The sequence below is a fragment of the Sinohyriopsis cumingii genome, chromosome 15 (genome assembly GCF_028554795.1).
Source record: "Sinohyriopsis cumingii isolate HCF-2022 chromosome 15, ASM2855479v2, whole genome shotgun sequence".
NCBI classification, from domain to species: Eukaryota; Metazoa; Mollusca; class Bivalvia; order Unionida; family Unionidae; genus Sinohyriopsis; species Sinohyriopsis cumingii.
This window is the reverse complement of record NC_142975.1, coordinates 134349379-134926094: the sequence shown is the minus strand read 5'-3', so window position 1 is coordinate 134926094 and position 576716 is coordinate 134349379. Positions and strand designations below refer to the sequence as shown.

The 576716-nt window shown below is 36.8% G+C and overlaps 9 protein-coding genes and 4 long non-coding RNA genes across 31 annotated transcripts in view; 4 read left to right on the top strand and 9 right to left on the bottom strand.

The window, feature by feature from the left end:
* The window catches only part of LOC149782830 (uncharacterized), a 16290-nt gene extending 15602 nt beyond the window's left edge, over window positions 1-688 (bottom strand). Inside the window, exon 1 of the mRNA XM_089934935.1 lies at window positions 545-688. The gene's annotated coding sequence lies outside the window, so the exon portion shown is untranslated. The remainder of the gene's footprint in view (window positions 1-544) is intronic.
* A 38023-nt stretch (window positions 689-38711) lies between these two features.
* On the bottom strand, window positions 38712-86718 carry LOC149782828 (uncharacterized). 2 transcript variants are annotated; one of them, XM_089934353.1, is made up of 5 exons: window positions 86121-86718; window positions 50519-51156; window positions 44935-44962; window positions 44388-44501; window positions 38712-42896 (listed from the first exon to the last, which is right to left on the bottom strand). In XM_089934353.1, the coding sequence occupies exons 2-5, from the start codon at window positions 51122-51124 to the stop codon at window positions 42514-42516; spliced, it is 1131 nt and encodes a 376-aa protein (XP_089790479.1). In that variant the 5' UTR covers window positions 51125-51156; window positions 86121-86718; the 3' UTR covers window positions 38712-42513. The 2 variants fall into 2 exon arrangements, with proteins under 2 accessions (XP_089790479.1, XP_089790478.1); XM_089934352.1 differs by lacking the exon at window positions 86121-86718 and adding an exon at window positions 53865-54029.
* LOC149782829 (uncharacterized) lies at window positions 73858-83841 on the top strand. Its single transcript, XR_016414469.1, has 2 exons — window positions 73858-74087; window positions 78476-83841. It is a non-coding gene; the product is annotated as an uncharacterized LOC149782829 (long non-coding RNA).
* A 7892-nt stretch (window positions 86719-94610) lies between the features above and the next one.
* Window positions 94611-107652, bottom strand: LOC149782827 (uncharacterized). 2 transcript variants are annotated; one of them, XM_089934351.1, is made up of 5 exons: window positions 107498-107652; window positions 102750-103427; window positions 100839-100866; window positions 100247-100360; window positions 94611-99619 (listed from the first exon to the last, which is right to left on the bottom strand). In XM_089934351.1, the coding sequence occupies exons 2-5, from the start codon at window positions 103422-103424 to the stop codon at window positions 99237-99239; spliced, it is 1200 nt and encodes a 399-aa protein (XP_089790477.1). In that variant the 5' UTR covers window positions 103425-103427; window positions 107498-107652; the 3' UTR covers window positions 94611-99236. The 2 variants fall into 2 exon arrangements, with proteins under 2 accessions (XP_089790477.1, XP_089790476.1); XM_089934350.1 differs by lacking the exon at window positions 107498-107652 and adding an exon at window positions 104438-104542.
* Window positions 107653-149137: 41485 nt separating this feature from the next.
* Window positions 149138-164712, bottom strand: LOC149782826 (uncharacterized). The gene is made up of 3 exons (XM_089934349.1): window positions 164575-164712; window positions 155150-155258; window positions 149138-153428 (listed from the first exon to the last, which is right to left on the bottom strand). The coding sequence occupies exons 2-3, from the start codon at window positions 155238-155240 to the stop codon at window positions 153247-153249; spliced, it is 273 nt and encodes a 90-aa protein (XP_089790475.1). The 5' UTR covers window positions 155241-155258; window positions 164575-164712; the 3' UTR covers window positions 149138-153246.
* LOC149782819 (uncharacterized) lies at window positions 161649-442885 on the top strand. 6 transcript variants are annotated; one of them, XR_016414464.1, is made up of 3 exons: window positions 405992-406607; window positions 437498-437582; window positions 442576-442885. It is a non-coding gene; the product is annotated as an uncharacterized LOC149782819 (long non-coding RNA). The 6 variants fall into 6 exon arrangements; XR_016414463.1 differs by having other exon boundaries at window positions 405993-406607; window positions 437498-437562; XR_016414466.1 differs by lacking the exon at window positions 405992-406607 and adding an exon at window positions 406614-407305.
* Window positions 166468-169861, top strand: LOC149782825 (uncharacterized). The gene is made up of 3 exons (XM_089934348.1): window positions 166468-166596; window positions 166934-167062; window positions 168183-169861. The coding sequence occupies exons 1-3, from the start codon at window positions 166528-166530 to the stop codon at window positions 168303-168305; spliced, it is 321 nt and encodes a 106-aa protein (XP_089790474.1). The 5' UTR covers window positions 166468-166527; the 3' UTR covers window positions 168306-169861.
* LOC149782824 (uncharacterized) lies at window positions 166717-170733 on the bottom strand. The gene is made up of 3 exons (XR_016414462.1): window positions 169872-170733; window positions 168969-169027; window positions 166717-168144 (listed from the first exon to the last, which is right to left on the bottom strand). It is a non-coding gene; the product is annotated as an uncharacterized LOC149782824 (long non-coding RNA).
* On the top strand, window positions 185663-212290 carry LOC149782823 (uncharacterized). 3 transcript variants are annotated; one of them, XM_089934934.1, is made up of 2 exons: window positions 185663-185955; window positions 210181-212290. In XM_089934934.1, the coding sequence occupies exon 2, from the start codon at window positions 210184-210186 to the stop codon at window positions 210649-210651; it is 468 nt and encodes a 155-aa protein (XP_089791060.1). In that variant the 5' UTR covers window positions 185663-185955; window positions 210181-210183; the 3' UTR covers window positions 210652-212290. The 3 variants fall into 3 exon arrangements, with proteins under 3 accessions (XP_089791060.1, XP_089791057.1, XP_089791058.1); XM_089934931.1 differs by lacking the exon at window positions 185663-185955 and adding an exon at window positions 208885-209014; XM_089934932.1 differs by lacking the exon at window positions 185663-185955 and adding an exon at window positions 209212-209435.
* On the bottom strand, window positions 268002-274083 carry LOC149782822 (uncharacterized). Of its 4 annotated transcripts, XR_016414628.1 has the most exons (3): window positions 273715-274083; window positions 272936-273080; window positions 268002-268296 (listed from the first exon to the last, which is right to left on the bottom strand). XR_016414628.1 is itself a non-coding variant. In XM_089934929.1 (2 exons), the coding sequence occupies exons 1-2, from the start codon at window positions 269848-269850 to the stop codon at window positions 268269-268271; spliced, it is 402 nt and encodes a 133-aa protein (XP_089791055.1). In that variant the 5' UTR covers window positions 269851-269913; the 3' UTR covers window positions 268002-268268. The 4 variants fall into 4 exon arrangements, 2 of the variants coding, with proteins under 2 accessions (XP_089791055.1, XP_089791056.1); XR_016414629.1 differs by lacking the exons at window positions 272936-273080; window positions 273715-274083 and adding an exon at window positions 271351-271550; XM_089934929.1 differs by lacking the exons at window positions 272936-273080; window positions 273715-274083 and adding an exon at window positions 269477-269913.
* On the bottom strand, window positions 326699-330149 carry LOC149782821 (uncharacterized). Its single transcript, XR_016414627.1, has 3 exons — window positions 329536-330149; window positions 328763-328907; window positions 326699-327069 (listed from the first exon to the last, which is right to left on the bottom strand). It is a non-coding gene; the product is annotated as an uncharacterized LOC149782821 (long non-coding RNA).
* LOC149782820 (uncharacterized) lies at window positions 347530-409617 on the bottom strand. 5 transcript variants are annotated; one of them, XM_089934344.1, is made up of 6 exons: window positions 409224-409617; window positions 399368-399484; window positions 384531-384623; window positions 383167-383259; window positions 381672-381764; window positions 376253-378668 (listed from the first exon to the last, which is right to left on the bottom strand). In XM_089934344.1, the coding sequence occupies exons 2-6, from the start codon at window positions 399465-399467 to the stop codon at window positions 378487-378489; spliced, it is 561 nt and encodes a 186-aa protein (XP_089790470.1). In that variant the 5' UTR covers window positions 399468-399484; window positions 409224-409617; the 3' UTR covers window positions 376253-378486. The 5 variants fall into 5 exon arrangements, with proteins under 5 accessions (XP_089790471.1, XP_089790470.1, XP_089790468.1 ...); XM_089934345.1 differs by lacking the exons at window positions 376253-378668; window positions 399368-399484 and adding an exon at window positions 347530-347893; XM_089934342.1 differs by lacking the exon at window positions 399368-399484.
* A 6923-nt stretch (window positions 442886-449808) lies between the features above and the next one.
* On the bottom strand, window positions 449809-460952 carry LOC149782818 (uncharacterized). 3 transcript variants are annotated; one of them, XM_089934340.1, is made up of 5 exons: window positions 460801-460952; window positions 455562-456215; window positions 453972-453999; window positions 452463-452576; window positions 449809-451536 (listed from the first exon to the last, which is right to left on the bottom strand). In XM_089934340.1, exons 2-5 carry the CDS (start codon window positions 456180-456182, stop codon window positions 451154-451156), a joined length of 1146 nt encoding a protein of 381 aa, XP_089790466.1. In that variant the 5' UTR covers window positions 456183-456215; window positions 460801-460952; the 3' UTR covers window positions 449809-451153. The 3 variants fall into 3 exon arrangements, with proteins under 3 accessions (XP_089790466.1, XP_089790467.1, XP_089790465.1); XM_089934341.1 differs by lacking the exon at window positions 460801-460952 and adding an exon at window positions 460401-460548; XM_089934339.1 differs by lacking the exon at window positions 460801-460952 and adding an exon at window positions 458296-458393.
* Window positions 460953-576716: the final 115764 nt, after the last annotated feature.

Here is a 576716-nt window from a genome sequence, read left to right as displayed (position 1 = left end):
GAAGAAAAAGGCATCATAGTCTTGGCACATCATTCCGTACTGGACGAGCCAAAGAACATACGCAATATTATCCTACATCGCAGTGTATATCAACACCTCTTATAACAATCATATATCCTATTGTAATCGATGTGGATTTTTTGGGACATGATATATGGGTCTAAAATGCCCTGTAACTACTATGTATCTGATTTGAACATGAGTGTGATTTCACACATATTTGACAAGTCCATATTTTTCACATGACCTATTCAGAAAATTTACACCTGAGCCTATGACAACATATGTACATGTGTCCGATAATCATAATGTTCGCGGTGAGAAATGTATCATGCCTGGTTATTTTTAACCAAAGACTGCCCTGTTCCACCTACAATCTCACGTGTGGTTAATGGAAGGACCTTCTTGTGATCTTGAACCTAGACTCAGTCATATATATAAAAATCCCTAAACAAGGCTAATATGTTGCATCTAACTTGTATGATCTAAAACACATATCTCACTGTTTGACCTACTTTCACAAACGTAAACAAAAGCTACTCACGTCTAATGAATATGTAATCCGGGTAAGTTGCTCATAAATACAGAACACATCTTGTTCTGCCTTTGGTCATTTGACAAATGCAAAATACAGGCACTTGTACTTGGAGAAAAAAAATCCGCAAAAATTGATTTTGGAACATAATACTCTACCTCTACCGGGAAGTTGAATATGAACGATTTTCTGATTAACTATTACACATGGGTTAGAGAGGGATTTTCCCTTACGTTAGACTCAAGTAGGTACGCAAAAGTCGTAACACCAACATTTTAAATTCTGTAGCCACTCTGCACAATATTATTTTTGGACAAATCCTGTTCTTTTTAAAATATAAATACCTGCAACATCTCAGTACAATTTTCATAATTCAGTCCTGGAGAACTTACATTTTTTTAAAACTGTTTATTTTTTAAAATCTCGATAACGAAACAATAACATTTTAGACAAGTACTTTTTTCTTCATAAAACGAAATACAATCGAGTCCCTAGATCACATGCTAATTTCTTGTTGCACATGCCAATTCCATCGATGCTTTCAGAGCAGGTATTGGGAGGGGGATATCTAGTTACAAACCAGGGATCTGATTTTAGCTGCACTTAAACCTCCCACCACATGTTCCGAGTTTACACAATGTGCGAGTATGTTCCAGAGGAACCCAGAATGTTATTGGAAGAAGAAGAAGAAGATCCGAAGGATGACGCTTATGTTCTAACGAAAACGTGTGAGAGTATGAAATCTCTAATGAAACTGATAAAGATAACATGAAGCCAGTGGAGAGCATCATTTGACAAGCTTCAAGCACATTCATATCGACAGTTTGCTTTTCTATGACGTTCAGGGCCCTGGGAATCAAAACTGGGACAGATGTGAGTCCAAGATTTGATCCTTTATCCACGACGCACTAGTTTTGGCTCATGCAGTGAGTATCAACATAGATTGTAATAGATGGCCGTCCAGTCATAATAAACCTGATTCAACGTATACTTGTCAAATTCACTAGCTATATAGACAACTAAATGATGTAGGTAGAATAATTAAGATGGAAAGGCGCTCTTTAGAAAATATTCATGAATTGACTACAAGTAAAGTGGTCATGTCCAGCTTGAAACTCTTCTCCTTTCTCTGTCATCCGGGTAGCTGTGTATGTATTCTTCTTGAGATCTGTAGCTACATTATTAGAGCCGTTTCGTGTGACAAATATTTTCACGATTATAATTCTGGTCGCAATTGTAACATCTCGGTGAGCTTACGATTACGAGGTAAATGTAATATTCGTTGTTCGTTCCAACAATGGCGTTTCATTCATAGTTTGTAAGGAACAGGAGTTACTTTTCATCCCTCCATAAGAATCTAAGGATGCAAGTGTGATGTCTTTTCAGAAACGTATGCCCTTTTATTTTCTTCTTTTTCGTTTCATCAGTCCTCCCAAAAATGTTGCATAATCGATCCTCGCAAAGGAGCAGCGATTTTAACAACGGTCCGATCAGCATCTCGCTGAGCGAGATTTGTTTCTTTTGACTGACTGATAGTTTGTTTCTTGCTCATTTAGAGAAAAACATGATGTCGTCCTAATCATTGTTCTTTCTCTGAGATAAAAGTACACTTTCCTCCAAAAACGTTTAGCAACATTCACACACTCTCTAGATGATTTATTCACGTGTTTTCTGAATAATTTGAATTTGTTTGCGCATCGGATCACTGAATTTGCTAAGTACTAACAAGACATTCAAATATTTAGCGCAACGAGGAGGGGTCCCTTGTCGTCTTTTTGGAAGATGGCCTATTTGAATGTTGAAGATGATGGTGTGAACTTAAAGACATCTTGCTTTCAGTAGGTAACAACTGAAGTGAGTCATATCCTGCACATCTTTTATTCTTAAAGTCGTCTTCACTGATTGTCGAAGTGTAGTATCAGCTTGATTTAAGGTACTGTTGGTGCTCTCAATGGACTAAATCTTGACATTCTTGTTTAGACAAATCCAGCAAATCATGCCTTTTCTCTTTTGTACTTTTTCCTATGATAAACTACACTTTTGGCTCAGCTGCAACATGTACAGCAATAGAAGTCGGTGAAATAGAAGTTCTTTTAGAAATGAGTTTCCGTTTATTCATCAAATTGGTAAACACTGGTATTATATCATGTTAACTAGGCATCATCATTAACGAATGGGAACTTGAACGAAAGAAGTTTTTGAGTTCGAATGATTACGCCAATACGCGATCTCAAATGAAATTTATAATATTATATTTCGTAAGCCTGGATTTCAATGTCAAAATAAAGACTATTACATCAGATTCATATTTACCGGATTATTCTTCCTTATAGATGGATGGATGGACGGAAGGACGGAAGTTTGTACGTCCGTATATATGTATGTATGATATGACTTCGTAGTATTTTAACTATTTCAGTTTTGTTGCCACATAACTTCCGTCTATAACTGTATAAGGGTGCTAAATATTTTCCGCCATTAGTGCATAAGAACTAAAAATAACTTTAAGAACGTATGGAAAATCAGATGTTGAAAATAATATACATAAATTTGAAAGGTGCTCAGGCAAAACATGATAAACTCCCGCTTCATAACCATTTGTTAATAAAAACCCTTCCGTGACGAATACAATATGAGATGACATGGCTTATTTGTATGTATTTTCCTCATAACAGTTTCAGTATGAACAAAACAAAATCAAATTCAACTTCCTAGTTGAAAATTATAACGTGTAACTGAAATAAAAAGAACATAGCATTAATGGAATCATGCTGTAGTTCGATGATATGATAAAATAACAAATAGAATGTAAAGAAGTGCAAAATCGACCTGTTAAACACAAATATGTAACAGACACACTCATACAGAACTTGTGCTCACGCAACTAGTACTAAACTGTTTTACTAGTGAAGTGTGAATGCACTTATGTGAGATTTTTAAAGTTAAATTCTCGACCAGATGGTTTGGGATTTTCACAGCTGATTGAAAAATTCACCTCAACGATGCACATTATGAATAATTAAATAAATCTTTGGCCGTTAGTACCACTATACTGCAATACGTATCCAAGGACATTTGTTAACGTACTTGTTTGATTCTATACAATGTACGGATGGATATGAAATAAAGGAGACTAAATATTTTCATAACTGGACCAATAGACAAATTTAAAGATACATTTTCGTGTCCATGCGATCATGTGAATGCATGGATGTGAGTGCATCAATGTTCAAGACACCATAAGTCCGTGGATTTCTTGAAACTGATAAGACATCAAATTGTAAATAGTCTGATAACTTATAAGACCTGAATACATCAAGAGTTACAGTCAAATAAGTACTGTTTTACTATAGAACCAGTAATGTTATTCAAAACAAGAAAATGGCACCGGTTGCATGTATGTATTATTATACATTGTTGTCACGTGTAAGAATAAACTTTCTCTTGTCGAACCGGTGATCACAAGGATTTAGGCCAATTACATCAATGTTTATCTTGGAGCAGCAGAGAGGCTGAACAGACCACCTTTTATAAGGTCCATTTCGGAACACTAAGGCTTCCTATGAAAACGAAAAAAAAAAAAAAAAAAAAAAATACGCCGATACATGAAACCGAAGCCTCTAACTTTCCGAGAGTGAGTCTCTCCACCGGGTTAGTTGTTTTTGTTACTTTTTGTCGCGTTAGTGTTTTTTAAAAAGGTACGCGCACGAGTTTACCCACCGTGACACATATCCGTGGCTGCACCCCCTCTGCTGCTGTCTCTCATCCAAAAATGTTATCAAGGCCTATACGATAACGTGATCGGGGGTCATGTAAGTTTATTGTTATAAATCCATGCGGGGTTAACTGAGCCTGACTAAATAAATTTCTAAACTTAATTATGTCCTATCACCGCTACACCAAGTCTGGGGAATATTTTGTAACGTGTGTGTATGAATTCCGTTAAATATAGCATAAATTATTACAGTTGTCTCTGATCACTTTAGGTATTTTTGTATACCGCTGAGTAACATAAATCACATCTGTGTTTTTATGCCTGCCTCGAGAAAATATCCGAGCTGGATTTGACTGTTTATCCAGCATCATCATATACAACTAAATTATTAATAAACCCATCGAGGTCATCTACTGATGGTGCTTCACCGATATCAGTAATAAATTCAATAACATCATCACCCTTCTCGTCCAACAATTTTGCATTTTCATTAAAATCCTTAAGTACTTCGTAACATCTCTGATCATCAACTGACGAAGCTACTAAATAAAATTTATCCCATTTGATCCACCTCATTATTAAATTAAGAAACAGTTGTGTTTTGCCAGACCCCGGATGGGCCAGTTATAATCATTCGGACATAATTTTGTAGCGCTGGATGACGCTTGACCGGCTTTTGCTTTCGTGTCGCTGAAAAACCAATTACATCCAAGATATAGAAATATAATAAATAATATGGATTTATATTGTGTTAAATGCAGGGTGCGTAGCCCCACGGGTGGATTAACAACCATCACAACAAAAAATAACAAATCAGCACTTACGGGTAAGTGTGAACGATGTGGTACAAAAACATTTTAAGTTTATTTCCGCTGACAAACAAAAAGGCAATACTATAAAAAAGGGAGGTGATATTGCCGTGCAGTTAGCAAAGGTACCAAGAACACCATGGGCTATGTACCCAGGCGAAAAACACCTTCCAGGATATAATTAATGTGGTCCTGGTACCAGACTTGATATCCGACTTGATAACCAAGATCAGCCAAGGCCTGGTGAGTATCCAGTAAACGCTATTGATAAAGCATGTCACGCTCATGATGTAGCTTATAAAAGTAAAAACCTAAAAGATAGACATAATGCAGATGTGAAATTAATTCATGCGTTAAATTCCATAAAAAATAAATCTTTCAAAGAATCATTAGCTATTTGGTTGGTGACATCTGCGATGAATGGTAAACTAGCGTTAGGAAATTGAAAATTTCCCGAGCTGGTAATTAATCAACCGATTATTATTATAATGGAGTCGATTTATTATAGCCCAAGATGAACCTGGAGGGGTAGAGCAGCGATTAGTAAACTCGCAGAAGCAGCAAATGTTACACGTATTGCTGCTGAAAAATGGTTAGCACGACAGGCAATATGGCAAATTTAGCTACCGCCACCTAAAAACATCCAGCATGCACATTTTCATGTTAGCGTGCCAAATGAAGTTCATCTGGCCGATATTTTATTTTTACCTCATGATACACGTAGACGTCAGTTAACATACAAATACGCACTAACTGTCGTTGATGTTGCAAGTAGATACAAGGAAGCAGAGCTGCTATCAACAAAGACAGCAACTGAAGTAGCTTCTGCGTTTGAACGAATTTATCAACGTGTGGTCTACGATGGCCACAGCTGCTACAAGTTGATCCTGGCAAAGAATTTCAGGGCGCAGTATCATCGTTAATGAAGCAACGTAGCGTCAAAATCAGACGAGGACATACTGCAATTTATCATGATCAGGCAATTGTTGCGCGATTCAATCGAACACTTGCTGAGCGGTTATTTGGATATCAGTATGCGAAGGAAATAATTAAAGACAAAAGATCTCGCGAATGCGTTGCAGGATTACCAAGTGTGATAGCTGCATTAAATAATGAAATTACTCGAACAACCAATATGAAACCTATTAGCGCGATCACAAAAAAAACTTTATATCCGTACAACGACGTGATTTTTCAAAACAACCAGTATTGGGTAATGTTGCTGTGAGATATTTATATGAACCCGGTGATAAGTACATGATCGTACTCCTCGTTGTTTCATTTCTCTTCGAGTCTGTGGCGCAAAATCATCGATGTTGGGGTTATCATTTAGCTGATAAATTCAATAAATAACCCCGGTCATAGGATACGCTCGATGTTAATATGGTCTATCAATACCATTCAACATTCCTGGTTTGAAATTTTTATTTAGCACAGCGGTTTTTCCATTAGCAAGGACAGGGTCACGTTTGTCATTGATAATCCACTCAGCGGAATCTGTTTCTGATAATGCAACAATTTTTTTTCTTCTGAAAACATTTCTGATCGCTGAGATAATAGATAATGGTTTTCGCCCGCTCATCGTTCATTGTAGCATCAATGACTTCGTTAACACCTTTGGTGTTGCAGATAATTTTGAATGTTGACAATAGGTGAGATGCCCCATCGTCGCGAAATTCTTTTTTAGCATCCTGAATAATATTAATCGGATCATTCGTCAGATCAGCCAGAGCTAGCCTCCCCAAGTCAGGAGTTATTCTGTCAAGATCGAATCTGGATTCAGGAAACGGTGTTTTCCAAGGCTTGATTGTAGAAAATCTCCCAAACTCTTCCATATTATATTTAAAGCAAATATTGAAATTAAAAATATTATATATACAATGACTCAAACAACAAAACAGTGCAGGTGGCTGATGATAGGGTCTGCAACTCCTTGTAACAAATCTTGTGTGAATGAATTCTGCGGACAACATTCGCAAAGCGTGCGTGGAGGAAGTCTTGGTCTAAAACCCTGTTTACGGTGTAGTCTTGGAGTTATAGGGAAAACGCAGTTGTGTGTGCAATGTGGTGGTAAAAAAATATAGAGAACTAAAACGATATTATGAGAAGAAAGAAGACTTGACGTTGCCAAGGTCTTTGATAAGATATAAGAAACCCTGAAGATTATATAGCTAGATTTGTAAAGACAAATTATTATTTAGACAAATATTATATATAAATGGTGCAAAAAGAATTTGTCAGACATCCTATCATCAAGAATTATGAAGCATCTCGTGATGGTGTAGTCAGAAACTGTCAGCGGAAAAAACCATTTGGTGTTGCTGATAATGCTGATTATCTTAGATACACCATCGAATAAAAGGTATTACAATCATAGGTTTGTATACAGACTTTTTACGGGGAGATCAAATAACGGTCTAGTGATCGATCATATTGACTCGGATAAAAAAAATAACTCTTTGAATAACTTACAAGCTATCACACAGAGCGAGAATTCTGCACGTGGGAATTCTGGAAGATGTAGAACAATTGCAAGGAAGGCAGTTAAGGCTGTAAATATTGAGACAGGTAAAGAAATAATATTTCAGTCAATGAACATGAGTGGCAAGTATTTCAGTATTAACTCACGCGGGGTACAACGTGTTGCAGACAAGATAACCAATATGAACAATGGATTTCATTTTGTTATGTTCCAATTATGTTAGATACAGACAACATCCTTGATAAAAACAACGGAGACAACTCTGCCGCGGATATGTAACGCGTTTGATAGAGTTATTGTCATCCTTGTCTCACGGAGATTTCAGAATACAAAATTGATCGCGAAAGTAAATACCGACGGTATGTCGAGAGCGGCTTAATCATCCTGTGTTACACAAGTAAGTACAAACAATAGTATCTACTTGAAGCGTTGAAAGTTGTCTCCGTTGTTTAATAACATTCTCCCCTTGATTTTATCAAGGATTTTATCAAGGACTGTCAGTTATGATAGGTGTAATTGTTCATTCAGGATGGTTTTTTTTTAAGAAACAATAATCTCGTTTTACTGAATCCGTCCGGTTTCCTGGTTCATCTGCATTTTTTCTGCGATTATATTTAAGAAAACATAAAAATACAAACAGCAAAAAGCCACGCCCATCGCGTAAGCTATTTTCGATGTTCCAAGTATTGCTTACCTTATATACTATATGACCCGTTCTATCATTGGAGGCCCGCCCTATATGCCCGATCTTCAAAAGACAAACACACACCCTCCCACCATGTCACCACGTGGTGGGTCCTCTTTTGCACTCCCCCGGGGTTGATTTCGGGGTAGGGTGTGCAAAAATATATTGAACGTAGAGAATGGCTGCCGTGTATGTTGTGCTGTCCTTAGATAAGATTTACGTATTGTGCCGTCCTTAATTAATTGTATATACTATATGAACTGTACCGTCCTTAATTAAAATTGTATATACTACATGTACTTTGCCGTCCTTAGAATTAAGGTTTACTGTAAATATATCTTCCTGAGCCTGCTAGAACGTCATATGGCAATCTATGATTTCACATGGAGATTGTGCCGTCCTTAATTAAAATTGTATATACTACATGTACTGTGCCGTACTTACTGTAAATACGCCTTACTGAGCCTGCTAGACTGTTGTTTGACAATCTAGGGTCTCACATGGGAGTTGTGCTGTCCATAGAATTAAGATGTATGTATGTGCCGTCTTCTACTAAACACGCCCTCCTGAGCCTGATATACTGTTGTCTGATAATATAGGGATTGACATGGGTGTTATATTTCGTGCGCACCCTGAGCCTGCTAGACTGTCACATGATAATCTAGGGCCTCACATGGTCTTGTGTCGTCCTTAGTGTAAAACACCCTTATGGACTTGCTATGTCAACCTAGGAGTTCACATGAGCAAGTAAAAAATTCTTCTAAGCGTATATTTAGTATATAATGAACTAAGAAATTATCAATGATATTATTTCTGTTATTAATACATTTACACATGACGGCATAAATAAATCTGATTAACTAAATCCTGAAGAAATTATTTCCGATTTTGAAACATTACAAGAACGTAAACTTGAAGGGGGATACACACTACCATCAGAATACAAGTTTTTGAAGCAAATTCAGGGGGATGTTTCAATCGTTGGCTACAGTAAAAGAAACTGAAGTAGGGGAATTCCTCTCTCTCTCTCTCTCTCTCTCTCTCTCTCGCAATAGAAAAAATTAGATTAGAGCTGTCTCGTGAATACGAAGCAAGAAAGACAAGTAACACTTGCATAAGACAATTAAGAAGGATTATGTCAAAAACTCAGTTAAAATGAAAGTTAGAGTCATTTCGTGAAAATGAAAGTGAAAGTATGTCTGATTTTAGTCTTTCTCTCTCTGATTTTAGTCGATTTGTCAGTAATAAAATAAGATCCACGTTGTCTTTTGATGAAATCAAGGAGGGGGATTATTATGCATTTTGACAGAGTCAAGGATAAAATCAAGGACTCTACTATTAAAAATCCTTAGGATTTCACATATAAATTCAGACATAGCCTTTTATTTCGTAAATAAGCAAGTGGCCGGTCTGGTCAGTTAGTTTGAAATTTATTCTTTATAATAGCAGATTATAACATCATAGATAGAACGGATTGATCGGTTCTTGCACAATCAGATATCCGGGTGGTACTTGCAGTATAAAAGTATACAAGATATATCCTTGCTGTGTTTGATTTGATATTTCAGTATTTGTGTGATTGTTGCCAACAATTACGTCACATACAATATTGACCGCGATCGTTGAGGTTATATTTACAATTCCCGGTGAAATATGATGGCCTTCACAGTGTTGTCCATTATTGTGCCGGAGAATGTTATCCTGCTCTGGTGTTATCTTTCTCCATTAAGCGAATATTTTAGGAAAATATTCATCAATGATATCGTTGACGGATTTTTTTTATAACTCGGATGGGGTTATATATCCAGGATATTTAAATGTCGGGAGATCTGCTTCTGTTATTTTATGGTTATCGAGAAAAGATCTTCTAATTTCACTTAATGGTTTAATAACTAGATTCATAATTCTGTTGTGATAATATTCAATATCATCAGTGATCTGATTTAGAATTTATATTTGTGTGATGATTTCATCTTTCGTAGACGTCACGTTGAAAAAGTACTCGCTGAAACGCTGACTTAATTTTTCTTGTTGTTTATGGTCACGGTTCATGTGGTCGAAAGCTGGCTCAACGTGTTCCTCGTAAAGGTAACCTCCCAATTCTTCTATACCGTTGTGTAAAACCCAAAAGTGTTTACCATCACTTCCAATCCTAAACGCGCCCCGTCTATCCCATCTTCGAGTTTTTACGTTACACGTCGGATATGAATATATATAACTCGGAGTAATTCCATGGTACGAGCGTTTATCCGAAGTAACATCACCCCGTTTGGTTCGGGTGATACGGCGGGGAGTGGCGGAGTAACTTCAGGCCATCCTAACACGGATCTGATCGACGACTGATATATATCAACGACGTAATCGGGAAAATTTATCTCTATCGCGGCTGATAGTGTTGGTTCATGTACTGTTATGGCTATCATGTATTCTTTCCTCGTAACAGATTTAATTCTACGTTGGAATTCATCATTGATCTGTTCCATCTGATAACTGCCGGTTGATATTCCAACAACTACCGAATCAGGTGTTCCATCTGGCTTATTTTTATTTGCAAACACCAGAGAATTATTTGACTGCAGTCCGCCGAATGATTTTGACCGGATATTTGGCCAAATGGAGTATACTCGCAAATGCGCCAGTGCTAATTCTTTTACTGCAATCGCGGTTGGAAAATTAATACTGAATTCAGGGTTGGTTGAACTTACTGATATCATCGTGGTTTCAGCGGACTTGTATTTGCGATTATCTGCTGTAGTAGTTCTGTCATTATTTAATCCCGTATGATTTAAATCATGGTTTTCTAAATCAATTACTTCATGGTATGTCTTAACCATTATATCAAATTCAGAATCTGATATTGTCGTATCGTCAAGGCTTGATGATATAAACGACGACAATTTAGAGTACGTGTACGCTGCCGTGTGTAATTTTACAGAGTAATCGTGCAATTTTGTGCTCGTGCACGTGGATATCTTTTTCGCGATAATATTAAAAACCCCAGCAATTGTTGCTGATAATGACACACATATTGTCACAGCTACTGCTGCTGTCACTGGTGTTAGCACTGATAATACCACGCCGGTGGACGCAACGAGTGTAGATACCGAGTATACAACAAAATCAATGAGAACTACACGTCTTCGATATGTTTTTACTTTCTTTGTATACTTGTCAACGATGGTTTTTAGCGCTGTTTGCCATTCACGTACTTGGTCATATCTAAATATTTGAACGTCCATTATATTTTACTTAGTAACCAATTGAGGCGTTTCAGCAGCAAATTCCAGATATCACCAGTAAGATGCTGCGGTTAATTTCTTATCAGCTGATTCCAGTATAAATGTTTCTTCGTCTCCGCTTTTTAACACAATAGACACAACCCCGGAAAACTTACTGGTTGAATGCCGCCATGATATGTAGTGTATATACTAAATTTTGCAGCGCTGAACACAGACAACCTGTACACACCAGTGACTTCCGCGGTATGTTTGATAGTATTATTTTGCTGTGACTATGTTGAGAATCATAATGACACTGTGTATGCTACGTTGATGATCTGTTTGTGGGGAATTTTAATCAGATTAATTTTGTTAATGATATCAGAATTTCCACTTACGACATCTTCTAGTGTTTTTCATCGTTTCAATATTCGTCTTGACATCAGAGAGTTTCACGTCCGCGGTCAACAGGGTGCCAAACAAATCATCTGCGATTTCATTAAGTTTTCTAAAGTTTCTACGGAGATTTGTACCCACGTGGACATCATACTCGGCCCGCAACGTGGATAATTTACCATCTACGGTATTGTAGATAATGTCTACATAATTTTTTGTTGCGGAATCTTCGTCGTATGTTGGATCTCTTAGCACGACTATTTTATTTCCGTTCATGCTGAGTTCACCTGTCATTGTGTCGCCGGTATTCTTCAAACGATTACCAACGCTTCTTGCAATTTCATCTCTGATGGTTATAAACGATATATTTGAGTCTCTGAATCTACCACCGTCAGTAAACACACGGATGTTATCCATGGTAGCACCGAGAACTCTACGAATTATATCATTCCATTTGATATTGCTCGTTTTCAAAACGCCGCATTTATCCTTATAAAAAACGACTTCATCTCGGTCAACTCCAGAGAGGTTCGTGATATCTGCGAGTTCGTCTTTAGTCGCGTAATTTGACAAATCTATTTTTTTTAGTTTCAGTAGTATCACCGCGGTATCTTCCATAAATATCTATCATTATTCACAAACGACGCACTTGTATAATTGTGCACAACTTTGTGAGGTGGTAACGATTGTGTCTTTGAAATAGGTTCAAGTACAGCAATTCCTTCACGGCCGCATATTGGTGGATCGGTTAGTGTTTGTGTTGGTAGCGTTGAATACCAAACCTGGGTTTTGTACAGCCTGACATAGCTGGTGAATTCTTGCGGTGGAACTAGCCCATACGAGTTAAAATAAATAATTACACGGGGATCAATCGCGTATGCTACCCAATGAGTTCCTGCAACGGTACTATTATCGAGATTAATAACACCCTTCTCGATGTTGTTTGGTCGCTGAGGTAACTGATCTCGCATTAAAAGACCTCGTAAGTTTTTATTTTTATTTTTGTTTAGCAGCATCAAGTAAATCAAAATCTGACAGCGGCGAAATCAACTAATTGTTCCTGGAAGTCTTAGACCCTTTTCCCAAGGATGAGTTCCTGGAAGCGTTAAGCCCTTTCCCTTTGCTTTTTCTAATGCCATTGCAGCAGTGGTATCAACAGCGCCTAATGCAGCTGCTTTTGCAACGGCTGGAGCTTCAGCGGCTATCAATGATGATATTGTCGCGAGTAACGGAAAGATACCTCTGGTCTTAGCGGCGTCGCTGATGGCTCCGATGGAAAGTTTAAGTCGTATTCCAGTTTTGGATTGTTTGGCTTTATTAAGATGTTTAAGCTGACGTTCCGTCAACGACAGTTTATTTTCACCGTCTGTGATTTGATTGTTTATTGTTATTGTGGTTCCGGGATTTTTATTGATGCAGATTGTAGTTTTTGCATCTGACCAGGAGTCAGACTGACACTAACATGATGGTATGATGACATTTATGATAATACTCGTGTTTTTAAATCGTTGCATATTTTCCACTGGTGCATCAACGACTGTCATTCTACCACCAACACCTTCGTGTAACATTGCTTTGTCACTGAGTATGATCGCGACTGCTCTAGCACCAGCATGAATAACCGGTGGACCAGCTGTTCCTGTTGACACTCGAGCTATGCGGGCTCGAAAGTGTATATCAACGACAGAATAAATCCCAGTGTTCCAACGAGAAATAATGGATTGGATACAGTGTTGTAAAATCGCGCTGAGATATCAGTAAACCAGTATCGATGTTTTGTATGCGTCCCATGTATGATACTAATCTATGATATGCACGTGCAACATGATTATGCTTAAAATCCAGCAGTATTTCTTCAGATGTCCGTTTGTCCTCAAAGCAACTCCAGAAACTCCAAATGGGTAAAATACCATTGGATTTCCTTCTTGTCTTCTTACTCTGTGGTTTGCCTGAAGTGCAACAAATATATGTCGTGGTGCTGACACTCCCTGTTGTGATGCTATTTGCCACGTGAACAAACCAGCGGCGTTAACGGGAGAACTATATGTGGACATTGTAAGCCATGAAAGCATCAATTTACCACCTGTGTTCATAAAAGAATGTAATCGCTGTTCTTCAGTAAGCGATGGAGTCACTACTGGCATCCACAGTGACAGTTTTGTTAGTGTTACTTTACCATCATCAACTTCAGCAGGATGCCATATTGCTTCATTGTCAGTGGGTACTAACAAGTACTACTGTGTGTTTAGCGCCGAATATAACCTTTCTAACATCTTTGCAAAATCCAAAAATGACACAGTGGAATTGCGCTCTTCATTGTCGTTTAACATTCCTCGGCGTGCAGCAAGCCTCATGTTGTCATCTTCATTCATTGATGCAACTTCGGTTCTAGCTGCATTCATTCTTACGTTTCTGTTTTCTGGGTGATCAGATGTGTCTTTTGCAAACATCATTGTTGGACCAGGCGATCTTGTGTAGTCATCGGAGTATCTTGCAAGACCATGTATTGTCGTGGCAACATCGACATTTTCAAGACATGATTCAATATCCTTTCCATCAACAGAGTATGTAGCTCTGTTAAATAACGCCATTATGCCATTATTAACAAAACCAACTCGATCACCAATTCCGTATGCTGCCTCATCTGCTTTTGTACGTCTTCCTTTAACTTCGATAAATCCTTCAGAAGGTAGGAAATATCTGCTTGTGTCCTGAACTTGTAATTCAATTCTTCCACGTGCGTCTGGTCTGTGCGCATCATAAGAATAGTACTGGTAATCACGCACAGACTCATCTTTTGGGAACTGGAGCATCTATGTCAAATACTGTGTCAGTAGTAAATGGGGGCACCCTAGCGACAATGGGAATTAGCATTACAAGACCCCTTGGGCAACTCTAGCGACAATGGAAAATTAACATGGAGAAAAATCGTGGGACAATCTGGCGACAAGGGAAATTAACATGGAGAAAAATCGTGGGTCACTCTAGCGACATGGGGAATTTAACATGGAACTATAGTGTGGGTCTGTCTAGCGACAAGGGGAAATTAACATGGGAATAGAGTTTGGGTTTGTCTAGGGACAAGGGGAATTGAATATGGGATTTTTTTTAAAATTTAAATTTAAATTTAAATTTAAAAAAAGGGGTAGGCAATGGAAAGGCTATCTCTTTTCGAGAAATATGGCTGGCCCTGAAAAGGGCCTTTGGGTTTATGTTAATATTAATATTAACATAGATGGCATCTGTCACATCTTCTTCTTCTTCTTCTTAAACTCCTTCTAACTGCCGGTCCATACACAAGTACCCTCTTGAGACATCCTTGTCTTTCTATGTAAACTCTCCTCATCCATTGACTAGTATCTGTCCTATCAACAACAGTCCACTTGGACCTGACATACATGAGCATGTCCGTCCTAAACATCATGGAAGACACAAGGGTGGATGACTCAACTGTGGTCCACATCTTGAAGCGACGAGAATAGGTGGATCAATGCAGTGAACTGCGCTTATTTATAGGTACAGGAAGGATTGAAACGGATTGAATTCATTCACCAATCCGAACACGCGTTACAAAATTCAGTCAGCTCGCATCCAATCCGAAGAGAGCAGTCTGTGACGTCACGTGGTCTATATAGATTCGTTAGCGCTTGTGTGCAGTCAATCTATGCGACAGTGATTCAACATGACGGAAACTCAGAAAACGATCCATTGGGGTGCACCAGCAGGGGAGACTGCCCAAGGGAACCCGGACTTACTTTCAGAAGAGGTACATTGGGATTTTGTAGATTTTCTTACCTCGCAAGAATTTGTTCCGGAACCTTCGTTACCTTCTTCATTACCGCAAGTGGAGAATTTTACACAGAGACAGAAAGAAGAATTGGAGAAATTTATGCAACGACAAAAGGAAGCGGAACAAGCTTTTCTCCTACAGCAACAGCAACAGCAACAAGAAGAGGTAAGAAAAAAACAACAGCAACAACAGCAAGAAGAAGTAGCAGCAAAGAAACAAGAGGGTGAAAATCAAACGGCTACGGTACTGTTGGACATTTTAGCGGAGTTAAGAAGTCTGAAACAAATGTATCAGACTTCTTTATCACGACCGAAGAGAATACGACCTTCCCGAGCTAAACACGCCAACCCTGTGACTAAGCCTATCGTACCACCCTTAGTGATTTCAACCCAATCATCAGAAGTAGGCCTTGGCCGTGGCAAAGGCTTAAGGCAGTTAAAGTTGATTGGTTAAACTCACCCCTACACCAAAATAAAAAGGCCCTTTTCAGGGCCACCCACATTTCTCGAAAAGAAATACAAGTTCAATTTGCCAATAACTCAAAAATAAACCCCACCCATTTTACCCTTATAGTACGTGTCTGTGTATGAGTGCGTGAGTGTAGCTTCTTATTTTAAAATCAAAACTCAAAGACACTTACCTTATATCATTCATGTATTCTTTTATCCATTTTTTACAATCCCATTCACAGCACAACACTTTAATTAAAAGTTCATTGACTTCTTCTTTCTCCTTGTTTAGTCTCTCTGTTTTTTTAATTTCTTCACCGTTTTTTCCTCATTTTCTTCCCTTCTTCTTTTCTTCTCCTGTTTCTTTGCTTCTTTTAAATAGAATTGTCTTCTTTCTTCCTCTGAAGAATCCCTCTCTTCTTTCGAAGAATCCCTCTCTTCTTCCGAAGAATCCCTCTCTTCTTCTGAAGAATCCTTCTTTTCTTCTGACTCCTCTTGTTTCTTTTTTGGGCAGTCTGGAGACCAATGTCCTTTTTCTTTACAATAATAACAGGTATCTTGACTTTTGTCTTTTTTAGCCCCTGTTTTTTTTTTCTTTTTTGACGGTCTGGACACTCTGAAGACCAATGCCCTTTCTTCTGACAGATATAGCAAGTATCCTGACTCTTATCTCGAAAGGAAGGAGAGTAGTCTGTCGGCTGGTCTGAAGAGAATTTTCTAATGACCCCTCGCAAAGCTCTGACGAAACGTTCGATTTGGCTAGTCTCTTCCATCGTTCTCCTCGGTTTGAGAGTGAAATGAATAGTGAAAGGACAAGACACACTCTTTTTATATACGCTGGTTTGCCATGACTATAAATTAGTCTATGGTGTTTGAACTTTTGCACTCAAGATGAAACGATCCTATTCATTCGAGAAGAAAGAAGAAGAAGAAAGTAAGAGGCAGAAACGTGATCTATCGCCTCGTACCAGAGCTGAAATCTTGGCACAAATTCATGCCAGTGATTTTGAAGAGGACATGAGTGAACAAGAATCCGAACCCTCTAAACCAAGTTCACCACCCTTAGTCAACCCTGAAAAGTACAATTCCATTCGAGAGACGGAAAAGCGCTCATCTAGAAAATTTAGAACCACGGCTTACACCTACACGGTGAAGTTTAAAGATTTAAAGGCCGACGTACCCTTGGAGAAAGCAGAAGGGTTTATCACCGAGATGTGGGATTCTTTGCTCACCTCACTCAAGCGACAATGTCAACCCAAAGAAGACGATCGCTTGACACTATCCATAGATCACGACGGTTTGAAATCCCCTGTTTGGATCGAGTTTAGCAGACCCGTAGAACTAACCCCTTCCAAAATCATGGACAAGATTCAACACGTACAACAATCTAATGACCAGTTTGACATCACCGATGGTAAAGCCACACTGAAAATGGTCCACGTCTCTCTTCCTCAAGGGACAGGACGCAAAAAGATGTTATTGGTGGACAACCTTCGCAACACCAAAACAAGTCTCGTCCGAATTCACAACCCTCAAGACCAGATGTGTTTAGCCCGTGCCATCGTGGTGGGACGAACCTATGCCAACAAGAACGACACGGTAGAATGGAAAAGAACCTGGAAAACTATTCAACGATCCGATCCAGCCAAACAACGAAATGAAGCAGAACTCCTGTTACAACAAGCCGGACTGTCCAAAGACACACCCTGTGGCATTCCTGAGATGCAAAAATTGCAAGATGCCCTAGCTCCACGCTACACCTTGAAAGTGCACCCTCAAGAAATGCGTGGAACTCTGTTGTTTCGAGGCCAAGATTTTAAGGACGGAAAATACATTCATGTCTATTATCACGATGAACATTTCGATACCATTACCAGTATCACTGGATTCCTGGGATACAGTTATTATTGTGAGAAATGTGATTATGGCTATAACAATCGAGAGCAACACAAGTCTTGTGGATCGAAATGCCCAGGATGTTTGGCCTCTCCACCCTGTCTGAGCGAAGAACCAGTGCCTTGTTCAACTTGTCTGCGCACGTTTGTCAGCCCTACCTGTTACCAGCAACATTTGAAAACACAAGGTTCACAGAAGAAATGTGCTTGTCAGCTCCTGAGATTGTGCCCTACGTGTGGACAAGGCATACGTACCAATAGTACCAAGGCACACGTATGTCGAGGAAAGAAAAAATGTCACATTTGTCACCACATCGTGGACTTGGAACACGAATGTTACGTGCAAAAATACCAACCCCCACCAGAGAAAGAGGACGGTCACAAGAAGAAAGGCAATTTCATCTTTTTCGATTTCGAATGCATGCAAGAGACCGGCATTCACATTCCTAATTTCTGCGTGGCTCATCGAGCGTGCGAGAAGTGCATTCAAGAACCTATCTTCAGTCATTGCCCTCACTGCAGCAAGATTCCTGGAGGACGTGAAAAAATCTTTCGAGGACCAAACACGTTAGCCGATTTTGCCCAATGGGTCTTAGACCCCATCGACAAGACATGGAGCAAAGAGGACATCGAACGTTACGGAGATTGTCATCGTCATGCCACGGTGATGGCTCACAATTTCTCCGGATACGATGGACAGTTTCTTCTCAGATACTATACGGAACAAGGCACCGAACGTCCTAAAGTCACTTTGAACGGAGCCAAAATCATTTTCATGCAAGTGGGACAAGTACAGTTTAAAGATTCGATGAGTTACTTGGCCATGCCTTTGAGTCGAATGCCTAAAACGTTTGGAATGACAGAAATGGCTAAAGGGTACTTTCCACACTTTTTCAATACGGAAGCCAATCAACATGCCGTTCTACCCCATTTGCCTGAGGCTCACTATTACGACCCCGACAACATGCGTACCGAACAACGAGAAGCTTTCTACGCTTGGTACCAGGCTCATGCCTCTGACCCCTTCGACTTTCAGGAAGAAATGTTAAAGTATTGTCGTTCCGACGTGGACATTTTACGGCGTTGCTGTGGAAAATTTCGAGAACTGTTCATGGAACACGGAGGGGTCGATCCTTTGAAAGAAGCTTGCACCATTGCCAAAGCGTGTTCCTTAGTGTACCGCCAACGATTCATGCCTGAAAACACCGTGGCTGTCATCAGTCCTCAAACGACCCACTATGTCAAGCGTCAATACTCGGTCAAAGCCCTACGTTGGTTACATTACTTGTGCGACAAGGAAGACAAATGGATTCAGCATGCCCGCAACGGAGGAGGCGAAAAGACCATCGGAACGTATTCGGTAGATGGCTGGGACTTAGAAAACCCCAAGATCGTGTACGAGTTTAACGGTTGCTTATTTCACGGATGTCCCATCTGTTACCCTGACCGTGACACTAAAAATCAGTTTTTGCAACGAACCATGGAAGACTTGTACCAGGACACTTGTCAGCGACGCCTAAAGTTAGAACAGCAAGGATACCAAGTGGTGGAAATGTGGGAACACGAGTACGATCACCGTTTGAAAACCGATCCCGAGTTTAAACACCTCGTGGAAAGTTACCAGTTCATGGACCCGCTGAACCCGAGGGATAGTTTGTACGGAGGAAGGACCAATGCCACCTGTTTGCTGTACCAAGCCGACGAAGAGAAAGGAGAAGAAATCAAATACTTGGACGTGTGTTCGCTGTATCCCTACGTGTGCAAATATTGTCGCTTTCCTGTAGGGCACCCGCAATTGTTCACGGAACACATCGACCTGAAAAACATTCGACAATACGAAGGCTTGATCAAGTGTAAAGTTTTGCCTCCCACGAACCTATACCATCCCGTCTTACCTCACCATTGTCAAGGCAAACTGATGTTTCCCTTGTGCCGAAACGTGCAACCAGGACCAACCTTGCCATCACAGCCAGGAAGAACGTGCCTTGACGGGAACCTGGGTCAGCGTGGAATTGTTCAAAGCTCTGGACATGGGATACCAACTGTTAGAAGTGTACGAAATTTGCCACTTTCCCAAGACACAACAGTACCACAAGGGTGACCCTTCTCAGAAAGGCATTTTCGCCGACTACGTGGATGCCTTTTTGAAACTGAAACAAGAAGCCAGCGGCTATCCTTCCTGGTGTCACACTCCCGAAGACCAAATACAATTCAAAGAGAAATACTACGCACAAGAAGGCATCTCTTTAGACCACATCGAAAAAAAAGAAGGCAGCCGATCGTTTGTGGGGTAAAATGGCACAACGACCGTGTTTACCCAAGACGGAATATTTGACAGAACCTTCCCGCTACTTCCAGATGATTCACGACAAAACCAAATACATGAAACACGTGGACGTCGTTCGAGAGGATTTGATCTTGGTCAATTACGAAGAAGATCTGGACTTTGTACAAGACGACCCTTTTGGAAATGTCATCATTGCGGCTTACGTGACAGCTCATGCTCGATTAAAATTGTACGAAGCTTTAGAACTGTTAGAAGAACGCGTCCTGTACTTTGACACGGACAGTTGCATTTACATCCATCACCCGATTCGACAGCACCCTGACATCGAAGGAGACCGTTTAGGAGCCTGGACAGACGAGCATCCCGACGACAAGATTCTAAGTTTCGTCAGTGGTGGTCCCAAAAATTACGGCTACGAATACCGGGACAAACAAGGAGAAGTGCACACGACGTGCAAAGTGAAAGGACTGACTCTGAATCATCGTACCAGTCGAGTGGTCAACTTTGGGGTATTGAAAGAAGCCTTGCAATCGGGAGAGGATGGAAACTTTAAAGTGACCACTTGTCAACCGAACAAGATTGTACGTTTACCCACTCACCACATCGTCAGTCGGCCCCTGGAAAAAATCTATCAAATCGTGTACCAGAAGCGAGTGAGACTTCCCAATCACTTTACGTTGCCGTACGGTCACATCGATATTGGTCAGCATATAAAAAGGGACAACATCCAAGACCAATAGTTCATTGTTCATTGAAGTAACTTACCATGTCGTTGACGAAGAAGAAACCAGATTGGTTAGGAGTCAAATGTTGGACATCACCGAGACCAGGGTTTTGAGGCTTGGACACAAGAGGTGGCCCAGTATGCACGAGAGTTATTCAAGGAAAAAAGTTACTTTTCAACCTGTGTTAGTGACGGTTCCAGAAGAACCCGTCACCCAGGACAGGACTGTCGTGGACAGGCCTGAAAGACCCTTTCGGGAGGACACTTGTGTGACCTTACCCCCTACTATAGAACTGGTTAGAACTTTACCCAAAACATGTGGTTGTTGTACAGACACTTGTTTTTTATTCCACGTTCATGTGCCTTTTATTCTTGTACTTAAGCCTTTGGCTTTTATGTATTTTTGTCTTTCGTATTCATGTTTGAAAAAAACATTCAATAAACGTGTTCTGAAAAAGTATATAAACTCTTGTCTTGTTTGTTTTTTCGTGTCACAACTGACATTCCTCACACCATGGCTACCTCTACTGTCTGTGCTCCCTCTTCCTCTACTGTCAAAGTCATCCACGAACACTTAGATCGTGCCAGTTGGGAGGCTTTGTATCTTCGCCATCCCTTTAACATGCTCATTGCTGGACCTAGCGGTTCTGGCAAAACTGAATTCGTCAAACGTTTGATCGAACATAAACATCATTTGATCGATCGGCCCCCTCAACGGATCGTGTGGTGTTACAAAGAGTGGCAATCGGCGTACAGCCTCTTGCGAGAAAGTCAAGGCGATTCCATCGTGTTTGTGGAAGGCATTCCTAAAGAAGACGACGGCATCGTCTCTGACTCCCGTCAAACCCATTTGGTCATTTTCGACGACATGTTAGGAGAAGACGAAGAAGAAATTAAACTGTGGTTCACGCGCAAAGGGCATCACCGTAATGCCAGTGTCGTTTACATCACCCAAAATTTGTTTCAACAAAGTAAAGCCCATCGCACCATCAGTCTCAATGCGCATTACGTGGTCTTGTTTAAAAGCCCTCGAGATAAATCGCAAGTGCAAGTCTTAGCCAAACAGTTAGGAACGCCTTGGCTGACTCAGGCGTACGACGATGCCACTCAAACGCCACACGCCTATTTACTCGTCGATTTGAAACCTACGACTCCCGAGGATTTGCGATTTCGTACCCACTTGTTTCACCACTGGTGCCAAGACGGAGGGCCTGTCCTGTACACGTCTCCGTCCTCGACTTCATTTCACTCCCAATAAAAAAATCTATAAAAACCTCAGACCCTTTTTCGTCTGTCTCACACAGTGCGAACATGACGTCCCTTCAGTCGCATCTTCCCGTCAAATTGATTCGTGCCTTGTATGGCATCAGTCGAGAAAAAAAATCCACAAACACGAGCTCGTATCTTAGAAGCTAGTCTCAAAAAAGTCTTACGATGGTTCACGGTGACGGCACGTCAATTACTCCAAGGAATCATTCAGATTCCTCATCAAACCAAACGCTTTTTTGATCGAAACAAAGTCGCTTTGGTCCAACTGGCCGATCCCCGCATCGACACTCAAACCAAAAAACAAATCATTTTGAAACCTGGAGGGAGCAGTACTCTAGGAGGGGTCATCATTCGCTCACTCTTAAGATGGGATCCTAATGCCTCCAAAGTTATACCCAAGACAAAAGTCCAACGAAGCCCCAAGAAGAAAAAGACCAGGTCCCCAAGGAGAACTTCTCCAGTGGCAGGAGCCTCCTCTGACCAGACACCACCACCACCCCGGAAAAAGAAAAGAAGCCCCCAGAAAAAGAAAAGTCCACAGAAAACTAGTCGCAAGAGAGGCACTTCGGCCAGGACGCAACCTTACACTCGCAAACCACGACCTGCCACGGCGGTGACTGCGTCTCCGGCAGCTTCACGTTTGTCCACTTCTCCGTTAATAACACCCAGAACTGAAGAGTACTTGGAGACGTTGATCACACCAAGAACTTCTCCGTTGATGACCCCCAAAAGAACTTCCCCAGTGGCAGGACCTTCCAATTTAGTGGCAGTGGCTGCTGCTCACAAAGTACCTTCTCCCAAAATCAAAGTTCAAGAAAGATCGGGCATGTTACAAAGTTTACTGGATTTGTCCAAGCAAGAACTGGCTCGATTTAGTCCGTTACGTACCCCTGCACGACGTGTCATGCCTGTCCTCAAACTAATACGACGTAAAGACAATCAGTGGCGACGCGTTCCAGTATAAAAAAGGCCTGTGACCAAGTCGGGTATCAGTGTTTTTTGGTGCTCCTGAAGACTCAAAGATGTCACCCTCCAGAAAACCCCAAGGAAAGAAAAGGAAAGGACTGCCACCACGTTTAGCCAAACATGGGGACATGTTATCTGTCCTGTCCAAAGCTTCTCCACCTCTACGAAAAAAACTCATTCAAACAGCCTCCAAAGAGGTCATCGATACCGTGTGCGAATGTTGTTTGAACGTTTTGAAAGGCACGATCCCTTTGTCCAAACACCAGAAACAATGCTTAGGCAAACATCGTCACGTTCTTCGCCAAATGGTTCAAAAGAAAATTCCCATTCGTCAAAAAAAGAAGATGTTAGTGCAACGTGGAGGTATTTTACCTCTCTTGTTAGGCCCCATACTGAAAGGAGTCTTGGGAACCATGTTGGGAGGACTGGTGGGAGCAAGATAAAAAGGCCTCGGAAGTTCCAAGATCTCAGAATCGACCCCTGACAACCCCATGGAAGGACGAAAACTAGCTTTAGTGCCTTACAAACGATGGATGGAATACCATCGGTGGCAAGAACAACACACCCCGCATTTACCTCCCAATCCCCATTTGAGCGAGATGTCCCAGTTACAACACGAATTGCAGTCCTTGATGGATCGCCAAGATTCGTTCGAAACAGAAAAATCGCAAAAGTACGGTCAACTCTTGCAACGACTGCAACTCTTTCACCAGAAAGCTTTAGACGAAACAGCTCTACCCACTCTGAAAGATTTTAAGACCTTGATGAAAAGTCCAGCACCATCACCAGTACCAGTACCAGTACCAGTACCACCAGTACCCGTGACCAAGCCAGAAAAAGGAGAAGAAGAGGAAGGGTTTCAAACTCCACCAGAAAAAGTACGCAAGTTAACAACACCACCTACCTACAGAATTGGATGGATTAAAAAGATGATGGCCACCCCTTCTTCCTTACAAGAGAAAAAGAAAGTGAAGACAGAAGTGAAACAAGAACCGATATCCCCCGCTCAGACATCCTTCTCCTCTTCGACACCTATTGCTGGCCGCACACGCAAAGCATTGCAATCCAAGAAAATACCCAAGAGAAAAAGAGTAGCATCCTCCAAGAGTGGGTGTCTTATTAACACACCAACCAACACAAAGAAATGGAAAAAGTCTTAGCCAGCATTTACTACGATCCCTCCCATCCTGCAGGTTACGCAGGAGTTCAAAAATTGTATCGTGCTGCCAAAACGCGACTGAAAAGTCTCCGTTTACCTCAAGTGCAACGATGGTTACAAGAACAAGCTACCTACACTTTACACAAACCCATTCGACGCAAGTTTGCCAGAAGTCGCACCCGAGTGGAAGGCATCGATCATCAATGGCAAGCCGATTTAGCCGATGTCTCTCATTTGGCCAGCTACAATCGTGGCTACAAATATTTGTTTTGTGTCATCGACGTCTTTTCCAAATTTGCCTGGGTCGTGCCCTTGACTTCCAAATCGAGCAGCGAGTTAGTGCGAGCCCTGCAACGGGTGTTGAAACAAAGCGGTCGTCACCCTCTTCGATGGCAAACGGACAAAGGCACCGAATTTCTGAACCAAGCTTTCCAAAAAGAATTAAAGAAACGTGACATTCATTTTTTTACCACCGAGAATCCCGAAACCAAAGCCAGCATCGTGGAACGTTTTCAACGCACTTTGAAAGAACGCATGTGGAAATATTTTACGCATCACCACACTCTGAAGTACATCGACATCTTACCGCACCTGGTGCAAGCGTACAACCAATCTTACCATCGAAGCATCGGACGTGCCCCGCAAGACGTGACTCCCGACAACGAAGTGTTGGTGTTTGAGCGTCTGTTTGGTACGTCCCGGATGAGGGCTGTCCCCGAGAAAAGTGGAATGTTGGCCGTAGGAGATTGGGTGCGTATTGGCAAAACCAAACGCACTTTCGACAAAGGTTACTTACCTAACTGGACGACCGAATTGTTTCGCGTCACTGGACGAGTGCATGGCCGTCATCCTGCCGTCTATAAATTGGAAGACATGAACGGAGAAGTGCTCAAAGGAACGTTTTATTTGCCCGAGTTACAACGTGTCACCAAAAAAGAAGACGACGTGTACGACATCGAAAGCATTCTCGAACGCAGAACCCGTAAAGTGGGCAAACGACGTGTCAAAGAAGTCAAAGTACGTTGGAAAGGATATCCACCCAGTTTTGATTCTTGGATCGACGCTTCGCAAGTCATCGACTATAAAAAGAAGTGACCATCATGCCCTTTCACACAGCAGACGCAGCTACGTCGACCACTCCTCCTTCACCTAGTTCTTCTGTGCAAGATTTACAAAAACAACCCTTGTGGGTGTGGTGTGGAGAACGTGTGCCTAAAACACAAATCGTCTTTTTCTGACAAATCTTCGTGGTGTATTGTGTCATCGGGGCAGCCATTGCCAATTTGAGTTTGCAACAAGGAGACAAACAATTGTGGACCATTTTATTGAGCAGTTGCATCGGTTACCTGCTTCCTAATCCCTCCCTGAAATGCTCCTCGAACGGGAACCCCGGGAACCTTGTGTCCAGTGTCAGTGCCAGTCACCACTTCAACCACAATCAGAACCCCATTTTAGACGGAGACACGCCTCTGACGTCCAGTAATATCCCCTCGGACAGCCACAGAACTCTGGAATTATGAGTCACCAAAACCAATTTTACTTAACTTTACCCAGTGACAGTTCCATGGAGGTGTTTCCCAAGAACACGTTGTGCTGTTACACGGCCAAATTACCTCAAGCCATCCAGTTAGATCACGAAGCCCATTGGGAAGTGGCTTTAGTAGAAATGATTCACCCGACCCAAGTCCTCAATGTCCTTCCCAATCAAAATTTTTTTGATGTGGAAGTTCATGACGAGCAAATGCAACAGTGGATGGATAGCAATGTCAAATATGACAAGAAAACCCGTACACAAAAGTACACCACCTATCACTTGTTCATTCCCCCAGGCTATTATTTTAGTGGTCAACATTTGGTCAGCACCATAGCCTCCAGGTTTAATGTCGTGTTTCTGAAAGCTTTGGAGCATGTCAACAAAATTGTCACCATGGAGTACCACAAAGCAGCTCGTCGCTTCTTGATGAAATTTGAACGAAGTAAAATCGTGTCCATTTTATTATGTCCTGAATTGTTTGACATGTTGGGCGGAGACATGGACATGAGAAAGGCCATGCTAAAGAAAAACGAATTACCCATCGTTTACGACAACGAGTCTTTTAGCAAGTTATTTCGTGCCCCGGTAGAACTGAACCAAGGACTGAATTTGATGTTCGTGTATTCCGATGTGGTGGAGTACAACGTGGTGGGACACACCTCCGTACCGTTACTGCGTGTCATTCCTTTCAAAGTAGATTCTGCCACGAACGCTGACGAGGAAGGTGGAAAGACTTACCACGTCCACCGCGAATTTGTACATCCTCACTATTTGCCTGTCAGCAAGTCGTATTTGGACACGGTCAACATTGCTATAAAAGGAGATCTGGGAAAAAATATTCCATTCACCAAAGGAAAAGTCACGGTGAAACTCCATTTTCGTAAACGGTTCTCTCACGACTCGTAAGTAAGTCATGTATCCAGTGTACCGAAGGGTTGCTCGACAGCGAGGACACGGTTTAGGAGATATGTTAAAATCGGCCTTTCGTTCGGTGGCCCCGGTGTTGAAACCGATGGTGACACGCGGATTGCACACCTTGAAAGATGCGGCACTAACGCAAGGCAAAGAATTTCTCCAAAATGTCATCATCGACAAACAAAACCCTAAAGAAGCCTTCATGAGGGCAGGCAAAAATGTCTTGCTGCAAACGGGCAAAGACATTTTAGGCCAACGAGAAACACCTATAAATGCCCTGCACGCTACCGAGTCAGGCATTCAGCAAGGACAAGGCAGAAAGAGACGACGAAGAAAACACCCTTTCACCAGACTTCAAGCGAGAAAGGCCAAGAAAAGAAGAACCGTTCGAGACTTAGACGTTTTCGATTATTGAGAAAAGAGACAAAAAAAAAATGATGCACCGAGAATCTTGCGCTTGTTCCAAGACGGAACTGGATCTGTTTGCCATGCCCCCCCCCCCACGATGATGACGATGCAAGAATCCCAGTGGGTGGAATTTCACCCCGTCTCCTCACTGACCGATTCCGCTCCCATCGAGTTTGAAATCAAAGGACAGCCCGAAGATTACATCGATCTGAATAGCAGTTACTTGTACCTGAAAGTCAAAATTCTAGATAAGACTGGAGGTGCTATAGACGATGAAGCAGTAGCTCCCGTCAACAATTTCATGCATTCCTTGTTCAGTGGAGTGGACTTGTACTTGAATAACAAACTGGTCAGCAGCAGCATGGATACTTACCCTTATCGTGCCTACCTGGAAAATCTCTTGACGTACGGAATAGATGCCAAGAAAAACTCATCTCAATGCCTGTGTGGTATGGGAAGCTGACGAACCTACCAAGTTTGAAATATTGGAAACTGATGAAAAGAAAGACAACAATGATGGATTTGTAGAACGAAGAAAGAGAATCACGGGAGCCGACACAAGTTTAGAACTGATGGATCGTTTGCATTTGGACATGTGGTTGCAAGAAAAGTATTTGCTGAACGGGGTGGATGTCCGCCTGAGACTGAATCGTAGCAGTGCCGCTTTCCATTTGATGGCTGATAGTGACGGTTACAAAACCAAAATCCTAGAAGCCAGACTCTACGTACGCCGTGTGGAAGTGTTACCTAAAGTGGGAAACGACATCAGTCAGACGTTGAGCAGAACGACCGCCAAGTATCCCATACGACGCGTGGAAGTGAAAACCTTCACCATTCCCAAGGGACAGCGATCCATGATCGAAGATCATCTGTTCCAAGGACAGTTACCCAAACGTTTGATCGTTGGTATCGTCGAGAATACAGCCTTCAACGGAGCTGCCGAAAAAAAATCCTTTCTACTTTCAACACTTTGGCGTGTCCAAAATCGAAGTCAGTCGCGATGGCAAGACCTTGTGTACCCGACCTTTCGAACCTGACTTTAAAAAGAAGAATTGCTTGAGATCGTACTTGTCCTTGTACGAAGCCACCGGACAGTTAGGAACCAATACCAGTCACGGTATTACGTACGAGGAGTATGCAGGAGGCTACGCTTTGTGGGCTTTCGATTTCACTCCAGACCAAGGCAACGACGAGGGACATTTCCACCCTATAAAATCCGACCAGATTCGTGTGGAAATTCAGTTTAAAGACCGAGACCCTGATGAAACAGTGAACGTCATCCTGTATGCAGAATTCGATAATACGATAGAAATCAACAGTTTGAGAGAAGTCATCCTAGATTACTAGAAACCATGGAAGACTGTTATCCCTCTTTACCTAGTGGAGAAACTTTTAGTGTTGGATTATTGTTAAAAAATGTTAGAGTTGTTGTTGTTTAGTGTTAAGTGAGTTTTGAATAAAAAAAATGTTGTGTTTTGAAAAAATTGTTTGATGTTATACTGTTGGATTATTGTTAAAAATGTTAGAGTTGTTGTTTAGTGTTAAGTGATTTTTGAATAAAAAATGTTGTGTTTTGAAAAAATTGTTTGATGTTATACTGTTGGATTATTGTTAAAAATGTTAGAGTTGTTGTTTAGTGTTAAGTGATTTTTGAATAAAAAATGTTGTGTTTTGAAAAAAATGCCTTTGTCTTTTGTTTAGCTATAAGAATGTTGGATTGATGCTCTTTCATTTCTTACTATCCCTCTCATGACACTCACTAAACGTTGCGACTCAAAACCCGTGTGGGGGATGTTTTCCTTCACGTCCGCGCTTTGACTTTAAGAACCGGGGTTGTTTCCAGTCTAACCATCCATTGTCGACTCATCCTCCTACGAAGATGTGCTCCAAACTAGCTAAGCTCAACGAAGCCTACGTGAATTTGCATAGGGTCAGACACAGTCTGATACCGAAGCCAGAAGAAATAGAGAATGTGAGAATGTTAAAAATCACTGAAGACCTGATAGAAGAGCTCTTCAGAGAAGAAATGAACAGGGAAAAAGAAGAATGGACAGAGAAGTACAGACTTCAGAGACAGCAGCAACAGCAGCAACAACAACAACAGCAGCAGCAACCTGAAGCTGACAGAGGCTTTGTCGATTGTCGTATCGACACGAAAGAGTTCTTCTTCTCTTTTCGAAGAAGCAGACCTATCGCCAGAAAGTCTATCCTCAGAGGACATCGCATTCTTAGAAACTAAAAAAGAATGCTATAGCAAACAAAAAAAACAACCCTTTTCAGGGCTACCCAAATACTCTAGAAAAGAAATAACGATCGATTTGCCAATGTGTGTAGGTAGAGTAGTGTGAAAATAAACACTAACTCTTTTTAAAAATGTGAGGGTATGTGTTTGTGAGTTTGTGTGTTTGTAAGTGATCAAGTACGTTGGTGTGGATAGTAGATTAAAATGATGTCTTTATTTGGTGTTTGAGGTGTAGATTTAGGGGTTAGATTGGATTGCTTTGAGTATGTGGATAGTCAATTGAAGTGATTTATAAAAAATTTTAAAATAGTGATGGGTAGAATAAAAAAGTGAGTGAGTGTTTCTTTTAGGTCCGCGCGTTGTTGTTATTTTTTTTTTGGTCATGATCTAGGTAAGATCAATTTTATGTTTTTAGGGGGATGTTTTCCTTCACGTACGCGCTTTCACTATAAATTGAAACTCGTTCGGCAGTCCAACTACCCTTGTTGATTGATCAACACCAAAAATGAACACGAGACTGGAGAAACTGTTGGAACTTCATGTGCATCTGGAATATGCCAGGCGCATATTAAATGAGCTGGCCGCGGCAGCCATTGTGGAGGAGGGAAGGATAAGAGAGGAGGAGGAAAGAAGAAACAAAGAAGAGGAGGAGAGAAGATATAAAGAAGAAGAGGAAAGAAGATACAAAGAGGAGGAGAGAAGATACAAAGAAGAGGAGGAGGAGGAAAAGGAGAGAAGAAGAAGAAATTTCAGAATCCCAGAGAGCGAAAATTGGGATTCTGAAGCGACATATCCTGCCTCTGCTCTCTCCCCCCAAAAGGTAAAAAGTAACTGGGGGATAAGATGTGTATGCGGCGCCAGGCCTGGAAGGTGCCACCATTAACCAGGTGTCCATGAAGTTCCAAACAAAAAAACAGCCCTTTTCAGGGCTACCCAATACTCTAGAAAAGAAATAACCATCAATTTGCCAATGTGCAGGTAGAGTAGTGTGAATATAAACACTAACTCTTTTTTAAGATAGTGTGAGGGTATGTGTTTGTGTGTTGGTGCTTGTAAGAGCTAAGGTATGTGAATAGTAGATTATGGGTTTCTTTATTGTTTCTTAGCGTAGGTGAAGAGTATAGTTAGGGTTTTGTAAGCGCTCACGTACGATTGTGTGGATAGTAGATTATGGATTTTGTTTATTGTTTCTTAGCGTATGTGGAGAGTATAGTTTGGGTTTTGTAAGCGCTCACGTACGATTGTGTGGGTAGTAGATCATGGATTTTGTTAATCGTTTCTTAGCGTATGTGGAGAGTATAGTTAGGGTTTTATTATATGAAATGAAAAAGTAGGGGGATGTTTTCCTTCACGTCCGCGCTTTTCGTATAAGAACCCACAGTATTCGTCGTTCAAACCATTCTGCAAAGAATAAAAAAAAGAAGATGGCTTCTAACCAAATGGACAAAATGGAAAAATTGCAAAACGTCCTCGACAATTTAGGAATGATAGAGCAAATGTTGGTTAACCTAAACGAGGATCACTATTCTTATAGTCCCCATCGAGTGAAGATGGAGATAAACAATTTACGAAAAATGAAGGTAATCATCAGTGATCTGTTGAAAGAAATAAAGGAGGAGAAGGAGGATGAAGAGGAAAGGATAAGGATGAGAGCATGGAATGAAAAAATTGAAAAAGAAGAAGAAAATGAAAAGAAGAAGAAAGAAGAGGAGGAAGAGAAGAAGAAAGAAGAGCAGGAGAAAAAAAAGAAAGAAAAGAAGAGAAAGAGTGTTGGAGATAAAATAAGAACTTGGTGGAGAAAAAGAAGAAACTAGAAGCAGAAGAAGAAGAAGAAAACCCAAAGGTCCTTTTCAGGGCCAGCCATATTTCTCGAAAAGAGATAGCCTTTCCATTGCCTACCCCTTTTTTAAAAAAAGTTTTTAAAAAAAAAAATCCCATGTTCAATTTCCCTTGACGCTATAAAGTCCCACCCTGTTTAAATTCCTTTGACGCTAAACCGTCCCACGATTTTTCTCCATGTTAATTTCCCTTGACGCTAATCTGACCCACGATTTTTCTTCATGTTAAATTTCCCTTGACGCTAATCTGACCCAGGGGTCTCTGTAATGCTAATTCCCATTGACGCTAATCTCACCCCATTTACTACTTCTGCGTCATTCTGTATCCTGAGGGACCAATAATCTTCGCCTGGATTATATCTGGCGACAGAGATAATTAGTATTGGGTCTGCACTGGCTTGTTATGGTCAAAAAAGTAATTGATGATTATTGTCCTCCCGACGTGTTAAATAGTCGCCACGTCCTTCAAAATGCTGACATATAGTTTGCCGTGTAGGCACAAGACTGAGACGATAGATAGTCACGACAGAGCACACATAATTAAACACTGGCCAGAGTTAATCTTGAGGATATATACAGGAGAAAAGCATATGCCACAATGAGTGGCATTCTACATTACGCCGAAGGCAGCACGCAAAGTATGTATGTATGTATGTATGTATGTATGTATGTATGTATGTGTGTGTGTGTGTGTGTGTGCGTGCGTGCGTGCGTATGTATGTATGTATGTATGTATGTATGTATGTGTATGTATGCATGTATGTAACACTTTTTGAACAATTTCATAAAAGGTTACAACAGAAAAAAAACATAAAGCACATATATGTATCCGGTTACAACAAACATTTTCACAACATTTTACTAGAAGTATCACTTAAGATTTATATCGATTGTATGGGTTTGTCCTTCTGGGAATTCTGAGAAATCTGTATACACATGAAAAAATCTTGCACGGTGGCGTTTATTTTTAGAAGTAAGGCTTGATATCGAGTGCTTTGTCATTATTTATACCTAGAAAAGCTTGTGCAAATCCTGTACCGGTCGACTCCTTGTACATCGAGGTGATAGTTCTTTTATGCGTATACAGGCAAAATAAACCAATGGAAGACACATGCAAAAGCACGTAACTTTCTTCTAAACTATGGCGTTACTAGTGGGTGCGGCGGTGCGGACCGCTCCGGGTGACACCATCAGAGGGAGTGACACCAAAATGAATGTCTCTAAAATTATTAAATTTTTGTGCAGGAAGGGGGTCCATGGTGGTGACACCATGAGTTACTGCACTGGGTGACACCAACCCTAGTGACACCACTGCTTCTAAAAAGTACATAAAACCTGTATGCAGGACACATAAATCACAAACTTCTACATCCTGCATAATAATAACACGTCGATCCGTTTAAGTATGGATCAGTGCGGTACTGTTGATAAAATTAAATATAATTAATACTTTGTAAACAAAACACCGTCAGGAAATATTTTCAAGTAGAGTCAACTGAGATGTCATCTACCTTCCCGCGAGAACGGTGGTTTTAAAACGAAATTTTGCGTAACTGTGTACAAAAATCCTATATTCTACAATCGCAACTTCAAACAATATTTTAGTATGTTATTATATAATCAAGACTACACCTGAAAGTCAGCCAATACATCCATAGTTTATTATTGTTGACCCAATAATCCTGCTAACCCACCATGGGTTCTTTATATTGGTATAAAGCTTTCATTGCCATCGACTTATGTTCCTAGAAACTTCAAATTAAACGTGATTCCTCTCCATCAGTTGGTGTAGATGGAGTTCATGCTATATCAGATAATTAATATACCAAAACTTCAGCTGGTATAGATGGAGTTCATGCTATAACAGATAATTAATACACCAAAACTTCAGTTGGTATAGATGGAGTTCAGGCTATATCAGATAATTAATATGCCAAAACTTCAGTTGGTGTAGATGGAGTTCAGGCTATATCAGATAATTAATATGCCAAAACTTCAGTTGGTGTAGATGGAGTTCAGGCTATATCAGATAATTAATATGCCAAAACTTCAGTTGGTGTAGATGGAGTTCATGCTATATAAGATAATTAATATACCAAAACTTCAGTTGGTGTAGATGGAGTTCAGGCTATATCAGATAATTAATATACCAAAACTTCAGTTGGTGTAGATGGAGTTCAGGCTACATCAGATAATTAATATACCAAAACTTCAGTTGGTGTAGATGGAGTTCAGGCTATATCAGATAATTATTATTCCAAAACTTCAGTTGGTGTAGATGGAGTTCAGGCTATATCAGATAATTAATATACCAAAACTTCAGTTGGTGTAGATGGAGTTCAGTTGGTGTAGATGGAGTTCAGGCTATATCAGATAATTAATATTCCAAAACTTCAGTTGGTGTAGATGGAGTTCAGGCTATATCAGATAATTAATATGCCAAAACTTCAGTTGGTGTAGATGGAGTTCAGGCTATATCAGATAATTAATATTCCAAAACTTCAGTTGGTGTAGATGGAGTTCAGGCTATATCAGATAATTAATATACCAAAACTTCAGTTGGTGTAGATGGAGTTCAGGCTATATCAGATAATTAATATTCCAAAACTTCAGTTGGTGTAGATGGAGTTCAGTTGGTGTAGATGGAGTTCAGGCTATATCAGATAATTAATATTCCAAAACTTCAGTTGGTGTAGATGGAGTTCAGGCTATATCAGATAATTAATATGCCAAAACTTCAGTTGGTGTAGATGGAGTTCAGGCTATATCAGATAATTAATATGCCAAAACTTCAGTTGGTGTAGATGGAGTTCAGGCTATATCAGATAATTAATATACCAAAACTTCAGTTGGTGTAGATGGAGTTCAGGCTATATCAGATAAGTAATATACCAAAACTTCATATCAGTTAAGTAATATACCATAACTTCATCACTAGGATTACGCTTTTGCCATCCGCTGGAGAATACTTACATCACAACAGTTTCATCCGAAAGGTATGCCCATTGAAATTTTCACCAAGACTTGATATACATATACTTACACTATCTTTTGATCATGAAATTATCTACGTGTGTACTAAATTTAAGTTAATATACTTGCAATTTTTGTAATGGCATAAAAACATTAGCTAATACCTCCTGAAGTTTATATAGCAATGGCTATACTAACGTATACTATAATGAAGAAGGAACACACTAAGAACGTAGACTCCCCGAAAGCTCTGATGGCAGAGCACCGCGTTTAAGTCAGGTATATTCCTGATTTGAACTCAGGCAATGCCGTGAATTTCTCTCTCCTTCGGTGAGCAACGTAACAAATGTCGACCATCATGAACCGAGGACTGAGTTCGATCTTTTGTTAATGTTTACCAAGTTGTCTATTAAGTTCAACTCGTCGTGGTTCTTTCTTCTTTTGCTAACAATTACTTTCTCTGCTCATTTGTCAACTTTACATTCTTTTCTCAAAATATTTCATTACAAGAGCAGCTGTGGGTCGCGGAGACATCTCACTGATATATATTGTTACGAGTCTATACTCTTAAAATAAGTAATAGAAAAGAGTGAAGACAACAAGCTTTGTAAAATATAACAAATAATTTATTTCCCTAGAATAAAAAGTGATAAGATGAGGAAAAAAGAACTTACAGTTTTACGAATTAAATCCAAATATAATCCAAGAATAAAAAAAAAAACACAAGTCCTATCAATGAAAAATTCTAAGTAAATCCTCTTTCTCCAACTGCATTTGTTTCTCTTCTGTCTGTTACTGCATTTGTTTCTCCTCTTTCTCCAGCAGTATACATACTATATATGTATAATACAGTATTAAAATTATTCATGGTATCATTCGTATACAACTGTGTCATATGTAATGGAGAATAATGAAAGAAAAGAAAGTGCTGTTATAAACATTCCCATTCATTGTGTCATTTGGCTAATTCCTTCTCACAAATATCTTTTTAGAGAGTTTCGAAAGAAAGGTAGACGTTGATGCTTTCATTCATTGCGCATGATTTATGTATATACTTTATCGATCTACTTGCATTTTGTCTCCTGTTGGATCCCCTCTGTTGGTTATAAACTGTTGTAACTTGCATGGATTACTCATGGGTAGCAAAACCTTTTTTAAAATTAATAATGAAAATGTCAGCGTTTAGATCCTCACCAAAGTTTCGAGTGAAACGTAGCTTTCAGATTAACATGGGTGACTGATGAAACGAATGGGATACAAATTTGGATGAAAAGAGGGAAGTTAGTCAAAAGTTTTGAAAAATATTTGGTGTATGCATATCTTCTGTACTGTATCAGAACATAATAAAATATATATACAATTTTTGTGATTCTGCGTGATGATGGTGGAGACGAAGATATGATGGATTTAAACATTGTCAATGCGGATGGCAGATGGTGTATGGAAAGGATATTGACAAAATACGCTGTAATCTACTCAAGAAATAGTCAATAGTCAGGATTAAAAAAAACCCATAATTTTCCCGACTTGCAGATATTAATTCGGATGAAAGAAAGGATCTAATTTTGTCAGAACGTTACCATGATTGTTTTGCGACTGAACAAACGTATTTACTTGTCTGTATACCGGTACTAGCATATACATGGAGAATAAATGTAGTCATCAATGACTCTAAAGGATCGTTCCTATGGCCTAGTGGTTAGAGCGTCCGGCTCGGATGCGGGAGGTCGCGGGTCCTAACCCTGGTCGAGTCATATCAAATACATAAAAATGGTACTAACAGCTGCCTCGCTAGGTGCTCAGCATTAAGAGTTTAGTGTTGGGGCTGGTCGCCTGGTTTCAGAATAATGTAACTGGGTCTGACATCATGCTAAATGTCTGCAGCATGATGCCCCAGTGCTAGACATCACTATACACTGCCACTCTGCAGACATCGTAGCGATATGACTGAAAAATTGTTAAAGCTACGTTCAAAATCCAAAATCACACACACACACACACACACACAGACACAATTACTGTAAAATAAATCTTATGAGTTACGATCAGGAATTGTTTCTTTGTTTTTTTTAAAATGCACTATTCCTATGGTACTTACAAATGAGAAAACTTTATCAATTGGTTCATGGATTGGTTGTTCCGGGTCAATCGAAATCGCATTAGTGTTACAATGGTCTGGAAAATCGACCGACTAAGTAAAAAAAGAACAAAAGCTATGCATATCGCACCAATGCGATTGACATTACAAAACGTTTCCACTTCACGAGTGGAATATTTCCACATATCTACTAAAGAAACGTAGATTTATTATATATTTTTAGAGGCAAAAGCATCCATTTGCATGGGTTTTAACTATTATGCGATTAATAGTAGCATTTCAACATCGATACAAAAAAGTTCCTAAATTTTAGAATATTTCTGGAACAGCGACGGTTTGCAAATTTAGCTTGCTTCAAATTGTGTGTTTTGTCAAAATGAGTTTATTTGTAACAAAATCAAAATAGATTTATTTTTGTTAACACATTTGATTTTGTTGGGATTGGCGTAATGTAGAAGCATCACAGAGCGTTTGTATTAGACAAACTTCATAAAGTAACATCTTTATCAGAATATTTTAATGATTGTGAGTTTGCTTGTAGTGATTTTCGTTCTTCAGTTTGTTTATTTCTACATTCAAACATAAATGTTTGTGTGGCCTTGGCAAACTAGCAGTCTAACCAGGTAGCAGACGCTGCATCAAATTTTCAATTGACATTTAATGTCAGATTGCAGTCAGTTTAATTATCAACACCTGATTTATCCATCGTTTCAAACATGATTGTGATGCAAGTTAAATTTGACACTTAAAACTTGTATTACCATATTTAATCACGATTTTATTTTTGTCCTCTTAAAGAAGTGTCCAATTTATCATAGAGTATTCAAACGTGATTGTAATGCAAGTTAAATTTGACACTTAAAACTTGTATTACCATATTTAATCACGATTTTATTTTTGTCCTCTTAAAGAAGTGTCCCATTTATCAGAGTATTCAAACGTGATTGTAATGCAAGTTAAATTTGATACTTAAAATTTGCATTGCCATATTTAAGTTTTGCAATCCTTTTCATTGTTATCTCATAACCTGGTGATCATGAGGAAAAGGTAAATTTTGATTAAAGGATATGTAGTCAAAATATTAAATAAACCCTAGCTCTTATGTATACGTCAAAAGAAATATTGCAGAATATAGACAAAAAGGGTTTGTGACATAAAATGGCATACCAGTTCCATTAGTTTTCTCAAGTTCCATCATGCCTGATTTACAACTACATTAGTTCAGTCAACCTTGCATATGCCTATACGGGCTCTGAAACATTTATGAATATTTCTGAATAGAGTTGTAATGATAAAGTATGAACTTACGATGGCATTTCATTCCCCCATAATAGTATATCTCTTCGAGGTGCCAATATTGCAGACATCGTCGTAATTTCTGGGTAAGTATTAGGGAAAGAAAATCATGTTTTAGAACATAGATTCCCTTTTGCATCATTGACCTAAGAGTTAAAGATTCATAAACAGATAACATCCAAAAGTTTTCGATCTATCTTTAAATCAAATCAAACCTGTCATTTCAAAGGAAGTATCTAAATATCATTGATTGTTCGTCCTCGTTAATCAGTTGTATACCATATAAATCGATCACGCAAACGCATGAATAAGTGTTGGATGACACAAGTATCTTTCGATTTTAAGAGGTCCTAGGATGTGACTTGTTTATACATCATCTTTGAGAGGTTTTAATGGCTAACTTTTGTATACAGTACTTACGTTAAATAGGGAATCTCGTTTATATACCAACATTAGGATTATATCTGGCATCACGCATTTCTTATTTTCCGAAGGCTTTACGACAATGACTGTATGAGAGAATACACGTCTATTTACTACAGTCACCTCGACGTTGGTGGGAACAAGCAACACAATAAAACCTCAAACTGTTGATGTGTAAGCACATATAGACACTTGATCATAAAGATAAAATATACACTAATTTTATATTTTTTTCACTCTCAATGTGGTTTTCTATCTGCTTGTTTGACTCCTCACGCATACATATGCGAGCGCACAAGATGAAACTACGCACTTATTTAAATATATTCCTTTCTCTCTTTCTTTATTTCTTGGTAGAAAACAAATGCTCAGGTAAATCCATTATGGACCATGACTCATGTCTTTTGAAAACACAACCCTTGGCAATGCCTTTTCTTCCAGTGCCCACGCCCAACCTCTAACCCTTTCCTTTCCGGAAAGAATAAAATGAAAGCATCACAGTGCAAAGATAACAAACCAAACGATGTTCACTTCTGTAGTTCCAAATTCGATTTAGTACGTAAAATAAATTTCTAGCTAAAAGAAGGAAACAACAAATACGTTAATTAAATTCTTTCTTATGTAATATTCTTTATTACACTATTTGTATGAATAGTGCATAAAAGTAAAAACCATCTCTGTTTTATACTATAAGTCTTGTGTTTTGACATTAGTACAAATGTCAAATAAAATCAAAATAAAAAATACATTGCATGTTTACAAAGCATGTATTCGTTGAATCAGCAATCAAGCACCATTAACGGAGAAAGGGACCCATGGTTATAGTTTAATGATGCAATATTATCATACAAGATCAACTGAGGAGAAAAACTATTTTATGAGCTGCCAGTTTTAATTTAAATAAAACGCACAAATGTTGCAAAATATTTCAGATCAACACTATGTATAGTTGTAAATACGTATTACACGCATTTCAATTACATATTCTATTAATAATGAATATCTAATATTAGTGGCTAAAATTGAATAAATTAAATTTTAAAGACGTAAATTATTATATAACATAAACGGATGCATGATAAGAATTATCTTTATCAAGTTACTAATGTAATGTTTGGTTAGTCGATCATATTCAAACGATTGCTTGTACTCTGCAAGTTAATAATGTAATGTTTGGTTAGTCGATTATATTCAAACGATTGCTTGTATTTTACAAGTTACTAATGTAATGTTTGGTTAGTCGATCATATTCAAATGATTACTTGTATTATACAAGTTACTAATGTAATGTTTGGTTAGTCGATCATATTCAAACGATTGCTTGTATTCTACACAGGATCAATTGTGTATGTTCGGTACTGATTAAAATCCATTCAGTATATATTAGTAACTTTACTAACTTTCAAAAGTGTCATGTGGTCCTTTGACCTTAATGATTAATTGTTTTAATATGATGATAATCTTTATCAAAAATGGGTGATATATAAAAGAAACAAAAGGCGTAAAATTCTACAAAAGAAAACAAAAGCAAATAAAAGTATGGGGAATAAATGTTCACAAACAAAAATAAGCAAACTGAATAATAGACATAGTTCGTCTGGTGCAACGTAAACAAATACGACAACATATTCCAGTTATGTAACATATATAAACATACATCAAAAACATTCAATACAGTGAAATCGACTGCAAACACAATATATGCGTTCCATTTGTATGACTTTATTGCACCATTAATTATTGAGTTGAGAAACATTTAAATTATTATGCATCATACTGCATTTTGAACATCATCAAAGCCCCGTCATTTATTAAAATTTTACAAATCAAATATTTATAGAGTAGTAAATGTAAATTGGTTTTTGTTACTTAAAATAATTTTACTTTTGTGGAAGAAAGTAAGCACGTTTTATGATCCGTTCAAATAGCAAACATGTTGCCTCTGATTAAAGTAATACCATACATGGCTTGGCAAGCTTAAATAATAGGGATTAAATAGAGGTTTGCAAAGATAAATAGTAACACATTCTTCGGAGGTGCTTAAACTACCAGGACAAATACCTTCTATGGACGCAATCGTTTACTCGGACAAAAACATTTTCTTTTTTAATTGATCATGAAACTACCTCTTATTTATTATGCATGTATGTGACAGAGATTTCAAAAATACGTCAATCATTTGGGCAAAATAATTCGTAAAACTGACATTACGTAAGTGAAATGTATGAATTATAATTAAACATAATTAATGTAACAACTAGTCATATTGGCAGATCTTAACAAATGAAAATGGGTTTTTATACTTTCATCTATGCGGACCTTGATGCACGAGATGAATCAAATATGGAATAGAATACCAGCGTTCTACTTTAAAGGTCACCGGCCATACTACAACATTTTACTGTTTATATCAGATTTGCATTACATGATTAAAAATAGTTATATTCGCACACAACAAATAAAAAAAATTATCTTAATATTATATAATGATAAATGACGTCATACAATGCTTTAAAGAGGGATCTTACTTTGTTTTGCCATTTTCTACGCCACCTACTACATACACGCATTATTCATTCATGTGGCGTATTCTTGCTACACAACACATTCTGAAACAGACATTTGGTTAAAACAGATAACGATATGATGTACTCTAACAACGTTAGTGACTGAAAAGAGAGATGAGCTCCAACAGTATACAACACAATATCGTTCTTTGTTATTTCAAAATAATATAAAATGCTTTGGTCATTTTCTGGCCTTATAAACTGTTGACAAGATTTTAAGTGACACAGTAAAATGATTGTTAGAAAACATCTGCCAGCATAAACTTCATCGCTACACTTTCTTGTATTGGAAGAGTGTTTTATGTCTTTTAATTTGACGCCTTTGCACGAATAAAAATGATTTTCACTGAAAAGTATTCCAATTTATCCATATAAGAGCCGGTAGCTAATGCACTGTCATATCCATCAAATTTATTACGATAGAATGTGTGCCGAATAAGGGTACTTAAATTTTTTCATTCTCTTTCAATATTCATGCCCAAATAATAGTACATTGCAAAACATTAGAACTGCGTGAAAATTCAAACAACATCGAAATGGCATAATACAGTAACCGCGTATTTATCTTTGATCATGAATGACGCTGCAATCTTGATTTCAATTCCTCGTCATGTTTGGCCAAATGAATCGACCAACATAAAATAAAAGTACACAGAGATTCACAATGAGCAAAAAGTTGTATTATCATGCTTTTCGTCTTAAAACTTGTCCACAGTAGAAAACAAGGCAACCGGAATGAAACAAGAACGTTTGGGATACATCTATCCCTTGCTTTGTTCTGGTGCCAGCTCTAAAAATTATCTTTTAAATCAAATTTATGGCAAAACTATTTAAATGAAAAGTCATATCTTGATGAGGACACAACAGACTTTGACTTTGTATGTGTGCTTGAAAGTATTATAAAGACTATTGTTCAAACTGTTGTTTATTTTGTTCTTTGTTTTGTTCTTTGTTGTGTTCATTGTTTTGCTTCTATAAAAGGTTCATAATTATTATACATCTTCCCGCGTCGATCGTTTGTTACAAAAATATATGGTGCTTATGTCCATGTGTTATAATGTGTTAAATTAGAGAGATGAGATGATGATGGATGAGTACTAAATGCGTGATATCAAATGATTTAGCAATGTTTGCTTAATTTAATGACAAAAAATGCAAATTAGCAAATACGTGTCAGCATGCACGCAAGAAAAGGGATAGAAATATGTAAAAATTGTTGATAAGTAGGCTCTCTTTTCAAACAACAAGACAGTCCATTCTAACATTTTCTCTGATAGTTTTGCATATTCAAGACACAAATGTTGCAAACAAGGCATTGAGAACAAGCGTTAGTCACAACAATATTGAACAAAACATGAAAATCTTACGATAACTCAAAAACTGTTGTACTAAATATGTTCAAATGCTGCTTCTATTCTCCATTTATATTAATTAAAAAGTATTACCCTCTCCAGCATTGATTCGAAATAAACCCTTAAAAAATGTTTCTTTTTAGCAATCTTTTGCGATATTAAATAATGGAACAAAGTATATAATAATGATAATAATAATAATAATAATAATAAGTAAATAATAATAATAATAATAGTAATAGTAATAATGATAATGATAATAACCATAGTAGCAGTAGTAGTAGAAGTAAGAGGTTCAATCCAAGAAAAGAGAATGAATTGGAAATGAAACCTCATGTTAAAAAAGAAAAATATCCACGACATTCGTCTACACGCCACAACGCAAAACTATGACAAACTCATTTATGAACGTACATGTAGGTAGGTAGGTGGGCAGGAGGTTAGATAGGTAGGTAGATGAGTGCATATTTCTAGAGCAATTATGAAACCTATATTACATAAACACCGAAGAAATTGGAAAGCGATGATGTATATACGCTTGAGAGAGAATCATTTGTCAAACTGACTGATATTTCATCATGGCGTTTCAGTTCGAGGACTCCGCTCAAGAAGCTAGTGTAGGATCCATCAGGTCCACATTCACTACTCTTGCTCAACAGTAACTGCTGAACTCCAGCTTTTGGACGCTCTTTGTGTTGTCTGTTGATCAAATGCAGGCGTGGCTTTAAACTATGTTGACATGTGAAGGTCACTGCTGAGTAGATAAAGTAATATCCAGCACGTGGAACCATTAGTCTTGATTCTTGGGTCAATGTTATACCGCTAAGGAAGGCCGAGCCAAAACCAACATCTGTCTGCCAGGTAAGCTTTTCTAATAATAATAATAATAATAATAACAATAATATAAAAAATAAAATAATAATAATAATAATAATAATAATAATAATAATAAGAAGAAGAAGAAGAAGAAGAAGAAGAAAGGCAGAAAAAGGAGGGCAACTCAGAAAATACTAGAAATGCAAAAACGTTAAAGTATACATAAATCGTAAAGACTATTATCATGCTCAATCAAAAGTCGAAAAAATAACAGTATCTGTTACTACGGTATCAACATTTGATTAATACTAAATGTTGCCGGTATGTTTGTTTTGCCCGCGTATAGGTAGAACAAAGATTCGAAGACTTTTGCAGTCTTAAAAAATAAAATGAAATTTTTATCTCCTCCCCCCACATTGTATGATGTGTATAACTGTGCTTTCATGTGCAAGAAACCTAGAGCGAATGTGTGTGTGTGTGTGTGTGTGTGTGTGTGTGAATGATACAGTATACCTAAGTAAGAAAGTGTGTGCGTAATGATATGAAATGGAAATGTCTTTAACTCTAAGGGTGCTCATATCATTGAAAGTATAGACGTGTGGCAGTCCACCAATACGATTTTAGCAACTTAATTTGCACATAAATGATTTAAAAAACATTCAGTTAAATGTGTTTATGTGAGAAGTGTTTGATAGAAATTCGGCAAAATATCGCTCCTACCTATACGCTATGACCCTTGTGTGCGTTTACCCAATCCTACGTCAGTAAATCTGATTGATTATATAGTCTTTATATACCTCTTCGTTTGTTTGTACCCCTCTACCGATTTAAGAAACGAAAAGCACAAATGAGATAAAAGATGCACGGAACTTACTCAGTTCATTTATTGATTTATAATTTCAAGCTGATTATGCCCGGATGTGGGGGTGGGCATTACACGGTTATCGTCTGCGCGTTTCACTAAAAGCGGAAAGTTTCAGTGTAAAAGACGACAATGCTCGCCAGTCATTTCCAGTTCCTGGACAAGTCCATTTTCAACGATGAGCTGCATGGAAGACTACACGTGTATGTACATAGAAGGAAAATACTAAGTCGTCTGCTTCCGATATTTACAATTTCGAATCAAGCAAAGGAAAAGAATAACTACAAATTTGCCTTTCACGTGGATTTTACAAGCGGTGTAATTTCTGTGTTCATGTGTGCAAAGAGATATTACTCAAAACTCTGAACATTATGGTAATTTATGGAATCATCCAGCAGTTACCGAATAGGATGAACTACGTCACAAGGTTATCCGAGGAAAAGAGACTCGTTCATGGTGTACGCAATATGGCGCCGTGTTTCTATGGGAAGTCTGTTAAGCATGAACGGCGCAGAGGATGCCATGTTAGGGCCATTTTGGTCACAGTCAGGTTAGAAATTATAAATCAATGAATGAATTGACTAAGTTCTGTACACTTTTTATCACAATAAAGATTTCCGTTATTGAAATCGATTTGGGGTTACAAACAAATGGGGAGGTATATTCAGACTATACTATTCTCACCTGGCAATGACGTCACATTTGCATACAGGTGAGCTGCTATGTCCCTGGAACGCCAGGTTTCCAGGGTTTCATACACGTCTGCATAGTTCTCTGAAGTGAGGCGCTTAGATGCGGCTGTAATTTTCAAATAATAATAATAATAATAATAATAATAATCGTCATCATCATCATTATCATCTTACATATGTTTAAAATGTTTCGTCGTGAAATGCACGCACTTTACTTGAAGCTAAGGACTTTGCTTGTTGCAGTAATTCATTATTTGCTTTTTCTCTTGAATATTATATAAACCTGTACATATATTTTACAGAGAATTTGCTTATGTGCCAATAGAAAAAGTTACTATTTTTCAGACCTTCTGCTTAATTTGCTTCCGTGTCATAAATTGTAAATTGATTATTTACAAAATAAAATTATACAACCTGTATTTAAGTTGTTTTTTTATTATCATATTCAGTCACAAATATGTTCTTCTATTTTCATATTTCATGCTTCATAATTAATATTTTGCGTAAGTATTAAAAGTGCACCTGGAAGCGTACATTACCTTCTTTTGTGTATCCGTCTGATAACACCTGTAAAAGAAGCAATATATTTGTGTATCATGGATAGATGTCATCACACAACTGGAATAAAATGAAAAATCAAGTTACTTGCAATACTGGACTGTATTATTGTGGGTATATCATGAAATTCTGCATTCATAGGACGATGTCAGTAGAATATTTTCTCCAAATTGTATATATTTGATAAAAAAATATCAAGCCAAAATGGTTAATATTACAGGATTATAGGAAAAATTCCGAAAAACATATGCTTTATGTGTTTAATAAATTAGAAAAGATACATACATACATACGCACGCACGCACGCACGCACGCACGCACACACACATACATACATACATACATACATACATACATACATACATACATATGCTGATAAAAAACACAGCCAGTCCAAGACCATTTATACTGACATAAGCAGAGAGAAATAGATTCTTTTGCAATTCATAAAATATGCATATGACATCAAATACGCACAATACACCTTCCAAACAGACACCTATATTAGATTACTGAGACAAAACTAAAACTTGCACATATGTACTTGTACTAGATATCAATCTTAATACAGGATTTTTTCTCAATAACTGATTGCTCAGAAATCTTACATACCACAGGTTAAGGATATTCCTATGAAAGCTACATTATCTTACCGTGTGTGTGTGTGTGTGTGTGTGTGTGTGTGTGAGAGAGAGAGAGAGAGAGAGAGAGAGAGAGAGATATTTGGATTTTTAACATAGGGTTCAAAAATATTGAGTCATATCGCTACGATGTCTGCAGTGTGGCAGTTTACAGTGATGTCTACCAATGGGGCATTATGCCGTAGACACGTAGCATGATGTCTCACCTAGCCACATTATCTTGACACGAGGTCGACCAGTCCTAACTCTAATCTGAGCTGAGCGCCTAGCGAGCGAGACAGATGTTAATACCATATGTAAAATTCTTTGATATGACCCAGACTGGGTTCGAACCCACGAGCTCTCGCATCTGAGGCGGACGCTATAACCGCTTAGGGTACGGGAGCGGTCACCTAATCTTATATATTATATAGTATAATAAATTACAAATAGATGCATGAATAAATAACGTCGCCATTTACTACATACATCATTAAATCTTACGGGTGAAAATTCAATCTTAGCCTCTATTGTATAAAAAGCGGGTGCAAATTTAATTACCATCACCATTTTATAAAAAGCGGGTTAAATTTCATCACACACCCCACCCCACCCCGTATAAAAAGCAGCAGATTTTCTGAATATTTGAGGGATTTAATAAAGAAAAAATGTAGGACTTGAACATATGATGTGCCCTTCTTGCGCATGTGGTTGCTTTGTAGACGTGCTGTTTAGAAATTAACCTGTTAGAATACCACTGCTCATGTTTTTATGAAGCTGAAAGGTATAGTTGGAATAAAGAAACATTTCATTATCCCAGCCAACCAATTCGTACTCTACGAAGATTCGAAACCAGGTCCGTAGGTAAACGGCACCCATCGCCTTGCCTGCACACACGAGCCCATATTCCCTCACGACTAATCACACATCACCAAAAAATGATGCCACTTAACCGGTGTTGTATGCACTCGTGTGTAGCAGACACACTCTCATGACGACCTAGTAATTAATTCTCATTGATCTACACAGTCATTCTGGATTCCTATGAATGAAATCAAGGTATATAGAATTAATTATAGAGAATTGTAAATATACAAATAAATATATAAGGCGATGGGTGCCGTTTACCCGCGGACCGGAGTTTCGAAACTGCGTAGAGTACGAATTAAAAATTATCTAACCTGTAAGATAGCATTATTTGTATTAATATTAATTATACCTACTATTATCATGCATTCTTTTATAGAATCCAGGGATAGCACTTTCCGTTCTGTCTGGTGTGTGTGTGTGTATATATATATATATATATATATATATATATATATATATATATATATATATATATAACAATTACTTCATTAGACAGAACTTTATCGATGACTTACACAATCAGGTAAAACCGTAATGAAAATTCCCGCAAAACCATTCATAATGTACACTTATTGTGTAAACACTTATACCATAATATATTTTCAGAAATACAGAAATTTTTGGACTTGTTTTAGTAAATCCTATAAATAATTAGCCATAATTCTTGTTTGGACAGCTCTATCGACTTGAACATATTTAAGCAAATCTGTTATAGTAGCGATGACTATTAAGTATTTATCAACGCACAATACTGACCAGTTGAGTGGTACGATGGCGACTTTGCGATATCGTCTTAGCTCTCACATAGATCTTTTTCGTATCATAGATGATAAAAACGTTTTTTTACGTTTTTTATTTTTTTTGCGTTTTTTATATTCGGTACTTCCAATTTTTTTTATCATCGGCCATACAGGCGGTCCTCTGTCATACTCTAGATAACTAATATCGATCAATAATGAATCTATAATGCTAGCCTACGATACTTTACGTAAACATGCTACAACATAGAGCTGATATCTGGTAGTGTAGGGCAGGCGTGTATACATTTGTATCACTGAAACTTTAAAACTGGTATGTAGCGTGTAAATAAGTAAAATATTTATTTTTGTGTTGCCTAAAACTATTGGAACGTTTTTTTCTTCGTTTTTTATTCATTGAGAAAAAATGCGTTTTTTACGTTTTTTATTTTAATTTTAACGTTTTTAACATCTATGTTTCGTATGTGTTGAACATTGTGTTCATACAAAGTGAGGTTGTTTGAGATCGGTGAGACCAATCTTCACATAATTTTCTTCTTGAATTTGTAGCGTTCAAGATACCCATGCCACCTACGCAATTCTCTCACTGCCCCCGGGGACTTTCCTCTTTCGATTTTCATTTATGTTATTTTATTTCTCTGGGTATAGTTGTAGTAGTATTAGGAGGAGGAGGAGGAGGGGAGTATGCCTTGTGGAATAAAATCACATTTTCCTCAGAGAAACTTTATTTATTGTTCACTTATTGAAACTTGACCTAGATGGGATTAAACGCTCACCGATGGTGAACTTCTAGTCCACCCACCCCACCCCACCCCAAGCACACACGGAGACACAAATACCCTTTCACAGCTAAGCTGACTGGAGAATTAGGTGTTAAAAGTCAGGTGTTGTAACCTTGATTACCTTTACCTTGCAAGGTAATGCGAAAATTAAATTTCATTCTAAACACTGGTTAACAAAGTGTTACGTTTACTGAAAATAACGTGATTGATCCAGGTGGAAACTACCGTCTGTGAAACTATGGGTTAGTTTGCAAACAACAGTGCGTCAGTATGTGAATTTGATCTTTGTCCAAAAATAAGTACAACGCAACATTCAGGAAGATTACAATGGAGAATATATACAATTGAGCTCATTCTGAACACACAATAATTTGAAATAATCGGATACGACTCTAATATTATATCAATAGGGCTAATTTTGACACACTGTATAATAATAGATATATAACAATGCTTTAAGAATGAACATGACTTCATACAGTGTACTGCTAATTTCAGACTATACTACGAATTTTGCATAATTGGTGTGCAGTATAAAACTAAGGCAGTTTTCTCGTCACTTGCAGATCAAGAAATCTAAACTCGAACGTCAGTTAAAATATATCATAGTTAAAGTTTCGGCACATCATTACAATTCATCTTCCCGATAGAATAACCTCAGTTCAGAGAACAATGAAAGTTCTAAGATTCTCATTTTATTTTAATTTTGAGTCCGCGAATTCGAAAGGGCGGGTGAGTTTAAATTTAAGTTTCATCTTTTCCTTACAAATATTTTGTTGCTAGAAGAATGCTTTTAATGTGTGAAGAGTGAGGACTCTTTTGTATGGTCTATGAAACCTTTAATCCTGGGATCTGATCAACTATATTGCGATGTTTTCTTTCACCCACGCTGTGTTAAGCAATTGAGTACCTCGGGAACATCCTTAATATAAATTCAAAATTAGCTGATTCATTTATTTAATTCTAGTAGATGAATAACGGCATCAAAAATGATTCATCGGATAAGAAAACTAAGTTAATCTCAATTATATCTCGCAACACTGTATATACGTTGCATACAACTAAGATCGTTTAAAGGACGTTACACTTCTAACTTTGATTTGTAACTTGCTAGTTGTTGGTAGATTTTTTTCTTCTTCAGAGTTTGAATCAATATAAGTTGTCTGCAGTGTTAAGAAAATATAATTTTAATATACTTTTAATTAAAATGATAATATTTTTCCGTCTTTTCTTTCATCACATTACATTAAGACTGCCGTAGAACATGTATCTTATGACATTACATAAATCCTGCCAGGGATCATGTCACCTTTATCACATTACATACATCCTGCCGTAGAACATGTCTCCTTCGTCACACTACAGAAGATTAACTTTTCGACTGAAAACATGTTAACTTTACCCTTTCAAAAATAGATGTGACTATATTATGCTTGATGTCAGTCGTGATAATTTTTTTCACCGGGTACAATGGTTTGTAATAATGGGATTATCTTCATCAGATTAAGAACGTCATAAAATATGAATTAAGGATCATCGTCAATGTTGGAGATTTATCGAAACAAAGGATATATATATAATGAGAGAGAGAGAGAGAGAGAGAGAGAGAGAGAGAGAGAGAGAGCGAGATGACAAACTCCTCCACGAGATATGTGTGTGGTGAGTAGGGTGGCAAAGATAATATTCCCCATACCATGTGATTCAGTATGTATCAAAATTGATTTCATTTCTACTGTTGATAGGTTTTAAAAGAAAACAGTAAAGGACATACAGACTGATGGAAGGAAGGAAGGAAAGGACATCGACTCAGGCGGTTGGCTCACAATATCCCCATTTAGCTAGTATTTTTATGCGAGCTAAATCATGTATAGGTTCCCGGATTGAAATTGCGATAAATCACTGCAGCCCGAGCATCTAACTTAAACATATATAACTTTGGTTTTACAAGGTCATTAAGATTGGTAGTCTAGCTGAGGTGCGTGACTTGACATATAATTGTAATTAAATTCATGATGCAAGAATCGCACATTTGCTTTTAAGAATGGAAGCAAAACAAATAAACACAAGAACCTCGTATTTATACATTGTATGCATGTTTTACATCTATTATGAAAATATTGACTGCTAATTCTGTTAATTCATTACATAAGAGAGACTCTGTGTGTGTGTGTGTGTGTGTGTGTGTGTGATTTGGATTTTTTAATGTAGCTTTAACAGTTTTTCAGTCATATCGCTACAACGTCTGCATTGTGACAGTTTATAATGATGTCTAGCACTGGGGCATCATGCCGCAGACATGTAGCTTGATGTCCACCCGTCACATTATCCTGACACCGGGCCGACCAGTCCTAACACTAATCTCTTAATGCTGAGGGATAAGCAAAGCAGCTGTTAGTACCATTTTTGTAAGTCTTTGATATGACTCGGCCGGGGATCGAACCCACGACCTCAACATAAGAGAGACAGAGACACAGACAGACAGACAGACATACAGACAGAGACCAACATAAAGAGAGGTGATAGAGAGAAACGTACGAGCAGCAAAAACTTCTGGAATCTGGCATTTCTCACACAGCAAAATCTATATCCACAAGTTGAAATGAAATTAAACAAGGTGTCTTCGGCTTTCAACGTCGATCCTAAATAGTCACATGGTATGCACACAGCGTCTTTTAAAGCTTCGCTTGGTAACTGTTGGAGGGGACACTTGTCCACTTCATGCAACGTACTTTTTCCAATTTGTATTCCCAGACACGCAGCTGTTGTTATTAGTCCAATGTTCAATGCAAATGAGAATAGTAAAGAAATATAAAAGCATTTTAATTTTCTAAATCTCTTGAGATATTTGTATTTCTCTCCTGTTTTAACAAATTTTGAAATCGTGTCGCTTTTTGCGTTGCTATCTTCATAGAGGCTTGTTTTCTCGTGCTGCTCGGTATTCAACTGACAGTGACACTGATAATGTCTTCCCACACGGGAACCCAGAGAATTATCGATACAACTACCCATGTTGCGATCTTCTACCTGACAGCAACAACTACGTCCTGTGTGGTGAGTTTCTGGTTCCTCCTCACCACTTAATGGTATACCTAATTGACTGAGTCTTTTGTTGTCCTGTGACATGGAAGTTGTCCCAGTCATCTTAATTCCCTATGTAAAACCATGGTCAGCATCTGCAATACCATACGAATTTGTTATGAAGAATTTGTGCAGGTTTTGGATGTACATTTATATTTATCGTATTTAATCAAGTGTTGAAAATATTAACATAACCTGTAAGGGATTAGAATCGACATGAATAGATTGTACGAACCTAAGATCTTACTTCATTCCTTTTTCTTATCGTTTCTTATATATATATATATATATATATATATATATATATATATATATATATATATATATATATATATATATATATATATATATATATATATATATATATATATAATTTAAGATTATGTTATACATCTCTACAATATTTAACATTAAACTATATAACTCTGAAACATTTAATATAATGCAATACATTTCTAGAACATTTAACTTAATGCTGTACATTTCTAGAACATTTAACTTAATGCTATACATTTCTAGAACATTTAACTTAATGCTATACATTTCTAGAACATTTAATATAATGCTATACATTTCTAGAACATTTATCGTAATGCTATACATTTCTAGAACATTTAACTTAATGCTATACATTTCTAAAACATTTAAGATAATGCTATACATTTCTAAAACATGTAAGATAAAGTTGTACATCACTAAAAGATTTAACATGATAATATACATCTATACAATATTTAACATTTAACTATATGTCTCCAGAACATTTAACTATATGTCTCCAGAACATTTAACTTTATGTCTCCACAACATTTAACTTTATGCTCTCTATCTCTAAAACATTTAACATGATGCTAAGCATCTCTAGAAGTATCTCATTTGGAGACACAAATGCATATCTCAGTCGTAACTAGTCCTCTCAGGTTTTCTTTGGATTAGGCATTTAAACTTCGAATAGAATTTTAAAAACTCTTTATGCTGCTTATTTCATGCAAACCGTAATGGCCAATAATACGTTAGGCTATACAAATATATGGCTATTTAAAAACGTCCAAACGTATAGATGTTTTGTTTTCTTTGGCTCCTGGACAACTTCTTCGAAACAGTGGTATTGCTTACTTTGTACGACTGCAAAACATATATACAACGACAGGTTAAATAGCTTACATTTAATTTAATTTGTTGCTTTACTTATATTGCAAACGAAAATTTAACTTTAAGCCAGACGTGATAACGAAATCTGTCTTATATTTTCCCCAACAATTTATTGAAACGACTGTATGATCCCAGTTTCAATGAAACACATCTTCTTGGATTTTGTCGTACATATCGCTTGTCAACACCATCTCTCGTCCTTTATTTCAGGGTGGTGGGTAATATATATATATATATATATATATATATATATATATATATATATATATATATATATATATATATACAACTTTTTATTTTAATTTTCAACATTGTCTTTTGTCTTCAAGATTGCTGGCTTGAAAACAAATATGGCAATAAAACTCAACGTCTCAATACAGACTATCAAAACATTTTGGAACGTTGATCTAACGAAAACAAAAACTCACAAGTCTATTCAAAATTATAATATTTCTAAGTAGGTTTTGTTTGCTTCTATTGAAGTGATCATCATTACTGAGTTCCTCTCTTATGGTCATACACGTATCATTATAGAAAGAGCCTAAAATGAAAGTAATGAAAACCAGAGTGAGAAATATGCCTATGCCAGTATGCATATGCATGAGACGAAAGACGATATCTTGAGGGATCTTATATTTATAGTTCTGTGTTACTTTCAGTTTGTTTTCCTGGAAACATATATGTACTTTGTAAGGAATGACTCAAGGACTTGACCCAAATACTAGTTGCTGATAGCGCTCACGATTATAGCAAGCAATTACATAATAAATAGATACGTAGGTAGATATGTAAGATGGTATGTGTAGTCTTCCTTTGCTTTCTCTCCCCTAAATTTCTTGCTAACCTCGATTAAAGTGCAAGACGGCCAAACGTCCAAGACGATTTTTCCCAATTGTTTAGTTATTAATGCTCCAGGTGGTCGGCCAGCCTCGCCATCCGCCAACCATACAATAATCAATATACCAGTGATACAACTCATAAGTTAGCTGAATAATTTTCTCACCAAGCATCAGCCGTGATCTTTTGATCACTTACTCTGACATTAATATCGTAGAAGAAAAGAAAAGGACATAACAGAAGTGACGTATGGTTTGCAATCCACGATGTAATATCAACTACCAAGATATCTGCGACTATATTCATCGTTTTATTTTATATTCCACAGGACCTCACGTGTTTTATACATTCGATCTTGTAAACAACATTGTCTACTTCTAGAAATTCCATTAAATTTTGGGGTGAATCACATCGTTTGAGACATGTAGTTATTTCAGCTATTTTCTCTTTGTCTGCCACTATTATCATTAATCAAACGAATTTCAACTTTTGGATAGTTAAGTTTAGTTTAATTCCTTTTTCCGTAACATGTTTGTTGTTTTGTTTTTCCTAACCACGCTTGAGAAAACATTCTAGACTTTAGCCTAAACTTTAGGTTGTGTATAGCTGAGATACGATTTCTTATAGGGTTCGTGAGGATTACATAACGATTTCATCAAAATAAAGATATGTTCATTAGATATCACAGCCAAGTTGATATAAAACTCTGAATTCAAGCTCAAATCTCGCACACTCAAGATACATGGTGTCGATGTCAATAAAAAATATCATAGCAGATTATTAAGCAGTATAAAGAAAGAAAAGTAATAATTACCAACGAAGAACATTAAGGAGCGTGCTGTCAACGTATCCAATGCACAGAATGACAGTATTCATACCACACGAATTGCATCCTAGTAACTTTTCGCGCTATGCCTGATAATTAATAATATAACTATCGGCCGGTATGTTTTATAGCTATAGCGTTCTTTAAAACCGAAAGTAGCTTATATTTCTACTTAATGTGACTACACTACCTGAAAATCATATAACCTAATATCCAGTGATCTTATACAAATTTATCTTGCATTTGTATATAATTACATTTGAAGTTTTACATTCGCTAAAATTACTTCACCATGATACATGAAGGTAAGGTCATTGTTGAATGACTAACTCTCTGAAGTAGATATCATTGTCTAAAGAATTGGGAAATTATCATTTATCTTGAAGTTACTTACGAGACTGACGTGACTAATTGTACTGCACATAGCAAAGTGTGCATAGTTTCTCAATGCTAATTAGCTGGAACAGCTAATTGTATTACACAAAGCTAATTGCACATAGCTGCTCATAGCTAATTAGTAGGCATGGTTAATTGTATTGCACATAGCTAATTTAGTACTAATGTCTAATAGTACTGCTCATAAGATGTCTGAATATGATATCGTCATCGATATGTATAAAAAAGACTTGGTTGGTACCAGTGAAAGTATCACACAACCATGATGCACACGTGAGTAGGCTAATCTTAACGTTCATACTGCGCTGTCTCTACACTTTTATGCAACGAATAGAAATAACAAAATTCAGATGAATTTCTTTCTGGAGCTTTGACTCCTTAATAAATAAACTACTGCAAATTGTGACGTCATAATATTATCTTTCAATCCATAATTAATAGTCTTGTTATTTTATATAGTTACAGACGTAAAGCCCCATTGCCGCCGTTTTACATAAATTTCACCAAATTTGGAAGGCAGGAAATGATTTGTTTAAAAAAAACTATCTGATTTAACCATTCTTTGATATGAGCACGATGTTACGTTAAACGACGTTCGAATATTCAGTTCTAGAATTAAGACGTGCCACTCCTTAATTCAGTCAACGAAGTCGCTCGTAATTCCGTACTTTTTCGGGAGTGCTGCAAAAGAAGCGATGTGATACATTCGACAAATTCCGTGTGTGAGTAATATAATAGCGACAACATTCATACCTGGAGGACACAGCTCTTTTAAGTGGATCTGAGAAGAAAAAGCATGAAATAGTTAAAGAAATAAGGCTTGGGGGAATATTGGTGATCATATGAGGTGCTCGAATATTTTGAAGGCCTAACTTAAGCTGGAGATTGCGGATTTTCACATTATTTTGTAAGCAAATGAAACGGACTTGTAAAAAAAAATAATGTGCGTCCGTTATGCCTTAAAGAAAAAATACGCGTAAATGTTTGGCCAAGTACTGCATCAAATCAAATGCAAAATGAGATTTGCGTATCACATAAGGATCACCTAGCGCATCAGTCATAGCATGGTGTTTCCTTCTTAGAGTTACAACGGTGACGTCATCAAATCTTGTGTTCCAGCTTTCGACTGCAATTGGTTGACTCGCGGACTTCGGCGATCAATATCGTATTAATACGTACACATGTGAAAAATGTCAGGGTTTCTCAGTTCGAGGGAGAAATTACATCAGTCATATTGTGACGAAACGTCGATATTATCCGATATTAATGAAACCCAACGATATTTAGGACCAATATCTTTCAAAATTCAGTGTTATTCAGATTATTTGGCATTTACTACTTTTTGCACGTAACGGTGTCATTGTGACTTTAATTAGTTCAGGAAACGAGTGGCCGAGTGGTCTAAAGCGCTCACCGTTACGGATCACTGCCATCTCACCTCTGTCTGCGTGGGTTCGAGTCTCGGATTCGGCCAATGTGGATATGTGAGAAAGCTTGCCAGTAGCTTCTCGAGGGTCGGTGGTTCTTTCCGGGGATTTCCCGGTTTCTTCCTCCACCATTAATACTGGCCGCCATGTATAGCCTATCGCGTGCTGAAAAATGGCGTTAAACCCTACAACAACAACAACAAGTTCAGGAAACTGCAAGTAAACAATACATAAATGTGTTTCATATTTTAATTTCATTAACCATGTCCGAAGATAACATTGTTTTCTGATATCACCTAAAAGTAAGTTCACAGCAGGTAACTTTTCAGTCGTTTACAAAGTTTACATCGATTTATACCGATTTTATTGCCTGTAGTATGTTTGGAGGAGAATTGAATGTACATCACGGCTTTAAAGTACTTTAACTAGTTGTACGTAGTATGTACCTTTATCTTTTGGTCAAGAAATCTTTATCGCAGACTCTGACTTCATTGTGCAAACTGACCTGTCTTTTAATTTGACGTGCCAATTGTTATATTTAAGCTGTAATGAATCGTGTACTGCAACCATGTTGCAAATACTATAGAACGGACCCTTAGTTACGGAAGGTAAGCTGTTATACATTGTGGACGATAATACTTTACATAAAGCTAACTTTTAGGGAATAACTATGAGTAAATTATACCGAAAAAGTGGATTTTAGTTTACTGATATTAGTTTGAAAAATGCATTGTAGTTTAGCGCCTCTCCCTGATGCTTTAGGAGAACGTGCCAAATAGAACGCGGTCCTATGACATAATTATACATTATGCAGAAGTATTTTATCTTTGATAATTAACACCACAGTTTAAAAGAAGATAGCGAAACAAAGAAAATTGACCCTAAAGCCAGACAAGAAGTAAGGTATCATGACTCTTTCCTGGAACGAAAATTGTGACGAATAAGGGGCAGGGGCCAGTTTTTATGTACAAGTTTAACACCGCAATCAGCGACCTAGTATAAAAATTCATTAAAAAATCAAATACACAAGTGAGGTCAAAATGGTCCATGTTTTTGGATATCTATATTAAAACAAAGCAAAAGACTATTATCCACTTGACCAGCAAAAGAAGTTTATGCACCCCAATCCCAAATTTATACCTGTAATTTTCATGTCCGAAGGTCATTTGTGACACCATGTGATGCTCACAGTGCAAACACAAGCCCTGTTCCTAGATGACAGTTCTGCACAATGGTGTATACTAAACCGGCTGATGCTGTTGAAAATAGTTGTCATCCAAGCCATTTTTGAGATATTCTACTTGCCCCAAACCCATGTGCTTACTGCTATGGGAGGCTAGTTCTTCTTCCTAGCCTACTATTAGTATTTCACTATCAACCTACTGCAGAGTAACTATAGAAAGGTGTACATGCCTGACATCAATTTCAAGATCAACACAAGATCGAAACACCTAGTTCACAAATATTCCATATCTTTAATTAGTAAACAATAATAGCTGAAAACGTCACACCATAGCCTTAAGTTAAAAAATTTGCCATGGGTCAATATACGAAGCTGTACCCTGCCACCTAATAATGAAAAACGTCTCTTGGACCCTGATCTGCTAAATACGTGTTGTGGACCCGGATCTGCTAACGCTGGGAATATTCGTCATCTCTGTTCTTTGAAGTCTGCATCTCCCTAGGATGGCGTGATATAATAGGTTTCGTCCAATGTAGTCAGCTATCGGTCTTGTCTAATGTACTGTCCGCTATCGATCTTGTCCAGTGTAATTTCAGCTATTACGGGTCCTGTCAGCTATTACTAGTCTTGTCCAATATATTGTCAGCTATCGGTCTCGTGTTATGTACTGTCAGCTATTGCTGGTCTTCTCCATGGTACTGTCATCTATCGGTCTTGTACAATGTGCTGTCAGCTATTACTGATTTTGTCCAAGGTATTGTCAGCTATTACTGGTTTTCTACAATGAAATGTGAGCTATTGTTGGTCTCGTGCAATGACCTGTCAGCTATAACTGATCTTTTCAACAAACTGTCAGCTATAGGTCTCGTCCAGTGTACTGTCAGTTATTATCGGCCTTGTCCAAAATCAAAATACTGTCTACTATTACTTTATTGTCCAGTGTACTGTCAGCTATCGGTCTTTTCCAATATACTGTCAGCTATCGGTCTCCTTCCATGTACTGTCTGTTAATATCGCTGTTGTCCAATGTACTGTCAGTAATTACTGGTCTTGTCCATATATTCTGTCAGCTATTACCGGTCTCGTCCCATGCTTTGTCAGCTATTGGTCTTGTCCAATATAATGTCATGCATCGTGATGATGACAGCACAAACATTTTAAAATGGCAATCTTTGCCCCTTACAGCAATGGATTAAATTTGAAATCAAAATGTACACTCGATTTATGGTCACAGTTTGTTTTGTTTTTTCTCCAGCTGGGCCTTGACATTAGAATTATTACTCATATAACTTTATTTATTCTGTCTGGAATGACTCGCATTACATTGGAAGGTAAGATGACATCATTGAGGCATTTTCTGAAAAGAGCTGGATGAATTCCACCAATATTGCGCAACACCTCCGTAGACTCGTAAAAGCAAAAGTAGGTAAGGTGCATAAATAAACTAAATATTTAAGAATAATTGCAGGTTTCAGTTTATTCATGTGAACTTTTAAAATAATGTAAACATTTGATAAATATAAAGCTGTAATTTAAGGTGTTTCCTGTTTCATAAATTATATTACCCATCTTGAACATGGAAATTCTGACTACGCGAAAAGCCGTTTCGAAGTTCATAGAAGATAACAGATAACTAAATCACCCACCCACAATGTGCATGGACAGTAAACACATACGAATGAGCAGAGTTAGATTTTCTTGCCCTGCTCATAAACATGCGGTGGATCGTTTCCAGCTACCACATAACTTTCAATATCTAGTTCCCTATAACGGATACAGGTTGTGTCTTAAAAGGCTTTACTTTCATTTCGATACTGTTTAATACTTGTACAAAGACGTATAAATCGACAACGCTATTTGATCCACGCTTATAAATAAAAACAAGATGGAGTCAATCAACGTATGAGTTCCACGGGCACATATAAACAGGATCGTCCATTTTTAGATATTAACTTTCCAGAAAAGTTGACCCAGGCTGACAACTCAAGATTATTAGTGTATGTATCTTTCAACATGCAATCAATACCTTGTTTGCTTGGGCAGAATCCACTGTACAATAGTTTGCCTTACCGGCTTTTTGTTTTGCTCAGGAAGCCATCCGTAAAGAGGACAGGTTCCCGAAAAACTCTGTGTAAGACACTTTGATCTACGAAAAGTTCAGTATATGTGATAAACACGTACACTGTATGGTTTTAAAAATTACATCGACACTTTGTGACTGACATTAAAGTTAAACACTGTTGCCAGGTTTTTTCAAAGCCTGGTTTATAACGTAGCGTTAAACGGGGGGGGGGGGGGGGGGGCATGAGCAAAATAACAGATACATAACAGATGTGTTTGGTATACAGATACATAACGGATGTGTTGGGTATGCAGATACATAACGGATGTGTTGGGTTTGCCCACTTGTCCGTATACAGACTATATGTGGTCATGAGCTAAACGCAAAAACCAGTAAAAAAAATAAATCGGAGGTCACGAAGAGCATCTTTGTTGAAACGGTGTGCTATTACCAGAGATGCACATCATCATCATCACCACCAACAACATTCTCATCATCATCATCATCATCATCATCTTCATCATCATCATCATCATCAGGAGCCGTTTCGTTATTGAACCATTAACAGAGTCAGATCAATGAGCATCAAATGGAAAATGTAACTCAAGGCAGGGGTAAAGCATGGGCTATAATGACATACTCCTGCAATGATGGAGATTCACCCCCTTGCCCCAATACCCCACCCACAAGTTGAAAACTTCTAAATAGGACTGTATTATAAAGCATTCAAGGTAGCCTTTATGGTCATGTTCCAAAAGCACACGCCGAACACAAAATAAGAACGGGTGTGGTACTAATAGAGATGTATACAACCAACTTGAACAGGTAAAGAACAAACGTTGACCTAAAATATTGTATTCTAAAATAGGAGTCACTGTGACCTACTTTGTGATGATGTAGTACTCACCAAGATGATTCCGTCAAACAAGCTTGAAGATTCCATGTATAACATTATGTATAGAGAAGACCAGAAAAAATAAATAATAATGTACAAACATTATATATATATATATATATATATATATATATATATATATATATATATATATATATATATATATATATATATATATGTACGTACGTACGTACGTACGTATGTATGTATGTATGTATGTATGTATGAATGTATGTATGAATGTTCTTACGTGTTTATGCTCGAATAAACAGTAACAAAAGAAAGAGTGAAAACAAGAAGCTTTGAACAATTTAACAAATAATTTATTTCCCTGGAGGAAAAAAAAATAAAACTATAAAAGTGAAGAAATAAAGAACTTACAGCTTTAAGATTCAAATCCAAAAATAATCCAAGAATAATCCACGAATAAAATTTTAGAAGTCCTAATAATGAAATGTTCTAATGAATTCAAGTTCGAGTCCCGACGGTGAATCCAAGATGGAATGTGATGACGTATGCTGGATCCTATACAGTGTTGTTGTCTACAGTTCCTTGTAGAAACACAAGAAATAATACTCCGGTGTTGAAAAGCCGAATAAAATTTCTAAGAAATGTCTTTGTTCAAGAATTCTGTATGGGCACTAAAATATTTCCAGAGAAACGAATTAATCTTTTAGAGTGCAAATAATCTGAAAAAAAAAATTAACATATAACTCGAAAAACTAGCTACAACAGAAGAACGACATGACATCATGTGTTTTAAGTCCAGACTGACGACATATCTCTATAAACAAAGATTATACCGTAACTTGAAGCGCAAAACAGATTCCCGGATGAGGGTCAACTTTATAGAATCCTCCAGAAGCATTCACGCCTAAAAGCACGTAGTCCCACTATGACCTTGACAAAAACCAATAATTTTACCTTAAGAATAAGATTTTAAAAAAGTTGTTTACTTCTCTCAGTGATTTTCTGAATTAAGGTCTGGAACTAGGTCAACATATGATACAATGTTCGGTGTTTACGATCAAACTCTAAGATCAAACTAATTTCAGGAAAATATAAAATTCCTAGTAAACACAACTACATTATTTTGACATATAATGAAATTAAAAATAAAAAGATTTTAAAACTTACAAACAATTCAATTAAATCAAATATGCATAGTGTGTGTGTGTGTGTGTGTGTGTGTGTGTGTGTGTGTGTAACCCCTTTAACCCAAATTCAGAGGTTAGGTACTACGAACGCCACTCCGAAATATGCCATAGGAACCAGGAAGAAAGAAGGATTGCAATGCAGTGTGTGTGGGGAGGGGTGTTGTTAAGACTATGTGGTTTTGAACGATTTAATAGAAAGAGCGAAAACCAACAAGTTTTGTAAACTTCAACAAAGAATTTATTTCAATAGAATACAAATTGAAAGTTTAAAAAGAACTTACAGTATTGTGAATTAAATCTCAGCTAGTCCTAAAAGTTTTATCACATATCCAAATATAAAACGTTTTGAATGAATTCTAGTGATATTCCGAATACAAGCCAATTTTGAATGTGCTGATATACCAGTATGCAGCAGAGAGGGGGAACAGATCTTTTGTTAGAACGTCATTTAAAAAAAAAATAAAGCTTCCTATGAAAATGAAAAAAATAAGTTCAATAATGTCAAACCGAAGCCTCTAATTTACCGAGAGTTTCTCTAATTGGGTTAGTTTATTTTGTTTCTTTATTTTTGTCGTTAGTGTTTTTCAAAATTTGTGTTTGCTTTTTTGTTTATCCACTGGACGTTTCATTGAGGTCGTACCCTCTCTGCTGCTATAAATTGTGATTAATTAAATCATTACTTACATCAATAATGACACCGGCTATGGAGTCTTATACAGATAGATTTGCTCGAGAGCGATTAGAATCAATTAAAAAATTTCTTCCTGTTCGTGATTCTGTTAGACAAAAATTACATGAACGTCAAGAATCCCAGGTAGAATTCGCAGAAGGTACAAAACAATTATTTAAGCCTCTTACAAAAGTTACTAAAAAAGTTGCAGAAGCTACATAAAGTCATCGTCCAACTTTAGAACAAACTGCTGTGGATACTAGAAAAATTGCAGAAAGGACTAAGAAAAAAAAAGATTTTAAGAGATCTTCCAAGGGAAATAGCTGCTGCTCAACCTCCTCCTGCAGGTGAAGAAATACTTGAAGGTATTAATGAAGTTTGTACTGATTTAGGTGAAATAAAAAAGCTCTAGCACCAAAACCCAAAGTAATAAAAGAAAATATTCAATTCATTAAAATATTTAGAGAAGGTGTTATTGAAAAACTTAAAGAAGTAAAAGAGAAAAATTTGCCTAGTGAGACATTGAACGTTATTTTTCAAATAGATAAAATTTTAAAATCTGATTATATTAAGGTAAGTGATGATAATTTTGATAAATGGGTATATCGTATATATTACAACGAAAATCAAGCCAGAGATAATGAAATAAAATATAGAAGTTTTGTTAAAGAAATTAAAAAAACTTTATAATGAGGTACAGAAACAATTAAAATCACAACCTCCCCACCAAGAACCTTCCTATAAACTTCCTCCACCACAGCAACAAATAGAACGACAACAAAAACAACCACAACCTCTCAAAAACAAAAACAGTCAGAAATAATTGATAGTAGGGATACATTTACGCCTAGCGGTTTTGGCATTATCAATTATTAGAGACGCAAAGAAGCAATAAATATTGCCGCATATGGATACTATCAAAAAGAAAAATATGTAAGACTTAGATATATTCATTCTTGGAAGAGTGAAGATGATTGGGTTAAAGATGTATATTCTATATTTAGTAATAAACCTGCCAAAGATGACGACGAGCATTTTCTTAAATTTAAACATGATGTAGAACTAGAAAAGAAACAAGAAGAAGAACTGTTTAATATTTTAATTCCTCCTAGTTAAACTGGAACTGGCTTTATTGCTTGTCCTAACAATGTTCTTTCTGACGTAGATTAAAAATTCTGATTGGAGGAAAACGTGCTGGAAGTAAGTCTCCAGAAATCATTAATGAAATCTCCGATATTTGTCAAAGATTATTGGTGGTATCATGGATATTAATGTTTATCGATCTCTCATCGATGAAATTGCTGATGATTATTACAGTGAGTAAATAAATGAATAACAAATAAGATGATCATACATAATGCTCAACGTGGACCGATCATAGTTAGGGTGATAAATTCACGATTACCAACATATAAAGCAACTTACGGAGATGGACTCGGAGATGTTGTTCATGGTTTATTTAGAAGAATAGCTCCAAAAGCAATACCTATTGCAAAACAACTAGGAATAAAATATATCGATTTTGTTCGTGAAACAATTCCTAGCGCAGTTGGTAATGTTGCAAGTAAAGCATTCTCGGCAATCAAGGACAGACTGGTACGATTAATTCGGCGAAAACCTCAGCCAGTAAAATTACCCAGCACTGAAGTTATGCCTGCAAATGTCGGTAAAATAATAAATCAAGCTGCAAATCAAAAACTATTAGGGTTGGCTGGTGATGCAGAAAAAATATAACTGCTAGTATGATAGCAGGAAGTGGTCCTCGTTTTAGACGATAATAAATATAATAAAATGTTTAAACGTATATCCGATCCAGCATTTGATATGAACGCACCGATTCTCAAGGATGAATCGATACGTGATTATCAATTTTATTCTTATGACGCACGAGAACCAAATCGGCGTTGGCGAATCCAACTGCAAGTTCAGGATGCAAGCAGATATTTCTTACCCGCTGAAGCATTTATTGAGGTAGAAGGTGAAATTATAAAAAAGATGATACAGAATACGGGGCTAATGTTAGAATTGGTTTTGTGAATAACAGTATTATAGCGTTGTTTGACAGTGAGACATACATGATTGATGGAAGAAATATTGAAACGATTCAAAAAGACGTTGATGTTGCTACAACAATAATATGTTTAGCAAGATATTCTAATGATTATACAAGATCAGCTAGTCCATCAATGATGTTTGCCAAAAACACTTCTGACTTTCCTGACAACAGTTAATATAATATATGACGATCAAGAAACAATGCCGACAACGCTGACGCTGATGTGTGGCCGGTGGTTCATGGTGCTAATCCAGAATTCAATTTAGGATTTGCATCAAGTCGATCAATGCTGAAAGATGTTCGTAGAAGATTTTCAAGTACAATTCCACTGTCACATATTTTTGGGATTTTGTAGAAATGTTAGAATGTTTATTTTCAGAGCTAAACATACAGTTGTACTTGTTAGAAAAGGCGACTATAATGATGCAATCTGGCGACCTGCGGGTGATGCTGGTAAAGTAATATTAACAAAACTTTCACTGTGGAAGCCAGTAATGACTCAAACAGTTGCTGAAGAACAAATATTGCTTTTTTAAGGAACAAGGCGGAAAATTATTATTAGCATGGTTAACAGTAACTACAGATAGTGTTCAAGGTAATTTCAACGGTTTATTTACATGGCATAAAGCATCAGATCAAGGTATGTCTGCACCAAGACATATTTTCATTGCTTTTTAAGATTTTGTGCGAGTAAATTCACAAACACACAGTATAATGATATTTGATAAACTTGGTGTCTCTAAAGTTTCTTTAAGAATAAACGGACATCTAGAACCATTAGAAGATATATTATTAAATTTTGAAAATAATCATGCAGCACGTGCATATCATCGTTTGATGACATTTATGGGACGTGATCAAAATATTGATACTGGTTTGCAAGTATCACAATTAGATCGTACAAATCTTTATCCGATCTATTACTTCTCACTGGAACGAATCAAATTATAAATCAAAACGAGCTTCAATTGAAATTATTGATCATAATGCGCATGCGTGGACTAATGAAGTAACACTATTTCCAAGAAATCTCGAAATGTTAAATTTTATAACGATGATATGTGATTTTATTAACGAAATAAGTAAAAACGATCCTGTATCCGTGTGGCTGTTTCAAAGTTCCGATGATGGAAATTATGATAGATTTGTACGACCAAATGGCGTTATTTATCGCACAGAATCTCTAAACGAAGAAATGAAAAATCTTGCGCTAAAATATACCGATGATACTGAATAATTACTGAGTTCCGTCAGTTGCGGCTCATTTTGCTAGAGAGAAAAATTCGTGGAAACCAACTCGGTTTGATTTCTTCGATGATATAATTTCGAATTGTGTCGAATATGGACACAGTGGATTGTGGAATAGTATATACGATGATAAAGATTTTATCTCGGTTGATATGGTTGCATGTTATCCAGGAAGTTTTCATGGAATGGGCGAATGTTCTGTATAATTTAAAAGATTGGACAGCCAACACATGAGATGACCAGAGTATTGATAAACAGACCATTACCAGATTTTGACCTGACTGTATTTGCTTGTATCGAGTCATTTAAGTTTGCCGAAAATCTTCATCCGATTTTTACGTCTGGTTTGGCAAACATTTTTCAGAAAATATGTGGGCACCAATAGTATTATTACGATATATGCTCGATGTAAAAATACTGATATCGTTGATTGTCACTGAAGCAATTATATAATATCGTCCTCAGAAACAAGTTTGGTTACCACAACAAAAGAAATATTCTGATAATGAAAATCCTGATATGACTGATTTTGAGAATAAAACTGCAAAAGATCTTGGCAGTAAAATAATCTGTAAATTTACTCAAGGAGGATCATATGATCATAAACGACAGTGTACAAGATTAATTATAGATGATGCTGAACTAGATTTTATAATTACCGATTCAGCGAAGAGAAAACATATTTATAAGTGGAAGTAATGTTAACTTATCAGACGGAACTAAATTAGGTACAATTGTGAGCTATATTGATCGTGAGTCACCGCAGTATACTCATTTAAGATCTTCAATGCTCGCGTACGTTTCGGTAAATTTATTATCGATGATAAACATATTTTCTGATACCGGAGTTAGAGTCGTACAGGTTCATTTTATATCAATAAAAAACATGTATGATTGTTAGAACAATTACATATAGGCGCCTCTGCATCATGGGGCGAATGGAGAATAAAACAAGAAAAGATACTTAGGAATTCTGAATCTGCTGACTCAAAAATATTTATTACAAAAATAATAAAATATCAAAATTATCATCAGCACCATCGATATATGATCCTGTAGCTAGACATAAAACAGTTTATCTCAATGGACCAGGCATTTTGGTAAAACAACTCGTGTGATTGATAAATTTTGATATGATCGTTTTAACCCCTACACACAGACTCGTCAGAGAGAAGAAAGAAAGAAATATTAAATCATGTACTTATCACAAATTCTTTCGATGGAAAGGAGATAAATGGACTCCTGATCGAATGGGCGAGAAATATATTCCAAGGATTATTGTTTGAGATGAAATATGTAGAGTGTCGTTAGAAACATTAAAAATATTTCTTGATTGGTTATTGACAAAAAATACTGCTGTAATAATGTGTGGCGATCAGGTCAACCACCGCCTTTTGTTGGAGAGTCTCCGCACGAATGGCAGTTGAATCTAATTTGTACATTGCGGGTCTACCCGTGGATCTTACCACGCTGGAAAGTATATGTGTCGTCACACTCCAAATAGGATCAGTCGCTCTTTTTTTTTAACCACCTTCAAGTTCACAAGGTTCATATAAATATCTGACAGTCACATTACCATTGTTTTGAAAAGTCATGTCGTTGTATTGGTATTTTTCTTTTGTAATTGCATTGATGGTTTTCATAGAAATCGTACTAGTAATTTCATTATTTAATGCAGCTATCACACTGGGTAATCTTGTAACGCATTCGCGAGATCTGATATCTTTTTGAATTATTTGTTCGATTAAATTGTTCAACAATTGCCTGATCACGATGAATTGCGGTATGTCCTCGTCTGATTTCGACGTTATATTTTTTCATTAATGATGATACTGCACCAATAAATTCTTTGCCAGGATCAACCTGCGGTAATTGTGGCCATCGCAAGGGTCCTCGTTGATAAACTCGTATTTATATCTACTTGTACCGTCAACGACAGTTTACGCGTATTTGTATGTTGATTGACGTTTACCATTTTTGATAGTATCGTAAACAAAATATCTGCTTGATGAACTTCTTTAGGAGCGCTGACATCAAAATACTTAATTTGTTTAGGTGGTGGTAGTAAATTTGCCATATGCCTGTCGTGATAACATTTTGCAGCAATAGAACGTGTAACATTTGCTGCATCAGCAAGTTTACTAATCGCTGCTTTACCTTTCCAATATCCTCTTGGGCTATAAAAAAATCGATTCCATTATTTTTTATTGAATAATTACCAGCTCCGAATAATAATTTACCTTTCATCGCAGATTTTATTATCAAATTAGCTATTTTTTCCTTAAAAGATTTATATTTTATATAATTGAATGCATGAATTAATTTCACATCTGCAATATGCCTTTGTTGTAAATCATTATTTTTATTTTTATAAGCTACATCATAAACATGACACGCTTTATCAATTTCATTTATCGGATATTCACCAGGTTTTGGTTGATCTTGTTTATCAAGTTGGATATCAAGTCGATTTCCAGGACCACAATAATTATATCCAGGAAGATGTTTTTTCTCCTGGGAATTTAGCCCAATGAGTTCCTAGTAATTTTCCTAATGAAGCAGCTATATCACCACCAATTTTCCTTGACTTGTCAAGGGAAATAAATTTATATTTTTTGTACCACATTTTATACATTTACCTGTAAGTGCACGCATTTTATTTTTTGTTACTATTGTTGTTAATCCACTTCTGAGGGTGGATGCTCTACATCGAGCACAATATAAATTCATATTATTTATCATATTTGTATAACATGGATGTCATTGATTTCTCACCGACACGAAAACAAAAACCAGTCAAACATCATCCAGCGCTACCAAATTCTATCAGAGCAATTATAATAGGTGCATCTGGGTCTGTTAAGACACAATTATTACTTAATTTGATAATGAGTTGGCTCAAGTGGGACAAGTTGTATTTAGTATCTCCGTCAGTTGCTGATCAGCGATGCTGCGAAGTACATGAAGATTTTAATGAAAATGCAAAATTGTTGGATGAAGACGGCAATATTAATGATGTTATCACCGATATTGATGAAGCCCCATTTGTAGATGACCTTGATGGATTTAATAATAATTTAGTGGTTTACGAAGACGTGATGATGGACAAGCAATCAAATCCAGCAAGAATATTTTCTAGAGGCAGGCATAAAAACACTGATATGATTTATGTCACTCATCGGTATACACAAATACCTAAAGTAATCAGAGATAACTGCAATATTTTGGTTGTGTTCAATGGAGTCGATACACATATTCTGCGACATATTCATCAGACTTGATGTTCAGGGGATATGGACATGATTAAGTCCAACAGGGATTTATAATAATAAATTTACATGATCCTCAATCGCGATATTGTATAGGTCTTGATAAAATCTTTGGATAAAAAAACAGCAGCAGAGAGGGTGCGACCTCAATGAAACGTCCGGTGGGAAAACAAAAACACACACAAATTTTGAAAAACACTAACGACAAAAACAAGTAGCAAAATAAACTAACCCAATTAGAGAAACTCTCGGTAAGTTAGAGGCTTCGGTTTTGGCGTTATTGACCCTATATTATATTTTTTTAGGGAGCTTTATTTTTTTAAAGATGACGTTCTAGCATAAGGTCTGTTCATCCTGTCTGCTTCTCAGTAGCCTCAAATGTTCTAATGTGCCAACAGTATTGATGTATCACAATGATATTATCCACCATGTCACTGAATGGATTCTCAATAATTCCAAAGTAGTGTTTTAATTTTAACTCAGCGATTACTTTGTAATTATAATGAATAATTTAAATCAACAAATCCTCTCATATTAAAGCTGAAACGCAACTAACACTGACTCCTCTGAAGACTTATGTTAATACAGCAATGAGTAATTTTGAAATAAACAACATTAATATACAAAACTAAACCAAAATACAGAACCAGGACGAGGGTCAACTTCCCATCAAATTCATAAACAAATTGTTTCTAGAACATTCTGGGTTGTCAACAAGATCAGGAAAGTCCAAGTGAAAAACTAATGTTCTAAACTCAGATACAAGTAAACATGATTAGCTCAAGCAATAATGTTCTTTAAACGTAATCTAAATTCAAAGAGAAATATTACCTACGTAATATGTTCTTTACAAAATAACAAGATTTTTGTCAGGTAGGCCCTTAACTAGATTAATGACCAGGTGAGTCACGCTATATATATATATATATATATATATATATATATATATATATATATATATATATATATATATATATATATATATATATATATATATATATATATATATATATAATCATGGGAAAACAAGAGCCAAATTAAATATACATAACAGTGTGTGTGTATGGTGTTAGAATACCAATCATTAAAATATTGTCATTAATCCCAATGACTCAGAAAACAAGAACTATATTATAAAATAATAAATGTGATACTGGTATCCATAAAAAATCTCCAAAGCTGCCTACTGTGCATTTCTTTATATTAAATGCAGATTACATTCATTTTTAGCCAGTTTGTTTGGGGGGGGGGGTATTGTTGACACTGGCATGTTAAATAAAGTGGATTGCTAATTAAAGATGATACAGGTGAAGTTTGTTTACATGTGGTACGCAACGGTTCGTATAACGTTCAGTGCTCTATAACATGGACTCCTCCCTGAATCAGTACGATCATGGCGGAATACATGTACACATACCACCCTTTTTCAGCATCTACCGAATGAATAAAGTTAAGCTGTATGTCAATAAGAAGTACGTTTACATCATTCGTGCACGAAAGCGAATTCGTTATTTTATCTACATTTAGAGACGCTGATGTGCAATTTCAGTAAGAAACAGAGGCAGGTATTCGCGTAGCTGGACGGTACGAACTATATTAGTGCTATTTCTGCTTTCAAAACCAACTGCAGCCAGTAGTATCTACAAGCTCCGTGTAACAAGTGTTACGACTATAAGCTTTTTAAAGCTTTAAACAACTCCTCCTGTACGTAGGAAGACAACGAGAGGTCAATTTGTGTGTAAAAACATTCGTTTAAAAAGATAATGCGGAGAAAAGTAACCAAAGAAAGATTTACGCTTTCTAAAGGAGCGTGGCATTCTAGAGAGTTTTAAAAGTTTCTGTTGTTGTCTGCAGAATGTACGATCATCTAGGTGGAAAATCCATCTTCTTTGGAAAAAAGCAAGTGTTAGAGTGTATCCTACTGTATGTTATCTTTTTTCTTCCCTATATTGAATATGCGAATTGATCTTTGTCCAAAAATAAACTAATATCCAGTATTGCAGAAGAATACAATAGAAGTTATATACAATTAAGCCTATTTTAGTATGTATTAATTGGTCACCTGTTGCTTTCTTTTCTTGCGAATTGAACATTATACTTATAGAAGCATTAATAGTAAAGTGCATATTTACAAAGACATAAAAAGGTGCTAATAATAGAAAATGACTTCATAGAGTCTGACTACTGGACTAGACTGTGCTTAGAAAAGTCAAAATGTTGGGAATAAAACAAGGCGGTATTCTCGGAACATTGTCCAGCAAGAAACCCAAGCTCGAACCTCAAATTAGACACATTGTATTTAGAGTTTCGGCATGTCATTGAAATTCTTGCAAGTCGGAGAACCCCAGTTAGGAAAATCCTGAAGAGTCTAAGATTCTAACTTTATGTTCATTTGAGTAACCTTATTTTAAACGCTTGGAACTTTGATTTTAAACTTGATATTCTATCTAAAATAATTGACAAGACTCGGTACGGTAAAAAATATGAAATGCACACACAATGTGGAACAGATGAGGAAAGTTTTCCGCATCAAATTTTTTAATGTCTGAAGTGTGAACACCCATTTCATTTGGTCATGGTAGTTTAGGGTTCATCTCTGAAACAAAGTGTCATGGGATCTAATCCAGTCTATGCAAAGTTTTCTTTTCCCCACGGGTGTGTGCTGGTATCCGAAATATTTCATAAAGTCAGTTTTCTTTGAGATTTGCCATTTCTTTATTACAACTATGCCCTGGAAACACTTAGAATTCAGGTTTCCGGAACTTCACCCGCTGGGCCCCCTTTGGAGGTTGCTTCTCGCCAACCTGTTTACGCCTCTCTGTCTCTGCTGTCCCCCTTCCCCCAACTTCCATATGTGGGTAATTAGTAATTACCTGATACAGTTTAATGTTACATATCTAATGGCGAAACGCGGGTTAGGACGATTCGGGAATATACAGCTGTTTTAAATAACGTAACTAACGTGTCACAACTCTAGTTTAAAATGAAAGAAATAGTTGGGTGTATAGAAAATGTACCTTCTTTTAACAGTCTGGTGTAAACTCAATCTGATTAAAATCGAACACTATTTACAAGCACATCTGTCAGATACCGTTAAAGGTTCGTGTTCCGGAGACCTTCGTAATTTTCGAGCCACATATTTAATAACCAATCAGATAAAGCATTTCAGCTGTAGGTGGCCAAGGTATCTTAGGAAGCGTCATGTATTTGAAAGCTGTCATTTGATTGGTGAATCACAAAGTCAAAAAAATAACCTCAAATTGATGTCGGACATCTCAGAGTTGTACTATCAGTAATATACAAGAATAATATTCAATAATAATCATATCTTAGAAATAGTATAACAAGTAGGTTTACTTTTTTCTTTCCATGCGGAATTTTCAACACAGCAAGAAGAAGATATATGGATGTGATTAAACATTCAATACATTTGGAAACGTAAGATAACGAGTATTCTGAAAGCTACATTGATAGGTTGCGCTCCTTTCTATCTGTTCGAAATTATGTGAACATTTAAAATCTTCAATATACAACAAATGCGTTCGCTTAAAAGACTATATAACTTCAAATCTGACATATGATATATGATTTGCTTTCAATGCATGTGTCCCCCTTTCTGCCCCACCCCCACCCTTTATTTGAATAAATAACTTCTGGCTTTCAAAGTCATTGTTTAAAGCTCTTCGATGACCTGAAATTTGAAGGAAAAAATTCCTACCCCCCCCCACCAGTCCGTCCGCCTTTCATTCCCGAAAATCAAATGACCCGTCCATGACAACTCAAGACTATATTATTACACGTTTATATTTCAATTTATTTGCTTGGATATGTGACAAAGCTTGCCAAGTAGCTTCCGGTTGGTTGGTGGTTGTTCCCGGGGTTATTTCGGGTTCTTCCTCCACCATGTACACTGGCCGCCATGTACGCATATAATGTGCTAAAAGTGGTGTCAAACCCACAACAGCAACAACAAGAACGCATTCCTGAGAATTAGGTTTCTGGGACGGGATGTCAGACTAATTGGTATCAACATGCAAGGTCTCGAAACTGTTGGGTAGTTGTAAATACCCAATGTCTCAGATGACATAGTGAGCATCAGCCATAGTACTTGTCAACTGTATCATATTGCATAAAGTCTGCCAACAAGAACGTTTTGCAATTTGTTCGAGAATTTGGACATGTATTTTGAGTACCGTTTTCATGCAGGTATCAAAAGCATTACGATACAGGATTTCAGTAAATAAAATGTGATAACCACATATAAAAATAGCGCGACATCATATTTCTTTTTGGAAAACACTTAACCTAGATAAATGGATTGATATTACTGTACTTAGATTGTTATGATTTTACTAAATCCCATTTCTATCTCCTCTTGCCTACCTTAATATAATCAAGATACAACTTTTCCTTATAATTCAACGCTATCTGCCATGTTATCACGATGAATGTGAGGAGGAAAATAACAAAGGAGAATGAAACATGAAAAAAGTAATTATATCCGTTATATTACCTGAAAGAAAATAATTCTGAGGGTTAAAAAAGATAATTCCAGCTTCTATACAATCCCGCGAAAAATGTAATATATATATATATATATATATATATATATATATATATATATATATATATATATATATATATATATATAACATGCAGGACGATCACAATTCTTATACCGATGTGAACCACTACAGCAGGATCAAAGATCTAATACCGATGCGAACCACTACAGGCCAGTCTATGGAGGGGGATTACCGCCATAATTCTATGCATGTATTTTCTAATCTTCCTTGATGCATTATTGTAAATGGCTGCTTGCGAGTGCTCCTTTCATAATTCTATCAATGTATATTGTATTCTTCGTTGATGCAGATTGTACGTGGCAGTTCGCAAGTGCTATTTTACTTCTGCATTATTGTCAATGGCTGCTTGCAACTGCTACATTCATACTTCTAGTCATTAATTTTCTATTCTTCATTGATGCAAGCTGTAAATTGCTGCTTGAAAGTGCCTAGATCTGCTTTCCTTCTGCGTCATTGTATCTTGCATTTTGCCAACTACTGAACTGATTCTGTAGTTTGTCGTATGGCAAATGCTATGTCAGTTGTTACAAGTTTTAACATTCTATTTATAAATTTGCTATGTCACAAGTTACACAAATTGCACCTTCCAAAATCATGCCTATAATGTAGCATCAAGCACGTTGCAAATTAGAATCAAGAAAGTTAGAATAAAATAATGCCTCATTATGACGACAGATGGCGCTGCGACACGTCGATTTCTTACAATACGACTACTCCCCTGACCCTAGCAACAAGAGATTATACCACTTTAGGGCATGTTTCGGGGTCTTATTTAAAATATCGTTCGAATTAAATTACAGCAGCTGATGTCTCAGAGTATTAACATTTGGAAGAGAGGTAGTAGTAGCATGCAAGTAGTACAAAATAAATTAAATGTATCAAATTGTATAAAATTAGATGTATTTACAAAACGTTATATTTCCGCTAACCCTTCCCATCTCATTTTATTTGAACATTTTGTCTGTTTAATTTACCGCTGTCGCACGGTGGCAGAATAGGGCAGCCGCTTACTGGCAAGATTTAAGGCCCTGATTTGTTTATATATTCTCATTCACAATGTTATCAGTTTAGAGCATATTTATTATTTTAGAGTGCAGTGCAAATTCTGTTTTTTTTTTGTAGCAGTAAAGACCTCACAAGGTTTGAGCAAATTGCAGATAATAGCACCTAGAGGCCATACTTTCATTTCTTTATTCACGAGAGAGAGAGAGAGAGAAAGCACTTTACAGAGATGAGGATTCTGTTTATTCTCTCATCCCTATGTAAGTAAATTTTACTGTTAATCTGCAGCTTACAGTGGCAGTTTAATTATATATATATATATATATATATATATATATATATATATATATATATATATATATATATATATATATATATATATATATATATATATATATTTATATATATTTATATATATATATATATAAAGAAGTAAGGTAAATAGTCAAATTATACAGAATTCTTATATATGTATGGCATGGATGATTATGCAATAGCCAGCAAGTATTGTCACTAGTTGTCTGTGACAAGTATGTCATATCTCCAATTTCATTTTAAATCTCCAATTCCAATACAAGACCAAGAGGCAAATGACTTGAAACAAGGACATCACATACAAAGCATATATGCTACAAATATATGAACTTATTTCATTATATAAAAAAAAGAAATTCTAAGAGTATGAAATATATTTTCTATATGTAAATATAAAGAACACTTCCATACAATTATGAAATACTTTATTTTGACAGATATCAAACTGGGAACTACATTTTTTTATTATTAAAACTGTATTCATCCATATATGAAGCGATATGTATAGTACAGATAAGATGACTGATTGTATGGTACCTCACTGATAAAACATCAGACTCCTTTGGTAACAATTCTAAAAATATAATATATTGAATATGAATAACATTGCAACCGCTACCAGTAACCATTTCAATTTGTTTGTATTACTACTGCTATAGTACAGTACTAAAAGTGCTTGATACATTTGGATATGAAATTAATGTAGTAGTTAAAAAGATTAATTCAAATTTTTACATGTATCTTCTACAGATGTGATTGTTTTCTGTTAGAAGAATAAGACACCCCCCACATAATTTTCTAAAAAACTTGTAAAGTTTTTAAGGCTAGTCACAGCTCAGGCTGTTGTAGTATCCACCAATGCCACCACCCCACATAAACATCTTCATTTGTCTGTGATTTTATCATTATTTTATCCTGTTTAAAATAGAAATTATTATTGTTATGACACAAAAATATCAGCACAATACAACTATGTTATAAAGCAAAATAATTAAATAAAAACAATATACAGTCCTATGTTTAACTTTTCATAGGAAATATAAGAGACAAAAGTTTAATTTAAACTGGCATTCATAAAAACAATATTGTTAGATGAATTAGTCTGAAACAAAAATGATCATACAGGTAGGCAATTATAATGAACAAATACCTGGATTGTCTTGTTACATTGTTCTTATAGATTTAAATTCCAGTCCCTTTTGTTTTTCACTTTCACATGAATAAAACATGAATGAAGACAAGCTTTTCACACAATCTGGCTTTTGGATTAGACATACACTCATCATTGCAAATTCTGAGGAATTAAAACTGTAAATTCTGGATTGGCCAAGACACATTACCTTTTGTGTACCACATACATTTGTAAATTATAACTCAAGAACAGTAAGGTTATATTCCCTAGTGTCTGTTTCAAGAATTAATCCAAAAAAGAACTTTCCATTACTAGATCTGTATTCAATATATACACTGTAGAAAAATGCTCACTTTTTGATGAATTTATTTTGTGGGCAATAAAAACAAGTTGTTTGCACTTGCTATGAGCAAAAAAGCATGAAAAGGATTATATTTTATTTGCTAATTTGTTATTTCTGATACTTTGACCGCCAAAAAAATATTATATTTATGAACCTGAGATGAAATGTTAAATTTGGCCTCTTATCCCTAATGTATGTGCCTTAGAACAATGGATAAGATAAGATAAATTCCATAATTTAAATGTCTTAATTACTCAGCACACACACACAGAGAGAGAGAGAGAGAGAGAGAGAGAGAGAGAGAGAAATTCATAAGTAAGTTAGTTTCTTCATAGAATAATATAAACTACTCACCAATTTCTGACTTCATTTGTAAGATATCTGAGCAGAACGTAACAGCTACTTTATAAGCTTGCAAGTCATTTTAATGTGAGTTATAGGCCCCCAAGTACTATTTCTCAGGGAAGACACAAGAGTGGGTTTTAGAAATTAAACCAGTTTGTTACTTTGTGAAAAATGGGGTCATTATGAGAAAATGGAGACATCTGATGTACCTGCTGGTGATGAGTGGTCAGTGAGCAATCAAATAGTTGTTCCTAAGTCATATAGACAGGAAATGCATAGTCTAGCCCACAAAACTCCTTAAGCTGTTCATTTTGGTGTCAATAGGACTTATCACAAGATCCTGAATCATTTTTATTTGCCGAAAATTAAAAGTGATGTTTATAAGTACCATAGATCTTGTCACACTTGTCAAATGGTAGGAAATCCCAATCAGAAGAGATATAAGGCACATCTGCAACCTATTCCTGCATTTGACCATTTGACAAGCCATTTAACAGAAAAATGGTAGACTGTCAGTTCTTTACCTAATACCAAGTCAAGCAACTAATACGTGTAGACCATAATGTGTGCGTCCTCAAGATTTCCATAGTCTATTCCTTTGAGGAATATTAAAGCAAAAACTGTTCTAAAAGGTTAGGCAATGTTTTAACACTTGTTTGTCACACCAAATCTGTCCCGCAAATTTTATGTTTGATTATTTCCAACAACTTATGCATGAATTAGACATCCAACAGTTTAATTTTCTATCTGTCACCCTGAAAGTAATGGGGCTAGCTCAAGACTGTCTGAAAACACTCTCACCTACCCACGATACATGTATACCATTATATTGAATCAAACCTTAAAAAGGACAGTGATCAGTAAAATCCTGCATTGTATAATTATCGAGTAAGATCAGGAGTTATTTTCCCCATGTTGGTATTTATCACCAAATGAAAGACCCCATGACTACCCTAAAAAGACAAAAGACTGTCCCAAAACACCCTCAACTACCCAGGATACATGTAGGCAATTAAATAGAATAAAACCAAATAAAAAGACAGTGATCTGTAAAATTCTACCCTGTATGATTATCGAGTAAGATCAGTAGAGTTTATTCTTTTGTTGATACTTGCTGAAGACTGTCCCAAAACACACTCATCAACCCAGGATACATGTATACAATTACAATGACTTAATGAAATATGCAGTTTAGGCGCATTCTCTCTCTCTCTCTCTCTCTCTCTCTCTCTCTCTCTCTTTCTTTGATCATAGATAATTCACTAAACTACTTTCATATTGCAAAGAGCAGCACAATTAACAAGTCTGAGTCATGCGTCACTACATTCATATTTCAAAAATTCTTTAAAGCTTTATTTAAAATCTTTAATGTGACAAAGGGCAGCTAAATAATTAGAACCCAAGGGCGTTATATGTTACGTATATCTAATTTAATTCATATTTATTTTAATTTAATTGTTTGTAAGTTTTAAATATTGTATTCTATTATATGCTATTATAATGTAAATTTATTCACTAGAGATGATATTTTTCCAGAAAATTGGTTGACCAGAATCATTCTTTTCATAAACTCCAGGTGTTGGCCCGGATGCTGACCTTGATTCAAAACTAGCAAACAAAGTTCGACTTTATTTTAAAATGATTGGTTGTTTCCAAGGTCATGATGCAAACAACTTTTTTGTTTTTTATTTTAGAGAAAATTATTGGTCTAATCAAGGCCATATTCTGTGTACGTGATATAAACATGATCACGTGATCCCCCTTCTGATTTCGCAGCTTGGGGGAATTTCGAAACTGCGTCTTATATTACAATATAACCTTTGTTTTAGAGAGAGACATAGATCTCAGTTTGGGGCTTTTTACACTGATGTCAAGTTAGTTTGTTGTAGCCAGATCTTGAGCTCTAATTTTCTTCAGATCAGTTGGATTTCAAAAGGATTAATTCTTTATTCTCTGGAAATATTTTGAGGAGTACTCACACAGAATTTTGGAAAGACATTGCTTACAAATTTAATTTGGATTTCCAACACCGGAGTGCCATTATTTGTATTTCTACAAGGGACTGTAGATAAACACAGTACTGACTACAGCATACGTCATCGTCACCTATCTTGGATTTTCCATCAGGATTCGAACTTGAAATTATTAGAACATTTGTTACTAGGACTTTTGCAAAAGAATTCTTTTATTATTCTTAGGATCATGTTTAGATTTTATTCTTGAAACCGTAAGTTCTTCTCCTTTTTTTATTTTTAAAGAATATTTTCCAGGAAAATAAATTACTTGTTAAATTTTAAAAACTTGTTGTTGTCACTCTGTCTGTGTTACTGTTTATTTGAGCCTAAACACGTAACATAGAAATTGGGAGCTCGTCCGGGATTTTTGTATTTTTGGCTAAAATATTTCAGAAAACATTGGGTTTTTTATTTTTAATTTCCCGTGTTTTTGAAATCTTTAGTGATATCGACAAGCCTTTTATAAAATGGCATCAAATGTGGAAATCTTTCTTTCAGATCCTACCCAGGAACAATTAGATCTTTTCAACAAGGATGATTTGATGCAACTTGCCAGAAAATACTATCTTTCTGAAGTAAAGGCTTCCTTAACGAAATAGGAAATAAGAAATATTTTGGTTCAGTATTTGATAGAAATGAATGTTTTGGATAAAAGTGCTTTGGTTTCAGCCAGTACGTCTGTATCAGACTCTGACACAAAAATGAAGGAATTATAATTAAAATACAAGATGGAATTGGATTTGAGGAAGCTGGGGCTTCAGAAAGATAAAGAAGAAAAACAAATGCTAATGCAGTTGCAATTGGAAAAAGAAAAAGAACAAATGAAATTGGAGAAAGAGAAAGAACAAATGCAATTACATGCAGAAGAAAAAGAAAAAGAAAGACAAATGCAATAAAAACAAATGCAGTTAGATAAGGAAGAAAAAGAAAGACAAATGCAAGAAAAACAAATGCAGTTAGATAAGGAAGAAAGATAGAGAAAGACAAATGCAGTTACAAAAAGAACAAATACAAATGCAAAGAGAGAAGAAAGAAAGGGAATATAAATGTAGAATGAAAGAAATGGAACTGGCAAGTGAAAAGCATTTATACTTCAAATCCAAATTTAAGTTTTGATCTTGCAAAGAACATTAGATCAGTGCCTACTTTCAGAGAAAAAGTAGACAAATATTTTCCTTATTTTGAAAAAGTGGATGAAAATTTGAAGTGGCCAAGGTAGCACTGGACTCAGTTGTTACAATGTGTACTCGCTGGTAAAGCTAGTGATATTTACCGTTCACTGTCAGTTCAACAAAGTGGTGGCTATGATACGGTCAAAGAATGCATCTTAAGGGGTTAGGAGTTAGTCCCTGAAGCTTATCGGCAAAAATTCAGAAACTATAGAAAAGAAGCTGTACGGACTCATGTCGAATTTGCTAGAGAAAAAGAGCAGTTATATGATAGATGGTGCTTAGCCAAGAAAGCTGAACAAGATTATGAAAGTCTTAAACAAATTATATTACTTGAATAGTTCAAAAACTGTACATAGTGACATTAAGTCTTATCTTGATGCGCATCAGATTGAAACCTTGGAAAATGCTTCTCGTGCTGTTGATGAGTATTCTTTAACTCATCAAATTTCTTTTGTAAATAAGACTTCTACTCAACAGTTATTTGGCAGAAAAGCATTTCAGCCTAATACAAGCCCTTCTAAAACATAAACTGGCACAACTTCTAATAATCAAACTTCGGATAAGCTTGATTCAAGATCCTTGTCTCTTCCTACGTGTACCTATTGCAAGAAAAAATGACACGTTATTTATAATTGCTACAAATTTAAAAATAGTCTTCAGGATCAAGACAGACCTATTACAAATGCTCTTATTTCTAAGAGGTCAAGGTCACGGTCATGTATTGAAAGCAATACATTTGTTGGGTCTAACAACCCCATTCTGATTTGATTATGGAGAACTATGGACCATTCATATCAAAGGGTTATATATCACTCTTGGGGGATTCGGCCAATCCTATCCCTATTAAAATTTTAAGGGACACAGGAGCTTCTCAGAGTCTTTTATTGTCGGGTACTTTGCCTTTTTCTGAGAAGTCTTCTTCTAATGAGAGTGTTCTTATTCAGGGAGTAGAGTGCGGCTTTGTTACTGTTCCTCTCCATTGTGTAAATGTGTCATCAGACTTAGTTTCAGGACCCGTGACAGTCGGAATGGTCTCTGTTTTACCCGTTGAGGGCATTCATTTATTACCATACAACAACCTAGCTGGAGACAAGGTTGTGGCTAATCCATTTGTAACTGACAAGCCTTGCTTGGATCAGAAAGTCGATCCAATTGAAAAAGAATTCCCTGATGTATTTACAGCTTGTACAGTTACCAGAGCTATGGCAAAGACAGCTCTTGAGAATGATGTTGATAAGGAAAGTATTCCTTTAGCTCACACATGTACTGGTAAGGCTTTTGATGAGGTCACTTTCACTCCTTGTTTGGATCAATCAGAAGGTAATGATCACAGTGATCCTCTTTTAACGACTCATTCTCTTTATTCTAATCAGGGTGATAAACGACAATCCATTGTCGTCGAACATGGAAAAGATCCTGAGATCTCCTGTTTGTTTCTGAAGGCCATTGTGAAACTGAAGCTACTAAAGTTCCTGTCTGTTATTTCATTACAAATGGAATTTTTATGAGAAAATGGAGACTTCCCGAGATACCTGCTGGTGATGAGTGGTCAATGAACTATCAAATTGTAGTTCCAAAACCTTACAGACAGGAAATACTTAGTATGGCCCATAAAACTCCTCTGGCGGGTCATTTAGGGATCAATAAAACTTATCACAAGATCTTAACTCACTTCTATTGGCCATAACTCAAAAGTGATGTTAGTAAATACTGTAGATCTTGTTATACCTGTCATATGGTAGGAAAACCAAATCAGAAAATTCCCAAGGCTCATCTACAACATATTCCAGCCTTTGATGAACCATTCAGTATAATTATGGTAGATTGTGTTGGTCCCTTACCTAAGACCAAGTCAGGTAACCAATACATGTTGACCATTATGTGTGCGTCAACAAGGTTTCCAGAGGCAATTCCCTTGAGGAATATAAAATCTGAAATAATAGTAAAAGCTTTGATAAAGTCTTTTACACAATTTGGCCCTTCTATCTCTATCCAATTGGGTCATGGGGCAGATTTTAGGTCTGAAACTTTCCAGCCTATTGTGCATGAATCTGGCATTCGGCAATTCAAGTCAGAAGTACATTTATGGTTTGAAATAACTAAAATGAAGAGAACTTTTGAGTTTTGTAATAGTGGAGTTCTGTCTCTCTTGCTCATTCTTCAATTTTTTCTTCAGATTGGATGTTACGGCTTTTACAAGGTTAAGAAGAAATGTAATGAGTTAAGTTATGAAATTAGTGCTCCTGGGATCTAAATAAATTATAGAAGTACCATTATATTGAAAGAGCTAGCCAGGTTAAATATTCAATTAATTTAGTTATACTTGTCCCACTCAGTGAAGATTTAAGTGAAGGAATATCATCAGATTCTACTGACATTGGAGTGACAAATCTTCGGAATTCATAAATTATGAAAGACCTAGACCACAAACTTTCACATTTGCAAAAGCAATAAAGAAATGAACTCAAACAGTTATTATTTGAATATGAGCACTTATTTCCATATGTTCCTACAAGGACAAACAAAATTTTCCATGACGTTGAAATTGTAAATTCTAAACCTCTCAAACAACACCCGCACAGGATGAACCCTCTCAAACAGGAATACTTGAAAAAGGAAATTGCAGGAGAATGATTTTATAGAACCCAGTAAAAGTGACGAGTTCACCATGCATACTTGTTCCAAAACCAGATAAAACTTTCCGTATTTGTACTGATTATATGAAGGTAAATAGTGTGACAAAAACAGATTATTTCCCATTATCAAGAATCGATGACTGTATTGATAAGATTGGGAATGCCAAGTATGTCACCAAATTTGACCTTCTGAAGGGATTTTGGCAGATTCCACTAACGGAAAGAGCAAAGGAAATTTCGGCATTGGTGACTCCAGATGGACTTTACCAATATAAAGTAATGCTGCTTGGGATGAAAGGTCGGCAAGTACATTTCAACGCCTCGTGAATATGATTGACTCTGGTCTAGACAATTGTGATGCTTATATTGATGATGTCATCATCTACAACGACACTTGAAAAGAACATTTAGCAATAATTCGGAAATTCTTTGCCAGACTCACATATGCATGTTTGACAATTAATTTATCTAAAAGTGAATTCTGCCCTGCTAGTGCAACTTTTCTAGAACATATTGTGGGACATGGACAAGTTAAACCTATAGATGCTAAGGTCAAGGCTATCTCTAAATTTCCCGTGTCTGTTAATAAAAAGCAACTGATGCGATTTTTTGGTATGTCCGGATACTATTGAAAATTTTGTTCCAATTTTTCTAACATTGCTGAACCCCTGACAAGTTTATTGAGTAAGAAAAACAAGTTCCTTTGGACTGAAAAATATCAAGAGTCTTTTGACAAGATGAAAGCCATACTTAAAAGTGCGCCAGTTCTTAAAGCTTCAAATTTCAGCCAATCTTTTAAACTGTCTGTTGATGGAAGTTATTTTGGGGTTGGAGCAGTTTTGATTCAAGAAGATGAAAGTGGTATTGATCATCCAGTGTGCTATTTTTCCAAGAAATTAAATAAGCACCAAAGGAATTATTCAACAATCGAGAAGGAATGTTTGGCTTTGATATTGGCATTACAACATTTTGAGGTTTACCTTTGTTCAGCTCCTTCCTCGATCGTTGTATTTAGTGACCACAACCCCTTACTTTCATCGGCAAGATGAAAAATAAAAATCAAAGACTACTAAGGCGGAGTTTGTTGTTACAGGAATATAATCTTGACATCAGGCACATCAAGGGAAAATATAATTTAATAGGAGATGCACTTTTCCGTGTATAGAAATGTATTATTTCATATACACTGTTTGTAATTCATAAAAGTAGTATTTATGTTTTTCTTAAAACTCGTGTATTAATCTATGGTAAAAAGAAAGCTTTATCATCTTTCTTTTTTATGGGGGAAGGTGTTATGTATATCTGATTTAATTCATATTTATTTTAATTTAATTGTTTGTCGGTTTAAATTTTGTATTATATTATATGCTATTATGATGTAAATTTATTCACTAGAGATGATATTTTTCCAGAAAATTGGTTGACCTGAATCATTATTTTCATAAACACCAGGTGTTGGCCTGGATACTGACCTTGATTCAAAACTAGCAAACAAAGTTCGACTTTATTTTAAAATGATTGGTTGTTTCCAAGGTCATGATGGGCCTACATGGTTTAAGATGTAAACAACTTTTTTATTTTTTTTATTTTAGAGAAAATTATTGGTCTAATCAAGGCCATATTCTGTGTACGTGATATAACGATCACGTGATCCCCCTTCTGATATCACAACTTGGGGGAATTCCGAAACTGCGTCTTATATTACAATATAACCTTTGTTTTCGAGAGAGACAGAGATCTCAGTTTGGGGCTTTTTACACTGGTGTCAAGTTAGTTTGTTGTAGCCAGATCTTGAGCTATAATTTTCTTCAGATCATTTAGATTTCAAAAGGATTAATTCTTTATTCTCTGGAAATACTTTGAGGAGTGCTCACACAGAATTTTGGAAAGACATTGCTTACAAATTTAATTTGGATTTTGAACACCGGAGTGCCATTATTTGTATTTCAAGCCTAAACACGTAACACATATTTATATTTTTAAAATTCTTGAACCAAGTTTTTAATTTAATTGGTTTGATAATGTTAAGAATTACAATAAATAAAAGTAAAATCTACTGTAACGTCTTTTGTCTCTGAGTATTTCCACTTTTAGAGACAAAAATTTTAAAGGATGCAAACCAGTTTTAAATCTGTGGGTCTTTTTTGGTTGTTTTTTTATAAATACGTTCAAAGCTTGCGAATCTGTACATTAACAATGCAGATTAAGTATTGGAAAGCAACTGAACACTAAATCTAATCTTTCTAATCGCAAGTAAACATTTTTATCATGATACGATCATGATTTTCCACAGTTTGATTATTTCGGTTTTTGCGGCAAAATATGTTCCAAAATGAAGATCGTGATAAGAATAAGAACACCTTTAAGGAATGCTTACTTTTTTAATGTCATTTTACCTATAATCCTTTTTTATGTGCTACTGATGTTACTCTGAAATATTTTATTTTCACGGGAGCTTATGTACAAGAGTATCGCATGAAAAGGGGGGCCCCGAGTGGCCGAATGGTCTAAAGCGCTCTCCGTTACGGATCACTGCCATCTGACCTCTGCCTGCGTGGGTTCGAGTCTCAGATTCGGCTAATGTGGGTATGTGAGAAAGTTTGCCAGTAGCTTCTCGTGGGTTGGTGGTTCCTTTGGGGTTTTCCCGGGTTCTTCCTCCACCATTAATACTGGCCGTCATGTATAGCCTATCGTGTGCTGAAAAATGGCGTTAAACCCTACAACAACAACAAATCACATGAAAAGATGGATATATGTGAGGTGCGTCAAAATGGGTGACGTACAATACAATCTTTACAACCAGGGTTCGTCTGATGAAAGCTCGTTAATAAGAGTACGAGGGAATATATCATTGTCATTTCTGATCCTTACCATAACAACTAATGTTTCCAAAGTAATGAAATATATCACTAAGAAGTAGATTTCTTAAAGGGTGAAGGCAAATACTTAAGTGCGTCAAAACTGGGGCTGAAAAAGATGGACCACCCTGCTGTATTGTATGCATTTTTGTTTTCGTAAGGTGCTATAAATCACTTAGATCTTCGAGAAAGCATACGGTTTTAGATACGATTAAAACTTTGTTACTAACGTACACCTTAAAAAGAGGGACTGAAAGAGTTATCGACACAAAATGAATGTCGTAAAACTCCGTGGGGAGCATTCATTATTTCTGGTAAAGGAAAAACTTGAGAAATTTAGAGCGCCGTCTGTTGTTATAACGCCATGCTAATCTCTAGTATGCCATTATGACAACACGAGTTGGACAACAAAGACGATACTGATAAAACTTAGTATTTACGTTGTTGCAAGGCCAAATCTGTATGAAAACAGCAGTTGGAATGATGTAATTGTAAAGTTTATAAACAGAATATACAAAACTTGTAATAACTGACATAGTGCTTGTTATACGACAAAATACAGAATCAATTCAGTAGTTGGCAAATCGCAAGATACAAGACGCAGAAGGAAAGTAGATCGAAAAACTTGCAAGCAACCATTTACAGTTTGGATCAATGCAAAATAGAAAATTCATAACTAGAATTTTGAATGTAGCACTTGCAAGCAGTCATTTACAATAATGCAGAAGGAAAGTAGCAATTGCAAACTGCCACGTCCAATTTGCTTCAATGAAAATACAATATACATTGATAGAACTATGAAAGTAGCACTTGCAAGCAGCCATTTACAATAATGCATCAAGAAAGATTAGGAAATACACGCATATAATTATGGCGGTAATCCCCCTCCATACCAGTCAGTTCTAATACCGATGTGCACAACTACAGGCCGATCACGATTCTTATACCGAGGTGAACCACAACATAGTGATGCAAATTCTAATACCGTTGTGAACCATTACAGGCCGATCACATTTCTTATACCGATGTGAACAACAAAATACTGCTGAAACTCTAATACCATTGTGAACCACTACAGGAGGATCAAAATTCTAATACCGATGCGAACCACTCCATGTCGATTAAAATCATATAACAAGATTTGAAGTTTGTATTTTAAACGACGTGGGGGATTTGCACGACATTACGAACACAAACGTACAGCATAAAATAGCAAGACCATGTTATCCCGCCTTTCCTCTAAATAAGCCCTGGGATATTTATATCTGTCTACCTTTAAACCATTTTCAGATTTTTCTTTTGCAAATAAATATCACAATTATTATGGTTCCGTGTTGTTGGACTATAAGCTGCAGTGTTTGTAACAAAAACATGAATGTTTAAGAAATGCAAACAATAACTAGTCCATCCTCTACCTTTATTTTGATATGTGTCAAGAGAGAGAGAGAGAGAGAGAGAGAGAGAGAAATAAACGTACCAGAAGGAAAAACGTCTGTAGAGCAGCATTTTCAACACTTCAAAACTCATATCCACAAGAGAAAATGACATCGAACAGAGTATATTCTGCCTTCACACGTGACCCCAGATAGTCGCAAGGAATGCACAAGGAATCCTGTGCAAGGCATTTCGGTAATTGATGTCAACGACACTTTGTGTCGTCTGCCTCCATACTTGCTCCAAGTTTTGTGGCTAGAAGTGTCACCATTACTACGAGCATAATGTTACCCACAACTGAAATTGAGAGGAATAGATGAATATAATTCGGTTTACCCACTCTTTTATAATATCCACATTTATTTCCCGTTTCACTTTCATATGGAATGATCTTTGTGTTTCGAACGCTTAGCTCTGTATCCAGTCCTGTTGTCAGGGTGGAATTTTCGTTCGTCATATCGATTTCTGATAGAAATAAATTCTCATCTTTGCTTCCGATTCCTGAATCTACAGAATTGTCGCTAGAGCTGCACCTTTTGCTTTCTTCCACGGAGTGATGGCATTTTTGTACAGGTTCAAAATTACCATTGTCATCTACACATCCTTATACATAATGGCGACCAGGTTCCGTGTGTCCCTGCAACAAATCATCAGTCCTTCGTGTCATTTTTATCACCTGAGATTGAATGTGAGCCAGATCCTGTGGCGATATAAATCATTACTTTCACAAATGTTATCGAGATTTTAAGAGCACGTATACATACCTGCTAAGTCGAGCAAAGAGCATTATATTTGTAATAATAAAAATAATGGAAATTAAATTATTCTACTTACGCAGAGAATTATGAGTTGCATCTGTTTGTAAGTAATGTTTCTTAATTTCAGGCAAACCTCTTAATTTTCTATACGGAAGATATATAATGTACCATGATCAAGTTATTGAAAATATCATATGCACGAGTCAGCAGCTTTCCATCTAAAGTACGAGGTTTGCTCTGGATCATGCAAATTTCCAGACCTTAACATACTCAAGTTGATTTGCTCACTGGAATCCTATTGTGCGACCCTGCCGTCAACGTAACTAGCTGTTTGATCAAATAAATCTAGTTTATCACTTTTTTCTTCGATCCATATTAGTCAAGAATATTCATTGTACAAGCTGATTTTCAAAACGTCAGCAGATAACAAGCCTGCTGAGAGCAGACATTAAGGAAATTAAAAATAATGGTTAATTGGTTAATACGTTGTACTTATGCGAACTGTTTTAAATTTTAATAATCTTTTGAAACGTTTTGCTAAGACCTAATGGTTATGGAACTTCGATGTGAATTCAGGTAAATTAAACTATATATTTTGGTAACTTAAGGTACAGTTCCGTTATAGATAAGATTGAATTGTGTCTTCTTGGATGACCACCAATATCTCCATTTCCATGACTTGTTTATAACGTTATGTTTGTTAAAATCTATGTGTAGTTCATAATATTTTTTAAAGAGGCAGCTTATGTGTACAATACCACATTTAATTCAGGAAGCTCCTCGCGAAAGAATAAATTAATTATGCTTGGTAAACGGGCACCTTGAAGGAGATTAATTAGTGTTTTCTTTTGATTCAGTACTTAGTATAATGTAGATTTTTGGGAAATGATAAAGTCGATGATATTAGTGTTTTGCGATACGTGGATTCCATGCAGCAATTTAACATAATCATTTGAGTGGAACACATGGTAACCTTGACGTGGTTAATATGCAAGTACTTGCATTTGATTCCATTTAAGTATATGTCAATTAGGACCGATTAAAAAAAAACACTTCCCGCTTTATCACGTGACCTTTAAAAAAATCGAAACTGACATAAAAGAAACCAAAAGTGTATTTCACATCAAAAAGGTACATTTCTGCCCGGGTACATGCGTTAACTAAAAGTATAAACCGTTATATCTTTATCACCTAACTTAACTGATTACAGTTATTAGAATTCACCGATAATTGGTTGCTGTCCGTGAATTCGGGATGTTCAATGCACTAGATTCATACAGACTAATCGATACGAGCTTTTCGATGAAAAGACAAGATTCTACATGCCAGGTTTCCAGTCTGTGAGTTACTCGTGAGTGCATGAATGTAAATGCACCTGTGTAATGGAAGATGATCTTCGACTCTCAGATAAAGGCACTTTAGGTGCATCTATACACATTGAATTAAGATTAGCGTACTTCATGAAGATGGGGAAAAAGAAAAAAAAAAAAACATTGTCATGACCGCAACCACCTCATCCCCATAGATAAGACTTCCACGGTGGCTTCACGGGACGAGGACAGAGGTGTTATATAATGTAACCAACAATAATGTTTGACTCAAAGTATTGAGATACTTTTGACAGATTTATTTTCTTCGTTTAGGTACGATATCGCCAGTTTCAAAGAATAACTGTGTCAGGTTTTTTATATTTGAAAAGTCTAGCTATAGTTTCTGTTATTATGTAAGAATATGATTTGGTGTTCATAGTGCCATGGTGTCTTTTTCACTGTTTTAGATATGCAGAAATATTTACTTTTACACATCGGGAGTCATGCATGAGTTATTTTCAAACAGACTTATTTATAAGCCGTGTGAACCACTATACATTATCGTCTACCAGTGATAATAGTTTCTTATGTCAATGCTCCATATAGAAACACAAGTAAATATGATGCTACCTTAATCTGCTGCATATTTAGTGTTTAGTCTTTGACATGCGATTGTAGCATTGGGTTGCCCTAAATGTTGGCTTGTGTCGCTTACACGTGGTTTTGGCTGGATTCTTGTCCCTATGGATGATATATTTAATAGCTATATGATTCCGATGTATTAACACTTTTCTTGTATATGTGCTGTTGCATGTTTTGCATAGTCTTGTTATTTAAAATCTATATGCATGTAAATGGTAACTTAAGGATGTATTGGCCAGCCATAATTTGTGGCTGTGTTGCTCTCTTTCTCTCTCTCTCTCTCTCTCTCTCTCTGTGTGTGTGTGTGTGTGTGTGATATTTGGATTTTTAACGTAACTTTAACAATTGTTTCAGTGCCCCCGCCCCCTTTAGTGTGGTCCTTTGTTTACTGTCTGCATGCGATAATTACGAACGTCCTATGGGTATAATAACTAAAGTTTCCTGCCAAACTTCAAAAGTTCGGATGCAATGAAGACATTCATTAATTAAAATCAGCAAGTAAGGATAATAAAACAGTAATTGGGCCAAGTTTTTGGAACTATTTTGCTATTGTTACCATATATACGTGACCTCCGAGTAGGTCGGCTTAGGGATAACATCCAAAATTGGAAAGTAAATCGCCCGATAGCAGAGAAGCTTACCTAGCGGCGATGATGCAGACTGGTTTCGTGCATACAGAAATAGAGATGTAGTGTCTCTATAATCAAACTACAGGAAGTGAAACATGAGTTTTTTTTCCTCAGAATTATTTATTTTCTGTTGTCAAAAAATCCTACTCGCTTCCTCTGGAATGTATCAAACGCCCAGACTGCATATAATTCGATAACATTATCAAAAATTTGATGTATATATAATGGCGAATGCGGAACTACGCTAGATTTCACACATACACAGTACGGGTATAACGATACCAATTGCGCGGGTCCCTTGGTGGACATATTTCATGTGTATGTATGTATGTATGTATGTACAGGGCCGGCGCTACCATACAGGCAAACTAGGCAGCCGCCTAGGGCGCTGATTTCAGGGGGCGCATTTTTAATTTTTTTTTTATTGGTTATAAATTTGGAAATTTATATTTTCGGGGGGGGGGGGGGCGCCAGAATCTAACCCTGTCTAGGGCGCCAGATAGTCTGGCCGGGTCTGGCGCCGGCCCTGTGTATGTATGTATGTATGTGTTATTTCTTCATTAATGTGCCAGTCTATATATTATTTTGCCCACCCCCATCCCCTTCCGCAGATGCCCATGAACGCAAGCTGAGTTAGGATGTTTTAGACGTATGTAACCGATGCAACCATGAGAGTCTTATGACTGACCTATTTTGCAAAATGTAAATACCAGTTACTCACCGTTAGCTGAGTTACTTTAGATTTAGTCCCAATTTGATGCACGTATAATATTTTGAACACATTTATCTGCATCTGATCATTTACACGAATGAAAAGGGTTGATATCTTGAAACTAATATAAAGTATTGTCCATTTACTACGAAGTTAACGTATTGACATTTCGGAGAATATTGCTAGTCCACAAACCTAATTACAAATTGGGTCATTCCATCTGGCTGGAGTTGAAAGAACACAAGCTGAAAAGGATGTTGATTATCAAATTATAAAACAAAGCATTTATTTCGTGATTTCAGATACTTCCAAACGATAATTGTCAGCCGTGCCATTTGTAATCTATCCTTATAAAGTATAATGACAATTGAATGCATTTTTTTTATTATAAATTTTTTTTTTTTTTTGCGTTACTGATTATATACTACCTTGAATAAGGTAGCGAATTGGTACACAGCTCAGATGTGTATATGGGCCAGAATGGGGCCCCGAGTGGCCGAGTGGTCTAAAGTGCTCTCCGTTACGGATCACTGCGGGTATATGAGAAAGCTTGCCAGTAGCTTCTCGTGGGTCGGTGATTCTTTCCGGAGTTTTCCCGGCCGTCATGTATAGCCTATCGTGTGCTGAAAAATGGCGTTAAACCCTACAACAACAACAATGGGCCAGAACAGACCGCAATTCGAAAGTTCCGTGTCTATAGTAAAAGACTAATGTACACGCTTTAATCAAAGACACAGTTAGCGGATCGTAAGTTGTCTACCCCTGACATCCATGAGCATAGCTTTCTTGTGCTTGTGATAACCCAACATACACATAGCAAGTTCATTTACTTTAAGGTACTGATTCTTGGGGGGGGGGGCGTTTTCTTTTGAGCTGAGATTGTTTATTTTCTATTATCTCAAGATAATTATTTTCGAATAATATATTAGATATAATACAGTGTTATTTAACTATAAATCAAAGCAAGATATTTTTGTCCATCTTTGGCTGACAGATTTAAAAATAAAGTGTCATTCCCTTCCCCAGAACATTAAATTGTTGGTCCCTAATATAATTGCGATTTACCGCGTTACATATCACGTATGTTCATAAATAGCGCGGTAAAAAAATATGTTATGATACCCAGCTCTAACAATTATTGCAAATTTTGGAACCTCTTTTTATCGATGTAGTCCAGCCGTTAATCGCATTGGCACATATTGGATTAAAAATATATGTAAGTCCACCCTTTTTGCCTTAAAAAATATATAAGAAAAAGAAAATCTCCGTTTTCTCTTTTAGATATGAGGAAATATTTCACTAAGTTTAAATATTTTATGTTGTCACTCGTGGCTTTGACACTCGTGACAATACAATGCGTTCCACTTCACTCGTGAAATATGTCCTTATATCTACTAAAAAAAGTAGATATCATCTTTGTATCAGATATGCATGCCAAATATGACCGTGATCTCAATCATTTTGGCCATTAAAAAAAGAAGTTGGTGTGAACTCACTCTCTCTCTCTCTCTCTCTCTCTCTCTCTCTCTCTCACACACACACACACACACACACACTCACACAGACTGGGAGAATAAAATCGTTATGTAACGAAATGTATCGTGAGCTGTATTAATTGCAAAAACTAAAGTTTGTATTATCAAAATAAGTAGGATATACTTTATTGATTGAAAAGAAAGTTTGTTCTTCTTGTGTATGAAAAATCGATACCAAATATGATATTACGTTTGCTCTTTCTCTGTCTCTCTCTATCTCTTGGATGAGGATGGCCGTTCGAATTTTCAATAGACAGGGCTGCAGCTTTAAGATTCAACTATCCTTCTATCGACCGCTACACTTCTGTTCGTAGCTAATGTTGACTTGTATTTCCATTCTACTTCGGACTAAAGGGGCAGTGATTATTTCCTGTTAAGAGACTATGAAACTGATAATCATACTGCACATATATTTGACCCACAACCCCTCCCTGATACTGTTCTACAGAATGTCATGGATATCATAAAGTATACAATTATTCTCTCTCTCTTTTATTTCTCTCACAAAAATATGCCGATCTTTAAAGTGACAATGAAACCCGGAATCTCAAATCATTGATCAATATAAATGTTGTTTGACATTTTTGTGTTTAGCAACCTAACAATACTTTAACAGTTATATCGTGTAGAGATACGTAAATATAAATTCTAAAAATGTAAAAATGCAAGACTACACACACAAAAAAACCAAAATAAATTCAGGTAGATAATGTTACGACTCTATGGTCTTCAACTAATTAACAGAAAAAAGCGAAAGCCAACAAGGTTTGTAAAATTCAAGAACAGAATATACCGTAAAAATTTTAAATTAGCTTAACATATTGCGAATTAAATCCCAAATAGTCCCAAAAGTTCAGAGTAATGCAAATGAGTTCGGGTGGTGTTCCGATGTAAGTCCAATCTATTTTGCTGATGTACCAACAGACTTGAATAATGTTGATGTGCTATCAGTCTTGATGTACGATAATGATATAATCCAAAACGTCTTTAAATGAATTCACAGTACTTCTGAAATAGTTACGTAGTCCAACGGTTTATGAGCACCTTGCAATTCCAATGAATAATTGGAAAAATCGGGGGAAAAATCCTCTCAAATTATAATTTGAGCAGAACTAAATTACCGTTTAAAATAGGAATGATAACTATTATTCACTACCTTATGTAAAAAGCTATGAACAATTTCAGAACCAGGTCAAACGTTCATTTCCAGACCATTTCAACTTCTCAACAAGGTCAGGTCCTTTAACAGCCAACCAATCAGAAATCATGTGAGCCAGAATGTCCTATGTGGAAACTAATGACATAACTAAAATCTTATCAAATTTGTCAACACGAGTGCTTCTACACCTTCCAAGGTTAAAAGACCACATAAACTTGTTTGCTCAAACGAAATTACCTCATCCAAAAGTACAAAACCCATAATGGACAAAATTACTATTTAATATGTTGTCTACAAAAAGACCCTTGCAATCTAAAATCGTAGAAATTAACACACAGTATGGGTATACATAATAGTACTTGGCACTGCCCATCTTAACATAAACTGTACTTAATATCAGTTCCAAATGTGCTGGAACTCTCAGTGCTCATATCAAAATAAAAAACCTTGTGCGATTTGAATCCCATGTTGATCCATGTTTATTTCAAAGTGGAATCTGATGACGTAAGATGACTATAATTTTAATAAGAGCTTATTTATATTTTTTTCACATTTTAAAAATAGCCTATAAAGTTGGAATAATTTTTCAGGATTTTCAAGTTGTAATCCTGGACGAGGCTGTCCTTGCCTTGGCCATGCTGTGCAGACGCAGATTCTAGTTCTTGTAATAGGATATTTAGAAATATTGGTAAATTAGTTTACAATACTGTAAGTGTCTTTGGAACTTCACTTTGTATTCTAGGCAGATAAATTATTTGCTGAATTCTAAATAAATAGCTGGTTTGGTTTCTTTTCTATTACATAGTTTAAGACCATAGAGTAGTAACATAAATTGGGGGCTCAGACCGAGATCTGAATTTCTTTTAAACATTTCAAAAATATTAAAATTGTCCTGAAAATTTTAATTGACTTTATTTAGGAATTTTCATTGTCCCTGGTATAGATTTTCATTTCACACATGTAAGAAATCTTTAGTGCAACCAACAAGCATCTAATGCCGAGTACTTTGTTTGAAATCCTACCCAGAAGGGGTTAGAGTCTAAGAATAATAACGAATTGCTCCACCTTGCCAGAAATTATGCTATTTCAGAAGTAAAAGCAATTTTAACAAAGTAACAAATAAAAAATAGTTTGGTTCAGTAATTGGTGGGAAAGAAAGTTTTGAATCAGAATGCATTGGGTTTTATTAGTAAGTCTATGTCTGGTTTTGATAGGAAATTGAACGAATCATAGAAAAAGAAGATGGAATTTGAATGAATGTGGCTGCAGCTTCAGAAAGAAATGTCGGAAATGCAAAGCAGAGGCAAGAGCGGAGAGAGAGAGAGAGAGAGGGAGATAAGAAATACAAATGCAAAGAGAAGAAAGTAGAGAGAGACAGAGAGTGATATTCAGAGAGATGAAAAGGAGAGACAGATGCATAGAGAAAATAAACATTAGAGGAAATTGCGGATGCAGAGAGGAGAGCTGATAATGTAGAGAAAGAGACAGAGAAGAGACACGAGAAGAGAAGAGAAGGGAAGAAAGAAATGCAATATCGATTAAACGATTAGAACTGGCTGGTGGAAATAACTTCCCTGCATGGGATGAGATGGGATGGGAAGGGAAGGGAAGGGAAGGGATGGGATGGGATGGGATGGGAAGGGAAGGGAAGGGAAGGGGGAAGGGAAGGGAAAGGAAATGCAACACAGATAGTTTTCTCGCATTTGAACACTAGTTCAGATTTTGATTTTACCAAATATATTAGGTTAGTATCCCTATTTAGGAAAAACAAAATGATAAATACTGATCTCACTTTGAGAAAATAGCTGACAACCTGACTTTATTATCACAAAGTGTACTTACTGATAAAGCTCGTGAAGTCTACACTTCACTGTTGGTATAACAATGTGCTGATTATGATGTGGTTAAGGAATATATATTGAACGGTTATGAATTGGTACCTGAGGCATATCGAAAAAGGTTTAGGAATTGAAGAAACAATGAACAAACATATATCGAATTTGCAAGGGAAAATTAACCACTATTCGATAGGTGGTGCTCAGCAATGAAAATTGATGAAGATTACAATAACCTCATACGGCTCATATAAACTGAAGCGTTCAAGAATCGCATAAACTTTGGAAAATGATGCTTGCACAGCTGATGATTATTATTTGACTAACAAAGTTTCATTTATCAATGCGTCTTCCAGTTTTTGGTTACAAAAATCATCTGTCTGATACTAGCACTTCCAAATCTCAATCTGGCAAAAAGTTTAGAAATGAAACGTCTGATAAGGCGGATCAGAAATCCTTATCTTGTCATACGTGCAATTATAGAAAAAAAGAAAGGGCACGCCATTTCTGATTGCTACAGGATAAAAATAAGCAGCAGAATAATGACAGAGCTATTCCAAATGCTTTTAATTTCATCGAAGTCAAGGTCGGGGTTTCTTATTTAAAATAATACATTTATTGGGTCAAGCAAAGCCCAGTCTGATTCTATCTGGATAATTATGAACCATTCATGTCGAAAAGTTCTATATCATTTATTGCTTATTGACGATTATGCCAAGCATATCTCTATTAAAATATTAAAGGACACAGAAATTTCTCAAATTCTTTGGTTATCAGGTACTTTTCGTTTGTCTGAGAAGTTCTCTCTAGTAAAAGTGTTCATATTGGAGGAGTAGGGGGCAACATCATGAATCATTTTAATGGCCAAAAAATCAAAGGTGACGTTTCTAAATACTTTAGATCTTGTCACACTTGTCAGATGGTATGAAATACAAATCAGAAGATATCTAAGGCTTATTTGCAACCTATTCCTTCATTTGATGAACCATTTAGCACAATAATGGTAGACTGTGTCGGTCCCTTACATAAGACCAAGTCCTGCAACCAATTCATGTTGACCATTATCTGAGAGTTTAACGATTTCCAGTTGAAATTGCTTTGAGAAATATACAATTTAAAACTATAGTAAAAGCTTTGATAAAGTTTCTTTACACGTGTTGGCCTTCCCAAATCTGACCAGTCTGTTCAAGGGTATAATTTTTTGCCTGAAATTATGCAACAAGTTATGCATCCACCACTTGAAATATTTTGCTTATCACACTGAAGGTCATGGGGCTTTAGACATGTTTCATCAAACGTTAAAGAATATGATTCGGTCATATAATTTTGATACTGGAAAGACTGATGTTAGGTAATCAGTTCATGAATCATTGGGTTTAAGTATTTTTTGAACTAGTTTTTGGACATCCTGTCCGTAGATCATTGAATCTATGAAAAGAGAAGATTCAAATATTAATCTTCTATGCGTCTGATTTTTTAAATATAAGTTCTGAAAGGTTTTGAAGTAGCAAAAACTAATCTTTATTCTACTGTCAAAAATGAAATTAAGTTATGACAGAAATACACAGGTACTGAGTTTTCCGCCTGGTAATAGAGTTCTGGCTCTCTTGCCCGTACCACAAAATCCTCCTCAGGCTAAATGTTATGATTCTTATATAATTGAAAAGAAAGAAGAAGACTTAACATATATCATGAACACTCCTGCAAGGCGGAAACAGCTACAACTGTGTCATATAAATATGCTAAAGGAGTATCTTAGCAGAGAAATCCCCGTTAATTATTCATTCAGTTTAGTTGTATTTGTACCTGACAGTAAGGATGTAAAAGACTGAATGCAACTGATGTTATTGTTTTGGGGTTTAACGCCATTTTCAGCACATGATAGGCTATACATGGCAGCCACTATAACTGGTCGAGGAAGAACCCGGGAAAACCCCAAAAAGAGCCATCGACCTAAAAGAAGCAACTGGCATGCTCTCTCACGTACCCAACAAGCTAATATGTGAATACGAGTGCTTGCTTTTTAATGTTTCAGCACTAACATCACGGATAAAATCTATCCTGACGTTGAAATTGCTGTCTTTTCTACTTAGATATTTATAGTGTCTTCACCTGATTTGAATAAACTGACCTAATTTTTCCTCTGTTGATAAACAGAAGTGACGTTCACGGATGACTCACCTTCTATGTTTGCAGTATGGTGTAGCCGCATTGCAAATGCATATAAAGCCATGTTTGCCCTTGATATATTTATAGTTATTTCACCTGATGACTATATTCTGCTGTGTTCATAAAGAGATGTGACGTTCACTGATTGGTCACCTCCTTTGATTGCGCTATTGTGTAGACAGGTCTAGAAAAAATGAATCTTCTATTCGATCCCATATCAATTCCGAAGAATATATTTTAAATTATGTTTGTTGGTTTTAAGGCCACTCTCAAAACTGTAATGTCTGTATCATCTAAAGGAAAATGGGAGCTATGTGCCTTTCCCAAGGACACACCAAGTCAGTCGACCCAGGCTGACATGGATCGATAGCGAACCCCAGAGCTTCGGAATACACGTCTAACTTTCTACGAACTATCCTGAAAGTGTGAGTTTTGCTCTTTCATGATAACGATGATCATGCTTTTCCAGGAATCTATTTTCATTTATAAATACCAGAAGTAATGGGAATTCCACTGACGTACTTTTCATGCGGAGTGACAAATTTTAGTTCCACTGGTCATATACCAGAAGAGTTTATGGGATTGTCTTTTGTGCGTCGCCTTCCGTCGGTCGGTTAGGACAAACCAGTTATCGCTGCTCCTTCTAAGTTGCTTGGAGGATTGCCTTGAATTCTTACACACACATTCATCTCATGGTCTAGTTAGTCCTAGATGAAAATGTTGCTGCTCGGAGATCAATATGGCCGCTGCAGATGTAATTTTAAAAATATTGTTATCGCTAATGTACCCGAAAATATGATCATATCAAAATGGGGCTTTCACTAAAGACTTTGTATGATGTATGATAGATTCTAAATGAAAATGGAGCAGATCTGGAGTCCAATACAGACATCATGCTGCTGTCTATAAAATCTTATTATCGCCACTGCTTCTGAATGGACTGTCATATCAGCATGGGCGTGTCACTGTCTAGCTTTGTGTTATAAATGAAAATGGTGCCGATATTATGTCTGCTATAGCTGACACAATGGCCAGCATGAAAATCTTGTTATCACTACGTTTTAATGAAGGATCGTGTCAGCATGGTTTTTCAATGAAAGTTCTAGTAATGTTTTGTTGATCCTTAATTAAAATTGTGCTGATCTGACATCCAGTATATTGCGATCACGAAAATCTTGTTTCGCTACTCTTCTTAAATGGAATTTTATTTTGATACGGGGCTTTCATCAGAAAAGTTCTGATGGTATCTAGTTGGTCCTTGACGAAAATGACCAAGCCTCAACATGGCTACCATGATGGCTATTTTAAAATTATTGTTATATCTACTTCTCCCAAATGGATGGCTATGTTTACATAGTGTTTTCATCAATAGATTTCTTACGTTAACTAGTTCAATCCCTTCGACTGACTATCGTTAAAATTAAAACTACCATTCTTTTGTACGAATAAATATTTCTTGCAACAGATTTAACTAATGTACAGTGTTTAACATCAGTTTTAACTAAAGCACAGTGTTTAACATCAGTTTTAACTAAAGTACAGTGTTTAACATCAGATTTAACTAAAGTACAGTGCTTAACATCAGTTCATTAAAATCTCGCAGAGCTTCTAAGTATTTAAACATATTTAAGTTCGGAAATGATCTAATTTTACTGGAGGGAAGTGAGTTGTCACGGTTGTTTTAGATTTCAAATGCATATGTCCCATACCACTTCTTTCCCACATTCCACTTATGTTGGTACCTACTTATTTATTACCTGATTTCTAGACTTCGGTCAATTAGACCGGAAAAAGTACGGTTGAATCTTATCGCACTGATTTACCCGTCTTTTCATTTCTATGTAAATGTTTGAAAGACAGCCAGTGTAGTATCATCCAGGTAAATTCGGACATGTGCATATTACATTAGAAAAGCCATTGAAATATGTAACTAAGGTCACGAAGAGCATCTTTGTTGTAAAAGTGAGGTACTAACTACCATTAGCCGCAACAGGAGCTTCGGAGTTGGGAACGTTTCAGCAAGTATTATTACTAGTACTATATTACAAATAAGCATCATGCCTTGCTTGCAGGAAGACCATTGTTCATAATGATAAGGGGCCATTCTGTGCATGGGAAGTATAAAGCCACTATTATATATGTTTCAAGAGTCATTGATTTACATCCATTCCTCTTTTCGCAAACACATACATGTTCTCTCATTGCTGTAAATAAAATGTTCTCACATGTTCAGTGCCTAAATTGCATATCAATGAAAGAATGGCTTCAACTTTTCATTACAGTTTCTGGCCGAAGACCTAAATCAAACGAGGGAGAGAAAGAGAGAAAATCACAAAAATCAAACATGCACATGAGGGCAATGTATGCCCCCCACCCTTAAGTTAAGTTGAATAAAAACGAGTACATTATGTTACAATAAATAAACACCAAAGTAATTAGAATGTGGCGCTCTATACACATTCGAAAGTGAAATGTCTGTCAGATTAACTGACAATTCATCGTTGCTCGTCAGTTTTAGCACACTCGCAAGGAAGCTGGTGTAGAACCCATCAGGTCCGCACTCACTGGTCTTACTCGACAAAAGCGTCTGCACACCCGCATTTGGACGACCTCTGTGTTGTCGATTTATCATATGGGAAAGAGGCCTTGATCCCAGTTGGCATTTAAACGTAACTGCAGAATAGATAAAATAAAATCCAGCTTCTGGCACCTTAAGTCTGGACTCGGGTGTCACGGTTAATCCCAACATGAATGCGGACCCATACCCATCTTCAGTCTGCCATGTCAGTTTTTCTGAAGAAAAAGAAAGAAATAATAATAATAATAATAATAATAATAATAATAATAATAATAATTTATATGCAAGGAGAAGAAGACTTTATAAAGAATAGAAACGTCAAACACAACATAATATATACATAAACAACAATCTTATAATAGTTTAACAACCGTAGGAGCGATTTCATGTTCGGTTAGAATCAGGTAGACATTACAGCATTATAGCTGTAATAATCCTCGATAACATTACGTAGTTTTAAATGTGTCGAATGATACTTTGAACTGTGAAGGTTATATGGCAGGTGCGATGATAAACAATTATCATATACGAAAGCGATATGAGTATACTGAACATGCCCAAAGAGTAATATGAACCTTAGAAACATAGACGCGATGACATGTATTATCTTGTCTCTGACTCCAAGTATTTCCATTAACATTTACTGTACACATGTATGGCGTTTAGTCTTACAATATGATTTTAGCAAATAATAGACGAAACATTTAGTGAAACATACTCATTTATATATATAAATGCGAGATTTTGGGTAACAATTTTGAAAAACCTCGCTCTTGTTTACAACCTATGGCGAGGTTTCTCAATTACACATCAGTGAATCAGACCGATTCTAGTAATCTCACCTGGCAATGACGTAACATTTGCATACAGGTGAGCTGCTATTTCCCTGGAACGCCAGATTTCCAGGCTTTTATAAACGTCTTCGTGGTTTTGTGAAGTAAGGCGCTCAGTGGTAACTGTAATTTGCAAATAATAATAATAATAATAATAATAATAATAATAAAAATAATAATAATAATAATAATAATAATAATAATAATAATAATTCATATATTTCACATGTTTTTTCATGTGCAGATTCACTTGCAAGAAATCAACGAACTTTACCAAAGGACTGTGTTTGTTTCAGAAATTATATATTCATATAATATATTTTAACCTGTTAATATCAAATAAATCGACTTGATATGTTCAACAAAGAATATTTGGTGTTGTAATATAAAAAGTAACCATTCTACAGACAGTATGCTTAATTGTTTCACTACTGATTATATTGTAAGGCAATCTATTTACAGACAAATAGTACACTATCAATACACTTTTTTCCATTATGTATATTTAGCAACATTTTTGGTCTTCTCTTTTCATGTATCATGTTATATGTATTAAGGTTTTTATGCAAGTGTGAAAAAATCACCAGAAAAAGTAAATTACCATCTCTTGTGTATCCTTCTTGTATCACCTATAAATGAAGCAATGTGAATGCGAATCACTGATAAATTTCATTACACATCTTGGCATAAAATGGAAAAGTCACCAGTGATTAGTAATGTGCAAATTATACATAAAAGAATACGATTATTGCCGGTCTACATTAAAAATGTTGCTGACATATGACGTCAGCTGAACATTTTCTCCAGAGTTCACAAGTTCGAATAAATTTTACAGTTAATTGTTAATACTACAGGATTATCGTGGAATATCCGAAAATGTGTCAGTTATACAAGTCTACTAAAAAAAGAATCTCATTGACAATAATTTATGAAATTTTAAGCAGCCTATTTGACGTTTTTAGAGCAATGGTGACTTGAACGTCTATGCCTTGAAATACTTAGAATGTGATAGAGATGACATGTAATAAAACGGACTATATATATATAGAGAGAGAGACAGAGAGAGAAGAAGACGAAAAAGAAGAAGAAGAAAACCGATAATATAGACCTAAATATGTAAATATAGATATATTTTCTAAATGGGAAAACGTAGTTCCAAACGTGATATCGCTCCGTGGCGATACAAGTGGTGTTGCCACTCTGTTTTCTCCCACCGGTATATTTAAATATTTCACGATGAAATATTTAATAACAAAAAGGATTATCGACGCACGCTTCCTAAAGATTCTAAGATCCTAACTTGATTTTAATTTGAGCGACATAATTTTACAAATCAAACCGATTGTAATGTCTTTTTCCCCATGCTGTTTGAAGCATTGGATTATTACTCCTTTGTTCTTGTAGACTTGCGTGGCCACGGTGAAAAACTTTTTTCTTTTTATATTTTGGTGTTCAGAAATTGGAACTATAATTTACTTTCAGTCATAATGACATTTTGTCCCTTAATTAGCAGATACATATTGCTTAAATTATTATTTGCGTTTTCCTGTTTCATACACTGGCCTGCGTAATCAGGTTACATTAATCACAGCTTGTGGGACAGGATGTAAGCATACTATGCTTGAGCGTTCAAGGTCACGAAACAGCTTGGTATTGATAGATAGCCAGTGGCTTAAAGGAGAGTACATTTGACGTCGTCGCATCTTCGCTAGCCAAGATTCCGATAGCCCTATATACACCTTGACGTAAGGAACAGACATTTCTGTGTTTCGGATCTGTGAATTTCATTGGATGCGGCGGCAATCCACCACATCCAATCAAAATTAAGTTGTTCAAATTTGAACACTGTTCCCACGTGATCGAGTCAAGGGGAGCACACAACTTGAATGGACTGATAAATAAACAATTTTCCACTGCCGGTCCGTGTTTGCACAAATATCTTTCACTCAAATACACCTGTAATGGCTTCCCTCTGGTACATAGTCATACTTTCGATTTTAAACTTACAAAGTGTCCTTTTTAGGTCAACTGCCTCCACCGTTTCCGGCCGATGTACGATGCACAAAGCAATTGGTTAGTTGGCATAACATACTAAGGGAGGCAGCACACGAAATCCATCAAATGTGGCTTGGACAAAGCACCAATATAGCTGTTCGATCCGCCAAGGTGTAGATAGGATTATCGGTTGGGAAAAATCATACCCCGCATTGTTCCAAAGGCTCGTGAATATTTATATCTTTCTATCTTATAACTGAGATTTTTCCACTGCAAAAAGAATATCATAATTATTATATTCCATGTGTGTGATTATGAGCTACAATGTTTGTTACAAACATATGAATCTAGGAAAAGAAACGGCCAAACAATTACTAGTCTCTTCCCTACCTTTTGTTTTATTTTTGTGTTAAGACATTTTTTTCTTGTGACTTGTCTTAAGATAGAGACAGACGTACATAGACAGAGAGACAGAGAGATAGAAATACAGAGACAGAGGGGGAAGGGGCTAACGTACCAGAAGGAAATATTTCTGGAGAGCAGCGTTTCTAACACAGCAAAACTTATTTCCACAAGACGAAATTGTATTAAAAAAGGTTTCTTCTGCCGTCACGTGTGATCCCAGATAGTCGCAAGGTATGCACAACCAGTCCTGTACGCCATCTTTTAGTACTTGTTGTAAAGGACACTTTTTTTCGTCTGACCCCATAATTACTCCAAGTCTTGTAGCAAGAACTATCACCACTACTACGAGCACAATGTTACCCGCAATTGAAATTGACAGGAATATACGACTAAAATTCGGTTTCTTACATATTTTATCCCATCTACACTTAATTCCTGTTTCAGTATCATACCGAATCGTTGTTTTTCGAATTCTGCGCTCTGCGCTCAGTCCTCTTGTCAAGGTGGAATTTTCGTTCGTCATTTGTCTTTCTGACAGACACTGATTCTCATCCTTGCTTCCGATGCCAGAATCTGCAGAACTATCACTAGAATCATACCTTTTACTTTCGTCCACGGAATAATGCCATTTTTTTACAGGCTTATAATTAACCTGTTCCTTTTTAATAAAGAACAGATCGTCATCTTCGTATTCTCGTATGTTAGGGTGACCAGGTTCCGTGTGTCCCTGTGACAAATCGTCAATTCTTCGTGTCATTTTTATTACTTCAGACTGACTGTGATCCATCTCCTGTTGCAATATAATGAATATTCTTTTTTTAAAAAAATGTACCGAGATTTCTAATGCACCTAAGAATAATTGCTGAGTAAATGCCTTTAGGTACGTAAAATGTTAATAAGGGTAACTTATTCTTCTGACGTATACTGTAATGAGATGCAAATTTAGTATATATGCTTGTAAGTCATATGTCTTATTATCTAGTTTTTTATACGAAAAGTGAATAATATACCCTGATCAAGCTATTGAAAGTATCTTATACATGGGTTAGCAGCTGTCTATCTGAGGTAAGGTGTTTGTACTGGGTCATAAAGACTTCTAAACCTGAACATATACGAGTATTTGTATAAACGTCCAAGCCTTAACATATACGAGTATTTGTATAAACGTCCAAGCCTTAACATATACCAGTATCTGTATAAACGTCCAAGCCTTAACATATACAAGCGTGTTATTTAGAAAACTAGTACGCGTAATGTTTATTCCAAAGGCAAAAACAAACTGAAATTTAATTTTCAACTAATCCACATCATTCTGTTTGAAAGCACGTCAACGTACAACTATCGCAAACGTAACTCGCTATTTCACCAAACAAATCCAGTTTGTCATTTTGTTCAATCCATCTTAGTAAAGAATAATCGTTGCACAAACTGATTTTAAAAATGTCATCAGAAACAATTTAAAGAAAACTAAACATTCTGGTTAAATGATGATTTAGTTCGTTGTGCTTTATGCAAACTATTTTAAATTGTAATGTCCTTTTGAAACATTTTGCTAAGACTGAAAGGCTACTGAATCTCAACGTGAATTCAGGTAAATTAATCTATATATTTTGATAACTTGCGATATCGTAGCGTTATTCCTTTGCGATATAGACGGAGATAATTTCTAACTTCATCTTCCCAAATTACTACTGATGTCTTCATTTCCATGACTTGTTCATTACTCGTGATAAATTTAAAGTATGTGTAACTCTTGATAATTCTTTGTAAAACAAAAGAGGCAACTGAAGCGTCCAATACCATTTTAGTCCACGAATCTCCTCGGCGAAAGAAGAAACAGACACTTTGACAGCGTGACTTGCGTTTTATTCTGATTTTCATATCATGCATAATTCTTGGAAATCCTGAAGTCGCTGGTATTTTTATCCTCCAATACAAGCATTACAGATGGCAATTCAACATGTGGAGACACACTACACGGACAGCAACAGATGGTACGGGCTCTTCATTAACCAGTACAATAGTTAGGACATCTAGGCTACATTTCCTATACCATAACTTATAGACGCTGATGTGTACAATTATTTACTTGATTTTGTAATCTTTAATATGCAAATAGTAACAAAACTGGAAAGAGTATTATTATTATTATTTGATTTGACTGTAGTTATATGATAGTCATGAGCACAAAAGAAACACTTCCCGCTTTAACATGTCACCTTTTCTCAGCGAAACTCTGCCAATAAAGGGATTCAAATGTATTTCATATAAATGTGGGCACAATTCTATCAGGCCGATAATGCAAGAGCAAGTATAAAAGGTCGTATCTTTATCATATAGGTTTATTGATTACAGTTCTCCGAAATCGCCGATGAGTAGTTTCAACGGAAATCCTTGAATTTAGAATGTTCAATGCACTGGCTTGCACTAATTGATCGGTAAGAGCTTTCTGATGAAAAGACGTGATTATACATGTATTCTTTAAGTCTGTGAGTGCGTGCCTGCAAGCACCTGAGTAATGCAGTATGATCATCAACCTATAGTTAAACATACTTTATACTTATATATAGTTTCTTTTGAACAGGGTTGTCATATTCCATTCAGAAAAACAAATATTATATTTATGGTCCACCCACACCCCCTCCAGACAAGATAAATATGTCGTTGTGGGTTGATGGGACGAAGACTCACTTGGAGAGATAATAATGGTAGGAACGCTACTGACCGATATTCATTTCCTAGTGTAGACACGATGTAACCAGTGTCAATCAATACATATAGCAGACTGCTGATCTTTCAAAAGCCTAACTCTAATTTCCGCTTTTAATTTCACATAATAACACCGAGGATAATACGTTTCTTTTCCATTTTAACATGTTCGCTGTTTTTAATCTGCAGGAATAAAATGCCCTTTTACACATCATGAATTAGTCATGAGTATATTTTCAAATAGTATGTTATGAACTGTGGGAGCGATTCCTACCATAGTTGTGATATTATGACTGCTTGTTCGCCGTAAATTACCATTCGCTTTAGACACCACTAATACAGAGTAAACTAAGGTTTTCCTACATAGAAAGTAGCGCCTCCAAGACCAAATGAAAGAAAGTAAAACTTGCTCGCGCATGCATGGATAAACATGATTTTAATCTAAAAGGGATTGAACACAAAATCTATAATTGAAAAACTGATATCATATTATTAAAACAATGTCTCGTAAACGACATTTGTGAATTTCTTGTGTAATCTTTGTATGTATGTATGTATGCATGTATGTATTGCATGCGTGTGTGTGTGTGCGTGTGTATGTATGTGTGCGTGCGTGCGTATGTATGTATGTATGCGTGTGTGCGTGCGTGCGTGTGTATGTATCTATGCGTGCGTGCGTATGTATGTATGTATGTACTTGTGTACGAATGTATGTACTTGTGTCTGTATGTATGGATGGATGGATGGATGGATGTATGTATGTACTTGTATGTATGTATGTATGCATGGATGGATGGATAGCACGATGTAACCAGTGTCAATCAATACCTATAGCAGACTGCTGATCTTTCAAAAGCGTAACTCTAATGTCCACTTTTAATTCCACGTAATAACACCGAGGATAATACGAGTTCGTTTCCATTTTATCATGTTCACTATTTGTAATCTGCAGAAATATAATGCCCTTTTACACATCAGGAGTTAGTCATGAGTATATTTGCAAATAGTATTTTATGAACTTTGGGAACGATTCCTACCATAGCTGTGATATTATGATTGCTTGTTCGCCGTAAATTGCCATTCGCTTTAGACACTACTAATATCGAGTAAAGTAACTAAGGTTTTCCTACATAGGAAGTAGCGCCTCCAAGACCACATAAAAAAACTAAAACTTGTTCGCGCATGCATGGACAAGCATGATTTTAATCTAAAAGGGATTGAACACAAAATCTAAATTGAAAAACTGATATTATATCATTGGAGCAATGTCTCATAAACGACATTTGTGAATCCCCTGTGTAATGTATGTATGTATGTATGTATGTATGTATGTACGTATGCATGCAGATAGGTAGGTAGGTGGGTGGGTGAGTAGGCTGGCAGGTAAGTATGTATGTTTGCATGGCTTTCGTAGTTTGTTTGTTGTTTTTTTGTTTTTTTTCGGGTGGGTGGGGGCACCAAAGGCTTCATATGTATGTATGTATGTATGTATGTATGTATGTATGTATGTATGTATGTATGTATTATGCATGCATGCAGGCAGGCATATTTTCATTCACATATCCCGTGTTATCTCAACGAACAAGAGAAAACTAGTGGTAAGCGCTGTATCATTTATGAAAGCTGATAAGAATCATAATCGATTGAACTTCGAACCGATTCTCAAACACTGCAATACACCAAATTAAAAAAGAAGTATTTTCGTGTCCTCATTCAATTTAAATAGGGGACCCTAGTGGCCGAGTAGTCTAAAGCGCTCACCGTTACGGATCACTGCCATCTCACCTCTGTTTGCGTGAGTTCGACTCTCAGGTTCGGCCAATGTGGGTATGTGAGAAAGCTTGCCAGTAGCTTCTCTTGGGTCGGTGGTTCTTTTGGAGGTTTTCCCGGGTTCTTCCTCCACCATTTATACTGGCCTCCATTTATAGCCTATTTTGTGCTGAAACATGGCGATAAACCCTACAACAACAACGACAACAACAATTTAAATTGTTTCTTTAACCCAGGGGTTAATTACAAATTCTTTCGTTCTTCCAAACTTAAGCAGAGGTACCTAAAGTAGTAGCTTTTGGAAAACGCACTTGACCCATGCAACGACGAGTCTGTTTGGACTGACCTACTTTTCTATATGTAAACAAAAAAGTTACTCACCGCTAGCTAAGTTGCATAGTCCGTGTTTGTTCGACACAAATCATGCCACACACTTTTCTCTACTTCTTTTCATTACACGAATGCAAACGACGAGCTAACGTTTTATTGAAAATACTCGGTATTTCAGTTTACTATTTACTGGGAATTACTGACAGCTTCAGAGAACGAGCTCGTCCTACTGACCTGGTTAAAATAGGGGAATTCCTTTTGGCTAGAGAACTTGTGCTGGCAAAAAATTAGTTTGATTAATAAATATTTTAATATTACAGCATTTTAATTATTGATTTCAAATAATTCCAGTTTCCAAACTTACATTTTGAAAATCGTGCTTTGTGTCGATTCAGTTACCTTGAATTCTATAATAGAACTTCTCTGGAAAAGAGCGATCATTATTACCATGTTTTCTCAGGTATATAGTGATCATCTCTGTCCTGAAGTCCGTCCCTCACGCTATCTCATATCCTTCTGAGACGCATCTCATAAAATTGGTGAAATAGTACCCTCATGATGTCAAGTGATGGGACAAATTTTGTGCTTCTCGCTATGACCTTCTTTCCACCCACCCCAAATCCCCGGTACCATCTGGATAGGTCAAACGGTCAAAAGGGTACGATTTCTGCCATAATGTCGTTCAATTAAATATTTTATACAGATGGAAGTGACAACCAGCGACAGGTTCTTTCATACATGCTGCGGCATCGCTAGGGTTGGTGTCACCCAGTGCGGTAAACTCATGGTGTCACCCCTCCAGACTTCCACCATGGATTTCTTCTTTTTAAAATAAGTCCACAGTATAATATAAAAATAAGCACCAGACGCTCTGCAGCCTGCATGGTGGCACCCTGTGCCTGCTAGTCATGTATTTAACTATGATCGGTTATCCGCTTATGAAATCCGACTAGACCGAGCAGTGTGTGCTCTGTAAAATTTGCAATTTTTCATTTTGGTGTCACCCCTCTGCGATGGTGTCACCCGGTGCGATCCGCACCCCCCGCACCCCCCTAGCGACGCCACTGCATACATGAAAGACAAATTCAGATATGTGGTCGTTATTGGCCCTTGGGACTATCCTTACATCGCCTTACTCCTGGGTCACAACCTGAAACGGTTGATGGACCCAACCTATAGCCATATATAAATCAATTGGCCATGGAAGGAAAAGTTAAGACGTGCAACAAGTACTGAGCCGTGGGTCTGTCCGTAGCAACCATCACCACTCCAGGTACGTAATCAGAGGGTTATATCTTGGCCAGTATCAAGATATACAGATACGCTTATTAAGATATTTAAGAGACATTGACCCCTGGGTCTATCAATAAGGAAATGGGACCTCTCTCATCGTCCCCTCTCCTGTCAGAAGTTAGAACTATTAAGAAACCTAATAGTATGAACATATTAACAGTGAGTATGACAAAGCGTAAATTTGCAACAAAATTCCCTTCCCCCTCCCCCCTCCCCCACTACCAACTGATGAATGAAAAATGTTTTGGGATCTTAGTACTGGACATTCTTTAATTGCAGCTTTCTGCCGGTAATTAGCCGTTTTGGTTAAGCATTACTGTCGCGTTGTGTGAGAAAATTTGCAAACAATTCCTTCCTCATGTTTATACATGTCTCCTGTTAGAATCCTTAATTCAATGTACTTTGGTTAATGTCAATACGTGTTATATAATATTACGACTTTAGACTGATTCTGGAAACAAAACTAACTGTCCGTGACTTAGCCATTGCATCACAGTCAAATCTCGGTTAATTCAAAGAGAACCTTGCCGCATTGGCTTTGCAATCAGCCATTGATGTGAACTGTCGGCTTAGGCTTGGAGACCGGAAAACCCGACATTATAATATATCAGTGCTACTACCCAAGGCAGTTTTCAAAGAGACTACCGGTATCCAATCAGAACTAAGACATTCAAATCTTGGGCGGGTTTCTCACGCAGCCAGACATTATTCTTTAATTCATTTTGGAAGAATCAGTACGGGAGAACATAAATACATAAAATATTGGACAAATAAAGGTTTTGGGAGCTTTTTTTACTTACAATACTAAATTCCGACTTCTATTATTAATTTAAAACGAAATAATTGCCTTGTATCGCTCATATGACCTTCAATATTAGATATTAGTTTCTTACCTACTATCGACTCATAGTTCAGTTCTAGACCGGGCTAATGGAACAGAGAATATGTATTTGGGAGAAACGCTGGAATTGCAAATTATACTGCATACAAGTTTGACCCCTCGCTCTAACGCCGAACCACATTTGTAATTATTCCCTCTCTTTGGTACTTCTCAAACATGGTACCGCACTAATACGGAATCGCCTTTAATCTGTTAGTTGGTCATGGATTGTTTGTGTTTATCAGCATAGCAACCTTTGGATGGTTGTTGTGCAGAAGTATGTATGTATGTATGTATGTATGTATGTATGTATGTATGTATGTATGTATGTATGTATGCAATTATGTCTTTTACATTATTTTTGGGTGTGTCAGTCATCATAGAAACAAAATGATCAGTTTGTTGCATAAAGTGTTGTTTCTGGTTGTTGTTGTTGAGTTTAACTCCATTTTCAGCACAACATAGGCGGCCAGTATAAATGGCGGAGGAAAAACTCGGGAAAACCCTGGAAAGGACCATCGACCCACGAGAAGCTACTGGCAAGCTTTCTCATATACCCACATTAGCCGCATCCGAGAACCCACGCAGAGGTGAGATGGCAGTGATTCGTAACGGTGAGCGCATTATACCACTCGTCCACTCGGGGCAACTGTTGTTTATTGACCATTTTAGATAGAAGATTGTAGTAGGATTAGGTATAGAATTTTTAAGCGAAACATGAGTGCTATGTTAAACTAATGCTTGCACTGGATGTGAGTGTTAAACGTGCTTGACGGTAAATGGGTCTAAAAGCACGTGAATGCATGTGTTACAAATGTTATGTTTATGTATGTAAACCAGATAGGTATAGCAAATAGTAAATTAATGCTTATTCCTTGCTTATATTTGTTTTTGCATTTTGCTCTTAAATAATCTGATTGTAAATGAAGGCATCGGGGGAGATTAATGTAGTCTCCTCCTCCTCGTCCTCCTCCGTCTTCTTCTTCTTCTTCTTCTTCTTCATATTATTATTATTATTATTATTATTATTATTATTAAAATGTAACCCGAGATAGGTTTAGCATAATGAAGTCTATATTGACCTATATTTCGACTGCTTTTTCCTCGCATTTCTCAATTCTACGATAGGAACATGAACTAGAATTCGAACTTTAATAAAACTGAAGCAATTAGACATATGATCTCGTGTTTGCTGTATGCGGAAATACATATTATGAGTTGCAATTTACGTTTAGAAAATGGTTTATTTTCTATTCACAAAAGGTTTATAATTTCATTCCGCTCTTGCTGCCCTTCAAAAAATGTCATGAAAATTAGTTTCCATAAAAGTAAAAGAAACTTTAACAAACTGTTATTACATGTTCAGCATGGGAATTAAAATGGAACAGATTTAAATTTTAGAGCAATCTTCGTACTGGCCATCTGTCCCTTTCTTTCTCACTGAACAATGTTGGAGTAATTAAAAGATTAAGCCAACGGAAATCAAAGTCAATTTGCAGAGACGATTCAGTTGTTTTGAAGACATTATCATAGAAGTTCTGTGTCGCAAGAGGAAGAATAAGACATGTTTAATGATGAGTTATTCATGCTCTATGTCATGACTGGATGCATAAAAAGCAGCAGAGAAGGTCATTTTAGAAGGTCCATTTTGAAAAACTAAGGCTTTTACGAAAATGAAAAAAAATTACGCCGGTAAGGTGAAACTGAATCGTCTAACTTTCAGAGTGTCCCTCCGAGTGTCTCCAAGAGTCTCTCTTATGGGTTAGGTTTTTTTTGCTACTTTTTTTTGTTGCGTGTTTTTTTTCCAGTATACACGGCGTTTACTGCGTTGACGCTTATCTGTGGTTGCACCCTTCCGCTGCTATCAATTAAATACAATTTTATCAGATAATGGCACCAATGTTGGAATCTCATACAGCTAGATTAGCTCGAGAACGATTAGAAGCAATGAAGAAATATCTTCCAGTCCGTGAGTCTGTCAGAGAAAAATTACAAGCTCGTCAAGAATCCCAAGCTGAATTCGCAGAAAGTGCAGAACAGTTATTTAAGCCTGTTACAGCGGTTACTGAAAGAGTCTCAAAAGCTACTGAGGAGGGACTTCTTCCAGCTTTAAAACAAACCGATGAGCACACTGATAAAACGGCAAAAAGAACTAAACAAAAAAAAAAAGATTTTACGAAAACTTCCAGCTGATAGAGCTGCAGCTCAACCTCAACCTTTTCAACTTGAAGAAACACTTCAAGGTGCTGCTGGTGGAGAACCAAAAAAGAAAAGAGAATTAATTTTACGGAGAAATTTACTGAAGGCGGTACACAAACAATAAAAAAAAAATATGCTAATAAAAACCAATAGGGATTTAGCCGAACTTGGTTCATTTGCTGTTTCAAGTTATTCTGCGAGTGATAAATTTTTAAAACCTGAATATGTTAAAGGTATAAGTCGTGAAATGTGGATCGATTGGGTATTTAAAAGAAACCAGAGTATGAATCAGATAGATAAACAAGATTATGTTTATAGCAAATTTTTAGAGAGAGTGATGCTTCAAGATGAATTTCAACAGCAAATAAAAGAACAACAATAACAAAAAAAAAAAAACAAGAACAGAAACGAGAACAAACACAAAAAGAAAAAGAACAGAAACAAAAAGAAAAAAGCAAAGACAAAAAGAACAAAAGCAATAACAAGAGCCTTCCTATCAACTTCCTCCACTTCTGCAACAAAAAGAAGAAACGAACGATGAATTATTTAGACTATATGGAGAACCTCCAGAAGAATTTCACGATGCATCTGACACCAGTGCAACTGGAAGTGGGTTTACTACCCTGACTGCGTCTACAGTGAATGTTCTTATTGCTGGTCCTAGTAATAGTCTTGATGACGTGCAACGACTAGAAGTTCTCATAGGAAGAAAACGTGCTGGTAATAATTCTCCGGAAATAATCAATGAAGCAGCTGATATTTGTCGGCCATTATGTCAAGGTGGTATCATGGATATTAATGTTTATCGATCTCTCGTTGATGAACTCGTTGATGATTACAGTGATTAGATTAATAATTAACAAATAAGATGATCATACACGATTCTCAACGCAGACCCGTAATGGTCAGAGTAGTAAACTCACGATTATCCGTTTGGAGACGGACTCGGTGACGTCATTCAATGATTATTTACGAGGATGGCTCCAAAAGCAGCACCAATCGCAAAACAATTATCAATGAAAGCCATTGACGTTATTCGTGAAAAAACTCCTGGTGCAATCAGTGACGTTGCTGGTAAAGCGTTCATGTCAATCAAAGACAGAATAGCACGATTAATACGGCGGAAACAAGTAAAATTACCCCAGACAGTTTTTTCCATCCACTTAAACCATGCCTACAAATGTTAGTAAAATAATAAAGCAAGCCGCCAATAAAAAAAAAACTACCAGCGTTGATGGATCAAGAAGATGGTGAAGCAGCAAAAAAATATTGCTTCAACCTTGATAGCAGGAGGTTGAGTTTCCCGAAGTGGTATTCGTGCCAGACGATCATGATTTAGATCAACGCGGTTATAATAAAATGTTCAAACGCACGTCCAACACCGCATTTGACAAGGACGCGCCGGTTCTCAAGGATGAATTGGTACGTCATTATCAATTTTATTTTTATGACGCGCGAGACCCAGATCGGCAAGGAAAAATATTGATTTGCAGGTCTATGATATGAGTAAATACTTTCTACTCGCTGAAGCTTTCACTGATGTAGAAAGTGAAATGATAAAAACAGACAATACCGTGTATGCAGATGATATTAGAATTGGTTTTGTCAGTAACGGCATAATAGCGTTGTTTGGCAGCGCTACATACTCAATTGATGGAACAATCATCGAGGTAATTCAAAATGACGTCGACGTTGCCACAACTATAATAGGATTGGCAAGATACTTTGATGACTTTACAAGATCAGCCGGTCCATCAATGATGTTCACCAAGGACACTTCCGACCATCCTAGCGATGTACAGTATATTGTAAGGCCATCAACAAACAACGCCGATAACGCCGACGCTAATGTGTGGCTTGTGGTTCATGGTGCTAATCCAGAATTCAACCTAGGATTTTTAACGGGCCGAGCAATGTTGGTAGGAAACCGTAGAGTTTTTTCATGCGCGATTCCACTGTCACACAACTTTGGATTTTGCAGAGATGTCAGAAAAGTTATCTTTGGAGCTAAACACACAATTTATATTGTTAGAAAAGCCACTGACGATCACGGACAATTTACATGGCATATAGCATCATAGAAATGCGTTTCTGCACCGCGATACATATTTGTTGCGTTTCAGAATCATAATCGATTAGGCTCACAAAATCGTAGCCATATGATATTTGACAAACTCGGTGTTACCGAAGTTTCCTTACAAATAAACTGACTACAAGAACCGACGGAAAACATACTACTTAAGTATGAATAAAATCATATAGCACGTGTGTATCATCGATTAATGACGTTTATGGGACGCAATCAAAACGTAGACACTGGTTTACAAATATCACAACTAGATTTTAAAAATCTATATCCGATATATTACTTTTCGCTGGAGCATCTTGATTTATCCAGACAATATGTTGTTGATATTTATTTTCGAGCCAGCGTAAATACAGTTGGTGGTGTTAATTACAGAGCAATGGCGGCCATACTCAGCGACACAGCAGTGCTGCTTGAAGGTGCTGGTGGCCGAATGAGAATCGTTGACGCACCAGTAGAAAACATGTCATCGCGCAGTGATTTAAAAATACGAGTATTGTCATAAATGTCATCATATCATCATATTAGTGTCAGTCTGACTCCTGGTCAGATTAAAAAAGTACAATCCGCATCAATAAAAAAAATCCGGAGCCACAGTAACGCTAAAAAATAATCAGATTACAGGTGGTCAAAATAAATTATCGTTAACAGAACGTCAGCTTAAACATATTAATAAAGCCAAACAATCCAAAACTGGAATGAGACTTGAACTTTCCGCCGTAGTCATCAAAGATACTGCTAAAACTGGCGGTGTATTTCCATTTCTCGCCGTGATACCAGCATTAATAGTTACTGCAGCACCAGCCGTTGAAAAAGCAGCTGCATTAGGTTCTGTTGGAACAGCTGCTGTAATGGCATCAATACAAGCGACAGGAAAAGGTCTAAGACTTCCGGGAACTCATCTTCGAAACGGAAGAGGTCTGAGACTTCCAGGAACACTTTGTTATCACCTATGTCAAATTTTGATTTACTTGATGCTCCTAACGACTAAGCATCAAAAACTTTAGAAGTGTTTTTATGCGCGATCAGTTACCACAACGAACATACAACACCGAGACAGGTATTATTAATCTCGATAATAGTGCCGGTGTAGGAACTCATTGAGTAGCATACGCGAATGATCCCCGTGGAATTGTTTATTTCGATTCGTATGGGTTGGCTCCACCGCAGGAATTTATCAACTATGTTACGCCGTACAAAATCCCGGTTTGGTATTCAACATTACAAACACAAAAACTAACCGATCCACCAATATGCGGCCGTAAAGCAATTGCTGTACTTGATGCTGTATCAAAATCAGCGTTGCCACGTCACAAAGTCGTGCAAAATTATACAAGTGGACGTTAAAACGAATAATGGTAGATATTGACGGAAGATCCCGCGGTGATACTACTAAGAGTATTAAAAAATTCGGCGGAATAAATTTGTCAAATTACGTGACAAAGGATTAATTCGCTGATATTATGAACCTGTCTGGAGTTGACCGAGATGAAGTTGTTGTTTTTCAGGATAAATACTGTGTTTTAAAAACGAGTAATGCCAAGTGGAATGACATAGTCCGTAGAGGTCTTGGTGCTACCACGGATACTATTCCAGTGTTTACCAGCGACGGTAAGATCAGAGACTTTAATATATCAATCGCGGTTATCAGAAATGAACTTGCAAGAAGTGTTGCTAATCGTTTGAAGAATACCGGCGACACAATGACAGGTGAACTCAGCATGAACGGAAATAAAATAGTCATGTTAAGAGATCCAACATCCGCCGAAGATGCCGCAACAAAAAAATAGGTGGACAACGTAGATGGTAAATTATCCACGTTGTGGGTCGAGTATGACGTAAGTGCGTTTACAAATCTCCGTAGAAACTTTCGAAAACTTAATGAAATTGCAGATGATTTCTTTGGAAGTCCGTTGACTGTTGACGTAAAACTCTCTGATATTAAGACAAACACTGATACAATTAAGAAAACACAAGAAGATGTCGTAAGTGTAATTCCTGATATCGTTAAAAAAAATTTCTCTGATTAAAATTCCCCACAAACAGATCACCAACGTAGTATACATGATATCATCAGGATTCTCAATATGGTCACAGCAAAATAATACTATTAACATACCGAGGAAGTCACTGGTGTGTGCAGAGTATATGTGTTCAGCGCTGCAAAATTTAGTATATATACTACGTATCCCTGGCAGCACTCAACCGATAAGTGTTCCGGGGTTGTGTCTATTGTGTTAAATAGCGGGAACGAAGAAACGTTAATACTGGAAGTAGATGATGAGAAATTAACCTCAGCATCTTACTGGTAGTGTCTGGAATTTGTTGCTGAAACGCCTCAGTTGGTCACTGTGTAAAATATAATATTGGCCTCGACAGAGTTAGGCGTTCAAAAATTTCGATATGATCAAGTACGGGAATGGCAAACAGCGCTAAAAGCCATCGTTGACAAGTATACAACGAAGGTAAAAAAAAATATCGAAGACGTGCGGTTCTCATTGTTGTTATATACTCGGTATCTGCTATCACTGCCAGTACTGACATAGTATTATCAGCGTTAACACCATTAACGGTAGCAGTAGTTGTGACAACGTATGTTTCATCATCGGCAACAATTGCTGAGGTTTTTAATATTATCGCGAAAAAGATATCCACGTGCACGAGCACAAAATTTCTGAATTTGACACGATGCTTAAGACATACAATGAAGTAATTGATTTAGAAAATGGAAATTTGAATAATGACAGAACTACTTCAGCGGATAGTCGCGAATACAAGTCCGCTGAAAACCACGATGATATCAGTAAGCTCTACCAACCCTGAATTCAATATTAATTTTCCAACCGCCATTTCAGTAAAGGAAATATCTCTTCCGCAGTTGTGAGTATACTACAGTTGGCCCAATATCCGGTCCAGATCATTCGGTGTGCTACAATCAAATAATTCGCTGGTATTTGCAAATTAAAATAAACCCGGTGCCGATGGCACTGGGGAAACACCTGACTGGCAGTTGTTGTTGGAATACCCACGGGGAATTATCAGACTGAACAGATCAGTGATGAGTTTTAGCGTAGATTAAAATCGGTAACGGGACGGGAATCCAAGATAGCTATAACGGTTCAAGAGCCAAAGATATCAGCCGCGATGGAAATAAATTCACCGGATTAAGCTGTTGAAATAGATCAATCATCAATTAGATCCGTGCTTTGATGGCCTGAAGTTGCTCCACCAGCGCCACCGGTATCACCTGAACCTACACGGGCTGATTTTACAACATATGAACTCAAGTTGACAGATTTTAGATTTTACAGAAGTATCTCAGAATTTATTGGTATAATTGATTCTCAGCGTTTTAATTCGGAGGTTTCATTTGCTGCTCAACATTTAAAGACTGCCATCAGGTACGACGGTACTGTTGATCCTGAGAGAACAATTCTGGATTGGAAATGGGGTGGCTGGGGTTCGTATGAAAAAGAAAATATTATGTACATCCTAGATGAATTTAAACTCGAGCACAAAAAATATCAAGAAAAATTACGTCATAATTTCCCAGAGTATATTTTGGCATAACATCAGATCGTAAAAATATCATCAGACGCATACAAATATTAAACCAAATTATGTCCTTTTTTGATTATGTAAGTCAAACTAGTGTGCAGGCGGTAATTAAATCAAACAACAAGGAGAACAAATATTTCTTAATCATTATTCGATAACAGAAGCTGATCTACCGACATTCAATTTTCCTGGATATAACCCAGCCGAATTAAAAAAATCCGTCAACGATATCATCGATGAGTTTTTTCCTAAAATACTTGCTGAGTGGAAAAAGATAACACCTCGACAAGATAACATTCTCGGATACAACAATAATCAACACAGCGAAGGCCGTCATATATCGCCGAGAATTGTAAATATAACCTCAACGATCAAGGTCAATCTTGTTTGTGATGCAAATGATGGAAGTTATCAGACAAATACTGAGAAATCAAATCAGGCGCAGCAGGGATATATCTTGTAAACGTTTACACCGCAGGTACCACCCTGATATCTGATTGTGCAAGAGCATATTAACCCGGCTTACTTACGATGTCATAATCCGCTATTATCAAGAATAAATTTCAAACTAACTGACCAGACCGGCCAATTAATTGATTTACGAAAGGAAACGCTAAGTCTAAATTTATATATGAGGTCTTAATGATTTTTAATCGTAGACTGACTCAGGGGATAATTTTTTACTGACAAATCCACTAAAATCAGTATTTGAAAAAATGAACCTGACACACTTTCACTTTCATTTTCACGAATAACCCTAACTTTCATTTTCTGATATAATCTTTCTTAATTGTCTTATGCGAGTGTTGATTGTCTTTTTTGCTTCGTATTCACGAGACAGTTCTAATATATTTTTTCTACTGCGCGAGAAAGAGAGACAAATTTCCCTACTTCAGTTTCTTTTACTGTAGCCAACGATTAGAACATGGCTCCCTGAATTCGCTTTATAAATTTGTATTCTGATGGTAGTGTATATCCCCCTTGGAATTTATGTTCTTGTAATCTTTAAAAATCGGAAATAATTTTTCATGATTTAGTTCATCAGATATAATTATGCCGTCATGTTTTCATTTTTTAACTGCAGAAATGATATCATTGATATTTTCGTAATTCATTATATACTAAATATATATTTAAAAGAAAAATATTTAAACACTCATGTGAACACCTCGATTACCATATGACATTCTAGCGAGTCCAGGAGGATATATTTACAGCATATACAATCTTAATTTTACAGTATAATCAATCTTGATTTTAAGGACATCACAATACCCATGTGAACTCCTAGTTTGCTATATGACATTCTAGCAAGTCCAGGAGGATATATTTACAGTATATACAATTTTAAGGACGGCACAGTGCCCATGTGAAATCCTAGATTGCCATATGACATTCTAACAAGTCTAGGAGGATATATTTACAGTATATACCATCTTAATTTTAATTACGGCACATTACATAGTATTTACAGTATATACAACTCACAACATACACGGGAGCCATTCTCTACGTTCAACAGATTTTAGCACACAACTTCCCCCATAATCAAACCCCGAGAGAGTGCAAAAGGATCACCCACCACGTGGTGGCATGGTGAGAGGGTGTTTGTCTGTTGAAGATCGAGCATTATAGGGAGGACCCCCAAAGATTAAACGGGTCATATTCTGTATAAGGCAACTAATGCTTGGAAATCCAACAATAGTTCACGCGATGGGTGTGGCTTATTTGCTGCTTGTATTTTTATATTGTCTTAATTATAATCGCAGAAAAAATGTCGATGAAACAAGAAATTCAACGGATTCAGTAAAACGAGAATATTGTTTCTTAATTTTTTTTTTATCTTCAATAAACGATTGCACCTACTTTCGCTGACAGTCCTTGAATCTGTCCTTGATTTTATCAAGGGGGAAATAATATAATAAAATCCTGGACAAGGGGGACAATTGTCAGCATTGAAATCATAAAAACTGAAAGTAAATACTTTCGTTTGTTTTCCTTGAAATATAACGCCGTTCCTGTAACACATGCTAGATTGTTATTTTACAACCTGCGATAGGCCGAAATTGAAAGCGGAAGTAAATACCTACGGTCTTAAGAGAGCAGCCGATCGAACTAACATTACAGTAATAGGTCTTGCACCGAATCCTTCGTTTTTTCCAACTGTTAGATTATGTGACTTTTAGGAATACATGACAAGACCTACACTCCGGAGATACACTCCGGGGGAGAGAGTTAACCACAAAAAAATATTTATTTACAAACCAATACTATTTTGAAATCTATCTCCTTGAGAGTCAATGACAACGATAACTCTATTAACCGCGTTATATATCCGCTGCAGAGTTATCTCTCTTCATTGTCTCTGTCTAACACGATTGGAACATAGTAAAATAAAATCCATTGTTCCTACTTCTGCGAAAACGCCGATTTGGTTATATTATCTGCAAAATATTGCACCGCGCGCGGATTAATACTGAAATATTATTTCTTCACCAGTCTTAGTATTTACAGATATAACTATCCTAGGAATTTTTTTTATAATACTTTCCATTATTACCACGTGCAGAATTCTCGCTCTGTGTGATAGCTTGCAGGTTATCCAAAGAGTTATTGAGTTTTTGCCGTCAATATGATCGATCAAAAGACGGTCTTAGATCACCCCTTGAAAATCTCGTATACAAACCTATGAGTGTAATAACTTTTCTCCCCAACAATAAATCTAAGGTAACCAGTATTATTAACAACACCAACTGTTTTTTTCAGTCGACAGTTTCTGATCACACCATCACGAGATGCTTCATAATTCTTGATGATAGGATGTCTGACGAATTCTGTTTGCCCCATTTTATATATAATAATATTTGTCTAAATTATAATTTTACAAAATCTTTCTGTTTAATTTTCAGGGTTTCTTATAACCTTATCATGTAGATTTTTATCAAGGGCAGAGTCTTTGACACCGTCTAGGTTAATGTTTTTATCATAATACCGCTTCAGTTCTCTATATTTTTTACCATCACAGCGCACACTGCGTTTTTCCTCTAACTCCATCACCACACTGTAAGCACGGTTTTGGACCAAGACTTCCACGACGCACGCTTTGCAAATGTTTTCCGCAGAATTCATTTACACAAGATTTGTTACAAGGAGTTGCAGACCCTATCATCAACCACCGGCATTGGTTCCTTATTTGAGTCATTGTATATATAATATCTTAATTTAAATTCTTGTCTAAAATATAATATGGAAGAGTTTGAGAGATTATCTACAATCCAGCCTTGGAAAACTTCGCTTCCTGAATCCAGATTCGATCTTGACAGAAGAACTCCTGACTTGCGGAGGCGAGCTGTGGCTCATCCGACGAATAATCTGATTAATAATATTGGAGATGAGATGCTAAAAAAGAATTTCGCGACGATGGTGCATCTCACGTATGGTCGACATTCAAAATTATACTCACGTATGGTCGACATTCAAAATTATACGCGATGATAAAGTCATTGATGCTACAATGAACGATGAGCGGGCGAAAACGATTATTAATTATCTTGATGATCAAAGATATTTTTCAGAATAAAGTTTATTTTGCTAGCCGAAACAGACAATCCCAGCCATTCCGCTGGGTGGATTATCCGTGACAAACGTGACCCTGTCATTGCTAATGGAAAAACCGCTGTATTAAGTAAAAATTCCAAGCCATGAATGTTGAATGGTATTGACAAACCATATTACGAACGAGCGTATCCTATAACAGCGGTAATTTATGGAATTTATTCGCTAAATGATAAACCCAACGTCGATGATCTTGCGCCAATATTGTCACGACTAAATTGTGTAGCCGAACGAGTAATCGAACATTTTACAAAGAACATACGTAGAAATGGGTTAACGGATCAGCGACGTGAAAAAAATAAACGAATGGGCTGAATTAGTTAAGGATACCAGAGCTACAATAAATGATGTCGCTAAGTTACAAAAAACACTAAAATTCCCAATAAAAGTAGCAACGATAACAGGAGAGATTTTACACGATTTGAAACATTATAAAAAGGGAGGAGCTCCGATAAATATCGTTGATCATAATGCGCACGCGTGGACTAGCGCAGTAACAATATTTCCAAAAGATCGAACCGTAAGATTTTAAACCCCCCCCCCACAGAAAGACTCTGGGGGAAACATGTTTGATTTTATTCACGAAATAAGTAAAAACGATCCTGTATCAGTATGGTTATTTCAGAGCTCCGATAATGAAAACTATGATCAATTTGTACGACCTAACGGCGAAATATATCGTAAAGAATCTCTCCACGAAGAAATAAAAACTCTTGCGCAGACATTTTCATCGCAGAATACTGAACAATTACTAAATAATTGTTTCACCGTTCCGTCAGTTGCTGCTCACTTTGCAAGAGAAAAAATTCGTGGCAGCCAACACGATTTGAATTTCTTGAAGACGTGCAGCTAAGGTGCTGTGAATACGGACACGGTGGATTGTGGAATGCTAAGTATGACCACAACGACGTTATCTCGGTTGATATGGTCGCGGGTTTTTCGGGGAGTTTTCTTGGTATGGAAGAGTGCTTCGGGTATTTTAAAAGATTTGGACACCCCACACACGAAATGACTAGATTATCGATAAATGGACCCCTATCCAATTTTGATCTAACTGAATTCGCCCGTATTAAGTCATTCGAGTTTGCTAAAAGTCTTCATCCGATATGTTATATTTTGTTTGGTAGGCACTTTTCAGAAAAACGCTGGGCACCATTAGTTTTATTATGATATATGCTCGATGCAAAAATACTGATATCGTTGATTGTAAGTGATGCAGTTATATCATACCGTCCTCAGAAAGAAGTTTGGTTGCCACCACAGAAGAATTATTATGATGATGAAATAAAACCGCAAAAGATCTTGGGACAAGAATAATCGGTAAATTTACTCAAGGCGGAGCATATGCTCATAAACGATATTATACACGATTAATTATAGACGATGTTTAACTCGATTTTATAATTGCTGATGCAACGAAGAGAAATATATTTGCAAGTCGAGAAAACGCTTATTTGTCTAACGGTACACGATTAGGTACAATTTTTGGTTATATTGATGACGAGTCGCTTCAGTTTACTCATTTAAGATCCTCAATGCTCGCGTATGTTTCGATAAATACAGTATCGATGGTAAACAGATTTTCTGACACCGCGGTCAGAGTTGCTACGGATTCATTCTATATTGAAAGAAAATACTTAGAACTACTGGCTCAGTTTACAAGTACTACTTACGATGTATCATGGGGAGAATGGAGAATAAAACAAGAAAAATTGCATAATTATTCTGAATCCGCCGATGTTGAAATCAAAGATATTTATTTTAAAAAAATAATCAAATATCAAAATTATCGCCTCGACAAATGTCGAGGGCGGCATCTGTATATGATCCCGTGACTGGACACAAGACTGTTTATCTAAACGGACCAGATTGTTCTGGTAAAACAACTCGAGTTATTGAATTATTTAGACAGAGTTCATATGATATGGTTGCTTTAACACCTACACACAGACTTGTGAGAGAAATGAAACAACCAAGAGTAAAATCATGTACTTATCATAGCTTCTTCCGATGGAAGGGAGCCACATGGACTCCTGACCGAATGGATGAGAAATATGTTCCAAGGATCATCATTTTGGATGAAGTATGCACAGTATCTAAAGATACATTAAAAAATGTTTCACGATTGGCTGTTATTGAAAAATACAACTGTGATAATGTGCGGCGATCATGGTCAACCACCGCCGTTTGATGGGTTATCTCCACACGAATGAATAAAGAATTTTGTAGATTATTATGAAGAAGTAACTGATGATCATAGATCTCTTGATCCAGAACTAAGGGAGTTTAAGAAATTAATCAGATCACAACCGAATAAAATTCAGTGTGAAATAATGCGTGAAATAATTTCAGAAACTTCTATGAACGATTTTCTGCAAGTGTGGAGACCAAATGATTTGATAGTGGCAAGTAGAAAGATAGTTCTTGATACACTTAAACAGCGGTTTTTCAGTTGCATAAAGAAAAAATTTCAGATCTACGTGTACCATGGTGTTATAGGCCAGCTGATACATGACGAAAAAATATCGACGTTGATATACCAGGCTAGACTGAGAAACAGAATCTCGTATTAAATGACGTTGTCGTAGTTGATGGCAGTGTTGTTAAGGATGCGCTGAGCTCGAACAAGGCTCCATGGACACTGTGATATGCAATGACATTTCATTCATCTCAGGGGTTAATTATTTGTTACATAGTTGTTTGGATTGTCGATGATCGTGGCGAATGGTAAAATTTAGCTTATCTCGCAGTGTCTCGAGTCAGAAAAATATCTCAGCTGCGGAGAATTATCATAGACGTTACAGAAACCATTGATGATGTTATTGACAGCGATATAATAAGGACAAAATTAGACTTTGATCTCGATGTTGAATTTGTCATGGCGCTGAGACAGCAGCAAAATAATCATTGTGCGAGCTGTAACATTTTAATGACCCAAGACAATTTACCGTAGATAGAAAAGATAGTAGTCTTGGTCATACGCACGAAAATGTGATGCTGGCCTGTCTTGAGTGTAATCGACGTAGGGTTGCTAGTTAAGTGATCGCGGTGGTAATTGTGTGTCTTAAGGAATTTCTTGTAATTGTTCACGTGTAAATCCACGTGGAGGAGCAGTTGAAAGTCTGTAGATTGTAGGTCTACCCGTGGATCTTACCACGCTAGAAATTTTATTCGTTGTAATATTCCAAATTTGATCAGTCGCGCTTTCATTTACCGCCTTCAAGTTCATCGGGCTCATATAAATATCTTCGAGTAATTTCATTATTTATTGCAGCTATGACACTTGGTAATCTTGCAACCCGTTCGCGAGATCTCGTATCTTTAATTATTTCCTTTGCATATTGATATCCAAATAACCGCTCAAGAAGTGTTAGATTAAATCGTTCAACAATTCCCTGATCACGATGAATTGCAGTATGTCCTCGTCGTATTTTGACGTTATGTTGCTTCACCAGCGATGATACTGCATCCTGAAATTCTTTGCCAGGATCAACCTGTAATAGTTGTGGCCATCGTAAGGGTCCTCGTTGATAAATTCGCTCAAAAGCAGTTACAACTTCAGCAGCTGTTTTAATTGATAATGGCTCTGCTTCTTTATACCTACTTGCAACGTCAACGACAGTTAATGCGTATTTGTATGTCAGTTGACGTCTACAAATTTTGATAGTATCGTGTGGCAAAAATAAAATATCCTCCTGATGAACTTCATTTGTCACGCTGATAACAAAATGTACATGTTGAATATTTTTTAGGTGGTGGTAGGTAAATTTGCCATATTGCCTGTCGTGCTAACCATTTTTCAGCAGCAACACGTGTAACATTTGCTGCTTCAGCGAGCTTACTAATCGCTGCTCTACCTTTCCAATATCCCTTGGACTACAATAAATCGATTCCATTAATATAATAATCGGTTGATTAATTACCGGCTCCTAATGCTAGTTTACCTTTCACTGCAGATCTTACCAACCAATTAGCTAATGATTCTTTGAAATATTTACTTTTTATGGAATTTAACGCATGAATTAATTTCACATCTGCAATATGTCGCTGCTGAAGATCTTTACTTTTATAAGCTACATCATGAGCGTGACACGCTCTATCAATAGCGTTCACTGGATACTCACCAGGCCTTGGCTGATCTTGGTTATCGAGTCTTATATCAAGTCTAGTGCCAGGACCACAATAATTATATCCTGGAAGATGTTTTTCTCCTGTGTACTTAGACCATGGAGTTCCTGGTAAATTTGTTAACTGCGCGGCAATATCATCTCCTTTTTTTAAAAGCAATACTGTTTGAATCGGGAATAAATTTAAATTTGTTTGTACCACATCGTTCACACTTCCCCGTAAGTGCTTGTCGTTTGGTTTTTGTTTTTCATAGTTGTTACTGCATCTGTACGAGTATGTGTTCTACATTTCGCACAATATAAATCCATATTTTATTTATCTTTTGTATAACATGGATGTAGTTGATTTTTCTGCATCAAAGGCGCGGTAACCGGTTAAACATCATCCAGCGTTTCCAAATTCTATCCAAATGATTATAATTGGGCCGTCCGGGTCTGGTAAAACACAACTGTTACTTAATTTAATAATGAGCTGGATCAAATGGGATAAACTGTATTTAGTTGCACCATCTGTAGATGATCAGCGGTGTTATGAAGTACTTACGGATTTTAATGAAAATGCAAAGTTGTTAAACAAAGACGTTATTGAATTTATTACTGATAAGCACCATCCGTAGATGACCTTGATAGGTTTATTAATAATTTAGTTGTATACGACGATGTAATACTAGACAAACAGTCAAATCCAGCTAGGATATTCTCTCGCGGAAGACATAAAATCACAGATGTGATCTATGTTACTCAACGATACACGCAAATACCAAAAGTGATCAGGGATAACTGTAATATTCTTTCTGTGTTTAACGGAGTTGATACACATACGCTGAGAAATATTCATCAGACTTGGTGTCACGGAGACATGGATATAATTAAATTTTAGAAATTTTTTAGTCAGGCTCAGTTAACCCCGCATGGATGTATAACAATAACCTTACATGACCCCCGATCACGATATCGTATAGGCCTTGATAACACTTTTGGATGAGGGACAGCAGCAGAGGGGGTGCGACCACAGATAAGAATCAACGCAGTAAACTTGAAAAAACACTCACGCGAAGAAAAAAAGTAACAAAAAAAAAACTAACCCGTAAGAGAGACACTCGGAGAGACTCTCGGAAAGTTAGAAGCTCGGTTTCACGTTATCGGTGTAATTTTTTTCATTTTCGTAAAAGCCTTAGTTTTCCAAAATGGACCTTCTAAAATGAGGTGGGTTCACCTTCTCTGCTGCTTGAGCCATCCAAGCATTCGATATTTTTTTAAATCTATTATTTTTGTTTTTTATTTAGTTTTTTTCATGGTTATTTGTACAAATTAGTGAATGTATACCTCCTTGAAGGACTGTTCACTTTACCAGTGATTGTATATTTAAATAGACTTTCTGTAACCACAAGCAACAACAACTTCTTACCGCACACCGAAAATAATATATTTCATCTATTTTCCCCCACATGACAGGCTAAACTCTTTCATAAGGTCAAATTTTTAAAGGAGAATGTGTGGATGTATGCAAGCATATAACGTATTATGTTTTTGATGGTCATATTAATTTAAATTGTACCACATTCTTTTGATTACATAATTGCAATATATATATATATATATATATATATATATATATATATATATATATATATATATATATATATATATATATATATATATATATATATATATATATATATATATATATATTACTTGATATGTCCAAGCTTGACGTACCTTTGTAAACATTTTAATAAGAATTTTCCATGGGTTCTAAAGGTTATAAAACCAAAACGATAACAAACAGGACATTCGACCTTGGTTTCGAGTTTATATTTAAGGCCTGAATAAGTTGACTAGTGTCAATTAAAACTTTCAAAAATAATATACACTCATGTACTATTCATATATTTATTTAAGCATGGTAACATACTGAGTACACTTTCATGCTTCTGTTTTACATGCAATACATGCCTTAAAGCAATATTTTAAATAAAACAGTATGCTGAGATAATATATTAAATATACTATGGTAAACATCGGGGCTAGAAATACATAAAAAGTTCTTCCTTGCCCAGAATTAACATAATTGATCACAATTTCAGTAATAAGAATTTAACTTAATGCAATAAAAAAAAATTCAAAAATCTTCAATTCTCTCAATAAGTTTTCATGTATGCCTTGAATATGTGACGCTTTAGTTACAAAACGTGTATATACACACCATTTATAAAAATAAAAAAAATCTGTCTAACCTGACAAATATGTGTGCTACATTATAGAAACTTTCCTTGTGTAAAAATATGCGATACATTTTAAAGCTAAATATGAATGTCAAACTAACCAAGTCTACAGACGAAATCAAAGTACTACGTGTATGATGAAGACTGTCGCAGTTATCGCACAACATAGCATATGCAACCACTGCAGTAGATGCATCTATTTCAAAGACGGATTCGCAAAGATTAATATCTAATATAATCACAGTATTTTAATGACTCTTAAAATTCCTTTGATATTGTGATTTCAGTTTCATAGCCTTCAATAACAATCACATATTGCGATATTTATTAATGTCTGACAATATTTATGACTCACGCGATCTTCAGTTCACACAAATTCCCAGAAACTGTTGATGACTGGACTCATACACCTCCTTCATCTGATCGTATTTATTCTTTCTTTCTATCTAATTTCATGGATTCAGGTAGATGCGATATCTATTTCTAACTGGAGTCTAACAAAAGGGGAAGAAGATCAAATGTTCTGAGCAGCTCCAACAGGCAAAATGTCCACCTAGAAGAAAACATCTGATGCGGTTTTGTCGATATATCCTACAGGCAGGGGCGGATTAAGGCTCACTGGTGCCCTAAGCACTGACAAATATTGGTGCGCCCCCCCCCCCCCTTTTCCACTTACACCTGGGAAGATAACCCTAGGGTGCACCATGATCAAGAAACAGAACATTATGATCAATTTGCACTAGTTTTATCAATTTTTTTTTTACAAATCTTCATTCGTTTTTTTTTTCTTTTCATCCTTTTCTCAACTTTGTAGTGCCCCCTTTGGCCCTTGTGCCCTAAGCATGTGCTTAGTCTGCTTAATGGTTAATGCGCCCCTGCCTACAGGACAAGGGATCCGCAACTGCTGGTTTTCTGCTGTAAACAAAATAATATATCACTCTACCATTGTATTGGATGTTACTTCTTGCCGCTCAAATCTAATCAAGCTGAATGAAATATATTGTTTACGGAAGGTAGTTTGGGAATCGATTTATAATAAAACAATGTTTTGTTTTTTTATGTGCACAGTTACGTTACTTTTCAACACTTCGTCCGTTCACGTGATAGGTTAATCATATGCATGAAAGTGACTAACGCTGAGACACATCAGAGGTTGTTCCCAAGGAACAGGCAGTTCCAATTTAGAACATCGTGAGTGGAACCTTTCAGTTATGCGTGAGTAGATCTCGAATGCACACGTACCATTTAGTTTGTAAATTTAAACTGACATCTGCCATTTTAGTTACTAAGATTTAAAATACTGGAAAGGTGATTCGACCTGGTTGTCACTTTTTTTTGTTGTTTTTTTTTTGTTATCTTTGCAACATTTGGCTTCAACTGTTCTCATAAAATGAAACAATTTTTAGTAGATAATGCATGCGTGTTGGGTATTATATATGGATGTATCTTACTTTCTAAACATATTCAATTATATATATATGTGTGTGTGTGTGTGACGTAACAGTGACGCTTTAATGTCGGAAAATGAGAACCATTTGCTGCTGTTCAAAGAGCATACTGAACAATCCGTGAGTTTTTATGACATTCTCAGACTGATATCAATGTCAATAGTGTAGTGTAAGCCTTAATTTAATTAGCTTTGAAATATCACTTGACAGTAAAAATAATCAGATGATCCACACTGGATTAGAAATGATATACACCAACAGCTGGTTTATGTTATACATTCACTAGAGTTTATGTTCCATGGGAAAAAATACTTTCAGGGCAGCCTTTACTCCCCTTCCTAACTGCAATGATGTATTGCATTTAATAAATAGTATAGAACGCATTCAGCAGTTATTATTCAATAACAAATAACATTACAGTAGTAGACTATAATGGAGTTTTCACGCTAAACCCATATTTTGTATTGGACGATTACCCCTCCCCCCGACCCCATGTTAATTTAAAGAAATACGAAAATAACTTTGTTGAGGCAACAAAATCTATTTCAGTATTGATTATCTGTCAAGGACGTACCAGTAAATCACCGTAGTCGTCATACAAAAACAGGAAAACGCCCCATTATATTCTACTGCTGCGGTATTTACTTTAAATCTCTGCAATTTATATGTATATTTTTACACAAAATAGAGCTGCTAGTAGCTTGTGCCTTGCACTCTACTATACCTAACTTCACACAAAATTCTAATCCACTATTAATAACTCGCCGGGATTTTCCAACTGTCGCATGTCTGCCAGCTATTAATGCGCTATTAATATAACTCGCTGGGATTTTACCACCAAAAAAATCGGTTTACACACACACTCCAAGGAGATTAGTTTTTGCTTCGTACAGTTATATATCTAAATTTCATCTTTATATCTGTAAGAGCCCAGTGAACGAAGTGGTAAGGTGTACGGACAAACTTTAGATAGACTAATGGAAACAACTTCATGTGTTCGATTGGAGGGGGATTACCGCCATAATTATGTGCGTGTATTTTCTAATCTTCATTAATGCATTATTATAAATGGCTGCTTGCAAGTGCTTTTTTCATAATTATATCCACGTATATTTTATTCTTCATTAATGCAAAATGTACGTGGCAGTTTGCAAGTGCTACATTCAGCCTGCATTATAGTCAATGGCTGCTTGCAGGTGCTACATTCATAATTCTAGTCATGAATTTTCTATTCTTCATTAGTGCAAGCTGTAAAGGACTGCTTGCAAGTGCTTAGATCTACTTTCCTTCCGTCATTGTATCTTGCAGTTTGCCAACTACTGAACTGATTCTGTAGTTTGTCGTATGGCAAACGCTGTGCGAGTTATTACAAGTGTTGTATATGCTATTTATAAACTTGCCATATTACAATTACATCCTTCCAACTACTCTTTTCATACAGACTTGGCCTTTCAAAAATGTAAATAATAAGTTTTATGAGTATCGTCTTTGTTGTCCAACTCGTGTCGCTATCTGTTGTCTTAATGGCATACTAAAGATTAGCATGGCTTTTATGACAATAGATGGCGCTCTAAATTTCTAAAGTTTTTTCTTTACCAGAAATAATTAATGCTCCCCACGGATCTTTACGGCATTCATTTTGTGTCCATAAACATTGCAACTCTTTCAGTCCCCCTTTTTAAGGTGTATGTTATCAACGAAGGTTTAATCGCTCTCTATAACCATGTGCTTTCTCGAAGATCTAAGTGATTTATAGCACTTTACGAAAACAAAAACGCATACACAGCAGCAGGGTGGTCCATCTTCTTCAACCCCAGTTTTGACGCACTTAAGTATTTACTTTCACCGTTTAAGAAATATACTTGTTAGTGATATCTCATTTCTTTGGAAACATTATTTATTTTAGCAAAGTAAGGATCATAAATGACAATGATATATTCCCTCGTAGTCTTCTTAACGTGCTTTCATGAGACTACCCCTGGTTGTAAGGATCGTATTGTACGTCACCCATTTTGACGCACCTTACAGACGTCTATCTTTTCCTGTGATACTATTGTACATAAGCTAGGGCGAAAATAATATATTTTAGAGCAACATCAATAGCACATTTAAAATAAAGTTTATTGGTAACATGACTTTAAAAAAATCAAGCAGTCCTAAAGGATTTCTTATTCTTATCACAATCTTCATTTTCGAATATATTTTGCCGCAAAAACAGAAATAATCAAACTGTGGAAAATCATGATCGTATCATGATAAAAATGTTTACTTGCGATTAGAAGTATTAGATTTAGTGTTAAATTATTTTCCAATAATTAATTTGCATTGTTAATGTACAGAACCCGAACCTTTAAATGTATTTATAAACAAATACAAGACAAACAAACAGCTTTAAAATTGGTTTGCATCCTTTAAGACTTTTGTCTATAAAAGTTAAAATAATCAGAGACAAAAGACATAATGTTACAGGAGATTTTACTTTTATTTATTGTAATTCTTATCATTATCAAACCAATTAAAAATAATAAATTGGTTCAAGAATTGTAAAAATATAAATATAGCTCCATTAGGTTATAATTATTCAGCTGCTTTTTTCCACATTAAAGATTTAAACTTGAAAATCTATCTAACGCAGCTTTATAATTGTCTAATCCAATCACCTTACCTATCACGTTTCTTTTAATTCCCTTATGTCGTTTCTTAACTTTATTATCAGCTAATTTTAGACAGTACATTTTACGACGTAATCCGATAAACTCTACGACAGGAACCAAAATTGTCTCATCCTTATATTTTCCTATTACATTTTTATTATCATCACAGTGAAATCCGCTGTGGTTTTGGATAATCTTAAAGATCAAACATTACTCGGTTATCGTAAAATTCTTGATAAATATCATAAGATTTTATCTTGTGCATAAGCGAGTCAGTATGTGTAAATAACAGCTCTGCATCAGGCCACTTAACCATAACAAAATAGTAATGAAATTAGTTCATTAGCCATTTTGATATCTCAAGTACTGACATACCGACATAAACTGGCTTATTTAACTTAAGATTTGTCTTTCGTCGTTGAATGGCTACTAACTTTTCATTAAATATTTTCATACTGACAAAATCTCAGATGCTACAAGTTTATTACGACGTTCCACGTTATTAACTATCTCAATATTGACTAGCTTTCTGATATTTTCTATGGTCTAGCCAAAAACGCTGTTATTTATAAGATTGAAAATGTGTTTTTCCGAATTCTGTTTTGACAGCTGCTCGTCGTAATGTGTTTAGGTCTAAATAACTCTTTATCCACGTAATGTGTTTAGGTCTAAATAACTCTTTATCCACGTTATGTGTTTAGGTCTAAATAACTCTTTATCCACGTAATGTGTTTAGGTCTAAATAACTCTTTATCCACGTAATGTGTTTAGGTCTAAATAACTCTTTATCCACGTAATGTGTTTAGGTCTAAATAACTCTTTATCCACGTAATGTGTTTAGGTCTAAATAACTCTTTATCCACGTAATGTGTTTAGGTCTAAATAACTCTTTATCCACGTAATGTGTTTAGGTCTAAATAACTCTTTATCCACGTAATGTGTTTAGGTCTAAATAACTCTTTATCCACGGCGATTGAATAAACTTTAGCACACGATGAACTTTTCTTAGTACCAGACCATGATTACCTGCTTGCTTAACGTATCTCCATTTGTCAAGCAGATTGGGAACTAATTTTTTAACAACAGATTTACTACTAGTGCTTGCATTAGACGAATAATTTCTCTGCTTATCGGATAATAAACTGTAGTCGATCAGCATTGACTCAGGACAGAATGGGTAGTCGTTATGCGCATCGCGCATCTCAACAGGATAGTCAATATTAACATTTGTGAAACAACTTATATCATCCGGTATTGTTTTATCAGTTTCATCAACACCAAAAAAAAGTGTTTTACTAATCCACCAAAATCGGCCATACGGCATAGACTCCGATAGACCGTAGCCTAATACATTATTCGAATCAAGATAGGCTATAAAACTTGATGGTTCTGTACTATCATAGTGGGGTAGATATTTATTATTAGACCTGACATATTTGTTTTGTTATGACACTTATTCCACCTCGGATTCCATGTTATATAAAGTTGAACATGTCAGGGTCTGTTTGCAGCTCCAGTTTTATTTTACTGTGTTTCAGTAATGCGTCCCAACTTAAACCTGGTGCCGAATATTACCACGCTGGGTCTAGTCCGTAGTTATCAGCACATACAACTTTGAAATTTTCAAACATATCTGCGAGCAACAGAACGTCTGTGATAATGTGTAGATCATGATAATCTCCTAAGATTTTGCAACCGAACGAATCCCATATCGATAGAGAATAGGCATAATAATCGTCCGATTCATCGGACAAATTTAACCTAGAATAGAACTTATCTTTGTCAGATAGACACGTTTCATCAAATCTGCTTCAATCGTCTAGATATTCGTAGGGAAAGATACCTTTTTGTGTCAATATACTGGCAGCGGTCTCACCGAAACGCTCAATTAAATTATTAAATTTACTACACTCTCGCACAAGCTCGTCTCGTGACGCTGCCATAAACTGTAGATTATCAATAAATCTCAACTTGCCTAGTGTCACTGACATATATTTTTCAATATTGTTTGGGATGCAGTGTATTTTATTGTTGTTATTAAGTTTTAGGTGATTTATTATATCTTTGGTACCGAACGCTTCAACTATAATATGAGAATCATATCCTCTGAAATTATTAAATACAACGAGAACGAAATCCGGTGCGGTATATTTAAAGTTGCATTTGTCATGCGCCGGACCACGATATTTTCCAGTAATCTGGCAGTGATCTTTTACTTATATCTTGAGGCAAAAGCGTCTGCTCACAAATATAGTTTATTTCTGCTTTGGAAAATTCAGCTTCTTGCTTTAGTGTTAGTGGTTTCATTGCTACTGTCTTAAAAAGTAATATTATTATGAGATCGATATAGTCGATACGGTTCCTTAGTAACCAGACAGCTGATTAATTTCCAAAGTAAATTCTAACTGGTTTTGATAAAAAGTTGTCAACAGCGGAAACAATCTTATACTCTATTACACACCGATATGGTGATGTAATTTTCTTATCGAGGATTTATCAGGGTTATTCTCTACTCCTTGCACTGGAAGTAAAAATGGACTAGAAATCTGCATATACTATAAAAGACACTTTCATCTTGTGCCTTTTGTTTGTAAATTGCAATATGCTTTGTCTTCAACAGTTATAGAGCTTTTCTGAGTATTAGAGCAATATTCGAGGTGTTTATCAAGTATATGTTGGGAAATACATCCGTGCAGGCATCTGACACATAAATAGTCTTTCTCTTATGCTTGTTATACGGACCTCCGACTAGCCCATTCAAGTTTTTTTTTTTTATATCCGCGCGTAGTGATCTTCATAAAATAGTAAATTTACTGTCTGCTGACAAGCTAGACCGCTGACATATCTGAGGTACATCTTTTGTTTGTCATCTACACCAAATACATTAATACCTCCGGATAACAGGATATGGTTATGTTTGTCGAAATTTTTAATTTGATTCTTAGCAACGGGAAAGCCAATCCCGCTAAAGTTTCGATTGTTAAAATAGCCATTATTATTTGATACTCAGTAAGGAGGAGATTCCAGACGGAATGAGAGTTTGTCATTTCAACGCCTGTGTTACTGACAATAACATCGCCAACTTGTCATTACAAGACGCTTATCAGCCACATCCAATCTATGATCTATACGAGGCAAATGACAAAGGTATTGTTAGAAATGTAAAAACAGAAAAAGTTGTTTGAAATATGAATAATGTTGGTTACCCTAACGTGAATATTCGAGGAACTAATACTAATCAAGTTCATTACAAATCACACAAATTTATCTGCGAAGTATTTCATGGTTTGAGTCCTAGTGGATTTTTGACTGACCATATTAACAATATTCAAACTGATAAGACTTCAGAACATGGACCTTGTTACACAGCAAGAGAATACTATGCGAGGTAAAGCATTTGATGGAAGTAACTTTAAAGCTGCTAAATCTGTTATAGCAACTAACCCTATTACAGGTGAAGAAATATCCTTTTTATCAATGTATGCAGCTTCAAAATATTTAACATTGACTCAGAATCAATCGTGAAAACGAACAGGACATAAACTTGTTTTTCAATACAACTCACCTGCTATTTAAAATATTAGCGACGTCTTTGTTCGCCAGGCAGAAATCGAGATATTTGTTTAAGGTTTCCTTGTTGCATTCGACAAATATCATTCCGTATTTCAACATGTAATCAAGTTCTATGCTGCTGAGAAAGATCACATTATTTTCTCTCTTTCTACTTCAAAGAGAGCTGCAACGTTATTGTCACCACGAAACATATTTCGCACAGCCTTTTCCAGATGAAAGGGATTTATAATATTTGCCGAATAACGAATCTGTCCATATTTAATAATTAATACAAAATTAGAGTGCTTTACATATCAATATTCAGAATATCTTTTAGATTTTCCTTTGTCGCACAGCAGTGGGCCCATTTTGAAACAGTTTCTCTATCATATCTAACAAATATTTTTTTAATATATTTCTCAAGTTCTGATACCTCATAATATGTGAGTAGTACATCAAACGCTGAGACATGATCGTATTCGACGAGAAAATTCACATACTCTTTTCTGCTTTTTGATTAGAATTTAACAGCTTGACAGCGATAAATTAAAAATTCATATTTATTATTTTTAGGTCTGACTATTCTTATGTCGTCCGGTATTTCATTGCAGTAATTTAGATTAATGTCTTGTGTATAAGATGTCTAAAATAAATTTCTTGTTCGCGAAAACACCGTCAGATCTTTAAATTGATGTTGATCGTGATACAGCGGATCAGCCGGAGCATCAGGATTCGACAAATTCCCAATACTATTAATAGACAGCATGTAAAACATCCCCAATTTGACCTAGAAACATTTATTTCCTGTCCACGAGGATAAATTTGCAGATGAGCCAAGCATAGTACATCAAGACGAGCAAGTTTATGTAGCAGCGAAATTGCTCTTCAGCCGAGTTTGCGAAAACTTTTCGTCGAGGAAATTTTGTTTTAGGTTTGTTAAGTTTATGTGCGAGAGCGCTCTGTACTCCGTCGTCATAAAGTACAATTTTACCGAGTCGGGGCTTTCCAAATCGAGCTTGAGGTGCATGAGCCAGAATACTTTGTTTTCCACAGAGTCCCAGTTTATATTACGCCTCAATAAAACCTTGCACTAGCTTACGATCAATTCTCTCCCTTATTCCCTTCGGTCTCATATTACTTAGCTCATCTAGCATATTTCGGTCGCAACCCGATTTATCGTTTTCATTGTCACGGTAACACATATGTCGCAATGCAATCTCATCGACTTGATTATTGGGCTCCTCCGCGCGGACGGGATTGTCATTTTGATCATCAAGTTGTTTGTCGAGTGGATTCCATGGTCCTGTATATCTATAGCGTGGCAAGGTCCATCCAACTTGTGATGCCGATAAATTTAAGATAAAAGGTTTTTCCAGTCGTATTTTTGATACACCAATGATTTAGCGTTACTTTTGCTGGCAGTGAATCGCTCTGCGATCTTGCACCCGGGATTCCGAAGTCTATCTTAAGCGAAACAGACTGTCGTTTCATAATAGCCTGCGCTAGTATTTTTTACTTGTCCCGGCGATAAATTCACTTCGTGTGTAATGTATCTGTATTTATTTTGCTTTTGCTGGATAAAATTTGTATTACAATAAATCCGCCGATTGTTAGGCTGATCAATACATTCCGTCCGCTTTTCTCATAAAATATTTCAAGTGCAGATGACCTGGTAGTCAGTCTAGACAGAAAATCAGTATATTCCACCGCTTGATTGATTGATAAAGTTATATCCGAGGCACTCCACACTTGGCATTTAGACTTGGATGGTTATCCTGCCCTTGTTAGAATCTATCGTTGAGAATCTGTCAGATACAATTAGTGAGTAAGAATAATAATTAATAGGTCCTTCAGCCTGTCCAAGTGTCCACGTGACTTCAATGTATGACGTCAATCCAATAGCTCGTTTGCTATGCTTGCAGACATCAAAGTAAAATATATAGCGTTCTAAATCCCTCGACTGAAATTTGAGATTCAATGTCAGCATCTTGATTTGTTTGCATAGCGTCCATAAGGTACATATAAGTACGAGATACGTTTCTGTCAGCTAGCGATCGCTCGTTCTGGATACTGTCTAGAATTTATTTTGACAAATATTCGTCTGACATTTGGACTATCAAATACAGAAAAGTTCTGTAGAGGACTTCTGCGTCTATTTTGTCGTTGAAACACAATAATAGTTCTTGGTAACTGCTCACTCGGTGCAATTGTTATTCTCCATGTGTTATTGATTTAATTTGGAACTGCGGTTTGATAAACTTTATTTTGCATAAAATGTATCTTTTCTGTAAATGATGTTAGCATCTTCTCAAGCTCTATTGATTTATCGATAGACGGAACTACGCGTGGCATCCACAACGCCAATCGTAAAATTACAAACTGAGCATCATCAACCCAGCTCGCATCAGACAATCGTTTTGATCAGCTCAGTCAAGTATAAGTGTACGTTTGTTACCACGAAATACCTTATTATAGTTTCTGCTAAATCCGAATATTGTGCTAAATGGAAGCACCATAGTTATTTGATGTGAATTATCTAGCGTAACCTACGTTGTATATTAGATTTTTAACAGTAGTATTATTAGTAATACTATTTGCTGCTGCTAACATTGCGGTTCCATCAGCAGCAGCAGCTGCTAAAGTAATTTCAAGAAAATTACAAGCTTATATAAGTGATGTCCTTATCGCATCTGCATTTGCGGCTGCATCTGGTGCAACAATTCCAAAATTTACAGCGCTTGCGATAAGAAAAATTCTTATTGTATTTACTCTCTCACCAGCATCAGCTCCATCCCAAAGTGCATTAAAATAAACAAACTCGCTTGAAACTGAATCCCACTATTAGCATCTTTTAACAACAGCATATTTGTTTCAACAGATCTCGAGTTGTCGTCGCTGAACAAAACCATGTTCAGAATAGTACTTGCAATTGGCAAGAGCAGCACAAGTGACAGGTCTCTCAACGAAAAATTGTATCGAGACCTATGCCATATCGCGACCGAGGATCATGTGAATTTAATGTGAGGATTTGCTTGCGCTTTCGAGAAGAAGTTTTTAAACATAATAATATCCATGTCCCCTGAACACCAAGTCTGGTGTATGTTTCTCTTTCGAATATCAACACCATTAAAGACAGCCAGACGATTGCAGTTATCTCTGATCACTTTAAGTATTTGCGCATATCACTGAGTAATATATATGTAATACTGTATTGTTGTTTGTGTGTCTTCCTCGCGAAAATGTCCGAACTGGATTTGATTGTTTGTCAATAATCACATCACCGCATACAATAAGATTTTTCTTTTCACCGTCAAGTTCATCAACTGACAGAGCATCATTAATGTCAGCATTAAAGTCAATAATATCATCAACATCAATCTTCCTCAAATTATCGTTAAACATTGTAGAATCATTGGTCATCCACTGATGGTGCCATTAAATATAACTTATCCCACTTAAGCCATCTCATTATCATGTTGAGTAGCAATTGAGTCTTACCAGATTCGGATGGACCTATGATATGGCTCGAATAGAATAATGATAGCGCCGGATGATCCTTAACGGGGCTCGTTTCTTCTTGTCGCTGAGAGCTTAACTGCATCCACATGAAAAGTATATGAATTTACATTGTGTTCTGTGCAAGGGCTTCACTGATACCGCTGGATTAGCCACAACAATAACAAAGAATCGTAGACAGGCACTCACAGGTAAATGTATGAAATATGGTTAAAATAAACAAATTTATATCTCATGAAACAGGCGGAGATATTGCTGCTTCACTCGGCAAATTATCAGGCGCTCCATGGGCTATGTATTATGGCGAAACGCATCTTCCTGGATAAAATTATTGTAGTCCGGGAACTCGACTTGATATCCGACTTGACGAGAAAGGTCAACCAGGATCTGGAGAGTATCCAATAAATGCGATTAATCAGGCGTGCCACGTTCGTGATGTTTCGTATAAAAATATAGATACTGGGAAATATGATAAATCTCCAAAAGCAGTTATATCTGTAAATACAGTTACATGGAAAGAAATAGTAATCCAATCGATGCATGTAGCGGCTAAATATTTATGTATTTTTCCAGCTTCGATACAATATGTCGCAGATACAATAACCAGATCACCATTTTCAAAGAAATACAAACAAAGAATAATATTTAAGTATCTCATTCCTGAATTTTACGCTGAAGTAGAACAGAAACACGCTTCTGAAATTCAGTGAAAGGAAATAAGTGTCACATAAAGCTTCCTCCACTTGTAGAGAGATTAAACAGTAACCTCGCTTGTATTTTATAACCACTTTCACTTATGAATTAAATTCTATTGTTGTTGTTTTGTGTTTTTTTTTTAATAAAAAAACAAAACGTTATTTTTTTTCCTGACTTTGTCAGGTTCCTTGCCCATCCACCCCCACCCCGACTTTGTCAGGGACAATTGCAGGGAAAAGAGAAAAACAGACAAGGATAAAAATAAGCCACACCCCTTTGGTGAGTTTTCTATGGATTTGCAGATATTCGTGACTTAATAATAATCTCTAAAACATGATAGTATGAGAGACTCGTCGTTTAATGCTCTGTATTTTCGATCTCATCTTGTGGCAATTAGCGTTCCACAATTCCGTGACTGACAAATTTGTCGACGGTTTGCGATAAATCGCATTTAATAATGGGGAGGGGGGACCTCCCCCAAAACTCGTATTCACTAGAAAAATATAATGATAACTGAAATTTCATGTACACCTTCCCACCATGTCAGCTATTTTGCACTCCTCGGTGTTAATTATGGGAAAAGTGTGCAATTTTTTTAAAGTTATCAGATAAATTTGTTGAACGCAGAGCAACGGAAAATTTTCTTGCATGCCATGAGGTGGAAAGACAGTAGCCCCCACCTCATGGTAAATCAGACCTCATGAAGCAGTGGCACTGTTCTGACATTGATTTGCTAATGAGAAATTTAGCACGATAAGGGAGAGTCCCCAACATAGTAAAACGCCAGGGGATACCCACAACGAAAGAAAATAAACATCATGAAGCAGTGGAATTGTTCTGACAATGTTTGGTTGATGATAACTTTAGCACTGTAAGTGCGTGTTTCCTGACATAGTCAAGGTGGGTGTAAAACACCTGAGATTGCTTTCCCGCAAAAATTAGAGATGCAGGAATATATTTGTAGTGCACTGTGCCGTCCATACATTCCGGAATGTTAGAGTTAAGATTATGTTTTGGGCCGTCCAATACAAGTTAAGATAGAATTAGGTGTGTGTATTATACCGTCCGTTCGAATTAAGTATGTGCAAATAATACTGTAAAATAAGTATGTGTATGTTTTGCCATCCATACATTCAGATTTAAATTAAGAAATGTAGATATTTTTTTTAAATTTTAAATAAGTATTTATTATATAATGAATTTCGAAAATATTAATGTGATTTTTTTCTGCGAGTGAAAAATTACTTGACGATGTTATACACCTTTCTGATCAACTTGATCCTGAAAAAAAAAATCACGAATGATTTTGAAATGTTACAAGAACGAAAATCTAAAGGTAGGTACATACAAGCAGCCGTATACACGTTTAACAACTTACAAAAACAGGCAATGACACAATCATAACTTGTATATGCGATGACGATAACGTCCGTCAATTCGTTTCCCTCGCAAACGCAATTGAGAAAATTAGTTCAGAGTTGTCACGCAAATACTAAACAAGATTGTGGGTGCGCGTGTAAGACAGCTGAAAAAATATGTATGATTGTAAACACCTGTCTTTAGACAAAGGGGATTGTGAAAGTGAAAGTTGTGATACCGAATACCTTGTGTGAAACAAGGGTGAATAATTAATTTATTTATTTTTGACATCATTGACGTATCAAGGGTAATAAGTAAAACAAATATTTATTTTTGGCTCCGCGGAAAATCCGCTACTGGAAGGGATACAGGCGTGATCCTGCATTGAGAATGTACTATCTCAATTGGCGAATTATTATCTGCTAAAATATTCAGTTCGCGGGATTTATTCGGCCGGGGCATTTAATACTTTTTGAGCTTATCAGGTTTAATACTGGAATATGCATACTTCAAAATGAGATTTTTAAAAATCATATTTAACTTCATTAATGTGATATTGATTTACTTCTTGTAATTCTTCCTGAGTTAGGAATATTTTATCATCATCACTCATATCATCGATAGTAATTTAATAGTGGAATTTTCTGTGTCTGGAAGAATAAGATGTAATCTCATTGCATTGTCAGGAATTTCTTTATTTATTATGTGTGCGTACATGATACTAAGTCATTGTATATACTTGCGGTCAAAAGCTAACTATGACATTTATTATGTTTTAATTAATATTTGGCAGAGGTCAGTCCAATCTAGGAATTTATAATAATAATAATAATAATAATAATAATATGTTTTGGTTAAATTATTCTGCCGGGGTCTATGACCTTGACTAATTGTCTCCGACAAGGGAATCTCACGATCTCGACGTTGACGATCTCATGAAAGCAAATACAAACTTATCCCGATCAGTAAGTCTAAATTGTATCCGTGACAGTAGCGGATTATGGCATCGAAGATAAATTGGATTAACAGGTACTGACACAATTAAGTGTCCAGGTGGAACTTCAGGAGTGAATGTCTATAAAATGTATCCTTGCTGCTCCTGCCTTGATTTTTCAAGATATATTTGGTAGCTGCCATCGATCGCATCAAACACCAGATTGACTGCGATCGTTAATGTCATGTTGACAACACCTGAAGAGACGTTCTTGCCACCACCGACTGGATCATTGTCATGTTTGAGAATACCTGGAGAAGATGATATCGCAATCCATGAAATGACGATTTGGGGGTAGTATTCATTGGTGATGTCATTGACGTTTTTCTTCAGCTCTTCGATGTTTAATCCGGAAAGTTTAAACGTTAGCAGATTTGACGACGGAGTTGTTGCGGTCGAATTATTGTCGAGGAACAATTGTTTATGTTGGTGTTTAGTGTCATCATGAGACGCAATAACTTCACCGCTGGCTTCAATCGTAAGTAGTCTCGAAGCCCTCTGCAGATTGATTCACCTACTCTATTTGCTTGATTTCTTTCCTGTTGGCGTCTTTAGCAACGTTGTCACCGGGATACTCATTTAAAAAACTGATGAATAACTGGCGTAGTTCATCGCTTATTTGTTTCTGCTTGTAATTAATTACATTGAATAATGCGTCGGTTTCAATTTTGACATGTGGCCTCCTGGTGGTGGGGTAGTTCCAAAACATTTCACGGGAGAGATATTTGCTGTCCGCATTGATTTAAAAAATAGCAACAAAGAATTCACCACGGGGTTAACTTCTATTGATTTCCACAGGAGAAAATGACTGCGATAATCTAGATATCTTTCTTCTTCCCAGTAGGCGCAATTATCTGTAATAAAATCCCGCGATAGATTTGATAATGTGCTAGAAATTCACTGTTGATCTGTTCGATTTGAAAACTGCCTGTGAGTATACTCACATGATTCCAGTATTGTGTTCCCCTTGCAGGGTTGCTGAGAGGCTTATTTTTATATGCAGATACCAGTGAATTATTTGCTTACAACCCACCGAATGACTTTGTTCTGATCTCAGTTCTGATTGTGGCGTTGTTGTTGTTAACGTACTTTTTTGTTGCCGCCTAATTGTCTAAATTGGGTCTCTCACATTGATGATTGTATTTATGTTGATGCTGCGGTCGCCAGTCATCGTATCAATGCCTTTACTGATACGTCCAGTAACACCTCCATTGAGTGTTAGAAGTGATTCCTCTGAGTTTTTCATTTTACCGTTTCTAGCAAACACCACTAAGTTATCTTCGGTCGCACCTGGAACTCGCAGAATAATATATATGTCAACGGGAAATTGCTCGTCTTTAACCGTCCTTGCTGATTTTGGAAAACAACAAGATTATTTTGGTCCACATCAGCGAGACGCGAAAGATTAGCGAACTCATCCTTGACTTTGTCACGGGTTGCATGTTTAGATGTTTAGATAAGTCACATTGGAGCTTGCCCTGAGTGAGTCTCAATGCATATCTTCCATTATAAATCATTAATCTGTTGAAAACAACGTGTGATATATTCGTGCACATCTTTATGCGGCGGCAGACCACCGGTGGTCCATGATGACCTTGACACAGCGTTGTGTATAGCATGTACTTCATGACTGCATATTGGTGGATCTGTTAATGTATGTGTTGGCAATGTTGAATACCAGATCGGCGGAATGCTATGCATTCTACTGCTATATCGTAAATATTCTATCGGCGCGGTCAAAATAAACAACTCCACGTGGATCAACCGATTAGTGAGTGTCCCTACCAGAACTTCCACCAAGATTAATGATACTGGTTTGAACACGGTTTGGTTATTTTGGTAATTGATCATGCTTAAAACCACATTTGAAGCTTTTGATGTTTAATTTCTTAACAACATCAAGTAAATACAAATTAAACATGGGAAGCATGTTTAGAGAAGTGCCCCAGGCAGTTGTAGACCTGAGCCGCTAGTGGTTTGACCGTACCACGTTGGAATTCCTGGCTGTCTTAGACCCCGCCATTATTTTGTCAGATTTTAGTCCGTCGCCTGTCGCTTCCTTTAACACTATTTCAGCGGCAGTTACAACAGCACTAAGTGCAGCTGCTTTTGCAACAGCTGAGGCTGCATTGGCTATCAACGATGGTATAGTTGCAAGAAGATGAAATATACCACCCGTCTTGGATGTGTATTTAATGGCACCCGCAGAACAATCTAGTCTAACACAGGTTTTTGATCGCTTGGTGTCGTTGAAGTGCTTGAGTTGACGTTCTGTCTGTGCTAATTTATTTTGACCCTTCAGATCGCTTGTGATATGTGCTAATTTCAGCGATATATTTATTCCAGAACTCTTTTTATGCTGATTGTAGCTTTTTAATTTAACCAGAAGTCAGAGTAACATTAATGTGATTATCTGACATTACATTATATGAGCGATTTGATTACTGATCGTGCAAAGGATCACGAGTGTTCTAGTTACATATTTTCCACTGGGGCATCAATGACTCTCATTCGTCCTCCAACACCTTCAAGCAACATTTATTTTCATTTTTTTGGAGAGTGTAATTAGCAATCGCTCCTATTGTCACACAAGCTCAAAAGTGTATATCAACAACAGATTGCCTAAATAAATCCAGGTGTTCCAACGAAAAGTAATAAATCAGATACAGCGCTGTAAAATCCAGCTGTAATGTTTGTAGACCAGAATCCACATTTTGATCACGTGGACACTGAAATAAGTGCAGCATCAGCGAGTGCAATTACTACAACAGATGCTAATTATATTATAAATCCGGTGATACGGTTAGTGGCGCGATCGATATGGTCCCCAATAAGATAACTTCTACGCATGTGCCTGTTTCTACATCCGATCTTGCCAATAAACAGTACGTGAATAGTGTTACTAAATCGATTACAGTTGCTTGTATTACAAAACGAGCTAAAATAGCGTTGGTCACATTCCACATCTCGCCGATGCTACAAATAATTGTTGGGGTTTTGTTGCAACAGCGTCAAGTTATTATCAGGAAAATAAGCCAGAATACTCGTTTGCGTTTAACATCCCTTTATCTGACGGGTTAGAGTGGGTCACAGACAGCGAAATATCAAACCAGTGGCCGTTGCGATTTGGAAATTTCAACCACGAGGTCGAATCAATACTGATGTCGGCGAAATTTATAATTGTCTATATGTTGGGTCGGCATGACGTCACAAGCATAGCGACCTACTTTCCGCCATATTGCGGACGTGAAAACAATTGCTTAGTAACAGTACAGTAGCGTTAGTTATGTTCGATATGCAAATCATTTTAGTTTACCTGTATTTTGTTTATTATTTCTGTTTTCTGTTCAGAAGTGATGCATAGTCTTCTGTAAAAGCAGGATATAAAACCACGAATGTGTCTGTTGAATATTGTTAAAAACGTAATATATTTTAGGTTGATAAGGGTGATAGTGGTGTGTACGTGCACAGGAGTCTGACTTTTTATCAAGAAAGTACGGCGAAATCTCTGACAACATGAAATCATCTTGTCGGTAACATAAATGAACACAAGAAGTGCAAGCGTGACCAACACAACCCTCCGCTCGATTCGATTTTTCTCACGCGTCTTTTATCGCTTCAGAAACGCAAGAAAACTGAACAACTACACATATACATTCAAAAGACAGTGACGTACGCATAACTCTTGGACGATCATGTCATGAATCCAATCCACAGAATTAACCTTTATTTTGACCATTACGGTCACAAACTCTTTCTGTTAGAATCCATTGTGTTTGAATGATTTTCTAGAGGTTGCCACCTGGTAAAATTATCTGTTGTTTGTACTGATATTTTTTTCATTACAGAAAATAATAGTGGAGAAGAAAATATGATACTTATATGAGAGATGTATTATTTATGATAATGATGATGATGAAAAAGATTGAGAGAAGAAGGGGAAAAAAAACAATAGGAAAGGAGAATATATTACCGATAAGATAAGCTGATTTCATGTCAGAGATTTACCGTACTTTCTTGATAAAACGTCAGACTCCTGTGGTACGTGTCACGTACATGTGTAAACGACAATATACGCCAATTAGTGTCAAGGCAGTTTGAGGGCTGTTTGTTATATAGTTTGTATATTGTACACTTTTCATTTATAAAATGAATATAAATGCAAGGTTCATAAGATCAGCTGGCCATTTTTGCAATGTCTTACGTTTACAAAGAGACGCTGGATAGCGATGCTAATGCACGATATTTACATAAACTTAAAAGTTGTGGAAATTAATGATTTTACATTTTCAGCAAATATTTGGGTAATTTACCCAACAAAATGGCCTGAAGTGACTTGGCCTGATATTTGCAACTATCTTACAGATACACCTGGTGAGTTTGTTTTCTAACAAAATATTTTGTTGAAGTAAATTGAACACCTTTTTCTCAAACCTATTTTTCTTTAATTAAACTATATCAAAATCTGAAATTTTCAGTCGATATTACTTGTGATCCTAATTATTTTTGAAAGTTCTCATTAATTTATATTTTTCCATAATTATTATTCTTTATTTGTCCTATTAAATATTAGGCATATTTTAAAATGTTGTACAAATGTCACCCACACGTTCCTAAAGCCCCTATAACAATGGCGGTCGTTTTCACCTCGGCGGTCGTAACTATGCACTGAAAATGCCCGGATGTGAAAAAGTGCCCGGATTCCCGACCCAACCTATTAGAAGGATCTAACGACAAAAGGTTATGGATTAGGCTGTATGATGGAATGGGTAATACTTTTACTACTACTTCTAAGCAATTTACACTTGATCTTAAAGAAACCACAGGCAAGTAAGTATTCGTATTTCAGTCTTTGTTTTCGGAGACGAGAGTCCTTACGCTGGTTAGTAAATGTTCCAGATATATACACTCGATGATTTAATGTGATTGTAATCTATAATGTCTATTGATCCTCCATCGGTCAGAGTCGCAGAAGTGTTTTACAGCGCTAAACTACACCATAAAATGGATATCGAAATAGCTAATGTTGATTAGCTAGACACAGAAAGTGTGGAGGAAGCAAGAGCAATAAATACGATTGCTCGAATGAAAAAATTAACTTTCCGTTCCTCCGGTTTAACTGAGAAGAGCGATAACGTTGTAAGCGTTTCAGGAATGAGAGGACCTCAACTGAAATACGCTGTCAGAGACTTTTATGTAATTAGCAAATACTGTACTGTACGTGACTGCAAGGAGCGGCGGTTAAAGGTTGAAAAATGTTTGATAAATACTCTGCTTGGGCTAAATAAAGAAAATGTTTTGACTATTGATATATCTAACCTTATAAAAACAAAACTTCATGGTGGTCTGAAACCAGAGCAAAAGCGACTGAAACAATCACGACTAGCTTGAGAAAAAAGCTGAAACAAGGAAACACAAGTTTTTAAAACAATCTTAACCTCAAGGAAACATTTTCTAAACGTCTATTATATTAGCTTCTGTCGCTGAATGCAAGTAAATATGTGTATCACATTTTTTCTGGACTCGCACACATGAAGTAGTTTCCACTAGTCGATCAAACGTTTGTCCGTACGCCTTACCACTTCGTCCACTGAGCTCTTACAGATATACAGATGAAATTTAGATATATAACTGTACGAAGCAGAAACTAACCTCCTTGGAGTGTGTGTGTAAATCGAATTATTTTTTTTTTTGGTGTAAAATCTCAGCGAGTTTTATTAACAGCGCATTAACAGCGTTCCGATATGTCACACGTGGAAAATCGCAGCGAGTTTTTAATAGTGGATTGGAATTTTGTGTCAAGTTTTGTCTAGTAGAGTGCAAGGCACAAAATGCTAGCAATTCAATTTTGTGTAAACAAAATCATACATATACATATAAATAGCTAGCGTTTCAACCAAATACCGCCGTAGTAAAATATAATGGGGCGTTTTCCTGTTTTTGTATTACGACTATGATGATTTAATGATAGGTCCTTGACAGATAATCCTCAACAAAGTTATTTTCGTATTTCTTTAAACTAACATGGGGTCGGGTGGAGGGGTAATCGTCCAATACAAAATATGGGTTTAGCGTGAAAACTCCATTATAGTCTACTACTATGCCTACTTATAAGCATCTGGCAGATTGAATTCTGTATTATGCAACCTTGCAAGGTCGAGATGGTTTAATCGTTTTAATGATGATCACGATTGAAGGGAAGATGGCCCACGATCTGGAAGACCATTGCATGCAATTGATGAGCAAGAAGTGGCTGCTGTGAAAGGGAATTGATGAAGAAATTCAATACACAGTGGAGGTTATTATTATTATCACGGGGAACCTGTTCTAATAGACAAGAAATATTGAAAGTTCTAAAAGGTTTGTGGACTGCTGATCCCCACATTTTAATGACGGCTGATTAAAACTGTATCGGGTTGAAATCGCCAAACTGCTACACGCCGTTACATATGAAAATAGTGACCCGAGACGTTTGAATGAGATTGTCATAGATGCTAAAACATGGACATGTTGTTTTTTTCTTCAGAAACCGACTGAAGAGAAAATTATAAAGATTGGATAGGTGAAATCAACCAGACACCACAGATCGCTCAAAGTAGTCGGGCTGCTAAGCGAGTTTTATACATATTATTAATGGAAAGCCCGTTCGTTCAGAGTTACCAATGCTTGACTTTGCTAGCGTCACAGGATGTTTCTGTTCCTTCATGGCATTGAAAACTTGACGGGTAAAGAATGTATAGCATCCAAAACCTATTTGTAGATAACCAAACTTTGGTATTTCTTTTCTGCTTGTGTTCATGTTGCATGGCATGCCCTATTTTCAGCTTGTTCTATATTGCTATCACACGCAAAACAAAGTTATGCTCATTCATGTATGTCAGGGGTGCACAACATACCGTCCGCGACCATTATCTTAAATTAATGCATGTATTTATGCATTTATTATAGACATGGAATTTTGGCAATGCGGTCCATTCTGGCCCATGTAAACGTCTGAGCTGAGTACCATTACACGTTTTTCACGGTAGTATATAATCACTAACGAGCGAAATGTATTCGATTGTCATTATACTTTATAAAGGTAGATTATAAAAGGCAAGGTTGACGACTATTGATTGGCATCATATGAGACCAATGAGTAAAAGTCATTGTTTTGTAATTTGGTAATCAAAATCGTTATGTTCTATCAACTCCAGCCAAATAGAATTTCCCAATTTGTAACCAGGTCAGTGGAACTAGCAATAATCTCCAAAATATCCATGCATTAACTTCGTAGTGAATGGATGATGCTTTAAGTTAGTCTCCAAATACCCGTCAACCTATCTTTTGCAGTGGTGTAAACGATAAGATGCAGATAAATAGGTTTTAAAGATTTACGTAGAAAAGAAGTGGGACTAAATATAAGGTAACCCAGCTAAGGGTTTGTAACTTGCATTTACATTTTGAAAAGGCAGTCATAAGACACGCTTAGTAAATAATAATAATAATAATAATAATAATAACTTTATTTAACGAAGATAACAAATTTGTTCATGGAAGACTCATGTACCACGTGGTCCTCAATGTTTGTAACCGGTTATGTTAAAAACAAATTTAAAAAATATGAAGAAACTAATGTCACCAACACACACTCAGGTATCCTCGCACAGGTACTCACATAGATTTAAAATCAATTAATATGTGTGACTCTACTGGTCAACAGATACATAAACAATAAATACTACACACAACATGCTATACACAGGTATACACATTTTAGCATAACCGAAGTCGTATATCCATGCAAATATTATATCTGGACACAATGATAAGGTTCCCTATTGGGCGGCTTTAATATATCATTCCAGCTGGTCAAGTAAGAATTCCTTTAATGATGTTTTAATTGAAGCAAGGGATTTGAATTAGTGTCCTCAAGGTTAAGGAATTCCAAATGATAGGTACTGATACAGTAAATGAGCTTTTGCATTGTATGGTTTTTGACAATGGAATTCGGAGATTGTTGTTAGTTGTTGATCGGAGAATACGCTCAGTATTTGATGATCTAAGTTCAATTAGGTTAGATATATAATCTGGAGAAAGCTTGTTGAAAGACTTGTATGTCATAATTCCTCTAAAATAAAGAACACGTGTTTGTATGCCAAGCCATTGTAGACGTGAAAACAACACATTTGATTTAGTCATAATAACAAACTTCAAATAGTATTTGAGACTTTCACAAATCATATGACATCAGTCGATAGGAAACACAACACGTTCACGTATACTGACACCTTAAAACAGAAACATGTATGTTTCGAATGTACAATTTGAAGTACAACAGGAAAACAAAATATCTCCGTCGACAGACTATCAGCCGTCTCCCATCGGGCTTGGGTAAAGTGCGAATGTGAAAATGCGAAATGCGAATTGGTAAAATGCGTAAAAGAGAATGCAAAATACTGGATAAAGTGTGGTAATCATGTGCAAAATCATGTAAAAAGTTATTTCGTTTCGTTACCCTACAACAATCAAGGTTTGCGAAAATTTGACAGTGGGGTAAATAGTCAAATACAGTACTTGATTTAGATTTTATTTCCACAATGTCTTTCATGTTCTAACGTGTACCCGGTTACCCGTTAAACGTCGCAACGGGTACCCGGGTGAAGTTTTCCGCGGTTTTTCACAGCCCTACTTCCACGGACAAAATCTCTTTCTGGAAATAAAATATAAATCAACTACTGTATTTGACTCGTTATCAACGCCATTATGATCATCTTATCTTTAATCTCTGTGGATCACATGTATCACTAGAAACAAGTTAATAGTATTTCTAGCCGGCAGCGAATGTCATTTAAGTCTTCATTACATGACAGTTATCAATACTGTGACAAGGCACTTCAGTTAACTTGATTCGATGTTAAATAACCTTCTTGTGTTTCTGTGTCATTAAACACCAAACCAAACCAAATCAAATACCAGTGTGGAAGAGTGGTGTTGGTCAGGCTTGACTCTGTGACAAAGTGCTCCAGATATATTTCTCCATAGCACATTCTGTACCATGTCTGGTAAGGATACAAAAAGGTAGACACTAATATTTCACTTTAAAATACTATTTCGTCTAGTTGACGCCGGCCGGACAAACGGATAGACGGACAAAGCGAATATAAGTTTTCGCCTCTTGCGACATTAATCAGATTCAACATGAAAATGACAAAATGAAACAATTCCAATAACAGCACAAAACTTATTCAAGAGACTTTGTACCACTATGTCAACACAATCTCTTCCATGGAAGAAAAATATAAATATGGAATATGACAATGTACCATTCAATTATGCTAATTATGCAAACTTTACAACAGAACAGTCAGGGTGTGGTACATGTACAGTAGATACGTTTCAGTATGGATAAAAACAGGTACTTGGTTCAAGACCTCCCATGGAATAGGTATTCTGACATTACATGAAGTCAAATTTGGTATAAAGGACAAGGACACGTGTAACCTTTAACCTCTATTTGCATTTGCAGCTCATCATCATTAACTGATCACAGTATCATAAGTGTTGAAAATCTGGATCGGAGAATATTTAACCAGTTGTCTTTACTACATCTTTTTGCCAAATATAACCTGTGACTCTCTGCATTATTATTTTCTCGTGCGATAACTAGTAAATACACAAGATATACCGTGTATGCCACACATTTGATCAAATGTAACACCCGAAACGAAAATAATGACATATATTACATTCAATGAAAAAAAAAATAAGTTTCAGACATAGACAATATGTTATGATCTAGGAGGCACGTACGGTCTAGTCTTATAATGTACCATAAAAGAACTCCTGAAATCTGAACTATTTATGGAAAACTTCTTCTACATTGAGAAAATACCATACAGTGATTGATATACATATTCACATGCATTCTGATATTATTTATTTACATACCGACAAGCACTGCGTTAGTAATCTGAGACAATTTTCCTAATATTTTCAATATCCAACTGTCTCCTTTTTGTAATTTCTACCTTGATTAAATCTATCACGTGTGGCTTCTTTGTGATAGCAGATTGGATGGTCTGTAAACTGGAGACAGGCTTTTCCTGTGTCGTTCTTAGAACTCACATTTCAATAATTTTACCAAAGTGGAAACATAATAATCATTACCAATTTGACCTTATTTACAAGTCATTAAAACTTATAAAAGACTTGATTAAAAAAAATGGAATAAAATAGTCTCTTGATATTCAAAATCTACATCAAGGATATACTGTATGAAATGAGTGTCATAATCAGACCAGTATTTACATGTACTCAATTTATTTACCTCTCTTGTTCTTCAAACGTTCTCATTACGCTACACAGAAACCGCTGAACGTCCTTTGCAGAAGACATAATTGAAACCTGCTTTCAGTTGCCCTTGGAATACAAATTATAGGGAATCATCACAAGTACAGGAAACCTAGACGGAAGGTATTGAATAATACAGAGGTACTTGAGTTTTCTATGAGTTTTCTTTACTGCTTCATTTCATTCTAAATTAATGGAGCTACCTGAACAAGATCGGTCATATTTTTCTTCCTCTGCAGTCAAACAAACTTCATTGTGGTGTGCGTCTGCTTTTTACGATTTGATGAGAATATGCTAAACGTTCTGATGTATATGTTTGTGAAACATTTATCTAAAATACAATAATATCTAAATGTCCAATATATCTGCCATGTTTTATAAATCAATTTAAACGTAAATCGTATGTACCAGACATGAATTTCTATCTTAATTCGAAATATCGCCATGTTATTTTGTAATAACGCAATGATATATTGTTATAATGCAATGTTATCTCGTTATAACGGAATGTTATCTCGTTCTAATGCAATGACATAAAAATAAAAAACTGTATTCTTTCACTTGACACTAATGGGCTTCCGTAGGAAATATTAAAGCACCAAAACAGATGCCTTTTGATATATCCCATGCACAAGTACAATCCAAGAAATAAATCAGTCGTTGCATTCATGCTTTTGAAAAAGTTTAGGACTAATGGACAAGGAAATTTAAATCCTGTTCCCCGTTCAACATTATATTCCTTAATTTTTCTCGAAATAAACCAAATTCAATGCATATTAGTCCATATTTTAAGTTTCTATTCGCACCCTAACAGATATTTCAGAATGCTTGTACACTCTCTACATGCAACAGTATTTGGTAAGTTTCGTACCCAAGTTGCACCTGTTAAGAAATATGGAAGCACTCCAAACGTTTCAATCAACACACACTAAGCACATTCGACCAGGTTAGTTGGAGGAGACGGAAGACCTCGGCATGTCCATAGCACGGCAAGTATTGGCGAAACATCATTCCACCTATTAAACAAATGGCACGTACCTGCCACGAGAATAAGGAACGGACCAACATAGGAATTTAGATTTAGTGTCTTCAGGAACTGATTACTCTTCACATGTAATTTGGTGATTGTTAGTACACTTTAAAATGTGCCTTCGAATTTCTGTATGCCACGAATGTTTCTCGTACAAATGCTTCGGATTCATGCAATTGTTTACAAACGTGAAAAAGACTGATCCACAAAATATAACACTCTCAATGCCGTTCATTTTAATATGGAGGATGTAGGTAGATGCTATATCTGTTTCTAATCGGAGTGCCACAAAGGTAACAGTTGAGAAAAAGCTCTGAGCAGTTCCAACAGGTTACATGTCCACACTGAAGAACACATCTGATGCGGTTTCGTTGACATATCCTACAGGACAAGAGAATCCGCAACTGCTGATTTTCTGCTGTAAAATAAACAATATATGTATTCAATATTTTTGTTGTTAATTACTGTTGTCGATACCACAGTAAACTAGATAACTTAAGTTATATTTAGCATGGATTTCTAAGTCGTATAAGTCTTTCCAGCATTGACTGCAATCTTGATAGAAGAGATTCATCAGCCCCACTAACAAGAAAGTAAGAAAATGGGATATCTTCGTAGAGAGTGGTCCGTTTCATTGTGTTTATTGTACGAGGAGTCAAGAATGACAATTCAGTCTACAAATATAATATAGGGCTTAGCTTACCCACCCAAGAAAAACTGATGACTGTTCAAACGCATTTGCTCCCGATGAAAGAGATCCCAATAAGCATTGATCCTTTGACAACTACCTGGAATACTTCTTTTTATCATTCATGATTTGCTATCAATATAATATTTTACCGTTCTTCAAAGTCCGACCTGAATAACTTCTTCCGTAAATATCTACCTCCTAACCAGCACGCGCCAGAAGAATCATATGTATTGTAGGTCGTCACAATAACAGAATTAAATAAAAATAAAAATTCCTGACGTCTCTCAAGACCAGACCCTCAGCAAACCGAAATCCCATTGAAAATGAATGAGATTTCTGGTCACGAATATATACGTCTTTAATAAGAACACACTCTAAACTCAGTAAACAGCAAACTCTTTATTCTGAAGACCAAAAGAAGCAATTTCGTGTTCTGTTATTTTATTTTTAATAGATTTATTTTCTTGTAACTATTTTGTTTTAAACTGACCTCATACAAATCAGCGGATGTAGACATACAATAGACTTTGAACAGTCTACCGCCATGAAGAGCAAAACCAAAACACGACAGAGAAACACATACATAGGTATTAAAATCGTAATGAACATGTACAATCGTAGCCCTCAAAAACACAAAACTCTCAAAACAGGCGATTTAAATACCTCCTGATGAATTTCGGTCTTGACAGATTTCACAGTATTATTATAAACTGAAAATACATATAATTTTCTCAGCGTACTTAGGTTTCTGCAGGTAAAAGCAATAGCAAATATTTTTTCTGAACAAGTGCTTAGTGCCTTCGTTCTCTCGTCCAAATGACTGAGCTAGCTCAGAAAAAGCCCAACAAACGCTTGAAAAAAGGGGAATACAGTGAACTAACCAAAATTTGGAAACACCTCGTCTTCTGAATCTTTGTAAAATGAAAATAAGCTACAATGACTTAGTTCTACCCCCATTACTTCGTACATACATATTTCATTGACACTGAAGTACCAATTTCGAGTTTGTACATTTTGCTAAGATTAAGGGAGGGGAACTTACTCATGAATGTCTCGTGCCTATGCCATGGTCGACAGCATTTGTTCAAGACGACAACATCATTTCAGAATGCAAATTAATTCAGTATAGCTGGGAGATATCTTCTGAAAATTATCAAACATGGTAATTCTATTTATCGAAGAAACTTATTTTTTACCGCATATTTATCAGTTACAGTGATAACCATCAGGTCGAGATTAAATTACTACAAAAGATCTGGCATTATATTTGATTTTTGCGGGAGATTAAAAGCATTTTGTATTAACTAACAGTTATCCAGTATGGAAGCTTCATTAATACAGAAAAACAAGTATATGTGGGTGCGGACAGATTTACTCTCAATACTTTTCATGACCGTCAATCATAGATCGTTCATGGCATGTTTTGCCTTTGCACGCAGCAGTTTTACCTTGAAATTTTTGTCGGGTTATCCATCGCTTGAGTTCCTGGTCAGAAAATGGTTTGGTTGAGCCTAGTCGAATACTGTCGATTTCCTCCATCTTTGCAATCAGAAATATCTATAAAACACAATAATGCTGCAATCGTAGAAATATAAATAATTTCACAATTAGAGGATTCCTGAAAAATAAATAGAAACTTTAAAAGAAACCGATCATACAGTGCGTTCAAATGTGCATCACAATATAAGTACTTTATTCGATATTACCATTGAAAAAATATATATGACATCAGCGAATCAAAATCCCAATGAGTAATAAAGAAGATATTTCAAATAATTCTTCTGGAATCCTATCAAGACAAAAGGTGCATAAACCGAAATCCTCTTGAAAATGAATAATAGCTCTGGTCCCGAATTTCTTTTTTAAATGATAAGCTGAAATCCTTTAATCTGAAAACGGATCAAAATTCTTTAATTACAGTAAAATTATACTCAGTAAACCAAATCATCTTTAGTCTGAAAACCGGCAGTTTCTGTCTTTTTTTTTGGGGGGGGGGGGTCTGTCTGCTCAGATTGCAATATTACATTCTAAATTGGACTCCATAAACACTGACTGAAACGTGGGAAGAACACATAACCATTGAATAGTCTTTTAACAAACTGCTGCAAATAATAATTACCAAAAATAACAATTTTAAAATGTCACTGTCAATATATATATATATATATATATATATATATATATATATATATATATATATATATATATATATATATATATATATATATATATATATATATATATATATATATATATATATATATATATATATATGTGTGTGTGTGTGTGTGTGTGTGTGTGTGTGTGTGTGTGTGTGTGTGTGTGTGTCTGTGTGTGTGTGTGTCTGTGTGTGGATGGTTGGATGAATGTATGTATAGATGAGGGCACACTTGATCTCATTCTGACCTGAAAAGTGAAATGCTCAGGTAACTAAACAAAAACATCCAAACTGAAAATGTAATATCATCCTGTGGGATTTAGATCTTGAGAGATTTCACTGTAATATTATTTGCTGGGAATAAATATAATTTCTCAACGTACTTAGGTTCTCTGCAAGCAAAAGCAATGTCATTCTTGATCCAAAAACTCAGCCAGCTCACACATAAAAGCCGGACACAATTTCTGATCTGTACTACCATTTCCTTTCCCAAAAAAGAGAATATATGAAAATAAATGTTGCGAAACTTCCTGTGATGCTATCTACTGACTTATTATCCTTAATTTTTGCATTCTATATTTCCTGATTTTAGAATGTTATCACGCATGGACGAACATCTAGAACCATCCATCTATCCATCCATCTATATATACATACATCTTCCCATGGGTTGGTGGCTCTTACAGGTGTTTTCCCGGGTTCTTCCGCCACTAGTTATACAACCCGCCATGTATAGTCTATCATAATCCCGTAACAACAAACAACAATTTTATTATTGACGCTGAAACATCTCTTCTGTGTCTGTACGTTCTGCTGTCTATTGATTTTACTAAACTATTTTAGGGGAGCTAACTCGTGAAGGCCTGACGCGTATGCCAAGTAGAACGGCCGATAACATATGGGAATAATGTATGTTTCAGAATGTATATTAGTCGCATAAAAGTGGAAACTCTCTTCCTAAAGCTCTCAGAAATCCTTATTTTCATTATATCTAGAAAACTATACTAATCATTTTGGGCGAGTAACCCTCCAGCTGAGATTGATTCACTAAAAATAAGATATGGGTATCATTTCTTAAACCCTGTTCTGGAAATTTCCAGCATTTGCCCGTATTACCTGTTATACTATATGCAAGTTTTCAAAATAAAGAAGAAACAAAATACTACTATATATGTATGCTGACATATTCTGCTGCCAGAAAGATTCATCTTCCTCAGTCACTTATCGTCCATAAAGAATTAGCATGTAAGACTGGTGTTTTAACTGCTCCTCGCATACAACAGTTTCACTTTGAAACAGTTCAGTGTTGCCCATGTTAGTTCCAGATCAGTGTCACGTTTGCTCAGCGCCAGTTCGTAAGTCGTGTGTAAACTAAGGTATATTATTACAAGCCATGTTTTGATGTCTCAACATTGCCCCAGGCTAGAGTTAATCTCTTACTCAAGGTTACCGTGACCAGAGAGAATATCAGACATCTTGAATCGGCACAGGCGTTAGGTAGCGCAACTTAGGTGTTACAGCTTTGTCCTAAGATCAGAGGAACTGCGATGGACTGGGGTGTGTTCTAAATCCGTCCACACGTGGACAGACAGCGAGAAGGACATTGTCCGCTAATTTGATTGGGATCGGGTCAAAGCGACACTCAGTCGGAATTGTGAAAACAATTTCGATCCGAATTATAAATTCTAACTAGCAGGGGAAAATTTAGTCTCGTCTAGGAAGCTTGCTGAGCAATATAGGGTTACTCCGAGGAAGCCACTCGTAATTTAGTGGTAAAACTTAGAGTGGACATTCTAAGGAAAGACAAACCTTCGTAAAGGTCAGTGGGTTATTTGCTCGATTTTTGCAGAATATTACGGCATTGTAATTGTAATTATGTGTATTAGGTATACTTAATTACTAGGATCATTTAGTACGTACCTTTGTAGTGTTTAATTTACATGCGTATTTGAGAAATGAGCTTGAGTATTATGTAGAGAATTATGTGGATTGTTAGGTTGTGGTCAGAATTAATTTTGTAATTCGCTAATAGGTTTCTTCGTGGTAAACTAGTGCATTTATTCATGTGATATGTTAGATTTTACACATGCTTGAATTGTAAATTTGGAAAATGGTTGAAGTGTGTAAGATTAGTTAATGTGGATATATGGATATATCAGAGTATGGATATTTGAATATTTGTGTACTTTTTATGAGTTGTAATGTAGAGAAATGCGTCTGATTGTTGTGATATTGTTTAGTATAATGGAATTAGGAATATGTACTGATGTGACGCAGTTTATTGATGTATGTACGAGAAGTAATTGATACCGTGTTTTTATTACGACGTTGTTTTACCGTACAAGAACGTATGAGTATTTCGATGTGAATGAATGCGTGACCGAAGAAATTTAATAGCCGTTATCTAATGATAGGCTGGGTGTAGTGTGAGATGAGAGGGCTAAGGTAAATATTGTACTGTCCTTGTGTTTTCAGAGGAAGCTTTGTTGTGGGACAGAACTTCTGGTTTAGTTGAGTCCCGAGTCTCTAAGAGGGGAGAGGAAAGTGAGACTAGCAGATCAGTCGGAGTCGACAAGTCTAGTCGGTGGAGAGAGTCGAGGAGGAGGAGGGAAAGGAGTCGAGGAGGAGAAAGCGGATAAGGAGGAGGAGTATAGAGAAGTCGAGGAGAAGAAGAAATTCGGAGAAAATCGGGAGGAAGAGTAGAAGAAATTAGAGGAATAGGAGAGAAGAATACACAGATGAGTAGAATACAAGGACAGGTGGGAAGCTATCTCACACTATTAATGAAATGATGCAATAGAGTCAAGCGGAAGGAGAGTAGTTGGGAAATTTGAAGCGCTTGACTATTGAATCATTATTAAATTGTTATTCGTTGAATTTCACTTTTTTGTATATTCAGTCATTTTACCATCGGCATTGCTGACTGGGGGCTCGGAGCTGAGCTTTACATCTTTCACTAATTTAACTTCCAACCAAAATCGAACCTGAGTGGGATTTCTATAATAATTTAAATAAAATATTGGGAGCACCACACCCCAACCATAATAACACACCTACCACAGTGGCGGCATAACAGCCCGTCACGTCAAAATCAGAAAATGGAATGGTTGAATCTAAGTGGATATCGAACTATGTTTTCAACATAATTTGGTATGTAACATTTTTTTTCACACAATGTTTTTTTACAAGCATATTTAATAGGAAAACTATCTGCTGTTATTCCCGTTTCATTATACTAATAATTTATATTATGGTTGCTTTATTTTATTTCGTTGTCATCTCACTCTGTGTTAAATTATTGTAATTGTTTGTACATTTTTTTCTTCAACTAATGTCATTGTCACATACAACAGTTTTACATTATAATTGCTACGGGATAGTCTATATCATTATTTCCTATTCCGAATATGGACTATTTGAGCCTAAGCAAATGTCACGAATTTACCCAGTAACAGCAATCTGATATGTTTGCATAATCAAACGCAGAAATATACAAATTTCAAAATATTATACTATCTCTTTTAAATAAGTCACAATCACTAGTTAAATGTTCGAAAAATTTTTTACAGTACTCCAATGCAACCGAATTATATTCCTATCTACCAATGTTTGTAAGTATTTAAAAAATTATCTATCTCGCCATGACACTCATTACACTTCTTATTTTTATTTTACTTCTTATTTTATTTTATTTTGCATATATTTTACGGAATTGTAATATCTTTACCTTTTGTTTTCTCTTCCTGAACTTCCTGTTTACATTTCTTTGGAAGGGTTTATATTGCTACGTGTGTGTGCAGCCTTTTTATGCATTTTTGAACTCTACCTATAGGTGTCACCGTTTATCCGCAATTGTACTGAGGTGCCGCAAAAGGCAATTAAATACATATGTGCATCGTTGGAGAAGTAGACAGTAAAAGAAACGCAAAGCTAAGAACATGCAGTGTATACGATTTTGTCACATAATAGGAGTCTTGTATTCGATAGTGTCTGTGTCAAATAGCAGTCTAAGAAACCAAGAAAGGCATCAGATTCAGTCAGGCCCAGCACTGGACTAATCTAACCATTTCGATCGGCAAGTGTGGAAAGATATGTGTTGTTTTTTGTTGTTGTTGTTGTTGTTGTTGTTTTTTTGTTGTTTTTTTTTCTCAATACAATACTTCTTTTCCTGTCTTCAGTTTTGTAAAATTTAGCAATTCTCTGTTAACGTCATATTAGGTTTTGCTTTTCATTACGTCATTCTGTCCTCTTTTGATTAAACAATTGTTAGCGGTCCCTACCCACAACGGAATAAATGGGTAAACCCAAAGATTATCAAATTCTAGTCCATCATCGCGTTTTCCGCATTCCCACCACAGCATTGAAGTTTATTTGCCTTTTTCTAAATATGGTGGAGAGGTATTTATTTATTCTATGTATTCAAGATACTGTCTGGAGTTTTAATATACAATGTGATTTTATACCTTTTCAATTTTTTTTTTGCTTTGAGTAGATGAAAAAGTGGTAAAGTTAATTTACATATTTCTCTTTAATTATCTTAAATTTGAAGAGGTAATGGTTACTATTTCTATCCTTTACAAGTAAAGACAATAAACGTCAAGCACACTCCGTAATTTAAAAATACAGTCTATATCCTTGTTTCGTATTGAAAATAAATTATTCACGTTATTAAGGCTTACCATACAGTCTTCTCTAAAATCTTCAAAGCTACAGTTGAAACATATTTCAAACTTAATCTTTGTTTGCTGGACCTTTCAAATCGCGGTTTGCGGGAACAAAGAAATCCTCCAAACAGTATCAAAAGTAAAATTAGGTACGACTAAATAAAATATCAATTATAAAATATGTCAGAAATGATAAAGTTTACGAACATATAAATCACTTTTTAGATATAACCATTTCTGAAAGATTGAATGCGAACGATATATATATCAGATTACAGATTCTACAACCCCAGCCAGCACGCCAACACAACAACAAAACAAAATTGTAAGAAAGAATTATAAACGTCTACGATACTGAGATTATGATTTTAGATCATATCTACTAGACGGAAACATGTGAAATAGGTGTCTGGAAGATCGTGTAAAAATAACGTGATTAACAATGGATGGACTGTACTCATTTGTTTCCAGAAGTGAATAAACTAGTTTCTTTAATTTGCTACACTTTATTTCTAAAATGAATCTGTCAAGTTGACACTGTTACCCAAACTCTTCATAAAAGAAAAAGTTTCAAATTTAGCTGAAAATAAATGCATTATATATATATATATATATATATATATATATATATATATATATATATATATATATATATATCTGTGTGTGTGTGTGTGTGTGTGTGTGTTTTGATTGTCAGCATGCCTTTTCCTGGATACGTAGATGCAATTAACCACCTCTAAGATTTATGGAAGGAGAAAGATCAAGGGATGCTATCTGAAGCTTACTCAAAGCATGTGTCTTAGTTTATATATGCATGGAAATGGCAGTATGGAACAAGTCACGTGCCCATGTACAGCGAGGTGAGCTGATAAGAACATGTTCGGCCAGAAAGAAAATCAAACAAGAAATATAGTAGTTGTAGGAATGTATGTAAATTTGATGAGTTTGGCGATTCAACTCTAGCATAATGCAACACACATGTTGCTAAATTGCGACTTTATCTACTTCCATCGCTTTAGTTTGTCATGTGACAAAAGTAGTTCCAAATATAGTTCTTTGATAACGTCGAATTACATCAAAAGTTTCTTTCTAAACTTAACGGAAAAGGCCGAGACTAATCCGATCACGAATTCAACTTGTGTCACTGTTATCTGTTCTGTTGGTTATATTCGTTTACTTTCATTTCCAAATAATATATTGGTGGAAATTGTATTTACCTGTGGAATTTTCAATAAATATGTATTTTCAAAATGGATTCTTTATCAGATTCTGGATTATTGTGAAAATCAAATGTCAGGATTTGTTGAAATACGTCGATTACATATGTAACCTTCAGCCAAGCAGGTAAGTGTTCTAGTCCTTTAATGCGACTTGACAAGTATTATCATGAATGTTTACATAATGGATATTTTTTCTTCCGTCTTCGAAGGTAATATGGGGGGCCCCGAGTGGCCGAGTGGTCTAAAGCGCTGTCCGTCACGGATCACTGCCATCTCACCTCTGTCTGCGTGGGTTCGAGTCCAAGGCTCGGCAAATGTGGATATGTGAGAAAGCTTGCCGGTAGCTTCTCGTGGGTCGGTGGTTCTTTCCGGGGTTTTCCCGGTTCTTCCTCCACCATTAATACTGGCCGCCATGTATAGCCTATCTTGTGCTGAAAAATGGCGTTAAACCCTATAACAACAACAACAACAACAAGTAATATGGTACTTCATGAACATAGAAGTATACACAAAACTGATTAGATAATTTTGATACCGTTACGAGAGGATAGATTGCAGAATTACTTAACTCTGTAAGTGTAATGGTTGAACACCTATATGCGTGAATACAGTTAAAGGAGTACCTACTTTGCATGTGACAGAGAAAGAAAGAAAACCCCAATGAACCGGTTGCAATATTCATTTATGCCGCAATGTAGTTAGACACATATCGGACAACTCTAAAATGAGCCAAACACTAACAAAGCCAACTCAAGCTCAATCAAAACAAAGACATTTGATCCATATGGCTTCATGGCTTGAGGATATCACCAAATATAAAAAATTGAGGTAAATTTTTGTCGACAATAAACAATTTATCCGACTTGTAGCAACTGGTCAGAGTTGTCCCATAACAAAGTATATGGAACCGAGATGAATCGAAGTTGAACCCGAGCTGCCCCATACCTTGGCCGCGTTGTCATTAGCCGAGTTATCTTTGGTCCGAGTCGTCTGGTTTCCCCGACATTCCAACGTAACTCTCCATGTATCTAACACGGGGCGGGAAAGATCAGGGTGAAAATCTCTGACAAAGTGTTTTGGCTGGTATGTAAGCCTTTGTTCTCCCACAATCAATTTAGACAGTTTGATTTTAAGATGTGAATTACATTCAGTTTGATATGATTGAAACTGAGACCTGTTTAAAGTTAGATCTGCAATAACAACTATATATTACGGCAATAATACTTGTCCTCTTAAAAGTTTCTAATCATCGACGGAAACCTTCAAACTGTCGGGGGCAGTCGGAACTGCCAGAATGTATTCGAAAGATAAAGATAAATATTGCTAATAGCGGTCGACATGAAGAAGTTAAGGTTCAGCAGTATTAAATCTGCTGCAATGTGTCATATATCTTTGATTAAATCTCATTATTATTTTTTAAACCTTCTTACATCTGTATGCCGACTGAATGATTTATTTGTATGTCAATGAGATGACATAACGGCTGACGCCAATTTTTCTAAATGACATACCAATTTAAGTGAAATAGTTTGTACAGTACCGTCAATATCAATTAATGGAATGATCAAAGTTACACGGTTACCTTACTAGTAATTCTAATTATACTCTAGAACAGGTGGTCAGTCTGAACACTCTGAATTTTCTACCAAATTCCATCTCCGTATACTTCCATAACAGCATAAAAAGGGAGAAATCTCCCGATAATGACAACGAACAAAGTCTGATACGAAATTACCCCAGGCAAAATAGAACCATGTCAAACACTTTATCATATGGTTATGGAATTATTTCCACAAAGTCAATACAAAGAAATTCTATACAACTTGAAAAAAAACGAAACTTGAAAATGATTCGGCCATGAATAAGTTATCATAGACAGCTCAGTCAAGTCGCCTTTAAGGAACACTACATAAGATGATCTGCCATGTACAACACGTCGTCATTTGGCAAACAACGTACATGTATATTCGCAATGGCAGCTACTATAGCATTTCCGATGTGATTTTCCCCATTGTTGGAGGAAAGGTTGAGCATGTTATATTTCCTGGAGGAGGCAGGATTACACATACACTCAATGTGGACAAGTGTTGTCTCTTAAATTTATCATAACCAGCTAAGTTTACCGACGATCCTAGATTCAAATAATGCGAAAACATTATTTGACAACGTGTGACATTTACTGAGTTTTATGAATATTTCGCTTGATTCGTCCCCGCCCTTCACAGTTCTATTATTTTATTTTACGGTACGTTATCTAGGTCCATAACGAAGGTCCTAATATTACCCGAGTTATTAGCGTTAGTTGGCTCTATATGTTTGTGTGTGTGTTGTGACCTATACAGATATGACTTACAGAGAACACTGCCCATTCAAAACGTTAAGAGCCCACTTGCGTTAATTTTCCTTTGATAAAGAATTAAAGAATCACAATAGCAGCTCACATTCCCATATATACAAACAAGATACACAGTAATATTGATCAGTTCTAAACAGGTGCGCTCGCAGAATTATTTGTTGTGGGATGGGGGCGGGGGGCAAACATGATGTGGTCAGCTATAAAGGTTTACGGATGTAGGTAAAACCATGTTCAGAGGTGAAATCGATGGAGAGGGAGTCCCCCACCCCTTGTCCTTATATGCGTGCGCCCATGGTTTTGAAGGGTCAAATATATGCCTAACTTCAAACGTCTCCATTCATACCGGCTGTGAATCTTACTGATATTTGGTGAGCAAGTTCATATGTGCATTCATTGATTGTCGGATAGATTTACCAACACCTTATGCAAAAAGAAATTATGAATGACTGATTGAAATATCAGAAAGACTACTTACATATTTGCAATGAGATATTGATGGTCAGTTGCAAAAGTTTCCAGAAAGTGGCACTATACCACACAGAGGAACGAAAAGCGACGATTGTACCTGTAATGCACATACAAATGATCTAATTCACTAGTTTTTCTATCATTCCTCTGTATCTGAAATTCACAAGTCCATCGCACGATATTTGTATCATAGTCTTTACCGGTAACTTCATCTTGTACGACTAACATCATACATGTGTTAAATCTGCATTCGCCGTATCATTATATAACAGTGCAGACTATGAACATGAGAAATCGTTGGAACCAATCGTGTAATTTCTTCCAAAAAAGTGTGCACACACGTTGATTGGTCGGCTATATTATCGATTCGTGACGTTCACGCGCATAGATCCGAAATGACTAGTTAAGCTTCGCCCCCTTAGAGACTGTTACTACGAACCCCAAGCTTTCTATTAAAATGGCTGAATCATCACAGAATACAGGCACCATGTCAGATTCTCTCTCGCGTATTCCCGATAATATTTCACTCAAATACCTTCCTAATCAAAAGAAACTTTCCAGTAAAGTGTTGCAGAAGGGTTTGAACTACTTTACGCAAGGATATATACACGAGATCAAAGTTTTGGAGTTTGAAAATAGGATTCGCGTAGAATCTACGAAGAAGAACCAGCCTCCGCACCGTCTGCACATCGAAATTACTGAGGAAAAGTGTGAAGATGCATACTGTTCATGTAAAGCGGGGTAAGATTTAATGTTTTGTATTATTTTTATGAACTATTTGTAATGTCTGAACTTTTAATACCCTGAAGTAATTCCAACTGTTATAGTACAAGTCATAGAGGTCATGTAGGTGTTCGGTACCGACTATTTAAGTAAAGTGTGTTATTGTTTACAGTTTGATTGCACATACTTTAAAATGGCAAGTAGTCATTTTATTTGGATCCTCATTCAACCAGATTCCTATAGAATGTCATTATATACACACTGTTCGAGAAGTACATACGGCAAAAACAAATGTTAAATTATGTAAATGGATATATTTGGATATGGTCAACCTAAATGTGTTAGCGTGCTGTACAATGAAAGCTGCAGCTGTTGAAAATAAAAATCGTAGTATCATGTTAGCTGTTGATTTCACCAAAGGTCCTTTTCTCTTGACCCAGTTTATGACCTGGCCACCTTTGTAAATGTCCACAGTGATTAATAATTTTAGTCAGGGGTTATCAATATGACGTCACGTAATTTGGGCGGATGTTTTGTACCTCGGCCCCTGTGATAATAACTCAGCCCCCTCATTAGTTGTCACAAAGCTTTGACACTTCCAACCAATAAAAATTGTCAAAATTAAAATTGGTTTGAAATTCCGTTACATTAGAAAAACAACACGACACTGCATTCTAAATTCTTTATCTTGTAGATAGTGCTTGTGTTGGTTTTGTGACATCACATTTTTTAAATACATCAACTTGCATCATCATACTTGTTTGATTCCACTCGGTGTACAACGTCATGTATGGATGGACTCTGGAAACTTTTCGATGACATTTATGGTGCAATGCCTTCATTGAATAGACTTTGCATAAACTATATTACAAATCATTTTTAGAAAAATTAATATTTATTTTTGAAACTTTGACACATATTGCTTGGAAACCTAATAAATAATATATAAACACTTCCTCTGGCATTTCACTGAGTGGTGTAGGCAGTATGTTTCAGATATATGCACTAATAGCATTTATTTTTCTAATTAATGTGTATAATATCTGAAAAATATATATGTATTGTTGCAGGGTCAGTGGGCATTGCTCCCATGTAGTAGGGCTAATTTAAGTCCCTACAGGGTTTCAAACTACATAACTTCACCACTGTTCCTGACCAGTTGAGCAGCACAAGCATACCTCAGCAGTGGCATGTGCCAAGGAGATCAAAAATAAAACCAGTGCCACTTAACCATGTCATGGTTTCTAGACCGACAGAGAGTAGGAAAAGAAAGCCAGTGGTTTGCCAGACAGATATAAACAAAAAAGTATGAATTTAAAATACAAATAATTTACCAACAGAAATACTTGTTTAAAATCTGGTTGTTGATGGAACATAGAGTTAAATATTTATTACTTCCAGATTAAAATAAACACAACAAAAAATATAGCTTTAATACTATTTTTATTCATTATGCTGATACAACATACTTGAATTGATGCATAATAGAAACTTGTTCATGTAAATCTACAATATAATGTCATCAAATTGAACAAGTAATAAGGTGTGCATTGAAAATATGTGCAAAAATTATATGACATGAAGTAAACACAGAAACAACATTGTTTAACACGATTATTTCAATACATTTCTTTCACATTTAGGAAGAAAAGGACATGTCTCATCTCTCTAGTCTGAAGGGAACACCCCTAGAGTTCAGAATTGCATCGAACATTCCTAAAGTATCAACACCTCTACGAGATGTGCACATCGGGTCAATATTATCGTATCAGGTACTATCCAATCATAGTATATTCAGTGTTCATCCTTAACAAAAACATCTTGAAAAAGTGTTAGAAGACAACACACTGTCCATATTTTGTTGGCCTTTTGAAACAAAAATGTAGGAATACAATGTGATAAAAGTTTGTACATTTTAACTTTATGTATGAGACATTCTATACGTACCTTATGTTTGGCAATTTTGTTAGTCAAAAGTATCTCAGAAGCTGTCATTTGCCTGCCGATGCAAATGGTGGAATGTTTATTTTCAAACCAAGTTTATTTATTTCTTTTGCAATGTTAAAACTTTTGCCATTATGGCATCTCCTTCTTTAATATAACCAAATGATTTTAGTGTTTTAAGCATATCATAAAAACCAGATAGTTCTGTGATAGATTTATCTGAAATTGATCCTGTAAATAATTCTGAAACAAACATTACACAACCATTAGGATCACAACCTATCAAACCCTATAGAGTTGTTGCAGATTTATAATCACCATATAACTGGCTCTGTAGGCAAAGTGCACTTGAAATTTGAGTTTCAATTTCAGTTCCATCTATAATAATAATGGTAGTGGGAAAATCTTTCCTATATTCAGATGGCATGTTTTTTATTATAGTATCTCTATGTGGCCAAATTGAAAGCTGGCCAAGTTTTAAATACATAAGATCGAGCCATGTGTTAAACACAACACTAGCTGACTGTGCTGAGAGTCCAAATCTTTTCAACCAAAACCATTCCTAAGCCTACATATTGTTAAAAACAGTCCATCTTTGTATCCCTTCATCCTGGTCCTTATTTGACTGGACACTCTATAGGGGTTAGAAAGGCCAATAAAGCTAAAAATCTTATGTATGTGATTCCTGTATAGTATTTAAACACATTTTTCAATGTGTTTTCTGTGTACTTCACAACTGCTACACTCAATGTTTGTTTCTTAGCAATTATTTTCTTCAGATGTTGAATTTCTTTATCTTTTGATGACACTTTAAGTTGAAGCTCTTGTATCTTTCTTGAACTATTTGACAATTTGAGCCTTAGATCCTGATTCTCAGCTGCAACTGCTAACATATCCATTGTTGATATCCCTGAAAAAATAAGAAAGTATTTCTTTTCTTCATTTCAGACAAAGTACCTGAAAGAAACTACACAAATAACTCGGGACTGTGGTAATACATCTGTGACAAGGGCTTCTCCAGTCTGTTTACCAAATGAGTTAAACCGCTCCATGAGAACACAAAGTGCATAAATCCACGTGACACTGAGGTACAGACAAGAAATCAGGCCTTATCGGATCACTGGTTTAATGAGAGAGAAGACAAGACTTACAGCATCTAATTTTGGAAAAGTAATATCAAGGAAATCTAAACCCAGTGAAAAGTTTATTAACAGTTTATTTTCAAAAAATGATGTGAAAGCCAAAGCTCTTGGATATGGTAAAAGACACTAGAAAACTGCTAAAGAAAAGTATCTTGAATTGTATCCTTCTAGGCATTTCCATGAGTGTGGCTTTGTGGTTAATAATGACTTTTCATTTTTGGGTGCCTCGCCTGATGGGAAACTATGTGACAATAAGAGTATGTGGAATTGTGGAAATTAAATGCCCCTTCTGTGCTAGAAACATGACTATTGAAAAGGCATGCAATGATATACCAGATTTATATTTACAGAAGGATGAGCATGTATCATTAAAGAAAACACACAGTTACTATGCACAGATTCAAGGCCAACTCATGGTTACAGGTTGTGAATCTTGTGAATTCATTGTGTACACACAGGAGGATATGTATGTGGAAAGAATTAAACCAGACATTCCATTTATGACTTCAATGTTACAAAAGTTAGCTGAATTTTACAGAGATTATGCAATTCCACATCTGCAATCCTCAGAATAAGTGACTAAAATACTTACATGGGTGTTCAGTCTGTGTAGACACCCCTGACTGACAATTTATATATGGACTGTTCAGTCTGTAAGAAATAAATACTATGCACAATGATGCTGGTCAACAAGTAGTTTTCATATACTGATTGTGAAGTATAAGCAATATAAATGAAACACTTTTCAAGGAGTATCAGTTCATTAACTTGCTAGCTTTGCATATTTACTTTAAGATTAATGTTGGAATTTATTTCCTCCAACAAAGTGCTGAAAAATATGTATATTTACAAAACAATGCATTATATGACAATCAAAAAGCAAATTAAATCTGACATTTCATATTAATATCAGCAAAGAAACATTTTATATCTATATTTTAATTTAGATGTATGGACAATGTAGTCTGAAATAAAGAAGTTTTATTCTTATTCATTACCTACTCATAACACAAATATATGCTCCATTATACATGCACTGACAATAACCCAAGTTATTAACCTGTTGTTAACTCCTTCAATACAAGATAAAAATATCGAGAGGGCTGGTTTGGGATAAATGTATACTTATAATTAAAGCACTAGCATAACAGGGTTACATGGATGCCCGAGTGGTCAAAGACTATCCCCTTTACTGGTCACTGCCATTTCATCTACGTCCACATTGGTTCCGATTTTGGGCTCGGCCAACGTGGTATGTAAAACAGCTTTTTAGTAGCTTCCTGTGAGTCTCCGGTTCTTCCCGGGGTTTTCTTCCACGTGAACCTGCCCGCCATGAATAGCATATGACGTACTGAAAAAATGTAGTTAACCCATGATAACAACAATTACATAAACCAGCTTTACGAAATGTGTATTTGATATTTTTTCTATTTAACATTACTTTCTAAAATACTACATATACGTATTTACCATAGTGAAATCTAAACTGTATTACCTTTGAGCAAACGGCCTTGTGTTGGTTTACTCTGGTGATATTAAGCTGTTCGTGCGGTCGACCACACGCTTTGTTCCATCGTTTCACCTTTTCCAAATCACGTTTCGGAGTCGGAAAACGTATTAAACGGCCTCTTTCCAACCTTTCCGGATATCTCTCATCTGCATTGCATTTTCCCCATGCACATCGAAGCACCATTTTGTCAATATATCCCAAAAATCACGAAAGTCTGTAATGCAGCTGTATTCTCACCACACGTTTGTTTGTGGGTAAAACATGGCGGATGTTACCGTAGAACCGGACGCTCTTATCCGATTGGTCAATATCGGAGAATTTGATTGACAGGTCGGATCTATGCAGTGATCTAATGTGTACCGTAGATGCATACAGACTAGTTTAACCTCAGTATCCTGAGACTGACTGATAAAAGGCCACTTGTAATAACGAAAGTAAATGACCTTAAGTCGTTACATTTTAAAACGAATCGTAGCGGAGTGAACAGAATCGAACAGGATTAGTGGGAAAACCCATCTAAGTAGAGTCGTTCTCAAAGCATCTTCGCTAGCCAAGATTCCGATACGTAGATAGTTAACATAACGGAACCTTGGCTACCGACGATTTTCTCCAGGAACGACGGTGGTCTGTGATGAGTATATGACGGCGGAAAGGCACCGGCATGTTCCGATAGCGTGTGTGGCAGGATTACAAATAATCTCAATATGGGCCAGCGTTATTAGTGATTAAATTTATCAAAACCAATGACTCTTTTTGATTCTACAAGTGAAAATTTGTTCACTTTGGCATTATTTCTCTCGATTCATTACTACCATTCACGTTCCCATATATGTTGTGTCTACATCGGTAGCACTGGAACATCTAGTTCCACAATGAAAATCCTAATATCTCATGAATATATGTTGCGACCTATATAGTTTTAGCATATAGAGCATTGGTTTCCATTCCCCAGGTCGCGACCCAAATCAGGGTCGCAAAGACGTTTTGGAGGGTCGCTAGGAATTTGTTTGAGGGTGGCAAAACTTCCAAATGTGGTAACGGGTCGTGAAGCTCAGAACAAATATATTTTAGCATCGCTGCCAATAATGCTGGGAACCATTGATATAGAGTTTACTGCTCATTTGAAGTTGACACTTGTGGTCATTTTCCTCTCACAGAATTCAGTAATAGTAGGCTAATAGAAGTAAGAAAACATTGTGTAAAAACAATCTTTAAAACGACGACATACACCTTGGATACGGCAAGTATGTACGGACATCTTGATAGTATCACTTCAGTCAGTACAATGTAAATAACTATCAATTTAACACTGGACTCCCTATTGCAGTTTGAATATGTAGTAAAAGGAATCGATTATTTTTAAGAGATAGAAAACGTCTCATTTTAAATTAGTTCTTAGTTTATAAAACTGGGTAAATATTACCAGCAGCTTGCAAAATTAAATGTCCAATACATGAAGTGCATATTGATGAAATTACTGCTTGAAACAATCTAAAAGGCCACTTACTTTCCTGAACGGTCCATTTAAAGTTTGTGTTATGTTGTAAAGTTAAAGAAAAACTATGGTCTATTACGTTGAGCGTCGAAGCGGATGTTTTTAAAGTCTGGTAACTCATATTCCATTGATAAATCTACGACAATTGTTGGCAATTCGCTTGCACTACTGCAGGCAATATACAGTTCAACCTTTTTTTAACTGTACACAGTGCACAGATGTAGTGTGTAACTAATTACTAAATTTATACAATAGTCATACGTTATATCATTGCTTGCGTGTGTGCGTGCGTGTGTGTGTGTTTTACATAAGAACATACATTTAACTTGGCATTTCAAATTTACATTAAAATCTTTAGCTTTTAATGTCAATATTTGTATCAACAAGCTCTCTAATGTCAGCATACCTAGTGACAGCTATAGTATAACTTGAATCATCCGACTTTAGATAGACATCTGATGTAGCAACTAATATACCTAGAAAATTCATCTACTTTACTTAATTGACAATTTGATTTTCAAACGGAGGGGTGCTGCAATGTTCTTACTTGCCGGAAAATTTTATTTTATTTCTCTTTAAAGTACAAAGTAATCTAATGGATTTAGTGGGCTGATATTCTTTTTGCTATAAATCAGACCAGGAATATTTTCCTGAACGACCCCCCCCCCCAAATAAAAAAATAAAAAAGTTAAAAACAATTTAGAGGTCGTTTCATAATGTAATTGTGTTATACCTTGTTACGTAAGTAACGCTGTATGTTAAAAAAAATACCACAGTACAGTACACCGCAGTACAAATCATTTCATCCTACCTAACTGCATGACCCAGTAATAGGTTGGAATAAACAATCGTAGATGTACACGACAATGTGCCTAAACTCTATACACCTAAACAGTCAAAACATTTTCCACAGTGACTGATTCTGTCTCACATTTGATATGCAGTGTTTTTTTTTTTTTGTTGTTTTTTTTTTGTTTTTTTTTTTTCGTGTGCGAAAACTTATAATTGAAATGCAGTGTGTTAACTATTAAAAATCTCCGTTTTGAGAAGCTTCTGAAATACAATTTCTTGACGGGACCAAAAGGCAAAATATAGCAGCTTAGGGTGAATTTTATTGCAAAAATATGGGGACATTTATGTATATCAACTGATTAAATACTATTAGAAAACAATCCTGGGATAATATCAAGTGCGCAGAGGTTATCATTATGAAATACGAGCTCTCTGAAATCTTCGTACGTAGAGTAACGAATCGCGCAAAATGTCAACAACGGTAAAACCTTCTTCTGATCTCGTTATTTTCTCCTTATTCTTTTCTTTTCTAATTTTAATTTTGAGATGAAACATTGAAGTGTGTGTATTACTACTTTTATTGTTATATTTAAATAGGTTTTGTGGAACGAGAATGATTCAAATCGACATGCTTTGTAGAACATTGCAAAAACCCACAGGTACTAAAAATTTTACATAGTATTCACACTCCCTCACGTTCCCACCACTCAATTTTATAAAAGAAAAGTATCTAGGATATTTAAAGATGCTCAAAATTTCATTAGTCAATTTATAAATTCTACCCAGGTTGTCACCAGTGGACCCCTAACACTCATCTTTCCTGGCGCTTCAAACAAAGCGGAAAAGAATTCTTGTTCTGTTTCTCCAACTTTCAAGTTATTACTTTAAATACACAGGGTTTTAAATAAATGTTATTAAAATCTGCGACTGGAGGATGGAATCCAGGTCCAAAACTCTGGTCCAGATCATAAAAAGTACACACACACACACACACACAAACGTACAGTCACTTGAAGTTTGACCAGCGTTTTATTATTGCGCATACGTGTTGGGTAGTATGCTGACTGAGTAAATAGACACTTAGACTTTGCATTGGTGCCCATTCAAGGAAAGTAGGGGCCCTTTTCGAATTTTGGACCCCACCTCATACCCAACACTTGAACTGATCCAGCCCAGAAAACTTCCATCAAATCAAAACCTTGCATGTATTGATTTCAGATTATCAATTAACACTGTGTTTCTATCAGCTTGATAAGTAATCATGAATGCATTTGTTGTGAAATTATGAAATACTTTTACTTATTAAAATTCATTAGAGAGACAACTGGATCAAAGTAGCAATTACAATGTGTAATAGAGAAGATACACGACGAATGATAACCTCAAACGTAGAAACTTTGTTATTACCCAGACTGAAATCAGCTCACTTTCAAGGTCAAGTACAGAGCGACTTTTAAGAGGGAGAGGTCATGGAGCAAGAACCAGAGGGCGAAAGAGGAGGAAGACATGTTGTGTAGCCTAAAAACAAAGCTGACCAAGCTCTACACATAGTTCAAACAAGGCTGACAAGAATCAGGGTAATTGTTTATTTATATCTTGCAAGACAAGTATCTATACATAATGAAAAATGTTTGATACTTTGCAAAGACTCTGATATCTGCAAGTCAGTTGTTTTGCACAACTTAGAAAATGCATACTCAGGGATTAAGCCAGACTTGAATTTTAGGGGGAAGTGACTTCTCCTTTTGGACAGAACAGGGAGAAGTGAGAGCTCAACAGGGAGAAGTGGACGCGAAGCAAGAAACACACACACACACACACACACACACACACACACACACACATATATATATATATATATATATATATATATATATATATATATATATATATATATATATATATAAACACACACACACACACACACACACACACACACATATATATATATATATATATATATATATATATATATATATATATATATATATATATATATATATATATATATACATGTGTGTGTGTGTGTGTGTGTGTGTGTATGTATATGTTCTCTTATTTGAATTATGCCTTCTAATTCCCAGTATTCATAATTTGTATTTAACATTGCATTTAACAATACTTTATTTTCAAGTAGAAAATTTTCTTGAGTTAGTTCGGCCATATGACTCTAAAAGAGAATAACAGACACAACATTATAACAAATTTTAACTGAGTAACCAGATTACATTATTGTAATTGCAAGTTACTAAAAGTGCTTAATCAAATACCTTCAATAAATGTTTTGATATATTTTTATATACTTTCTAAAAGTTCACAATAATGGCACTTTCAAAGATTTCTAAACGCGTTTGAAACAACCCCTGTACCATGTACATGAGGGCCAATGCACACGTGTCTTCAGATAACACTGTTCGTCCTCATTTCCTTGTTACGGATAAAACATTACCGTAACTATTCACCGCCCCGGTGGCCCAGTGGTTAGAGCGTCCGCCTCGGATGCGTGAGATCATGGGTTTGATCCCCGGCCGAGTCATACCAGAGACTTAAAAATGGTACTAACAGCTGCCTCGCTTGGCGTTCAGCATTAAGAGGTTAGTGTTAGGACTGGTCGACCTGGTGTCAGGATAATGTGACTGGGTGGGACATCATGCTACATGTCTGCGGCATGATGCCCCAGTGCTAGACATCACTATAAACTGCCACACTGCAGACATCGTAGCGATATGACTGAAAAATTGTTAAAGCTATGTTAAAAATAAAAATCACATCACATCACCGTAACTTTTCATACATAACACACTAAAATGCATCAAATTACAGATTTTGCTCATGTATAGTCGGTATACGAACTAAACCTTTATTTCCATCCGAATCAACAGACTTGAGTGCATCTATTTTTAGAAGTAGGTGTTTTCGTAATGTAATCAATCACTTTATATAGCTTCATTACAACAGTTCATTATAGCATTGCAAATTTAGGATTGATTAAATATTCTTCTTCGGAATTTTTCCCCCCGTATTTTCACGAATACGAGTCAGGTCAGAAAACAACTTTGACCTTACATTTACAACGTTTCTCGCGAATTCCACAAGATAGCATTGTCCATAGTCCTACAATGTAAGATATATCACATGTTATTTTTGTTTTAGTGCTGTCTTACTACCCAAAATAACGGGCATGTCTTGCGTGTTCCGATGTCGGTTGACATCGAAAGAGTAGTCAGATTATCAGGAATGTCTCACACACTTGGCAGCCCATATCAATACTCTTGCACAAATTAATATGTAATTAATATACTTACTGTGCTGTTTCTATCCTGGTGGAATCAAAATCTGACACTACCAAATGGACGCCTTTTCATGTTCCGTTGACATACATTTGAGGTATGCCGAAGAGTGTTCAAGTTGGTTCATATGAGGAACGTGTTTCCAATAAGCATACTATATTTTTATTCGTTTCGTTAAAGAATAATATTTCAATTAACCCGATTTCGGCACTCTCGGCTCTCATCACTTTCCAGCCAACTAAAATGTAGGCGAAAGAAACTTGAACACGGGTTCTTTTCTTTTGCGAGAATTTGAATTTATTAGAGAAAATACATCAGAGTAAGTAAAGTCTGACTAAAACGTTATGACTTTACTTTGTAGAAAAGCGTCGTTAGTTTAGTTGCCTATTGTATGAGATATTTCTGAAAATTTGACTTTCGTTACGATGATAGTCGAGTTTGTAAGACCCTGGCACCCAAAGCATAAATATCAGCGTCGAGGTCTTACATGTTGGACTTCATTGTCCCATACGTTTCTGATCTAAATGATTGCATTTTAAATTTAAATCTTATATAACATAATAACTAGGTTTTGTTTTCTGTGAATTGTATAATTTTCTGAATGTATATGCCAGATGATTTACAAAAAGCAGACAACCTAAACTGGTACTTCACAGAAATAATGATGTCCACCGTTATTACACCGTTACTTGTACACTTATTTTTGGGGAATGCCTCGAATAGTACCATCAAATATTCAATTAATATATATATATATATATATATATATATATATATATATATATATATATATATATATATATATATATATATATATAATTAAAGATACAATAATTAAAACAGAAGAAAACCAAAAACAACAGACCATTGGAGGAGGCCCTTCTGCCCTACTTGTAGTTATGTTGTGCTGTATTCTTTTTATTTATTTTATGTTTTACCATCTTCTGTACATATATATATATATATAAAATGTAATTTTTATTTTTGTTATCTTCTTTTCTTCATTTTTCAATTATAGTATCTTTAATCATATATATTAATTGAATATTTGATGTTATTATATGCTCATTCTTTCTCCCCGTTAAACTTTACATTGTCGGAATCGTTCAGTATTCTCCGATACTGAACGCGCGCGACAATACACATATAGCATTCACGTGAATAAAGGAACTACTTTCTATTGTAAACAAGCAATGACGCAGACACCAGCACTTTTGATTTGTAAACAAATCATATACACTCGCGTAAGAGGCTCTTTACGTTGTGGTTATTTAATTTTGTTTCTGAATGAACTAAAACATGCTTCTTAGACTGCAAAAAAAAAAATGTTTTGGCACATTCCACGTTGATACAATGTTACGGATTTAAGGTAGCTACATTATATAACAGACGGACGATCATGTCCTTACAAATAACTTAAAATTGACAAGGAATATACTGTTTTCTTTATCTGGTGATATGAATGGCAAAATAAAATATACTTACAGTTTTACAACCTGAATTTCCTCAAAATGTTTTTTCTTAATTCTGCAAATCCGAATTACATGAGCCATGTCATAGGTTTTCAATCTGGATTACACATTTCGAAAGTGTGCAGTAATTTCTATGATAAGTGCAATTGCATCCTCCTTACTGCACTCAAAATTAAATACACATTAAATTCCATAGCGTCTTTTTGAAAATTGCAATTGAAAGACTTCATATTTTCCCACGTTATGATTTCAAACATTCAATGACAGAAACAGAAACACATTTGCAGACGTAAATACGCTTCTCCCGCACCACTTCAATCCAATGTATTTCATGTATAATTTGCACAGATGAATCCAGTCCAAAATCACAAAATTTCGTCCAATCGAAACAAAATACCAAAATATATATTCACTCCAGATCAAATGGAAAGTCGTTGCAATGCGCATTCATTCACAATATGACTGCAAATTTCAATTTAACCAGACACGCAATTTTCTTTCGAAAGTTATGTCGACCGCGCGACTAAGTTCAAATTTATCTGGGCGGAGCTATGTGCGCATTAATAATGATGTCATTTTGTAATGTCAAATCTGCGCTTGTGTATTTAGTTTGGAATACGGCTTTCATTCATTTGCGTTGTTTCTTGTAGTGTATTGTGTTTATATAATTAAACGTTAGGTAGAATAAAAAAAATGAGCATATAATAAAAAGGTTACTGCATTTGTATGGGAAAATATGAACTCGTTTTGTCGGAAGGATATGCTGCACTCACAAGTTCGTGCAGTATTCATTCCGAAAACTCGTTCATATTTACCCATACAAATGCAGTAACCTATAAGTACTATTCGAGGCATTCGTCATCTTCTCGGATGAAATTTATATTCATGTCAGACGTGTAGGTCACTCGAGTTACCCTGCGTCAAATGCGCATGATCGTACCGGTTGCGGCTATGAGATAGGTTCGGCCAGCTAAAAATAGTAACTGAAAATGATCTATTGCTATGAAATAGAAATGCAGTTATTTTTTTTTTCTTTTCAAACAGACAATATTGACATTTATAAAGTGTTTCGTATATACCTAAGCTTGTCATCTTGAAAGAGTATTTCCGGATAATGATTTTCGGGATACAATATCAGTTGCGAATTAAAATTTCAAAGCATGTGTTTTATGCCAGAACTTTTATGTACGAATACTTTTCGTGTCAACAGGTGTTTGTGCCAAAGACAGTTGACAAACCAATTTAATTAGTATGGTCAGATATTGTATTTGTGGTGGAGATGATGAATGTAGGATGATAATGAATTAAAGCGATAACCATTCAAAGAAGTTTCATCTTCAGTGTGTTCAAACGAAATGCATGCCTAACGGAACATGACTTTGTATCGAATGTCAAAACGAAGTATTCCTGAAATGCTTTTAGAAATATTAAATTATATATTAACAATTAGCTTTTTAACTTGAACGATAACCAAATGATTGATTTCAGCCCACGAAAATTGAAAATCATTACATGTTTCTACTTGTTTGTGTATCCATTTGTGTATGCGTTTGTTTATTGATCGATGTATTTGTTTATGAAAGAATAACAAAGATGGTTGAAATTTAAATGTTTTACTTGAAGAAAACAAGTAGAAAAGTCAGCATTCGGTCTCGTGCGATTGACAGGCACAACATAATGAGATGTATTATTATATTCTTACGCACAAGATGAGATTTGCCTTCGTAATTACGCAGGAAGAACAATGTTATTAGGTGCCGGTTTGTGGGGCTAGGGACTCAAAATGGCTGATATGTAAGGACACACGTTTTGTGACGCCACGTGAAAACAACGGTAGGGTTGTTTTCACAGACGTCACAATTGAGTACGCAAATACCCACAATGCAACGCGCGCTCACCTTGCGCCACCATCTTGAGTCCCTAACAAACTTTTATCAACAGTAGTCATTATGTATATTCAAGATAATAATCTGATTTAACTGTCGATAAGGACATTTACTTCATCGAAGCGATACATAGATTATACCTGAAGTTAAGTGCCTTATAGCACGAAAAAAAAAAAAAAGCTGGAAGTTCCCTTGCTTATATCGAAAGACAGAATAGTGCAATTGAACCGAGATCGTGCATATTGCTATGAAATAGAAATGCAGTTATTTTTGTTTACAAACAGATAATATTGACATTTTTTAAGTGTTTCGTATCATATCCCTAAGCTTGTCATCTTAAAAGAGTATTTCCGGACAATGATTTCATAGTATGTGTTTTATGCCAGAACGTTTATGCACAAATACTTTTAAAGTCAGCAGGTGTTTGTGCCAGACACAATTGATAAACCAATTTAATTAGTATGGTCAGATATTGTATTTGTGGTGGAGATGATGGATGTAGGATGATACTGAATGAAAGCGATAACATTCAAAGTAGTTTCATCTTGTGTGTTCAAACAAAACACGTGCCTAACGGATGTGAGGTGTGATTTTGATTTTTAACGTAGCTTTAACAATTTTTCAGTCATATCGCTACGATGTCTGCAGTGTGGTAGTTTATAGTGATGTCTAGCACTGGGGCATCATGCCGCAGACATGTAGCATGATGTCCCACCCAGTCACATTATCCTGACACCAGGCCGACCAGTCCTAACACTAACCTCTTAATGCTGAGCGCCAAACGAGGCAGCTGTTTGTACAATTTTTGTAAGTCTTTGGTATGACTCGGCCGGGGATCGAACCCACGACCTCCCGCATTTGAGGCGGACGCTCTAACCACTAGGCCACCGGAGCGGTGCGTGCCTAAGGGAACATGACTTTGTGTCGAATGTCAAAAATGGATTTTTCATGAAATGCTTTTAGAAATATGAAATTATATATTAACAATTAGCTTTTTAACTTGAACGATAACCAAATGATTGATTTGAGCCCACGAAAGTCGAAAATCGTTACATGTTTCTACTTGTTTGTGTATCGATTTGTGTATTAGTTTGTTTATTGATCGATCTATTTGTTTATGAAAGAATAACAAAGATGGTTGAAAATTATGTTTTACTTAAAGAAAAACAAATATAAAAATCATGCATTCTGTCTCGTGCGGTTGACAGGCACAACATAATGTGATGTATTATTATACTCTTGCGCACAAAATGAGACGCGCCTTTGTAATTATACGGGAAGAGCACTGTTATTAGGTGCCCGTCTGTGGGTATAGGGACGCAAAATGGCGGATATGGACGTACACACGTTTTTTGACGTCACCTGAAAACAACGGATTAGGTAATTGGTGACCCGAGTGGGGCAGGGAGGGCAGTAGCCCCTGTGCGCCACGTAAAGGGGAACGTAGTCGGGAGCTTATACACAGCTGAAATTTTCATAGTATAAACACTTTCACCTTAATGTAATGGGGGCAATTCTTTACGAAACTTGGAGGCCGGGGAAAGGGGCGGGGGCGCTGACATAAAAACTGTTCTCTGTTGCAAAGTATTTCGCCAATAACGAATTTTTTCCACGGGCGCCTTGAAACCTCGCCCCACTGCTGGTGATATATCCTGTGTTTGATCAATAGAAGATCATGATAAACCCTATAGTAAATATTTTTTAAAAATCTTTTAAACAATCCGTTTCTAAATATAAAATTAAAAGTTTGTATAACACAAGTCAGTCTGTCTTAATGTTACGTTTATTTGGAAGGGTTTATTGTTTGAAAATGTTCGAAATTTCTCCTTTCCTTTTTCGCAATAAGCTTTCAATCGGCACTAAATATCTAGGATGGCGTTGCCGAGACATTAAACCCTATACTTACCTACCTACCTACCTACCTATTTAGGCTCGTAATCCAAGGGTTGCGTGCTGGATACCAGCCCATGGACAGCTTTGGTCGGCTACCTCAGCGTTTCCATGGAAAAGGCTCTTATTCCCATTTCCCCGGGATATTATATCCAAAAATGTGTTAAAAGTGCCGTTAAAAACCAATAGTTTATAATCAAATTATGTCATTATTTTCATACCATGTCGTAGTTCATGAAATGTCCTATTCTGTGAAATCATTGCTTCTTCTAGTCTGAGTGGTTTATGTATTCTACGAATGCTAGAGAACTAGACGCGAGATTGACTAACAAGTTTACATTTTATTAATCGTTAATCGGATTGCGAAAGGAAACACACCGATTATGAAAATGATTATTTGCATTGTTAGGCAGGTAGCTTAAAGACAACATTATCAAATAACTATGAAATACAATCGTACATGTAACTGGCACAATCTGTGTTTATTTCGAGACATGTTCGATTGTTCACAACAAGTTCTGGAGATAATGACACCGGCCTTGCAATTACAGGGATCTCCAATGTTACACCAGGCAATTGGCATGCTAGATTGACAGGTGATGCTTCTATGAAGTTTGAGCAGTCAAGAGAAGCGTACGTGCGAAGCAACATCCTGCAATCGATGGCATACTCATTGCAAAGGTGGAGGTTTCATGGTCACTTACTACGACAAGAACATATTTATCGCTGGCACAAATTCATCTTTAAAATATTTCTGTCATTTCTTCAATTTGATAAACATCACGGAAAGAGACCGATCATTGCATTTTTTATCGGGGTGGGTGGGCTGTGGCTTGTATGATGGTATAAAGTATGCCTTGGTAACGATCAGAATGCAAAGGCTCCGTGGGCACCCACCCCACATGCTTGCCTAATTGTTTCTTCCCACCCACCGCTCTGATATGCCAGTCACATTTTTATTCAAAACAGAGCTTATTTAAATGCCTACTCCACTCAAACTGCGTTCCGTTGTCTCTTGTATAGCAGAATAAATTTAAGAAATCTGCATGGTAAAATAGGCTCATCAAAATATATAATATAATCTTTCACATATATATAGAGAGACAGATAGACAGTGTGCGTGTGAGTGTGTGTGTGTATGTGTTCATTCTTTGCATATTATATCGACACTATCTTCTATTTGAAAATACTATTTACCAGATACTTATATTATCATCGCTGCTAGAAAGTCTGAAAATGACTACTTACATATATCAAACATCCATGTACCGCCTTTTCTAAGAAAATATTTGTCTATTGCAATTTGTTTTGAGAAAGTGACACAATTATTAGTCTTCAGTCTTCCCGTCTCTGAAGTAAACAGCCCATTCTATAGCATGCTCTCATTTCAATCCGACAATAGTGAACGGTCTTGTGCTTATAACTGTTCCGTGAGTGTACTATAGTCAAATTACCATTAAAATACCTGTGCATGGCATTTATGTTTGAACTCAGTGACTGTGATAAGAGTAAACAGGTGGAGTAAAACTGCTATCAAGGTCACAGTAGTTTACTTATATCATGGTGTATTTTATCTTGAGGAATCTTTCGACACTACAAATTTGACCTCGTGTCTCGGAAATGTAATTTGATTTTATAACAACTTGTTACATAATCTGTTACAAATATCAGTTGACTGAGCAAAGCAGTTTTACTGGGACCCAGGTGCGTGGTGTCATGACTGTATGTTATTAAGCAGAATCATTATCATTACCAATGTAGAAACAATTTTTATTCTTTGAAATAATATTACCTTAATAATTCAATAAATATGTACACACACACACACACACACACACACATATATAGATAGCACATAGTCTGTATATATCTAGAATTTTAGCATACACAAACATGTTTGTAAGATTTTTATATAGCAATTTAGTAGCTGGTTACAGCAACTATCTTGCACGCGATAGCCAATATGCTTTAAAAACCATCTAGGTGCGTGCAACGCAACTATATATTAATTGTAGTGGATCGTGGTAGATTGTGGTTGACTGTAGTGGATTGTGGTAGACTGAGCTTGACTGTAGTGGATTGTGGTAGACTGTGGTTGATTATTGAGGATCGTGGTATATTCTGGTTGATTTTAGTGGATTGTAACAGATTGTGTTTTATATACTGGTCGATTGTGGTAATTTTACGCTTAATCGTAGAAGACTGTTGTCGATTGATATATTCTATAAGTAAATTGTTGTAGATTATAGTGGATTGTGATAGATTGCAGTCTGTTGTGGTTGAGTGGGGTAGATTGTAATGTATTGTGCTGGATTGTCTTAGATTGTGGTAAATTGTGTTGCCGTGTAATTTATAATTTCGCTTCTTTCTGATAGTGCAACTGATTTTAAACATAAGTCACTGGTATAAATCAGATCTAATTTATCAATCAGTCATTCAGCTAATTTCAAACAGTTTATTCCATTCATTCTAATTACTAATTAAATATAGGTACAATTTCAAGAATTTCTGGGAACTTTGTACATAAATTTTAATCCATATGATTTTCACTTCAACACTTAAGTATACTGAGGTATAAAATAATCTAGATTGTTACTTCCAGTCACGTGCAACGCAGTTTAATCGTAATATTTTAAAAAAGTAATCCAATAGTTACTGGAACATTGACATAACTCAACAGACATATAGTACTCATCACCATGGTAACATTACTATCCTAAGACTATGATCATCGTCATTCTATAATATAGTTACTTGGCTCTGGTAAATACATTGTTGCTCAGAAAACTGTGCACGAGCAAAGTAGGACAAAATGGGTTTATTTTGATATTGGTTTGTCAGATACCCAAACAATTCAGTCTGAAGAACACACTGAACGCACAAAATAGGTCTTTTCATGACATATGACGGTGCATGAAAATAATAAATATATAAATATTTTTTGCTGCTTTAACATCAATTTGGATACAATCGTGGATACATATTTCAAAAGGAAATGGGAACTAAGTTCCTTTCAATAAGACACCAAGGTGGTCTACTTGGACTGGCCTGGGCGGTTATCAAACCTGCTACCCTTTGATTACGAACCGAATATTGCGGCAAACGTTTAGAAAGATAAACCCCTGCAAATAAACTTTGTATTAAACTATAGTCACGTGGTTCGTCATCCTCATCCAACCCTGTTAGCTAGTCGGGATACATTTTTAATGTTTTACAAAATTCCAAAAATTAGATCTCTATATACTTTTATGGAGACATGCAGCATAAAAAGAAGAAAACACCCGAAAATTTTGTAGATAATGTAGTTACGTATTACGCTGGCAACATATAACAATGTAAAAAGTAGTATGATACGTAAATGGAATTATTAGCACTCGGTCAGTGGAAAGAAGTTATTTACAGATTGAAATAGGAACTTTGGAACTTGTCGGCCACGAATAAGTTATTCAAGTCAACTGGCCCGTAATGACTGCTATGATAATCTTTGTCACATAGAAGCAAAACGGACATTATTTGAAGAGAAACCTTAAGTGACGGCGTGAGTGTTTATGGACCGAAAAAGCAAACCAAAACATGTTGCTAATTTTAGGCATTATGTTGATTCGTTACTACTTTGTACAGTTCCCATACCTTTTGCAGTGTACATTGGCAGTACTGGGACGTCATCCAGACCCTTCATGAAAGTCCTAATATCACCTGAATATATGCTGCAACCTGTACAACTTTAGCGTACAGAATATACTGACCATTTCAAGTGATTAGATCCTACATGTGTTAACTCTCCTCTTACAAGAATATAAAGAAAATCATAATAGAAGCGTACAATACATTATATTAGTGCAATCTTAAAGTGACGCACCTTGGATTCTGCAAGTGTTGAAGGACGCCAAAAATGACATCTTGATAGAATTATTAGGGCAAATTTTTTTAGTACAAGTATAAAGATTGAAAATTCCTCTAAATTGTATTAAGAGTAAGTTTTGATTAAACTGTATTAGAAGTAAATTGATAAATCATATTGGAAGCAATTTTCTACTAAACAATATTGAGATTGAATCCATTTATTCGTGTTACAATTATATACTACTATTCAACGATGATTACGCTATTATGATCAAGTAAGAACCGTCTTAAACAAAACATTACTTGTATCTCAGACTCAGCACAAAAAGAGTACATTCATTAGGTTACGTAAATAGTGAACTAGACAGATTCCACAGATTCCTATAGAGGGCAAATGTGCTGATCTTGCAGAAGTACCTACGTAATAATGTACATAGACCTAGATAATAATCTGTAAGAGACTATGAAGCCTCACTTTGAGATGCTGGCCAACGCAAGAGCTAGGAGCACGCCATATTTGGCGTTGTCTTAAGAAACGGGTATAAAAAGCCCCAGCCACGGGCTGGTATCAGTTTTGCTGGCCAGAAGCTCAAACAGGCTTTGTCTTTACAGCTCGATCCCGAGTATCTTCAATTCCCCAAGAATGTAGCCACGTCTTCATCATCGAGTGACACTTACATCAAATGACTTGAACTTCCTTTCTTCTCTCTCTCTCTCTCTCTCAGAATTGAGAAACGGATTGACTTAGAGTTTACGAAATAAATCTTCACGTAAAAGCCGATGAAGAAATTTCTTACGTAAAAGTTGGTGGAGAATAAGATGAAGTGAAAAAAAAACATGGATAAAGTGTTACTCAGCATCATGATGATTCACGAGAGAGACTCGCACCAAAACCTTTACGACTAGCAGACCTCATGTCGCTTACGTATGCAGCCGCCTCGCATAGAACAGCTACAGCACTATCCACATGTCCGATCCATGGTTCATTCTACTTTGCTCGTGTTTGAATGTCCAGCAACTAACCGCAACTTCCCAGTAACAGGTGTACTCCATTACCAACACCCTGTCAGTTCCAGTGATTCACACTCCATTCGACTATGGTTCCCTTGATACTACGCAGACGACGGTTGAAAACTAAAGCCAGTACATTAAGCAGACGACTACCGAAGAAAGCCCCACATAACACAAGTTCAGCAGTAGCAGCCCTCAGTGACCTCCGCCAGTTCTGAAGAATCCTAACAGAACTCTTACTTGGAAAACTAATTGGACATAACATATACTGTCAGTGCCTAGAACATTCTGAGTTTAGCCGTTTAATTCAGTTAAAGTGACTCATAATACTATAGACAGTTTTTCTTGGAGTGCATTTTATCTTTGGAAACATCAGATTCTCACATACAGGTATGTCTGTTATCACATTAGATATTTTTAAAGGTGACCAATCTCAGAATCCTGTTAAATGGTTAAATCATTTTATACGATCGGCTAAGTTTTATGAACTATCAGAAGATAAAGTTCTAAATGTTTTTCCTTTTCATCTTCAACAGCATGCTAAAATATGGTATGAATTACTACCTGATACCGTTATAAATAACTGGTCTAATCTAGTAGCTGCATTTACATCCAGGTTTCACACTAACGATATCATTTTAGATTTATCAATTTTACAAATTCGCCAAGAGTCTTCTGAAACAGTTATAGACTATCTAAGTTGTCTTTTACAAATTGCAAATTGCAAATAATCAAACTATCCCAGATCAAATATTGTTAGCAGTCGCAGTTCAAGGTTTAAAACCAGCCATTAGACAAATTGTACTGAATAAAAACCCCAAAAATATGGATGATTTATGTAAAGCCGCAAATTTAGCAGAGAAATCTATTGCCACCACTGATAACTATGATTGGCCTACACTTAATGGAATTTTAGAGGAACTTAAACAACTTAAAGATGAAATTAAAGCAGTCAACTCAGAACAGAACATAGAAAACAATTCATTCTCTCAATCTTTTGTACATGTCAATAAGGAACCATTTCGGTCTCAACATCATAACTTGTCTTACCAGCCAGCCAAAATTCCAAAATTTTCCTGCAGCTCAGTACACTATTCTCGCGATAACTAATATATCAATTACCTCATGGTGCGCGCTACCAGCCACAACCACATAGTCGTACCCAAAAATACTGTCTTGGATGTGGTAAACTCTGTACTTCACGTCGCGTATGTCGTGCTCGAAATAAACAATGTTACTCTTGTCATAAAACAGGTCATTTTTCACGAGTATGCTTCTCATCACAACAACAATATGAATTCGCGCCAAATAAAGGGACACAATCTTGCCACAAGCGAATCCGACAGCCCCAAGTTAGTTTGGTAGTGCCAATTCATAAAAATCTCATTCTTACCTACGTCAGAGACAAGATAACTAATGCACTTGCTGATTCAGGTGCAAATATATCAGCAATTAATGAAAAATTTCTTTACCGCGTAGGTTTGAATTCAAGTCACTACAAACCATCAAATATTTCCGACATTGTAGGAGCAGGTGGTGCACGTCGTAGTGTTTCAGGTATGGTTCAACTCAATTTAAAAATAGGAGGCATACGCTTCTCTCACTCATTCTATGTTATACCTAATTTAAATCATTCGATTATTTTAGGTATTGACTTTTTGACTAAACACAAAGCAGTCGTGAATCTAGATACACAAACGCTCTCCTTGTTAGACGATACGGTAACCATAAATTTGATTCATAACCAGGCTGGTTTGGCACGCGCCACAAAACACACAATGATCCAACCTAACTCAGTTAGTACAATTGCAATAAGTATCAGTAGAATTCCCAAGGGAACATCTGTTTTACTAGAACCGACTCATAGTATACCAAATTCTACAATTATTCCAGCTAGAACACTTTTAACAGTTTCTAAAAAGAACTTTTTACAAATTATTAACCCAACTCCAATGACAATGCAAGTACGTGCCAAAACAGTATTAGCATGTGTGGACGTACTAGAGACACAAACAATATTTACCATTAATGAGGACACACTTGATAGGAATGACACACCTAATATCATGAATACATAATCTAGCAAACCATGCGAACCAATTAATTTTGATTTACACTCTTCAAATTTGACAGAAAACCACAAACAGGAACTTCACTCATTTTTTAATCAACATAGGGATGTTTTCGCAGTAAGCTTAGATGAGTTAGGCAATACTAATGTATTCACGCACCGAATAGAAACAAGTGACTCTATGCCAGTTCGTTGTCAACCTTATCGTGCGGCACCACACATCAATAAGTAGAGGAATTATTAGAACATCAATTAATTGAACCCAGTTCATCTAGTTATGCATCCCCAGTTGTATTGGTCAAAAAGAAAAATGGTGACTATCGTTTTGCTATTGATTATAGGAAACTTAATCAGGTGACACAACCGATGACCTTTCCTCTCCTTCGATTAGAAGACGTCATCGATGCAGTTGGACAAACTCAACCATGTCTTTTCAGTACTTTAGATTTAAATTCAGCATTTTGGCAAATTTCTATGGACCCATTATCAAAACATAAGAGTGCTTTTATAACATCACGTGGTCTTTACGAATGGAATGTAATGCCGTATGGACTCAGAAATGCCCCCGCCACCTATTGTGTTCTTTTAAGTCATGTTCTTATAGGGATACCGTGGTCAACATGTCTTGCATACATAGATGACATCATTATTTTTTCCAATTCATTTGAAGAACACCTCACACATCTAGACCTTATATTTGGACGTTTGCGGCAATCAAACTTGACACTTAATCCGTCAAAATGTGTATTTGTAGCATCTGAAGTTGTTTATCTTGGCCATAAATTCTCAACAAAAGGTATCAAGGTAGATGAATCTAAAATAAATACAGTTACACAATTTCCTGTTCCTAAAACACAGAAAGATGTTAGGAGTTTTCTAGGTTTGTGCAACTACTACAGAAAATTTGTTCACGGTTATTCTACCATAGCAGCAGCATTAAATAAATTGTTGACAAAAGACAGTTCATTCCATTGGACAGATAAGTGTCAAAAGGCATTTGAAACTCTTAAGACAGTTTTGACTTCAGCGCCTATCTTGGCTTATCCTGACTTTAACAAACCATTTAGGCTCGCATGTGATGCTAGCGGCACCGCTCAAGGGTATATTTTGTCTCAGATAGGGACAGATGACAAAGAACATGTTATAGCTTACGGTGGTAGAGCTTTATCAGACGCTGAAAAACGATGGTCAGTTACAGAACACGAATGTTTAGCTGTTTTGGAAAGTATCAGAACATATGTTTACCTATCACATCAGAAATTCACTGTCATTACAGATCACAAAGCATTAGTGTGGCTTAAGACAGTTAAACACACATCAGGTAGACTAATTCGTTGCTCACTTCGCTTGCAAGAATACGACTTTGACATCGTATATACTCCAGGACATAAGAACACAAATGCTGACGCACTCTCACGTCGACACTACGAACAAATTGATAACACTCACACAGAAGCGGAGAAATCTCCAGATTACATAGATACACAGACTACTCAATCAGAGCCAGCTGTTCACAGTATTCAAAAAGAATTAACAGAAATTACATTTTACTACACCAACGAAGATATTCCAACTCTATCCGCAGTACACACAAATGACACCACACTCAGTGATTCTCCTTCAGAACTACCAGATATTGCCCAATTTCAGCGCGAGTGCCCTGATTTCAAGGACATGTATGTTTACTTAGAGCAAGGAATATTACCAGAAAATACTCGTCGCGCAAAAGCTATTCCGTATGAAGCAAGTCAGTATGAACTCATAAATGGTGTCTTATATCATTTTTTCCAGCCTCGAGCAAAACACAAAACTTCATCAGATCAACTCATAAAACAAGTTGCTTTACCAACAAATTTGAGACAAGATATTCTTCTGTCTTATCACGATTCAAAAGCAGGAGGTTGTCATTTAGGTGTCCAAAGAACATATCAAGCTATCAAACAAAAATACTATTGGCCTAAAATGTATCAAAATGTGTATGACTACATTACATCATGCTCTCAGTGTCAACTCATTAAACGGGACACAAATGCTCGAAAGGCCCCCATTGCACCCTTTACCCCCAGAAGACGTATTTTCTCGGTGGCACATGGATATATTGTGCATGCCAAAAAGTAAGGAAGGCTACCAGTATATCTTATTGGTGACAGATAGTTTGTCACATTGGTGTGAAGCCTTTCCCTTACGTACACAGACAGCAACGGACATCGCCAGTGTTTTGTATAATGAAATATTCACACGTTATGGCGTACCGCGAACACTTGGACATAGGACACAATTAATTTTACTATATGTTATCTACATTGGTTTCTCAGTACTGACCTTTCCACTGTGTGACAATCAATACAAATCATATGCTAATCTAAACTACCTTCAAAGATGACTTCACAGTGAAGTTCTCGTCAAAGGTTGACCTGCTCTTTTTTTAGATGCTGAACTGTCAACACATCACCATGTACACAGAACACACATTTCACTTCCGGAGCATCACCAAGGCCTTATTACTCACTGTGCACTGTCGCCGAAATACACACATACAACAACACCCTGAGCTCATATTATGAAGAATAAACAGTTACCTTTAAATCCCTACCAAAAATGCATAAATAAAACTCTTCTATCACCACCAAAATGAGAGAGGAAAAAATGTTCTAAAAATAGACTAGAACTACATTCGTGGGTACTGAACTGGAAGTATTAATTGTGAACCGATTCCTGACAGGGTTAGACAATTTCACCTCCATGGATAAAACTTCCATCCATGATCAAATCAATGTCTCTTAAATGCTGCTGCAAAGTTTTAAGGACTTTCATCCATGAATAGGACAGATACAGGCTTTTAGCTGACACCACTGTAACACAGACACAACTCAATTCCAAATGGCCGAATTTCAAAAATGCACAAAACTTAAAGTTTAATTGTGATTTTGCTAATCAAGATAAACACTTCAAATAAACTGTAATTAGTTTTTAGTTCTAACACCAATCTGGAAATTACTAGAAATTAAACTAGACTGTTTAACTTTCTTAGAAAATTCAATTTTAAAAAATCATACATATTTTGATATGAAAATTTAAATTTAACTTAAATTTTAATGAAATTTTAAAACCTGAAGTTGACAAATTTTGTTCTATGGCAAAGTCTCTCCAATCCTTTGTCATAAACATCAATGGTTTTCCTTATCAGGTGTGAAGCAATTAAACCAAAGCTTGTCAATGAAAGGTAACACCTGAAATCTGGTAGCATCTAAATACGCAAGCTAGGTCTAACCAAGTACATGACATCATTTCCACCCATGAAGGGGAGGAGTCTTCAGATGTCAGGCTTCCAGTAGTATTGAAGAGTTGGTGAAGTTCTCTGAAACCAAGCTAGCATGCCTTCTCCTAATTATATAAGTGAGAGAGAGAGGATGATTCTTGTATTTTACATGCAGTTATCGTAACTGAAACCATGAAAGGGTACAAGAAGAGGAAGACAACTTTTTTTAAACCTGGATATATTCCACATAACAAAGGAGTCACATATCTGACTGATAATACTCTACCAAGTTCCAGTGCTGCATCTGTTCCAGTGACAAGAAGAATGGATGCAGACAAGTTCTCTCTCACAGCAGTGACAAAGCCGACAAATGGGGGTCTCAAGTCAGTTCAGGCACCAGACTGTAATGGCACACCTGGGACTGCAAACATTCTACAACCATCATCCAAAGCAAAACTGGACCTGAAAGAGACAAATTTGAATGAGCATGATGGGACACGTATGATCTGTATGAAAAAAAATGTTGAAATGTGGAATGATATCATTCATCGCCATGGCAATCAAGTCAACATATGTGGTAGACCAGAGTTCCAAATTGCTAATGAAATAAAATGGGGACTTGCTTGGAAGCATACTATGATGTGTAAAAACTGCAGCTTTAAGTCACCAGAGTATAAGTTGTATGATGAGATAAAAACAAATAAACCTGGGCCAAATCCTGCTGCTGTAAATATGATGTTTCAAGCTGGATTACAAGATACACCAATGGGCAACACCAGGGCTAGATACTTGCTTGCAGCCACTGACATTCCGCCACCTAGCAGAACATCTATGCAAAGGGCCTCCAACCTTGTAGGCAAAGCAACTGTGGAGCTGAATGAAATGGACATGACAGAGAAGCTGAAACTAGTCAGACAAGTTAATGTTATGCGTGGTGTTCAGCATCCTGAGCAAATAAATGTTGCTTTTGATGCGAGATACAATGCCATTAGCTTTGGACATGAAAAGAAACCTGGTCAAAGTTCATCACAAGCTGTTGGAATTGCCTGCGAAACTGTTACAGAGAAGCAATACATTGTGGGAACTACAATAGAAAACAAGCTGTGTTGGACTGGAGCATGGCTGAAGGGAGAAGGTTTTGATGTGAAATGTCCAGGAGGCCATGTTGACTGCACAGCAAATCTGTCACCAGTTGCACCACATTCAGAGTATGAAATGGCAAGAGAAATGGGACAAAAATTTGTTCTGCAAGAGATTCTCATCAGACATGCAACAACAGATGGAGATGCACAGGCTGCTGCTGGCTTCCAAAATGCTTATACCATTCTGCATCCAATGTGGAAAGTAGAAAGACTGTCGGATCCCATCCATTTGGGTCGTTTACAGTTCAAACGGTGTAATTCTGCAATATTTAGTGAAAACATGTTTCCAGGAATAAGAACAAGAGAAGGAAAAAGGCTCAAACAGAAAATTTTCAGCCAAGACATTAAAGCACGTTGCGGTTTAATCTTCAAACAAATGATGGAGGACAATAGTGGTGATGTTAAAAAAATTAAATGTCAACTTCCCCAAGTATTGGATGCCACTCTGCGCTGTTATTCAGGGGACTGCTCCAAATGCCGGCATTATTCAAAGGTCTGTGGGGGAGGAAGTACTAACAGCTGGTGGATGCGATCAGCATACCTGGGCCCTCATCAAATGACTCATCTCAACATGACAGAAAATGATAAGAACATCCTGCTAGAAGTTCTGAAAATGAAACTCTCCTGTGATGTTGTAGAAAGATTGCGACTGAACACAAACACACAGAAATGTGAGGCAGTGAACAGATCAATCAGTGTTTCATTACCTAAGAATGTGAACTATTCCAGAAACTTTGAGGCAAGAGTGCATTCAACAATACACAGACTCAATAACAGCCTGGGATCATCACTGAAAAAAAAAGTGACACACTTGGGAGGTAAACTTTCAACAAGGACTCTGAGATCACTGGAGACAATGGATAAAGACTGCACTTACCATCAGTTGTATCAAAAGCATCCCAAAACCAGGAAACGTATTCTAGCAAGACGAGGAAATATGATACAGGCCCATCTGAGGTACAGGACACAGCAAGGCAATAGGAAGTCTGACTACTGCAAAGGACTGCTAGATACCAAGGGCGATCACTCCTATGCAAAGGTTTAGCAGGAGCCAATGGACACTGCAGACAGAAAAAGTTATCTTAATTCCATGTGCAAAATGAAAGCGCTCAAATACACCATGAATAACACATTGTACAGAAGGGAAAACTGTAGTGGGGAAATCCGTAGGTAACACAACGCATGTTATGTGCAGTTGTGTTACTTACTACCACCTGATGAGACCTATGGAGAGGTCGAAACAGTTTTCTCTCAATATGAAGACACAAATAAAGAAATTAAAAAGCAAAATAAATAAAGATTAAAAAAATCAAAATTAAAATAACATGACATGACAAGACATGACTTACTAGACTAGCTGAATGAATGAATGAATGAATGAATGAACGAATGAATAAATAAAAGGAACGAAAGAAGGAAGGAAGGAAGGAAGGAATGTATTTAAGAAAGCACTGTCATACCAGCATGGTCTACTAAAATAAAGACCACACTCTTTCCTTTCTCCTTGTTACTCAACACGTACATACATCCATCCATCCATCCATCCTTCCTTCCTTCCTTCCATGCCAGACATACATTGATATGGATGTGGGTGGGTGTAAAGGATATATCATGATACCTGAATTTATTCCATATTACAATTTCAACTTTAACATGCAGTCAGGATAGTCACCATGGCCAATGCAATGACCATAACCTTTGCAATACTGTCTATTATTATTAATGGAATGACGCTCTAGAACCAGATGATCCACATTCACACACAGACTATTATGGCATAAATGGGATGCATCTAGCTCCTTTGGTATAGTCAGACTTCTCAGCTTCACCATCAGTGCCAGTCTGTGAACATGTTTTTTCTTCGACGTGTTTGTTGTGGGATCCTTATATGACAATAGGCCATATAATCCATTGGCTGTTACATTTCCTGTCCATATTTTACAAACACTATTATGTGCTATTACAGAATTCAATGAAATTTTTGCTGACAGGCTTTCAAAAAAATCCTCCATTGCAACTTCAATATGGTGTAGGAATACATTGCTGCTAATAATAATGAGTGTCATCTCCAACAGATACCATTTCTGTGAATTTATAGGGAATTTTTTTTTTTTAATTTTTAAATTTTTTAAAATTAATTTTAAAAAAAAATTAATTAATTTTTTAAAATTTTAATTATATTTTCGGATTGCTACAGTCAATATACACAAGGTGTGAAAATCTCATGTGTCTATCATTAATAATAAAAATATTATAGCAATTTAAAGTTGAATCAATGCTTCCCTGACAGGACATAGGACACAATTAATTTTACTATATGTTATCTACATTGGTTTCTCAGTACTGACCTTTCCACTGTGTGACAATCAATACAAATCATATGCTAATCTAAACTACCTTCAAAGATGACTTCACAGTGAAGTTCTCGTCAAAGGTTGACCTGCTCTTTTTTTAGATGCTGAACTGTCAACACATCACCATGTACACAGAACACACATTTCACTTCCGGAGCATCACCAAGGCCTTATTACTCACTGTGCACTGTCGCCGAAATACACACATACAACAACACCCTGAGCTCATATTATGAAGAATAAACAGTTACCTTTAAATCCCTACCAAAAATGCATAAATAAAACTCTTCTATCACCACCAAAATGAGAGAGGAAAAAATGTTCTAAAAATAGACTAGAACTACATTCGTGGGTACTGAACTGGAAGTATTAATTGTGAACCGATTCCACTTGTCAGTGATCGTGGACGACACTTTATGTCCCAAATTGTATTAGCACTCTGTGAACTATTTCAAGTAACACGTCACCATACCAGTTCATATCACCCTCAAACTAACGGTGTATGCGAAAGTTTGAACATCACCATTAGTCAATCGCTTCGGGCGTACTGTAGTAAACAACAAGATGATTGGCCGTCGCTATTGCCCAGCATAATGATGGCATTCCGAATGAGTCCAGCTGTCAACTCAACTGGTTATTCGCCTTATTACATAGTATTTGGTAAGGAAATGACTTTACCTTTAGATGTGTCTCTTACACCTCGAGAGACTGTCCAGAAACAAACACAACGATACATAGATCAGTTAATTCAAAGATTAAAAAATAGTTCAAGAATTAGCTAAAGCAAACACCCGCGAAACGCAAGACACAACGAAAAAGAGGTTTGACAAGAAAGCAAAGGAACCGCCCTTTCGCGTTGGAGATTATGTATACCTACAAATCGCACACATACCAGTAGGATTATCAAAAAAGCTTTACCCACGATGTAAGGGTCCGTATTACATCACTCAATTAGTTCCGAATAACATGTACAGATTGCGCAGTTGTTCCGACAATAAAGAAATGAAATCACTCGTACACGCCAACAGACTTGGGATTATCGACCGCCGACACCGTATGCAGCTAACACAGTCCCTCAGTCGACTCAGCCACGACATGATGAAACGAGCAATGGTGACGCACCAACTGACAACAGTTCGGAATGGTACTCAGTTGATAAACTTTTAAAATCCAAATGGATTTCTGGAAAGAAACATTACCTGGTTAAGTGGACCGATGGATCCACGCCATCATGGCAACCAACGGAGAATGTTTCGCAGGCATTAAAAGAAGCATTTCACAGAACACGCACACAATCGAAAACACGTCGCAAACGACTAGGTAGAATATTTCGTCATTGAATTTAATACGAAATTCTGAAGGAAATTCCTTCGTATATGGGAGAGATAATTATAGTCACATCCTCCTCCATTCCATTCTTTCCTCATACCTTCTATTTTTTTTCTTCTTTCTGGCGCCAAATCTCTTAAACCTCTTTCTTACTCTTTAAGGTATGCATGGAATATGGATTCGGTTCGTGGGATAGTGTTTCTTTTTTAACTCTGAATTCAGGGTTCGCAATATCAGAACAAAAACAATTTGAACTATGAGTTATCTTTAGCCTCTCTCACTATGGCATGGTTTAGTCTATAAGTGGATTCACACTTTTACATCAGACTCTCACGGAATTGTTCAGTTGAATTTATCGAATATTGTCTTTCACAGCTAAATGCAATACGTCTTACAATGAATGTACAGCTTAATACAACAATCTTGTTATTGAATGAATTAATTCAGAAAGGTGCTTTTCTACATTAAAATGTGTCATAGAGAGAAGTTTTGCCCTTCATTAATAAAATAGGTAAATACCTATTTGGAATGTTAACAATGAGAAACGTTGCAAATTAGCAAGTCACATAAATATGCTGACGCAATAGAATAATAATAAATTATCGGTGTTATTGTTCGATATGGAGGTGATGTCTCCTCCTATACCCAACAGGTCAATAATCGATTTTAAAATTTAAAAAAAATTTAAAAAAATAAACACAATGTGTACAGCTATTGGTCGAAAGTCGAAAACGTTACTATTTTTAGAGCAAGCGATGCTCGTCACTGTCGAAAACATGCGTGAAAAGTATTAGAGAATGGAAGAAATGATTGCTGCTCAAATTGTTGAGTCTCAGCAAATTAGTCACACGGCAGCAGGCAAGTTATCTGCTATACCGATTCCACCGCATGTTTTTACGGAATCTATTAATCAAATTGAAACGATCGTAATCTACCGATTTTATATGCTATTCATAACGCCAAAGGATCCGCATTACTGTTTAGGTCATTTTTAGCAACACGTAAAGATCGTGACCTATATAATTCGCTACAGATCCCAATTTCGTCCCGACCTTTAAGACGAATTATTAATTCCAGTTTTAATGAATGCATCATGAACACACGTTACACAGTTACTTGGTTTACCTGGCATATTACCGCATCGTATCACACATGCTAGATGTCTTCTCAAATTATGTTCTGCGATACAAAACCAAAGTAAAAAAGAAAAGAAATATAAACATACAGAAAGTAAAATAAAGTGAACAAGAAATGTATGCTGATATTAGTGTTATAATTATTTCATAAGCCCAGTTCTTGAAATAGATTTCTTAGAATTATATTGAAATATTTTAAAACCATATTGGTCATCTTTTCCTTCAGATTCTTTTATTTAATGTCGTACCATGATCTTTTTATTGTATTAGTTTTTGAATATTATCCGATATTGTCAAGTGATCTACTCGTTGCATTTGGAATTTTATTAAATATTTTGCAAAAATACTCGTCATTGTATTTTTGTATCTTACTTAGTATTTTGCAGTGTTTCTTCTCATTGTACCTTTGATATTTTACTCAATACTTGCATAGTTTTTCTCACTGTATATTTTGTATATTGCTCAGTATTTGCAGTGTTTTTCCCATGTATTTGTGAACTTACAATATGTTTCACAATGTTTTATTATTGTATGTTTTGATCTGTCACCTTTTATATTCTGTTTATGAATGTATATTTTTCTTTCTCTCGAGTCTCGAGGACTCGGCTCAAATGAACCGGAGGGTATTATTAGGACAGAATTTTCTAGTACAAGTAACAAGATTGAAAATTCCTCTAAACTGTATTAAGAGTAAGTTTTGATTAAACTGTATTAGAAGTAAATTGATAAATCATATTGGAAGCAATTTTCTACTAAACAATATTGAGATTGAATCCATTTATTCGTGTTACAATTATATACTACTATTCAACAATGATTACACTTTTATGATCAAGTAAGAACCGTCTTAAACAAAACATTACTTGTATCTCAGACTCAGCACAAAAAGAGTACATTCATTAGGTTACGTAAATAGTGAACTAGACAGATTCCAAAGATTCCTATAGAGGGCAAATGTGCTGATCTTGCAGAAGTACCTACGTAATAATGTACATAGACCTAGATAATAATCTGTAAGAGACTACGAAGCCTCACTTTGAGATGCTGGCCAACGCAAGAGCTAGGAGCACGCCATATTTCCACTTGCAAAAGATATATATACATACTATATATATATATATATATATATATATATATATATATATATATATATATATATATATATATATATATATATATATATATATATATATATATATATATATATATATATAATATTATTAGAATAAAATAAATGGAGCTGTCAAGTGAAAAACATATTCATACTTCAAAAACAAATTTAAGTTTTGATCTTGCAAAGAATATTAGATTAGCGCCCCTTTTCAGAGGAAAAGAAGTAGACAAATATTTTACTTATTTTAAAAAAGTTGCTGAATATTTGAAATGGCCAAGGGAGCATTGGACTCAATTATTACAATGTGTACTAACTTGTAAAGCTAGTGATATTTACCGTTCACTGTCAGTTCAACAAAGTGGTGACTATGATACGGTTAAAGAATGCGTCTTAAGGGGTTATAAGTTAGTGCCTGAAACTTATCGGCAAAAATTCAGACACTATAGAAAAGAAGCTGGACAAACAAATGTCGAATTTGCTTGAAAAAAGCGCAGTTATTTTTGATAGATGGTGCTTAGCCAAGAAAGTTGAACAAGATTATGAAAGTCTCAAACAACTTATATTATTTGAAGAGTTCAAAAACTGTGTCCATAGTGACATTAAGTCTTATCTTAACGAACATCAGATTGAAACCTTGGAAAACGCTGCTTGTGTTGCTGATGAGTATTCTTTAACTCATTAAGTCTTTTTTTGTAAATAAGACTTATACTCAACAGTCTTTTGGCAGAAAAGTATTTCAGCCTAATACAAGCATTCTAAACCTCAATCTGGCACAACTTCTAAATATCCAACTTCTGATAAGCTTGATTCAAGATCCTTGTATCTTCCTACATGTACCTATTGCAAGAAAAAGGACACGTTATTTCTGATTGCTACAAATTAAAAAATAAGCATCAAAATCAAGACAGACCTATTCTAAATGCTTTTATTTCTAAAAGGTCAAGGTCACTGTCATGTATTGAAAGCAATACACGTATTGGGTCTAACAAACCCCAGTCTGATTTTATTGTGGAGATTTAAGAACCATTCGTATCGAAGGTTCTATATCACTTTTGTGTGATTCGGTCAATCCTATCCCTATTAAAATCTTAAGGGACACAGGAGCTTCTCTGAGTCTTTAATTTTTTCTGAAAAGTCTTCTTCTAATGAGAGTGTTCTTATTCAGGGAGTAGAGTGCGGCTTTGTTAATGTTCCTCTCCATTGTATAAAGTTGTCATCAGACTTAGTCTCAGGTCCCGTGACATTCGGAAGAGTCTCTGTTTTACCCGTTGAGGGCATTCATTTATTACTATACTATGACCTAGCTGGAGACAAAGTTGTAGTAATCCACTTGTAACTGACAAGCCTTGCTTGATCAGAAAGTCGATCCAGTTGAAAAAGAATTCCCTGATTTATTTCTAGCTTGTGCAGTTACTAGAGCTATGTTTGCACCAATCAGAAAGTATTGATCACAGTGATCCTCTTTTAACGACTCATTCTCTTTATTCTAGTCAGGGTGTTAAACGACAATCACTCGTTGAACAGGAAAAATATCCTGAGATATCCTGTTTGTTTCAAAGAGTAATTAGTGAAACTGAAGCTATTGAAGTTCCTGTCTGTTATTTCATTAAAAAAGGAATTCTTATGAGAAAGTGGAGACCTCCCGAGGTACCTGCTGATGACGAATGGTCAGTTAACTATCACAATGTAGTTTCGAAACCTTACAGAGAGGAAATACTTAGTCTGGCCCATGAAACTCCATAGGCTGGTCATTTAGGGATCAATAAAACGTATCACAAGATCATAACTCACATATATTGTCCAAAAATCAAAAGTGATGTTGGTAAATACTGTATATCTTGTCATACCTGTCAAATGGTAAGAAAACCAAATCAGAAAATTCCCAAGGCTCATCTACAACCTATTCATGCCTTTGACGAACCATTCAGTAAAATTATGGTAGATTGTGTTGGTCCCTTACCTAAGACCAAGTCAGGTAACCAATACTTGTGTAAAATTATGTATGAGTCAACAAGGTTTCCAGAGGCAATTCCTTTGAGGAATATTAAAACTTTGATACATTTCTTTTGCTCAATTAGGCCTTCCCAAATCTATCCAATCGGATCATGGGTCAAATTTTAGATCTGGAACTTTCCAGTCTAATATGCTTGAATCTGGCATTCAGAAATGCAAGTCAAAAGTGATATTACTGTTTGACAGAGCTATAACGGTGAGAACTTTTGAGTTTGATAATAATGGAGTTCTGTCTCTCTTGCACATTCTTCAAAATTTTCTTCGTACTAGATATTATGGCCCTTACAAATTTAAGAAGAAAATGAATGAATTAATTATAATATCAGTGTTCCTGGGATCTAAATAAATTATAGGAGTACCAGTATATTGAAAGCGATAGCCATGTAAAACATACAATTCATTTAGTTGTACCTGTCCCACTTTTTGAAGATTTAAGTGAAGGTATATCATCGGATTCTACTGATATTGTCGTGACAAATCTTTAGAATTCAGAAATTGTGAAAGATCTGGACCAGAAACTTTCATATTTGCAAGAGTAAGAAAGACATGAACTTAAACAGTTATTATTTGAATATGAGCACTTATTTCCAGATGTTCCTACAATAAGGAATACAATGTTTCCTGACGTTGAAATTCTAAATTTCAAACCTATGAAACAACACCCATACAGGATGAACCCTCTCAAACGGGAATACTTGAAAAAAGAAATTCAATATTTGCTGGAGAATGATTTTATAGAGCCCAGTAAAATTAATTGGAGTTCACCATGTACACTTGTTCCAAAACCAGATAAAACTTTCCGTATGTGTACTTATTATAGGAAGGCGAATAGTGTGACAATTTTTACAGAATTTTTCCAGGGAAATACATTATTTATTATATTTTTAAAAGCTTGATGTTTTCACTCTTTCTTGTATTAGTGTTTATTCGAGCCTAAATACGTAACATAAAAAAATTAAAGAAAGATTCAAATCATCCAGTGTCTCCGGGTGAATGAGTGATCTAAAGCGCTTGATCAATCATGCATCTCACCATCGTCCGCGTGAGTTCAAATCTCTGCACGACCAACGTTGGTATGCCAGATAGTTTGAGAGTAGCTTCCTGTGGGTCAGAAATCCTTCCGAGTTCTTAATCCATCAAATATACTGGCTATCATGTATAACATATCGTGTGCTGATTAAACCCCACAAAACCAATCAAAATGTCCAGGGACTGGGTTTTATTGCAGTGCTGTCGTAGACCTTTTCGGAAACTGGTTTGTCTCTCTTGAGAGGGATGCTTTTTCTCGCAAACAGTCATTTCCGTGAACTATGCACTCTACAGTGGCACTCATCATAAATTAATCTTTGACATTGATAACGCATATAAAGACAATTCTTCAAAAGGTACGATGAGGTGTGGTTATATAATAGAAATCATGAAATTAGTACCATAATGATTTATATTAAAACTGATTGGAATTGAAATAAGATGTTAAACGTTTCCAGAATAAAGTGTAAATGTTGCAATTATGGAAGTCAAACCATATATTACCTGCTGAAACTTGTCAATGGCATTAAATTCCATATGAAAAAATGTAACAAATGTTAAAATAACAGTTTGGGTAACGAATTTCGTTACCTATGAGTGTAAATTTCTCAAGGAGGCCAGATACATTTTGATTAAGAAACATTATTACACACGGCAGAATATTTTGAAATATAAACATTTATTGAAAATAAGAACAACATATTAGTGAAATAAATGTAAGCATATTAGTTGCCAAAATGGGGAACAAATTAGAAACGGAATAGAGGACTGGATAGCTACCTATGCTAATTTCACACTCCAACCGTTTATAACTCTTTTACGAATTAAGTTAAACATAATAAACACGTTTTCATTTAAATCATTGATTACTTTTCTTTAGATACTTGCTTGTCTTGTAATATCTAGATAATCCATTTTCTCTCCCACTACCTGTTTCTTAGCATTTTCTCACTTCTCCCTCTTGTTTATATTACACTATGAAAGCTTTATATATAATAGAACTTTGATTGTACTTCACTTACATGACTTGTATGTATAGCTTGAGTATGACTTTTTTTAAATATTAAGTCTTGTTCTGTTCTGTTCATTAGTTCCACATCACAATTGTTTATACAAACAAAATACTTTAATCTGATTAGTGCTAAGCGACAAGTAAACTGGAGAAATATAACACACCTCTGCAAAATCCACCCAAAATCCTAGTTAACTCGTAGTGCTTTTTAAGTTTTCATTCTTTTCGGTAACGTTTGATTGTAAGCAGCTAACAGCTAGCTAACTGAGCCGCGTATACATGATTTTGTCATTATCATAACGTCTTCACGTGCATTACTTTGATATTTACGAGAAAACTAATTATCAAAACAACACGTGCTGATCGACAATTATTTAGAAGGGTCTCCATATCAAAGGACATTTCAGCGGATAAGATTTTTTTTTTTTAATTTTTTTATTTTTATTTATTTATTTATTTATTATTTTTCCTATTTTTTTCTATTTATTTATTTATTTTCTATATCTCTAATAAGTGTGCATTATACATAATAGAAATATTGATAAAACTGTTTATCTCTATTTAGTAATACATGATATATATATATATATATATATATATATATATATATATATATATATATATATATATATATATCCGAAAGACAAGAAATGTTAGTGTTATTTGTAAAGCTATTTTCCCTTTTCATCATCTAACTGCTTGAACAGTAACCAATCCTTATATCATGGTAAGTCATCACCGACAAAACGAACGTTATTCACTACTTTTGTTTTTAAATTGTATGATATCCATGGGTATGCATCAAATTTCCAAAAATGGATGGGATACTGTCGTGGAATGATCCTCTCAATCGCGGACATTCAAAACCTAATTAAGACCAGAATAAACAAAGAAGGATAAAAACTATTCCTTATTCTCCATCGACCCAAATGTAATGAATTTACAGATCAGATCAGAACGGAACAAAAAATGTATTAATAAAAGTAAATCTCAGGACACATAGTTGGCATATAAGAATAACACAACTGCTGCAGTACTATAAGGCGACGTCACTAACACATGGAGATATTACGGCATAATTCAACATTTACAATCAGAGCAAGAACAAACATTCCGACGTAATGTGAGATTATTTGGGTAAATAAATGTAACATTGTTATGGTAGAATACTGCCTAGTATGTATGCACTCCTCCACCATTGCTTAATGACGGTCTTGCACACCGCAGACCATGATCAAAATTCAAAATTTTCGTACCATATGAATACAGCCATTTAATTCATATCTATTACCACACGGTCCGGAAACAGTACAACAGGGAGGCTCGTGTAGTGGAATTGGGTTTGTTGTTATTGTAAAGTGATTTATTGCGCTTTTTGATCTCCTACTATGTAACAGGCATAATGGATCAATATTATTTGAGCGTAAGTGCCATTTAATAACTCTCTCTCTCTCTCTCTCTCTCTCTCTCCTATGCACACCACGCTTTTTCGATCGACATAGTATAGGTATTAAACTATAGTGCACATGTATGTCAGTCAACCAATATGCAGTTGGGACAACGCAAGAGATCGATAGGAAAAAAAAAACCAAGGTCGTCTGTATAGGAATGGCAATGCTACTATGAAGAGAGAGTATCATACTGTTTAAAAACGGATTATTTAATACCTCACTTTTTCAAAATGTACATTTTATAATAATCATTTTATATATGTCAATGGACACTCTAACCACTCAGTCACCTCAGCTTTCCACTGAATATAAAATTGTGTCTCTTAGGCTTTGAGTAGCCCATACTTTTCCTTCTCACCATCGCTCTCTCACACACATAATGACCTAGAAATCTTAAGAAAAATATTTAAAATAAACGCCAGTCTTTGTCAATTTTATTTACCTGAGATACCTACGATTCCTTTATTCTGATATTAGCCTGTGTTACAACATACACATGTTTAGAAATAACTGTTTAAATATCGTTCGTGAGTTATACCTCGCCACGACATTAATACATTAAGCCAGCTTCGATTAGTCATATAGCAAAGAGTATGATAAAGATCCAGCAGATAAAGCGACCAGTGCTATGTTTAACTTATTTGAAACGTACGAACGTACGTGCGTATGTATGTATATATTATATATACTGTAACGTGTATGGTACGAAGTTTTGTTTTGAAAATCTTACATTTACATCAAACTTCAACACTCCTTTTCTGTCATAAATGGAATAAAAATTACTTACCAATAAAATACTGCAGGGCATATTCTAAAGAAAGTTGTCAATATTTCTGTGAGCCTACTGTTAAATATATTGTTGTCCACCCATGATAGATGTTAGAGGTTACCAGACATGTGTTCTGCACTGAGAACAAAATGAATAATATTTGCGGAGAGAAATCAGCGCCGTTTTATACCTGTGGCAAGCTTAATGTATTCTTTTGTTGATAAAACCTGACCAATCAGAGCCGTCCTCGTGATCGGGGTATATGTTTTTATCCGTTGAATAATGTGGGCGTGCTTAACCAGTCACCATTGTGACCCAAGATGATTTTTCATTCTATTTTAAAGAGCTAATCAAAGTTTTTCTTCCAAGCACAAAAGAATCGGGCACTTTCTTTGATGTGTAAGAGATTGTTACATGATTTGGTCTGAATACCTATGTACTTTTTTGGAGACCAAAACAGACAGGCGGGGATGTAGTGAGGAAGCAGCCGAATCATACATGTTTCTTGTACATAGACAGTGATGGTAAGGTAGCAGCACAATCATACATATCTCTTATACATCCATCATACCCGGGGGGAGGGGGGTAATATGGATGCAGCACAATCATCTATGTTTCTTATAGATACATGATGGGCGGGGTGGTGGTGTAAGTATGGATAGAGCATAATCATCCATGTTTCTTATACATCCGTGATAGATGGGAAGGGTGGTGTAAAATGGAAGCAGCACAATCAAAGATGGTTCCTATTCATTGATCATTGACGGGGGTGGGGTTGTAAGGAAGCAGCACAATTCATCAATGTTTCGTATACGTCGATCATAGATGAGGGAGGTATTAAGGAAGCAGCACAATCAGACATATTTCTTATACATCCATTATAGACAAGGGTAGCAAGGACGCTGCACAATCATCTGTTTCTTATGCATGCTTCAAAGACAGGTGTTATTAAGGCAGGAGCACAAGCATCCATGCATACATCACAGACGGTCGTTGCATGAAAGAAGCAGCATCACGCATGTCTCTTTAACACCCACTGTAGACGGTGGTGGTGATATTAATGAAGCAGGTTAGTCAGACACGTTTCTTGTACCGCATTCATGGACAGGAGGGTGGGTAGTAATAAAGCAGCACAATATTCCCTGTTTCTTATACATCCATCAGAGATGGTGGCGGGGGGGGGGGCGGTAGTAAAGAAGCAGCACAATTCTCAAACATCCATAATAGACGGGGGTAGTAAGGAAGCTGTACAAACATCCATGTTTCTCAAACGTCCATAATAGACGGGGGTAGTAGGGAAGCTATACAAACATCCATGTTTCTCAAACGTCCATCATAAATGGAGTAGCAAGGAAGCAGCACACTTATCCATGTTTCTTATACATCTATCATAGGCTGGCGGGAAGTAAGGAAGTGACACAATCATACATGTTTCTTATACATACATCAAAGCCGGGGAACATAGTCAATGACAGTTTGAATAAAATTATCTGCTGAACACTTTAGGTATATTGCGCATCTGATCGCTCCATCACTACAGCCATGCATCATAAAATGCCAACAGTGAGCTTGTGGTTCGAATTCATGAAGAGATGAAACCTGAATGTCAATTACAAACTGGACAATTTTACTGGCTAGTGTGTGCTCTGTACAGTGCAATAGTGCAAGAAAATGAGGAAAGTATTACATATCTTTCTAATTAAAAAAACAGCCAAGTTAAGACTTGCTTCCATGCTAAAAGGCCACAGGAACGCAGCATATGTAGAGCTCTGGGTTATTGAGTTCGAACAATGTTTCGAATGCAACTTTATTATTCCTACCAATAGTCGGACAATACAATATCTGAAGATTGATCAACATATTTTAACTACCAAGCATTTGATATAAGATAAAAACGTATGATTATTTTCTGTTTATTGTTCTACTTGTTTGAACAAACTTATCTAGGAAAGTTAGATATCTAACAACTTTCAATAATATAGCCATTTTATGTTTAGTACAGCCCATGCACCAAGACCATGTGACATGAACATTTTGATCTTTATGGCATATAAGCAAGAACATCATGAAACAATATATGAAAATGACACTATGAATTAAAATATATGAAAATATCTGCAACTGATTAAAATTGACCATTGGTTGGTTATGGTAAACCAATCATTGATATCTACATTTCAACCGATCGTCAATGCATTTTGATATTTTCGTTTCCGTTCCAAGTTCAATAAAAGCATGCTTGTTTAGCAACTGCATTGTCCTGTGTTAAATGCTAAATACGTGGTAAGCAAGGTACTGGCAAATAGTTAAATTCTCCAAGGCCTCTTGCTTAATGCCAGTCAGTTAGAATATCATGCCTTCATCTGAGCTAGTATGTGTTTGTAACACTGAAGTAACGTATTATACACTCAGAATAATATAGGCTTTAGTACTCCTTGAAAATAAAAAGTTAAAGTAATTTAGGGTGTTCTACCTTAAACATGTGACGTATTTGGCATGAAAGATAATTCTTAATTAAAGTATTCAACCCTTTTATAATACTTCTACTCGACCATTTACAATGTAGAATACGCTGAATTGGATATTGTCTGACAACTGCACACTCATCTTTGAATATTTTACAAGCATCACAAGGTGTTTTGCAAACAATGTCATGGTCTTAAAGTCAAGGTCAAGGTCACAGCCTTGTTGTGTGTTTTCCTTTACTTTGTCTTATATTCGTTAACTTCGGAGCCGTTTGATATTAAAACACTTGATTTACTTGTACATCATCACTAGAGTGTGTAGCTTTCCTCAGGTTTTGTCATAATGTCAAGGTTAAATATCTACCTTTAAGCACACATGCTTTTTGTGTCATTAGCCTGTTTGACATGGAACAATAAAATTATGACAAATACTGTAATATGTTAAAGTACGCACACAGGAACATATCAAAACTGGTTAGGTACTGTGATATTGTAATTTCTCCGACATATTGCTCTCTTCTGTCTCACTACTGGTCCAACAGGGTCAATACTTTGTTATCTCTCTCTAACACGCCATCTTTGAATATGAATAACAATGTCAAGAGGTAAAATATTAAAATGTGAGATATATTTCCCAACGTCATTATTGTAATTGTTCTTTGTTGAATAAAACTACGTATTGTTATACTGCCAATATGTGCGGGTTTATATGCATGCGTGATTGAAGTCTGTGTTGTGTCGCACAACTCATTTTACACTGAGATACACACTTGGAATCATGGGATATAATTTGGTGGTTTCCAAATCTGTACAAATGTATCTGAGAATTTTCAATCAACTTCTAAAGGATATACGTATGCAGTGGGCATGTTTTACATAAAAGTTTAAAACTTTCCTTTGAATGAATTATACATATCTAAGAATTGGTGTGCGACCGCTACCTATGGGTGAATATACTTCAGATAGGTTTCAGAATGAAAACGGTAGATCGTGCCTGGAAAGAAATTAAAGTGGTTGTGGCTTGATAGAAAAATAAACAATATATGCATTTCTGTTTTACAAATATAATATAGTTTAAACAGTTACCCAATACCAGGAATTGTATTTAAACATGCTAGCAACATTTAATATACCCAAGTCAACAAAATTGATAGGAGTTCTACTATCAGACTTTTCTTTCTGGAGCATTAACTTCAAAACCATTAAAGACACTCCTCTGAAACTTAGTCAACTTATTTGTTGCTGGTGTGCCTTCAACCCATATTTCTAAAGTTGCAATATTTTAAATTTATTTGCTTTTTGAAAACGTTTTTATCTATGTATTTGCATATTTATAAATTATCCACACTTTGTATCTTGGGCAAAGCTCCAAAACCATTTAAGATATCTCTATATATAAATGTATAGACATATTAGTCTACACCCTTGCTAGTCAAGATTCTGATATGTTAACCGACGCACACCTTGGCGGATCGATAAGATATTTCAGTGCTTTGTACTAGCGACATCTATTGGATTTACCGAGTTTCTTCCGTTAGTATGTAATGCCAACTAATATCATGTAACCATGGTGAATTCTGCATCAGCCGAAAATAATGATGGCAATTGACGTCTAAGTGATACGTTGTAAATTTACATTTAAAATCTGACTACGTAACAGAGAGATGCCATCACATTTGATGGAATGGATGTACTTGTGCAATCACTGACCGGCAGTGTAAATTATCTTATTTGTTTGTCCATTTCATTTGTGTGTTTCCCTTTTCCCGATCATGTAGGAACAGTGTTCAAATTTGAACAATATGATTTTGATCGGATGCAGTATTCACAGACCCAAAACAATCAATGATCTATCCACCAAGGTGTATTTTGGTTAACATATTTAGAGATCATAAATTTTACATTTTTCTTCTTTTTCCTTTCGATCCTTTTAATTGTTCTTGTTTTATTGCACAATTATTTCTCATAATTCTGAGGATCATTTTCTTGCTCGCACTTTGTAAAGAAGAAGGTTAGTAGAATTTTCTTTATGTACATAGCCATCGTTTAAATTTTGGAAAGACAATGACAAAAGCAATCATTATGGGCCATTCACTTTGTAAATGGTTAGATCGGTATTTGAGGTCTTAGACTAAGTCCGTCTTTTAATGTAACGGAAGTTTGTAATGTAAACATGAAGGGTATCGGGGGGCGCACAATCGATAAGTTGTTGCGCCTTGACATGAATGAAGTCCGCTTAAGAAACCCCGATATTGTAATTCTTCTGATTGGGGACAACGATGTAAACACAGAGACATCGCCAGAGGTAATTGCACATAAGATGGTCGCATTGGCTACGCTTTTACATAAGAAATATAAGGTTAAACAGATCGTTATGTGTCAGCTTATGCCTAGATTCCCGGCAACGTTACACCAAGTTGGGGTCGCGGGAATACTAAACCATAACAATGAAGCAGCCGATAAAAACTATAAGGAGATGTACTGTCATTTAGCAAAGGAGGTCAATGATATTGTGCGATCTGAAGTGTCTGCTTATCCTTATTTAACATTTTGGGACCATAATAGCAAATTTGCCTTCGATAGGCCTCATGTGAGGGAGAAGTTTCGCTCAGATGGCATTCATTTGTCCCCTAAAGGACAGTGGCACCTTTATAAGTCACTTCGGGGAGCTCTTCTCAATGCATGTTATAAAATAACGCACAATCATTCAACGATAACTAGGCTAGGTTAGCTCTTGTACTAATTTTGCTTTCAATTTTATTTGTATCTGCCCACAAAGGGAGATATCAGGCCAGGTCCCGTACCTGTTCCTTTGTTTTTCGTAAACAACCTTAGTGTCTGCCATTGTGGAGGCACTGGGTCAGGTCCCGTACCTGATCCTTTTGGGACTTGTTCCTGGCAAGCCACTCTGTTCTACACAATAGGGGTTCCCCATAATATATTTGGTGCCCCCCCCCCCCCCGGTTAAATGATTATATACCAAATCCTTGTTCTTAAGTATTAATTATTTCACAAGGGGTCCTTTTTGAGTGGCTTCCTGGAACATGTTTCAATATCTTTTGTTATCTGCTCACTTTGGGAGATAACAGGCCAGGTCCCGTACCTGTCCTCTTTTTCTTTTGCACTTTTGCATCAGCCGGTTGGCCTGATAACAGGTCTGGTTGCATACCAGACCGCCACCTTCTGTACATAAGCCATTTTGCTAAGGACAAAGGGTTTATATATATATATATATATATATATATATATATATATATATATATATATATATATATATATATATGTGTCTATCAATGAAGAAATTATATCAGGTAACCTTACTTGCATTGGTTTGCCAATGATAATATGTTTGTGCATTTTTCATTAAATAATAACATGCCTTGTGCATAGGACCATACGTGGTAGTCCATTTTACTTCTTTCTTACTATTTACTATTATGTTTAATACATTAATTTTTCTAACCTAACCAGATCATGCCACCCAAGCGCAAAGCATCAGCAGGGGTTGAACAGGCTGTAAAGAGGGTTCAGTCATCTGGTTCACGGATTAGAGCAGTTGATCGCCAAAAACAGCAGCATGGAGCGGGAGCAACACATGCAGATACAGTAGACCAAGCTACCATTGACCGGATAGCACAGCAGGTAGTACAGCAGATTACACCTGTGATCACTGCTCAAGTGGACAGAAAGCTGGACCACATCTTGGAGATACTGCATGGGACCACTAGTCCACAACAACCTGCCATGTTGTCGCAGGAAACAGAGCAAGGGCCATCTGCCTCCTCAAGAGCCCAAACAGAAAGAAATGTTGAAACATCCGTTGGGGGAAGCATTGCACAGGCTACCTCAGCCTTAACTGGAGTCTGTCATACAGGAGTAGTGAAGGGGGTTAGATTAGCGACAATGGGAATTAGCATTAAAAACACCCTTGGGTCAGATTAGCGACAAGGGAAATTTAACATGGAGAAAAATCGTGGGTCAGATTAGCGACAAGGGAAATTAACATGGAGAAAAAAAAATCGTGGGTCTGTCTAGCGACAAAAAAGGAAATTAAACAGGGTGGGTCTTTATAGCGTCAAGGGAAATTCAACATAGGATTTTTTTTTAAAAAAAAAAAATAAAATAAAATAAAAAAATAAAATAAAATAAAAAAAGGGTAGGCAATGGAAAGGCTATCTCTTTTCGAGAAATATGGCTGGCCCTGAAAAGGGCCTTTGGGTTTATGTTAATGTATTCATTAACATAAAGGGCACCGCATTGGTCTTCTTCTTGTCCTTAGGCTGCGTCTCACTGTTGGTCCGTAAATCAGCACTCTTTTCAGGCATCCTTGTCTTTCGACGTAGATCCTACGTATCCACAGGCTGGTGTTTGTCCTGTGGACAACGGTCCATTTGGATCGGACATACATGAGCATGTCCGTCCGGAACATCATGGAAGACACAAGCGTAGAAGATTGCACATCGGTCCACATCTTGAAGCGACGGGAACAGGTGAATCAATGCACTGAACTGCGCTTATTTATAGGTACAGGTAGGATTGAAACGGATTGAGTTCATTCACCAATCCGAACACGCGTTACAAAATTCAGTCAGCCCGCATCCAATCCGAAGAGAGCAGTCTGTGACGTCTCTTGGTCTATATAGATTCGCTAGCGCTTGTGTGCAGTCAATCTATGCGACAGTGATTCAACATGACGGAAACTCAGAAAACGATCCATTGGGCTGCACCAACAGGGGAGACTGCCCAAGGGAACCCGGACTTACTTTCAGAAGAGGTGAATTGGGATTTTGTGGATTTTCTCTCCTCGCAAGAATTTGTTCCGAAACCTTCCTTACCTTCTTCATTACCGCAAGTGGAGAATTTTAGACAGAGACAGAAAGAAGAATTGGAGAAATTTATACAACGACAAAAGGAAGCGGAACAGGCTTTTCTCCTACAGCAACAGCAAGAAGAAGAGGTAAGAAAAAAACAACAGCAGCAACAGCAAGAAGAAGTGGCAGCAAAGAAACAAGAGGGTGAAAATCAAACGGTCACGGTACTGTTGGACATTTTAGCGGAGTTAAGAAGTCTGAAACAAATGTATCAGACTTCTTTATTACGACCGAAGAGAATACGACATTCCCGAGCTAAACACGTCAACCCTGTGACTAAGCCTACCGTACCACCCTTAGTGATTTCAACCCAATCATTATCATCATCATCATCAACATTACGCAGTCCAGAAGTAGGCCTTGGCCGTGGCAAAGGCTTAAGGCAGTTAAAGTTGATTGCTTAAACTCACCCCTTCACCATGCAGAAAAAGGCCCTTTTCAGGGCCACCCACATTTCTCGAAAAGAAATACAATTTCAATTTGCCAATAACTCAAAAAAAACCCACCCATTTTACCCTTATAGTACGTGTCTGTGTATGAGTGCGTGAGTGTACGTTCTTATTTTAAAATCAAAACTCAAAGACACTTACCTTATATCATTAATTTATTCTTTTATCCATTTTTTACAATCCAATTCACAATTCACAACACAACACTTTAATAAAAAGTTCATTGACTTCTTCTTTCTCCTTGTTTAGTCTCTCTGTTTTTTAAATTTCTTCACCGTCTTTTCTTCATTTTCTTCCCTTCTTCTTTTCTTCTTCTCCTGTTTCTTTGCCTCTTGTAAATAGAATTGTCTTCTTTCTTCCTCTTCTTCCTCTGAAGAATCCCTCTCTTCTTCCGAAGAATCCCTCTCTTCTTCTGAAGAATCCCTCTTTTCTTCTGACTCCTCTTGTTTCTTTTTTGGGCAATCTGGAGACCAATGTCCTTTTTCTTTACAATAATAACAGGTATCTTGACTTTTGTCTTTTTTAGTCCCTGTTTTTTGTTCTTTTTTGACGGTCTGGACACTCTGAAGACCAATGCCCTTTCTTCTGACAGATATAGCAAGTATCTTGACTTTTATCTCTAAAGGAAGGAGAGTAGTCCGTAGGCTGGTCTGAAGAGAATTTTCTAATGACCCCTCGCAAAGCTCTGACGAAACGTTCCATCTGGTTAGTCTCTTCCATCGTTGTGCTCGGCTTGAGAGTGAAATGAATAGTGAAAGGACAAGACACACACCCTTTTATATACGCTGGTCTGCTATGACTATAAAGTAGCTCATGGTGTTTAAACTTGAGTCATTTGACTTTTTGCTTTCAAGATGAAACGATCTAATTCATTCGAGAAGAAATAAGAAGAAGAAGAAAGTAAGAGGCAGAAACGTGATCTATCGCCTCGTACCAGGGCTGAAATCTTGGCACAAATTCATGCCAGTGATTTTGAAGAGGACATGAGTGAACCAGAATCAGAACCCTCTAAACCAAGTTCACCACCCTTAGTCAACCCTGAAAAGTACTATTCCATTCGAGAGACGGAAAAGCGCTCCTCTAGAAAATTTAGAACTACGGCTTACAAATACACAGTGAAGTTTAAAGATTTCAAGGCTGAAGTGCAGTTAGAGAAAGCAGAAGTGTTCATCACTGAGGTGTGGGATTCTTTGCTCACTGCACTCAAGCAACAATGTCAACTCAAAGAAGACGATCGCTTGAGACTTTCCATACAACACGACGGTTTGAAATCCCCTGTTTGGATCGAGTTTAGCACCCCTGCAGAATTAACCGCTTCCAAAGTCATGGACAAGATTCAACACGTACAACAATCCAACGACCAGTTTGACATCACCGATGGTAAAGCCACACTGGACATGACCCACGTCTCTCCTCCTCAAGGGACTGGATACAAAAAGATGTTATTGGTGAACGACCTTCGCAGCACCAAAAAGAGTCTCGTCCAAATTAACAACCCTCAGGACCAGATGTGTTTAGCCCGTGCCATCGTGGTGGGACGAACCTATGCCAACAAGAATGACACGGTAGAATGGAAAAGAACCTGGAAAACTATTCAACGATGCGATCGAGCCAAACAACGAAACGAAGCAGAACTCCTGTTGCAACAAGCTGGCCTGTCCAAAGACACACCCTGTGGCATTCCTGAGATGCAAAAATTGCAAGATGTCCTAGCTCCACGATACACCTTGAAAGTGCACCCTCAAGAAATGCGCGGGCCTCTGTTGTTTCGAGGCCAAGATTTTAAGGACGGAAAATACATTCACCTTTATCATCACGATGAACATTTCGATACCATTACCAGTATCACCGGATTCCTGGGATATGTTTATTATTGTGAGAAATGTGACCATGGTTATAACAATCGAGAGCAACACAAGCATTGTGGATTGAAATGCTCAGGATGTTTGGCCTCTTCACCCTGTCTGAGCGAAGAACTGGTGCCTTGTTCAACTTGTCTGCGCACGTTTGTCAGCCCTACCTGTTACCAACAACATCTGAAGACGCAAGGTTCACAGAAGAAATGCGCTTGTCAACTGTTGAGATTGTGCCCCGCGTGTGAACAAGTCATACGTACCAATAATACCAAGGCACACGTATGTTCAGGAAAGAAAAAATGTCACATTTGTCACCACATCGTGGACTTGGAACACCAATGTTACGTGCAAAAATACCAACCCCCACCAGAGAAAGAGGACGGTCACAAGAAGAAAGGCAATTTCATCTTTTTCGATTTCGAATGCATGCAAGAGACTGGCATTCACATTCCTAATTTCTGCGTGGCTCATCGAGCGTGCGAGAAGTGCATTCAAGAACCTATCTTCAGTCATTGCCCTCACTGCAGCAAGATTCCTGGAGGGCGTGAAAAAATCTTTCGAGGACCGAACACGTTAGCCGATTTTGCCCAATGGGTCTTAGACCCCGTCGACAAGACGTGGAGCCAAGAGGACATCGAACGTTACGGAGATTGTCATCGTCATGCCACGGTGATGGCTCACAATTTCTCCGGATACGATGGACAGTTTCTTTTGAGGTACTATACGGAACAAGGCACCGAGCGTCCTAAAGTGACTTTGAACGGAGCCAAAATCATTTTCATGCAAGTGGGACAAGTGCAGTTTAAAGATTCGATGAGCTATTTGGCCATGCCTTTGAGTCGAATGCCTAAAACGTTTGGAATGACAGAAATGGCTAAAGGGTACTTTCCACACTTTTTCAATACGGAAGCCAATCAACACGCCGTTCTACCCCATTTACCTGAGGCTCACTATTACGACCCCGACAACATGCGTACCGAACAACGAGAAGCTTTCTACGCTTGGTACCAGATTCACGCCTCGGACCCTTTCGACTTTCAGGAAGAAATGCTAAAGTATTGTCGTTCCGACGTGGACATTTTACGGCGTTGCTGTGGAAAATTTCGAGAACTGTTCATGGAACACGGAGGGGTCGATCCTTTGAAAGAAGCTTGCACCATTGCAAAAGCGTGTTCCTTAGTGTATCGACAACGATTCATGCCTGAAAACACCGTGGCTGTCATCAGTCCTCAAACGACCAACTATATCAAACGTCAATACTCGGTCAAAGCCCTACGCTGGTTACATTACTTGTGCGACAAGGAAGACAAGTGGATTCAGCATGCCCGCAACGGAGGGGGCGAAAAGACCATCGGAACGTATTCGGTCGATGGCTGGGACTTAGAAAACCCCAATATCGTGTACGAGTTTAACGGTTGCTTATTTCACGGATGTCCCGTCTGTTACCCTGACCGTGGCACTAAAAATCAGTTTTTGCAACGAACCATGGAAGACTTGTACCAGGACACTTGTCAGCGACGCCTAAAGTTAGAACAGCAAGGATACCAAGTGGTGGAAATGTGGGAACACGAGTACGATCACCGTATGAAAACCGATCCCGAGTTTAAACGCCTCGTGGAAAGTTACCAGTTCATGGACCCGCTGAACCCGAGGGATAGTTTGTACGGAGGAAGGACCAATGCCACCTGTTTGCTGTACCAAGCCGACGAAGAGAAAGGAGAAGAAATCAAATACTTGGACGTGTGTTCGCTGTATCCCTACGTGTGCAAATATTGTCGCTTTCCTGTAGGGCACCCGCAATTGCTGACGGAACACATCGACCTGAAAAACATTCGACAATACGAAGGCTTGATCAAGTGCTAAGTTTTGCCTCCCACGAACCTATACCATCCCGTCTTACCTCACCATTGTCAAGGCAAACTGATGTTTCCCTTGTGCCGTACTTGTGCCGAAACGTGCAACCAAGATCAGCCTTGTCAGCACACCCAGGAAGAACGGGCCTTGACGGAAACCTGGGTCAGCGTAGAATTGTTCAAAGCTCTGGACATGGGATACCAACTGTTAGAAGTGTACGCAATTTGCCACTTTCCCAAGACACAACAATACCACAAGGGTGATCCCAGTCAGAAAGGCATTTTCGCTGACTACGTGGATGCCTTTTTGAAACTGAAGCAAGAAGCCAGCGGCTATCCTTCCTGGTGTCACACTCCCGAAGACCAAATACAATTCAAAGAGAAATACTATGCACAAGAAGGCATCACTTTATACCACATCGAGAAAAACGAAGGCAGGCGATCGTTTGCCAAAGTGATGTTAAATTGCTTGTGGGGTAAAATGGCACAACGACCGTGTTTACCCAAGACGGAATATTTGACAGAACCTTCCCGCTACTTCCAGATGATTCACGACAAAACCAAATACATGAAACACGTGGACGTCGTTCGAGAGAATTTGATCTTGGTCAATTACGAAGAAGATCTGGACTTTGTACAAGACGACCCTTTTGGAAATGTCATCATTGCGGCTTACGTGACAGCCCATGCTCGCTTAAAATTGTACGAAGCTTTAGAACTGTTAGAAGAACGCGTCCTGTACTTTGACACGGACAGTTGCATTTACATCCATCACCCGATTCAACATCACCCTGACATCGAAGGAGACCGTTTAGGAGCCTGGACAGACGAGCATCCCGACGACAAGATTCTAAGTTTCGTCAGTGGCGGTCCCAAAAATTACGGCTACGAATACCGGGACAAACAAGGAGAAGTGCACACGACGTGCAAAGTGAAAGGACTGACTCTGAATTATCGTACCAGTCGAGTGGTCAACTTTGGGGTATTGAAAGAAGCCTTGCAATCGGGAGAGGATGGAAACTTTAAAGTGACCACCTATCGACCGAACAAAATTGTACGTTTACCCACTCACCACATCGTCAGTCGACCCTTGGAAAAAATCTATCAAATCGTGTACCAGAAGCGAGTGCGACTTCCCAATCATTTCACCTTACCGTACGGTCACTATGGTATTGGTCTGTATATAAAAAGGAACCCTAGGCAAGATCGATAGTTCATTGGGACTACCAAGACCGAGCGAACAAGATGAATACTTTCAGAGAAACACAGAACAAGTTGTTTAGAAAGGCACAATTCAAGTGTGAGGCTTCGGAAGTGGAATGCGATTGTGAGCCTTGCGATGGGTACGATGCTGTACCTTGTGACCTGAGCGATGCCGTAAAGCATCATGGGAACTTTAGTGTCCCTACCCCTATCATGGAAAGTGATGCTGTGCGTGTCAAACCTGTGGGATGCGAAAGTGATGCCGCTCGTCCTCTTGGACATTTTACTGGGTTTCGTTTTAAAGGGGAATGTTCACCTTCACGTCTACCCCCTTACGGATGTCATCCAGCCCTGAGCAAACTCCTACCCATGTCACTCAACCCTCATCGAAACGAACCTGTGAAAGACGAATATTCGTTTCCTGTGCGTTTGTCGGAATACTGCGACTTTGAAAATCGTCTTCAATCGTTCAAAGGAAAATGGCCTAAGTATCTGGGAGGACCGACCCCCGAAGAATTAGCCAGAGCCGGATTTTTCTACTTGGGCGAAGGAGATAAAGTCAAGTGCTTCAGTTGCGGTGTGTCACTTCACCACTGGGAACCGCAAGATTCAGCCTACGTAGAACATGCTCGATGGTCACCGAATTGTCATTACTTACCCTTAGTGGGACCGAGACATTGAAGTAACTTACCATGTCGTTGACGAAGAAGAAACCATATTGGTTAGGAGTCAAATGTTGGACATCACCGAGACCAGTATTTAAACTTCATTTCAAAAACGATATTGAATCATTACCTAAAGAACTACAAGAGAAGATTTACAAGGAAGTTTGGCAGGGGTTTGCCAGAGTGAAATCTCAATGGGTCACTGTAGAACTTTTGTGTCAACAAATTCATAAGAGGAAAGTGAAAAAAGTCAACCAGTGTGTTAGATTTCTTTGGGTCAAGGGTGCATTCCTCCTATTGTATCGCTTTAGACCGTTTACATCAAAAGAGTTCAGTGACATTCTTGGACGTTACCCTAAATGGCAGTGGTCAGAAATTACTCACTATGTGGATTACTTTTGTGAATTGTACGGACTGACCTATTCATGAATACTTTACAAGAGAACATTCGTGCTTTGCCTGTGGAGTTGAGAGAAAGGATTTACCGAGAGCTGGTCAAAATACAAGTGAAACGTAAAGAACAATTGCATCCGTTACGTCACCGGTGTTTGAACCACTGGTACCTGAATGCTATACAAGGACTGATTCAGTTGAAACTGTTCCATTGGACAGACATTGATCAACGACCTCCTGGTTATAAAAAGGAATGGTTTGGTATTGACGATTCTATCTACTACATTGTAAACGTACTGCATCGAATTCCAGAGGAAGAGTTAACGAATTACCAACATCTTTCACGCAATGTCAACTTGGTGAAAGAGGAAACTTCTGAACGAATTGTAATGTGTAGATTAGTGGTGAAACGATTTAGATTCGACAATGAATTAAAACCATGTTTGTGCAAACAGTACATTTCTTGTGTCAGACCAAAGAGGATTTAGTATGACCTATTCATGGATACTTTGCTAGAGAACATTCGTGCCTTGCCTGTGGATTTGAGAGAATGCATTTACCGAGAGCTGGTCAAAATACAAGTCAAACGTAAAGAACAACTGCATCCGATACGTCACCAGATCTTTAACCACTGGTACCTGAATGGTATAAGAGAACTGATTCGTCAGAAATTCTTTCAATGGTCAGACATTGTTCAAAACTTTGAGGTCGCTAATGATCGACATGTTCATGATTATGGTTACTTCGAGATTCACCTAGTGCAACGCATTGAGGAAGACAAGTTAAAGGATTACAAACATATTTTACGTGGAATCTACTTAGAGGAAGAGGAAACACCTAAACGCACTCTGACGTTTCGGTTACAGTATGCAAGATTTAGATTCCCTACTGGAGAACGAAGATCTCTGGCTAGAAAGTACGTGTATTGCATCCGAAAAAAAGAGAATATAAAAACAGGCTGCCATGCCACGGTTTATGTCACATGTCATCCAACAGATTCCGTGGAAGGTACTCAATGACCATATTCAAACCGTGGATCATTACCATCAATTATTACAAGAACTGTATCCATTCAATTTGGGACGACAAGTGGTGTGTGTCTTAGTGACTTGTTTTCTGGGATTTCGTTTACCAGCCGATTCTTTGTGGACTCTTTACGATCAGTACTTACCACCTCAATGGCCTTAAATGGTCACGAAAAACTCCTTTTGCTCAAAGCCTTGCGATTTCATCTGGATACTTCTCGACCTCAACAGGAAAAAAAGATTCGTCAACTTTTAGCTACCCAAGACGTGTATGACGATGTGTGTGTAGCTTGTGACTTACATCCCCATTGGACAGATGTCCGTGCCTGGAAAGAATGGGGTTTTGAGGCTTGGACCCAAGAAGTGGCCCAGTATGCACGAGAGTTGTTCAAGCAAAAAAGTTACTTTTCAACCCGTGTTAGTGACGGTGCCAGAAGAACCCGTCACCCAGGACAGGACTGTCGTGGACAGGCCTGAAAGACCCTTTCGGGAGGACACTTGTGTGACCTTACCCCCTACTACAGAACTGGTTAGAACATTACCCAAAACATGTGGTTGTTGTACAGACACCTGTGTTTATTCCACGTTCATGGTTATCATGTGCCTTTTATCCTTGTACTTAAGCCTTTGGATTTTATGTATTTTTGTCTTTCGTATTCATGTTTAAAAAAAAAAAAAACATTCAATAAACGTGTTCTGAAAAAGTATATAAACTCTTGTCTTGTTTGTTTTTTCGTGTCACAAGTGACATTTCTCACACCATGGCTACCTCTGCTGTCTCTGCTCCCTCTTCCTCTACTATCAAAGTCATCGACGAACACTTAGATCGTGCCAGTTGGGAGGCTTTGTATCTTCGCCATCCCTTTAACATGCTCATTGCTGGACCTAGCGGTTCAGGCAAAACCGAATTCGTCAAACGTTTGATCGAACATAAACATCATTTCATCGATCGACCACCTCAACGGATCGTGTGGTGTTACAAAGAGTGGCAATCGGCGTACAGCCTCTTGCGAGAAAGTCAAGGCGATTCCATCGTGTTTGTGGAAGGCATTCCTAAAGAAGACGACGGCATCGTCTCTGACTCCCGTCAAACCCATTTGGTCATTTTCGACGACATGTTAGGAGAAGACGAAGAAGAAATTAAATTGTGGTTCACGCGCAAAGGGCATCACCGTAATGCCAGTGTCGTTTACATCACCCAAAATTTGTTTCAACAAAGTAAAGCCCATCGCACCATCAGTCTCAATGCGCATTACGTGGTCTTGTTTAAAAGCCCTCGAGATCAATCGCAAGTGCAAGTCTTAGCCAAACAGTTAGGAACGCCTTGGCTGACTCAGGCGTACGACGATGCCACTCAAACGCCACACGCCTATTTACTCGTCGATTTGAAACCTACGACCCCCGAGGATTTGCGATTTCGTACCCACTTGTTTCACCACTGGTGCCAAGACGGAGGGCCTGTCCTGTACACGTCTCCGTCCTCGACTTCATTTCACTCCCCATAAAAAAATCTATAAAAACCTCAGACCCTTTTTCGTCTGTCTCACACAGTGTGAACATGACGTCCCTTCAGTCGCATCTTCCCGTCAAATTGATTCGTGCCTTGTATGGCATCAGTCGAGAAAAAAATCCACAAACACGAGCTCGTGTCTTAGAAGCTAGTCTCAAAGAAGTCTTACGATGGTTCACGGTGACGGCACGTCAAATACTGCAAGGAATCATTCAGATTCCTCATGAAACCAAACGCTTTTTCGATCGAAACAAAGTCGCTTTGGTCCAACTGGCCGATCCCCGCATCGACACTCAAACCAAAAAACAAATCATTTTGAAACCTGGAGGGAGCGGTACTCTAGGAGGGGTCATCATTCGCTCACTCTTAAGATGGGATCCTAATGCCCCCAAAGTTATCCCCAAGACAAAAGTCCAACGAAGCCCCAAGAAGAAAAAGAAAAAGACCAGGTCCCCAAAGAGAAGAACTTCTCCAGTGGCGGGACCCTCCTCTGACCAGACACCACCCCGGAAAAAGAAAAGAAGCCCCAAGAAAAAGAAAAGTCCACAGAAGAAAACTAGTCGCAAGAGAGGCACTTCGGCCAGGACGCAACCTTACACTCGCAAACCACGACCTGCCACGGCGGTGACTACGTCTCCGGCATCCTCACGTTTGTCCACTTCTCCGTTGATGACACCAGGAACTGAAGAGTACTTGGAGACGTTGATCATACCAAGAACATCTCCGTTGATGACCCCCAAAAGAACTTCCCCAGTGGCAGGACTCTCCAATTTAGTGGCAGTGGCTGCTGCTCACAAAGTACCTTCTCCCAAAATCAAAGTCCATGAAAGATCGGGCATGTTACAAAGTTTACTGGATTTGTCCAAGCAAGAACTGGCTCGATTTAGTCCGTTGCGTACCCCTGCACGACGTGTCATGCCTGTCCTCAAACTAATACGATGTAAAGACAATCAGTGGCGACGCGTTCCAGTATAAAAAAGACCTGTGACCAAGTAGGATATCAGTGTTTTTTGGTGCTCCTGAAGACTCAAAGATGTCACCCTCCAGAAAACCCCAAGGAAAGAAAAGGAAGGGACCACCACCACGTTTAGCCAAACATGGGGACATGTTATCTGTCCTGTCCAAAGCTTCTCCACCCCTACGAAAAAAACTCATTCAAACGGCCTCCAAAGAGGTCATCGATACCGTGTGCGAATGTTGTTTGAACGTTTTGAAAGGCACGATTCCTTTGTCCAAACACCAGAAACAATGCTTAAGCAAGCATCGTCACGTTCTTCGCCAAATGGTTCGAAAGAAAATTCCCATTCGTCAAAAAAATATGTTAGTGCAACGTGGAGGCATTTTGCCTCTCTTGTTAGGCCCCATACTGAAAGGAGTCTTGGGAACCATGTTGGGAGGACTGGTGGGAGCAAGATAAAAAGGCCCTCGGAAGTCCCAAGATCTCAGAATTCACCCCTGACAACCCCATGGAAGGACGAAAACTAGCTTTAGTGCCTTACAAACGATGGATGGAATACCATCGGTGGCAAGAACAACGCACCCCGCATTTACCTCCCAATCCCAATTTGAGCGAAATGTCCCAGTTACAACACGAATTGCAATCCTTGATGGATCGCCAAGATTTGTCCGAAACAGAAAAATCGCAAAAGTACGGTCAACTCTTGCAACGACTGCAACTCTTTCACCAGAAAGCTTTAGACGAAACAGCTCTACCCACTCTGAAAGATTTTAAGACCTTGATGAAAAGTCCAGCACCATCATCATCATTACCACCACCACCACTACTACCATCCCCTGGGGTCACCAGAGATGCTACCCCACGAAGGCCTGAGGAAGAAGAGATGCGAGAAGTGTTTCAAACACCGTCAGCAGCTCCCATTTCGAGTAAGATTGCAGCATCCTTGTTGACCCCGTCCCCCACACCCCAACGAGAAGAAATGAAAGCTTGGGTTAAAAAGATGATGTCCACTCCTCCTTCGACAGAAGTGAAAAAGAAAGAAGGGAAACCAGAAGTGAAAAAAGAAAAGAAAACCAAAGCCATTCCATTGCCACCTCCACCACCACCACTACCTTCGACTTCTACTCCCGTAGCCCATCGGACACGTAAATCCGTTTCTAAACCACCCTTTCGACCCACCCAAAGTAGCATCACCGAAGAGTGGGTAACTTATTAACACAGCAAAAAATGGAAAAAGTCTTAGCCAGCATTTACTACGATCCCTCCCATCCTGCAGGTTACGCAGGAGTTCAAAAATTGTATCGTGCTGCCAAAACGCAACTGAAAAGTCTCCGTTTACCTCAAGTGCAACGATGGTTACAAGAACAAGCTACCTACACTTTGCACAAACCCATTCGACGCAAGTTTGCCAGAAGTCGTACCCGAGTGGAAGGCATCGATCATCAATGGCAAGCCGATTTAGCCGATGTCTCTCATTTGGCCAGCTACAATCGTGGCTACAAATATTTGTTTTGTGTCATCGACGTCTTTTCCAAATTTGCCTGGGTCGTGCCCTTGACTTCCAAATCGAGCAGCGAGTTAGTGCGAGCCCTGCAACGAGTGTTGAAACAAAGCGGTCGTCACCCTCTTCGATGGCAAACGGACAAAGGCACCGAATTTCTGAACCAAGCTTTCCAAAAAGAATTAAAGAAACGTGACATTCATGTTTTTTACCACCGAGAATCCCGAAACCAAAGCCAGCATCGTGGAACGTTTTCAACGCACTTTGAAAGAACGCATGTGGAAATATTTTACGCATCACCACACTCTGAAGTACATCGACATCTTACCGCACCTGGCGCAAGCGTACAACCAATCTTACCATCGAAGCATCGGACGTGCCCCGCAAGACGTGACTCCCGACAACGAAGTGCTGGTGTTTGAGCGCCTGTTCGGTACGTCCCCGACGAGGGCTGTCCCCAAGAAAAGTGGAGAGTTAACCGTAGGAGATTGGGTGCGCATTGGCAAAACCAAACGCACTTTCGACAAAGGTTACTTACCTAACTGGACGACCGAATTGTTTCGCGTCACTGGACGAGTGCATGGCCGTCATCCTGCCGTCTATAAATTGGAAGACATGAACGGAGAAGTGCTCAAAGGAACGTTTTATTTGCCCGAGCTACAACGTGTCACCAAAAAAGAAGACGACGTGTACGACATCGAAAGCATTCTTGAACGCAGAACCCGTAAAGTGGGAAAACGACGTGTCAAAGAAGTCAAGGTACGTTGGAAAGGATATCCACCCAGTTTCGATTCTTGGATCGACGCTTCGCAAGTCATCGACTATAAAAAGAAGTGACCATCATGCCCTTTCACACATCAGACGCAGCTACGTCGACCACTCCTTCTTCACCCAGTTCTTCTGTGCAAGATTTACAAAAACAACCCTTGTGGGTGTGGTGTGGAGAACGTGTGCCTAAAACGCAAATCGTCTTTTTCTGCCAAATCTTCGTGGTGTATTGTGTCATCGGGGCAGCCATTGCCAATTTGAGTTTGCAACAAGGAGACAAACAATTGTGGACCATTTTATTGAGCAGTTGCATCGGTTACCTGCTTCCCAATCCCTCCCTGAAATTCTCCTCGAACGGAAACCTTGTGTCCAGTGCCAATGTCAGTCACCACTCCAACAACCACAACCAGAACCCCATTTTGGGCGGAGACACGCCTCTGACGTCCAGTAATATCCCCTCGGACAGCCACAGAACTCTGGAATTATGAGTCACCAAAACCAATTTTACTTGACCTTACCCAGTGACAGTTCCATGGAGGTGTTCCCCAAGAACACGTTGTGCTGTTACACGGCTAAATTACCTCAAGCCATCCCGTTAGATCACGAAGCCCATTGGGAAGTGGCTTTAGTGGAAATGATTCACCCTACACAAATCCAAAACATCACCGAAAAGCAAAACTATTTTGAGGTTGAAATCCTGAACGAACAATTGCAACAAGCCATGAATGACATCGGGTTTTCAGGGGACACAAAACCAGTCAGTAATTCACCCTTCAAAATCTACACCTTCAAAATTCCACCAGGGTTTTATTTTAGTGGCCAACATTTGGTGGACACTATTGCGGACAGGTTAGAGTCCGCCTTTGGCAAAGCCCTGAACAGAGTCAAAAAAAGTGTCACCCTGGAGTACCATAAAGTGGCTCGTCGCTTACTGATGAAATTTCAGGATATCCAAACGTTGTCCTTCAAGTTCAATGGTCGTTTGTTTGAAATTTTGGGTGGACATGCAGGAATGATCGCAAACAATTGGAGCCCAAAGATAAACAGTAATATGGATTTTTACAGAGCTTTTGGAAACCCGGTAGAACTGAACCAAGGACTGAATTTGATGTTTGTGTACTCCGATGTGGTGGAATACAACGTGGTGGGACACACCTCCGTAGCATTACTGCGTGTCATTCCTTTCAAAGTGGATAGTACCACGACCAGTGACCAGGAAGGTGGAAACACCTATCACGTTCACCGGGAATTTGTCCATCCTCATTATTTGCCTGTCAGCAAGTCGTATTTGGACACGGTCAACATTGCTATAAAAGGAGATTTGGGACAAAATATTCCATTCACCAAAGGAAAAGTCACGGTGAAACTCCATTTTCGAAAACGGTTTTCTCACGACTCGTAAGTAAGTCATGTATCCAGTGTACCGAGGGGTTGCTCGACAGCGAGGACACGGTTTAGGAGATATGCTGAAATCGGCCTTTCGTTCGGTGGCCCCGGTGTTGAAACCGATGGTGACACGCGGATTGCACGCCTTGAAAGATGCGGCACTGACGCAAGGCAAAGAATTTCTCCAAAATGTCATCATCGACAAACAAAACCCTAAAGAAGCCTTCATGAGGGCAGGTAAAAATGTCTTGCTGCAAACGGGCAAAGACATTTTGGGCCGACGAGACAAACCTATAAATGCCCTGCACGCTACCGAGTCAGGCATTCAGCAAGGACAAGGCAGAAAGAGACGACGCAGAAAACACCCTTTCACCAGACTTCAAGCGAGAAAGGCTAAGAAAAGAAGAACCGTTCGAGACTTAGACGTTTTCGATTATTGAGAAAGAACAAAAAAATGATGCACCGAGAGTCTTGTGCTTGTTCCAAGACGGAACTGGATCTGTTTACCATGCCCCCCACCATGATGACCATGCAAGAATCCCAGAGGGTGGAATTTCACCCGGTCTCCTCATTGACCGATTCAGCTCCCATAGAGTTTGAAATCAAGGGACAGCCCGAAGATTACATCGATCTGAATAGCAGTTACTTGTACTTGAAAGTCAAAGTAACCGAAGCGGACAATGACCCTCTCATTAATACGTCCAGAGTAGCTGCCGTCAACAATTTCATGCATTCCTTGTTCAGTGGAGTGGACTTGTATTTGAATAACAAACTGGTCAGCAGCAGCATGGATACTTACCCTTACCGAGTGTACCTGGAAAATCTCTTGACGTACGGAAAAGAAGCCAAGAATACTCATCTGGATGCTTGCGTGGTATGGAAGCCTGACGCATTAGGTGCAAAGTTCGACAGCACTACAATTGATGGGGATACTCAAAATTTATCGGGATTTATAGAACGAAGAAAGAAAATTGCACTAAGTCGTAGTTTAGAACTGATGGATCGTTTACATTTGGACATGTGGTTGCAAGAAAAGTATTTGCTGAACGGAGTGGATGTCCGCCTGAGACTGAATCGCAGCAGTGCCGCTTTCCATCTGTTGTCTAATGCTAACGATTACAAAACTGTCATCCAAGAAGCCAGACTCTACGTGCGACGTGTGGAAGTGTTACCTAAAGTAGGTAACGACATCAGTCAGACGTTGAGCAGAACGACCGCCAAGTATCCGATCCGACGAGTGGAAGTGAAAACCTTCACCATTCCTAGGGGACAGCGATCTATGATCGAAGATCATCTGTTCCAAGGACAGCTACCCAAAAGTTTGATCCTTGGTATGGTCTTGAATGAAGCCTTCAACGGAGCTGTCGATGAAAATCCTTTCAACTTTCAACACTTTGGCGTGTCCAAGATCGAAGTCAGTCGCGATGGCAAAACCTTGTGTACCCGACCTTTCGAACCCGACTTTGGTGAGGAGAAGAATTATTTGAGATCGTACTTGTCCCTGTACGAAGCCACGGGACAGTTAGGAACCAACACCAGTCACGGCAGTACGTACGAAGATTACGCAGGAGGCTACGCTTTGTGGGCTTTCGATTTCACTCCAGACCAAGGCAGCGACGAGGGACATTTCCACCGTATAAAATCTGGCCAGATTCGTGTGGAAATTCAGTTCAAAAACCGAACCCCTGATGAAACGGTGAACGTCATCCTGTATGCAGAATTCGATAATACCATAGAAATCAACAGTTTGAGAGAAGTCATTCTAGATTACTAGAAGTCATGGAAGACTGTTATCCCTCTTTACAAAGTGGAGAAACTTTGGACATGGAATGTGAGGAGACCCTGGAAAAAGAAGAAGTGATCATGATGAAATCGAGATGGCCAGAACAAGAAGCCCATTTAGTCTCCTGTTTTGCCAAACACTTGGTGGAAAAAATGACGGAATTGATCAAGAAAAATTGTTATGGATGTCAAAACGATCATCCCAGTCAAATTCAACACGATAAATGCCTGATGTTGAGTCAAGAAGAAAAATTGGACGAGTATCTGGACGAAGCTTGGAGTCTCATCTCGAACAAAGACGTGTTGCATCAGTGGTATAAAGACTTGCGTGAACATTCTTGTCCACCATTAACCACTCAAGAGATCCATCGTATCGAAGCTCTCCTGAATCAGAGTGAGGAAACAGAACGAATAACCGTTTATTCGTCAGACATTTTCAAGCAAAAAGTCAGGATCGAATTGACGACTTATTATTACCTGTGAAGAAAAAAACCACACAAATGGATACCTGGGAACTTTATTACCTTTTGAACCACAGTTCGTATACGGCTTCTTGGAATCCTGTCGTCTGTGCTAAAGATGAACTCCCTCATCGCAAACCTAAAGACCATCAAGCTTACGTGATCAACACGGATGACAGTCATCTCCCAGGAACCCACTGGGTAGCCGTCTACTTTCCTCAAGAAGGATGTGTGGAATATTTCGATTCGTACGGATTGCCCCCTTTGGAAGACGATATCATCGACTTTATGAGAAGAAATGCTCAAACCACCCGATTCAATAATGTGAAATTACAAGGCACAGATTCCTTGGTGTGTGGACAGTACTGTGTGTATTTTCTGCATCATCGCAGCCTGGGCTATTCCTTAGAACATTTAGTGACTCATTTCGATCCTCGTTCTTCTGCTAGAAACGATGTGAAAGTAGATCGATGGTTTTGTGACCATTATGCTTATCTTTTGTCTCAAGCTAGGAAACGTAGTGTCAATCAATGGCCTAATGATTTCCAACAGTGGAAATCACAATTTCATTCACAACGTTGTCAGCCCTGTTTAAAGTAGATGGTCAATTGAGAAAAAAATGTTTGTGATTAGAAAAAAAATTGTTTGATGTTATCATGTTGGATTATTGTTAAAAATGTTAGAGTTGTTGTTTAGTGTTAAGTGATTTTTGAATAAAAAAATGTTGTGTTTTGAAAAAAAAATGCCTTTGTGGTTTGTTTAGCTATAAGAATGATGGATTGATGCTCTTTCATTTCTTACTATCCCTCTCATGACACTCACTGAACGTTGCGGCTCGAAAACCGTGTGGGGGATGTTTTCCTTCACGTCCGCGCTTTGACTTTAAGAACCGGGGTTGTTTCTAGTCTAACCATCCATTGTCGACTCATCCTCCTAAGAAGATGTGCTCCAAACTAGCTAAGCTCAACGAAGCCTACGTGAATTTGCATAGGGTCAGACACAGTCTGATACCGAAGCCAGAAGAAATAGAGAATGTGAGAATGTTAAAAATCACTGAAGACCTGATAGAAGAGCTCTTCAGAGAAGAAATGAACAGGGAAAAAGAAGAATGGACAGAGAAGTACAGACTTCAGAGACAGCAGCAACAGCAGCAACAACAACAACAACAACAACAGCAGCAGCAGCAACCTGAAGCTGACAGAGGCTTTGTCGATTGCCGTATCGACACCAAAGAGTTCTTCTTTTCTTTCCGAAGAAGCAGACCTATCGCCAGAAAGTCTATCCTCAGAGGACATCGCATTCTTAGAAACTAAAAAAGAATGCCATAGCAAACAAAAAAAACCAGCCCTTTTCAGGGCTACCCAATACTCAAGAAAAGAAATAACGATCGATTTGCCAATGTGTGTAGGTAGAGTAGTGTGAATATAAACACTAACTCTTTTTTTAAAAAAGTGATGGTATGTGTTTGTGTGTTTGTAAGTGCTCAAGTACGTTGGTGTGGATAGTAGATTAAAATCATGTTTTTTTTGGTGTTAGAGGTGTATATTTGGAGTTAGATTGGATTGCTTTGCGTATGTAAATAGTCTGTTGAAGTGATTTATAAAAAAATTTAAAATAGTGATGGGTAGCATAAAAAATGAGTGAGTGTTTCTTTTAGGTCCGAGCGTTGTTGTTGTTTTTTGGTCATTAGTTAGTTAGTTAGTTGGATTATAGTGGTTTTCGTTCTTTTGAACATGTACCACTTTTTTATTCACGCACTGCGTGATTTTTAATTACTCCTGGGGGAAGGAAAAGGAGCCTCATCCCCCAGGCTTTTATGTACTCAAAAAGTACTTTTTAATTTAGCCACTCAGGTGTAGGACTAACTAGTCCTTAACAACTTGACTGAAAGGCTAATAGACATGAGTGGGAATAGTCACACCACACACTCGTGTTTCTTAGTTGGATTGAAATGCCCCAGGTGTCAAACCAAGCAGTATGTGACTCCCGCCACGATTGGCGGGTCATGATCTAGGTAAGATCGATTTTATGTTTCTAGGGGGATGTTTTCCTTCACGTCCGCGCTTTCAGTATAAATTGAAACTCGCTCGGCAGTCTAGCTACCCTTGTTGATTGATCAACACAGCCAGAAGAATGAATAGCAGAATAGTGAAACTGTTAGAACTCCAGATGCACCTGGAATATGCCAGGCGCATAGTAAATGAATTATCAGCGGAGGCTATTGTAGAAGAAGCAAGAATAAAGAAGGAAGAGGAGGAGAGAAGAGAGAGGGAAGAAGAGGAAAAAAAATTGGAGAGAGGATGTCATACAATATTCCCGAGACAGAGGATTGGGGTGCTGAAGCGGATCATCCCGCCTCTGCACTCTCAAGACAAAAAGTAAAAAGAGACTGGAGTCAAAGATGTGTGTGTGGCGCCAGGCCTGGAAGGTGCAACCATTAGATAGGTGCATCTGGAGTTCAAAAAATAAAAACCAACAGCCCTTTTCAGGGCTACCCAATACTCTAGTAAAGAAATAACTATCCATTTGCCAATGTGTGTAGGTAGAGTAGTGTAAATATAAACACTAACTCTTTATTAATAGTGAGAGTGTATGTGTTAGTGTTTGTAAATGCTGAAGTAAGTTTGTGTGAATAGTAGATTATGGGTTTCTTTATTGTTTCTTAGCGTATGTGGAGAGTATAGTTTGGGTTACATTATATGAAATGAAAAAAGTGGGGATGTTTTCCTTCACGTTCGCGCGTTGCTTGGTCATGATCTAAGTAAGATCAATTTTATGTTTTTAGGGGATGTTTTCCATCACGTCCGCGCTTTCAGTATAAAACTAACAGTGTTGGCCATTGGAGCCCATTCTACGGAATAAGCAAACAAGAAGATGCCAGCAGCTTCAGCTTTATACAACGATCTTATGGGAAGTTGGTATTGGATGGTGGATGGATTGAGTGTAGTAGAAAGGGTTGAACAGGAATGGAGGTATGCAGTGACAAAAGACTTCGTCTCAAGACAAGTAACCAGCCTCCACTTATCCGTAAATATTGTAAAAGAAATGATAGAGGATGAGGAGAAGAGAATCAGAGGTTTAATTAACCCACCGTATGTGAAAGTGGGTAAGTTAAAAGAAGCAATAGATCATGTGACGAGTGCAAGGTGCTTTCTAGAAGACATTGTAGAATGGACAGATTGGTGTTTCGCGAAGTGGGGGTTAGAAAAACTTAAGAAAGCGGAAGAACTAATGAGGAATGTGCTGACCGAAGAGGTCAAGAAGATCAAAGAAAAGTGGTCAAAGGAAAGAAAAGAAGAAGAAAATAGAAAAAAAAGGATGAATTCGAAAAACTGAACACAAACTGGATGAAAATCCAAGAGAAGTTCCGGGCCATGGGCCACCCAGACTGGCTGCCGGAAACAGAAAAGAAAAAGAAGAAAGGAATGATGGACAAAATAAGAGGATGGTGGAAAAAGTTAAGAAGTTAAAAGAAGAAGAAGAAGAAAAAAAACCCAAAGGCCCTTTTCAGGGCCAGCCATATTTCTCGAAAAGAGATAGCCTTTCCATTGCCTACCCTTTTTTTATTTTATTTTATTTTTTTATTTTATTTTATTTTTTTTAAAAAAAAAAATCCCATGTTCAATTTCCCTTGACGCTATAAAGACCCACCCTGTTTAATTTCCTTTTTTGTCGCTAGACAGACCCACGATTTTTTTTTTCTCCATGTTAATTTCCCTTGTTGCTAATCTGACCCACGATTTTTCTCCATGTTAAATTTCCCTTGTCGCTAATCTGACCTAAGGGTGTTTTTAATGCTAATTCCCATTGTCGCTAATCTAACTCCCTTCACTACTTACAGGTATAGGTACCCTGAGTGATTTATTAGCACCTATTAACATATTAGATACACACAGTCAGTCCAACTTTGTAAGCACATCAATTGATATAACTGCCTCTATAACTGATAAAATTAAGCAGCAGATTTGGGCTGGGACATACATAGATTTTCAAAATCTCCTTTCGACATCCATGGACAATACATATAGATTTGTCATGTTTACCCCGACCCAGAGTAGCCCAGTTTGAAACATGTATAATCAAGGTAGTTCTGACGGGTCATTGTTTGATGTCGAACATTGCCGAAGGCTAGCACTAATCCGTTACGTAAGATTGTTGTGGCTAGAATAGAAGAACCGGACATCGGAGTTGCGAAGTCACAGACAGCCAATTATCACCTAGGTGTCGAAATGTTTCCAAGATCAAAAGAAATTGCCTGAAGAAGTGGGAGTGTCCTAACTTCTTTCCCCTGCAAACAGACAGACAGGTTGAACGGGCCGCTAAGACGATTGGACAGGGGCACAGCGCCACCCAATCAGAATCGAGATAGGGGGGAGACCTTGATTTGGGTAGAATGATATCCCTGCGTTTTCCGGCAAAAGTTAGTTCGCTGAGAGAAATTACCCAGAGAAGAGATTAGCGTAACTCTGAATAGCCATTCGTTATTGGCGGGAAAATCTTAGAGCGGGAAGGTCTAAGTACAGAAAGCTTCAAAGGTCAGTAGATATTTGTTCGGTCTTTGTGGAATGCGACTGCATTTTAATTGTAGGTCGTATGTATACTTTATTAGTACTAGAATCGTAGTACGAAGAATTACTTTGTTTTGTTAATATGTTTGCATATTTTGAAGAAATGAGTTGATATTTGTAAAGAATTATATAGCTTGCTAGCTGTCGTAAGAGTTAATATTGTAATTTACTATGTAGGGTATTTTATAGTGGGCTAACACATATGTTCATATGATTATAGATTTTGCCATTGTTGAATATTTGTAATGTACAGACATGCGTCTGATTTTGTCAGATTGTAGTACGATGAGATTAAATATATATGTGTATATACTGACGTGACGCAATGTATTGATGTCTGTATAACAATTCGCTGATACTGTGTTATTACGCCATTGTTTACCCAGCAAGAAGTGTGTGGGAATTTCGATGTGTATGCATGCGTGGCCGAAACAGTGACAGCTATCTGATGGTTAATTGTCGTTATAGTGTGAGGTGAGGTTCGATAAAACATTTGTTAACGCCTTGTGGTTTTTCACAGGAAGCTTTGAGGGACAGACCAGTTATAGTTTGGTCCCGTAGTCTCGGATAGAGAGACGGAGGAAAGGAGAAGAAAGGAGAAGAAGGTGAAGTTGAAGTCTGGGATCGGAATTGGAGGAGCAGATAATAAAAGGAGGAGAAAGGAGAAGCTGAAGTCTGGAGCGAAGCTGGAGGAGATAGTAGAGAGGAAACAGAGACAAAGGGGGAGTTAGAGGAACGGAAAGAAGGAAGAATCAGCGGGAAGAAATAGATGAGTAGATGCAAGGACAGGGGGAAAATCGAACTCACACTGTAAATCACGGGATGAATTAGGCTGTCACTTGGTCGAGGGAAAGACGAGTGATTGGAAGTTATCGTTTTTAAATTATCACATTTATTAAATTGTTATTGATTGAATTTCATCTTCGTGTTCTTTATAATTTAACCGTCGGCGTTGCTGACTGGGGGCTCACAGCTGTAAATCTACATCATCACTAATTTAACTTTCTAACCTAACGAGCCAGGGTGGAACTTTCAATTTAATTTAATTAAATTATATTGGGAGAACCCCACCCCAATACGACAGAACGCCACAAGATTACAGTGCAATATCACTTCAAACACATCTGAATTTAACCTAGTCCCCATGGCCAGGAAGTCCCCACTCTCGATCAATCAGTGGTTGACAGCATGGAACAGATTTGCTACAGTAATATGCATGAAATCCCCTAGGTTGAGCACAGTGTTATCTCACCACATGGAAATCATCATGAAGTTGTCTGAGCGCAGGGCTCATTGGAGATACTATGATGAGCAGTTTCGTCGCATGATAGAGAGGGGAGAGGCAAAGTGGGGTTCCACCCACCTTGAACTTTACATGCGATCTGTTCTGGACAGCATTGGTGACAGGACTGCCACCAGCACTGCCACATTACCGTCTGCAGTCTCAAAATCAAATCCCCCAAAAGGGGCCTGCTTTAACTACCATAAGGGGCTGCAGTGTTTGGCAGGGCTAGCTTGTAAATACCAGCATAATTGTTTCAATTGCTTGGAAGCCCATCCCTTCAGCAAATGCAAACTGCCCATTCAACACCCATTCAAATTGTTGCCAAAATATGCCCCAAAACAAGCTAGAACTGACAGCATGCAGCCCTTTCGTGGTAGCTACAAACCTACTCAGTCCCAAAGACCTACATCAAACTCCCTTCAACACAGCCAGCAAGGAAAAGGGGAACTGCGAAAACAGTAAGCTTCCTACTCCTGTTAAAGCTGAAAGGTTACAACATTGGTTGAAAGGGTACAACACTGCCATGATACAAATTTTGATACATGGGTTTACATTTGGATTTAAAGTGGGGCACGAGGGTTCTCTGTCCCCATTTCAATCACATAATCTGAAATCAGCCGTACAAAATCCACAGATCGTGCAAGACAAAATAGACAAAGAGCTTGAGGCTGGCAGGTTTGCAGGGCCTTTCAAGAGCCACCCTTTCTCGCTATTTCAGATATCACCACTTGGCTTGGTTCCAAAGAAAACACCTGGTACTTTTCGCATGATTCACCATTTATCACATCCTCCAGGGTTTTCTATAAATGATGGTATATCCCCAGAAAAAAGTGTTGTTCAATATCAAACTGTGGAACATGCTATTGCAATCATTAAAAAACTTGGTAGAGGTTGTGTTATGGCAAAAACTGACATAGCTAGTGCCTTCAGAATTGTTCCACTCTGCCCGACTCAGTATCATATGTTTGGCTTCTCTTGGAATGACCTATATTATTATGACAAGTGCCTTCCCATGGGCTGTAGCTCCAGTTGTAAAATCTTTGAATATTTAAGCACTGCATTACAGTGAGTGGCGGGACACAAATTGGGCATTGGTCACATGGTACATGTTTTAGATGACTTTCTTCTGTTGGAATCAAACTATAACACCTGTAAGGAGAAATTAGACCAATTCTTAATTCTTTGTGCAGATATTGGGGTTCCCATGTCTGAGGAAAAAACATTTCTTCCCAGTACAACATTGAATTTTTTATGGCTATGAACTGGATACAATCAAGATGGAGGTAAGACTTCCCATAGATAAACTCCAGAACTGCTACAGTCTGATAACACTCTGCCTACAAAAAACAAAAATGACGCTCCTTAATCTCCAATCCATAATTGGTACACTCAATTTCGCATGTGCAGTTGTCCTGCCAGGCAGAGCTTTCTTAAGAAGGTTGATTGATCGGACAGTGGGTGTGTCAAAACCACATCACTTCATACGCATTACGAGGGACGTTCGGGCTGATCTGCAGCTGTGGTACATATTCCTAAGAGAATTCAATGGTAAATCTTTATTCCTCCCTCATCGCTGGCTGCACTCTGATGCCATTCATTTGCACACTGATGCATCAAGCACAGTTGGCTATGGCGGTGTACTAGGCAGCAAATGGTTCTATGGCACATGGAATAAAGAATGGCAAGCGCTAGATATCACAGTCCTTGAGCTATATCCAATTGTTCTAGCCATCAAAATTTGGGTTCCTCAACTTGCAAACAATTGCATTTACTTTCACACTGACAACAAGACATTGGTTGATATTGTAAATAAGCAAACCTCAAAGAACCCTTCCATTATGTACCTTGTTAGAGACCTGGTCCTTGCATGCCTCAGATACAACATACTATTTCAAACCTGTCACATCCCGGGAAAGAAAAATGTTCTGGCTGATGCTCTTTCTCGATTGCAGGTGCACAGATTCCGGACCTTGGCTCCACATGCAGACCCAGAACCAGTGTCAATACCGGCACTTCCCAACTTGATTCACTAACAAACACACTTGATATGCTACTGGATAGTACATTGACACGAATGTCAAAAGCAGCCTACCGACGCAGCTGGAACTTATATCGAGCTTTCACTGCAGAATATACATTGGAAACCTCAATCCCAGTCTCTCAGGCTAATTTGGCACTTTTCATCTCTTATCTGGTGAACAAGCACTATGGCTCAGCAACAATATCCTCATATGTATCTGCCATTGGGTTTGTACACAAAATCAATAATTATGCAGACCCTACAAACTCTTTTCTAATACAGAAACTGCTGCAAGCATGCCACAGAAATAAAGTTTCTTGTGATGTGAGATTGCCAATTGATAAGTGTATGTTAGAAAAACTTATCCACGCTACAACTTGCACTATAACTTCTTGCTACAAACAGCTCCTATTTCGAGCTATGTTTTCCTTGGCATTCCATGCCTTCCTGAGAATTGGGGAGATCACAGTGCAGTCCCTTAGCCTCCATAACCCTAATCTGTTGCACATTGATCAGTTGGCTCTTGATCACCATTCCATCACTCTGATATTTAACACCTTCAAACACAGTCAGGGTCAGAAGTTCACTTTAAAAATTTAAAAAAAACAATAATACTGCAGTGTGTCCGGTCTCAAATCTCCAGCGATACATCCAAAAGCGAGGTATGGGTCCAGGCCCAATATTCATGTATCTTTCAAACACACCTATAACTCGGGCAGAATTCAATGCACAGCTAAAACTCGCTCTGCAGTTCTGCAGATTTGATCCAAAATGCTTCAAGAGTCATAGCTTTAGAATCGGAGCAGCAACAACTGCTGCTGCGCAGGGCTTGTCCGATAGTCAGGTTCGTGAATTAGGGCGATGGAAATCGGATGCTTTCAAACGATATATTAGATGTTCTGAACGTCACTCCAACCTCTAATTTCTTTTGGGGTTTCAGTTAAGTTTGCACACAAAGAGGTATCAGGTGTTCTCAGTTACATTTTGTTTAAAATCCACCTTCAAGTAAATTTTCCATCATAATCATAACCTGGGTAAATATCAGGTTCACCACTAATTCCTACATTATATATAGATATGTTATATCACATTATTTTCATGTCACATAAATACTCGCGCAAACATTTCTTTCCATTTCAGGTCTAGTGAGTTCACAGACCTGAACACACTGTATAATCACATCAGAATAGCAAGTGGGTTCACTGCTGATAAATATGACAGGAAAAGTACACACGATGAAACCTCAGCTGGCACTTCTATCATTCTCATGTGGGAGTCACAAATGTCAGGGAGCAGGCTGAGAAAGGCACGGTTGATGCGGGCCACTGTCCATTTTGGGGCTGCACAGGCCCCATGCAAAGTGGGTGACTTGCATGGTTCCTGTGTTATGGCGGTCTCAGCTCCCAAATGGATTGTTTTTTGGTTTGATGGTTACAAATTTACATTCAGGTCTGAATTTAAACTATGTAGTTTATCACATACTATGTTAAAGTAATTTTGTAAATAACCTTATGCATGTTAGATCATATGAATATATTATTATTTTCAATACAATTGTCACTTATGTGGCCTGCATCAACAAATCGTTTTCAGTGTTATTCATTATGTTCAAATTCTTACTTTCCTCCTTAATTTTGTTATCCTCTCACACACTTCATCACAAATACACATATGCAGATAGATATGTGTCTGTATACATATATACACGTATGGAGATAGATGTGTGTCTGTATACATATATACACGTATGGTTGTTGTTGTTGTTCTAGGGTTTAACGCCATTTTTCAGCACAAGATAGGCTATACATGGCGGCCAGTATAACTGGTGGAGGAAGAACCCTGGAAAACCCAGAGAAGAACCACCGACCCACGAGAAGCTACTAGCAGGCTTTCCCACGTACCCACGCTAGCCGAGCCTTGGACTCGAACTCACGCAGACAGAGGTGAATATACACGTATGGAGATACATGTATGTCTGTATACATATATACATGTATGGTGATAGATTATGTTTGCATACATATATACACATATCGAGATAGATGTGTGTCTGTATACATATCTAAACGTATAGAGATAGATACGTGTCTGTATACATATATACATAGATGTGCGTCTGTATACATATATACCCATATGAGTAGTGAAAGGGGATACCCTAGCGTCAATGGGAAAAAGCATTAAAAAAACCCTTGGGACAATCTGGCGTCAATGGAAAATTAACATGGAGAAAAATCGTGGGACAATCTAGCGTCAAGGGGAATGGAACATGGGATTTTTTTTTTTTTAATTTTTTTTTAAATTTAACAATTTAAATTTAAATTTTAAAAAAAGGGGTAGGCAATTCAAAGGCTATCTCTTTTCGAGAAATATGGCTGGCCCTGAAAAGGGCCTTTGGGTTTTCTTCTTCTTCTAATTTCTTCTTTTTCTCCACCAAGTTCTTATTTTATCTCCTACACTCTTCTTCCCTTTCTTTTTTTCTTCTCCTCCTCTTCTTTCTTCTTCTCTTCCTCCTCTTCTTTCTTCCTCTTTTCATTTTCTTCTTCTTTTTCAATTTTTTCGTTCCATTTGCGTATTCTTATTCTTTCCTCTTCATCCTCCTTCTCCTCCTTTATCTCTTTCATAACGCAACTAATCTTGTCCTTTGCTTTTCTTAAGTTATTAATTTCCATCTTTACACGATGGGGACTATAGGAATAATGGTCCTCAACCAGTCTTATTAGCATCTGTTCCATTATTCCTAAGTTGTCTAAAACGTCTTGCAAGGTTTGTATTTTGTCCATTTGGTTTGACGCCATCTTCTTTTTATTCTTTGCAGAATGGTTTGAACGACGAACACTGTGGGTTCTTATAGTGAAAGCGCGTACGTGAAGGAAAACATCCCCCTAAAACATAAAATGGATCTTACCTAGATCATGACCCAACAACGCGCGGACGTGAAGGAAAACATCCCCTACTTTCTCATTTCATATAATATAACCCTAACTATACTCTCTACATACACTAAGAATCAATAAATAAACCCTTAATCTACTACCCATACCAACTTACTTAACCACTTACTAACACAAACACACAAACACATACACTTCCACTATTAATAAAGAGTTAGTGTTTATTTTCACACTACTCTACCTAAACACATTGGCAAATTGATCGTTATTTCTTTTCTAGAGTATTGGGTAGCCCTGAAAAGGGCTGTTTTTTTTGAACTCCTGATGCACCTATCTAATGGTTGCACCTTCCTGGCCTGGCGCCACACACGCATCTTCTTCCCCAGTCTTCTTTCACCTTTCTTCTGGGGAGCGCAGAGGGAGGATGATTCGCTTCAACACCCCAATCCTCTGTCTCGGGAATATTGAACGACATCCTCTCTTCTCTTTTCTTTTCCTCTTCTTCCCTCTCTCTTCTCTCCTCCTCTTCTTTTTTCATTCTTGCTTCTTCTATGATAGCCTCCGCTGATAGTTCGTTTACTATGCGCCTGGCATATTCCAGGTGCATCTGGAGTTCTAACAGTTTCACTATTCTGCTATTCATTCTTTTGGCTGTGTTGATCAATCAACAAGGGTAGCTAGACTGCCCAGCGAGTTTCAATTTATAGTGAAAGCGCGGACGTGATGGAAAACATCCCCCAATAACATAAAATTGATCTTACCTAGATCATGACCCAAAACAACGCGCGGACCTAAAAGAAACACTCACTCACTTTTTATGCTACCCATCACTATTATAATTTTTTTTATAAATCACTTCAATTGACTATCCACATACGCAAAGCAATCCAATTTAACCCCAAATATACACCTCCAACACCAAAACAAACATCATTTTAATCTACTACCCATACCAACTTACTTAACCACTTACTAACACAAACACACAAACACATACACTTCCACTATTAATAAAGAGTTAGTGTTTATTTTCACACTACTCTACCTACACACATTGGCAAATTGATCGTTATTTCTTTTCTAGAGTATTGGGTAGCCCTGAAAAGGGCTGTTTTTTTGTTTGCTATGGCATTCTTTTTTAGTTTCTAAGAATGCGATGTCCTCTGAGGATAGACTTTCTGGCGATAGGTCTGCTTCTTCGAAAAGAGAAGAAGAACTCTTTGGTGTCGATACGGCAATCGACAAAGCCTCTGTCAGCTTCAGGTTGCTGCTGCTGTTGTTGTTGTTGCTGTTGTTGCTGCTGTTGCTGCTGTCTCTGAAGTCTGTACTTCTCTGTCCATTCTTCTTTCTCCCTGTTCATTTCTTCTCTGAAGAGCTCTTCTATCAGGTCTTCAGTGATTTTTAACATTCTCACATTCTCTATTTCTTCTGGCTTCGGTATCAGACTGTGTCTGACCCTATGCAAATTCACGTAGGCTTCGTTGAGCTTAGCTAGTTTGGAGCACATCTTCGTAGGAGGATGAGTCGACAATGGATGGTTAGACTGGGAACAAACCGGTTCTTAAAGTCAAAGCGCGGACGTGAAGGAAAACATCCCCCACACGGTTTTTTCGAGCCGCAACGTTCATGAGAGGGATAGTAAGAAATGAAAGAGCATCAATCCAACATTCTTATAGCTAAACAAAAGACAAAGTCATTTTTTCAAAATACAACATTTTTTATTCAAAAATCACTTAACACTAAACAACAACAACTCTAACATTTTTTAACAATAATCCAACACTATAACATCAAACATTTTTTTTCAAATCACAAACATTTTTTTCTCAATGCACAATCTACTTTGAACAGGGCTGACAACGTTGTGAATGAAATTGTGATTTCCACTGTTGGAAATCATTAAGCCATTGATGGACACTACGTTTCCTAGCTTGAGACAAAAGATAAGCATAATGGTCACAAAACCATCGATCTACTTTCACATCGTTTCTAGCAGAAGAACGAGGATCGAAATGAGTCACTAAATGTTCTAAGGAATAGCCCAGGCTGCGATGATGCAGAAAATACACACAGTACTGTCCACACACCAAGGAATCTGTGCCTTGTAATTTCACATTATTGAATCGGGTGGTTTGAGCATTTCTTCTCATAAAGTCGATGATATCGTCTTCCAAAGGGGGCAATCCGTACGAATCGAAATATTCCACACATCCTTCTTGAGGAAAGTAGACGGCTACCCAGTGGGTTCCTGGGAGATGACTGTCATCCGTGTTGATCACGTAAGCTTGATGGTCTTTAGGTTTGCGATGAGGGAGTTCATCTTTAGCACAGGATTCCAAGAAGCCGTATACGAACTGTGGTTCAAAAGGTAATAAAGTTCCCAGGTATCCATTGATTTGTTTTCTTCTTCTTCACAGGTAATAATAAGTCGTCAATTCGATCCTGACTTTTTGCTTGAAAATGTCTGACGAATAAACGGTTATTCGTTCTGTTTCCTCACTCTGATTCAGGAGAGCTTCGATACGATGGATCTCTTGAGTGGTTAATGGTGGACAAGAATGTTCACGCAAGTCTTTATACCACTGATGCAACACGTCTTTGTTTGAGATGAGACTCCAAGCTTCGTCCAGATACTCGTCCAATTTTTCTTCTTGACTCAACATCAGGCATTTATCGTGTTGAATTTGACTGGGATGATCGTTTTGACATCCATAGCAATTTTTCTTGATCAATTCCGTCATTTTGTCGACCAAGTGTTTGGCAAAACAGGAGACTAAATGGGCTTCTTGTTCTGGCCATCTCGACTTCATCATGACAACTTCTTCGTCTTTGTCTTGGGATTCTCCTTCCACGGTCTCCTCACATTCCATGTCCAAAGTTTCTCCACTTTGTAAAGAGGGATAACAGTCTTCCATGGCTTCTAGTAATCTAGAATGACTTCTCTCAAACTGTTGATTTCTATGGTATTATCGAATTCTGCATACAGGATGACGTTCACCGTGTTTGGTAGATCACTCGCAAACTGAAGTTCCACACGAATCTGGCCGGATTTTATAGGATGGAAATGTCCCTCGTCGCTGCCCTGGTCAGGGGTGAAATCAAAAGCCCACAAAGCATAGCCTCCGTCATAATCGTCGTACTTAATGCCGTGACTGGTGTTGGTTCCTAACTGTCCGGTGGCTTCGTACAGGGACAAGTACGATCTCAAGTAATTCGACTTAGTCCTATCGGCGATATTAAAGACAGGTTCGAAAGGTCGGGTACACAAGGTCTTGCCGTCGCGACTGACTTCGATCTTGGACACACTAGAGTGTCGAAACTCAAAAGGATTTTCGTTATAGGCACCATTGAAAGCTGAATTCTTGACGATACCAACAATCAAACGTTTGGGTAACTGTCCTTGGAAAAGATGATCTTCGATCTTGGATCGGAGTCCAGAGGCAATGGTGAACGTTTTCACTTCCACGCGTCGTATGGGATACTTGGCGGTTGTTCTGCTCAATGTCTGACTGATGTCGTTACCTACTTTAGGTAACACTTCCACACGACGCACGTAGAGTCTGGCTTCTTCGATGATGGTTTTGTAAGTGGAACCATCAGCAGCCATCAAATGGAAAGCGGCACTGCTACGATTCAGTCTCAGGCGGACATCCACCCCGTTCAGCAAATACTTTTCTTGTAACCACCCGTTTGCAGCAAGACATTTTTGCCTGCCCTCATGAAGGCTTCTTTAGGGTTTTGTTTGTCGATGATGACATTTTGGAGAAATTCTTTGCCTTGCGTCAGTGCCGCATCTTTCAAGGCGTGCAATCCGCGTGTCACCATCGGTTTCAACACCGGAGCCACCGAACGAAAGGCCGATTTTAACATGTCTCCTAAACCGTGTCCTCGCTGTCGAGCAACCCCTCGGTACACTGGATACATGACTTGCTTACGAGTCGTGAGAGAACCGTTTTCGAAAATGGAGTTTCACCGTGACTTTTCCTTTGGTGAATGGAATATTTTGTCCCAAATCTCCTTTTATAGTAATGTTGACCGTGTCCAAATACGACTTGCTGACCGGCAAATAGTGAGGATGGACAAATTCGCGGTGGACGTGGTAAGTGTTTCCACCTTCCTCGTCAGCGTTCGTGGCAGAATCTACTTTGAAAGGAATGACACGCAGTAATGGTACGGAGGTGTGTCCCACCACGTTGTATTCCACCGCATCGGAGTACACAAACATCAAATTCAGTCCTTGGTTCAGTTCTACCGGGGTACGAAAATACTTGACAAAAGTATCGTTGTCGTAAATGATTGGTAATTCGTTTTTTTCTTCTTTTAATTTCTTCCTCATCTCCATGTCACCGCCCAACATGTCAAACAAGTCATCATGAAAATTGAAACCCATGATTTTTTCCCCCCTCAGGAAATTTCATCAGGAAGCGACGAGCTACTTTGTGGTATTCCAGGGTGACAGCTTTGGCCTTGAAAGTCTTAAAAGCATCTCCAAACATGCCATTAAACTTGGTGGCTATGGTGCTGACCAAATGTTGACCACTAAAATAATAGCTTGAGGGAATGAACAACTCATAGTTGGTCCACTTTGGATTGACTTTGTTTTGTTTTTTATGGGGATATTTGCTATTGTCATTCATCCACTTTTGCAATGTATCGTCATAAACTTCCACCTCAAATTTATTTTGATGGGCAACGACATTGAAGACTTGGGTCGGGTGAATCATTTCTACTAAAGCCACTTCCCAATGGGCTTCGTGATCTAAGGGGATGGCTTGAGGTAATTTGGCCGTGTAACAGCACAACGTGTTGTTGGGAAACACCTCCATGGAACTGTCACTGGGTAAGGTTAAGTAAAATTGGTTTTGGTGACTCATAATTCCAGAGTTCTGTGGCTGTCCGAGGGGTTAGTGGATGTCAGAGGCGTGTCTCCGCCCAAAATGGGGTTCTGGTTGTGGTTGTTGTTGTTGGAGTGGTGACTGGCACTGGCGCTGGACACAACGTTCCCGTTCGAGGAGAATTTCAGGGAGGGATTGGGAAGCAGGTAACCGATGCAACTGCTCAATAAAATGGTCCACAATTGTTTGTCTCCTTGTTGCAAACTCAAATTGGCGATGGCTGCCCCGACGACACAATACACCACGAAGATTTGGCAGAAAAAGACGATTTGCGTTTTAGGCACATGTTCTCGACACCACACCCACAAGGGTTGTTTTTGTAAATCTTGCACAGAAGAACTAGGTGAAGAAGGACTTGTCGACATAATTGCGTCTGCTGTGTGAAAGGGCATGATGGTCACTTCTTCTTTTTATAGTCGATGACTTGCGAAGCGTCGATCCAAGAATCGAAACTGGGTGGATATCCTTTCCAACGTACTTTGACTTCTTTGACACGTCGTTTGCCCACTTTACGGGTTCTGCGCTCGAGAATGCTTTCGATGTCGTACACGTCGTCTTCTTTTTTGGTGACACGTTGTAACTCGGGCAAATAAAACGATCCTTTGAGCACTTCTCCGTTCATGTCTTCCAATTTATAGACGGCAGGATGACGGCCATGCACTCGTCCAGTGACGCGAAACAATTCGGTCGTCCAGTTAGGTAAGTAACCTTTGTCGAAAGTGCGTTTGGTTTTGCCAATGCGCACCCAATCTCCTACGGTCAACTCTCCACTTTTCTTGGGGACAGCCCTCGTCGGGGACGTACCGAACAGGCGCTCAAACACCAGCACTTCGTTGTCGGGAGTCACGTCTTGCGGGGCACGTCCGATGCTTCGATGGTAAGATTGGTTGTACGCTTGCGCCAGGTGCGGTAAGATGTCGATGTACTTCAGAGTGTGGTGATGCGTAAAATATTTCCACATGCATTCTTTCAAAGTGCGTTGAAAACGTTCCACGATGCTGGCTTTGGTTTCGGGATTCTCGGTGGTAAAAAAATGAATGTCACGTTTCTTTAATTCTTTTTGGAAAGCTTGGTTCAGAAATTCGGTGCCTTTGTCCGTTTGCCATCGAAGAGGGTGACGAAAGCTTTGTTTCAACACCCGTTGCAGGGCTCGCACTAACTCGCTGCTCGATTTGGAAGTCAAGGGCACGACCCAGGCAAATTTGGAAAAGACGTCGATGACACAAAACAAATATTTGTAACCACGATTGTAGCTGGCCAAATGAGAGACATCGGCTAAATCGGCTTGCCATTGATGATCGATGCCTTCCACTCGGGTGCGACTTCTGGCAAACTTGCGTCGAATGGGTTTGTGTAAAGTGTAGGTAGATTGTTCTTGTAACCATCGTTGCACTTGAGGTAAACGGAGACTTTTCAGTCGCGTTTTGGCAGCACGATACAATTTTTGAACTCCTGCGTAACCTGCAGGATGCGAGGGATCGTAGTAAATGCTGGCTAAGACTTTTTCCATTTTTTGTGTTGGTGTGTTAATAAGTCACCCACTCTTCGGTGATGCTACTTTGGGTGGGTCGAAAGGGTGGTTTGGAAACGGATTTACGTGTCCGGTGGGCTACGGGAGTAGAAGTCGAAGGTAGTGGTGGTGGTGGTGGTGGAGGTGGCAATGGAATGGCTTTGGTTTTCTTTTCTTTTTTCGGTTCTGGTTTCCCTTCTTTCTTTTTCACTTCTGTCGAAGGAGGCGTGGACATCATCTTTTTAACCCAAGCTTTCATTTCTTCTCGTTGGGGTGTGGGGGACGGGGTCAATAAGGATGCTGCAATCTTACTCGAAATGGGAGCTGCTGACGGTGTTTGAAACACTTCGCGCGTCTCTTCTTCCTCAGGTCTTTGTGGGGTAGCATCTCTGGTGACGGTTGGGGATGAAGTAGTGGTGGTGGTGGTAATGATGATGATGGTGCTGGACTTTTCATCAAGGTCTTAAAATCTTTCAGAGTGGGTAAAGCTGTTTCGTCTAAAGCTTTCTGGTGAAAGAGTTGCAGTCTTTGCAAGAGTTGACCGTACTTTTGCGATTTTTCTGTTTCGGACAAATCTTGGCGATCCATCAAGGATTGCAATTCGTGTTGTAACTGGGACATCTCGCTCAAATTGGGATTGGGAGGTAAATGCGGGGTGCGTTGTTCTTGCCACCGATGGTATTCCATCCATCGTTTGTAAGGCACCAAAGCTAGTTTTCGTCCTTCCATGGGGTTGTCAGGGGTGAATTCTGAGATCTTGGGACTTCCGAGGGCCTTTTTATCTTGCTCCCACCAGTCCTCCCAACATGGTTCCCAAGACTCCTTTCAGTATGGGGCCTAACAAGAGAGGTAAAATGCCTCCACGTTGGACCAACATCTTCTTTTTTTGACGAATGGGAATTTTCTTTTGAACCATTTTCCGAAGAACGTGACGATGTTTGCCTAAGCATTGTTTCTGGTGTTTGGACAAAGGGATCGTGCCTTTCAAAACGTTCAAACAGCATTCGCACACGGTATCGATGACCTCTTTGGAGGCTGTTTGAATGAGTTTTTTTCGTAGGGGTGGAGAAGCTTTGGACAGGACAGATAACATGTCCCCATGTTCGGCTAAACGTGGTGGTAGTCCTTTTCTTTTCTTTCCTTGGGGTTTTCTGGAGGGTGACATCTTTGCTTGTGGGTTCCGGGACATTCACCAAACAGACACTAACGTCGATGACTTAACGCACACCCTTTTATGTTTTTTTTGGGACTATCGCTTTGTCATAAAGGTGACAATGTTTTTCCCAAAATTGCCAAGGAATCCTCCCCTTTGTTGACGCCTCTTTTTCTTGGAACGACTGTGTCTTTTCTTAGGGTAACGTCGATGCTTGGCTAAGCGCTTTGTCGGATGACGCGTCTGCCTTTGTCTCTTTCTTTTGTGGCTTCTTGGAGGTGACATCTTTTACAAGTTCACTGATACCCCTACTTGGTCACAGGCCTTTTTTATACTGGAACGCGTCGCCACTGATTGTCTTTACGTCGTATCAGTTTGAGGACAGGCATGACACGTCGTGCAGGGGTACGTAACGGACTAAATCGAGCCAGTTCTTGCTTGGACAAACCCAGTAAACTTTGTAACATGCCCGATCTTTCATGGACTTTGATTTTGGGAGAAGGTACTTTGTGAGCAGCAGCCACTGCCGCTAAATTGGAAGGTCCTGCCACTGGGGAAGTTCTTTTGGGGGTCATCAACGGAGAAGTTCTTGGTGTGATCAACGTCTCCAAGTACTCTTCAGTTCCTGGTGACATCAACGGAGAAGTGGACAAACGTGAGGCTGCCGGAGACGCAGTCACCGCTGTGGCAGGTCGTGGTTTGCGAGTGTAAGGTTGCGTCCTGGCCGAGGTGCCTCTCTTGCGACTAGTTTTCTTCTTCTGTGGACTTTTCTTTTTCTGAGGACTTTTTCTCTGTTTCTTTTTCTGGGGGCTTCTTTTCTTTTTCCGGGGTGGTGTCTGGTAAGAGGAGGGTCCTGCCACTGGAGAAGTTATTCTTCTTGGGGACCTGGTCTTTTTCTTTTTCTTCTTGGGGCTTCGTTGGACTTTTGTCTTGGGGATAACTTTGGGGGCATTAGGATCCCATCTTAAGAGTGAGCGAATGATGACCCCTCCTAGAGTACCGCTCCCTCCAGGTTTCAAAATGATTTGTTTTTTGGTTTGAGTGTCGATGCGGGGATCGGCCAGTTGGACCAAAGCAACTTTGTTTCGATCGAAAAAGCGTTGGGTTTGATGAGGAATCTGAATGATTCCTTGGAGTAATTGACGTGCCGTCACCGTGAACCATCGTAAGACTTCTTTGAGACTAGCTTCTAAGACACGAGCTCGTGTTTGTGGATCTTTTTCTCGACTGATGCCATACAAGGCACGAATCAATTTGACGGGAAGATGCGACTGAAGGGACGTCATGTTCGCACTGAGAGTGAGACAGACGAAAAAGGGTCTGAGGTTTTTATAGATTTTTTTTATGGGGAGTGAAATGAAGTCGAGGACGGAGACGTGTACAGGACAGGCCCTCCGTCTTGGCACCAGTGGTGAAACAAGTGGGTACGAAATCGCAAATCCTCGGGGGTCGTAGGTTTCAAATCGACGAGTAAATAGGCGTGTGGCGTTTGAGTGGCATCGTCGTACGCCTGAGTCAGCCAAGGCGTTCCTAACTGTTTGGCTAAGACTTGCACTTGCGATTTATCTCGAGGGCTTTTAAACAAGACCACGTAATGCGCATTGAGACTGATGGTGCGATGGGCTTTACTTTGTTGAAACAAATTTTGGGTGATGTAAACGACACTGGCATTACGGTGATGCCCTTTGCGCGTGAACCACAATTTAATTTCTTCTTCGTCTTCTCCTAACATGTCGTCGAAAATGACCAAATGGGTTTGACGGGAGTCAGAGACGATGCCGTCGTCTTCTTTAGGAATGCCTTCCACAAACACGATGGAATCGCCTTGACTTTCTCGCAAGAGGCTGTACGCCGATTGCCACTCTTTGTAACACCACACGATCCGTTGAGGGGGTCGATCGATGAAATGATGTTTATGTTCGATCAAACGTTTGACGAATTCGGTTTTGCCTGAACCGCTAGGTCCAGCAATGAGCATGTTAAAGGGATGGCGAAGATACAAAGCCTCCCAACTGGCACGATCTAAGTGTTCGTCGATGACTTTGACAGTAGAGGAAGAGGGAGCAGAGACAGCAGAGGTAGCCATGGTGTGAGAAATGTCACTTGTGACACGAAAAACAAACAAGACAAGAGTTTATATACTTTTTCAGAACACGTTTATTGAATTTTTTTTTTTCAAACATGAATACGAAAGACAAAAATACATAAAAGCCAAAGGCTTAAGTACAAGGATAAAAGGCACATGATAACGATGAACGTGGAATAAACACAAGTGTCTGTACAACAACCACATGTTTTGGGTAATGTTCTAACCAGTTATATAGTAGGGGGTAAGGTCACACAAGTGTCCTCCCGAAAGGGTCTTTCAGGTCTGTCCACGACAGTCCTGTCCTGGGTGACGGGTTCTTCTGGCACCGTCACTAACACGGGTTGAAAAGTAACTTTTTTCCTTGAACAACTCTCGTGCATACTGGGCCACTTCTTGGGTCCAAGCCTCAAAACCCCATTCTTTCCAGGCACGGACATCTGTCCAATGGGGATGTAAGTCACAAGCTACACACACATCGTCATACACGTCTTGGGTAGCTAAAAGTTGACGAATCTTTTTTTCCTGTTGAGGTTGAGAAGTATCCACATGAAAACGCAAGGCTTTGAGCAAAAGGAGTTTTTCGTGACCATTTAAGGCCATGGAGGTGGTAAGTACTGATCGTAAAGAGTCCACAAAGAATCGGCTGGTAAACGAAATCCCAAAAAACAAGTCACTAAGACACACACCACTTGTCGTCCCAAATTGAATGGATACAGTTCTTGTAATAATTGATGGTAATGATCCACGGTTTGAATATGGTCATTGAGTTCCTTCCACGGAATCTGTTGAATGACATGTGACATAAACCGTGGCATGGCAGCCTGTTTTTATATTCTCTTTTTCTCGGATGCAATACACGTACTTTCTAGCCAGAGATCTTCGTTCTCCAGTAGGGAATCTAAATCTTGCATACTGTAACCGAAACGTCAGAGTTCGTTTAGAAGTTTCCTCTTCCGCTAAGTAGATTCCACGTAACAAATGTTGGTAATCCTTTAACTTGTCTTCCTCAATGCGTTGCACTAGGTGAATCTCGAAGTAACCATAATTATGAACATGTCGATCATTAGCGACCTCAAAGTTTTGAACAATGTCTGACCATTGAAAGAATTTCTGACGAATCAGTTCTCTTATACCATTCAGGTACCAGTGGTTAAAGATCTGGTGACGTAACGGATGCAATTGTTCTTTACGTTTGACTTGTATTTTGACCAGCTCTCGGTAAATGCATTCTCTCAATTCCACAGGCAAAGCACGAATGTTCTCTTGTAAAGTATTCATGAATAGGTCAGTCCGTACAATTCACAAAAGTAATCCACATAGTGAATAATTTCTGACCAGTGCCATTCAGGGTAACGTCCAAGAATGTCACTGAACTCTTTTGATGTAAACGGTCTAAAGCGATACAATAGGAGGAATGCACCCTTGACCCAAAGAAATCTAACACACTGGTTGACTTTTTTCACTTTCCTCTTATGAATTTCTCAACACAAAAGTTCTACAGTGACCCATTGAGATTTCACTCTGGCAAACCCCTGCCAAACTTCCTTGTAAATCTTCTCTTGTAGTTCTTTAGGTAATGATTCAATATCGTTTTTGAAATGAAGTTTAAATACTGGTCTCGGTGATGTCCAACATTTGACTCCTAGCCAATCTGGTTTCTTCTTCGTCAACGACATGGTAAGTTACTTCAGTGTCTCGGTCCCACTAAGGGTAAGTAATGACAATTCGGTGACCATCGAGCATGTTCTACGTAGGCCGAATCTTGCGGTTCCCAGTGGTGAAGTGACACACCGCAACTGAAGCACTTGACTTTATCTCCTTCGCCCAAGTAGAAAAATCCGGCTCTGGCTAATTCTTCGGGGGTCGGTCCTCCCAGATACTTTGGCCATTTTCCTTTGAACGATTGAAGACGATTTTCAAAGTCGCAGTATTCCGACAAACGCACAGGAAAGGAATATTCGTCTTTCACAGGTTCGTTTCGATGAGGGTTGAATGACATGGGTAGGAGTTTGCTCAGGGCTGGATGACATCCGTAGGGAGGTAAACGTGAAGGTCGACATTCCCCTTTAAAACGAAACCCAGTAAAATGTCCAAGAGGACGAGCAGCATCGCTTTCGCATCCCACAGGTTTGACACGCACAGCATCACTTTCCATGATAGGGGTAGGGGCACTAAAGTTCCCATGATGCTTTACGGCATCGCTCAGGCCACAAGGTACAGCATCGTATCCATCGCAAGGCTCACAATCGCACTCGTCTGCAAACTCCGTTACGCAATTACAATGGTAACCACATGGACAATCGCAGTTTCCTTCCGGACATTTTCCGTCGCAATGCATTGTTTTTAACCATCCAATATTATTCACACTAGAGGAAGATACAACTTTTTTACAATCCCCAAACTGGAACGATGTCTCTTTGAAAGTATTCATCTTGTTCGCTCGGTCTTGGTAGTCCCAATGAACTATCGATCTTGCCTAGGGTTCCTTTTTTATATACAGACCAATACCGACGTGACCGTACGGTAAGGTGAAATGATTGGGAAGTCTCACTCGCTTTTGGTATACAATTTGATAGACTTTTTCCAAGGGTCGACTGACAATGTGGTGAGTGGGTAAACGTACAATCTTGTTCGGTTGATAGGTGGTCACTTTAAAGTTTCCATCCTCTCCCGATTGCAAGGCTTCTTTCATTACCCCAAAATTGACCACTCGACTGGTACGATAATTCAGAGTCAGTCCTTTCACTTTGCACGTCGTGTGCACTTCTCCTTGTGGGTCCCGGTATTCGTAGCCGTAATTTTTGGGACCGCCACTGACGAAACTTAGAATCTTGTCGTCGGGATGCTCGTCTGTCCAGGCTCCTAAACGGTCTCCTTCGATGTTAGGGTGATGTTGAATCGGGTGATGGATGTAAATGCAACTGTCCGTGTCAAAGTACAGGACGCGTTCCCCTAACAGTTCTAAAGCTTCGTACAATTTTAAGCGAGCATGGGCTGTCACGTAAGCCGCAATGATGACATTTCCAAAAGGGTCGTCTTGTACAAAGTCCAGATCTTCTTCGTAATTGACCAAGATTAAATTCTCTCGAACGACGTCCACGTGTTTCATGTATTTGGTTTTGTCGTGAATCATCTGGAAGTAGCGGGAAGGTTCTGTCAAATATTCCGTCTTGGGTAAACACGGTCGTTGTGCCATTTTACCCCACAAGCAATTTAACATCACTTTGGCAAACGATCGCCTGCCTTCGTTTTTCTCGATGTGGTCTAAAGTGATACCTTCTTGTTCGTAGTATTTCTCTTTGAATTGTATTTGGTCTTCGGGAGTGTGACACCAGGAAGGATAGCCGCTGGCTTCTTGCTTCAGTTTCAAAAAGGCATCCACGTAGTCTGCGAAAATGCCTTTCTGACTGGGATCACCCTTGTGGTATTGTTGTGTCTTGGGAAAGTGACAAATTTCGTACACTTCTAACAGTTGGTATCCCATGTCGAAAGCTTTGAACAATTCTACGCTGACCCAGGTTCCCGTCAAGGCCCGTTCTTCCTGGGTGTGCTGACAAGGCTGATCTTGGTTACACGTTTCGGCACAAGTACGGCACAAGGGAAACATCAGTTTGCCTTGACAATGGTGAGGTAAGACGGGATGGTATAGGTTCGTGGGAGGCAAAACTTTGCACTTGATCAAGCCTTCGTATTGTCGAATGTTTTTCAGGTCGATGTGTTCCGTCAACAATTGCGGGTGCCCTACAGGAAAGCGACAATATTTGCACACGTAGGGATACAGCGAACACACGTCCAAGTATTTGATTTCTTCTCCTTTCTCTTCGTCGGCTTGGTACAGCAAACAGGTGGCATTGGTCCTTCCTCCGTACAAACTATCCCTCGGGTTCAGCGGGTCCATGAACTGGTAACTTTCCACGAGGCGTTTAAACTCGGGATCGGTTTTCATACGGTGATCGTACTCGTGTTCCCACATTTCCACCACTTGGTATCCTTCCTGTTCTAACTTTAGGCGTCGCTGACAAGTGTCCTGGTACAAGTCTTCCATGGTTCGTTGCAAAAACTGATTTTTAGTGCCACGGTCAGGGTAACAAACGGGACATCCGTGAAATAAGCAGCCGTTAAACTCGTACACGATCTTGGGGTTTTCTAAGTCCCAGCCATCGACCGAATACGTTCCGATGGTCTTTTCACCCCCTCCGTTGCGGGAATGCTGAATCCATTTGTCTTCCTTGTCGCACAAGTAATGTAACCAACGTAGGGCTTTGACCGAGTATTGACGCTTGACAAAGTGGGTCGTTTGAGGGCTGATGACAGCCACGGTGTTTTCAGGCATGAATCGTTGTCGATACACTAGGGAACACGCTTTGGCAATGGTGCAAGCTTCTTTCAAAGGATCGACCCCTCCGTGTTCCATGAACAGTTCTCGAAATTTTCCACAGCAACGCCGTAAAATGTCCACGTCGGAACGACAATACTTTAGCATTTCTTCCTGAAAGTCGAAAGGGTCCGAGGCGTGAATCTGGTACCAAGCGTAGAAAGCTTCTCGTTGTTCGGTACGCATGTTGTCGGGGTCGTAATAGTGAGCCTCAGGCAAATGGGGTAGAACGGCGTGTTGATTGGCTTCCGTATTGAAAAAGTGTGGAAAGTACCCTTTAGCCATTTCTGTCATTCCAAACGTTTTAGGCATTCGACTCAAAGGCATGGCCAAGTAACTCATCGAATCTTTAAACTGCACTTGTCCCACTTGCATGAAAATGATTTTGGCTCCGTTCAAAGTCACTTTAGGACGCTCGGTGCCTTGTTCCGTATAGTATCTGAGAAGAAACTGTCCATCGTATCCGGAAAAATTGTGAGCCATCACCGTGGCATGACGATGACAATCTCCGTAACGTTCGATGTCCTCTTGGCTCCACGTCTTGTCGATGGGGTCTAAGACCCATCTGTCAAAATCGACTAACGTGTTTGGTCCCCGAAAGATTTTTTCACGTCCTCCAGGAATCTTGCTGCAGTGAGGGCAATGACTGAAGATAGGTTCTTGAATGCACTTCTCGCACGCTCGATGAGCCACGCAGAAATTAGGAATGTGAATGCCAGTCTCTTGCATGCATTCGAAATCGAAAAAGATGAAATTGCCTTTCTTCTTGTGACCGTCCTCTTTCTCTGGTGGGGGTTGGTATTTTTGCACGTAACATTGGTGTTCCAAGTCCACGATGTGGTGACAAATGTGACATTTTTTCTTTCCTGAACATACGTGTGCCTTGGTATTATTGGTACGTATGACTTGTTCACACGCGGGGCACAATCTCAACAGTTGACAAGCGCATTTCTTCTGTGAATCTTGCGTCTTCAGATGTTGTTGGTAACAGGTAGGGCTGACAAACGTGCGCAGACAAGTTGAACAAGGCACTGGTTCTTCGCTCAGACAGGGTGAAGAGGCCAAACATCCTGGGCATTTCGATCCACAGTGCTTGTGTTGCTCTCGATTGTTATAACCATAATCACATTTCTCACAATAATAACCGTATCCTAGGAATCCAGTGATACTGGTAATGGTATCGCAATGGCCATCGTGATGATAAGCATGAATGTATTTTCCGTCCTTAAAGTCTTGGCCTCGAAACAACAGAGGTCCGCGCACTTCTTGAGGGTGCACTTTCAAGGTGTATCGTGGAGCTAGGGCATCTTGCAATTTTTGCATCTCAGGAATGCCACAGGGTGTGTCTTTGGACAGGCCAGCTTGTTGTAACAGGAGTTCTGCTTCCTTTCGTTGTTTGGCTCGGTCGGATTTGTTGAATAGTTTTCCAGGTTCTTTTCCATTCTACCGTGTCGTTCTTGTTGGCATAGGTTCGTCCCACCACGATGGCACGGGCTAAACACATCTGGTCATGAGGGTTGTTAATCCGGACGAGACTTGTTTTGGTGTTGCGAAGGTCGTCCACCAATAACATCTTTTTGCGTCCTGTCCCTTGAGGAGGAGAGACGTGGGTCGTGTCCAGTGTGGCTTTACCATCGGTGATGTCAAACTGGTCATTAGATTGTTGTACGTGTTGAATCTTGTCCATGACTTTGGAAGCGGTCAATTCTGCAGGGGTGCTAAACTCGATCCAAACAGGGGATTTCAAACCGTCGTGTTGTATGGAAAGTCTCAAGCGATCGTCTTCTTTGGGTTGACATTGTTGCTTGAGTGAAGTGAGCAAAGAATCCCACACCTCAGTGATGAACACTTCTGCTTTCTCTAACGGCACTTCAGCCTTGAAATCTTTAAACTTCACTGTGTATTTGTAAGCCGTGGTTCTAAATTTTCTAGAGGAGCGCTTTTCCGTCTCTCGAATGGAATAGTACTTTTCAGGGTTGACTAAGGGTGGTGAACTTGGTTTAGAGGGTTCGTATTCTGGTTCACTCATGTCCTCTTCAAAATCACTGGCATGAATTTGTGCCAAGATTTCAGCCCTGGTACGAGGCGATAGATCACGTTTCTGCCTCTTACTTTCTTCTTTCTTCTCGAATGAATTAGATCGTTTCATCTTGAAAGCAAAAAGTCAAATGACTCAAGTTCAAACACCATGAGCTACTTCATAGTCATAGCAGACCAGCGTATATAAAAGGGTGTGTGTCTTGTCCTTTCACTATTCATTTCACTCTCAAGCCGAGCACAACGATGGAAGAGACTAACCAGATGGAACGTTTCGTCAGAGCTTTGCGAGGGGTCATTAGAAAATTCTCTTCAGACCAGCCTACGGACTACTCTCCTTCCTTTCGAGATAAAAGTCAAGATACTTGCTATATCTGTCAGAAGAAAGGGCATTGGTCTTCAGAGTGTCCAAACCGTCAAAAAAGAACAAAAACAGGGACTAAAAAAGACAAAAGTCAAGATACCTGTTATTATTGTAAAGAAAAAGGACATTGGTCTCCAGATTGCCCAAAAAAGAAACAAGAGGAGTCAGAAGAAAAGAGGGATTCTTCAGAAGAAGAGAGGAATTCTTCGGAAGAAGAGAGGGATTCTTCAGAGGAAGAAGAGGAAGAAAAAAGACAATTCTATTTACAAGAGGCAAAGAAACAGGAGAAGAAGAAGAAAAGAAGAAGGGAAGAAAATGAGGAAAAGACGGTGAAGAAATTCAAAAAACAGAGAGACTAAAGAAGGAGAAAGAAGAAGTCAATGAACTTTTTATTAAAGTGTTGTGTTGTGAATTGTGAATTGGATTGTAAAAAAATGGATAAAAGAATAAATGAATGATATAAGGTAAGAGTCTTTTAGTTTTGATTTTAAAATAAGAACGTACACTCACGCACTCATACACAGACAGGTAGTAAAAGGGTAAAATGGGTGGGGTTTTTTTTGAGTTATTGGCAAATTGAAATTGTATTTCTTTTCGAGAAATGTGGGTGGCCCTGAAAAGGGCCTTTTTTCTCTTTATGGTGTAGGGGTGAGTTTAAGCAATCAACTTTAACTGCCTTATGCCTTTGCCACGGCCAAGGCCTACTTCTGGACTGCGTAATGTTGATGATGATGATAATGATTGGGTTGAAATCACTAAGGGTGGTACGGTAGGCTTAGTCACAGGGTTGACGTGTTTAGCTCGGGAAGGTCGTATTCTCTTCGGTCGTGATAAAGAAGTCTGATACATTTGTTTCAGACTTCTTAACTCCGCTAAAATGTCCAACAGTACCGTGACCGTTTGATTTTCACCCTCTTGTTTCTTTGCTGCTACTTCTTCTTGCTGTTGTTGCTGTTGTTTTTTTCTTACCTCTTCTTCTTGTTGCTGTTGCTGTAGGAGAAAAGCCTGTTCCGCTTCCTTTTGTCGTTGTATAAATTTCTCCAATTCTTCTTTCTGTCTCTGTCTAAAATTCTCCACTTGCGGTAATGAAGAAGGTAACGAAGGTTCTGGAACAAATTCTTGCGAGGAGAGAAAATCCACAAAATCCCAATTCACCTCTTCTGAAAGTAAGTCCGGGTTCCCTTGGGCAGTCTCCCCTGTTGGTGCACCCCAATGGATCGTTTTCTGAGTTTCCGTCATGTTGAATCACTGTCGCATAGATTGACTGCACACAAGCGCTGGCAAATCTATATAGACTACGTGACGTCACAGACTGCTCTCTTCGGATTGGATGCGGGCTGACTGAATTTCGTAACGCGTGTTCGGATTGGTGAATGAACTCAATCCGTTTCAATCCTACCTGTACCTATAAATAAGCGCAGTTCAGTGCATTGATTCACCTGTTCTCGTCGCTTCAAGATGTGGACTACAGTTGAGTCATCCACCCTTGTGTCTTCCATGATGTTTCGGACAGACTTGCTCATGTATGTCCGATCCAAGTGGACCGTTGTCCACAGGACAAACACCAGCCTGTGGATACGTAGGATTTACGTGGAGAGGCAAGGATGCCTGAAAAGAGTGCTGGTTTACGGGCCAACAGTGAGACGCAGCCTAAGGACAAGAAGAAGACCAATGCGGTGTCCTTTATGTTAATGAATACATTAACATAAACCCAAAGGCCCTTTTCAGGGCCAGCCATATTTCTCGAAAAGAGATAGCCTTTGAATTGCCTACCCCTTTTTTTAAAATTTAAATTAAAATTTTTAAATTTAAAAAAATTTAAAAAAAAAAAAAAATCCCATGTTCCATTCCTCTTGACGCTAGATTGTCCCACGATTTATTCCCATGTGAAATTCCCCTTGACGCTAGATTGTCCCACGATTTTTCTCCATGTTAATTTTCCATTGACGCCAGATTGTCCCAAGGGTTTTTTTAATGCTTTTTCCCATTGACGCTAGGGTATCCCCTTTCACTACTCATATGGCAATAGATGTGTGTCTGTAAACATATGTACACGTATGGAGATAGATGTGTGTCTGTATATATATGTAGACGTTTGGAGATAGATGTGTGTCTCTATACACATGTACATGTATGGAGATACATGTGTGTCTGTATACATATATTCATGTATGGAGATAGATATGTGTCTCTATACATGTAAGGAGATAGATGTGTGTCTGTATACATATATACATGTATGGAGATAGATATGTGTCTCTATACATGTATGGAGATAGAAGTGTGTCTGTATATATATATACATGTATGTAGATAGATGTCTGTCTGTATACATGTATTTAGATAGATACATGTATGGAGATAGATGTGTGTATGGACACATATATACATGTAAGGAGATAGATGTGTGTATGTATACATATATACATGTATGGAGATAGATGTGTGTCTGTATACATATATACATGTATGGAGATAGATGTGTGCCTGTATACATGTATGGAGATTGATGTGTCTGTATACATATATACATGTTTGGAGATAGATGTGTGTATGTATACATGAATGGAGATAGATGTGTGTCTGTATAGATATATACATGTATGGAGAAAAATGTGTCTCTGTATACATATATACATGTATGGTGATATATGTGTGTCTGTATACATAAATATACATGTATGGATATAGATGTGTGTTTGTATACAGGTATGGAGATAGATGTGTGTCTGCATACAAATATAAATGGATCGAGACAGATGTTGGTCTATATACAAATACACATGTATGGAGATACATCTCTGTCTGTATACATATATCCACGTATGGAGAGAGATGTGTATCTGTATCCAAATCTACACATATCGAGACAGATGTGTGTCTGTATACATATATACATGTATGGAGAAAGATTTGTGTCTGTATACATATATACATAGATGTGTGTCTGTACACATATATACATGTAGAGATAGATGTTTGTCTGTATACATATCTACATATATGGAGAAGATGTGGGTCTCTGTCTAAATATATGTGTATGGAGATAGATGTGTGTCTGTATACATATATACATGTATTGACATAGATGTGTGTCACTATAAATATATACACGTATGGAGACAGATGTGTATCTGTATACATACATACACGTGTGCAGATAGAAGTGTGTCTGTATACATATACGCACGTATGGAGATAGATGTGTGTCTGTATACATATATAAATGTATGGAGATAGATGTGTGTCTGTATACATATATACACGTATGGAAATCGATATATGTCTGTATACATATATACACGTATCGAGATAGATGTGTAGCTGTAAACATATATACATGTATGGGGATAAATATGTGTCTGAATACATATATACATGGATGTGTGTCTGTATAAATATATCCATGTATGGAGATAGATGTGTGTCTCTATACATATATACATGTATGAAGATAGATGTGTGTCTGTATACATATGTACACATACGGAGATAGATGTGACTGTCTATATATATGTACACATATGGAGATAGAGGTGTGTCTGTATACATATGTACACGTATTAAGATAGAAGTGTGTTTGTACACATATGTACACATATGGAGAAAGATGTGTGTCTGTATACATATGTACACATATAGAGATAGATGTTTGTCTCTATACGTGCATACACGTATGGAGATAGATGTGTGTCTGTATATATATGTACACGTATCGAGATAGATATGTGTCTGTACACATACAACCATGTATGGAGATAGATTTGTATCCATATACATATATACATACATGTGTGTCTGTATACAAATATACATGTATCGAGATAGATGTGTATCTCTCTCTATATATATACATGTATGGAAATAGATCTGTGTCTCTATACATATATACATGTATGGAGATAGAAGTGTGCCTGTATACATATATACATAGATGTGTGTCTGTATACATATTTACATGTATCAACATGGATGTGTGTCTGTCTACATATCTGCACGGATGGAGACAGATGTGTGTCTGTATACAAATGTACACGTATGGAGATAGATGTGTGTCTGTATACATTTGTGCATGTATGGAGATAGATGTGTGCCTGTATACATATGTACATGTATGGACGTAGATGTGTGTCTGTATACATATGTACACGTATGGAGTTAGATGTGTGTCTCTATACATATGTACACGTATGGAAGAAGATGTGTGTATGTATACATATGTACACATATGGAGATAGATGTTTGTCTGTATACATCTGTACACATATGGATTTAGACGTGTGTCTGTATACATATGTACATGTCTGGAGATAGATGTGTGTCTTTATACATATGTACACGTACGGAGATAGATGTGTTTCTCTATACATATATACACCTATGGAGATACATGTGTGCATTTGTACATATATACATGTATTGAGATAGATGTGTCTCTGTATACATGTATGGAGATAGATGTGTGTCTGTATACATCTATACATGTATGGAGATAGATGTGTGTCTATATACACATATGGAGATAGAAGTGTGTCTTTATACATATATATACATGTATGGAGAGAGATGTTTGTCTGCATACATATATACACGTTTGGAGATAGATCTGTGTATGTATACATCTATACACGTATGGAGATAGATCTGTGTCTGTATACATATGTACATGTATAGAGATAGATCTGTGTCTGTATAAATATATGCACATATCGAGATAGATCTGTGTCTGTATACAAATATACTCATATCGAGATAGATCTATATGTGCATACATATATCCATAGATGTCTGCCTGTATACATATAAACATGTATTGAGACAGATGTGTGTCTGTATACATATATACACGTATGGAGATACATGTGTGTCCGTATACATATATACACGTATGGTGATAAATGTGTGTATATATACATATAGACACATATGGAGATCGATGTGTGTCTGTCTAGATATATACACGTATGGAGATAGATGTGTGCATGCATACATATATACATCAATGGAGATAGATATGTGTTTGTATACATATATACACGTATGGAGAAATATGTGTGTCTGTATATATATCTACACATATGGAGATAGATGTGTCTCTGTATACATATATACACGTACGGAAATAGATGTGTGTATCTATACAGATATACACGTATGGAGATAGATGTGTCTGTATACATATATACATGTATGGAGACAGATGTATGTCTCTATACATATATACATGTATGGAGATGGATGTGTTTCTGTATACATGTATGGAGATAGATCTGTTTCTATATACATGTATGGAGATAGATGTGTGTCTGTATACATAAAGACATGCATGGAGATAGATGTGTGTCTGCATACATATATACACGTATGGAGATGAATGTTTGTCTGTATACATATATACATGCATGGAGATGGATATGTGTCTGTAAACATATATACATGTATGGACATGGATGTGTGTCTCTATACATATATACATCTATGGAGAAAGATGTTTGTCTGTATACATATATACATGTATGGAGATAGATGTGTTTCAGTATACATATATACATGTATGGAGATAGATGTTTGTCTGTATACATATATACATGTATGGAGTAAGATGTGTGTATGTATACATATATACATGTATGGGAATAGATATGGGTCTGTATACATGTATGGAGATAGATGTGTGTATGTATACATATATACATGTATGAAGAGAGATGTTTGTCTGTATACATGTATTTAGATAGATGTGTGTCTGTATTAATATATACATGAATGGTGATTGATGTGTGTCATACATATATACATGTATGGAGAAAGATGTGTGCCTGTATACATGTGTGGAGATAGATGTGTCTCTGTTACATATATACATGTCTGGAGATAGATGTGTGTCTGCATCCATCATTGGAGATAGATGTGTGTCTGTATAATATATATACATGTATGGAGATAGATGTGAGTAAGTATACATATATACATCTATGGAGATAGATGTGTCTCTGTATACATATATGCATGTATGGAGATAGATGTGTCTCTGTATACATGTATGCATATAGATGTGTCTCTTTATAAATACATACATGTATGGAGATACATCTGAGTCTGTATACAACTAAGGAGATAGATGTGTGTCTGTACACATATATACATATATGGAGATAGCTGTGTGTTTGTATACAAGTATGTAGATAGATGTGTGTCTGTATACATATATACATGTATGAACATAGATGTTGGTCCGTGTACATGTATGAAGATAGATGTGTCTCTGTATACATATATACATGTATCGAGATAGATGTGTGTCTGTATACATATCTACATGGATGGAGATACATGTGTGTCTGGATACCAATATATATGCATGGAGATAGATGTGTGTCTGTATACATGAATGGAGATAGATGTGAGTCTGTATACATATATGGAGATAACTGTGTGTCTGTTTGCATATATACATGTATGGAGATATATGTATGTCTGTATACATGTATGGAGATAGATGTGTGTCTGTTTACATATATGGAGATAGACGTGGGTCTGTATACATATATATATGTATGGAGATAGATGTGTGACAGACTGTATACGTATATACATGTATGGAGATAGATGAGAGTCTGGAGAGATATATACATGTATGGAGATAGATGTGTGTCTGTATACAAATATACATGTATGGAGATAGATTTGTGTCTGTATATATATATATATATGTATCGCCATGGATGTGTGTCTGTATACATGTATGGAAATAGATAATGCATCTGTACACATATAAACATGTATGGAGATATATGTGTCTCTCTATACATATATACATGGATGGAGATAGATGTGTGTCTCTATACATGCATGGAGATAGATGTGTGTCTGTATACATATATACATGTATGGACATAGATGTGTGTCTGTCTACATGTATAGAGATGGATGTGTCTATGTATACATATATACATGTATGGAGATAGATGTGTGTCTGTATACATGTATATATGTCTCCATATATGTATACAGACACACATCTATCTCCATACATGTATATATGTATACAGACACACATCTATCTCCATACATGTATACAGACACACATCTATCTCCACACATGTATATATGTATACATAGACACATCTATCTCCATACATGTGTACAGAGAAACATCTATCTCCATGTATGTATATATGTATACAGAGACACATCTATCTCCATACATGTATACAGACACACATCTATCTCCATACATATATATATGTATACAGACACACATTTATCTCCATACATGTATACAGACAAACATCCATTTCCATGTATGTATATATGTATACAGAGACACACCTATCAGAATACATGTATACAGACACACATCTATGTCCATACATGTATATATGTATACACATACACATCTATCACCATACATGTATACAGACACACATCTATCTCCATCGATGTATATATGTATACAGAGACAAATCTTTCTCCTTACATGTATACAGAGACAAATGTATCTAAATACATGTATATATGTATACAGACACACATCTATCTCCATACATGTAGATCTATATACAGACACACATCTATCTCGATACATGTATACATATTTACATGTATGGAGATAGATGTGTGTCTGTATACATATATCCATATATTGTGATAGATGTGTGTCTGTATACATATGTATATGAATCAAGATGGATGTGTGATTGTATACATATAAACATGTATGGAGATAGATGTGTGTCTGTATAATTATATACATGTACGGATATAGATGTGTGTCTGTACACATATATACATGTATGTAGATAGATTTGTGTTTGTATACATATATGGAGATAGATGTATGTCTGTATACATATATAAATGTATTGAGGTAGATGTGTGTCTGGATACATATATGTAGAAAGATGTGTCTGTATACATATATACATGTATAGAGATAGATATGTGTCTGTATACATGTATGGAGACAGATGTTTGTCTGTATACATATATACATGTATTTAGATAGTTGTTTGTGTCTATACATGTATGGACATAAATGTGTGTCTATATGTCTGTATACATATATACATGTATGGAGATAGGTGTGTGTCTGGATACATATATACATGTATGCAGATAGATGTGTGTCTGTATACATGTATTTAGATAGATGTGTGTCTGCATACATATAAAAATGTATGGACATTGATGTGTGTCTGTATACATGTATGGAGACAGATGTCTGTCTGTATACATATATACATGTGTGCAGATAGAGGTGTGTCTTTATACATGTATGGAGATAGATGTGTGTCTGCAAAGATATAAAAATGTATGGAAATACATGTGTGTCTCTATACATGTATCGAGATAGTTGTGTGTCTGTATACATATATATATGTATGGAGATAGATGTGTGTCTCTATACATTTATTTAGATAGATCTCTGTATACATGTATCAAGAGAGATGTGTGTCTGTATACATATATACATGTATGGAGATAGATATGTGTCTGTATACATGTATGGAGATAAATGTGTATCGCTATAGATATATACATGTATGGAGATAGATGTGTGTCTGTATACATGTATAGAGATAGATGTCTGTCTGTATACATATATACAAGTACAGAGATAGATGTGTATCTATATACATATATGGAGATAGATGTCTGTCTGTATACATATATACATGTAGGGAAATAGATGTGTGTCTGTATACACATATACATGTATGGAGATAGATGTGTGTCTGTATACATGTATGGAGATAGATGTGTGCCTGTATACATATATACATATATGGAAATAGATGTGTGTCTCTATACATGAATGGAGGTAGATGTGTCTCTGTATACATATATGCATGGATGGAGATAGATGTGTGTCTGTATACATCTATGGAGATAGATGTGTGGCTGTATACATACATACATACATGTATGGACATAGATGTGGATCTTTATACATGTCTGGAGACAGATGTGTCTCTGTTTACATATATACATACATGGAGATAGATGTGTGTCTGTATACATGTATGGAGATAGATGTGTCTCTGTACACAAATATACATGTATTAGATAGATGTGTGTCTGTATACATGTATGGAGATAGATGTGTGTCACTATAAATATATACATGTATGGAGATAGATGTGTGTCTATATACATGTATGGAGATAGATGTGTGTCTGTATACATGTATGGAGATAGATGTGTCTGTGTATACATATGTATGGAGATAGATGAGAGTCTGTATACATATATACAAGTATGGAGATAGATGTGTGTCTGTATTCATACATACATGTATTGTGATAGATGTGTGTCTGTATACATATATACATGTATGGAGATACATGTGTGTCTGTATAGATATATACATGTATGGAGATGGATGTGTTTCTGTAAACATGTGCGGAGATAGATGTGTGTCTGTATGGATATATACATGTATGGAGATAGAGGTGTGTCTGTATACATGTATGGAGATAGATGTGTGTCTTTATACATCCATATATATATGGAGATAGATGTGTGTCTCTGTACATGTATTGAGATAGATGTGTGTATGTATACATACAGACATGTTTGGATATAGATGTGTGTCTGTATACATGTATGGAGATAGATTTGTGTTTGTATACATTTATACATGTATGGAGATAGATAGGTGTCTGTATACCTGTATGGAGATAGATGTGTGTCTGTATAGATATATACATGTACAGGGATTGATGTGTTTCTGTATACATGTATGGAGATAGATGTGTGTCATTATAGATATTGCATGTATGGAGATAGATGTGTGTTTGTATACATGTATGGAGATAGATGTGCATCTGCAGATTGATAAACATTTATGGAGATAGATGTGTGTCTGTATACATGTATGGAGATAGGTGTGTGTCTGTACACATATATTTAGATATATGTGTGTCTGCATACATATATACATGTATAGAGATAGATGTGTGTCTCTATACATATATAGAGATAGATGTGTGTCTGTATAGATATATACATGTATGGAGATAGATGTGTGTCTGTATACATGTATGGAGATAGATGTTTGTCTCTATAGATATATATATGTTTGCAGATAGTTGTGTGTCTGTATACATGTATGGAGATAGATGTTTTCTGGATACATATATACATGTATGGAGATAGTTGTTTGTGTGTATACATGTATGGAGATATATGTTTGTCTGTATGTTTGTATACATATATACATGTATGGAGATAGATGTGTGTCTCTATACATGTATGGAGATAGATGTGTGTCTGGATACATATATACATGTATGGAGATAGATGTGTGTCTGTTTACATATATGGAGATAGATGTGTGTCTGTATACATATAAACATCTATCTAGAGAGATGTGTCTCTATAGATGTATGGAGATAGAGGTGTGTCTGTATCCGTATGTAAATGTATGGAGATAGATGTGTCTGTATACATCTGTGGAGATAAATGTGTGTCTATACATATATACATGTACTGAGATAGTTGTGTGTCTCTATACCTACATACATCTATGGAGATAGATATGTGTCTATATACATTTAATGGAGATAGATGTGTGTCTGTATACATATATGGAGATAGAGGTGTATCTGTACACATATAAAGATGTATGGAGATAGATTTGTGTCTGTATACATATATACATGTATGGAGATAGATATGTGTCTGTATACATATATACATGCATTGATATAGCTGGGTGTCTGTATACATATATACAAGCATGGATATAGCTGGGTTTTTGTATGCATATATACATGCATGGAGTTAGCTTGGTGTCTGTATACCTATATAGATGTGGAGAAAGCAGGATGTCTGTATACATATATACAAGCATGGAGATAGATATGTGTCTTTATGCATATATACATGTATGGAGATAGATTTGTGTCTGTATACATGTATGGAGATAGATGTGTCTCTATACATATATGGAGATGGATGTGTGTCTCTATACATATATACATGTATGAAGACAGATGTGTGTCTGTATACATATATACATGTACGCAGATAGATGTGTGTCTGTATACATGTATCGAGGTAGATGTGTGTCTGTATACATATATGCATGTATTGAGATATATGTGTGTTTGTTTACATATATACATGTGTGGAGATACAGATGTGTCGGTGTACATAAATACATGTATGGAGATAGATGTGTGTCTGTATACATGTATGGAGATAGGTGTATGTCTGTATACATATATCAATATATGGAGATAGATGTGTGTCTGTATACATGTATGCAGATAGATATTTGTCTGTATACATATATACATGTATGGAGATAGATGTATGTCTGTATACATATATGGAGAGAGATGTGTGTCTGTATACATATATACATGTATGGAGATAGATGTGTGTCTGTAAACATATATACATGTATGGAGATAGATGTGTATCTGTATACATATATAAATGTATGGAGATAGAAGTCTGTCTGTATACATATATACATGTATGGAGATACAGATGTGTCTGTATACATATATACATGTATGGAGATAGATGTGTGTCTGTATACATGTATGGAGATAGATGTTTGTCTACATACATGTATGGAGATAGATGTGTATCTGTATACATGTATGGAGATAGATGTGTGTCTGTATATATGTTTGGAGATAGATGTGTGTCTGCATACATGTATACAGATAGATGTTTGTCTGTATCCATGTATGGAGATAGATGTGTGTCTGTATAGATGTATAGAGATAGATGTATGTCTGTATAGATATATACATGTATGGAGATTGATGTCTGTCTCTATACATGTATGGAGATAAATGTATGTCTGTATACATATATACATATATGGAGATAGATGTGTGTCTCTCTTCATGAATGGAGATAGATGTGTTTCTGTATTCATAAATGGAGATAGATGTGCATCTGTATACATATAAAAATGTATGGAGATAGATGTGTATCTGTATACATGTATGGAGATAGCTGTGTGTCTGTATACATGTATGGAGATAGATGTGTGTCTGTATATATATATACATGTATAGAGATAGATGTGCATCTGTATAGATGTATGGAGATAGATGTGTGTCTGTATAGATATATACATGTATGGAGAAAGATGTGTGACTCTATACATGTATGGAGATAGATGTTTGTCTGTACAGATATATACATGTATGGAGATAGGTGTGTGTCTGTATACATGTATGGAGATAGATGTGTGTCTGTATAGATATATACATGTATGGAGATAGATGTGTGCCTCTATACATGTACGAAGATAGATGATTGCCTGTATACATATATACATGTATGGAGATAGATGTGTGTCTATATACATGTATGGAGATAGATGTGTGTATATAAACCTGTATGGAGATAGATGTGTGTCTGTATACATGTATGGAGATTGAGGTCTATCTATATACATATAGAGATGTATGGAGATAAATGTGTCTGTATACATGTATGGAGATAGATGTGTGTCTGTATACATGTATGTAGATAAAACTGTGTCTGTATACATATATACATCTCTGGAGATAGATGTGTGTCTGTATACATGTATGGAGATAGAGGTGTGTCTGTATGGATGTATAAATGTATGAAGATAGATGTGTGTCTGTATACATGTATGGAGATAGACGTGTGCCTGTATACATACATACATGTATGGAGATAGAAGTGTCTCTATACATGTATGGAGATGATTATGTGTCTGTATACATATATAGATGTATTTAGATAGATGTTTGTCTGTATACATGCATACATAAATGGAGATAGGTGTGTGTCTCTATACATGTATGGGGATAAATGTGTGTTTGTATACGTATATACATGTATGGAGATAGATGTCTGTCTGTATACATAGATACATGTACGAAGATAGATGTGTGTCTCTACCTACACCAAAACTGCCTACCCTTCTGCACATGAGATTCTCACGTGAGATCTAACTCAGGTTAGTCTCATGTGCAATTTAACATGCAAATTAGGTAGACCTCATGTGAGCAAATAGATTCTAATAAGAAAATCGCATGTGCAGGAATTGTTAACAAGAGCAATATCTTGCTCACATGAGCAAGATCTGCTCACATGAGCCACACCTTGCTCACTCGAGCCACACCTTGCTCACACGAGCCACACCTTGCTCACATGAGCCACACCTCGCTCACGTGAGCAAGATCTGCTCATGTGAGCCACACATCGCTCATGTGAGCAAGATTTTGCTCACGTGAGCAGCATCTTGCTCACATGAGCAAAAACAACAAAAAACAACTTTAGTATTTAGTTTTTATTGAAAACAAGAATTAAACAAAGATCAATATTCAAATCTAGTAATCATAAGCATATAATTTGAGTTCGATTAGTGATCTTTTAATAAGGTAAGACAACTAGAGTATGTATGTATGTATGTATGTATGTATGTATGTATGTACCTGTTATATTAATACATCACATTTATTCTAAACACTTTAAGGTCATATGGAAAGATACTGCTGGAAATTTGCTTCACATGAAGACCATTCTTCACTGTTCCAGAAAATTCGAAACAAACAAAACGTGTAATTGACATTCCTGCTTCTGAATTCATTATTTGCCAGTCTGCAACAAATTTTCACTTGGAGATTGTTCTCTTTGAATCAATGCACTTCCTATTGAACACTGAATTTAAGTTAGCAGGCTCAGTTTTGAACTGCTGAAAAATGAAACCTGAAATGGAAATGAAAAAGTTGGTAGAAGTTTTTTTTCTTCTGATCACAGCATTTGAGACATTATGTAAGGTTGATTTTTAAAGATTCATTTTACAAGGTAAATGCAAAATACATAATTGTAGTTTGGATTAGATGGCACTTTATCACACTGTGAAAATAGGAGCCAACTGTTTTCCCAAGGACACACTTACGCAGCCAACCCAGTCTGAAAATTCATCCTTTGGACTATGAGTCAAATTGCTCTACCAATAGAATTACCATAGTTCAGTAGCAAACATATAAACTGCACTGTTGATGAGATACCTGCAAGTCATGTTGCATATTCCAAAGTTGACTACTTCTAGATAAAGATGCCAATGTGTACCCGGGTATTCTCCCATAGATAATAACCTGGGTAATAAAACAAACAATTGGGTACCCGTTAAAAAAAAAGTGCTCACAGGGGCTCATATGGTTGCTTACAATTTACTTGTCATACGTGGTCTGTATAATAATACAATCCTTTCTCAAGTGACCTATTTAAGAATCACCGCTGATATTTCAAGCCTGACCATCCTAACTTCATGCCTGTCCATGGTTCATGTGCCATTTTTCTCATGACTTAAAACACTCTTGTTTTCAGATCCTGGTGACATTATCTGGGTCAAATAAAATTAAGCACAATATGAATGTCTGGTTTAACATGGCTACTGTAACATGCACTTCTTATACCACCATGTTAGGACAAAAAATGAATGAAATGGACAACTATACAGACTGAAATATAAAGATAAAAAATGTTTGCTACTTAATAACAGTTTTGAAAAAATCAAATAAAAATTAATGCATTTGTAACTTCTGCATGAATTTTACATCAAACAGTTCCAAGAAAACAGACAGGTTCTTGAATGTGAAACCATTTGCCCTATATTCATTCTATTATGATACTACATACATAGCAGTCCAGCTTAAATAGAAAATAAATGGCACCACAGGGATGGTCCTGGCTTTTATAAAGCTGTCGCCAAAAAAATCGCCAACCTCAATATTTTGTCGCCAATTTTCAAAAAGTGTCGCCAGAACAAGTAGTGTATATTTTTCCAAGTGTTAATTTAGTCTATTAATGTAACAGGCAATGAAAATTACAAAAGATGAGTTAGTTAATACTTTAATTACAACAAGCATTAACAAAGTGTTACATGAAGATCCGTCGCGATTTTAGGGCTGCCCACTTGTTGAATGCAGTTTCAAAGTCTAATTTTTCACATCTGTACATGCTGATTCTCATTAAATTCTCGAGAGATGAGATGCAGAGTTTATTTCTAATGTCAGTTTTTATGAGGTTCATCTTACTGATTCCACGTTCACAGTCTACAGTGCTGACAGGTGACACCAGTAGTCTCTCAGCAGTTGCAGATGCGAAAGGGTACGTTACCCTGGATCTCACTGCCAACTGAATCAAATCCTTAACACCTCTATACACCATACCATTCCTGAGAACTTGAATCCTAGGATAAGCCACAAAGCCAGCCAACTCCTGACTAACCAATGCATTATCAACTTTAGTTGACATTTTAATAATAATAAAACCCTATGATTGTACATTGCAATGTAAGATAAGTGACATATAATGCGACCGTCGATTGCATGCATTCCGTAATTAAACCCCCCCCCCCAGCCCCCCCCCCCTTATGGCTAGCTTCACAAAGCTTGTAGTGAATTGCTTTTTAAATCCCAAGAATGATCACTGAATGTTGTATACATTTTCTCGACAAGCAAAATAGGATCTCCATTCCCACGAATGAAACTTACATGAGTCAACACCTGGCAATATTGGACCGTATATATAAGCATAAATTCACACCCAGTTTAGGGATTCTTTCACTCTTGTATTTTGAGAAATAAATATTATTTTTGTATTTATACACAGTAGGCGGTGCTTCAGAGGTTATCAGTTTTCTATGAAGGTTCAGCAAAACTACTGTATTGGTATATGTAAAAAAAACAGAAGGATTAGCCATTCAATTAATTGTATCTGTTCTATTCGCATCTTCAGAAGTCAGTCAGTTGTAGGTATAGTTCGGTAACATGATGGACTGTATCACAGCATACAGTACTCGGCCCAGATGTCAGCATAAGCAGATTATAATGTAACAATGCACTGTAAAGAGGGGGTTGTCAATACGAACAAAGGAACGTTTGTGTAACAGATGGATTCCAATGCATTGCTTAGTCAAGTTTGTGGCTTCCTTTCGTTCTCCCTTTTAATTGATCCAGTCCAAGTCTATGATTGTATGTACAAATTAAATAACCAAAAAGTCTGTCGCCAAATAAATCACCAGATGGGATATTTTTGTCGCCAATAAGGAAAAAAAATCGCAATTTGCGACATTGGCGAAGCCCAGGATGATCCCTGCACCAAATATCATTTTTAAAAAAAGAAGAAAAAACAACAACAAAAATAACCCGGGATGTATCAATGCAACTGATGGATGTTATGTAACTGAAAAATGTTAGAGAAAAGAGATTTTGTTAAACTTAAAAACATGTTGCACTGGACCGTCGTTATGGGATGAACCATGGCAGGTTGAGGATAATACAACAATCAACATCTGTGGACTTTATGACGATTCGCGAAAGTTACTGTAGACATGTACACTAGTCGAAATGACTGTTATGCACAAATAATTTATCAATTTCTTTTGTGTCTATTCTCATCCATACTACTAATCCACACGAGTTCAGCTGATTTGTGACAAAAATTATAACTGCATATACATTTTTCATACAGTTTTCTGTAATAATGGCATGTAATTTATACTCGTTGTGCTCAGATTATGATTTTTGCCACTTATATTAGTAATAATTATGCTTACAGCTCTTTTTGGGGTTGGAACATGTGAACCTACAACAAAGCAGTTCAGCTTCACATTTAATACAATTTCCTTTTGATTGTATACTCTGGTAACCAATCATTAGGAATGATGGGTACACATTTGAAATTTCCAAAATACTGACATCTCTACCGTATTTTCGCGTATATAAGACGCGTCTTATATTAAATTTTACTTACCCCACACCCTAAGTGCGTCTTATATTCGTGGGCGTCTTATCTAATTATTTTTTTACACAAATCTATTCATCTTCATCTTCATCGTTATCAGTTTCGGCTTTAAATCCATTGAAACTTTCATCGAATTCACTCTCGTCGCCGAATACCTCCATAGCCGCTGATAATCGATCCTCATTGGCGTCAGTGGTATTGGATGCAGCCGATTCGTCGTCCGTAGAACTGATATCGGCGGCCGGTTCTGGAATTATCCGACACTTTCTGAAGCCATTGACGATTGTTGTTGTTTTCACTTTCTCCAATGCCCGGAGAATCCAATTACACACCTCTACGTACGTTGCACGACGTTGTCGACCAGCTGGCGTGAAGGTGTGCAGCTCTGTTGCCATGCTCCTTGGCAAACTTGATGACGTCTGATTTAAAATCGGTCGTATATGATTTTCGCTTTGTCATCGTGAAAATTTTATAAATTTTATAAATGCTTAAGAGGTTGATCACTTATTTATTTATAATAAGAGACTGATCCCACGTATACCCTATATACCGGAATATACCGGTATATACTAACCCAAGCCGGGGCCCCGAGTGGCCGAGTGGTCTAAAGCGCTCACCGTTCCGGATCACTGCCATCTCACCTCTGTCTGCGTATGTTCGAGTCCAAGGCTCGGCTAGCGTGGGTACGTGGGAAAGCCTGCCAGTAGCTTCTCGTGGGTCGGTGGTTCTTTCCTGGGTTTTCCAGGGTTCTTCCTCCACCAGTTATACTGGCCGCCATATATGGCCTATCTTGTGCTGAAAAATGGCGTTAAACCCTACAACAACAACAACTAACCCAAGCCGCTGAAGCCTAGGCCTAGCGCCTACAGGAAGATAAGATCAAACGATAACCGTTGCGGCCCTGCCTCAAACAATTCTTTGAACTCCAGCCAAAACGGTCAATAAAGCCTTGTTTACATCAGGTGAGTGATCGAAACCTTAGAGATATTTGCGTTTATGACAAAGGAAAGTACCGGTAGCCACTTTGATGCACGTGGTTTGAAAACGGATTTTTACCGGTACATATTTGAACAAAACAACACACACAATTATTCAAAGGATTTGATTAAACTTTATTGGAACAATAATGTAATAGTATTTAAGAAAATAATATTAGATAAGATCAATACCGTAAGTAACTTATAAGTTATTTTAAAAAATCAACGCTATGTCATCTGGAGTCAATATAGGGTTTGCTCAGTTCGGCAGATCGCGAAGCCGAGTGCGTCTTATATTCGTGGGCGTCTTATTTAAAATATTTTTTACACAAATCGCCAAACCCCGCGTCTTATATATGGGTGCGTCTTATAATTGGATGCGTCTAATATACGCGAAAATACGGTACTTCTGGAACAGTGCTCTGGAAGATTTCTCCAAAACTTTTAGGATACATTTTTTCAAAATATGTACATTTGCAATATATAAAGAAATTCAAAATCTGCTTTCCAATTTTTATATTTAAAAAAAAAATGTATTGGGGGTCAAATTTTAGAGCCTGAAATACATATGTTATCATGTGTATTACATCAAAAGATTTGAAGCGTCTTATACATACCCTCTACTGGAGTTGAAATTTCCTCTAGCATGGCAATGCAGTTTTGTCTGACTTCTTCCTGTTGCTGTCAATGTTTTGCACTTCTTTCAAATGATTGCTAACTTTGTTGTGTTCATTAAATTTTGTGACCTTCATGAAATTTAATCTGTAAAAAGATAAAAATTAGTATAATTGATATTTTTTTTTAATCAATGCAGAACAGAAAGAATGCACTGAAATGAGAAAACGATTTGGTTGGCAAAAGAGTCCTAGTCTATAAGTGTATATAAGCATTAAGAAAAGCTGTAATCCTTATCCAATTAAATCTATTTTAAATTTACCAATCAAAATATTTGACAGACAGGGCAAATGTCTTTTAGGAATAAAATCGTGAATTAAGCTACTGCATTTGGTTCTCAATCGTGTATGCTTATCTTGATCCACCCAATCAGCAATAAAATAATACGAAGAATATTTATGTTTGTACATATTGTTTCAATCGGTAACGCAAGTGCTCCTCACTGAGGCGCCCGCATTATTATTGGGGGTGGGGGTAAGATCCAGACATGGTTGCACAGTTGAATTGTGGAAGGCTTAAATATTCGATGATAGTGTGGTGTAGATATCATTTTTAGAAACAGGAGGTTGATCTTTAAGTAAAATCTGAAACAAACCCTTGGCTCAATTTTAAACGACCATGCGAATTTATGCTTATGCTTATAATGTCGATGATTCAGGCTATCCACTTTGATCGTTCTATATGCGAAAATTGTAAAAAGAAATGAGAAAAAGTAACTTACCTCTTTCTCGGCAAAGAACCGGTCTTTCATAATCCTTGAATCTTCCCTAACAGCACGTCGACGTCTTCTGTTTCGTACTGGACATTAACATCTTTAGATGTTGGTGTTGGTTTCTATATTTTAATAATGTCCACACTCTTGCTGTCAGAATATTGTTTTAAGAGCAAACATGTTGCAGGAGAATATTAAAACTTTCTTCATAAACAGCGTGGCCCTGTCTAAGAGAACATGGCCCGCGCGTAAATTTCTGTCTGTTTGGTTTAAAAGTGTTCTTCTACATGTACACTGTAGGTCAACATCCAGCATCTGTTGAGTTTATCTGAGGCGCCATAAAGGGTAAATTATTAGTAAACACGTTGTTGTACGCATAGGGGCTTGTATCATTGATTACAATATAAAAGTCAGTCATACATTTAGTATAAAAATAATACTTTTATTATTTTATACTACTGTATGACTGACATTTAAACTGTAAGCAAGGATGTGAGCACTTCTGGTTTTACACTCCTTTGTACACATGTACTCGGGTATTTCTTAATGTTATATTTTATGTATCAAATAAATGCTATTTTATTATCTGATGTTTCATAAAAACTGAGCTATACGTGAATTGATATCATTAGTAAGTTATTTAATATAGACCAAGTTAATTTTGATGTTTTTACAGTAGCTTGTGCCGAGCCATGCCCCATAGGACACTCTAATGGTTCTAACAAGCCGATTCTTCCACCGTGTACTCTGATAACCTGGGTCACAGAAAAGTTAACGGAAACGTCAGTGATTTGTTTTGTGATTATTTCAATAGGAACTTTCTTTTATAAACTTTGAAATGACACGATCAGAACATTTAAAAGGCTGCAAATAAGCAAAATTTTCCATTGCCAAGAATATACACGTGTAAAACAGTGCGAAACAGCTACACAACCAAACACGACTGGATTAGGCAGTTTCTTACGGATTTATTAAATTTTATGTACAGTACATGATTTTTTTTTACTGATAATGTACATATGCATAGGAAACGGGGTTGGGGTGAAACCTCCATAATAATTTGTCTAATACGTAACCTGTTCAACTGTTCAGCTGGCTTTTGAATTTTGGCGGACACTAGACAAATGTTTAATTTTACCCCGCGTATTTCTTTGATGCCAGACATTCAACGTCGGTGGACAATATTTTATTAAACACGTTAATATTCTTAATCCTTTATGGTTTCTGCATGGATTAAACATAGGCCGTTTTATAGAATATGGGGAGGGGTGTGTCAAGCGTACGTACGCGGGGGGGGGGGGGTGCGCGTAAAAAGTATGCATGCGTGGGGGGGGGGGTCAAGCTTTGCCAGATTTTTGCGTACGTACTAAATGGATGACCCCTAAGCCGAATTACACAATTCAGTAAGTATAAGATTGTATTAACTTTTTGTGCAAATGTTAGGCATGGAAGAAAACGACATAGTTTATGTAATTCTCCAATTTTTCTGGAAAATGACTTGAGAGTTTATTAGGCCAAAAGGACTGTGCATCAGTGTTTATTTTTTTCACAGATATGTGGCTATGTATTTGTTTTACAATTTTATAGTGGGGTTTTAGAAGTTTGTGAATAAAGGAGTTGCATCATATGTTTATGGAACATAGGATTCATTTTAGGGCAAAAGTTTTATTTCCTTTTTATATTTGTAAACTGTGTATTTTGGGGAGAGAAACATTTCACCTTTTTACGGATTACTTTATTAAACATTAACCACGATCAGTATGCAAGTTATTAACTCTATTCTTTGACAGCTGTTAAAGTTTAATGGGTAGTCTGGTTATACGAGACCTTAATTCTGAATTGTTTCGTTTTATGAACAGTGAAATGAACCTTAATATGTTCAAATACAAGGAACCTGTTGGGTCAAAATAAGATTAAAACTCACTGTGAGAAAATAAGTTGAAGATGTTTTAAAATTTAAAAAATACAACAAAGCAACATGAACAAGTGCAAAATAGAAATGATGTCTATTTGACAATAATGGGGATGCTTGACATTCAACATTTACACAAAATATTTAAGTCCAAATTGCTCATGTGATAACTCACATGAGAAAATCCAACTTTGAATAAATTTGAAATAAGTGTTTAATCAGAATCAAAGTCCAAGTTTCTCACATGATAACTCACGTGAGAAATTAGAACTCGGCCTTATTTTCAAACATGGTTGTATGTAATGGAAAAGAATGTTTTCTAAGTTCTACTTTCTCATGTGAAAATTTAGATTCTCACGTGAGCAAAATCTGCTCACGTGAGAATCAGGTTAGTTTTTCCTTGGCTCACAAGATCTAACAAACTGCACACATGAGCCTGCAAAATCTACCCAATTTGCATACATTTCTAACAAGGTTCTCATGTGCAGCTTATGAGCAGCTCATGTGAACTGGTGAGATTTTTCTGTACGGGAATCAATGTATGGAGATAGATGTGGGTCTGTATATATATATATACATGTATGGAGATACATGTGTGTCTCTGTACATATATAAATGTATGGAGATGGATGTGTGACTCTATACATATATACATGCATGGAGATAGAAGTATGTATGTATACTTATATACTTGTATGGAGATGGATGTGTGTATGTATTACATATATACATGTTTGGATATAGATGTGTGTCTGTATACATGTATGGAGATATATGTTTGTCTGTATGCATATATACATGTATGGAGATAGATATGTGTCTCTATACAGGTATGTATATGGATGTGTGTCTGTATACATGTGTGCAGAAAGATGTGCATCTGTATACATATAAACATGTATGGAGATAGATGTGTGTCTGTATACATGTATGGAGATAGATGTGTGTCTGTATACATGTAAAGAGATAGATGTGTGTCTCCATACATATATACATGCATAGAGATAGATGTGTGTCTGTATACATGTATTGAGATAGATGTGTGTCTGTATAGATATATACATGTATGGAGGTAGATGTGTGTCTGTATACATGTAAAGAGATAGACGTGTGTCTGCATATATGTATTCATGCATAGAGATACATGTGTGTTTGTATACATGTATGGAGATAGATGTGTGTCTGTATAGACATATACATGTATGGAGATAGATGTTTGTCTGTATACATGTATGGAGAGAGACATGTGTCTGGCTACATATATACATGTATAGAGATAGATCTGTGTTTGGATACATGTATGGAGATAGATGTGTGTCTGCATACATATATACATGTATGGAGATATATGTGTTTCTGCATCCATGTATGGAGATAAATGTGTGTCTGTATGCATATATACATGTATGGAGATAGATGTGTCTCTGTATACATGTATGGAGATAGACGTGTGTCTGTATACATTTATACATGTATCCAGATAGTTTCATGTCTCCATCATCTGTATCTACATATATATATATATATATAGTCATATATTCATGTACAGAGATAATTGTGTGTCTCTATACATGTATGGAGATAGATGTGTGTATGTATACATATATACATGTATGGAGATAGATGTGTGTGTGTATCCATCTATGGAGCAAGATGTGTCTCTCTATGCATATATACATGTATGGACATAGATGTGTGTCTGTATACATATATACATGTATGGAGATAGATGTGTGTCTGTATACATCAACACATGTAAGAAGATGTGTGTTTGTATTCATATATACATGTATGGAGATAGATGTTTGACTCTATACATATATACATGTATAGAGATAGATGTGTGTCTGTCTACATATATACATGTATGGACATAGATGTGTGTCTGTATACATGTATATAGATAAATGTGTGTCTGTATAGATACATGTATATGCATTATAGAGATAGATGTGTGTCTGTTTACATATATGGAGATAGATGTGTTTCTGTACACATATATAGATGTATGCAGATAGATTTGTCTGTATACATATATACATGAATGGAGATAGATGTGTGTCTGTATACATATATATACGTATGGAGATAGATGTTTGTCTGTATAAATGTATGGAGATAGATGTGTGTCTGTATACATATATAAATGTATGGAGATAGATGTTTCTCTGTATACATGTACGGAGATAGATGTGTGTCTGTATACATATATACATGTATGGAGATAGATGTGTGTCTGTATACATGCATACATGTATCGAGATAGATGTGTGTCTCTATACATGTATGGAGATAGATGGGTGTCTGTATACATATATACATGTATGGAGATAGATGGGTGTCTGTATACATATATACATGTATGGAGATATATGTGTGTCTGTATACATATATACATGTATGGAGATAGATGTGTGCTTGCATACATATATACATGTATGGAGATAGATGTGTGTCTGTATACATGTATGGAGATAGATGTGTCTCTGTATACATATATACATGTATGGAGATAGATCTCTGTCTGTATACATGTATGGAGATAGATGTGTGTCCATAGACATATATATATGTATGGAGATAAATGTGTGTCTGTATACATGTATGGAGACAGATCTGTGTCTGCGTACATATATTCATGTACAGAGATAGATGTGTGTCTGTATACATGTATGGAGATAGATGTGTCTCTCTATACATATATACATGTATTGGGATAGATGTGTATGTGTATACAGATATGGAGAGAGATGTGTGTATGTATACATATATACATGTATGGACATAGATGTGTGTCTGTATACATATATTCATGTATACATGTATGGAGATAGATGTGTGTATCTATACATATATACATGTATGAAGATGTGTGTTTGTATACATATATCCATGTATGGAGATAGATGTATGTCTGTATACATATATACATGTATGGAGATAAATGTGTGTCTGTATACATATATGCATGTATAGAGATAGATGTCTGTCTGTATACATGTATGAGATAGATGTGTCTCTTTATAGATATATACATGTATGGACATAGATGTGTGTCTGGATACATGTATGGAGATAAATGTGTGTCTGTATACATATATACATGTATGGAGATAGATGTGTGTCTGTATACATGTGTGGAGATATATGTGTGCCTTATACATGTATGGAGATAGATGTGTGTCTGTATACATGTATGGAGATAGATGTGTGTCTGTATATATATATACATATATGGAGAGAGATGTGTGTCTGTATACATGTATGGAGATAGATGTGCATCTGCATACATATATACATGTATGCAGAGACATGTGTGTCTGTATACATGTATGGAGACATGTTTTTCTGTATACATATATACATGCATAGAGATAAATGTGTGTCTGTATACATGTTTGGAGATGGATGTGTCTCTGTATAGGTATCTACATGTATGGACACAGATCTGTGTCTGTATACATGTATGGAGATAAATGTCTGTCTGTATACATATATATATATGGAGACAGATGTGTGTCTGTATACATGTGTGGAGATAGATGTGTGTCTCTATACATATATACATGTATGGAGATAGATTTGTGTCTGGATACGTGTATGCCAATAGATGTTTGTCTGTGTAGATATATACATGTATGGAGATAGATGTGTGTCTGTATACATATATACTTGTATGGAGATCGATGTGTGTCTGCATACATGTGTGGAGATAGATCTGTCTCTCTAACATATAAACATCGATATAGATAGATGTGTGTCTGTATACATGTATTGAGATAGAGGTGTATCTGTATACATATATAAATGTATGGAGATAGATGTGTGTATGTATACATGTATGGAGATAGATGTGTGTCTGTATACATACATCCATTTATGGAGATAGATGAGTGTCTCTATACATGTTTGAAGAATTTAGATGTGTGTCTGTATACATATATTCATGTTTGGAGATAGATGTGTGTCTGTATAGATACAGACATGTATGAAGATAGATGTGTGTCTCTATACATATATGGAGATAGATGTGTGTCTGTATACATATACACATCTATGGAGATAGATATGTGTTTGTATACATTTATATATGGATGGAGATAGATGTGTGTCTGTATACATGAATGGAGATACATGTGTTTCAGTATACATATATACATGTATGACGATATATGTGTTTCTGTATAGATTTATTCATGTATGGAGATAGATGTCTGTCTTTATACATATATACATGTATGTAGATAGATGTGTGTCTGTATACATATATACATGTATGGAGATAGATGTTTCTCTATATGCATATACACATGTATGGAGATAGATGTGTGTCTGAATACATCTATGGAATTAGATGTGTGTCTGTATACAAAAATACATGTATGGAGATATGTGTGTGTCTGTCTCCATGTATGAAGATAGATGTGTGTCTGTAGCCATACATATACATGTATGAGATTGATGTGTGTCTGTTTACATGTATGGAGATAGATGTGTGTCTGTATATATATATATATATATATATATATATATATATATATATATATATATATATATATATACATGTATGGAGATAGATGTGTGTCTGTATACATGTATGGAGATAGATGTGTGTCTGTATACATATACACATATATAGAGATAGATGTGTGCCTGTATGAATGTATGGAGATAGATGTGTGTATCTATACATATATGTATGTATCTAGATAGATGTGTGTCTGTATACATGTATGGAGATATATATGTGTCTGTATGTATGTATGGAGATAGATGTTTTTTTGTATAGATGTATGGAGATCAATGTCTGTTTCTACACATGTATAGAGATAGCTTTGTGACTGTATACATTTGTGGAGATGGATGTGTCTCTGTATAGATATATACATCTATGGAGATAGATGATAGTCTGTATACATATATACATGTATTAGAATAGATTTGTGTTTGTATACATATCTACATGTATGGAGATAGATGTGTCTGTACACATGTATGGAGATAGATATGACTATGTATACATATATACATCTATGGAGAGAGATGTGTGTCTGAATACATATATATATATGTATGGAGAGAGATGTGTGTCTGTATACATTGATACATGTACGAAGATAGATGAGTGTCTGTAAAAATCTGTACATGTATTGAGGTAGATGTGTGTCTGTATACATATATACTTGTATGGAGAGAGATGTGTGTCTGTATACATCTATACATGTATGGCTATAGATGTGTGTCTCTATACATATATACAAGTATGGACATACATGTGTGTCTGCATACATGTATCTGGATAGATATGTGTCTGTATCATACATATATACATGAATGCAGATAGATGAGTGTTTGTATACATGTGCGGAGATAGATCTGTGTCTGTATACATATATACACATGTGGAGATAGATCAGTGCCTGTATACATACATACACGTATCGAGATAGATCTGTGTCTTTATACATATATATACGTATCGAGATAGATCTGTGTCTCTTTACATATATACATAGATGTGTGTAAGTATACAAATATACATCTATAGACATAGATGTGTGCCTGTATAGATATATACAAGTATGGAGGTAGATGTGTGGATACATATATACACGTATCGAGATGGATGTGTGTCTGTTTACATATATACACGTATGGAGATAGATATGTGTCTGTATACATATATACAAGTATGGAGATACATGTGTGTCTGTATACATGTATCTAGATAGATATGTGTCTGTATCATACATATATACATCTATGGAGATAGATGAGTGTTTGTATACATGTGCGGAGATAGATGTGTGTCTGTTTACATATATATACGTATGGAGATAGATCTGTGTCTGTATACATATATACATGTATTGAGATAGATCAGTGTCTGTATACATATATACATCTATCGAGATAGATCTGTGTCTGTATACATATATACACGTATCGAGATATATCTGTGTCTCCATACATATATACATAGATGTGTGTCTGTGTGCAAAGATACATCTATCGACATAAATGTGTGCCTGTACAGATATATACAAGAATGGAGATTGATGTGTGTATATATATATACAAATATGGAGATAGATGTGTGTCTGTTTACATTTATACACGTATGGTGATAAATGTGTGTCTGTATACATATATACATGTATGGAGATAGATGTGTGCCTTTATACATATGTACACGTATGGAGATCAAAGTGTGTCTGTATACATATGTACATGTATGGAGATAGATGTGTGTCTGTATACATATATACATGTATGGAGAGAGATGTGTGTCTGTATACATAGATACATGTATGAAGATAGATGAGTGTCTGTATACATATGTACATGTATGGAGGTAGATGTTTGTCTGCATACATATGTACATGTATGGAGGTAGATGTTTGTCTGTATACATATATACATGTATTTAGATAGATCTGTATCTGAATACATATATACATGAATGGAGATACATGAGTGTTTGTATACATGTAGGGAGATATATGTGTGTCTGTATACATATCTACACGTATGGAGATAGATCTGTGTCTGTATACATATATACACATATCGAGATAGATCTGTGTGTGTATACATATATACATATATCTTGATAGATCTGTGTCTGTTTACATATATACACGTACCGAGATCGATCTGTGTCTGTATACATATATACATAGATGTGTGTCTGTATACAAATATACATGTATCGAGATAAATGTATGTCTGTATACATGTATACACGTATGGAGATAGATGTATGGATACATATATGCACATATGGAGATAGAGGTGTGTCTGTTTACATATATATACGTATGGAGATAGATGTGTATCTGTATATATATATACCTGCATTGAGACAGATGTGTGTCTGTATAGATATATGCAACTATGGAGATAGATGTTCATATGTATACATATATACATGTATGTATATCAATGTCTGTCTGTATGCATGTATGGAGATAGATGTGTGTCTGTATACATATATACATGTATGCAGATATATTTGTGTCTGTATACATGTATGGAGACAAATGTGTCTCTGTATACATATATACATGTATGGAAATAGATGTGTGTCTGTATGCATATATACATGAATGGAGATGGATGTGTGTCTGTACATATATACATGTATGGAGATACATGTGTGTCTGCATACATATATATAAGTATGGAGATAGATATGTGTCTGTCTACATGTACAAATGTATGGAGATAGATGTGTGTCTGTATACATATATACATGTATGGAGAGAGATGTGTGTCTGTATACATAGATACATGTATGAAGATAGATGAGTGTCTGTATACATATGTACATGTATGGAGGTAGATGTTTGTCTGTATACATATGTACATGTATGGAGGTAGATGTTTGTCTGTATACATATATACATGTATTTAGATAGATCTGTATCTAAATACATATATACATGAATGGAGATACATGAGTGTTTGTATACATGTAGGGAGATATATGTGTGTCTGTATACATATCTACATGTATGGAGATAGATCTGTGTCTGTATACATATATACACATATCGAGATAGATCTGTGTGTGTATACATATATACATATATCTTGATAGATCTGTGTCTGTTTACATATATACACGTACCGAGATCGATCTGTGTCTGTATACATATATACATAGATGTGTGTTTGTATACAAATATACATGTATCGAGATAAATGTATGTCTGTATACATGTATACACGTATGGAGATAGATGTATGGATACATATATGCACATATAGAGATAGAGGTGTGTCTGTTTACATATATATACGTATGGAGATAGATGTGTATCTGTATATATATATACCTGCATTGAGACAGATGTGTGTCTGTATAGATATATGCAGCTATGGAGATAGATGTTCGTATGTATACATATATACATGTATGTATATCGATGTCTGTCTGTATGCATGTATGGAGATAGATGTGTGTCTGTATACATATATACATATATGCAGACATATTTGTGTCTGTATACATGTATGGAGACAAATCTGTCTCTGTATACATATATACATGTATGGAGATAGATGTGTGTCTGTATACATATATACATAAATGGAGATGGATGTGTGTCTGTACATATATACATGTATGGAGATACATGTGTGTCTGCATACATGTATATAAGTATGGAGATAGATATGTGTCTGTCTACATGTACAAATGTATGGAGATAGATGTGTGTCTGTATACATATATAGATGTATGGAGATGGACGTGTGTATGTATACATATCTACATGTTTGGAGACAGATGTGTGTCTGTATACATATATACATGTATGGAGATATATTTGTGTCTATATACATATATACATGTATTGGGATAGATGTGTGTCCATATACATATATACATGTATCGAGATAGACGTGTGTCTGTGTACATATATGGTTGTATGGAGATAGATGTGTGTCTGTATAAATATATACACTTATGGAAATAGAAATGTGTCTGTATACATATATACACACATGGAGAAAGGTATGTCTGTATACATATATACACATCTGGAGAGAGATATGTATCTGTATAAATATATTCATATATGGAGATAGATATGTGTCTCTATACATATATACACGAGTTGAGAAAGATCTGTGTCTGTATACATATATAAACATATTGTGATAGACCTGTGTCTGTATACATATAAACATAGATGTGTGTCTGTATACAAAAATATATGTATCGAGATAGATGTGTGTCTGTATACATAGATACATGGATGGAGATAGATCTGTGTCTGTATAGATATATACATGTATGGAGATAGATGTTTGTATTGATATATACATGTATGGAGACAATTGTGTGTCTCTATAAATATATACATGTATGGAGATAGATGTGTGTCTGTATACATATATACACATGGAGAAAGATATGTCTGTATCCATATATACATGTATGGAGAGAGGTATGTATCTGTATAAATATATACATGTATGGAGATAGATATGTGTCTGTATACATATATACACGTATCGAGAAAGATCTGTGTCTGTATACATATGTAAACATAATGAGATAGATCTGTGTCTGTATATATATATACATAGATGTGTGTCTGTATACAAATATACATGTATTGAGATAGATGTGTCACAGTCTTTACACATATATAGATGTATGCAGATATGTATTTGTCTGTATACATTTATACAACTGGGAGATAGATTGGTGTCTATATACAGGTAGGGAGATAGATGTGTGTCTGTATATATATATATACCTCTATGGAGTTAGATGTGTGTCTGTATACATGTATGGAGATAGATGTGGGTCTGTATACATATATATACATGTCTGGAGATACATCTGTGTCTGTATACATGGATGGAGATAGTTGTGTGTCTGTATACATGTATGGAGATAGATGTGTCTCTGTATAGATGTATACGTGTATGGAGATAGATGTTTCTCTGTATACATATATACATGTTTGGAGATAGATGTGTGTCTTTATACATATGTACATGTATCGAGATAAATGTATGTCTGTATACATATATAAATGTATGGAGATAGATATGTGTCTGGATACATATATATATGTATGGAGATGGATGTGTGTCTGTATACATATATACATGTATCGAGATAGATGTGTGTCTGTATAGATATATACATGTATGCAGATAGATGTGTGTTAGTATACATATATACATGTATGGTGATAGATGTGTGTCTGAATACATATATACATGTATAGAGATAGATGTGTGTCTGAATACATATATACATGAATGGAGATATGTGTGTGTCTGTATACATACATACATCTATGGAGATAGATGTGTGTCTCTATTGATGTATGGACATAGATGTGTGTCTCTATACATGTATACAGATACATATGTGTCTGTATAAATTTGTGGAGATAGATGTGTCTCTGGGTACATATATATATGTATGGAGATAGATGAGAGTCTGTATACATATATACATGTATGGAAATAGATGTGTGTCTGTATACATATATACATGTATGGAGATAGATGTGTGTCTGTATACATATATACATGTATGGAGATAGATGTGTTTATCTACACATATATGGAGATAGATGTGTCTTTGTATACATATATACATGTGTGGAGATAGATGTGTGTCTGTATACATGTATAGAGACAGATATGTGTCTGTATACATATATACATGAATGGAGATAGATGTGTGTCTGTATACATGTATGCAGATAGATGTGTCTCTGTATACAAATATACATGTATGGAGATAGATGTATGTCTCTATACATCTATGGAGATAGATGTGTGTCTGTATACATATATACATGTATGGCGATAGATGTGTGTCTGTATACATGTATGGAGATCGATGTGTGTCTGTATACATATATACATGTATGCAGATAGACGTGTGCCTTTATACATCAATGGAGATAGAGTTATGTCAGTATACATATATAAATGTATGAAGATAGATGTGTGTCTCTATACGTGTATGGAGATAGACGTGTGTCTGTATACATACATACATGCATGGAGATAGATGTGTGTCTCTATACATGTATGGAGATAGATGTCTGTCTGTATACATAAATACATGTATGGAGATAGATGTGTCTGTATACATGTATATATGTCTCCATATATATATACAGACACACATCTATCTCCATATATGTATATATGTATACAGACACACATCTATCTGCATACATGTGTACAGACACAGATCTATCTCCACACATGTATATATGTATACATAGACACATCTATCTCCATACATGTATACAGACACACATCTATCTCCATACATATATATATGTATACAGACACACATCTATCTCCATACATGTATACACACAAACATCCATCTCCATGTATGTATATATGTATACAGAGACACACCTATCACAATACATGTATACAGACACACATCTATGTCCATACATCTATATATGTATACACATACACATCTGTCACCATACATGTATACAGACACACATCTATCTCCATCGATGTATATATGTATACAGAGACAAATATTTCTCCTTACATGTACACAGAGACACATGTATCTCCATACATGTATATATGTATACAGACACACATCTATCTCCATACATGTAGATCTATATAGAGACACACATCTATCTCTATACATGTATACATATTTACATGTATGGAGATAGATGTGTTTCTGTATACATATATCCATGTATGGTGATAGATGTGTGTCTGTACACATATGTACATGAATCAAGATGGATGTGTGATTGTATACATATAAACATCTATGGAGATAGATGTGTGTCTGTATAAATGTATACATGTATGGATATAGATGTGTTTCTGTACACATATATACATGTATGGAGATAGATGTGTGTCTGTATACATGTATGGAGATAGATGTATGTCTGTATACATATATAAATGTATGGAGGTAGATGTGTGTCTGTATACATATATGTAGAAAGATGTGTCTGGATACATATATAAATGTATAGAGATATATATGTGTCTGTATACATGTATGAAGACAGATGTCTGTCTGTATACATATATACATGTATTTAGATAGTTGTTTGTCCCTATACATGTATGGACATAAATGTGTGTCTATGTGTCTGTATACATATATACATGTATGGAGATAGATGTGTGTCTGGATACATATATACATGTATGCAGATACATGTGTGTCTGTATACATGTATTTAGATAGATGTGTGTCTGCATACATATAAAAATGTATGGACATTGATGTGTGTCTGTATACATGTATGGAGACAGATGTCTGTCTGTATACCTATATACATGTATGCAGATAGATGTGTCTCTGTATACATGTATGGAGATAGATGTGTGTCTGCATACATATAAAAATGTATGGAGATATATGTTTGTCTCTATACATGTATGGAGATAGTTGTGTGTCTGTATACATATATATATGTCTGGAGATAGATGTGTGTCTCTATACATTTATTTAGATAGATCTCTGTATACATGTATCAAGAGAGATGTGTGTCTCTATACATATATACATGTATGGAGATAGATATGTGTCTGTATACATGTATGGAGATAAATGTGTATCGCTATACATATATACATGCATGGAGATAGATGTGTGTGTGTATACATGTATGGAGATAGATGTGTGTCTGTATACATATATACAAGTACAGAGATAGATGTGTGTCTATATACATATATGGAGATAGATGTCTGTCTGTATACATATATACATGTATGGAAATAGATGTGTGTCTGTATACACATATACATGTATGGACATAGATGTGTGTGTATACATGTATGGAGATAGATGTGTGCCTGTATACATATATACATATATGGAAATAGATGTGTGTCTCTATACATGAATGGAGGTAGATGTGTCTCTGTATACATATATGCATGGATGGAGATAGATGTGTGGCTGTATACATCTATGGAGATAGATGTGTGGCTGTATACATACATACATGTATGGACATAGATGTGGATCTTTATACATGTCTGGAGATAGATGTTTCTCTGTATACATATATACATACATGGAGATAGATGTGTGTCTGTATACATGTATGGAGATAGATGTGTCTCTGTACACATATATACATGTATTATATAGATGTGTGTCTCTATACATGTATGGAGATAGATGTGTGTCACTATAAATATATACATGTATGGAGATAGATGTGTGTCTATATACATGTATGGAGATAGATGTGTGTCTATATACATGTATGGAGATAGATGTGTTTCTGTATACAAGTATGGAGATAGATGTGTCTGTGTATATATATGTATGGAGATATATGAGAGTCTGTATACATATATACAAGTATGGAGATAGATGTGTGTCTGTATACATACATACATGTATTGTGATAGATGTGTGTCTGTATACATATATACATGTATGCAGATACATGTGTGTCTGTATAGATATATACATGTATGGAGATGGATGTGTTTCTGTAAACATGTACGGAGATAGATGTGTGTCTGTATGGATATATACATGTATGGAGATAGAGGTGTATCTGTATACATGTATGGAGATAGATGTGTGTCTGTATACATCCATACATATATGGAGATACATGTGTGTCTCTATACATGCATGGAGATAGACGTGTATATGTATACATACATACATGTTTGGATATAGATGTGTGTCTGTATACATGTATGGAGATAGATTTGTGTTTGTATACATTTATACATGTATGGAGATAGATAGGTGTCTGTATACCTGTATGGAGATAGATGTGTGTCTGTATAGATATATACATGTACAGGGATTGATGTGTTTCTGTATACATGTATGGAGATAGATGTGTGTCATTATAGATATTGCATGTATGGAGATAGATGTGTGTCTGTATACATGTATGGACGTAGGTGTGTGTCTGTACACATATATTTAGATATATGTGTGTCTGCATACATATATGCATGTGTAGAGATAGATGTGTGTCTCTATACATATATTAAGATAGATGTGTGTCTGTATAGATATATACATGTACAGGGATTGATGTGTTTCTGTATACATGTATGGAGATAGATGTGTGTCATTATAGATATTGCATGTATGGACATAGATGTGTGTCTGCATACATATATACATGAATAGAGATAGATGTGTGTCTCTATACATATATTAAGATAGATGTGTGTCTGTATAGATATATACATGTATGGAGATAGATGTGTGTCTGTATACATGTATGGAGATAGATGTTTGTCTCTATAGATATATACATGTTTGCAGATAGTTGTGTGTCTGTATACATGTATGGAGATAGATGTTTTCTGGATACATATAGACATTTATGGAGATAGTTGTTTGTGTGTATACATGTATGGAGATATATGTTTGTCTGTATGTCTGTATACATATATACATGTATGGAGATAGATGTGTGTCTCTATACATGTATGGAGATAGATGTGTGTCTGTATACATATATACATGTATGGAGATAGATGTGTGTCTGTTTACATATATGGAGATAGATGTGTGTCTGTATACATATAAACATGTATCTAGAGAGATGTGTCTCTATACATGTATGGAGATAGAGGTGTGTCTGTATCCATATGTAAATGTATGGAGATACATGTGTCTGTATACATCTGTGGAGATAAATGTGTGTCTATACATATATACATGTACTGAAATAGTTTTGTGTCTCTATACATACATACATCTATGGAGATATATATGTGTCTATATACATTTAATGGAGATAGATGTGTGTCTGTATACATATATGGAGATAGATGTGTCTCTGTATACATATATACATGTATGGAGATAGTTGTGTGTCTGTATACATGTATGGAGATAGATGTGTGTCTGTATACATATATACATCTATCAAGATAGATGTCTGTCTGAATACATGTATGGAGATAGATGTGTGTCTGAAAAGAGATATACATGTATAGAGAGAGATCTGTGTTTGTCTGCATGTATATAGATAGATGTGTGTCTGTATACATATATGCACATATGGAGATAGATGTGTTTGTATATACATATATACACATATGGAGATAGAGGTGTGTCTCTATACATGTATACACATATGGAGACAGATATGTGTCTGTATACACATATACATGTATGGAGATATATGTGTGTCTGTATACATATATACATGTATAGGGAGAGAGATGTGTGTCTCTATACATGTATGGAGATCGATGTGTGTCTGTACACATATATTCATGTATGGAGGTGGATGTGTGTCTGTATACATGTATGAAGATAGATGTGTGTCTGTATACATATATACATGTATTGAGATTGATGTGTGTCTGTATAAATGTGTGTAGATAGATATGTGTCTGTATACATATATATAGGTATGGAGATAGATGTGTTTCTGTATACATATATACATGTATGGAGATGAAAATGTGTCTGGATACAAATATACACATATAGAGATAGATCTGTGTCTGTATACATAGAAATGTATGGTGATTTATCTGTGTCTGTATACATGAATGGAGATAGATGTCTGTCTGTATACATATATACATGTATGGAGATAGATGTGTGTCTGTATACATTTATGTATATTGATGTGTGTCTGTATACATATATACATGTATGGAGATAGACGTGTGTCTGTATAGATATATACATATGTGGAGATATATGTGTGTCTTTATACATATATACATGTATGGAGATAGATATATGTCTGTATACATGCATGGAGAGAGATGTGTCTGTTTATACATATATACATGCATGGAGATAGACGTGTGTCTGTATACATGTATGGAGAGAGATGTGTGTCTGTATACATATAAAAAAGTATGGAGATAAATGTGTGTCTGTATACATGTATGGAGATACAGATGTGTCTGTATACATATATACATGTATGAAGATAGATGTGTGTCTGTATACATATATGGAGATAGATGTGTGTCTATATACATACATACATGTATTGAGATAGATCTGTGTCTATACACATGTATGGAGATAGATGTGTGTCTGTATACATATGTACATGTAAGGAGATAGATCTGCATCTGTATTCATACATACATGTATGGAGATAGATGTGTGTATGTATACATATATACTTGTATGGAGACAGATGAGTGTCTGTATACATGTAGGGAGACAGATGTGTGTCTGTACACATGTAGTGAGATAGGTATGTGTCTGTATACATATGTACATGTATCGATAAAGATCTGTGCCTGTATAAAATATATAAACATATTCAGATAGATCTGTGTCTGTATATATATATACATAGAAGTGTGTCTGTATACAAACATACATGTATCGAGATAAATGTGTGTCTGTATACATATATACCTGTATGGAGATACCTCTGTGTCTCTATAGATATATACACGTACAGAGATAAATGTGTGTCTGTATACATATATACAAGTATGGAGATAGCTATGTGTCTCTATACATGTATATATGTCTGGAGATAGATGTGTGTTTGTATAGATGTATGGACATAGATGTGTGTCTGTATACATATATGTATGTATATAGATAGATGTGTGTCTGTATACATGTATGGAGATAGATGTGTGTCTGTATACATATATACATGTATCGAGACATATGTGTGTCTGTATACATGTATGGAGACAGATGTATCTCTGTATACATATATACATATATGGAGATAGATGTGTGTCTGTATACATCTATACATGTATGGAGACATGTGTGTCTGTATACAGCTATGGAGACAGATGTGTCTCTGTATACATATATACATGTATGGAGATAGATGTGTCTCTGTATACATATATTCATGTATGGAGATAGTTGTGTGTCTGTATACATTTATGGACATAGATGTGTCTCTGTATACATATATACATGTACCAAGATAGATGTCTGTCTGAATACATGTATGGAGATAGATGTGTGTCTGGATTGAGATATACATGTATTTAGAGAGATGTGTGTCTGTTTACATGTATGGAGATAGATGTGTGTCTGTATACATATATGCATGTATGGAGATAGATGTGTTTGTGTATACATATATACACATATGGAGATCGAGCTGTGTCTATATACATATATACACGTATGGAGGTAGATGTTTGTCTGTATACATGTATACACATATAGAGATAGATGTGTGTCTGTATTCGCAAAGACATGTATGCAGATAGATGTCTGTCTGTATACATATATACATGTAGCGAGATAGATGTGTGTCTCTATACATGCATGGAGATGAATGTGTGTCTGTATACATATATTAATGTATGGAGATATATGTGTGTATGTATACATTGTATGCTGATAGATGTGTGTCTCTATACATATATACATGTATGGAGATAGACGTGTGTCTCTATACATGTATGGAGATAGATGTGTGTCTGTATTCATATATATAAGTATGGAGAAAGATGTGTGTCTGTATACATAACTAAATGTATGGAGACTAATGTGTGTCTGTATACAAATATACATGTATGGAGATAGACATGTGTCTGTATACATATATACATGTACTGAGATAGATGTTTGTCTCTATAGATATATACACATATGGAGATAGATGTGTGTCTGTATACAAATATTCATGTATGTAGATAGATGTATGTATGTATACAAATATACATGTACGGAGATAGATGTGTGTCTGTTTACATATATGCATGTATAGAGATAGATGTGTGTCAGTATACATGTATGGAGATAGATGTGTATTTGTATAGATATATACATATATGGAGATAGTTGTGTGTCTGTATACATGTATGGAGATAAATGTGTGTCTTTTTACATATATACATGTATCGAGATAGATGTGTGTCTGTATACATGTATGGAGATAGATGTTTGTCTGTATACATATATACATGTATGGAGATAGAGATCTGTCTGTATACATGTATGGAGATAGATGTGTGTCTGGTTACATAGAAAAATGTATGGAGATAAATGTGTGTCTCTATACATCTATGGACATACAGGTGTGTCTGTATACATATATAAATGTATGAAGATAGATGTGTGTCTGTATACATGTATGGATATAGATGTGTGTCTATGTACATACATACATGTATCGAGATAGATGTGTGTCTCTACACATGTATGGAGATAGATGTTTCTCTATATACATATGTACATGTATGGAGATAGATGTGTGTCTGTACACATAGATACATGTATGGAGATAGATGTGTGTCTCTATACATTTATGGAGGCAGATGTGTGTCTGTATACATATATACATGTATGGAGATAGATGTGTGTCTGTATACATATATATATGTATGAAGAGAGATGTGTGTCTGTATACATAGATACATCGATGAAGATCGATGGGTTTCTGAATACATATGTACATGTATGGAGGTAGATGTGTGTCTGTATACATATATACTTGTTTGGAGATAGATGTGTGTCTGTATACATGTATGGAGATAGATGTGTGTCTGTATACATATGTACATGTATGGAGATAGATGTGTGCCTGTATACATACATACATGTATGGGGATAGATGTGTGTCTATACATTTATGGTGATAGATGTGTGTCTGTATACATATATACATGTATGGAGATAGATGTGTGTCTGTATACTTATATACATGTATTGAGATTATAAGGTGTGTGTCTGTATACAAATATACATGTATGGAGATAGATGTGTGTCAGTATAGTTATATACATGCATGGAGATACTGATGTAAATCTGTATTCATACATACATGTATGGAGATAGATGTGTTTCTATATACAAATGTACATGTATGGAGATAGATGTGTGTCAGTATACATATATACATGTATGGAGATAGATGTGTGTCTGTATGCATATATACATGTATATAGATATGTATGTGTCTGTATACATATATACAACGTGGAGATAGATGGGTGTTTGTATACATGTAGGGAGATAGATGTGTGTCTGTATACATATATATACCTCTGTGGAATAAGATGTGTGTCGATATACATGTATGGAGATAGATGTGGGTATGTATACATATATATACATGTCTGGAGATAGATGTGTGTCTGTATACATGTATCAAGATAGATGTGTATGTGTATACATGTATAAAGATAGATGTGTCTCTGTATACATATATACACGTATGGAGATAGATGTGTGTCTGTATATATATATACACGTATGGAGATAGATGTGTGTTTTTATTCATATGTACATGTATGGAGAGCAATGTGTCTCTGTATACATATATACATGTATGGAGATAGATGTGTGTCTGTATACATATATACATGTATGGAGAGGGATGTGTCTGACCGTATACATAGATATATGTATGAAGATAGATGAGCGTCTGTATACATATGTACATGTATGGAGGTAGATGTTTGTCTGTATACATATATACATGTATCGAGATAGATGTGTATCTGAATACATATATACATGTATGGAGATACATGTGTGTCTGTATACATGCAAGGAGATAGATATGTGTCTGTATTCATATGTATACATCTATAGAGATAGATGAGTGTTTGTATACATGAATGGAGATAGATGTGTTTCCGTATACATATCTGCATGTATGGAGATAGATCTGTGTCTGTATACATATATACACGTATCGAGATAGATCTGTGTCTGTATACATATATACACGTATCTTGAAACATCTGTGTGTGTTTACATATATACACGTATCGAGACAGCTCTGTGTCTGTATACATATATACCTAGATGTGTGTCTGTATACAAATATCCATGTATCGAGACAAATGTGTGTCTGTATACTTATATACACGTATGGAGATAGATGTATGGATACATATATACACATATGGAGATAGAGGTGTGTCTGTTTACATATATACACGTACGGAGATGTGTGTCTATATATATATATACATGTAAGGAGACAGATGTGTGTCTGTACAGATATATGCATGCATGGAAATAGATGTTCGTATGTATACATATATACATGTATGGAGAGTGATGTCTGTCTGTATACATGTATGGAGATAGATGTGTGTCTCTATAGACATATACATGTATGGAGATAGATGTGTGTCTGTACATATATACATGTATTGAGATACGTGTGTGTCTGTATACATATATAGATGTATGGAGATGGATGTGTGTCTGTATACATATCTACATGTATGGAGACAGATGTGTGTCTCTATACATATATAAATGTATGGAGATAGATTTGCATCTGGATAAATATATACACGTATGGAAATAGAAATGTGTCTGTATACACATATACACACATGGAGAAAGATATCTCTGTATATATAGATACACGTATGGACAAAGATATGTATCTGTATAAATATATTCATGTATGGAGATATATATGTGTCTCGATACATATATACAAGTGTCGATAAAGATCTCTGTCTGTATACATGTATAAACATATTGAGATAGATCTGTGTCTGTATACATATATACTTAGATGTGTGTCTGTATACAAATATACATGTATAGCAATAGATGTGTGTCTGCATACCTAGATACATGTATGGAGATAGCCCTGTGTCTGTTTAGATATATACATGTATGGAGATAGATGTGTGTCTGTATACATATATACATGTATGGAGATAGATGTGTGTCTGTATACATATATACATGTATGGAGATAGATATGTGTCTGTATACATATATACACATATGGAGAGAGATCTGTGTCTGTATACATATATAAACATATTGAGATAGATCTGTGTCTGTATACATATATACATAGAAGTGTATCTGTATACAAACATACATGTATCGAGATAGATGTGTGTCTGTATAGATATATACATGTATGGACATAGATGTGTGTCGGTATAAATGTATGGAGATAGATGTCTGTCTGTATGTATGTATGGAGATAGATGATTTTTTGCATACTTGTATGGAGATACATGTGTGTCTGTATACATTTTTGGAGATTCATGTGTCTCTGTATACATATATACATGTATGGAGATAGATGTGTGTCTGTATACATATATACATGTATGGAGATAGATGTGTGTCTGTATACATTTGTGAAGATGGATGTGTCTCTGTATACATAGATACATGTATGGAGATAGATGAGAGTCTGTATACAAATGTACATGTATGGTAATAGATTTGTGTATGTATACATATCTACATGTATGGAGATAGATGTGTGTCTGTACACACGTAAGGAGATAGATGTGTGTATGTATACATATATACATGTATGTAGATAGATGTGTGTCTGTATACATATATACATGTATGGAGAGAGATGTGTGTCTGTATAGATACATACATGTACGAAGATAGACGAGTGTCTGTATACATATGTACATGTATGGAGATAGATGTGTGTCTGTATACATATATACATGTATGGAGATAGATGTGTGTCTGTATACTTATATAGAAGTATGGAGATACACATGTGACTGTATACGTGTATCTAGATAGATATGTGTCTGTATCATACATATATACATGTATGGAGATAGCTCAGTGTTTGTATACATGTTTTGAGATAGATGTGTGTTTGTATACATATATACACATATGGAGAAAGATCTGTGTCTGTATACATACATATATATATTGAGATAGATCTGTGTCTGTATATTTATATACACGTATTAAGATAGATCTGTGTTTGTATACATATATACATAGATGTTTGTCTGTATACAAATATATATCTATCGACATAAATGTGTGCCTGAATATACAAGTATGGAGATAGATGTATGTATACATATCTACACGTATGGAGATAGATGTGTGTCTGTTTACATATATACACGTATGGAGATAGATATGTGTCTGTATACATATATACATTCATGTGTGTCTCTCTATATACATACACGTATGGAGATAGATGTGTGTCTGTATACATATATACATGTATTTAGATAGATGTGTGTTTTTCTACATATGTACACGTATGGAGATCAATGTGTGTCTGTATACATATGTACACATATGGAGATAGATGTGTGTCTGTATACATATACATGTTTGGAGAGAGATGTGTATCTGTATACAGATATACATGTATTGACATATATTTGTGTCTGTATACATAATATACATGTATGGAGATAGATGTGTGTCCATATACATATATACATGTATCGAGATAGATGTGTGTCTGTATACATATATAGTTGTATGGAGATAAATGTGTGTCTGTATAAATATATACACAAATGGAAATAGAAATGTTTCTGTATACATATATACACACATGGATAAAGTTATGTCTCTATACATATATACACGTATGGAGAAAGATATGTATCTGTATAAATATATACGTGTATGGAGATAGATACGTGTCTGTATACATATATGCACGTGTCGAGAAAGATCTGTGTCTGTATACATATATACATATATGTGTGTCTGTATACAAATATACATGTATCAAGATAGATGTGTGTCTGTATACATATATACACACATGGAGAAAGATTTGTCTGTATACATATATACACTTATGGAGAGAGATATGTATCTGTATAAATATATACATGTATGGAGATAGATATGTGTCTGTTTACATATATAAACGTGTTGAGAAAGATCAGTGTCTGTTTACATATATAAACATATTGAGATCGATCTGTGTCTGCATACATATATACATAGATGTGTGTCTGTATACAAATATACTTGTATCGAGATAGATGTGTGTCTGTCTACATATATACATGTATGGAGATAGTTCTCTGTCTGTATACATATATACATGTATGGAGATAGATGTGTGTCTGTATACATATATTCATGTATGGAGATAGATGTGTGTCTGTTTACATATATACATGTATGGAGATAGCTGTGTGTCTCTATACATTTATACATATATGGAGATAGATGTGTGTTTGTAGAGATCTATGTAGATAGATGTTTGTCTGTATACATATATATATGTATGGAGATAGATGTGTGTCTGTATACATGTATGGAGATAGATGTGTGTCTTTATAAATGTATGGAGATAGATGTGTGTCTTTATACATATATACATGTATGGAGATAAATGTGTGTCTTTCTACATGTATGGAGATAGAGGTGTGTCTGTATACATATATAAATGTATGAAGATCGATGTGTGTCTGTATACATGTATGGAGATAGATGTGTGTCTATAAACATACATACATGTATGGAGATAGATGTGTGTCTGTATACATATATACATGTATGGAGATAGATGAGTCTCTATACATTTATGGAGATAGATGTGTGTCTGTATACATATATACATGTATGGAGATAGATGTGTGTCTGTATACATATATACATGGATGCAGAGAGATGTGTGTCTATATACATAGATACATGGACGACAATAAGATGAGTGTCTGTATACATATATACATGTATTAAGATAGATGTGTGTCTCTATACATATATACTTGTATGGAGATCGATGTGTGTCTGTATAAACAGATACATGTATGGAGATAGATGTGTGCCTGTATACATATATACATGTATTAAGATGCATGTGTCTCTGTATACATGTATGGAGATAGATATGTGTCTGTATACACATATATACATGTATGGAGATAGATGAGTATTTCTCTACATGTGTGTCTCTATACATATATACACGTATCGAGATAGATATGTGTCTGTATACATATATATTCGTATCGAGATAGATTTGTGTCTGTATACATATATATACGTATCGAGATTGATCTATGTCTGTATGGATATATACATAGATGTGTGTCTGTATACAAATATACGTCTTTCAACATAAATATGAGTCTGTATAGATATATACAAGAATGGAGATAGATGTGTGTATACATATATACATGTATGGAGACAGATGTGTGTCTGTTTACATATATACACATATGGCGATAGATATGAGTCAATATACATATATACATAGATTTGTGTCTGTATCCATATATACATGTATAGAGATAGATGTGTGTCTGTATACATATATACACGTATGGAGATAGATGTGTGTCTCTATACATATGTAGACCTATGGAGATCAATGTGTGTCTGTATACACATGTACAAGTATGGAGATAGATGTTGTGTCTGTATACAGATATACATGTATGGACATTATAAGGGGTGTGTTTGTATACAAATCTACATGTATTGAGATAGATGTGTGTCTGTATACATATATATATGCATGGAGATCGATGTGCATCTGTATTCATACATACATGTATGGAGATAGATGTGTGTCTCTATACATCTATACATGTATTTAGATAGATGTGTCTGTATGCATATATACATGTATGGAGATATGTATGTGTCTGTATACATACATACAACCAGGAGTAAGATGTGTGTTTATATATATGTAGGGAGATAGATGTGTGTCTGTATACATATATATACATCTATGGAGTTAGATGTGTGTCTGCATACATGTATGGAGATAGATGTGGGTCTGTATATATATATACATGTATGGAGATAGCTGTGTGTCTGTATGCATGTATGGAGATAGATGTGTTTCTGTATACATATATACATGTATGGAGATAGATGTGTCTCTCTATACATATATACATGTATGGAGAATGATGTGTGTCTGTATGCATATATACATATATACATAGATAAATGTATCGAGATTGATGTGTGCCTGTATACAAATATACATTTATGGACTTAGATGTGTGTCTGTATACATGCATACATGTATGGAGATAGATGTGTGTCTGTATACATATATATATGTATGAAGATAGATGTGTGTCTGTATACATATATACATGTGTGGAGATATGTGTGTGTCTGTATACATACATACATTTATGGAGATAGATGTGTGTCTGTATACATGAATTAAGATAGATGTGTGACTGTATACATATACGTATGTATGGAGATAGATATGTGTCTTTATACATGTATGGAGATGGATGTGTGTCTGTATACATGTATGGAGATAGATGTTTTTTTGTATAGATGTGTGGAGATAGATGTGTGTCTGTATACATGTATTTAGATAGATGTGTGTTTGTATACATACATACATGTATGGAGATAGATGTTTGTCTCTATACATTTATGGAGACAGATTTGTGTCTGTATACATATATACATGTATGGAGATAGATGTGTGTCTGTATACATATATACATGTATGGAGATAGATGTGTCTCTGTATACATATATACATGTTTGGAGATAGATGTGTGTCTGTATACATGTACTGAGAAAGATTTGTCTCTGTATACGTATTTACATGTATGGAGATACCTGTGTGTCTGTATACATATATACATTATATAGATAGATCTGTGTCTGTATACATGTATGGAGATACATGTGTCCTTGTATACATATATACATGTATGGACATGGATCTGTGTCTCTATACGTGTATATAGATAGATTTGTCACTATATACATATATGCATCTATGGAGATATATGTGTTTCTGTATACATGTATGGAAATAGATGTGTGTCTTTATACATATATGTATATGTATGGAGACAGATGTGTGTCTATATACATGTATGGAGATAGATGTGTCTCTGTATACATATATACATGTATGGACATAGATGTTCGTCTGTATACATGTATGGAGATAGATGTGTCTCTGTATACATATATACATTCATGGAGATAGATATGTGTCTCTCATGGAGATAGATGTGTTGCTGTATACATATATACATATATGGAGATAGATGTGTTTCAGTATACATTTATGGAGATAGATGTATATCTGCATACATATATAAATGTATGGAGATAGATGTGTGTCTGTATACATCTATGGATATAGATGTGTGTCTGTATACATATATACATGTATGGAGATAGATGTGTGTCTGCATACATGTATGGAGATAGATGTGTGTCTGTATACATTTATACATGTCTGGAGATTGATGTGTGTCTGTATACATGAATTAAGATAGATGTGTGCTGTATACATATATACATGTATGGAGATGGATATGTGTCTATGTACATATATGGAGATAGATGTGTGTCTGTATACTTATATACATCTATGGAGATCGATGTGTATCTGTATACATGTATATGTATTTAGATTTAAATGTGTCTGTATACATATATACTTGTATGGAGAAAGATGTGTGTCGTTATACATATATACATGTGCGGAGAGAGATGTGTGTCTGTATGCATGCATGGAGAGAGATGTGTGTCTGTATACATATATAACTGTTTGGATATAGATGTGTGTCTCTATACATGTATGTAGGTAGATGTGTGTCTGTATACATGTTTGGAGATAGATGTGTGTCTGTATTGATACATACATGTATGGAGATAGATGTGTGTGTGTATACATGTATGGAGATAGATGTGTGTTTGTATATATATATATATACATGTATGTAGATAGATGTGTGTCTTTATACATATATACATGTATGGAGATAGATGTGTGTCTGTATACATATATGGACAGATATGTGTGTCTGTATACATATATACATGCATGGAGACAGATATGTGTCTGTATACATATATGCATGTAAGGAGATAGATGTGTGTCTGTATACATATATATATATATATGGAGATAGATGTGTGTCTGTAATCATGTGTGGAGAGAGATGTGTGTCTGTATACATACATATATGTATGGAGATAGATGTGTATTTGTATAAATATATACAAGTATGGAGATAGATGTGTGTCTATATACATACATGTATCGAGATAGATGTGTGTCTCTACACATGTATGGAGATAGATGTTTCTCTATATACATATGTACATGTATGGAGATAGATGTGTGTCTGTATATATGTATGGAGATAGATGTGTGTCTGTATACATGTATGGAGATAGATGTGTGTCTGTATACATATATACCTGTATGGAGATAGATGTGTGTCTGTATACATATATACATGTATGCAGATAGATTTGTGTCTGTACAAATGTATGGAGATAGATCAATGTCTGTATACATCTATACATGTATAGAGATAGATGTGTGTCTGTATACATATATGGAAATAGATGTGTGTCTGTATACATATATCCATGTATAGAGATAGATGTGTGTCTGTATATATGTATGGAGATAGATGTGTCTCTATATATCTATACATGAATGGAGATAGATGTGTGTCTGTATGCATGTATGGAGATAAATGTGTGTCTGTCTACATATATACATGTATGGAGATAGATGTGTCTCTGTATATATGTATTTAGATAGATGTGTGTCTGTATACATATATACATGTATGGAGATAGTTGTATGTCTGTATACATGTATGGAGCTAGATGTGTGTCTGTATACATATATACATGTATGGAGATAGATGTGTGTCTGTATATATGTATACAGATAGAGGTGTGTCTGTATACATATATAAATTTATGAAGATAGATGTGTGTCTGTAAACATGTATGGAGATTGATGTGTGTCTGTATACATACATACATACATATGTCTCTCTATACCTATATGGAGATCGATGTGTGTCTGTATAGATATATGCTTGTATTTAGAAAGAAGTGTGTCTGTATGCATATATACATGTATGGAGAGAGATGTTTGTCTGTATAGAAATGTACATGTATGGAGATACATGTGTGTCTGTATACATATATATAGATGTGTGTCTGTATACATATATACTTCTACAGAGGTAAATGTATGGTTGTATACATATATACATGAATGGAGATACATTTGTGTCTGTATACATACATGTATGGAGATACATGTGTGTTCTTATACATGTATGGATATAGATATGTAAATTTTTATACATGTATGGAGATTCATGAGTGTTTGTATACATGTTCGGAGATAGATGTGTTTCTGAATACATAATATACACGTATCGAGATAGATCTTTCTCTTTATACATATATACACGTATCGTGAGAGATCTGTGTCTGTATACATATATACATGTATCTCGATAGATCTGTGTCTGTATACGTGTATGGAGATAGATGTGTGTCTGTATACATGGCTGGTGATAGATGTGTGTCTGTATACATATATATATCTTTAGAGACAGATATGTGTCTGTGTACATCTATGGAGATATATGTGTCTCTGTATACATATATACATGTATGAAGATACATGTGTGTTTGTATATATATATACATGTATGGAGATATATGTGTGTCTGTATACATATATACATGTATGGAGATAGATGTGTGTCTGTATACATACATAGATGTATGCAGATAGATCTGTGTCTGTGTACATGTATGGAGATAGATGTGTGTCTGTATACATATATACATGTATGGAGATAGATGTGTGTCTGTATACATATATGGAGATCGATGTGTGTCTGTATACATATAGACATGTATGGAGATAGATGTGTGTCTGTATAGATATATACGTGTATGGAGAAAGATGTGTGTCTGTAAACATATATACATGTATGGAGATAGGTGTGTGGCTGTGAACATGTGTGGAGATAGATGTGTGTCTGTACACAGGTATGGAGATAGATGTGTCTCTTTATACATGTATACTTGTATGGAGATAGATTTGTGTCTGTTTACATGTATATTGATAGATGTGTGCCTGTATACAGATATAAAGGTATAGAGACAGATTTGCGTCTGTATACCTATATACACATATGGAGTTAGATGTGTGTCTGTATACATATATACACGTCTGGAGATAGATGTGTGTCTGTATACATATATACACGTCTGGAGATAGATGTTTGTCTGTATACATATATACACGTATGGAGATAGATGTGTGTCTGTATACATACATAGATGTATGCAGATAGATCTGTGTCTGTGTACATGTATGGAGATAGATGTGTATCTGTATACATATATACATGTATGAAGATATTTGTGTGTCTGTATACATGTATGGAGATAGATGTATGTCTGTATTCATATATAAATGTACGGAGATTGATGTGTGTCTGTATAGATGTATGGAGATAGATGTTTGTCTTTATTGTCATATACATGTATGGAGATTGATGTGTGTCTGTATACATGAATGGAGATAGATGTGTGTCTGAATACATATGTACATGTATGGAGATTGATGTGTCTCTGTAAACATATATACATGTGTCAAGATAGATATGTGTCTGTATACATGTATGGAGAAAGATGTGTGTCTGTATACATATATACATGTATGGAGATACGTGTGTGTCTGTATAGATATATATAGATGTATATAGATAAATGTGTGTCTGTATACATATATACACGTATGGAGATAGATGTGTGTCAGCTGTACACATATATACACATATGGAGATAGATGTGTATCTGCATACATAAGTACACATATGGAGATAGATACGTGTCTGTATACATATATTGATAAATGATGGAGATAGATGTGTTTCTGTGTACATGTATGGAGATAGCTGTGTGTCTGTATACATATATACATCTATGGAGATGGATATCTGTCTCTATCCATGTATGGAGATATATGTGTGTCTGTATACATATATACATGTATGGAGATCGATGTATGTCTGTATACATATATGGAGATAGATGTGTGTCTGTATACATATACATAAGTATTGAGATAGGTCACTGTTTCTGTATACATATATACATGTATGGAGATGGATGTGTGTCTGTATACAAATGTACATGTATTGAGATAGACCTGTGTCTGTATTCATATATACATGTATAGAGATAGAGGTGTGTCTGTATACATATATAAATGTATATAGATAGATGTGTGTCTGTATACATATATACACGTATGGAGATAGATGTGTTTCTTTATCCATATATGCATGTATGGAGATAGATTTGTGTCTCTCTACATATATATATGTATGGAGATTCGATGTGTCTGGATATATATATACACGTAACGAGAAAGATCTGTGTCTGTATACATCTATACACATATCGAGATAGATCTGTGTATGTAATACATATATACATAGATGTGTTTCTTTATAGAAATATACATGTATCGAGACAGATGTATGGAGATAGATGTGTGTCTGTATACATATACACATAATTGATGAAGATGGATGTGTCTCTGTATACATATATACTTGTAAGGAGATAGATGTGTCTCTCTATACAAACATACATGTATGGAGATAGATAAGTGTCTGTGTCCATACATATACATGTATGGAGATAGATGTGTGTCTGTATACATATATACATCTATAGAGATAGATGTGTGTCTGTATACATATATACATGTATGGAGATAGATGTGTGTATGTACACATGTATTGAGATAGATGTATGTCTGTATACATATATACATGTATGGATATAGATGTGTGTCTGTATACATTGATGGAGATACATGTGTGTCTGTATACATTAGTGGAGATAGATGCGTCTCTGTATACATATACACATGTATGGATATAGATGTGTGTCTGTATACATTGATGGAGATACATGTGTCTCTGTATATATATGTACATGTATGGTGATAGATGTGTGTCTGTATACATATATACAGGTATGGAGATACATGTGTGTCTGTATAAATGTATGGAGACAGATGGGTGTCTGCATACATATATGCATGTATGGAGATACATGTGTGTCTGTATACATGTAGGAGATAGATGTGTGTCTGTATACATGTATGAAGATAGATGTGTGTCTGCATACATGTATGGAGATAGATGTGTGTGTGCATACATATATATATATCAATTAAGATGGATGTGTGTCTGTATACATGTGTGGAGATATATCTGTCTCTGTATACATATATACATGTATGGAGATAGATCTGTGTCTGTACACATGTATGGAGATAGATCTGTGTCTGTATACATGTATGGAGATAGATGTGTGTGTGTATACATATATATATCAATTAAAATAGATGTGTGTCTGTATACATGTGTGGAGATATATCTGTCTCTGCACACATATATACATGTATGGAGATAAATGTGTGTATGTATACAGGTATACATCTATGGAGATAGATGTGTGTCTGTACACTTGTATGGAGATAGATGTGTCTATGTATACATATATACATGTGTGTAGATAGATGTTTGTCTGTATACATGTATGGAGATAGATGTGTGTCTGTATACATATATTCATCTATAGAGATAGATGTGTGTCTGTATACATATATACATGTATGGAGATAGATGTGTGTATGTATACATGTATTGAGATAGATGTATGTCTGTATACATATACACATGTATGGATATAGATGTGTGTCTGTATACATTGATGGAGATACATGTGTGTCTGTATACATATGTACATGTATGGAGATAGATGTGTGTCTGTATACATATATACATGTATGGAGATACATGTGTGTCTGTATAAATGTATGGAGATAGATGTGTCTTTGTATACATATGTACATGTATGGAGATAGATGTGTGTCTGTATACTTGTATGGAGATAGATGTGTCTCTGTATACATATGTACATGTATGGAGATAGATCTGTGCCTGTATACATGTATGGATATAGATGTGTCTCTGTATACATATGTACAGGTATGGAGATAGATGTGTACCTGTATACATGTATGGAGATAGATGTGTGTATACATGGATGGAGATACATGTGTGTCTGCATACATATATACATGTATGGAGATAGATGTGTCTCTGTATACATGTATGGAGATAGATGTGTGTGTGTATACACATATACATGTATGGAGATAGTTGAGTGTCTGCATACATGGACGGAGATAGATGTGTGTCTGTAAAAATACACGCATGACTATGGAGATAGATGTGAACCTGTTTGCATGTATGGAGATAGATGTGTCTCTGTATGCATATATACATGTATGGAGATAGATGTGTGTCTGTATACATGTATGGAGATAGATGTGTGTCTTTATACATATAGACATGTATGGAGATAGATGTGTGTCTCTATGCATATATACTTGTGTCGAGATAGATATGTGTTTGTATATATGTTTGGAGATATATGTGTGTCTGTATACATATATACATGTATGGAGATAGATGTGTGTCTATACATCTGTGGAGATAGATGTGTGTCTGTATACATCTATGGAGATAGATGTGTGTCTGTATACATGTATGGAGATAGATGTGTCTTTGTATACATATGTACATCTATGGAGATAGATGTGTGTCTGTATACATCTATGGAGCTATATGTGTGTCTGTATACATCTATGGAGATAGGTGTGTGTCTGTATACATGTATGGAGATAGATGTGTGTCTGCATACATATATACATGTATGGAGATAGATGTGTGTCTGTATACATGTATGGAGATATATGTGTGTCTGTATACACATATACATGTATGGAGAGAGATGATTGTCTGCATACATGTATGGAGATAGATGTGTGTTTGTAAACATACATGGATGTATAGAGATAGATATGTGCCTGAATACTTGTATGGAGATAGATGTGTGTCTGTATACATGTATGGAGATAGAAGTGTCTCTGAATACATATATACATATATGGGGATAGATGTGAGTCTGTATACATGTTTGGAGATTGATGTGTGTCTGTGTACATGTATGGAGATAGATGTGTGTCTCTATACATACATACATACATGTATGCAGATAGATGTGTATCTCTATACATGTATGGAGATAGATGTGTTTTTGCATACATATATACATGTATGGGGATAGTTGGTTGTCTGTATACATATATACATGTACGGAGATAGATGTTTGTCTGTATACATGTATGGAGATAGATGTGTGTCTTTATACATATAGACATGTATGGAGATAGATGTGTGTCTCTATGCATATGTACTTGAATGGAGATAGATATGTGTTTGTGTACATGTATGGAGATATATGTGTGTCTGTATACATATATACTTGTATGGAGATAGATGTGTGTGTGTATACATGTATGAAGATAGATGTGTGTTTGTTTACATATTTACATGTATGGAGATAGATGTGTGTCTGTATACATCTATGGAGATAGATGCGTGTCTGTATACATCTATTGAGATAGATGTGTGTCTGTATACATGTATGGAGATAGATGTGTCTGTGTATACATATGAACATGTATGGAGATAGATGTGTGTCTCTATACATCTATGGAGCTAGATGGATGTCTGTATACATCTGTGGAGATAGGTGTGTGTCTGTATACATGTATGGAGTTAGATGTGTGTCTGCATACCTATATACATATATGGAGATAGATGTGTGTCTGTATACATGTATGGAGATATATGTGTGTCTGTATACACATATACATGTATGGAGATAGATGAGTGTATACATGTATGGAGATAGATGTGTGTTTGTAAACATACATGCATGTATAGAGACAGATATGTGCCTGAATACATGTATGGAGATAGATGTGTGTCTGTATACATGTATGGAGATAGAAGTGTCTCTGAATACATATATTCATATATGGGGATAGATGTGAGTCTGTATACATGTTTGGAGATTGATGTGTGTCTGTATACATGTGTGGAGATAGATGTGTGTCTGTATACATACATACATACATGTATGCAGATAGATGTGTATCTCTATACATGTATGGAGATAGATGTGTTTTTGCATACACATATAAATGTATGGGGATAGATGGGTGTCTGTATACATATATACATGTACGGAGATAGATTTTTGTCTGTATACATGTATGGAGATAGATGTGTGTCTGTATTCATATATACAAGTATGGAGATAGATGTGTGTCTTTATATATGAATGCAGATAGATGTGTCTCTGTATAGATATATACATGTATGGACATAGACGTGTGTCTGCATATATGTATGGAGATAAATGTGTGTCTGTATATATATATATATATATATACATGTATGGAGATAGATGTGTGTCTGTATACATGTGTGGAGATAGATGTGTGTCTCTGGACATATATACATGTATGGAGATTGATGTGTGTCTGTATATATGTATGGAGATAGATATGTGTCTGTATACATGTATGGAGATAGATGTGTGTCTGTATACATATATACAAAATGGAGATAGATGTGTGTCTGTATACATGTAAGGAGATAGATGTGTCTCTGTTTACATATATACATGTATGGAGATAGATGAGTGTCTATATACATGTATGGAGATAGATGTGTGTCTGTATACATATATTCATGTATGGAGATAAATGTGTGTCTGTATACATGTATGGAGATAGATGTGTGTCTGTATACATGTATTTAGATAGATGTGTGTCTGTATACATATATTTATGTATGGGGATAGATTTGTGTCTGTATACATGTATGAAGATAGATGTTTGTTTCTATACATATATACATGTATGGTGATAGAAGAGTGTTTGGATACATATATACATGTATGCAGATGGATGTTTCTCTATACATATCTACATGTATGGAGATGGATGTGTGTCTGTATACATGTACGGAGATAGTTGTGTGTCTGTTTACATATATACAAGTATGGAGATAGATGTGTGTCTGTATATATGAATGCAGATAGATGTGTCTCTGTATAGATATATACATGTATGGACATAGACGTGTGTCTGCATATATGTATGGAGATAAATGTGTGTCTGTATATATATATATATACATGTATGGAGATAGATGTGTGTCTGTATACATGTGTGGAGATAGATGTGTGTCTCTGTACATATATACATGTATGGAGATTGATGTGTGTCTGTATATATGTATGGAGATAGATATGTGTCTGTATACATGTATGGAGATAGATGTGTGTCTGTATACATATATACATGTATGGAGATACATGTGTGTCTGTATACATGTATGGAGATGGATGTGTGTCTGTATACAGATATACCTGTATGGAGATAGATGTGTGTCTGTATACATGTATGGAGATAGATATGTGTCTGTATACATGTATGGAGGTAGATGTGTGTCTGTATACATATATACATGTATGGAGAGAGTTGTGTGTCTGTATATATATATATATACATATATGGAGAGAGATGTATGTCTGTATACATATATGCACATATGGAGATCGATGGGTGTCTGTAGACATATATACACGTATGCAGATAGATGTGTGTCTGTGTACATATATATATGTATGGAGATAGATGTGTGGCTGTATGCATGTACAAATGTATGCAGATAGATGTTTGGCTGTATAGATATATACATGTATGGAGATAGATGTGTGTCTATACATGTATGGAGATAGATGTGTGTCTGTATACATATAAACATGTAAGGAGATAGATTTGTCTCTGTATACATATATACATGTATGGACATAGATGTGTGTCTGTATAGATGTATGGAGATAATTGTGTCTCTGTATACATATATACATGTATGGAGATAGATGTGTTTCTCTATACATGTATGGAGAGATATGTGTGTCTGCATACATATATATATGTATGGAGATGGATGTGTGTCTGTATATATGTATGGAGATAGATGTGTGTCTGTATACATTTATTCATGTATGGAGATAGATGTGTGTCTGTATACATATATGGAGATAGATATGTGTCTTTATACATATATACATCTATGGAGATAGATGTGTGTCTGTATACATATATACATGCATGAAGATAGATGTGTGTCTGTATACATGTATGGAGATAGAGGTGTGTCTGGATGCATATAGACATGTATGGAGATAGATTTGTGTTTGGATACATATATACATGTATGTAGATAGAGGTGTGTCTGTATACATATAAACATATATGGAGATAGATGTGTGTCTGTATATATCTATACATGTATGGAGATAGATGTGTGTCTTTATACATGTATGGAGAGAGATGTGTCTCTGTATACATATATACATGTAGGTAGATAGATGTGTGTCTGTAAACGTATATACATGTATGAAGATATTTGTGTGTCTGTATATGTATATACATGTATGGAGGTAGATGTGTGTGTGCATACATATATACATGTATGGAGATAGATATGTGTCCGTATACATATATACATGTATGGTGACACATGTGTGTGTGTATACATATATACATGTATGGAGATAGACGTGTGTCTGTATACATATATACATGCATGCAGATAGATCTGTGTATGTATATGTATATGCACATATGGAGATCGATGTGTGTCTCTATACATATATACAGGTATGCAGATAGATGTGTGTCTGTATACATATATACACATATGTTGATAGATGTGTGACTGTTTACATATGTACACATATGGAGATAGATATGTGTCTGTATACATATATACACATATCAACATAGATGACTGTCTGTGTACATATATACACGTATGGAGAGAGGTATGTGTCTGTAAACATATATACATAGATGTATGTCTGTATACATCTATACATATATCGAGATAGATGTGTGTCTGTATACATATACACATGTATGTAGATACATGTGTGTCTGTATACATATATACATGTATGGAGATATATGTGTCTCTGTATACATCTGTACACGTATGGGGATAGATGTGTGTCTGCATGCATATATACACATATCGAGATAGATGTGTGTCTGTATACATATATACATGTATGGAGATAGATGTGTGTCTGTATACATATATACTTTGATGGAGATAGATGTGTCTCTGTATACATATAAACTTGTATCAAGAAAGATGTGTGTCTGTATACATATATACATCTATGGAGATACATGTGGTTCTGTATACATATAAACTTGTATGGAGATAGATGTGTGTCTGTATACATATATACATGTTTGGAGATATGTATGTTTCTGTATACATATATACAACTGGGAGATAAATGTTTGTCTGTATACATATACTCTTGTATGGAGAGTATTAGGTGTGTGTCTGTATACATATATACATGTATGGAAATTGATATGTGTCTGTATACATATATACATGTATGGAGATAGATGTTTGTCTGTATACATATATGGAAATAGATGTGTGTCTGTATACATCTATATATGTATGGAGACAGATGTGTGTCTATATACATGTATGGAGATAGATGTGTCTCTGTATACATATATACATGTATGGACATGTTTGTCTGTATTCATGTATGGAGATGTGTCTGTATACATGTATACATTCATGGAGATAGATATGTGTCTCTATACATGTATGGAGATAGATGTGTTGCTGTATACATATATACATATATGGAGATAGATGTGTTTCAGTATACATGTATGGAGATAGATGTATGTCTGTATACATATATAAATGTATGGAGATAGATGTGTGTCTGTATACATGTATGGATATAGATGTGTGTCTGTATACATATATACATTTATGGAGATAGATGTGTGTCTGCATACATGTATGGAGATAGATGTGTGTCTCTATACATTTATACATGTCTGGAGATTGATGTGTGTCTGTATACATGAATTAAGATAGATGTGTGACTGTATACATATATACATGTATGGAGATAGATGTGTGTCTGTATCATGTATGGAGATACATGTGTGTCTCTATATATGTACAGAGATAGATGTTTTTTTGTATATATGTATGGAGATAGATGTGTGTCTGTATACATGTATGGAGATAGATGTGTGCCTGTCTACATTTGTGAAGATAGATGTGTCTCTGTATACATATATACATGTATGGAGATAGATGAGTGTTTGGATACATTTATACATGTATGCAGAAAGATGTGAGTCTGTATACATATTTACATGTAAGGACATCCATGTTTGTCTGTATACATGTATGGTGAGAGATATGTGTCTGTATACACATATATACATGTATGGAGATTGATGTTTGTCTGTATACATGAATGGAGATAGATTTGTGTCAGTATACATATATACATGTATCTAGATAGATGTGTGCCTTTATTCATATACACATGTATGGAGATCGATGTGTGTCTGTATACATGTATGGAGATAGATGTGTATCTGTATGCATATATACATGTATAGATTTAGATGTGTGTCTGTATACATGTATGCAGATAGATGTGTCTCTGTATAGATATATACATGTATGGACATAGATGTGTGTCTGTATATACGAATGGAGATAAATGTGTGTCTCTATACATATATACATGAATGGAGATAGATGTGTGTCTGTATAGATATATACATATATTGTATGCAGATAGATGTGTGTCTGTATACATGTATGGAGATAGATGTGTGTCTGTATAAATATATACATGTATCTAGATAGAGGTGTGTCTGTCTACATGTATGGAGATAGATGTGTGTCTGTATACATGTATGGAAATAGATGTGTGTCTGTATACATTTCAACATGTATGGAGATAGATGTGTCTCTGTATACATGTATGGAGAGACATTTGTGTCTGTATACATATATACACGTATGGAGAGAGAAGTGTGTCTACATATATATATACATGTATGGAGATAGATGTATGTCTCTATACATACATGCACATACAGAGGTCGATGTGTGTCTGTATACATATATACACGTATGCAGATAGACGTGTGTCTCTATACATATATATATGTATGGAGATAGATGTGTGTCTGTATACATATATAAATGTATGCAGACAGATGTGTGTCTGTGTACATATATACATGTATGGAGATAGATGTGTGTCTGTATGCATATATACATGTATGGAGATAGATGTGTGTCTGTACACATGGATGGAGATAGATGTGTGTATGTATATCTATCTACATGTGTGGAGAGAGATGTGTGTCGGTATACATGTATGCAGATAGATGTTTTTCTGTATACACATATACATGTATGGTGATAGATGTCTCTGTTTACATATATACATGTATTGAGATAGATGTGTGTCTGAATACATGTATGGAGATAGATGTGTGTTTGTAGACATATATATATGTATGGAGATAGATGTGTGTCTATATACATGTATGGAGATAGATGTGTGTCTGTATACATATATACAAAATGGAGATAGATGTGTGTCTGTATACATGTAAGGAGATAGATGTGTCTCTGTTTACATATATACATGTATGGAGATAGATGAGTGTCTGTATACGTGTATGGAGATAGATGTGTGTCTGTATACATATATTCATGTATGGAGATAAATGTGTGTCTGTATACATGTATGGAGATAGATGTGTGTCTGTATACATGTATGGGGATAGATGTGTGTCTGTATACATATATTCATGTATGGGGATAGATTTGTGTCTGTATACATGTATGAAGATAGATGTGTGTTTCTATACATATATACATGTATGGTGATAGATGAGTGTTTGGATACATATATACATGTATGCAGTTGGATGTTTCTCTATACATATCTACATGTATGGAGATGGATGTGTGTCTGTATACATCTACGGAGATAGTTGTGTGTCTGTTTACATATATACAAGTATGGAGATAGATGTGTGTCTGTATATATGAATGCAGATAGATGTGTCTCTGTATAGATATATACATGTACGGACATAGACGTGTGTCTGCATATATGTATGGAGATAAATGTGTGTCTGTATATATATATATATACATGTATGGAGATAGATGTGTGTCTGTATACATGTGTGGAGATAGATGTGTGTCTCTGTACATATATACATGTATGGTGATTGATGTGTGTCTGTATATATGTATGGAGATAGATATGTGTCTGTATACATGTATGGAGATAGATGTGTGTCTGTATACATATATACATGTATGGAGATACATGTGTGTCTGTATACATGTATGGAGATGGATGTGTGTCTGTATACAGATATACCTGTATGGAGATAGATGTGTGTCTGTATACATGTATGGAGATAGATATGTGTCTGTATACATGTATGGAGGTAGATGTGTGTCTGTATACATATATACATGTATGGAGAGAGTTGTGTGTCTGTATATATATATACATGTATGGAGAGAGATGTATGTCTGTATACATATATGCACATATGGAGATCGATGGGTGTCTGTAGACATATATACACGTATGCAGATAGATGTGTGTCTGTGTACATATATATATGTATGGAGATAGATGTGTGGCTGTATGCATGTACAAATGTATGCAGATAGATGTTTGGCTGTATAGATATATACATGTATGGAGATAGATGTGTGTCTGTATACATGTTTTGAGACAGATGTCTGTATACTTATATACATGTATGGAGATAGATGTGTGTCTCTATAGGTATATACATGTATGGAGATAGAAGAGTATCTGTAGAAATATATACATGTATGGAGATAGATGTGTGTCTGTATACATGTATGGAGATAGTTGTGTGTCTGTTTACATATATACAAGTATGGAGATAGATGTGTGTCTGTATATATGAATGCAGATAGATGTGTCTCTGTATAGATATATGCATGTATGGACATAGACGTGTGTCTGCATATATGTATGGAGATAAATGTGTGTCTGTATATATATATATATATACATGCATGGAGATAGATGTGTGTCTGTATATATGTATGGAGATAGATGTTTGTCTTTATACATGTATGGAGATAGATGTGTGTCTATATACATATAAACATGTAAGGAGATAGATTTGTCTCTGTATACATATATACATGTATGGACATAGATGTGTGTCTGTATACATGTATGGAGATAATTGTGTCTCTGTATACATATATACATGTATGGAGATAGATGTGTTTCTCTATACATGTATGGAGAGATATGTGTGTCTACATAGATATATATATGTAAGGAGATGGATGTGTGTCTGTATATATGTATGGAGATAGATGTGTGTCTGTATACATTTATTCATGTATGGAGATAGATGTGTGTCTGTATACATATATGGAGATAGATATGTGTCTTTATACATATATACATCTATGGAGATAGATGTGTGTCTGTATACATATTTACATGCATGAAGATAGATGTGTGTCTGTATACATGTATGGAGATAGAGGTGTGTCTGGATGCATATAGACATGTATGGAGATAGATTTGTGTTTGGATACATATATACATGTATGTAGATAGAGGTGTGTCTGTATACATATAAACATATATGGAGATAGATGTGTGTCTGTATATATCTATACATGTATGGAGATAGATGTGTGTCTTTATACATGTTTGGAGAGAGATGTGTCTCTGTATACATATATACATGTAGGTAGATAGATGTGTGTCTGTAAACGTATATACATGTATGAAGATATTTGTGTGTCTGTATATGTATATACATGTATGGAGGTAGATGTGTGTGTGTATACATATATACATGTATGGAGATAGATATGTGTCCGTATACATATATACATGTATGGTGACACATGTGTGTGTGTATACATATATACATGTATGCAGATAGATCTGTGTATGTATATGTATATGCACATATGGAGATCGATGTGTGTCTCTATACATATATACAGGTATGCAGATAGATGTGTGTCTGTATACATATATACACATATGTTGATAGATGTGTGACTGTTTACATATGTACACATATGGAGATAGATATGTGTCTGTATACATATATACACATATCAACATAGATGACTGTCTGTGTACATATATACACGTATGGAGAGAGGTATGTGTCTGTACACATATATACATAGATGTATGTCTGTATACATCTATACATATATCGAGATAGATGTGTGTCTGTATACATATACACATGTATGTAGATACATGTGTGTCTGTATACATATATACATGTATGGAGATATATGTGTCTCTGTATACATCTGTACACGTATGGGGATAGATGTGTGTCTGCATGCATATATACACATATCGAGATAGATGTGTGTCTGTATACATATATACACATATTGAGATAGATATGTCTGTATCCATATATACATGTATGTGTGTCTTTATACATATATACATGTATGGAGATAGATCTGTGTCTGTATACATATCAACACATATGGAGATCGATGTGAGTCTGTATACATATGTATTCGTATGGAGGTAGATATGTGTCTCTATGAATATATACACGTATATGGATAGATGTGTGTCTGTATACATATATGCATGTATGGAGATAGATGTGTGTCTTTCTACATATATACAGGTATGAAGATACATGTGTCTGTATATATATATACACGTGACGAGAAATATCTGTGCCTGTATACATATATACTCATATATAGATAGATCTGTGTATGTATACATATATACATAGAAGAGTTTCTGTATACAAATATAGATGTATCAAGACAGATGTGTGTCTGTATACATATATACATGTATGGAGATAGATGTGTGTCTGTATGCATATATACTTTGATGGAGATAGATGTTTCTCTGTATACATATAAACTTGTATCAAGAAAGATGTGTGTCTGTATACATATATACATCTATGTAGATACATGTGGTTCTGTATACATATAAACTTGTATGGAGATAAATGTGTGTCTGTATACATATATACATGTTTGGAGATATGTATGTTTCTGTATACATATATACAACTGGGAGATAAATGTTTGTCTGTATACATATACTCTTGTATGGAGAGTATTAGGTGTGTGTCTGTATACATATATACATGTATGGAAATTGATATGTGTCTGTATACATATATACATGTATGGAGATAGATGTTTGTCTGTATACATATATGGAAACAGATGTGTGTCTGTATACATCTATATATGTATGGAGACAGATGTGTGTCTATATACATGTATGGAGATAGATGTGTCTCTGTATACATATATACATGTATGGACATAGATGTTTGTCTGTATTCATGTATGGAGATGTGTCTGTATACATATATACATTCATGGAGATAGATATGTGTCTCTATACATCTATGGAGATAGATGTGTTGCTGTATACATATATACATATATGGAGATAGATGTGTTTCAGTATACATGTATGGAGATAGGTGTATGTCTGTATACATATATAAATGTATGGAGATAGATGTGTGCCTGTATACATGTATGGATATAGATGTGTGTCTGTATACATATATACATGTATGGAGATAGATGTGTGTCTGCATACATGTATGGAGATAGATGTGTGTCTCTATACATTTATACATGTCTGGAGATTGATGTGTGTCTGTATACATGAATTAAGATAGATGTGTGACTGTATACATATATACATGTATGCAGATAGATGTGTGTCTGTATGATGTATGTAGATACATGTGTGTCTGTATATATGTACAGAGATAGATGTTTTTTTGTATAGATGTATGGAGATAGATGTGTGTCTGTATACATGTATGGAGATAGATGTGTGCCTGTATACATTTGTGAAGATAGATGTGTCTCTGTATACATATATACATGTATGGAGATAGATGTGTGTCTGTATACATGTATGAACATAGATGTGTCTCTGTTTACCTATATACATGTATGGAGATAGATGTGTGTCTGTATACATATATACATGTATGGAGATAGATGTGTGTCTGTACACATGTATGGAGATAGATGTGTCCATGCATACATATATACATGTGTGGAGATAGATGTGTTTCTGTATACATGTATGGAGATAGATGTGTGTCTGTACACATGTATGGAGATAGGTGTGTCTCTGTATACATATATACATGTATGGAGATAGATGTGTGTCTGTATACATGTATGGACATAGATGTGTCCCTGTTTACATATATACATGTATGGAGATAGATTACTGTTTCTCTACACATGTATGGAGATAGAAGTGTCTCTGTTTACATATATACATGTATGTAGAAAGATGTGTGTTAGTGCACATGTATGGAGATAGATGTGTCTATGTATACATATATACATGTGTGGAGTTAGATGTGTGTCTGTATACATGTATGGAGATAGGTGTGTGTCTGTATACATGTATTGAGATACATGTGTGTCCCTATACATATATACATGAATTTAGATAGATATGTGTCTGCATGTATGTATGGAGATAGATGTGTCGCTGTATACATATATACATGTATGGAGATAGATGTGCGTCTGTATACATGTATGGAGATAAATGTGTCTCTGTTTACATATATACATGTGTGGAGATAGATGTGTGTCTATATACATGTATGGAGAGAGATGTTTGTCTGTATACATGTATTTAGATAGATGTATGTCCCTATACATATATACATGAATTTAGATAGATGTGTGTCTGTATGCAAGTATGGAGATAGATGTGTGACTGTATACATATATACATGTATGGAGATAAATGTGTGTCTGTATACATGTATGGAGATTGATGTGTGTCTGTATACATGTATGGAGATAGATGTATGTCTGTATACATATATTCATGTATGGGGATAGATTTCTGTCTGTATACATGTATGAAGATAGATGTGTGTCCCTATACATATATACATGTATGGAGATAGATGAGTGTTTGGATACATTTATACATGTATGCAGAAAGATGTGTGTCTGTATACATATTTACATGTATGGACATACATGTTTGTCTGTATACATGTATGGTGAGAGATATGTGTCTGTATACACATATATACATGTATGGAGATTGATGTTTGTCTGTATACATGAATGGAGATAGATTTGTGTCAGTATACATATATACATGTATCTAGATAGATGTGTGCCTGTATTCATATACACATGTATGGAGATCGATGTGTGTCTGTATACATGTATGGAGATAGATGTGTATCTGGATGCATATATACATGTATAGATTTAGATGTGTGTCTGTATACATGTATGCAGATAGATGTGTCTCTGTATAGATATATACATGTATGGACATAGATGTGTTTCTGTATATACGAATGGAGATAAATGTGTGTCTGTATACATATATACATGAATGGAGATAGATGTGTGTCTATATACATATATACATATATTGTATGCAGACAGATGTGTGTCTGTATACATGTATGGAGATAGATGTGTGTCTGTATAAATATATACATGTATCTAGATAGATGTGTGTCTGTATACATGTATGGAAATAGATGTGTGTCTGTGTACATATCAACATGTATGGAGATAGATGTGTCTCTGTATACATGTATGGAGAGAGATTTGTGTCTGTATACATATATACACGTATGGAGATAGAAGTGTGTCTGCATATATATATACATGTATGGAGATAGATGTATGTCTCTATACATACATGCACATACAGAGGTCGATGTGTGTCTGTATACATATATACACGTATGCAGATAGACGTGTGTCTCTATACATATATATATGTATGGAGATAGATGTGTGTCTGTATACATATATAAATGTATGCAGACAGATGTGTGTCTGTGTACATATATACATGTATGGAGATAGATGTGTGTCTGTATGCATATATACATGTATGGAGATAGATGTGTGTCTGTACACATGGATGGAGATAGATGTGTGTATGTATATCTATCTACATGTGTGGAGAGAGATGTGTGTCGGTATACATGTATGCAGATAGATGTTTTTCTGTATACACATATACATGTATGGTGATAGATGTCTCTGTTTACATATATACCTGTATTGAGATAGATGTGTGTCTGAATACATGTATGGAGATAGATGTGTGTTTGTAGACATATATATATGTATGGAGATAGATGTGTGTCTATATACATGTATGGAGATAGATGTGTGTCTGTATACATATATACAAAATGGAGATAGATGTGTGTCTGTATACATGTAAGGAGATAGATGTGTCTCTGTTTACATATATACATGTATGGAGATAGATGAGTGACTGTATACGTCTATGGAGATAGATGTGTGTCTGTATACATATATTCATGTATGGAGATAAATGTGTGTCTGTATACATGTATGGAGATAGATGTGTGTCTGTATACATGTATGGAGATAGATGTGTGTCTGTATACATATATTCATGTATGGGGATAGATTTGTGTCTGTATACATGTATGAAGATAGATGTGTGTTTCTATACATATATACATGTATGGTGATAGATGAGTGTTTGGATACATATATACATGTATGCAGATGGATGTTTCTCTATACATATCTACATGTATGGAGATGGATGTGTGTCTGTATACATGTACTGAGATAGTTGTGTGTCTGTTTACATATATACAAGTATGGAGATAGATGTGTGTCTGTATATATGAATGCAGATAGATGTGTCTCTGTATAGATATATACATGTATGGACATAGATGTGTGTCTGCATATATGTATGGAGATAAATGTGTGTCTGTATATATATATATATATACATGTATGGAGATTGATGTGTGTCTTTATATATGTATGGAGATAGATATGTGTCTGTATACATGTATGGAGATAGATGTGTGTCTGTATACATATATACATGTATGGAGATACATGTTTGTCTGTATACATGTATGGAGATGGATGTGTGTCTGTATACAGATATACCTGTATGGAGATAGATGTGTGTCTGTATACATGTATGGAGATAGATATGTGTCTGTATACATGTATGGAGGTAGATGTGTGTCTGTATACATATATACATGTATGGAGAGAGTTGTGTGTCTGTATATATGTATATACATGTATGGAGAGAGATGTATGTCTGTATACATATATGCACATATGGAGATCGATGGGTGTCTGTAGACATATATACACGTATGCAGATAGATGTGTGTCTGTGTACATATATATATGTATGGAGATAGATGTGTGGCTGTATGCATGTACAAATGTATGCAGATAGATGTTTGGCTGTATAGATATATACATGTATGGAGATACATGTGTGTCTGTATACATGTATGGAGATGGATGTGTCTCTGTATACAGATATACCTGTATGGAGATAGATGTGTGTCTGTATACATGTATGGAGATAGATATGTGTCTGTATACATATATGGAGGTAGATGTGTGTCTGTATACATATATACATGTATGGAGAGAGTTGTGTGTCTGTATATATATATACATGTATGGAGAGAGATGTATGTCTGTATACATATATGCACATATGGAGATCGATGGGTGTCTGTAGACATATATACACGTATGCAGATAGATGTGTGTCTGTGTACATATATATATGTATGGAGATAGATGTGTGGCTGTATACATGTTTTGAGACAGATGTCTGTATACTTATATACATGTATGGAGATAGATGTGTGTCTTTATAGGTATATACATGTATGGAGATAGAAGAGTATCTGTAGAAATATATACATGTATGGAGATAGATGTGTGTCTGTATACATGTACGGAGATAGTTGTGTGTCTGTTTACATATATACAAGTATGGAGATAGATGTGTGTCTGTATATATGAATGCAGATAGATGTGTCTCTGTATAGATATATGCATGTATGGACATAGACGTGTGTCTGCATATATGTATGGAGATAAATGTGTGTCTGTATATATATATATACATGTATGGAGATAGATGTGTCTCTGTATATATGTATGAAGATAGATGTTTGTCTTTATACATGTATGGAGATAGATGTGTGTCTGTATACATGTATGGAGATAGATGTGTGTCTGTATAGATATATATATGTATGAGATAGATGATGTTTCTGTATTCATGTATGGAGATAGATGTGTGTCTGTATACAGTTGTACATGTATGGAGATAGATGTGTGTCTCTATACAATTGTATGGAGATAGGTGTGTGCCTGTATACATATAAAAATGGACGGAGATCGATGTGTGTATGTATAGATATATACATGTATCGGGATAGATATGTGTCTGAATACATGTATGGAGATAGATGTGTGTCTGTATACATGTATGGAGATAGATGTGTGTCTGTATACATTTGTATATGTATGGAGATAGATGTGTGTCTCTATGCATATATAGAGATAGATGAGTGTCTGTATACATGTATACATGTATTTAGATAGATGTGTGTTTGTATAAATATATACATGTATGGAGATACATGTGTGTCTGTATACATATATACATGTATGGAGATAGAAGTGTCTCTGTATACATATATACATGTATGGAGATAGATGTGTGTCTGTATACATGTATGGAGAAAGACATGTGTCTGTATACATATATACATTATGGAGATAGATGTGTGTTTGTATAAATATATACATGCATTGAGACACATATGTGTTTGTACATATATATATCTATGGAGATACATGTGTGTCTGTATACATATATACATGTATAGAGATAGATGTTTGTCTGTATACATATATATATGGATGGAGATGGATGTGTGTCTGTAGACATATCTACATGTATGGAAATAGATGTGTGTCTGTATAAATATATATATGTATGGAGATAAATGTGTGTCTGTGTACATATATACACGTATGGAGATAGATATGTGTCTGTATACATATACATATATACATAGATGTGTGCCTGTATACATATATACATCTATTGAGTTAGATGTGTGTCTGTATACAAATATAGTTGTATGTAGAGAGATGTGTGTCTGTATAAATATATACACCTATGGTGATAGATATGTGTCTGTATGAATATATACATGTATGGAGATAGATATGTGTCTGTATACATATATACACATTTCGAGAAAGGTCTTTGTCTGTATACATACATAAACATATCGAGATAGATATGTGTCTGTATACATATGTACATAGATGTGTGTCTGTATACAAACATACATGTATCGAGATAGATGTGTGTCTGTATACATGTATACATGAATGGAGATAGATCTGTGTCTGTATACATATATACATGTATGGAGATAGATGTGTGTTGGTATAAATATATACATGTATGGTGATAGATGTGTGTATGTATATATATCTATATATATATGGAGATAGATGTGTGTCTATATACATATGAACATGTAAGGAGATGGATGTATGTCTGTATACATATATACATATGGATGATAGATGTGTCTGTATACATATATACATGTATGGAGATAGATGTGTGTCTGTATACATATATACATGTATGAAAATAGATGTGTGTCTGTATACATATGTACATGTATGGAGATGTATGTGTGTTTGAATACATATATACTTGTATGGAGATTCATGTTTTTCTCTAGACATTTATGAAGATAGATGTGTGTCTGTATACATATAGATATACATGTATGGAGATAGATGTGTGTCTGTTTACATGTATGGAGATTGATGTGCGTCTGTATACATATATAATGTATGGAGATAGATATGTGTCTGTATACATATATAACACATATGGAAATACATGTGTGTCTGTATACATATGTACACGCATGGATATAGATCTTTGTCTGTATACATATGTACACAAATGTACATAGATGTGTTTCTTTATACATATATAAATGTATGGAGATAGATGTGTGTCTGTATACATATATACATGTACGAAGATAGATGTGTGTCTGTATACATATAAGGAGATAGATGTGTGTCTGCATACAGGTATGGAGATAGATGTGTCTCTGTATACATATATACATGTGTAGAGATAGATGTGTGTCTGTAGACATATATGTATGTATGGAGATGGATGTGTGTCTGTATACATATAGGGAGACAGATGTGTGTCTGTATCCATTTATTCATGTATGGAGATATATGTGTGTCTATATACATGTATGAAAATACATGTGTGTCTGTACACATATATACATGTATGGAGATAGATGTATGTTTGCATACATATATTCATGTATGAAGTTAGATGTGTGTCTGTATACATATATACATGTATGGAGATAGATGTGTGTCTGTATAGATATATACATGTATGGAGATAGATGTGTGTCTGTATACATATAAACATGTATGGAGATGTGTGTCTGTATACATGTATGGAGATAGATGTGTGTCTGTATAGATATATACATGTATGGAGATTGATGTTTGTCTGTATACATGAATGGAGATAGATGTGTGTCTGTATACATATATACATGTATGGAGATAGATGTGTGTTTGTATACATGTATGGAGATAGATGTGTGTTTGTATGCCTATATACATATATGGAGAAAGATGTGTGTCAGTCTACATGAATGGAGATACATGTGTGTCTGTATACATATAAACATCTATCAAGATAGATGTGTGTCTGTATACATGTATGGAGACAGATGTGTGTCTGTATACATACATACATGTATGGAGATAGATGTGTGACTCTATACATGTATGGAGCTACATGTGTGTCTGTATACACATAATCTTGTATGGAGGTAGTAGTGTGTCTGTATACATATATACTTGTATGGAGATAGATGTGTGTCTGTATACATATATACATATATGGAGACAGATGTGTGTCTGTATACATATATGCAAGTATTGAGATAGATGTGTTTCTGTATACATCTATGGAGATAGATGTCCGTCTTTATACATATATGCATGTATGAAGATAGATGTGTGTCTGTATACATGTATGGAGATAGATGTGTGTCTGCATACAAATATACATGTATATAGACAGATTTGTGTCTGTATACATGTATGCAGATTGATGTGTGTCTGTATTCATATATACATGTATGGAGATAGATGTGTTTCTGTGTTGATGTATTGAGATAGATGTGTGCCTGTATACATATATACATGTATGGATATAGAGGTGTGTCTGTAGACAAGTATGGAGATACATGTGTGTCTGTATACATATATACATGTATGGAGATAGATGTGTGTCTGTATACATGTATGGAGATAGATGTGTGTCTGTATACATATATACATGTATGGAGATAGATGTGTGTCTGTATAAATATTGGGAGATAGATGTGTGTCTGTATACATATATACATGTATGGAGATAGATGTGTGTCTGTATACATATATACATGTGTGGAGAAAGATGTGTGTCTGTATACATATATACAGGCGTGGAGATAGCTGCATGTCTGTATACATATTAACAGGCGTTTAGATAGCTGGGTGTCTGTGTACATATCTACAGGCGTGGAGATAGCTGTGTGTTTGTATAGATATATACAGGCGTGGAGATATCTGTGTGTCTGTATACATATATACATGGATGGAGATAGCAGTGTGTCTCTATACATATATACAGGTGTGGGGATAGCTGTCTGTCTGTATACATATATACAGGCATAGAGATAGATATGTGTCTCTATACATACATGCATGTATGGAGATAGATATGTGTCTGTATACATGTATGGATATAAATGTGTGTCTGTATACATGTATGGAGAGAGATTTGTGTCTGTATACATGTATGGAGATAGATGTGTGTCTGTATAAATATATACATGTATGGAGATAGATGTGTGTCTGCCCACACCAAAACTGCCTACCCTTCTGCACATGAGATTCTCACGTGAGATCTAACTCGGGTTAGTCTCATTTGCAATTTAACATGCAAATTAGGTTAGAACTCACGTGAGCAAATAGATTCTAATAAGAAAATCACATGTGCAGGAGTTGTTAACAAGAACAATATCTTGCTCACATGAGCCACACCTTGCTCACATGAGCCACACCTCGCTCATGTGAGCAACATCTTGCTCATGTGAGCCACACCTTGCTCACGTGAGCAACATCTTGCTCACGTGAGCAACATTTTGCTCACATGAGCAAAAACAACAAAAACAACTATAGTATTTAGTTTTTATTGAATACAAGAATTAAACAGAGTAAGATCAATATTCAAATCTCGTAATCATAAGCATATAATTTGAGTTCGATTAGTGATCTTTTAATAAGGTAAGACAACTAGAGTATGTATGTATGTATGTATGTACCTGTTATATTAATACATCACATTTATTCTAAAAACTTTAAGGTCATAATGCAAGATACTGCTGGAAATTTGCTTCACATGAAGACAATTCTTCACTGTTCCAGAAAATTCAAAGCAAACAAAACATGTTATTGACATTCCTGCTTCTGAATTTCATTATTTGCCAGTCTGCAACAATATTTTCACTTGGAGATTGTTCTCTTTGAATCAATGCACTTCCTGTTGACCACTGAAGTTAAGATAGCAGGCTCAGTTTTGAACTGTTGAAAAAAGAAACCTGAAATGGAAATAAAAAAGTTGGTAGAAGTTTGTTTTTTTCTGATCACAGCATTTGAGACATTCTGTAAGGTGGATTTTTGAAGATTTGTTTTACAAGGTAAAGGCAAAATACATAATTGTAGTTTGGATTAGATGGCACTTTATCACACTGTGAAAATAGAAGCCAACTGTTTTCCCAAGGACACACTTACGCAGCCAACCGAGTCTGAAAATTCATCCTTTGGACTATGAGTCAAATTGCTCTACTAATAGAGCTATCATAGTTCAGTAGCAAACATATAAACTGCACTGTTGATGAGATACCTGCAAGTCACACTGCATATTCCAAATTTGACTACTACTGGATAAAGATGCCAATGTGTACCCGGGTATTCTCCCATTGATAATAACCTGGGTAATAAAACGAACAATTGGGTACCCGTTAAAAAAAAAGTGTTCACAGGGGCTCATATGGTTACTTACAATTTACTTACAATCCTTTCTCAAGTGACCTATTTAAGAATCAACCCTGATATTTCAAGCCTGACCATCCTAAAATTCATGCCTGTCCATGGTTCATGTGCCAATTTTCTCATGACTTAAAACACTCTTGTTTTCAGAACCTGGTGACATTATCTGGGTCAAATAAAATTAAGCACAATATGAATGTCTGGTTTAACATGGCTACTGTAACATGCACTTCTTATACCATGTTAGGACAAAAAATGAATGAAATGGACAACTATACAGACTGAAATATAAAGATCAAAAAAAGTTTGCTACTTAATAACAGTTTTGAAAAAACAGGTTCTTGAATGTGAAACCATTTGCCCTAGATTCATTCTATTATGATACTACACACATAGCAGTCCAGCTTAAATAGAAAATAAATGGCACCAGATATCATTTTTTTTAAAAGAAGAAAAAACAACAAAAATAACCCGGGATGTATCAATGCAACTGCTGGATGTTAAGTAACTGAAAAATGTTGGAGAAAAGATAGTTTGTTAAACTGAAAAACATGTTGCACTGGAACGTCGTATAGGGATGAACCATGGCAGGTTGAGGATAATACAACAATCAACATTTATGGACTTTATGACAATTCGCGAAAGTTACTGTAGACATGTACACTAGTCAAAATGACTGTTATGCACAAATAATTTATCAATTTCTTTTGTGTCTGTTCTCATCTATACTAGTAATCCACACGAGTTCAGCTGATTTGTGACAAAAATTGTAACTCCATATACATTTTTCATACAGTTTTCTGTAACAATGGCATGTAATTTATACTCTTGTTGTGCTCAGATTATGATTTTTGCCACTTATTAGTAATAATTATGCTTACAGCTCATTTTGGGGTTGGAACATGTGAACCTACAACAAAGCAGTTCAGCTTCACATTTAATACAATTTCCTTTTGATTGTATACTCTGGTAAGCAATTGTAGGAATGATGGGTACAAATTAGAAATTTGCAAAAATATTGACATCTCTACCTCTGGAACAGTCCTCTGAAAGATTTCTCCAAAACTTTTGGGATACTTTTTTCCAAAATATGTACATTTGCAATATATAAAGAAATTCAAAATCTGGTTTCCAACTTTTATATTTAAAAAAACAAATGTATTGGGGGTCAAATTTTAGAGCCTGAAATGCATATGTTATCATGTGTATTACATCAAAAGATTTGAAGCGTCTTATACATACCCTTTACTGGAGTTGAAATTTCCTCTAGCATGGCAATGCAGCTTTGTCTGACTTCTTCCTGTTGCTGTCAATGTTTTGCACTTCTTTCAAATGATTGCTAACTTTGTTGTGTTGATTAAATTTTGTGACCTTCATGAAGTTTAATCTGTAAAAAGATAAAAATTAGTATAATTGATCATTTTATTTATCTATGCATAATAGAAAGAATGCACTGAAATGAGAAAACGATTTGGTTGGCAAGAGTCCTAGTGTATATAAGCATTAAGAAAGGCTATAATCCTTATCCAATTAAATCTCTATTTTAAATTTACCAATCAAAATATTTGACAGACAGGGCAAATGTCTTTTAGGAATAAAATCATGAATTAAGCTACTGCATTTGGTTCTCAATCGTGTATGCTTATCTTGATCCACCCAATCAGCAATAAAATAATACGAAGAACATTTATGTTTGTACAAATTGTCAATCGGTAACGCAAGTGCTCCTCACTGAGCGCCCGCATTATTATTGGGGGTGGGGGTAAGAGCCAGACATGGTTGCACAGTTTAATTGCGGAAGGCTTAAATATTCGATGATAGCGTGGTGTAGATATCATTTTTAGAAACAGGAGGTTGAATTATTATCTTTAAGTAAAATCTGAAACAAACTCTTGGCTCAATTTTAAACGACCTTGCGAATTTATGCTTATGCTTATAATGTCGATGATTCAGGCTATCCACTTTGATCATTCTATATGCGAAATTGTAAAAAGAAATCAGTAAAAGTAACTTACCTCTTTCTCGGCAATGAACAAGTCTTTCATAATCCTTGAATCTTGCCTAACAGCACGTCGACGTCTTCTGTTTCGTACTGGACATTAACAACCGTACCGACGTGGATATCTTAAAATGTTGGTGTTGGTTTCTATATTTTAATAATGTCCACACTCTTGCTGTCAGAATGTTTTAAGAGTAAACATGTTGCAGGAGAATATTAAATAACTTTCTCCATAAACAGCGTGGCCCTTGCTAAGAGAACATGGCCCGCGCGTAAATTTCTGTCTGTTCGGTTTAAAAGTGCTATTCTACATGTAAAATGAAGACAATGGTGTAATGCTTGTGAATTTCTATAATATACGATATTTCCATTGATGCGGGGCGAAATGTCCTGGGCCGAAACGTCCATGGGGCGAAACGTCCATATACCATGTGGGGCGAAATGTCCATTGAAATGGGGCGAAATGTCCATTGAAGTGGGGCGAAATGTCCTGGGCCGAAACGTCCATGGGGCGAAACGTCCATAATCCGTACACTGTAGGTCAACATCAAGCATCTGTTGAGTTCATCTGAGGCGCCATAAAAGGTAAATTATTAGTAAACATGTTGTTGTACGCATAGGTGCTTGTATCATTGATTACAATATAAAAATCAGTCATACATGTAGTATAAAAATAATACTTTTATTATTTTATACTACTGTATGACTGACCTTTAAATTGTAAGCAATGATGCGAACCCTTCTGGTTTTACACTCCTTTGTACACATGTACTCGGGTATTTTTTAATGTTATTTTTATATATTAAATAAATGCTATTTTATTATCTGATGTATCATAAAAACTGAGCTATAAGATAATTCATATCATTAATAAGTTAATTAATATAGACCTAGTTAATTTTGATGTTTTTACACTAGCTTGTGCCGAGCCATGCCCCACAGGACACTCTAATGGTTCTAACAAGCCGATTCTTCCACCGTGTACTCTGATAACCTGTGTCACAGAAAAGTTAACGGAAACGTCAGTGATTTGTTTTGTGATTATTTCAATAGGAAACTTCTTTTATAAACTTTGAAATAACATGATTACAACATTTAAAAGGCTGCAAATAAGCAAAAGTTTCTATTGCCAAGAATATACACTTGTAAAACAGTGCGAAACAGCTACACAACCAAACACGACTGGATTAGGCAGTTAGTTTCTTAGGGATTTATTAAATTTTATGTACAGTACATGTTGTTTTTTTTTTAATGATAATGTACACATGCATAGGAAACGGGGTTGGGGTGAAACCTCGATAATAATTTGTCTAATACGTAACCCGTTCGACTGTTCAGTCGGCGTTTGAATTTTAGCGGACACTAGACAAAATGTTTTATGTTACCCCGCGTATTTCTTTGATGCCAGACATTCAACGTCGGTGGACAATGTTGTATTAAACACGTTAATATTATTAATCCTTTAAGGTTTCTGCGTGGATTAAACATAGACCGTTTTATAGAATATGGGGAAGTGGGGCGTCAAGCGTACGTACGCAGGAAGGGGGGGGGGCGTAAAAAAAGTATGCATGCGTACGTACGCGGTAAGGGGGGGGGCGTAAAAAAGTATGCATGCGTACGGGGGGGGGGGGTCAAGCTTTGCCAGACTTTTGCGTACGTACTAAATGGATGACCCCTAAGCCGAATTACACAATTCAGTAAGTATAAGATTGTATTGACTTTTGTGCGAACGTTAGGCATGGAAGAAAACGACGTAGTTTATGTAATTCTCCAATTTTTATGGAAAATAACTTGAGAGTTTATTAGGCCAAAAGGACTGTGCATCAGTGTTTATTTTTTTCCAGATATGAGGTTATGTATTTATTTTACAATTTGATTGTGGGGTGTTAGAAGTTTGTGAATAAAGGAGTTGCATCATATGTTTATGGTACATAGGATTCATTTTAGGGCAAAAGTTTTATTTCCTTTTTATATTTGTAAACTGTGAATTTTGGGGAGAGAAACATTTCACCTTTTTATGGATTATTAAACATCAACCACGATCAGTATGCAAGTTATTAACTCTATTCTTTGACAGCTGTTAAAGTTTAATGGGTAGTCTGGTTATACAAGACCTTAATTCTGAATTGTTTCGTTTTATAAACAGTGAAATGAACCTTAATATGTTCAAATACAAGGAGCCTGTTGGGTCAAAATAAGATTAAAACTCACTGTGAGAAAATAAGTTGAAAATGTTTTAAACTTTAAAAATTACAACAAAGTAACAGCAAGTGCAAAATAGAAATGATGTCTATTTGACAATAATGGAGATGCTTGACATTCAACATACACAAAATATTTAAGTCCAAATTGCACATGTGATAACTCACATGAGAAAATCCAACTTTGAATAAATTTGAAAAAAGTGTTTAACCAGAATCAAAGTCCAAGTTTCTCACGTGATAACTCACGTGAGAAATTAGAACTCTGTCTTATTTTCAAACATGGTTGTATGTAATGGAAAAGAATGTTTTCTAAGTTCTACTTTCTCATGTGAAAATTTAGATTCTCACGTGAGCAAAATCTGCTCACGTGAGAATCAGGTTAGTTTTTCCTTGGCTCACAAGATCTAACAAACTGCAAACATGAGCCTGCAAAATCTACCCAATTTGCATACATTTCTAACAAGGTTCTCATGTGCAGCTTATGAGCAGCTCATGTGAACTGGTGAGATTTTTCTGTACGGGCGTATACATGTATCGTGATAGATGTGTGTCTGTATAGATATATATACATGTATGGAGTTAGATGTGTGTCTGTATACATATATACATGTATGGAGATAGATGTGTGTCTGTATACATATATGGAGATAGATGTTTGTCTGTATACATATATACATGTATGGAGATAGATATGTGTCTGTTTACATGTATGGAGATAGATGTGTGTCTGTATACATATATACATGTATGGAGATAGCTGTGTGTCTCTCTACATGTATGGAGATAAATGTGTGTCTGTATACATAACTACATGTATGGAGATAGATGTGTGTCTCTGTACACATGTGTGGAGATAGATGCGTGTCTGTATACATATATACATGTATGGAGATAGATGTGTGTCTATATATGTATGGAGATAGATGTGTTTCTGTATACATATATACATGTATGGAGATAGATGTGTGTCTATATACATATATGGAGATAGATGTGTGTCTGTATAAATATATACATGTATGGAGATACATGTGTGTCTGTTTACATATATACATGCATGGATATAGCTGGGTGTCTGTAGACATATATACATGCATGGAGATAGCTTGGTGTCTGTATTCATATATACATGCATGGAGATTGCTGGGTGTGTGTATACATATATACATGCGTGGAGATAGCTGGGTGTCTGTATACATATATACATGCGTGGAGATAGCTGGGTGTCTGTATATATATATATATATATATATATATATATATATATATATATATATATATATATATATATACATGTATGGAGATATATGTGTGTCTGTATAAATATATGCATGTATGGAGATAGATGTGTGTCTGTATACATGTATGAATATAAATGTGTGTCTGTATACATATATACATGTATGGAGATAGATGTGTGTCTGTATACATGTATGGTGATAGATGTGTGTCTGTATATATATATATATACATGTATGGAGATAGATGTGTGTCTGTATACATATATACATGTATGGAGATAGCTTGGTGTCTGTATTCATATATACATGCATGGAGATTGCTGGGTGTGTGTATACATATATACATGCGTGGAGATAGCTCGGTGTCTGTATATATATGTACATGTATGGAGATATATGTGTGTCTGTATACATATATGCATGTATGGAGATAGATGTGTGTCTGTATACATGTATGGATATAAATGTGTGTCTGTATACATATATACATGTATGGAGATAGATGTGTGTCTGTATACATATATGAAGATAGATGTGTGCCTGTATACATATATACATGTATGGAGATAGATGTCTGTCTGTATACATGTATGGTGATAGATGTGCGTCTGTATAGATATATATACATGTATGGAGATAGATGTGTGTCTGTATACATATATACATGTATGGAGATAGATGTGTGTCTGTATACATATATGGAGATAGATGTGTGTCTGTATACATATATACATGTATGGAGATAGATGTGTGTCTGTATACATATATACATGTGTGGAGAAAGATGTGTGTCTGGATACATATATACATGCGTTGAGATAGCTGGGTGTCTGGATACATATATACATGCGTGGAGATGGCTTTGTGTCTGTATATATAGATACATGCGTGGAGATATCTGGGTGTCTGTATACATATATACAGGCGTGGAGATGGCTGGATGTCTGTATACATATATACATGCGTGGAGATAGCTGCGTGTCTGTATACATATATACAGGCGTTGAGATAGCTCCGTGTCTGTATACATATAGACAGGCGTTGAGATAGCTGCGTGTTTGTATACATATATACAGGCGTGTAGATAGCTGCGTGTCTGTATACATTTATACAGCCGTGGCGATAGCCGCGTGTCTGTGTACATATATACAGGCGTGGAGATAGGTGCGTGTCTGTATACATATATACAGGCGTGGAGATATACATATATACATTCGTGGAGATAGCTGTGTGTCTGTATACATATATACAGGCATGGAGATAGCTGTGTGTCTGTATACATATATACATGTATGGAGATAGATATATGTCTGCATGCATATATACATGTATCTAGATAGATACATGTCTGCATAGATATATACATGTATCTATTTATATAGATAGGTATACATATATATATATAAATATATATATATATATATATATATATATATATATATATATATATATATATATATATATATATTGTGAGATGCCCGAAAATAATTCAGCCTACACAGAAAAAGAGGACTATCACTGAATTGTTCCGTTTTGCGTACGTTTCTGTACTAGGCAGTATGTTCCATGCAGCAATTGCAAATGTACTAGCATTAACCATTGTAGGAGCCTTTGGTGTGCTGGATCTCAATTTTAGATTTGTATGTATGCATAGATAGAGATTTTAATATTTTCTTGTCAACACGGTTACTGATAGTTTTCATTCTATGTGCTCAAATGAGCCTCTTTTGGATATTTCATTTTGCCGTAGTACTGTATCAACCTTATGTGAAATAGGACGTACAAGTGCATGTCGATCTCTCACCCCTGAAGGAGCACTTGTACCTTGAATGTTTAAGTTTTAAACATATTCTCGACAAAATGCATTCAGATTGCAAACATGTTGATCTAAGAGGCATTATCGTATTCGTTCATTTGTCTTTTCCCCTGAATGCCCAATAAAGTGAAATGAATTTTGCTAATGATATTACATAATGTCATAGAAATTGGCGCAGAAGCTAAATGACACAAGAAGTTTGCCTCTAAAACATAGGAACAAGAAAAATAACGAACAGACGAACAAGTAGATAAAAAATAAATCTGTAGTAAAAATGTGTACAAATTTTCATATCGTGATCAATTTTTTGTCAAATGATCATAAATAAATATAATTTCTCTTGTGATACCCTTACCTGTCTATATTTCTGTTCCTCGTCCTTACACACCTAGAGGTCTATGAGGAACAAGACCTCAGAGGAGTGGATTCTTAATCACTAGCAGGAACCATACAGTAGGTACAATGATTTTCCTAGGAAAAAATGTCAAATATTTGATTATTTGGAATAGTTTTCGATGCACCTTAAATTCGTTAGAAGCATAAACGAGTGAAGCACAATTGGAGGCGGTCTCTGTCACGTTTGCCTGCCCGCGATTACGTAAGTCAGGAACAAAGGAATGGGTTAGCACCATGAGTATGTCGACCCTGCACTGTCGTGGCGATTGGCGTTTGTACAAGATCCGCTCCGTTAGGTGTTAAAACTCACATGTAGACGTTGGAAGCTTTGTGCTAGAGCAAAGGACCCTTGTTGCTGTTGTAAATCTCCCCGCGTCGACAGATGGCCTGAGGCTCGTCTGTTAAGTTAGACCGACTGGAGTAGAATTGATATCCAATCAGAACTGAGAAAGGGTGGGGCCATCAATTCGAACCAGAATTTAACAGTCATTTGGGCTGGGAACGAATTAGTCATTGTGAAGCATCGGGCTGACAAGCTGTAGCAATAACTCCGGGAGCCACTCGTGATTTGGCGGGAAAGGAAACCTTGGTACATTCAAGGACAGAAAGCTTCGTAAAGGTCAGTGAGTTATTTGCTCGATTGTTGCAGAATGTTTTTGTAATTGTAATTATGTGCAGTATATATATTTACTTACCAGAATCGTTAGTACGTAGAATTACCTTTGTATTGTTTAATTTACTGCGTACTTGAGAAATGAGCTATGATCAGGGCCGGCGCTACCATATAGGCAAACTAGGCAGCCGCCTAGGGCGCTGATTTCAGGGGGCGCATTTTTTAAAAAAAGTATTGTTTATAAATTCTGAAATTGATATTTTCCGGGGGGGGGGGGGACGCCAGATAGTCTGGCCGGATCTGGCGCCGGCCCTGGCTATGATTATGTAGATTGCTAGCTCGTAGTCAGAATTAATATTGTAATTCGCTATCTGGTTACTTCGTGGTAAACTAGTGTATTTATTTATGTGATATTCTAGATTTTGTAATTGTTGAATTAAATTGTAACATTGGAAATGGTTGCAGTGTGTAAATTTAAAAATAATATGGATATTTGAACATTTGTGTACACTTGTGGGAGTGTAATGTACAGAAATGAGTCTGATTGTTGTGATATTGTTGAGAATAATGATATATTATATATATATATATATATATATATATATATATATATATATATATATATATATATATATATATATATATATATATATTGATGTGACGCAATTTAGTGATTTCTGTATGATAAGTAGGCTTTATCTGATGATTAATTGATTGTTGATGTAGTGTGAGTCGAGATGGCCAACACAAATGCTAACGTCCTTGTATTTTTCGTAGGAAGCTTTTGGGGACAGAACTACCGGGTAGTCAAGTCCCGAGTCTCAAAGAGACAGGATAGAGCAAGGCAGTAGGCAGAAAACAAGCCTAGTTGCTAGAGAGAGAGAGAGAGAGAGAGAGAGAGAGAGAGAGAGAGAGAAGGAGGAGGAGAAAAAGAAACAAGAAGGGGAAGCGTACAGGAAGAACGTAGTACGGAGAACGCCAGAAGGAGGAAAGGAATTGGCGGAGTAAACACAGATGAGTAGAAACCAAGTACAGGGGAAAGCCATCTCACACCATAATCACGTGATGAAATAGGTTGTTACATGGAAGAAGATTGGTTGAGAAATTAATATCGTTTAATTTGTATTAAATTGTTATTCTTTGAATTTCACCTTTGTGTTCTTAATAATTTAATTGTCAGTATTGCTGACTGGGGGCTCGGAGCTTTACCTCTCTCTATCAATAATTTCACTTCCTACAAAACGAGCCAGGATGGGAATTCCACAGTAATTCAAAAAAGTATTGGGAGCATTCCACCCCAACGCTTAATAGTGGGTCACATAGAACTTCACAGTCTCCTAATTAATATCTTAAAGGAACAATGTCATGAATGGCAATAAGTCATTGTCATTGATGCAGTACATGCAAAGCAACTGTATAATGACAGGATACTAAATTTCTAGATAACCAGTTGTCATCAGTATCCTCTTTATTCAATGTTTTCTTAATGCAGGAATTTTGTGAAAAATATGGGTATTTCCAAATTGTGGTCATATCACACACCTTTATATTTCGGGCTCAAAATGGTAAAGATCAAGGTCACGGGGTTTAAAACAACGAAAGTTATTTCCACACAATAATTTGACTTATATAACAGATTTATTGACAAAAGTCTGTAAACAATATAAGCAAGACACGTACTACATTTGGGATCGAAATATCAAATGTCAAGGTCACAGTGACTCTAAGAAATAAAAGAAATAAAATTATTTTCGTTAGGCATTCTGATTTTATTCCAACCTTTATAAGTCAAAACTAGTGGATGATTTGACCTTGAAATAAGAAACACGCCTAATCCAATTTGAATAAAACTGTTAAAAAATGTCAAGTTCAGGGGCCTAGACAAGAAACCCGGCCCAAAAAAATGACTCTTAATTCCTATGCCACAAACAGTAACCCAACTGAGCGGACGGTTTGCGTTTAAGACGCGACTGCGCCTATAGATTTTAGGGTCACCATGTCAAAGGTGAAAGTCACGGACACTGAATGAAAAAACCGTTTCAGCAAAATAGTTTTCAGATAAAAATTTAAAACCATACACCACAGTAGCGAAAATGCAAAACTTTCCGCTAACGCCATGACCCTCATACATTTAGCACATGATGAAACAGTTTTGTCAAAACGTGCGTACTACACCTTTTAGGGCCTGAATATACCACCAACGAAAAGGAGTTTTACATACGATTTGTATAATATATTACATTTATTGCCCTTCTTATTGTGAAATGAAGATCGGTTCGCCCAAGGCAATTCATGTTCTGCACGGGCGAAGTCTTAGTAGAACATAAATTGTCACGAGTGAACAAATCTAAATATTTCTCCCATAACAAAGGAGACATAACCGAATCGGAGAACAAGATAGAAACACGATCGCGTGAGCGAGATACGGTGTTTTGTTCCCTGACACGTGACATTTTGTGCACCAGCTATTGACAATATCAGTTGTATGAGCTATAATAATAGTATTTAGCACACGGTGGGTGTATAAGGTACTGTTTATGGTATATTCGTTAAAACTTTCTGAATGAATTTCAAGGTATTGAGCAGTGGCGTAGCTAGGATATCTGTACCTCTTAGCGGGCCCCTATGCAACGCTAACCGATGGGCCCCTACCTAGTCTATAGTGTAAAAAGATAATATGTGGACTCCTATACTTTGCTATATGGTAGTTACACACCTGTTATTGAATTAATATTGAAAGTACCTACATACAGTTATACCGCTTTATCTGGATTATTACACAGCGTGATTTTAGCATGTTTACAGCATGGCATTTCTCATTCACTCTACCATCGTAACATGTATTTGTAATGATAAAGTGTGCAAATTCATACAATTATGAAAGGCAACATTTTTTATTCGTAAAAATTACCCTTAAATGTCTCACTGTTCATTCACAAAAATGTAGGCGCGCTTCGGCAGACTTGATTTGAACGGTCATTAATTGTAGCACATGTTGCGTATTACAGTTACGATGTGTTGTCCGCGAATGCCTTAGAAGACATATTTTTAACTGATTGAACATTTTTATTACACGGCTTGTCCACTTATGTCTTAAGTGTATGATGTCTTGTATATTTAACATTTTATTTGTAATCATTCGTGTGGAAGCCTGCAGGATTAATTTTTATTGACTGTCTCATGTTTTAGGATCCTCGTGTTTAAAGGCACAATAGTGCAGCTGAGGGTGAATTTGCTTGCAAAAATGTTGGGACATTTATGTATATCAACTGATTAAATACTATTTAAAAGGCAATTCTGGGGTAATATCAAGTACGTAGAGGTTCTCGTTATGAAATACGAGCTCTCTGAAATCTTCGTACGTAGAGTAACGAATCTATCCTCTCCATATAGAAATCCCGCTCGGCAGCGATCGGCAGATCCAGAACGAATAACAAACATGATTCCGGTGACCGAAATTTGCATAATTATATGCCATATCGTAAACATGGAAGATGATGACGTAAAACACAACCACGCTACGATCCGTGCAAAATGTCAACAACGGTGATCAAGATCTTCTACTGATCTCGTTATTTTCTCTTTATCCTTTTCCTTTCTAATTTTAATTTTTAGAGAAAACATTGAAGTGTATGTAAAACTACTTTTTTTTAGTTATATTCGAAAGCTTTTGTGGTGCGAGAATAATTTAAATCGACGTGCTTTGTACAATATGGATTGTTTTCACAGACGTCACAATTGTGTACGCAAATACCCACAATGCAACGCGCGCGTTGTTGTTGTTGTTGTTGTTGTAGGGTTTAACGCCATTTTTCAGCACAAGATATGCTATACATGGCGGCCAGTATTAATGGTGGAGGAAGAACCCGGAAAACCTCCGGAAAGAACCACCAACCCACGAGAAGCTACCGGCAAGCTTTCTCACATAACCACATTAGCCGAATCCGAGACTCGAACCGACGCAGACAGAGGTGAGATGGCAGTGATCCGTAACGGTGAGCGCTTTAGACCACTCGGCCACTCGGGGCCCCCAACGAGCGCGTACCTTTCGCCGCCATATTGAGTCCCTAAAAAACTTTTATCAGCACCAGTCATCACGTATATTCAAGATAATAATCTGATTTAATTGTCGATTAGGATATTTACTTAATCGAAACAATCCGTAGATTATACTTGAAATTATGTGCCCCTATAGCACGAAACTAAAAATAAAACTAAGCTACATGGCTTATATCAAAAGACGGAAGGGTGAAGTTAAACCGTAATCGTGCATATTGCTATCAAATAGAAATGCAGTTATTTTTTTTATACAAACAGACAATATTTTATTTTTTATATTAAAAAAAAGTATTTTGTGTGACGTCCCTAAGCGTGTCACCTTGAAAGAGTTATTCCGGACAATGATCTTCGGGATACAATAACAGTTATGGAAATACAATTTCATAGCATGTGTATTATGCCAGAACTTTTATGTACAAATATTTTTCGCAAAAACGTGCATGTGCCCGCTGACAAACCAGTTTTAATAGGTACGGTCAAATATTGTATTTGTGGTGGAGATGTTGGACGTAGGATGATATTGAATGTAAGCGATAACCGTTCAAAGAAGTTTCGTCTAAAACGAAACATTTGCCATACGGATAATGACCTTTTCCCATATGTCAAAACCGATTATTCTTGAAATACTTTTAGAAATATGAAAATATATATTAACAATTGGCTTTATAACTTGAACTATAATCAGATGATTCAGTTCAGCCCATGTAAATTGAAAATCATTACATGTTTCTACTTGTTTGTGTATCCGCTTGCTTATGCGTCTGTTTATTGATGAATCTATTTGTTTATGAAAGAATAACAAAGATGGTTGAAATTTCAATGTTTTACTTGAAGACAAAAAGTGAAAAGTCACGCATTTGGTCTCGTGCAGTTGACATGCACAACAGAGTGTGATGTTATATTATATCCTTGCGCATAAAATGAGACATGCCTTCATAATTATGTGGAATGAACAATGTTGGTAGGTGCCGGCTTGCGTGGCTAGAGAATCAAAATGGCGGATATGGATGTAAACACGTTTTATGACGTTACGTGAAAACAACGGATTGCAAAAACCCACAGGTAATCTATTTCTTGCCTAGTAGAATTTGCACTCCCTCACGTCCCCACTACTCGATTTTATAAACAAAAAGCATCAAGGATATTTAAAAATGTTCAAAACTGAGTAATTTCATTAATCAATTTATAAATTCTAACCAGATTGTCACCAATTGACCCTTACACTCATCTTTTTGGGGTTTCAACCAAAACGGAAAAGAATTCGTGTTCAGCTTCTCCAAGTTAATACTTTACATACACAATGTTTTAGATAGTTTTTTTTTTTTAAATCTGCGACTGGAATATGGAATCCAGGTCCAAAACTAATGGCAAGATCATAAAAAGTACACACACACACACACACAAACGTACAGTCACTTGTCGCTTGAAATTTGACCACCGTTTTATTTTTGCGCATGTTTAGTTGGTATTATTCACACTGAGTAAATAGACACTTAAACTTTGCTTTGGTGCCCATTAATCGAAAGTAGTGGTCCTTTTTAAATTTTGGACCCACACCTACTCAACACACTTGACATGATCCAGCCCAGGAAACTTCCATCATATCACAACCTCTCATGTATTAATTTCGGATTCTCAATTAGCACTATATTCCTATAAGTATGTCAAATTATTAAATACTTTTACATATTCAAATTCATTAGAGAGATTTAAATCAGCTCACTTTCAAGCTCAATTCCAGAGCGACCTATAAGAGGGAGAGGAAGGACGATGCATGGAGCAAGAACCAGAGGGAGCAGAGGAAGAAGACATGCTGTGGAGCCTGAAAACAGAGCTGGCCAAGCTCTACACATAGTTTAAACAAGGCAGACAAGAATGGGGGTAATTTTTTTATTTATATCTTGCAAAACAAGTGCTGATACATACTGAAAAATGTTTGGTACTAAGTAACTTGGCAAAGTCAGTAGTATTTTGCACAACTTAAAAAGTGCATACTTGTATTATAGGATTATTTATTTTACCAAACAATGTATGTTTAAACTGCTTTGCTTTTTTTGTTGCTACTCACCACCCCACCCAATATCATTTGATAAAGGAAGACCCTGCACAGATACTATAGAAAATACAAAGGCCACCTCATTTATATGGCCACCTTATATAATACCAAAATGATAAATCTCATAGAGTACCCTATTGCATGATGACATGCATATAACTGATATAACTAAATACAAAAGGTTTTAACATGGGTCACTTAAATGTACAAGGTATAGTGGAAAAAATAGAACAGATTAAGATAGTGTTGTCTCACAGGGAAAATAATTTGCATGTTTTAGGACTCACTGAAACCAAATTAAATCTAACCACAATTACAATCTATTTCACTGTCAAGGCTACAATAAACCATTACGCAGGGACAGAGATACAGCGGGGGAGGGGGCTTGTATACATTAGGGAAGATGTAAATGCAGACAGGCGACCAGACTTGGAGTCATGTGAAATTGAGAGCATTTGGGTGGAACTTTCTCAGAGTAATGCAAAATCATTCCTAGTTGGTTTCATTTATAGGCCACCTTCCTCCAAAGCATTTTGGAATGATAATTTTTTGAAACAATTAGATACTGTTCTTGCGCAGGATAAAGAAACATAAATACTTGGCAATGTAAATAAGAACCTACTTAATACTCAAATAAGGAGTAACTGGATGGAATTTATAGAATCATTAGGCCTAGTCCAGCAGGTAAATGAGCCCACAAGGGTAACATAAATATCAAGCACTCTTATTGATCACATTTATGCCAACCAACCAGACAATGTGGCTTGTGTTAATGTACCAAATGTTGGTCTTAGTGACCACTATCCTATTTTTTTTTGACAAGAAAGGTTAAATGCAAGAGAAATAAGAAAAATACGCACAAAACTATCACTTACAGATATTTCCAAAATTGAAGTAAAGAACAATTTCAGGATGACCTATATAAAGCTCCATGGAATATTATCCAACATTTGGATGACATACATGAAGCTCTGAGAGTGTGGACTGACTTATTTATGGATGTAGTCTCTAAGTATGCACCACTCAAAGTACATCGAGTAAAGTATGAAATCCAACCTAATTGATTTACTACTGAAATCCTAGATACTGTGAAGTGACGAGACCAATTAAAGGCTATGAGAAACCATGCACAATATAAAGTATGGAGAAATAACACAACAGGCATGATTAAAAAGGCTTTAAAAAATTTTTTGTCAATCATCGCTTGAAAACACAAAGAGCAACACAAACTCCATTTGGAAAGTCTTCAATAAACTCATTGAGGTAACTCACAAAGATCAGACAAATAAAATTCACTTACTTCTGGTAAATGACACCAAAGTCACCGATGATACTGACATTGCAAATGTTTTCAATGATTTTTTCGCTAAATTACCACTAAGTTAAAAGAACCAGTAGTAGAAAACAACTTTAATGAACTGAAAAAATATATAAGGAGGTATGTTTCTTTATCCCACAAGTATAACAAAAACTTTGTTAAAAATGTCTCTGTAAACCTGATACCAAGAATGCTACAGGACTTGATCAGATTGATCCAAGACTCATTAAAACTTCTGCCTCAGCTATTTCAGATAGCATAACATTCATAACCAATTTAAATATTGTAACCTCATCTGTCCCGAAAATATGGAAAACTGCAAAATGTAATGCCTATGCGCAAATCTGGTTCAAGAATGATACTGATAACTACCAGCCGATTTCAGTACTACCAAACTTGTCAAAATTGAATGAAAAACGTGTCCTTGATTCGTTCATGTCATATTTAACGAAACACTTGCTGTTACACCCTAATCAATCAAGCTTTAGACAGAAACATTCACGTGAGACTGACTTAATCTCTCTAACTGATAAATGGCTTCAGGTACTTTATCAAAGTTGAATAATAGGATTTCTATTTGTAGATTTCAGGAACGCTTTTGACATGGTGGATCATGAAATCCTTTTGAAGAAACTGACAATTTACCAGTGTGATGAAAGCACAATTAGATGATTTACTTCATACTTAAGTGAGAGAACACAACATGTTTATATAAATATTGTTCTGTCTGAACCTGGAACAATTAGATACAGAGTACCACAAAGTTCAATTCTAGGTCCATTACTATTGATATTATTTGTTAATGGCCTACCACTTGTTACTAAGGGACTCAGTATCATCTACAGAACTCTGTGCAGATGACACAACATTGTCAGACATCCAAAACACAAAGCACAAGCTAGAAATTTCTTTACAAGATGCCCTAAACAAACTGGACAACTCGTGCACATGCTATAGCATGGTGGTAAATACTGGTAAAACTAAAATATTACTTATCTCAACATGGCAAAAAAGAACAAATCTTGGTAGTGATGAACTATGTCTGACAAGGAAGGATACAAATTTGCAAATGGCCTGTCATGATATACTACTTGGTGTTTTGGTAGATAATAACCTATCATGGACTGAACATATCAAATATATCAGTAAAAAAGTCAATTCAAGTTTATGGCCTCTCGGTGGGATAAGACATTTTCTCCATGAAAGGCACAGAAAACTATTTTATAACAGTTGCATAACCCTATTTAGACTACTGTAACACAGTGTGGAGTAATTCAAATGATAAAAACATAGCAAAGCTAGCACATCTTCAAACAATAGTATTCAGGCTAATATCAATTCAGAAAGAAAGCAAGGAAAATTTAGCTGGTAAGTTAAAATTATTACCTATTAAAGACTGAATCCGGTTGAGAAAAACCAAATTAATGTACAGGATATCCAATAATAGTGTTCCTGTATATTTACAATCACTGTTCCAGTATAGGCTACCTGGTAATATTCCCCACCTGCGATCCATGTCTACCAAACAATATAAAATTCCCAAACCAAATAAGGAGTTATTCAAAATATGTTTCCAATACTCTGGAAATTTGCTCTTGAATAGTATTCCAGTTGACATTAGAAATGCCAACTCTGTTTACTTCTTCCAGACCCAATATATACAGTGGCTTCAAAGATGCAGTTAAAATAGATAAATTCCTTTGTATGAGGGCCTAAAGGTAGATTAGCTAAAATCATGTCATATATAGGTATTAGTGATATACCCTAGTGGCATACAAATATTCAATACTGTTAAGATCGACTTGCTCTTTTTCCATTTTAAGTAATAAATTTATTATTTTTGTTTTTTGGGGCCTTGAGTGGTCCAAATCGCTCAACGTTACGTATCACTGCCATCTCACATCTGTCTGTGTGGGTTCAAGTTTCGGGTTCGGCCTATGTGGGTATGTGAGAATGCTTGCCAGTAGCTTCTCGTGGGTTGGTGGTTTTTTCCGGGGTTTTCCCAGGTTCTTCCTCCACCATTAATACTGGCCGCCAAGTATAGCCTATATTGTGCGGAAACATGGCGGTAAAGCCAACAACAACAACATCAACCATTTTTATTTTTTAAAAATTCAAAATGGTACAAAATGTATATGTAATCTTACTTTGGAGTTCAGCAATTAGACCCGACTAGATTGCAGTTTTTTTTATATATAATTAGACCTGTACAAAGTTCATATATCCATTTAAGTCTTGTAAAATAAATACTACACTTTTATTCTTCTCTTTTAAATATAATGCATGCCTTAATGTGTATTTCTAAAGCCCCAAAATATGTTAAGATAATACTATATATGCACTATCATGATAAACAAAAGGACTTAATAAACCTAAAACGTATTATTTGTCCAGAATTTAGACTGAAATGAAGGCTTGCAAGAAACAGATTTTTTTCTTTATATCTGATCCAACAAATTTGGGTAAGAATTTAAATTACCTAGTCTGCTTGGCATTCACTTTTTCCACGTCTGAACTGGTTATAACTGCAAATGATTTCTGTAATAAAATTTTTACTTGATTCAATGAAAATTTTGAAACTTCTTTCTTTCAGTAACTTTTATGTATTCTTTGATCGTGTTATTGCAACAGCTAAAATGTGTTATGTACAAAATATATATCACAAAAGGTATGAATAACTTGACAGGTATGTTGGCCACATTACAGAAAACGGCTTTCTGTATACAGGATATATGTAGCAGCTCCCTATGAATGTGTAACTTGCATTTTGTACTAATAAAATCAAAATACTGCATCCATGTACACACAGAATTAAAACTTTGGTATTTACTCTTACAACACATCATTTGCAATGACTTCCATTTCCAAGGTGGACTTGCAAAGATTAATAATTGATATAAATAATGATTGTTGTAAATGCTGAAATTTCCATGGTATGATGATTTTAGCTTTCAAGCTTTTTGTACCACATATATATAGGGATTCCTTATGCTTAATCTTTTAAATAAATTCCAGGAGATCATAAGTGTGGAACCAGACAGGCTGAGGGAACTGTTCATACAGATGTTGAATTTCCACCCCAACCTTGTCTTTAATGTATTGGAGCCAGGTTCAAGGTAGTGTTGTGGTTATCACCCAACCCCCAACTCAGGATCACGAGAATGGTGTGTGGAAAATGTAGGGAGATGCCCACAAACCTGGAATAGGTGTTGTGAGACACAACTCTGCATAACACTTTTGCCAGTAATAAATATATCAAGTTTTGTTTAGAATGTGTACTGTCTCTTGATGCATTAATCTTAACATGCTTAAGAGTTTATTTAATGTAAAAAGTTTCAAGACTTTAAGCGAGACTGCTTACCAAATGAGACATATGCTTAGAGTATTTTTTTTTTGCAATCACTGTGAATGAATTTTAAAATTATAAGCTGTCCAAAACAGACATGCAAACATATGCAAATGATAAGGATTTTTTTTATACAATTGATACTCATCGAGTAGATTCTTTCCATAACTTGGTTTCAATGTGGGTACCTCACTGTGCTAAACAAATCTAAGCTGATGATGATACAAGGATCAAATTCTTATGTAACTATTATCTTCGTCTGCAATCAGCCATTCCTAGAAATGCTCCCCAAAAACTTTGAGCTATCCATTTTAACATAAACTACACTTAATATCAGTTTTAATTGTGATGAAACTCACAGTACTCATGTCAAATAAAAACCGTGTGCAGTTTTGATCCTTGTGTATTTTACAGTGGAATTTGCTGATCGAAAATGAACACCAGTTGAATAAGAGCATGTTCTTATTATTTTTTAAAATATATTGTTTTACATTTTAGAATTAGCATATTACAAACTGGAATAATTTTTCAGAATTTTCAAGTTCTAATCCTTGATGAGGCTGTACTTGCCTTGGCCAGGATGTTCTCAATGATAAGGTTGACTTGATGAATGCCAACAGACATGCTGCATATAGGCATTTCATACTACGGCAACATGGAAGGTTCGGGTCTGGACAGAGACATATAAATCCCTCTTGCTGTTTCTGGCAGATACATAACAAATATCAGGACGGACAATACACTGGCTTCATCCCCTCCAGGCTTGCATGAATTTAAACACTTTCTTGCATGCAAGACTTTGTATATAAATGAATACAATTGACTTCATTCTTTGTTGTCTTGTAACTGCACATAATATTGCATTAAACGATAATGCTTTCATTCAGATTTTTTTAACACCAGTCTATTTCTACGTATAAACAATGTGGGCAAGAAGGTCATTAATAATCACAATAAAATGTTTTCAGCAATTGCAGATACATTATTTTATTTTCAACTACTGATATTTACAGGATATTATATAAAGTGTAACCTGCCTTAGCAGACACATCCATATATCAGACACTGTTTCATATTTGACATAATTAAAATCGAGAGATCTTCTCTTTCACCAAAGGGGTTGATGGTGGTTGTTGACATGCCAAGATTCTACAAATTCTCCTGGGATCATCTCCTTTAGTTCTCTTCTCCTCCGCATACCCTGCTTTCCCTCAAGTCGATAGATGAAGGCTTTCTGTCTAAGCTCCCTGATATGGGGATATGTTTTATTTTCCTTTCAAGGGTAGACAGACCATCTGCTGCTTTTTTTGTTGTAACATTGATACCTGTTTAAAGAAAATTCTATTTTCTTAACTTGATTGACAAGCATCCCCATGCTAACTCATATTAAATTTTCACCCAATATTAGAGCCTCATGACCAGTTCGCAAGGAGTTGTTGAGGGTTTGTTTTTATTCCCACTTGTTCTATCTACAAAGTACTATGTGAGACAGGATGCATTTTTGCCTATTCCTTCAGAAGGCAACATGTTGTCATGAACATTCATTAGCTAGTAATCATAATGATGACAGCATCTTCCCCAAACGGCCTGAGGAAATTCCATGAACCTCATATAACCATAATAAAGTGTGTCAGTTCCCTGGGAAAGTGCTATACATATCATTGGATCTGATTATTAGACTTGCATTGCTCAGATCAAAATAAATATCCACTACAATGATAACAATACTAATTACAAGATCTGTATGCATAAAAATATTAAGACTTCTTACCACAAATATTAAAAGAATGTGTGCCGATTGTTGGAAAATGACATGTATCTAGACTTGTATCTAATACTAAGTTTTCATGACGTACAATCAATATATAAAATTATTTCTAATTTCCTGTAGTGAAAAAAAATACACTATCTCCTCTTGTTTGTTTCTAATTACACCTCTGCCACTATGGATATTGTGATCCAAAGCAGTTAACTCATTCCTAATCCTGTACAAAGGAGGGATGCATGAAAATCTGTTGGCACAGTACATCATGATCTACTGATGAAAAACTTCAAGTTCATCAGTGTTTCTGCAATTATCAAAAACATGTATCATGTAGCATGTGTCATTTGTAATCTGCTAACGGATTAATACAATTATTAAATAGTCATTACTGTTGCTAAATATTGCATACATAAAATCTTTACCGAAGTGTTTATTGATAAAATGTTATGGAAGTGTGTATACCTGATGTGCATGTATTATACCTGAACTTGAACTTATCGGAGACTTGAGAAGGAGAGTCACTGTACATGTATCATGTTCACACATCTTATGAATGCTAACTTATTCAGATCTTCAAATGGTAAATATATACAGTAATGTATTCAAAAGTTGAGAATAACAGCATTTAAAGTGTTCTTCACATTTTTCTTTTAAGTACCATGCAATTGCTGCAATCCTGAAATGGCATACCTGAAATTTAAGTAATACTCCACTCTGTTTAGGAACCTTTGGTCCAGGAGCACCTGTGCCAAAATGTTCAGCACTTTGGCATCCTTCTTTGGATCAAGCCAGGGATTCGTTTGGTCTTCATTCTCCAACAAAGGTTAATGTAGACATTTATTAATGCCTTGGCCATGTGAGAGGATCTACTCATGTGTATTGGTGATGTGATGCAGGACAGTCCTCCAGATACTCTGAAGAATGCTACAATCTGTACCTATAGCACCTAAAGCTGGTCTCTTTTTTCACGGTGACCCCATACTGATAAGACAACTTGATTTATATCATCAAGTGAAAGCTACATTGTAATAGTTAATGTAGCAGGATTGCAGTTTTGCTTGGATCAATGTTTCTTCAATATTCCACATTACACTGTTCATACAATAGTATATAGTAGCAAACGTTTACATTTATCTGTTTCAAATACAAGGACTAAAAACTCGCCAAAAATTGTTCATGGCTGCTAGCGGTCTTGCACGAAAACCAAAACTGGTTCATGATGTCTTGGGACCATTCTAATAAAACTTATTTTCCTTTTGTTTGGCAACCTTGAAAGAAGGTAGATAAAATAAACTTAAACGCACATGAAGAGTAATCATAAAAACAGAAACAGCTTTCCAATTCCAAAAGTTTTATAACAGTAGAGAGTGAAAACCAACAAGGTTTGTAAAAATCAACACATTATTTAATTTCCAATAATAAGAAAATGAAAATTTAAAAAGAACTTACAGTATTGCGAATTAAATCCCAAATAAGTTATATCACCAGTCCTAATGAATAAAGTTCTAATTAAATTCCAGTGGTGTCCAAAAAAAGCTTCAACCCTGTTATCTAAGTATTTTGTTTTTAAATTAAATATGTCGTATGTGCATTCATCATGAGCTACGTGGATAGATGGGAAGAGGGTGTTAGCAAGAACTGCATGTGGGACATAGCTATAAATGGGAAACTGCATAAAGAAAGCATATGAGGTATGTAGACACAATTTTAATACACAATCACTGGTCCTCTAAGTATTGAGTGGGTGGGGAGGGATGGAAAGCTGTGATTATTGGGTTAGACAGCACAGTATACTGGAACTTGTTTGCCTAACCAAAACAATGACAGTTCAAATTATGTCTCTTCTCCATGCATCAGGTGGCACGGTTGAAGTACACCACCCCACTTATGGATATATATATATATATGGATATATATAGATATGGATATAGATATGTATATAGATATGGATAGATATAGATATGGATATACATATGGATATAGATATGGATACATATTGATATGGATATAGATATTGATACAGATATGGATAGACATAGTTTTGGATAGATACAGATATGTAAATAGAAATGGATAGATATAGATATGGATATATATATATATATATATATATATATATATATATATATATATATATATATATATATATATATATATATATATGGTTAGAAATATATATGGTTATAGATATGGATATAATATACATATATGGATAGATGTAGATACGGATATATATATATATATATATATATATATATATATATATATATATATATATATATATATATATATCACAGACCGAGGATTGAATCTAGGCAGAGTAAAAATGAAATATATATATATATATATATATATATATATATATATATATATATATATATATGGATAGATATAGATATGGACAGATATGGATATATATATATATATATATAGATATGGATAGATATATATAGATATGATTATATAATAATATGGATAGATATGGATATAAATATCGATATAGATATATATATATGGATATAGATGTGGATATATATATATATATATATATATATATATATATATATATATATATATATATATATATATATATATATATATATATATGGATATAGATGTGGATAGACATAGATGTGGATAGAAATATATTTGAATATAGATATGGATAGATATAGATATGGATATATATAGATATTGATAGATGTAGATACTCATATAGATATGGATAAAGATATGGAGAGATATAGATATGGATAGATAGAGATATGGAGATAGATATGGATATAGACATGGATATATATATATGGATGAATATAGATATTGATATAGATATGCATGTAGATATGGATAGATATATATATGGATAGATATAGATATGGTTATATATATATATATATATATATATATATGGATATAGGTATGCAATGATATATATATGGATAGATATAGATATGTATATAGATATGGATATAGATATTGATAGATATAGATATGGATAGATATAGATATATATATGGATAGATATTGATGTGGATAGAAATAGATATGGATATATATAAATATGGATATAGATATGGATAGATTTTGATATGGGTAGATATAGATATGGCTATAGATATGGATATATATAGAATACTAGCATATTGTTGAACTTGAATAAGACAAAGATGCTTATATCTTGCAATGGAAGGCCATTAAGAAATTTTAAAAAAGCATGTGTGTCTCTGTATCTGTTTAACGGGTCGCAAATACGTAATTTCATTTTACAAAAATACGAATCTTGTGTTTTAACCAAAGCTATCTTGGATAAAAGCTAAACAACATTAATAACATACAGTAGCTAATCTGCTATGTCTATTTTCATTAACAACAGAAATGTGCGAAGATTAGTTGTGAAGATACCATTAAAATATGGTATGCTCTGGTTAAATTTATATTATGTTTAGGTTCTGAACATGGGGCTAGACTTATTCAGAAAGAACTGAACGTGTTCAATGCCGCTTCTTTAAATAACATCAAATGTTTCGCATAATGTGAATAATTATTCTGACCTTGAAGAATTGGCAGACTTCAATTATGTGTTACACATTATTCAAATCTATTAAAGATTGGTGTAAATTATTAATCGCGGATAGGAGCAGATATTTAGGAGACTTCTACGAGGTAATTAAAACGTTAGATTATAACGGACGAGTTACGTTGAAACTACATGTCAGAAATGTGTTATTTAGCAACGGTTTGGCCTTTGTATAGATCTCGCAAGATATTTTGGATATGTATTTGTTTCAGCATTTTCTCAAAGCGTGAAGGACTGCAAGAGTCAAATTAGCATGATAATATCACAAACTCTTCAAACTGTTGGTGCTGTAAAAATTATAAAACACTATTGAATGTTGAGAAGCATACTTCCACAGGATTACAAATTTGTACAAAATTATTAAGAATTTAGAGAAAAGTATTCCAAAATTTGGAATACTAATGCATCTCAAAAAATGTAAGCCTTCATCTCTGCACAAAATCCTTCTGTTATTCACAAAGATGCATTCTTTATTTACCATTTGCAGTGTATTCAAGAACAATACATGACATCATTAATATTAAAATAGTATGTATACGTGCACTTCGAACAATATACATTGCCTTCCTATATATTATTTTTTATGGACAGGTAGCCTAGATTTCAAATTAAAGAATCTTGAATCTTGAATCTGTATACTCTAATGACTACGATGACGACGAAGATGATGATGGTATGGGTTATTTTTTTGTATAATGCATTATTGGTCTTCGCAGTTTAATGCATGTCCAGATCAAGACGCTGAATTTTATTTCCTTGATAAATAAATATATCTCATTCACAGTACTAATATTTGGGGTTTATGTAACGAAAATATAACAACATGCATAACTTATTGTCATTCAGTGTAAAAGGTTGACCCTGATATTTATGATCGAACGTGACAACGTTTTTATTGCTTGAAAAACGGTTCTGTGTAGTGTATTGTAAGGTAAGTCGATCTCTGACTACAGACCACAATTTCAACAACATCGAACATACTTGTCAACCCTTACTGACATTATGTAGCTTAGCTACGACGACTTTGAAGTTATTCCATACCTTGCAATGGAGCAAATATAACTATTGTCAAAAAAGAAATGAAGACTCGAGTTAAAATCTGCCACCTAAATTATAGGTTTTTTTCTCAGGAAGTTTGGCTAATGATAAAGCTATTAAGATTATATACGGTAAATTATATTGGTATGTTTACGCAAACTGTATTTTGCCCACCCTGACAGATAACACGAGATTCACGCGGTACTTCGTTTTCCAAATAAAGCTTGCTATACCATATTTTGATACATTATTCAACCAAAACCCTATTTGCTACGATACGTTTACGTTTCCAATAATGATGCAATCAGCTTATATGGCACAAAGAAAACGAAGCTGAAAACGGAAGAAGTTATTAAATTAACTAATATGACGGACGATTCAAAAGAGTTTGGTCAGATCGTTAAGAAGCAACCCAGTTTTGAGAATTATATCGAGGTGATGTCCAAACGTAACGAATATGTGATAGGAATCAATGCTTAAGAAACAAAAAAGATTAATAGCATTAAGTTTACTCAGAAGAAAGTTTCGCTTGACAACAACTGATATTATGAATCAGCACAGTATGAAACAAAATTTATACGGTGTACAGATATGTATAATGATGATGATACTTGCAAATGTCATGTAGGTAATGTTGATGATACTTACAACTGTCATGATGATGATAGTTATAATACTTACGACTGTCGTGATAATGACGATACCTACAACTGTCAGATGATGATGATGATGATGATGATGATACCTACGTTTACGTTTCCAAATAATGCACCAATCCGCTTATATGGCACACGAGAAAACGAAGAAGTTATTAAAATGAACTAATATGACCGATGATTCAAAAGAATATATCGACTGAAGACGGTTAACGTTATTTTATTCATATATCTACAATGCAATTCTGTAATTTTGGTACTAAATAAGAGGACTATTTAATTTCGTTCAGTATATATATATATATATATATATATATATATATATATATATATATATATATATATATATATATAATTTCTTAAAACTTTTTGACAATATGCGGTAAAAGCGCCGCCTATGAATCACACCTGGCTGCTCCATTGATAAATACAGTGTATAGGATTGTTTTAGTACCCCGCAGACTAAAGGACATATACTAATGCTAGTACTATGCACAGCTTAGTGATCATGGCTCGCATCGCTGCTTACAACTTACATATAAACCATATATGTATTAGATATAATAACCCAAGGGAGGGCACTTATCCCATTCCTCCTGTGACTGATACCGCTAACTACACTTCACTCAGCATACAGTGCTTGCGACAGCAAAAGATCACTTTTTGTATAAATGGTTTTAATTCCGTGCGTCAAAATCCGAGGGTACGTGTCTATTGAGTACCTTGCAGTATCCATTCAAATCAGTCAACTGAAGAAAAATTGCACATGTATCCTCTTAGTTATATTAATTGGCTGCAAAACTACTGACATCGGTGACACAGACTGCAACTTAATGTATTATTAAGTGAGAACTTCCTCAAGCAGTTATTACATATTTAATATTTAGTATTTTGTCAGATAACTTTTCACTGGTACAAACATACACATGTGTAATAAACTTGTCAGGTGAAGTGTAAAACTGAGTATATGTACTCATACGTCAAGCTCATTATATTCTTAATAATAATTCAACTGTAAATGTGCAGAAAGAAGCATCATTTGACTCTAAATAATTAATTTCTTGCTAATACACTCATGCTAACTTAAGAAACACTGTATTTATCAACCACTCATATTTTACTTGACATGTCTAAATTGTCTGATATTTACTGAAAATAAAATACATAAATCAGACCTTGGGAGTTTCAGTAGGCACAAACAACCAAGTTTGTAACGAGGACTCGAGTACATGGCGGATGTGTACACACTAGCTAAGTGATTAATCTCGATTCATATCACGTGGTAATTATGAATGGCGCTTGATATATAATAATCTTTCATTCTTTCGTTACAAAACGCACGTCCACGGGACACGTGATGTCAATGTTTCTCTCATGTGTACTGATTGACCCTGAATACATTCTACAAACGGCTCTGTACATAGTTTGAAATTATGTGCGAGTTATTAGTGAATTGTAAATTGTTTTGCATTTTGCATCTTTGTCTTGCTTGTTAAGAAAGCATGACAATATAATTTAATTAAAGCACATTAACATATATTGTTTGCAGTTCGGAAGTGAATCAAGAATTATATTTAAATTAGTTTGTAGATCGATATCATATTGATCATAACTGCTTTGGAAAGCAGCGTAGCATATTAAAATAGTTTCAGTTGTATATAGCTTACAGGTCAGTTATGAATGAATTTACTTTGCACCAGACTTTTTATATTTTTATCATTTAACAGCAGATTCATTCAATGCCAGCATACTGCAGTAGCCAGCAATCTACATCCCCGTCGCTTAGTCTGCACTTAAAAGATCCATTTATAAGCACTGAGCATAATATACTTTACTGCAACTTAATTCATTCGGTGCATATTTATATAAAGAATATACCATTAAAATCTGCACTCATCATTGATATGTGACTGGACAAATGTGACCTTGACACAAACATTCAACATATCATTTAACAGTTTTTCATGTATTGTGCTGTGTACTAAGTACTTTGTTCCTGTTCTTACGTCATTACTGGAAATACCCCCAAAAGATGGGTGAATGATCTACTCTCACAGAGAATTGACCAAGAAATCTACGTTTTTCAAACTCCTCGTCGGTCATAACATGGTCATTTGTCACAAAACAACTTTAAAAACCATTACTCCTTAGTGATGTCTAAATCAGTCGCTGATCTAGCATATAGATCTAAAGCAAATGTCACAGAACCATGCGGTGCAAATGTGGCCAGTCCTCTAGTAGTATGATTATAACTGTCAAATATCTCAAACTGCATCAACATTTTAAAGGATGGCTGCTGTGCAAATATATCAGCACAGTCTATGATACATCTTGTCTTCTCATATCCCCGATCTTTCAATATTCCTGACATTTTCTCATTAATCAAATGTCTTGGATCACAGGTTAATACCTGATCTAAAACATGCGCAATGTGACTAATAAATTTACCGAAAAGTTCACTTGCATAGTAAATAGAAATTGCAAATCTGAGAGCTAGGTCCTGTTCCCAATACCTCTGGAGAAGACGGCCCATTACCACAACTAGATGATCACAATTTCATGACCTGCCAAATTTAGAAAGGCTGAACTTTGTTGGCAAAACGGATAATACAAGGAACATATCACGTTTTGCTGCTTCGGATCTAAGTTCTATTTTAGCTTCAAAAGCATACTTTCCTGAACATTTGGGAGTTTCTCAGTGTGGATTCAGCACTCTGCGGATGAAAGAGAAAATGATTTATTGTTTTGCAAAATACGTCAGTTATGACAGGTTCACATTAACAATGATACCCAAAACCAATTAAAGCATCATTTATACTCTACATGGAGCCAGCAGCGAACAACACATCAGAAATCGAGCCTGCGACGGAAATTATCTCCGCTCCAGCACTGAATGCACTAAGGGGTCTTGGCCACATAGTTGCCTCAGGATGGAGCCTTAGAGCGCATGAGAAACGTACGACCCTGCTCCTAATAATGGATAACAACGACAGAGAAGAAAAAGAAGAAGAAGAAAGAGACTACAACAACAAAAGATACAGAAGACGTAGAGGAGGAAAAAGGCGGCAACAGAGGCAACGTACCCCGCAGACTTAGATTAGCAGCCCACCCACTACAACTCATCAAAACAACCTCCAGCAGTCGACAGAACAAAAAACAGACACCAGTTCTATCAATCCAACTGCCCAGGATAAGTAGATCAATGACTCGATCGCACAAATAATGAAAACACTGGAGACATATGCGTCTTAAGGTAGCCCGAACCCCAGTGACATCACCAAGACAGGAATCCCCACCACAAGACACACTGGTAGCCGATTTGGAAATGTCTTCCTCTAGCGAAGAAGAAACTGACGAAGAAGTAGAGGAAGAAATAGAGGCAGAAGAGGAAACTGACAGAGCTATAACGGTGCAAAGAAATGGGCCCGAAACCAGCGCTACAAGATGTAAAAAAGGCAGGGCACTTTGTCAGTGCCGTAAAGTACCTAGCATGGAGATCACTCGACATCAACAGACCCCGACCGGCAGAATGGTTTTATGGTATAAAAATCCTCACTCAGTACTATGGATTCGCCTATACACAGTATCCAACCTACCAGCTCGCAATGATACATGGCTACCACTTCCCAGACATCATCAAAAACGAAGAGAGAAGTGGGGAGAAAAGTAAAAGTGTAGTAGACCGCAGGGAAACCTTCAACTAGCCTGACAAAATATCCCATTTAGGGCTTTTCATTGCCTCTTTACAAAGTGATTTCATTTTGGCTTGGAATCACGATTCGATAAAACCACGAAACTAATTTGATCCTTTTTACCACCGCTACTAAATGAACAACTTACGATGCCTAACAATGACTACAAAAATATTCTCTTAAGTCGCTAAGACATAATAATTACTAAAATATCAGTTAAGGACAATACAATGTACACTACGTACTAGATTTCTTTAGAACGGTTAAGAAGATGGAAAATTTCGAAACTCAAACAATTTGACGCAGTTACAGAGGTGGCTTACATATTATTGGATTTATTTATTGTCCACTAGTACAACTGGACTTGATTTGAAATAAACACAAGGTGTTTCAGGGTTACAAGAGTCCTGTGCTCGGCTGTACAACAAAATCGGACTTAAACTAGAAGTACTGGTACCTTTGTTAACTCAAATCTGATTGGTAATTGACTCCTATGCAAGTAGTAAAGGGGGATACATTAGCGACAATGGGAATTAGCATTACAGACCCCCCTGGGACAGATTAGCGACAAGGGAAATTTAACATGGAGAAAAATCGTGGGTCAGATTAGCGACAAGGGAAATTAACATGGGAATAAATCGTGGGTCACTCTAGCGACAAGGGGAATTTAACATGGAACTATAGTGTGGGTCTGTCTAGCGACAAGGGGAAATTAACATGGGAATAGGGGACTGTATAGCGTCAAAGGAATTTAAACAGGGTGGGTCTGTCTAGCGACAAGGGGAAATTAACATGGGGAATAGAGTTTGGGCTTTTGGGATTTTTTTTTTAAATTTAAATTTAAATTTAAATTTAAAAAAAGGGGTAGGCAATGGAAAGGCTATCTCTTTTCGAGAAATATGGCTGGCCCTGAAAAGGGCCTTTGGGTTTTCTTCTTCTTCTTCTGCTTCTAATTTCTTCTTTTTCTCCACCAAGTTCTTATTTTATCTCCAACACTCTTTCTCTTCTTCTCTTTCTTTTTCTCCTGCTCTTCTTTCTTCTTCTCTTCCTCGTCTTCTTTCTTCCTCTTCTCATTTTCTTCTTCTTTTTCAATCTTTTCGTTCCATTTGCTTATTCTTATTCTTTCCTCTTCATCCTCCTTCTCCTCCTTTATCTCTTTCATGACACCACTAATCTTGTCCTTTACCTTTTTTAAGTTATTAATTTCCATCTTTACACGATGGGGACTATAGGAATAATGGTCTTCAACCAGTCTTATCAACATCTGCTCCATCATTCCTAAGTTGTCTAAAACGTCTTGTAATGTTTGTATTTTGTCCATTTGGTTAGAAGCCATCTTCTTTTTTTATTCTTTGCAGAATGGTTTGAACGACGAATACTTTGGGTTCTTATACTTAAAGCGCGTACGTGAAGGAAAACATCCCCCTAAAACGTAAAATTGATCTTACCTAGATCATGACCAAACAACGCGCGGACGTGAAGGAAAACATCCCCTACTTTTTCATTTCATATAATAAAACCCAAACTATACTCTCCACATACGCTAAGAAACAATAAACAAATCCATAATCTACTATCCACACAATCGTACGTGAGCGGGTACAAACACAAACACACAAACACAAACACACAAACACATACGCTAAGAAACAATAAACAAAATCCATAATCTACTATCCTCACAATCGTACGTGAGCGCTTACAAAACCCAAACTATACTCTCCACATACGCTAAGAAACAATAAAGAAACCCATAATCTACTATTCACACAAACATACCTTAGCTCTTACAAGCACCAACACACAAACACATACCCTCACACTATCTTAGAAAAGAGTTAGTGTTTATATTCACACTACTCTACCTACACATTGGCAAATCGATCGTTATTTCTTTTCTAGAGTATTGGGTAGCCCTGAAAAGGGCTGTTTTTTTTTTGAACTTCATGGACACCTGGTTAATGGTGGCACCTTCCAGGCCTGGCGCCACATACACATCTTATCCCCCAGTTACTTTTTACTTTTTTGGGGGAGAGAGCAGAGGCAGGATATGTCGCTTCAGAATCCCAATTTTCGCTCTCTGGGATTCTGAAATTTATTCTTCTTCTCTTCTTTTCCTTCTCCTCCTCCTCCTCTTCTTTTTTTCTTCTCTCCTCCTCTTTGTATCTTCTTTCCTCTTCTTCTTCTTTATATCTTCTCTCCTCCTCTTCTTTTTTTTCTTCTTTCCTCCTCCTCTCTTATCCTTCCCTCCTCCACAATGGCTTCCGCGGCCAGTTCATTCAACAGGCGCCTGGCATATTCCAGATGCACATGAAGTTTCAACAGTTTAGACAGTCTCGTGTTCATTTTTGGTGTTGATCAATCAACAAGGGTAGCTAGACTGCCCAGCGAGTTTCAATTTATAGTGAAAGCGCGGACGTGAAGGAAAACATCCCCTAAAAAACATAAAATTGATGTTACCTACATCATGACCAAAAACAACAACGCGCGGACCTAAAAGAAACACTCACTTTTTTATGCTACCCATCACTATTTTAAAATTTTTTATAAATCACTTCATTAGACTATCCACATACGCAAAGCAATCCAATCTAACTCCAAATATACACCTCAAACACCAAAAAAAAAACAAAAAAAAAAAACATGATTTTAATCTACTATTCATACCAACTTACTTAAGCACTTACTAACACACAAACACATACCCTCACATTTTTTAAAAAAGAGTTAGTGTTTATTTTCACACTATTCTACCTACACACATTGGCAAATCGATCGTTATTTCTTTTCTAGAGTATTGGGGTAGCCCTGAAAAGGGCTGTTTTTTTTTTTTGTTTGCTATGGCATTCTTTTTTTAGTTTCTAAGAATGCGATGTCCTCTGAGGATAGACTTTCTGGCGATAGGTCTGCTTCTTCGGAAAGAAAAGAAGAACTCTTTGGTGTCGATACGGCAATCGACAAAGCCTCTGTCAGGTTCAGGTTGCTGCTGCTGCTGCTCTTGTTGTTGTTGTTGTTGCTGCTGTCTCTGAAGTCTGTACTTCTCTGTCCATTCTTCTTTTTCCCTGTTCATTTCTTCTCTGGAGAGCTCTTCTATCAGGTCTTCAGTGATTTTTAACATTCTCACATTCTCTATTTCTTCTGGCTTCGGTATCAGACTGTGTCTGACCCTATGCAAATTTACGTAGGCTTCGTTGAGTTTAGCTAGTTTGGAGCACATCTTCTTAGGAGGATGAGTCGACAATGGATGGTTAGACTGGAAACAACCCGGTTCTTAAAGTCAAAGCGCGGACGTGAAGGAAAACATCCCCATACGGTTTTTGAGTCGTAACGTTTAGTGAGTGTCATGAGAGGGATAGTAAGAAATGAAAGAGCATCAATCCAACATTCTTATAGCTAAACAAAAGACAAAGGCATTTTTTCAAAACACAACATTTTTTATTAAAAAATCACTTAACACTAAACAACAACTCTAACATTTTTAACAATAATCCAACAATATAACATCAAACAATTTTTTTCAAAACACAACATTTTTTTATTCAAAAATCACTTAACACTAAACAACAAGAACTCTAACATTTTTTAACAATAATCCAACACTAAACGTTTCTCCACTAGGTAAAGAGGGATAACAGTCTTCCATGGTTTCTAGTAATCTAGGATGACTTCTCTCAAACTGTTGATTTCTATGGTATTATCGAATTCTGCATACAGGATGACGTTCACCGTTTCATCAGGGTCTCGGTCTTTAAACTGAATTTCCACACGAATCTGGCCGGATTTTATAGGGTGGAAATGTCCCTCGTCGCTGCCTTGGTCTGGAGTGAAATCGAAAGCCCACAAAGCGTAGCCTCCTGCATAATCCTCGTACGTAATACCGTGACTGGTATTGGTTCCTAACTGTCCGGTGGCTTCGTACAAGGACAAGTACGATCTCAAGTAATTCTTCTTGGTAAAGTCAGGTTCGAAAGGTCGGGTACACAAGGTCTTGCCATCGCGACTGACTTCGATTTTGGACACGCCAAAGTGTTGAAAGTAGAAAGGATTTTTTTCGGCAGCTCCGTTGAAGGCTGTATTCTCGACGATACCAACGATCAAACGTTTGGGTAACTGTCCTTGGAACAGATGATCTTCGATCATGGATCGCTGTCCCTTGGGAATGGTGAAGGTTTTCACTTCCACGCGTCGTATGGGATACTTGGCAGTCGTTCTGCTCAACGTCTGACTGATGTCGTTTCCCACTTTAGGTAACACTTCCACACGGCGTACGTAGAGTCTGGCTTCTAGGATTTTGGTTTTGTAACCGTCACTATCAGCCATCAAATGGAAAGCGGCACTGCTACGATTCAGTCTCAGGCGGACATCCACCCCGTTCAGCAAATACTTTTCTTGCAACCACATGTCCAAATGCAAACGATCCATCAGTTCTAAACTTGTGTCGGCTCCCGTGATTCTCTTTCTTCGTTCTACAAATCCATCATTGTTGTCTTTCTTTTCATCAGTTTCCAATATTTCAAACTTGGTAGGTTCGTCAGCTTCCCATACCACACAGGCATTGAGATGAGTGTTCTTGGCATCTATTCCGTACGTCAAGAGATTTTCCAGGTAGGCACGATAAGGGTAAGTATCCATGCTGCTACTGACCAGTTTGTTATTCAAGTACAAGTCCACTCCACTGAACAAGGAATGCATGAAATTGTTGACGGGAGCTACTGCTTCATCGTCTATAGCACCTCCAGTCTTATCTAGAATTTTGACTTTCAGGTACAAGTAACTGCTATTCAGATCGATGTAATCTTCGGGCTGTCCTTTGATTTCAAACTCGATGGGAGCGGAATCGGTCAGTGAGGAGACGGGGTGAAATTCCACCCACTGGGATTCTTGCATCGTCATCATCGTGGGGGGCATGGCAAACAGATCCAGTTCCGTCTTGGAACAAGCGCAAGATTCTCGGTGCATCATTTGTTTTTGTCTCTTTTCTCAATAATCGAAAACGTCTAAGTCTCGAACGGTTCTTCTTTTCTTGGCCTTTCTCGCTTGAAGTCTGGTGAAAGGGTGTTTTCTTCGTCGTCTCTTTCTGCCTTGTCCTTGCTGAATGCCTGACTCGGTAGCGTGCAGGGCATTTATAGGTGTTTCTCGTTGGCCTAAAATGTCTTTTCCCGTTTGCAGCAAGACATTTTTGCCTGCCCTCATGAAGGCTTCTTTAGGGTTTTGTTTGTCGATGATGACATTTTGGAGAAATTCTTTGCCTTGCGTCAGTGCCGCATCTTTCAAGGCGTGCAATCCGCGTGTCACCATCGGTTTCAACACCGGGGCCACCGAACGAAAGGCCGATTTTAACATGTCTCCTAAGCCGTGTCCTCGCTGTCGAGCAACCCCTCGGTACACTGGATACATGACTTAAGAGTCGTGAGAGAACCGTTTTCGAAAATGGAGTTTCACCGTGACTTTTCCTTTGGTGAATGGAATATTTTGTCCCAGATCTCCTTTTATAGCAATGTTGACCGTGTCCAAATACGACTTACTGACAGGCAAATAGTGAGGATGGACAAATTCGCGGTGGACGTGGTAAGTGTTTCCACCTTCCTCGTCAGTGTTCGTGGCAGAATCCACTTTGAAAGGAATGACACGCAGTAACGGTACGGAGGTGTGTCCCACCACGTTGTACTCCACCACATCGGAATACACGAACATCAAATTCAGTCCTTGGTTCAGTTCTACCGGGGCACGAAATAACTTGCTAAAAGACTCGTTGTCGTAAACGATGGGTAATTCGTTTTTCTTGATCATGGTCTTTCTCATGTCCATGTCTCCGCCCAACATGTCATACAATTCAGGACAAAATAAAATGGACAGGATTTTACTCCGTTCAAATTTCATCAAGAAGCGACGAGCTGCTTTGTGGTACTCCATGGTGACATTTTTGTTGACATGCTCCAAAGCTTTCAGAAACACGACATTAAACCTGGAGGTTATGGTGCTGACCAAATGTTGACCACTAAAATAATAGCCTGGGGGAATGAACAAGTGATAGGTGGTGTACTTTTGTGTACGGGTTTTCTTGTCATATTTGACATTGCTATCCATCCACTGTTGCATTTGCTCGTCATGAACTTCCACATCAAAAAAATTTTGATTGGGAAGGACATTGAGGACTTGGGTCGGGTGAATCATTTCTACTAAAGCCACTTCCCAATGGGCTTCGTGATCTAACTGGATGGCTTGAGGTAATTTGGCCGTGTAACAGCACAACGTGTTCTTGGGAAACACCTCCATGGAACTGTCACTGGGTAAGGTTAAGTAAAATTGGTTTTGGTGACTCATAATTCCAGAGTTCTGTGGCTGTCCGAGGGGTTAGTGGACGTCAGAGGCGTGTCTCCGCCCAAAATGGGGTTCTGGTTGTGATTGAAGTGGTGACTGGCACTGGCACTGGACACAAGGTTCCCGGGGTTCCCGTTCGAGGTGAATTTCAGGAAGGGATTAGGAAGCAGGTAACCGATGCAACTGCTCAATAAAATGGTCCACAATTGTTTGTCTCCTTGTTGCAAACTCAAATTGGCAATGGCTGCCCCGATGACACAATACACCACGAAGATTTGGCAGAAAAAGACGATTTGCGTTTTAGGCACACGTTCTCCACACCACACCCACAAGGGTTGTTTTTGTAAATCTTGCACAGAAGAACTAGGTGAAGGAGGAGTGGTCGACGTAGCTGCGTCTGCTGTGTGAAAGGGCATGATGGTCACTTCTTTTTATAGTCGATGACTTGCGAAGCGTCGATCCAAGAATCGAAACTGGGTGGATATCCTTTCCAACGTACTTTGACTTCTTTGACACGTCGTTTGCCCACTTTACGGGTTCTGCGTTCGAGAATGCTTTCGATGTCGTACACGTCGTCTTCTTTTTTGGTGACACGTTGTAACTCGGGCAAATAGAACGTTCCTTTGAGCACTTCTCCGTTCATGTCTTCCAATTTATAGACGGCAGGATGACGGCCATGCACTCGTCCAGTGACGCGAAACAATTCGGTCGTCCAGTTAGGTAAGTAACCTTTGTCGAAAGTGCGTTTGGTTTTGCCAATGCGCACCCAATCTCCTACGGCCAACTCTCCACTTTTCTTGGGGACAGCCCTCGTCGGGGACGTACCAAACAGGCGCTCAAACACCAGCACTTCGTTGTCGGGAGTCACGTCTTGCGGGGCACGTCCGATGCTTCGATGGTAAGATTGGTTGTACGCTTGCACCAGGTGCGGTAAGATGTCGATGTACTTCAGAGTGTGGTGATGCGTAAAATATTTCCACATGCGTTCTTTCAAAGTGCGTTGAAAACGTTCCACGATGCTGGCTTTGGTTTCGGGATTCTCGGTGGTAAAAAAATGAATGTCACGTTTCTTTAATTCTTTTTGGAAAGCTTGGTTCAGAAATTCGGTGCCTTTGTCCGTTTGCCATCGAAGAGGGTGACGACCGCTTTGTTTCAACACCCGTTGCAGGGCTCGCACTAACTCGCTGCTCGATTTGGAAGTCAAGGGCACGACCCAGGCAAATTTGGAGAAGACGTCGATGACACAAAACAAATATTTGTAGCCACGATTGTAGCTGGCCAAATGAGAGACATCGGCTAAATCGGCTTGCCATTGATGATCGATGCCTTCCACTCGGGTGCGACTTCTGGCAAACTTGCGTCGAATGGGTTTGTGTAAAGTGTAGGTAGCTTGTTCTTGTAACCATCGTTGCACTTGAGGTAAACGGAGACTTTTCAGTCGCGTTTTGGCAGCACGATACAATTTTTGAACTCCTGCGTAACCTGCAGGATGGGAGGGATCGTAGTAAATGCTGGCTAAGACTTTTTCCATTTTTTTTGTGTTGGTTGGTGTGTTAATAAGACACCCACTCTTGGAGGATGCTACTCTTTTTCTCTTGGGGTATTTTCTTGGATTGTAATGCTTTGCGTGTGCGGCCAGCAATAGGTGTCGAAGAGGAGAAGGATGTCTGAGCGGGGGATATCGGTTCTTGTTTCACTTCTGTCTTCACTTCTGTCTTCACTTTCTTTTTCTCTTGTGAGGAAGAAGGGGTGGCCATCATCTTTTTAATCCATCCAATTCTGGAGGTAGGTGGTGTTGTTAACTTGCGTACTTTTTCTGGTGGAGTTTGAAATCCTTCTTCTTCTTCTTCTTTTCCTTTTTCTGTCTTGGTCACGGGTACTGGTGGTACTGGTACTGGTACTGGTGATGGTGCTGGACTTTTCATCAAGGTCTTAAAATCTTTCAGAGTGGGTAGAGCTGTTTCGTCTAAAGCTTTCTGGTGAAAGAGTTGCAGTCGTTGCAAGAGTTGACCGTACTTTTGCGATTTTTCTGTTTCGGACAAATCTTGGCGATCCATCAAGGACTGCAATTCGTGTTGTAACTGGGACATCTCGCTCAAATGGGGATTGGGAGGTAAATGCGGGGTGTGTTGTTCTTGCCACCGATGGTATTCCATCCATCGTTTGTAAGGTACTAAAGCTAGTTTTCGTCCTTCCATGGGGTTGTCAGGGGTCGATTCTGAGATCTTGGAACTTCCGAGGCCTTTTTATCTTGCTCCCACCAGTCCTCCCAACATGGTTCCCAAGACTCCTTTCAGTATGGGGCCTAACAAGAGGGGTAAAATACCTCCACGTTGCACTAACATCTTCTTTTTTTGACGAATGGGAATTTTCTTTCGAACCATTTGGCGAAGAACGTGACGATGCTTGCTTAAGCATTGTTTCTGGTGTTTGGACAAAGGGATCGTGCCTTTCAAAACGTTCAAACAACATTCGCACACGGTATCGATGACCTCTTTGGAGGCTGTTTGAATGAGTTTTTTTCGTAGGGGTGGAGAAGCTTTGGACAGGACAGATAACATGTCCCCATGTTTGGCTAAACGTGGTGGCAATCCTTTCCTTTTCTTTCCTTGGGGTTTTCTGAAGGGTGACATCTTTGAGTCTTCAGGAGCACCAAAAAACACTGATATCCGACTTGGTCACAGGTCTTTTTTATACTGGAACGCGTCGCCACTGATTGTCTTGACGTCGTATTAGTTTGAGGACAGGCATGACACGTCGTGCAGGGGTACGCAACGGACTAAATCGAGCCAGTTCTTGTTTGGACAAATCCAGTAAACTTTGTAACATGCCCGATCTTTCATGGACTTTGATTTTGGGAGAAGGTACTTTGTGAGCAGCAGCCACTGCCGCTAAATTGGAGGGTCCTGCCACTGGGGAAGTTCTTTTGGGGGTCATCAACGGAGAAGTTCTTGGTGTGATCAACGTCTCCAAGTACTCTTCAGTTCCTGGTGTCATTAACGGAGAAGTGGACAAACGTGAGGATGCCGGAGACGCAGTCACCGCTGTGGCAGGTCGTGGTTTGCGAGTGTAAGGTTGCGTCCTGGCCGAGGTGCCTCTCTTGCGACTAGTTTTCTTCTGTGGACTTTTCTTTTTCTGGGGACTTTTTCTCTGTTTCTTTTTCTGGGGGCTTCTTTTCTTTTTCCGGGGTGGTGGTGTCTGGTCAGAGGAGGGTCCTGCCACTGGAGAAGTTATTCTTCTTGGGGACCTGGTCTTTTTCTTTTTCTTCTTGGGGCTTCCTTGGACTTTTGTCTTGGGGATAACTTTGGGGGCATTAGGATCCCATCTTAAAAGTGAGCGAATGATGACCCCTCCTAGAGTACCGCTCCCTCCAGGTTTCAAAATGATTTGTTTTTTGGTTTGAGTGTCGATGCGGGGATCGGCCAGTTGGACCAAAGCGACTTTGTTTCGATCGAAAAAGCGTTGGGTTTGATGAGGAATCTGAATGATTCCTTGGAGTAATTGACGTGCCGTCACCGTGAACCATCGTAAGACTTCTTTGAGACTAGCTTCTAAGACACGAGCTCGTGTTTGTGGATCTTTTTCTCGACTGATGCCATACAAGGCACGAATCAATTTGACGGGAAGATGCGACTGAAGGGACGTCATGTTCACACTGTGTGAGACAGACGAAAAAGGGTCTGAGGTTTTTATAGATTTTTTTCATGGGGAGTGAAATGAAGTCGAGGACGGAGACGTGTACAGGACAGGCCCTCCGTCTTGGCACCAGTGGTGAAACAAGTGGGTACGAAATCGCAAATCCTCGGGAGTCGTAGGTTTCAAATCGACGAGTAAATAGGCGTGTGGTGTTTGAGTGGCATCGTCGTACGCCTGAGTAAGCCAAGGCGTTCCTAACTGTTTGGCTAAGACTTGCACTTGCGATTTATCTCGAGGGCTTTTAAACAAGACCACGTAATGCGCATTGAGACTGATGGTGCGATGGGCTTTACTTTGTTGAAACAAATTTTGGGTGATGTAAACGACACTGGCATTACGGTGATGCCCTTTGCGCGTGAACCACAGTTTAATTTCTTCTTCGTCTTCTCCTAACATGTCGTCGAAAATGACCAAATGGGTTAGACGGGAGTCAGAGACGATGCCGTCGTCTTCTTTAGGAATGCCTTCCACAAACACGATGGAATCGCCTTGACTTTCTCGCAAGAGGCTGTACGCCGATTGCCACTCTTTGTAACACCACACGATTCGTTGAGGGGGTCGATCGATCAAATGATGTTTATGTTCGATCAAACGTTTGACGAATTCGGTTTTGCCTGAACCGCTAGGTCCAGCAATGAGCATGTTAAAGGGATGGCGAAGATACAAAGCCTCCCAACTGGCACGATCTAAGTGTTCGTCGATGACTTTGACAGTAGAGGAAGAGGGAGCAGAGACAGCAGAGGTAGCCATGGTGTGAGAAATGTCACTTGTGACACGAAAAAACAAACAAGACAAGAGTTTATATACTTTTTCAGAATACGTTTATTGAATTTTTTTTTTCAAACATGAATACGAAAGACAAAAATGCATAAAAGCCAAAGGCTTAAGTACAAGAATAAAAGGCACATGATAACCATGAACGTGGAATAAACACAAGTGTCTGTACAACATGTTTTGGGTAAAGTTCTAACCAGTTCTACAGTAGGGGTAAGGTCACACAAGTGTCCTCCCGAAAGGGTCTTTCAGGCCTGTCCACGACAGTCCTGTCCTGGGTGACGGGTTCTTCTGGCACCGTCACTAACACAGGTTGAAAAGTAACTTTTTTCCTTGAATAACTCTCGTGCATACTGAGCCACCTCTTGTGTCCAAGCCTCAAAACCCTGGTCTCGGTGATGTCCAACATTTGACTCCTAACCAATCTGGTTTCTTCTTCGTCAACGACATGGTAAGTTACTTCAATGAACAATGAACTATCGATCTTGCCTAGGGTTCCTTTTGATATACAGACCAATACCGACGTGACCGTACGGTAAGGTGAAGTGATTGGGAAGTCGCACTCGCTTCTGGTATACAATTTGATAGACTTTTTCCAAGGGTCGACTGACGATGTGGTGAGTGGGTAAACGTACAATCTTGTTCGGTTGATAGGTGGTCACTTTAAAGTTTCCATCCTCTCCCGATTGCAAGGCTTCTTTCAATACCCCAAAGTTGACCACTCGACTGGTACGATGATTCAGAGTCAGTCCTTTCACTTTGCACGTCGTGTGCACTTCTCCTTGTTTGTCCCGGTATTCGTAGCCGTAATTTTTGGGACCGCCACTGACGAAACTTAGAATCTTGTCGTCGGGATGCTCGTCTGTCCAGGCTCCTAAACGGTCTCCTTCGATGTCAGGGTGCTGTTGAATCGGGTGATGGATGTAAATGCAACTGTCCGTGTCAAAGTACAGGACGCGTTCTTCTAACAGTTCTAAAGCTTCGTACAATTTTAAGCGAGCATGAGCTGTCACGTAAGCCGCAATGATGACATTTCCAAAAGGGTCGTCTTGTACAAAGTCCAGATCTTCTTCGTAATTGACCAAGATCAAATCCTCTCGAACGACGTCCACGTGTTTCATGTATTTGGTTTTGTCGTGAATCATCTGGAAGTAGCGGGAAGGTTCTGTCAAATATTCCGTCTTGGGTAAACACGGTCGTTGTGCCATTTTACCCCACAAGCAATTTAACATCACTTTGGCAAACGATCGCCTGCCTTCGTTTTTTTCGATGTGGTCTAAAGAGATGCCTTCTTGTGCATAGTATTTCTCTTTGAATTGTATTTGGTCTTCGGGAGTGTGACACCAGGAAGGATAGCCGCTGGCTTCTTGCTTCAGTTTCAAAAAGGCATCCACGTAGTCGGCGAAAATGCCTTTCTGAGTAGGGTCACCCTTGTGGTACTGTTGTGTCTTGGGAAAGTGGCAAATTTCGTACACTTCTAACAGTTGGTATCCCATGTCCAGAGCTTTGAATAATTCCACGCTGACCCAGGTTCCCGTCAAGGCACGTTCTTCCTGGCTGTGATGGCAAGGTTGGTCCTGGTTGCACGTTTCGGCACAAGTACGGCACAAGGGAAACATCAGTTTGCCTTGACAATGGTGAGGTAAGACGGGATGGTATAGGTTCGTGGGAGGCAAAACTTTGCACTTGATCAAGCCTTCGTATTGTCGAATGTTTTTCAGGTCGATGTGTTCCGTCAACAATTGCGGGTGCCCTACAGGAAAGCGACAATATTTGCACACGTAGGGATACAGCGAACACACGTCCAAGTATTTGATTTCTTCTCCTTTCTCTTCGTTGGCTTGGTACAGCAAACAGGTGGCATTGGTCCTTCCTCCGTACAAACTATCCCTCGGGTTCAGCGGGTCCATGAACTGGTAACTTTCCACGAGGCGTTTAACCTCGGGATCGGTTTTCAAACGGTGATCGTACTCGTGTTCCCACATTTCCACCACTTGGTATCCTTGCTGTTCTAACTTTAGGCGTCGCTGACAAGTGTCCTGGTACAAGTCTTCCATGGTTCGTTGCAAAAACTGATTTTTAGTGTCACGGTCAGGGTAGCAGACGGGACATCCGTGAAATAAGCAACCGTTAAACTCGTACACGATCTTGGGGTTTTCTAAGTCCCAGCCATCGACCGAATACGTTCCGATGGTCTTTTCGCCTCCTCCGTTGCGGGCATGCTGAATCCATTTGTCTTCCTTGTCGCACAAGTAATGTAACCAACGTAGGGCTTTGACCGAGTATTGACGCTTGACATAGTGGGTCGTTTGAGGACTGATGACAGCCACGGTGTTTTCAGGCATGAATCGTTGGCGGTACACTAAGGAACACGCTTTGGCAATGGTGCAAGCTTCTTTCAAAGGATCGACCCCTCCGTGTTCCATGAACAGTTCTCGAAATTTTCCACAGCAACGCCGTAAAATGTCCACGTCGGAACGACAATACTTTAGCATTTCTTCCTGAAAGTCGAAAGGGTCCGAGGCGTGAGCCTGGTACCAAGCGTAGAAAGCTTCTCGTTGTTCGGTACGCATGTTGTCGGGGTTGTAATAGTGAGCCTCAGGCAAATGGGGTAGAACGGCGTGTTGATTGGCTTCCGTATTGAAAAAGTGTGGAAAGTACCCTTTAGCCATTTCTGTCATTCCAAACGTTTTAGGCATTCGGCTCAAAGGCATGGCCAAGTAACTCATCGAATCTTTAAACTGTACTTGTCCCACTTGCATGAAAATGATTTTGGTTCCGTTCAAAGTCACTTTAGGACGTTCGGTGCCTTGTTCCGTATAGTATCTGAGAAGAAACTGTCCATCGTATCCGGAGAAATTGTGAGCCATCACCGTGGCATGACGATGACAATCTCCGTAACGTTCGATGTCCTCTTGGCTCCACGTCTTGTCGATGGGGTCTAAGACCCATTGGGCAAAATCGGCTAACGTGTTTGGTCCCCGAAAGATTTTTTCACGTCCTCCAGGAATCTTGCTGCAGTGAGGGCAATGACTGAAGATAGGTTCTTGAATACACTTCTCGCACGCTCGATGAGCCACGCAGAAATTAGGAATGTGAATGCCAGTTTCTTGCATGCATTCGAAATCGAAAAAGATGAAATTGCCTTTCTTCTTGTGACCGTCCTCTTTCTCTGGTGGGGGTTGGTATTTTTGCACGTAGCATTGGTGTTCCAAGTCCACGATGTGGTGACAAATGTGACATTTTTTCTTTCCTGAACATACGTGTGCCTTGGTATTATTGGTACGTATGACTTGTTCACACGTAGAGCACAATCTCAGGAGTTGACAAGCACATTTCTTCTGTGAACCTTGCGTTTTCAGATGTTGTTGGTAACAGGTAGGGCTGACAAATGTGCGCAGACAAGTTGAACAAGGCACTGGTTCTTCGCTCAGACAGGGTGAAGAGGCCAAACATCCTGAACATTTCAATCCACAATGCTTGTGTTGCTCTCGATTGTTATAACCATGGTCACATTTCTCACAGTAATAACCGTATCCCAGGAATCCAGTGATACTGGTAATGGTATCGAAATGGTCATCGTGATGATAGACATGAATGTATTTTCCGTCCTTAAAGTCTTGGCCTCGAAACAACAGAGACCCGCGCATTTCTTGAGGGTGCACTTTCAAGGTGTATCGTGGAGCTAGGGCATCTTGCAATTTTTGCATCTCAGGAATGCCACAGGGTGTGTCTTTGGACAGTCCGGCTTGTTGCAACAGGAGTTCTGCTTCATTTCGTTGTTTGGCTCGATTGCATCGTTGAATAGTTTTCCAGGTTCTTTTCCATTCTACCGTGTCGTTCTTGTTGGCATAGGTTCGTCCCACCACGATGGCACGGGCTAAACACATCTGGTCTTGAGGGTTGTTAATTCGGACGAGACTCTTTTTGGTGTTGCGAAGGTCGTCCACCAATAACATCTTTTTGCATCCAGTTCCTTGAGGAGGAGAGACGTGGGCCATTTTCAGTGTGGCTTTACCATCGGTGATGTCAAACTGGTCATTAGATTGTTGTACGTGTTGAATCTTGTCCATGACTTTGGAAGGGGTCAGTTCTGCGGGTCTGCTAAACTCGATCCAAACAGGGGATTTCAAACCGTCGTGATCTATCGATAGTGTCAAGCGATCGTCTTCTTTGGCTTGACATTGTCGCTTGAGTGCGGTGAGCAAAGAATCCCACATCTCGGTGATAAACCCTTCTGCTTTCTCCAAGGGTACGTCGGACTTGAAATCTTTAAACTTCACCGTGTAGGTGTAAGCCGTGGTTCTAAATTTTCTAGAGGAGCGCTTTTCCGTCTCTCGAATGGAATAGTACTTTTCAGGGTTGACTAAGGGTGGTGAACTTGGTTTAGAGGGTTCGGATTCTGGTTCACTCATGTCCTCTTCAAAATCACTGGCATGAATTTGTGCCAAGATTTCAGCCCTGGTACGAGGAGATAGATCACGTTTCTGCCTCTTACTTTCTTCTTCTTCTTCTTTCTTCTCGAATGAATGGGATCGTTTCATCTTGAGTGCAAAACGTCAAATGACTCAAGTTTAAACACCATAGACTAATTTATAGTCTTGGCAAACCAGCGTATATAAAAAGGGTGTGTGTCTTGTCCTTTCACTATTCATTTCACTCTCAAGCCGAGCACAACGATGGAAGAGACTACCCAGATGGAACGTTTCGTCAGAGCTTTGCGAGGGGTCATTAGAAAATTCTCTTCAGACCAGCCGACGGACTACTCTCCTTCCTTTCGAGATAAAAGGCAAGATACTTGCTATATCTGTCAGAAGAAAGGGCATTGGTCTTCAGAGTGTCCAGACCGTCAAAAAAGAAAAAAAACAGGGGCTAAATAAGACAAAAGTCAAGATACCTGTTATTATTGTCAAGAAAAAGGACATTGGTCTCCAGATTGCCCAAAAAAGAAACAAGAGGAGTCAGAAGAAAAGAAGGATTCTTCAGAAGAAGAGAGGGATTCTTCGAAAGAAGAGAGGGATTCTTCAGAGGAAGAAGAGGAAGAAAGAAGACAATTCTATTTAAAAGAAGCAAAGAAACAGAAGAAGAAAAGAAGAAGGGAAGAAAATGAGGAAAAAAACGGTGAAGAAATTCAAAAAACAGAGAGACTAAACAAGGAGAAAGAAGAAGTCAATGAACTTTTAATTAAAGTGTTCTGTGGTGAATTGTGAATTGGATTGTAAAAAAATGGATAAAAGAATACATGAATGATATAAGGTAAGTGTCTTTGAGTTTTGATTTTAAAATAAGAAGCTACACTCACGCACTCATACACAGACACGTACTATAAGGTAAAATGGGTGGGGTTTATTTTTGAGTGATTGGCAAATTGAAATTGTATTTCTTTTCGAGAAATGTGGGTGGCCCTGAAAAGGGCCTTTTTATTTTGGTGTAGGGGTGATTTTAACCAATCAACTTTAACTGCCTTAAGCCTTTGCCACGGCCAAGGTCTACTTCTGATGATTGGGTTGAAATCACTAAGGGTGGTACGATAGGCTTAGTCACAGGGTTGGCGTGTTTAGCTCGGGAAGGTCGTATTCTCTTCGGTCGTGATAAAGAAGTCTGATACATTTGTTTCAGACTTCTTAACTCCGCTAAAATGTCCAACAGTACCGTAGCCGTTTGATTTTCACCCTCTTGTTTCTTTGCTGCTACTTCTTCTTGCTGTTGTTGCTGTTGTTTTTTTCTTACCTCTTCTTGTTGCTGTTGCTGTTGCTGTAGGAGAAAAGCTTGTTCCGCTTCCTTTTGTCGTTGCATAAATTTCTCCAATTCTTCTTTCTGCCTCTGTCTAAAATTCTCCACTTGCGGTAATGAAGATGGTAACGAAGGTTCCGGAACAAATTCTTGCGAGGTAAGAAAATCCACAAAATCCCAATGTACCTCTTCTGAAAGTAAGTCCGGGTTCCCTTGGGCAGTCTCCCCTGCTGGTGCACCCCAATGGATCGTTTTCTGAGTTTCCGTCATGTTGAATCACTGTCGCATAGATTGACTGCACACAAGCGCTAGCAAATCTATATAGACTACGTGACGTCACAGACTGCTCTCTTCGGATTGGATGCGGGCTGACTGAATTTTGTAACGCGTGTTTGGATTGGTGAATGAACTCAATCCGTTTCAATCCTACCTGTACCTATAAATAAGCGCACTTCAGTGCAATCACTCACTCAGCTATTCTCGTAGCCGCAAGATGTGGACTGACGTTGAATCTTCCACCTTCGTGTCTTCAATGATGTTCAGGACGGACATGCTCATGTATGTCCGATCCAAGTGGACCGTTGTCCACAGGACCACCAGCAGTTTGTGGATACGAAGAGTCTACATAGAGAGACAAGGTTGCCTCAAGAGGACTCTGATGTATGGCCCTGCTGTAAGACGCAGCTTGAGGACAAGAAGATGCCACAGATGCCCTTTATGTTAAGGGCATATTAACATAAATCCAAAGGCCCTTTTCAGGGCCCCCATATTTCTCGAAAAGAGATAGCCTTTCCATTGCCTACCCCTTTTTTTAAATTTAAATTTAAATTTAAATTTAAAAAAAAAATCCCAAAAGCCCAAACTCTATTCCCCATGTTAATTTCCCCTTGTCGCTAGACAGACCCACCCTGTTTAAATTCATTTGACGCTATACAGTCCCCTATTCCCGTGTTAATTTCCCCTTGTCGCTAGACAGACCCACCCTGTTTAAATTCCTTTGACGCTATACAGTCCCCTATTCCCATGTTAATTTCCCCTTGTCGCTAGACAGACCCACACTATAGTTCCATGTTAAATTCCCCTTGTCGCTAGAGTGACCCACGATTTATTCCCATGTTAATTTCCCTTGTCGCTAATCTGACCCACGATTTTTCTCCATGTTAAATTTCCCTTGTCGCTAATCTGTCCCAGGGGGGTCTGTAATGCTAATTCCCATTGTCGCTAATGTATCCCCCTTTACTACTTATGCATTTCAATCCTTTGGTAAATTTTACAACTTCACTAGGTAAAACGGACTGAAAATCGAAAAACACGACTCGCATCTTTAGAATCAGGTTTGTAAACCCTAATTTGATTGGCAGTTGAATCCCTGGTCGATTTTCTAACTTGCTGAAACAAAATCGGATTGAAAATTCAAAATCTCGGCTCGTACCTTTTCGCGGGAGAACCAGGTTTGTAAACTCGAATCTGATTGGCAGTTAGATCCCTAGCTGGTTTTCTAACTTGCTGGAAACTAAATGGATTGAAAAATGAAAAAACTCGGCTCGCACTTTACGCGGAAGAACCAGATTTGTAAACTCGATTCTGATTGGTAGTTGAATCGTTTGGCTGATTTTCTAACTTGGTGATACATGCAGTGTTAACTTTGGTAATACTAACTGAAACTACAAAACGCTCTTATTAATTGGCGGATTTAAATTGTTGTTTGAGTTTGTGCACCTTTTTCTGGATACCTTTCCGACCTTGCCACTTCCAGACATTAATTAAAAAGTGTGACATTAACACAATAACACGGGTTTGCGGGTTCACACCCACGAACCTGACTAATTAGGAATCTCGACATTCGAGACTTAACCAGTCGCAAAAGCACTTAGTTGCATAGGCGACTTTAATCTTTTAATCATCATCAGCATGGCATTATTTGTACATTTCATGTACTCATCATTCTAAGCACATACTGCCACGCTTGTAAACATTTTTTGTTCAAATATTTCCCATTACCCAGCTGCACTGCTTTTAGCCTTCTACCGTTCTATCAATTAACTTCCAAAAGAATACAAATGGGAAAAGAGAATAGCTGAGTCAATTCAATGTGTGCGTTGACCATGGCTCAGCAACTGAAAATTATCTGCTAATATTTAGCGAAAACATTTCTGCCACATCATTGTCATAGTTATAATATTATAGGTTAAAGCTGGAATACAATGCCTAGTATTATTATTATCATCATTATTATTATTATTATTTAAATAATATATGTCTGATCTAATTATAGAAAATTGTAGCTCATGTTTATTGGTGAGAAGCAATATTTTATTCTTATATGATAGAAACTGTGAAAAAATATCAGTCCATCTGGCTCTTTCTTCTACTTCATTTGCAAATTTCTCAGTCTTGTTGGACGAAAAGGGTTACTTTAATGTCTCATTGCGCTCCAGCTCTCTGTAAATGTCTTGAACACAAGGGGACATGGATTTCAGCTTATCTTTTGCCGCTCGGACACTCACTTTCACCTTTAAGTTTGTGAATATATTTTTTTTAAAAAAAACTATCAACAACTACCCACTCAAGTGCCTAGTTACAACTACGATCACCGACAATTGCAACAACCTAATACTTTACAAATCTTTCTCTACTGTAGATTTTATATCATCAACGAAAGATTAATAAACACTATATAAACAATACCATCATCATCATCAAGATATCAACAACAATGTGTTATCATCATCACAGAATCAGCATTTAACAACGAAACAATCATGATCATTATATAACATCAGCATCACAATCGTCATCGTCATCATCATCATTGCAAAAAATATCAACATTTACCAACCAACAAACATGATTAATATATGAGCTTGTTACCATCAGCAACATTCTTATTATCACAACCCCCTTCGTAAAACCAATGCTGCTAAAGCGACAAAAAACAACGATGTAAGTGTCAGGGGGGAGTTAAACAAAATTTCTTTTACTAAATGGATTGAGAAAGTACTCTTGCTGTGATTTGTGAGGAAAAAATAATTAACTCTATCCGTCTTATATAATTTGGAAGCAAATAAAAAAGAAAAAAACTAATCAGTCGGAACCCTGATCATCAATAATTATCAAAATTAAATGTAAACACGTGTTCCTCTACGAATTTTACCAGTACATGGAAATTTAATAGAAATGTTATAAACACATATTTTTGTTCAACTTACCAGCTTGGCTGGTGATCAAAATGGACTGTTTTCAGACATGATAGTTTCTTGTGTAACTTATCTGGCCATTGGATTTTATTTGCCGGGTTTGGGCAGGAGTTTGTATGGATTCGTTTTGGTTCCTAAGATGGAAGTAAACACCGGATTCCATTGTCAGTTTTTTCTTGGAATAACCGTTTGCAAATGTTTTATCCCCATTCTCAAATTATATGCTTCAAATGACAACATCGAGCAAATCATCCATTTTGTCTCTTCATCAGATATATACTTTATATTAAAGAACTTCATACAATCCTATCATCTGCACGTTTGTCTCTACATGCTCCTATTGCACAAGATTGACACACCATTGTGGCTATTGTTGATTCCATAATGGATAAATGTAGATATTCATAACGCTTACTCTGGTAATACCACCTTGCTTTCATGAACAGACCCTAATTTAAAGATATGACATCATAACCATCTTTTCCTAAAGCGGTCCTATATCACCGATCAACAATTGTCATATTACAATTTTTGGCACTGAATTATTATCCCGTCAGATTTCCATGCAAGGAAAAGATGCTGTAATGGCATGATCATGTAATAGTTTGAATCGAGATCTACCAAAACACTAGAACATTGGGAAAAAATGTATTCATGTATTCATCATTTCAACTCGATATAGTTCACAAATAATGGCTAAGAATATTGATCACTGTTCTCTATCAGTTAAATGAAACCGAATAACATGTACATTTATTAATTAATAAAAATTTCCCTCGTTGTATTGTCAATCGTTTGTTCAAATACAAGTAAGTCCAGTAAACAAGTGGTTATTTTTATTTGTCCGTTAATAGAATCGTTGAATCATAAATACAGTTTTGCTCCAACATATACGATACAGATTATGAATCCAAGAAAAAGTTCAGTCGCACTCATGCAAAATCATAATGGTAATGAACAAGAAGGCTCAAATACTCTGTCCCTGATAAAAATTATATTCCTTAACTTTCCTCAGATTTAAGCCACTGTATGTCATACTAATTTCTATTTTTGTTAGATATGAAGTCTTGACTTTTTCTCTCTCGTAGCATTTCAAAAAGCATCTTACAATGCTGTTTCATCACCTACATCCAACAATAGAATACAGACTCGATGAGTTTCGTACCCCAATTCCACCGGCTGAGAAAAATGGAAGCCACCATACATTGCATGGGAAGTATTGGCAAATTATCATTCCACCTATTTCAAAAAACAGTATGTACTTTCTACATGAATGATGAACGGACCACGATATGAATGCAGATTAAGTTTCTGATGTAACTGATGGCTCATAGAATGCAAATGGTCGGTTTTAAGTGGTAACTTAGTAGACTGGAATATTTGCTTAAAATGAAGTATGCCATTCGTATTTCTTGTGACAGTGTTTAAGATTTAAGACATTTTAATGCACGCGTCTCTTTCGAATTCCTTTAGAGTGGATGATATAGGGAGATCCGATATCTGCCTCTAATAGTAATCCCGCAAAGTGGACAGTAATTAAGCGGCATTGAGCAGTTCAGGCATGCTAAAGGTCCACGCTGAAGAGCACAGCTGATGCGGTTTTGTTGACATATTCTACATGACAAGAGGATCCATAACCGCTGATTCTGGGCTGCAAGATATATAATATTCACCATGGTATTATTACTTACGGTTTTATTCCGACAATAGTCTTTCAACAACCTACATGTCATAATAATGTAATTTTGGTTACTGGAATTTGACATTTTCCAGAAATTAGTTTGCCCTTACGGTTTTTTCGTAAGCACCTAAAAGTAGAAATTTGTATCTAAAAGCTAAAATCAGTAAACAAATTTTTTTTAATGTGTGATATATAGAGTGAGGGATTTATAGTTAAATCGAGGTTTTACTGGTTTACGTGACTTTACGCATGTAAACAGTCTCTATTTCAAAATTTTGGTTATACAGGAATTGCTTAGTAGTCATATTTAATAGTGATTTATCTAGAAATAGTTTTAGTTGGGCTTTTAAAAACTTCGACGTTAGGGTGGTGTTTCTTTTTTCGTTTGTGACCAATTTGAGTTAAACTTTGATTTTTTGTTCTTCAAATTATTTGGATTCTAAGAGATTAATTCTTTTCCCGGAGAATATTTTAAGTGCTCATACAGAATTCTTGGACAAAGACATTTATTGCGATTTTATTCGGAATTCAATCATCGGACAATTATTTTCCGTGGTACAACAAAGAGCTGTAGACACAGAAGTACTACACTGGCTATAGCTTACGTCATCGACTTCCATTTTGGATTTTTCGTCGGGATTCGAAGTCAAATTCATTAGAACATTTTATAACCAGGACGTCTAATTTTTTATTCTTTGATTATTCTTCGATTGTTTTTGGATTTGATTCTTAAAACCGTAAGCTCTTTTTTACTTTTACCTTTTTTTTCTAGGGAAATGAATTATTTGTTAAATTTTACAAAGCTTGTTGTCTTCACTTTTTCTTTGTTACTGTTTATGAAAGCCTAGACACATAACACAGAAAATTAAGATGCTCGTCCGTGGATCTGTGAAGTTTGGCTAAAATATTTCAGAAAACTTTGTTATTTTAAAATTGAATTCTCCTAGTTTTTAAATTCTTTAAATCCCAAGTTTTAGTTTACAATTTTCAAATCTTTAGTGAAAACAGCAAGCTTTTTTTTTTTCAATATCATCAAAGGTAGAGAAATTTTTATTTTACCCAGAAGTGGTTGGATATTTTGAAATTGGAAGTACAGCTTAAAACGTTGGAAGTAGAGATAAGACAGGTTAGTTTCAGAGAGAAAAGATACAAATGGAAAGAGAGAGGAAAGTAAGACAAATGCAGTTTCAGAAAGAGATGGAAATAAGACGTACGCAGTTGCAAAAAGAGAGCGAAGAGCGAGAAAGACAATGGCAAATGCAAAGAGAGAAGGATGAAAGAGAATTTCAAATTCGCGTAAAATAATTACAGCTGGAAAAAGTAAAACACTCGCCTACTTTTGATGTATCATGAAATGTCAAGTTAGTACATCCTTTTCTTGAAAAAGAAGTAGATCAATATTTTCTTCGTTTTGAAAGAATTGCTGAAAGGTTGAAGTGGTCATGAGAGCACTGGACTCAATTACTACAATGTGTACTCACTGGTAAAGCTTCTGGTATTTATAATTCACTGTCACTAGAGCGGAGTACAGACTATGATGTAATTAAGAACTATATCTTGATAGGTTATGAGTTAGTCCCCGAGAATTATCGGCAAAATACAGAAACTAAAAAAACGAAGCTGGAAAAACTCATGTTGAATTTGCTAGAGAAAAAGAGCAGTTATTTAATACATGGTGCTTACCCAAGAAAGTTGAACAAGGTTATGAAAGTCTCAAACAACTTGTATTACTTGAACAGTTCAAGCACTGTGTCCATAGTGACATTAAGACCTATATTGACGAGCATCAGATCGAAACATTGGAAAATGCTGCATGTGCTGCTGATGAGTATTCTCTAACTCGTAAAGTTCCTTTTGTAAAAAAGACTTCTACTCAACAGTCTTTTGGCAGAAAAGTATTTCAGCATAATACAAGCCCTTCTAAATCTCAATCTGACACAAGTTTTAAAAATCAAGTTTCAGATAATCTTGAACAAAGATCCTTGTCTCTTCTACGTGTACCTATTGCAAGAAGAAAGGATACGTTATTTCTGATTGCTACAAATTGAAAAATAGGCATCAGAATCAAGACAGACCTATTCCAAATGCTCTTATTTCTAAGAGATAAAGGTCACGGTCATGTATTGAAAGCAATACATTTGTTCGGTCTAATAAACCCCAGTCTGAGTTTGTTGTGGAGAATTATGAACCATTGATATCGAAGGGTTCTATATCACTCTTGGATGATTTGGCCAATCCCATCCCTATTACAATTATAAGGACACATGAGCTTCTCAAGGTCTTTTATTGTCAGAAACTTTGACTTTTTCTGAGAATTCTTTTTCAATTAAAAGTGTTCTTATTCGGGGAGTAGAGTGCAGCTATGTTAATGTTCCTCTCCATTATGACAATTTGTCAACAGACTTAGTCTCAGGACCCGTGACAGTCGGAAATGTGTGTGCTTTACCCGTTGAGGGCATTCTTTTATTACTAGTCAACGATCTAGCTGGAGACAAGGTTGTGGTTAAACCACTGGCAACTGACAAGCCTTGTTTGGAATATAAATTAGATTCTATTGAAAAAGATTTCCCTGATTTATACCCAGCTTGTGCAGATACTAGAGCTATGGCAGAGAAAGCTCTTGAGAATGATGATGATAAGGAAAGCATTCCTTTAGCTGACACATGTAATGCTAAGGCTTTTGATGAGGTCACATTCATTACTTGTTTGAATAAATCAAAGGTATCAATCACAGTGATCCTCTTTTAACTACTCATTTTCTTTATTCTAAACAGGGTGAAAAACTTGTCGTCGAACAGGATAAAGATCCCGAGATCTCCTGTTTGTTTCAAAAGGCCATTAGTGAAACTTAAACCACTGAAGTTCCTGTCTGTTATTTTACTGCAAATGGAACTCTTATGAGAAAATGGAGTCCTCCAGAGGTACTTTATTGACATTCAGAGCAATTGTCATGGTTACAGACAAAAGTTTTACCTTGTACTTCTGGCAGCATGATCCATACCATTAGTTTATCATCACAAAAGGGAATGGTTGAGCCTAAGCGAATATCACGAATTTCCTCCATATCTGCAATGGAAAATATTTGTGAATATTCTATTCAAGTTTCATCAGAAAAACGTACCAGTTTCCTCAGTTAATATATGCGCTTTTAAAATAGTCAAAAAGTAAAATGTGAAGTGTACATACACATATATCTCAACTTTAACAGTTATTTTTCTAATATGAGCACTTATTTCCAGATGTTTCTACAAGAACAAACAATATTTTCCATGACGTTGAAATTGTAAATTTCAAGCCTGTGATACAATACCCATACAAGATGAACCCTCTCAAACAGAAATACTTGAAAAGACAAATTCAATATTTGCTGGAGAATGATTTCATAGAGCCCAGTAAAAGTGGCCGAAATTCACCATGTATACTTGTTCCAAAACCAGATACAACTTTCCGTATGTGCATTGATTAGAGGAAGGTGAACATTGTGACAAATATATATTCATTTCCATTATCAAGAATCAATGACTGTATTGATAAGATCGGAAATGCCAAGTTTGTCACCAAATTTGACCTTCTGAAAGGATTTGGGCAAATTCCACTAACGGAAAGAGCAAATGATATTTCGGCATTCGTGACTCCAGATGGACTTTATCAATATAAAGTAATGTGGTTTGTAATGAAAGGGTCGCCAAGTACTTTTCAACGACTAATGAATATAATTACATCTGGTCTCGGTAATTGTGATGCTTACTTCTATGATGTCATCATCTACGAAACCTGGAAAGAATATTTAGGGACTATTTGGAAGTTTTTTGACAGGCTCATTGACGCAAGTTTGACAATTAATTTATCCAAAAGTGAGTTCTACCGTGCTAGTGTAATATTTCTAGGGCATATCGTGGGACATGGACAAGTTAAGCCTATAGAAGATATGGTGAAGGCTATCTCTGACTTCCCTATGCCTGTTAGTAAAATTCAACTAATTCGATTTTTAGGTATGGCTGGATACTCTCGGAAAATTTTATTCCAATTTTTCCATAATTGCTGAACGGTTGACAACTTTATTGAGCAAGAGAGGCAAGTTTCTTTTGATTGAAAAATATCAGGAGGCTTTTGAGAAGTTGAAAGCCATACTTATAAACGCGCCAGTTCTTACAGCTCCAAATGTCAGCCGATGCATGTGATGTTGGGGTTGGAGCAATATATATTCAAGAAGTCGAAAATGGTATTAATCGTCCTGTCTGCCTTTATCAAAGTCTATTTCCTCTGTCACTCATGTGGCAATGCCTCTGTCACTCGCTATATATAAAATCTCTTAACAACTTACGTACATACGAACAAACAAAACTATGACAACATTATTCCTTGTCCTCGCTGTTGTCTAAATATGAACTCCACATGAATGTAAATCCTTTTGGAAAAGCTTTCTGACATTCAGCGCAATTGTCATGGTTACAGAGAAAAGTTTTACCTTGTAATTCTGGCAGCATGATCCATACCATTAGTTCATCATCGCAAAAGGGAATGGTTGAGCCTAAGTGAACATCATGAATTTCCTCCATATCTGCAATGGGAACTATTTGTGAATATTCTATTCAAGTTTCATCAGTATTTTCAATGACGTTGAAATTGTTAATTCCAAACCTGTGATACATTACCCATACAGGATGAATCCTCTTAAACAGGAATACTTGAAGAGAGAAATTCAATATTTCCTGGAGAATGATTTCATAGAGCCCAGTAAAAGTGGCCGGAATTCACCATGTATACTTGTTCCGAAACCAGATACAACTTTCCGTATGTGCATTGTTTATAGGAAGGTGAACATTGTGACAAAATATATTAATTTCCATTACCAAGAATCAATGACTGTATTGATAAGATCGGAAATGCCAAGTTTGTCACCAAATTTGACCTTCTGAAAGGATTTGGGCAAATTCCACTAACGTAAAGAGTAAATAATATTTCGGCATTCGTGACTCCAGATGAACTTTATCAATATAAAGTAATGCGATTTGTAATGAAAGGGTCGCCAAGTACTTTTCAACGTCTAATGAATATAATTACATCTGGTCTCGGTAATTGTGATGCTTACTTCTATGATGTCATCATCTACGAAACCTGGAAAGAATATTTAGGGACAATTTGGAAATTTTTTGACAGGCTCATTGACGCAAGTTTGACAATTAATTTATCCAAAAGTGAGTTCTACCGTGCTAGTGTAATATTTCTAGGACATATCGTGGGACATGGACAAGTTAAGCCTATAGATGCTTGGTGAAGGCTATCTCTGACTTCCCTATGCCTGTTAGTAAAATGCAACTAATTCGATTTTTAGGTATGACTGGATATTCTCGGAAAATTTTGGTCCAATTTTTCCATAATTGCTGAACGGTTGACAAATTTCTTTAGCAAGAAAAACAAGTTTCTTTTGACTGAAAAATATCAGGAGGCTTTTGATAAGTTGATAGCCAAACTTAAAAGGGCGCCAGTTCTTACAACTTAAAATTTCAGCCAATCATTTAAACTGACTTTTGAAGCAAGTGATGTTTGGGTTGGAGCAATATATATTCAAGAAGTCGAAAATGGTGTTAATCGTCCAGTCTGCCTTTATCAAAGTCCATATCCTCTGTCACTCATGTGACAATGCCTCTGTCACTCGTGTGTATATAAAATCTCTTGACAACTTACGTACATAGGAACAAACAATACTATGACAACATTATTCCTTGTCCTCGCTGTTGTCTAAATATGAACTCCACATGAATGTAAATCCTTTTGGAAAAGCTTTCTGGCATTCAGCGCAATTGTCATGGTTACAGAGAAAAGTTTTACCTTGTAATTCTGGCAGCATGATCCATACCATTAGTTCATCATCACAAAAGGGAATGGTTGAGCCTAAGTGAACATCATGAATTTCCTCCATATCTGCAATGGGAAATATTGTGAATATTCATTTCAAGTTTCATCATAAATATGTACCAGTTTCGTCAGTTAATACATGCGCTTTAAATAAGTCAAAAGTAAAATGTCAAGTGCACATATGCAGTGATCCGTAACGGAGAGTGCTTTAGACCACTCGGCCACTCGGGGCCCCTTGGAAGTAGCTGTAGAAATACACATAATTTTGAATTGTTTGTGACTCCCCTCAGTCAGAGTGCACAATATATTACGACAAAAAGGCCATAAAATGTTCCGATTGTAATTGTATCCTTCTGCCACCATATATTGCCATAAGAATAAAAGTAATTCCAAATATACTTATTCATGGCGGCGAATTGTGTTAGAGGTTTCTATTTTGATATGATGGAAAAGGTAGAGGTTCTTCCGACTGTGGTTATGCCATGTGTTTTGTGTGCTTTGAATCACAATCATTAATATCCATTTCCAAAGTTGATACTGGTTGAAATGGTATATACTTGTGAAACTGTAAACGAATATTTGTTTTCAAATGGAATTTATATCAGATTCAGAAGAAATAAGAAACTGAAATACCAGGTTTAATAATAATTCCTAATATATATATATATATATATATATATATATATATATATATATATATATATATATATATATATATATATATATATATATATATATATATATATAATCTGACCTACATTAGAGGCCTTAGTCTTTTCCACAATCAATTTAGGCAGGTAGATTTTAATATGTAATTTAAGCCCATCTTGATTTGATTCAAATAATATTGACACCCAATTACCCCGTGATATGCATTCACTCCTATACCTTAAGACTAAGTTATTTCCCTGTTTGTCAATTTTTGCAATATTTATTTTCTGGATGTTTCCCAGCAGTTCCCGTTGGTGACTAGTAATAGCCGATGTTCATATGTTTAAGGAATCGTTTAGGGCGCGACTGAGACTAAAGAAAAGGACCATTATTTTATGCACGGTGTCTTTCCGATCACTGAACGAGCGTGTTCTTTTTAATTGGATGACAAGATTACACAATGATTCATTGTGGACCGTGTTATTATTGCTTAAATTTATCTAAAACAATTAACTTTTACAATTCTAAAATGCATTCAAATATTGCATAGATATTCGTGTTCGACAACATTTGAAAATGCGATAAGATGTTTTAATTATTTACCTTGATTCATCACAGCCCTTCACGATTTCAATACCTTTTGCAGTCTACTGCGGCAGCGCTGGGACGAACTCCAGGTCCATTACGACATCCCTAAATATCACCTGAATATTAATTAGCCTCTAACACAAAGTTTAAAAAATCGCAATAGAAGCATTAAAAACATGAGGAGAGTCCTTAAATGATGGCGAGTATTTAGGGACCAACAAACATCTTTAATATTATCAAGAATATGTAGCACGATATATGCTATCCCAGTTTCATTTCATTCAATATAATTTAAATAATTATCAGCTTCAAAATGTCTTCTATAGTGAAATTATGATCCTGACAAAATATTAAGATTTTACTCGACAACTGAATCGGTCATATTTTACAAAAAAAGAATTTTATTTACTTAGTTTGCAAAACAGGGTATTAATTATCAACATTTTACAAATATTACATATCCTATAAATAACGTTTATGTTGATGAAAGCATTACTGCTTGAAACAATTAAAAGTCTACTTGCATACCTCAACGGTCCACGAAATGCATAAATTTCGTGTGATTCTGTGAAGCTGTCGTGACAACGGTGTTCATGTTATACAGCCTGCAAGTCAATAACGACTGAAATACACGTCTCAAGCAGGTACTTATTATATACTCTGGTATCCTGGAACGGATCCAGGAACTAATCTTTATTCCAGTCTGCAGTACCTCCTGGTGATTATTTTGTTACTATTCGCATGTCACTCGCTTCGGCTAGTGCACAAAAATAATCGGTTAAAATCAAGGTATATTCCACATCAGTCATTCGCACTGTTCCTTGTTGCATGATCGGAATACGTGTGTTTGTTTCCTTTAATATGTGAGGTTGAGTTGTCTTATTTCCGTTAAGTTTGCGCTAGTTTGTGTGCGAGCATGTATGTTTCTATATTTAAATATAATTTTTGATTATATGATTTTTATTGAAGCTGCCTGAAACGTCAATGGAAATATGACCATTTTGGCCCAAACTTTTAAACAGAAATCATACCTGAGAGTTCTAAAACTTTCATAAAATGAGTTTGCACTAAGTCCAAGACTCAGAATTTGACAATAATTAGGTCTTCTCAGCACAACGTTAACCCAACGAAATAGAAAGGATTGTACCAAAGTAAACTCCTCTCCACTTTGATCAAAGGACAAGGTAGGAAAAGGACAGATTTCAGCCTCCAATCAGATCCAGATGAAACTCTTGTAGATAAAAGAGATTCCTCTCTTATCTCGAAATATGTAGTTTATTTTGCACCCAGGACTGCTTCTAATAAAAGAAAGCACCATCAAATTACCCAAAGTCTTCCATTGTGGCACCGACGTTCCTGGATTATTGACAAGATGGCTAATAACCTCCTCTCAAGCTGATTGCCAAGAAAGATGCGTCTTAAATTGTGCATGTGCACTCAGTATATATGATAGTCAACGGAGTCATCAATAAAACCTACCTTGTGTTTCGCAACATTTTTTAAATGATGTGCTTATTTCCATTAGGCACGGATTATTAATTCTGAGAGCATTTTCTTTTATATTTTAAACAGTACGCTAATGTTGATGCTCATTACTGACTTCTTTTCACAATCTTGCCATAATTGCACGAAAAATTGCAGACATTTTGTACATTAATAATAGCTAGAAGTTACTGTAGTGTATAATCAAGAATTAACATTCTTCAGAGCATCAGCGACCAAACTGCTTTGTGCATAGATCGGAGGTTGGTGGATAAGGCAACATACTTTATTTTCTGACAATTAACAATATTCCTTGTATTGCTGAATGATTATGAAATCTACTAATTTTATAAGAATATGAGAGAATAATTTTATAAGAGTATGAGAGAGAGAGAGAGAGAGAGAGAGAGTAAAGAGAATGGAAAGTGCTATCACTGGATTCTACAAGACCATGATAATACATGTATTAACATAGTTTTTGAAAGAATAGGATACGATACTTATATATTCTGTACATATTACCGAAATCACCCTTCAGTTGACCGTAACACAACAGCCACGAGAAGTAACGGCAAAAGTCTAAAACGTACACCCATGTGTACGGAAATAAATGTCTGCACTGAATTGCACATCTTAAAGAATAGGCGAGACTATTAACTGGTCACTCAATATCAGTACAGGTTTGGGGCTGATTCATTGGACTATATCTGTTGTAACTTAAAAACTGTAACTAAAGTAGGATGATTAAGCTTATACTATAGTAGCACATTGCAAAATATATTATGTTGCCATTAGAGATCTAGATAAAAATAGGAAGTGTTGACACTGGAGCCTACAATGTACCAGCTACACTGTTGATACGATCAGCAGGGAACTTTGAGTAGGATGTCAACACTCGGGCAAAATATTTATCAGAGATGGCCAGTAAAATCCAGTTAATGTACAACATACTTATTCACAAAAAGAGAGAATATTTATGGGACATAGGGAATTACGTAAAGTTAGAAACAGAAGACAATTTGCCCTGCTGAAAAAAACATAAGATGATTCACAGTCTTGCAAACAAATACACGTTTTTAATGCACTAGCATAGTAAATAAATTAAAATTCCATCTATTTTATTTCAAAAAATTTAAACAGATGGATTTGGACAGGAATATCTTTGACAAAATCCCATTTGGCCACCACGTTGACATACATAATACGTGTCAAACATACGATTAAAAGATCATAAATCTATAATATATTTGTAATATTCAAGCTTTTATGTGACACATTCAACTATTTTGAAAACAAATCAAAATATTTTGTCATGTAAAATGAAAACATGCAGTCATTATCATTAAGTTCGTCACACGATTGATCTGTACTTTATTTTCACTACTTACTACCGACGTACCGGTAGAGCGAAAACGTACCCTGGTATGTACCACCGGCAAAATATACCACCGTAACAGACGGACAGAGGCAAGCAGAATATCCCAATGTTTGTTCTTTATTTTGATGTGTGTTTATGTGGGGGAGACAGCTTATGATAATGTTAGTGCCTTACCCCCAGAACTTCAATTATATTATTTATTGTAAATTAATAGATACCAAATGTAATCTCTTTTAAAACTAACGCTAATTCTTTCCACATCTCAAATTGATGAACAATTTAGATGTCTTCACATGCATAATTGCTTCGTCAAATTCTGCAAACAACAACAACACCTCATTTATGTAACTCGAGGCTTAGAAATTGTACCCAATCTGGCGAAGCGTCCCTAGATGCTAATATAAAGGGTACATTCCTACCCATGCATTATCACATTTAGGAATGATACACACTAGATAATGTGCAAAGAAAGCTACAACGGACCAGGAAGTATAACATAAATTGAAAGAAAAGATCAATCTCATTTTCGAATCACGTGAATCAAACAAAATTTTAACCATACCATTGTTATTCGTTGAGCCATGCAAGATTTGCTCTAAAGTCAATTCAAATCAGAGAATAAATAATATCGCACCTACCGGCAAATACAAACATTCTTCTAGTGATCAACGACTTAATATTTTCTATCTCTATCTGTACCTGTCGTTCTTCTATTTCAGAAATCTGTCTCAAATATCAAGCCGCTATATATATATATATATATATATATATATATATATATATATATATATATATATATATATATATATCAAGGTAGAAGACGGGCAGGTATCGTATTTAATGAATGTAAATCTTTGGTATGACTCGGCAGGGGATCGAATCCACGACCTCCCGCGGACGCTCTAACCACATGGTCACCGAAGCGGTTCGCGGCCATGCAGGCAGTCCTTTTGAAAATAAGCATTTTAATTAAGGAACTGTTCTTGCTAATGAGGCCCTCGTATTTAAGAATTTGATCTGTTTAGGCCCTCTGTCAAACGTAAGATTAGACACTCAGCATTAAACTTTAATTATTATCTTGCACTCATTGCCATTATTTTGTCAGTACAGGGTTGACAGGTAAAGAATGTATGGCATCCAAAACCTATTTGGCCTGAGCCAAACTGGTATTTCTTTTCTATTTGTTTTTATGCTGCATGATGGCATGCAATATTTCCATCGTGATCTATATCGCTATCACAAGCGCAAGAAAGATATACTCACGCATGTCAGAGGTGCACAACATACGGTCCGCGGCCGTTGTCCTAGATTAATGCATATCTATTTATGCTTTATTATAGATACGGAGCTTCCGAATTGCGGTCCGTTCTGGCTCATATAAGTGTCTGAGATGTGCACCAATTTACTACCTTATTCAAGGTAGTATATAATCAGTTACGCAAGAATGTATTCAATTGTCATTATACTTTATAAAAATAGATTATAAAAAGCAATATTGACAACTATCGATTGGAAGTAATATGTCTTGCTTTGTAATGTGGTAATCAAAATAATCGTTATCAGCTCAGGTTCTACCAACTTCTGCAAAATGGAATTTCCTATTTATTAATCATGTCAGTAGGACAACAATATTCTCCGAAATGTCAAAACGTTAACGTACTAGTAAATGGACAATAAATTAAATTAGTTTAAAGATAACCGTCAGCCTACCCTTTTCATTCGTGAACATGATCAGACGCAGAGAAGCATGTTCTAAATATTTACGTACAAAACAACTGGGACTAAATCTAAAGTAACTCAGTTAATATTCAAAAACTTGTATTTACATTTTGATAAGTAAGTCAGTCATAAGAAACACTTGGCTGATAATAATAATAATAATAATAATAAAACAATTTCATTTAACGAGGATAACACATCTCGTCTCGAAAGACTCATCTGCCACGTGGTCCTCAATTTTTATAGCCTAATATGTTGTTGTTTTTTTTTAAATTAAAAAATAAGAAGAAAACAAAAGTCAACTTGACACACTCAGGTATCCTTGCACACGTTCTCATACAGATTTAAAATGAATTAGTATGTGTGTTTATACTTGTCAACAGATACATAAACACTATAAAATACATAGGTACGTGCATTTCAGTACAACCTAAGCTGTATATACATAGATCAAATAAAATATGCACATCATTTTTGTGGACACAATGATAAGGTTCTCTATTGGGTATCTTTTATATGTCATTCCAGCTGGTAAAGAAAAAACTTTTTTCAATGATGTTTTAAACGAAGCAAAAGAATTTGAGTTACATATCGTTATGGTTAATAAATTCCAAAAGGTACATGCTGATACAGTAAATGTTTTTGTACTGGTTGGTTTTCGACCACGGAGTCTGGAGATCGTTGTTTTAATTGTTGATGGGAGATTTCGCTCAGTTTTTATGATCTTAGTTCATTTAGGTTAGATATATAATTTGGAAAAAAGATCTTTTAAGGACTTACATGTCATAATTCCTTTAAAATAAATAATACGTATTTGTATGGGTCGCCATTATAAACATGACAACAAAACATTTGAGGGAATCATAATAAAAGTTTCAGAATTATTCGGGCAGCCCTTTTCTGGAGCTTGTCACTTCTGGATAAATTATAATTGGATGTGTTTCCCCATATGGTACACCGTAACCTATTAGTGGTATTATGCATCCCGAAAATTAAAGTTCAAGCGACTGGAGAGGTAGAAATTTTGACTGTAATTGTAAGAGAGTTAGTCTTTTGACTACCATTGCACATACGTGATCGATATGTGTATTCCATCTGAGATGTTGATCGATGTAGATACCAAAAAGATGTTTATTTTGACAGACACTTCTAAGCCAATTGCAGTCACGGACAAATCCATGTCAGTCACTAGGCGCTGCCTTGTTCCGATTGTCATACGTTTCGTCGTATATACATTAATATGCATTCTGTTTTGTTGACACCAAACTGATATATTGTTGAGGTCAATTTGAAGTTTATTTTCAATGGAGTCAATAGATTTACCAGATGAATACAACTAGATACAAGGATACGTCATTGATAAACACTACAAGAAGAAAAGGCCCTTATATGGATACTTGAGGATCACCACTTAAAATATGACTTGATTCCGAAGTATATTTACCCGTGCAAACAGCCTGGGGTCTTTTATTGAAATAAGTCGTGAACCAAGCTACTAAGTGTAAAGAAAACTTGAAGTCTAAATGTTTTATAATGAGCACCGAATGGACAACCCAATCGAATTCTTTTTTTAAAAAACCAATGAAGATTGCACTAGTAAGTTCGCCTTCTTCCACTAGTAAGTCTCTCCATGCAGGCCAGGGTCGCATCACAATAACTTCATCATATAAACTATAGGATGTTGAATAGTATAACAGGTCTCTGGAATTTTATTAATACAGTAAAAGATATACGTGTTAGAAAGTAATAGATATAGAGCAACCAACCTTAAATCTTATACCTTTTTCATGAGTATGTATGGCAAGGGTCATTTATAAACAACGTATTAAATAGCTAATTTTGTTCATGAATGTGGATTCGAACTTCATTATGTCATTTCGTTTGCAAGCATGTTTATTTGGATATTATATTCTTTACCTTGTTCATCACTGGGTGGCTGCTAAAACTGCAATAAAGGACCTGACCTTGTTTACAAGATAGAATGTTCTGGAAATTATCTTTTGAACCTTATTCTGATTCTTTTATTATGTCGTCGTTTTCTATATTGGGGTTGTTTATGTTATAATTAATCATTCCTATCTTAAACACTTGTAGTAGTTTCAGTCTTTCATAGGTGTTCAATTAATATTCGAGAGGATTTCTTTCTTTCAATTAGGAATTAAAAAGTGATCATTGACTTTAGGATAAAATCACTGTTTTGGGGATTATTATGAATACATGACATTCTCGACTATATCACTGTGATATTTAAAAGCTAATGGCACATCAGCAATTTCAAGATTGGACTTCATTCGGGACACCACTGGAATTCATTTGGAATACCCTATACTTTTGGTCTTGTGGCAGCACTTTGGCAATGCGATCCGTTCTGGCCTATGTAAACGTCCGAGCTGAGTACCATTACACGTTTTTCACGGTAGTATATAATCACTAACGAGAGAAATGTATTCGATTGTCATATATACTTTATAAAGGTAGATTATAAAAGGCAAGGTTGACGACTATCGATTGGCATCATATGAGACCTCTGAGTAAAATTCATTGCTTTGTAATTTTGTAATCAAAATCGTTATGTTCTATCAACTCCAGCCAAATAGAATTTCCCAATTTGTAACCAGGTCAGTGGAACTAGCAATAATCTCCAAAATGTCCATGCATTAACTTCGTAGTCAATGGATGATGCTTTAAATTAGTCTCCAAATACCCGTCAACCTATCTTTTGCAGTGGTGTAAACGATAAGATACAGATAAATAGGTTTTAAAGATTTACATAGAAAAGAAGTGGGACTAAATATAAAGTAACCCAGCTAAGGGTTTGTAACTTGTAGTTACATTTTGAAAAGTCAGTCATAAGAGACGCTTAGTAAATAATAATAATAATAATAATAATAATAACTTTATTTAACGAAGATAACAAATTTGTTCATGGAAGACTCATCTACCATGTGGTCCTCAATGTTTGTAACCGGTTATGTTAAAAACAAATTAAAAAAATATGAAGAAACTAATGTCACCAACACACACTCAGGTATCATCGCACATGTACTCACATAGATTTTAAAATGAATTAATACTTGTGACCATACTGGTCAACAGATACATAAACAATAAATACTACACACAACATGCTATACACAGGTATACACATTTTAGCATAACCGAAGTCGTATATCCATGCAAATATTATATCTGGACACAATGATAAGGTTCCCTATTGGGCGGCTTTAATAGATCATTCCAGCTGGTCAAGTAAGAATTCCTTTAATGATGTTTTAATTGAAGCAAGGAATTTGAATTAAGTATCATCAGAGTTAAGGAATTCCAAACGATAGGTGCTGATACAGTAAATGAGCTATTGTACTGTATGGTTTTTGACAATGGAATTCGGAGATTGTTGTTAGTTGTTGATCAGAGAATACGCTCAGTATTTGATGATCTAAGTTCAATTAGGTTAGATATATAATCTGGAGAAAGCTTGTTGAAAGACTTGTATGTCATAATTCCTCTAAAATAAAGAACACGTGTTTGTATGCCAAGCCATTGTAGACGTGAAAACAACACATTTGATTTAGTCATAATAACAAACTTCAAATAGTATTTGAGACTTTCACAAATCATATGACATCAGTCGATAGGAAACACAACACGTTCACGTATACTGACACCTTAAAACAGAAACATGTATGTTTCGAATGTACAATTTGAAGTACAACAGGAAAACAAAATATCTCCGTCGACAGACTATCAGCCGTCTCCCATCGGGCGTGGGTAAAGTGCGAATGTGAAGATGCGAAATGTGAATTGGTAAAATGCGTAAAAGAGAATGCGAAACACTGGATAAAGTGTGGTAAACAATGTGCAAAATCATGCAAATAGTTCTTTCGTTTCGTTACCCTACAACAATCAAGGTTTGTGAAAATTTGACAGTGGGGTAACTAGTCAAATACAGTACTTGATTTAGATTTTATTTCCACAATGTCTTTCATGTTCTAACGTGTACCCGGTTACCCGTTAAACGTCGCAACGGGTACCCGGGTGAAGTTTTCCGTGGTTTTTCACAGCCCTACTTCCACGGACAAAATCTCTTTCTGGAAATAAAATCTAAATCAACTACTGTATTTGACTCGTTGTCAACGCCATTATGATCATCTTATCTTTAATCTCTGTGGATCACATGTATCACTAGAAACAAGTTAATAATATTTCTAGCCGGCAGTGAATGTCGTTTAAGTCTTCATTACATGACAGTTATCAATACTGTGACAAGGCACTTCAGTTAACTTGATTCGATGTTAAATAACCTTCTTGTGTTTCTGTGCCATTAAACACCAAACCAAACTAAATCAAATACCAGTGTGGAAGAGTGGTGTTGGTCAGGCTTGACTCTGTGACAAAGTGCTCCAGATATATTTATCCATAGCACGTTCTGTACCATGTCTGGTAAGGATACAAAAAGGTAGACACTAATATTTCACTTTAAAATACTATTTCGTCTAGTTGACGCCGGCCGGACAAACGGATAGACGGACAAAGCGAATATAAGTTTTCGCCTCTTGCGACATTAATAACATTCAACATGAAAATGACAAAATGAAACAATTCCAATAACAACACAAAACTTATTCAAGAGACTTTGTACCACTATGTCAACACAATCTCTTCCATGGAAGAAAAATATAAATATGGAATATGATAATATACCATTCAATTATGCTAATTATGCAAACTTTACAACAGAACAGTCAGGGTGTGGTACATGTACAGTAGATACGTTTCAGTATGGATTAAAACAGTTACTTGTTTCAAGACCTCCCATGGAATAGGTATTCTGACATTACATGAAGTCAAATTTGGTATAAAGGACAAGGACACGTGTAACCTTTAACCTCTATTTGCATTTGCAGCTCATCATCATTAACTGATCACAGTATCATAAGTGTTGAAAATCTGGATCGGAGAATATTTAACCAGTTGTCATTACTACATCTTTTTGCCAAATATAACCTGTGACTCTCTGCATTATTATTTTCTCGTGCGATAACTAGTAAATACACAAGATATACCGTGTATGCCACACATTTGATCAAATGTAACACCCGAAACGAAAATAATAACATATATTACATTCAATGAAAAAAAAATAAGTTTCAGACATAGACAATATGTTATGATCTAGGAGGCATGTACGGTCTAGTCTTATAATGTACCATAAAAGAACTCCTGAAATCTGAACTATTTATGGAAAACTTCTTCTACATTGAGAAAATACCATACAGTGATTGCTATACATATTCACATGCATTCTGATATTATTTATTTAAAAACCGACAAGCACTGCCTTAGTAATTTGAGACAATTTTCCTAATATTTTCAATATCCAACTGTCTCCTTTTTGTAATTTCTACCTTGATTAAATCTATCACGTGTGGCTTCTTTGTGATAGCAGATTGGATGGTCTGTAAACTGGAGACAGGCTTTTCCTGTGTCGTTCTTAGAACTCACACTTCAATAATTTTACCAAAGTGGAAACATAATCATCATTACCAATTTGACCTTTTTTACAAGTCATTAAACTTATAAAAGACTTGATTAAAAAAATGGAATAAAACAGTCTCTTGATATTCGAAATCTACATCAAGGATATACTGTATGAAATGAGTGTCATAATCAGACCAGTATTTACATGTACTCAATTTATTTACCTTTCTTGTTCTTCAAACGTTCTCATTACGCTACACAGAAACCGCTGAACGTCCTTTGCAGAAGACATAATTGAAACCTGCTTTCAGTTGCCCTTGGAATAAAAATTATAGGGAATCATCACAAGTACAGGAAACCTAGACGGAAGGTATTGAACAATACAAAGGTACTTGAGTTTTCTATGAGTTTTCTTTACTGCTTCATTTCATTCTAAATTAATGGGGCTACCTGAACAAGATCGGTCATATTTTTCTTCCTCTGCAGTCAAACATTCTTCAGTTTTCATTGTGGTGTGCGTCTGCTTTTTATGATTTGATGAGTATATGCTAAACGTTCTGATGTATATGTTTGTGAAACATTTATGTAAAATACAATAATATCTAAATGTCCAATATATCTGCCATGTTTTATAAATCAATTTAAACGTAAATCGTATGTACCAGACATGAATTTCTATCTTAATTCGAAATATTGCCATGTTATTTTGTAATAACGCAATGATATATTGTTATAATGCAATGTTATCTCGTTATAACGGAATGTTATCTCGTTCTCATGCAATGACGTAAAAAAAAAACCAAACTGTATTCTTTCACTTGACACTAATGGGCGTCCGTAGGAAATATTAAAGCACCAAAACAGATGCCTTTTGATATATCCCATGCACAAGTACAATCCAAGAAATAACTCAGTCGTTGCATTCATGCTTTTGAAAAAGTTTAGGACTAATGGACAAGGAAATTTAAATCCTGTTCCCCGTTCAACATTATATTCCTTAATTTTTCTCGAAATAAACCAAATTCAATGCATATTAGTCCATATTTTAAGTTTCTATTCGCACCCTAACAGATATTTCAGAATGCTTGTACACTCTCTACATGCAACAGTATTTGGTAAGTTTCGTACCCAAGTTGCACCTGTTAAGAAATATGGAAGCACTCCAAACGTTTCAATCAACACACACTAAGCACATTCGACCAGGTTAGTTGGAGGAGACGGAAGACCTCGGCATGTCCATAGCACGGCAAGTACTGGCAAAACATCATTCCACCTATTAAACAAATGGCACGTACCTGTTACGAGAATAACGAACGGACCAACATAGGAATTTAGATTTAGTGTCTTCAGGAACTGATTACCCTTCACATGTAATTTGGTGATTATTAGTACACTTTAAAACGTGCCTTCGAATTTCTGTATGCCACGAATGTTTCTCGTACAAATGCTTCGGATTCATGCAATTGTTTACAAACGTGAAAAAGACTGATCCACAAAATATAACACTCTCTATGCCGTTCATTTTAATATGGAGGATGTAGGTAGATGCGATATCTGTTTCTAATCGGAGTGCCACAAAAGGAACAGTTGAGAAAAAGCTCTGAGCAGTTCCAACAGGTTACATGTCCACACTGAAGAACACATCTGATGCGGTTTTGTTGACATATCCTACAGGACAAGAGAATCCGCAACTGCTGGTTTTCTGTTGTAAAATAAATAATATATGTATTCAATATTTTTGTTGTTAATTACAGTTGTCGCTACCACAGTAAACTAGATAAGTTATCTTTAGCATGGATTTCCAAGTCGTATAAGTCTTTCCAGCGTTGACTGCAATCTTGATAGAAGAGATTCATCAGTCCCACTAACAAGAAAGTAAGAAAATGGGCTGTCTTCGTGGAGAGTGACCCGTTTCATTGTGTTTATTGTACGAGGAGTCAGGAATGACAATTCAGTATACAAATATAATATAGGGCTTAGCTTACCCACCCAAGCAAAACTACGATGACTGTTCATACGCATTTGCTCCGATGAAGGAGATCCCAATAAGCATTGATCCTTTGACAACTACCTGGAATACTTCTTTTCATAATTCATGATTTGCTATCAATATAATATTTTACCGTTCTTCAAAGTCCGACCTGAATAACTTCTTCCTTAAATATCTACCTCCTAACCAGCACGCGCCAGAAGGATCATATTTTTTGTAGGTCGTCACTGTAACAGAATTAAATAAAAATCAAAATTCCTGACGCCTCTCGAGACCAGACCCTCAGCAATCCGAAATCCCTTTGAAAATGAATGAGATTTCTGGTCACGAATATATACGTCTTTAATTAGAATACACTCTAAACTCAGTAAGCAGCAAACCCTTTATTCTGAAGACCAAAAGAAGTAATTTCGTGTACTGGTATTTTATTTTTAATAGATTTTTTTTTCTTGTAACTATTTTGTTTTAAACTGACCTCATACAAATCAGCAGATGTAGACATAAAATAGACTTTGAACAGTCCACCGCCATGAAGAGCAAAACCAAAACACGACAGGGAAACACATACATAGGTATTAAAATCGTGATGAACATGTACAATCGTAGCCCTCAAAAACACAAAACTCTCAAAACAGGCGATTTAAATACCTCCTGATTAATTTCGGTCTTGAGAGATTTCACAGTATTATTATAAACTGGAAATACATATAATTTTCTCAGCGTACCTAGGTTTCTGCAGGTAAAAGCAATAGCAAATATTTTTTCTGAACAAGTGATTACTACCTTCGTTCTCTCGTCCAAATGGCTGAGTTAGTTCAGAAAGAAAAAACAACAAACGCTTGAAAAAAAGGGGAATAGAGTGAACAAACCAAAATGTGGAACCTGCCTGTGATAACATTTTATTCTGCATTTTCCAGTTTAAAATTTTCTCAGACGCAGAAAACATTTGGAAATTAATTAGAAACGCCTCGTCTTCTGAATCTTTGTAAAATGAAAATAAGCTACAATGACTTAGCTCTACCACCATTACTTCGTACATGCATACATATTTCATTGACACTGAAGCACCACTTTTGAGTTTTTACATTTTGCAAAGTTTAAGGGAGGGGAACTAACTCATGAATGTCTCGTGCTTATGCCATGGTCGACAGCATTTATTCAAGACGACAACATCATTTCAGAATGCAAATTAGTTCAGTAAAGGCGGGAGATATCTTCCGCAAATTATCAAACATGGTAATTCTATTTATCGAAGAAACTTAAATTTTTTACCGTATATTTATCAGTTAGAGTAATAACCATCAGGTCGAGATTAAATTACTACAAAAGATCTGGCATTATATTTGATTTTTGCAGGAGATTAAAAACATTTTGTATTAACTATTAGTTATCCAGTATGGAAGCTTCATTAATGCAGAAAAACAAGTATATGTGCGTACGGTTAGATTTACTCTCAATTCTTTTCATCACCGTCAATCATAGATCGTCCATTGCATGTTATGCCTTTGCACGTAACAGTGTTACCTTGAAATTGTTGTCGGGTGATCAATCGCTTGAGTTCCTGGTCAGAAAATGGTTTGGTTGAGCCTAGTCGAATATTGACAGTTTCCTTCATCTTTGCCATCAGAAATATCTATAAAACTAAAATAATGCTGCAAATGTAGAAATATAATATTTTCACAATTAGAGCATTCCTGAAAAATAAATAGGAACTTTAAAAGAAACCTAGCATATAGTGCATTCAAGAAAGCTTCAAAATGTAAGTACTTTATTCGATATTACCATTGAAAAAATATATATGACACCAGGGAATCAAAAACCCAATGAGTAATAAAGAAGATATTTGAAATAATTCTTCTGGAATCCTATCAAAACAAAAGCTGCAGTAAACCGAAATCCTCTTGAAAATGAATTACAGCTATGGTCCCGAATTTCTTTTTTAAATTATAAGCTGAAATCCTTTAATCTGAAAACGGATCGAAATTCTTTAATTACAATAAAACAATACTCATTAAACCAAAACACCTCTACTCTGAAAATCGACATTTTCTGTCTTTATTTTTTTTTGGGGCGGGGGGGGGGGCTGTCTGCTCATATTGCAATATTACATTCTAAATTGGACTCCATAAACACTGAAACTTGGGCAGAACACATAACCATTCAATAGTCTTTCAAAAAAACTGCTGCAAACAACAAATGATAGAACCACAAACATATTCATTGAAATAAGAATTACCACAAATAGCAATTTTAAAATGTCACTGGCGATATATATATATATATATATATATATATATATATATATATATATATATATATATATATATATATATATATACGATGTTAATGTTTATATACACTGTGTCCGGACAACGTTATTGACGAATAAACAATTCCATGTCAACGTTACGAAATATGTCTGGCAATAAACGTTATCACACCCTAATCCTTCTTCCCCACGGTTGTCTAAACATGAATTTCATTTGAAACTATTTCCTTTTTAAAAGGTATCTATGTATCTGGTGGGACAGTTTCATGAAATATAATTTAAAAATCCATCATTGATGATACGAGAGCGATGGTTTATAACAACAAAGCGTTTTAAGTATAAATCCTATATTTAAGTCCACATATATGTGTGTGTGTGTGTGTGTGTGTGTGTGTGTGTGTGTTGGATGGTTGGATGAATGTATGTATAAATGAGGGCACACTTGATCTCATTCTTACCTGAAAAGTGAAATGCTCAGGTAACTAAACAAAAACATTCAAACTGAAAATGTAATATCATCCTGTGGGATTTAGATCTTGAGAGATTTCACTGTAATATTATTTGTTGGGAATTAATATGATTTTCTCAACGTACTTAAGTTCTCTGCAAGCAAAAGCAATGTCATTATTGATCCGAAAAACTCAGCTCACACAGTTTCTGATCTATACTACCATTTTCATTCCCAAAAAGAGAATATATGAAAATAAATGTTGCGAAACCGCCTGTGATGCTATCTACTGACTTATCCTCAATTTTTGCATTCTATATTTCCCGATTTTAGAATGTTATCACGCATTGACGAACATCTAGAACCATCCATCTATCCATCCATCTATACATACATACATACATACATACATACATACATACATACATACATACATCTTCCCATGGGTTGGTGGTTCTTACAGGTGTTTTCCCGGGTTCTTCCGCCACTAGTTATACAACCCGTCATGTATAGCCTATCATAATCCCGTAATAACAACAACAACAGCAACAACAAAAACAACAATTTTATTATTGACGCTGAAACACACCTTCTGTGTCTGTACATTCTGCTGTCTGTTGATTTGACTAAACTCATTGAGGGGAGCTAACTCGTTAAGGCCTGACGCGTATGCCAGGTAGAACGGCCGATAACATGAGAATAATGGATATTTCAGAATGTATATTAGTCGCATAAAAGTGGAATCTCTCTTCTGAAAGCTCTCGGAAATCCTTATTTTCATTATATCTAGAAAACTATACCAATCAGTTTGGGCGAGTAACCCTCCAGCTGAGACTTATTCACTAAAAAAAGATATGGGTTTCATTTATTAAACGCTGTTCTGGAAATTTCCAGCCTTTGCCCGTATGACCGGTTATACTATGTGTAAGTTTTCAAAATAAAGAAGAAAAAAGAACTACGATACATGTATGCTGACATATATTACTGCCAAAAAGTGTCATCGTCCTCAGTCACTTATCGTCCATAAACAATTAGCATGTAAGACGAGTGTTTTAACTACTCCTTACATACAACAGTTTTACTTTGAAACAGTTCAGTGTTGCCCATGTTAGTTCCAGATCAGTGTCACGTTTGCTCAGCGCCAGTTCGTAAGTCGTGTATAAACTAAGGTATATTATTACAAGCCATGTTTTGATGTCTCAACATTGCCGCAGGCTAGAGTTAATCTCATACTCATGGTTACCATGACCACAGAGAAAATCAGGCATCCTGAATCGGCACATGCGTTAGGTTGCGCAACTTACGTGTTACAGCTTTGTCCTAAGATCAGAGGAACTGCGATAGACCGAGGCGTGTTCTAAATCCGTCCACACGTGGACAGACAGCGAGAAGGACATTGTCCGCTAAATTTGATTGCGATCGGGTCAAAGCGACACTCAGTCGGAATTGTGAAACCAATTTCGGTACGAATTATAACTTCTAACTAGCAGGCGAAAATTTAGTCTCGCATAGGAAGCTTGCTGAGCAATATAGGGTTACTACGAGGAAGCCACTCGTAATTTAGTGGTAAAATTTAGAGTGGAGATTCTAAGGTAAGACAAACCTTCGTAAAGGTCAGTGGGTTATTTGCTCGATTTTTGCAGAATATTACGGCATTGGAATTGTAATTATGTGTATTAGGTATACTTAATTACTAGGATCGTTTAGTACGTAGAATTACCTTTGTAGTGTTTAATTTACATGCGTGTTTGAGAAATGAGCTTGAGTATTATGTAGAGAATTATGTGGATTGTTAGCTTGTGGTCAGAGATAATTTTGTAATTCGCTAATAGGTTTCTTCGTGGTAAACTAGTGCACTTATTCATGTGATATGTTAGATTTTACACATGCTTGAATTGTAAATTTGGAAAATGGTTGAAGTGTGTAAGATTAGTTATTGTGGATGAATGGATATATCAGAGCATGGATATTTTAGTATTTGTGTACTTTGTATGAGTTGTAATGTAAAGAAATGCGTCTGATTGTTGTGATATTGTTTAGTATAATGGAATTAGGAAAATGTACTGATGTGACGCAATTTATTGATGTATGTACGAGAAGTAATTGATACCGTGCTTTTATTACGACTTTTTTATCGTACAAGAACGTACGAGTATTTCGATGTGAATGAATGTGTGACCGAAGAAAAGTAATAGCCGTTATCTGATGATAGGATGGGTGTAGTGTGACATGAGAGGGCTAAAATAGATATTTTACTGTCCTCGTGTTTTCACAAGAAACTTTGTTGTTGGGCAGAACTTCCGGTTTAGTTGAGTCCCGAGTCTCTAAGAGGGGAGACAGAAGTGAGACTAGCAGAGCAGTCGAGGAGGAGAAAGTGGATAAGGAGGAGGAGTATAGAGAAGTCGAGGAGAAGAAGAAATTAGGAGAAAGTCGGGAGGAAGAGGAGAAGAAATTGGAGGAATAGGAGAGAAGAATACACAGATGAGTAGAATACAAGGACAGGTGGGATGCTATCTCACACTACTAATCAAATGATGCAATAGGGTCGAGCGGAAGGAGAGTACTTGGGAAATGTGAAGCGCTTGACTATTGAATCATTAAATTGTTATTCGTTGAATGTCACTTTTATGTATATTCAATCATTTTAACATCGCCATTGCTGACTGGGGGCTCGGAGCTTTACATCTTTCACTAATTTAACTTCCATACAAAATCGAGCCTGAGTAGGACTTCTGTAATAATTTAAATAAAATATTGGGAGCACCACACCCCAACCATTATAACACACCTACCACGATGGCGACATAGCAACCCGTCACGTCACAATCAGAAAATGGAACGGTTGAATCTAGGTGGATATCTATGTTTTCAACATAATTTGGTATGTAAAATATTTTTCACACAATGCTTTTTTTTACAAGCATATTTCATAGGAGAACTATCTGCTGTTATTCCCGTTTCATGGTACTACAAATTTATGTTATGGTTGTTTTATTTTATTTCGTTGTCATCTCACTCTGTGTTAAATTATTGTAATTGTTTGTACATTTTTTTTCCAACTAATGTCATTGTCACGTACAACAGTTTTACATTATAATTGCCACGGGATAGTCTATAGCATTAGTTCCTATTCCGAATATGGAATATTTGAGCCTAAGCAAATGTCACGAATTTACCCAGTAACAGCAATCTGAAATATTTGCATATTCCAACGCAGAAATATACAAATTTCACAGTATTATACTATCTCTTTTAAAAAAGTCACAATCACTAGTTAAAGGTTCGAAAAAAATTTTACAGTACTCCAATGTAACCGAATTATATTCCTATCTACCAATGTTTGTAAGTATTTAAAAAATTATCTATCTCGCCATGACACTCATTACACTTCTTATTTTTATTTTACTTCTTATTTTATTTTATTTTGCATATATTTTACGAAATTGTAATATCTTTACCTTTTGTTTTTTCTTCATGAATTTCCTGTTTACATTTCTTTGGAAGGGTTTATATTGCTATGTGTGTGTGCAGCCTTTTCATGCATTTTCGAACTCTACCTATAGGTGTCACCGTTTATCCGCAATTGTACTGAGGTGCCGCAAAAGGCAATTAAATACATATGTGCATCGTTAGAGAAGTCGACAGGAAAAGAAACGCAAAGCTAAGAACATGCAGTGTATACGATTCTGTTGCATAATAGGAGTCTTGTATTCGATAGTGTCTGTGTCATATAGTAATCTAAGAAACCAAGAAAGGCGTCAGATTCAGTCAGATCCAGTACTGAGCTAATCTAACCCTTTCGATCGGCAAGTGTGGAAAGATATGTGTTGGTTTTTGTTGTTGTTGTTTTGTTTGTTTATTGTTTTTTTTTTGTTTTTCTTCTTTTTTTTTTTCTTTTTTTTCTCCTCAATACAATACTTCTTTTCCTGTCTTCAATTTTGTAAAATTTAGCAATTCTCTGTTAACGTCATATTAGGTTTTGCTTTTCATTACGTCATTCTGTCCTCTTTTGATTAAACAATTATTAGCGGTCCCTACCCACAACGGAATAAATGGGTAAACCCAAAGATTATCAAATTCTAGTCCAGCATCGCGTTTTCTGCATTCCCACCACATCATTGAAGTTTATTTGCCTTTTTCTAAATATGGTGTAGAGGTATTTATTTATTCTATGTATTCATGATAATGTCTCTAGTTTTAATATACAATGTGATTTTTATACCTTTTCAATTTTTTGCTTTGAGTAGATGAAAAAATGATAAAGTTAATTTACATATTTCTCTCTAATTATCTTAAATTTGAAGAAGTAATGGTTACTATTTCTATCCTTTACAAGTAAAGAAAATGCAAGTTAAGCACACTCCGTAATTTAAAATACAGTCTATATCCTTGTTTCCTACAGATAAAATTATTCGATTTATTAAAGCGTACCATACAGTCTTCTCTAAAATCTTCAAAGCTACAGTCGAAACAAATTTCAAACTTAATACTTGTTTCCTGGGCATTTCAAATCGCGGTTTGCGGGAACAAAGAAATCCTCCAAACAGTATCAAAAGTAAAATTGCGTACGACTAAATAAAAAAGATTTGTCAATTATAAAATATGTCAGAAATCAGAAAGTTTACGAACATGTCAATCACTTTTTAGACATAACCGTTTCTGAAAGATTGAATACGAACGATGTGTATCAGATGACAAATTCTAAAATCCCAGCCATCACCTCAACAAACAAAATTGTAAGAAAGAATTATAAACGTTGTTGTTGTTGCTGTTGTTGTTGTTGTAGGGTTTAACGGCATTTTTCAGCACAAGATAGGCTATACATGGCGGCTTGTATTAATGGTGGAGGAAGAACCCGGAAAAAACCCGGAAAGAACCACCGACCCACGAGAAGCTACTGGCAAGCTTTCTCACATAACCACATTAGTCGAATCCGAGACTAGAACCGATGCAGACAGAGGTGAGATGGCAGTGATCCGTAACGGTGAGCGCTTTAGACCACTCGGCCACTCGGGGCCCCCCAATTTTATAAACGTCTACGATACAGAGATTATGATTTTAGATCATATCTACTAGACGGAAACATGTAAAATAGGTGTCTGGAAGATCGTGTAAAAATAACGTGGTTAACAATGGATGGGCTGTACTCAACTGTTCCGAGAAGTGAATAAATTAGTTTCTTTACTTTGCCACACTTTATTTCGAAAATGAATCTGTCAAGTTGACACTGTTACTCAAACTCTTCGTAAAAGAAAAATAGTTTGAAATTTAGCTGAAAATAAATGCATTATATATATATATATATATATATATATATATATATATATATATATATATATATATATATATATATATATATGTGTGTGTGTGTGTGTGTGTGTGTGTGTGTGTGTGTGTGTGTGTTGTGATTGTCAGCATGCCTTTTCCTGGATACGCAGATGCAATTAACCACCTCTAAGATTTATAGAAGGAGAAAGATCAAGGGATGCTATCTGAAGCTTACTCAAAGCATGTGTCTTAGTTTATATATGCATGGAAATGGCAATATGGAACAAGTCACGTGCCCAAGTACAGCTAGGTGAACTGATAAGAACATGTTCGGCCAGAAAGAAAATCAAACAAGAAATATCATCGGAAGTAGTTGTAGAATGTATGTAATTTTGATGTGTTTGGCGATTCACCTCTAGCATAATGCAACACACATGTTGCTAAATTGCGACTTTATCTACTTCCATCGCTTTAGTTTGTCATGTGACAAAAGTAGTTCCAAATATAGTTCTTGATAACGTCGAATTACATCGGAAGTTTCTTTCTTAACTTAACGGAAAAGGCCGAGACTAATCCGATCACGATTTCGACCTGTGTCACTGTTATCTGTTCTGTTGGTTATATTCGTTTACTTTCATTTCCAAATAATATATTGGTGGAAATTGTATTTACCTGTGGAATTTTCAACAAATATGTATTTTCAAAATGGATTCTTTATCAGATTCTGGAGTATTGTGAAAATCAAATGTCGATTACATATGTAACCTTCAGCCAAGCAGGTAAGTGTTCTAGTCCTTTAATGCGACTTGACAAGTATTATCATGAATGTTTACATAATGGATATTTTTCATCCGTCTTCGAAGGTAACATGGTACTTCATGAACATAGAAGTATACCCAAAACTGACTAGATTATTTTGATACTGTTGTGAGAGGATAGATTGCAGAATTACTTAACTTTGTAAGTGTAATGGTTGAACACCTATATGCATGAATACAGTTAAAGGAGTATCTACTTTGCATGTGACAGAGAAAGAAAAAAAAACCAATGAACCGGTTGCAATATTCATTTACGCCGCAATGTAGTTAGACACATATCGGACAACTCTAAAATGAGCCAAACACTAACAAAGCCAACTCAAGCTCAATCAAAACAAAGACATTTGATCCATATGGCTTCATGGCTTGAGGATATCACCAAATATAAAAAATTGAGGTAAATGTTTGTCGACAATAAACAATTTATTCGACTTGTCGTAGCAACTGGTCAGAGTTGTCCCATAACAAAGTATATGGAACCGAGATGAATCGAAGTTGAACCTGAGTTGCCCCATACCTTGGCCGAGTTGTCATCAGCCGAGTTATCTTTGGTCCGAGTCGTCTGGTTTCCTCGACATTCCAACGTAACACTCCATGTATCTAACACGGGGCTGGAAAGATCAGAAAAAAATCTCACAAAACAAAAAGTGTTTTGGCTGGTATGTATGCCTTTGTTCTTTCACAATCAATTTAGACAGTTTGATTTTAAGATGTAAATTCAATTTAGTTTGATTTAATTGAAAACTATATCTGTTTACAGCTAGATCTGCAATAACTCCTATATATTATGGCAACAATACTTGTCCTTTTACAAGTTTCTAATCATCGACGGAAACCTTCAGACTGTCGGGGGCAGTCGGAACTGCCAGGATGTATTCGAAAGATAAATATTGCTAATAGCGGTCGACATGAAGAAGTTAAGGTTCAGCAGTGTTGAATCTGCTGCAATGTGTCACATATCTTTGATTAAATCTCATTATTTATTTTTTAAACCTTCTTACATCTGTATGCCGACTGAATGATTTATTTGTATGTCAATGAGATGACATAATGGCTGACGCCAATTTTTCTAAATGACCTACTAATTTAAGTAAAATAGTTTGTGCAGTACTGTCAATATCATTTAATGGGATGATCAAAGTTACACGGTTACCCTCCTAGTAATTCTAATTATACTCTAGAACAGATGGTCAGTCTGAATACTCCGTGAATTTTCTACAAAATTCCATCTCCATATACTTCCATGGAGAGATAACAGCATAAAAAGGGAGAAATCTCCCGATAATAACAACGAACAAAGTCTGATACGAAAGTACCCGAGGCAAAATAGAACCATGTCAAACACTTTATCATACGGTTATGGAATTATTTCCACAATGTCAATAAAAAGAAATTCTAGACAACTTGAAAAAAAGAAACTTGAAAATGATTCGGCCATGAATAAGTTATCATAGACAGCTCAGTCGAGTCGCCTTTAAGGAACACTACATAAGATGATCTGTGATGTACAATACGTCGTCATTTGGCAAACAACGTATATGTATATTCGCAATGGCAGCTACTATAGCATTTCCGATGTGCTTTTCCCCATTGTTGGAGGAAAGGTTGAGCATGTTCGGATTTCCTGGAGGAGGCAGGATTACACATAGACTCAATGTGGACAAGTGTTGTCATCTCTTAAATTTATCATAGGCAGTTAAGTTTACCGACGATCCTAGATTCAAATAATGCGAAAACATTCTTACTTGGCAACGTGTGACATTTACTCAGTTTATGAATATTTAGCTTGATTCGTCCCCGCCCTTCACAGTTCTAATATTTTATTTTACGGTACGTTATCTAGGGCCATAACGAAGGTCCTAATATTACCCGAATTATTAGCGTTAGTTGGCTCTTACCGCTTTAAATAAGCAGCATACTGTGTATGTTAAAACTAATTATATATATATATATATATATATATATATATATATATATATATATATATATATATATATATATATATATATATATATATATGTATGTATGTATGTATGTATGTTTGTGTGTGTGTGTGTGTTGTGACCTATACAGATTTAACTTACAAAGAACACTGCCCATTTAAAACGTTAATAGCCCACTTGCGTTAATTTTCCTTTGATAAAGAATTAAAGAATCACAATAGCAGCTCACATTCCAATATATGCAAGCAAGATACAGAGTAATATTGATCAGTTCTAAAGAGGTGCGCCCGCAGAATTATTTTTTGTGGGATGGGGGGGGGGCAAACATGAAGTGGTCAGCTATAAAGGTTTACGGATGTAGGCAAAACCATGTTTAAGGGTGAAATCGATGGAGAGGGAGTCCCCCACCCGTTGTCCCTATATGCGTGCGCCCATGGTTTTAAAGGGTTAAACATATGCCTAACTTCAAACGTCTCCATTCATACCGGCTGTGAATCTTACTGATATTTGGTGATATACATAGCCTAGAGCAAGTTCATATGTGCAGTCATCGATTGTCGGATAGTTTTACAAACACCTTTTATATAAAGAAATTATGAATGAAACTGGTTGAAATATCTGAAAGACTACTTACATATTTGTAATGAGATATTGATGGTCAGTTGCAAAAGTTTCCAGAAAGTGGCACTATACCACACAGAGGAACGAAAAGCGACGATAGTACCTGTAATGCACATACAAATGATCTAATTCACTAGTTTTTCTATCATTCCTCTGTATCTGAAATTCACCAGTCAGTTGCACGTTATTTGTATTATAGTCTTTACTGGTAGCTTCAACTTGTACGACTAACATCATGCAGTGTTAAAAGTGCATTCGCTGATTCATTATATACAGTGGTGTGCACGTTGATTGGTCGAATGGCTCGTAGCTGAGATTGACTGACAAAAAGCCACTTGTAATGACGAAAGTAAATGACCTAAATTAGTCATTACATTTTAAAACGAATTGTAGCGGAGTGAATAGAATCGAACAGAATTAGTGGGAAAGTCATCTAAGTAGAGTCGTCCTCAAAGCATCTTCGCTAGCCAAGATTCCGATACGTAGATAGGTAACATAACGGAACCTTGGCTAGCGACGACTTTCTCCAGGAACGACGGTGGTCTGTGATGAGTATATGACGGCAGAAAGGCACCGGCATGTTCCGATAGCGTGTATGTCAGGATTACAAATAGTCTTAATGTGGGCCAGCTTTATTAATGATTAATTTTATCAAAACCAATGACTCTTTTTGATTCTACAAGTGAAAATTTGTTCACTTTGGCATTATTTATCTTGATTCATTACTACTATTCACGGTTCCCATATATGTTGTGTCTTCATCGGTAGCACTGGAACATCTAGTTCCACAATGAAAGTCCTAATATCTCCTGAATATATGTTGCGACCTATAATAGCTTTAGCATATAGAGCAGTGGTTTCCATTCACCAGGTCGTGACCCAAATCAGGGTCGCAAAAACGTTTTGGAGGGTCGCTAGGAATTTGTTTGAGGGTGGCAAAACTTCCAAATGTGGTAATGGTTCGTGAAGCTCAGAACAAATACATTTTAGCATCGCTGCCAATAATGCTGGGAACCATTGGTATAGAGTATACTACTCATTTAAAGTTGACACTTGTGGTCATTTTCCTCTCACAGAATTCAGTAATAGTAGGCTAATAGAAGTAAGAAAACATTGTGTGAGAACAATCTTTAAAACGACGACATACACCTTGGATACGGCAAGTATGTGCGGACATCTTGATAGTATCACTTCAGTCAGTACAATGTAAATAACTATCAATTTAATACTGGGTTCCCTATTGCAATTTTAATATACAGTAAAATGAATCGATTTTTTTTAAGAGATAGAAAACGTTTCATTTTAAATTAGTTCTTAGTTTATAAAACAGGGTAAATATTAACAGCAGCTTACAAAGATTAAATGTACAATACGTAAATTGCATATTGATGAAAATATTACTGCTTGAAACAATCTAAAACGCCACTTACTTTCCTGAACGGTCCATTTAAAGTTTGTGTTATGTTGTAAAGTTAAAGAAAAACTATGGTCTATTACGTTGAGCATCGAAGCAAATGTTTTTTAAAGTCTGGTAACTCATATTCCATTGATAAATCTACGACAATTGTTGGCAATTCGTTTGCACTACTGCAGGCAATATACTGTTCAACCTATTTTTAACTGTACACAGTTCTAGTGTGAAACTAATTACTAAATTTATTTAATAGTCATACGTTATAGCATTGTGTGTGTGCGTGTGTGTGTGCGTGCGTGTGTGTGTTTTACATTAGAACATGCATTTAACTTGGCATTGCAAATTTACATTAAAAACTTTAGGTTTTAATCTAAATATTTTTATCAACAAGCTCTCTAATGTCAGCATACCTAGTGACAGCTATAGTATAACTTGAATCATCCGACTTTAGATAGACGACATCTGATGCAACAACTAATACACCTAGAACATTCATGTACTTTAACTTATTGACAATTTAATTTTTAAGTGGAGGGGTGCTGCAATGTTCTTACTTGCCGGAATATTTTATTTTATTTCTCTTTAAAATAAAAAGTAATCTAATGGATTTAGTGGGCTGATATTCTTTTGCCATAAATCAGACCAGGAATATTTTCCTGAACGCCCCCCTCCCAAAATAAAAAATAAAAAAACTTTAGAGGTTGTTCCAAAATGTAATTGTGTTATACCTTGTTACGTAAGTAACGCTGAATGTTAAAAAAATACCACAGTACAGTACACCGCAGTACAGACTTTTTCATCCTAACTAACTGCATGACCCAATAATAGGTTGGAATACACAATCGTAAATGTACACGACAATATGCCTAAACTCTATACACCAATACAGCTAAAACATTTTCCAGTGACTGATTCTGACTCACATTTGGTATGCAGTTTTTTTTTTTTTTTTTTTTTTTTTTTTTTTTTGTGTGTGTGTGCGGAAATTGAAATGCAGTGTGTTAGCTATTAAAAATCTCCGTTTTCAGAAGCATCCGAAATACAATTTCTTGACAGGACCAAAAGGCACAATATAGCAGCTTAGGGTGAATTTTCTTGCAAAAATATGGGGACATTTATGTATATCAACTGATTAAATACTATTAGAAAACAATCCTGGAATAATATCAAGTGCGCAGTGGTTCTCATTATGAAATACGAGCTCTCTGAAATCTTCGTACGTAGAGTAACAAGTCTATCGTCTCCATATTGAAATCCCGCTCGGCAGTGATCAGCAGATCCCGAACGAATAACACACATAATTTCCGGTGACTGAAATTTGCATAATTATATGCCATATTGTGAACACTGACATTGATGACGTAAAACACAACCACGCAACGAGACCGCGCAAAATGTCAACAACGGTAAAACCTTCTTCTGATCTCGTTATTTTCTCCTTATTCTTTTCTTTTCTAATTTTAATTTTGAGAGGAAACATTGAAGTGTATGTAGAACTACTTTTATTGTTATATTTAGATAGGTTTTGTGGAACGAGAATGATTTAAATCGACATGCTTTGTAGAATATTGCAAAAATCCACAGGTACTCAATTTTTTTAACATAGTATTCGCACTCCCTCACGTTCCACCACTCAATTTTATAAAAGAAAAGCGTCTAGGATATTTAAAGATGCTCAAAATTTCATTAGTCAATTTATAAATTCTACCCAGATTGTCACCAGTGGACTCCTGACACTCATCTTTCCTGGCGTTTCAAACGAAGCGGAAAAGAATTCTTGTTCTGTTTCTCCAACTTTCAAGTTATTACTTTAAATACACAGGGTTTTAAATAAGTGTTATTAAAATCTGCGACTGGAGTATGGATTCCATGTCCAAAACTCTGGTCCAGATCATAAAAAGTACACACTCACAAACGCACAGTCACTTGAAGTTTGACCAGCGTTTTATTATTGCGCATATGTATTGGTTAGTATGCTGACTGAGTAAATAGACACTTAGACTTTGCTTTGGTGCCCATTCGAGGAAAGTAGGGGCCCTTTTCGAATTTTGGACCCCACCTCATACCCAACACTTGACCTGATCCAGCCCAGAAAACTTCCATCAAATCAAAACCTTGCATGTATTAATTTCTGATTATCAATTAGCACTGTATTCCTATAAGCTTGATAAGTAATCATGAATACATTTGTTGTGAAATTATGAAATACTTTTACTTATTAAAATTCATTAGAATGACAACTGGACCACAGTAGCAATTACAATGTGTAATAGAGAAGATACACAACGAATGATAAACTTAAACGTAGAAACTTTGTTATTACCCAGACTCAAAGCAGCTCACTTTCAAGCTCAAGTCCAGAGCGACTTTTAAGAGGGAGAGGTCATGAAGCAAGAACCAAATGGGGAAAAAGGAGGTAGACATGGCACTTTCAAAGATTTCTAAACGCGTTTGAAACAACCCATATACATAACGGCCAATGCACACTTGTCTTCAGATAACACTGTTCGTCCTCATTTCCTTGTTACGGATAAAACATTACCGTAACTATTCACACATAACACACTAAAATGCATCAAATTACAGATTTTGCTCATGTATAGTCGGTATATGAACTAAACCTTTATTTCCAACCGAATCAACAGACTTGAGTGCATCTATTTTTAGAAGTAGGTGTTCTCGTAATGTAATCACTCACTTTATATAGCTTCATTACAACAGTTCATTATAGGATTGCAAATTTATGGTTTATTTATTTGTCTACGTACTTGTATTAATATTTAGGATTGATTAAATATTATCTTCTTCGGAGTTTTTTTTCCCCATATTTTCACGAATACGAGTCAGGTCAGAAAACAACTTCGACCTTACATTTACAACGTTTCTCGCGAATTCCACAAGATAGCATTGTCCATAGTCCTACAATGTAAGAGATATTACATGTTATTTTGGTTTTAGTACTGTGTCTTACTACCCAAATTAACGGGCATGTCTTGCGTGTTCCGATGTCGGTTAACATCAAAAGAGTAGTCAGAGTTTCAGGAATATCTCACACACTTGGCAGCCCATATCAACACTCTTGCACAAATTAATATGTAATTAATATACTTACTGTGCTGTTTCTATCCTGGTGGAATCAATATCTGACACTACCAAATGGACGCATTTTCATGTTCCGTTGACATACATTTGAGATATGCCGAAGAGTGGTCAAGTTGGTTCATATCGGGAATATGTTTCCAATAAGCATACTATATTTTTATTCATTTCGTTAAAGAATAATATTTCAATTAACCCGATTTCGGCATTCTCGGCTTTCATCACTTTCCAGCCAACTAAAATGTAGGCGAACGAAACTTGAAAACGGGTTCTTTTCTTTTGTGAGAATTTTAATTTATTAGAGAAAATACATCAGAGTAAGTAAAGTATGACTAAAATATTATGACTTTACTTTGTAGAAAAGCGTCGTTATTTTAGTTACCAGTTGTGTGAGATATTTCTGAAAATTTGACTTTCGTTACGATGTTAGTCGAGTTAGACTGTAAGACCCTGACACCCAAAACATAAATATCAGCGTCGAGGTCTTACATGTTGGACTTCATTGTTCCATACGTTTCTGATCTATATGATTGCATTTTAAATCTAAATCTTAAATAACATAATAACTAGGCTTTGCTTTCTGTGAATTGTATAATTTTTGAATGTATATGCCAGATGATTTACAAAAAACAATCTAAACTGGCACTTCACAAAAATAATGATGTCCACCATTAATTACTACACCGTTACTGGTACACTTATTTTTTGGGGAATGCCTCGAATAGTTCCATCAAATATTCAATATATATATATATATATATATATATATATATATATATATATATATATATATATATATATATATATATATAAAAGATACAATAACTAAAACAGAGAAAAAAAACAAAAACAACAGACCATTTGGGGAGGCCCTCCTGCCCTACTTGTAGTTGTGTTGTGCTGTATTCTTTTTATTTATTTTACGTTTTACTATCTTCTGTACATGTATACTTATATATATATATATATATATATATATATATATATATATATATATATATATATTAATTGAATATTTGATGGTACTATTTGAGGCATTCGTCATCTTCTCGGATGAAATTTCTATTCATGTAAGACGTGTAGGTCACTCGAGTTACCCTGCGTCAAATGCGCATGACCGTACCGGTTGCGGCTATGAGATAGGTTCGGCCAGCTAAAAATAGCAACTGAAAATGATCTACTGCTATGAAATAGAAATGCAGTAAAAACAAAATTTCTTCAAAGAGACAATATTGACATTTTTAAAGTGTTTCGTATATCCCTAAGCTTGTCATCTTGAAAGAGCATTTCCGGACAATGATTTTCGGGATACAATATCAGTTGCGAATTAAAATTTCAAAGCATGTTTTTTTTATGCCAGAACTTTTATGTACGAATACTTTTCGTGTCAACAGGTGTTTGTGCCAAAGACAGTTGACAAACCAATTTAATTAGTATGGTCAGATATTGTATTTGTGGTGGAGATGATGGACGTAGGATGATACTGAATGAAAGCGATAACCATTCAAACAAGTTTCATCTTCAGTGTGTTCAAACGAAACGCATTCCTAACGGAACATGACTTTGTGTCGAATGTCAAAACGATGTATTCCTGAAATGCTTTTAGAAATATTAAATTACATATAAACAATTAGCTTTTTAACTTGAACGATAACCAAATGATTGATTTCAGCCCACGAAAATTGAAAATCATTACATGTTTCTACTTATTATTATTATATTCTTTATTCTTACGCACAAGATGAGACGTGCCTTTGTAATTATGCGGGAAGTCTTTATTCTTACGCACAAGATGAGACGTGCCTTTGTAATTATGAGGGAAGAACAATGTTATTAAGTGCCGGTTGGGGGTGGGGGCTAGGGACTCAAAATGGTGGATATGTAAGTACACACGTTTTGTGACGTCACGTGAAAACAACGGATACATTCCTCTTTGTTTGTACCTCCCTACCGAGTTCAATAACGAAAACGTTTAATGTGACAAAAAGTGCACAGAACTAAGTCAACTGAATCATTGATTTATAATTTACAACCTGACTGTGACCAGAATGGCATTAATACTGGCATCCCCTGCACCTTTCATGCTTAAAGAACTTTCCATACTAACACTGCACCATATTGCGTACACTGTGGTCTACTTTATTTCCACCAGACAACATAATGATGTAGTTCATCCTATTCGGTAATTGCCGGATAATTCCGTAAATTACCATTATGTTGAGAGTTTGGAATTATATCCCTTTGCACACATAAACATAGAAATTAAACCGCTTGTTAAATCCACGTGAAAGGCAAATTTGTTGTCGTCATTCTTTGCTTGATTCGACACTGTTCATATCGGAAGCAGACGACATATGAATGCACATCTGTAATCGCGCACACACCCCTTTGCTGGAAATGGATTTATCCAGGAGCTGGAAATGATCTCGGGCATGTCCGTTTATTATATTGAAAACTTTCCTTAAGGGGGCAGGGTCCAGTTTTTATGTACAAATTTAATGACGTAATCAGCGACATAGTATAAAAAATCATAAAATTCATATACACAAGTGAGGTCAAAAAGGTCCATATTTTTAAATACCTATATTAAAACAAAGCATAAGAATATTATTCACTTGACAAGAGAAGTCAATGGCAGTTTATAGCAGAAGAAGTTTATGCACCCCAACCCCTATTTTATACATGCATTTTTCACATCCAAAGGCCATTTTTGACAACTTGTGGTGCTCACAGTGCAAACGCAAGCCCTTTCCCTGGATCAAAATTTTGGAAAACATTGTCTACTAAATAGTTTGATGCAATTCAGAATAGTTGTCATCCAAGCCGTTTTTTTGTGATATTCTACTTGCATTGAACCAACGTGTCTACTGCTATCGGAGGCTAGCTCTTCTTCCTAGCCGACTACACTGGTCAACAGTGAAATCATTACTGACTTGAAAAGGCCCTAATCTGTAGTATTTTGGTGTGCCGAACACGAATATAACCGTGAAAAATTTGTATTGGCTCTCGTTTTGAAGATATTCATATACCTCATTTTCTATGTTTCACTGTGTAAATTTCTCCAGTAGGACTGCAGCAACATCCGGAATAATGATGTAACATTGCATAATACCATCATGCTCACATCATCCACAGTTGATTGCATCATTTTCTGATGCAATGCAATACTAATGCCATGCGGCTGCTGAAGTAAGTTGACGTCAGCAGTGTACTATACATGTGTAGGCCTATTATACTAATGCCAGGCGGCTGCTGAAGCTGACATAAGCAGTGTACTATATAAAGCCCAATCAGATAGGTTCAGCATTTAAAATATTTTAGACGTTGTGCGAGACAGTTCAAGCTACTGTTACATAAAACTTATTATTTTATCCATTTATGTACAATAAAGAACAGTAATGCCTCGAAAGTGTGTTAATACCGCGGACAATTTTTGCTATATTTGTGGGGAAGTGACATTTGCCAACCAGAAGAAAAGTATCAGTTCTCAAGTGAAGAAGGCATATCATCTTTACTTCGGATGCAAGGTTGGTGACCAATACAAGCCTTGGGCTCCGCATATATGCTGTGCTACATGTACAACACAGCTTTCACAGTGGTTGAATTGCAAAAGGTTATCAATGCCGTTTGCAGTCCCAATGGTGTGGAGAGAGCCAAGCAACCACCTAAATGACTGTTACTTCTGCTTGGTTCCTCCTCTTTCCGGCGGAATAACGAAGCGAAAGAAGTCGAGAATAGTCTACCCAAACATTCCGTCTGCATTGAGACCAGTTCCACATGGTGAGGGACTTCCTATTCCAGAACCTCTAGCAGAATATTCTCTTGATTCATCTGACGAAGACAAAGGTGAGTCGACCTGTTCTTCTCCTGGTCCATCAGCATGCAGTGATCCAGATTTTCACTGTGGTGCATCATCAACCCCACACAGAATAACACAGAAAGAACTAAATGACCTGATTCGTGATTTGGACTTATCAAAGAACAAGGCAGAATTGCTAGGATCAAGACTCCAACAATGGAATCTTCTAGAAGAAGATGTCACAATTACTGCATATCGAAAGCGCCACCAGCAATTGGAGCCTTTCTTCAGAAAGGAAAGTAATCTGATATTCTGTTCCGATATTGAGGGCCTCATGAATGCTTTAAAAATCACTCATGACCCACAAGAATGGAGACTATTTGTGGACTCTTCGAAACTGAGTCTCAAGGCTGTGCTTTTGCACAATGGAAACATTCTTCCATCTATTCCAGTAGCGTATGCTGTCCACATGAAAGAGACATACGATAACTTAAGGCAGCTACTGAATTCCATTGAGTATAACAAGTACAGCTGACACCTCTGTGGTGATTTGAAGGTAGTTGCCCTTTTAATGGGACTGCAGCAAGGATATACAAAATACATGTGTTTCTTATGCGAGTGGGATAGCCGAGCAAGGGAAATGCACTACATGAGGAAGGAATGGACTCACAGGCAGAATGTAGCCATTGGAGAGAAGAATATCCAACACCCAGCTCTGGTTGAGGCTCAGAAAATCTTGCTACCACCCCTTCACATCAAACTAGGTTTGATGAAGAACTTCGTGAAAGCCATTGACCGGACTTTGCCAGCATTCCGATACCTGCATGAAAAATTCCCTCGACTCAGCGAAGCAAAGATTAAAGAGGGAGTTTTTGTGGGTCCTCAGATTCGAGAGCTTTTCAAAGATGACCGGTTCAACAACTTGCTGGAAGGTGACGCGAAACAAGCATGGAATGCTTTTCGCCTAGTTTCTACAAACTTCCTCGGAAATGTTAGGGCAGAAAACTATAAGGAACTAGTAGAAGACATGTTGATGAAGTATAAGAAACTTGGCTGCAATATGTCTCTAAAGATTCACTTCCTTCATTCCCATTTGGATTTCTTTCCTAACAACTGTGGTATTGTTAGTGATGAACACGGCGAACGTTTTCATCAAGATATCGCAACAATGGAACAAAGATACCAGGGAAAATGGTCCACTACAATGCTGGCTGACTACTGCTGGACACTCCTCAGAGATGCTCCCGAACAGCTGTACAAGAGACAGGCGAAGAAATCTAAGATGTAGTCAATGACTTGATTTTTTATAGGTAGGCTATTACAGTTGACCTTTTACTATTGGAATGCATTTCGTTATGTAAACATTAATTTCTTGCAGATTACAAAAAAACTAGAGCCAATTTTGCAATTTGACTGTCATATTCATGTTCAGCACATAAAAACTGATAAGAATTGACTAATTTTATTTCAGTAACATGACTTTTGTTAAAATTTGTTGTCCAGTGTTGGTATTTCACTATAAACATATCGAGGATCAACTATGGAAGGTGTACATACCTGACATCAATTTCAAGAACAACACAAGCCCGAAACACCGAGTTCACAAATATATCCATACCTATAAATAGTAAACAATAATAGCTAAAAAAAGTCACACCAAAGCCTTAAGTTAAGAAATTTGCCAGGGGCCAATTTACGAAACTGGGCCCTGCCACCTAAGCGTGAAACGCGCAGATGATCACGGAGTTAGGGACACTCTGCTAACAGTCAGGTTAGAAATTATAAATCAATGAATGAATTGACCAAGTTCTTTGCACGTTTTAACACATTAAATGTTTCCATTATTGAAATCGGTGGGGGGTGACAAATAAACGGGGATGTATATGCTATATAGACGTTGAATACAGACACAATGATCTGTGACAAACCGCTCCGGTGGCCTAGTGGTTAGAGCGTCCGCCTCGGATGCGGGAGGTCATGGGTTCGATCCCCGGCCGAGTCATACCAGAGACTTAAAAAATGGTACTAACAGCTGCCTCGCTTGGCGTTCAGCATTAAGAGGTTAGTGTTAGGACTGGTTGGCCTGGTGTCAGGATAATGTGGCTGGGTGGGACATCATGCTACATGTCTGCGGCGTGATGCCCCAGTGCTAGACATCACTATAAACTGCCACATTGCAGACATCGTAGCGATATGACTGAAAAATTGTTAAAGCTACGTTAAAAATCAAAATCACATCACATCACATCTGTGACAAAATTAATGAATAACACGTTTTAGGTCTCACTGAAACCAAATTAAATGCTAACCACAATGACAATCTATTTCACTGTCAAGGCTACAATAAACCAGTATGCAGGGACAGATATACAGCGGGGGGAGGGGGTCTTGTCTTGTGTACATTAGGGAAGATGTAAATGCAGAAAGGTGACCTGACTTGGAGTTAAATGAAATTGAGAGTATTTGGGTGGAAATTTCTCAAAATAATGCAAAATCATTCATAGTTAGTTTCATTTACAGGCCACCTTCTTCCAAAGCAATTTGGAATGATAAATTTTTTAAACAAATAGAAAATGTTCTTGCACAGGAGAAAGAAACATATACACTCAGCAATGTGAATAAGGACCAACTCAGTACTCAGATAAGGAGTAACTGGATGGAATTTATTGAATCATGTAACTGGATGGAATTTATTGAATCATGTAACTGGATGGAATTTATTGAATCATGTAACTGGATGGAATTTATTGAATCATGTAACTGGATGGAATTTATTGAATCATGTAACTGGATGGAATTTATTGAATCATGTAAATGGATGGAATTTATTGAATCATTAGGCCTAGCTGGTAAATGAGCCCACAAGGGTAACATAAATATCAAACACTCTTTGATCACATTTATACCAACCTACCAGATAATGTGGCTTATGTTAATTTACTAAATGTTGGTAATTTAGATTACTGTAATACAGTGTGTTGTAATTCAAATGATAAAAACATAGCAAAGCTAGCACAGCTTCAAACAATAGCATTCAGGCTAATATCAATCCAGAAAGAAAGCAAGAAAAATTTGGCTGATAAGTTAAAAATATTATCTATTAAAGACCAAATCCAGTTGAGAAAAGCCAAATTAATGTACAGGTATTCCAATAATGGTGCTGATGAATATTTACAATCACTATTCCAGTATAGGCTACCTGGTAATACTTCCCACCTGTGATCCATATCTACTAAACAGTATAAAATTCCCAAACCAAATAATGATCTATTCTAAAAAAGTTTCCAGTACTCTGGAACTTTGCTCTGGAATAGTATTCCAGTTGACATTAGAAATGCCAACTCTAATTTCTTCTTCCCAACCCAATATGTACAGTCGCTTCAGAGATGCCGCTAAAATAGATAAATTCCTTTGTATGAGGGTATCAAGGTAGATTAGTTCTTCAGCTAATTGAGTTACCCTCTTTAAATAAAATTATTATTATTATTATTATCATTATTATTATTAATATCAATTTTGTATTCGTCAGTCACTGTACTTAATAATATTTGGCTATTGGTCTAAAAGTTCAAGCAACCATATAGATTGATGTAAATAAATGCTTGTGATACAATTTAAATTCCTGTGGCAGTCAAAATATTAACTAGCTAAAATCATTTCAGATTTAGGTAGATGTGATCTACACTATTGGCAAATATTTAATAATGTTACGGTCGACTTGCTGTTTTCCAATTCAAGTAATAAATTTTTTATTTTTATTTTTAAAAAAGTACAAAATGGTAACAAAAAGTCTATGCGATCTTCCTTTGGAGTTAAGCGATTAGACCTGACTAGATTGCACTTTTTAAAACTAAATTAACCTGTACAAAATTCATATATCCATTTAAGTCTTCTAAAATAAATACTACACTTTTTCTGTTTTGAATATAATGCATGCCTTAATATGTATTTCTAAAGCCCGAAAATATGTTAAGATAATACAATATATACACTATCATGATAAACATAAGGACTTAATAATCCTAAAATGTTTTATTTGTCTAGAATTTAGACTGACATGAAGGCTTGCAAGAAACAGATTTTTGTTCGTATTTGGTCTATCATTTTGGGTAAGAATTTAATTGCCCAGTCTGCTTGGCATTCATTTTTTCCACCTCTGAACTGGTGATTGCTGCAAATGATTTCTGTAATAAATATTTTACTCGATGCAATGGCAATTTTGAAACTGCATTAAATCTTTCAACAACATTTATGTAATCCTTTAGCAAGATTTTGCCAAAGCTTACAATTTTTATGTACAAAATATATATCACAAAATGTAAGAATAACTTGATGCGTATCTGGGATACAATACAGAAAACGTCATTCTGTATACAGGATATGTGTAGCAGCTGCCTATGAATGTGTAACTTGCACTTTGTACCAATAAAATAAAAATACTGCATCCATTTACACACAGAATTAAAACTTTGGTAGTTACTCTTACAATACAACATTTGCAATGACTTTTATTTTCCAAGGAGGACTTGCAAAGATAGATAATTGATGTAAATATATGATTGTTGAAATGTTGAAATTTCCATGATATCACGATTTTAGACAAGAACTTTATCACATACAGGGATTCGAAATGCTTAATCTTTTAAAAAAAATTCCAGGACATCATAAGTGTGGAGCCAGGCTGGCTTAGGAAACTTTTCATACAGATAGTGTAGTTCCACCCCAACCATGTCTTTAATGTATAGGAGCCATGTTCAAGGCAGTGTGGTGGTTACCACCCAACCCCCAACACAGGATTACTCGAATGGTGTGTGGAAAATGTAGGGAGATGCCCACAAACCTGGAATAGGTGTAGTGAGAGACAGCTCTGCATATCACTTTTGCTGGTAATGAAAATATCAAGTTTTGTTTAGAATACATATGCCAATGATAAGGACTTTTTTAAACAATTGATACTCATTTTAAACAATTGATACTCATCGAGTAGATTCTTTTCATTAAATGGTTTCAATGTGGGTACCTCACTATGCTAAACAAATCTAAGCTGATGAGGATACAATGATAAAGTTCTTGTGTAAATATTATCTTCATCTGCAATCAGCCCTTCCTATTTGATCACAATGCAGGAGTCTCTGACTTGTAGAAATGCTCCACCAAAACTTTGAGCTGTCCATCTTAACATCAATAACACTTAATATCAGTTCTAGTTGTAATGGAACTCTCAGTGCTCATGTCAAAAAAGACCGTGTGTAGTTTTGATCCGTGTGTATTTTACAGTGGAATTTGCTGATGGAAGTGCATGTTCCTATTATTTTGTAAAAGATATTTTTTTACATGTTAGAAATTGCATATAACAAATTATAGTAATATTTTTTTAACACCAGTCTATTTCTGCCTATAAACAATGTGAGCAAGATCATAAATAATCAATATAAAAAGTTTCAGCAATTGCAGAAACAGCAAAAGACATCGTTTTCAACTACTGATATTTACAAGATATTATATAAAGCGTAACCTGCCTTAGCAGACACCTCCATATATCACACAATCTTTCATATTAAACATAACTAAAACTGATAGATCTTCTCCTTCACCAAAACTAAGGTTGACGGTGGTTCTTGAAGTACCAGGTTTCTACAAATTCTGCTGGGATCATCTTCCTTTAGTTCTCTTTTCCTCATACCCTGCATGCCCTCAGTCGACAGATGAGGGCTTTCTGTATAAGCTCCCTGATGTGGGGATGTTTTTTATTCCTTGCAAGAGTAAACGGACCATCAACCGCTTTTTTTGTTGTAACATCGAAGATACCTATTTTAGCATCCCCATGCTAGCCCATTTTAACTTTTCACCCATTGTTAGAGCGTCATGACCAGTTCCCAAGAAGGAGTTGTGGAGGGGTGTTTTTTGTTTTTATTTGTTCTATCTACAAAGTGCTATGTGAGACAGGATGCATTTTTACCCATTCCTTCTGAAGGCAACATATTTTCATGAACAGGTACTAGCTAGTAATCATCATCATGGCAACATCTTCCCCATACCCTCTGAGGAAATTCCATGAACCCATATATCCTTAATAAAGTGTGTCAGTCCCCTGGGAAAGTGCTATAGATACCATTAGATCTAATTATTAGACTTGCATTGCTCAAATCCAAATACATATCCACTAGAATGATAACAATACTAATTATAAGATCTGTTTGCATGAAAATATTAAGATTCCTTACCAACAATATAAACAAATATGTGCTAATTGTTGCAAAATGACTTGTATCTAATACTAAGTTTTCATGACTTGTACATGTGAATAATATTCCATTGCCTTGATGTCCAAGCAGGGATCATAATGTACAATCAATATATAAATTTATATGTATTTATAATTTCCTGTAGTGAAACAAACTTACACTACCTCCCCTTCTTTGTTTCTCATTACACCTCTGCCACTATGGATATTGTGATCCAAAGCAGCTAGCTCATTCCTAATCCTGTACACAGGAGGGATGTATAAAAATTTCTTGGCACAGTACATCAGGACCTGCTGATGAAACACTTAATGCTCAGCAGTGCTTCTGCAATTATCAATAACATGTATCTTGTGACATGTGTCATTTGTAATCTGCTAACAGATTAATACAATTATAAAATAATCATTACTGTTGGTAAATTTTGCATACATAAAATCTTTACTGAAGTGTTTATTGATAGAGTGTCATAGAATTGCTTATACCTGATGTGCATGTATTATACCTGAACTCACCAAAAGACTTGAGAAGGAGAGCCACTGTACAGGTATCATGTGCACACAACTTATGAATGCTAACTTCTTAAGATTCTTCAAATGGTAAATATATACAGTAAATTATTCTTAAGTTGAGAATAAAAACATTTAAAGTCGTCTTAACATTTTTCTTTTAAATGCCATGCAATTGTTGCAAACCTGACATTAAAGTAATACTCCACTCTGTTTAGGAACCTTTTGTCCAAGAGCACATGTGTCAAGGTTTTCAGCACTTTGGCGTCCTTCTGGGATCAAGCCAAGGTTTTGTCCGCTCTTCATTTTCCAACAAAAGTTCATGTAGGCATTTATTAATGCCTTGGCCATGTGAGAGGATCCTCTCATGTGTACTGGTGATGTAGGACACTCCTCCAGATACTCTGAATGGATGCCACAATCAATACTTATGGCATCTAAAGCTGGTATCTTTTGTCATGGTGACCCCATATTGATAAGACAACTTGATTTTTATCATCAAGGGAAAGCTACATTGTAGATTTGGCTAATAGTTAATAGCAGGATTGCATGTTTGCTTGGATCAATGTTCCTTCGATATTCCACATTACTCTGACATTTTAAATAAATTAATTTTAATAGACTACATACCTACAAGATTTGGTGATGTATATATATACGGATAAACTATATATTAAAAGAAATCAGAAGATAAGGACTATGCCTGTAACTTTGATTTTATACAAAAATATCATACAGTAGCAAAGGTTTACATATGTATGTTTCAAATACAAGGACAGAAATCTCACCACAAATTGTTCATATCTGCTAACGATCTTGCACGAAAACCAAAACTGGTTCATGACTTTGGACTAAAGCCATATTTTCCTTTTGTTTGGCAACCTTGAAAAGAAGGAAGATAAAGTAAAAAGTGCATGAAGAACAATCATCAAAACAGAAACAGCTTTCCACTTCCAAAAGTTTTATCACGGGAAAGAGTGAAAACCAACAAGTTTTGTAATATTCAACAAATCATTTAATTCCCTAGAATAAAAATAAAAGTTTAAAAAGAACTTACATTATTGTGAATTAAATCCCAAATAAGTTTTATCACCAGTCCTAAGTAATAAAGTTCTAATTAAATTCCAGTGGTGTCCAAAAAAGCTTCAACTCTGTTATCTCAGTATTTTGTTTTTAAATTAAATATGTCCTATGTGCATTCGTCATGAGCTAAGTGGATAGATGGGAAGAGGGTGTTAGCAAAATATGCACGTGAGACATATCTATAAATGGGAAACTGCATAAAAAAGCATATGGGGTATGCAGACACAATTTTAAAATATACAATCACTGGTCCTCTAAATATTGAGTGGGGGGAAAAACAGCTGTGATTATTGGGTTAGCCAGCACAGTATACTAGAACTTTTTTGCCTAAGCAAAACAAGGACAGTTCAAATTATGCCTTTTTCCATGCATCAGGTGGCACAGTTGAGGTACCCCACCCCACTTCTGTGAAAGTGAATTTCAAGGTGCATGTACTTTCTTTTCTAACTCAAACCAAGAAAAGTATGAAGGTGGCTGGCACAGTTTTAATAATGTCCTTTATCAGCAACGCATTTGTTACATCCTTGTTTTCATTAGAATAACAATATAAGACACACACACACACACACACACACAAAAAAAAAAAATCTGCAACAAATTTGTAATTGTTACCTTCCTCATTCAGTAGCAAGTACTTCAGATACTGAATGGGGGGCCCCGAGTGGCCGAGTGGTCTAAAGCGCTCACCGTTCCGGATCACTGCCATCTTACCTCTGTCTGCGTATGTTTGAGTCCAAGGCTCGGCTAGCGTGGGTACGTGGGAAAGCCTGCCAGTAGCTTCTCGTGGGTCGGTGGTTCTTTCCTGGGTTTTCCAGGGTTCTTCCTCCACCAGTTATACTGGCCGCCATATATGGCCTATCTTGTGCTGAAAAATGGCGTTAAACCCTAGAACAACAACAACAACAACAACAACAAGATACTGAATGTGTCTTCCAAAAAAAAAAAAAAAAAAAAAAAAAAAAAAAAATCTGCAACAAATTTGTCATTGTTACCTTCCTGATTCAGTAGCAAATACTTCAGATACTGAATGTGTCTTCATTCTCTCAGTATGTTGCAAAAGCACTTGGCCAGGTGCTGATGTGATGCATGAAGAAGTACTGGCCATCAGTTAATTATGCTTGGGTTCATCTTTTGATACATTCTTTGTAACTTCCTAACTAAAAATATGTATTAAATATTCATTTGTATTATAATTTATATTTTAAATATGTTTCTTTGTGCTTGTGTTAAACACTTAGAACTGAAATACTTCCTTTTAGCAAGAATACATAATAAGAGATCGAAAATAAATTTCACATCAATAAAACTAACTTGATTGCAGTTCAAAACTTTAATTGATAACAATCTGCCAGCCATATATTCTTTTAGCACTACAACATCCTTTCCTATCATGACTAGAAATCTTTTCTAATTGTAGTCAATACAATGCTCAACAATACATGTACAAGTAGTTGAAAGACGTACAATAAAATCTTAGCATCCAGCCTATTGTAACCATGATATCAAATTTGTTCTACATTCAGATACAGAAAACCATAAGAAGAGTTCAACATTAAACACTTATTATTTGTTCTACACGTTTACATGATAAGGTTATCAAGCTTTTATGCAAGTATTGTGCTTGTCACATTAACTCAAGGTGTGTGTGTGTGTGTGTGTGAAGGAGAGAGAGGGTATACATATTGATAACGCTTTTATATGTATCTAAGTTCCCTAACGGAATTTAAAGAATCTGTCTCACGAAGTTCAGGCACTTGATTCCGGGGTAAGCTAATGTGTACACATTAGTTTACCCCGGAATCAAGTGCCTGTGTCAGGTAGGCAATGATCATGTATGACCTTTAAAGCACGCTGTTAAAAAACAATCCACCCCAACATATATAATACACACAGTGCAATCAACGAGTGAAATATCAGTCAGACGATCATATTTTTTTTTTTTGGAATCTTCCAAAACAAAGCGAGTCCTTGTGCAAAGATAGTAACAATAAAACAGTGTGCTTTCAAACATAGGAACAAGATATTGACAATTGGAGAACACTTTATACGTAGACACCACAGGTGCTCAGCGCGAGCTTGATTTTGAGAAAAACAAATAATCTGAAGGGAACAAACAATCATACAGAGTGAAAACAATATTTCAGATTACCCCCATGACAAGTTCAGACAGAGGACCATGTCTATCATATTATATAACGGGGCATAGGGGTAATCTGAAGTATTTTTGTCACTGTGATTTTTTTTTCCTTCAGATTATTTGTATTTTTCTTCCTCAACATCAAGCTCGCGATGGGCACTCTCTTATATAGTTTGGTAGACAAGGCCCTGTGTTAGAACGGATCATGGGAGTAACCTGAAGTATTTTTGTCACTCTATGATTTATTTTTCCTTCAGATTATTGGTTGTTTTTTTTTTAACATCAAGCTCGCGTCGAGCACCTGTGGTAGACTCTGGCCTACCTGTCCAACAACTTCGCATTGCAATGGCATGGTGGTAAATGCTGGTAAAACTAAAATATTACTTATCTCAACATGGCAAAAATGAACAAATCTTGGTAGTGATGAAGTATGTCTGACATGGAAGGATAAAAATTTGCAAATGGTCTGTCATAATGGACTACTTGGAGTTTTTGTAAATAATAACCTATCATGGACTGAACATATCAAACATATCAGTAAGAAAAGTTAATTCAAGTTTATGGCTTCTCAGTAGGTAAGACATTTTCTCCCTGAAAAGTTGCAGAAAACAATTTTATAAGTTACATACAACCCTATTTAGATTACTGTAACACAGTGTGGAGGAATTCAAATGATAAAAACATAGCAAAGCTAGCACATCTTCAAACAATAGCATTCAGGCTAATATCAATCCAGAAAGAAAGCAAGGAAAATTTAGCTGGTAAGTTAAAAATATTACCTATTAAAGACCGAATCCGGTTGAGAAAAGCCAAATTAATGTACAGGATACCCAATAATAGTGCTCTTGAATATTTACAATCACTATTCCAGTATAGGCTGCCTGGTAATACTTCCCACCTGCAATTCATTTCTACCAAACAGTATAAAATTCCCAACCCAAATAAGGAATTATTCCAAAAAAGTGTCCAGTACTCTGGAACTTTGCTCTGGAATAGTATTCATTCCAGCTGACATTAGAAATTCCAACTATGTTTCCTTCTTCTAAACCCAATATATCCGGTGGCTTCAGAGATGCAGCTAAAATAAATAAATTCCTTTGTATGAGGACCTCAAGTAGATTAGTTCTTCAGCTAATTGTGTTATCCTCTTTAAACATTATTATTATTATTATTATCAATTTTGTCTTCGTCAGTCACTGTACATCTACCTACAGACCCGCGCTTCAAACAAAAACAAATATTTTCACAGCCGTACACACATCTAGCTACAGACCCGCGCTTGAAACAAAAAAGAAAATATTTTTCACAGCCATACACACATGTTTCGTCGAGGTGAGTGCCAAAAACTGATGCGTACGATCAGATACAAAAATATTTATCTTGATATTAATAATCTTCCTTAAGTTTTCTAACGGGTGATTGACGAACATCATCACATAACACAACCGTTACGTTCAACATTGAGTCTTTACCATGTCATGACTATTTAACATACCGTATTTACTCGTTTCTAAATCGAACTGAACTGCAAACAATATAGACCATGAGCGCCGTCGCATAATGCGCCTGTTTCATATTTTTTCTAAATAAACTATGTCTATCTTGTTTGTTCTACTGATTAGTTATAACAAACGGCATAGACCTATAACCACCGGATCATTATGTTACAGCAGATCCGGGTCTGAGCAGTTTGCCTGTTTACTCGAGATATAAGGGAGTATAGACGGCTACTTTTAGCTGTGAACCCTTTCTTTCCTATTTGTCATGTCTAACAGATTAAATTCAATAAGACAATAATTAAATCGTGCTGGAAAAGAATTTAACTTGACATATTATTAAGCATGAATGGACAACTATGTTTAAAGTATATTGCCTTTTTGAATGACCTGTTAGTTTAGATTTGTACCGCGCCAACAGGGAAGTACATTAATAAATTTTCTGTTATTTTTCAAGATAAATTATATATGCGAACTCCACATACATTCGTGCATTGGACTGAGTTAGATAGATAATATACACATGTATCATATGTGAACTACCTGCTGTTATATATATACTTGATGTTTGTCCAGATTATGAGTGGTAAACAAAATGGTTACTAAAGGTATGGTAAAAGCGTACTTTTGCTTCAGAGTTAGTGAAAGTTTCCATTAGTTCATCGGAACATCTTTTTTTCCCCATCCAGAATCAGGATTACAAAGCTAGTATGGCGCACTACATTTGTTGTGATCTCTCAAGCTCTTTTAGACAAAATATCTTTAACGACACAATTTTAAACAAAGCTTTTTTTCAGTATTTGAAATGACCCGAATATTGCTAACACATCGTTGCGTTTTTACAAATCAAACTTTTGTATATTCATTCACCTGCATCTGTTCTGCTAAAATGTTATGAACGCATACCACAACAATGTCAGTGCCCCTGCTATGAATAAACACCGAATAAATAAGCATGCGGCAGTTTGATTGAAATTATGCAACAATTGCAACTTAATATTCGTCGAAAACAAAACGGTGGTAGGTGGGGCTATATCATATTGATTTCGAAGATATGTATTTAGAGATGTAGATTGTTATCGTTACCATTAGTGTATTCTAAAATCTTGTGAATATAAGTCACTTTCTGAATATGTCTAGTATTGTACCTACTATGAATACTTAATTAGTAATTATAACCACTTTGAAGTGATATTTGCAGATTTCCATGACAATAATTGGATCATTCGGAATATCTTCACCATGTTATGAAGACGGAATGCAGCAAGTAGGGAGGGTTTAGTTTAGACATGTCTTATGATCATAAATAAAACAACAATGGAGGCAAGCAAATTGTTCTGATGTGCAATATAAATGAATACGCGAGCTGGGGGTGGGGGGAGAGAAAAAGGGTCAAATTAGTGATAGTTATAGAAAAACAGCTGTATAATAAAAACAACTACATTATTGGAAATAAATTAGAGTTTACATCATATGGTGACAAAGAAGAATCGTAAAGGAGTAAACTATCTGTTGTTGGAAGCATTAATCGGTTCGGAGATTAAAGTAATTTTTAAACTATCACTTTTAATTAGTTTTGCACGTGTTAAAGATTTCAATGTTCATTTTTAATTACATTTGCATTCAAGGAGCAAGCGAAGAGCATTTGCATATCCTTTACTGCAAGACACAAAGTGGGCAGTTACTTATAGGATATTCAAAAAAAATTATTATTAAGTTCACTCAAATTTTTTCTTAATTTGGTATCTTTTATTTTAAAACACGGCAACATAGCTTTTCTAAGTATCATATGAATAATAAGACAACAAAATTACTTCAGATCCAGAGTTCTTAATGTTTGTTCTATACTAGAAATCAATCCAAGTTAACAATTTTGTTTTTACCTTGTTCGATACATATGTGATGGTCTGTGCTAGCTGCGAATGAACAAATAGGAATGTCTATAGAATGACATGCATCGCTGATTCGACGGCACATAATGAAACTACTTAGTATTGTCCCTTTAGCAAGGAAAGTAAATCATTAACTAGCACTAAAATAAGTGGTAAAGGTGAATGCACACATTCAAATTTTCATGACCATACGTCAAGCAATGAATACGAAACTGAGCAACGTGAAATGCAAAGTTGAAACAACAATTCGGCTATTTCACGCAGCACGCAAAGTGCATGCCATTTCTACGTACGTGTAACTTCTGTGGTGATTTCAAATGTCATACCGCTCATAGTTTCATGACTGAATGTACCAAAGTCTTTGGGATTACTTGAGCATGAAAACTGGGCCACTACGACCTTCCCTTAACTGTAACTAATAGTACCCGCCAAGCAGGGCCGGCGCTACCATATAGGCAAACTAGGCAGCCGCCTAGGGCGCTGATTTCAGGGGGCGCATTTTTTAATTTTTTGTATTGTTTATAAATTTTGAAATTGATATTTTCCGGGGGGGGGGGGGCGCCAGAATCTAACCTTGCCTAGGGCGCCAGATAGTCCGGCAGGGTCTGGCGCCGGCCCTGCCGCCAAGGTGAACGCACTGTAAAATTGTACGACTGTACTGTAATAACCGCATTTAGGGAGTGAGGTATGCATGCGTGTATACGGTAAACACTATTCATACAAGCCGTCCAATTCGGTATTGATTTTTTTTTTTATAATTATAAATCTGTGCATTAGCAGTGAATTGCTCAAATGAGTTGACATTACTATTTTCTAGGATCCTGTGTTTTGTTTACTTGTCGATTAATAGTTAGCTGGTATAGTCAACGTGTTTTTGTGATAGCGAAAATAGGGAGTATCATGCCGGCGGCTGGCATCCTTGATAATTCGATTAATGGCTATTTCTAGTTAACAGCTTAAGACTGTACACTACATGCTCAATGTGTTTATAATCCCTGATGTTTCATTTGTATACGTCATCGCATTTAAGTTTGTTTTTCCTCTTCTTTATTTCTTTGGTACATATAATTGTTGACTACCCTTTTATGCGGTCTAACTCGGTAATATTGTAAGAGTGCATAACACGGTTTCCGAACCATTGCTATGAGCGACAGACTAACACGGTATGTGCCGCGAAATACAAAACTGATTTTTTTCTTTTTCTATTTTTACTTATGGCAATTCAGTCGCAATGTAGCAATGTGTAAAATATCCAGCTGGTAATATCCATAAATAATCACTGTGAAAATTAACTAAATATACACATGCAATACTAGCGCATGCTGGTTTGAACATTCCAATAAGGATTGTGGGTTATGTGGGCGTTGTGGGTTTTGTGGGTATTGTGGGTTTTGTGGGCATTGTGGGTTTTGTGGGTGTTGTGGGTTTTGTGGATATTGTGGGTTTTGTGGGTACTGTGGGTTTTGTGGGTTTTGTCAGGAGTATATAAGGCTTTGTGGGCTGCTTGAGAGAGGTCAGTCAGCTAGCAGCCATCAAACTAGGTACATCACAGTTATTGTGAGTTTTATTTTTATTTTTATTTTTTTTATTTTTTTTTGTTTTGTTTTGTTTATTAGAGAATTATGTAACTTTAGGCAATATTTTGGACAGTAAATATTTTTATAAAGTTTATTTAAGTACAAATCAATTTTTATTTAAGTTATGTTTTAATTATTTTTAATTCCTTTCTCTCTTCCAAATTATACACATTCTAGTCATTTCTAAGTTTCGCTACATTACAAATATATAATTCCCTTTTCTTAAATTATAGGTCCAACAAAGTTCTTAGGGAAATAAAATGTCTAAGTCATTGTGAGTGTTTTCCTCACAGACTTGACATTCTAAATTCAATTCAACAATGCTTGATTATTCTAGCAATCTATAAAACACAAGTTATTTGTCTATTTTATAATTTATTAGTTGTCTAAGTCATTGTGAGTGTTTTCCTCACAGACTTGACAGCCAATTTACTTCCATTTATACCAATTCACTTCAAATAAGTATTACGCTATAGTTGAGGTGTAAAGTCAAGTAAGTGTTTTCCTTGCAGATTTTTACATTTCACAATTACAATCAAGTCATAGTTTCTCTTCTGTAGTAACCTTTATTGCAAATAAATCCACATATGGCAACTCTAATATAATGTTCACTCATCAGAAGAAATAATATAATGAACTAATAGCATAGTGCTAATGTGTATCCTGACCTTGCATGAAATTATCATATACCATAGTGTACCTCCAAACAATGATAGTATTTTGGCTTAGGAGAAAAACAACAGGACTGTCATGGTCATGAACTGACTTTATTCACTGTTTCTTAATAAATGAATCATCTTGTGTTATGGTTGAAAAGAAATCAAGAGATCGAGTTTACTCCATTCTCCCCCTCCTTTAGTCAGCTGATAAGAAGCATACTCATCATTGGTGCGATACTCCAAGATAGTATTATCAGGACCTAGCTCGGCCGTTACAGTACATACAACAGTACCATAGAAAGAGAGTTAATACATATACTTAATGTAATGTTTGGAGCTTGACAACTAGCTACCTGTGGCTTTCTTTTTCCCTTAATGGGTAGCATGATCCGAGATGAAAACAGCCATAAAGTTTCAGGATTGTAAAAACGCAAATATGCTAAATGCAGGAACTTAACATGTTCACTGAAAGTCTAAATGTAGGTCACCCTGACCACATTTTGCTTGTAATGGGTATCCTAAGCACCCACTAAACGTAGCAACACAATAAGTTTCGTGACTGTATATGCAACAATATCAGAGTAACTAAGCAGCAAGCAAAATTATAACGCTAGTTCATTTGCAGACAATCCTGTCTGAAAACGAAAGTGAGACTTATGTCTTGTTTATACTTCGCAGAAAAAAAACAATATTGATCTGCGTGAATAATGTTATTATTCGAACATGAACTAGTTGTTTTCTTTCCGAAAATTACTGCTGTAAATTCTTTTCTGTGTGCGTGTGTGTGATTTAGATTTTTAACGTAGCTTTAACAATTTTTCAGTCATATCGCTACGATGTCTGCAGTGTGACAGTTTATAGTGATGTCGAGCACTGGGGCATCATGCCGCAGACATGTAGCATGGTGTCTCACCCAGTCACATTATCCTGACACCAGGCCGACCAGTCCTAACACTAACCTCTTAATGGTGAGCGCCAAGCGAGGTAGCTGTTAGTACCATTTTTGTAAGTCTTTGGTATGACTCGGCCGGGGATCCAACCCACGACCTCCCGCATCCGAGGCGGACGCTCTAACCACTAGGCCACCGGAGCGGTTTCTTTTCTTTTGTAATTATGTCATGCTTGAGCAAAATAGAAGCTTTATAAACCTTAATTAGCTATTTAATAAGAAGTTTAATACGACATAGTATTTATCCAGTTAATTCGGGTAATGGTATGCTGCTAGACCCACATTTGCAAAATCAGAGTATATGTCCGAAGATGTCAAAGATACAAATTCCAGAGGTTATCTTTGTTTCAAGCAAAGCTTTGTTTTCTTTACAATATTTCAACGCAATGCCTGCAGTGATTTTGGAAGCAGAACTCTGCCACTGTGACCTACGTTTCACGTTCAAGGGTAAACAAGGCAAATGTGATAATAATATTTAACGTGACTTTATAATACCAACTATGTTAAAAATAAGTTTGGTTTAAATTTAGTAGAGTGTACAAGGTTTTATGGACAAATTGTCATCCTATGTTAAACAGGATAAAACGCTTACTGAGAACAAAGGGATTTTAACATTGGTATTTTCATCACAGGATGAATCTGCCTGTTTATAATAGTGTTACAATCTGTTTTCGCAGGAAAGGTGGGTTTTTCTTCCCTACATCAGAAATGCCGTATGTCACGGAATTGTATAAATTTTTTTATTTATTAAATACAGGTACTCGGGTTTTGTTTTCGTGTACAACGATACCCGAGGGTGATTTATGTATATTGTTTGTATTTCGAAATAGTGAGTTCGGTTAATCATATGCCGCACGTGCGAAGTGCTTTCGATGGGAAGAACCGAATGCCTTCAGTGCACAGACAATATTTGTGTATAAATACCTCACCGTAGGTAAAGCTCTTTACATTACGGATAGTCTTGTCAGTCAGCGGTCTACTATAAGGACTTGCATATCCTCAGCTGTAGAGGTATGTAAGTTTATTAATTTCTTGTGTATAAGATAAAACTATTGTAGTACCACGTTTATTTTTGTATGTTTGCTATGTAGCTCTGGTTTACGCAGTATAATGCACGTATTTCTATTCTTGTTTGCGACTTAGCAAGGGATTTATATTAGTAATATAAAGCTACATTTTTTAGAAATGTTTAGCACGGTAGGATTCTCATCAAGCAGGGTTAGGTTTACTTCTGAACCTGTTTTGTAATTATTGTGCCCGAAATGTAATCCGTATAACTTACAGTGTATAACGTCATTACGTTTTTTATGCCCGTGGCATGTATAGTACACGGTTTAGGATATATTTTCAGCTGTAGGAGTGTGTAGAGCTGTGTAGAACTGTCTAGAGTGACCCGAGCGTTCAAAGTTATTGGAGTGATCGGGATCGACGTGGTGCAAGCTGTAATTCCATCCACAGGAATTAACCGTAGCAGCTGTGAAGCTGAACTGTAGTAGCCGTGGAGCTGAAATAGTGTGCTGATGACAGTGTATCTCCTTACATATCAGTTAGCCGTTGGCTAATTTTGGGGTTCATAAAACCCATTATATCTTTCGGGACTGTAAAGATAAGTTGTATATCTGTCCCTTTTTATCACCCTAATTTCACTACCGGAGTGAATTAATTTTACTACACGAGTAAAATTCTACTAGCTGAGTAAACTATATCCATCTTTTCATTGTCCAATCGTTGTGAACCACAATCGTTGTGAACAATTCACCCCTCGTCTTTGTATTTTGTAAAGTAATTTATTTGTATTTTTCATTATTAAGTATTGTAGTAAATTTAGAGTATGTGCACGTGGTTGTAGTGCCCCGTTTTAAGCAATTCTTAGATTTGTGTGATTACTTGTTTGATTATTGGAATTTGGCGCCATGGAAATATTCCTGGCCCGAACTAATGAGCTAATTAATAGGAGCAAACGTCACGGAGTGAAGTGTTAGTGTGTTTCCATGATGTCCTGGTTCACTAGTAGTGAATTCCGACCAGAACCGAATGACTGTCCCTCTCGTAAAATAGTACATATTAAAATCTAGTGGTATACATTGGTAGCGTGCCTGCAAGGACAGCACTTACGGTATTAAACCGGTAAATTACACAAGGGCATAAATAAAAAGGGACTTGGCAGGGACCGTTTATGTCGCCATGCGGGCGAATATGGTGCAGTTATATCGGCGAAATGTGCCTGGAAAGCATACATTGACTGGCCTAAGGTGGCGGAGTTAAAATAGTTCCCATTGTTAGGGAGTACTCGTATATGTTCTAAGGCGTGAACGGTTGGTGGTACGGAAACATAATGAAGCCAAAACACGCAGATGTACGGTTGATAGATTGTTGGCAGTTTGGTTTATCTGTGGTCTTGCATTAATTAGAGGAAAATTTAGGTATAGAATGGACACGTCGGGCTTTCTGATTTACAACTGAGGTTGTATGGAAGTCTTTGGAAAGTCGGGGAAACTTATGACTTCTAGCGAGATTCGCGCCAGGGTTTGACAACCGCTCGGTCAAGTAAATACCCGTGTGCGTGTAACAGTATGTTCGTTCTTATGTTAATTAAATCCAATATTTGGATTATATATACACGCACATATTCATAATCAATTGCTCATTCAAATCATTCATTATTAAACATTGTATTTATATTATCGCCAAAAGTGTTCTGTCGTGTATCCGGAAATCCCGCCCGGTTATCTTACACCGTATTTAGTTTCGCTTGATAACAATATTGACATAAAAGTACATGGAAGTGGTAAATGGAGAGGGGCGGTTTAAACATTTTAGCTATCATAACTATTACAATTCTTAATAGCATCCTTGTGTGCGTGTTGTCTGCACGCGTGTTTGTTTTCATAAGGCTGGCATGTGCTTCATTGATCAATTTCTGAACACCAGTGTTACATCGCAGTATTGACTAATGAACAGATATTCTGTCCATCTGTATTGCTTATAACTAGCCTAGGAAAGGCGTCTGTCGAAATATTACAATGTTAGAATTCTCTACCATGGACTTAAAATTTAAATTTTATGCAAGTCTCGGAGTAAACATTTTTCAAGTACGTATTTTTTCGCTGACTCAAAGCAAATGAATCAAAGTCATGCCATTATTGTTACGAATTTTTATAATCAAAAGGGATTTGCATAAATCGGACTGACTTTTCTCCTTAAGTCAGTTAATTGCTACAAAGGGGGTACATGAAGACAAAGCAATGAAAAATAATATTACAAGATACACAAGTTAACATTTCTTACAGAGACACAAACCCAGACTAAACTATATATATTATATTATCAGTTAAATGTATGCCATGAAGAAACGGACAACGGTACTACAATGTTTGTTGTACAAGTCTTTTGAAAAACGACCATACTACAGTCATTAACTTCTATTTCAGGTCACGATTGGGTTAGGCAAAGTGCGCGCGTCAGTGATAGAGCCTTACTCAACAATTTACTGACGGTACAAATTTATTATTATTGGTGAGTATGTGTATTAGAAGCATTATAAAATGAGCTAATATCTGCCATTTGTGCGTGTATTAGTGAAACAGTGAGAGAAAGAAAAACAGAAGATTACAAACTGTGTCTGCATGTTGCATAAGCAGTCGGACTCTTTGACTTGTGTAGGTGTGTGTGAAACTCTTTGAGAGACTAATTATAAAACGTGAGAGCGAATATCTTACTCGTACTTTAATAAAACAAATTCAGATACGTACATTTTTTTTACTCGTTTTGTTTGTTTGGTTATTTGTTTTGTAATGTTTTTTTTTTTTTTTTTTTTGGGGGGGGTATATTTTCTTTGTGAAATTTAGAGGACAAATCATATTAAGTCACATCCAAAGCAAGTGTACAGTATTGATTAGAAGGTTGAGTGTACAGTTGATTAACGATTGTCTATGGGTATGTATGTATGTATGTATGTATGTATGTATGTATGTATGTATGACATGGAGGGGGGAGGAATTATCTATTGTCTGTGGAGATGTATGTATGTATGATACGGGCGGGGGAGAGGAATTATCTGTTGTCTGTGGAGATGTATGTATGTATGATATGGGCGGGGGGGGGGAGAGAGGAATTATCTGTTGTCTGTGGAGATGTATGTATGTATGTATGATATGGGCGGGGGGGGGGGGTGAGAGGAATTATCTGTTTGTGGAGATGTATGTATGTATGTATGATATGGGCGGGGGGAGAGGGGAATTACCTGTTGTCTGTGGAGATGTATGTATGTACGATATGGGCGGGGGGGGGAGAGGAATTATCTGTTGTCTGTGGAGATGTATGTATGTATGATATGGGCGGGGGGAGAGAGGAATTATATGTTGTCTGTGGAGATGTATGTATGTATGATATGGGCGGGGGGGGGGGGAAGGAATTATATGTTGTCTGTGGAGATGTATGTATGTATGTTATGAGAGGGACGAATGCAGGGCCGGCGCTACCATTTAGGCAAACTAGGCAGCCGCCTACGGCGCTGATTTCAGGGAGCGCATTTCTCCAAATCAACAGTTTTGAAAAATAAATAAATTTCAGTTTTATTGAGGGTCGTTTTTTATCCTGGTTTATTTCATACAGGGACAAATAATCGGGTAGATTCAGTCTGACCGAAACACCAGGCTGACCGGGACAAGCAAAATGAGTGAGTGAAAATCGCGCGTATACCAAACTTTCAGGAGGTAATTACGTTCGCATGTTTTACGTCCTTCAGTTTGCCGCGGAAACCAAATTGAGGGGGGTAACTCCTTATCTTATTTTATTTTATTTTTTTTTAAATTTACCCATGTTCTGTGCTCAAATGTTGAAATTTTTTTTAAAAATGTATTTATAAATTTTTAAATTGATATTTTCCGGGGGTGGGGGGCGCCAGAATCTAACCTTGCCTAGGGCGCCAGATAGTCTGGCGCCGGCCCTGAAGGTAGGGTGAATGCATGGATGGAAGGCAGGCTGAATGCATGAGTATGTTTTTAGATTGTTATGATAGATGAATATCGGTAGGCAGTTTGAGTGGACAAATGCACGCATCCTCGTACCTACCGAAGTATGCATGGAAAGACTAATGAATTCATTGATATACAGAGGCATTGTTTTTCTTTATTTGTTACACTACTCTCTTTCCTCGGATGATATGTGCCTTTGTTTTGGATTTATGATCACAATATAACAAAATAACTGCCTATTGTAGACGTGTTCGTTTAATATATTTGGACTTTTGAATTAATCCAGCCATGTATGCTAACATGCATTAATTCATGGTTGATGTCTGGATGCAGGGATGAAAGAATCGATGCTGAAAGATTGAACTCGCGAAAGACTGTTCAACTAGAGAGGTTCATATCAACGAATTTGATTACATTCATAGATACGAACACTCAGAGAAAATTGTTTGCAAGTTTATTGTTAATCCTTAATATACCACTAGAATTAGGTAGCCCAGATTTCCGGAGTCTACTTGGAAATAATCGCAGTCGGAAATTATCCGGAAGCATACTATGAAGTTGTCTTACTGTATTGAAGTGGAACATTGTTTCATAATTGGCACACTACACTTTTTCCCTCTTGTAGTACTTATATTAATGCTAAACTCATCACATCGTTCTCGAATTCCTTCTATGGCCATACAAAATTGTTTTTATATATGTTGATGCATGTCAAGTCCAATTTCAGTTTCGCTTTATATTTTCATTAACATGAATTGATCCTTTTTACAAAGCGTAAGTGGCACCAGGGTGTCAAGACTGTTTAATGTTTGGCACCTGTTATGAATGCAAAGGAAAGTTTGTTGTTTTTATTATCACACGACAGCAGAGTTCTTTTGTATATCTTGCACATGTGTAATAGCATCTCATGACGTTGACGTCAGAATGTACGTAACGATGTCATATAGGAAACATGTATGATGACTGAAATATATGTACTTAAAACTCATTTATTTACTTATTTTTTCTGTAATACAGTGTGTGGTAATTCAAATGATAAAACAGCAAATCTAGCATGTCTTCAAACAATAGCATTCATTCTAATATCAATCCAGAAAGAAAGCAAGAAAAATTTAGCTGGTAAGTTTAAAATATTATCTATTAATCACCGAATCCAGTTAAGAAAAGCCAAATTAATGTACATGTATTCCAATAATAGTGCTCCTGAATATTTACAATCACTATTCCAGTATAGGCTGCCTGGTAATACTTCCCACCTGCAATTCATTTCTACCAAACAGTATAAAATTCCCAACCCAAATAAGGAATTATTCCAAAATGTTTCCAGTACTCTGGAACTTTGTACTGGAATAGTATTCCAGTTGACATTAGAAATGCCAACTATATTTCCTTCTTCCCAACCCAATATATACAGCGGCTTCAGAGATGCAGTTAAAATAGATAAATTCTTTTGTATGAGGGCCTCAAGGTAGATTAGTTCTTCAGCTAATTGTGTTACCCTCTTTAAATAAAATTATTATTATTATTATTATTATTATTATTAATTTTGTCTTCGTCAGTCACTGTACTTAATGACATTCGGCTATTGATTTGAGAGTTCAAGCAGCCATATAGATTGATGTAAATAAATGCTTGTGGTACAATTTTAAATTCCTGTGGCAATCAATATAAACTAGCTAAAATCATTTCATATAGATGGTAGAAGTGATCTACACTATTGGCATACACATATTTAATACTGTTAAGGTCGACTTGCTCTTTTCCAATTCAAGTAATGAATTTATTATTTATATTTTAAAACAACGTAAATTGTAACAAAGTCTATGCGATCTTACTTTGGAGTTCAGAGATTGGACCTGACTACATTATAGTTGTTAAAAAAAATTAGACCTGTTCAAAATTCATATATCGATTTAAGTCTTCTAAAATAAATACTACACTTTTATTCTTCTTTTAAATATAATGGATGCCTTAATGTGTATTTCTAAAGCCCGAAAATATGTTAAGATAATACTGTCATGATAAACATAAGGATTTAATAATCCTAAAATGTTTTATTTGCCTAGAATTTAGACTGACATGAAGGCTTGAAAGAAACAGAATTTTGTTCGTATTTGGTCTATCATTTTGGCTAAGAATTTTAATTGCCCAGTCTGCTTGGAATTCATTTTTTCCACCTCTGAACTGCAAATGATATCTGTAATAAAAATATTTTACTCGGTGCAATGGCAATTTTGAAACTGCATTAAATCATTCAACAACTTTATATGTATTCATTTAGCATGACTTTGCCAAAGCTTACAATTTTATGTACAAAATATATATAACAAAAGGTAGGAATAACTTGACGCGTATCTGGGATACAATACAGAAAACCTCTTTCTGTATACAAGATATGTGTAGCAGCTGCCTATGAATGTGTAACTTGCACTTTGTACCAATAAAATAAAAAACTGCATCCATGTACACACAAAATTAAAACTTTGGTAGTTATTCTTACAATACAACATTTGCAATGACTTTTATTTTCCAAGGTGGACTTGCAAAGATTGATAATTGATGTAAATACACGACTGTTGTATATGTTGAAATATCCATGGTATCACGATTTTAGCTTTCAAGCTTTTTGTACCACATACATACAGGGATTCAGTATGCTTAATCTTTTAAACAAATTCCAGGAGATAATAAGCGTGGAGCCAGGCCTTCTGAGGAAACTTTTCATACAGATGTTGTAGTTCACCCCCGCCATGTATTTAATGTATAGGAGCCATGTTCAAGGCAGTGTGGTGGTTATCATCCATCCCTCAACACAGGATTACTCGAATGGTGTGTGGAAAAAGTAGGGAGATGCACAGACCTGGAATAGATGTTGTGCGTAGACAGCTCTGCATATCACTTTTGTCGGAAATGAATATATCAACTTTGTTTAAAATGTGTACTGTCTCTTAATGCATTACTCTTAACATGCTTAAGAGTTTATTTAACATCAGAAGTTTCAAGACTTTTAGCAAGACTGCTTACCAAATGAGACATATGCTTAGATTATTTCTTTGCAACCACTGTCAAAGAACTTTAAAATTGTAAGCTGTCCATTTCAGACATGCATACATATGCAAATGATAAGGACTTTTTTTTACAATTGATACTCATCGAGTAGAATCTATGCTGATGATGATACAATGATTAAGTTCTTGTGTAAATATTATCTTCATCTACATTCAGCCATTCATATTTGATTACAATGCAGGAGTCTTTGACTTCTAGAAATGATCCCTCCCCCCACAAGACTTTGAGCTGTCCATCTTAATATGAACAACACTTAATATCAGTTATAGTTGTGATGGAACTCTCAGTGCTCATGTCAAAATAAAAAAACCATGTTTAGTTTTGATCCATGTGTATTTTACAGTGGAATTTGCTGATGGAAGATGAATACCATTTGAATAAGTGCCTGTTCCTATTATTTTGTAAAATATATATTTTTTTTACATTTTAGAAATTGCATATTACAAATTATACTAATATTTCAGGATTTTCAAGTTCTAATCCTTGAAGAGACTGGACTTGCCTTGGCCAGGATGAACAGATGGGATGTTCTTGTCCTCAACGATGAAGTTGACTTGATGAGCGCCAACGTATATGATGCCTATAGGCAGTTTATACTACGGTAACGTGGAAGGCTGAGGTCTGGACAGATACGTGTAATTACCTCTTGCTGTTTCTGGCAGAGACGTGACCAATATCCGTATGGACAATACACTGGAATCATACCCTCTAGGCTTACATGAACTTAAATGCTTTCTTGAATATACGAATTTGTAGATAAATGAATACAGTTGACTTCTTTCTTTGTTTTGTTGTAACTGCACATAATATTGCATCAATGCTTTCATTCAGATTTTTTAAACACCAGTCTATTTCTACCTATAAACAATGTGGGCAAGAAGATCATAAATAATTAATATAAAAAGTTTTCAGCAATTGTAGATACATCATTATACATTGTTTAAAACTAATATTTACAGGATATTATATAAAGTGTAACCTGCCTTAGCAGACACCTCCATATATCAGACACTGTTTCATATTTTACATAACTAAAATCAAGGGATCTTCTCCTTCAACAAAACTAGAGTTGATGGTGGTCTTGAGGCGCCAGGTTTCTACAAATTCTACTGGGATCATCTTCCTTTAGTTCTCTTCTCCTCTTCATACCCTGCAAGCCCTCAAATCGACAGACGAGGGCTTTCTGTATAAGCTCCCTGATGTGGGGATGTTGTATTTTCCTTGCAAGAGTAAACGCACCATTTACCGCTTATTTTTATTGTAAGATCGAAGATACCTGTTTTAAAGAAAAAACATTTTTCTTAACTTGTGTGACAAGCATCCATGCTAGCCCATATTAACTTTTCACCCAGTGTTAGAGCCTCATTACCAGTTCCCAAAAAGGATATGTCGAGGGGTTGTTTTTGTTCTTATTTGTTCTATCTACGAAGTACTATGTGAGACAGGATGCATTTTTGTCCATTCCTTCTAAAGGCAACAGATTTTCATGAACAGGTAATAGCTAGTAATCATCATGACAACATCTTCCCAAACCCCCTGAGGAAATTCTATGAACCCCATATATCCTTAATAAAGTGTGTCAGTCCCCTGGGAAAGTGCTATACATATCATTGGATCTAATTATTAGACTGTCGGCTGGGAAAGTGCTATACATATCATTGGATATAAGTATTAGACTTGCATTGCTCAAATCAAAATAAATAACCACTAGAATGATAATAATACCAATTAAAAGATCAGTTTCCATGAAAATATTAAGATTTCTTACCACAAATATAAAAAATGTGTGCCAATTGTTGCAAAATGACTTGTATCTTATACCAATTTTCATTACTTGTACATATGAATAATATTCCACTGGATTGAAGTCCAAACGGGGATCATAATGGACAATCAGTACATAAAATTATATGTATTTCTAATTTCCTGTAGTGAAACAACCTTACACCATCTCTCCTTTGTTTCTCATTACACCTCTGACATTATGGATATTGTGATACAAAGCATTTAGCTTATTCCTAATCCTGTACACAGGAGGGATGTATGAAAAACTCTTGGCACAGTACATCATGATCTGCTGATGAAAAACTTCTGCAATTATCAAAAACATGTACCTTGTGACATGTCATTTGTAATCTGTTAACAGATTAATACACTTATTAAATAATTATTACTGTTGGTACATTTTTCATACGTAAAATCTTTACTGAAATATGTACTGATAGAGTGTCATAGAATTGCTTATACCTGATGTACATGTATTATACCTGAACTTACCAAAAGACTTGAGAAGGAGAGTCACTGTACAGGTATCATGTGCACACAACTTATGAATGCTAACTTAAGATTCTTCAAATGGTAAATATATACAGTAAATTATTAAGTTGAGAATAAAAACATTTAAAGCAGTCTTAACATTTCTCTTTTAAATACCGTGCAATTGTTGCAAACCTGACATTAAAGTAATACTCCACTCTGTTCAGGAACCTTTGGTCCAAGAGCACATGTGTCAAGGTTTTCAGCACTTTGGCGTCCTTCTGGGATCAAGCCAAGGTTTTGTCCACTCTTCATTCTCCAACAAAAGTTCATGTAGGCATTTATTAATGCCTTGGCCATGTGAGAGGATCCACTCACGTGTATTGGTCATGTGAGGAGGACACTCCTCCAGATACTCTGAAGGAATACCACAATCAATACCTATAGCACCTAAAGCTGGTTTCTTTTGTCAATTGACCTCATATTGATAAGACAACTTGATTTTTATCATCAAGGGAAAGCTGCATTGTAGATTTGGCTAATAGTTAATAGCAGGATTGCAGTTTTGCTTGGATCAATGTTCCTTCAATATTCCACATTACTCTGACATTTCAAATAAATTGTTTTTAATAGACTACATACCTACAAGATTTGCTGATGTATATTTACGGATATAATATACATTAAAAGAAATCAGAAGATAATGATTATGCATTTAACTTTGATTTTATACAAAAAATATCATACAGTAGTAAATGTTTACATATGTTTCAAATACAAGGACAGAAATCTCACCAAAAATTGTTCATGGCTGTTAACGGTCTTGCACGAAAACCAAAACTGGTTCATAATGTCTTGGGACCATTGTAATAAAGCCAAATTTTCTTATGTTTGGTAACCATGAAGTTAAATATGCATGAAGAGCAATCATCAAAACAGAAACAGCTTTCCAATTCCAAACGTTTAATAACTGGGAAGAATGAAAATCAACAAGTTTTGTAAAATTCAACAAATCATTTAATTCCCTAGAAAAAAAATGAAAATTTAAAAAGTTCTTGCATTATTGTGAATTAAATCCCAAATAAGTTATATCACCAGTCCTAATGAATAAAATTCTAATTAAATTCCAGTGGTGTCCAAAAAAACTTCAACCCTGTTATCTCAGTATTTTGTTTTTAAATTGAATATCTCCTATATGCATTTATCATGAGCTAAGTGAATAGATGGAAAGAAGGTGCTAGCAAGAACTGCATGTGGGACATAGCTATAAATGGGAAACTGCATTTTAGATAAAAAGCATATTGGAACATTGGGTATGTAGACACAATTTTGAAGTATACAATCACTGGTCCTTTAAGTATTGAGTGATGGGGGGGGGGGGGAACAGCTGTGATTATTGGGTTAGCCAGCACCGTATACTGTAACTTTTTTTGAATAACCAAAACAATGACAGTTCCAATTATGCCCTGGAAAGAACATTTAGCAACAATTCGGAAATTCTTTGACAGACTCGTTGATGCATATTTGACAAGTAATTTATCTAAAAGTGAGTTCTGTCGTGCTAGTGTAACCTCTCTAGGACATATCGTGGGACATGGACAAGTTAAACTCATAGATGCTAAGGTCATGGCTATCTCTGAATTCCCTGTGCTTGTCAATAAAAAAAAAAGTAACTGACGCGACGTTTAGGTATGGCCGGATACTACCGAAAATTTTGTTCCAATTTTTCTGTAATTGCTGAACCCCTGACAAATTTATTGAGTAAGAAAAATACGTTCCTTTGGACTGAAAAATGTCAGGAGACTTTTTACAAGTTGAAAGCCATACTTAAAAGCGCGCCAGTTCTTACAGCTCCAAATTTCAGCCAATCATTTAAATTGTCTGTTGATGCAAGTGATGTTGAGGTTGGAGCAGTTTTGATTCAAGAAGATAAATATGGTATTGATCATCCACTGTGCTATTTTTCTAAGAAATTAAATAAGATTCAAATAAATTATTCAAGAATGGAGAAGGAATGTTTCAAGAATGGAGAAGGAATATTTGGCTTTGATATTGGCATTGCAACATTTAGAAGTTTACATTAGTTCAACTCCTTCCTCGATTATTGTGTTTAGTGACCATAACCCCCTTACTTTCATCGGCAAGATGAAAAATAAAAATCAAAGACTATTAAGGTTGAGTTTGTTGTTGCAAGAATATAATCTTGACATCAGGCACATCAAGGGAAAAGATAATTTAATAGCAGACGCACTTTCTCGTGTATAACAATGTATTATTTTATGTACACTGTGTGTAATTTATATTAGTTTTTTTTAACCTCATGTATAATTAGTCTGTGGTAAAAAGAAATCTTTTACATATAAATCTTTCTTTTTGCTTAATGGGGGAAGTGTTATGCATATTTGATTTAATTTATATCTGATTTAATTGTTTTATAAGTTTTAAAATCTTTTTCTTTTTAATTTCATTTCATGTTAAAATAATGAAGTTTTGTTTAATAGGAATTTGGTATTATCCAGAAAATTCAGTTTGACCTGAATCTTTTCATCAATATCTAATATTAGAAACACTGTTTCTGATCTTGACTTAGTTCTTAGCCTTGATTTTGTGTCAAGTAAACAACTTCTTCTTTATTATTCATTTTTAATGTGTGAATGATAATCGTGAAATCGAGGCTGTATTGGATACGTGACCCTAGGCTTGTAAATAGATTTTAGTGAAGTAAGCAACTTAAAAAAAAATGTATTCTTAGAATAAAATGATTGGTTTTCGTCAGGGCCATGTTTTGGATACGTGATGTAAACATGATCATGTGACCCTCATAGGGGCACCTCAAAAATTATCTTATAAATATTGTTTTAGAGAAATAATCTCAGTTGGGCTTTTACACTGGAAAGTGTCTGTTGTGTAAGTTGGAGTTATAATTTTTATTCGATTTATCTGGATTCTAAAAGATTAATTCATTTCTTTGAAAATATTTTGAGTGCTCATGCAGAATTCTTGAACAAAGAAATTTCATTAATTCAAACATCGGATTATTTATTGTGTTTCTACAAGGAACTTTAGACTTCAACACAATACAGGATACAGCATACGTCATCGTCTTCTATCATGCATTCTTCGTCGGGACTCAACTTGAATTCATTAGAACACTTTATTATTATAACTTTAAAAATTTTATTCGTGCAATATTCTTGTATTATTTTTGGATTTGATTTTTAAAACCGCAATTTTTATATATATTTTTGCAGTATTTTTCCAGGGAAATAAATTATTCGTTAACTTTTTTTAAGCTAGTTGTTTTCACTCTTTCTTGTGTTACTGTTTATTCGAGCCTAAACACGTAACATATGACTGTCTTTGCTACTTAGATATTTATAGTGGCTTCACCTGGTACGAATAAACGGCCTAATTTTTCCTCTTTTGATAAATAGAATGACGTTCACGGATGACTCACCTTCTATGCTTACAGTATATTGGAGACGCATTGCGAATGCATATAAAGCCTTGTTTGCCCCTGAGATATTTATAGTTATTTCCCCCGATGACCTTATTTTGCTATGTTGATAAACAGAAGTGACATTCACAGATGACTCACCTTCTGTTCTTGCAGTATAGTGTAGACACATTGCGGGTGCATATAATGCCGTGTTTGCCATTGAGATATGTGTTGTTATTTCACCTGATACGAATAACCTGACCTTATTTTGTCATGTTGACAAAGAGATGTGACGTATACGAATTGCTCACCTCCTTTGGTTGCGCTATTGTGTAGACAGGTCTGGAGAAAAGAAATCTTCTATTCGATACCATATCCATTATGAAGAATATATTTGAAATTACTTTTGATGGTTTTAAGGCAATTCTCAAAACTCTAATGTCTATATCATCCCAAGGAAAATGAGAGCTATGTGTCTTTCCCAAGGACACACCAAGTCAGTCGCCCCAGCCTGACATGAACGGATAGCGAACCTCAGAGCTTCGGATTACGCGTCCAACATTCTACGAACTATCCTGAAAGTGTGAGTTTTGCTCTTTCATGATAACGGTGACCATACTTTTCCAGGAATCGAGTTTCATATTTAAATACTAGAAGTAATTGAAATTTCACTGACGTACTTTTCATGCGGAGTGACCCATTTTTAGTTCCACTGGTTATATACCAGAAGAGTTTATGGGATGGTCTTTTGTGCGTTGTCTTCCGTCGCTACTCCTAAATTGCTTGGAGGATTGCCTTGAATCCTTACACACACATTCATCGCATGGTCTAGTTAGTCCTAGATTAAAATGGTGCTGCTCGGAGATTCAATATGGCCGCTGAAGAGGTCATTTAAAAATAATTGTTATTGCTACTGTACCCGAATAAATGATCATATCAAAATGGGGCTTTCACTAAAGACTTTGCATGATGTATGCTTGATTCTTAATGAAAATGGAGCCGATCTGGAGTCCTATACAGCCATCATGGCTGCTGTCTTTACAATATTATGATCGCCACTGCTTCTGAATGGATTGTCACATCAGCATGGGCGTGTCACTGTCTGACTTTGTGTTATAAACGAAAATGGTGCCGATCTAATGTCTACTACAGCTGACATAATGGCCAGCATGAAAATCTTGTTATCACTACGTTTTAATAAAGGATCATGTCAGCATGGTTTTTCAATGAAAGTTCTAGTAATGTTTGGTTGATCCTAAATTAAAAGTGTGCTGATCTGACATCCAGTATGTTTCGATCTTGAAAATCTTGTTTCGCTACTTTTCTTAAATGGAATTTCATTTTGATACGGGGCTTTCATCAGATGAGTTCTGATGGTGTCTAGTTGGTCCTTGACAAAAATGACCCAGCCTCAATATGGCCACCATGGTGGCTATTTTAAAATTATTGTTATATCCACTTCTTCCAAATGGATGGCTATGTTTACATGGTGTTTTCATAAATAGATTTATGTTAACTAGTTCAGTCCCTTCGATTGACTATTATTAAAATTAAAACCACAGTTTTTTTTATTATGAATGAATATTTCTTCCACAAGTTTCAACTAAAGACAGTGTTCAACATCAGTTTTAACTAAAGCCAGTGTTTAACATCAGTTCGTTAAAATGATGCAGAGCTTCTAGGTATTTAAAAATATTTAAGCACGGAAATGATCTAATTTTAATGGAGGGAAGTGAGGTGTCACGGTTGTGTTAGATTTCAAATACATACATCCCACTCCACTTCTTCCCCACAATCCTCTTATATTCGTACTTAACTATGTATTACCTGATTTCTAGACTTCGGTCAATTAGACTGAAATAAGTACGGTTGAATCTTATCACGGTGATTTACTCGCCTTTTCTTTTCTATGTATATGTTTGAAAGAGAACCCATATAGACTTCATCCTGGTAAATTTGGACATGTGCATATTACATTAGAAAATCCAGCGAAAGATTTAACTAAGGTCACGAAGAGCATCTTTATTGTAAAAGTGAGATATTAACTAGTATTAGCCGCAACAGGAGCTTCATTATTTAATCATGAACAGAGCCTGTGAAATGAACATCGAATACAAAATTAAATTAAAGCAAGTCAAGTGTAAATTACGGGCTATAGTGACCTACGTATGCAAGGAGGGGTTAGTGCTCATCAGGATGCACCCCCCTCACAAAGTTCGACGTTTCTAAATAAGATAATATGTACATAGGATGCGATGAAAACATACGTTGTCGTGAGGTAAAATCAAACCCAAAACATTAAATGATGAGTGTAGATCGTACTGCCCTTTTTGTACCGATGTGGTGGTAATAGATATGTATACAATCAACTAGCATGATTAGTTTAAAAAAACTAAGTCACAATCACCTACTTTGTGATGATGATGTCGTCAAGATGAATCCCCTCAACTATTTATTTTTATTACAGGTAAAACAGTGCTTATGGAGGGTGCAAAAACGTAAGCTTAAAGCATAAACTTGCCTAAAAAAATATTCATGTATACAATGATAGGTCCTTTAACTCCCTATCCAGACGGCAGGTACTACGATGCCCACTCCAAAATGTTACATGTGAACCAGGAAGAAAGACGAGTTGTACTGCAGTGTGTCAGTGTTTGTGTGAGAACGTGTGTGCGGACATCCACGGTAGAGCCATAGCTCCCTTCGAGAGCCGAGCTACAAATGATTGATTTAAAATTAGATTCTCTGATCTGGGAAGTAAACAGATTTTGCTTTGAAAACTAAATGAGTGTGGCTTTCAGTACCAACGCTTGTTTCATTCATACTATTTTCATTTTTAAACACGTCTTATTATTGGATCTTGAAGGAACAAAACCTATTTATGGCGAATTTGTTAGGGTTTCTTGCTTTGTTTTGCTAATTTAAATGATGTTGCACCTTTCGAAACTAATAAAAGTAAGAGTTGGGAACCTTTCTGCAAGTAGTATTACCAGTACTATATTACAAATAAGCATCATGTCTTGCTTGTAGGAAGATCATTTTTCATAAGGGGCCAGTCTGTGCATGGGAAGTATAAAACCGCTATGTTTATGTTTCAAAAGTCATTAATTTACATCCATTCCTATTTTCGCGAATACATACAAGTTCTCTCATTCCTGTAAATAAAATGTTCTCACATGTTCAGTGCCTAAATTGCATATCAATGAAAGAATGGCTTCAACTTTTTATTACAGTTTCCGGCCGAAGACCCAGATCAAGAGAGAGAGTCACAAAAATCAAACATGCACAAGAAGGCAATGCATGCCCCCACCCCATCAATTAAGTCGAATAAAAACAAGTACATCATGTTACAATAAATAAACACCAAAGTAATTAGAAAGTGTCGCTCTATACACATTCGAAAGTGAAATGTCTGTCAGATTAACTGACAATTCATCGTTGCTTATCAGTTTTAGCACACTCGCAAGGAAGCTGGTGTAGAACCCATCAGGTCCGCACTCAATGGTCTTACTCAACAAAAGCGTCTGCACACCCGCATTCGGACGACCTCTGTGTTGTCGATTTATCATATGAGTAAGAGGCCTTGATCCCAGTTGGCATTTAAACGTAACTGCAGAATAGACAAAATAAAATCCAGCTATTGGCACCTTAAGTCTGGACTCGGGTGTTAAGGTTAATCCCAGCATGAATGCGGACCCATACCCATCTTCAGTCTGCCATGTCAGTTTTTCTGAAATAATAATAATAATAATAATAATAATAATAATAATAATAATAATTTGTATGCAAGAAAAAGAAATTACATAGAATAGAAACGTCAAACACAATATGATATATACATACACAACAATCTTATGATAGTTTAACAACCGTAGGAGCGATTTCATGTTCGGTTAGAATCAGGTAGACATTACAGCATTATAGCTGTAAAAACCCTCGATAACATTACGTTGTTTTAAATGTGTCAAATGATACTTTGAACTGTGAAGGTTATATGGCAGGTGCGATGATAAACAATTATCACATACGAAAGCGATATGAGTATACTGAACATGCCCAAAGAGTAATATGACCCTTAGAAACATAGACGCGATGGACCGCTCCGGTGGCCTAGTGATTAGAGCGTCCGCCTCGGGTGTGGGAGGTCGTGGGTTTGAAACCCGGCCGAGTCAGACTAAAGGCTTTTAAAAATGGTACTAACATCTTGGCGTTCTGCATTACGAGGTTAGTGTTAGGACTGGTCGGCCTGGTGGCAGGATAATATGACTGGGTGGAACATCATGCTACATGTCTGTAGCATGATGTCCCAGTGCTTGACATCACTATAAACTGCGATATGACTGAAAAATTGTTAAAGCTATATTAAAAATCTAAATCACATACATACATACATACATACATAGACGCGATGACATAAATCCTCTCGTCTCTGACTCCAAGTATGTCCATTAACATTTACTGAACAAATGTATGGCGTTTAGTCTTACAATATAAATTTAGCAAATAATTGTCAGAACATTTACTGAAACACATTCATTTATTTGTATTAATGCGAGATTTTCGGTAACAATCGGAAAAGCCTCGCTCTTGTTTACAACCTATGGCGAGATTTCTCAATTACAGACCAGTGAATCTGATGGATTCTAGTAATCTCACCTGGCAATGACGTAACATTTGCATACACGTGAGCTGCTATTCCCCTGGAACGCCAGATTTCCAGGCTTTTATTTACGTCCCCGTGGTTTTGTGAAGTAAGGCGCTTAGTGGAAACTGTAATTTGCACATAATAATAATAATAATGCATATATTTCATACGTTTCTTCATGTGCAGATTCACTCGCAAGAAATCAACGAACTTTACTCAAAGCAAAGGACTTTGGTTGTTTCAGAAATTATATAATCATATAATAATATTTTAATGTTTAATATCAAATAAATCGACTTGATATGTTTAACAAAGAATATTTGGTGTAGAAATTGTTATATATATTTGATTTAATTATATCTGATTTAATATATATTTATTTCAATTTAATTGTTTGTCAGTTTTAATTTTTTTACATATTTTTCATTACATGTTTTTGTAATGTAAATTTATTCACTGGAGATGATACTTTTCCAGAAAATAGTTTGACCTTGACTGTTCGTTTTATAAACACCAGGTGTTGATCTAGATCCTGACCTTGATTCAAAATTAGTAGCAACCACGTAAATAAGTTCTATTGTTATTTTAAAATGATTGGTTGGGATGGGACTAAGTGTTTTTAAGATGTAAACAATTTTGTTTTATTTCTTCGAGTAAGCTGATTGGTTTTCTTCAGGGCCACACTGGATGTACGTGATCTTTAACAAGTACGTAATTTCTACGAGGTTCTGGAACATGAACACGTGACCCCCTTTCTGCGTTTTAGAATACGAAATAACCTTTGTTTTGGAGAGATATTCTCAATAGCTAGCTAGGCTCTTACACTAGAAGTTGTATCTTGTGCTGTTTGGAGTTATTTCGAATTACTTGGATGGGATTTACATCAAATTACTTGGATTCAAAAGGATAAATGCTGTTATTTTCCTGGAAAATACGCGTGCTCATATGAAATTCCTGAGCAAAGACAGCTCTCATAAAAATTTATTTGGATTTCCAAAACCGGAGTGATAATTCTGATTTCTACAAGGAACTGTAGACTTCAACACTACAGATTACAGCATACGTCATCGTCTTCCATCTTGGATTCTTCGTCGGAACTCGAACTTAAAATCATTACATTAGAACATTATGTTATTAGGACTTCACCAATTTTATTCTTGGATTATTCTTGGATTATTTTTGGATTTGATTATATAAAACCGTAGGTTCATATTCTTTTCATTTATACAGAATTTTTTCGGGGAAACAAATTTATGTTTTTTTTTTAAATTATCAAAGCTTGTTGTTTTCACTCTTTCTCGTGTTACTATTTGCCAGAGAGTATGCTTAATTGTTTCACTACTGATTATATTGCAAAGCAATCTATTCAATATTTACAGACAAATATTATTATACTATTTATGTACTTTCTTCCATTATGTATATTTAGCAACATTTTTGGTCTTCTCTTTTCATGTATCATGTTATATGGTTAAGGTTTGTTTGCAAGTGTGAAAAAATCACCAGGAAACGTAAATTACCTCCTCTTGTGTATCCTTCTTGTATCACCTGTAAATGAAGCAACATACACGAGAATCATTGATAGATGTCATAACGCATCTAGGCATACAATTTCACCAGTGATTAGTAATGTGTAAATTATATATACAAGACTAAGATTATTACCTGATCTACATTAGGAATTTTTAGTTCACAAGTTCGAATAAATTTTACAGTTAATTGTTAATACTACAGGATTATCGTGGAATATCCGAGTAAAATGTGTTATACAAGTCAAACAAATTAAGAATCTCAATGACAATAATTTTTGAAATTTTAAGCAGCCTATATTGACATTTTGAGAGCAATTGTGGCTTGAACGTCTATGCCTGGAAATACTTAGAATGAGATAAAGATCACATGTAAGACGATCTTCAAAAACAATACTCCTTTGTTCTTGTAGACTTGCGTGGCCACGGTGAAAAACGTTTTTCTGTTTCTATTTTGGTGTTCAGAAATTAGATCTATAATTTACTTTCAATCATAATGATATTTTGTCCCTTAATTAGCAAATAAATATTGCTTAAATTATGATTTGCTTTTTTCTGTTTCATACATTGGCCTGCATAATCAGATTACATTTACCATTGATTGTGGGACAGGATGTAAGCATACTATGCTTCAGCTTTCAAGGTCACGAAACAGCTTGGTATTGCTAGACAGCCAGTGGCTTAAAGGATAGTATTGCTAGACAGCCAATGGCTTAAAGGATAATATTGCTAGACAGCCAGTGGCTTAAAGGATAGTACATTTGCCGTCGTCGCATCTTCTCTAGCCAAGGTTGCGATAACCCTATCTACACCTTGGCGTATTGAACGTACATTTCTGTGCTTCGGGTCTGTGAATTTCATTGGATGCGGCAGCAAGCCACCACAGCCAGTCAAAATTAGGTTGTTCAAATTTTGAACACTGTTCGTACGTGATCGAGTCAAAGGGAGCACACAACTTGAATGGACTGAAAAATAATCAAATTTCCACTGACGGTCTGTGTTTGCACAAATATCTTTCACTTAAATACACTTGTAATGGCTTCCCTCTGGTACATAGCCATAGTTTCGATTTTAAACTTACAAAATATCATTTTTAGGTCAATTGCCTTTACCGTTTTCAGCCGATGTACGATGCACAAAGCTATTGGTTAGTTGGCATAACATACTAAGGAAGGCAGCACATGAAATCCAACAGATGTCGTTAGGACATGGCACCAATATACATATTCGATCCGCCAAGGTGTAGATAGGGTTATCGGTTGGGCAAAATCATATTATCCCGCATTTTTCCAAAAGGCGCGTGTTTATATTTATATTTGTCTACCTTATAACAGAGATTTTTCCTCTGCAAAAGAGCATCATAATTATTATATTCCATGTGTGTGATTATGAGCTACAATGTTTGTTACAAACATATGAATCTAGGAAAAGAAACGGCCAAACAATTACTAGTCTCTTCCCTACCTTTTGTTTTATTTTTGTGTTAAGACATTTCTTTTTTGTGCCTTGTGTTGAGAGACAGACAGACAGACAGAGACAGAGATAGAAATACAGAGACAGAGGGGGAAGGGGCTAACGTACCAGAAGGAAATATTTCTGGAGAGCAGCGTTTCTAACACAGCAAAACTTATTTCCACAAGACGAAATTGTATTAAATAATGTTTCTTCTGCCGTCACGTGTGATCCCAGATAGTCGCAAGGTATGCACAACCAGTCCTGTACGCCGTCTTTTAGTAATTGTTGTAAATGACACTTTTTTTCGTCTGCCTCCATAATTATTCCAAGTCTTGTAGCAAGAAGTATCACCACTACTACGAGCACAATGTTACCCACAATTGAAATTGACAGGAATATACGACTAAAATTTGGTTTCTTATTTGCTGTTCCAGCATCATACCGAATCGTTGTTTTTCGAATTCTGCGCTCAGCGCTTAGTCCTCTTGTCAAGGTGGAAATTTCGTTCGTCATTTCTCTTTCTGACAGACACTGATTCTCATCCTTGCTTCCGATGCCAGAATCTACAGAACTGTCACTAGAATCATACCTGTTGCTTTCATCCACGGAGTAATGACATTTTTTTACAACCTTATAATTAATCTGTTCCTTTTTAATCAAGAACTGATCGTCATCTTCGTATTCTTGTACGTTAGGGTGGCCATTTTCCGCATGTCCCTGTGACAAATCGTCAATTCTTCGTGTCATTTTTATTACTTCAGACTGACTGTGATCCAATTCCTGATTCAATATAATAGATATTCTATATTTTGAAAATGTTATCGAGATCTCTAATGCACCTATGCATAATTGCTGAGTAAATGCCTTTAGGTACGTAAAATGTTAATAAGGGTAACTTATTCTACTGACGTATACTATAATGAGATGCAAATTTAGTATATATACTTGTAAGTCATATGTCTAGTTTTGTACAGGAAAAGTGAATAATATACCCTGATCAAGCTATTGACAGTATCTTATACATGGGTTAACGGTTCTCCATCTGAGGTAAGGTGTTTGTACTGGGTCATAAAGACTTCTAAACCTGAACATATACGACTATCTGTATAGACGTCCAAGCTTTAACATATACGAGTATCTGTATCGACGTCCAAGCCTTAACATATACGAGTATCTGTATAGACGTCCAAGCTTTAACATATACGAGTATCTGTATAGAAGTCCAAGCCTTAACATATACGAGTATCTGTATAGACGTCCAAGCCTTAACACATACGAGTATCTGTATAGACGTCCAAGCCTTAACACATACGAGTGTCTGTATAAACGTCCAAACCTTAACATATACGAGTGTCTGTATAGACGTCCAAGCCTTAACATATACGAGTATTTGTATAAACGTCCAAGCCTTAACATATACGAGTATTTGTATAAACGTCCAAGCCTTAACATATACGAGTATCTGTATAGACGTCCAAGCCTTAACATATACGAGTATCTGTATAGACGTCCAAGCCTTAACATATACGAGTATTTGTATAAACGTCCAAGCCTTAACATATACGAGTATCTGTATAAACGTCCAAACCTTAACATATACGAGTATCTGTATAGACGTCCAAGCCTTAACATATACGAGTATTTGTATAAACGTCCAAGCTTTAACATATACGAGTATCTGTATAGACGTCCAAGCCTTGACATATACGAGTATCTGTATAAACGTCCAAACCTTAACATATACGAGTATCTGTATAGACGTCCAAGCCTTAACATATACGAGTATCTGTATAGACGTCCAAGCCTTAACATATACGAGTATTTGTATAAACGTCCAAGCTTTAACATATACGAGTATCTGTATAGACGTCCAAGCCTTGACATATACGAGTATCTGTATAAACGTCCAAACCTTAACATATACGAGTATCTGTATAGACGTCCAAGCCTTAACATATACGACTATCTGTATAGACGTCCAAGCCTTAACACATACGAGTATGTGTATAAACGTCCAAACCTTAACATATACGAGTATTTGTATAAACGTCCAAGCCTTAACATATACGAGTATTTGTATAAACGTCCAAGCCTTAACATATACGAGTATTTGTATAAACGTCCAAGCCTTAACATATACGAGTATCTGTATAAACGACTAAGCCTTAACATATACAAGTATCTGTATAGACGTCCAAGCTTTAACATATACGAGTATCTGTATAAACGACTAAGCCTTAACATATACAAGTATCTGTATAGACGTCCAAGCCTTAACATATACAACTGTGTCATTTAGAAAACTAGAACGCGTAATGTTTGCCCCAAAGGAAGAAAAAAAATGAAATTTAATTTTCAACTAATCAACGTCATTCTGTTTGAAAGCACGTCAACGTACAACTATCGCAAACATAATTCGCTACTTCACCAAATAATTCCAGTTTGTCATTTTGTTCAATCCATCTTAGTCAAGAAAAATCGTTGCACAAACTGATTTTAAAAATGTCATAAGAGAACAATTTAAAGAAAACAACATTCTGGTTAAATGATGATTTAGTTTGTTGTGCTTTATGCAAACTATTTTAAATTGTAATATCATTTTGAAACAGTATGCTTAGATTGAAAGGCTACGGAATCAGTGTGAATTCAGGTACATTAATCTATATATTTTGGTAACTTGCGATATCGTAGCGTTATTCCTTTGCAATATAGTTGGAGATAATTTCTAACATTATCTTCCCAAATTACTACTGATGTCTTAATTCCGAAGACTTTTTCATTACTTCGTGATAAATTAAAACTATGTGTAAGTCTTGATAATTCTTTGTAAAACAAAAGAGGTAACTAAAGCGTCCGATACCATTTTAATCCACGAATCTCCTCGGCGAAAGACGAAACAGGCACTTTGACAGCGTGACTTGCGTTTTATTCTGATTTAGCAGTTGATATCATGCATAATTCTTGGAAATACTGAGGTCGATGGTATTTTTGTCCTCCAATACGAGCATTACAGATGGCAATTCAACAGGTGGACACATGATACACGGAGAGCAAACAGATGGTACGGGTTCTTCTTTAACCAGTACACTAGTTAGGGCATATAAACTACATTTATTACACCATAACTTGTAGAAGCTCATGTGTAAAATTATTTACTTGATCTTGCAGTCTTTAATATGTAAATAGTAGCAAAACTGGATAAAGTATTATTATTATTTGATTTGACTAATTATATGATAGTCATGAGCACATAAAAACACTTCCCGCTTTAACATGTCACCTTTTCTCAGCGAAACGGGATTCAAATGTATTTTATGTAAATGTGGGCACAGTTCTATCAAGCTATTAATGCAATAACTACTATAATAGATCGTATATTTGTCATATAAGTAAATTGATTATAGTTCTCGGAAATCGCCGATGAGTAGTTTCAACCGAAATCATTGAATTTAGAATGTTCAATGCACTAGCTTGCACTAATTGATCGGTAAGAGTTTCTGATGAAAAGACGAGATTGTACATGTAATTCTTTAAGTCGGTGAGTGCGTGCCTGCATGCACCTGCGTAATGCATTATGATATCAACTTAATGTTAAACGTACTTTATACTTGTACATATTTTCTTTTGAACGGGGTTGTCATATTCCATAAAGATTTTCCAGAAGAAAAAACTAAAATCATATTTATGATCCACCCAAACCTCATCCAGACAAGATAAATACGTTGTTGTCGCTTGATGGGATGAGGACTTACTTGGATATATAATAATGGTTGGAACACTACTGACCGGTATCCATTTCCTAATGTAGGCACGATATAACAAGTGTCAATCAATACCTATAGCAGACTGCTGATCTTTCAAAAGCCTAACTCTAATGTCCACTTTTAATTTCACGTAATAACACCGAAGATAATACGAGTTCGTTTCCATTTTATCATGTTCACTGTTTTTAATCTGCAGAAATAAAATGCCCTTTTACACATCAGGAGTACGTCATGAGTATATTTGCAAATAGTATTTTATGAACTGTGGGAGCGGTTCCAACCATAGCTATGATATTATGATTGCTTGTTCGCCGTAAATTACCATTCGCTTTAGACACTGCTAATATCGAGTAAAGTAATTAAGGTTTTCATACATAGAAAGTAGCGCCTCCATGACCAAATGAAAGAAAGTAAAACTTGATCGCGCATGCATGGACAAGCATGGTGTTAATCTAAAAGGAATTGAACACAAAATCTATAATTGAAAAACTGATATTATATCATTGGAACAATGTCTCGTAAACGACATTTGTGACTCTCCTGTGTGTGTGTGTGTGTGTGTGTGTGTGTGTGTGTGTGTGTGTACTTATATCTCTATGTATGTACGTGTATGTATGTATGCATGTACTACTTGTATGTACGTGTATGTATGTATGCATGTACTACTTGTATGTATGTATGTATGTATGTATGTATGTATGTGTGTGTGTGTGCGTGCGTGCGTATGCGTGCGTATGTATATATGTATGTATGTATGTGTGCGTGCGTATGTATGTGAGCATGCATGCATGCATGTATGTATGTATGTATGCAGGTAGGGAGGTAGGTAGGTAGGTAGTTAGGCAGACAGCAATGTATGTAAGTATGTATGTATGTATGCATGGAGGTCCTACAGTTTGTTGTTTTTTTGGGGGGAGGGGCACCAAAGGCTTCGTATGTATGTATGTATGTATGTATCTATTATGCATGCTCGCATGCAGCCATATTTCACATATTCCGTGTTATCTCAAACGAACAAGAAAAAAACTACGTGGTAAGCGCAGTATCATTTATGAAAGCTGAAAAGAATCCTAATCGATTGAAACTTCGGACCGATTTTCAAACACTGCAATACACTAAGTTAAAAAAGAAGTATTATTGTTCGTGTCCTCATTCAATTTAAATAGGGGCCCCTAGTGTCCGAGTAGTCTCGAGCACTCACCGTTACGGATCACTGCCATCTCACCCCTGTCTGCGTGGGTTTGAGTCTCGGGTTAGGCCAATGTAGGTATGTGAGTAAGCTTGCCAGTAGCTTCTCTTGGGTCAGTGGTTCCTTCCGGGGTTTTTTCCGGGTTCTTCCTCCACCGTTTATACTGGCCTCCATGTATAGCCTATCTTGTGCTTAAAAATGGCGTTAAACCCTAGAGCAGCAGCAACAACAACAATTTAAATTGTTTCTTCAACCCACGGGTTAATTACAAATTCTTTCGTTCTTCCCAACTTAGGCAGAGGTACCTAAGGTAACTAAAGCAGTAGTTTGTGAAAATAGTACTTCACCCATGCAACGACGCGTCTGTTTTGACTAACCTACTTTTCTATATGTAAACAAAAAAGTTACTCACCGCTAGCTAAGTTGCAAAGTCCATGTTAGTTCGACATAAATCATGCCACACACCTTTCTCTACTTCTGTTCATTGCACGAACGCAAACGATATAGCTAACGTTTATTGAAATTTCTCGGTATTTCAAGTTATTATTATTTACTAGGAACTACTGATAGTGATAGCTTCAGAGAACGAGCTCGTCCTACTGACCTGGTTAAAATAGGGAAATTCCTTTTGGCTCGAGTTAATTGCAGTTTGTATAGAGAACTTGGGCTGGTAGTTTGATTAAAAAATGTCTTAATAATACGGTATTTTAATGAATGATTTAAAATACATTTTGAAAATCGTCCTTTGTGTCGATTCGGTTATCTTGAATTCTATAATGGAAATTCTCTGGAAAAGAACGATCACTATTACCATGTTTTCTCGGGTGTGATCATCTCTGTCCTGAAGTCAGTCCCTCACACTATCTCTTATCCTTCTGAGAATCATCTCATAAAATTGGTGAAATAGTACCCTCATGATGTCAAGTGGCGGAACAGATTTTCTGCTTCTCGATATGACCTTCTTTCCTCCCACCCCAAATCCCCGGTACCATCTGGATAGGTCAAAAGGGTACAATTTTTGCAATAATGTCGTTCAATCAAATATTTTATACCGATGGAAGTGACAACCAGCCACAGGTTCTTCCATACATTAAAGACAAATTCAGATATGCGGTTGTTATTGGCCCTTAGGACTATCCTTGCCTCCATCCCCTTGCTCCTGGATCATAACCTGCATACTGTTGATGGACATGACAAATAACCATTATAACCTACTGTTATATATATATATATATATATATATATATATATATATATATATATATATATATATATAAGCGAACATTTCGGATAGTACTAATATTATAGCAGCTACATGTACATACATGTAGTGCAAATGTCATATTAGCTACATGTAATATGATACGTTATCGCGAATCATGTCACATCATGTAATCCAAAGAAAAATACCTATTACAAATAGATAATGTTAAATATTATAAAATTACATACATTTGATGAAATGAAAATAGGTTTTAAGAATATCGACCAATACGAAGCAAAATTCAAGTGTCATGGGTATACTGATTGAAAACATTTTATATCCATCAAATTAAAGGCCGGAATTATTGTTACAAAAATATAGAGAAATATTGCTTTATTGCTTTAGAATTTAACAAATGCCGCTGTGACTGATTGACGCTAAGGCTTATGAATGTATACAATACAATACAATACAATACAATACAATACAATAGTAGTTTATATTTTATCCATCTTTTACCCACGAGATATGACATTTCCAGTCTGGATTTGTTGTCGTATCCAAATTTAAAACATATGATCACGAGAGAATGTGTGTATGAGAGTTGTCTTTGCAAACAGTTGTACAAAGAAAAATATATTAATCACAATTTAATTGTACTGTTGTTGTTTCTTTGTTTGTTGTTGTTGTAGGTTTTTTTTTTTACCTCCGTTTGAGAGCCTCTTGACGTATGGTCTAATGATGTATGCTGGAAATCAAGACAAATTTGATACTTCGGAGGAGTCTGAGTCTCGTGTTTCCGTCCTTGTAGTAGCTCCTCCATACGACGCTGCTCCTCTATGATTTAGGCACAGTCTTTCGGAAATCATGCTTTTCAGGCAGTTCATCAGCAGTCTACAAATCAAAGTTAAAATGATATCAAGCCCAATTTATTGAGCACTCTATGACAAGTGACCGCAGTGATTATTTAAATCAAATGGGATAAGTTACCACTGCTGTTTTATTATTACATTTCAGTTCAAAGTTTTATTTATTAAATTTGAGTTTGAAAATGTCTGACAAGACTGGATGTACAACCAATGAAAGCCTTGATTTCTGCAGAAAAACTGTACCAGACATTGGGATGTTTTTAAAAGGCTGATTTAATGTAACTCGCCACTGTACTTGTGATATGTATGTGTAATTGTATTTACAAATGTGTACCACTCATGTGACCTAGTGGTTAGAGCGTCCGCCTCTGATGCGAGAGGTCGTGTGTTCGACCTTTGGCTGAGACATATCAAAGACTTACAAAACTGCTACTAACAGCTGCCTCGCTTGGCGCTCAGCATTAAGAAGTTAGTGTTAGGACTGGTCGGCTTGGTGTCAGGATGATGTGACTGGGTGGGACATCGTGCTACATATCTGAGGCATGATACGCCAGTGCTAAACATCACTATAAACTTCCACACGGCAGACATCGTAGCGATATGACTGATTTTTTTTTTAAATTACGTTAAAACTCCAAATTACACACACACACACACACACAAACGCGCACACACACACACACACACAACAGATTTGTAAACCTGCTGTAATGCCTCATATTTCGAGTTCATATTCGTTTTAATAATGCTAAATAGTTTGTTCGAGATCTACACGTTGCACATTCAAAACGTATTATGATTATTTTAAACATTAACAGTTTACGTCTGCAGTATGTACTGTAAACTTTATTTGATATATTTTACTTAAGCTCTTTCTATCCCTCTTCTCATATGCACCATAGAGCTTTCTACATGGTTTAGGTGGTCCATACTTCTTTGGTGACGGAAGGGTTTTCTTCTTATATTCGACAGTCTCTGGGAAAGTTAGACACTGCTATCTTTAACGAATTCAATTTCATTTTAACACTAATTGGTTCATCACGGAAAGGTGTGTGTAAAAAGCAACTGTCCTCAAAATGCCGTATGCACAGGCGGGATGTTGCAGTTGGTATAAACGGTACAACTTTCCCATCCCTCACTCTATTGGACCCAACAGGTTCAATCCACTTTTTCCGGTAAACATTGTCTGTCGGAAAAAGAAAAAGAAACCTTTGTACCATCATCGCTCTCTTGGTTACATCCAGAAGCAACACAGTGCACAATATTTGTTGTAGAAATAAAACGATCTTTAAGATATATCACAGAGACATTTACGCTGGGAAAATCAACTCATGAATGGCTAGGTTGAACCGAAGGGTTAAATGTACGTCGTATCCGTCTTTAGCACGCGGAATTACCGATTGTTCACGAAGATTCCCCAGTAATTTTTTCATTAAAAAAACGGATCTTTTAGTCTAATTAAACATTTGTATGGTGTACATATATAACAAATGTGTTTCTATTATGACTATGATAATATTACACTTTGTACAATATAGGTGGCCGGTGACCTTTAACTTAGTAATTATTACTTTTGATAATTCATTTATTAGAGGGAGGCAAATATTGAAAGAAAAAAGAAAAAATTATGTAATAGTTACTTGCCCAGATTAATATAAGGTTAAGGGTATATATGTATAATATGTATTATGACAAAGCACATTGGGCCTGGACGTATTGTTCCATGCAAAAGCTAGTACTCAAGAGATAAAAGTAAAGATCTTGCAAAATGTCAGAAAATCAAAGTAAAAACTGGTATCATTCTAAAAATATATCGAATACATTTTAATTAAACATTTTGCATAAAGAAACACGTAGGAAGAGAATTGGTTTCAAAATAAATCCTTGTTCGTACAAAACATGGAAATATGCATGCCAAATAATTTAAAACAAAATAATTGCCTTGCATCGCTCATATGACCTTCAATATTTGATATTATTTTCTTACCTACCATCGACTCATATTTCAGGGCTAATGAAACATTGAATATATGTTAATGGAGAAGTGCTGGAATTGCAAATTATACTAAATAACAGTTTGACCCCTCGCTCTAACGCCGATCCACATGTATAATTAATTATTCCCTCTCTTTGGTACTTCTCAAACATGGTACCGCATTAATCCGGAATCGCCTTTCATCCGTCAATTTGTCTTGGATTGTATGCGTTTATCAGCATAGCAACAGTTGGATGGTTGTTGCGCAGAACTAGTATGTATGTATGTATGTATGTATGTATGTATGTATGTATGTATGTTAGAAACAAAATGATCAATTTGTTTATCAAGTGTTGTTGTTTTTTGTTGTTGTTTAGGGTTTAACGCTCTTTTTCAGCACAACATAGGCTGTATATGGCGGCCAGGATAAATGGTTGATGATGAACCCGGAAGGAACCACCGACCCACGAGAAACTGAAACCAAGCTTTGTCACATACCACCATAGCCGAATCCGAGACTCGAACCCACGCAGAGGTCAGATGGCAGTGACGTAACGATGAGCGCTTTTGACCACTCGGCCACTCTGGGCCCCTATTGTTTACTAACTATTTTAGATAAGAGATTGTATTAGGATTCGGCATAGAATTTTTAAGCGAAACATGAGTTCTGTGTTCAATTTTGTATGGCTTGCATTGGATGTTAAACGTGCTTGGAGGTAAATGGGTCTAAAAGCATGTGAATGCATGTGTTTACAAATGTTATGTTTATGTATGTAAACCAGATAGGAATGGCAAATAGTAAATTAATTATTTTTCTTTGCTTATATTTGTTTTTGCGTTTTGTTCTTAAATAATCTGATTGTAAATTAAGCCTTCTCCTACTTGTCCTCCTTATCGTCCTCCTTCTCCTCCTCCTCCTTATTCGTCTACTTCTTCTTCTTCTTCTTCTTATTATTATTATTATTATAGTTATGTAAGTATGCATGTATGCATGTTTCTCTCTCTCTCTCTCTCTCATATTCATATATATATATATATATATATATATATATATATATATATATATATATATATATATATATATATATATATATATATATATATATATATATATATATATATTCTTTTTGATCTGTCCAAGCTTGACGTACACTTTGTAAACATTTTAATTAGAATTTCCTATGTGTTATAAATGTTATTAAACTAAAACAATAACAAACAGGACATTCGACCTTAGTTTCGAGTTTATATTTAAGGCCTGAATCAGTTGACTAGTGTCAATTAAAACTTTCAAAGATAATATACACTAATGTACTATTCATATATCTATTTAAGCAACCGCTCCGGTGGCCTAGTGGTTAGAGCGTCCTCCTCGGATGCGGGAGGTCGTGGGTTCGATCCCCGGCTGAGACATACCAAAGACTTACAAAAATGGTACTAACAGCTGCCTCGCTTGGCGCTCAGCATTAAGAGGTTAGTGTTAGGACTGGTCGGCCCGGTGTCAGGATAATGTGACTGGGTGGGACATCATGCTACATGTCTGCGGCATGATGCCCCAGTGCTAGACATCACTATAAACTGCCACACTGCAGACATCGTAACGATGTGACTGAAAAATTGTTAAAGCTACGTTAAAAATCCAAATCACATCACATCACATCTATTTAAGCATGGTAACATATTGAGTACACTTTCATGCTTCTGTTTTTCATGCAATACATGCCTTAAAGCAACATTCTAAATAAAACAGTATGTTAAGATAATATATTAATTATACCATGGTAAACATCGGGGCTAGAAATACATAAACCGTTCCTACTTGCCCAGAATTAACATAACTGATTACCATTTCATTAATAAGAATTTAAATTAATGCAACATAAAGTTTTAAAAATCTTCAATTCTCTCAATAAATTTTCATGTTTGCCTTGAATATGTAACGCTTTAGTTACGAAACGTTTATGTACATACCATTTATTTAAAAAAAAAACCTGTCTAACCTGACAAATATGCGTGCTACATTAAACAAAATTTCCTTGTTTAAAAATATGTGATACATTTTAAAGATAAATATGAATGTCAAACTAACAAAGTCTACAGACGAATTAAAAGTACTATGTGTATGATAAAGACTTTAGCAGTTATCGCATATGCAACCGCTGCAGTAGATACATCTTTTTCGAAGACGGATTAGCAAAGATTGATATCTAATATAGCCTAATTACAATATTTTTAATGATTGTTAAAATTCCTTTTGTATTGTGATTTCAGCTTTGGCTTATGAAATAGATCTCTAATTGGTTTGAGAAAACTCTTCTTGTTTGATATATCTTAATAACAAACATATATATCATGATTATTACCAAACTCCTCTCCCCACCTCCAAAATGTTAAAACATCGGTTCGAAACTCGGTCCAAACTGGTGGGTTACTGACTTCAATCAAAGACGCAGTACCCAAAACATATGGTTCAAGTCTTTAACAGCATTTGCTGAACCTTTTAATTGGATATTGAAAGAAAGTTGTCTCATTAACTATAGCAACAGATATATAGGAAAAGATCGAACAGGATGTGTGTGTTTGTGGAAGAGGGAATAATCAGAACTGGAATGTTTCCTAGGGTAAATTTTCATTTCATGTTGATGGTATAAAGCATGCCTTGGTAACGATCAGAATGCAAAGGCTCCGTGGGCACCCACCTCACATGCTTGCCTCATTGTTGCTTCCCACCCACCGCTCTGATATGCCAGTCATATTTTTATTCAAAACAAAGCTTATTTAAATACCTACTCCACTCAAACTGCGTTCCCTCGTCTCTTGCATAGCAGAATATATTTAAGAAATCTGCATGGTAAAATAGTCCCATCAAAATATATAATATAAACTTCCACATATATATAGAAAGAGATAGTGTGTGTGTGTGTGTGTGTGTGTGTGTGTGTGTGTGTGTGTGTGTGTGTGCGTTCATTCTTGGTACATTATATCGACACTATCTTCTATTTGAAAATACTATTTACCAGATACTTATATTATCATCGCTGCTAGAAAGTCTGAAAATGACTACTTACATAAGTAGTGAATAGGGGCACTATAGCCTCAATGGGAATTAGCATTACAGACCCCCCCCCGGTCACTATAGCCTCAATGGAAATTTAACATGGAGAAAAATCGTGGGTTACTATAGCCTCAAGGGGAATTTAACATGGGAAATAGTCTTGGGTCACTTTAACCTCAAGGGGAATTGAACATGGAGAAAAAGTCTTGGGTCACTTTAGCCTCAAGGGGAATTGAACATGGGGAATAAAGTGTGGGTCTATTTAGGGACAAAGGGAATTTAACATGGGATCTTTTTTTATTTTTTGTTTTTAAATTTTTTTAAAAAAAGGGGTAGGCAATTGAAAGTCATTCTCTTTTCGAGAAATATGGGTGGCCCTGAAAAGGGCCTTTGGGTTTTTTTCTTCTTCTTCTAACTCCTTAACTTCTTCCACCATCCTCTTATTTTTTCCATCATTCCTTTCTTCTTCTTCTTTTCTGTTTCCGGCATCCAGTCCGGGTGACCCATGGCTCGGAACTTCTCTTGGATTTTCATCCAATTGTTGTTAAGCCGCTTAAACTCTTCTTTTCTCTTTTTGTTTTCCACATCTTTTCTTTCTTCCCTCCATTTCTCTTTAATCTTCTCTACTTCTTCCTCCATTACTTTTCTCATCAGATCTTCCCCTTTCTTCACCTTGTCCAACCCCCATTTTACATTCCTCCACTCTGTCCAGTACAATATTTTTTCTAGGAAGCACCGGACTTTGATGACATGATCCAGTGCTTCCTTCAAACTTCCCACTCTGAAGTAAGGTGGGTTAATGAAGCCTCTTGACTTATTGACTTCTTCTTCCATCATCCCTGCTATGATATCTCTTGCTGTCTTTAAGCCTTGAACTTGACTGGTTACAAAGTCTTTCATATCTCCATGCCTCCATTCCTCTTCTATTCTTCCTACAACATATTCTACATCCATTATCCAAAAATAGATGTCTCTCAATAGATTAAATAGAACTGATACTTGAGTCATTTTGTCTCAGTTATTCCTTAGAATGGTTCCAACATCAAACTTTGTGGGTTCTTATAGTGAAAGCGCGGACGTGATGGAAAACATCCCCCTAAAACATAAAATTGATCTTACCTAGATCATGACCAAACAACGCGCGGACGTGAAAGAAAACATCCCCTACTTTTCTCATTTCATGTAATATACTATCCACATAAGTGAAGCAACATTTAACAAACCCCAAATCTACTATTTACACACGCAAATCATTAAAACTAAATCCATAATCTACTATCCACACAATCGTACGGGAGCCGTTACAAAACCCAAACTATACTCTCCACATACGCTAAGAAACAATAAAGAAACCCATAATCTACTATTCACACCAACGTACGTGAGCAGTTACAAACACAAACACAAACACACAAACACATACACTTGCACTATGAAAAAAGAGTTAGTGTTTATATTCACACTACTCTACCTACACACATTGGCAAATTGATGGTTATTTCTTTTCTAGAGTATTGGGTAGCCCTGAAAAGGGCTGTTTGGTTTGTTTTTTTTTTTTGAACTCCAGATGCACCTATCTAATGATGGCACCTTCCTGGCCTGGCGCCACACACGCATCTTCTTCCCCAGTCTCCTTTCACCTTTCTTCTTGGGAGTGCAGAGGCGGGATGATTGGCTTCAGCACCCCAATCCTCTGTCTCTGGTATCTTGTAAGTCATCCTCTCTCCTATTTTCTTTTCCTCCTCTTCCCTCTCTCTTCTCTCCTCCTCTTCCTTCTTTATTCTTGCCTCTTCTACTATGGCTTCCGCGGATAGTTCATTTACTATGCGCCTGGCATATTCCAGGTGCATCTGGAGTTCTAGCAGTTTCACAATTCTGGTGTTCATTCTTCTGGTGGTGTTGATCAATCAACAAGGGTAGCTAGACTGCCGAGCGAGTTTCAATTTATACTGAAAGCGCGGACGTGATGGAAAACATCCCCCTGAAAACATAAAATTGATCTTACCTAGATCATGACCAAAAAACAACTCGCGGACCTAAAAGAAACACTCACTCACTTTTTTATGCTACCCATTACTATTGTAAAAATTTTTTTCATTAATCATTTCAATAGACTATCCACATACGCAAAGCAATCCAATCTAACCCCAAATCTACACCTCAAACACCTAAAAAAAGACATCATTTTAATCTACTATCCTTACCAACGTACGTGAGCACTTACAAACACACAATCTTATACACAAACACATACACTCACATTTTAAAAAAAAAGTTAGTGTTTATATTCATACTACTCTACCTACACACATTGGCAAATTGATGGTTATTTCTTTTCTAGAGTATTGGGTAGCCCTGAAAAGGGCTGTTTTTTGTTCTTTTTTTGTTTGCTATGGCAATCTTTTTTTAGTTTCTAAGAATGCGATGTCCTCTGAGGATAGACTTTCTGGCGATAGGTCTGCTTCTTCGGAAAGAGAAGAAGAACTCTTTGGTGTCGATACGACAATCGACAAAGCCTCTGTCAGCTTCAGGTTGTTGCTGCTGCTGTTGTTGTTGTTGTTGTTGCTGTTGCTGCTGTCTCTGAAGTCTGTACTTCTCTGTCCATTCTTCTTTTTCCCTGTTCATTTCTTCTCTGAAGAGCTCTTCTATCAGGTCTTCAGTGATTTTTAACATTCTCACATTCTCTATTTCTTCTGGCTTCGGTATCAGACTGTGTCTGACCCTATGCAAATTCACGTAGGCTTCGTTTAGCTTAGCTAGTTTGGAGCACATCTTCGTAGGAGGATGAGTCGACAATGGATGGTTTGACTGGAAACAACCCGGTTCTTAAAGTCAAAGCGCGGACGTGAAGGAAAACATCCCCCACACCGTTTTCGAGCCGCAACGTTCAATTAGTGACATGAGAGGGATAGTAAGAAATTAAAGAGCATCAATCAAACATTCTTATAGCTAAACAAAAGACAAAGGCATTTTTTTAAAAACAACATTTTTTATTCAATAATCACTTAACACTAAACAACAACAACTCTAACATATTTTAAACAATAATCCAACATTATAACATCTAACATTTTTTCTTAAAAAAATGACAAACAATTTTTTTCAATTCACACTCTACTTTAAACAGGGTTGACAACGTTGTGAGTGAAATTGTGATTTCCACTGTTGGAAATCATTAGGCCATTGATGGACACTACGTTTCCTAGCTTGAGACAAAAGATAAGCATAATGGTCACAGAACCATCGATCTACTTTCACATCGTTTCTAGAAGAATGAAGAGGATCAAAATGAGTCACTAAATGTTCTAAGGAATAACCCAGGCTGCGATGATGCAGAAAATACACACAATATTGTCCACACACCAAGGAATCTGTGCCTTGTAATTTCACATTATTGAATCGGGTGGTTTGAGCATTTCTTCTCATAAAGTCAATGATATCGTCTTCCAAAGGAGGCAATCCGTACGAATCGAAATATTCCACACATCCTTCTTGAGGAAAGTAAACGGCTACCCAGTGGGTTCCTGGGAGATGACTGTCGTCCGTGTTGATCATGTAAGCTTGATGGTCTTGAGGTTTGCGATGAGGGAGTTCATCTTTACCACAGACGACAGGATTCCAAGAAGCCGTATACGAACTGTGGTTCGAAAGGTAATAAAGTTCCCAGGTATCCATTGTTTTGTGTGTATGTGTTTTTCTTCTTCACAGGTAATAATATGTCATCAATTCGATCCTGACTTTTTGCTTGAAAATGTCTGGCAAATAACCGTTTCTTTGTTTCGTCTCCTCACTCTGATTCAGGAGAGCTTCGATACGATGGATCTCTTGAGTGGTTAATGGTGGACAAGAATGTTCACGCAAGTCTTTATACCACTGGTGCAACACGTCTTCGTCCGAGATGAGACTCCAAGCCTCGTCCAGATACTCGTCCAATTTTTCTTCTTGACTCAACACCAGGCATTTATCGTGTTGAATTTGACTGGGATGATCGTTTTGACATCCATAACACTCTTTCTTGATCAATTCCGTCATTTTTTCGGCCAAGTGTTTGGCAAAACAGCAGACTAAATGGGCTTCTTGTTCTGGCCATCTCGACTTCATCATGACAACGTCTTCGTCTTTGTCTTCAGATTCTTCTTCCACGGTCTCCTCACATTCCATGTCCAAAGTTTCTCCACTAGGTAAAGAGGGATAACAGTCTTCCATGGCTTCTAGTAATCTAGAATGACTTCTCTCAAACTGTTGATTTCTATGGTATTATCGAATTCTGCATACAGGATGACGTTCACTGTCTCGTCCAGTGGCTTTGCAAACTGAAGTTCCACACGAATCTGGCCTGATTTTATAGGGTGGAAATGTCCCTCGTCGCTGCCTTGGTCTGGAGTGAAATCGAAAGCCCACCAAGCATAACCTCCTGCGTAATCCTCGTACGTAATGCCGTGACTGGTGTTGGTTCCTAACTGGCCGGTAGCTTCGTACAGGGACAAGTACGATCTCAAGTAATTCATCTTCGTCTTCGTGTCACTAAAGTCAGGTTCGAAAGGTCGGGTACACAAGGTCTTGCCATCGCGACTGACTTCGATTTTCTTCACGTTGAAGTGTTGAAAGTGGAAAGGATTTTCAGTGAAGGATCCGTTGAAGGCTGAATTCTCGACCATACCAAGGATTAAACGTTTGGGTAGCTGTCCTTGGAACAGATGATCTTCGATCATGGAATGATGGCTAGCGGGAATGGTGAACGTTTTCACTTCCACACGTCGTATGGGATACTTGGCGGTCGTTCTGCTCAACGTTTGACTGATGTCGTTTCCCACTTTAGGTAACACTTCTACGCGTCGTACGTAGAGTTTGGCCTCCTCGATTTTGCTTTTAGGATTGCCAGCAGCACTATCAGCCAACAAATGGAAAGCGGCACTGCTGAGATTCAGTCTCAAGCGGACATTGACTCCGTTCAGCAAATATTTCTCTTGCAACCACATGTCCAAATGCAAACGATCCATCAGTTCTAAGCTCTTTCCACCTGTGATTTTGTTTCGTCTTTCCACAAAGCCGTCATTGTCATTTGCGTCACTTATCTTAAACTTCTTCGCTTCGTCAGGTTCCCATAGCACACAAGCATTGAGATGAGTATTATTGGCATCTATTCCGTACGTCAAGAGATTTTCCAGGTAGGCACGGTAAGGGTAAGTATCCATGCTGCTGCTGACTAGTTTGTTATTCAAGTACAAGTCCACTGAGCTGAACAAGGAATGCATGAAATTGTTGACGGGAGATATATTCTCAGTGTCTTCTACTGCACCATTATCCTTATCTAGAACTTTGACTTTCAAGTACAAGTAACTGCTATTCAGATCGATGTAATCTTCGGGCTGTCCCTTGATGTCAAACTCGATGGGAGCGGAATCGGCCAGTGAGGAGACGGAGTGAAATTCCACCCATTGGGATTCTTGCATGGTCATCATCGTGGGGGGCATGGCAAACAGATCCAGTTCCGTCTTGGAACAGGCGCAAGACTCTCGGTGCATCATTTTTTTGTTGCTGTGTCTCAATAATCGAAAACGTCTAAGTCTCGAACGGTTCTTCTTTTCTTGATCTTTCTCGCTTTAGAAGTGTGAAGTCTGGTGAAAGGGTGTTTTCTTTGTCGTCTCTTTCTGCCTTGTCCTTGGTGAATGCCTGATTCGGTAGCGTGCAGGGCATTTATAGGTGTGTCTCGGCGGCCCAAAAGGTCTTTACCCGTTTGCAGCAAGACACTTTTGCCTGCCCTCATGAAGGCTTCTTTAGGGTTTTGTTTGTCGATGATGACATTTTGGAGAAATTCTTTGCCTTGCGTCAGTGCCGCATCTTTCAAGGCGTGCAATCCGCGTGTCACCATCGGTTTCAACACCGGGGCCACCGAACGAAAGGCCGATTTCAACATATCTCCGAAACCGTGTCCTCGCTGTCGTGCAACCCCTCGGTACACTGGATACATGACTTACGAGTCGTGAGAAAACCGTTTTCGAAAATGGAGTTTTACCGTGACTTTTCCTTTGGTAAATGGAATATTTTGTCTCAAATCTCCTTTTATAGCGATGTTGACCGTGTCCAAATAAGACTTGCTGACAGGCAAATAGTGAGAATGTACAAATTCGCGGTGGACGTGGTAAGTGTTTCCACCTTCCTCGTCATTGATCGTGGTACTATCCACTTTGAAAGGAATGACACGCAGTAACGGTACGGAGGTGTGTCCCACCACGTTGTACTCCACCACATAGGAATACACAAACATCAAATTCAGTCCTTGGTTCAATTCTACCGGGAAACGAAATAACTTGCTAAAAGACTCGTTGTCGGAAATGACTGGTAATTCGTTTTTCTTGATCATGGCCTTTCTCATGTCCATGTCCCCGCCCAACATGTCAAACAATTCAGGACAAAATAAAATGGACACGATTTTACTCCGCTCAAATTTCATCAAGAAGCGACGAGCTGCTTTGTGGTATTCCAGGGTGACACTTTTTTGGGCACTTTCCAAAGCTTTCAGAAACACGACATTAAACCTGGAGGCTATGGTGCTGACCAAATGTTGACCACTAAAATAATAGCCTGGGGGAATAAACAAGTGGTAGGTCCACGTTTGAGTTTTCTCATTATAGGATTTTGTGTTCATATTTGACATTGGGGTTATTCAAGCACTTTTGCACTTGCTCGTCATGAACTTCCACCGTAAAAAAATTTTGATTGGGAAGGACGTTGTGGACTTGGGTCGAGTAAATGATTTCCACTAAAGCCACTTCCCAATGGGCTTCGTGATCTAAGGGGATGGCTTGAGGTAATTTGGCCGTGTAACAGCACAACGTGTTCTTGGGAAACACCTCCATGGAACTGTCACTGGGTAAGGTTAAGTAAAATTGGTTTTGGTGACTCATAATTCAAGAGTTATGTGGCTGTCCGAGGGGTTACTGGACGTCAGAGGCGTGTCTCCGCCTAAAATGGGGTTCTGGTTGTGGTTGGACTGGTGACTGGCACTGACACTGGCACTGGACACAAGGTTCCCGTGGTTCCCGTTCGAGGAGAATTTCAGGGAGGGATTGGGAAGCAGGTAACCGATGCAACTGCTCAATAAAATGGTCCACACTTGTTTGTCTCCTTGTTGCAAACTCAAATTGGCAATGGCTGCCCCGATGACACAATACACCACGAAGATTTGGCAGAAAAAGACGATTTGCGTTTTAGGCATACGTTCTCCACACCACACCCTCAAGGGTTGTTTTTGTAAATCTTGCACAGAAGAACTAGGTGAAGGAGGAGTGGTCGACGTAGCTTCGTCTGTGTGAAAGGGCATGATGGTCACTTCTTTTTATAGTCGATGACTTGCGAAGCGTCGATCCAAGAATCAAAACTGGGTGGATATCCTTTCCAACGTACTTTGACTTCTTTGACACGTCGTTTGCCCACTTTACGGGTTCTGCGTTCGAGAATGCTTTCGATGTCGTACACGTCGTCTTCTTTTTGGCGACACGTTGTAACTCGGGCAAATAAAACGTTTCTTTGAGCACTTCTCCGTTCATGTCTTCCAATTTATAGACGGCAGGATGACGGCCATGCACTCGTCCAGTGACGCGAAACAATTCGGTCGTCCAGTTAGGTAAGTAACCTTTGTCGAAAGTGCGTTTGGTTTTGCCAATGCGCACCCAATCTCCTACGGCCAACTCTCCACTTTTCTTGGGGACAGCCCTCGTCGGGGACGTACCAAACAGGCGCTCAAACACCAACACTTCGTTGTCGGGAGTCACGTCTTGCGGGGCACGTCCGATGCTTCGATGGTAAGATTGGTTGTACGCTTGCACCAGGTGCGGTAAGATGTCGATGTATTTCAGAGTGTGGTGATGCGTAAAATATTTCCACATGCGTTCTTTCAAAGTGCGTTGAAAACGTTCCACGATGCTGGCTTTGGTTTTTGGATTCTCGGTGGTAAAAAAATGAATGTCACGTTTCTTTAATTCTCTTTTGAAAGCTTGGTTCAGAAATCCGGTGCCTTTGTCCGTTTGCCATCGAAGAGGGTGACGACCACTTTGTTTCAACACCCGTTGCAGGGCTCGCACTAACTCGCTGTTCGATTTGGGAGTCAAGGGCACGACCCAGGCAAATTTGGAAAAGACGTCGATGACACAAAACAAATATTTGTAGCCACGATTGTAACTGGCCAAATGAGAGACATCGGCTAAATCGGCTTGCCATTGATGATCGATGCCTTCCACTCGGGTGCGACTTCTGACAAACTTGCGTCGAATGGGTTTGTGTAAAGTGTAGGTAGCTTGTTCTTGTAACCATCGTTGCACTTGAGGTAAACGAAGACTTTTCAGTCGAGTTTTGGCAGCACGATACAATTTTTGAACTCCTGCGTAACCTGCAGGATGCGAGGGATCGTAGTAAATGCTGGCTAAGACTTTTTCCATTTTTTATTTTTTGTGTTGGTTGGTGTGTTAATAAGGCACCCACTCTTGGAAGATGCTACTCTTTTTCTCTTGGGGTATTTTCTTGGATTGCAATGCTTTGCGTGTGCGACCGGCAATAGGTGTTGAAGAGGAGGATGTCTGAGCGGGGGATATCGGTTCTTGTTTCACTTCTGTCTTCACTTCTGTCTTCACTTTCTTTTTCTCTTGTGATGAAGAAGGGGTGGCCATCATCTTTTTAATCCATCCAATTCTGGAGGTAGGTGGTGTTGTTAACTTGCGTACTTTTTCTGGTGGAGTTTGAAACCCTTCTTCTTCTTCTTCTTCTTCTTCTTTTCCTTTTTCTGTCTTGGTCACTGGTACTGGTACTGGTACTGGTGATGGTGCTGGACTTTTCATCAAGGTCTTAAAATCTTTCAGAGTGGGTAGAGCTGTTTCGTCTAAAGCTTTCTGGTGAAAGAGTTGCAGTCGTTGCAAAAGTTGACCGTACTTTTGCGATTTTTCTGTTTCGGACAAATCTTGGCGATCCATCAAGGACTGCAATTCGTGTTGTAACTGGGACATCTCGCTCAAATTGGGATTGGGAGGTAAATGCGGGGTGCGTTGTTCTTGCCACCGATGGTATTCCATCCATCGTTTGTAAGGCACTAAAGCTAGTTTTCGTCCTTCCATGGGGTTGTCAGGGGTGAATTCTGAGATCTTGGGACTTCCGAAGGCCTTTTTATCTTGCTCCCACCAGTCCTCCCAACATGGTTCCCAAGACTCATTTCAGTAAGGGACCTAACAAGAGAGGCAAAATGCCTCCACGCTGGACCAACATCTTCTTCTTTTGACGAATGGGAATTTTCTTTTGAACCATTTGGCGAAGAACGTGACGATGTTTGCTTAAGCATTGTTTCTGGTGTTTGGACAAAGGGATCGTGCCTTTCAAGACGTTCAAACAACATTCGCACACGGTATCGATGACCTCTTTGGAGGCTGATTGAATGAGTTTTTTTCGTAGAGGTGGAGAAGCTTTGGACAGGACAGATAACATGTCTCCATGTTTGACTAAACGTGGTGGTAGTCCTTTTCTTTTCTTTCCTTGGGGTTTTCTGGAGGGTGACATCTTTGAGTCTTCAGGAGCACCAAAAAAACACTGATACCCCCCGACTTGGTCACACACCTTTTTTATACTGGAACGCGTCGCCACTGATTGTCTTTACGTCGTATCAGTTTGAGGACAGGCATGACACGTCGTGCAGGGGTACGCAACGGACTAAATCGAGCCAGTTCTTGCTTGGACAAATCCAGTAAACTTTGTAACATGCCCTATCTTTCATGGACTTTGATTTTGGGAGAAGGTACTTTGTGAGCAGCAGCCACTGCCACTAAATTGGAGGGTCCTGCCACTGGGGAAGTTCTTTTTGGGGTCATCAACGGAGATGTTCTTGGTGTGATCAACGTCTCCAAGTACTCTTCAGTTCTTGGTGTCATCAACGGAGAAGTGCATGAACGTGAGGCTGCCGGAGACACAGTCACTGCCGTGGCAGGTCGTGGTTTGCGAGTGTAAAGTTGCGTCCTGGCCGAAGTGCCTCTCTTGCGACTAGTTTTCTTCTGTGGGCTTTTCTTTTTCTGGGGACTTTTTCTCTGTTTCTTTTTCCGGGGTGGTGTCTGGTCAGAGGAGGGTCCAGCCACTGGAGAAGTTCTTCTTCTCCTTGGGGACCTGGTCTTTTTCTTTTTCTTCTTGGGGTTCGCTGGACTTTTTTCTTGGGGATAACTTTGGGGGCATTAGGATCCCATCTTAAGAGAGAGCGAATGATGACCTCTCCTAGAGTACCGCTCCCTCCAAGTTTCAAAATGATTTGTTTTTTGGTTTGAGTGTCGATGCGGGGATCGGCCAGTTGGACCAAAGCGACTTTGTTTCGACCAAAAAAGCGTTTGGTTTGATGAGGAATCTGAATGATTCCTTGGAGTTTTTGACGTGCCGTCACCGTGAACCATCGTAAGACTTCTTTGAGACTAGCTTCTAAGACACGAGCTCGTATTTGTGGATTTTTTTCTCGACTGATGCCATACAAGGCACGAATCAATTTGACGGGAAGATGCGACTGAAGGGACGTCATGTTCACTCTATGTGTGAGACAGACGAAAATGGTCTGAGGTTTTTATAGATTTTTTTGTGTGGAGTGAAATGAAGTCGAGGACGGAGACGTGTACAGGACAGGCCCTCCGTTTTGGCGCCAGTGGTGAAACAAGTGGGTACGAAAACGCAAATCCTCGGGGGTTGTCGGTTTCAAATCGACGAGTAAATGGGCGTGTGGCGTTTGAGTGGTATCGTCGTACGCCTGAGTCAGCCAAGGCGTTCCTAACTGTTTGGCTAAGACTTGCACTTGCGATTTATCACGAGGACTTTTAAACAAGACCACGTAATGCGCATTGAGACTGATGGTGCGATGGGCTTTACTTTGTTGAAACAAATTTTGGGTGATGTAAACGACACTGGCATTGCGGTGATGCCCTTTGCGCGTGAACCACAGTTTAATTTCTTCTTCGTCTTCTCCTAACATGTCGTCGAAAATGACCAAATGGGTTTGACGGGAGTCAGAGACGATGCCGTCGTCTTCTTTAGGAATGCCTTCCACAAACACGATGGAATCGCCTTGACTTTCTCGCAAGAGGCTGTACGCCGATTGCCACTCTTTGTAACACCACACGATCCGCTGAGGTGGCCGATCGATCAAATGATGTTTATGTTCGATCAAACTTTTGACGAATTCGGATTTGCCTGAACCGCTAGGTCCAGCAATGAGCATGTTAAAGGGATGACGAAGATACAAAGCTTCCCAACTGTCACGATCTAAGTGTTCGTCGATGACTTTGACAGTAGAGGAAGAGGGAGCAGAGACAGCAGAGGTAGCCATAGTGTGAGAAATGTCACTTGTGACACGAAAACAAACAAGACAAGAGTTTATATACTTTTTTTCAGAACACGTTTATTGAATGTTTCAAACATGAATACGAAAGACAAAAATACATAAAAGCCAAAGGCTTAAGTACAAGAATAAAAGGCACATGATAACCATTAACGTGGAATAAACACAAGTGTCTGTACAGCAACATGTTTTGGGTAATGTTCTAACCAGTTTTATAGTAGGGGGTAAGGTCACACAAGTGTCCTCCCGAAAGGGTCTTTCAGGCCTGTCCACGACAGTCCGGTCCTAGGTGACGGGTTCTTCTGGCACCGTCACTAACACGGGTTGAAAAGTAACTTTTTTCCTTGAACAACTCTCGTGCATACTGGGCCACTTCTTGGGTCCAAGCCTCAAAATCCCATTCTTTCCAGGCACGGACATCTGTCCAATGGGGATGTAAGTCACAAGCTACACACACATCGTCATACACGTCTTGGGTAACTAAAAGTTGACGAATCTTTTTTTCCTGTTGAGGTCGAGAACTATCCAAATGAAACCGCAAGGCTTTGAGCAAAAGGAGTTTTTCGTGACCATTTAAGGCCATTGAGGTGGTAAGTACTGATCGTAAAGAGTCCACAAAGAATCGGCTGGTAAACAAAATCCCAGAAAACAAGTCACTAAGACACACACCACTTGTCGACCCAGATTGAATGGATACAGTTCTTGTAATAATCGATGGTAATGATCCACGGTTTGAATATGGTCATTGAGTTCCTTCCACGGAATCTGTTGGATTACATACGATAAAAGTCGTGGCATGGCAGCCTGTTTTTATAGTCTCTTTGTTTCGGAAACAATACACGTACTTTCTAGCCAGACATCTTCGTTCTCCAGTGGGGAATTTAAATGTTGCATACTGTAACCGAAACGTCACACTTCGTTTAGAAGTTTCCTCTTCCGCTAAGTAGATTCCACGTAAAATATGTCGGTAATCCTTTACCTTGTCTTCCTCAATGTGTTGTACTAGGTGAATCTCGAAGTAACCAAAATGATCAACACGTGGATCATCGGGGGCCTGGAAGTATTGAACAAGGTCTGACCACTGAAACAATTTCTGACGAATCAGTTCTCTTATACCATTCAGGTACCAGTGCTTAAAGATCTGGTGACGTAACGGATGCAATTGTTCTTTACGTTTGACTTGTATTTTGACCAGCTCTCGGTAAATGCGTTCTCTCAACTCCACAGGCAAAGCACGAATGTTCTCTAGCAAAGTATCCATGAATAGGTCATACTAATCCTCTTTTGTCTGACACAAGACATGTACTGTTTGCACAGACATGGTTTTAATTCATTGTCGAATCTAAATCGTTTCATCACTAATCTACACATTAAAATTCGTTCAGAAGTTTCCTCTTTCACTAAGTTGACATTGTGTTAAAGATGTTGGTAATTCGTTAACTCTTCCTCTGGAATTGGATCCAGTACGTTTACAATGTAGTAAATAGAATCATCCATACCAAACCAATTCTTTTTATAACCAGGAGGTCGTTGATCAATGTCTGTCCAATGGAACAGTTTCAACTGAATCAGTCCTTGTATAGCATTCAGGTACCAGTGGTTCAAACACCGGTGACGTAACGGATGCAATTGTTCTTTACGTTTCACTTGTATTTTGACCAGCTCTCGGTAAATGCGTTCTCTCAATTCCACAGGCAAAGCACGAATGTTTTCTTGTAAAGTACCCATGAACAGATTATGGTAAGTTACTTCAATGTCTCGGTCCCACTAAGGGTAAGTAATGACAATTCGGTGACCATCGAGCATGTTCTACGTAGGCTGAATCTTGCGGTTCCCAGTAAGGAAGTGACACACCGCAACTGAAGCACTTGACTTTATCTCCTTCGCCCAAGTAGAAAAATCCGGCTCTGGCTAATTCTTCGGGGGTCGGTCCTCCCAGATACTTAGGCCATTTTCCTTTGAACGATTGAAGACGATTTTCAAAGTCGCAGTATTCCGACAAACGCACAGGAAACGAATATTCGTCTTTCACAGGTTCGTTTCGATGAGGGTTGGGTGACATGGACAGGAGTTTGCTCAGGGCTGGATGACATCCGTAGGGGCGTAGACGTAAAGGTGAACATTCCGCTTTAAAACGAAACCCAGTAAAATGTCCAAGAGGACGAGCGGCATCACTTTCGCATCCCTCAGGTTGGACACGCACAGCATCCCTTTCCATAATAGGGGTAGTGACACTAAAGTTCCCATGATGCTTTACGGCATCGCTAAGGTCACAACGTACAGCATCGTACCCATCGCAAGGCTCACAATCGCATTTCACATCAGAAGCCTCACACTTGAATTGTGCCTTTCTAAACAACTTGTTTTGTGTTTCTCTGAAAGTATTCATCTTGTTCGCTCGGTCTTGGTAGTCCCAATGAACTATCGATCTTGACCATAGCCCCTTTTTATACTAGTCGCAATGCAGTCTCCAGCTTGTACATCTTTCCTTTTTTACGTTTTTTATGTCTTGTTTTGGAAGGTACCGTCTCTAACGTACCGTCATAATTGTACCGTAGTGTAATGGGTTGAAAGGCCATAGAAAGGTAAGGGCAGTGCGGACACCATCGAGTATGTTCCAGAATAGCTGAATCTTTATAGATACATAGATCCATTCGTAAATTCAGTCCACAAGCGAAACACTGTACCTCGTATCCCAATCCTGACTCAGGTCCCAAGTAGACAAATCCTGTTCTAGCTAAAACATGCGAAGAAGGTAATCCTTCCCTATCCGTAGGCCATTTCTGAAACGTGTCCAATCGACGGGCACAATCACAATAGTCAGGTAAGAAGACTGGAAAATGGTAGGGTTTGAACTTGGAGTTCTCATCGAGTTTCTCACTCGATTCTTGCTGTGGCGAAGTCATCTTTCTGGTGGGTGACTATCCTCTTACAACCAATGTTTTATACCAACGTGTCCATACGGCAAAGTAAAGTGGTTGGGAAGTCGAACTCGCTTCTGGTACACGATTTGATAAACTTTTTCCAAGGGTCGACTGACGATGTGGTGAGTGGATAAACGTACAATCTTGTTGGGTTGATAGGTGGTCACTTTAAAGTTTCCATCCTCTCCCGATTGCAAGGCTTCTTTCAATACCCCAAAGTTGACCACACGACTGGTACGATAATTCAGAGTCAGTCCTTTCACTTTGCACGTCGTGTGCACTTCTCCTTGTTTGTCCCGGTATTCGTAGCCGTAATTTTTGGGGCCGCCACTGACGAAACTTAGAATCTTGTCGTCGGGATGCTCGTCTGTCCAGGCTCCTAAACGGTCTCCTTCGATGTCAGGGTGCTGTTGACTCGGGTGATGGATGTAGATGCAACTGTCCGTGTCAAAGTACAGGACGCGTTCCCCTAACAGTTCTAAAGCTTCGTACAATTTTAAGCGAGCATGAGCTGTTAGGTAAGCCGCAATGATGACATTTCCAAAGGGGTCGTCTTGTACAAAGTCCAGATCTTCTTCGTAATTGACCAAGATCAAATCCTCGCGAACGACGTCCACGTGTTTCATGTATTTGGTTTTGTCGTGAATCATCTGAAAGTAGCGGGAAGGTTCTGTCAAATATTCCGTCTTGGGTAAACACTGTCGTTGTGCCATTTTACCCCACAAGCAATTTAACATCACTTTGGCAAACGATCGCCTGCCTTCGTTTTTCTCGGTGTGGTCTAAAGAGATGCCTTCTTGTTCATAGTATTTCTCTTTGAATTGTATTTGGTCTTCGGGAGTGTGACACCAGGAAGGATAGCCGCTGGCTCCTTGTTTCAGTTTCAAAAAGGCATCCACGTAGTCGGCGAAAATGCCTTTCTGACTGGGGTCACCCTTGTGGTATTGTTGTGTCTTGGGAAAGTGGCAAATTTCGTTCACTTCTAACAGTTGGTATCCCATGTCCAGAGCTTTGAACAATTCTACGCTGACCCAGGTTCCCGTCAAGGCCCGTTCTTCCTGGGTGTGCTGACAAGGTTGGTCTTGGTTGCACGTTTCGGCACAAGTACGGCACAATGGAAACATCAGTTTGCCTTGACAATGGTGAGGTAAGACGGGATGGTACAAGTCCGTGGGCGGCAAAACTTTACACTTGATCAAGCCTTCGTATTGTCGAATGTTTTTCAGGTCGATGTGTTCCGTTAACAATTGCGGGTGCCCTACAGGAAAGCGACAATATTTGCACACGTAGGGATACAGCGAACACACGTCCAAGTATTTGATTTCTTCTCCTTTCTCTTCGTCGGCTTGGTACAGCAAACAGGTGGCACTGGTCCTTCCTCCGTACAAACTATCCCTCGGGTTCAGCGGGTCCATGAACTGGTAACTTTCCACGAGGCGTTTAAACTCGGGATCGGTTTTCATACGGTGATCGTACTCGTGTTCCCACATTTCCACCACTTGGTATCCTTGCTGTTCTAACTTTAGGCGCTGCTGACAAGTGTCCTTGTACAAGTCTTCCATGGTTCGTTGCAAAAACTGATTTTTAGTGCCACGGTCAGGGTAACAGACGGGACATCCGTGAAATAAGCAACCGTTAAACTCGTACACGATCTTGGGGTTTTCTAAGTCCCAGCCATCGACCGAATACGTTCCGATGGTCTTTTCACCCCCTCCGTTGCGGGCATGCTGAATCCATTTGTCTTCCTTGTCGCACAAGTAATGTAAGCAACGTAGGGCTTTGACCGAGTATTGACGTTTGACAAAGTTGGTCGTTTGAGGGCTGATGACAGCCACGGTGTTTTCAGGCATGAATCGTTGCCGGTACACTAAGGAACACGCTTTGGCAATGGTGCAAGCTTCTTTCAATGGATCGACCCCTCCGTGTTCCATGAACAGTTCTCGAAATTTTCCACAGCAACGCCGTAAAATGTCTACGTCGGAACGACAATACTTTAGCATTTCTTCCTGAAAGTCGAAAGGGTCCGAGGCGTGAGCCTGGTACCAAGCGTAGAAAGCTTCTCGTTGTTCGGTACGCATGTTGTCGGGGTCGTAATAGTGAGCCTCAGGTAAATGGGGTAGAACGGCGTGTTGATTGGCTTCCGTATTGAAAAAGTGTGGAAAGTATCCTTTAGCCATTTCTGTCATTCCAAACGTTTTAGGCATTCGACTCAAAGGCATGGCCAAATAGCTCATCGAATCTTTAAACTGTACTTGTCCCACTTGCATGAAAATGATTTTGGCTCCGTTCAAAGTGACTTTAGGACGCTCTGTGCCTTGTTCCGTATAGTATCTGAGAAGAAACTGTCCATCGTATCCGGAGAAATTGTGAGCCATCACCGTGGCATGACGATGACAATCTCCGTAACGTTCGATGTGCTCTTGGCTCCACGTCTTGTCGATGGGGTCTAAGACCCATTGGGCAAAATCGGCTAACGTGTTCGGTCCCCGAAAGATTTTTTCACGCCCTCCAGGAATCTTGCTGCAGTGAGGACAATGACTGAAGATAGGTTCTTGAATGCACTTCTCGCACGCTCGATGAGCCACGCAGAAATTAGGAATGTGAATGCCGGTCTCTTGCATGCATTCGAAATCGAAAAAGATGAAATTGCCTTTCTTCTTGTGACCGTCCTCTTTCTCTGGTGGAGGTTGGTATTTTTGCACGTAGCATTGGTGTTCCAAGTCCACGATGTGGTGACAAATGTGACATTTTTTCTTTCCTCGACATACGTGTGCCTTGCAGTATTGGTACATATGCCTTGTCCACACGTAGGGCACAATTTCAGGAGTTGACAAGCACATTTCTGCTGTGAACCTTGCGTCTTCAAATGTTGTTGGTAACAGGTAGGGCTGACAAACGTGCGCAGACAAGTTGAACAAGGCACTGGTCCTTCGCTCAGAAAGGGTGGAGAGGCCAAACATCCTGGGCATTTCATTCCACAATGTTTGTGTTGCTCTCGATTGTTATAACCACGGTCACATTTCTCACAATAATAAACATATCCCAGGAATCCGGTGATGGTGGTAATGGTATCGAAATGTTCATCGTGATAATAGACATGAATATATTTTCCGTCCTTAAAGTCTTGGCCTCGAAACAACAGAGGTCCGCGCACTTCTTGAGGGTGCACTTTCAAGGTGTATCGTGGAGCTAGGGCATCTTGCAATTTTTGCATCTCAGGAATGCCACAGGGTGTGTCTTTGGACAGGCCAGCTTGTTGCAACAGGAGTTCTGCTTCGTTTCGTTGTTTGGCTCGGTCCGATTGTCGAATAGTTTTCCAGGCTCTTTTCCATTCTGCCGTGTCGTTCTTGTTGGCATGGGTTCGTCCCACCACGATGGCTCGAGCTAAACACATCTGGTCTTGAGGATTGTGAATTTGGACAAGGCTACGCTTAATGCTGCGAAGCTCGTTCACCAATAACATCTTTTTGCGTCCGGTCCATTGAGGAGGAGAGACGTGGGTCATGTCCAATGTGGCTTTTCCATCGGTGATGTCAAACTGGTCATTAGATTGTTGCACGTGTGGAATCTTGTCCATGACTTTGGAAGCGGTGAATTCTGCAGGGGTGCTAAACTCGATCCAAACAGGGGATTTCAAACCGTCATGTTGTATGGAAAGTCTCAAGCGATCGTCTTCTTTGGGTTGACATTGTCGCTTGAGTGCGGTGAGCAAAGAATCCCACACCCCAGTGATGAACACTTCTGCTTTCTCTAACGGTACTTCAGCCTTGAAATCTTTAAACTTCACTGTGTATTTGTAAGTCGTGGTTCTAAATTTTCTAGAGGAGCGCTTTTCCGTCTCTCGTATGGAATAGTACTTTTCAGGGTTGACTAAGGGTGGTGAACTTGGTTTAGAGGGTTCGGATTCTGGTTCACTCATGTCCTCTTCAAAATCACTGGCATGAATTTGTGCCAAGATTTCAGCCCTGGTACGAGGCGATAGATCACGTTTCTGCCTCTTACTTTCTTCTTCATCTTTCTTCTCGAATGAATAGGATCGTTTCATCTTGAGTGCAAAACGTCAAGTGACTCAAGTTTAAACACCATAGACTAATTTATAGTCATGGCAAACCAGGGTATATAAAAAGGGTGTGTGTCTTGTCCTTTCACTATTCATTTCACTCTCAAACCGAGCACAACGATGGAAGAGAGTAGCCAAATCGAACGTTTCGTCAGAGCTTTGCGAGGGGTCATTAGAAAATTCTCTTCAGACCAGCCGACGGACTACTCTCCTTCCTTTCGAGATAAAAGTCAAGATACTTGCTATATCTGCCAGAAGAAAGGGCATTGGTCTTCAGAGTGTCCAGACCGTCAAAAAAGAACAAAAAAAGGGGCTAAAAAAGACAAAAGTCAAGATACCTGTTATTATTGTCAAGAAAAAGGACATTGGTCTCCAGATTGCCCAAAAAAGAAACAAGTGGAGTCGGAAGAAAAAAGGGATTCTTCAGAAGAAGAGAGGGATTCTTCGGAAGAAGAGAGGGATTTTTCAGAGGAAGAAAGCAGCCAGGTGAAGAAAAAGAAACAGGAGAAGAAAAGAAGAAGGGAAGAAAGTGAGGAGGAAGAAGAGGAAAAGAGTGTGACGGTGAAGAAATTTATAAAACAGAGAGACTAAAAAGAGAGACAGAAGAAGTCAATGAACTTTTTATTAAAGTGTTGTGTTGTGAATTGTGAATTGGATTGTAACAATGGATGAAAAAATAAATTAATTATATAAGGTAAGTGTCTTTGAGTTTTGATTTTAAAATAAGAAGCTACACTCACGCACTCATACACAGACACGTACTATAGGGGGTAAAATGGGTTGTTTTTTTTTTGAGTTATTGGCAAATTGAAATTGTATTTCTTTTCGAGAAATGTGGGTGTCCCTGAAAAGGGCCTTTTTATTTTGGTGTAGGGGTGAGTTCAAGCAATCAACTTTAACTGCCTTAAGCCTTTGCCACGGCCAAAGCCTACTTCTGGACTGCGTAATGTTGATGATGATTGGGTTGAAATCACTAAGGGTGGTACGGTAGGCTTAGTCGAAGGGTTAACGTGTTTAGCTCGGGAAGGTCGTATTCTCTTTGGTCGTGATAAAGAAGTCTGATACATTTGTTTCAGACTTCTTAACTCCGCTAAAATGTCCAACAGTACCGTGGCCGTTTGATTTTCACCCTCTTGTTTCTTTGCTGCTACTTCTTCTTGCTGTTGTTGTTGTTGTTTTTTTCTTACCTCTTCTTCTTGCTGCTGCTGTAGGAGAAAAGCTTGTTCCGCTTCCTTTTGTCGTTGTATAAATTTCTTCAATTCTTCTTTCTGTCTCTGTCTAAAATTCTCCACTTGCGGTAATGAAGAAGGTAACGAAGGTTCCGGAACAAATTCTTGCGAGGTAAGAAAATCCACAAAATCCCAATTCACCTCTTCTGAAAGTAAGTCCGGGTTCCCTTGGGCAGTCTCCCCTGCTGGTGCACCCCAATGGATCGTTTTCTGAGTTTCCGTCATGTTGAATCACTGTCGCATAGATTGACTGCACACAAGCGCTAGCGAGTCTATATAGACCACGTGACGTCACAGACTGCTCTCTTCGGATTGGATGCGGGCTGACTGAATTTTGTAACGCGTGTTCGGATTGGTGAATGAACTCAATCCGTTTCAATCCTTCCTCTACCTATAAATAAGAGCAGTTCACTGCATTGATTCACCTGTTCTCGTCGCTTCAAGATGTGGACCACAGTCGAATTATCCACCCTTGTGTCTTCCATGATGTTTAGGACGGACATGCTCATGTATGTCCGGTCCAAGTGGACCGTTGTCGACAAGTCAGACACCAGGCTGTGGATACGAAGAGTATACGTAGAAAGACAAGGTTGCCTCAAGAGGACACTGATTTATGGCCCTCGAGTAAGACGCAGCTTGAGGACAAGAAGATGCCGCAGATGCCCTTTATGTTAATGGATACATTAACATAAACCCAAAGGCCCTTTTCAGGGCCACCCATATTTCTCGAAAAGAGAATGACTTTCAATTGCCTACCCCTTTTATTTAAAAATTTTTTTAAAAAAAAAAAAAAAAAAAATCCCATGTTCAATTCCCCTTGTCCCTAAATAGACCCACACTTTATTCCCCATGTTCAATTTCCCTTGAGGCTAAAGTGACCCAAGACTATTTCCCATGTTAAATTCCCCTTAAGGCTATAGTAACCCACGATTTTTCTCCATGTTAAATTTCCACTGAGGCTATAGTGACCCTGGGGGGGTCTGTAATGCTTATTCCCATTGAGGCTATAGTGCCCCTATTCACTACTTACATATATCAAACATCCATGTACCGCCTTTTCCAAGAAAATATTTGTCTATTGCAAAGCTTTTGAGAAAGTGACATAATTATTACTCTTCAATCTTCCCGTCTCTGAAGAAAATAGCCCATTCTATAGCATGCTCTCATTTCAATCCGACAGATTCATAGTGAATGGTCTTGTGCTTATAACTATTCTGTGAGTGTACTGAAGTCAAATTACCATTAAAATACCTGTTCATCGCATTTATGCTTGAACTCAGTGACTGTTATAAGAGTAAACAGGTGGAGTAAAACTTCGATCAAGGTACAAAGTAGTTTACTTATATCATGGTGTAATTTATGTTGAGGAATCTTTCGGCACTACAAATTTCATTTTACTACGTCTTGTTTACATAATCTGATACAGATATCAGATGACTCAGCAAAGCATTTTTACTGCGACTCAGGTGCGTCATGTCATGACTTTATATTATTAAGCAGAATCATTATCATTACTAATTCAGTGTCAAATTTTATTCTTTGAAATAATATTACCGTAATAATACAATCACTATATGTGTGTGTGTGTGTGTGTGTGTGTGTGTGTGTACTCATGCAATAACCAGCAAAACGTTAGCTAGAATTGTTGTTTTTTGGTGTTTTTTTAAAGAGATCGATCTATATTTCGAGCAAGGGTAATCCCAACTGTGCATATTGTTTTGTACGACTGATCTCTGAAATTAGACCGAAGAGTACCTATGCAATAAGTAACTGCATAGAAAGATGATTGGTTAAAATGGATTTGAACATAGAAACAAAGCTTCGAGTCATCAAAACAAATTAGAGTTTTAAAAATCTGTTTTGAATTATTCTTGATGTTCTCTGTTAGGCATAAATACTTCTTCAACCCCTTTATTTTATTTCATTTTTTTAAAACCAACTTATGCAATGGTTTTGTTTAGATATGAACCTCTTTAATTTGAAATTGAATAAGTAATATACATGTGGAGGTCAATAAACAAGGTTAATATTCTGGAGCTACCTGTTGGGTGTGTGGAACATAACGGTGGTAACGACTGGCCTTCCTTTGTAGCCGTTAAAGATATCCACGAATATGTGATCCGAGCAGGTTGCACACAAATACACAAAGTACTTGCAAGCTTGCGTTAAAGCGGGGATTCCCCCATTCAGGTAAGACAGCAGTGTTACAAAGAACAGAGTGGTAACGTTGTTGTTGTTGTTGTAGTGTTTAACACCATTTTTCAGCACACGATAGGCTATACATGGCGGCCAGTATTAATAGTGGAGGAAGAACCCAGAAAACCACGGAAAAACCACCGACCCACGAGAAGCTACTGGCAAGCTTTCTCACATACCGACATTGGCTGAATCTGAGACGTGAACCCACGCAGGCAGAGGTGAGATGGCAGTGATGCGTAACGGAGAGCCCTTTAGACCACTCGGCCACTCGGGGCCCCGAGTATTAATGTTGTTGTTGTTGTTGTTGTTGTTGTTGTAGGGTTTAACGCCATTTTTCAGCACGCGATAGGCTATACATGGCGGCCAGTATTAATGGTGGAGGAAGAACACCGGAAAACCCCGGAAAGAACCACCGGAGTATTAATGTAACAGTCTTACTAAATGGCATTCTTTCCAAACGTAAACATAAACTACGCCCGTAGTTAGAGCTGGCACCATTCAAGGTCACACGCAGCAGCAGAGAGGGTGCACAGGCTCTAATTGGTTTACTCTCCGTTTCGCAAAATAAGCCTTCCTCGAAAATCGCAACAACAAAAAATCGAGATTGTCTCAATACCCGGTAAGAGACAACCCTGTCAACGAACTTAATAAACTCTAATTGACTTACCCAGCCTATCGCTAATAAATTTTTCTGATCGCGAAAAATCGCAGCGATCGCGTTAGTGCCAAGTTTGAGGCAGCGCCCTCTCTGCTGCCATAAATTAAATCATTATTATATCAATAATGGCAAGCATAGGACAATCGTATTCCGCTAGATTAGCTCAAGGCAATAAAGAAATATATGCCATTGAGAGATGCTGTCAAAGAAAACCTGCAAGCAAGACAAGAAGCACAAGTTGAATACGCAGAAGGTACAGAACATTTATTTAAACCTGTTACTAAAGTTACTGAAAAAGATATAACGGCTATTAAGGAGGATCTTCTTCCAGTATCAAAACAGACAGCTGAATAAACTGAAAAAATATCAGCGAGAACTAAGAAAACAAAAAAGATTTACGAGAACTTCCAACTGATATAGCTGCAGCTCAACCTCCACCCGTCGGCGAAGAAAGACTTGAATGTATTGGCAAAATTCGTACTGAAGTCGCCGACGTAAAAAAAAAAAAAAACTTGCATTTAAACCAATAAGAGAAAATATTACACTGATTGCAAGATTTAAGGAAGGTTTTGTCGAAGATATTAGAAGTACTAAAGAACATGCTTTACGTAACAAAATATTAATTAGTAAATTTAATAAATCTAATATTTTAAAACCCAATTTTGAAAAGTAAGCGATAATAATCTTATTAAATGGATATATCGTATATATAAAAACAAAAACAAAAAAAGCCTGAGATGATGATTTAGAATACAGAAGTATTTTTGAAGAAATACAGAGACTTTGTAAAGAGAGAGTGAAACAAATAGAACAACAACAACTCTCCTAGCAGAAACCTTCTAATCAATTTCCTCAACCACAACAACAGATAGAACAAAAACAATCTTCATCACCGCAGCAAAAGTTGATGCAGGAACTTAAAAAATCGAAAGATGAAAGATTACCCTTAAGACTATTTACGAAAAGCGCGAAAACAGAAGGAGCAGCCGGAAGTGGTTTGGGGAGTGGAATTGTTTGTTCTAACAAAATCCTCAATGACGTGCAACGGTTAAAAGTTCTTTTATGAGGGAAACGAGCTGGAAATAACTCACCAGAAATAATTAATGAAGCAGCTGATATTTGTCGACGATTATTTCAAGGTGGTATCATGAGTACTGATATTTATCGAGAACGCATTGATGAGCTCGTTAATGAATATCATAGTGAGTAACTGTCACAGTGATTAGATAAATAGCAGTAAAATAAGATGATCGTACACAATTCTCATCGTAGACCAATCATGGTCAGGGTGGTAAATTCACAATTACCAGTATATAGGATGACTTACGAAAATATAGTTGGTGATGTTGTTCAGGGTTTATTCATAAGGATAGCCCCCAAAGCAATGCCAATTGCAAAACAATTATCTATGAAAGCTATTGATGTTATTCGTGATAAAGCTCCTGGCACTATTGGTGATCTTACTGGTAAGGCATTTTTGGCAATCGAAGATAGATTAGCGAGATTAATACGACGAAAACCACCACCAGTAAAATTACCCAGTACTGAAGTTATGCCCGCATATGTCAGTAAAATAATAAATCAAGCTGCAAATAAAAAATAACTAGCAGCCTTGATGAATCAAGGGACTGAACACATAAATACAAGTCTGATGTCAGGAAGTGGTCTTCGTTTTAGACGATAACAAATTATAATAAAATGTAAAAACGTGAATCCGACACAGCGTTTGCCATAGACGAACCGGTTCTTAAAAATGAATCAGTGCGTGATTTTCAGTATTATTCTTATGACGCACGAAATCCAAAACAGCAAGGACGAATTGAATTACAGGATCAATATACAAGCAAATATATCTTACCCGCTGATGCATTTATTGAAGTAGAAGGTGTAATTATAAAAACAGGAGATACAGCATACGGAGATGATATTAAATTCGGTTTGGTTAATAATGGAATGATGACCTTGTTTGAAAGTGCTACGTATATGATTGACGGAAAAAATAGAATCAATTGAAGATAATGTTGATGTAGCTACAACAATACCAGGTTTGGCAAGATATTTTGATGATTATAAAAGATCATCTGGTCCATCAATGATGTTTGCTAAGGACACTTCTGATTTTCCTAACAATGACCAGTACAATATAAGACGACCAAGAAACAATGCCAACAACGCTGACGCTGATGTATGGCCGGTGGTTCATGGTGCTAATACATACTTTAATTTAGGATTTGCAACGAGTAAATTAATGTTGAGTGCTAATCGAAGAAGATTTTCATGTGCAATTCCGTTGTCACACATATTTGGATTTTATAGAGATGTTAGAAAAGTATATTTTTTTTTTAGCAAAACATACATTTGTGCTTTTTAGAAAAGTTACTGACAATGATGCTATATGGCGACCGGGGGTGATGCTGGTAAAGTAATACAAACAAAACCTTTGTTGTGGATGCCGTTAATGGCTCCGGTAATTGCTGAAGAACAGCGATTACTTTCTTTTATGAATCAAAGTGGTAAATCATTGTTATCATGGTTTACAGTAACCACGGATGGTGTTCAAAGTATAATTAATGGTTTATTTACATGGCATATAGCATCGCAGCAGAGAGTTTCTGCACCACGACATATTTTCATTGCGTTTCAAGACACTGCACAATTAAACTCACAAACACGGAGTCATATGATATCTGATAAACTTGGTGTTTCGGAAGTTTCCTTCAGAATAAACAGACATCAAGAACCTTCTGAGAATATCCTGTAAGATTTTAATACTAATCATGTTGCACGTGTATATGATCGTTTGACGAAATATCTAGGATGTGATCTAAATATAGATTCTGGATTACAAATAACACAATTAAATTTTACAACATATTATCCAATCTGTTACTTTTCACTGGATCATCTTAATTTAGTTAGACAATCTGTCGTTGATATACACTTTCGAGCTAATGTAACAGTCCCTCCTATTGCTGCAGATGGTCCACCAGTTTTTTTATAGAGATTACAGAGCAATCGCAGTTATCCTCAGCGACACTTGAAGGTGTTGGTGGTCGAATGAGAGTTATTGATACACCAGTAGAAAACATGTAGACAATTAGACCAACCGCGTTAATTATAAAAATGTCATATAGTCACATTAATGTCACTCTGACACCCGATCAGGTGAAAAACTTACAATAAAAATTGCGAGCGCATGCGGGACAAAAATAACATTGAAGCGAGATCAAATTGCTGGTGGTGGTGCATCCAAGTTATCGTTGACTAAAACTAAACTATAAAATTTCAACAAAGCGCAGAAAGCAAAAACTGGAGTTCAGCTTGATTTCTCTTCAAGTGGCATCAAAGACATGATTAAGCCGGTGGTATATTTCCACTTCTCGCAGCAATACCAGCATTAATTGCTGCTGCTGCACCAGCTGTTGAAAAAGCGGCTGCGTTAGGTGCTGTTGAAACTTCTGCTGGAATGGCATTAAAGAAAGCAGCTGGAAAGGTTATATAAAAATGGGATCGGGTCTAGGACTTCCAGGAACTCCGCCCTCATGGTACCCGAAACGTTTTTAACAAAAAGTATTCCACCGATGTCAAATTTTGAGTTACTCGATGCTGTTAAGCAACTAAAAAAATCAGAGGTGTTTTTATGCGAGATATGTTACCAAGCCAACCGAATACCAAAATAAGCAGGAATTATTAATCTTGATAACAGCGATGGTCCAGGAACTTGATCCACGTTGAATTGTTTATTTCGATTCGTATGGGTTAGCACCTCCAGTTGAATTTCTAAAATACATCAACAGATTTCAAATTCCCGTTTGGTACTCAACGCTACCAACACAAACAATAACCGATCCACCAATATGTGGCCGTGAAGTAATTAATGTATTTGACGCGTTATCAAAATCAACCAAACCACCTCACAAAGTCGGTCACGTGTATACCTCAGTAAGATTTAACCGTCCATCGTCGTTTTAAACATCCCTTAAAGATAATATGGCTGATATTTATGGAAGATCTCTCAGCAAGGGTAAAGGTAAAAAACGTGATTTATCAAAATATGCGACTAAAGATGGAATTGATAATCTTATGAACCTCTCCGGGTTGACCAAGATGAGGTTGTTGTTTTTAAGGACCGATATGGTGTGTTAAAAACCAGCAGTATCAAATGGAATGACATAGTTAGACATGTTCTTGGTGCGGTCACGGATAACATCCCTATGTTTACTGACAGCGGAAAAATCAGAGACTCAAGTATCATTTACAACCATCAGAGATGAAACTGTAAAAAGCGCAGCTAATCGTTTAAAAAAATACAGGCGACACAATGACAGGCGAACTTAGCATGAACGGAAATAAAATAGTGGTTTAAAGAGATCCAATATCTGACAAAGACGTGGAAACAAAAAAATATGTAGATGCCAGCTCCAGCACCGTAGATGGTAAATTATCCACGTTGTGGGCCGAGTTCACGTAAGCGCGTTTACAAATCTCCGTAGAAACTTTAGAAAAATGAATGAAACCGCAGAGGAATCTTTTGGTACTCCACTCACCGCTGACGCAAAACTCTCTGATATAAAAATCCATTGGATACGATTGAGAAAACACAAGATGTCATAAGTGGAATTCTTGAGATTGTTAACAAAATTAGACTAATTAAAATTCCACCCGTAGTAGGTCCGGGGCATATTACTAACATAGTATACTCATTATCATCTGGATTCGCAACATGGTCACAGCAAAATAAAACTCTCAAACATACCGCAACAGTCAATGGTGTGTACAGTGCTGTAAAATTTGAGATAATTACAACGTATCCATGGCGTCACTCAACCGACAAGTTTTCTGGGGTAGTATCTATCATATTAAATAAAGGAACCGAATAAGCATTTAATCTGGAAGCAGCTGATAAGAAATTAACCGCAACATCTTGCTGGTGGAGTCTGGAATTTGATGCTGAAACACCTCAATTGGTTACTGCGTAAAATAATAATGGCACTGACGAAGTCAACGACAGCGTTAACAACAACACTGATGACAGAATCATGTGTTCAACAATATAGATACGATCAAGTACGTGAATGGCAAACAGTGTAAAAAACCATTATTGACCAGTGTACGTTAAAAGAATAAAAAAATACTAACAACGTGTAGTTGTTTTAGATGTTGTGGTTTATTCAGTATCTGCGTTAGTTGCATACGCCGGAGTAGTATTATTAACGCTAACGCCAGGAACAACTGTAGTAGCAGTAACAATATGTGTTTCATCATCAGCGGCTGTTGCAGTCGTTTGTAATATTATCATGAAAAAGATATCAACGTGCACGAGCACAAACCTCAACGACTACGTTACGAAATTAAACACGGCAACAACAGCATATTCTAAATTATCGTCGCTGATGTCATCAAGCCACGACGATACAACGATATCAGATTCCGAATCCGTGTTAATGGTTAAGATATAAGATGAAGTAAACCACCTTTTGAATGAAGAAAAAATAAATAATGACAGAACTAGTTCAGCATATAGCCGCAAATATCACACATCACATCACACCGCAACTCCGCCGAAAACAACAATGAAACAGTAAGCTCAACCGAGCCTGAATTCAGTATTAGTTTTCCAACTGCGATTCGGGTAAGCGAAATCACGTTAGCACAGTTGCGAGTGTACCATAGCTGGACAAATATTAGATCAAAATCATTTGGTGGATTGCCAGCGAATCATTCGTTTGTGTTTGCAAATAATAATAAAAAGATGGTACGCCCGACTGGAACGTTGTTGGAACACCAACCGGGTGCTATCAAATCGAAGAAATCAATGAGGAATTACAGCGCAGAATAAAAAATATCACAGGGAAGGAATCCAAGATAACAATAACAGCCCATGAACCAAAGCTGTCTGCCGCGATAGAGATAAACTCTCCGGATTACGCCTTGGATATATATCAGTCATCGATCAGAACAGTGTTAGGTTGGCCTGAAATTCCATCTGAAGTACCACCACCGTCACGAGAACCAAAGCAATCCAATTTTACCACGGACAAGCAATCATACCAAAATGTTACCCTAACAGATATAAATCATTTACTTAACATAAAAAATGCAACGTTGGGTAGTGATTTTTTCTTCAATAATAAAGACCGTGTAACTTTTTATTCATGACCGTGACGACGGGGGGGGGGGGGGGGGGAGGAACTTCAAGCATACCTGGATTACATTATTGAACGCTTTGAAGAAATTTAGAGAGAACATAAACGACAAAGAGAACAACTACGGCAGCACTTCCAAGAATATCTTTTTGAAATAACAAGTTCACGCAACTAAATCATTAAACAAATATAAATATTAAATCAGCTTGTATCCGACATGGAATATATTAACCAGCGAGTAATTCAGGCAACAATTGATTACACTGACAATATAAATAGATATAAACAGCGATGTTTAACTGCATATTCGATAACAGAAGCTGATCTACCGAATTTTAAATTTCCCGGGTATAACGCAGCCGAGTTAAGATAATCAGTCAACGATATCATCCAATATTTTTTTCCTGATATACTTACACGATACAAGGAAACATTACCGTTACCAACTATTCTCCGATACAACAATAATCCACAAGGAGAAGGACGACATGTGTCCCTGGAAATCGTAAATATAACCCAGGTGGTCTCGGTCAATCGTGTGTGTGATGTAATTGATGGAAGTTACAGCACAGACACACCAATATCAAATCAAGCGCAGCAAGGATTTGTTCTTTATTCATTCACACCGAAAGAACCACCCGGATATCTGATTGTACAAGAACCGATCAATCCGGTCTATCTACGATGTCATAATTCACGGTTATCAAGAATAAATTTCAAATTAACTGACCAATCCGAGAATATGCTGGATTTAAGGATTGGAGACAATAAGTTTACATTTATATGTAAAATCCTAAGAATTTCCAATCCTTAAAATCTACGATTTTCAAATCTAAGAGTGTTATCAAGAAAACAGTACAAAAATAATAATTTCCCTGACAGTCAAGGGGGATATTTTTTTTACTGACTGACTAGACCCAAGCTGTCGCTCAGATTTCGGTAAAATATTACAAAAAAATTATTTTTTACTGAAAATCTGTCAAATTTGTTAATTCTGATAGGGTGATAGGTAGTCCAAATCGTGTAACTCTAGCAAATTTCAGTAAAAAATAAATTTCTTATAATATTTTACTGAAACCTGTCAGTGATGAAGGACAATGAAAAATTCTCCTGACAGAGTCAGGGACTTACTTTCATTTTCATTTCCACGAATGAGTCTAACTTTCATTTTCATTTCCTGATATAATCTATTTTAGATGCCTCACGCGAGAATTAATTTTTTTTGCCTCATATTCACGAGATAAGTCTCTTCCAATGTTTTCGATGGCCCGAGAGAGAAGGGCAAATTCCATTACTCTTTCTTCTTCTATTGACACATAGCCGTCTGAATTTTCTTTACAAATCTGTAATCAGATGTCAGCGTGTATGCTACATCCTCTTTTCTTTCTATTTTGATGCCGTCGCGCTCTAAGTTTTTAATAGCAGAAATTACACCGTTAATATTTTCGTAATTCATATTTATATACTAAATATATATTTAACAGAAAAATATTTTACATCATTAGGTGAAATTCTAGGTTGCCATATAACATCTTAGCAAGTCCAGAATGGTGTTTTTTTTTACACTAAAGATGACACAACCCCCATGTGAACCCCTAGCCTAACAAAGAACAGTCTAGAAGGTTTAAGAGTGCGTGTTTGCAAGACGAAACATTCCCCATGTGAACCCCTAGCTTACCAAATGATATGCTAGCAGGCTCAAAGGAATACATATAATCTTAATTTTAACTTATCCTAACGATAGCACAACATATATATTTACATTATTTACCGTGCCTCTCCTAGATTGCCTTATGACATTCTAGTAGGTTTGACGGACAGCACAACATATATATTCACACTATTTCCCGTGCCTCTCCTAGACTGCCTAATGAAATCCTAGTAGGTTTGATGGACAGCACAACATTGTATTTACTTTATTTACCGTGCCCCTCCCATATTGCCTTATGACATTCTAGTAGGTTTGAGAGGTAACATATAATCTTAATTCTAACTTATCCTAAGGACAGCACAACCTTATGTGACCGCCTAGCTTACCAAATGATATGCTAGCAGGATCAGCAGGTACATATAATCTTAATTCTAACTTATCATAATGATAGCACAACATGTACTTAATTGTAAAGACAGCACAACATACGGAGATCTTTACTACATTCAACAGATTTTTGCACACACCCCATGAAATCAACCCGAGGGTGCAAAAGAGCACCATGCCCTGGTGACCACGTGGGACAGTGTGTATATTTTCTGATGAACTTTGAGCTTTGGGGTGAAACTCCAATTAAATATAAAATGGCGAATTGTCGCCTACGTCGACAATATGCCGATTACTGGATTCGAACTCGAAGCGTCGAAAACGATAATTCGGAGCTACTCCAATGCGCCACGGAACCTTGTAGTATTGATATATTTCAGAAATTAATATATAGTTACTTTTGGATTGCAAGAAAATAATACAGTTACTTTTGAATTGCAAAAAAATACAACTTGAATTTAGTTCTACTTAACAAGTCAGATTAAAAAAATATTTGTTTTCTGGATAATATATAACACCTATAAAATAGGAAAAGATGTGTATTGTGCAATATTCTGAAATTCAAGGGAAGGAACTCTATCATTTATTAACACAATCGCGGCAGAGTTATCTCCGTTATCTGTATATAATATTATTGGGACATAAGAGAATCAAATCCGATTTTTGTACTTTTGAGAAAATGCCGATTTGGTTATTTTTCTGCGTCTCTTTATACTGAAGTCATGCAGATGTTAAAATACTTGGCAGCCGCTTTCATTGACTGAAATATCAGCTCTTCAACGGTTTCTGTATTTAAAGATTTAACGACTCTATGAACTTTTTATACTTTCCAGTATTCCCACGTGCAGAATTCTCTCTCTGCGTGACAGCTTGCAGGTCAGATAAATTATTGCTAAGTGTTTGGCCATCAATATGTTCGATCACAAGACGGTCTTTGATCTCCACGTAAAAAGCCTCGAAAATAAATCTGTGATTGTGATAATTCTTTTTTTCAGCGGCTAGCATGAGATAACCCCGATTAGTAACAGAACGGACTTGCTTTTTCCGCTGACAGTGTCTGATTGTACCATCACCAGATGCTTCATAATTCTCAATGATAGGATGTCGGACAAATTCTTTTTGCTCCATTTATACATAATGTTATTTGTCTAAATAATAATTTGTCTTCAAATCTGGCTATAGTCTTCGGGGGTTCTTATTACCTTATAAATGACAGAGTCGTTATTTTATTTATCGTAATACCTATAAAATAGGAAATGATGTGTATTGTGCAGTCTTCTGAAAGTCAAGGGAAGGAACTCTATCAACTTTTAAACAAACGCGGCAGAGTTATATCCGTTATCTGTATCTAACACTATTTGGACATAAGAGAATGAAATCCGATAATTATACTTTTGAGAAAAGCCGATTTGGTTAGTTTTTCTGCAACTTTTCGAACCACCAAGGGGTTTATACCAAAATACTTGGCAGCTGCGTTCATTGATGGAACTATTATGTTTTTGCCAGTTTCTGTATTTAAAGACTTAACGATTGTAGGAACTATTCTGTACATCTCCCATCAAATCTGGCTATATAGTCTTCAGGGGTTCTTATTACCTGATCAATGACAGAGTCGTTATTTTTTAAAATCATAATATCGCTTCAGCTGTGTTCTACCTGTAACTCCACACCGTAAGCAGGGTTTTGGACCTAGACTCCCTTTCCTCACACTAGGCGAATGTTGTCCGTAAAATTCATTTACGCAGGATTTGTTACAAGGAGTTGCAGATCCTATCATCAGCCACTTACATTGATTTCTTATTTGAGTCATTATATATAATATTTTTTATTTAAATACTTGTCTTAATTATAGCACGGATGAGTTGACGAGATTATCTACAATCCAGCCTTGGAAAACTTCCAATTCGATCTTGAAAGACTAACCCCGAACTTGCGGAGGCGAATTCTGATTGATCCGACTATTAATCTGATTAATATTATCAGGGATGCTAAAAAAAGAATTTGGAGATCATGGGGCATCTCACACGTGGTTGACATTTAAAATTGTACGTGATGCTGAAGAAGTTATTGATGCTACAATGAAAGATACGCGAGCGGAAATGATAATCGATTATCTCAGCGATCAGAAATATTTTTCAGAATAAAATTTATTGTGCAAGCAGATTCCGCTACGTGGATTATCCGTGACAAACGTGACCCTGTCCCTGCTAATGGAAAAACTGCTGTGTTAAGCAAAAATTCCAACCCAGGAATGCTGACTGACATTGACAGACTATATTACGCTCGAGCGTATCCTGTAACCACGGTTGTTTATGGACTTTATCAGCTAAATGATAAACCCAACATCGATGATCTTCCACAAATGAGAGTTTCAAGGTTGAATTGTGTGGCTGAACGAGTAATCGAACATTTTACAAATGCGATATGTGGAAACTAATCAGCGACGTGAAAAAAAAAACAAATGGGCTGAATCGGTCAAGGATACCGGAGCTACAATAAATGACGTCGCCGAGTTATCAAGTATATTAAAATCTCCGATAGCAGAAAAAACATTTACCGGAGAGATTTTATATAAATCACCGAATAAATCGAGAGGAGCTTCTATTGAAATTATTAATCATAATGCGCACGCGTGGACTAGTGCAGTCACAATATTTCCGGGGAATCCTACTGTAAGATTCCCCCCCCCCCAAGAACTCTGAGGAAAATATGTTTAATTTTATTCACGAAATAAGTAGAAACGGATCCTGTGTCGGTGTGGTTATTTAAAAGTTCTGATGAAGAATATGATCAATTTGTAAGACCAAACGGCGATTTATATCGTCGAGAATCTCTTCATGAAACAATGAGAAAACTCGAGGAAAGATTTTCAACAGAAAACATTAACCAATTACTGAGTAATTGTTTTACAGTTCCGTCAGTCGCGGTTCATTTTGCTTGGGAGAAAAATTCGTGGAAACCAACACGAACTTGATTTCTCGAGGATGATTAAGCCAGTTGTGTCGAATACGGGTATGGCGGTTTGTGGAATACCAAGTATGATCGTGACGGTATGATGTCCGTTGACATGATCGCGTGTTATCCGGGAAGTTTTCTTGGTTACGGAGAGTGTACTGGATATTTTGCGCGGTTTGGACATCCTACATACGAGATGACGAGAGTAGCAGTAAAGGGATCGTTACCCGATCTTGACTTGACTGGATTTGCTCGTCTTGCATCATTTGAATTCGCTAAGGATCTTCATCCGGTTTATTATATTTGGTTTGGCAGACATTTTTTCGAAAAACGCTCTGTGCCAATAGTGTTATTACGATATATGCCTAACAGTTAAATATTAATATCGCTGACGGTCAGCGAGGCAATTATATCATATCAGAAGCAGACCGAAGTTTGGTTACCAACACACAAACGTATCAGTCTTGATGAGATTATTGAAGAATATCAGCAGGAATGTCCAAATACTCCCACTGATGTCATCGTTGATAATGCTTGTAATATTCTCATGATTAAACTCGGCAACAGTGAAAATCCACAATGTATCTCGGTAGAAAAATAATCGGTAAATTTATTCAGGGTGGTGCAAATGATCATCAACGGCATTGTGCAAGATTGATTATGGATCCCGCCGAAGATGAATTTGTGGTCGCTGATGCAGCAGCGAAAAATATATTTTGTAATCGGGAGGACGCTTACTTGTCTGAAAAGTTAGGCACAATTGTTGGTTACATTGGTGGAGAATCTCCTCAGTATACTCATTTAATATCTGCAATGCTCGCTTATGTGTCTATAAACATGTTATCGATGATAGACAGATTTCCTCGCACCGCAGTCAGAGTTGCCACGGATTCATTTTATATCGATAAAAGATATTCAGAATACAACCACTGATGCATAATGGGGTTCGTGGTGAATTAAACAAGAAATGTTTCATAATTATTGTGAAACCGCAGATGTTGCAGTTAAATATATTTATTACAGCAATCAGATATCAGAATAGTCGTCTGCGGTATGATCCCGTAAACAGACACAAAACCGTTTATTTAAGCGGACCGGGTGGTTCTTGTAAGACAACTCGGGTGATCGAATTATTTCGACAGAATTGCGATTATATGATTGTGCTAACACCAACACATAGACCTGCACGAGAAATGAAACAACGTAAAGTCAATTGTTATAATTATCAGAGCTTTTTCGGATACAAGGGTGACGCATGTACTCCTGATCGAATGGGAGAGAAATACATTCCAAATATCATCATTTGGGATGACATATGCACAATGTCGCTAGATATATTAAAAATATTTCTCAGTTGGTTATTGTTAGAGAATGTAGCTGTGATAATGTGCGGTGATCACTGTCAAACACCTCCGTTTGTTCGACCATCTACACATTATTGGCTAAAGAATTTTGTAGATTTATTATGAAGAAATAACCGATGATCATGATCACTTGATGCAGATTTAAGAGAATTAAAACAATTAATCAGACTACAACCGAACAAAGTTTAATGTGAAATAGCGCGTAAAATAATTCCAGAAATTTCCATGAATGACTTTTGGGAAACATGGAGACCAAATGATTTAATAGTGGCAAGTAGAAAGATAGTTAGGGATACACTTCAACGGAAGTTATTTGAAGCGCATAAAGAAAAATTCTCAGCCTTACCAATACCATTGTGTTATAGACTAACTGATACACGGTGACAGAATGTCGACGTTGACATACCGGGACAAACCGAGAAACAAAATCTCGTATTAAATGATATTATTTTGGTTTCTGTCATTGTTGTCGAGAATGCATTATCGTTGAATAAATCTCCGTGGATACTAGGATACGCAATGACAATTCACTCATCTCAGGGGTTAACTATTACTGATACAGTTGTTTGGATTGTTTATGATCGTATTGAATGGTCAAACTTCATTTATCTCGCAGGATAGAGAGTTAGACAAATATCTCAACTGCGAAGGATTATCATGGAGGCGCCGGTGATCAATGATCATATTGACAACGATATAATAAGAAACAAATTTGCTGGTTATAAACAAAATGACAAAAAAATAAAATAAACGCGACCTTGACCTTGACGCTGAATTTATCAACGCACTGAAACAAAAGCAGAATAATCATTGTGCAAGTTGTAATTGTATAATGTTGTGGCAGTACTCGAGTAATAATCCAAGACAATTTACCCTGGACTAAAAGGATAGTAGTCGCGGTCATACACGCGAAAATACGATGCTGACCTGTCTCGAATGTAATCGACGTAGGGGTGATGGAACCCTTGGTGCTAGTTAAGTGATGGGGTGGTAATTGTGTATCCTCGGGAAGTACTTGTAAATGTTCACGTGTAAATCCACGTTGAGGAGCAGTTGAATCTAATTTGTAGATTGCAGGTCTACCAGTAGATCTTACAACGCTGGACATTTTATGTGATGTGATACTCCAGACAGGATCAGTTGCTCTTTTTTACCACCTTCAAATTCACCAGGTTCATATAAATATCTTACAGTCAGATTACCCAGCACCGATTGTTTTGAAAAATCACGTCGTTTTATTGATATACGCGTGCTTGTGATTGCATTAACGGGTTTCAATGCAGTTGTTCGAGTTATTTCATAATTTAGCGCAGCTATCACACTTGGTAATCTTGCAACCCATTCGCGAGATCTCTTGTCTTGAATGAATTACTTTGTGCATTGATATCCAAATAACAGCTTAGCAAGTGTTCGAATAAATCGTTCAACAATTGCCTGATCACGATGAATTCCAGTATGTCCTCTGATTTCGACATTATGTTTTTTTCATCAACGATGATACTGCACCCTGAAATTCTTAGCCAGGATCAACTTGATGCAGCTGTGGCCATCGTAAACCACCACGTTGATAAATTCGTTCAAACGCAGAAGTAACTTCAGCAGCTGTCTTTGTTGATAACGGTTCTGCTTCTTTGTATCTACTTGCAAAGTCAGCGACAGTTAACGTGTATTTGTATGTTATTTGATGTATAAGTGCTTTAATGGTATCGTGTGGTAGAAATAATATATCAGCCTGATGAACTTCATGTGGCATGCTAACATCAAAATGTGCAAAGTGAATTCGTTTAGATGGTGGTAGATAAACTTGCCATATTACCTGTCGTTCTAACCACGCTTAAGCAGTAAGACGTTTGACTTTTGCTGCTTCGGCGGGTTTACTAATTGCTGCCGTACCTTTCCAATATCCTCTTGGGGAATAATAAATCGATTCCATTTATAATAATAATCGGTTGATTAATTACCAGCGCCCAGCACTAGCTTACCTTTCATCGCTGATCTCACCAATCAATTAGCCAATGATTCTTTAAAAGATTTATTCGTAATGGAATTTAGCGCATGAATTAATTTTACATCTGCGATATGCCTATGATGTAGATCTTTACTTTTATAAGCTACATCATGAGCATGACACGCTTAATCAATAGCGTTTATTGGATACTCACCTGGTTTTGGTTGGTCTTGGCTGTCAAGTCTGCTATCAAATCGGGTTCCAGGTCCGCAGTAATTATATCCTGGGAGGTGTTTCTCTCCTGGGTACTTAGCCCACGGAGTTCCTGGTAATTTTCCTAATTTTGCTGCAATATTACCTCCTAAGTTTTGTTTTTACACTGACTTGTCTCCTGACTTGTCAGTAAGAATAAATTTAAATATATTTGTACCATATCGTTCACACTTACCTGTAAGTGCTGATCTGTTATATTTTCTTGTAATAGTTGCTAGTGTGTTTGCTGGGGTACGCGCCCTGCATTTCACACAATATAAATCCATATTCTTTTTATATAACATGAATGTAATTGATTTTTCTGTGGCAAGAAAATAAGAGCCGGTCAAACATCATGCTGCGCTACCAAATTATATCCGAATGATTAGTATAGGTCCATCCGGATCTGGTAAAATTCAACTGTTACTTAACTGATAATAATATGGGTCAGGTGGGATAAGTTGTATTTGGTATCTCCGTCTTTGATGACCAGCGGTGCTATAATGTACTTAAGGATTTTAATGAAAATGCAAAATCGTTAAATGAAAACGGAGACGATGTTTTTGAATTTATCACTGATATCGATGAAGCACCAATTATTGATGATATTGATGGGTTTATGAACAATTTCGTCATGTACGATAATGTAATGCTGGACAAACAGGCAAACCCTGCTAGGACATTTTCTCGAGGCAGACATAAAACACAGATGTGATTTATGTAACCCAGCGGTAAACACAAATTCCTAAAGTGATCAGGGATAATTGTAATATTCTTGCTGTGTTTAACGGAGTTGATACTCACGCGTTACGAAATATTCATCGGGCCTAGTGTAGCGTTGATATGGACATAATTAAGTTTAGAAACTTATTTAGTCAGGCTAAGTTATCCCCGGGTGGATTTATAACAATAAACGTACATGATCCTCGAACACGATACCGAGTCGGTCTTGATACAACTTTTTGGATAATTGCAGCAGATAGGGCGCTGCCTCAAACTTGACAACAACACGTTCGCTGCGATTTTTCGCGATCAGAAAAACTTATCAGCGATAGGCTCGGTAAGCCAATTAGAGTTTATTAAGTTCGTTGACAGGGTTGTCTCTTACCGGGTATACTGAGACAATCGCGATTTTATTTTGTTGTTGCGATTTTCGAGGAAGGATTATTTTGCGAAACGGAGAGTGAACCAGTTAGAGCCTGTGCACCCTCTCTGTTGCTCACGCAGTGTTACACTGATAACAGACAGTTCAGTGTAACAGTCCTAATAAATGGCATTCTGTCCTGTTGTCAGAGCGCGGAAATTCCCCCATTCAAGGTCCGACGTGGTGTAAACACGAAATCAAGAGCCAATCAAGCATCATGCAGCGCTACCAATTAATATCAGAGCAATTATCATAGGTCCATCTGGGTCTGGTAAGACACAATTATTACAAAATCTGATACTGAAATGGCTAAAATGGGATACATTGTATTTAGTGGCACCATATGTAGATGCTCAGCGATGTTAAGATATGCCTTAAGATTTTAATGAAGAAGCGAAGTCGTCGGATGAAGACAGTAATGATATATATGTTGATTTTATAGTTTACGATATACTTTCTTTAATATAATTAAACTTGTCTCAAGTTAAAAATGACATACTCTAATTATCACACCGGCAAAACGTAATAGAAGGTGGCTAAAGATCGGATCAGTAACTCCTTGTGGAAAAAAAACCGTCGCAGAGATTACTGTAGTATCCATATCATAAATATCAGACTTGGCAGTACCGGTCCGAAACCCTGTATGATATGTGGGTTGGGGTGAAAGGTAAAAACACAATTATCTCTCATAGATTTGTATATGAATGTTTCAATGGCATTACCAATAATGATCTCGTCATTGATCATATTGTTTCTGATAAAACCGATAATAGTTTTTTTTTTTAAAAATCCTTAAAGCTATAACACAGAGAAAGATACTAAACGAGAAATGTCTGGCAGACGCACAAAAATACTACGACCCATTAAATCAATTAGTTTTGATACGAGTGAAACAAAAGAATTTTTAATTTAATATATGCTGCTGTCAAATATTTTTATATTTACTCAGATTCATTAAATCTTGTCGCAAGTAGTATATCCAATTCAGCTACTTCAAAGAGACTTAACCAGAAAATAAAATTCAGTTATATTAATCAATAACATCTTCGCTACACTTTTCATAGAAGTCTCTGATGGACCTTTCGAATAAATATAATTGCATTAGTACCTATTGTTTTTTAATTCCCATATTACAACATTGAGACCTTTATTGGTGTAAATGGATTACTGAGGTCGGCGTCACTTTTTGGGAGGGTCTGCCCCCCGCAGAATCACTCATTATTATTACAACAACAATTTTATCCAACTCTTGCCCATTCCTGATATATACTGTATTCGGCCGTGAGTCGCTTTAATGACTAGAGACAAAGAAGATAATAATGTTTATTCTTTAATGGTGGGTAGCAGTAATTTTCATTTTTCTCAGATGGGTCCTGGTCTAAATATTTCGATTTAGACTTTGCAAACTATCGTCTTGGATGCAGTAACCAGCTGTATGACGTAATTTAGTTGCCTCAAACCGATCAGGCTGCTTCAGGTCCTGTCATCGTCACTTTGTCAAATAAATTACACAGAACTGCTAATCTAAATAACATAGTCCTCTTTCCTGACTGGTTGTAGGCTTGGCCATAATTATACAAGAGGGGGTCAAACGAAGAGAAGGGAAAAAAATCTGACAGAGAATACTTCAGAGTTAGAAATATTTGTTGAATCAGGAAACATAACCATTAATGGCTTTTAGTTTTAGTTATAAACAATTCATTTGTAAGAGAACTGGCATATACTGAAAAAATAAAACGCATACTTTTACAATTCATCCCAATTATATTCATGTTAAAATACAATGCATGAATGGTGATTTAGCAAAACACATTTGGCAGATGTGCATACAGAAGAATGAAAACAAAACTAACACGCATATATATATATATATAATCTAAAACATATCAGTACCATAGATTGATTTTAATTATTGGCAAGAAGTCTACACCATTTCAAGTACTCTGTATAGTTGTCATTGTGTAACTGTGATTTACGATTCTGTACAAAACATACTCTGTAGAAAAAGTCATTGTGGTCACTGAGCACTTTTCTATGGTACTTTGGAGTTTTAGACTCTAGGTTGCTCCTTGGGGGAGGGGGGAAACTTTTCCTGAAAAATTAAATAGAAACTAGTCTGATATTGTATTGTTCAGAAAATATATATACTCATTTATATCAAATAATCCATTGACATGAAAAAGACGTTATTAGACTGAGACTAGAGTGTTTTTACTGCTTTATCATATATATATATATATATATATATATATATATATATATATATATATATATATATATATATATATATATATATATATATATATATATATATATATATATATATATATATATATATATATATATATATATATATATATATATATATATATATATATATATATATATATATATATATATATATATATATATATATGCTCAGAGTTCTTGGTACAAATGCTCGTCACACGAAGTGAATCTTTTCTTGTCTTGGCATTCTTCTTAGCTGACTTTGGTATCTATATTGTCTACCTGGTCGATTAATTCTCGAATCCGTACAAGTGGGATAATGTGTACAGCAAAATGGGTTTTCCGCAAGGTAGTCCTGTACTCAACCACTTCGGATGCGATGCGTGTTCCACACTTCGACAGCCCTATCTAGTTCAGCCTATAAAATAGTCAATACAGTCTTGTGAAATCATCTTCACTGTATCTTTTATTTCGTTTCAAGTGTAGTAAGGAAATGTTGTATTTCAGAAGAATAAATCAGTCAACCAATCAATATAATAAGTTTCATGGCAAACATTGCATACAAAATCATGCAATTCCCATGTTTGTTGTCGGTAACAAAACCATATTCTTTCTGTCTACTTTGACTCATTAAATTACCGAGTTTATATTTTAAAATGTGTCACTTCTTTTCCTACATTTTTACCATAAATAAATCTAAAATTTATGTTGCACATTTTATCAAACTGCACATTAAATCATTACTCATATTTAGCGTTATAAATTTCATAGAATTTTTTAATACAGGCGTTTTAAACAATTAATGAAAATAATATGGATCCGAGTCAAGTTATGTGCATCCTTTTTCTGTTTCTGCAGGCTCCTTTACCATTGCTTCCTTAAGTGTTTTTTTTTTCTTCACAATGTGGTGTGGGTATGTCAATCGGTGGTTTGAAGTCATGACCCAGAAGCCTGTTCCAATAGGGCGGAAACAGACCCATTGGCATAAGCTGACTTCATGCATATATACATTTGCCTTCGCATGCTGAGAAAGTACATATATGGTTATATGGTGGGCATCTCTACGATTTTCCGGAGATGATAGTGAGGTGTTGTCCTCAGAGACATGAAGATACAATGTGACATAACCCAGGGCATGATTATATGGGAAGATTGGTTTAGATAGAATGCGAACTGTTTACATATACAATAGTCCAAAGATAATAGAATAATTCATGTAAATGTACAATAAATTGTAACAAAATATACAGTAATTAGTTGTTGCTTTAACCTTCTACGAGAAAGGGACTCCACATTAATGATAAAGAGTAGTCCCAACTCCATCAACATTAAATATTGAAAGCTTCATCAAGCTCGAAAGAGTACTTTTCGAGTTATGGGCACGGAGAAGAAAAGACGCCGCAGAAAACATGGGACTTAGTAATTTCAATGTCTGACATTTTCCTCCCTAAAAGAGGAGACAAGCATGGCGTGCTCTCATACTGACTGATATAAGTGAATGGAAAATTGGAGGAAAAGCAAATTAGCTAGCTTATATTCTTTTCGATTACGCTTTTCTCAACTAAATCATGCATAAAACAAGGCGTCAGTATTGAAAATACTTGTATTTTAACAAATACTCACTTGACTAATTTCCAGGAAGCAAACTCGTAACAAATGTTTATCCAGATAGTCGCTGCTAAAGTAACCATAATGTTGCATTTGTCGGAATAGATCGATCCAGAATTATAGGCATTGTTTCTTGAGGACACTCCGCCAAAATTCAACACGCTGATTTGCCATGTTATCTCCACATACAACACTATCGTCATCAGCACGATCGTCATGACGACATGTCCTGAGAAAAACTTGCATTTTGTATAAAACAGTATTCTCCACTCCCAGTTCTATCCACACTATTCGAGGACAACCTTTCCAACAGTTAGTCGCTTCTATTAAATATTAATCAATACAAAGTGCCATTCCTCCACCACTAGCCTGTAATTATACTAAATGTCGCGAAAATTCATTAACGCATCCATTAATGAATCTCCCGCATGCTTTTTGTTGATTATTAGAATCCATAGCCCCTTGTAGTTGGGTACATCTCTCGCATGCTTTTTTGTTGATGATTAGAATCCATAGCCCCTTGTAGTTGGGTACATGATTAAATTAAGTGCAGCGTCTCAAACGGCGACTTTTCCGCAATTCGACTTCTTCAGGATCAATAATTTGCAACAGAACTCTGACACTTTCATGATAGACAACAAGACCTTCACTATAATATTTTGTGTCCATCCATCTGTATATGTGCAAACAACCAGACTTCTCTTTCTCTTTCTGAGGAAATGCGGCAACCTGAATGAGATTGATTTATATTTCTTCCTGAACAGTCCAAAAAATTTCAATTTTCTTTGCATGGTGTGTCTGCTTATTACGATTTGATGATTATGCGCTAAAGGTTCTAAATATGTTTTTGTTAAACATTTAATCGAAAATAGAATCTTATCAAAGTGCTTAGTCCAGTATAACCAAGGAGACGGAAGACCTTCGCATAGTACGGCAAGTACCGGCAAAACAGGTGCTTCCTAGTCGACCGGAAAATATGCTTGCAAATTTTTGCATGCCACGAGTGTTGTTTGTACCAATACTTAAGATTAGTGCAATCTCTCATAAACTTGAACAATAATGCTTGGTAAACTATAAAACGTATGTTGCAATATCTGTTTTTAATGGGAGTGCCGTAAAATGGACAGTTGAGGAGCGTTTCTGCGCAGACCAGGCATGTTAACTGTCCACACTTATGGACACATCTGATGCGGTTTAGTCGGCATATTCTACATGTTAAGAGATTCCTTAACTGGTGGTTTTGGGTTGTAAAATATATAATATGTATTCAACTTTGCCTACGCTTGTCGCTACCACAGTTAACTGGACAACTTACGTTGCATTTACCAGGAATTAAAAGTCTTGTGTTTCCAGCGTTATCAGCCCCAGAAATAAATGAAAAAGAAAACGGACTATATTCGCGGAGGGTGGTGCATTTAACCATGCATTTATTGTATGGGGAGTCGGGAAAGATCATTTAGTCTGAAAATTTCATATAAGACTTTTAGTTTACCCACTCAACCAAAACAATGTCGAATTTTAGAACACTCTTGTTCCGATTAAGGAAATCATAATAAACAGTGATTAACAGCTGCCTGGAATACTTCTTTTTATCATTAGTTATTTGTTATCAATGTAATGTTTAACCGTTCTTTAAAGTCTATCTGAACAGGTATAAATGTGATCTTCTTTAAATATCTAACTTTGGACGAGCTTGCGTCAGAATAATCACATTTCATTCAAGGTCGTCACTATAACATAATTAAACGAAAATTAATTCCTTGACACATCTCAAGACCAGACTCGAGGCGAATTGAACTCAGCCTTGAATTAGAATTAACTTGAACTCAATAAAGAGCACGCCCTTATTCACTCTCAAAAGCAAAAGAAATGTTTTCATTTACTCTTTTAGTTTTAGTTTTTTATTGTAATAAATTATGAGGGCAATTTTACTCTTTTTTTTTAAAAAAAAGCGGACACCATAAAAACCGAAGTTTAAGCAGAGCGTGTAGCCAGCCAATTGACCTTGAACAACCTACAGCTTTGAAGAGTACAAATAAAACACAACAGGGAACTACACACGTGCATTGAAATCGTAATAACCCGATAATATTATAAGTTGTGAATAAGTACAATTTTCTCAGCTTGATTTGGTTTTCTGCAAGTAAAATTAACTATCAGTCCTGAACAAGTGCTTGCTACCTTCGTCCCCTCGTCTACAAGGCTGAGGCAGCTCACAAGAACCGAACAAAAGTTTGATGAAAAGGGGATTAAAGTGAAAATAATCAAACGTTTTAAGCTGTCTCTGATACGATCCGAATAACCTAAAGAACGATTTTATCAATAATGTTTCATTCTACATTTTCGTTTTTTTTTTTTGTTTTTTTTCTTCACACACTGACGAATAACTAGAACTTAGTGAATTCATTGGAAATAACTATTCTATTCAGTCTTTGTAAAATGAAAAGAAGTTACTATGACTTATAACTTTCATGACCGTCATTCATATGCCGTTCATAACACATTTAGCGTGCTATACGGTTGTACCTTATAACTGTTGCAGAGTGGTCCATCTCTGGAGTTCCTGATCAGAAAATGGCCTGGTTCTGCCCAATGGAATAATCAGAATTTCATCCATTTCTGCAATACATAAAAATATAATTATGCTTTAATAGTAGAGATATACAAATCTGCACATATAGAACATTCCAGAAAAATAATTAAGATCTACCAAAGACAATAAATGAAAATACAGTGTTGGAATGTGTTTCATAATACGAGTACAGTGCTTTATTTGATATTAACATCGAAAAAATATATATGACGTCAGCGAATAGAAAAACCAAATAGTATTATAAGCGAGATATTTCAAATAATTATTCTGGGTTCCATCTGATTTCTACAGAATATATCATTATATTTCCTTAATTGTTCGGCTCATTTATTTTGTTAGCAACATTGGTTACAATTTAGTATCAAACGTTGCACGAGCATACATGATAGTCGGAAAAAAAATTTATAATGTGCCTATTGACACATAGACCAACAGCTTCCGGTCATGATTCTACTTTACTTGCTTCACTGTTCACTGTGTAATACTGTCAGTTTCTATGTACAAATCGATGAATATCGAACCATGACATGATTAGTTGCTCTAAATGAATTCGTATAAGAATTTATTTTGTATGGAAAAGAACAAATCTTCAATCAGCTTAAAAATGTTAGATATATTGATAATACGCTTGATGAAATATTGCACGAATATATATGGCCCTGGCTTGATGGTTAATAACATCACCATCACAAGTGAGTGCATGCACCATGGGGGAATAATGAATTTTAAAAACATTGCCGGACATCAACAATAAATAAACCAAAGTAAAACTTAGCAGCTAAATGATCACTGGTTTGCTTAAGTCAACGATTACTTTAATGCTTTTTATCAAGTAAAACTCAGCTGCTTGCCAATGATCATTGAGACATTTAAGTTAGTACCTGACAAAACCACTATTACGATACTACTTATAATTTGCATGGAAAGGTTTTCAGTCATGACTATACAATTGATTGTGATTATACTATACAAAATTATCTGCTGCTGCAGAGATAAGATTATTGATTGCCGCTACACATTTTGGCATATGTTATCCTGGTAGAGAATCTATTTTATACAGACGCAGAAAAATATTTCGTATTAAAGAATTACCTTTATTTATGCAAATGGCGAAAAAGTTCACGGATATGTGAGTATAGTATTTTGAAAGAATTTATGGAGATATTCGATCGTGTCAAGATTCTGCTAAATGATTGGAGCGCAAGAAACGTTGCATAAAAATTAAATCACTGTTTCGTTTCAATGCACCATACAGATTTATCAAAGAGGCCCAAAAGATGTTAAATTAGTCATTTTAGGAAATATCTCAGAACAAGAGTGATTCAAATTAGGCCAATATATTCAGGGGAAAACCCCGAAAAATCATTTGATCTTGTGCAAGAAAAAATAAAGGCGCTACCAGCAAGTAATGAAATAAATGATGATGACTAAGAATATATTGAAATTTCAAGCAAACATAGTATCAGTAGTGAAAATAACCTAAGTTCAATCAATTATCACTAGTGAAGATAACCTAAGTTCAATCAATTATCAGTAGTGAACATAGCCTAAGTTCAATCAATTATCAGTAGTGAAGATAGCCTAAGTTCAATCAATTAGAGCAATGTTTTTGGTATTAATATACAAAAACACTAATGGCGCTCTGTCGTATGGAAAACAATGAATTTATTTGTAATGATAAACAATATCGGAAAATGATAGAACACCCTAGGAAATGGTGGAGATTTTTGTGGAGAGTTATTTCGATCTAAAGATGCAGAACCAGTTGAGTCGTATCTCGAGAATGGCCCGATTATGGTAGGGATTACTGATTATGGAGGCAAAGAACACAATACTTTTGAAATTCTTGGATGTAACATCACAATAGATGGTGAGTTTTGAGTTGGTTTTATGCATTATTATACAGGTAAATGTGCAATTATTTCGCCAAATACCCACTTGAATAAAACGTTAATTACACAGGAAGATCGTTTTTATATTAAACTTTGGAGGTTGCCGAGTGGTGCAATATCGTACTTGCGAGACACTCACTTACCTTGTAAAATTACCATTTATTAACCAGCATCAACTGTGATTAATGTATTGAATGATATAATAGCATCCACTCTAATCCAATAAAGGATAATGTGATAGATCACCGGTCTAGGTTAAATACATAAATCGATAATATTCCATATTGAACATAATCTATGAATAGTGTTGTACATAACTAGTCATCTGTTCTTATGTATGTGCTTATGTACAGAAAGAAACAAACGGGTCTAGGTGGTCTGAACGTGTCGACTATTTAATATGTGCATAAACTGGGATTTTATTTTGTGCCGGGGCATCTTTTACATCAAGATAGCTTTTGTTCAACTAAAATAATGGAGACAATAGGTTGTTTCTTTGTATAAATCCGAGCAAGCTATTTATGGGCCGAAAATTTCTGATGTCCCCAGGTAAAACGGTCTCAGGTTTCTCCAGCGAATGACAAGGCTGAAGTACACAGGCATCGAAATGCCATCGTTACTTTCCCAATTCATATCAAAGACAGAAAAAATGGTGCTAACAGCTGCTTCGCTTGGCACTCAGCATTAAGAGGTTACTGTTAGGACTGGTCGGCCTGGTGTCAGGATAATGTGACTGGGTGGGACATCATGCTACATGTATGCGGCATAATGCCCCAGTGGAAGACATCACTATACAGCTGTCAACACTGTACGAAAACATCACGTGAACATCAATCGTAACAAGTAGAGCTGTACAACATTTTCAAATGATAAATACGAATTCTGCAGCAAGTGTCAAACTGCAAAATGATGCTCTGAATCTGTAATGACTCTTATCAGAAAATAGCATGGATAGGTCCCGAAATGAGCGTCTTAATAAAATTGCCCTGATTATGGTCTGTTTGATGTACCGTGACTGTTCATTATTTTAAGCGGTTAGAGCCCACCCCTGGTAATTCTCGAATCACTAAAGTAAGCAAGAGTCCCTCGGAGGAACTGACGCTCAACATGTTGAAAGAATCTCCAGGAATTCAAGATCAGATCATTTCATTATTTTAAGTGCTTAATGGTGAAACCTATTCTGATACTCTTCAGAGATAACAATAATGTTATATTAGCTGATGTAGTGGACATTCTGGATATCGGATCAGCACCACGTTTATTAGGGACCAACTAGCCATCATAATAATCTTTCATGTATTATTTTCAAGATGACATCTGTGATGGCCATATTAGGTGTCCGAGAGGCATAATTTTCAAATAGGACCAACTAGTCTATGGCCTGAATGTTTATATAAAGTTTCATCGCAATCCTCCAGGTAGTGTAGAAGGAGTAGTGATAACAAACTTGTGATAACAGACGGACGGAACGAGGATGAAACGTCATCCCTTAAGCTTTTATGGTCCATGACCAGTAGAGTTAAAGGTACACACTAGACGTGCTCCATTTTTCACTTCTGAAGTGATATTATTAGAGTGGAAACATAAACAAAAACAAGTGGGATTGAACATAAACGTAATCCAAAACACTGTACTCCCTACACTATTTTGTTTTCTTCATATTACTTCAACCGCATATTTATTTTATTCTTTTTCTCGTGATGTGTGGACTTTTTTAGTATTGAGGAGTTATATATATATATATATATATATATATATATATATATATATATATATATATATATATATATATATATATATATATATATATATATTTATTCAAGTGGGTATTTGGCGAAAATTGCCCTGATTATGGTCTGTTTGATGTACCGTGACTGTTCATTATTTTAAGCGGTTAGAGCCCACCCCTGGTAATTCTCGAATCACTAAAGTAAGCAAGAGTCCCTCGGAGGAACTGACGCTCAACATGTTGAAAGAATCTCCAGGAATTCAAGATCAGATCATTTCATTATTTTAAGTGCTTAATGGTGAAACCTATTCTGATACTCTTCAGTATAGATAATGCCCTGTAAATACGTGGTCGAGCTGCTCAGACTGGACTATTGTAACTCAATTATGTCTGGTTCATTTCAATATCTACTCCAGAAACTTCATTCGATCCAGAATCAAACACAACATTTGTTCTCTGACGGACTCTAGTCCAACATACCTATCCGACCTCACCCATGTGTACACACCAGCAAGATACTTACGCTCTTCTTCTGACAATATTATACTCATTATTCCCACTATGAAAACCAAGTCATATGGACGGCGTTCTTTTGCATACCAGGGCCCAGCAACGTGGAATGAATTGCCCACTGAACGTAGACACAAAGACACAGTGATCCCATTCAAGAGTGCTCTTAAAACTCACTTATTTCGACTACAAGAACAAACTTAAAGACCTAAGAATGTTTCCTACCTTAAATATTCTCAGCATGTTTGTTCTTGTATGTTTTCTAATTTCACGGTGTTTATCTTTTTAATCATATCATTATATATGTTTTTTATCTTATAGGTGTTGTCTAATGTTGTAAAGCGCTTAGAATTTCTAAAGATTAGGTGCTATACAAAGTCCTTATTATTATTATTATTATTATTATTATATGTGTGTGTGTATGTGCGTGTGTGTGTGTCTGTGTGTGTGAGAGAGAGAGAGAGAGAGAGAGAGAGAGAGAGAGAGAGAGAGTTGTATCTGGTGATTTGAAATCATGCTCATTCAGCATATTCACATAAGGTGAGCCTGATATTTTAAACCGACGCGGACAGATGTGAAATAACACCAATCGGTACATGCTGGCTTTTTAGACAACTCGTCCCACCCGGGTTACCATTAAATATCATGACCCATCTAAACCAATGAAACGGATACAGATAGAACGGATAACACATAAATCCTACAGGCCAAATGAAAGTAAAATAATTTAAAGGCAATTATTGAAATATGACGAATTCGTGGTCAAGACCAAACATACTTTTTAACACTCTCCTTTAATGAACACTTACATAATACCAATAAGAAAATGACAGGATGACTAACATGGGTAAGCAGGTACTTACGTTTTGGAAACATTGACTCAGTCGAAATAGTAAGACGATCGAAGACACTCAAGGACTAGTCTGTATATGGACAAGTATACATGGAAGGACGGACCTTGCAAAATTGTGATTCGTGTGCGATCTTTTCTTTTGAAAGAATGCCGCTGTGGAATGGTGGTGATCAATTAACAGAAAACTGTAACGTTCTATTCAATTCGACACTAATCCTTTGACGTTTTCATTCCAATATCTTGATGAAGTTCACATTTGTGACATTAAAAAATCGATCATTCAAGTTGCACGAATGCGACACAGATGTGGGTTAAAAAAATTGCACCACAGTTTTGAAATCAATATTGGATGTGAATATGGGGTATGAACTCGATGCTGGATGAAATCGTTCATATATCTTTGGATTATCTATCATGTAATTTTCATTTTGTGGTTGTGAACATTGGGGAAAATATTTAAACAAAAGAAACAAACCAAACCCCGAAGCACTTTTCTACCTCGCACGTGGAGTTGACTTGGCAATTTGAAATATGTATGCGAGAATGTGATTGAAAGCCCGATAAAAATTATGAAATACCATTTTTAGTTTCGTGCTCAGCATTCCTAAAGTATCCTTCTGTATTTCTCCAACTGAAATCATTCCTTAGAAAAAGGAACTTCGATGTATGGCCACTTGGATGACCATTCAATCATATATAACTCCCATAACGTTTCAGTAATAGACAACATTTGTAGAAACTAAGCATTAAATAATCGTTTTAACGTGTTCTGTCCATTAACAGTTACACCATTGCTAAAGAACAATGCACCATGATTCGAATGTAACTAGTCGTTGACGGATGCAGGACTAATTACCCACTAGCCTTCAAATGACAAGCCATTTAATTAGATGGTCTGTCCCGTAGTCTTATCGTATGCATGTCTGAATACCAGTTCGAAATAAAAGATTAGATATTAGACGGTGACATTACCTCGTCTATTCCAGTATAACTTTCTCAATTGTCGAACATGTAGTGTTCTTTTATTTAACAGTTCGTGAAAAGAACGAGACCCATGGAACACTTTGAGAAAGAAAGATAGTATATTACGTTTTCATGTATTACTTCAAACGTAATGAACTTTCAAGATTAAATACAACTGCTTATCTCTATAATGAAGACAACAAATGCTCGTAAATAAGCATTGGAAGGAAAATCAATTACTCATTAAGGATACAGATCAAGTTGTCACCTCAGGTGCACATGAGAACACCTCGAAATACCCAAATGCAACAGTTATATAGTTTTTCAAAGAACATTTGAAAATGTATATTCTTGTCTGGATGGACTTGTGTTGCATAGGGTGCATGTCATTAGAGATTTTTTTGGAATAAAACATTTGCTTTTGTATACCTTTGCTTCGTTTACCATTTGTTTGATTGACAATTGTGTTACAAATGAAAATATGTTTAGAATGGATTAACATTGATCATGTGTGTCAGCCATGGAAAAAAGCATGTCAAATCAAGAGGCAGGCAATTTGGGGCAGTTGCTGTACATATACAATGTCAGGACCACAATTTTCATTTGTTTTATGTTACACTAGATGGTTCGTTTGGAAAATCAGTTTCAAGGAAGGACTGACTTGGTTAACATGGGAAAGCGTCCCAATTATCTTAAAAAGTACCTCTTTTTCATAATGAAAACTTAAAAAGCTAACACTGACACATGCACCTGTTTCCTCCTGAGTCCCTAATCCTATTTGTGAATTTTGCCTCGCAATATTAAATAGCTGCTCTAAGTGTAATTTTATGTAACATGTTTTTATTCTGTATAAATTATTTAACATAATACAGAGTATTGATGTTAAAATGGCGCTGATCCTGCGATGTAAAATTGCACTAGAATGATGAAGATCGTCCTGTAACAAACACTGTTTTAACACAGGGAGGATGAGTTGTGGTGGACACGCAACTTTTCCCTCAAATATGAATGCGGTATTGTCTTTTTCTTTGGTTCTTTATTATTGAATTTAGGATAAATCTGCGAAATATAATCGCTTAATACTATCTACAAATGATATATGAAACAAGTAATTGATAATGAAAACATTAGTAATTTTATGTGATCAGCTGTGTAAGTAGGTAACCATTCTCAGACTCAAGAGTTCTAGCTGGATAAATATTTGAGCACGAGACTTATTCCCCAATGTCGCAGACGCGGCTGCCTGGATCCCACGTGATCCACTTGGTCTCATGATGAATGTTTGCATGTCATGTCCTACTCTCCAAGAAGTTATAAATAGTTCCATTGACCAATATTAATAAAATGAGTGTCACCTAAACAGCAATTAAATGAGGATATTTAATTAGATGACAATATCTTCCTGTCTGTTTTAAAAATTACTCTATACAGTTTAGCATCACATTTTCTGTCGTTACATTTCACGAGTGTTTGATGGATTACCCCCAAGTTATCAGAGTGCATACAATCGGTGCCTATTTTGTACAGGAAAAACTCGTGATTAAAATTTAGTAACAACTATTTTAAGCAGCAGTTTTAACTCGCATTACACACGTGTTTGGGAACGATGTACAAATCAGGTATGGATTCATGTTGATTGGAAACCAAAATTAAAGTCACAATCATGAGCTGAATCCAGCGTCTGCTACCGGGCTTGACGGCATGCCAGCAAAGGTTACAAACAACTTTACGTTCCATTATAGAAATAAAGCAAATAAAGAATGAAAATGTTTACAAATAAAATAAAACTAATTTAAAATCGTTTGTTTAAAGATGTTACGCTCAAAAGTATGTCAGATACAACAGCTATGTTGTGCTTCCAGTTAATCAGTTCCTACAGTATCAATCTTTATTTTCATACGAATGCATTCATTATTTTGTCAAAATAAACAATATAAAGCATGATATGTGCAAGCTAGTTTGTTTCAAAATGTCGCGATCCCAAAATAATTATATAATTTTGAAACTTCCTCTATTATTGATCTAGCATTGGTGCAGAGTGAAGAAAAAACCGACAACATTTGTCTTTAAAAGAGACCAAACTAAAATGAAAAAATCTACGTGTGTTGAGTAGATACGAGTATGGTAAAAGGCGGTTATGAGCTCACACGTATATTTGTAAGAGCTCTTGTCACTTTTTCTCGTATAGGAGCCGTGACCGTAATTATCAACTCAGCTAGGAAAACGAAGTTTGATTGCACAATCATGTTATCATAAAAAAATATCAGAGGAGTCCTTGAAAAATCGTGTAGCGTGAACTCAATAACCGTGTTATACTAAACTATGAATTATAATTACTTCTGATGGAAGATTGATGCTAATTATACACAAATAAGTGGCCAGCCATTGGGTTACATGTATGCCTCATAACGATCTAATACAAAAATTATGAGAACGTGCACACAGTTGCAACACTTGCTTGAGTTTTGGCTTTAAGGAAACAAGAGCTATTTCCCTTGCGTACATTACATATTTATATATAAATATATAATGTAAGCAAAGGATGTAGCTCTTGTTTCCTCAATGCCAAAAATACAAATATAGACACAAGCAAATTATGTTTCCTTTTTGTCGAATATGTCTGCTTTGCTATGCAGTTTTTGCTTGTGAGGCAGAATTTTCTTGTTTTTGTTTAGCTGATTTTTTCTTGATGGTGTCTTGCGACACCTTCTACATGCGCACAAATCTGCCAAAACATTATATTTGTTTTGTTACTGTATGTGCTGTGTTTATGCCTTATGCTTTCCTTTTTGCTGAGCAAATTTTGCCTAGATATTTTTTGTTTTGCCATAGTTTTCTTACATGCATATTTCAGTAAAGATATTAGAGGGTTTTTGCTTTTTTATTTTGTGGGTATATTTCCAAACTCTGCTTCAATTCTCCTAAAAGCCATTTTGACATTTTGTGTATTCTCTGGAATACATTGAAAGATTCGGAAACAAAAACAGATACTAATTTAAACTAAATAGTTAGTACTAATATTAATACCCTTACACGTACCTCGTGGACAGGGTACTAACATAAGCATATACGTGTTAATGGAGCAAGCCGGTGTGATTCACACCCGGCACTCTTTTAGCCTAATAATAACACTTTAAACACATTCCTTGCATATAATCCCATAAATTGAGTAGTCCTCTTATTTAATACCGGAAGTATCAAAAATCATTGTAGAAATAGTTGTAAAATCTCGTTTACCTTTTTTTAGCCATATTTTGTTTAGATCGTCCGCCATATTGTTTCAAATAATGATTACTTCCGTTCTCAGCCTCGTGTGTTTGTGTGCCATATAAGGACATTGACGCCTTATTTGGAACTGTAAACAAATCGTAGTAAAAATGTGGAGCCGTTTGGGTCGGAAATTCTGCGCATTAAAAGTAAATACGGATTATCGGCAACTTTGAAATTCCACCAAGAAGCGATTACTCGCACTTGATTGATAATAATATAGCGTAGAATATCCAAAATATGGTCTGGCAAGCCTTATGTAGAAAAGGGGTCACTGCGAGAGTCTCGCGTTATCTGTCATGGCGGACAGGTGTCGGTTAGAGTAACCATGCCAATTTATTGTATAGTGTAAGGGATTAATAAATTCAAAATAAGCCAAACTTCTTTCCAACATGATTATACTTCTGTAGTTGATTTCTACACTGTTTGTTTTTCTGACTTTAGTGATGATTTTTTTTGTGTACTCCATTACATGATATGGGATCAGTTCGTAGTCTCAACCACACCAAATCAAGTTGAGGCTACGACATCGTAGCTACTAAATAGTATGCCAGGAGAATCACAGCAATTTTGTATGCGAAAAGTTTTTTAAACACTTTCCATGCATCTTGTTGTTGTTGTTGTTTTGGGGTTTAACGCCATTTTTCAGCACACGATAGGCTATGTATGGCGGGCAGTATTAATGGTGGAGGAAGAACCCGGGAAAACCCCGGGAAGAACCACCGACCCACGAGAAGCTACTGGCATGCTTTCTCACATACCCACATTGGTCGAATCCTAGACTTGAACCCACGCAGACAGAGGTGCGATGGCAGTGATCCGTAACGGTGAGCGCTTTAAACCACTCGGCCACTCAGGGCCCCTTTCATGCATCTTAAAACATTTCCAAATTAGAAAATTACTTTAAGACAGAAGTCCTGAACTCGGATGAACAGAAGAGGTTTATAGGACGTGCCCCTCCTGGGAGCCAACTTATAGACGGCACACAAAATAATTTCGAGGAACGGCCTAGACAAGCTAAAATGCTTAGGAGTCTACGCGCTTCAAAAAAGTAACAGAAAGGAGTGAAAAGAAACAGGCATAGTAAAATTCAAGAAATAATAAATTTTTCTACAAAACAAAGTGAAAATGAAAAGAAGAAAAAAATATGGTATTAAATTCCAATTACAGACACAAGTTATAACACTAAAAGTTCTGAATTAACTTTAGTGGAAATCCGAATTAAGTCCAACGATGAAGGTGTTGATGTGACTGTGGTGCTCTATATCGTGCAATTCTACCTACAGTCGTTTGAAATCATAATAGATCCCAGTGAATGTCTCTGTCTAAGAATATTATTTTCTACTGAGCAGTCGCCTGCCGGTAGCTTCTCGTGGGTCGGTGGTTCTTCCCTGTGTTTTCCAGGGTTCTTCCTCCACCAGTTATACTGGCCGCCATGTATAGCCTATCTTGTGCTGAAAAATGGCGTTAAACCCTAGAACAACAACAACTATTGAGCAGTCTGTATTTCCAGAGAGATTAATAACTGAATTAAATCATTTGAAGAAGCGAATTCCAGCCAAAATAAATCTTTGGACACAACATTAATAAAAAAATTAATTCTGCTAGATCTGAAAGCAATACTGAATAATCTTTCTAGTGACAATAATATATAGTCTTCCACTTGACTTGGGTCACAATTAGTATTTTCTATTCAAAAAACTATTACCTATTAGAAAATTGTCTTGAAGAAACTTCTCAGAGTTTACAAAATAAAATGTTAGTTATTATTAGAAACCATGTTCCTAAAATTAAAATATATAACCTGGATTATGTCATGAACGCAATGTATATTGTAGGTGAATCCCAATAGCAAAGACCCGGAACAAGCTAAACATGCTTGCTTCAATTAATAATGATCCTGATATTAAACTAGTACACATAGAGTATAGTTTTGCTATGTTTTATTTGCTTACAAAAAGAAAAATCAATAATTAAGGCTAAGTAAAAAATAAACTTCATTTTAGAAAAGGTCAATGCCAACATACATTGCTGCATTACAATAGGATTTAATGAAAGGAAATTTAAAATATAAGTACTAACAAGCAATGCAAATTTAATATACATAACACTTCACCTCATAACGAAAAAGAAAGATTTATGCAGTAAAGGTTTTCAAACTATTAGCCAAATATATAAAGTGATACAAAAATCACTTGAATTTAAATCTCATGAATGACAAAATTATTCATGAAACAATAGAGTATTTATATACACGTGGAAGTGCATTAGCTATTAAATTGTATGTTCCTATAACGTGCCTAATGCCAATAATGTATTCCTGAAACATCCAACTCCAGCTTAACAATCTCTGATTTTGTGTTTTTTATCTTGCCAATGAAAGTTGTGATCACTAAACACAATAATCGGAGAATGAACTGAACTAATATCGACCTCCAATATCAAAGCCAAACATTCCTTCTTTATTGTAGAATCATTTATCTGGTGCTTATTTAATTTTTTCGACAAATAGGGCACTGAATAATCTACACCATTTTTGGTTTAATAAATCAATACTGCACCGAACCCATTATTTCTTGCACCAACAGACATTTAACACTGAGCTGAAAGAACTGGTGCATTCATAAGTATCGCCTTTAACTTATCAAAAGCCTCCTGATATTTTTGGTTTTCTTGCTCAACAAATTTGCCAGTGGTTCAACAATTACGGAACAAATCGAACAAAATTTACGATGGTATCCAGGTATACCTAAAAATCGCATCAGTTGCATTTTGCTGATAGGCACAAGGACTTCAGAGACAGACTTGATCTTAGCAGCCATAAATTTACCCTATCTATGCCCACGATATGTCCTAGAAATGTAGCACAAGTATTGCACAAATTAATTGTCATATTTGAATAAATTAGTCTGTCTAAGAATTTCCGAATTTTCTATAAGCGATATTTCCAGGTGTCGTTGTAGATGATGACATCGTCGATGTAAGCATCGCAAGTATCTAGACCAGATGAAATCTTGCTCATTAAGCGTTTAAAAGTACAAGGGCAACCTTTCATCCCAAACGGCATCACTTTACATTGATAAAATCAATATGTAGTCACGAAAGCCGAAATTTCCTTTGCCCTTTCCGTCGGTGTTATTTACCAGAATAATTTCAGAAGGTCAAAATCGGTGTCATATTTTGCATTTCCAATTTCATCAATGCAGCCAACGAATCCTGGCAATAATACTGAATCTCTCTTAGACACAGTGTTTACCTTTCATGGTGTACTCCAGTCACTTTGACTCAATTCTATGAAATTATTCTCCAGCAGATACTACATTTCTTTTTTGTCTTCAAAATATTGCCATTTGAGAGGGATTATTATGTTGCAATGTTGTATCACAAGTGAGGAATCTAGAATTTAAACGACATAGTAGATTTTATTTTTTCGTGTAAGAATATCGGGTGACAAGTGCTAATACAGCTGTTTTAGTTCGTTGCTTTCTTCTTGCTGCAGATATGAAAGTTTCTGGTCAAGATTATTCCTAATTTCTGAATTCCAAAAATTGATTACTTCAGCATCACTACTGTACGATTACATTCCTTCTCTTAAATCCTCTATTTGTGAGAAATGTACAACTAAATTGATTGCCTTATTAGACTGGCTATCTCTATCAATATAGTCATTTAACATATTTACATCGGTAAGATGTTTTCGCTTTTGCCTATATAATTAAATCACTTACTTTCTTTTCAGCTGTGTAAGGACAATATTACTGATCCCGAAGAGGAATTTTTGGTATGGGCAAGAGCGCTAAAACTATATCACCCCATTCCTTTGTATTTTTGTCATACCTTAATTTCAGTTTTGACGAGCAAAGTGCAGTTTAGTTCTTGCAGCCTGACAAACCGATGCAAACTTGTATTTAAATTGGAAACATGATCAAGAAGATAAACTTCTTTATCTATATTTGAGAGAAGCTTATATAACAACTTCAACAGTCCACGCACAGCATATCCAGAAACTATTTAAAAGGGACTGAATCTTAAATATTTCTGAATTTATTCCCGAACTGCAAACAACGGTAAATGAATACCTTCCCCCTAATCTTTTCCAGCATCAAACCAATACAAGCGAATCATTGTTTTCAAAGTTTGATACAATCATTCTAAAGCCCGTGCCATTATTCTGCTGAATGGTCTGTCAAATGCTTTAATAAGTTACAGCTGAGCCTTAGGTATATTATGATTGGGTTTACCTACCATTTGACAAGTGTGACAAGATCTGCAGTATTGACAAACATCGTATTTCATTTTGGCCAATAATAGTGGTTCAAGAACATGTGATAAAACTTACTTATTCCAAACTGACCATCCAAAAGATGTTTCATGGGCCACACTAAGATTTTCCGCCTTCTCGACTTTGAAACTACAATTTGATTGTTCACCTACCACTCATCACGATCAGGAACCTCAGATGGTATCAACTGTCTCATGAAAATCCAACAAACAGGTACTTAAGTTACTTCAGTTTCACTAACAGCCAACTGAAACAAACAGGAGATCTCAGGATCTTTCCCCTGTTCGATGAGAAGTGATTGTCGTTTGTGACCATAATTGGAATCACAGAATCTACCATGAGTGATAAGGAACCCTTCGACACGAATGGTTCATAATTCTCCACGATAAAATCAGACTGGGATTTGTTTGACCCAACGAATGTATTGCTTTTAATACATTACATTAACCGTGGCCTTGACCTCATAGAAATAAGAGCATTTGGAATAGGCCTGTCTTGATTATGTTGACCGTGGCCTTGACCTCATAGAAATAAGAGCATTTGGAATAGGCCTGTCTTGATTATGTTGCTTATTTTTCAATTTGTAGAAATCAGAAATAACGTGCCCTTTCTTATTGTAATAGATACACGTAGAAAGAGAAAAGGACGTCTGATCCGTCTTCTCAGAAATTTGAGTTCTAAACGTTGTGCCAGTCTGAGGATTAAAACTGAATCAGTTTTTACCAGAAGACTGCCGATTTGAAGACTTAGTAAGAAAAGAAACCTTATGAGATAAGGAAAACTCGTCAGCAGTACTAGCAGCATCTTCTAAAGTTTCGACCTAATGATCATCAAGGTTAAGTCCTATGTCACCATGGACGTAGCTCTCATACTCTTCAAATAATGTAAGTTGTCTGAGATTTTCGTAATCTTGACCAACTTTCTTGGTTATGCACCATCTATCATATAACCGATTTTCTCTTGCAAATTCGACATGATTTAATCCAATTTCTTTTTTATAGTTCCTAAAGATTTGTCTATAAGCTTCAAGTACCAACTCAAAACCCTTAAAGATGCATTCATTAACCATACCGTAATTAGTCCTTTCTTGTACAGACAGGGAAGTGCGGATGTCACGACTTTGCCAAAAGGTACACTTTGTAATAACATAGTCCAATGCTCTTTTTGTCATTTCAAATTTTCACCAATAATAAAGAAAATATTTATCTATTTCATCTTCTTTAAAACGGGTTACTAGCCTTATATTTTAGTAACATCAAAACGAATTTGTGTGTAAAGTGGGGATATGCTTTTCACTTTGTAGCTCTAATTCATTAAAATTAAATTGAAATTCCCTTTTTTTTCTTTTTTCTATCTTTCTGAAATTCTCTATCTTCTTTTTAACGTTGCATCTTTATTTGTATTAACCTATCTTCTCTATCGTTTTCCTTTGTCTGTAACTGTAATTGTATTTTTCGCCCTCTCCCCTACTTATCCAATTGCATTACTTTGTCTTCTTTCTGTTTCTGAAGCTTACGCTGTCTTGATTCTTATTCCATTTTTTTATTTTAATTTTAATTTTTCCACAAAGTTCAAGTTAGAACCATATAGAGATTTACTAACCATATTCAATGCCCTTTTATGCAAAACATTTTTTTTCAATCAAAGATCATATTTGCTGCTAAGATGAATAAGTTCGTACTTTTTCAAAGAGACCAACTGTGCTTGGTTAGGACTTGAAATAAAGATCTCCACATTGATGACATTGTAAAATCGTATTGGTTTCACTATAGATTCTAAATGTGGCATTATACCAGTGACGTAGGAAATTCCAAAACAAGATGAATTTAAATTTTGAAAACAAAGTTTTCTGATCTTTTTTAAAGAAATGTGTATCCCGAACGAGTCCCTATTTTTCTACTACGAACCTATGCTCTTAAAATAAAGTAACAGAAAAGAGTGACTAGCAACAAGCTTTGTAGCATTCAACAAATAATTCAGTTCTTCTGAGCACAAGTCAAAATAAAAACAGGAACAGGGTATTGCGAAATAAATCCCAGAACAATCCCATAATTAGAGACGCAACTCCTAAAACCAAGAGTTCCGAATAGACTTTAGTGGAAATCCAAATTAAATCGAACGCTGAAAGTGTTCTTGTTCTTGTGGTGGCCTGTATCGTGTTGTTGTATCAAGAGTCTTTTGTTTAAACACAGCAATATAATTCCAGGTTTGAAATCACTATAGACCCCAGTGAATATCTCTGTCTAAGAATATTATTTTCTATTGAGCACTGATTTTTTTAGAGAAACTAATCACTAAATTAAATAATTTGAAGAAATACATTCCAACCGAAATGAATTTCTGGACAAAACAATAATACAAATTGATTCTGCTAGATTTTATAGCACTATCGAATAATCTTTCCATTGATAAGATTATACAGTCTTCTGCTTTACCTCAGATAACAATTCACATTTTTTAAAAACTATTACCTAATGGAAAATAACATTGTGGAAACTCTTTAATGTTTGCAAGATAAAATGTTAGTTAATATTAGAAACTCTGATCCTAAAATTATAATATATAACCTGGATTATATCAGGTACGTCAGGTAAATTCTAGGCCCAGACCAAACTAAACAATGTTTACGTCTATTAATAATGATTCTGATATTAAATCCATACACATAGAGAAACTTTAGCTATATATTATTTGTTTACAGACAAAAAGTAATCAATAATTTGGGTGAGGTAGAAAAACAAGTCCAACAAATAATCATGCATTAAAATAGCATAATTTTCTTTCTTTTTTAAAACAATCTAAGAAACAAACAATGCAAATTAAATATATATATATATATATATATATATATATATATATATATATATATATATATATATATATATATATATATATATATATATATATATATATATATATATATATATAACAAAATACTCACAGTCCTAGGGGTCAAAGGCGTGAACATAGAGGAAATTGATGCAGTACAAAACAATGGTCAGGGAAATATCTCCTCTACCCGAAAGGGAATAACCCTTTTGATTCTTCTGTGCTGGATACTAGTAAACGGAAAAAGGTTTCGATACGTATCGGCCCTCTAATATAGAGAGAAATATAATCAAAAGGCGTAGAAGTGAGAGTTTATGGCCTCCAAAATGAAATCTCTTCAGAGGGGGTAAAACATAAAGTTGAAAATAAATTTGGTGTAAGGTGCCTACAACAAAGACCAGCAACTGCGTTGGGTTTTCCCACGGTCATATCTGGAATTAGAATATTTACTTTCGCTAAAGATGATGCCAGCCACACCCAAAATTAACATTAGTAGCTTTCTACTAAGAGGCACCATGAATTCAGATATAGCATTGACTTTAACTTCTAAAGGGTTGATTTAACCCTGTTCCATCAATATTTGCTAAACATGTGACACAAATGCGACAAAACTAACTTTTACCTAAATTAAATGTAAGCTTTGCATCATTGAGTCGATCAAAGAATTACCGCATGGTTTCCAGGTGATCTTTCCAGTCATTATTTAAGACGACGCCGTTATAAATGCATGCGTCAAAATTATCTAGACCAGATAATATTATGTCTCATACACTGTTGAATCTTGACGTAGAATGTTTCATTCCAAATATCATTATTTTATATTGATAAAGTCCAACTCGAGTTGGTAGTGTCTAAATTTCTTTTGCTCTTTCCGTGAGTGTAATTTTCCAGAATTCTTGCAAAGGGTTATAATTGCTGACATATTTTGCATTTCCAATTTTGCCCAAGCAGACATATACTCTTGGCATTAGAAATGTATCGCTTTTGGGGACACTGCTGACTTTGAAATAGTCAGTATACATACGGAATGTATTATGTGGATTAGGTACAAGAATACATGGTGAACTCCAGCTACTCTCTCTCTCTCTCTCTCTCTCTCTCTCTCTCTCTCTCTCTCTCTCTTATAACAGGATTGGAAAGTAAGCAATCTAGAAGAAAAAGACAAACATTGCTAGCACTCACAACATTAAAACGAGAAAAAACTCCAGACCATGTCATTGAATTACTCCCTTCCCCTGTGTCCGAACAAACAAATAATAACCTTCGATGTTCAAACAATATGCTCATTTGCAGTTTCAGGCTAAATTCTACCAAATCATATTTTATGCTCTCAACAGTATCTTTGTGGAACAATCTCGAACGGGATACTCAGTGCAGTATGTAATTATAGGTTACTGCATTTGTATGGGAAAATATGAACGAGTTTTCGGATGGAATACTGCACGAACTTGAGAGTGCAGTATATCCTTCCGACAAAACGAGTTCATATTTTCCCATACAAATGCAGTAACCTTTTAATTATATGCTCATTTTTTTATTCTACCATAGGTTTAATTATATAAACAAAATACACTACAAGAAACAACGTAAATGAATGAATGCCGTATTCCAAACTAAATACACAAGCGCAGATATAACATTACAAAATGACATCATTATTAATGCGCACATAGCTCCGCCCAGATAAATTTTAACTTAGTCGCGCGGACGACATAACTTTCGAAAGAAAATGGCGTGTGTAGTTAAAAGTGAAATTTGCAGTCATATTGTGAATGAATGCGCATTGCAACGACTTTTCCATTTGATCTGGAGTGAATATATATTTTGGTGTTTTGTTTCGATTGGACGAAAGTTTGTGATTTTGGACTGGATTCATCTTGCAAATTATACATGAAATGCATCAGATTGAAGTGGCGCGGGAGAAGCGTGTTTACGTCTGCAAATTTGTTTCTGTTTCTGTCACTGAACGTTTGAAATCATAACGTGGTAAAAATATGAAGTCTTTCAAATGCAATTTTCAAAAAGACGCTATGGAATTTAATGTGTATTTCATTTTGAGTGCAGTGAGGAGGATGCAATTGAATTTATCATCGAAATTACAGCACACTTTCGAAATGTGTAATCCAGATTGAAAACCTATGACATGGCTCATGTAATTCGGATTTGCAGAATTAAGAAAAAACATTTTGAGGAAATTCAGGATGTAAAACTGTAAGTATATTTTATTTTGCCATTCTTATCACTAGATAAAGAAGACAGTATATGCCTTGTCACTTGTATGTTATTTATAAGGACATAATCGTCCGTCTTTTATATAATGTAGCTAGCCTAAATCCGTAACATTGTATCAACCCGGAATGTGCCAAAACAGCTGGGGTTGTTTTGTTTTGTTTTTTTTGCAGTCCACGAAACATGTTTTAGTTTATTCAGAAACAAATTTAAATAACAACAACGTAAAGAGCCTCTTACGTGAGTGTATACGATTTGTTTACAAATCAAAAGTGCTGGTGTCTGCGTCATTGTTTGTTTACAATAGAAAGTAGTTCCTTTATTCACGTGAATGCTATATGTGTATTGTCGCGCGCGTTCAGTATCGGGGAATATTGAACGATTCTGACAATGTAAAGTTAATGGGGAAAAAAATGAACATATAATAATATGTTATACAGTGCTTTGAAAACTATCTAGATTAGTTTTATTAATCAAACCCTGATAATTATCCATACTAGAATAAGATATAATCTAAGTTGGTTAAAAGCTGATTTATACCGGGTTCAACTTGCTGACATGCTCTTTTCTCCTGCGATGGTATCGAAATCACCATGCACTTTTTCATGTTCTGTCCCAAGTACAGTTGACACATTGATGAGAAAATTACTTTCAATGTCATATACAACTACTAGCTTAGATTTACTGCTTTGGAGAAAGGGGAATGCAAATGAAAAATATCGAATTTTACATCATGTATGCAAATATATAACCGCTACAGGACGGTTACTCAGATATTGATTACTCTCATTGTTCCTGTTCGAAAACGAGTGACTGTCCTTGGTCAGCCTGATTAGAGTAGAGAGAACCACTAGTATAAAGAGTTTCACAATGATCAATAATAAGAATAAAAGTGACCTCATAAAAACTGACAAATAAAAACGTCAGCTAAAGGAATACTTTCATGATCAAAATCATTCTCGGGAGCTCTTTTTTCCATAGATCTGGTAACTGTACAAACAGGATGCAAATCAAAAATTGTAATCTCAATAGGATCAACTTTCTGATCCAAACAATGCTTGTCAGTTACAAATTACTTAATCACGATCTTATCGCCATCTAGGCCTTTGCCTAATAATAAATGAATACCCTCTTTATGTGAAGATGTCACTGTTCCTACTAAGTCTAAGTCTATTGACAAATTTACACAATGGAGAGGAACAGTAGCAAACCCGCATTCTACTCCTTAAATAAGAACGCTTCCATCAGGAAAATACTTTTCAGAACAAATCACTGTACCGGATAATATTAGTCTCTGAGAAGCATCTTTGCCCATTAATATTATAATAAGGGTAGGCTTGGCAGAATCACCAATTAGTGATATAGATCCTTTCGACATGTTCTTTTATCAGATTTCTCTAAAAGAAAATCAGATTTCTTTTTACCAACCCAATATATTCATTTCAATACAAGACCGACCGTGACCTTGAAATCATTGAAATTTGAAATAGACCTGTCTTTATTCTGCTATTTTCCAACCTCTAATAATAAAAAATAATGTGCTTTTTAATTTTACAATACGTGAATGTAGGAAGAGATAACGATTTCTGATCAATCTTATCAGATTTTAAAAATTATGCCAGATTCAGATTAGGAAATATTTATGTGATACTGATGTAATTGTTTATCAAACATCTTCTAAGAGGAAATACAAATTTGTGAGCCAAGAAATACACATCAGCTGTGCGATTAGCATTTTCCAAGTCTCCACATTTTGCTCACTAGATGTTTCTTGACATTAATGTGGACGCAACTCTTCAACTCATTAACTAAAATGAGCTTTTGATGTTATCGTGATCTAAAATAAACTTCTTCGCGAACACCACCTATCAAATAGTTTTTTATTTTCCCTTCCAAATACGACATGTGTCTTATCCATGTTTGTCCATCATTTATTGTGTGCAGAAGCCACCTAAGTTTTTGCACATATTACAGGTAATTTTGGGGATACGTTGCACTGAAATTCTTGCTCGACAATTCTTTCTGCAAGAACACCGTCACGAAATTGTTGCTGCTCTTCTACGTAACACAATTTTAACTTTTCGCTCCTCTGCTCGGTCAAATGCCATTATATAATATGATCTTTTATATATAAAAATTAGCAATACACACGCAGTTCTCTGTCAGAACAGACTGAATCTGGCGGGTAACAATAGTCAAATACACTACCGTACAGTTCAAGAACAGCTTAAGCATCTCGACTGAAACGCATAAAAGTATGCTTGTTGCAGCTTGAATTTACAAGAGTTTATACCACAGCACGGATCGCGTGCAATGGAGTCAATGTTGCTGTTGTCTAAGCCAGAAAATTAAACAAAGCAGCCTGTGTTGCGCCGAGCATCTTAATATGACTGCAGAAAGTATAATGAATTATAACGATTTGTTTCTGAACAACGCAAAATATTCCCTGATTCTGATCATATTATACCTATCGATTTTTATGTCGTTAAATGCTATGAGGGAATCTTTTTTCTGCCTCTGATATAGCAAACCTTGCTATCTCTGGCCTGTTCAAAACTTCGACAAAGTCTCCAAGCATCTTGTATTTATTCTGAATGGCACTGAGCTTATAGATGATTACTTTGTCATAGCTGTCATACAGCAACATAATGAGAAGCAAATTTGTTTTACTTGCAAAGTCCTGGTCTACCAGATATTTTTCATGTTCATTGCTAAAATTAATTCAAGGACCTGGCTTTCTTAGAAGTACGAACTTCTGGTCGTCTGGATGACTACGAGACAACTTAGAACGTTCGGGAAATGAACATATGACCCTCATTTGGTCCTCTTATTGTGTCTTATGTTTTGTTTAAGGTAGATTACTTCATCATTATCCATGCTTAACAATTTGATGACTATGACAAATTAGAAACTTCTTGGAACGACAAGGAGGTGGACAATCTAGTTAAAAACAGAGAAGACAGGAAAGAGATATAATACGCGAGTTAAATAGTAAAGCCTTTGAAACAATAATTGGGACGAAAAATATAACACACAAAAAAATGACTCTGAAAGAATAAAAATATCACGAGAATACTTTCAATTATATGGAATGTCAGATTCGGCCTAAAAAAATAAACTAACAAACGAATCCTGCCATAAAAAGTGACAGGAGAAACTTTTACAAATATCTTGTTTTGGATTATGATGTACAAAAAGTCCTACAGATAATTAATCTGCATTACGACGAAGATCCCGAGCAAGATGATAATGATGATCCCCATCCTTAACGTGAGACTTAGGCAGAAATTCTGTAACTTTAATTTCAACCAAAACCTCAGACAGATTATATGCAGCCTAAACCTGAAAAAAAAATGACACAACCACAACATGAAGCGAAATTTTGCAACCTGAGCCTCAAGCAGAAATTTCTCAGCCAAAACCCAAAGAAAGGATCCTGCAGGATGAGCCACTTTACCACAAAATAATAGTCGAAGCATTCGACCGTGCCACAATGAGACCTTTCCCGCAAGAGAAATATACTACATTTAAAAAAGCTAAGGCGATATGTGGCATTAACACTCTCTCAGTTTCAGAAATACCCAATGGCAACAACGATGAACCTGATCTGACCAAGGATCAGCTTGAAGAAGTCAAAAAGACAGACTATACGAATATCGCGACAGACGTGCAAAAGATAACAAACCACTTAAAACTCAGATCGGCTTGCCTTAATACGAACCGGGGTGGGGGTGGGGGTGCGGAGAAATACAATAAGAGGTTGAAGGAGGGATACCAGCAGAGAGCGGAGAAATAGCTGTCTAAATTTATATGACATTATAGACTTCAATCATAGTAATAGCCACCTTGAGAAAGACCCAGCAAAAATGTATCATTACATATAATGGATACTATCACAAACGAGCTTACTGTTTCACGAAGTCTTACCAATATTACATGCGCCTGTTGTTTTTGTCGACAGAACTTCCGCTGACAAATAGTGGCACGGGCGCTTTTCTATATCCAGTTCTTCATATTATATCTGGCCAGAACTTCAAAATGAAAAAGCTATTTGGTTTTAAAGCTATGTCATGTAGCAAAAAGTCTAATTCAGACAGGATTTGCCTGCGTTGCGCCGTATTCAACATGGTGAATCTCGTTAACGAATTCAGAACAGTAAATACCATTGTGATAGAACTAAGCCCAATGTATGTTAGCAAGCATTAAAAATATTTATGCAAAAACATATCAACACCACAGTTTTCAAAAAATAGTTTTGTCTTCTAAACGATGAGGTGAAATTAAATATTGCCTGAAAAAAAAGTTGGTCCTGTCTATACTTAACTTGACAAAATCAAATAAGAACTTATTTCTGCCTAGTTAATAGTATTAATTCGATAGCGATCATAGTGTAAAACTCAAAGTGCTCCAGATGTTCTATCGACGTCTGCTACATTATTTCCAGTGAGTCCTTGACAAACTTTTAGGCGCTATTTAACGATCTGATATCTTGTATCATCCAACTCACGCCATTTCTATTCCTTTCCATGGATAATTTTACTTTAGTGTTGTATGCATTCTTATATGCGACCATTATTAGTTCTAACTCAAAGGAGTACATTAAATTAGTATAGTTTTCTTGTCTCTTTTTCAAGCACAATCTGTCGCAACTTTGATATGGCGCGCTTGATTGTTTTGTCATAGTCTGAAAGGCTTGAAATGTAACTGTACTTAATCTTAAAATTTTCCATAGTGTTATGTGTATTTAATTGTTATTATTGTGTGCTGGCTTTTGTCAGTTATTATATGTTATTTATATTTAGTTTGTATTGTCTGATTGCCCTTTGTCTATAATGGAGGGTAGGAGTTTTTGGGCCTTTTTTTTATAAGCGATCTATTACATAGCTGTTTGTTTGTCTGTGATTATAGATTATATGTTTACTTGGATTTGTGTTCAGAACACTAGTATTCCCCTGTGATAAAAACTGGTCAACCTAATGTTTTCCATGTCCTTGTTTAGAGTTTAGAATGTTCCGGAAATTAAATTGATGGGAAATAATCCTCATTCTCAATCTCATATTGTGTCTTAAGTTTTTGTATCACAGTATGGATAAACACAACTGATCATTCCAATCTTAACATCAGTCTTTTACAGAATCAATTGTAGTTGCTTTCAGTTAATATTTTAGGACAGTAATGAAGTTATAATATTCATTCGAATTACAAAGTGTTCTTCGACTTTAGGAGTACATCACTATCTTGAAATTATTGTGAATTCATTTAGAGACATTTTGGATTATATCGTTGTTATACATTAATACAGGGTACTAGTACATTTGCACATTCAAAATTGGAATTGATTTGGAACACAACTGGAATTCATTCGGAATACTATATATTATTGGACATGTGATATAATTTTTTAGGACTATTTGAGATTCATTTCACAAAGTGTAAGATTATTTAAATTTTCACTTTGTATCTTGGGAAATAATAGTTTTGTTAAATTTTGCAAAACTTTCTATGTTCGTACTATTATATTGCTTAGTTTAAGACTATAGATTCGTAACATAAGGCAACGTAGCGACTAGCTTTCATGATAGCTTTTTGTGATATCATCTATCGCAGCTGAAATACAATCTGGCTAGCCTTGGACGCCCGTGATCACGTATTCGTATTTCTTATGCAAATATTTTCTCCGAAACAACGCTATCTCCGCTTTAGTAGATTCACCTATGTCAACAAAATCTTCGTAGTCACTAAAGAAACTTATGATAACTATCGAATCCTTCTCATATGGGCCGTAGTCTCGGCCCTGACTTTTGTGTCACAGTCTGGATAAAATCTAAATTAATCCAGCGAGCACTTGCAAAAAAATCACTCTACATACAGGCCGTAAGCTGCCATAACTGAGACGTTTAAGCCCAAGAATAACTTCGACAAATGATAATCAGGCAGCTTGCTGGCATCTCTGATATAGGGACAGTTGAGTTCGTAAGGCAAATTTGTATTGCCGTCGATAACATAACACTAAGTACTGAATTTGAAGTCGTCTAATTGCATCATTTGCATTGCCTTTTTCATCCATTCGTGATCGAAATATTCTGATCACAGGCTCAAATAATGTTCCCATAGACAATGGAAGGTAAATAAATATACAGTGCATGCAAGGGATGTAACTCTGATATGTCTAGGATGCAAGCAACGCAGGTAATTCGTTCTACTTACTGTACAATAAACTGCAAAGAAGGAAGGTAACTCGTGTAGGCCTGCTAACCATTATTGTTCTGTCTTAAATCATTATAGATAAAGTTTTTGTTGTCTACAGGCCAGGCCAAACGTTTTGGTGTAATCTTACTGGCTTATCAACATTAATCTACGATCTGAGGCAACTCTAACTGGTAACATCGTAAAACGAAGTCGTTGGGTTCATTAAGGATTCAGAGCCATTTCTATTAAAATTGTTATGCAGACAAATTTCGTTTTCTAGCTGAATTGATAGCGACGCTCATGGATTATCATGAGACGACATTGTCTGACCATCTCTTGTTATACGAGAACATACTAACTCCGTTGAATGGAAAAACGTACAGCTGAGGTCATAACAGCCCTTTCCATAGCGTTCTGGACAATACGAACCAATGAAACATTTCCGTGCATCTATTGAAAACAACTTATATACACTCCATACATTTACATGTATTTACTAATTACTATCGTTGCAAGAGGTGTTAAAATGTATTACTGATATAAAATGTAGAGGTCAAAGGTTGTTAAGCTTGAATTTTAAGATACTCTTCTGTGCTGATCTTGAAAGCTTCCTTTTATTTACTGTTCAGTAGAAGTAATTGTCTCTGACGTACAGATTGACGTACAGATTGACGTACAGATTGTAAAGTTCTGGATTCATATCCTTTGGAATGTAAGTAATAAACATATATACACTGTAACATTTAGAAAGTTAAAATGTAAGTACAAGAGATCTTACGCAAATGCACATTCTATAAATTGTCTATAAATCTCATGCTCAAATGTTCTTCCAATTATGATACTAACTTGATTTATGACACTACTTTAGCGTCCCACGCAAACACCGAACAAAACTCAAACCATTATTTTTCATTTGAGTCTATATGCGCTGTAAAGTTGGCATGGAATTAATGCGTATTTTTCATGCAAGGAATTTCAACGTATCTTGTTAAACGACCTAGATAAACCTATATATATATTTTTTATACAACTTTGCATGTTAAAATGTAAGCATTGTATTAATAAAGCGTGTTGCTTTCAAATATTTTTATATCAAAATTTGTACATTGTGCAAAGATCGTATATTTAATGCTGAAACCTGTTATTTTTTTTTTGCAGACTTTTTTTTACAAGTTGTACGTTCAATTTTAACTGTCATGTAAATTTCAATACACAGCGAATAGTGCAAATATAGATAGAGCTATCAATAAAAGCAAAATTTATTTCACAATTTATTACTGTCGTCATATGTAAATTAGACACACTTCCAAGCATTGTTTTCGTCCGCCAATTTTTCTCCGACAAGCTGCTTGTAGAAATAATGAATTGATTATGATAAGTATTTACAAATTTTGCAATGATTTATTGATTTCTCGATCGATAAGAGTGAAAAGAAGTCAGTGGGAGCCTTGTAATTCTGACAGTCGATATCCAGATTGTATAAATGAACAAATTAGATTTATTCCTTTCCCGGAACATAGACAAAACTTCGATGAATAAAGACTTTTTGTGGTCGCGTGTACCATCAGAGACTATTTTTGTGGTCACGTGTACCATCAGCTGAATATGGAAAAAATTGATGGCAATTACAACATGTTCGTTTGCAAAAGAATGTAGAAAATCAAGTGCCGTCAATGGCTTGAAGAGGAAAAAAAAGAAATTGAAATGAAAAATATATGTAAAAATTAACGTTTTAGAAAATGGGTTCATAACCCCATAACTTTTGGGCTTTGATGTAAATTATTGTTCTTGTATAAGAAGCACGGAAACCCTAGCTGTGTAATTTTAAACGTTGAAAATTTACACTTTAATGTTGAATGTCCCAAATACAATGATTTATCGTCTCGATCCTTCAGACACTTGAGTGACTCTTTACTTTTTCACTGGGCTGAAGTAGGCGTGGGGATACAAAATGTAATAATAAGGAAATACAAAAACGATGGTTTCAAATAATTATCGTCCAATATATTAAGCATGCAATTATATGTTTACATCAACAGGCATCGTTTATCAAAATTCCATCTTTACGAATAGAGTAGAACTTTAAAATTATTATGTACATCAGAGTACTCCTAAACAGTAATTATTTAGTATTTTAATTCATTGCTTCCAAGGCAGCATAAACATAAGCCAGATAAAATTAGTAAGGATAAGATTATATACTAAATACATTAGCATCTTTGGAGCGAATTTCCTTTGACATGCATCAGTTCTCGAGCAGCTATCAAATTGAGTTTTATTATTTACTGAAATAAAACACTTACGTTATTACTATACGAACTTGAACTACAATATAAATATTGTCTACTGCAGTATAATGTATGCAACTTTGTAATTTTACAGTTTTTAGAATAATACAAATCATTTTTGGTAGGCGGAGCGATCTATCAACTCGCGTAAGGTCAACTGATAACCATTCTCTTTACTCCCATACGTTAACAGCGGACTCTAATCACTGCTTAACAGAAGTTTGCGCATTTTAAAATGATTTTCTTCCAAACAAAACCGTTTTATTTGCAAGTTATACATGAACTTGAAATGGTTGTCGTGACATAGGAGGTACAATTGACTATGAGTAGTACAGAAATGGGTGCTTCGCCTCATTCGCTACACTATGGGTTCCCGGACACACGTCGTCGCCTCTAATCCCCATGACTAACTATCCTCTATAGACTTTTGGTTACCTTTTTGCCCTGGGGTTGGTAGTGGTGTAAATACACAAGAGACGCGTGTGTGTCAGTCATAGAGGTTAGAGGCGTAAGCCTGTCAGTATCACCATATGGTAACTAATAAAGTCAAACATTCCCTTCAGTGCCACACTGTACTAGTCTGCAGCGAATGTGTGAAAGAAAACAATCTTTGCAGAGAGAGTGAGTGATGATCTACAGTAGAAATCGATATACACACGCTTCCAAGCATACTATATTGGCTTGCTATATATTGATTTTTTTCTCACTGTGCGCTGTATGCATACTTTTTTGCTCGTGGAAAAGGAAACACAGCCGAGTTGTAGAAAATGTTGAGTGACAATGAATTGATTGCCAAAGCATTACGAATGAGTTTATTGATGTCGCTGGCAATGATGTAATTCTGTCAGGAGATTGAAAGGTAAGAGATATAGGAGAAAAATGTAAATATCTGTATCGTTTGAATGCGTCATACAAATTATTTGCAACAAACCCAGAGTACCCTGATGAGCTAGTAAGTTGGCCAGTGACCGTAGAAACAGAACGAAAACAAACTTGGGCAGTTGGTGTTTTATGCGAGACGACTTGCAGCGATGGGCACACACGTGGAATTGGCATCGTCAGTCTCGATTCATCCAGATGCCACTGGGTCGCATACGTTGTGTCACCTAAACATAGTCTGTATTTTGACTCGTATGGACTTCCGCGGACAGTCGACGTGGTTAATTATTTATTTAGTTATGGAAGTATTTCTCAAGGAAGGTGAAAAACTAATTAAATCGCTAACTTTAAGAAATGGCCGACTAGTCTTCCGTTCTGGTGTAAATTGCTTTGATACACCTAAACCTCACAGTTTAAAGGGAGCTAATCGGGATCATACTTGGTTATCATAACCTGAACTACATGGGGTCGAAGGGGAAATGTTGATAAATGGGAAGTGGTATCTTAATTTTCTACCATTAATATCAACTATAGAGAAACCAGGCAATAAAACTATACATTTTTACACAGTCGCAATATCAAAATTACTAATCACCAGCGATGAAATACAGTCCGAAGCACTCAACGTTTATCCAGCAGATGGTTAACTGTCTTTGGCGTTTGTGTTTAAGATTAGATTGTAAAAATATTATATATATATACAATAGATTCGGATCGCGGTGATGAGGTTGCGGAATTTACCTACGATGTGTTGGAGCAAGTGGCAACGGATGTTAACATCGATCAATAGTTTGCTCCACTTCTCCAATATTTGCGCCAGAATGGCGTCACCAAACCCTCGTTTGAACTGTCATATTATTTTGTTAAGGGTCAAGTAGAAAATGCTTTTAGGAATCACCCTGATGTACTACACCTAATTCGAAGTCAGCTTGGAATCACGTGCACGCGAAAAGTTTGAAGCATTGACTGAAGCACTCCTGGATTGCTTCAACAATGGTGAAGTAGCATTCACCGATATCTCTAACCCGATTTGGTTCACTATTAAATATTTTAAACCAATATTGACTCTACTGAGAAAAGGAAGATCTCGCTGTTGTTCTACAAGGACGCTTATATTTGGGTCAGTTGTTGGGCAAAGACGATCGTTAGTTGTCAAAGGCTCCGGCACAATCGGTGTGATTTTGTCTGAGAGGGGTGCCAAATCACAAGAACGCACCATCACCGGAGATTTAAGTATTCCCGAGGCAGAGGTTTCTTTTATAACTACATGACAAATATGCAAGTTAAACAAGATTATATATATACATATATATATATATATATATATATATATATATATATATATATATATATATATATATATATATATATATATATATATATATATATATATATATATATATATATATATATATATGTGTGTGTGTGTGTGTGTGTGTGTGTGTATTTATATTTATATAGGAGTGACTAATACAAGAATTAGCCGGTGGCGACAGACCTGGAAATAACTGAGTAGATAGTATGTCCTTAATTGCCAAGACATTTTTCTACGCTACTTCCGCCAACTTGAATTTCTCCACCGGTATGAGCTATACATTGGTGCGTGCCTGACCTAGTGTACGGAGCATCATGGGAGGTCAGGCTGGGCTAAATAAAGTACTTATAGGATACTGCCTTTGTATCAGTTTTTTCTAATACTTTACGATCTTTCTGCTATTAATTTTGTACCAAAATATTCAGTTGCATTTTTTTTTCTCGAATTATGTGTTTTGACTGATATAAAAAAATATTACGTTTCTCAATATGCTTTTCTATTTTCTTTTTACAGACCCTCGAGAGGCATAGTCTGAATCATTCTATTTGTGAAAAGTTATGAACATTTCTCCGAAATGACTGTTTAATTGATCAGAATTGTATTTTCAGTCTTGCGTGTCTCACTTTTTTTTGTGAACATTCAATTGTTTGCTTGACTCAGTGAACTTATCCACATCATTCATTTTTTCATCTCTACTTTCAAATGGACGAAACAGATTGATTAGTTCATCTACAAACAAAATCCAGTAAACTAAACCAAAAGTATCTGCCTCATGAGCTTACATTGTTTATTTACGATAAAAGTTGTTCCTAATACAGGATACTGTTTTTAGATACACGTGTTGTGTAATATGAATCTGTGCAGTATGAAAAAAATACTGCACAATTCTGACAATGTGAAATTAATGGAGAAAAAATGGGCATATATTAATACAAATAATAAACCCCTCGTGGTTCCATACAGGGCATTAAACAATGGATACGTTTGTGTTTGGATTGTAAAATTACGTCAATACTTGTTTTTAATTTTAAGTTTATTCTTCATTCCATCAATTTCTCTACGTTTCATTCCATGTGATACGGTGTGTGTAAATATGTTTGTATAGACTGTATATTTTTACTCTTTTTTTCTCCTTGTATTTCATTGGTAGAGTTATATGAGTCATAAGGGTGGTAGGGATAGTAGTGATGTTTAAAAGAGGATGGCAAGGAAGTTATAGGTAGAAATGGATTTACGTTGTTTGTAAGGGGATAAGAGAAAATGTATCGGGGAATATGAAGTAATTTTTGTTTTTAAGGGATTTAAATTCTCTTGTTATATTCCTTTGTTCACATCCTTTCTAGTGTGGTCATTAGATGAATAAGATTTGAGTAAACTATATCCGTATCACGTGGGATCCGCTTCGCGGGAACGGCGTGATAAAATAGCTAAGTTTGTAATTAATTAACATGCTATATTTTTGTACAAGCGTGCCGGCCGTAGCATTTAATATGTGACCACTCTCTCGTGCATATGATCTCTCCTTATGTCATTCTCTTAACTGCGTATATCATTTTAATTCAGGAATCAATTAACATGTCATATATTTATGCAAGCCTACATACTTTGACAGTTAAACTGAAACCAGCCTCACCTTGATACGACCTCTCCTTTATAGCATGGTAACTCGTTGAAGTGCGTATAACTTTTTACTTCAGGAATCATTTAACATTTTCTTATTTTGCTCAAGCCTGCATACCATAACAATTAATACGAGACTACTCGCACGTTCATATGACCTTTGGTTTATGGATAGTTAAGTCCGTTAACTTCCTTTAATAATGTAGATTGTAGTGGACGTTCGATACCTTTTGAATTTGTACATTCTACATCATCTTCGTTATGCTCATGCAATTATCCAGTTGGAAAACTAAAAACACCTCTTACAATTAAGCTGACAGTGTAGTTCTATTAAAGCTAAGTAGAAAAACAAAATGACATTAACATTGTTCTAACAAATAATACTTAAACATTATCTTGGATTACAGGAAAAAGTCACAATAATATCTTGCAAAAGAACAGAGTTATTACAATTCCAAGTAAATCCCAATTCGAAGATCGTTGGTTACTGTAACTTGTATGTATGTGTGTCATTTGGATTTTTAACGTGGCTTTATTAAAAAAATTCATTCATATCTCTACGATGTCTGCCGTTTACAGTGTGTGTGTATATGCGTGATTTGGATTTTTAACGTAGCTTTGACAATTTTTCTGTCATATCGGTGCGATGTTTTCAGTGTGGCAGTTTATAGTAATGTCAAGCACTGGGGCATCATGCTGCAGGCATGTAGCATGATGTCCCACCCATTTATATTATCCTAACACTAACCTCTTAATGCTGAGCGCCAAGCAAGGCAGCTGCCAGTACCGTTTTATAAGTATTTGGAATGAATGAATGAATGAATGAATGAATGAATGAATTATTAATTGAGCGAGAAGGAAATAAATGTAAGACTGACAGATATTTGAAAAGCTGTTGACTTGAAACCATAAAGGAAAAGTACTAGATGTACAACACCGATCTCCGCACTGCGTTTACCTTGTCCATTCAAGGGGGCTCGAGTGGCCGAGTGGTCTAAAGCGCTTTCCCTTACGGATCACTGCCATCTCACCTCCGTCTGCGCCGGTTCGAGTCTCAGATTCAGCCAATGTGGGTATGTGAGAAAGCTTGCCAGTAGCTTCTCGTGGGTTGGTGGTTCTTTCCGGGGGTTTCCCCTGGTTCTTCCTCCACCATTAATACTGGCCGCCATGTATAGTCTATCGTGTGCTGAAAAATGGCGTTAAACCCCACAACAATAACAATAACAATTGTCCATTCAATAACCAACACCCAAATCCACTATCCCATCCCCTTGGTACAACCCAGTAATGTGATTCATAAAAATACATGTTGACTCTTTAGTCAGTAATTACACGTATCAATTCTCAAATAGTTCATTAAACCTCGTCGATCCCTAGCACTGTTTGCAGGAGCGAGATCTAACTCCTAAAACCTCGTACACATATATAAACCACTCCGGGTGGGGTGGAGTGGTTTTGGGGTACACAAAGCAAACAGAGTGTGGTGATTATGGTTTACAAAAATATTTAAGTCTGTTTTACTGTATGGGCTTTTTGCCCAATTATCCAAGTATCAGATTTGTGTCACGCTGAAACCTTTCTGGACAAAAGAGGACTAAGGAACGGAAGGACAATACCAAATATCTTGCCACTCTTGCCGTGGAATGGAAGGCATAGAAACCCTAAATGTTTGTCATATGTCTCGTTTTTTCAGATCATTTCTTTACCTCCACAACAACAACAAAAGTATATACATAGGAAGGAGACCAATGGTGGATTTCGAATCAGTGACACCCACAGATCAATATACACAGAGCCCATCTTGAAATAACTCGGATTATACCATAATGAAACTAAATAGGTACAATACACTTTGTTAATATGATCGATATCATCTTATACATAGTCTGACCAAGTTTTTCATTGCTTACAAAACAATTTTTTATTGATCATAGGACCAACGACAAATTCTGTAAACTCGATTTGTACGTTTTGGTTTTGAGCTGTACGACAGTCAGGTGAGCTTTTAATATGTCGTTAATCTAAGCGGTTTTGTGAGGTTAACCAGTGTAACAGTTGAGTTTTGTTCTACTGCCACTGTTATTAGCTTTAGGCATTATGTCAGTGGTGCACAAGCTTTATCGGCCGAGATCCAGATTAGCAGCAGAGGGGGCGAACACTACAACTTTTTAGAAGCCTCCAAACGCCGAAATAAGCCCTTTAAAAAAACGCGTTGACGCTTCTTTGTAAACGTAATTGTCGCCGTTGTTGCTGCGTTTTGTTGTCGTCGTCCCCAGAGGGGGCGAACCCTACAACATTTTAGAAGCCTCCAAACGCCGAAATAAGCCCTTTAAAAAAACGCGTTGACGCTTCGTTGTAAACGTAATTGTTGCCGTTCTTGCTGCGTTTTGCTGTCGTCGTCCCCTCTGCTGCTTGCAATTAAACCAATTTATCCAAACATTTTATCTAACCCGACACAAGGACATAAATTAAAAATTACTTATACCAAATAATGGTACACTCAGAATCTTACACAGCCAGGATGACTAGGGAGCGAGAAGAAGCACTTAAAAAATATATCCCGGTGAAGGAAAAGTTTAAAAAAGATGTGCAATTACAACAACAAGCACAAGTTGAATACGCAGCTGAAGCAAAAGAGTTATTTCAACCCGTCACTACAGTCACTGAAAAGGTTTTAACTGCTATTAGGGGCCCAGAAGAAGGAAAAAGTCTTATTCAAATATTAAGAGAACAACAACCCGCTGCACAAGCTGTTAAAAAAATTCCTATAAAACGCAGAGAAAGATTTACTGACGAAGCTATAGCAGAAACTGAAAAACATGACGTGGAAACTATCGATGGGGCGTCTGCCCTTGGTAATTTGGCCGCCGATAGTTTTCTTCCTCTCAAAGATCAATTTTTAAAACCCGGATATTCTAGACAGATAACTAGAGATGTTTGGGGTGATTGGTTGTATAAAATAAATAGAAATGTTGATTCTGTAGATAAAACAGCTTTTAATTATCCGATGTACAAACTGGCAGTACAAAATTATTTTAATACACAACGGCAACAGCAACTGGCGGAAAAACAAGAACAGCAAAAAAAAAAGTACAAGAGCAGTGACAAAAACAGAAGAAAACCCCTGCTACCCTTTCACTTCCTGCGCCGTTGCAACAGACCGAGAAAAAAAACGAGGAAGGCCCAAAAAAGTACCAGATAAAACAATAGTAGTACCACACACAAACGTACCTGATACATCTCCGTCACCAACTTTTGATTTATTGTTTGGCTCACAACAAGCATCACCTCCTTCCATTTCCCCAACGATGACTCAATTTTATTCCTACGATGCACGAGAGCCAAATCAGCGAGGGCGTATTGAACTTCAAGTTCACGATACAAGTAGATATTTTTTGCCATCTGAGGTATTTATTGAAGTAGAAGGCGATCTTGTAAAGGCGGATGGTACTAACTACGATCCCAATGTCCGAGTTGGTTTTGTCAACAACGGGGTCATGGCATTGTTTAGCAGCGCCGCATACATGATTCATGGACGAAATATCGAATCGATTCAGAATGATGTTGATGTTGCCACGACAATAGTTGGTCTAGCGAGATATTCTGACGACTTTACAAGATCATCTGGTCCATCAATGATGTTTACCAAGGATGTTACCGATAACGCTGATCATATTCAGTATACTATGAGAATACCAAAAAAAAACCTCAAACGCTGCTCAAGACGCAGATGTGGAGCCGGTAGTTTTTGGTACTAGCGCGACTTACAACTTGGGATTTGCAACACGCCAAGCAATGCTGTCAGGGAATACCAGACATTTTTCATGCCCGATTCCACTCTCTCACATCTTCGGATTTTGCAGAGACGTCAGAAAGGTCATCTTTGGAGCTAAACACACAGTTATGCTTCATAGAAAAACCAATGACGATGATGCGATCTGGCGAGGAGCTGGTGCTGGTGATGCTGGTATAGTAAGAATAACGAAAATTTCACTGTGGATGCCGGTATTAACTCCGTCAGTCACAGAAGAGCCGCGACTGCTCTCTTTTATGAATCAAGGTGGTAAATCATTGCTATCGTGGCTTACAGTAACCACAGACGCCGTCCAAAGTCAAGACAGGGATGTGTTTACTTGGCATATAGCATCACAACAAGGAGTTTCTGCACCACAACATATCTTTATTGCGCTGCAGGATGCTAGTCGGACGGGTAATCAACTAAAGTCCCATATGATATTTGACAAACTTGACGTTACTGAGGTTTCGTTGAGAATAAACGGTCAACAAGAACCATCCGAAGATATATCATTAAGTTTTGCAAATAATCATGTGGCGCGTGCATATCATCGCTGGCTGACATTCTTGTCGCGTAACACAAATATAGACACTGGGACGCAAATATCGCAGTTTGATTTTACAAATTTGTACCCGATTTATTACTTTTCGCTGGAGCATCTTGATTTATCCAAGCGGTCTGTTGTTGATATTCACTTTCGAGCTCGTGTCGGCGCGTTACCAGTTCCCAATCCTGCTCATGCAGCTGTTCACGGTCCCTACAGAGCAATCGCTGTCATCCTCAGCGATAAGGCAATGTTGCTTGAAGGTATTAGTGATCGAATGAGAATCATTGATGCACCAGTAGAAAACATGTAATATTTTCCGACATTGTTAAAACAATGTGTAGGACAATTAGATCAATATCATATTAAATAAAAATGTCATACAGTCACGTTAATGTCACTCTGACTCCTGGTCAGGCTAAGAAATTATAATCAAAGCAGGCAAGCACATGTGGGGTAAAAATAACTTTAAAACATGATCAAATTACTGGAGGTCCAAACAAGTTATCGTTGACTAAAACACAACTTAATCACTTTAATAAAGCAAAGCAATTAAAGACTGGGACTCAGCATGATTTTTCTCCATCCGCGGTCAAAGACAGGATTAAAACCGGCGGTATATTTCCTCTTCTCGCAGCAACACCAGCACTGATAGTTGCTGCTGCCCCAGCTGTCGCAAAAGCCGCCGCGTTAGGAGCTGTTGGAACCGCTGCTGGAATGGCACTAAAAAAGGCGACTGGAACAGGATACAAAAAAAAGGGACGCGGGCTAAGACTTCCAGGAACTCCGCCCTCGTGGTACCCAAAACGGTTTTGAAAACACAAAGTGTTTTGAAACACAAAGTGTTTTCACCGATGTCCAATTTTGATTTGCTCGGTGCTGTTAAACAATTAAATATAAAAACATTTAGGGGCGTCTTTATGCGAGGTCAGTTACCACAACAACCAAATAATACAGAAACAGGAATTATTAATCTTGATAACAACGATGGTCCTGGAACTCACTGGGTTGCTTACGCGATCGATCCACGTGGAATTATCTATTTTGATTCTTATGGGTTAGCACCGCCAGTTGAATTTCTAAAATATACAAAAGACATCCCCCTGACAAAGACAACGACAAAAATTTGGTACTCAACGCTGCCAACACAAACACTGACCGATCCTCCGATATGTGGCCGTGAAGTATTAAATGTTCTTGATGTGATATCAGCGTCAACCAAACCACCTCACAAAGTTGTGCATGAGTATACCACTGGTCGATTTAAACAGTTTCCTATCAAATAATGGTTGATATTTACGGAAGATCTATTCTCAACAGAAAAGTGAAGCGCGCCGACGTGGATTTATCAAAATATGCGACCAAAGATGAAATCGATAATCTTTTAAGTCTGACTGGGATAGACCCAGATGAGGTTATTACTTTTCAGGACTGACCCGGAAAACTAAGAACCAGTGATATCAAATGGCATGAAATAATTCGTAGGGTTATTGGAGCCACTCCGGGTAACATCCCTGTGTTCATTGATAGCGGAAAAATCAGAGATTCGCTGATATCAATCGCGGCGCTTCGAGATGATACGAAAAAAGCTGCAGGGGAACGCGTAAAAAGACCGGTGATACAATGACAGGTGAACTCAGCATGAACGGTAACAAAATAACTGTATTAAGAGATCCAACATCCCCGGAAGATGCCGCAAACAAACAATATGTTGACGCCATTGACGGTAAACTAACCACGTTGCGGGCCGAGTATGATGTTCATGTAAACGCGTTCATAAGACTTCGAAGAAACTTTCAAAAAACTAATGAAACCGCGGAGGAATTCTTTGGTACTCCGCACACCGTTGACATAAAACTTTCTGATATCAAGACCAACATTGACACGATCAAACAAACACAGCAAGATATCGTAAGTGGGATTCCTGAGATCGTTAATAAAACCAGTTTGATTAAAATCCCATCTGGAGTAACTGCCGGGCATATTACCAACATAGTATACACAGTATCATCTGGATTTGCAACATGGTCTAAACAAAACAACACCATCAAATATACAGCAACAGTCACTGGTGTGTACAGGTTGTCTGTGTTCAGTGCCGCTAAATTTGAAATCTTCACAACGTATCCCTGGCGACATTCCACTGACAAGTTTTCCGGGGTTGTAATTATCATATTAAACAAGGGAGCCGAAGAAACATTTATACTGGAATCCGCCGACAAGAAATTAACCGCAACATCTTACTGGTGGTGTTTGGAATTTGTAGCTGAAACGCCTCAATTGGTTACTGCGTAAAATAATAAAATGGCATTAAAAAATAAGTCAGCATCAATGACAACACTGGATGCGCAACAATACAGATATGATCAAGTACGCGAATGGCAGTCAGAGTTAAAAAAATACCATCAACAAATGCACAGCAAAGGTAAAAAAATACAAGCGGCGTGTAATCATCCTAGACACAATAGTGTATTCAGTGTCCGCGTTAGTTGCATCCACAGGAGTATTATTATCAGCGCTAACACCAGTGACAACTGCAATCGCGGTCACAATCACAGTTTCGACATCAACGACAATTGCAGGAGTTGCTAATATTATCGCGAAAAAAATATCTTCATGCGCGCTAACAAAATTGCACGAATATGAAAAGTTAACAACGCGGCCACGAGCACCTACTCAAAATTGTCGTCGCTGATATCATCCAGTCTCGACGATACAACAATATCAGATTCCGAATTCGCCGAAATGGCAAAGATGTATGAAGACTACACCAGTCATTTGAAGCGACAAAAGATAAATAATAACGGAATTCCTTCATCAAGCTCTGCTTGATATAGTCGAAAATACAAGCCTGAAACGAACTTCTTTAATAACAGTAACCTCAACTAGACCAGAATTCAGTATTAATTTTTCAACTGCGATTCCAGTAAGCGAGATCGCGTTATCACAATTACGAGTATATCACAGTTGGCCCAATATCAGATCAAAATCGTTTGTTGGATTACCAGCAAATAATTCGTTTGTGTTTGCATATAAAAATAAACCCGATGGCACGCCAGACTGGAACATCATTGGGATCGCAACTGGGTCTTATCAAATCGAAGAAATCAATGAAGAATTACAACGTCGAATAAAAAATATCACAACAAAGGAATCCAAAATAGCAATAACTGCTCATGAGCCAACTCTGTCTTCTGCCATCGAAATAAGCACCCCAGACTACGCCGTGGATATATATAATAGTTCGATCAGAACAGTGTTAGGATGGCCTGAAGCTGTTCCACCGGCGCCGCCAATGCCACCAGAACCTAAAAGGTCTGATTATGTCACCGACAAGCAATCGTATCACGAAATTACACCGTCATACAAGGAAAATCTGGATGGTATAAAAAATGAAACGTTGGGTAGTGAGCTTGGCTACTACAGTGGGAGCCATATTCGGTGGATTTTTATTTATGAACGAATTCCTGTAACTATGTTTTTTGAGCTTGAACTAAGTCAAATTATTGAATATTTTAAAGAAATTAATGAGTTACATAAAACACAACTAGAGCGACTACGGCAGCGCTTCCAAGAACATCTTTTTGATATAACAAGTTCACGCAGCGAAATCATCACGCGGATTGAAATATTAAATCAGCTAGTATCCGACATGGAATGCATTAATCGGCGAGTAATCGAGGCAACAATTGATCATGTTGACGGCGCAGCCAAAGATAAACAACAATTTCTAACTAAATATAAAATAACAGAAGCCACTCTGCCAAATTTTAAATTTCCCGGGTATAATGTTCCCGAGCTAAGAAAATCTGTCAATGATCTAATCAATGAGTCCTTTGACGACATACTTACACAACACAGGCGGTCACTGCCCGTGCCAGCTATCCTCAGACACAACAATGACCCCGAAGGGCTAGGCCGACATGTATCCTCGGGCATCATAAACATAACTGAAGTGGTCGCGGTCAATCTTGTGTGTGATGTCAGTGATGGCAGTTACAGCACGGACACGACAGTATCAAATCAAGCCCAGCAAGGATTTGTTCTTTATTCATTTACTCCGAAAGATGTACCACCCGGATATCTGATTGTGCAAAAGCCGATCAATCCAGTCTATCTACGATGTCATAATCCATGGCTGACCAGAATAAATTTTGCGCTGACAGACCAGAGTGGTCACCTTCTTGATTTACGGAATGAAACACTACATATTAATCTGCTAGTAAAATCCTAAGGATTTTCAGTCTTAAAAATATTTTACTTTATATATATTTTGTGCACACTGTCCGATTTGCTAATTTTGATAGGGTGTTTACTAGCAAAAATCATGCGAATTTAGTAAAAAGCGAAAATATATATATATATATTTAATTTTTTTACTGAAAAATCATTTACGATTTCACAATTAATCAATCGAGTATCATATAATGTATCACCGCGTGAAATGTTTCATTCATAACAAAGAACTTCTTGATGAAGCTGTCAGTACCGGAAAAGTTACCCCGGAAATAATAGTTATCGGTGAACACGGTGATGACGATTTTACACTTACTGATAACCAACTACAGCAACTAAAGAAACACCATATCGTGAGAGCGTGCTGCAGTATATCTCAAATTTTAAAATATATACGCGTATTTAGATCTTAGATTTATAAATATGTACCACCGCGTAAAATGTTTCATACGTAACAAAGAACTTCTTGATGAAGCTGTCAGTGTTGGAAAAGTTACCCCGGAAAAAAATAATTGTTGATGAATACGGCAATGACGATTTTATACTGACTGATACGCAACTACAGCGACTAAAAGAAGATCATATTGTGATCGCGCATTGCGGTATACAACAAATTTTAGAATATAGACGCGTATTTAGATCTTAGATTTATGAATATGTACCACCATATAAATGTTTTCGTGTATGACAAACAAGCGCTCGAGCAAGCAGTTAGGGCTGCATTTGCACAAGAAGAAATTAACGTTAAATTCATTATTGACGAATACGGAGACGAAGATTTCTTACTAACACAGCAACAGTTAGATAGTCTCAGACGCAAGCATATTATTTCAATTGTATGCGACAGAGATCAAATTCTCAATTATGCGCACTCTTGCATTAAACCCCACCGACTAAGGAAAAAATTATCTAACTCAGACTGATGTAAGTAATAAAAAATATCGTTTTTTTTACTTTCAATATCATTTCTAGATATCCTTGATGATCAAATCACCTTGATGAAATCAAGGTGAGGTATTTACTTCCTCGTCAGCCTTGATTTCGTCAGTGGACATACAACTTTTTAGCTTCCTTACATGAGTATTTATTATCTTCCTTGTTTCATATTTTTGAACTAATTCCAAGCTAATCTTTTCAATTGCAGGAGACAATGAAAAAATTCATTTATTTGTGCTTCTTCTACTGTAGCCAGCGATTTATATAAACTCGTTTGGATCATCTTTATAAATCGGTACTGAGCAGGAAGATATAACGCCCTGATTCCAAATCAGACATAATTGTTTCAGAATTTAGTGATATTAAATTCGCGCTCTTTTAATTTTTTAATAGCAACAATCACATCATTGATATTTTCGTAATTCGTATATATATATATATATATATATATATATATATATATATATATATATATATATATATATATATATATATATATATATATATATATATATATATAAGATTATATATTTAAAAGAAAAAAATAAACAGCAACCATGATGAGCGGTTGGTCTATGGGTCTCCACGAGGTCCTTTCAGACTTGAGATTTTTTACTTCCTTGATTTTTTATCTTTCAGACTTTCATCTTGAAGATTTTTTTTATCTCAGTCTTACAGAGCTTTTCTGATAGCTTCTCGGCATGCTCGTGATCGGTTCTTTTAACCACATTCTTTTTTACCCTAGAGCTTTATACATCCAAGGCTACTGTTTATTTTTGGGAGCTCCATGTACATACCCCCCCAAATCGACTTCCCAGGGGTGAAAAACACACTCCACGATTCGACGTGGAGGAGATATATACACAAGGCCCCTGCTGGAGCCCCCATTTTATTATAAAACCCTATAAATTGGGACCGTCGACGGTATGTCCGTGACGAGATTCGAACATGGCATCTGATGAAGTCGGGACGAGAGTCAAACGCGCTACCACTATGTCACGGTCACATCTGATAATACAAGATTTAAAAATTATCATATAGATAACTACTGACAGACAGTTAACAAGTTCTAAAACATTTCAGAACTAAATTTAAATTCTGAACTGGATTTTAAACACTGAATTTAAATTTTAACACAGAATTTGAAAAATACGTGTACTCGTAAACGCGGAAGTGTTATAGACTGTGACGCAATTGTAAAAAATAATTGCATACCGCTCTGGGTATTGTACAATCTCAAGGAGTGTTGCGCAATCACCTTAACAAAGGGAGGGAACTAATTGCATGAGATATTCTTAACGGAGTTATCTCCCATTTATATTAAAAAACTTCAGGATATTTAACAATAATGAAAAACAATTCTTTGCTTATATTTTTTTGAGATGATAGATTTGTATATATTTTCCGCGACTTTTCGTACTGAGGGCATACAAATATCAAAATATTTGCTAGCTGAGTTCATCGATTGAAATATTATTTTTTCATTCGTATCTAAATTTATGGATACAACTCTCTTGGCGCTATTATTACCACAGCCAGTATTACCAGACTTACAATTTTGGCTTTGTGTGACAACCCTCAGATTGGATAAAGAATTATCGAATTTGTTGTTGTTGATGTGATCGATCACAAGTCCATCTTTGATTATCCCAAAGAAACACTCGTGCACAAAACGATGACAGTGATATTTCTTTTTCCCAGCAGTAAATCTAAGATAACCAGAATTACTAACAGCACCAACTGGTTTTTTCAACCTCCAATGCCTAACTATTCCATCACGATTCGCTTCGTAATTCTTAATGATAGGATGTGGGACAAATTCTTGGCTAATTTGTATAATAATATATTTGTCTAATTTAAAATTTGTCTGAAAACTTAGTTATATAATCGCGCTCACATTTCAGCGCAACATCGTTATTTTTTCTTTGTTATAATATCTTTTAAGTTCACTGTATCTCTTTCCCGCGCAACTTGCACATAACTATGTTTTACCCCTGACCCCAACACCACATCGCAGACACTGTATTGGTCCTAAACTCCCCCTTCGGACGCTTTGGGAATGTTTCCCGCAGAATTCTTTTCTGCAGGATTTATTACAGGCAGTTACAGATCCAACTTGAAACCACTTGCACTGATTCATTATATATATAATATTTCTTATTTAAATGTTTGTCTTAAATATAATATGGAGGAGCTTGAAAGATTATCTGCCATCGGCACCGGGAAAGCTTCTAGATTCGATCTTGACAGACTAACCCCTGACTCGCGGAGACGAGCCCTGACTGATCTGTTTGATATTATCAGGAATGCCAAAAAAGAATTTCGTAACGACGGTGCATCTCACGTATGGTCCACATTTAAAATTATACGCGACACCGACGAAGTCAAGGACGCTACAATGAATGATGCACGAGCGAAAACAGTTATTGATTATCTCTTTGATAATCAGAAATATTTTTTCAGAATAAAATTTCTTGTGCAAGCAGATTCCGATACGTGGATTATCCGTGACAAAAATGACCCTGTCCTTGCTAATGGAAAAACCATTCTGTTAAGTAAAGATTCCAAACCAGGAATTCTGACAGGGATTGATAAACCATATTACGCTCGAGCGTATCCTGTGACCGCGGTCATTTACGGAATCTATCCGATAAAAACACCAAAATTCAATAAATTCACCCCAATGAGATTGTCAAGGCTGAATTGTGTAGCCGAGCGAGTAATGGAACATTTTAAAAATGCGATGCGCGGAAACGGTCTAACTGATCTAAGACGTTCCAAGATAGCAGCGTGGGCTGAAAAAGTCAAGGATACAGGAGCGTCAATAAACGATGTTGCCGAGCTAGAAAAAGCATTAAGATTTCCCATAACCGTAACAACGATAACAGAGGAAGTATTATACAAATCGAAATATAATAAAAACAATCATATCATATCGATCGCAGACTTCGGTTTGGTTACCAACACCGGAGCGTATCAGTCTCGATGAAGTCATTGAAGAATATGCACGAGAGAGTCCAAATACTCCCATGGATATCATTATTAAAGAAGCTCCTAAAGTTCTTAAGATTAAACTCAGCAATAGTGAAAAAACAGCAAAAGATCTTGGTAGAAGAATAATCGGTAAATTTACTCAAGGTGGCGCATATGATCATAAACTACATCACTCACGATTGATTATCGATGACGCTGAATTAAATTTTATAATTGCTGATGCCGCTGCGAGAAATATATTTTGTAATTTAGAGGACGCTTTCTTGTCCGACGGGAAAATGTTAGGCACAATTGTAAGTTATATTAATGGAGAATCACCTCAATACACACATTTAAGATCTTCGATGCTGGCTTATGTTTCTATAAATTTGCTATCAATGATAAATCGATTTCCTGACACTGCAGTTAGAGTTGCAACGGATTCATTTTATATCAATAAAAGATATTCAGAATCACTGGCTCGTTTTACAAGCACTGATGAATCATGGAGTTCGAGGAGAGTCACAAAGAAGATGTTACATGGATATTGTGAATCCGCTGATGTTGAAATTAAGGATAATTATCGCAAATCAGAATTATCAGAAATGTCGAATGCACCATCTGTGTATGATCCAATCACCAGACACAAAACCATTTATTTGAACGGACCGGATGGTTCTAGTAAGACAACTCGCGCGATTGAATTATTTCGAAATTCAGATATGATTGTGCTAACACCTACACAGAGACTTGCCAGGGAGATGAAACAACGAGGAGTCAATTCTTGTACTTATCACAGCTTTTTCAAATACAGCGGTGGTGTATGGACTCCAGATCGAATGGGAACAAAATATATTCCGCGGAATATTATGTTGGATGAAATAGGCACAGTGTCGTTAGATATATTAAATTTGTTCCTGGATTGGCTGGTAACAAAAAATACAGCTGTGGTAATGTGCGGCGACCACGGTCAGCCACCATCTTTTGTTGGTCGATCTCCGCATTTGTGGTTAAAAGATTTTGTAGATTATTATGAGGAAGTGTCTGATGATCATAGATCTCTTGATGCAACGCTGAAGGAATTTAAAGCATTAATCAGATTACAACCGAATAAAATTCAATGTGAAATCATGCGCGAAGTAATTTCAGAGACTTCGATGAGCGACTTTTGGAAAACGTGGAGACCAAACGATTTGATAGTGGCAAGTAGAAAGATAGTCAGAGACACACTTCAACAGCAGTTATTTCAATTACAACAAGAAAAGTTTCCAATGTTGCCAGTGCCATTGTGTTATAGACCAGCTGATACGCGGTTACAGAATACAGATGTTGATATACCAGGACAGTCAAGGAAACAGAATTTAGTATTGAATGATATTGTTGCAGTTGATATCAACGCTGTTGAAGATGCACTAAAAATGAACAAATCCCCGTGGACGCTAAGATACGCAATGACGATACATTCATCTCAAGGACTAACTATTTCTGATACAGTTGTTTGGATTGTTGATGATCGAATCGAGTGGTCAAATTTAGTTTACTTGGCTGTGTCCAGAGTCAGAAGAATATCTCAACTGCGAAGAATTGTCTTGGAAGAGTCAATGGCTGATAATAATGAAAACAACAATGATATAATAAAAAAAAATTAGCTGGTTACAAACAAAGTGACAAACAAATAATAGAGAATTTGACCTTGATGTTGAATTTATCATGACGTTGAAACAACTGCAGAATAATCACTGTGCGAGCTGTAATTGTACAATCTTGTGGTGTAATAAAAATCCAAGACAATTCACCTTTGACAGAAAAGATAACAGTCGCGGTCATACACGCGAAAATGTAATGCTGACCTGTCTTGAGTGTAATCGACGTCGGGGTGCAGGCACCCTTGGTGCTAGTTAAGTGATTTGGGCGGTAATTGTGTGTCCTCGGGAATTACTTGTAATTGCTCACGTGTGAATCCACGTTGAGGAGCAGTCGAATCCAGCCTGTAGATTGCTGGTCTACCAGTAGATCTAGTTATGTTAGATATCTTATGTGTAGTGATGCTCCAGATAGGATCATTCGCTCTTTTTTACCACCTTCTAGTTCACCTGGTTCATATAAATATCTCACAGTGACATTACCCAGTATTGGTTGTGCTGAAAAACCACGTCGTTGTACAGGTATATGTTGTTTGGTGACCGCGATGGCAGGTTTCACGTTGGTTGTTAGAGTTATTTCATTATTTAATGCAGCAATCACGCTTGGTAATCTTGCAACCCATTCGCGCGATCTCTTGTCCTGAATGAATTCTTTCGCGTACTGATATCCAAATAACCGCTCAGCAAGTGTTCGATTAAATCGCTCAACAATTGCCTGATCACGGTGAATTTCAGTATGTCCTCGTCTGATGGTGACATTATGTTGCTTCATCAGCGATGATACTGCACCCTGAAATTCTTTGCCAGGATCAACTTGTAATAGATTTGGTCATCGCAGACCACCTCGTTGATAAATTCGTTCAAACGCAGAAGCAACCTCAGATGCTGTTTTAGTCGTTAACGGTTCCGCATCTTTGTATCTACTTGCAACATCAACTACAGTTAACGCGTACTTGTATGTTTTGCGACGAACAGTATCATGTGGCAGAAATAATATATCAGCTTGGTGAACTTCATTGGGCACACTAACATTAAAATGTGCAAAGTGAATTTGTTTAGGCGGTGGTTGGTAAATTTGCCATATTGCTTGTTTGGATAACCAATATACTGCAGTATCACGTGTGACTTTTGCTGCACTGGCAAGTTTACTAATTGCTGCGCTACCTCTCCAGTATCCTCTTGGGGAATAATAAATCGACTCCATTATAATTAATTATCAGCGCCTAATACAAGCTTAGATTTCATTGCAGATTTTATTAACCAGCTAGCTAACTTTTCTTTGAAAGATTTATCAGTGATGGAATTTAACGCGTGAATTAATTTCACATCCGCGAGATGCCTATCTTGTAGATCCTTACTTCGGTAAGCTACATCATGGACATGGCATGCTTTATCGATAGCATTTATCGGATACTCATCTGGATTGGGCTGATTTAAGGCATCAAGCCTGATATCAAGTCGGGTCCCAGGACCACAGTAATTATATCCTGGAAGATGTTTTTCTCCTGGGTATTTAGCCCACGGAGCCCCTGGTAATTTTCCTAAATTGGCTGCAATATCACCTCCTCGCTTTTTCTTTTCGGCGCTCCACCTGACGGAGTCAGGGAGATAAATTTAAATTTCTTTGTACCACATCGTTCACACTTGCCTGTAAGCGCCTGTCGATTATATTTTGTTGTAGTGGTTGTTATGTCTGCAGTTGGAGTACGTGCTCTACATTTCACACAATATAAATCCATATTCTTTTATAATATATCTAATGGAGATCACTGACTTTTCTGCTACAAGGAAACGAGAACCAGTTAAGCATCACGCAGCGCTACCAAACTCTGTTCGTATGATTATAATTGGCCAATCTGGAAGTGGTAAGACGCAGTTGTTACTTAATTTAATAATGAAGTGGATGAAGTGGGACAAGTTGTATTTGGTAGCTCCATCTGTGGACGATCAGCGATGCTACGAAGTGTTAAAAGATGTTAATGAAAGTGCAAAATCGTTAAATGAAAACGGTGATGATGTTGTTGAATTTATAACTGACATTAATGAAGCACCATCCATAGATGATATTGATGGATTCATTAATAATTTAGTTGTGTACGATGACGTAATGTTGGATAAACAATCAAATCCTGCCAGGATATTTTCCAGAGGTAGGCACAAAAACACAGATGTGATTTATGTAACCCAACGATATACTCAAATTCCTAAAGTGATCAGGGATAACTGTAATATTTTTGCTGTGTTTAACGGAGTTGATACACACACGTTACGAAATATACATCAGACTTTGTGTAGCGGCGACATGGACATAATTAAGGTTAGAAATTTATTTAGTCATGCCCAATCAACCCCGCACGGATTTATCACGATACATTTACATGATCCTCGGACACGGTATCGAGTCGGGTTAGATAAATTTTTTGGATAAATTGGCTTTATAGAGAGCAGCAGAGGGGGCGACGACAACAAAACGCAGCAACAACGGCGACAATCACGTTTACAACGGCATAGGGTTAGCCCTCCACTTCGGCGTTTGGAGGCTTCCTAAAAGTTGTAGGGTTCGCCCCCTCTGGGGACGACGACAACAAAACACAGCAACAACGGCGACAATTACGTTTACAACGAAGCGTCAACGCGTTTTTTTAAAGAGCTTATTTCGGCGTTTGGAGGCTTCTAAAAAGTTGTAGGGTTCGCCCCTCTTCTGCTAGATTGTATTTTCTAAGACCGGTCGAGGGCCGCAAACACTTATTTCTTTATTATCATTACTGTTCACGGGCCAGATTTCTGTGTTGTTTTAATTTGCTCTGAGTGCCGGACAGAACTCGTTCGCATGCCGGATCTGGCCCGTGGGCCATGGGTTGTGCACCTCTGCATTATATGGTAATGGGTTTGACATAGTGTCTTCTTGCATTGCTCTGACCAAAGTTAACAGTGTGTTAGTGTGGTTTTTTTTCACAAATATTTTTGTATTAATGTTTGACCCAGTGTAAAAGGTTTGTCTAGCCCTCAAAGCCTCAGTTTTAGGGATGAGATGTTTTTGGAACAAGGTTACAGTGTTTCTTCTTTCATCCTAAATCACCAAGCGGAATGTAGAGTACAGTGACATACTTAATCAGTGTGTTCCTCAGTCATTCCACAACCACCCTCAGCTAAACGCTGATAACAGCGACCTACTGTCCTTACACTAATGACTTTGTTGTTTACATATCACCCACGCACAGTCTTTTGTATGACTCGGCCGGGGCTCGAACCCGCGACCTCTGGCATCCGAGGCGGACGCTCTAATAACTTAGGCCACCGGAGCAGTTGACTTGTATGTCCGAGTAGGTCTATGATAAAACATTTGATGTCAAACAACTCGGAACAATCAGAGTTTTTTTCTCTTTTAATAATTCATGCATTTGATGTAAATCAACGTGGAACATTCTCTTTTTCTCTTCCAATAATTCATGCATTTGATGTAAATCAACTAGGAACAGTCTCGTTTTCTAATTCAATAATTTATTCATTTGATGTAAATCAATTAGGAACAGTCCTTTTTTCTTTAAATAATTGAGGCATTGGTTTTGTATATCGGATTTACATTCAACACATCCATCAATTTCATTCAAAAACATGTACCCATAGCTTTAAACGTGATGTTACACCTGACGTTCAAAGTACATATATGTTTATATGTTGGGTTATATATGCATGGCTTACCATACTGCTCAAGGATAGAATGTATTACATACAGATCGATCTGAGTCATTAATTAAATTTCTCATTTGACAGGTATATTTGCTTCCTCCAACTTTACTGGCTGAACTAGACGGAAGCGTTTACGAGTATTTAGAAAACCTAGCTTGTGCTGTACTTTAATGGCTGGGGGCCCCGAGTGACCGAGTGGTCTAAAGCGCTTTCCGTTACGGATCACTGCCATCTCACCTCTGTCTGCGCCGGTTCGAGTCTCAGATTCAGCCAATGTGGGTATGTGAGAAAGCTTGCCAGTAGATTCTCGTGGGTTGGTGGTTCTTTCCGGGGGTTTCCCCTGGTTCTTCCTCCACCATTAATACTGGCCGCCATGTATAGTCTATCGTGTGCTGAAAAATGGCGTTAAACCCCACAACAATAACAATAACAATTGTCCATTCAATAACCAACACCCAAATCCACTATCCCATCCCCTTGGTACAACCCAGTAATGTGATTCATAAAAATACATGTTGACTCTTTAGTCAGTAATTACACGTATCAATTCTCAAATAGTTCATTAAACCTCGTCGATCCCTAGCACTGTTTGCAGGAGCGAGATCTAACTCCTAAAACCTCGTACACATATATAAACCACTCCGGGTGGGGTGGAGTGGTTTTGGGGTACACAAAGCAAACAGAGTGTGGTGATTATGGTTTACAAAAATATTTAAGTCTGTTTTACTGTATGGGTTTCTTGCCCAATTATCCAAGTATCAGATTTGTGTCACGCTGAAACCTTTCTGGACAAAAGAGGACTAAGGAACGGAAGGACAATACCAGATATCTTGCCACTCTTGCCGTGGAATGGAAGGCATAGAAACCCTAAATGTTTGTCATATGTCTCGTTTTTTCAGATCATTTCTTTACCTCCACAACAACAACAAAAGTATATACATAGGAAGGAGACCAATGGTGGATTTCGAATCAGTGACACCCACAGATCAATATACACAGAGCCCATCTTGAAATAACTCGGATTATACCATAATGAAACTAAATAGGTACAATACACTTTGTTAATATGATCGATATCATCTTATACATAGTCTGACCAAGTTTTTCATTGCTTACAAAACAATTTTTTATTGATCATAGGACCAACGACAAATTCTGTAAACTCGATTTGTACGTTTTGGTTTTGAGCTGTACGACAGTCAGGTGAGCTTTTAATATGTCGTTAATCTAAGCGGTTTTGTGAGGTTAACCAGTGTAACAGTTGCGTTTTGTTCTACTGCCACTGTTATTAGCTTTAGGCATTATGTCAGTGGTGCACAAGCTTTATCGGCCGAGGTCCAGATTAGCAGCAGAGGGGGCGAACACTACAACTTTTTAGAAGCCCCCAAACGCCGAAATAAGCCCTTTAAAAAAACGCGTTGACGCTTCTTTATAAACGTAATTGTCGCCGTTGTTGCTGCGTTTTGTTGTCGTCGTCCCCAGAGGGGGCGAACCCTACAACATTTTAGAAGCCTCCAAACGCCGAAATAAGCCCTTTAAAAAAACGCGTTGACGCTTCGTTGTAAACGTAATTGTCGCCGTTGTTGCTGCGTTTTGTTGTCGTCGTCCCCTCTGCTGCTTGCAATTAAACCAATTTATCCAAACATTTTATCTAACCCGACACAAGGACATAAATTAAAAATTACTTATACCAAATAATGGTACACTCAGAATCTTACACAGCCAGGCTGTCTTGGGAGCGAGAAGAAGCACTTAAAAAATATATCCCGGTGAAGGAAAAGTTTAAAAAAGATGTGCAATTACAACAACAAGCACAAGTTGAATACGCAGCTGAAGCAAAAGAGTTATTTCAACCCGTCACTACAGTCACTGAAAAGGTTTTAACTGCTATTAGGGGCCCAGAAGAAGGAAAAAGTCTTATTCAAATATTAAGAGAACAACAACCCGCTGCACAAGCTGTTAAAAAAATTCCTATAAAACACAGAGAAAGATTTACTGACGAAGCTATAGCAGAAACTGAAAAACATGACGTGGAAACTGTCGATGGGGCGTCTGCCCTTGGTAATTTGGCCGCCGATAGTTTTCTTCCTCTCAAAGATCAATTTTTAAAACCCGGATATTCTAGACAGATAACTAGAGATGTTTGGGGTGATTGGTTGTATAAAATAAATAGAAATGTTGATTCTGTAGATAAAACAGCTTTTAATTATCCGATGTACAAACTGGCAGTACAAAATTATTTTAATACACAATGGCAACAGCAACTGGCGGAAAAACAAGAACAGCAAAAAAAAAAGTACAAGAGCAGTGACAAAAACAGAAGAAAACCCCTGCGACCCTTTCACTTCCTGCGCCGTTGCAACAGACCGAGAAAAAAAAAACGAGGAAGGCCCAAAAAAGTACTAGATAAAACAATAGTAGTACCACACACAAACGTACCTGATACATCTCCGTCACCAACTTTTGATTTATTGTTTGGCTCACAACAAGCATCACCTCCTTCCATTTCCCCAACGATGACTCAATTTTATTCCTACGATGCACGAGAGCCAAGTCAGCGAGGGCGTATTGAACTTCAAGTTCACGATACAAGTAGATATTTTTTGCCATCTGAGGCATTTATTGAAGTAGAAGGCGATCTTGTAAAGGCGGATGGTACTAACTACGATCCCAATGTCCGAGTTGGTTTTGTCAACAACGGGGTCATGGCATTGTTTAGCAGCGCCGAATACATGATTGATGGAGGAAATATCGAATCGATTCAGAATGATGTTGATGTTGCCACAACAATAGTTGGTCTAGCGAGATATTCTGACGACTTTACAAGATCATCTGGTCCATCAATGATGTTTACCAAGGATGTTACCGATAACGCTGATCATATTCAGTATACTATGAGAATACCAAAAAAAAACCTCAAACGCTGCTCAAGACGCAGATGTGGAGCCGGTAGTTTTTGGTACTAGCGCGACTTACAACTTGGGATTTGCAACACGCCAAGCAATGCTGTCAGGGAATACCAGACATTTTTCATGCCCGATTCCACTCTCTCACATCTTCGGATTTTGCAGAGACGTCAGAAAGGTCATCTTTGGAGCTAAACACACAGTTATGCTTCATAGAAAAGCCAATGACGATGATGCGATCTGGCGAGGAGCTGGTGCTGGTGATGCTGGTATAGTAAGAATAACGAAACTTTCACTGTGGATGCCGGTATTAACTCCGTCAGTCACAGAAGAGCCGCGACTGCTCTCTTTTATGAATCAAGGTGGTAAATCATTGCTATCGTGGCTTACAGTAACCACAGACGCCGTCCAAAGTCAAGACAGGGATGTGTTTACTTGGCATATAGCATCACAACAAGGAGTTTCTGCACCACAACATATCTTTATTGCGCTGCAGGATGCTAGTCGGACGGGTAATCAACTAAAGTCCCATATGATATTTGACAAACTTGACGTTACTGAGGTTTCGTTGAGAATAAACGGTCAACAAGAACCATCCGAAGATATATCATTAAGTTTTGCAAATAATCATGTGGCGCGTGCATATCATCGCTGGCTGACATTCTTGTCGCGTAACACAAATATAGACACTGGGACGCAAATATCGCAGTTTGATTTTACAAATTTGTACCCGATTTATTACTTTTCGCTGGAGCATCTTGATTTATCCAAGCGGTCTGTTGTTGATATTCACTTTCGAGCTCGTGTCGGCGCGTTACCAGTTCCCAATCCTGCTCATGCAGCTGTTCACGGTCCCTACAGAGCAATCGCTGTCATCCTCAGCGATAAGGCAATGTTGCTTGAAGGTATTAGTGATCGAATGAGAATCGTTGATGCACCAGTAGAAAACATGTAATATTTTCCGACATTGTTAAAACAATGTGTAGGACAATTAGGTCAATATCATATTAAATAAAAATGTCATACAGTCACGTTAATGTCACTCTGACTCCTGGTCAGGCTAAGAAATTATAATCAAAGCAGGCAAGCACATGTGGGGTAAAAATAACTTTAAAACATGATCAAATTACTGGAGGTCCAAACAAGTTATCGTTGACTAAAACACAACTTAATCACTTTAATAAAGCAAAGCAATTAAAGACTGGGACTCAGCATGATTTTTCTCCATCCGCGGTCAAAGACAGGATTAAAACCGGCGGTATATTTCCTCTTCTCGCAGCAACACCAGCACTGATAGTTGCTGCAGCCCCAGCTGTCGCAAAAGCCGCCGCGTTAGGAGCTGTTGGAACCGCTGCTGGAATGGCACTAAAACAGGCGACTGGAAAAGGATACAAAAAAGGGACGCGGGCTAAGACTTCCAGGAACTCCGCCCTCGTGGTACCCAAAACGGTTTTGAAAACACAAAGTGTTTTGAAACACAAAGTGTTTTCACCGATGTCCAATTTTGATTTGCTCGGTGCTGTTAGACAATTAAATATAAAAACATTTAGGGGCGTCTTTATGCGAGATCAGTTACCACAACAACAAATAATCCAGAAACAGGAATTATTAATCTTGATAACAACGATGGTCCTGGAACTCACTGGGTTGCTTACGCGATCGATCCACGTGGAATTATCTATTTTGATTCTTATGGGTTAGCACCGCCAGTTGAATTTCTAAAATATACAAAAGACATCCCCCTGACAAAGACAACGACAAAAATTTGGTACTCAACGCTGCCAACACAAACACTGACCGATCCTCCGATATGTGGCCGTGAAGTATTAAATGTTCTTGATGTGATATCAGCGTCAACCAAACCACCTCACAAAGTTGTGCATGAGTATATCACTGGTCGATTTAAACAGTTTCCTATCAAATAATGGTTGATATTTACGGAAGATCTATTCTCAACAAAAAAGTGAAGCGCGCCGACGTGGATTTATCAAAATATGCGACCAAAGATGAAATCGATAATCTTTTAAGTCTGACTGGGATAGACCCAGATGAGGTTGTTATTTTTCAGGACTGACACGGAAAACTAAGAACCAGTGATATCAAATGGCATGAAATAATTCGTAGGGTTATTGGAGCCACTCCGGGTAACATCCCTGTGTTCATTGATAGCGGAAAAATCAGAGATTCGCTGATATCAATCGCGGCGCTTCGAGATGATACGAAAAAAGCTGCAAGGGAACGCGTAAAAAAGACCGGTGATACAATGACAGGTGAACTCAGCATGAACGGTAACAAAATAACTGTATTAAGAGATCCAACATCCCCGGAAGATGCCGCAAACAAACAATATGTTGACGCCATTGACGGTAAACTAACCACGTTGCGGGCCGAGTATGATGTTCATGTAAACGCGTTCATAAGACTTCGAAGAAACTTTCAAAAAACTAATGAAACCGCAGAGGAATTCTTTGGTACTCCGCACACCGTTGACATAAAACTTTCTGATATCAAGACCAACATTGACACGATCAAACAAACACAGCAAGATATCATAAGTGGGATTCCTGAGATCATTAATAAAACCAGTTTGATTAAAATCCCATCTGGAGTAACTGCCGGGCATATTACCAACATAGTATACACAGTATGATCTGGATTTGCAACATGGTCTAAACAAAACAACACCATCAAATATACAGCAACAGTCACTGGTGTGTACAGGTTGTCTGTGTTCAGCGCCGCTAAATTTGAAATCTTCACAACGTATCCCTGGCGACATTCCACTGACAAGTTTTCCGGGGTTGTAACTATCATATTAAACAAGGGAGCCGAAGAAACATTTATACTGGAATCCGCCGACAAGAAATTAACCGCAACATCTTACTGGTGGTGTTTGGAATTTGTAGCTGAAACGCCTCAATTGGTTACTGCGTAAAATAATAAAATGGCATTAAAAAATAAGTCAGCATCAATGACAACACTGGATGCGCAACAATACAGATATGATCAAGTACGCGAATGGCAGTCAGAGTTAAAAAAATACCATCAACAAATGCACAGCAAAGGTAAAAAAATACAAGCGGCGTGTAATCATCCTAGACACAATAGTGTATTCAGTGTCCGCGTTAGTTGCATCCACATGAGTATTATTATCAGCGCTAACACCAGTGACAACTGCAATCGCGGTTACAATCACAGTTTCGACATCAACGACAATTGCAGGAGTTGCTAATATTATCGCGAAAAAAATATCTTCATGCGCGCTAACAAAATTGCACGAATATGAAAAGTTAACAACGCGACCACGAGCACCTACTCAAAATTGTCGTCGCTGATATCATCCAGTCTCGACGATACAACAATATCAGATTCCGAATTCGCCGAAATGGCAAAGATGTATGAAGACTACACCAGTCATTTGAAGAGACAAAAGATAAATAATAACGGAATTCCTTCATCAAGCTCTGCTTGATATAGTCGAAAATACAAGCCTGAAATGAACTTTTTTAATAACAGTAACCTCAACTAGACCAGAATTCAGTATTAATTTTTCAACTGCGATTCCAGTAAGCGAGATCGCGTTATCACAATTACGAGTATATCACAGTTGGCCCAATATCAGATCAAAATCGTTTGTTGGATTACCAGCAAATAATTCGTTTGTGTTTGCATATAAAAATAAACCCGATGGCACGCCAGACTGGAACGTCATTGGGATCCCAACTGGGTCTTATCAAATCGAAGAAATCAATGAAGAATTACAACGTCGAATAAAAAATATCATAACAAAGGAATCCAAAATAGCAATAACTGCTCATGAGCCAACTCTGTCTTCTGCCATCGAAATAAGCACCCCAGACTACGCCGTGGATATATATATAATAGTTCGATCAGAACAGTGTTAGGATGGCCTGAAGCTGTTCCACCGGCGCCGCCAATGCCACCAGAACCTAAAAGGTCTGATTATGTCACCGACAAGCAATCGTATCACGAAATTACACCGTCATACAAGGAAATCTGGATGGTATCAAAAATGCAACGTTGGGTAGTGAGCTTGGCTACTACAGTGGGAGCCATATTCGGTGGATTTTTATTTATGAACGAATTCCTGTAACTATGTTTTTTGAGCTTGAACTAAGTCAAATTATTGAATATTTTAAAGAAATTAATGAGTTACATAAAACACAACTAGAGCGACTACGGCAGCGCTTCCAAGAACATCTTTTTGATATAACAAGTTCACGCAGCGAAATCATCACGCGGATTGAAATATTACATCAGCTAGTATCCGACATGGAATGCATTAATCGGCGAGTAATCGAGGCAGCAATTGATCATGTTGACGGCGCAGCCAAAGATAAACAACAATTTCTAACTAAATATAAAATAACAGAAGCCACTCTGCCAAATTTTAAATTTCCCGGGTATAATGTTCCCGAGCTAAGAAAATCTGTCAATGATCTAATCAATGAGTCCTTTGACGACATACTTACACAACACAGGCGGTCACTGCCCGTGCCAGCTATCCTCAGACACAACAATGACCCCGAAGGGCTAGGCCGACATGTATCCTCGGGCATCATAAACATAACTGAAGTGGTCGCGGTCAATCTTGTGTGTGATGTCAGTGATGGCAGTTACAGCACGGACACGACAGTATCAAATCAAGCCCAGCAAGGATTTGTTCTTTATTCATTTACTCCGAAAGATGTACCACCCGGATATCTGATTGTGCAAAAGCCGATCAATCCAGTCTATCTACGATGTCATAATCCATGGCTGACCAGAATAAATTTTGCGCTGACAGACCAGAGTGGTCACCTTCTTGATTTACGGAATGAAACACTACATATTAATCTGCTAGTAAAATCCTAAGGATTTTCAGTCTTAAAAATATTTTACTTTATATATATTTTGTGCACACTGTCCGATTTGCTAATTTTGATAGGGTGTTTACTAGCAAAAATCATGCGAATTTAGTAAAAAGCGAAAATATATATATATATATTTAATTTTTTTACTGAAAAATCATTTACGATTTCACAATTAATCAATCGAGTATCATATAATGTATCACCGCGTGAAATGTTTCATTCATAACAAAGAACTTCTTGATGAAGCTGTCAGTACCGGAAAAGTTACCCCGGAAATAATAGTTATCGGTGAACACGGTGATGACGATTTTACACTTACTGATAACCAACTACAGCAACTAAAGAAACACCATATCGTGAGAGCGTGCTGCAGTATATCTCAAATTTTAAAATATATACGCGTATTTAGATCTTAGATTTATAAATATGTACCACCGCGTAAAATGTTTCATACGTAACAAAGAACTTCTTGATGAAGCTGTCAGTGTTGGAAAAGTTACCCCGGAAAAAAATAATTGTTGATGAATACGGCAATGACGATTTTATACTGACTGATACGCAACTACAGCGACTAAAAGAAGATCATATTGTGATCGCGCATTGCGGTATTCAACAAATTTTAGAATATAGACGCGTATTTAGATCTTAGATTTATGAATATGTACCACCATATAAATGTTTTCGTGTATGACAAACAAGCGCTCGAGCAAGCAGTTAGGGCTGCATTTGCACAAGAAGAAATTAACGTTAAATTCATTATTGACGAATACGGAGACGAAGATTTCTTACTAACACATCAACAGTTAGATAGTCTCAGACGCAAGCATATTATTTCAATTGTATGCGACAGAGATCAAATTCTCAATTATGCGCACTCTTGCATTAAACCCCACCGACTAAGGAAAAAATTATCTAACTCAGACTGATGCAAGTAATAAAAAATATCGTTTTTTTTACTTTCAATATCATTTCTAGATATCCTTGATGATCAAATCACCTTGATGAAATCAAGGTGAGGTATTTACTTCCTCGTCAGCCTTGATTTCATCAGCGGACATACAACTTTTTAGCTTCCTTACATGAGTATTTATTATCTTCCTTGTTTCATATTTTTGAACTAATTCCAAGCTAATCTTTTCAATTGCACGAGACAATGAAAAAATTCATTTATTTGTGCTTCTTCTACTGTAGCCAGCGATTTATATAAACTCGTTTGGATCATCTTTATAAATCGGTACTGAGCAGGAAGATATAACGCCCTGATTCCAAATCAGACATAATTGTTTCAGAATTTAGTGATATTAAATTCGCGCTCTTTTAATTTTTTAATAGCAACAATCACATCATTGATATTTTCGTGATTCGTATATATATATATATATATATATATATATATATATATATATATATATATATATATATATATATATATATATATATATATATATATATATATATATATATATATATATATATATATATATATATATAAAGATTATATATTTAAAAGAAAAAAATAAACAGCAACCATGATGAGCGGTTGGTCTATGGGTCTCCACGAGGTCCTTTCAGACTTGAGATTTTTTACTTCCTTGATTTTTTATCTTTCAGACTTTCATCTTGAAGATTTTTTTTATCTCAGTCTTACAGAGCTTTTCTGATAGCTTCTCGGCATGCTCGTGATCGGTTCTTTTAACCACATTCTTTTTTACCCTAGAGCTTTATACATCCAAGGCTACTGTTTATTTTTGGGAGCTCCATGTACATACCCCCCCAAATCGACTTCCCAGGGGTGAAAAACACACTCCACGATTCGACGTGGAGGAGATATGTACACAAGGCCCCTGCTGGAGCCCCCATTTTATTATAAAACCCTATAAATTGGGACCGTCGACGGTATGTCCGTGACGAGATTCGAACATGGCATCTGATGAAGTCGGGACGAGAGTCAAACGCGCTACCACTATGTCACGGTCACATCTGATAATACAAGATTTAAAAATTATCATATAGATAACTACTGACAGACAGTTAACAAGTTCTAAAACATTTCAGAACTAAATTTAAATTCTGAACTGGATTTTAAACACTGAATTTAAATTTTAACACAGAATTTGAAAAATACGTGTACTCGTAAACGCGGAAGTGTTATAGACTGTGACGCAATTGTAAAAAATAATTGCATACCGCTCTGGGTATTGTACAATCTCAAGGAGTGTTGCGCAATCACCTTAACAAAGGGAGGGAACTAATTGCATGAGATATTCTTAACGGAGTTATCTCCCATTTATATTAAAAAACTTCAGGATTTTTAACAATAATGAAAAACAATTCTTTGCTTATATTTTTTTGAGATGATAGATTTGTATATATTTTCCGCGACTTTTCGTACTGAGGGCATACAAATATCAAAATATTTGCTAGCTGAGTTCATCGATTGAAATATTATTTTTTCATTCGTATCTAAATTTATGGATACAACTCTCTTGGCGCTATTATTACCACAGCCAGTATTACCAGACTTACAATTTTGGCTTTGTGTGACAACCCTCAGATTGGATAAAGAATTATCGAATTTGTTGTTGTTGATGTGATCGATCACAAGTCCATCTTTGATTATCCCAAAGAAACACTCGTGCACAAAACGATGACAGTGATATTTCTTTTTCCCAGCAGTAAATCTAAGATAACCAGAATTACTAACAGCACCAACTGGTTTTTTCAACCTCCAATGCCTAACTATTCCATCACGATTCGCTTCGTAATTCTTAATGATAGGATGTGGGACAAATTCTTGGCTAATTTGTATAATAATATATTTGTCTAATTTAAAATTTGTCTGAAAACTTAGTTATATAATCGCGCTCACATTTCAGCGCAACATCGTTATTTTTTCTTTGTTATAATATCTTTTAAGTTCACTGTATCTCTTTCCCGCGCAACTTGCACATAACTATGTTTTACCCCTGACCCCAACACCACATCGCAGACACTGTATTGGTCCTAAACTCCCCCTTCGGACGCTTTGGGAATGTTTCCCGCAGAATTCTTTTCTGCAGGATTTATTACAGGCAGTTACAGATCCAACTTGAAACCACTTGCACTGATTCATTATATATATAATATTTCTTATTTAAATGTTTGTCTTAAATATAATATGGAGGAGCTTGAAAGATTATCTGCCATCGGCACCGGGAAAGCTTCTAGATTCGATCTTGACAGACTAACCCCTGACTCGCGGAGACGAGCCCTGACTGATCTGTTTGATATTATCAGGAATGCCAAAAAAGAATTTCGTAACGACGGTGCATCTCACGTATGGTCCACATTTAAAATTATACGCGACACCGACGAAGTCAAGGACGCTACAATGAATGATGCACGAGCGAAAACAGTTATTGATTATCTCTTTGATAATCAGAAATATTTTTTCAGAATAAAATTTCTTGTGCAAGCAGATTCCGATACGTGGATTATCCGTGACAAAAATGACCCTGTCCTTGCTAATGGAAAAACCATTCTGTTAAGTAAAGATTCCAAACCAGGAATTCTGACAGGGATTGATAAACCATATTACGCTCGAGCGTATCCTGTGACCGCGGTCATTTACGGAATCTATCCGATAAAAACACCAAAATTCAATAAATTCACCCCAATGAGATTGTCAAGGCTGAATTGTGTAGCCGAGCGAGTAATGGAACATTTTAAAAATGCGATGCGCGGAAACGGTCTAACTGATCTAAGACGTTCCAAGATAGCAGCGTGGGCTGAAAAAGTCAAGGATACAGGAGCGTCAATAAACGATGTTGCCGAGCTAGAAAAAGCATTAAGATTTCCCATAACCGTAACAACGATAACAGAGGAAGTATTATACAAATCGAAATATAATAAAAACAATCATATCATATCGATCGCAGACTTCGGTTTGGTTACCAACACCGGAGCGTATCAGTCTCGATGAAGTCATTGAAGAATATGCACGAGAGAGTCCAAATACTCCCATGGATATCATTATTAAAGAAGCTCCTAAAGTTCTTAAGATTAAACTCAGCAATAGTGAAAAAACAGCAAAAGATCTTGGTAGAAGAATAATCGGTAAATTTACTCAAGGTGGCGCATATGATCATAAACTACATCACTCACGATTGATTATCGATGACGCTGAATTAAATTTTATAATTGCTGATGCCGCTGCGAGAAATATATTTTGTAATTTAGAGGACGCTTTCTTGTCCGACGGGAAAATGTTAGGCACAATTGTAAGTTATATTAATGGAGAATCACCTCAATACACACATTTAAGATCTTCGATGCTGGCTTATGTTTCTATAAATTTGCTATCAATGATAAATCGATTTCCTGACACTGCAGTTAGAGTTGCAACGGATTCATTTTATATCAATAAAAGATATTCAGAATCACTGGCTCGTTTTACAAGCACTGATGAATCATGGAGTTCGAGGAGAGTCACAAAGAAGATGTTACATGGATATTGTGAATCCGCTGATGTTGAAATTAAGGATAATTATCGCAAATCAGAATTATCAGAAATGTCGAATGCACCATCTGTGTATGATCCAATCACCAGACACAAAACCATTTATTTGAACGGACCGGATGGTTCTAGTAAGACAACTCGCGCGATTGAATTATTTCGAAATTCAGATATGATTGTGCTAACACCTACACAGAGACTTGCCAGGGAGATGAAACAACGAGGAGTCAATTCTTGTACTTATCACAGCTTTTTCAAATACAGCGGTGGTGTATGGACTCCAGATCGAATGGGAACAAAATATATTCCGCGGAATATTATGTTGGATGAAATAGGCACAGTGTCGTTAGATATATTAAATTTGTTCCTGGATTGGCTGGTAACAAAAAATACAGCTGTGGTAATGTGCGGCGACCACGGTCAGCCACCATCTTTTGTTGGTCGATCTCCGCATTTGTGGTTAAAAGATTTTGTAGATTATTATGAGGAAGTGTCTGATGATCATAGATCTCTTGATGCAACGCTGAAGGAATTTAAAGCATTAATCAGATTACAACCGAATAAAATTCAATGTGAAATCATGCGCGAAGTAATTTCAGAGACTTCGATGAGCGACTTTTGGAAAACGTGGAGACCAAACGATTTGATAGTGGCAAGTAGAAAGATAGTCAGAGACACACTTCAACAGCAGTTATTTCAATTACAACAAGAAAAGTTTCCAATGTTGCCAGTGCCATTGTGTTATAGACCAGCTGATACGCGGTTACAGAATACAGATGTTGATATACCAGGACAGTCAAGGAAACAGAATTTAGTATTGAATGATATTGTTGCAGTTGATATCAACGCTGTTGAAGATGCACTAAAAATGAACAAATCCCCGTGGACGCTAAGATACGCAATGACGATACATTCATCTCAAGGACTAACTATTTCTGATACAGTTGTTTGGATTGTTGATGATCGAATCGAGTGGTCAAATTTAGTTTACTTGGCTGTGTCCAGAGTCAGAAGAATATCTCAACTGCGAAGAATTGTCTTGGAAGAGTCAATGGCTGATAATAATGAAAACAACAATGATATAATAAAAAAAAATTAGCTGGTTACAAACAAAGTGACAAACAAATAATAGAGAATTTGACCTTGATGTTGAATTTATCATGACGTTGAAACAACTGCAGAATAATCACTGTGCGAGCTGTAATTGTACAATCTTGTGGTGTAATAAAAATCCAAGACAATTCACCTTTGACAGAAAAGATAACAGTCGCGGTCATACACGCGAAAATGTAATGCTGACCTGTCTTGAGTGTAATCGACGTCGGGGTGCAGGCACCCTTGGTGCTAGTTAAGTGATTTGGGCGGTAATTGTGTGTCCTCGGGAATTACTTGTAATTGCTCACGTGTGAATCCACGTTGAGGAGCAGTCGAATCCAGCCTGTAGATTGCTGGTCTACCAGTAGATCTAGTTATGTTAGATATCTTATGTGTAGTGATGCTCCAGATAGGATCATTCGCTCTTTTTTACCACCTTCTAGTTCACCTGGTTCATATAAATATCTCACAGTGACATTACCCAGTATTGGTTGTGCTGAAAAACCACGTCGTTGTACAGGTATATGTTGTTTGGTGACCGCGATGGCAGGTTTCACGTTGGTTGTTAGAGTTATTTCATTATTTAATGCAGCAATCACGCTTGGTAATCTTGCAACCCATTCGCGCGATCTCTTGTCCTGAATGAATTCTTTCGCGTACTGATATCCAAATAACCGCTCAGCAAGTGTTCGATTAAATCGCTCAACAATTGCCTGATCACGGTGAATTTCAGTATGTCCTCGTCTGATGGTGACATTATGTTGCTTCATCAGCGATGATACTGCACCCTGAAATTCTTTGCCAGGATCAACTTGTAATAGATTTGGTCATCGCAGACCACCTCGTTGATAAATTCGTTCAAACGCAGAAGCAACCTCAGATGCTGTTTTAGTCGTTAACGGTTCCGCATCTTTGTATCTACTTGCAACATCAACTACAGTTAACGCGTACTTGTATGTTTTGCGACGAACAGTATCATGTGGCAGAAATAATATATCAGCTTGGTGAACTTCATTGGGCACACTAACATTAAAATGTGCAAAGTGAATTTGTTTAGGCGGTGGTTGGTAAATTTGCCATATTGCTTGTTTGGATAACCAATATACTGCAGTATCACGTGTGACTTTTGCTGCACTGGCAAGTTTACTAATTGCTGCGCTACCTCTCCAGTATCCTCTTGGGGAATAATAAATCGACTCCATTATAATTAATTACCAGCGCCTAATACAAGCTTAGATTTCATTGCAGATTTTATTAACCAGCTAGCTAACTTTTCTTTGAAAGATTTATCAGTGATGGAATTTAACGCGTGAATTAATTTCACATCCGCGAGATGCCTATCTTGTAGATCCTTACTTCGGTAAGCTACATCATGGACATGGCATGCTTTATCGATAGCATTTATCGGATACTCATCTGGATTGGGCTGATTTAAGGCATCAAGCCTGATATCAAGTCGGGTCCCAGGACCACAGTAATTATATCCTGGAAGATGTTTTTCTCCTGGGTATTTAGCCCACGGAGCCCCTGGTAATTTTCCTAAATTGGCTGCAATATCACCTCCTCGCTTTTTCTTTTCGGCGCTCCACCTGACGGAGTCAGGGAGATAAATTTAAATTTCTTTGTACCACATCGTTCACACTTGCCTGTAAGCGCCTGTCGATTATATTTTGTTGTAGTGGTTGTTATGTCTGCAGTTGGAGTACGTGCTCTACATTTCACACAATATAAATCCATATTCTTTTATAATATATCTAATGGAGATCACTGACTTTTCTGCTACAAGGAAACGAGAACCAGTTAAGCATCACGCAGCGCTACCAAACTCTGTTCGTATGATTATAATTGGCCAATCTGGAAGTGGTAAGACGCAGTTGTTACTTAATTTAATAATGAAGTGGATGAAGTGGGACAAGTTGTATTTGGTAGCTCCATCTGTGGACGATCAGCGATGCTACGAAGTGTTAAAAGATGTTAATGAAAGTGCAAAATCGTTAAATGAAAACGGTGATGATGTTGTTGAATTTATAACTGACATTAATGAAGCACCATCCATAGATGATATTGATGGATTCATTAATAATTTAGTTGTGTACGATGACGTAATGTTGGATAAACAATCAAATCCTGCCAGGATATTTTCCAGAGGTAGGCACAAAAACACAGATGTGATTTATGTAACCCAACGATATACTCAAATTCCTAAAGTGATCAGGGATAACTGTAATATTTTTGCTGTGTTTAACGGAGTTGATACACACACGTTACGAAATATACATCAGACTTTGTGTAGCGGCGACATGGACATAATTAAGGTTAGAAATTTATTTAGTCATGCCCAATCAACCCCGCACGGATTTATCACGATACATTTACATGATCCTCGGACACGGTATCGAGTCGGGTTAGATAAATTTTTTGGATAAATTGGCTTTATAGAGAGCAGCAGAGGGGGCGACGACAACAAAACGCAGCAACAACGGCGACAATCACGT

Bases quoted from the DNA above. Each gene is read 5' to 3' on its own strand.
- LOC149782825 (XM_089934348.1), top strand. From the start codon at position 166,528: ATGGTTTCTAGACCGACAGAGAGTAGGAAAAGAAAGCCAGTGGTTTGC. The intron at 166,597-166,933 runs GTATGAATTTAA...TTTCACATTTAG, and splicing joins AGACAGATATAAACAAAAAA to GAAGAAAAGGACATGTCTCA. The intron at 167,063-168,182 runs GTACTATCCAAT...TCTTCATTTCAG, and splicing joins GGTCAATATTATCGTATCAG to ACAAAGTACCTGAAAGAAAC.
- LOC149782820 (XM_089934342.1), bottom strand. From the start codon at position 409,326: ATGTGCATTACAGGTACTATCGTCGCTTTTCGTTCCTCTGTGTGGTAT. The intron at 383,260-384,530 runs GTAAAACTTTTC...TTCCCATTGCAG, and splicing joins CATGCTGCCAGAATTACAAG to ATATGGAGGAAATTCATGAT. The intron at 378,669-381,671 runs GTAAAACTTTTG...TATATCTTGCAG, and splicing joins CATGCTGCCAGAAGTACAAG to CCCAGAATCAGCGGTTATGG.
- LOC149782823 (XM_089934931.1), top strand. From the start codon at position 208,931: ATGAATGAAGTCCGCTTAAGAAACCCCGATATTGTAATTCTTCTGATT. The intron at 209,015-210,180 runs GTAATTGCACAT...TAACCTAACCAG, and splicing joins ACACAGAGACATCGCCAGAG to ATCATGCCACCCAAGCGCAA.
- LOC149782828 (XM_089934353.1), bottom strand. From the start codon at position 51,124: ATGACTGGGACAACTTCCATGTCACAGGACAACAAAAGACTCAGTCAA. The intron at 44,502-44,934 runs GTAATGTACGCT...TGAAAATTACAG, and splicing joins AGACGGATACACAAAAGAAG to CCGCATCTAAGCGCCTCACT. The intron at 42,897-44,387 runs GTGAGAATAGTA...TATTATTATTAG, and splicing joins AAATGTGACGTCATTGCCAG to AAAAGCTTACCTGGCAGACA.
- LOC149782827 (XM_089934350.1), bottom strand. From the start codon at position 104,527: ATGCATGATATGAAAATCAGAATAAAACGCAAGTCACGCTGTCAAAGT. The intron at 100,867-102,749 runs GTACGTTAGCCC...CTTCATTTATAG, and splicing joins TCCAGAAATATTTCCTTCTG to GTGATACAAGAAGGATACAC. The intron at 99,620-100,246 runs GTGAGATTACTA...CTTTTTCTTCAG, and splicing joins AAATGTTACGTCATTGCCAG to AAAAACTGACATGGCAGACT.
- LOC149782818 (XM_089934339.1), bottom strand. The intron at 454,000-455,561 runs GTACGTTAGCCC...CTTCATTTACAG, and splicing joins TCCAGAAATATTTCCTTCTG to GTGATACAAGAAGGATACAC. The intron at 451,537-452,462 runs GTGAGATTACTA...TTATTATTTCAG, and splicing joins AAATGTTACGTCATTGCCAG to AAAAACTGACATGGCAGACT.
- LOC149782822 (XM_089934929.1), bottom strand. From the start codon at position 269,850: ATGTCAACTAAAGTTGATAATGCATTGGTTAGTCAGGAGTTGGCTGGC. The intron at 268,297-269,476 runs GTAACACTTTGT...TTTCCATTTCAG, and splicing joins AAATCGCGACGGATCTTCAT to GTTTCATTTTTCAGCAGTTC.
- LOC149782826 (XM_089934349.1), bottom strand. From the start codon at position 155,240: ATGGAGGAAATCGACAGTATTCGACTAGGCTCAACCAAACCATTTTCT. The intron at 153,429-155,149 runs GTAAAACTGCTG...TTTATTTTACAG, and splicing joins AACCCGACAAAAATTTCAAG to CAGAAAATCAGCAGTTGCGG.